This window comes from Aricia agestis, chromosome 1 (assembly GCF_905147365.1).
Source record: "Aricia agestis chromosome 1, ilAriAges1.1, whole genome shotgun sequence".
In the NCBI taxonomy this organism is placed as follows: domain Eukaryota; kingdom Metazoa; phylum Arthropoda; class Insecta; order Lepidoptera; family Lycaenidae; genus Aricia; species Aricia agestis.
In genome coordinates, this window is record NC_056406.1 from 26,998,912 (window position 1) to 27,526,645 (window position 527,734).

The window sequence follows — 527,734 nt, forward strand, 5'->3', positions numbered from 1 at the left end:
TCGGTCTACTCTGGTACCGGCCAAGTTTTATGTCAAGTATCTCAGTTCTGGGATTTTTTGTTAAAAATTATAATTACCCTTTGAATACGGATAACGGAAGCCTAAAAAGGCTTTTCTACAGGATAAAGTCATATAAGTACAATATTTTCTATTAGTAAGCTGGTTTTATTGTGGCAGGAAGAAAGGTACTGATTTAAAAAAACCTGTCGTCATAACGCTTTTGGCTAGGTTTTCTAATTCATATCATTTACAAAACCTCTGAGGATTATTACAGACGAACAGCAGCCGCTGCCGACGACGAGTGCCGTATGCCGTGTATCAAAAACAGTACTACGTAGATATAAATAATATTGAAATCTCTTTTGAAACTTAGTAAGAAAAATTCAAAACCTAGGGATACAAAGCGTTCGATTCGAGACTCGAGAGTATTGAGATTTGAGACGCACAGGAATGTAAGGTACATTGTAATTTGTAGGTAATGAGTCTGTTGCGCTTTACCTAATCATTTTCAGCACTACAATGTTGCAGATTGCACCCATACACCGTTCAGTTTTATACTGCCTCATAATATCAAAACGGTGAGCCTTATGCTGTTGAAATAAAGGTTAAAGCCTCGAGGTGAAATAATCAGACAGAAATATAGGCTCAATTACACGAATTGATACAGACAGATTATTACAGGCCAATTTGTTGATTGATGTTGTGAAAATTTTTGTTACTTTGTATCGATATCAAATCTTTATTTGCACTTACGTTATTATACAAGCATGCAAAAAGTCTCAACGCCAAAATTTCATAATAGTAAATAATTTAGGTATACACTATACACACATCCTAATGCTTGACAAAGATCAACAAACATTAATAGACTATATAGGATGTATACAAAACGTAACAAAAGCTTCTAAACTCTATAGAAGAGACACATACATACCCTAAAGTTTAGGGTGTGTATGCGTCCCTTTTTTTTGTATGGGAAAATTCATGACGATTTGGCGTTTCTCATAGAAACATTGAAGTTAAAACGCAAAAATTACTTTGTTTTGTGACAACCCGTATAATGTATTAAATAATATTATCTTCACGGGTCCTCTACACAGTCCCACTACGCGTTCAAAATAGGACTATTATAGAGATAATATTAAGGGCCTGTTTTACCACTTTCTGATAAAGTGCCTAATAGGCTATTCACAACTTTTTTGACAGATTCTCCATACTTGATCTGTCAAGTTAATTGGTGGATAGCCTTATCAATAAGTGGTGTAACAGGCCCTAACGGCCGTTCCCAATATTTGATCTATCTTTAGTTTTGCCCTACTAGAGATAGGAATAGCTCAGATTACGGCCGTTCCCAATATTTGATCTATCTCTGGTTTTGCCCTACTAGAGATAGGAATAGCTCACATTAGACATAAATATTTTATGTCAATTGTGAGCTATTCCTATCTCTAGTAGGGCAAAACCAGAGATAGATCAAATATTGGGAACGGCCGTTAAACATTAGAGACATATATTTTATGTCAATTGTGAGCTATTCCTATCTCTAGTAGGGCAAAACCAGAGATAGATCAAATATTGGGAACGGCCGTTAGTCTTGTAAGTTGTAATGTTATCTGGCTAGAGTTGCCCGGTTTAAATTCATATGTTGCAAATTTAATAAAAATGGGTTATAGGGGCTGTTTCTGTAAAAAAATACAATAGTTGTAAAATTTGCACGTGTTTTCTCTATTTTTTTGTCTGTGTGTGTATCTGTCCGTGGCATCGTAGCATCCAAACGGGTGGACCGATTTTGATCTAGTTTTTTTTGTTTGAAAGCTGACATGATCGAGAGTGTTCTTAGATATGATTCATCATCATCAGCCTGTTCAGTGCTGAACAATCAGGGTTTATCTGGTTCATGAAAGGCCGTTGGCAACTTGTAGTCGTTTGATGGGTTTTATATTTCATTCTAGTTCGTGACATTTGTGAATATACAATATACGTATACACACAATAATGGAAAGTTGACCTGGTGCTGCAGCATCACCTGGTAATCAATAGGATATCCAACTCCTCGCCAACTTAGAGCAGAGGTTTCGTGTTTGGGCTCATTTTAATTGCGACAACCAGTAAGAAATAGATAGCCAGTAAATATTTACATGCTGCTGCTGCAGCATCACCTGGATTCTATAGGAACCGAGCTTCGTATGAACCCAAAGTGGAGGTTTCATGTTTGGGCTCATATTAACGGCCTCATCGAAATAGACATTGATAGAATATGGTAATCACGAGAATATGATTGTGTTGATAGGAATTATTCTGCACTATTTAAAACAACACAAGTTTAAAAAGTATGAAATAAAATTAAATTAAGAAATTTAAAAAAACCCCCGCCAAACAACTTTAAAAAGTAATGAAATAATATTAACTGCCTTTAAGTTCAAATAATTCCTAACGTGTGTAAAGTAATATTTTAGTCCATAATTGTTGTTAAGGTGTGTCGGGGGACCGCTAATATAGATCTTTGATTTCACATAACAAGTTTAAGGATCAATTCACAGCGAACTGAATCGAGATAATCAGCGACTTGGCGGTTGTAGGTCGTAGTTTACTTGGCGGTCCCCCGACACACCTTGACAACAATTATGGACTAAAATATTACTTAACACAAGTTAGGAATTATTTGAACTTAAAGGCAGTTAATATTATTTCATTACTTTTTAAAGTTATTCGGCGGGGTTTTTTTTTTAATTTCTTAATTTTAACTTTTTGAATAAAAACACCCTTTTTGTGGTTTTTTTTATGGTAGACTATCTAATTGCCTTTCATTTAAGGTTATTTTTATGACAATAGGACGAAACCTCGCAAATAATGTTTTTGATAACCGGGTAGAGTCAATAATAAAGTGCCTGCCACATACAGGCGAAGGAGGTTAGTGTTTTTTTGCATAACAAGTACGTCATATACATGAGTGCTTAAAATATCGCTAGTACCTGACAAAAAACACTGTATACATTATACTATAATATACGTAATATATACTATACGTAACACATTACAATGTGAGGGATTGTATGTTAAAGTTCAAAAGATTAGCACCTCTTGATGACTGTAATAGAATATGACAACGCGACTGATTACCAATTTCCAAATTTTTATAACGTGTTGCAAACACAGACTGGCCTAGACCGATCTAGGTTTTACGGTTACATAATAATGGGTGTTTCACAGGCGATTATGATAGACGTGAAAGAACGATAGATAATTAAGAAATTGTTCTAGATTACCTACTATATTTAAGTTACTCTATGTTCTAGATATTAGTTTGTTAAGGCCCGATTCGACCAAACTTGAAGTTACACGAGTATAACTATCATGAGAATAATTTTACTCCTTTAATTTACTCTAGGGTATTATCGTTTGCATTTTACCAAGTTACTCAAAGAGTATGAAATAAAATGACAATTAATAGTTCACAATGATACCGACCGTGACAGTTGAACCCTGTTGTGCAACTATTCTCAGTTTAATATTTACTCCACCAAAATAGCCCGTGTAAATATTTACTCCCGTGTAATTACCTCATTCTTGGATTAGAAGTTGGAAAAACGCAAAACCAGCTTACTCTTAGATTAGGAGACAGTTATACTCGAGTAAAATTTTACTCCAGTTTGGTCGAATCCGCCCTAAGTATAACGCATAGACTCCGAAACTACTGCAGTAGTGTTAGCACGGCGACCAGCGGAAATGCGAAAGTATGGACAAACTGTGGAAATAAACCTAAGGTGCCGTTCCGATCTTTTTTCGTTCCGAAAAATTCAATTAAAATGCCACTTTATGACAGACTATATTCACAAACTGTGGAGATAAACTTAAGGTGCCGTTCCGATCTTTTTTAGTTCCGAATAATTCAATTAAAAAACCACTTTATGACAGACTATAGTTCTAAAAATTCAAATAATATCCTACATTATGACATATACTATAGTGTGTCATAAAGTGGCATTTTAATTGAATTTTTCGGAACGAAAAAAGATCGGAACGGCACCTTAGGTTTATTTCCACAGTTTGTCCATACTTTCGCATTTCCGCTGGTCGCCGTGCTAACACTACTGATGATAATAAAATTTGGCAATTTGACGCAGATACAATTTATTCGTTTTTAAGGTTCCGTAGCCAAATGGCAAAAACGGAACCCTTATAGATTCGTCTGTCTGTCTGTCTGTCCGTCTGTCTGTCCGTCCGTATGTCACAGCCACTTTTCTCCGAAACTATAAGAGCTATACTTTTGAAACTTGGTAAGTATATGTAGTCTGTGAACCGCATTAAGATTTTGATACAAAAATGGAAAAAATATTAAAAATTTTAGGGGTCCCCATAGATACAACTGAAACAATAAAAAAAATTATTATAGGCCCGCAAGATTGCTATTTTTATTTAACAGGCGTTTTTATTTTTATGCGTAGTGTCCTATCATTCCTCAATGTCATTCCTTCTTAGTTCTTACTTTTCTATTGAATACACGCAAGTTGTATGACGGGCTTTCATTTTGCTCAATTAGAGGTACTTGCGGCTACTTTTAACAAGGCAACCCAACATTAATCCATTCTATACGTTCTAAAGATTATTTTAAAATATATTTGATCGAAAAAAACGATTCATACAGGATTTTACGGTCGGATCTTAGGATATATGTATGAGCATTGAGCAGGCGCCTTGAATAACTGCAGCGCCTGCTAAAAATGAATACTAAAATTTCACAAAAAGAAAATATATAATATGTATCATAAATTAGTAGAGTTTTATTGCTTGGACAGATTTTTATGTCTTCAGACAAAATTATTTGATTTTCATCTCTTTCTCTGTTTCAGCTGTTATATTGAAGGAGAACATGAAACCGGCTGACGTGAAGATGCAGCAGCAACAATGTCAACAGACGCCGCAGATTGTTTGAAAACACGAGGCACGAGCCGTCAAGGGGCGGGATTGACACAATGGGCCAGGCCACATCAGTGCGTTGCGGCGACGTATCGCATTTCTGTGCGATGCTGTTTTTGCGACGCGACACCGCAACGCAGTGCTGTGGCCTTTGGTTTGTTGCTGAATCACATGCTCTTCCATTGCACTATGTCCAGGCCTCTCTCAACGATTTTCTTAGATTATAATATCATCCAATACTCATTAAATGAGTCCTTTGTAATGAGATAATTTAATATTGTAATTAAAAATTAAATCCTTTAAGTAAATCGGACCTATAATTTAGAGTTGTAGAAATAAGTTGAACAAATTAAATAATAATGTTTTTATTACTATGTAATTTGTTCGTATTTTATCTTTAATCATTAGTGAATAAATAACTCTTGTACTAACTTACTTCTTGTTTAAAACTTCAAATAAGTACTTAATATTATATTTTAAAGAGCCTTTTAAAAATAAAAAGCAAATTATAAGCATTTTAAAACAAAATGTGAATGTAATTTTGCACATCTACATATTATAGGAATAGAAAACATTTAAATATAATATATAGTAACAGTATACTTTACGCAAAATTGTAATAAGTAGGTATACTTAGCAGTAAAAATGTTTTGGTTTATACAAAAAAATTGTTCTTGTTTTTGTGTTTTTCTTTTCAAGTAGAATTAAATAAAATCAAAACGTTAAAACGTATTAAACCCAAAACCCAAAAATATATAATGTGAACTGTAAAATGACTGGTAAAGACAAAGTTGAATTGATTGTTCGTGAATTTACCACATACCTATAGTGTGGTTTTTCCTGCACTTTTTTATTATGGTGCATGTGAATTTTTTTTGAAATATAGCTAAATGATGAAGTAGATAATAATATATAATAATAATATCTATGGACGCTTCACACCACGTGAGTCTGGCCCCGTGGTAAGTACCTGATGGACTTGTGTTACGGGTAACCAGACAAGATTAAGACGGCACGGCGTTCCGAGATACATATACGCAAAGTCATCGGCGACTATCTCTCGGAACGCTCAGTGCAATACCCAACCCAGGACGGCTGGGAAGAAGAAGACGTAGACTGTGGCGTTCCACAGGGGTCTGCCGTAGGACCAACTAACTCTGTGGAATGTCGGATATAATCCGGTGCTCTCTGGAGCTAACATACACGGAGTTGAAGAGGTGTGCTACGCTGACGACACCTGCACCCTCAGCCGTGGCAAAACATACCGCGAGGCTGCCATCCGCGCAACAGCCGGAGTCGCCCAGACCGTCCGCAAGATTCGCGCTCTGGGACTGAAAGTGGCACTGGAGAAGTCCGAAGCCATATGCTTTCACGGGCCAAGGAATTCTCCACCCCGCGATTCGGTGATAGTAGTCGGTGGGACCCAGATAAAAGTCACATCATCAATGACGTATCTGGGTCTCGTCCTGGACAGTAGATGGTCGTTCAAGGCACACTTCGACAAGCTACAAACGAAGGTGACGAAGTCGGCCGGAGCCCTGGCCTCGATGCTCCCGAACCTCGGGGGCCCGAGCCTTGGCTGTCGGCGATTATACATGGGGGTCGTGCGCTCCATGGCCATGTATGGGGCGCTGATCTGGGCGGATCGCTTGCAGCAGGAAAATCAGCTCGCATTGGGCAGGCTGCAAAGGGTGATGGCTACCCGAGCCGTTCGAGGCTACCGCACAATTTCTAAGGATCCATCTCACGGGAGCCATCCCCTGGGACTTGGACGCGCGTGCCCTCGCCGACGTTCCGCGCAGGGAGCGGCAACCCCTTACCGGACGCCGTACGTCGGTGAAGGAGCGACGCAAGAGAGAGGGCCATAGAACAGTGGAAGGAGCGGCTAGAAAATCCACGAGTTAGCGTGGATCTAATCCTATCCATCCGCCCTGTTCTGAAAGAATGGATTGACAGAGAAGCCGGAGCACTCTCGTTCCGCCTGTGCGAGATCGCTGGAAGAGAAGAGACCACACGCTGTCATCATTGTGACGCGGACAGGGACACGGCCGAGCACACCGTGACGGCCTGTCCCTCCTGGATTAGACAACGTGCGGCCCTCGAGGCCGCCATTGGACACGACTTGACACTGCCAGCATTGATCTGCTCAATGCTGCGCGGTGCCCCGGAATGGAAAGCGGTAGAAGACTTCGCGGAAGATGTCATCTCTGCTAAAGAAGAGGCCGAGCGCACAAGAGAGAGGGAGGCGCTCGACCCCAGAAGACGGCCAAGGCGAAGACGTCGTGCTAACAATGGCGACAACAACGTCCCGCCATAACCGGGGTGCTCAGGGCGACGGTATGGGGATGCCGTCGTTCATTGCACTGAGCCCCCGAGAGGGTCGTGATGCGCAGGGTGCTCGTGTGCATCGCGACAAAAGGCAGTGGAATGGTCTAAGCAAGCCCCTACAGGGGCCTCTGTTTGGCCTGGGGGGCGAGTAAACGCCCCCACAGAGAGGAGTCTGCAACAAGCAGACGTCCACTGACGGTGATGTGGTGTCTGTACAGTTCCCACGTCACCGTTAAAAGTGGTGGAGAGGAGCACCGCAGAGTTTTAGTGGGTAGGGCCGCGGCACTCACCATCTTCGCCGCGGCGAGTCCCACATATCCGCAGTGGGAGTCCCCATCCCTTGCGTCGAATGCGTCACAGCATTTCTCTGCGAAAAAAAAAAAAGACAACGGAAATACATTTAATACTTTTATGCTATACATATATTTAAGATTTTTAATATAATATGATACACATATTTAACACACATCCATGACCCAGGAACTTTTGAAAACATGTCGTTCCGTCGGCGGAATTCGAACCCGCGACCCCCGGCTTGCGCTACCAACAGCCCACCAACTGAGCCACAGAGGTCGTCAAATAAGATAGATAAGTCATAAGGTTTGATAAAATTATAAAGGAATAATCGACCAAGCGCGAGTTGGACTCGCGCACGAAGGGTTCCGTACCATAGAACAAAAATAGGAAAAAATGTGTTTTTTTGTATGGGAGCCCTTAATTATTAATTTTATTTAAATTTAAATTATTAATTATTATAAAATAAATAAAATGGAACATTTTATGAATATTTGTGCCTATATATTGCCATCATTTATATAGTGCAAAAATTTGCAAAAAATCACGTTTGTTGTATGGGAGCCCACCTTAAACATTTAATTTATTTTATTTTTAGTATTTGTTGATATAGCGGCAACAGAAATACATAATTTGCGAAAATTTCATCTATTACCGTTCTTGAGTCACAGCCTGGAGACAAACAGACGGACAAACAGACATCGAAATCTTAGTAATAGGGTACCGTTTTTACCCTTTGGGTACGGAACCCTAAAAATGAGTAATCGCCCATATACATATTAAAATCGACTGCTCCTAGGTAGACTATCGTAACATCAAAAAGACAACTTTACAGGAGGAGCGTTTGAAGTTGCAAATTTGAACCACGACTTCATTTTTCAACCGATTGTTATGTAATTTGGCATGAGCAACAACAATAGTGTTAGGTATTAACTTATGCAACAAAATACTATATTATATGTTTGGTTTAGCTGAAATTGTTGTTGCGATATTATTCTTTGGAAAATCTACAACGAAAATTATTGCAACTAACACTAACGACAGTTTACGTTGAAATTTTTTCTTGGTAAAATATAGTAACGTTTACTTACCATACTATACAGGGGACTTCTTTAACGTTTTTGTGCTGTATGTAACCAAATTCGAATTTATAGTATGTTTGAGAAAATGAATTGTTATAAATTATCGTTTCAAAAAAATATATGTTTACCTTTAAAAGTGTGTTTTAAATTTTAGAAGCAGGTCATTGACACGATTTATACTAATGATGTGCAAAAAAAGTGCTCAAATATAGTATGTAATCAGTTAAGTTGGCTTGCAAAGCATCAATATTAAAAAAGGTCTGCTCTATGAAATAATGAAATTTTCTAACATTCTTAAAAATCTATATGATATGATGTATAACTTAAAATATGAGATAAGTATTCATCGTAATCCATACTTCAATACTAATATAATAAATGCAAAAATGTGTCTCTGTCGTTACTTCTTTACACCCAAACGAGGACAATCGTTTGATTTCCTGAAATTTGGTACGAAGATACTTGGGAGTCCTGGAAAAGGACATAGGATACTTTCTATACCGGTAAAATATACGGCCTTCGCAAAACAAATGAATTTTTTGCGTTAGATGTTGTGGGCATCATCTAGAAAATCGCAAACCATTGCTAGGTAATAGGTATATTATTTCATGTTGCGGATTGTTCTGAAAGCCTGTTGAGTCTACTATTACGAAAAATGGCTCCTGTGAACAAGATATCCGTAGAAGAATTGGGATGGCTAAGAGTGCTAAATCTCAAACGCGTAAAACCTGGCGTGACAAAAGGATTTCTTAAAAAATAAAACGAAACTTGTTCATACTTTAGTATTTTCCATATTCCTTTACTGATCCAAGACATGGACTCTGAATTCTATAAGCCGCAGACACAACACAGGACGCCTTCGATAAGGAAAATGCGCTAAATTTTATGGACTTCTTTCAGAACTAACACTTCCGTCCTGGCTAAACTAAACATAAAAACAAGGCTCTCTACCATCTGCCTCAATATATCTTACAATACTATGGACACATAGCCAGAAAGAAAGGAGATAATTTTAAAATAGTCACTGGCGAGACTGAGGGAGAAAGACCTCGGGCCGCAGTCCCAATCGTTAGGACTAACGATTGGGACTGCTCCTATTAAATCCACATCACAATTAATGAGTCCAAAAAAAATCAATTAAAAAAAACGAGGCTTCGAGTGGCGAAAAATAGGAAAGAAAAGCTGGCGTAACATCATTAGGAGGAAGGTCATAGAAAGGAGAAGTCACGACCCTCTGACATGAGGAATATGACTATATGAAGAGGATCATTTGGGATACTATACTAGTTCCTGAAAGTTTCCTGACCAAAAAAAGAAATCATGAAACATAAACCAAGTACAATCTATATCCATACTGATATTATTATAGAAGTATACAATATACATGTATACTTTTACACTATATGAATGTAAAAGTATGTTTGTCTATCTGTGTATGCGTATGTTACCACCTCACGTCCAAACCGCTAAACCAATTTTTCTGATCTTTGGTATGGGGATACTTTGAATCCCGGGAAAGATCATGAGATACTTATCATCCCCAAAAATGTTCCGTTCTCGGGCGATAAATGACTAAAGCCAAGTTAGCCTTAAATAAGTTTAGTATTCTTTACAGAGCGAGATAGTACACAAGGCGAAGATTCGGCCTCACGTGGAATACTGTTCTTATGGGCACGGGCGACAAAACCAACTGTTACCAACTATTCCCTCTGGATAGTAATCAACGAAGGATAGCTTGGATTGTAGACAGCCATAGTGTTTCAAACAAGCTAGACCCCTTGGCATTACCCTCAAATGTGGCTTCGCTCTACATCTTCTATCAGCTGCTGTATTAATGGGAGGTGCTCCGAAGAATTATTGTTCGTAATCGCACCTCCTGCAACATTTCGCCATCGTTCCACGGGAATATACCATCCTCATCACCTTGATGATTCTTTCACAGTAAAACTGAAACAAACTGCCACCGGCAGTATTTCCAGACCAATACGACCTGAAAACATATTTGCAACTCTTCTGGCGTTGCGAGTGTCCATGGGTGACGGTAGTTGCTTTCCATCAGGTGACCCGTTTGCTTGTTTGCCCCTAATTTCATAAATAATAGTTGTTTTAAAAATAATAGATCGGTAAAATATCGTATGTTAATGAATAGTACGACGTAGAATGTAGTAAGATATAGATACAATAAATAAAAAATAATAGTTACCGTAGTAGAATATTGTATATTTATCATACGATATTTATCATTACTAAAATTCCAACGAAAAAAATCGTAAGTTACACTTGATATATATTTTTCGAAAGAAGTTCCAATGTAAACAATTGTAAGTGGTACAAACTATAGTTTACGTTAAAGTTCATCCGGCGTAGACAATCGCTACTGATAAATACGATGTGTAAATTCGGGTATCTGCTCCAGTATTACTCCGCGTAGACTATTGCTAAGGGACTAACGATAAATAACGTCGGAGGCGTTTGAAACATACTACAGTTTACGTTTAGTAAAAGGCAGTTGTAGTTCGAATTTAATATTTTTTCTTGAAGATCCTAAAAGATCTAACTTAAATATATGCATTTTCGCAATAAAACGAATTTTGCCATTTTGTGGCTTACGATAGTCTACCTAGGAGCAGTCGAAATGTTAGTTATCCATTACATACACTTATGACTTACGTCTTCTATCATGATTTCTCGAAGCCATTACAGTACATGCACCATACGATGTCAATTACGAAATTAAAACATTACCTATTATCATAAGAAAGTGGGCCTGAAACCGTCCAAGCTAATTTGACGTAATGGAAGTCATAGGGTAAGTAATATTCAGCAAGGTGTCTCTTGGGATTGACGTAAATATGGGGTACTACAAGGACACAATTTGGGCCCCTTACTATTAAGAATGGTTCTCATTTCAACTTTTTTATGTAATCAAAGGGCGATGACTTAGTAAAAATGAATAAACAACACTTAATATAGGAATTATAATATGGCTTTGACCTATCGGCTATCAGAGTGAAGGTTAACCGAACTTGTTCCGGAGTTTTACGCTTATTGCGCTACATAATAATATTGTGCTTATAAAAACTTTAAAGTTTATAATAATAATGCAATAAAAATAAATATAAAAAAAAATATGGACGTTTATTTTATGAGGTATTTAGTACTTAAACATATTTTGACAATTGAGACGTAAAACATACAGAATATTATCTTATTTATATTTTTTGCCTTTGTTGATCTGTATGTAAACATTTTGTCATGTGATGGTTTCTAATTCAAACCATAGAGTAATAAATATACGGTCTCTGTTCAAACGAAGAAGGATAAATATCAAGGACTAGATGTTCCGCGCGGCTTCGCCCGCGTAAATTAGATATTTCACAGAAAAATTAGTCCACAAAAAAGCCTATGATCCTTCACGTGGTCTACTTCTTATCTGATCCGATTAACAGAAAAAATGCTCCAGTAGTTCGTGAGATAAGCCCTTTCAAATAATTTCCCCCGTTTTTTCCACATTTTCCTCTATTTCTCCGCTCCTATTAGTCTTAGCGTAATAAAATATAGCCTATAGCCTTTATCGATAACTGGGCTATCTAACACTGAAATTTTTTTTCAAATCGGACCAGTAGTTTCTGAGATTAGTGCGTTAAAATAAGCCCTTTCAAATTATTATCCCCGTTCTTTCCACATTTTCCTCTATTTCTTCGCTCCTATTAGTCTTAACGTGATAAAATAAAGCTTATAGCCTTCCTCAATAACTGGGCTATCTAACACTGAAAGTTTTTTTTAAAACGGACCAGTAGTTCCTGAGATTAGCGAGTTCAAATAAGCCCTTTCAAATAATTTCCCTCGTTTTTTCCACATTTTCCTCTATTTATTCGCTCCTATAAGTCTTAGCGTAATAAAATATAGCCTATAGCCTTCCTCGATAAATGGACTATCTAACACTGAAAGAATTTTTCAAATCGGACCAGTAGTTTCTGAGATTAGCGCGTTCAAACAAACAAACTAACAAACTCTTCCGCTTTATAATATTAGTATAGATAAATCTTTGACTTTGAATATAAGATGGAAAAAATTATTATCTACAGCCTACTTCTACTCAAAACAAACTCACGGAAAATTCCCACAGGCGTGAGTTTTTGGTAATATTCTTATATTGAACAAATAAGTATAAATGACGAATGAATAAGCGTTTGAAAATTATATTTTATTTTATTATATAGACCTGCAGGGCTTCCCAAACTTATTTGTACTGTGACGCCCTTGAGACTTTGCCATTTCTTTACGACGCCCCTCAACCCAGCCCCCAAAAATAATCTAATTTTAGAACTAGCCTACCCAACATATGTTATCATAAAACACTATTTGAACACTTATATTGTTATAAGGAAATAATGACCAAATCAAAACACAAGCATAAAAATTTAAAAAAATATTTATGAAAGATATTAAAGCCAGCAAGGCTGGCGAAGGATGCGCTTGCTTTTCTGAGCATAATTATTATGCTTCTGAAACCGGGGATTTAGACTGCCCGGGATGTATGAAAGACATAATGGGCGAGGCGTTTACTCGATTTAATTGTGTTGACATGCAACGCCCTGGACGATGTTGCGACGCCCCGGGGCGCCGCGACGCATAGTTTGGGAAGCCCTGAACTACTGTTTCTTCATTTTATTAGATTTTACTGTCGTCTACTTTACTACCTGTATATAATTGATTTCTAAATAATTAATTGATAACGAAATGAAATTACCAAATTGGATTAATACATATTTTATTTCCATAATTTAGTTTTATTACTCTAGAGCCTAATCATTTATCTAAGTCTAGAGTCTAGTTGATTGAGAGATTTCACCAATTATTATTTTAGTTATTTGATTATTAGTATTTATTTTAATCGTTCTCTACATCTTTTTCTCTTTCTATTTTCTAATCAATCTTAAAAGAGGAGGAGTCAATAAAAAAGAGATCAAGAATCATATTGATTCATTCGAATTATTTTTCTGTACTTCTTTTAATTATAGCATTCACAACTTGACCGAATGTAAGCAAACATAATAAATAGCGCCATGTAATAGTGTCCCGAGTCCCGACACCGGTGTCCGATCCTTTAATGTCATGATGTATGGCATGTTTTATTGACAAATTGGCTTTAAAAAAATTTATCTAGCTCTCATACATAATCTGACCAATACTTCATAAGAAAATCGTTATAACTTCTAAGCTATCTGACTTAGAGCATAGAAGTAAAGGAACTTATTTAAAATGAAAACCTCCTCTATCTTTCTAAAATAAAAAAGAACCCAGTTTAATGCGCTAGATTTTTCACAAAAAGCCGTTAATTAAAATATATACATTTTTTTTCCTTTAGTTTTGGTTTTTCTATGTTTATTTCCACGAAATTTATAACATATTGCCTGTGTAAGCATAGTCCACAAATTTAACTATCAAATGAGACCTTTTTTAACTTCATTGGATATTTACATGAGAAAGATTGGTCAGATTAGTGTGAAAGCCCGAGAAAAACTAAAATGGCTGCCATTTTACAACCGTGAGTGAGAAAGAAAAATTGAGAGCCAATTTGTCGATAAAATATTCCATAGATCATGACATTAAAGGATCGGACACCAGTGTCGGGACACATTGTATATTAAAAAGTTACACTGTATAATTTCGGTGCATTTTGGTAAAAGCATGGGCAGATGGGCAGCTACAAATGTTACCAATTTTTATTTATATCTAGATTCAAATATAAATCGAAGTATACTAAAAATATTACATAAAACTTATATGTAGAGGAGAAATACTAGAGTCTAGAGTAGAGTTCTAAACTATTGGCTTTCAACTTAAATATTTTGTTTATCATTAAAGTTTATAGTTCGCCTGCCTATCTAGATATTACGTTATTTGGAAGCTTCTACGGATGACACTGACTTTCTATTCTTAACTGTCAAAAGTGTCACCAAAGCAAACATAAACAAACAATGGCTGACGCAACGGCAGCTCATTACCGATTCATAGTGTCACTCCGTCACACTACCGTCACAGAACTGTCACAGAACCGTCACAGAACCGGCATCGGCACGGTGCAGTGCCGAGACCGCGGCCTTAACGAGCGCGCGCCACACGCGTAAATGATAACATGTTGTAATTATTTATCATAAAATACCGGTTTAATAATATACATTATAGTAAAACCCTTTTTATAGTATATAGTATTGAATACGGTCCGAAATGTGGATGATATTGTTCGCGGTGATCGGCGCGGTGACGAGCCTGCTGTTCGTCCTGGACTCGCTGTGGAGCGTCCTGGAGCTGGCCAGCTCCTACCTGATGAAGTACTTCCTCCCCAACGAGGTGCAGCCGCTCGCCAAGAGGTTCGGGAGCTGGGCTGGTGAGTGGCAAGGATTGCTGTGGACTGTGGTACTTATTGGCGCCAACATTTACTATCATTTAAATACTCTATACTGATTTAATTACATGAATTAATATATAATTCTATTTGAATAGAAGTTAATTTATAATAGGCAATTTGAGCTTATGACTACCTACTAGTTACTACTCAAACTACCGCAGTTACCTTACCCGCGTAGATAACTGAAATGAAATTTAGTACTTCTGAAGCAATATTAAAATATTTTTTAACATTTTTATTTTTACCTTATGAGTTAAGTATTTACCGGTGCAGCTGAAAAACATTTCGTGATTAGATAGCTATAATAAATAAGGTCATAATATATAATACGACCCACATGCATAAAACTGCTGACGACTGCTGGTGGCTCGCAAATTGATTGTTACTGAATTAAAGCATTGTGTTTGTTCTGATAAGTATTAAGTAATAAAGTGTACCAAATTACAGTCGCCTATCTGCTAAATGATGATAGCTATAATTTAGGTCGGCCTGGTATTTACATTTAAATTTTAATTGTATTGATAAAAAGCCGGTAATTATTGGAGTACTCGTACCTACCACTACCTAATTTTGACGTGGGAGAGCCATGCTTCGGCACGAATGGGCCGGCTCGACTGGAGAAATACCACGGGCTCACAGAAATCCGGCATGAAACAGCGTTTGCGCGGTGTTACTTTTCTTTTATTTTTGACCGACTTCCAAAAAGGAGGAGGTAATACGTTCGGCTGTATGTATTTTTTTTATGTATGTTCAACGATCACTCAGCCGTTTGTGATCCGATTTACAAAATTCTTTTTGTGTTGTATAGGGTTTGATTCGAATTTGGTACCATGTTCATAAAAGTGGTGACCTGATGATGGGATCCATGAGTAATCGAGGGAACTCCTCAAAATTTATATGGGAACATATAGTGATTTCAATTTTTTTGAAGTGTTTCAGGCATATACTACCAAAAAGTAAGATTTTGCGCCAGGATGTACCCTGGTTCCGAAGGTACCCAACAGAACTTTTGAATCCTTATAGATACAAGTTCGAGGATTTTGGCTTTATTTATACTACTCCAAGCAAAAGCCAACGAATTCTACAATATTTCTGCTGAACATAAGCTAAATTTTATTTTGGAAAAAAATGTGTTTCGTAAGATATTTGGGTTTTTCGGACGCCAGGTGTAAAATCAACCAGAAAAGTTACTTCTTTTGCGTACGCTGCCGAAACTATAAAAGATAGAACCATAAAATGTTCTAAGTGATTGTAGATCGTATAAATATCTACAAAAAAGTCCGCGACACACTATCTTATATCTTTAAACGAGCAAAAAGCATGAAGATTGAGTACAGAAATAGTTCAGGTTTAGGCGAAGTCTGAAGATGGCACTATAATAAGGAATAAGAATTATTTGATTCTTTTTAGATTATTTTTAAGAATATTACTTTTGTTTTTACCTTGGAAGTCGGTTTTAATTTTTTGTTAAAAAATAATAAATGTTACATAGCTGTAAGCCATAACTTTGTAATTTTCCATTTTTTTAGTAAAAGATGGCCCCGTGCGAGTTTCTTACGCCGGTTCTTCTCGGCGGGGTAGTTCCCGAACCGGTGGTAGGCAACGTAGTTTCTTCGTTCGACTTTCAAAAAGTGTATCATGATACCCATTTTGAATAAAAATATTATATTTTATTTATTTTTTTAATTAATTTACTGATTATGTCACTCACTGAAAAAATGATTAAAATCGATTCAGTAGTTTTGATATTTTATATTCAAGGGAAGCAAGCCTACTAAATCTTTCTGCTCTGCAAAATCAGTACAGTGTAATTGACGTACTCTGGACGTATTTTTATTGCCTACAGTAAAAACGATGTCCTTGGACCTACCGGCTTCCGCCACAGAATATATATTAGTAGTACTAACTTCCGCGATAAAACTTGTGTGCCGGTGTGAGTGGACCTTACGATGCAGCGAGTCCGCACCGTAGCAAGAGGCAATAGCTCTTAGATCTAGTTCATTATTCGCTACTTGCTACAAGCCAAAAAAAGTCGCGACGCGTCATTAGTCAATATTAATTGTGCTTATGACCCACATATTAAACTTAGCTCGAGTAAGGCTTTTATGTTTTACATTTACATACTTAATTAATATAAAAAATTAATTTTATAATACCTTTCTTCACCCCCTTCTAGCCTTTCCACGGCGCACCAGGTCGCCCGCGCCGCGGCGCACACTTTGGGCCTGTGACCTAGTCGATAGACAATGAATCGGCTTTTATAATAGATAGATTAGAATCTAGATTATCGTGTGGACTAAATTGTTATGTTATTAGATATTTTAATTACGTAAGTGAGCTCAGGTATTCGATATCCAAACAAATATTATAAATGCGAAAGTGTGTCTGACTGTTTATCTGTTACCTCTTCACGCCCAAACCGCTAAACCGATTTTGCTGAGTATGGAGGTACTTTAAGTCCCGGGAAAGGACATAGGATACTTTTAACGGAAAAATGTACGGTTTTCGCGCGATAAACGATTTTTGGCGCCATCTAGATTCTAGTCATTAAATGATATTGATATTATCACATAGGTGATTACTGATTACTGTATCAGGTAGTAGTTAAAACAGAAAATAATAATATGTAATGTAGAGTTTTAGGTTTACCTTTCATTGAACAGTTTTTAGGTACGTTTAATATGTAAAGCGATTTTTTTTAACTTGATTTAGCATATTTATCTAATATTCAAATGTATACTGCACATTAATTAGCAAATATAAGTACAGTGGACGTCATCAAGTGTGGTCTAACCAAAAACACTTAACTGGCGTTTTTTTCTGTTTCATGATTCATGAATATTAAAATAGAACCCATTTATTATGCTTTGCTTTATTCAGTTTAAATATATAAACTACACTTATACGATAACATACTTTTTGTATGTTAATCCCAAATTTGTTAGCTGCTGAATTACGGAACATTTTGTTAAATTCCATATTTGAGTCGTTACTCAAACATTGATTTTTGCCAAAAAGGATCAAAGCCTGGCTAGGCTGGTCCGGATCAGACATTCTTCGCCTCACGACTCACCATGAATTTCGGGTTCCGCAACCACTAGGAACCAGTTGGCCGAGGTACGGAACAACCCACAACAAGTGCCGAGGAATTTCAGTCTTGTCAGATAATGCTGGGCAGCTAATTGCAAGCTTATTTTTAGTCCAAGAGGAGGCAGTTTATAATTACTGTGGCCTTTATATTTATTCTTCTTGTATATTGCTTTTGCTAGAATGAGCTGGAAGTTTCATCTCGGCCTCACAGAAAACGGGCTTTAAGCAAAGGCATGCGTTAGAGTATGCTGTTAAAAGAGAGCCCACAATATTCTTTCTACAACCTTGTCCGCCTCTGTAGCAAATACTGGAATTCATGCCCAGTTTCTGAGTTTTTTACAGGAGTTTATCTGTTCACTATAATAATTGCATTTACGCCAAAAAATGAACCAATCAACAACGCTAGTGAATAGTTACTTTGCGGAAATCCATAGTTTAAAATTTAGTTTGTTATTATTTTTAGCAATATTTCGCGAAATAAAATATTATTTCGTGGAATATTACAAAAAATAATAACATACTATAAATGCTAGTGAAAAAATAAATTGTCAAAAAATCGCAGGAGCCAGGCATCAGTGGGTTAGAGGTTGAATTATACAATGGAGCCACTTTCCCAGAAGTATTAGGATGGGCGTGCGTGGTTTTAATCATATAACCCTATTAACGCCTTAGTGTTAAAAAACGCACCAAGACATGGGGAAACCCACTCTCACTAGTTCCATTACCTACCTATTAGGTGTCCCCTAAGACTTGGAGAATCTAATGGGTTACCTTAACCAGGATTACCTACCTGGTGTAAAATGATAAATATGTAGTATAATTTATAGATGACAAATTTTAAATTTTTCAATAAACTCACTGATTTAGTGGTACTTATGACTAATTAGTACCTCCCAAGGTATTTGAACTTTAAATTCTGTTGTATATCATAAGTTAAAATGGCACAGTGTTTATTAGCACTAATATTCTGTCAGAAATATCACGATGTGCAAATATTTTGAAAATTAATTTTAATCTAGCTAGTTTTGTGTTAAACAAGATAACGAAGATTCACACACAAGAACATAATTATTATTTATCATGAAATAAATTTTGATTATGAAGTAAAATGTCTGGAACACGGCAATATTACGTTCTTGTTTAAAGCGATATCAAAATAATAATAAAAAGAATTAGGGCCTGTTTCAACACTTCCTGATGAGTGCTGGATAGGCTATACACCAATTAACTTGACAGATAGTGTATGGAGAATCTGTCAAAAAAGTTGTGGATAGCCTATCCGCCACTTTATCAGGAAGTGGTGAAACAGGCCCATAGCATAATTATTACGAAATTTTGTGCATAGAAACGCGTTGAAGTCTTTTTCATAGGAAAACGAGAAAGTCCATTACAATGAGCATAATGATCACTATAATGGACTTTTAATATTTACTTCGTATCCGCTGCATAATGCATAGCGTGTCATATTGCTACCAGCTTACACAATCTAAGGTATGTTTGCTGTTACCTCATGTCCCATCTTCAAGTGTCTTAATAATTTAAAGGCTACCGTACTGAACATCTACTAAGATTATTCTATGGCGCTGAGTTATTATTAACTCAATTACTTTACGTAGGTCAGATTTCTAGATTCTAGATACTAGACAATTTTCGTAGTGCTATGGTCTATATTGTTTGTATGTCCATTTTTCTCAGGAGTTGCCGACAGTTCCGTGGGAAATGTCGATAATTGTATCGTATTTCAACAAAATCTTGCCTGTGTATAGGAACTTTTTCTAGCACCGCTTAGAGTTAAACTGGTTCCCTTATACGGTTCCTGTGGAACCTAAGGTCGGTCAGTCAATGCCAGCCGTCGGTGAGAGGCGTTATGTAACGTGTGGTCAGTGGCCCTTTGCTCGAGGGTCGCGGCTCTTGATCCTTGATCCCATTAATCCCCAACCGGCACCCGGCTACCGCAATTGAAAATCTATTGGGTCTGCGATTTCCACGATCGAGGTATTACAACTGTGACAAAAATGTCACATAGCTATAGTATACTGCAGTTATGTCAGTTATGTGACACGTTTGTCATATAGCTGCTGTCACATAGCTCTATGGTGATCATAATATTCTCAATGTGATGTAACGCCCCCAGGGCAGTCTCAACACATAGGATTGCCGATTGCAACACTGTTTAAAAAAATTGTTTGTTGTGACCTTTTTGCACAAGATCTAAGATTATAAACTGCTTAGGTCAAGCAAAGGACAAAAGAAATGAATAATTGCAAGCGCCTATTTCACAAAAAAACTTTGACCTTTAATTCTGACTAGAATTTAGCAACAGGCCCGCAATTTGTGGCTACTGGCTGGGTCATACGGAGTATAATGGAAACTAATGATGTACCCGGTCGTTAAAAATACTTTGCAATAGTTGCGCAAGTACCGTGCAGTGCTATGGTGGCGGGCTGGAGTCAACCTGCATTTCCCGGGGCGACGGGTCGTGACTTCTGACTTCATCTTTATGGTGCAGTTTGCATAAGCCGCATACTTAAGCCTAGTTAACTCAATTAGCACTCGCAGGCTCAATTCCCAGGCATGTATCAATGAGATTGGATCGAGTTGTCTTTTAAAATTTCAATTAAGCTTTTATGAACGCTCTAATTGAGAAGAAAGACATTGTCAGGAAACCCGCTACGTTACCACCCGTCGCGTTGGCGCTAAACGCTTTGACTATGTTTCGGAAGCTGCTTCAAAATTTTTTCAGGACACACGATTTTTACAACAAGTTCCTCCATGTTGCAATGTTCTATGTACCTAGATTCTTCACTGGAGATAAAATAAATTCATTAATTCTAGGAAAAGTGGCTATGACATTATCTTTACGATCTATTCATATTATGTCCTATTTCAATAGGTTACCTCATGTCAGCAAATAATGTGCTGTAAACGCAAACGATTATATTATCATCAACAAGTGCCTGGTTGCACTTCTGTATTTTTAAATCGAGTTTTACCTTTTATGTTTAAAATTGTGGTTGCAGAAAAAAAAATATTTTTATTGTCAATATTGATAGGATAGGATCTGGGACTTGGGAGCACGGTAGTGCGCCCGCCGGAACGAGCTAAGCGAAGCGCAAGGGCACTACCTACCTTTTATCGAAGTGTTTCGTCGTTTTTTTTAACCCTCATAGAGTTGGCTTCTGATGTACCAGATAGTTCATATTCTCAGGATATGATGTCAATAGTAGACTAATTAAACAACAGTCTCAATTGAATATCTCTTATACTTTAGATTTTATATTATGTTAAGTAGCGTGGGGTCAGTGCCCCAGGATCCTTGCTACGAGGGACGCGGCTCTTAATCCTTTAAGCCTGTAACAAACGTGTCAACAACAATACTATTTACTGGTATGTAGAGTTTTTTAAGTTAGGGTCAGTAGAGTTAGGCCGTGTAGATTCAGAAGCTTGGCTCTCATATCTTTTTACAGGGTAAACCTTATGTGGTCGTCTCGGCAACATTTTACAAGAAATGTTTTTGGTGGGATATATCTTTGTCCGATACGTTTCTATTTATTAAATAGGTCACTTTCTATGGACTCAGAATACGAGTATATTTTTACTACAACAAGACCCTAAGTAGTCAATTGAGAAAAAGTTTGTAAATACGAAGATCATTGGTCATTGCTGCTTAATATGTATCCTTAGTTCCATCCATTGTTTCACCCACGTTTCACCCAAGCAGACGAGATATCAATCTAGTAGTTTGAATATTTCGTCAAATCACGAAGTCAGATGTAGGACGTTTGTGTTGCACAACCGCCTGAAGACCCAGCTCGCAGCTGGTTTCACAACCAACGTGCTCGACGTAAAGCTCACGTTCCGTCTTCATACTTCCTTATACTTCCTTAATAGTCGTGTCTGTTAGTAATTATTATTATCAATAATAATACCTAGAGAGCTTCTCTCTCGAGTTGAACATTATTGCGAGAACATAACTATTTTTTTCCACAGCTCTTTTAAATTTGTTTTGACCACCCGGCAATATTTAAGCACAGGACTAATGCAAGATAATCGGTTACACGAGAACAATGATATACATTTCTACTGAGTTGTATTACAATACTTTTAAATAGAAGATTTTCTAGATCCTAGTGTATTGTCCCAAAACGTTTAAATATAAGTATATATTTATTCATAAAGATTTGAACTGTAGTTATGTAAATTTTTAATATTTACTAACACAATAATATCCACGCACGGACAATAAAGGTTGTTTGTTTATTCAGTCCGCGGTGCGAAAAGCTTTTCCGCATTCGCGTTGGTTTGTGTCAACTGTCAATAGATGAGCAAACATCTGCTATACCATGTTTACCATCCAAACAGTATGAGTGTTTAGTAATATGCTGCTTAAGAAAAAAAAATGACTTTTACACACAGCAGTTCCGTTTTCTAGTTTTTTTGGTTGAACTTTGCGAGTTAAGCTATTAGATTTCAAGGAACAGCTGAAAATCATTTCTTAGGTTATAGAGCATATTATCTATAAAGTATTGAATTATAATTTATAATTTACGAGTAGATAATTTAGCAAAAACGTTGGAATTTTGTGTTTGTGTATCAAGATTCATGAGTCATGACAATTAACGTCATGAGAAGTTTTATTGTAATAATTATTATCTGATTTTGATAAACCTGAAAGCCCTTTAACACTTTGTTCATTATGCTGAGTAAATTGAAGTCGTGTTCGTCAAAAAATTTCCATATTTAAATTTCGGGTTACTTAATTATTTTGATTTCATGGCACTAAATATATTTCTATATTTTTATCTTTGTTAATTAAAAATGATGAATATTTTTATTTTCAACTTTAAGAAAATCCTTGCAGTAAAATTCTGTAAACACATTTTTAATATTAATTTTATTTGTATATTGAACTGTATAATATTTTTTATTTTTCAGTTATAACTGGCAGTACAGATGGCATCGGCAAGCACTACGCCATGGAGCTGGCGCAGCGGGGCATCAACATTGTGCTCATCAGCAGAAACCCCGAGAAGCTGAAGAATGTCGCAGAACATATCGGTATCTAACAGATTCTCGCTATATTAATTACTCTCGAGGCAAACAGCTTGACAAGCGAACCCATCGCTAAAAGGTGTTGATGCCTATCAAGACGAGCTTTCCCACCCCCTGTTTTCTTTAGGCGAGTTTGTTGGAGTAGTGAAAAACCAAACATTAAAAAACTATAATTGTAATGAAACTTTTCACCAAATAACCAATTTAATATTCACATTTCACACATATACATAAATATCTATATATATATATAACTCAAAGGTTGACATAGTGATCTATCAACGCACAGCCCAAACCACTGGACGGATCGGGCTGAAATTTGGCATGCAGGTAGATGTTATGACGTAGGCATCCGCTAAGAAAGGATTTTCATAAATTCCAACCCCAAGGGGTTCAAATAGGGGATGAAAGTTTGTAAATAATACTTCTTAACGCGAGCGAAGCCGCGGGCAAAAGCTCGTCTATTCATATACGTTTAGAAATAAAGAACCTTCAGTATAAATCCCGCTCACTCACTCAAAGATTTACAGCCTGATCGTCATGGCTGCATGTTTAGTTACAATGTAGGATGCAATTTATGACATTACCCAACTTTATTGCTGAGTGTATACAAAGTAACAGATCACAAATAATACCCCTCGGTCTCAGCTAATTGTATGATATTTCGTCAAATCATGTCCGTAAATCGATGTGAACCAAGATAAAATGTGGCCGCTCACTAATTTTTCTGTCTTAAGGATGATATTTTAACATGATACATGACGTTCATAATTAGTGAGTCTGCAAATAGTTTTATAAGTAAGAAATAAGAACTAATACCTCGGTAAGCTCTATTTGGCATAACATTCCGTTGTCTTTGCGTTTCAGAAAAAACGTACAGCGTCAAGACCAAAACCGTAGTCGCCGACTTCGCGAAAGGTGCTGAAGTGTACCCGCACATCGAGGAGGAGTTGAAGGATATACCAGTCGGTATATTGGGTGAGATGTTCATGTCATTACACATTAAAATTGGATAGTAAAAAAAGTAAAATGTTTAGTACGACAGTATATAAATAAGTATATGGGTCCAATTTTACCAACGACTGTCAGTTAATGCTCGAATATTACTCCTTTAGTTCTCATACGAATGAAAGAGAAGACATGACATTTTAACAAGCTGTCAACACTAATAGACGGGTCTCTTCACACCCGATAGACAGACAGACGGACATATAGACAGACACACTTTCACATTTATAATATCAGTAAGTATGATTAAATCAAAGCACCCTTTTCAAAATAAAAAGCAAAGACATATTTTAGAGTTACTTTCTACCAACAGTACCAACATTTAACATAAAATTACTACCTTGTAAAACGCAATAGCAATAACGCTGTGTAGCGGCCGGGCCCTAAGGATTTGCATAGTACGGTAATACCAGCTACGTAATATGCATGTTGAATGTTTAAATAATGTACATGTATTATTTTACTTTATGGTATGAATGTAAACCAGTTGCCAATGTAGAGGCTTATCAGAATGAACGCATTGACTTTATCCGTTGTTCCATATTATGTCGTACGTTAATTTTGCATGCCCAAAGAGGCCTATGTGCTAAACCCAACATCCAATGTAACACACATAAGCAAAAATAAATGAATTTGAATTCGTTATTAGAAATTTCTTGTGGTTGCAGTGAACAACGTGGGTATGAACTACTCATACCCGATGGTGGTGAGCGAGCTGCCGGCGTCGGCGGTGACGGACCTCATCAACGTCAACGTGCTGGCCGTGACGGCGCTGACGCGGCTGCTGCTGCCGGCCATGCTGCGCCGCGGCCGGGGCGCCATCGTCAACGTCTCCTCTGGCTCCGAGCTCCAGCCGCTACCGCTTATGGCGATATACGCCGCTACGAAGGTACTTTGATCGTTTTTTTTAACTATTGCATAGCTTTTATCGCAGGCTTTGAGCGCGGCGACCGAATCAAGAAATTCCGGAACGAAAATAACCTATGTGGGGGGGGGGGGGGGGGCACTCCGATCGGTGTGGCGCGGCGTTGCCAGACTTTGGCACGGTGTTTGGGTGCGTGCGACTAGACGTATGCGAATTATAAATGCATGAGTTGGTAAAAAATGCTATGGAATAGCTTTACACCGAATGCCACACGTATTTTTAACCGACTTCCAAAAAGGAGGAGGTTATATGTTCGGCTGTGGATATTTATTTTTATTTTTATTTGTGTATGTTCAACGATTACTCCGCCGTTTGTGAACCGATTTTCAAAATTTTTGTTTTGTTGTATTAGGTTTCACTCCAGTTTGATACCATGTTAACAAAAGTGGTGATCTGATGGGATCCATGAGTAATCGAGGGAACTTCTCAAAATTTATATGGAAACATGGTGATTTTACGAGAAGTATCCTAAGCGTATGCTACCAAAACGCAAGATTTTGCACCAAGGTATACTATGGTTCCAGAGATACTAAGAGAACTCCGGATTCCTTATAGATACAAGTTTGGGGATTTAGGCGCTGTTTTAAGAACTGAAAGCTTCGATCACTAATATAACTGAAAGCATATGCTACTATGCAATTTGCAAATAATATTCATCATGATCATCATCATCATCATTACCACATCAGTGTCACCAATTGTCACCAGTATATGGATTATGGATACAATATTTAAATTGTTAAATTACCTAGCACGTGTTCACTTTGCTTTTTTTTAGGTTGGGTTGCACCAGAGGCGTGGTTAGAGTTAAAGTTATGGTTATAGTTAAGGCTAAATTTAACTTTATCTTTGACCAGAGAAATTGACAGATGACAGCTGGTCAAACAAGGTCATAAATGAACGTGGGCGGGGGCGCTGCTGGTAAAGGAGAACTGTGAAAAATGGCGTTTTTGTATGATGACAGTGTTAGTTCCTTTTTTCGCCACGTGCATTTAAAACCTTGTCGAGCTCTATGGTTGTAGTTAAATTTGGCGTCTTGATGGCGTCCATTTTTAACTTTAACCTATGATTTGACATTTTGCATTGTAGTTAAAGTTATAGTTAAAGTTAGTTGGTGCAACCCGACCTTAATGTATTGTTTAAAATTATCTACCTACCTGATATTTGTGAGTATGACTCTTAACAGTATTAACAAATTATAATAAGATACGTAGAATATACGCGATAGTTTACTAGGTAACTAAAAAGAGTGAAATTATTATTTTTAACAAAAAATTAATACCGACTTCCAAGGTAAAAAAAATAATAACATCCTTTTAATATGGACTAAAAAGTCTTAAATAATTTTTCCTATCTAATAGTGTCTTTTTCCGAATTCGGCTAAACCTCAACTATTTCTGTACTCAATCTTCATAATTTTGAAGTCGGTGCCAGTTCCAAAAGTTTCAAATATTCTGTCAGGGAACTGATGATTCAGCTATATCTGGTAACAAATCAACATCCGACTTCAAAGTGATGAAGATTGAGTACAGAAATAGTTGAGGTTTAGCCGAATTCGGAAAAAGGTACTATTAGATAAGCAAATTATTTAATACTTTTTAGTTCATATTATAAGGATGTTATTATTGTTTTTAGAGCGTCCGTGGCCTAATGGGTAGACCTTCCGTTCGCACTTCTAGAGGGTGCAGGTTCGAACCCGGGTGGAGGCGTGTACCAATGAGACATTTTCTGATCTCAAGTACATAATACGGACGCTCGTACGGTGAAGGAAAACATCGTGAGGAAACCCGCACATAGTTGATCCCAGACGTATTGACTAGTTCTTTCCTCTGGACTAGGCCGACTATGATGCGAGAATGCCGTATGCGCTTGGGCAACCATACGGACATTTAAAAATCTTGTCCCAGGCACTACAGTATTTGAGGAGTGGTTACTTCGCTCTGAAAAATGCTGTATAGATCATCCACAACGGATGTAAAGGCCTAGTTTATTGTTTTTACCTTGGAAGTCGGTTTTAATTTTTTGTTAATATAACTGTCACCGTAAGATTGTAAAAACCGCGAGATTGTAATATGACGAAGTGATGGATTGTAAACAAACAGTTTTCCGGTGATTTTAAATTAATTATTTCGTATTTAAAATAACTTCAATTGCCTGAATATTTGATGTTTAACATTGAATAAAATTTAGATATATTTAAAGTGCAGTTTGTATTATAAATTAGGTTAATTTTAATAACCGAACATTCAAACAGCACTTTAAATATATCTGATTTTTTTAATGTTATACATCTCATACTATTTGGCATTGAAATTATTTTAAATACGAAATAATTAATTTAAAATCACCGGAAAACTGTTTGTTTACAATCCATCACTTCGTCATATTACAATCTCGCGGTTTTTACAATCTTACGGTGACATAACCAAGGTATTAAAGGCCAAAAAATGTTTCCTATCAACAAGGAAACATGAATTCCCTGACACGTGACACAATTTCAATCACGCTCCACGTGTCACTGTTTTCTTCCATCTTCTCTACAGGTGTACGTGCGCAACTTCACGCTGGCTCTCCGCGCGGAGGTGGGGGGTGTGCTGCACGTGCAGCACTTGTCCCCGCTGTTCGTGTCCACCAAGATGAACGCGTTCTCCCGCTCGCTGCTGGACGGCAACCTGCTGGTGCCCGACGCCGCCGGCTACGCGCGCTCCGCCGTCGCCACCCTCGGCCGCGTGCGCGACACCACCGGCTACTGGAGTCATGGCATTCAGGTACATCAAATAGAATATCAAAATCATTACAAAGATCCTCACTAATCTAAGATATAATATATCCTCCTAGTCTAAGTAATCAATGTCATCGTGTTTACGATCCCCACCATAGCCGATAACAAAATAAAAACCGTAATAGCAATCATGATTACGAGAGTAGGCCGTCCATCGGCCGTACTCATAGATATTTAATTATTATATGTACTTTAATTTAACATTAAGTTTAAAAAATAATGTATGAATCTCACCTCAAATTTTTAGTAAATTAAAGCTTCTTATGATATTATCATTTAAAGTAAAATTGCCATTGGTCTATGGTGCTTCCCCACCGGGAGCATTCGCGTGTAATGTGACATTATAATATTATAGATTTGACTTTGAGCGTTCCATAGCAAGCTGACTTCACTGTCACGTAGCATCGATGTTACAAGTTGTATCAAGATATTACACAAGGTGCGCATTGTAATGCTCGGTTCTCGTTACATTGCAATTAATGCTCCCTGTGAGGGAGCACCTTTTCGTTTTTCTATGTCGATACTGTATAGAAAGGCCTTCTTCTCTCATTCTCCCTTATTGTTCTCCTCTAAAAGTGCGCCTACTAATAAAATGTACCATCGAGGATATTGATTCCTAACATACCCCTTCAGAGGAATTAATCCCTGACAGACCAACGTCATTTGGTCGGATAATGTCAATTTAGTGTTAGCTGTGATGAGCATGGGTTTAACACATCACGACCAATTCACGGAGGTCTGCCTATGGATCAACTTCTCTGATAGTAAGTACGTTTGTTCCAGTACTTCTTCATCAAATTGGCGCCGGAGTGGGCTCGCATCTGGATCGGCTGGCGGATGAACCGCGACTTCCGCGGCGAGTACAACAGCCTCAAGGCCGAATGATGCTTCAAATTACAAATATTGTTATTGTAAATAAAAATAATTATATGGTTTCCAAATTTATTCTATACAGTGTTTTTATTTAGGAATTTGAACGAAAAGTTCCTTTATACTTCGCTGAATACATTTTTTTTAGTTGATCGACTATTAGTCAATAACGTATGAAGTCTTCTTAGCCATGATAGTTTTCCTTTTAAATATTACTAATCCCGTGATTTTTTTCAAATGGGCTATCTAACACTGAAATATTTTTTCAAATCGGACCAGTAGTTCCTGAGATTAGCGCGTTCAAGTTAACTCCTTTCAAATAATTTTCCCCGTTTTTTTCCACATTTTCCTCTATTACTTCGCTTCTATTAGTCTTAGTGTGATAAAATATAGCCTATAGCCTTCCTCGATAAATGGGCTATCTAACACAGAAAGAATCAAAAATCAGTTGCGTAGTTTTAAAGATTAAAGAGAAAAAAGGGACATGAGGGAAAATTATTTGTAGTTGTAATGTAGTTGAAGTTCTTTATTATTTAATTGAAGTGACTAAATAAGTATGGTACCATGGCAACGTCCATCGCTATCCCGTTGCACAAACAATGGTCGCCGTCAGTCTCGAGTTGTAATAATTTACTATTATTTATTCAGCAAATGCACTTATCAATATAAAAAGTAGCCAGTAGCCGATTCTCAGAGCTATTGAATATGCATATAAAATTTTGAAAAAATCAGTAAAGCCGTTTCGGAGGAGTACGGTAACTAACATTGTGACACGAGAATTTTATATACAAGAAGTGCATTTCTTGAATAAATAATAGAATAAATAATGAACTGTCACCAGCAGTATTTCCGGACCGATACGACCTGCAAACCTTCAAGAAAAGAGCGTATTCCCTCTTAAAAGGCCGTCAACGCACCTGCAGCTCTTCTGATGTTGCGAGTGTCCATGGGCGACGGTAGTTGCTTACCATCAGGTGACCCGTTTGCTCGTTTGCCCCCTTATTTAATAATAAAAAAAAAAATATTACAACTCGAGACTGACGACGACCATTGTTTGTGTGACGGGATAGCGATGGACGTTTTTTTTTTTTTTTTTTTTATGGCCCCTATATGGGACCGCTTGTTCCCCCTTACATAATAAGGGACAATTATTTGCTGTTATTACATTGCTACATTTTTCATTGTTTATTCTTATTTACTAACAGTTTTTTACTTACATCATTAATCTTTTTCTATTTCAGCCTTTACTTTCCTTTTAATACACTTTACTTCAGTTTCTGAACTTGTAATTTTTCCAATAATTACTATATTTTACATTTTAATTTAATTCCATATTTTCTATATACTTCTTTACAATTCTCCCTCCTTATTTACTTTACGTTACATCTGTATTTACATTCACATTTTGCTTATTTCCATATTGTAGATATTATATTTTCTTAACATTAGTATTATGTATTCTTAATTTTGAATCAATACATTTGATTTCTGTTTTTTAACTATTAATTACATTCTAATTCGTTTTTACAATTCAAATTGATATAATTTTTGCTGCAATTTTATTCTATTATATCGTTCTTTGCTCTTTATATGGCAGAGCCACTATTCAGAGTACACATTTTCAATCTGTTCCTTCATTTGGTTGTGCGCTTAACTGGGGATACAAGGGTTTTATTCAGCCCGGAAGTCCCGGCAAGAGGTGCAGTTGCTAGCATGATTATGACATCATAATAATGTTGCAATATTTGTAGGGCGCTATAGCGCGCGCAAACTTAGGTGGTAACAAGGTGTTAAAACTAGAAGTTGGTAAAATTAATATGTTGTGCATGGTTGTCGTCCATCTTATGCTTTACATGCTCTCTTATTTTTAAAATAATATCATGTAAATGCAAAGTGTTTTTTTTTTTTTTTTTTTTTTCCGCACAACACATTTACAGTATTATATTGTAGTATCTAATTTCACAATTAATTACTGACAATGCTTATTATTATTAACCTAGCTTAATTGTTACATCTACCCGTGACTATTTGTCCTCAGGGTCATACGCAACTGTTGCGCGCGCTATAGCGTCCCATCTTTGTCGCACCGGGCATTCCGCGCTGAATGCGTTGTGGTTATGCTGTTTTAAACCTTCCCCTTTGCAGTTTGTGCAGCACGGCTTTTTTCCTTCCTTCAGATCATCACACTCAGCCCGGTGGTGTGCTCCGGAGCAGTGGGCGCACCTCTCTTCGGCAGCGCTACAGAATCGCCGCCCATGTCCGTACCCTAAGCAGCGCGAGCACTGGATTAGAGGGGACTGGTCGGCGACTCTGACGCGCTGGATATCTATATAAAGATGTCCTGCCTCGGTGAAGCGCACCCACAGCCCCGGTGACACATTGAGTACCACGTGCTGAGTGTGATCATCCTTACCTTTCTTCTTATACTTCACACTCATTCTATCCTCTGTCCCTCCCAGGATGTCCTCCACGAGGTGCTTATTTTGCTCCCTGATGGCTTCTAGAATGTCGTCATCAGTGTAGCTTTTCAGCACCCCGTACAGCACAACCTGGGGATCCTTATTTTCTATTACCTGTGTATCTAAATTCACTCCCGCTTTTTCTATTTTGTCTCTGACTCTTTCTATGTCTTTCTTATCCCTGAACCCTATGATCACTTTTCTACCTTTTCCCCTCCTAATTCGGTCTACCTTTATCCCTTCTCTCTTTGCTTCCACAACCCTTCCTACAGTCTCCACTATTTCAATTGTGGGCATAAAATTTTCCTTGTCCGATACGACTAGGGAGTGGAGGGTCCTGTACTTAGGTTCCCTGGATGGTAATTGGGATTTTCCTCCTCCCCGGGTGACACTCGCGTAAGTTGGACGTGTCACTGACTCCGGTTCATTACGCACTGCGACCCCCCCCCTCCCCAGCCGCATCCGTCAAAGTTCCTATTTGCTTATCTATGTGATCCGATACCTTATCTATCACCTTCGCGTTCTCGTCCTCTATCTTAACGTGGATACTATCCACATTAAGACAGGCGGCATCCACTAAATAATTTCTAATTTCTAGCAACTCGCTCTTATACTCCTCCCTAAATTCGCTTATCTCTTCCTTTAACTCTTCCATGCATTTGCATTCTATGCCCACTCTATCCTTAACCTGATCACACTGTGTCCCAGAGTCCCTAGTCCGTACTTTTCCTTTTTGTGGTCCTATCTCTTTCCCATCCCTGGCTATAATTTCTTTTAATAGATCAACTACACTTAGTAGTTCTTCTCCCATACCAGACTTCAGCTCTCCCTTCATATTCCTAGTCTGGTTTAGGAGATAGATACTACGCTTTACTTTCGTCAGCGTGCTCGCCAGCAGCTGGCTCGTAGTTAACTCGCTCTCGCTGCTGTCGTGCGCGCTGTAAGCCTTATTTAAGTGATTAGGGGTACGGGCCATTGCCATCTTTAGTGTTTAAAATAAATAAAAATATAAATTAAGATTAAATTATTAGAGGGAACGCGCCAATTGTATAAATTAAAACTTAAATGTAAAGACAAAATATTAAATTATTATTGAAGGGGGAACGCGTCTATTAGTAAAATTGTATAATTATAAAACTTGTATAAGATTATGTAAAAAACTTAATATTCTAATCGGCTGTCCCAAAAGGGATCAGCCGGTCAAGTTAAAATGACTACACTAATAAAATGTATACCTATGTGGGGTCTGTACTTTGAACCCTGTTTGTAAGTGTGTGAATGCTGACGCGTGCGAGTTGCAGTTGTGTATGTAAGATGTGACGTATGAACGGAGCTTAGAATAAGTAAAATATTATTTCAATAAACAGTTGGTCCAACGCTCTCGAGTCTTTCACTTGTGCCCTCCTGCTACTGCTCCGTAGTCTATATCTGTGTGTCCCATATACCACCGTAGACATACAGCATAGACTTAACATTGGTGACCCCGTGAACACGAAGACAGCTCCGACTCCGGCTAAAACTAAGACAGCGAAGACTCCGACCAACGAAGACTCCACCCAGACGACCGGGCTGAAAATATAATGAACGAGCAGCAGCATAACCTGATGGGCGCCGCACCGCAAGCCTCAACAAGCGGATTTTCGCCAGCTATGAAGAAAGAAGATACAGAATTGGCAACAATTTCCATTGGTAGCAGAATCCCAGAATTTTGGAAGGATAACCCTCGCCTGTGGTTTTATCAAGTCGAGGCAATTCTAGCTCCACAAAAGACATCGGATGCGAATAAATATTTTATGTGCGTCGCGAAGCTGAACAGGGACGCCATTCAGCAAGTTGCAGACATCTTGGCAAATCCGCCGCAGCAGAATAAATATGAAGCGCTGAAAAATCGACTACTGCAAATTTATGAAGAATCGGAGGCGCGGCAAGTAAGAAAATTAATTTCCGAAATCGAGCTTGGTGACCAGAAACCGAGTCAGCTGCTTAGAAGAATGAAGGAATTAGCTAGAGGAAAAATCGAAGACGAGACCCTGAAGATTTTGTGGCAAGGTCACTTACCTTCTTCGGTCCAAGCGGTCCTAGCAGTGACGTCCACTAGTAATCTAGAAGAATTAGCAGGAATAGCAGATAAAATTATGGACACTCACCAGCCCTGTAATATCGGCGAAGTAGCAAGTGGTCAGCAGCAGCCATCGTCAACCAGCTTCGAGGTAGCAGCCATAATAGCAGAGATCGCGAAAATGAACCTGAAAATTAACCAGTTAGAAGCACAAAGAGATGGAGTCCGGAGCAGAAGCAGGAGCAGGAGCAGGCCGACTGGGAACTATGCAAGGGAGCGGACACAATCGAGACCACGTCGAGCGCCAGGGAGTCCAGGTTGGCTGTGCACGTACCACTGGAAGTATCGAGGACGAGCTTTCCGATGCGAGCCCCCATGCAGCTGGGAGAACAAGAGAGAAGCCCCCGTCCCGAGGCCGGAAAACTAGCAGAGCTGCAGCCGGTGGCGGGAGGCAGCGCAGTTTCCGATCACCGCCTAATTGTAAGTGATAGAATATCCAATTTAAAATTTTTAGTAGATTCAGGAGCATGTATTTCTGTTTTACCAAAGAGTGTAGTAAAAAATAGACTGGACATAAATTTAAATTCTAATTACTCGCTTTTCGCAGCGAATGGTTCTAAAATTAAGACTTATGGCACTAAAATTCTTACCTTAGATTTAAAATTAAAGAGGTCTTTTAAATGGTCATTCGTAATTTGTGACGTTAAGCAGCCAATTTTAGGCGTAGATTTTTTAAATCATTTTAAACTTATTTTAGATATTAATGGACGCTGCTTAGTAGATAAAATAACTAACTTGGCCGTACGTGGAACGATCGTAAACCATTGTGAAAGTACGATTTCCACATTAAAAATTAACCATCCAGTTTACGAAATTTTAAAAAAATATCCGGACATTCTTAAGCCGATGTCATTTAAGGAGGCCCCAAAGCATTCTATTTATCATTATATTGACACGCAGGGTCCACCCGTTTTTTGTAAGCCTAGACCGTTAGCGCCACAGCGTTATAAAATCGCTAAGGAGGAATTTCAAAATATGTTAGAAGCAGGCATATGTAGGCCGTCCAAATCTGCTTGGGCGAGCCCACTTCATTTAGTTCCTAAAAAAGATGGACAGGTACGCCCTTGTGGTGACTATAGAGCTTTAAATGCAATAACTAAACCTGACAGATATCCCATTCCCCGTGTGCAGGATTTTACGTATTTACTTTCAGGAAAAAAATTGTTTTCTAAGATCGATATAAAAAAGGCTTATCATAATATTTTAATTAATCCAGAGGATATTTGTAAGACAGCAATAATTACGCCCTTCGGATTATATGAATTCGAGCGCATGACCTTTGGTTTGAAACCTATATAAAATAAGATGTAAAACAGACGTCACAATTAAAATAATATTTACACTAATACTTATCCTAATCGTTTGTCCCAATAGGGTACAATCGGTCAGCAGTATAATATCTAAAAGTATTTCTAGTGTAAAGTCAATAAAAGCAAATGTCACAAATATTAAATTTTTCAGGCGCTCCAATAGGGAAGCGGCTGGTCTATAATTATTGTCTGTTTTACAATTTCAGAGAGATTTCGCCGGTCAAAAAAGATTTATACTAAGCCTGTTTGTCAATTCGGCCTGATTTCGTCTTTTATTTACGTCCACTACCTGTGGTCTTCGTTTATTTAATGTTTTTCTAATGTTTATAAAATAATGTTTCGCCTGTTAATTTTAAAAAGCAACGTCCTACTATCTTAGTTCTATTATATTAAGCAGAAAATTAAACGCCTATGATTTTTGAATAGCAAAAACCCTACTTATTCCTTATTGACTCCAGAGATATTATCAAGACTTTCAAATCAATCAATATTAAAAGTACCACTGATCTCTGGGGTATGTCCACAAAAATTATAAAATCAGTAATTGACATCATTGCCGCTTACCTAGCTTTAGTTTTTAATAATTGTATCAAAAGTGGTATGTTCCCAGACTTAATGAAGCACAGCAAGGTGATGCCTCTATTTAAAGCTGGGAAGAAATCAGACCCAGCCAACTATAGACCAATATCCATATTGCCGACTATAAGTAAAATCTTTGAAAAAATAATTCTAAATCAATTACTTGCTCATTTTAACTCAAATAATTTATTACATAATAATCAATTTGGTTTTACTAAAGGTCGGTCTACAACAGGTCTTCTGTGTAGTATTTTTGAAGCTTGGGAGGGGTCGCAGGATGCACTTGGTATTTTCTGCGATCTCTCTAAAGCATTTGACTGTGTGGAGTATGATACTCTAATAAGAAAACTACACCATTATGGTGTAAGGGGCACGGCACTTAAACTTCTAAAATCTTACCTTACAAATAGAACGCAGGGGGTGGAAGTTAACTCCATAAGGTCTAATGGAACCAAAATAAAACTAGGTGTGCCACAAGGGTCCATTTTAGGGCCTTTTTCTCATCTATATAAATGATTTACCTTATCTTGTTAAAGATAAGCATGAGATAGTACTTTTTGCTGATGACACTTCACTAATTTTTAATGTGAAGAGGCGACAATTTAATTATGACGAGGTAAATAGTGCTCTCTCAAAAATAGTACATTGGTTTAATGCTAATAATTTACTTTTGAACTCTAATAAAACAAAATGTTTAAAATTTATCTTGCCAAATGTTAGGCAAGTACAAACCAATGTACTATTAAATGATGAGAAAATGAATTTAGTAGACACCACCTCCTAGGCATAACGCTGGATTGTAAGTTACAATGTGGTCCACATATTGCGAAACTGGCAGATAAGCTTAGTTCTGCAGCATATGCTGTTAAAAAAATTCGTGAAATCACTGATGTAGAGACCGCGCGATTAGTTTACTTTAGCTTCTTTCATAGCATAATGTCTTACGGCATCCTCTTGTGGGGAAACGCGGCGGACATTAATACAATATTTGTGATGCAGAAGCGAGCTATTCGTTCTATTTATAAGATGTCGTCTTTGCAATCTCTAAGAGAAAAATTTAAAGAAATAAGAATTCTGACCGTCACATCTCAATACATTTTGGAAAATCTCTTATATGTTAGAAAGAACATAAATATTTTCAAAAAGAAAAGTGATAATCATAATGTAAATACTAGAAATAAGAACAAGTTAGCAATACCAATGTTCAGACTAGCCAAAATAAGCAAATCCTTTAAAGGCCAATGTATACGCCTATACAATAAAATCCCAGAAAATGTTCAAAATCTACCTTTAAACAAATTTAAAAAAGCAGTTAAAGAACGTTTGTGTGCTAAAGCGTATTATAAAGTCAATGATTTCTTCGAGGACAGCACACCTTGGGAATAGGGTGGCTCCATGCAGGTTACTTTTCTTTTAATTTTGTTACATAGCTGTAAGCCATAACATTGTAATTTTTCCATTTTTTTAGTAAAAGATGGCCCCGTGCGAGTTTCTTACGCCGGTTCTTCTCGGCGGGGTAGTTCCCGAACCGGTGGTAGGCAACGTAGTTTCTTCGTTCGACTTTCAAAAAGTGTATCATGATACCCATTTTGAATAAAAAGATATTTTATTTATTTATTTTATTATTGTTGTTAAAGTTTTGATTTCTCAGAGATAAGAGTTAACTCTTATCTCTGAGAAATCAAAACTTTTGTATTCTATGTAAAAAGATAACCACACCATGATGATTTTTAGTACTGAGAATACTTGTATAATTATGCAGGACTCATAACCGTAAATTTATATAAAATTATGCAGGACTTATAGAAAATATGTACCTGCAAAACAAATTAAGCCCAGTGAGTATCCTATCTGGTACAATTATGCTCTTAAACACCTAATAAAAGAAAAATATAAGTATCATAAAAAATTCAAAAAATATGGTAGAATTAGTGATCAGATTACTTTTATGCTGTTACGTGATCGCGTTAAAAAGATGGAGTCTGAATGTTATTCTAATTATTTATCAGAGACAGAATCATCCATCGCTCAAAATCCAAAGAAGTTTTGGAGCTTTGTTAAACATCGGTCTAAAACAAATCTACTACCAAGTAACCTTATATATAATGGTGCCACTATTTCATCTGGTGAAACAATCTGCAATGCTTTTTCCAATTACTTTCGTGAGTCTTTCCTATGCCCATTAAGCAGCTTCAACCGTGATAATGTTACTCAACCTCCAGCTCCCGCCGTTAATGATAACACATATTGTGACTCACAAGTATTCCTTAATTCTATTGAAATTAATTTAGAAACAGTTAAATTTTACCTAAAGACATTAGACCCGAATAAATCAGCTGGACTATTTACACTCAAAATTTTTTATTGGATGTCATCAAACAATAGCTCTTCCGGTTTTCTTGCTTTTTAAAAAGTCACTTGATTCATGTACGGTGCCTAAACTCTGGAAGTCGGCCTTCATAACACCCATACATAAAAAAGGCGATATTTCACAGGTTACCAACTACAGACCTATCTCTAAGCTCTGTATTATTGCCAAAATATTTGAACGTCCTGTTTACAATCAAGTATATAATGCCTTAAAAACTTCTTTCAGCAACTCGCAACATGGTTTCTTAAAGGGTCGGTCTACACATTCAAACCTCATTCTCCAACGACCGTACTCAGAGAGATGATCCTTAATATAATTTACAGAATGTGATCAAGGCCATACAATATTTTCTGTCCAACTCATCATTTGATTAAAGTTGAGTAATTTTTAACCCACCAACTCCCAACGAATATCTGACTAATGAAATGGACAGTAACAACAATCAAACTGACGTTATATATACTGACTACTCCAAATGCTTCGACCGTATAGGCCACAGAATACTCAAAAGCAAACTTTTTAACATTGGCATAAGAGGTAATCTTTTCCGTTGGTTCTGCTCTTACCTAGAAAATCGGTCTCAAGCAGTAGTCATCAATAATTACATTTCCAGTTGGGTTCCCATCCCTAGTGGTGTTCCCCAGGGTTCACTACTGGGACCCCTCCTGTTCATAATTTTTATTAATGATATTGACTCATGCTTTCACTACTCCCGTTATCTCTATTTTGCTGATGACATGAAAATTTTTCTGCCAATCTCATCGCTCGCCGACACTGAGAAGCTAAAAGCTGACCTGAGATGACTAGATTCCTACTGTGTTTCCAATAATTTAGACCTGAATCCCTCTAAATGTTCCATTACTACATTTTCCAGGAAAAAGAACCCAGTCCTTGCTACATATCTTCTGAAAGGTCAAGTAATACCAAGATGTCATGTTGTGTGTGACCTTTGTGTCTATCACGATGAAAAACTAATGTTTGATGAACATATAGATAAAATCATCTCGAAGGCCTCAAAAGCCCTAGGCTTCATCATGAGGGTAAGTACTTCCTTCAAACTAGCAAAAACGTTAAAAATACTTTACTGTACCTTCGTTAGAAGTCATCTAGATTATTGTTCACAATTAGTGTGGAATCCTTGCTATAATAAGTACATTGATAGAATTGAAAAAAATCAGAAACGATTCTTGCGATTCTTATGTTACCGCCTCAAAATTGTTTACAACTCAGAAAACCACCTTGCCCTTTGCAGACAATTTCACATTTTGCCATTATCTAAACGAAGACAAATCTCAGACTGCACTTTTATTCTGAAAATTATTAATAATGAGGTTGACTGTCCAGACCTTCTCCAAAAAATAAATTTTACTGTACCTTCCAGATCAAGAAGATACAATCCTCCACTTACTTGTGAAACCTACAGCACTAACTATAGAGGTAACTCGTTCCTGGTGCGAGCAAGCAGATCTTTTAATTCTCTTTGCAAAGAACTTAATTTAGATCCCTATACCACCAAAAGCACTAAATTTCGATCGGATTATAATAAGAGGTTTTTTAGTATGTGACTGATAGGATTTCTATATCAAAAAATTTATATTTAACTTTTCATGTATAAATAATTAAATAAGGAATAAAATATATACATAATAAGGATATAATATTGCATCAGTAGATAATGTTGTGTGTATATTGTGAGGTTGCTAACTATGTTATATTTATCTAATAGTGAAAACCTGTTATTGGCTTTCTTTTTATATAGTATTGGTTCTATTTTATTATAAACATAAGCTGTTGGTTTTCCAAAACAAATAGATAAATAAATAATAAATTAGTTTCCGACTTTACATCCATAACTCACTTGACCAGTAATAGAGCCAGGCGAGGGGCATGGCTTGGTGGTATTGGAATGATCTCCAAGACTATCTTCGAAACTTTGGACGAAGATGATGCTGTAAAATATTTTTTTTATTTTTTATTAAAGGTTCACAAAACTAGCCTAACACTTAAAATTTAACAAAATATTTGCTTATACTATAAAATATAACAATTGTGTAAGACCTTCTTGATGTGAACACAGCATGCTAATTTAAAATAATATTAAAATAAAATTGGCCACAATACCGACAGAGTTCCTGTCGACCTGCACCAAGTGCCTAGTCGATCAAGAACTCTGTCGATAGTACATCGCTATCATTGCTTTAAACAAAAAATATATACATAATTATAATAACATTACCCATTCTGCAATAGATGTAACTTTTAACAACGAAATGATGCGCTAAATATATCTATACAGTACAGTGTATGTATGTACAGTGGTGAGTGTTGACAGTAGTTGGACCGAGATAAGGACAAACTAAAAGTTTTCATATTGTGCAGACGACTACCTGGTCGTGGGACAGCAAATTGCAATTTGTTCGTAAGGGAAGGGGTATCTAGCTTACCATTGACTATTTTGGATAAGTAGACTATATCAGCAATTAGTCGTCTATTTTCTAATGTTGTAAGTTTGAAATATTGTAGCCGGGACTCGTAAGAAGGTAATTTTTGACAAAAATTATGTGCATAAGAAATGTGGTACAAAAACTGTTACTGAAGTTTTTCGATTCGAGCAATGTGTACTGCATAAGATGGGCACCAAATTTGACAGCAATACTCGAGAATCGCCCTAACGTAGCAGTTGTAAAGAATAATCGGAATCTCACAATCACTAAAGAATTTGGTTTGACGGATTACGAATCCAGCCAAACGTGTTCCTTTTTTAATTATAGCATCAATGTGATCCCGAAAATCTAACTTGCTGTCCAGCATTACACCCAGATCCCGAATGGTCGAGATCTCTGCAATCGGATCGTTCGATATATAATAAGTGGCAGCTATAGGATCTCGTTTACGTGTAAATTTAATGTGAAAGCACTTTGATGAGTTTAACAACATTCCGTTAGCAGAACACCAATGTTTTATTGCATTTACATCATGTTGGAGAAGGCTGATATCTCGGTGGTCGTTGATTTTTCTGTATACTTTGAGATCGTCTGCGAACATTTGGTATCCGGATGCAATAACAGAACACAAGTCGTTTACGTAGAACAGAAAGAAGAGAGGCCCTAGGTGTGAGCCCTGGGGAACGCCGCAAGGCACTACTTTAATATCAGAATTATAGCCCTTGATTTTTACTAGCTGCGACCTGTTCATGAGGTAAGACTCGCACCATCTGAGTAAGCTACCACAAATCCCGGCATGAGCTAGCTTTTGTAAGAGGATTCCATGATCGACCAAGTCAAAAGCCTTTGAGAAATCGGTGTAGATGGCATGTACTTCTGCTTTGTCTTCCATAGATTCATAAATCGTTGTAACGTAATCGAGAAGGTTTGAGGTAGTTGACCTTCCAGGCAAAAAGCCATGCTGGTTTGTATCAAATAAGGACTTAAATTGAAAATAAATCTGGGCCTGGACCAATTTTCTCAAAGACTTTTCCCATGGCTGATAATATAGAAACCGGTCTATAATTAGTTACATCACTTAGATCTCCATTTTTATGAATTGGTGTAACGTGTGCGAGCTTCCATTTTGCAGGAAACAGTCCGGTGGAAATGGATTTGTTGAAAATACGATAAAGTGGTTCGGCAAGCTGCTCTGAGCATTGTTTCAGGAATATCGGAGGTATGCCATCCGGACCGGACCGGACCTTACGGAAAAACAAACGCTTAAAACTACTTTGCCTGAAAAAACAACTGACTATCCACAATCATTAGCATCATGCTACATCCCAAAATCGGAAATTCTTCATTTTGCAGGAAACAGTCCGGTGGAAATGGATTTGTTGAAAATACGATAAAGTGGTTCGGCAAGCTGCTCTGAGCATTGTTTCAGGAATATCGGAGGTATGCCATCCGGACCGGGACCTTTGTTTACATTTATCCATTACCCGGTCCGGATGGCATACCTCCGATATTCCTGAAACAATGCTCAGAGCAGCTTGCCGAACCACTTTATCGTATTTTCAACAAATCCATTTCCACCGGACTGTTTCCTGCAAAATGAAGAATTTCCGATTTTGGGATGTAGCATGATGCTAATGATTGTGGATAGTCAGTTGTTTTTTCAGGCAAAGTAGTTTTAAGCGTTTGTTTTTTAGAATACACTGACTGAAAATAGTCCGAAAAAAGGTTGCTGATGTCCTGAGAACCCTGAGCAGATTTATCGTTGAAATACATTTCATCTGGTATTTCGTTGCTATTGGATCTAATTGATTTAATAAATGACCAAAAATATGACGGATTCTCTTTAATTAAAGATTTTGAATTATTTTTAAATTTGTTGAGGCATTCCTGCAACATTAACCTGGATCTCTGGCGTAACATATCATAGACAATAAAATCCCTGGGGTTAGAGAACTTTTTAAACTTCTTATGCATCTTTCTCTTCTCTTTTAGCGTGTTTATTAAATTCCTACTAAACCAGAAGGGATATTGGCAACTGTCATTATGAGTTTTTGGGGTGTTATGTATTATTATTTGATCGAGTACGCTATAAAACGCATCGATGGTTTCATCGACAGTTTGATGCGTGTTGAAATGTGTATCCCAGTCAGTCGCTTCCAATTCGTCCCTTATTTTTTTAGTCCCTTAGTTTTAAAGTTATATTTAAGGCAGGGTGATAAACATCTTCAATAACCAGCGGACTACTGGACTTAGATACGTCAAAACTTTTAGTAGAGTTTGTTCATATTAAATCCAGTATGCGACCTTTATCGTTATAAATTGAGTGATTTATTTTTATTTTATTTTGACGTGGGAGAGCCATGCTTCGGCACGAATGGGCCGGCTCGACCGGAGAAATACCACGTCCTCACAGAAAACCGGCGTGAAACAGCGCTTGCGCTGTGTTTCGCCGAGTGAGTGAGTTTACCGGAGGCCCAATCCCCTACCCTATTCCCTTCCCTATTCTCCCTTATTCCGTTCCCTTTCCATCCCTACCTTCCCCTATTACCCTATTCCCTCTTAAAAGGCTGGCAACGCACCTGCAGCTCTTCTGATGCTGCGAGTGTCCATGGGCGACGGAAGTTGCTTTCCATCAGGTGACCCGTTTGCTCGTTTGCCCCCTTATTTCATATAAAAAAAAAAAAAAAGTTGACATTATACAAGTTATTTAGAGACAACGCATCCGAGAACATATTTACTAGGTTATTGGAACTGCTTGCTGGGACCAGAGAATTTGAGCTCTGTTGCCATATTAAGTTAGGTAGATTGAAATCGCCGGCAAAGAGTATTAAAGAGTTTTTGGGTATTTTGTGTTGGATGATATTTGTGACATGATTGATAAGACCGTCAAGGCGGTTTTGTGTTACGGGTGGAGGAAAATATAAGACGCAAATGCACAGCGAAACAGTCGAGTTATCTAGTTTGGGTTTTAGAACAATCCAGATGTCTTCATTTATAGATTTCCATTTCAGTTTGCGAACGGGATTAAGTTTGTTAGAGACAGCTATCAGCACACCGCCTCCGTCAGCTTTAGTAGAAGATGATGAACTACGATCGCGCCTAAATATCGAGTATCTGCCGTCAATGACATCATGATCGAAAATGGAATCATTAAGCCATGTTTCAGTTTAAAGAATTATATCAAAATTGTGTGTTAGTGTGTTGTACCGTATGGTTTCAGTTTTGGTTCTCAGACCTCTTACATTTTGATAGATAATGCTCAACTCACTATGCCTATTACCAGGTTTAAAAAATGCACTCATAATATGTTAGATTTTATAAATTTAAGTGAAATAAACAACTAAGTAAGTATAGAAATTAGAGTAAATAGTATACCTTTGAAAATATTACAAGGACCCAAGAAAATTTGTATCTTTTATCAATATGGTTTTACTGTTGGTATCTTTTTTAATAAAAATACGACCGTTGCGCACCCACACAAATTTAAAGCCCTTCTCCTTTGCAAACTGACGAGCTTTAGCGTGCAGTTGCTTGTTTGATGGGGATAAGTGTTCGCAGACGTAAATAGGGTCCTTGCTTCCTATTCCAAGATGGGATGAGTTCAGTTTATCTGTAACGTGGTTTTTGTTGAATATTTTGGCGGCTGCGATAATATTGTCGCGGATGAGTGGGCTGGGTAGCTTGACTATTATGGAACGTGGGCGGGTAGATTCCTGGTTGACTTTGGCGAGTCGGTGATAGTTTAGGAGCTGCTTTTCAGGGAGAGAGTAGCCAACCGTCGAGGTAAGTTGCTGTATTAAAAGTTTCAGGTTTTCACCCTTGTGCTCTGGAACACACTGTATCTCCAAATTCGATTCACGAGATTGCTGCTCAATCTGGTTGTCTAGTATTAACATCTGTTAGATTTTGTTTCAAAGTCTTGTTCTCCGCCTCCAATATTTCAATCCTTTTAGTTTTTGAGCCTAGTTCTTCAGTAAGTTGATCGTATTTAGCAGACATGAATTGGACACTCTTCGTCAACTCCTCAATTTTACCTCGAGTGTCGGCACTTTCCGCTGTGAAATCCCTTCGTATATCTTTAAGTAATTGAGAGAGCGAAGCTTCTAATTTACTATTAAAATATTCCTTCAATTCCTCTAAGCTATTAGCGTTTACTCGTTCTGTTTGTTGGTCTATGTAAGTTGATTGGGAAGGCGTACGTGGATTCTTACACTCGGGACACTTTCAAGCCGCTTTGTGTGCCTTTGATTCTTTTAGAAATATGACAATGCAATCCAAATTTTGTGGTAAGAGTGCCGACTCAAGTTTTATCCATCTTCGAGGTGGAGGAGTTCTGGCCCGCCGGTGTAGTTTACCGTAGGTTCCGGGGGAGGCTCCCGAACGAAGCGCGCATCACGTCGCCGAAAGAGACTTTACGTGATAAATTAGATGCCCTTAGCCATTTCGAAAATATAGATTTAGACGTATTTACCCTAGAGGCAAAAACAAAATTAAAATTAATAGCGCAAGAAACAGACAAAATAATTAATAAACACTCAATAATTAGATACAAGGCTCATTACTCTATAATCACTTTAATTCTAATCATTGCAATGTTATCTTTAAAATTTATCTTTTAATTAAGGGGCACAACCGTCAAACTCAAACTCCGCCTTCCTTAACCCTTAACTTACCCAATCCTCGTTCCTCAGTGAATCCAGATTCCAGATACAAGCCTCAATCCAGCTTCTCCCAGGTGTAGAATCCATTCCCAATCTCCTGTCGCAGACCCTGTCTCACCTAACCAAACTTCGGTTCTCCCCGAAGTTTAGTCCTGGCCGGGGGAGGTGTTATATCCTATCCTTGTTAGCCTTTTCCCTTACCTAAGCCCTATCCATATTCTTTCCATCCTCATCAGCAATCCTTTATATAAACATCCTCCCAAGTTCCCAGTCAGTCTCCATCCATCCTAGTTTTTCTATTTCTCTATTTTTAGTTTGTAAATTAAATCTTTTTTTAAAAAGGGGTCTAGAAAGTACCCCATAACAGTACGTGTGTTGGGAGTAATTGTCTAGTTGGGGACCAGCGCTGGATTGGAATACCTAATGGCCATAATGCGGGAGGAGTAAAGTATATCCAAGCAATTATACTTATATGGCACCTCACTATTTCACACCTTTTAACGTTGCGCTATATACCGTACTCGGCGAAACATGGCGGTAACGGTCACTGACTCCCTGTCAAAAACTTGTCATTTTCTATACAAAGCCACGATTGACAACATCTGCCACTTAATTGTGAATCGCGGTTTATATAGAAAATGACAAGTTTTTGACTGGGAGTCAATGACCGCTACCGACATGTTTCGCCGAGTACTAGTTTTTATTTCTTCTTCGAGTCGAACAATATTAAATACAGATTACAGCCTACAGGATGTAACAAAACAAAGTGATAATACTTAAAATTTTAGGGTGTGTACTTTGTATGTTTATCTCCTCCTCTGTGACAATAGACCAGTGTTTTTCAACCTTTTTCGGATGCGACCCAACTTTGTCCTGTAGACCTGTTATGTGTCTATGTACAATTATGTGAACAAAGCTGATGTTTAGTTGTAAATTTTAATTAGAATAGGAAACAGAAATATAATTTATGGTTGATTGAACTTACCTTAAGTGAACTTCAACCAAAATTATGCGAGTTGCTGCATCCGTAGAGATTTAATAAACCTGTAGTCCGCATTTTGTGGTACTGCATCATCACACGCCATTTAGATATTTATTTAATTTAAAACTGTAAAAAAGACAATCAATTGGTTTTATAGTAATTCCGCCTTGCTTTCCTAGATGGCGGTGTCAGTTCGTCCGTCATTCTTTTTAGAGAGGATAAATCATAACATTTTATCCTTCCGCAAGTAAAGAATAGGGGCAACAAACTAAGAGAAGTGGGTGGGGTGGGATCTTAAATCTCTACGGATGCAGCAACTCGCATAATTTTGGTTGAAGTTCACTTAAGGTAAGTTCAATCAACCATAAATTATACTTCGTTGCTGCATCCTATGAGATTTAATAAACCTGTAGATGTTCAGCGCGTAATTGTGGAATGATAAAATACCAGATTAATTAAATTAAATTAATTAATTACGGAATTTAAAATGAAATAACATTATAGACATCATAACAATATTTTATTTTATAAAGTATTGTACTTCTAAATAATAATACTTACTACTTAATTAGTTTGGATATGCTATGAATCAGAATTTACATTAAAAATAGCTTCAGCGAAAGCTCTTTCTTGTGCTAAATCTGGTAAAGGTAAGTTATAAAACTTAGCAAAACAAAGGGATGAGCCGGTCCAGCCAGCGCATCGCTTGATGACGTCGATGGAGGCGTGTCGCGTGCTGTGCGCTGAATAAACTCCAATCTCTATGCCACTGTCCTTGAGGAGACTCTTTATCCAGCGACTTATAGATTGGGAACTGGCATTATGAAAAGGCTTTCTAGTTGTTAAAATGAGCTTATCAGTAGCTGGGCCATTTCGCAGCTCTTTTGTCTTATCCAGGTACACAGATGGAGCTTTAGCTGGACAAATACAGGGTTTTTCATGAAAAAATAGAATTTTTAATCTAGGATTTGATCTATTCCGAGCAGAAGTTTTAATAATTTCATCTATATTAATATCTATGTCAGTAGAGTTGACATTAATATTACACACCTTAATTAACGACAACGTCTGAACGCGTTGTCCTGTAGACAATGCGAGCAGAGTCACCAGTTTCTTAGTAATCAATTCCAGGTTTAACGATTCATTAGGGTATTGATTAGATAGATAAGCGAACACCGTGTTAGGGTCCCAAGAATTTTGATATTTAGGGAAATTAGGTCGGATTCTAAAAACACCTTTAAGAAACCTTGTGACATAATTATTTGTACAAGTTTCTTTTCCTAAGATCAATGATAATGCTGATCGGATAGAATTTAATGAAGCGAAACTAGAACCATTTTTAAATTGATATGATAAAAACTTAAGTAGCATTGGAACAGGTGCTCTAAAAAAATCTAATTTATTGTCTATACAAAAGCCGAACCATAATTTATAAGCCGAATTATACTGTTGTAAAGTATTCTTGGATAGTGAATGAATCATAATGTCTATTGTATCCTTATCTATTGATTGTTTCTCGTACGCCTTCCGGATAACTTCGCACACGCCAGGGTAAGGCTGGGCCATAAAGGATGAGGCGTTCTGGAAGGCGAAAGCAACATATTTCTATTGGGATGAAAATATAAAGTATCAGATATCGTTAAGGATTTAAAAAGTGGGAACCACGGTTGACTTGGCCAGTAAGGTACGACTAATATGCCGGAAGCTTCATCGTTAATAATTTTACGAATGCACATTAATATTAACGAGAAGGGGGGAAAGGCGTAAAAGAAAAGCTCTTTCCAATTTAAAGTAAACGCGTCAATCTCGTAAGCCTCCGGATCCCGTTTCCATGATACAAATTTAATGCATTTCCTATTAATTCTGGATGCGAAAAGATCGACCTCAGGATGACCAAACTTATTTACTATATCATCAAAACAAGATTCATGTAACTCCCACTCTGTGTCAATATTTGAAATTCTGGAGGCTTTATCTGCTTCGACATTATCACGTGATCGGATGTACGAGGCGAAAATTAAAATATCCCTTTCTTCGCACCACTGCCATATCTGACGAGTTATATCATTCAAATGAGGGAATTGAACTCCACCACTTCGATTGATATATGATATGGCAGTGGTGTTATCAATTCTTAAGAGAATTTCCATTTTTCTCGATCCATCACAAAAACATTTTAAGCCCATAAAGGCAGCTAGCAATTCTAAATAATTAATGTGATTTTCTACTTCTTCCTTTGACCAAAACCCGTTCACTGTCTCCCCATTACAAAACGCTCCCCATCCCGAAGGAGAAGCGTCTGAAAATATTTCATATTTGAAATTACCTAAACGAATAGGATTATCGACATAATTTATAACTTTTTCCCACCATGAGAAATCGTCACGTAACAGCCTTGATCGTATTTCCATTAGAGAGTCATAATCCGAGTTATTTAATAATGCTAAGTATTTTTCCCTCTCAAAACGCTTTGTGTACACCCAGCCGTAAGCTACGGCTGGACAAGCTGCAGTTAAAGTACCTAAAAATTTTGCAAACTCGCGGATTTTTATTGTCTTTTTACGCGATACATTACAGACCAAATCGTAGATTTTTTTACGTTTTTCTTTTGGCAATTCCAATGACATATTTCTTGAATGGGCATTGTCCAAAAAAAATCACATGTACTTTTTATATTTTTTTTCGTTAAAATAGGGTATTTTAAGAATATAAATTAAATAATTTTGAAATTCATTGGCTAGTTTTTTCTCAATAAATTTTTAAAGTTTCGCTCTGACGTCATCTTCGGCGGCCTCTTGACCTCTGCAGTATGTTTTTTCCTTTCAATCTTATTTATAATGGCTGGTTCGTCAAATGCAAGTTCTCATTATGTGAAACCTGATACGAGAAGCTTACCAAAAGTTCGAAACGTAATGTTGGTCGAATTTATTGCTAATTTAACGCCATTGAAGGTCAAACAAAGGTTAAACATATTTGTTCAAAAATATAAGTAACTAATAGGTATTTTTTTCGTTTATATACAGAAAAACGATCACTGACCTTATTCCTCGAAATGTTTTTGTAATGAACAAAATTTAAAAAAAATGGACAATCCCCATTAAGTTCTATACCTAAAAATTTGCATTTTCTAGTAGGTAAAAAGCAACTTTTTTCGTCATTAATTATAAATCCTAGCTGTTCCAACAGCTGAGTAACTGCCGTTGTTGTATCGACACACGAATAATAGTCGTCGGCCGTGCACCAAATGTCATCTAAAAAACATACTATTTTATGTTGTAAACTGCGTAAGTAGGTCAGCACGGGTTTCATTAACTTCGTGAAAACAAAAGGAGCCGAACACAATCCGAATGGAAGGCATGTAAACTCATATAATTGGTTATCATAGCGGAACCGTAAGTATTTTCTATGAGATGGATGAACGGGAATAAAAAAAATAAGCGTCTTTAAGGTCAATTGTCGTCATGTATGAATTATAGTCTATTAATTTAGTTGCAGTTCGGATATCCTCCATTTTAAAATGTTGTTGTTGTATAAACTTGTTAAGTGACTTTAGGTTAAGAATAAATCTATTTGAACTGTTACTTTTAGGTATTAAGAAAATTGGCTATATGAATTGATCTTCACATTCCGCACATAAAACAATTGAACCTATCCATTTAAGACTTTCAATCGATTCTAACATTTGAGTTTTCGAACACGGTGGATTACTGGGTTCGACAACCTGAACGGGTGTTTGTTCAAACTTTAACTTATATCCGGAAACTATTTCTAAAATTTGAGGATCTGTTGTAATTTGTGACCAAATAAATGAGAAATATTGAAGGCGGCCAGCATGAGGTACCTGGTTTAACGTTGGTGGCCGCGTTGACGGTCCTGGGACTGGTTCCGCGGCGGGGGCGGCGGCGGTGCGCGTCGCGACGTTGGCGGCGGCCTCCTGGAGGCAGCTGGCAGCGATGGAGGGTAGAACCGCGAGGTCGCAGGCTGCGCGCGCGCTGTACTGGGCCCGTTCATCTGACGGGCCGGAGCTCGCAAGTTTCCCGCTTGCCCTGGAGGTTTTCGACTTGTAGATGACTGCAGTGGAACCGGTTTCTTAATTCCTTCTGTTCCTTTGCTAACCCGTCCAACAGAATATTCCCCAAACGTTCAGAGACTCCCTGCGGGATTTTCTTACCGAAGATTTCTTTAGGTTTCTTTGATTCGCCGAGCACTTCCATAATTTCAGCTGAAATCGTGTCCTCCTCAGGTTGCATGGTGGTTTCAACAGGTATGACCACGGACTGGACACGATTCGGTGGTGAAATACCTTGGAAATTATCGACCGTATTCTCATCCAGGGGGGTGCGGGCGGATCGACATCGGAAGGCACAGGTCCTGATACGTCACGGTCACGGTCCTCTTCATCAGACGCCCTGGCGACCGGATAGTCGTCGAGCTCCACTTCGTCGCGATAATCGTATGACGAGGCGTCGTCGTAATACTCCGCTGAACGACCTATTCATACAAACAAGCTAATTAGCTTTTGATAATTACTTTCTAGATAACATCACATGTTATCCCTTAAGAAAGTAGTTAATATTATTTCCAGATGACATCACGTGTCACCCCTGAGGAAATAATTAAACTCGTACACAGTACGATAAAAGGGAAATTCGCAAAGAGAGGAATATAACATAAACAAAACACCCACTTTCGCTCTGAGAAAAGCCGGCGGGGTAGGTCTTTTCCGGGACTCCAATTCTTCTTTCAAACGTTTAATTTTACGTTCGAGTTCTTCTTCTGTCTTGTCCCTGGTTCTTTTACCCATAATTTTGCAAAAAAAAACTTCACCAAACACTTCACTATAACTTGATTTTAACTAATTTCAATTGAGCGCATGTGAATGATGCAACACACGTAAAAACGAATGACGGACGAACTGACACCGCCATCTAAGTAGGAAAGCAAGGCGGAATTACTATAAAACCAATTGATTGTCTTTTTTACAGTTTAAAATTAAATAAATATCTAAATGGCGTGTGATGATGCAGTACCACAAAATGCGGACTACAGGTTTATTAAATCTCATAGGATGCAGCAACGAAGTATAATAATAGTTGGTCCTTCAACAAATAACTAAACGCATACAAGGCAGCTGCGCACGCGCACGCGTTTCTAGCGGGTACGATGCTAGTGATATTGACGGTGATCGGCGCGCTGGTGGTGGTTAAATATGTGGTGTGGCTGCTGTGGAACCCCGCGGTCTTCCTCTGCAGGACCATCCAGGAGTTGGTGTCGAGAAAAACGTTCGTGGAAAAATATGGATCCTGGGCAGGTAACTGAAGTGGCTTAAGCTATGTTGGTTTACGATTTTCGTTGAAAGAAAAACTAAACTTTAAATTATAAGCGAATACCAATAGTCAAAATTATTTAAGGTGGCATCAGCGATCATTGACCTTTCTAGTCTAGGAGCTATGTGAAAATTGCTCGCAATGTATTCTGTTAACTTATGAAAGACTTGAACTCTTATAAAACGCAAAACCTCTTGGTAACTCTTAGAATGATATTCTCCAACTATTTATGAGTTTGAAATGGTTAATTTCATTCTCAGTTCACATTGAGTATGCAAAATACGATATCACCCAGACTAGAAACATAATATTCTGTCACTTCATTATCGATTTGAATAAAAAACGATGAAATATGACGATGAAGGTTTTTTACAGGGGGTCAATGACCACTACGGATAGAATAATTAAGATAGACTATAAGAGATAGCCTTATATCGGTGTATATGCGTAAAAAGCATGTCAAGTTAGGACCGAGCTCGGACATAACAAAGGAGTCGGTCTGCATATTTCATTTACTTAATAAAAGTGTTAATATAGGTTTTTTGGTTTAAAAGTGTTAATAAAGGTTAATAAAGGCGCGGCAGCCCCATCAGTGCCCGAAACCCATTATTATATTGGACCCGCAGGGCACTATAAGCCGTTAGCGTATGTTTGACCCATAGACTGCACGTATAGAATGCCTGACAGTAAGCACGAAACAAAGTAACCTTCACCTCTGCCGTGCATTTAGCAAACCTACGAGCCAACATATTCGCCTTGACTGACAGTGTCCTCATATTTTGTAGTAGCTGTTATATGTATATTTTTTTTAATTAAGCTCTACCAATGAAATTGTTGCATTGGTAGAGGACGTAGCTTTATATTATAATAATATAATGTAGCATGGTCCCAATAGTGGATTATTTTATCTCGTTATTGGATAAAATAATTCACTGTTTACTAAAACAATGAATTCAACAACTTCAAGTATTTAGTTTCTAAGTCTAAGTCTAGTCTTGAATCGCTCTGTCTACAATAACGAATTTATTGATTTAGTGAAACGGTTCTCATTATATTTTAATTGGATTATAGGCCTAATGCGACAATCCGTAGACAGAAGTTAGAGAAAACAATATTTATATACACTTGAACTTATTATCTATTCTGTGCTTATACTCTAAAAACTTTACCGAGTTCTGGCTGAAGTCGGGTTAAAAACGAAGGTTGCTTGCTTTTTTCTTGCTTCCTGGCAGTTCCTGATGACACCTGCAATAATAATAGCTTTTACGCAGGTTTAGATATAGGCAGTGCCAAGAATATATCGATATACTCGATCGTTTGTTGCATTAGGTTCATATTTAATCTTCGGAAATTTGATCACGTTTCTGACTACCGATCTAAGTTGAACTGGCAGTCTATTCGTCAACGTCGTTCACTGCGTGCACTCTGTATGTTGTACTCTCTCCTTTACTCTCCTAACGCTCCTCCATATTAATCTTCCCACCTTGAATTCTTCAGTAATACCCATAGCACGGAACTTCGATCATCCAAAAACTTGCGCCTCCACTGTCCTCCTCATAATTCCAGCATTGTCCACTCCTCCTTTCATGTACAGTCCATCCTCCTTTGGAACGCCCTCCCTCAAGAAATTAGGATGTCCCCTAACAAAAATATCTTTAAACACAGAGTTCGTCAATTATATTATTTAAAAATCAGTTAAATTATAATGAGTGATTAGATTTAGTTTCCACAGGAATTCACATTTAACTTTTTTCTATATATTCTTTTGGTATTTCAGCATTTAATTATGTAGGTACTTATATATTTTATGTAGGTTTATTAAATGATAAAATGTATAAATAAAAGTTGATATAACATTAATATTTATTTAAAACTATTTATTACATCATATTTTAACTAAAATTGCTTTAGAATGCGCCTATTCTACATTCTCATCATCACCCTAAGGTTGGCTGGTAGAGAATGCCACTAGGCATTAAGCCCGCCTATGTAAATATTTGCATGAAGTGTTTAAATAAATAAATAAATATATCAAAGGCTTTACTACACTTACATATTTTTAAGCTACTGCACTTTTGAGCTCGGCGACCGAACCAAGAAATTCCCCCTTCCAACGTTTCCACAAGAATCGAAACCGAAGGTCGTCTCCGGTGTAGGGGCAAGCTGAAACCACTCGAGTACGGAGCCCTTCCTCCTAGTTGTAACGACTGCAACTCACATAGCATAATATATAATATTAACGTAATATATACATTAACAAAATATGTATAACAAATATTAAAGATTTCATATTATTCTCAGAAGATAATGTATGATAATAATTAACAAGAAAAATTGATTAAGCGTAGGCCGCGTCGAGCGTGACCGCCGGCTCATACTCTGAATACAATAAATCATGAATTAATCATTACATCTTCAAAATCGGCGTACCGATTACGGACGATTATACTAAAGTACCTTGACGTTTTCCTCTCAAAAAGAATTTTACTAATAGCGTTTTAGGCATCTAGAACTGCCCCGGGCTAAGGGCGGGCCGAATGGATACGAAAATAGTCGAATTTTAAATTGCTACATTATATGCTACGTAAATACATACTAATATTATGTACTAAGTCTAAGTGCTTCGTGGATCATCGGTTTTGTTCGGCTATTTTCGTATCCATTCAGCCTGCCCTGCCTGCCAGGTGTCCCGAGACAATTTTAGATGCCGAAAACGCTATAAATATAAAACGGGTTAAATGGAGTATTTTTTTTTCTATTGTTTTTTTTTTCTGTTATTAATAGATGTAGAAGACCCTTAAGTTGTAAAATTAGCATAAAATCTCAGAAATCAAAGTTAATGCATCATCGGCTTGACCCATACGACACCACATAAAATTGCGATGACCTATTGCACTTAGTAATTTTCCACATATTTTCACTGTAACAAATAGCAATACATTGTATTTTATTGTTGTTACTATAGCACTTAAAGATCTACAAGGTATAATTATTACAAGCTGTTTAAATACTCTGCGCGTGCAATATGCAGTTCCTCTCGTACCTAGTAGTTACAAGTTTGTATAAGTATGGTGACTGCAAGAATCGGGTAGTAATTAGTATAGCATTTTGCTACTTCACTGATACTAACACTTTGTAATTAAAACCGATGGTGGAAGTACTGACGCCGTGACAAATCCTCTGCCCGACCTCTGATCTGGTCCTTCAGCCACCAAGCATAACTGCTAAAAATTGCTTGAACACCCACGATCTCTTTATAAAGTATGCCACGTGCAGAATTATAGCACAGTTTCCAGCACACACAAAGACTGATTTTCATGTACAAATGTTCCAGTGGTGACGGGCAGCACAGACGGCATCGGCAAGCACTACGCCATGGAGCTGGCGCGGAGGGGTGTCAACATCGTGCTCATCAGCAGAAACCCACAGAAACTGGGGAACGTCGCCACAGAGATAGGTAAGATACAGCGGCGACGGGCAGCACGGACGACATCGGCAAGCACTACGCCACGGAGCTGGCGTGGGGGGCGTCAACATCGTGCTCATCAGCAGAAACCCACAGAAACTGGGGAACGTCGCCACAGAGATAGGTAAGATACAGCGGCGACGGGCAGCACGGACGGCATCGCCAAGCACTACGCCACAGAGCTGGCGTGGGGGGCGTCAACATCGTGCTCATCAGCAGAAACCCACAGACACTGGGGAACGTCGCCACAGAGATAGGTGAGATACAGCGGTGACGGGCAGCACGGACGGCATCGGCAAGCACTACGCCATGGAGCCGGCGCGGAGGGGCGTCAACATCGTGCTCATCAGCAGAAACCCATAGAAACTGGGGAACGTCGCCACAGAGATAGGCGAGTTTTGACCTTAGCACAGTGTGCACGGGTGATAAAATTATAGCCATTGTCTACCATTTAGGATCAGGATCTATCTATAATAGTTACGACATTGACTGATATTGCAGCGTGGTGTAGTAATTAAGAGGAATAAAAAGGCTATAAGTGTCGACAACTATAGTCGTGCTAAAATGCACAAAAAACTTAATTTCTCATACCAAATATTATTTTCAGAGTCATCGTACAACGTTAAAACAAGAATCATTGTTGCTGATTTTACACAAGGAACTGAAATTTACACCCACATCGAGCAGGAGCTGCAGGATATTCCTGTGGGAATTTTAGGTAAGCTAGAACCAATCTTTAAATTTAATTAATGATGTTTGGATTACAAATTATATCCAAAGTACCTTAGCAAATAAAACAAATTCTTTATTCTCTGGTACTGGGTACTGGTTACTACCATTATAGATTTGAGGAGTCTCGAGGGGTCAAAATATCAATACCAGTAGCTAAAAATATCCACGCTATTTCAGTAAACAACGTCGGCATGGCCACCGAGCATCCCACGAGATTCTGCTCGGAGTCCCTGCAGAGGAAACTAGAGCTGATGCGCGTGAACACGATGGCGGTGACGGCGATGACGAGGCTGCTGCTGCCGGCCATGCTAAACCGCCGCTGCGGCGCCGTTGTCAACGTCGCGTCTGCAGCTGGTGCAGTTGACTGCCTGCCGCACGCCGCGGTTTATGCGGCCACAAAGGTACAGAATGTCGGACATACTCTGACCTAGATGCGCGTTAACTTGGCTAAAACTACAAGGGAAAGCAGTAAAAAACCCGTATCAAGTGAGCCTAATTTAATAATGTTAATAAATGAAAAGGATCGACCGTCCACAACGACCGAAGGATCAAACAAAGCTGCTGTTGCATGGCATACTTCTTAAACACTAAGGGCCGCGCCCGTGACGTGAGAAGTCAGCGGCCGCCCGTGGCCGCACGTGGTCGCCGGCGGCCGCGATTTCCTAGGCGATATGTATTACATATTATACAGTGTGTAACAAAAAATTATACAGTCAGTGTAAAATTTGGTCTTTCAGCGCTGCTACTTTCACAGTAAACTCTCTACAAGGAACATGTACACCCTAAAGTATTATCACTTATTTTTGTTACACACTGTATATGTAATACATACCGCCTGGGAAATCGCGGCCGCCGGCGACCACGTGCGGCCACGGGCGGCCGCGGTCGTACACACCCTAAAGTATTATCACTTATTTTTGTTACATCCTGTATTACTAAATACTATGTATTACAGTAATGAAAGTAAATAAAGTTTAAAATCATATGACACTGAAAGTGCTCGCCGCGCCGCTGCAATTCCGGTGTGGCGCGACCTTTGTATTAGCTCCGTGGGCGCGGCCCTAATTGACATGTTTATACATTTCCAGGCTTACATATGCCATCTGACTGCCAGTATTCAGGGCGAATACGCCCGCAGCGGGGTTCATATACAGACCTTAACGCCTTTCTTCGTGTCGAGCAACATGACGGCGTTCTCCGACGCGCTGCACCGCGGTAACCTGTTCGTGCCGAGCGCGCGTGTCTACGCCCGCCACGCGGTGGCCACGCTCGGCAAACTGACCAACACCTCCGGGTACTGGACCCATGGGCTCCAGGTGAGGCGTTGGGTTATTAGTAGTTCCACGGTTCACGTGACGGGGGGACGGGAGTCACGTGGTGACGAGACGTGAGCTGAGCTGAGCAATTTATACGCTCGTGACTCTTGTCTTCTTGAGGGTCACTAGCAGCGTTGCCAGATTTTTTTTGTGCCAAGTCGGGACTTTGGAACTTTTTGAGTGAAAAAGCGGGATTCTTCAGTCAAAAGCGGGACAAGGTAAAAAAAAGGTATAAAATCAAAAGTTATTTGAATTTTATCTGCGTATAAATTTTATATGCGTTAAAATAACGTTTACGTGACAATAGATAGCTAAAATAGCCAAAGAAAATCCACCCCTCTTCCTCCCGCACTCTAATATCTTCATTACGTACACCTTTCTTTCTCAGCAGGCTGCACGTACGTTCAGGCTTTCCACGAGAAGCGGGACTGAGCCTGTCCCGCGCGGGACATTTAATTTTGATGAAAAAAACGGGACGTCCCGCCAAAATCGGGACGTCTGGCAACGCTGGTCACTAGTCACTACTCACTTCACATTGCAACGTGACGAGGCGCATATGTATTTTAAAATGAGCCATCCAAAGTTAGAATAGGCTGCCCAACACCACCTAGCATAGTATAGTACTAGTGCGTGTATAGTGAGAGTACGGAGTATGAGAGTACCATCAAGGAAGTTGATGCCTATGCAACTGACAGACCAACGTTATTTGGTCGAATATGTCAATTCAATGTTAATTGTGATCTGTCGGCTGGGTTTGACGTAATGCAACCAAACTACTTAGGTCCCCGATTTGCATAGGAATCAACTTCTCTGATAGTACATAATATTTATAACGACTAAAAGCTTTCTTTTTTTTCAGATGGTATTATTACAGACACTACCCGTTTGGCTCCAAACCAAAGTGGTATCGGTGTTCACATATTTCATTATGATAGATTACAAGAGGACACAACGAATAAACGATGAAAAATAAAAATGTTTTATTGACAACCTGGCAAACCTATCCTGTGAAAATTTCAACTCTCTAGCTATTATAGTTCTTAAGATAGCCTGGAGACAGACAGACGGACAGACATCGAAGTCTTGGTAATATTATAGTTGCTAGCTGTTTTAACTCTTTGAGTTTTGAACTCTAAAAATTATGAACAAAAAACTTAAAAATAAAAGTTTTTATTTAAACACACTAAAAAGAATAAAATAAATTTCTCCTTAAAATGTTTAACTATTAAGATATAACCTCAATATTATACAATTTGCATGATAATAGAAGCTTGTGCGAAAATCCACTGACTCACCGATCATCAAAACTGTTCAAAAAGCTTGAAAGTTGGTGATCTTGTATTGATACATGAAGATTTCGTACCTCCCTTAGTTTGGAGGCTTGGCAGAGTCACACGCTTATTCCCGGGTGTCGACGGAATATCGCGAGTTGCAGATATCGCCACTACACGGGGTATTGTAAGAAGGCCTCTAGTTCGCCTTTGTCCATTGCAAGATGAAGACACCAACGGTTGAAGGAAAGAGCAAGATGAAGACACCAACGGTTGAAAGAAGGAGCTTTCAACGGGGGCCAGGATGTTGCAGCGCCTAAATCTTTTAATGTTAATTTAGGTTTTTTTGTTTCATCAAATCATGTTGTTGCTATGTAATTTCTATAGGCCTTTTATTATTTTTATTTTTGTTAATTGGTAGGCGGTAGTCGATATATTCTAGTATCGTCCATTCTTTTTTGCACTGTAATGCTGTTCCTTTGTTACAAAACGAATATACAAAAGTTTATCTAAATTGCATTTTATTCAGTATCCTCAAAATAGGATCAAATTAACTAAATCCAGTTTCAATACGAAACACATATATATATATATATATATATATATATATATATTTGTCAACTTGTTGTCAACAGACTTCAACCATAAATTAAAGAGTATAATTCGTATATATATATATATATACGAATTATACTCTTTAATTTATGGTTGAAGTCTGTTGACAACAAGTTGACAAATTAAAAATGGATTATAGTTTTTTTATTAGATACTATTAGACAATGCTTACACCGCCAGCCTGAGATCAGCTGAGTCCCAGAGACGAGAGTTGAAAAAAAATATGATAAAGTCTACGAATAATAAAAACTAAGGAATCGTAACTCCCATACTATTACCGTTTTAAATTTGGTTCCTTTTGATCTGTCATGTAACGTCAGCCTAGCACCGCTCAAGGTCACCTAAATATTGCAAATGTATTGAAATGTGTACCCAAGGTACACTTTTTTGACAAGTATTGTGGAGCATGTTTTTTGACGGAGTTACTTTTCCTTAGTTTTTATTATTCGTAGGATAAAGTCAATATTTTTTTACAAATTAAAGGTAGTAGTCCTAATGTCGTTGAAACTAAGGTCGAATTTCGACCATTGGGCGATCTCTAGTCCTTTTAAAAAACCCCAGACCTGGATTACATTGTACGTAGCTTTGGTAAGAAGTGTCCTTGAGTATTGCTCCTCCGTTTGGTCTCCAATGTACGGGGTACACAATCACCGAATTAAAGCTATTCAGCGTTGGTTTGTTAGGTCTTTGAGTAGTAGATGTGGCTTGGGGGTAAATTGCCGACCTACAACGATCGTCTTAATAAATTTGGTCTTGTGAGCCTCGATAAACGTAGACAAATATTAACTTTCAGTCTGCATGGCGCGGCCAAGCAAACTGTATGTGCGCCGCAGACTCGATCACACAAAAAGTGTGCCGTCTGCGATCTCCCTTATAAGTATTTTATAAGTGCAGTATTTTTATAACATACGTGTGTTGGGAGTAATTTTCTAGTTGGGGACCAGCGCTGGATTGGATCACTGGATTGGAATACTTAATGGCCATAATGCGGGAGGAGTAAAGTATATGGAAGCTCTTATCCGCGGCACCTCACTATTTCGCACCTTTTAACATTTCGCTATATACTGTACTCGGTGAAACATGGCGGTAGCGGTCATTGACTCCCTGTCAAAAACTTGTCATTTTCTATACAAAGCCACGATATACAACATCTGCCACTTAACTACCGACATGTTTCGCCGAGTACAGTATAGTTTTTATTTCTTCTTCGAGTCGAACAATATTATACAGATTACAGCCTACAGGATGTAACAAAACAAAGAGATAATACTTTAAATTTTAGGGTGTGTACTTTGTACGTTTATCTCCTCCTCTGTGACAATAGACCAGTGTTTTTCAACCTTTTTCGGATGCGACCCAGCTTTGTCCTGTAGACCTGTTATGTGTCTATGTACAATTATGTGAACAAAGCTGATGTTTAGTTGTAAATTTTAATTAGAATAGGAAACAGAAATATAATAATAGTTGGTCCTTCAACAAATAACTAAACGCATACAAGGCAGCTGCGCACGCGCACGCGTTTCTAGCGGGTACGATGCTAGTGATATTGACGGTGATCGGCGCGCTGGTGGTGGTTAAATATGTGGTGTGGCTGCTGTGGAACCCCGCGGTCTTCCTCTGCAGGACCATCCAGGAGTTGGTGTCGAGAAAAACGTTCGTGGAAAAATATGGATCCTGGGCAGGTACAAGCTATGTTGGTTTACGATTTTCGTTGAAAGAAAAACTAAACTTTAAATTATAAGCGAATACCAATAGTCAAAATTATTTAAGGTGGCATCAGCGATCATTGACCTTTCTAGTCTAGGAGCTATGCGAAAATTGCTCGCAATGTATTCTGTTAACTTATGAAAGATTTGAACTCTTATAAAACGCAAAACCTCTTGGTAACTCTTAGAATGATATTCTCCAACTATTTATGAGTTTGAAATGGTTAATTTCATTCTCAGTTCACATTGAGTATGCAAAATACGATATCACCCAGACTAGAAACATAATATTCTGTCACTTCATTATCGATTTGAATAAAAAACGATGAAATATGACGATGAAGGTTTTTTACAGGGGGTCAATGACCACTACGGATAGAATAATTAAGATAGACTATAAGAGATAGCCTTATATCGGTGTATATGCGTAAAAAGCATGTCAAGTTAGGACCGAGCTCGGACATAACAAAGGAGTCGGTCTGCATATTTCATTTACTTAATAAAAGTGTTAATATAGGTTTTTTGGTTTAAAAGTGTTAATAAAGGTTAATAAAGGCGCGGCAGCCCCATCAGTGCCCGAAACCCATTATTATATTGGACCCGCAGGGCACTATAAGCCGTTAGCGTATGTTTGACCCATAGACTGCACGTATAGAATGCCTGACAGTAAGCACGAAACAAAGTAACCTTCACCTCTGCCGTGCATTTAGCAAACCTACGAGCCAACATATTCGCCTTGACTGACAGTGTCCTCATATTTTGTAGTAGCTGTTATATGTATATTTTTTTTAATTAAGCTCTACCAATGAAATTGTTGCATTGGTAGAGGACGTAGCTTTATATTATAATAATATAATGTAGCATGGTCCCAATAGTGGATTATTTTATCTCGTTATTGGATAAAATAATTCACTGTTTACTAAAACAATGAATTCAACAACTTCAAGTATTTAGTTTCTAAGTCTAAGTCTAGTCTTGAATCGCTCTGTCTACAATAACGAATTTATTGATTTAGTGAAACGGTTCTCATTATATTTTAGTTGGATTATAGGCCTAATGCGACAATCCGTAGACAGAAGTTAGAGAAAACAATATTTATATACACTTGAACTTATTATCTATTCTGTGCTTATACTCTAAAAACTTTACCGAGTTCTGGCTGAAGTCGGGTTAAAAACGAAGGTTGCTTGCTTTTTTCTTGCTTCCTGGCAGTTCCTGATGACACCTGCAATAATAATAGCTTTTACGCAGGTTTAGATATAGGCAGTGCCAAGAATATATCGATATACTCGATCGTTTGTTGCATTAGGTTCATATTTAATCTTCGGAAATTTGATCACGTTTCTGACTACCGATCTAAGTTGAACTGGCAGTCTATTCGTCAACGTCGTTCACTGCGTGCACTCTGTATGTTGTACTCTCTCCTTTACTCTCCTAACGCTCCTCCATATTAATCTTCCCACCTTGAATTCTTCAGTAATACCCATAGCACGGAACTTCGATCATCCAAAAACTTGCGCCTCCACTGTCCTCCTCATAATTCCAGCATTGTCCACTCCTCCTTTCATGTACAGTCCATCCTCCTTTGGAACGCCCTCCCTCAAGAAATTAGGATGTCCCCTAACAAAAATATCTTTAAACACAGAGTTCGTCAATTATATTATTTAAAAATCAGTTAAATTATAATGAGTGATTAGATTTAGTTTCCACAGGAATTCACATTTAACTTTTTTCTATATATTCTTTTGGTATTTCAGCATTTAATTATGTAGGTACTTATATATTTTATGTAGGTATATTTTAATTTCAAATTATATGTATGGTATTATCATAATATTATAGTGTGTATTAGTATGTAATAGGTAAGTACGGTTTATGTAGGTTTATTAAATGATAAAATGTATAAATAAAAGTTGATATAACATTAATATTTATTTAAAACTATTTATTACATCATATTTTAACTAAAATTGCTTTAGAATGCGCCTATTCTACATTCTCATCATCACCCTAAGGTTGGCTGGTAGAGAATGCCACTAGGCATTAAGCCCGCCTATGTAAATATTTGCATGAAGTGTTTAAATAAATAAATAAATATATCAAAGGCTTTACTACACTTACATATTTTTAAGCTACTGCACTTTTGAGCTCGGCGACCGAACCAAGAAATTCCCCCTTCCAACGTTTCCACAAGAATCGAAACCGAAGGTCGTCTCCGGTGTAGGGGCAAGCTGAAACCACTCGAGTACGGAGCCCTTCCTCCTAGTTGTAACGACTGCAACTCACATAGCATAATATATAATATTAACGTAATATATACATTAACAAAATATGTATAACAAATATTAAAGATTTCATATTATTCTCAGAAGATAATGTATGATAATAATTACTTAACAAGAAAAATTGATTAAGCGTAGGCCGCGTCGAGCGTGACCGCCGGCTCATACTCTGAATACAATAAATCATGAATTAATCATTACATCTTCAAAATCGGCGTACCGATTACGGACGATTATACTAAAGTACCTTGACGTTTTCCTCTCAAAAAGAATTTTACTAATAGCGTTTTAGGCATCTAGAACTGCCCCGGGCTAAGGGCGGGCCGAATGGATACGAAAATAGTCGAATTTTAAATTGCTACATTATATGCTACGTAAATACATACTAATATTATGTACTAAGTCTAAGTGCTTCGTGGATCATCGGTTTTGTTCGGCTATTTTCGTATCCATTCGGCCTGCCCTGCCTGCCAGCTGTCCCGGGACAATTTTAGATGCCGAAAACGCTATAAATATAAAACGGGTTAAATGTAGTATATTTTTTTTTCTATTGTTATATTTTTTCTGTTATTAATAGATGTAGAAGACCCTTAAGTTGTAAAATTAGCATAAAATCTCAGAAATCAAAGTTAATGCATCATCGGCTTGACCCATACGACACCACATAAAATTGCGATGACCTATTGCACTTAGTAATTTTCCACATATTTTCACTGTAACAAATAGCAATACATTGTATTTTATTGTTGTTACTATAGCACTTAAAGATCTACAAGGTATAATTATTACAAGCTGTTTAAATACTCTGCGCGTGCAATATGCAGTTCCTCTCGTACCTAGTAGTTACAAGTTTGTATAAGTATGGTGACTGCAAGAATCGGGTAGTAATTAGTATAGCATTTTGCTACTTCACTGATACTAACACTTTGTAATTAAAACCGGTGGTGGAAGTGCTGACGCCGTGACAAATCCTCTGCCCGACCTCTGATGTCCTTCAGCCACCAAGCATAACTGCTAAATGAGATAAAAATTGCTTGAAGACCCACGATCTCTTTATAAAGTATGCCACGTGCAGAATTATAGCACAGTTTCCAGCACACACAAAGACTGATTTTCATGTACAAATGTTCCAGTGGTGACAGGCAGCACGGACGGCATCGGCAAGCACTACGCCATGGAGCTGGCGCGGAGGGGCGTCAACATCGTGCTCATCAGCAGAAACCCACAGAAACTGGGGAACGTCGCCACAGAGATAGGTAAGCCGTAAGATACAGCGGCGACGGGCAGCACGAACGGCATCGGCAAGCACTACGCCACGGAGCTGGCGCGGGGGGCGTCAACATCGTGCTCATCAGCAGAAACCCACAGAAACTGGGGAACGTCGCCACAGAGATAGGTAAGCCGTAAGATACAGCGGCGACGGGCAGCACGAACGGCATCGGCAAGCACTACGCCACGGAGCTGGCGCGGGGGGCGTCAACATCGTGCTCATCAGCAGAAACCCACAGAAACTAGGGAACGTCGCCACAGAGATAGGTAAGCCGTAAGATACAGCGGCGACGGGCAGCACAAACGGCATTGGCAAGCACTACGCCACGGAGCTGGCGCGGGGGGCGTCAACATCGTGCTCATCAGCAGAAACCCACAGAAACTGGGGAACGTCGCCACAGAGATAGGTGAGATATAGTGATGACCTGCAGCACGGACGGCATCGGCAAGCACTACGCCATGGGGCTGACGCGGAGGGGCATCAACATCGTGCTCATCAGCAGAAACCCACAGAAACTGGGGAACGTCGCCACAGAGATAGGTGAGATATAGTGATGACCTGCAGCACGGACGGCATCGGCAAGCACTACGCCATGGGGCTGACGCGGAGGGGCATCAACATCGTGCTCATCAGCAGAAACCCACAGAAACTGGGGAACGTCGCCACAGAGATAGGTGAGATACAGCGGTGACGGGCAGCACGGATGGCATCGGCAAGCACTACGCCATGGAGCTGGCGCAGAGGGACGTCAACATCGTGCTCATCAGCAGAAACCCACAGAAACTGGAGCACGTCGCCACAAAGATAGGTGAGTTTTTACCTTAGCACAGTGTGCATGGGTGATAAAATTATAGCCATTGTCTACCATTTAGGATCAGGATCTATCGATAATAGTTACGACATTGACTTATATTGCAGCGCGGCGTAGTAATTAAGAGGAATAAAAAGGCTATAAGTGACGACGACTATAGTCGTGCTAAAATGCACAAAAAACTTAATTTCTCATACCCAATATTATTTTCAGAGTCATCGTACAACGTTAAAACAAGAATCATTGTTGCTGATTTTACACAAGGAACTGAAATTTACACCCACATCGAGCAGGAGCTGCAGGATATTCCTGTGGGAATTTTAGGTAAGCTAGAACCAATCTTTAAATTTAATTAATGATGTTTGGATTACAAATAATATCCAAAGTACCTTAGCAAATAAAACAAATTCTTTATTCTCTGGTACTGGGTACTGGTTACTACCATTATAGATTTGAGGAGTCTCGAGGGGTCAAAATATCAATTTTAGTAAACAACGTCGGCATGGCCACCGAGCATCCCACGAGATTCTGCTCGGAGTCCCTGCAGAGGAAACTAGAGCTGATGCGCGTGAACACGATGGCGGTGACGGCGATGACGAGGCTGCTGCTGCCGGCCATGCTAAACCGCCGCTGCGGCGCCGTTGTCAACGTCGCGTCTGCAGCTGGTGCAGTTGACTGCCTGCCGCACGCCGCGGTTTATGCGGCCACAAAGGTACAGAATGTCGGACATACTCTGACCTAGATGCGCGTTAACTTGGCTAAAACTACAAGGGAAAGCAGTAAAAAACCCGTATCAAGTGAGCCTAATTTAATAATGTTAATAAATGAAAAGGATCGACCGTCCACAACGACCGAAGGATCAAACAAAGCTGCTGTTGCATGGCATACTTCTTAAACACTAAGGGCCGCGCCCGTGACGTGAGAAGTCAGCGGCCGCCCGTGTATTATCACTTATTTTTGTTACACACTGTATATGTAATACATATCGCCTGGGAAATCGCGGCCGCCGGCAACCACGTGCGGCCACGGGCGGCCGCGGTCGTACACACCCTAAAGTATTATCACTTATTTTTGTTACATCCTGTATTACTAAATACTATGTATTACAGTAATGAAGATCAAGTTTAAAATCATATGACACTGAAAGTGCTCGCCGCGCCGCTGCCATTCCGGTGTGGCGCGGCCTTTGTATTAGCTCCGTGGGCGCGGCCCTAATTGACATGTTTATACATTTCCAGGCTTACATATGCCATCTGACTGCCAGTATTCAGGGCGAATACGCCCGCAGCGGGGTTCATATACAGACCTTAACGCCTTTCTTCGTGTCGAGCAACATGACGGCGTTCTCCGACGCGCTGCACCGCGGCAACCTGTTCGTGCCGAGCGCGCGTGTCTACGCCCGCCACGCGGTGGCCACGCTCGGCAAACTGACCAACACCTCCGGGTACTGGACCCATGGGCTCCAGGTGAGTAGTTGGGTAGTAGTACCACGGTTCACGTGACGGGGGGACGGGAGTCACGTGGTGACGAGACGTGAGCTGAGCTGAGCAATTTATACGCTCGTGGCTCTTGTCTTCTTGAGGGTCACTAGCAGCGTTGCCAGATTTTTTTTGTGCCAAGTCGGGACTTTGGAACTTTTTGAGTGAAAAAGCGGGATTCTTCAGTCAAAAGCGGGACAAAGTAAAAAAAAGGTATAAAATCAAAAGTTATTTGAATTTTTATCTGCGTATAAATTTTATATGCGTTAAAATAACGTTTACGTGACAATAGATAGCTAAAATAGCCAAAGAACATCTACCCCTCTTCCTCCCGCACTCTAATATCTTCATTACGTACACCTTTCTTTCTCAGCACGCTGCACGTACGTTCGGGCTTTCCACGAAAAGCGGGACTGAGCCTGTCCCGCGCGGGACATTTAATTTTGATGAAAAAAACGGGACGTCCCGCCAAAATCGGGACGTCTGGCAACGCTGGTCACTAGTCACTAGTCACTACTCACTTCACAGTGCAACGTGACGAGGCGCATATGTATTTTAAATTGAGCCATCCAAAGTTAGAATAGGCTGCCCAACACCACCTAGCATAGTATAGCATAGTATATCATAATATATACAAACACAACCAACAAACAACACACAAACACCACATACACAATTACACTTACAACATACACACACCTAAATTAATAAGATTATTTTTTACTATTTACTTTAAATTAAGAAGGTAAGAATATCAATATGTTTGACGCATATTTAACGGATGTATAATATTATATTGTAATATACATATAATGGGTGTAACTAAGTGATGTTCACAAATTGTACACAAATACTAATAATTTTGGTTGGGGGGGCCTGGAGATCTATATTACAGGCTTGGCCTAGTTTAGACTCCAGATCTCCCACAAGTTACAACTTAATAAATATGTGTAAACAATTAGTTTTTAAGTACCTTTATATATCCTTGTAATTTGTAGAGATGAATAAAATGATTTATTATTATTATTATAGTACTAGTGCGTGTATAGTGAGAGTACGGAGTATGAGAGTACCATCGAGGAAGTTCATTCCTATGCAATTGGCAGACCAACGTTATTTGGTCGAATATCTCAATTCAATGTTAATTGTGATCTGTCGGCTGGGGTTGACGTAACGCAACCAAACTACTTAGGACCCCGATTTGCATAGGAATCAACTTCTCTGATAGTACATAATATTTATAACGACTAAAAGCTTTCTTTTTTTTTCAGATGGTATTATTACAGACACTACCCGTTTGGCTCCAAACCAAAGTGGTATCGGTGTTCACATATTTCATTATGATAGATTACAAGAGGACACAACGAATAAACGATGAAAAATAAAAATGTTTTATTGACAACCTGGCAAACCTATCCTGTGAAAATTTCAACTCTCTAGCTATTATAGTTCTTAAGATAGCCTGGAGACAGACAGACGGACAGACATCGAAGTCTTGGTAATATTATAGTTGCTAGCTGTTTTAACTCTTTGAGTTTTGAACTCTAAAAATTATGAACAAAAAACTTAAAAAAAAAGTTTTTATTTATAAACACACTAAAAAGAATAAAATAAATTTCTCCTTAAAATGTTTAACTATTAAGATATAACCTCAATATTATACAATTTGCATGATAATAGAAGCTTGTCGCTCGATTTGTGAATAAACTAGTACCAATTTAACTAGGAGTAAATTTATATTAAGTACTTATATTTTTTTATTTTAATTAAATTTAACACTGTCAGATTGGTAAGTCTCGCGACAAGCTTTTATTATCATGTAAAATGTATTTAATATACTAGCTGTTGCCCGCGACTTCGTCCGCGTGGACTTCAGTTTATAGCGCGCGATGTCAACAAAATTTGTGTCAAAAGCTTTTATAAAAAAACCCTGGTACCCCTTAAATCAAAACAGCTGTGCAGTGTGCACATAATATTTCATTTTTTTAAATTAAACTTTCTATATTATGCCAAACTTTAAAGCTTATTTAGCCCCCCAATTACACAACTTTACCCATAAACTATTTATCATTGATAGGTTTAAGGTTCACTTAACCCTAACAATTCCTTCATAGTATATAAAGTACTGACTTATTAAATAACGTAAAAAAGAAATAACAATCGAAAAAAAATCCCAACTTGGATAAAGATGATACCACCTCTTATAGAAAGATGTTGGGCAAGCGTTAGCGCGATGTAAGAGACGCACGGCGCCATCTAGTATGAATTTTTGGAACTAACTTAATTTGAACAAATTTTCGTATTTTCACCCCCTTACAACGCTTTTTTCCAGTAAAAAAGTAGCCTATGTCCTTTCTCAGGCTTTAGACTATCTGTATACAAAATTTCATTACAATCGGTTGGGTAGTTTTGGCGTGAAAGCGAGACAGACAGACAGACAGACAGACATAGATACTTTCGCATTTATAATATTAGTATACATTGAGGTTATCTGGGGGCACGGGAGTGCCCCCGCCAAGATGAGCCAAGCGAAGCGCGCAAGGGCACTACCTACCTTTTCTCGAAACGTTTCGTCGTATTTTTGAACCCTCGTAACTTTGGTTTGAATAATGCCAGATAGTTGAATTTTTTAAGATATAATGACATGGGTATATTTATTAAATGCGCAAATTTTGAATATCGTAGCTATTATACTTTATATTTTATAGGTGTCCAAAAATCCACAATTTGGTCACTGACTCACCGATCATCAAAACTGTTAGGGTACTTCCTGAAGTCTTAGAAAGCTGAAATTTGGTTTGTAACATAATATTAGTACTGAAACAACATAAAAATTATCAAACCCAACTTAGCCTATATCTAGAGCAAAATTAGGCAAAAATTTGTGTTTTTTGTATGGGATTACTTATTAAATAACCCTTAATTTTTATTTTATTTTAATATTATTATTAAATATTAAAGTAGACATATAACTAAGGACTTTAAGAAAAATTTAAGTAACTACCTGTTTGCCATTATTGATATAGAGCAAAAAAGGCCAAAAAAATCACGTTTGTTGTATGGGATAATTACATTTTGTTTTTAGTATTTTCTGTTACGGCGGCAACCGATATACATAATCTGTGAAAATTTCAACTCTCTAGCTATTACCGTTCTTAAGTTACAGCTTGGAGACAGACAGACGGACAGAAATCGAAGTCTCAGTAATAGGGTCCCGTTTCTACCCTATGGGTACGGAACCCTAAAAAATGAACTAAAAGAAAAAAACAACGTAAACCAGCTTACAAAAAGAAATGAAATCCCACCAAAAACATTTTCATGTAAAAATGTTGCCAAGATGAGAACATAATATTATAGTTCGTCGTGTCAAAAAGTAGTGAGATCTCATGTAGAGCCAAGTTTCTAACCTTATATACTCAACCCTAAATCTAAAAACCTTAATTTTACCCTAAAGCGCGGCAAAATATTTGATAATCCATACTAATATTATAAATGCGAAAGTATCTCTGTCTGTCTGTCTGTCTGTCTGTCTGTCTGTCTGTCTGTCTTGCTTTCACGCCAAAACTACTGAACCGATTGCAATACTAATATTATAAATGCGAAAGTATCTCTGTCTGTCTGTCTGTCTGTCTGTCTGTCTGTCTGTCTGTCTTGCTTTCACGCCAAAACTACTGAACCGATTGCAATGAAATTTTGTATACAGTTATTCTAGAGTCTGAGAAAGGACATAGGCTACATTTTGATGTGGGAAAATATCTTATTTCCATGAAAATTTCGATGAAAATGAATTCGCATTGCGCGTGGCCAGCGCTCATCCCGGGGGTCCTGGGTTCGAGTCCCGCAGGCGGAACAAAAAGTTTTAAATTTTCCTGGGTCTTGGATGTGTATTAAAATAAAATTTCAAAAATCTTAAACATATTTTATGTATAATATTATAAAAAATCCAGAAATATATCGATGGAATGAACATTTTAGTTCTAATACGATTCAACAGATGGCGTTTTATTTTTTACTTTATTGTAACATAGAACTAATCATACTTATTAGTTAGTATGTTTTTGTTTATAGTTTTTAATACGTTAGAATATTATCTATACTAATATTATAAATGCGAAAGTATCTCTGTCTGTCTGTCTGTCTGTCTCGCTTTCACGCCAAAACTACTGAACCGATAGTAATGAAATTTTGTACACAGATAGTCTAAAGCCTGAGAAAGGACATAGGCTACTTTTTAACTGGAAAAAGGGGTTGTAAGGGGGTGAAAATGCGTAAATTTGGTCAAATTAACTTAGTTCCAAAAACTTAAAACAGATGGCGCCAAGAGTCCCCTAGATCGCGCTATTGCTTGCTCATACGTATTTCTATAAGAGGTGGTACCATATTGAGCTAGATTTTTCGATTCTTTCGATTGTTATATACGTTATTAACTAATAACTCACCTACCAACTTAGACATCAAATTCAAAAACAACAGCGCCAAAACTACTGAACCGATTGTAATGAAATTTTGTACACAGATAGTCTAAAGCTTGAGAAAGGACATAGGCTACTTTTTAACTGGAAAAAGGGGTTGTAAGGGGGTGAAAATGCGTAAATTTGGTTAAATTAACTTAGTTCCAAAAAACTCAAAACAGATGGCGCCAAGAGTCCCCTAGATCGCGCTATTGCTTGCTCATGCGTATTTCTATAAGAGGTGGTACCATGTTGAGGTAGGTTTTACGATTCTTTCGATTGTTATACACGTTAATATTAACTAACTAGCTGTTGCCTGCGACTTCGTCCGCGTGGACTTTAGTTTATAGCGCGCGGTGTCAACAAAATTTGTGTCAAATTTAAAAACTTTTTAAAACCCTGGTAAGTGGTACCCCTCTTAGGGCCGCGTTACACCGGAATGGCAGCACTGAAAGTGCTCGCCTCGCGGCTGCCATTCCGGTGTAGCGCGGCCCTTAATTAATCAAAATACCCAAAAACAGCTGTGCAGTGTGCACATAATCTATATTAATATTATAAATGCGAAAGTATCTTTGTCTGTCTGTCTGTCTGTCAGTCTCGCTTTCACGCCAAACGCCAAAAGTATCTCTGTCTGTCTGTCTGTCTGACAGTCTCGCTTTCACGCCAAACGCCAAAACTACCGAACCGATGGTAATGAAATTTTGTATACAGATAGTCTAAAGCCTGAGAAAGGACATAGGCTACTTTTTTTACTGGAAAAAAGGGTTGTAAGGGGGTGAAAATGCGTAAATTTGTTCAAATTAAGTTAGTTCCAACAATTCATAATAGATGGCGCCGTGCGTCTTCTACATCGCGCTGACGCTTGCTCAAAAGTCTTCCTATAAGACGTGGTATCATCTTACATTTAAGTTTCGATTTTTTTCGATTGTTATATCTATTCTACGGTATTAAATAACTCAGTACTTTATCTGTGCAGTGACGTAACCTTAAATCTATCAATGATAAATAGTTTATGGGTAAAGTTGTGTAATCGGAGGGCTAAATAAGCTTTAAAATTTGGCATAAAATATAAAGTTTAATATAAAAAAATGAAATACTTATTGTGTGCACACTGCACAGCTGTATTGATTTAAGGGGTACCAGGGTTTTTTTATAAAAGCTTTTGACACCAATTTTGTTGACATCGCGCGCTATAAAGTACTATAAACTGAAGTCCACGCGGACGAAGTCGCGGGCAACAGCTAGTAATATTATAATGTGTCAGCCGCACGAGGAGAATCTATAAACTCTACACATTAGTCAAAATCGGTGGCCTGGCCATTTATCATTACTGTATATTAAATTCAAAGCCCTGGCGAATAACAAAATGGCCAAGCCACCGATAACACTTATAACTTAATAGTTAAACATTTTAAGGAGTATTTTATTATTTTTAGTGTGTTTAAATAAAACCTTTTTTTCAAGTTTTTTAGTCTATTTGACTGTTAGTTTGTGTTGTTTCAAGAATTTTTATTTAAAATCTGATTAACTTAAGTAGTCCTTATTATATATATTGTGTTTATGTATGGGAATTCAAATTTTTATTTTATTTAAAAACTAGCTGTTGCCCGCGACTTCGTCCGCGTGGACTTCAGTTTATAGCGCGCGGTGTCAATAAAATTGGTGTCAAAAGCTTTTTAAAACCCTGGTACCCCTTCAATCAAAATACCCAAAACAGCCGTGTAGTGTGCACATAATATGTTTTTTTTTAAATTAAACTTTTTTATACCTTTTAAAGCTTATTTAGCTTTACACAACTTAGCTGCTTAATGCATTACACAACTTTAGCTTTGCCCAATAGCCAATACCCATAGGCCATTAAACTATTTAGGGCGGATTCGACCAAACTGGAGTAAAATTTTACTCGAGCATAACTGTCTCCTAATCTAAGAGTAAGCTGGTTTTGCGTTTTTCCAACTTCTAATCCAAGAATGAGGTAACGGGAGTAAATAATTAAACGGGCTATTTTGGTGGAATAAATATTAAACTGAGAATAGTTGCTGAGAACTGAGAATAACAGGGTTCACCTGTCACGGTCGGTGTCATTGTGAACTATAATTGACATTTTATTTCATACTCTTTGAGTAACTTGGTAAAATGCAAACGATTATACCCTAGAGTAAATTAAAGGAGTAAAATTATTCTCATGATAATTATACTCGTGTAACTTTGGTCGAATCGGGCCTTAGTATTTATTATTGGTAGACAGTTGTTTCTGATTTCTATGTTGGTACGTGAGTTATTTAATAACATGTATAACAATCGAAAGAATCGAAAATATTAACTCAACATGGTACCAAACATGGTACCACCTCTTATAGGAATACATATGAGCAAGCGATAGCGCGATCTAGGCGACTCTTGGCGCCATCTATTCCAGTTTTTGGAACTAACTTAATTTGAACAAATTTACGCATAAACACCCCCTTACAACCCCTTTTTCCAGTAAGAAGTAGCCTATGTCCTTTCTCAGGCTTTAGACTATCTGTGTACAACATTTCATTACAATCGGTTCAGTAGTTTTGGTGCTGTTGTTTTTGAATTTGATATCTAAGTTGGTAGGTGAGTTCTTAGTTAATGACGTGTAAAACAATCGAAAGAATCGAAAAGCCTAGTTTGACATGGTACCACCTTTTATAGAAATACGCATGAGCAAGCAATAGCGCGATCTAGGGGACTCTTGGTGCCATCTATTTTAAGTTTTTGGAACTAACTTAATTTGACCAAATTTACGCATTTTCACCCCCTTACAACCCCCTTTTCCAGTTAAAAGTAGCCTATGTCCTTTCTCAGGCTTTAGACTATCTGTGTACAACATTTCATTACAATCGGTTCAGTAGTTTTGGCGTGAAAGCGAGACAGACAGACAGACAGACAGACAGACAGAGATACTTTCGCATTTATAATATTAGTGTAGATAATATTCTAACGTATTAAAAACTATAAACAAAAACATACTATATAATAAGTATGATTAGTTCTATGTTACAATAAAGTAAAAATTAAAACGCCATCTGTTGAATCGTATTAGAACTAAAATGTTCGTATTAGAAATTGCATCGATATATTTCTGGATTTTTTATAATATTATACATAAAATATGTTTAAGATTTTTGAAATTTTATTTTAATACACATCCAAGACCCAGGAACATTGAAAACTTTTTGTTCCGCCTGCGGGACTCGAACCCAGGACCCCGGGATGAGCGCTGGCCACGCGCAATGCGAATTCATTTTCATCGATATTTTCATGGAAATAAGATATTTTCCCACATCAAAATGTAGCCTATGTCCTTTCTCAGACTCTAGAATAACTGTGTACAAAATTTCATTGCAATCGGTTCAGTAGTTTTGGCGTGAAAGCAGGACAGACAGACAGACAGACAGAGATACTTTCGCATTTATAATATTATATATGGATATATGGATAGTATTGATTAGAAATGCAGTAGGAGTTCTATAAGATAAGATAGATTGATTATTATTATACCAAGTGATTAAATTATTAAACATAATATTCTAACGTATTAAAAACTATAAACAAAAACATACTAACTAATAAGTATGATTAGTTCTATGTTACAATAAAGTAAAAAAAATAAAGCGCCATCTGTTGAATCGTATTAGAACTAAAATGTTCGTATTAGAAATTGCATCGATATATTTCTGGATTTTTTATAATATTATACATAAAATATGTTTAAGATTTTTGAAATTTTATTTTAATACACATCTAAGACCCAGGAAAATTAAAAACTTTTTGTTCCGCCTGCGGGACTCGAACCCAGGACCCCCGGGATGAGCGCTGGCCACGCGCAATGTGAATTCATTTTCATCGATATTTTCATGGAAATAAGATATTTTCCCACATCAAAATGTAGTCTATGTCCTTTCTCAGACTCTAGAATAACTGTGTACAAAATTTCATTGCAATCGGTTCAGTAGTTTTGGCGTGAAAGCAAGACAGACAGACAGACAGACAGACAGACAGACAGACAGAGATACTTTCGCATTTATAATATTAGTATGGATTATTATTAATTATTAAAGTAGACATATAATTAAGGCCTTTATGAAAATTTCAAGTGCCTAGCTGTTGCCATTATTTATTATGAGCAAAAAGGCCGTCTAGAGTAAAGAAGTCTAGCTATAGCGGTTTTTGAGTTACAGCCTGGAGACAGACAGACGGACAGACAGACGGACAGACAGACTGACAGACAGACGGACAGACAGATGGACAGACAGACGGACAGACAGACGGACAGACAGACGGACAGACAGACGGACAGACAGACGGACAGACAGACGGACAGACAGACGGACAGACAGACGGACAGACAGACGGACAGACAGACGGACAGACAGACGGACAGACAGACGGACAGACAGACGGACAGACAGACGGACAGACAGACGGACAGACAGACGGACAGACAGACGGACAGACAGACGGACAGACAGACGGACGGACAGACAGATGGACAGACATCAAAGTCTCAGTAATAGGGTCCCGTTTTTACCCTTTGGGTACGGAACCCTACAAATGTATGGGATTTGGTGCTGATTAATGATGAAAATTTACCTTTTATGAGACCTATCATACGATACCTATGTAATGTATTTAACGTCTATTATTATAGATAGGGTCAATTAATAATTATTTAATTATCCTTTTAAGTCTTACAATACAACAGTTGCATAATTATTCATTACATCGTTTATTGTTGCGTAAGCCGGCAAGAGCGTGGTGGTTTCGTGCACGTAGGATTCCGTACCTTATTTTATTTTTGTTCTTTTGTATTACTTACATCTATCAACACTAAAGTAGTAAATTAGTGTTCTCTTTAGTTTAATTAAGTGTTCATCTTTATCTATTAATACTAAAGAAGTAAATTATTGAAGTTTTTTGCCAATTTCAACTACTTATTAATCAAGTAATAACTGACGGCTTGGAAAATCGTCAAATAAATTGGAAATTTAATCCTCCAGGTGCACCTCACTTCGAAGGTATTTTCGAAAGCGGTATCAAATCGACAAAATATCATCTTAAGCGAGTTGTCGGTGCCCAAGTGCTCACTTAAGAAGCAGTATTAAATTCGCGGCCACTTTGCCTATTATCACCAGATCATCAGGAATCTGACGTTTTGACTCCCGGACACTTTTTGACGGGAGGTCAAAAAGTGTCCGGGACCTTTAGTTTCACTACCGGAAGAACTTCGGGATGAAAACCGTTGTCCACGTTCTCGATGGCAGATGATTCAAAAGATCACTCACAGTTTTTGGCGCGTTTGGCAGCGTAATTTTCTCCACACGCTCCAACAGAAAAATAACTGGTTCTCAGAATCCCCTAACTGTGGGAGAGCCATGCTTCGGGACGAAGGGGCCGGCTCGACCGGAAAAATACCACGTTCTCACAGAAAACCGGCGTGAAACAGCGCTTGCGCTGTGTTTCGCCGAGTGAGTGAGTTTACCGGAGGCCCAATCCCCTACCCTATTCCCTTCTCTTCCCTTTAAATTAAAATCCCTAAAAATCCCTAAAAATTTAAAGAAAGATGATTTAGTGGTCGTTAATGAACCTAATCTTCCACCTCTATTGTGGAAACTAGCTCGCGTTGAACAGGTTCATACTGGTTCAGATTAAGTAGTTCGAGTAGTTACTCTCCGAACTGCTAACGGACAAATTATACGCAGACCAGTTGTAAAGGTCTGTCCTTTACCTATTAATTAATTTCTTAATACTGTATTCGCTAGGAAAATACTGTCAAGCACGTAGAATGTACTATGGTGTTTCCTTATTAGCTTTAGTTTCTTAATTTATTTTTAAGTTTATTATATTTCGAGCACAGCTATCGCCTATTAATATCACTTTGCTCATGAAATCCTTGTGAATTTCAAAAGGGGGGAAAATATATAGACATGAGCCTATTCCTTATATTCCTTCCACTTTCAAATATCCCGCCAACCGCGCGTATCGCCTCCCACAAATCACTGCGCGGGAGCAACACTCAAGGAAATATGTCCGCCTGAAAGACATCGCGTGTGCGCGTCTATGATCAAAAATAAAAAATCTAGAACTCAAAAACTAAAAGTCTCGTTAGAGGTTTGCTGACTGGATTGTGCTCAATCTACCGTTGTGAACTTGTCGTGCGATAGTTTTACACCCACCAAGGTGTCTTCGAAGGGTTTTCCTTTGCCGGCCGGCGACCAGCGACGCCCCGAGATGAAGAGAATCTTCCTTCAGTCCAAACCTTTCCAGGTGAGTGTTTATGCTTTTCTACCGCTGAAAATTCACTAGGTATTGAAGCACAAGCTTCAGGGAAATGCAGCTGCCTCTCCAGCGAGAATCATACAAGTGTTGTCGCCCCTTTTTTCAAGATGGCGGCCGGGAGACAAGGATGGTGACCCCACAAACTTGAGGTTAAGCTTATATTGACCCCCCAACATATTATTCCAAAAATAAAATTGCATCCTCTAATAAATGCAATATTCGGTCCTAAAATTATAATATTTCAATGGACTAAAAAGGGATGCAATAGGGGGTTCCGTAGTACCGCTAGTTTTTGATAATGTTTGTATAGTTAATGAATGTACATTTATAACGTGTTTTACACTATTAACAACATCATCTCAGTTAGGTTTTTTTAGTTGATCGACTATTACTCAATAACTTATGAAGTCTTGTTAGCCATGATAGTTTTCTTTTTAAATTCAGCATATTTCCTACCCTCGTGAATTTTTTCACATTTACAGAAGCAACCGTTTAGCTGGTAGAAGGGGGAGACACTGGACTCTAACCATTTTTCCACTTTAAAACTTCATATTTCACAAATGGACCCCTAAATCGAAAAATGATTTGTGAATACTCATAATATTTTCAAAAAACCTATCCAACAACACCCTACACGGTGAGGTGGACGCGGAAAAAATAAATGACCCCCGCTATACTTGTATGGGAGGTACTACAACTTTTTTTTTCAAAAGATACCATTTTGTCGGCGTCATTAAAATGTACATTTATGCCGAATTACAGCTTTGTAGGCCTTATAGTCTCTGAGAAAAACCGCGGACAGACAGACGGACAGACAGACAGACGGACGGACAGACAGACGGTAGGACAGACCGAAACTATAAGGGTTCCTTGTTGACTACGGAACCCTAAAAAGTCACAAGTCCCATAAAAACTGCACAAGATGAGATATTAATTTTAAAATATCTTTGCTTGTACGTATATAATGAGTTTACTGTTACATAATCACGTTCAGGGTAAAAAAGCCTTACGCGTTAAGGCCATTGTCGCGCAAACCGATGTCCGAGTTGCAGTTAAATAATATTTTTAAAATAATTGTAAGACGTATTATATAGTTACAATGATATTGAGGGGAATCGGAGTGCTGACGGTGGCGTACTACTCCGTGCGAATACTGCTCATGGTGCGGCAGGCCCTCCAGCTCTGGAGTATGAGCTACTTCAAGTGGGATACGCGACTGAAGAAACGATTCGGTGACTGGGCCGGTGAGATATAGCGTCTTGTGTGAGAATGAAATTCATTAAAACTTCTGGAAGTTTGAAGTGAAAAAGAGATAGATATATGAACTATTTGCAGTGGTGACGGGCAGCACGGACGGGATCGGCAAGCAGTACGCGCTGCAGCTGGCGCAGAGGGGCCTCAACGTCGTGCTCATCAGCAGAAACCCCCACAAGCTGCGAGCCGTCGCGGAGGAGATCGGTCAGTCAGTTGCTAGTGTTGTAGTTGCGGTGGTGACGGGCAGCACGGACGGGGTCGGCAAGCAGTACGCGCTGCAGCTGGCGCAGAGGGGCCTTAACGTCGTGCTCATCAGCCGAAATCCCCACAAGCTGCGAGCCGTCGCGGAGGAGATCGGTCAGTCAGTTGCTAGTGTTGTAGTTGCGGTGGTGACGGGCAAAACGGACGGGATCGGCAAGCAGTACGCGCTGCAGCTGGCGCAGAGAGGCCTCAACGTCGTGCTGATCAGCAGAAACCCCCACAAGCTGCAAGCAGTCGCGGAGGAGATCGGTCAGTCAGTTGCTGGCGTTGTAGTATCAGCAAAAACTGGATCAGTTAGCGTATTTACATACGGCGCCGCAGCGGCAGCGTTTTTCGCCACCACGGCGGCTCCGTGTGTAAGGGCAAATAGAAACACAAGGATGAGTAATGTAACGGCACCGCCGCGCCGCGCCGCAGCGGCGGCGCCGCCGCGGCGTGTGTGTAAACAGCCTTTTAAAGTTGTAGTAGCAGTACTGATTTGGTGAACGACAATTATAATATTGTGCAAATTGTTTAAAATTTTCCAGTGACGAAGCATAACGTTAAAACGAAAACTATAGTAGCCGACTTCAGCACCGGGACCGAGGTGTACGCCCACATCGAAGCGGAGCTGCAAGATCTGCCGGTTGGCATACTAGGTGCGTCCTCAAAAAAATTTGATTCTGCTTGAATTATACATGTGACATATTAAGTTTCTCGGATTCCAGTGAACAACGTGGGCGTGCTGGACGACCATCCGATACGGTTCTGCGACGCGCCCCTGGAGCGGCTGTGGGAGATGGTGAACGTGAACGTGGTGTCGGCGGTCAGCATGTGCCGGCTGCTGCTGCCGGGGATGTTGCGCCGCAACAGGGGCGTCGTCGTCAACGTGTCGTCGGCGGCGGGCTGGCAGGCGACGCCGCTGATGGGTGTCTACTCTAGCACAAAGGTGGGTAGTGCTCACAGACGCAGTAGTGGAATAGCGAATCGGCAGTTAATGCAGCGGGTGTTTCAGGCGTTCATCAACAACTTCACGATGCTGCTTCGCGCGGAGTACGCCCACACCGACGTCCAGTTCAACTTCGTGTACCCCATGTTCATATCCAGCAACCTGACCGCCTTCTCGGAGAGCATCCACCGGGGCGACCTGTTTACGCCGGACGCCGCCGCCTACGCCATGCAGGCCGTCAACGCCATAGGGACCATCCCCGCGACCACCGGCTACTGGTCGCAGGCTCTGAAGGTATAAATGTTAAATAGTTTTTATTATTCGTAGATGTTAAATAAAACATTTTAATTGCAGCCCCCGATCCGTAAGTGTCAGAAAGACTTTTCAGAAGACTTTTAAAATATTCAACCGATCGAACACTGGAATTTGCTTTACAGCATTTCATGAAATAGATAAACCCCGATTTTCCAGCACTGAACAGGTTGATGATGGTGAACTTAAAAGAGCAAAGCGTAGCTCGTCGCACGTACACGTAAATTATGAACGTAGTTATTAGAATTATTCATAATATTTATCACTACTTAATTGATTATTCAATTTAAAAATGCAATAAGTAATAAAATTATTTTAATTTTATTTTTTAAATATGCACATTTTAATATTATTTATATACTATACAGGCACAAACTCATTGCAAAGTGACTAATTACTTTGCATTTTGCAATAACTTTGTGCCTCTATAGTATTTAAATAACCATGAAATATTATAATGTGCATATTTAAAAAATAATTGGAGATTTCTATATTCAAATTCGCCTTTACAGATGGACTTTTTGCTTCTCTTGCCGACATGGGCGAGAACTAAGATCGGCCACTTCATACTGAGGGGCCTGCAACATGAATACAATATGAGGAATAACGTGAAAAACAAACAAAAACCCAGCTAAGTGCTAGTTCATGAAGACTATATTATCTTAAATATCAAATAAGTATGTAAGGTATACATTATATCTATCTATACATCTATATCTATACATATTATAAAACAAAGTCGCTTTTTTTTCCTCATGTCCCTTTGTTCCCTTCTTTAAAACTACGCAACGGATTTTGATGCGGTTTTCTTTAATAGATAGAGTGATACAAGAGGAAGGTTATAGGTATAATAACATTCATTAAATAGTGGAGAAATACTGTTATTGTTGGGGTTTGTAATGTGATGTCGTAAATAATTACATTTTTTTCCGCTTTCATTGCAAACGCAGGCTGAACCCTACGAGATTTATCAAAATAATGTACTAAGTATTGTACACATTGAAAAGGTCTACAGAAAACTTCGCGATGGTATATATTGTCTATCTCTTATGGATATCCCACAATAAAATTTTTTTGTCATTTTCTTTTTACGACATATTTACAATCTACTATTAATGGTCTACTTTGCTGCATATAAATTATTTCAATCGACTATGGGTTTTTCTTTTGGGCATTCACCTTTTTACCGTTAGAGCCCGTGGGGGTCTATCGGTTGTTGTCGAACGAATGCAGTCCGTTTATTGAAATATAAAATTTTAAACATAATATGACATCAAATGGGATTCTTATAAGCTAATACAATGGTAAACAAACATTCTTATAAGATAAATTAACAATAAAATGTGTAAATAAAGCTATGTAAAAAAGAGACAACAATAGTTCGAGTGCAACTATGCAAGAAAGAGACAGCAATAACAATTGTGTGAAATACACTACATCCCGTGCGAAAGGGACAGCAATATTACAAAAATAAAACACAAGATAATACATTTTCCAATAGGAATTACTAATATGAAATCTTAAATCTAAGTGTAAATAAAAGACGGGAATAAAACTAAGCCATTATTTACAACCACTGTAATCTGTTTACATGCGTCCTGTGGGTGGCATATACGAGGCGGGCGTTTGACGCTCTTCGTGTCCAATACAATAACGCTTTCGGGGTGCTGCTGGCGCTCCCGCGATACTGCAGCGCATCTGGCATGTTCGCTGACGCTAGAACTGACGACTTTCCGTCAGTTTTACGCAAGCGTACCGCGTCACTGATGTACAGGGTTTGCGGGATTGACAACAGCATACTGAAGGCGATATGTGGGCAAGCTGACGGCGCGATAGCGGAGCACTGGGAGCACGTCCAATGTCCATGTCCATGTTTCCATTGCGCCGGTACCGTGGTAGTCCCGTTAACGAATGGAACTTATTCAGGTTGATTAGGGACAAAACGTACTAAAAACTTTTTCGCCAATAACTAAAAAAGTATGCTTTGTAGCAAAAAATCTTCTATGATGAAATTAAAGCTTATTAAATTCTCTATAAATTTGATACAGTTTTTCCAAATTCTCATCCGTTTTCGAACTACACGCTCAGGAAAAGTGAAAATTAAAAAAACTTTATTTTTAATTATTCCTTTCTATTTCAGTTTGAATAAGAGCTTTATAGCTTCTATGCTTCGTTCAGTGAGAGGGTCTCACTCACTGAATCCTACATCCCTCATCCCCTCACCCATCCCCTCATCACACCCCTTAATGCGGCAACGCACCTGTAGCCCTGGTGCTGCAGACGTAGCATAGGCATTATGGTAACCATTTTAGCTCAGGACCAGGTAGACCATATTCTTGTTTGCCAGCTTAGTTATTTGTATAAAAAACATCATGAATCATCGGGAATGAGCTGACCCCCAAGGGTGAGGGTGGAAAAATGAAGGTAATATCTTGACGCCAAGAACAATAGACCACTTACCAGCCTCTGAGGCTTTACTAAGAACAATATTTTGTCGCTGCAAACAGATTATATCACAAGGTTCAAACACTTACGGATTTTGTCGCGGAGCACTTTTATTAATCCCGACGTTTCGGCTACTTTACAGCGGCCGTGGTCACGGGTGGACTGAGGTGACAGGCGTCCTAGTTGTTAATGTATTAATAAATTGTAATTGTTAATGTAACTAGTTGAAGAACGTCAATAAATTGCGAACTGCTCCGCGGCGAATTGAACTGCTCCGCGACAAAATCCGTAAGTGTTTGAACCTTGTGACATAATGAGTGATACTCGCGTAAACCTAAGAAATCATGCTGCAAACAGAATTAGAAAGGAATACCTACATATTTAAAATAAAACTTTATTTTACACTTTTCCTGAGCGTGTAGTTTAGAGAATTTAATAAGCTTTAATTTCGTCATAAAATACTTTTTGCTACAACGCATCGTTTTTTTAGTTATTGGCGAAAACCAAAAATTGAGACCTTTGTCCCCCCCCCTCGCTCCGGCTCACCTCCTAGACGTCAGGACTTTTAGTATGTTTTGTCCTTAACTATCCTGAATAACTTCCTGCAGAAATTGCTTCGGTTCCCGCTCACGCATTCTACAACTACTTTGTTGACTGAGCTATGGCGCAATTACGCCAAGTAGAGAAATTAAACTTAATCACCTTTTTTAGTATTACTAACATAGGAATAAGATTATTGTTAATACTAACCGCCCTATGTGCTGTGATAGTCTGCAATAAACGTATTTTTTTTAAGTTTATATCTCTTTAGACCCAGAGTTTTAGAGCAGCTGTGATAGTCATTTAATTTTTCGTAGTAAAAGGCATAGGTACAATTCCAAAAACATTACCTTAGGGAAAAAAATAATTTCCTAGCAAAAATTGCATTAAGTATTCGTAAAAAAAAATTAGTATTACCTATTATTAGTCGAATAACAATTAATTATTTCAAATACTTATTATGTCGAAAAAAGAAAATGTAAACTCGGTAATGATTGTTGAATGATAAAACAAAACAATGTCATTGTTGTTTATTGTTCAATGTTTCCTCATACTCTGACCTGAGTTTGAGCAGCGCTCGCCCCGACAGCTTCGTCCGCACCCAGCTCGGCAGCAGCAGAAACAGCTCCAACTGCGAAGTGGTTATCATTTTAACCGATTTCCAAAAAGGAGGCGAAATATTGACTACTACCATGGTCTAAAAATTTTATTCTCTTAAGCTGTTTTAATTAAATTATAACGAGTATTATTATTTTCAACACGCTTAAATTATTAGCTTCACTTGTAACAATGTATGTAAGAAAATCTTGGAATCTTAATTTGACCCACTTCCCGGTCTTCGATTAGGATAAAATTTTGCACACGCTCTGAGTTCTGATGACAATACATAACTAACTAAGAAACATCATTACAAATCCAATATGCCGGCCTCCTCAAGATGGCGGACAGGCTATTTGAAATGCACCCCCATGATATGGGTATCAAATGAAAGGGTTTGCTGTCAGGAATATAAAAAAAAATAGTCATGTGACTTAAATCCAACATGGCGGACATCCAGATTGCGGATTGGCTATTTGAAATGCACCCCCATGATATGGGTATTAAATTTTGTAATTTTTTGTGCGTGCTAAAAACGTGTTTTTTTAGTTTCTTAAATTATTAGCTAAGGCAAACAGCATTGCGTGATATGAATCAAATTCTTCTTGATAAGAATCAAAAAATGCAAAATATATTATAAGTAGTATTTGAGTCCCGGGAAAGGACATAGGATACTTTTTATACCGGAAAAAGGTACGGTTCCCGCGCGATAAATAAAAATTTTGACGCAACGCGACGCGTTGATGCATTTCTAAAGTACTGAATTGACAGATTTCAATTGCGTGCGACGTCTTGCAAATCTGTCACATCCATACAAATTTAGAAATGCATCTACGCGTCGAGTTCCGGTCTGGATTGACCGTATTTACATAATTTGAAAGGTTTGTCATCATTTTCTTCGATGCCGAAATGATGGAGTCAAGATTACTACTCGTAGAAGGACGGGGGGCTGTATAGGTAAATTTACAGCGTAAATTAGCTCTTATTGAATACACTACAAGATACATGCTCTGAACCATCTTTACCTGCAAAATATGTAACCAATAGCCAGCAGTCATGGGGAAGGACCCGATAGCATTGACAGCTTGCTCAGCAAACGACGCTGCGTCTGGAGTGAACAGATCACCCCTGCTGATGCTCTGGGAGAAGGAGGTCATATTGGACGCGATAAAAGAGGGATAGAGAAAGCTGATGTCGACATTTGACTGCGAGCACTCCTCCTGCAGCGCTACAGTGAAGGTGTTGACGAAGGCCTGCAACAGAAACGTACACAATAACTTATATTGCGCGCATGCCCTACTGTTCGCTATTATACTAATATTAGACGTTCCGTGCGGCTTCGCCAGCGTAAATTAGATATTTCACAGACAAATTAGTCCACAAAAAATAGCAATTGATCCTTCACGTGGTCTACTTCTTATGTGTGCCAAATAATAGAAAAATTGCTCCAGTAGTTCGTGAGATAAGCCCTTTCAAATAATTTCCCCCATTTTTCTCTATTGCTTCGCTCCTATTAGTTTTAGCGTGATAAAATATAGCCTCAGCGTAATATATATAAAATATTACGCTGAGACTTATGGGAGCAAAAAAATAGAGGAAAATGTCGAAAAAATAGGGGAAATTATTTGAAAGGGCGTATTTGAACGCGCTAATCTCAAGAACTACTGGTCCGATTTGAAAAATTATTTCAGTGTTAGATAGCCTATTTATCGAGGCTATATTTTATCACGCTGAGATTAATAGGAGCGAAGAAGTAGAGGAAAATGTGGAAAAAACGGGGGAAATTATTTGAAAGGGCTTATCTCACGAACTACTGGAGCAATTTTTCTGTTATTTGGCACAGATAAGAAGTAGACTACGCGAAGGATCATAGGCGATTTTTTGTAGATTAATTTGTCTGTGAAATATCTAATTTACGCGGGCGAAGCTGCGCGGAACTTTATATTTCGCGTGGTCACGACATCACGCGTAAACGGCTGGACCCATTTTGCTGAAATTTGGTATAAAGATACTTTGAGTCCCGAAAAAGAACTTAGGATACATTTTGTCCCGGAAAAATGTACGGTTACTGCACAATATACTTTTATGATTTGTGAGTAAACTATTAAATCTATTTTGATGGAATTTGGTATGGAGATACTTCGAGTCTCGGGAAAGGACAAGGCATACTAATTTGATTGATAACGACTCAATTGATGTACGGGAACAACTATAAACTAAAGTCCACGCGGACGAAGTCGCGGGCAACAGCTAGTATGGTATAGATAACGCTGCAATCCCCGGATGTCGTACGAAGATACCATCACAATTCACAAGTAAAGTGACATAACGTAAGGTCGTTGTGCAGCCAAAAACACCGCATTGTGAAGTCGGCCTTGACAAGGACTGGCGGTTTACTTTAACACGAAGGTGATAAGCACGAGAACCAGTATTTTGTAGAAATAATTTAAATAGCATTAAGTACCCGTTTACAGATATTTTATTCAATTTGTCTTTTTAATTTGCGACTACCCGTATAGTATTTTCTCTCTTTAAAAGAGTTTTTTTTTGCAAAAATTACACGACTGAGAATGACGTTAAATCTACCTTTGTGCTGGAGTAGACGCCCATCAGCGGCATCGCCTGCCAGCCCGCCGCCGACGACACGTTGACGACGACGCCCCTGTTGCGGCGCAGCATCCCCGGCAGCAGCAGCCGGCACATGCTGACCGCCGTCACCACGTTCACGTTCACCATCTCCCACAGCCGCTCCAGGGGCGCGTCGCAGAACCGCATCGGATGATCGTCCAGCACGCCTACGTTGTTCACTGGAATTAATTATGACTTAGCTATCTCACTAAATAATTTCTCACTTGAATTCTATTCTATATTCTACAGTGTCCCAATAAGTGTATCCAATAATGCCCCATTCTTACCTAGTATACCGACGGGAATGGAACTCAATTCCTTCTCGATGCGAGCGTACACCTGCGTGCCCTCACTGAAGTCAACAGCTATGATCTTCGTTTGCACCTTGTATTTTGATTCTGGAAATAAAATAAACTTTCAATGACTAAACAGTTTTAGTAAACAGCACGCGTCGTCGCGCACGTCTTCAAAAATATTTTTGAGCTAACTACATACTCGTAACAGTAGGCGCAGCGTGGGGCTGCAAGGTATTTATCGATCCCTTTCTTATTTCGGTACCCATAAACACTAGCAACTGACTGACCGATCTCCTCCGCGCCGGCTCGCAGTTTTTTTTTTCGGGGGTTTCTTGTGGGGTTTCTGCTGATGGGCACGACGTTGAGGCCCCTCTGCGCCAGCTGCAGCGCGTACTGCTTGCCGACCCCGTCCGTGCTGCCCATCACCACCGCAACTACAACACTAGCAACTGACTGACCGATCTCCTCCGCGACGGCACGCAGCTTGTGGGGGTTTCTGCTGATGAGCACGACGTTGAGGCCCCTCTGCGCCAGCTGCAGCGCGTACTGCTTGCCGACCCCGTCCGTGCTACCGGTCACCACTGCAAATAATTGAAAAAAATGCTCCTTTTTGTCGCTTTTCTCTTTCTTTCGCTTCCTTATATTAATTTATCAATGAAACTAGGGGATAATATGTTTTCTTAATGAATCAAGGAAACATATTATACGTTTACTGACTTTTTACCTACCTTTTACGTACATCGGGGTAATAGAGTAGGAGCCTGCGATGGCCAGACCTTCCTCCGTTTCGTAAAGCTGAAAGTTTACCTGTTTGAGGCCTTTACAGAGGTAAGAACAACCATCAACTTTTTTCATAGCTGCCAGACAATCTTAAACTTTCTTAAAGTATACATTTTGAGGGTGTCTACTGGGAAACAACTGTCAAAAATATCAGGCACTGGAAGACGAGATTTCTCCACTTACCGCGAAGAATATAAGCTATGAAATTGAGCTTTACTCTTTCTGGAAGATCAAGTAGACCTTCAGGACTGGATACCTCCTAAAGTAATCGCGACCGTTACTCCAATGTAGTTACTGGTCGTTCTTACCTCTGTAAAGGCCACAAACAGCTTTACGAAATGTAGGAAGGTCTGCCATCATCAGTCATCCATCGCTGCAGGCTCTTGGTCCATAAGCCCCGATGTACGTAAAAGGATGTGAATGAGTTGGAAGACATTAGAAAACAATTTTATATAACACTAGACGTTTCGAGCGGCTTCGCCCGCGTAAATTAGATATTTCACAGACAAATTAGTCCACAAAAAATAGCCTATGATCTTTCACGTAATCTACTTCTTATCTGTGCCAAATAACAAAAAAATTGTTCCACTAGTTTGTGAGATAAGCCCTTTCAAATAATTTCCCCCTTTTTTTCACATTTTCCTCTATTTCTTCGCTCCTTTATTGTGATGAAATATATCTTATAGCCTTCCTCAATAAATGGGCTATCTTACACTGAAAGAATTTTTCAAATCGAACCAGTAGTTCCTGAGATTAGCGTTTTCAAACAAGCCCTTTCAAATAATTTCCCCCCGTTTTTTTCATATTTTCCTCTATTTATTTTTTTCAGTCCTATTAGTCTAAGGGCCTGTTTCACCAACTCCTGATAAGGCTATCCACCAATTAACTTGAGAATATGGAGAATCTGTCAAAAAAGTTGTGAATAGCTTACTTACTACAGCCACTTTATCAGAAAGTGGTGAAACAGGCCCATAGCGTGATAAAATACTGCCTATAGCCTTCCTCGATAAATGGGCTATCTAACACTGAAAGTTTTATTAAATCGGACCAGTAGTTCCTGAGATAAGCTCATTCAAACAAACAAACAAACTCTTCCGCTTTCTAGATTGAAACTCACCTGCCCAGTCTCCATACTTCTCACGTAGGTACGAGTGTGATTGGTAATACTTTTTGAATGAGAGAACAAATATTTGGTACAATATTTTTATTATTTGTGCGAAAAAGTACGCCAGATTCACCGCACCGATCACACAGCAAAGGTAGAGAAGCATTTTTGGAGTATAGTTCGCTGTTTATGTAATTAGAATACTTATTTTCACCACACAATAACGTTGCTAATGCCGGTCGGCCTCACTCGCGGTTACTGACTTCACCTCACCTACTTTGACCTACTGAACTAGTCACTTGTTATTACAGAATAATGATCGATTTATCCTCATATCATTTCATGGAGGAATATTGGCGTAATCACTTCTATTTATCGAAACTATACAGTGTGTAACAAAAATAAGTGATAATACTTTAGGGTGTGTACGTGTTCCTTGTAGAGAGTTCACTGTGAAAGTAGCAGCGCTGAAAGACGAAACATTTTTTTCACTTTTGTATGGGCAAGGGCCCGAGCGTCACGAGATTCCCCATACAATACTGAAAAAAAAATTTGGTCTTTCAGTGCTGCTACTTTCACAGTGAACTCTCTACAAGGAACACGTACACACCCTAAAGTATTATCACTTATTTTTATTACACCCCGTATACAAATCAAACACTAATTTTGGACGATAACCTAATTTGAGTTATCGCGCTAGTGGCATACACGTTTGCAATCACTGATCACAATTTTTATACTAACGTATTGTATAAAAAGTGTACACCTAGTAATACCCGTTGTGATAAGTGATTTAACAATTAGTATGTAACGCTTCAATAGACACGTTACACTACGATTAATACTACATGCCCAGTAGCACATTAGACTGTGATAATTATCTAAGCATCCTTGTTTTTTGTTTGTGTTATCTGTTGGTTTCTGTATACACTTGAGTTAAACTTTGAACTTGATATTGGTAAAAAAATAAACTAATACAACATTAGATTAGATAAACAGTTTTTCAAACTTTTTATCTATAATTATATATTATAAAGCTGAAGAGTTTGTTTGTTTGTTTGAACGCGCTAATCTTATGGAAAGAATAAAACGCTAATGGTGGATTTACACGGGTCGATTTTAGCCGTGCGGCAAGTCACTAGTTGAATCGCCTGTCCAAGCGGTACCGCCAGTGGCATATATTTACATAGTTCTACAAAAATCGCTTGTGACTAGTTCATTCTGCGTGAAAATGTCGCGTAAAATAGTCGCATTACGTAAGGACTAAGGGCATTGAAATCGTTCGACAATCCATTATCCATACTAATATTATAAATGCGAAAGTATCTCTGTCTGTCTGTCTGTCTGTCTGTCTCGCTTTCACGCCAAAACTACTGAACCGATTGCAATGAAATTTTGTACACAGTTATTCTAGAGTCTGAGAAAGGACATAGGCTACATTTTGATGTGGGAAAATATCATATTTCCATGAAAATATCGATGAAAATGAATTCGCATTGCGCGTGGCCAGCGCTCATCCCGGGGGTCCTGGGTTCGAGTCCCGCAGGCGGAACAAAAAGTTTTCAATGTTCCTGGGTCTTGGATGTGTATTAAAATAAAATTTCAAAAATCTTAAACATATTTTATGTATAATATTATAAAAAATCCAGAAATATATCGATGCAATGAACATTTTAGTTCTAATACGATTCAACAGATGGCGTTTTATTTTTTACTTCATTGTAACATAGAACTAATAATCATACTTATTAGTTACTAGCTGTTGCCCGCGACTTCGTCCGCGTGGACTTCAGTTTATAAAGCGCGATGTCAACAAAATTGGTGTCAAAAGCTTTTATAAAAAAAAACACTGGTACCCCTTAAATCAATACAGCTGTGCAGTGTGCACACAATAAGTATTTCATTTTTTATATTAAACTTTATATTTTATGCCAAATTTTAAAGCTTATTTAGCCCCCAAATTACACAACTTTACCCATAAACTATTTATCATTGATAGATTTAAGGTTACGTCACTGCACAGATAAAGTACTGAGTTATTTAATACCGTAGAATAGATATAACAATCGAAAAAAATCGAAACTTAAATGTAAGATGATACCACCTCTTATAGAAAGACTTTTGAGCAAGCGTCAGCGCGATGTAGAAGACGTACGGCGCCATCTATTATGAATTTTTGGATTTTGGAATTTGAACAAATTTACGCATTTTCACCCCCTGACAACCCTTTTTTCCAGTAAAAAAAGTAGCCTATGTCTTTTCTCAGGCTTTAGACTATCTGTATACAAAATTTCATTACAATCGGTTCGGTAGTTTTGGCGTTTGGCGTGAAAGCGAGACTGACAGACAGACGGAGATACTTTCGCATTTATAATATTATTATAGATTATGTGCACACTGCACAGCTGTTTTTGGGTATTTTGATTAAATAAGGGCCGCGCTACACCGGAATGGCCGTGGCGAGGCGAGCACTTTCAGCGCTGCCAATCCGGTGTAGCGCGGCCCTAAGAGGTACCACTTACCAGGGTTTTAAAAAGTTTTTTAATTTGACAAATTTTGTTGACACCGCGCGCTATAAACTAAAGTCCACGCGGACGGAGTCGCGGGCAACAGCTAGTTAGAATATAAATAATTGACCAATGAAGAAAAAGGTACTAAGGTAAGGCTACAATGCAGACAAACTATGTATTCGCAGCAAGCGATCGCTTGCGACTGAGGGTTTGCTGTTTGCACGGTCGATTTTAGTCACCAGTCGCATGCAGCCAATGGCCGCGCGGCAAGAGTCGGTTGGCAGTCTACTTTTGGGGCGGCGTAACCGAATTGCCATTTAGGCAGTCGATTTTCGCCGTGCGGCGTAAATCGTGCGGCTATATAGTCACCCGTGTAAACCCCGCATAAGTCTAATAGGAGTGAAGAAACAGAGAAAAATGTGGAAACAACGGGGAAAGAAAGGGTTTATCTATCTTTGGGTTTATCTCACAAACTTCTGGAATAATTTTTATGTTATTTGGCACAGATAAAAAGCGAACCACGTGAAGTATCATTGCCTATTTTTTGTGGACTAATATACATATTATGTCTGTGAAATTGAAAGAAAAAAAGTTTAAAACAGTATCGTTAGCAAGCCTATGTGCAGATCAGCCATGTCAAACCAAACCTAATATAGGGGATATAAAATTTATATTTTCCATATATTTACAGAAATTGCCACAATTTAAGTGCTAAAGTACTTATAAAAATTCGAAGTAAGTATATAGCAAATCTTGACTAATACTTTTGTATTACTAGATGATGCCCGCAACTCCGTTCTGCCAAAATTCGCGCGGGAACCGTACATTTTTCCGGGATAAAAAGTATCCTATGTCCTTTCTCGAACTCAAAGTATTTTCATACCAAATTTCAGCAAAATCGCTTTAGCCGTTTGGGCGTGAAGCAGGCGCGGTCGCAGCCTGAAATTTGGAGGGGGTCACTCACTAGTCACTACACTAAAAATTTATCGCTTTTATAGGAATAACTAGAAATTCCCTTTTATTATTTGGCAAGATTCTGAGATTTTTCCCTCTGACCTTAGATTTGGGGGGGGTCATGTCCCCTGTGACCCCCTCCTTCGGACCGCGCCTGGCGTGAAGAGGTAACAGACAGACAGACACACTCTCGCATTTATATTATTAGTAATATGGATAAATGAGAAAGTACCTCTCTTTAAATCTGCCGATTTATAATATTATGTCTTTTCTCTTCATGTTTAAATTTTAAAGTTTAAACCATAGCTCCGATGATGAAATTTATTATGAAGATACTTTGAGTCCCGGAAAAGGACATATAACTAAACTTTGTTTCCGAAAAATGTATGGTTCTGAGTGAACAATATCTAGTTCATAGTATTTTTAATTAGCTTAATAAATATACTCAGAAAATAGTCGTCATATCTAGCAGTCCATCTTCTGTGTAGGTGCGTGTAGTGGGCGCTGGACGGTTGCCAACTCCGGCGCGCCACTGCCCACTCTGCTATTTCGGCGAACTCTCTGCCCCCACTGCTGACCTCCCGGCAGACCTTATCAACGCCACAGTCATCAGGAAGTCATCATCATTATCAACATCATTTAAAATACCGACATGGCTACCGATCAATTTCGCCTTACACAGCAAACGACTTTAACACGAGGGCCTAGAGACAAGTGTCAAGCGATTATCGTAAACGCCAACAAAATGTATGGGATTTGACATTAGTATTCGCTAGCGAAACGATGACTTATGTCAAATAGCATACATTTTGTTGGCGTTTACGATAATCGCTTGCCACTTGTCTAGTCGGCCTGTACTGTTTATATTTACGTGGAACTAGATGACGCCCGCAACTCCGTTGCGTCAAAATTCATTTATCGCGCAAGAACCGTACATTTTTCCGGGATAAAAATCTTACGTCCTTTCCCGGGACTCAAATCTCCTTACAAAATTTCTACAAAATCGGATAGGTTTTGGGCGTGAAGAGGTAATAGACAGACATATACACTTTCACATTTGTAGTATTGATATTGGATTAGTCACATGACAGAAAAAACAGACTTTGAATATTTATTCGTTACGTAAATGCTTTATTGAGCATAGTTTTGTTCATAAAGTTAATATACCTAGCGGAATAGAGAAACAAAGGCCTGAGCAAGAGAGATGTCACTATCAGTAACACTGCGTGGTAAAAAGAGACGTGTGATACATGACAGCAGCATTCTTTTTTTGACGTCCAGTCGGCACGTGCCGCACGTTGACAATTTAATCTTATAGAAATCTTGTTCAATCATGCTTGTGTAAGTGTATACGTACACATATTTTTAAACACGGGTAAAACCAATTTCGGTTTCGTTTGACAGCTCGAGATTGTTGCTCTATTCCGCTAGGTATATTAACTTTATGGTTTTGTCACAGCACTGACTCATCAATATGTATAAATGTCGAAACATACTTCAAACCGACAGTATATGTTAAGTCTATGCTTCAAACAGCTTCAAAGTTCAAATGATTTATGTGAGTGTGGCTACGTGACATTGGTCTTTTGAGTTTTTAATAATTTGCGATAACTAAAAGATTCAAAGGAGAATCCAAACAAAAAAAATATTTTACTTCTAAACCTTTCTAAACCGATCTTTTAACCAAGTCATTTCATTAATAATTATTACTCCAATTATTGATTATATTATCTTTTAATTGCTAAACTATTAAACGTCATTTAGATTATTAAGATAAGATTTGATAAAGTTTCATGTAGATATACTACGAGTCCTGGTAAAGACTTATTAGACAAGAAAAATTTAATCCACAAAAAACATGTTTCCTTGCGATTATATATTCACAAAATTATAAAGGAATTTCGGCACAACGAAATTGCGGAAACATAATTTATATGGTTAATACTAATTATGTAGTATGTAATATGTATATTGTATACTATTTACAGCCGTGGGAAGAATTTGCAGCTCTCAAAAATAAAGACCTATTAAAATTACGAATTATCAAACTTTTTTTCGTTTTATTACAAATTAATTTAAATACAAATAGATTTTTAAAATGGTGGGAAAAAATGCCATGACTGCACAAGTAAGGTCTCGCTTATCTTGAAATAAAACAAGTCTTCTAAAAACACTTTATTAAAATATGTCCATAGCTTAACAGTAACATTTGCGTACTCAATATCAACATTTTATAACAAACGGTTGTCTTTATATCCCAACCCCCCTCCCCCTCCCCCCGTGGGAGTGTCCGCACGTCGGACGGCTGCAGATGTTCCCCTGAATTAAACTATAACTTAAACTTAATTACGGTTTCTTAAATTATCATGGCGGCCCGCCGGCGGCCGGCGCCATCGTCTTTGGTCTCTCTACGTGATCGCTTGCATCTGGAACAAACAAAATTTGAAATTTTATAAATGCTAATAACGAGCAGACGGTTGTCTGATGGCAAGGAAGAGTTACACTAAATATCTTTAGTTATTAACATCTAAGCCCCCCCATAATACTCAGGCTTTAGGGACCGAGCCGGCCTATTTGTGCCGAAATTTCTCAGATTTCAAATACAATATCATAACATCGATCACCCCAAGCGAAAAAGAGACTATAGCTATTTTTTTGCACAATATAAGTAGCGCACATGTTGCCTAGTTTTATTCCAATACAATGGATTTCCACAGAATTTTTTTTCCACATTTGACATTACATTGTTTTTATGTCCACTGCGATTGGAGAATAAATAGTTAGAAAAGTGTAATTAAGCTACAACATTGTAAATTATATTTTTAAAAGATTAATTTTCGCACACTTTTTGTAAAAAACCGGCCAAGTGCGAGTTGGACTCGCCCATGAAGGGTACCGCAGCAGCAATAAGGTTTATTTTTATGAAATTAAAAGGGTTTTGATCTATTTTTATGTTTCAGTAGATTTAATGAAAGTTTATTTAAGGTTTACCATTTATAACGTATAAAAAAAACTACTTGATAGATTTCGTTCAAACCAATTTTCGTTGGTAGTTTTTATAGTAATGTACATTATATATTTTTTTTAGACTTATCATGCCCCTACTTTAGAAGTTAGAGGGGGGACACACACACATTTTACCACTTTGAAAGAGTCTCTCTCGCAAACTATTCAAGTTAGAAAAAAATGATATTAGAAACTTCAATATGATTTTTAAAGACCTATTCATAGATACCCCACACGCATAGGTTTGATGAAAAACATTTTTTTTTGTTTGTTTGAGATTTACCATTTATGAGGTATAAAAAAAACTACTTGCTAGATCTCGTTCAAACCAAGTTTCGTTGGTAGTTTTTATAGTAATGTACATCATATATTTTTTTTAGAATTATCATGCCCCTACTTTAGAAGTTAGAGGGGGGACACACATTTTACCACTTTGGAAGAGTCTCTCTCGCAAAACGGAATACGGAACCCTAAAAAGTGACCCCATGCGAGTTTCCTACGGCAGTTCTTCTCGCCGGGCTAGTTCCCGAACCGGTGGTAGGCACCAGTAGTACCGACGTTCTGAAAACATTTGATTCAAAATTCAGAATTTATAAAACAATTTCTATTTTTTTAAATCGGTTCATCAATAACATCTGGCTGATTACAGACAGCTAGCGACAGTGAGGCTGGGCGATAAATCACGGCAACAGCTGCGGTCACACCGACGACGACGGCTCGTCAATCACTCACACTCACACACTCGTCACCATACGAGTACTAATATAATTATTGTTGCGAATATGTTGAAGTGCTGAGACAGTTGTGATGAATTTCTATATAAAGTTACTTTAAGTCCCGAGACCTTTCTTAGATAGTTTTTGCGATTAAGACGTTTTAAATAAGTTTAATTGCAACGAATTTACGAAAAAAACAATATAGTATTCATAAATTAAAGTGCACTGAATATAAAATATTTGCAGGATGTATGTATTTATTATTTTTAATTTAAATAAACGAGAATTCAAAAAAATATATAGAAACATAATATTAAATAAATTTTAATTACTGTTACATTATTTAATTTCAAAAGGGATGTACAATTTTTGCATATAACTACGCAGAAAATATAATAAACATATTATCTTTATACTTAATCGAAAAGATAAAACAACATTTATTATTAAAGTAAAACAAAATTGGAAAAAACTGAGGCCCTCCGTAGCCCCGTCGTAGCTTGTATCGTAGAGCCGCGTAGGCCTGGAGTATACCACGACGCACGTAGCGCGGCTACGGCGTAGACCTCTCGTAGTCCGCACAGAAAAAGGTACTTTCTCATTTTTAGGGTTCCGCACCCAAAGGGTAAAAACGGGACCCTATTACTGAGACTTCGATGTCTGTCCGTCTGTCCGTCTGTCTCCAGGCTGTAACTCAAGAACCGCTAAAGCTAGACTTCTGAAATTTTCACAGATTGTGTATTTCTGTTGCCGCTGTAACAACAAATACTAAAAACAAAATAAAATAAATATTTAAGGGGTCTCCCATATAACAAACGTGATTTTTTTGGACTTTTTTGCTCGTAATTAATAATGGTAGCAAGTAGGCACTTGAAATACTCACAATATTCTTTATTATATTTGTTAATAATTATTAATAAAAATAAAATAAATATTTAAGGGGGGGAGGGTAAATTAAATTTAACTTTACTCTGTAACTTACATATCCTGATAGATAAAAGTCGTACATTATTTTTGCCTTTTCAGCTAATTTTCTTGAACTAGAAGTCAACTTGCTATGCAATGCTCGAAGTCAAATCTATAATTTTACTTTACACACGAGTGCTCCCGGTGCACCTTTAAATATTCATTTACTTGAAAAAATAGATAGCTGTACATAAAATACATTATTATTATCATTTTATCTGCTATACTGTATACTGGAGTCAATGACCTCTACCGCCATGTTTCGCCGAGTACAGTATAGTATGTCTGTATTTTGTACTTTGTAGTTTTATGCAGAGACTGATCATTACTTTCCTATCTAAAGAAATGTACTTAAGAAAACAAAATTTTAGTTGTTTCATAATTTCTTACTTAATTCATATTATAACGTTCGGGCGACACTAACGTTTAACGTCAATGCCCAACAACGCGATAATTAACGGCGTTTGACGTTAGTGTGGCCCGAACATAAAAATAAAAAATGAAATTCGAAATTTTAATTTTCAAATTATTGAAATACTTATTTTCGAAAATTTACTCAAATTTTATTTTACACATTCAAACCTATTGGAGCAGATATATTTACATCAAGACTAGCTGTCCCGGCAAACGTTTCTTTGCCATATAAAGTATTTCGCCCGTATTATTTTATTGAAGTGACTAAATAAGTATGTCACCATGGCAACGTCCATCGCTATCCCGTCACACAAGCAATGGTCGCCATCAGTCTCGAGTTGTAATTATTCAACAAATGCACTTATCAATATAAAAAGTACCCAGTAGCCGATTCTCTGACCCACTGAATATGCATATAAAATTTGGTTAAAATCAGTAAAGGAGTTTCGGAGGAGTACGCGGCCTAACATTGTGACACGAGAATTTTATATATTAGATATTCCTTACATAACAGTGTGTGTATATTTTATAAATGCCTGTAATTACGACGTTCTTATAATGACTCTGATAATAATAGAAGTATGGATGTCTTTAGTTACAATGTAACTAACGACATCCATGGGAGAGCCATGCTTCGGCACGAATGGGCCGGCTCAACTGGAGAAATACCACGTTCTCACAGAAAACCGGCGTGAAACAGCGCTTGCGCTGTGTTTCGCCGAGTGAGTGAGTTTACCGGAGGCCCAATCCCCTACCCTTTTCCCTTCCCTACCTTCCCCTATTCCCTTCCCTTCCCTACCTTCCCCTATTCCCTTCCCTTCCCTTCCCTACCCTCCCCTATTACCCTATTCTCTCTTAAAAGGCCGGCAACGCACTTGCAACTCTTCTGATGCTGCGAGTGTCCATGGGTGACGAAAGTTGCTTTCCATCAGGTGACCCGTTTGCTCGTTTGCCCCCTTATTTCATAAAAAAACCTTCCATACTAATATTATAAATGCGAAAGTGTGTCTGTCTGTCTGTCTGTCTGTTACCTCTTCACCCTTAAACCGCTGAAACGATGTTGAACTTTGGCATGGAGATAACTTGAGTCCCGGGAAAGGACATAGGATAGTTTTTATCCCGGAAAAATGTACGGTTCCGGCGTGACAAACAAATTTTGGCGCAGCGGAGTTGCGGGCGCGGCGTCTTCTAGTGAGATATTATACTCGTACCTGACTATTATATAACTTCTAAAGGTCGATTCATAGTGTTGTACTTACATAATATACTCATTGTTACAATGCCGATTTTTATATTATTAAAGATACAATGACATTGTATCTTTAATAATATAAAAATCGGCCAAGTACGAGTCGGTCTCGCGCATGAACGGTTCTGTAATATCGGATCCGTTTATAACGGATGGAGAAAAATAGACCAAAAATTGTGTTTTTTGTACGGGAGCCTCCCTTAAATTTTTATTTTATTTTAATATTATTATTAATTATTGAAGTAGACATATAATTAGGGCTTTTGTTAAAGTATCAAGTGCCTAACTTGTTGTCATTATTGATATCGAGCAATAAAGGCCAAAAAAATCACGTTTGTTGTATGGGAGCCTAAGCTTAAGAGTCCGTATACGAAATTTTGCCGATTTCGCTCTCATTTTGAGTGAGTGTGAAGAGAGCAGTAGAAAAGAGAATACGGGCTCTTAAATATTAATTTTATTTTGTTTTTAGTATTTTTTTATAGCGGCAACAAATACCTGCCTGGAGACAGACGGACGGACAGACATCGAAGTCTCAGTTGTAGGGTCCCGTTTTTATTTGGGTACGAAACCTTAAAAAGTAATGGTTAATTTAAATATCACAAACATGAAAGTGTCTTGTCTTTATTTCGTTTTTTTTTAAAGATGGTCGCTGTAGCCCTGACGTCACTTTATTTCTGTTACCTTTCGCTTGGACCACCACGCTATTATCGAAATTTTTTTGATTTTGATTTACTGATATATAGTAAAATTTGTTTAAGTTAAGGTCAGTACAGTTGGCCATGTAGATTCAGAAGCTTGGCTCTACGTGAGCTCTAATTATATTAATCTTTTTCCCAGGGTAAACCTTATGTGGTCGTCTCGGCTACATTTTACAAGAAATGTTTTTGGTGGGATTTGTATATTCGCAAGAGACTTACTCTGGAAAAGACGCGAAAAAATAATACGATTTTCGCACGAATAATTAAGAGGATACCACAGCGGCTAGAGAAATGAAAAAAAAGTACGTGTAATATCTATAGCTGTCTCCCTTACCTCAAGCCTATACCGCAGAACGTGATAGAGACAACTGCAGAAAATCCAGAAAATCAACGATTCGTTGTCCCCTGATTCCTTCTCCAAAACTTAACCGATTTAAGTACTTTTTTTCATTAAAGATTAAAAAAAGGTTTGAGCTGTGTTCCTATGTTTTGCTTTTTTTGTATAATCTATCCAAATCTGTTTTCTGGACGTTTGAACACATTGGAAAATCTGGCCATTTTTTTGGGTTTTTGAACGTTCATATCTTATTTAATAATTAAATTATGAAAAAAAAAGAAAACATAGGGACATTGTATTAGTGGCCGTAGATATTCAGGAAAAAAATTATAACTCTACTAGCATTATCCAGGGAGGAAACAGGGGACAACGTTTGTATGGAAATAATGGCGGTGTGGAATCCTCTTAATGAGATGAGCAACATGCGACTTGGCATTTCTTAGCTATAATGAAGAATTTGTTATATATTTAAGGATCTGCTATGCTTATAAAAGGAGATTATACTTTTATAACAGTTTGAGCGTTCTATGTTTACTATGTGTTATGTATTTTTTCAATCAAACGCGTCTGTTTACATAATATCAATGACAAAATGTTTGTTTTTCTTCAAAACGTGGCCGCTTTATGTAAGCTCAAAGGAATTACAGACGAACAAACGTACAAGGTAAACATGTGTGTTTCATAATCCGTCTTGAGCTGTCGCTTTTTGTGTGCCATTGAAAATCTGTAATTCTGACTGTTTTTGTTAGCTGTCTAGGCATGTTGTCTTGTATCATTAGAGAATTTGATTCATGGTCAGATGGTAGACCTACATCATTTGGTTGGGTTGTATCAGGTCACGGTTAGTCGTCATTGGCTTGACATAGCCCAACTAAATAACTATAGCTTAATACCATAAAGTTAATATACCTGAGTGGATTTCAACAACTTGCATTTTTTATATAATTTTGGTGGAAATTTTTGTTTGAGGATTAGGTGTTTACGGGAAACTGGTACGACCACCACCACCTAGAGTTAGCTTGTGATAGAATGAAGTGAATGGCGTATTTTTTATGCTTAAAGAATCAATGGTATTTTGTAAAAAAAAAATTTACACACTCTCTTACCCACCAAAATTGGAATTTACGAGAAAAATTTACGTGCACTAAAGTTATAGCACATTAACTTAAGTATAAACAAACCAAAACTCTACCGATATTCAAAATAACAACATGATATTATTGCCACAAGTAAGATAATTTAAAAGTACACCAAAATCGCATAAAATCAGGGGTTTTGTGATAAAACGATTTTCTTTCATTTCTGGATGGAAACTGGTACGACCCAGCCCACAGCCACCTTCTAAACGGGTTAGCGTGTGGCTGAATGAAGTAAATGGCGTATTTTATATGCTTATGGGATCAATGGTATTTTGTAGAAACAACGTTTCGTAAATCCCACCAAAATTTAAAAATTCTCCGCGACAGACCTAAACTGTGTCATAAAAACTAAACTACAGAAGTTAGTACAATAAAATTCATATATTATGAAGAATCAACTGTATAAAACGACTACATAAAAATAAAAATCTAATCCAGTATCAAGTTTTCTGTTAATCGGTCTAGATATTGAGTAAAATAGTTCGGCGACAAGCCACCTAAATTGGAAATCGCCTATTTATGTTTATTATCTTTAAAAATAATAATTATTTTTAAAAAATAAGGACAGGCCCAAATTATAAGCGTTATGTTTTACTTTTAAAATCAAAAATGAAAACGATATCTTGAAAAAATAAGATAGTTTTCAGCCTTGCCGCGCAAAAGAGCGGTTTGGGAAATCCAGTCACCTATTAACTTTATGCTTAATACCTAGATTACGATGTGTACAAATCAGTACGAGTTTGTAAGCCTGCAGAGTGCAATTTTTTAGGTTTTGCTACTATTTCACTTAATGCAAATCTACTTTAATTCCGGAAACAACAATTCTATTATGTCGTAACTCAATTGATGTACAGTTTACAAACTGATTCTGAGAAGTGTTAACAAAAACTTAAAAACGGGTTTGTATTCTCATTTTTGGAAGTGGCTTCAAACTAAGAAAGTCGGTGCTAAAAGCCGGTGTCCGAAATTAACATGACATGGCGCCTGGAGCCCATCAGCCGTCAGCCGGCAGCACGCTGCACGTCACATGGTTGAAATAGCTGCGCATACGCAGGCCCGAGTAAACAGTATGCCAGCTAATATGATTTGAAAATGTTTTTTTATATCATTAATCATTATTCTTACACCATTAATCGTAGTTATTGCAACAGCTGAAGACAAATGTCTAGATGAAACTGAAGCGAAATCAGTGTTTTTTTTATTCAGCTAGACACTGTCAAAGGTGGGCGAAAAAAAAGAAATGGGTGGACTTTTGACTTGCAACAGTCACGCTGTAAAAGTAAAAAAGCGAAAGGTTTGGAGCATGCGCATTGCGCATGCCTGAAATGGATTTAACGGGAAATAAACGTACAGATCACATCGGCTATGATCTATAATGAATACCACCACGAGATATATCTCTTCACTTTCGCAATCGCTCATGTTGGCCCATCATAGGAACGTCGAGATGCCACATTGTCTATCTAATTTGGGACAGTCACAAAAATGTACAGAACTACGTCAGTCATTTTATATGTTACCGCTAACTGATGTGATATCATGATATTTTGTGCAGGATATTGTGGTTTCACATGTGGATTAATTTCCTGCATTCTGCATCACGTAGTTGGTGCGCTGCCAACTTGCTTTTGATCGCTTCATTCACTAATAGTTTGATTAATTAAAGATTAAATGTAATTAAATCGCGGTAATACGGTTAGGCCAACTTGCGCCAATCGTTCGTCGGCAAATATAAGTAACACTTATTCAGTAATCAAGCGAGATGTGAGATATTTTCATCATGATTAACCGGCCGGCGCGGTGCTAGGGAAATAGCTGTTAAGTCAAGATTACATATCCATACTTCCATACTTACTTACTAATATTATAAATGCGAAAGTGTGTTTATCTGCCTGTCCGTCTGTCTTTATGTCTCACGCCCAAACCACTACCCCTATTTTGCTGAAATTTTGCCTGGAGATACTTTTAGTCCCGGGAAAAGACATAGGATACTTTTTATTCCGGTAAATGTACGGTTCCCGCGCGAAAAACGAATTTTGGCGCAACGGAGTTCCGGGCGTCATCTAGGAATTAATAACTCCATAGTCCAAGGGTCCTCCAAGTCCAACTCCGAATATCACACTTAATTTTGAATGAACCATTTTACTCTAGGGAAATTCATTTTTATATTTTCACTAATCACTTACAGTTTACACATCTCTAATAATATAACAAATGAAAACTAAAATCAATAAAATGAATATTTATTTTAGAACCCACATGACAGCGCGTAAAGCGGAATGATCAGTAAATATTATTTTATTAGATCATAAAATATAACTACTGCCCGTGCCGGTCGCTGCGTTACTAGTTATTAACAGTTCCCTAAAATATTATGTTTATTATACTTTTGGTAATTGAGTCTGGACTAGCTGATATGAACAGGGCTATAATAACAAGGAGACTGTTTTATGCTGTTATAAAAATTGGTATTCTAAGATTATAATAATGATTTGTGAGTATTTTAATGATACATTCCACGTCTTAAAGAATTAGTAAGACAAATAGCATACTTTTACCAATCGAAATTTATTAGTAAACGAAATCGGTTAGTAAGTTCTTTACGCAAGTTTTAGATGTTGCTTTCTAAGTTTTACCACATGTAAAAGTGCAATTATTTTCTCCTTTATATTATTCTCTGAAATATAATATTCTTCGAAACTCGTCAGTAAAACTATTTTAATGAGTATTTACGTGCCGTAATAAACGTAATGCCTCTTGAAGCTATCGACGTTAACGGCGCCGTAAATACGGGGCGGACGAATAAAATTCTACGTTTAGATTTCGTCTTCATTTTTAAATATGATTTGGCAGTGATTCAGATATGCGCGAGTTATTTTATTTTTATGTTTGGTGTAGATGGTGTTTGTTGAAATCTCGACAGGCGCTGATACGGGCCGCCAGATAAATCTACATCTGCTATCTCTATGATTGAAATAATATTTTTCATCTGTGAGTCAGAGTTATGTATTTTGGTTTGAGTGTTGAATTGTTTGTATGAAGAAGATAAAGAAAATAATACCAACAATAGAAAATAAAATATTTTAATGTTCATCGCATCGAACAACATGCGCTTCATTTTATTATTGGAGACTCGATTTTTCCTGTTATATTATTATTTTTAATTATAATTCCTTTTATACATTTATCTACTTTTAAACTTTAATCAATCCATAATTTATTTTTACTCTTTCTAGCTCCCATAAACTCTCTCAAACTCAAAATAATTTAATCAGGATTTGAATAATTTCTACTAGGCTGATTTTCAATGGCGAAGTCAGGAGAAGATTATTTTTAGTTATCATATTTAATTAACAAAAAACATATATGAGTTCTACTTGCTATGAGCAAGTACACTAAGTTGGGGGTGTCATGGGCGTGGCAAATGTTTTGCAACCACATATTGAAGTGCAAAGATCGTAAAAGTTTTTCGACTCAAGGATTCAAAAGGACTATTTAAATGACAGTACAACGATGACCTCTAACCGTCGTACTCAGAGACAAATTACGATTAACGTTCAATTAAATGAAGAGTTTGACAGATAATGTATGGGGCTTATGTCAAAATTTTGAATTAATTACATTTAAGTAATTAATGTTCCACTCTGAGTGCGGCAGTTTGTCTGATAGCGTTACCGTGGTCTAACTGTTCTTGTTGATAGGATGTAGATGCGGTAAAAACATTAAAATAAAGAATCTAGGGATAAGTAAATATCTAGTAGACACTTTGAATTTGGGCTTTCTAAAGCGACCTTTGCAGAGTCTCTCCCGACAGCTTCTTTCGGATTAATTAGAAGTAAGAGGTTTCTATATTATTAGTACATAACCTTTTCTTGACTATTTCATAGCCATTTAATAGACGATCACTTTTCTTCTAAACAAAAGGGGTAGAAACTTGGGGTTTGAACGTAGAACAAGCCTAACAAATTATGAACACAAAATCGCACATAATATGGAATATCTACTAAGTATCGAAGGAAACGACATTTAAGTGTTCCATAAAAACGTACGATATACAAAAATATCTTTTCAAGGAATTACGCCGTGTTAAGTAGGACTTAAACGAGCAAACGCTACTTGTAAGATTGCTAATAATTAATAACATTGTTAGTTCTCGTTACACAAACACCGACGAACCTTAGGCACATATCCTGAATCTATCCTGGCGAGTCGCTCACAGCACTTCACATAAGAATAAAAATATGCACCTCAGAACATCCCGGAGTAGAGCAGCCAGAGGCTGGCCAGCAGCAGCACCAGGATGAGGTAGGTGGCGATGAGGCTCGTGGTCTCGTGGTTGGGCATGGCTGACGGTGACTGACTGCCGGTCGCGCGTCCCCCATCGCCGGTGTCGCCGCCTCCGCCCTCCTCATCACATTTATAAATACCGGGTTATTTTCGACCAAGTGCACATTTGATAGAGTTCGCGGAAAAACCATTTTTCGGACACCTTTGACTGTTTCCGAAAAATTTCTCGTCTGGATTCAGGATCAGCAGGAACGAATTGGAATTTTGGTCTTGAAAATAAATCTGGTTCTGACCGCAAAGGTCACCATAACACGAAAGAGGTCAAAATCAAAAGGGGTGCATACGAACGAGTCGGAGCTGCTACGCGTGACGTCACCTACCCGACATAAAGCACTCTAAAATATGTTTCGACCTTTTTTCAGTCATTAAAGACTTACGGCCATTCCCAATATTTGATCTATCTCTGGTTTTGCTCTACTAGAGATAGGAATAGCTCACAATTGACATAAAATATATGTCTCTAATGTCTAATGTGAGCTATTCCTATCTCTACTAGGGCAAAACCAGAGATAGATCAAATAAGATCGGGAGAACAGAACGGGATCAAGGGAACGGCCGTTAAGGTATAAAAGTGAAATTTAATTATTACAATATATTATCTAACAAAACCAACGGACTAGCTTAGCGAAAACTAATTCATTTTAAACTAGATTAACACCGTTGCGTCAAAACTTGTTTATCGTGCAGGAACCGTACATTTATATGTATACTGTATATATTATTAATTTATAAATGCGAAAGTGTGCCTGTCTGTCTGTCTGTCTGTTACTTCTTCACACCCAAACGGGTGAACCGATTGTGCTGAAAGGTAAAGATATATTTTGAGTCCCGGCCGAAAGGATATATCATACTTTTTACCCCAAAATTCTGTCTACTCTGCCAAAAATGTTAGGTTCCCGCGCGCGCGCGCGCGATAAACGGATTTAACGGAGTAACGGGCATCGTCTAGTCATCTTAGATGATAATAATATTGTTACAAAGTGTTTCCGTAGGAGCACAGGACGACAAAAAGGATTGTAAGAAACTTGGCATTTCAACTTTCATGTACAATATCTACTAAGTTGCCAATCGACCGATTGATCCAATCGAATCAAAGAAATACAAAGTACGTACTATAAAAGTAATTGCAACTACTGCAGACTCGGTTAAACTACTCGTGCATTTGCCTCCATGTGTGCGTGCGGGATTTAATGGTGCGCTCAAGTGATCTTCATAAACCACAATATGCCTGGTTGAGCACCTATTTCGATAGTATATTTCTTTAGTTTAGTACTGCATATCTATATACATTTGTTAGTACGTGAACAACGTATACGTGAACGAGGTCAGCTTGTTTGTTCAGGCCGGGCACGATGCGCCACATCCGCTCGTCCGCTTGCAATAACATTCGCTATGTGGATCAACTTTTTTTTGTCAGTGACATAAAAAAGCTATTAAAACACATAATTAGATAGATTTAGTATTTTACTTTAACATAGTTGGCGCCTGTAACGTAAAGCAACGTAAGACTAGTTCAGTCTACTTCTGTCAGTCTACTCCTGATCACTAGGAATTGACATTTATACTAAACTGAAGCGTGAAACTCTTTCTGCCCTTTAGATGCTACGAGAGAATACAGGCGTATTATCATAGTAGCAGCTCTGGATTTATGTATAGGCAGTATAGGCCATGGCCTATGGGCGGCAGCGTCCTAGGATGGCGGCAGAGTTCGTACATTGGGGCGACAAAATTAAAGTGGCCTAGTAGCATGCCTATGCTGTACTACGAGATGTATAGCATAGGCATTAGGCATGCTACGACGCGCGACGCTACGTTACAAACTCCGGCAAAGATTTCCTGCCCTTAACCACAGTATAGCAATATGACATATCCCTACAGTAGTGAAACGAATGTACTTGCGCAGAGCAACGGAGGGGTACCCGCGGGGAAGCGGGCGGTGCGGGCCCGCGTACACAAACTCGCGGAGTTTGTGTACCTGCGCCCACAGGGGTGACGTTGGCGCGTTGTCTACGAATTTTGTGTTGTAAAACGATAACTTATCTTATAAACAATGGGATATTATAATAAATGTTCAGTGTACGGATGTAAATCTGATTCAAAAAACAAAAAGGATTTAAATTTTCATAAATATCGGCTCACAGTTTATACATTTGCATCTCTGTTTTATTGTTTACTTTGTAAGAAGTGTAACAAGGAGAGAAACAATATAGAATAAATTAAAAATCTGTCAAATACCCTGTTACATACTAATTAGTGCCTACCAACCCAGGTCCACATATCAAGTGTAACATACCGCGCCCTTACCGCGCACGTAATAAGAGTTTTGAAGTGCTTCTGTTACACCTGACGTGTGAGTAATTATTGGATATTTTATATATTCGAAATTTCGAATGTGTCTTCATTATTTTAATCCTTCGATCGTGATTCGTGGATCCTTGGAAATCTATTGTTATTCTATTGTATCTCGCTCACCGGTGAGCTTATGGGGATTGATGGGTTCATTAATTTTTTTTAAATAGAGAACTAAAATCATCTAAAAATAAAGTTTCACGTAAATATCTGGCAGTACGACATAATATGTACGACTCATCTACTTAATTGCCAACGGTGGATAGTACATCCCCTAAGGGATGAATAAGTGCAAGGACTCACTATATCGCGGCGGAGTACAGCAACCAGAGGAAGAAGAGCAGGATGACGAGGATCATGTACGTGGCGGCCAGGTTGACCGTCTCCGCGTTGATCGGCATGGTGCTGCGGACTGCCAAGTGCCAGCCCGCGCCGCCGCAGCCGCACCCGTCTGCGGTGCTACAGGCACGGATTACATGCTTCGGGGTTTGCGCCTTACTTAACAATGAAAACGATTTTTTTTAAATCGCTTAAACATTTTAGAACGTCAACGTAAGGCCTACCACCGGTTCGGCAACTAACCCGGCCAGAAGAACCGACGCGACGTAAGAATCTCGCACGGGGCCTTTCCAAAAAAAAATACTTTTTGACTTCCAAGAAGGAGGTTTATGTTCGTCAGTGGATATTTTGAAGAGTTGTAGTGGGGGTTCTGCATGAGCGATGGAAAAGTAGTCTGGTGATATAAAGTGGTCTGTGGACGCTGTCTGCAGTATGTTGGCACAGACAAATCCGCTAGTTTTGCGATAATTTTGTTTCAGGGTACATACTTTTTCGAAGAGCATGCTATTGTTAGCAGTGACGATGTGCAGAATGAGAAAATAGTTTGTAAAATTGAAATAGGTAAGTGTTAAAAAAATCAAAAGAAGGGTCAACACTCGATGAAAACGGAGCACACGTGACACGGGCAACGTCGCTTCGCGTCGTACGCATGCATAGCAATGTGACGATGTAGTTTTGAAGAATTATTTACCTGTAAAACGTTGAAATAACAAGCTGCAAAGACACACATTACCTACACACTAGTTATAGAAGTGCAACATCACAATTATTATTATAATTTCTAGTAAGTGTCTAACTACAAAGACAAATAACTAATATTATGATACTTGAAATAATAGTATACTATAATTAAATAACCAATATAATAATAGTTAAAACAAAAAACAGATCAAAAACACAATTAATCCGTTTAACTTTTAAGCATTTGTCTTATTTATTTACATGGCGGTTATTTATCGATGGGTAGGTAACTGTCGTTACCAGTTATCATTTATATTTTTTATTGTAACTTAAGTAAGTATTTCTATTTATTTCAGTATTATATTATTTATTTCAGTAAGTATTCATTTTATTTAGAAGATCACGTCATGAAACCTTGTAGTATTAATAATAAAATTACAAATGAAATTCCGTGAAAATAGCGTCTAATAGCAGCTCCGCCCACGTGTAGTACACTCGTATTTGCCTTATTCCAGTAAATTGAAAGTGAATAATATCCATCCTAATCTTATAATTGTAATGTTTACAAACAGGCAACTCTTTAGGCCTGAACCGATAATCCAATTTTTACTAAATTATCAATAATTATGGAAAAGAACATGATGTAAAACTAAAATAAAATATATGCGCGATATTATTCTTTTTTTTATGAAATAAGGGGGCAAACGAGCAAACAGGTCACCTGATGGAAAGCAACTACCGTCGCCCATGGACACTCGCAGCATCAGAAGAGCTGCAGGTGCGTTGCCGGCCTTGTAAGAGGGAATAGGGTAATAGGGGAGGGTAGGGATGGGAAGGGAATAGGGGAGGATAGGGAAGGGAATAGGGTAGGGGATTGGGCCTCCGGTAAACTCACTCACTCGGTTTCACGTCGGTTTTCTGTGAGAACGTGGTATTTCTCCGGTCGAGCCGGCCCATTCGTGCCGAAGCATGGCTCTCCCACGTATAAATATTCTATACGTGGATATATTCTTTCGTTTCTTTATAAACGACAAACGTTTCAATGGAATAACTCAAGAAGCTAGGTTCAACCTTTTGAGAGACGGAACTGTAATTTATCACGACATCGCATATTAATTTTAATAAAACTGAACTTACGGTCTAAAAGGCAGAATAGAGCAGCCACAGCGCGACCAGCAGCAGCAACAGGATGATGTACGTCGCGACCAGGTTGGCGCCCTCCGAGCTGGCGATCATGGTAACTCCGCGCCCGACCGATCCTCGACCACAACTGCACAATAAGATTTAAGAATACCGAATAATTATCGTTTCTATGAAATTCTTATTTTCGTTTTGGCAGCCGCCCGTGATTAATTATCCGGTTCGGTTTCCATATTGTTGACGCGCCTCATGCCAAATTATTTGGGACGATCTCAAAGCGAAATATTTTTACGCGATTTCAGAATTTTCAGATTCGTAGTCTGAAATACGCTCCTGGCGGTCCATTTCTGGAAAATGATAAGCCGGGCTATATTTAGCGCTGAAGCTCGTATCGGCCGGGTATCAATGGATTCGGGAATCGGGAATGCGTTTCCCAAAGATATAAATTCGCTTCCAGTACGCGTTATTTTGTCTTTCAGGAGCTAGGCAAGTAAGGCCCGGTTTTTGAGTTTTTTGACTAGGAGCTGTTATTATATTCAACAGCGTTGTTGATCATACTAATATTATAAATGTTAAGGTCCCTTAATTCTTTGTTACCTTTTCACGCCCCAGCTGCTAAACCGATTTTGCTGTAATTTGTCATGGCGATACTTTGAGTCCCGCGAAAGGACACACCTACTTTTTATCCCGGCAAAATGTACAGTTTCTTTTTTTTAATGAAATAAGGGGGCAAACGAGCAAACGGGTCACCTGATGGAAAGCAACTTCCGTCGCCCATGGACACTCGCAACTTCAGAAGAGCTGCAGGTGCGTTGCCGGCCTTTTACAAGGGAATAGGGAAGGAAATAGGGGAGGGTAGGGAAGGAAATAGGGGAGGGTAGGGAAGGGAAAAGGGTAGGGTAGGGAATTGGGCCTCCGGTAAACTCACTCACTCGGCGAAACACAGCGCAAGCGCTGTTTCACGCCGGTTTTCTGTGAGAACGTGGTATTTCTCCGGTCGAGCCGGCCCATTCGTGCCGAAGCATGGCTCTCCCGGTTTCCGCGCGATAAACGCGATTCGGCGGAACGGAGTTGCGGGCGTCATCTCGTAGGTTACTTATTTGTAACCACTTAATACTTAATAGAGAAACTTCGGTCAAAACACTCATGCATTTCTTATGGGTTGTATTATGTAGTTTAGTGTTTTTAGGGTTCCGTAGTCAACAAGGAACCCTTATAGTTTCGGTCTGTCCGTCCGTCTGTCTGTCAGTGGTTTTCTCAGAGACTATAAGGCCTACAAAGCTGTAATTTGGCATAAATGCACATCTTAATGACGCCGAAAAAATGGTAGATAAAATCTTAAAAAAAAAAATTTTTACGTTCCTCCCCTGCACATCAAGCGGGGGTGATTTTTTATTTGTGTCCACATCACCGTGTGAGGTGTCGTTAATAGGTTTTTTTAAAAAGTATTCAACAATCATTCTCCGATTTAGGGATCCATTTGTGAAATATGAAGTTTTAAAGTGGAAAAAATCGTTAGAGTCCAGTGGCGTCGTCGCCCCCCCCCCCCCCTTCTACCAGCTTACGGTTACTTCTGGAAATGTGAAAAAATTCACGGGAGTAGGAAATATGCTGAATTTAAAAGGAAAACTATCACGGACCACGGCTAAGAAGACTTCATAAGTTATTGACCTTAATAGTCGAAGAACTAAAAAAATATTCGTAGAAGTACAAAGGAACTTTTCGTTCAAAGTCCTTTGAACGTATCTGAGATGATGTTGTTAGTAGCACGTTATAAATATACATATTTTATTGTCCATACAAATATTATCAAAAACTAGCGGTACTACGGAACCCTATATTGCACGTGGCACGACACGCACTTGGCCGGTTTTTAAAAGCTTTTTTTGTATCAGAGAATCAAGCTATCAAGTATCAAGATCCTGTATGTTCCGGCTGTAACTATATCACGTCGGATATGACTTGGTGTTTGTGATAGAGCTTATAAGTTATGAACAACTTTAAAGACACCCTCGGATTTGCCTTGGGCCTTGAGCCTAGAGGCGGCAGCGTCCATACAGATAACGTACATGGGGCGGCGGAAATAAAATGAACTTACTACTAACCTACTCTCATTGAAAAATATAAATTCGGCACTGCATTTAAAGGTGGTGTCCCTGTTCATTATTGAGCCTGAAGTATTTATTATCTGAAGTTTAATAAAATTATCTACTACCTACATTTTAAAACACCACATACTTTAATTTTGTAGGAGATACAAAAAGAAACAAAGCTCTTTGTTTAAAAGATACATCGAGATACATATACATAATATACCTACAAGATGCATACCTAATATTTAGATCAAGGGTGGCCACCTTTTTGACACTTGGGCCGAAATTCGGAAGTAGAATTTTACCCCGGGCCGCACTACCAAATTTTATGTAAACTCGTAGTGGAATGAAAGGCAAAATCGGATACTAATTTTTCCTATTAGAACTTAGTTAGAGCTTTTCTTTCAAAAGTAAAAGAAAAGAAGTGTTTGTTTGCAATTTATAGTAGGTATGTTAAGGTAATTTTAGTATTAACTTTTTTACTTAATGTGCTCGGCTCCGCGGGCCACAAGGTAACGGCGGGCCGCATGTGGCTCGCGGGCCGCGTGTTGGCCACCCTTGATTTAGATCAACGTTATCAATTTGGCGCTCGGCAGAAACTTGAACAAAAATAAAATCAACATTAAACATGAATGCTTCGAAGGCGAATCTGAATTGAGATCATAAACCAAAAACTTTGATTCAATCTAAGTTCCTTCTTATAATAATATAAAAGCGAAAGCGAAAGCGTGTATGTCTGTCTGTCTTTTACCGATTTTGCTGAAACACCGAACCGATCAAGATAGTTTTTTACCCAGAAAAATGTACGATTCTCGAGCAATAAAAAAACGGGGCATTATTTAGCCCCGTTTGTGTAGTAGGTACACACAACACATTGCAATCATTGTAAAATTATATCTACAACAGTGAATTTAGCGCAACGGGATGATTGCGCCATAGCTTTTGGTCTGTTAAAGAAGCAGAATAAAAAAAATTAGAAGCTGTCCATTAATCAGTCAGTACCCGGCTGTAAATTTCCCCCCATGATGTCCACTTCAGTAGAACTGCCGGATGTGATAAATCGCCGTTTTACTAGCACTTACACACTTCAAAGAAACCTCGTCTCTCGTTGTTTTCGTTATTTTTGATGACATTTGTCCCTGAAGACACATTCTGCGCTCCTTGTTGTGGTGTTAAAATATAATGTTGATACATTATATTACTAGCATGGATGGTGAACCTTTTCGTATTAATGTGCCCTTTTCTGAAGAAATCTTAATCAGTTAAGTGACGTGCGTAATAAACGTGCCATCAAATCAAATCCTATGCGTATTTCAAAATTTGCTATCCCTGCCTTTTAGCATTCGCTCACCCTAAAGTCTCAAGCATACTCGGTATCTACGTGTCAAACTTATTGCTGTCTGCTAACCATCTGCTAAAGATACATAAACACCTGCCGACTAGGGTGTACAAAGGTCACATGAGTAGCCACATAGTTCTAACACCAGGCAAGTTATTGTTAAATACCAATAGCAAAAGTAAGTACTGCAATTTATCAATTTTGTTAAAAATTGTTTCGATGGACAAGTACATAGTAGAATATCATACTGAACGCCGAGGTCATGGGTTTACTTTAACACGCGCACCGCCAACAATAAGCAAAGTACATTCAGCGTCATCAATTCATCTTGCGGTAAAGTCTTTGTCAAAGATAGCAAAAAGATAGCAAAAAAACAGCCCCAAATTAAATAAATAAAAAATAAAAAAGTCTTTGTCATCGTACAAGATACAGTACAGCCGTACGGGCCGTACGAGGCCCGAGGGACCTACCGATAACTTTCGTATCAAAATATGAAAGCCTGAAAAAAAAATCGCGCCCTAGTCCTTGGGAATTGGGACTCGCGACGAGCTTGATAAGTCTTACCGCCGTACTCAGAAGTCAGAGACATTTAATTATGACTACTCATTTACATAAGCTTCAATTTAATGAAGAGTTTGAGAGATAATGCCCATACGTCATTAGCTTTGAATGTCAAAATTTTGAATTAATTTTATTTAAGTAATTAATGTTCCACTATGAGTGCGGCAGTGAGTGTTAATGTTACTTAATATATTAATTAAACACAAACTCCTCACTAATGACTCTATACGCTGGTGCCTGGTTCATACTCGTGTTGACTGCAGTATATAGACCTACATATTATTATGTGGCCGACGGCATACGGAAAATATTATAGCCTGCATGGGGCCGTACAACGAAACGATTGCAGTCTGCAGAACAATCTTCTATTAGAACTAAATGAGATATAATCGCCGCTTATACATGTCCATGAAAGTAGTTCGTAATTTGCGAATACCAATAATAATATTATGATTTATGAAGAGAACAATTTGGAAGTGGTCCTTCGAACCCGGATTGTGTATTATTGCTATCGTAAATCAAGCTATAAAGGACTCTAAATAAATTCTAATAGGTACTTTAACTAACGCACTCAGAGATTTTGAGTGACTATTTAACTTTAGGTTAATGGAGCTTATAATATTATCAAAATCTTGATTAATTGCACATGTTTAATTTATAACAATCGGACGTACTATTATAATAGATTACCTACAATGTGGTCTCTGGATCATTGCACTTGCTACGTGCCATCTATTTCGGTTCCAGAGTACATTAAACGCTACCAAAATTTGGAATTATTCCAGTAAATTCTTGCGCCGACATATTTACGTGAAAAACCTACGGATGTCGCGATGTGCCGACATTATTTTCGGTATCAATAGTGGTGTTTAATCCGCTAATAAACAACGACGTGACGATGGACGACAGGGGCGCACGCCGCGCCTGTCCGCCTTGTCCGGCCTGTCCGGATGATCGCCACTCTGACATATTTATGTTTGCTCTTCAAACAAATTGGCTTTATTGCGATTTTATAGATGATCGAGCGCGTTTATTGCTATAAAGATTATAATTTATGTTCAGGAAGCGATTTCGTAAATAATAATGTTATTATTATTTTAAATATTTGTATTATTAGGCCCCCCTCCCAAAACCAGTTTTCGTATGAATTTACGATACCGCGAAACATGCCAACTTTGCCACATAGGATAACTTTGCCCAAAGATCCATTCTTAAGCAAATCTTTGATGTACAGAGTTATTTTAATATTATGTCAACATTTGTTTGATTTGGCAGAAAATAGATTATATGACTGGTAACATAGAGAATACCCCGTATTGCTAACTTTATTCAGTAACTTTTTGGAACTTGTGAAAAACGGTACGTATTTTTGCGGGCAAATTGTGGTGCAGATTTGTAAGTGAATTGTGCGTGATGGTGAAACCACAGGTTAGTTTGCTTTTGATATATTATAGAATAATATCTATAGAGTATTATAGTGATAATGTAATTAATCAGGGAATTATAAAATAAAACTTATGATGGTGGGCAAACTAACCTAGCAGTATTCCGATCATCGATTGACAACATTGCCCCAAGAAACGTGCCATTTTGTGTTCCCTCCAAAACTCCATCGAAAGTTTTAGTAAAGGGTCTACCACTTTACTAAACAACTGACTTGACTCGTTGATTTTACTGACTAATTTTTTAGACTTTCGATTTGACGATCATCTGGAAAAACGACTTGAAATTTTGTAAACTTTTCACGAAAAAATTCTTTTCCCGCCATATTTAACTTGACACTGGCCATGGTTAAAAAGCCGACCGCCATATTATGAAAAAAAATGCTTTGTCATCTGTCATCTCTCACCAGTCAACTGTCATTGTCAATATCATATGACATGCTGTCAATAACCGTACTATGTTTTTGTTTTTCATGTATTTAGCAAATATTTCACAACCAAACTTCGAGTGTTAATTTATTGTTTTTCCAAACAGAAACCTGTAGAAGATAATAAGATGTTTTGAGTATAAAGTGAATAAAATATTTTTTGCATGGGAGATCGGGAACGAGCCGTACACACCAACGAAATGGCCACGACTAGCACGGCGGTTACCACAGTCCCACCACACTTAGAGGAGGTAAATAACTATTGGGAAAACAACTTTATCAACGTTATTTGATCTGTTAACGCCTTATCAACAGCACATAGCATTAGATGCAAAGGAGCAGTTTCATTTACTTACGGTTTTCTTTGTCTATTATGACCGCGTTAAAGCAAGTAATTTTTAAGGCTTCTAAACCAGTACAATTTTATTTCTTACGTCGCGCTCATTCAAAAGGACTTCTTAGCGATGTGAACGTTTTGGATTTATCCAGAGTGGTAGCGGGTCCCTTTTGTACAATGACCCTCGGCGATCTCGGCGCTAATGTCATTAAAATAGAGAGTTTGGACGGCGACGAGGCGCGGAAATGGGGCCCGCCGTTCATTAACGATTCCAATTCAAAAGACTCCTTTTATTTTTTATCCGTAAATCGCAACAAGAAAAGTGTCTGCATCAATCTTAAATCTATGGAAGGTGAGTAGAGTACTTTTATTTGCAAGTTAAAAAAATCTCCTGAGTCATGTTTTATGACACACCATTTCTTTCAGGTAAAAATATTTTGTATGACTTGGCTCGGAAATGTGATGTTGTTGTGGAGAACTTTGTACCTGGAAAATTGGACCAGTTGGATGTGGGATACCAGAAGTTGAGCAAAATTAATCCTAAAATAATATATTGTGCTATCACAGGCTTTGGAAATAAAGGTCCCTATGCTAAAAAACCTGGGTTAGTACAGTTTAACCTGAACATATCTTGTTTAAAATACTTATTTAAATTTATAAAAATATTTATGAAGGTATAATTTTCACATTGAAATAAATATTTACTAGCATTTTTTGGATTTTTTAGATATGATGTAATTGCAGCAGCTATGGGTGGCCTATTAAATGCTACCGGTGAAAGGAACGGAAGCCCAGTAAAGGCCGGAGTTGCTATAACGGATATCACTACAGGCTTGCACGCCTTCGGAGCTATAATGGCTGCCCTCTACCACAGGAGTAACACAGGGAAGGGACAAAGGATTGACTGCAATCTTCTGTCCACACAGATATCCAGCATGATCAACCTTGCCCACATCTACTTGAATTGCGGCATCGAGAGCCAGCGATGGGGCACAGCGCACGCTAATTTAGTGCCCTATCAAGCATTTAAAACAAAAGATGGAGAAATGGTGATCGGTGCCGGCTCCAATGCCCAATTTGCCGACTTCTGCAGACTTATCAATAAACAGAAACTGATCACAGATGAAAGGTTTAAAAATAACTCAGATAGAGTTACAAATAGGGATGAACTTATAAAAATTATCAGCGAAGTGATCATCACTAAGACAAAAAAGGAGTGGACAGAAATATTTAAAAATTCCACTTTCCCTAATGGTCCCGTGAATACCATGAAGGATGTTTTTGAGGATGAGCATGTGAGGGAGATTCGGCTGGTGAAGGAGTTGCCCCACCCCGATGCGGGTACTGTTAAAGTGGTGGGACCACCCACCGTGTACTCCGCAGGAGGAAATGAAGCTCGAACTGCCCCACCCACATTGGGTCAGCACACTAAGGATGTTCTGAAAAACTTTCTCGGATACCATGACGCAAAAATAGAGGGCTTGCTTAGTAATAAAGTTATTAGATAGATAATTCTTTGTTACTACCACTTCAGATTGGTTTTTATATCTTATCTGTCACACTGTTTGCTTAACATTTTTCCACTTTGTGTATACTTTAAATTATTTAAACTGAATTGCACAATGATAGTCAACTTCTTGATGGTTACTATAATTATTATAATATTGTACAATGTTATTAGTGTTTTTGTCCTACGGCTGCCCCTTGGAGTTTCAACACTTAATTTTATCAAAAATGAGAAAGCCATAATTATATTAACTGCCATAAGTAAAATTATCTCCATACTGCTTACAGAGAATGTAGCTCCATACAGAAAAAAATTAAAAGGTTTATTTACATTGTTATGTAACTTTATACTAATTTTTTTACATAAATGGAATAATTATATTTTATACATACGCATTACGTTTATAAAATCAGGAGTCCGTGGAGCGAGTGACGGTGATAACACTAAAACCGACGCAAACGCAGAAAAAAGAAAGGAAGAAGGTGGTGTGGACAGAGGACACCGTCGATAATGAACACATGAACAAGAAGAAGTCTAAATGTGAGTATGCATATGACGGAATAATATGCGTAAACGAAATATTAATGCTAATTCTATACAACACATCTTAAGGACAAACATTGATAAACAGCAATAGGCCAATAGCACATTTTTTTGGGTAAAATCCTATGTCCCACCCGGAACACAATATGACAAATTTTATCAGAATCGGTGCAGCTGTTAGAGCGAAGACACTAACTTCCGACCAAAATACAGTCAGTTTTGAATAATGCATCGTCATATCTTATGAATTACAAAACATGATTAATGCGTTGTAAATATTAATGAGGTTACTTAATATATTTTAATAAGTATCCCTAGATACAAGATTTAAAAAAAATTGGTCCAGCGTGAAGAGATAACAGACAGACAGGCACACTTTCGCATTTATAATAATTATACTAGTATAAGTAGATGAGTGATGACGGCCGCAACTCCGTTGCGTCAAAATACGTTTATCGCGCATAACCGTACATATTTTCGGGATAAAAAGTATCCTAAAGCTGTCTACACACCAAAGCCGCTAGCCCGGCGGCACGAACCCGGCGGGTTCCGAATGTGCAATTCGCAACGGGCGCAGGCCGCCGCCGCTGGTTTGTTGCCCCGGCCTTGTCCGGCGGGTTCGGTGTGCCGCCGGTAAGCTTGTTTCAAAATGAGACGGATTATTGCGCCGGGCCCGGCGGCTTTGGTGTGTTGACAGCTTAACTTCTTAACCAAAACCGGTTCGGCGGTTTGGGCGTGAAGTGGTAACAGACAGTCGACAGACACTTTCGCATTTAGGTATAACATCAGTGTGGATTAATGTGTTTGATGTTTCAGGTTGTTGTATATATGAGAAACCGCGCGCTTTCGGCGAGTCGGACTCTGAGGAGAGTGAGGACGAGTGCGAGCACTGCTTCGGCCACGTGGAGCGACGCCGCGCGCACGCGCACACGCACGACCACGACCACGCCCAACCTGCGCACACGCACACACAGGTAGGGTCTTTACTTTTTACTCAGAATTAAGGTTTTACTAATTTAGTATTTTTTACTAATTTAAATAAAAAATATGATTATTGATTACTGACTTGCATGAGTTAAAGCATGTAACTTCTAATATCTTTAAAAAAATGTGGCAATGTTAGTGAAAAGTTTTCGACCGGGCGAGGTTGTAGGCTCGAACCCTTGTCGTCATTTCCGACTGTATATTATGTCGCGACTCGCGTCGATCTCGGAAACTTCGATGACGCGATTTATTGTGCGCTGTTTGGTGCTCTAGATCTAGATATTATTTTTATTTTAAGAGCCACTCCACTAACTAACTCAACATATTTTTAAATTGTCTTTTAATATATTTTCAGGAGTCATCAGAGGCGACAGCGTCGGTGGTGCTCAAGCCGGATGCGCCCGCACCGGCGCCGCAGCCGCCCCCCGCGCCCCCCTGCCCGCCCGACCACTAACGCCGTGACGCGTTCACCCACGGAATTTTTACACATAAATTTTAGGGTCATTTCAGACCGCACCGCGACGCGTAGATGCATTTCCAAATTTGTATTCAATTGCAGGTTTTCATGACTCTCACGCAATTGAAGTCTGTCAATTCCATATAAATTTAGAAATGCATCCACGTGTCGCGTTGCGGGCTGCGGCCTGATTGACCCTACGACACAAAAAATTATTGAACTGTCACAACTGAGAATACTTACATACTTAGATATTGTAACATAATAATATACGATTCGTGAAAATCATAATATTATATTGTACACTCCATTCTTATTTGTATAACTACTGTCTAGTATTATGTTCTGTTTGCCTCAGGAGCCTTTCTCACTCTCCGTCCGCCCGCGCCAGCAGTCACCCCGAGTCCCGACTATTCACTATCACCTCGAAATATTTGAAACGAATTTTCACTGTCACCTCGAAATATTTTAAAGAAAGTCGAGGCTAATACTTTTGCCACGCGAAAATTTGTTGCAAATATCAATTGAAAGTAATATAAATTGTGAGACGCATATTATGTTGAGTTAGCTATAGATAAGTCTAATATATAAAAATAAGTCTGGTTTTCCTTCCTGACGATAGAACTCCAGAACGCACGAACCGATTTCCACGGTTTTGCATTCGTTGGAAAGGTCTTGGGCTCCATGAGGTCTATACAAAAAAAATCTAAAAAAAAACTTCAAGAGAAAAGCAGGAAAACAGGGAAAATCATTTTTCACATACAGAGCGATCTCTGATACATAGCATGTATACTACAACGGCGCTAGTACGTGGTGTGTGAGCATAAAGTTAATATACCTAGCGGAATAGAGAAACAAAGGCCTGAGCAAGAGAGATGTCACTATCAGTAACACTGTCACGAAGTTAAAACAAAGCTGTTATGTATTAGCTTCATGCACTGCGTGGTAAAAAGAGAGTGTGATACATGACAGCAGCACTCTTTTTTTGACATCCAGTCGGCACGTGCCGCACGTTGACAATTTAATCTCTGAAATCATGTTCAATCATGCTTGTGTAAGTGTATACGTACATATATTTTTACACACAGATGAAACAAATTTCGGTTTCGTTTGACAGCTCGAGATTGTTGCTCTATTCCGCTAGGTATATTAACTTTATGTGTGTGAGTATCTCTCACGAAAATAAGTACGTTTCATTTTGAAGCGCGATATAACCGAAACCGATATCCACGCGGGCGGAAAGCTAGTTATTCCTATAATGTACTTACATATGATAATATTTTCTCTCTCGTTCAGCCGTGCTAGCATACGCCAACGAGATATCTCACTCTACACGTTTTCTCGATGTTAACTGGTTTATCTCTTCATCTCTATTGACCCTAACATGACATACATTTTTTCTCGTACGTCTGTCGTCAAAATTAGAGATAATTTTGTTTTTTTTTTTATATGTGCTATTTTTGTATATATACTAACGAACTATATACTAATGAGAAATTTATCTCTCGAGTCTCGACGTACGCATGTTAGCGAAAAAGAGATATATATCAATATCGACAATATCACTACGCTCGAGAGTGAGATATCTAGATATCTCGTTGGCGTATGCTAGGCTGGCTGATCGAGCTATAAGATGGTCAAATATGATTAAGCGTTGTTATGAAAACAGCCTTGATAGCATTAATAATCACCATGATGTATTATAATAATCATCCACATTTTATTAATATCGTGAAAATATTAAGTAAATGATTTAATCATTGTTACTATTTTAATGGTTAATTAAATAAAATTTAAAGACAATACATGTTTTTTTAGATCTTCTTGTCACTAGTGTGAGACTTGGGGTGTGGTATAGAACTTAAAAAAAACACAGCCGAACATATTATAACCTTCTCCTTTTTGGAAGTCGGTTAAAAAAGATGTACGTTATTAAGTTTGGTGACTCGTTTGCAGAAAAAAGGACGTGGTTTTAAAATAAGGTACAAAAGAAATGAACATGCAATATTTATTTATCGTCTCAAATTCATTTAAATTATAATTTATGTAATAAAATGCATACAAATTTTTAAATTAACGAAATTGTTATCAATAATTATAGATAAATATAAATGTCAAATAAAATATTTTACAAATTACAAGTAATAACGCCATGACTACTTGAGTATTGAAGTTTTTAAATGTTATGTTCTAGTTAGGCAATTCAGTATAAATAATACATAAGACACTGTTCAAATGCATTCATATAAGACACCTGCTATTTACAGCATCTGTGTGACACAAAATTGGTCATAACAACTTATTTACTATTTATATTATTTTAATATAATGCTAGTAATAGTAATAATGCTAAACAACAGGGTACAAACTTATGGTCCTCCGATTTAAATGCAGGATGCAACATATTGAATAACTTAACATGAATAAGGGCCCACCGCCCAGGTAACATGTCATATTTTATGATGCCAATATGTCCAATCCCACACATTTGATTTCGAATTTCGATAGTGAAATATCGAAAATATCTTGTCTAAGGGCTCAGTATTTTAGTCGTACTTAAATTAAAAGTAAGTATCTAAATAACTAACGTGGTGGGCTCACAATTCCTATTATGTCCTCGTATCACCTGTGGCCCGATTCTCAAGCATCGAAACAGCGCGAACACGAGTGAGATAACCTGCGAACGAAATGGCATTCGAAGCTTGGAAATTAAACCCCTGTTCATATCAAGCACACATCAAGTATCGTAACTTTAGTCTCAAAAAGTCCAGTCTTGTGAGTACTTACATACAATGGCAACACACAGGCTCCAAAACATTAAACAAACTGTATAAGGCATGATGTACCAGCATCACAATTCACAGCTATGCAACTTAAACAACAACAATTTTGGGAGTTTTGTATGTTCAAATCTATATGTATATGTCGCAGCCCACTGGTTTAAATAGCTAGCCCTTTGACTGAACAACGCCATTCAATCACACGTCTAGCTTTTAGATTGAATATTTTAGTCGCTCAAAACGTTCAACACTACAGCTGATTCAAAAGCCGCCGTCTAATTGAAGTAGTTCAGCGCGCACCGCTGCGGCGCTAGGTGCGTTTTATTTACAATATAGCGTCAACTAGCAGGTGTTTGTTGGTGTTTGTGGTTGTTTTCTTAGAAAGAAAGTAGTTAATAAAAGTTACAAGTGTTATTAAAGAGACAAAAATTATGGAGGCACATACGAGTGAATCAAAATCTCAACAAGTATTCGAGGAGAAATTACGGGATTATGAAATACATCACCAAGGTATTTATTGCAATTCCATAAATAATAATCAGCTTTAATTATTGTATGTGCTAAATATTGGTCACCCCTTAAACTTAATCCGAGAATAATCTTAAAAGTTTTTCTATTCTCCCAAATTACATATTAGTTTAATATGTATATATGGTCACCCTAGTTAATTTGCCATTGAACCAGTTGGCTAAGCGTCGTCTAGCTGTAGTGTTGAACGTTGTAGTCAACAAGTCGACTAAACGACGTAAAGCCGTGTAATTGAATGGCGTTGTTCAGTCAAAGGGCTAGCTGTTTGATTGAACTGCTATTTAAACCAGTCGGCTGCGACATATACAATACAAGATGTTAGTCTAAACACCGTTATCCTTGAAACGATCAAATGAGCCCGTCAAAATTAACAACTTTTTCTATGAGAACAATGCTGGGAACTGAAAAAAAATCCGTCTTCATACCCATACAAATTGCCGATCCGGGCATCCGTATGGGTATGAAGACGGCATTTTTTTATTGAGTTCCCAGCATTATGAAAAAGTTGTTCGTTTTGACGGGCTTATTTGATGGTTTCAAGGATAACGGTGTTTACACTAGCACACTGTATATAAAACTCAAAGGTGACTGACATGGTGATCTATCAACGCACAGCCCAAACCACTGGACGGATCGGGCTGAAATTTAAATAAATAAAAAAATTGCATGCAGGTAGATGTTTTGACGTAGGCGGATGCCTAAGAAAGGATTTTGATAAGTTCCACCCCCAAGGGGTTAAAATAGGGGATGAAAGTTTGTATGAAACTTTGTCAATTTTAAACCGATCGGGCTGAAACTTTGATACCTAATTAATAACAATACTTCTCAACGCGAGCGAAGTCGCGGGCAAAAGCTAGTCACTATAATATAAATATATTGTGTCAAAAAATTCGCTAAAAATCCACTAAGCATAGGCGAGACATTTTGTTGTATCGACACAACTTTGCCGACAAGCAAGATTCTGTCAATTATTATTGTCGTAACCAAAAACAGTTGCCGAACAGCAATATCCAACATATTTTTTGTTTCATACCACATCCCTATATAAAAACATTAAAAATATTAATATCTTAACTGCCACAGCTATGTATAACTGTTAATACTTTGAACCGCTTAACTAGGTACCTATTTTCCTTCGGCTAACTACTTCTATTTACTATCAGTCTGATGTCATCAGTCTTCATCTTCGCATTTTTCTGAAATACAAAGTATACAAGAGTTAGGTCTCAAATCTCAATCAATCAATCATGCAATCAATTGCAATTTTATACATACTAATGATATTATGATTCATTAGTCATTAGTCACATTTGTCTAGTAGAGGTCCGCTGCAACGGAGCCACGTGACACTTCACATTCCATAGCGCTGACGTATTGTGTTGCTTAGCTGATAGCTCCGCTGCCGCGTAGGTACTGCGGCTTAGCTCGAATAGTCTATCAAGAAAGTGAAGAAATTAAATCGTAGCAACATCGTAGTGTCATCCCTTTTTTCTTATATTGATTTGAAAGGGATGACACTACGATGTTGCCACTTTTTAATTTCTTCACTTTCTTGACAGACTATACGAGGAATGATTGCTGTGACGTGTCGCGTCACTCCGCTGGAGTTGCCTTTAAGGCCCTGACTTAAGTTTCTTTATTTCTTTCTCTAAGGTGATTTCAAAAATCATTAAAAACTACCTGTTGAGTGGTTTCTCTTTGTATACGACAGCCTTCTTCTGTCGTCTTGGGCGGCGGTCGGCCAGCATCTCGCTCTCGCTGTCGCTGTCCCGGACCGACTGACTGACGGACCGGCTGTCCCGGTCTTCCGGCCGGCTCTCCCGTCCGGTCCGATCTTCCGGCCGGCTCTCCCGTCCGGTCCGGTCGGCCGGTCGACTGTCTCGACCGGCCACGCCCGCTCGCTTGTCCGGCTGCTCGTCCGGCCGGCCATCCCGAACCGAATGACTAGCCGGCCGACTCGCTCGCTTGTCCGGGCTTCGATCGTCCGGTCGGCCGTCCCGCACTGACTGCCGTCTCGTCCCCGACCCGCCCGGCTCCGGCTGACTGCAGTTTGTATCCCTAAATATATATTTAAAACGACGTCTTAATCTAAAGTGCGCACTATTTCTTTGAAAAGTGTGAATATAATAGACAATCGCAAGAGAAATATGTTGCCAGTTATTTTTATATAACATTAGTATTTATAATTAGTAATGTGTTAATACTGTAATTTAAATAATTGATATACTGTTATGACATATACCTACATATGTACTCTAACTTACAAATGTATTTAACTAATGTAACTTACTACAAAACTTACAATATTATATTATAATGTAGGTACTGTGGTACTCACATAACAATAACTTTGGAGTCAGTAGCCCCGTTGGGGCTGGGGGCGTCGAAGCGCATGATGTTTGGGCGCTTGAGCGGCGAGTCAGCGGCGTCGTGCGCGCGCCGCTTGTGCCGCACCGGCAGCGTCGGCGACACCAGCGGCGACACCGGCGACGCCTCCAGGTGGATCTTCGGCACCAGCACTTTCAGGACGCGCCCGCTAATGTTGCTGAAGGCACATATACAATTTTTAACGCTAAATGGATCGCGGGGATAGCATGTGTGACGTCACCGAACCCTGGTTGGTGTTTTGAAATCCGTTCCGTTTTAAGTTACTTTTACTTCGTAATTTTTGTAAAAAAAAAAAACAATATTTTATTTATTTCTTCTTTTATATATTTTTTAACGTTATAATAGCAAAATTTTCATAAATATTATATTTGCATGTTCCCTATTTAATTACCTTCTAAGGCCGCGATCTGGATTGACTGTGTAATACAGTCAATCCAGATCGCGATCCGACCAAGGTCACGGATCGCAGCAGATTATTGGAATGGACCTTGGAGCGACCGAAGCGACAACAGACGTTCAATCTCCACTGTTCGCTACCGTATGAAGAACGCGCGTTTACTAGTATAAAATAGCTTTCGATAAGAAAAAAGCTTGTGTAGCAATAATTATTATTACTAATGCTGTGAAGAAACGGGTTAAGAGGAAACGTTGGGTTAAACCATGGTTACTAAAAAGGAACATTTGCACTCATTTGAACTCGTTAGATGAAATTCATAGTACTGAGTAAGAGGAGGATTATGCAAACTATATACCCTTGTCCCTTCCCTACCCTCTCCTATTTCTTTCCCTACCCTCCCCTACCCCTTCCCCACCCTCCCCTATTACCCTATTCCCTCTTAAAAGGCCGGCAACGCACCTGCTGCAGCATCAGAAGAGCTGCAGCAGGTGCGTTGCAGGTCCAACTCCATTGCGGTCCTAACGCTGACTGATGTAAACCGACATAATTTTACATTAGACGCTCAATCTGGATCGCGATCATGGATTTCAAAAATCTAGATATTTGGGATCCGATTTCGCGATCCATCAATCCAACACGTTACACAGTCAATGAGGACCTCGACCTGGATTGACTGTGTTGGCTGCTTAAGTGTTAATTAAGATCGCAACGCGACGTGTAGATGCATTTTATTTGTATGGATTTGACAGATTTGCAAGACGTCTCACGCTTACGAAATCTGTCAATTCAGTACAAATTTAGAAACACATCTACGCGTCACGTTAATTGACCCGTCCTTATGAACGCAGCATAAATTATAAATAATCGAGGTCCACTGGTTTTGTCAGTCACTTTTCCAATGTGCCAGATCCAGTGCCGTAAATAGGGCGGTGCCACCGGTGCCCAGGCACAGGGCGTAGACTCTGGGGGGGCGCAAAAATCGTCAGACCAGGCAGGACTATTATTTTTTCGCTTTGCTCCCGATAAGTTCCCACTGCGCCCCTAGTGCTGCACAGTGTGGGTGGTATAACAGGCGAAAGGCCTACTTGATATCAGACGGCTCGCTTGCTTGTTTGCCCACATCAGTTCTTTAAAAAAAAGTATGTTTTCCAAAATTTTTGTATATTATAATAATTGGTCTGCCAACAGTCAACACCATGTCTTATTTTATCGCCCTGAATGAAATAAAACAGGCCTATACAATATACATTATACATAGCATAAATGTTCTGAGTACCTATAATACTTAGGTATCTAAAAAAAACAAGGGCGCACAAGACTATTTACGGCACTGGCCAGATCAAGGCAAGAAGAACTTGTTTAGTTAATTGTTGTATAAATACTTCTATTAGTGGGGGTGAGACTCCATTATCTACATGATGATGTCATGACTCAGTTTGTCATGTTGGAAAACAATTTACATGTAGCAGTCCACAGATGTAAGCTTTCATACCTGGAGCGTCTGGCGGGATGCGGGGAGGCGGGCGTGGCGGGGGGCGGGGGCGTGGCGCGGCGCCGACGCACGGTGGGCGAGAACACGTTAGCCCCGCCCGGCGACGCGTACGCCGCGCGCACGCAGTCGCCTGCTGCGTCGCGCATCACCTGACTGTTCCTTCTTATCTATAAATCAACGATAGTGATTTAACATTGCAGTCATTAACTATTTATACTATTAATATAAATTATAAATGCAAGAGTTTGTCTGTCTAGTATTTCTTCTCCCCTAAGAAGCATCACCAATTTTGATATGTGTAGACCTTGAGTCCCGGTAAAAGACTTTGGATAGATTTATTGCAGAAAAATGTGTGATAAACGAACATCTAGCATAGATATAATGTCAATTTTTTTTTTGTTTGGCACCTTGTTTATCATTTGCTCTACTCCGGGAGAGTGGTTATTATATTCGGTGCCCGTCGTCGAGTCCGGCTCTAAATTACGACGCGTCGTCACCTGGAAAGTGTGATTTTTTTGAAGTAACGGATTCAATAACATACTAATTTGATTGCTAGAAGATAACTGATAAGTTTTGGCTAACATTCATAAAATATTGTCACATTTAGTTTAATATCTCTTTTAATTATTATGTAAATTTTACCATCGGATTTGGCCTGTCCAACAACCAACTAGGACCTTCTAGGGGATCATCAGTTTGAGGTCTGAAACAAGCAATTATAATAAATAAAGCAAGAACGTGTGGCTATTTGCAACCTATAGCGACGATATGCAAACTATAGGACGGATAAACAGAGCGAAATGATAAGGGTTCCTTGTATTTACTACGGAACCCCAAAAAAGGGTATTTAAATATTTCTAAGATTTTGCTTCAACAATAAGCTTATCTGTATTAATTAAAAGTATATATATTGATCAGAACAGTATAACTTTAGCAAACTATCTTGCATCACAACATAGTTCTCGCTTTAAGCCCCTGGTTTCTGTAATTATGCCTATTATTATTATCGAACAAACCTCTGTGGAGTTTGTTCAGCCTCTTCCTCTGATTCTTCTGACACAGCCTGCAGGCCCCTTCTGAAATGTCATATTTTTACAAGTAAAAAACCGGCCAAGTGCGAGTTGGACTCGCCCATGAAGGGTTCCACAGCAACAATAAGGTTTATTTTTTATGAAATTAAAAGGTTTTTGATTTATTTTTATGTTTCAGTTGATTTAATGAAAGTTAATTTAAGGTTTACCATTTATGACGTATAAAAAAACTACTAGCTAGATCTCGTTCAAACCAATTTTCGTTGATAGTTTTTATAGTAATGTACATCATATACTTACTTTTTTTAGACTTATATACTTTAGAAGTTAGAGGGGGGGGGACACACATTTTACCACTTTGCCACTTTGGAAGAGTCTCTCTCGCAAACTATTCAGATTAGAAAAAAGTTACAAAAGAAACTTCAATATGATTTTCCTATATTTATAGACCTATCCATTGATACCCCACACGCATAGATTAGATGAAAAAAATATTTGTGTGTTATATGGGGACCCCTAAAATCTATACTAATATAATATTATAAAGCGGAAGAGTTTGTTAGTTTGTTTGTTTGTTTGAACGCGCTAATCTCAGGAACTACTGGTCCGATTTGAAAAATTCTTTCAATGTTAGATAGCCCATTTATGGAGGAAGGCTATAGGTTATATTTTATCACGCTTAGACTAATAGGAGCGAAGAAATAGAGGAAAATGTGGAAAAATCGCGGGAAATTATATGAAAGGGCTTATTTGAACGCGCTAATCTCAGGAACTACTGGTCCGATTTTAAAAATTATTTCAGTTTTAGATTAGTAGTCTATTTATTGAGAAAGGCTATAGGCTATATTTTACCACGCTAAGACAATAAGAGCGAAGAAATAGATGAAAATGTGGAAAAAACGAGGGGAAGTTATTTGAAAGGGCTTATTTCAAATCAAATCAAATCATTTAATTCAGGCATCAGAGGCCCATATAACAAATACCTTAAATCTAACATACATATAATTATATAATAAATACCTTAAAACTAACATACATATTTTATATATACTTAAAAACTAACACTGTCACATTTTGCCGGCGACGTGACTCGCTTCATTCCGGAGTCTCCCCCGGAACCTCCGATAGACTACATCCATCGGCCAGAACTCCAGCGCCTCGAAAGTCGACAGAAGATTCGTCGGTACTCTCACCACAAAGGAGCTAAAGTAAACCTTGTGGCGAGACTGCAGAGGCTCGACCCTCAGGCGCAGTGTCGTCTTCTTCTGGATGTAGTCCACGACGTCCTGGACCTCCATGGACCAGTGCAGGCGGGATATGTACAGGGGCGTCGCGGGACCTCGCTCCGCAGACGCAGCTCAGGTACATATGGTGCGGTGCCGCGATGGTTGCGGGCGGCGGGCTTCTTCCTCCTCTCCACCAGTATGAAGCCCTCCTCATCGCACCTCCTGCCTTCGTCCTTGCCAAGCCGAGAAGATTCCACCTTACGACTCTTCGTAGCCTTGCGGCTCTCAGTCTCGCGACACTTCGGAGCCATGCGGCTCTCATTCGCCCCATTAGTTTTCGCCCGCGGGGGAGGTGCGGGGCGACCAGCAACAGTCGCAAAGTTTTTCTGAGTCGTCTGAGGTCTCGGGGTCGGCGCAACCGGGAGGGGAGCGGGGGCGGGGGCGGCAGCGGCGGTGTTCGTTGACCCGTCCGATAATGCTGACGGGCTAAACGTGCTCGCTTGCGCGCCACGACGAGTAGTGACAAATGCGGCATCAGCATCAGGTGACCTACATATTGAATTACCACTTTTTAATTGCGATAATTCAATACGTAAGTCACTGATCGTAGACTCTGATGCCTGCAATCTACCTCGAACTCCGGCCAGCTCCTCCTTCAGGAACCTGATGTCCTTCAGTAGGCTGACGACGTCGACGTGGTCCAATGTGACGGGTGGCAGCTTGTGGAGCTCTTTTGCCACAAAAGCCGGCACCTCATCAGGATCCGTCTGCTTCAGCAGGGAGATGATGTCCTGCACGCTCCTTTCCGTTCCATCTCTTCGTCGCGACGGCATATTCGCGCTCTGTCCGAGCGTCTCGTATAGCAGCTGCTTGCCCTTGCAAATCTCCTCGCTGGAGAAGGAGGACTTGCAGATCTGCATGATGCTGACCTCGTCCATAGTGTCGATGGCGTGCTGGATAAACGCCAGCAACTCATTGGCCACGAGCGCCATGGTCACGTGCAGCGGCAATGTGAACGCGTGTGTTATTTGAACGCGCTAATCTCAAGAACTGATCCGATTTGAAAAATTATTTCAATTTTAGATAGCCTATTTATCGAGGAAGGCTATCTATACTAATATTATAAATGCGAAAGTATCTCTGTCTGTCTCGCTTTCACGCCAAAACTACCGAACCGATTGTAATGAAATTTTGTATACAGATAGTCTAAAACCTGAGAAAGGACATAGGCTACTTTTTTTACTGGAAAAAAGGGTTGTAAGGGGGTGAAAATACGAAAATTTGTTTAAATTAAGTTAGTTCCAAAAATTCATACTAGATGGCGCCGTGCGTCTCTTACATCGCGCTAACGCTTGCACAACATCTTTCTATAAGAGGCGGTATCTCATACACTTAAGTTTCGATTTTTTTCGATTGTTATTTCTTTTTTACGTTATTTAATAAGCCAGTACATTATATTACATAGGGTGACGTAACCTTAAACCTATCAATGATAGTTTATGGGTAAAGTTGTGTAATTGGGGGGCCAAATAAGCTTTAAAATTTGGCATAATATATAAAGTTTAATTTTAAAAAATGAAATATTATGTGCACACTGCACAGCTGTTTTGATTTAAGGGGTACCAGGGTATTTTTTATAAAAGCTTTTGACACCAATTTTGTTGACATCGCGCGCTATAAACTGAAGTCCACGCGGACGAAGTCGCGGGCAACAGCTAGTATGCTATATTTTATTACGCTAAGACTAATAGGAGCGAAGAAATAGAGGACAATGTGGAAAAAACGGGGGAAATTATATGAACTTGCTTATTATCTTAAGTCTCGCTACTGGAGCAATTTTTATGTTATTTGGCAAACATGAAGAATAGACTACGTGAAGGGACATAGGCTATTTTTTTGCGGAAAAATTTACGGTGTGAAATTCCTAAATTACGCAAGCGAAGCCGCGCGGAACATCTATACTTAATCTCTATAAAATCGTAGAAAAGTCAATTCTGTACATTGAATATTTTTGTACAATAAATAATACTTGGGATGTGCGGGCAACAGCTAGTTTTTAATAATTTTTCTATTTTTGTGTCAAAATCTTATTTGATACAAAACTTGAAAAATTATTAAACATTTTAGGGATCCCCATAGGTACAACTGAAACAAAAATTGTTGCGGTTCACAGACTACATCTACATATATATATATATATATATATATTAGACCGGTTCAAAAAAATCGACTATTTTTTTTTTTTCAAAACCCGCAGTGAAATATCTTCCTAGTAATGAAAAAAGAAGCCTGTGACAACGGGAGCTCTTAATATCAATTTTGAAAGGTCGCTCATCGCGAATTTCTATTTTACATTTAAATAACATGGGAATTTTTTTTTTTTTATTTGGAATTTTACAACTCATTTTTGAATTAACATGTCGGGATGAGCGATACATATTTTTGAAGGAAATTGAACGCTCTAAATAAATTGTCTCTTATGTTTTTTCTGTAAGTTCACTCCTTCAAAAGTTATTCGAGTTTAAAATCCAACATGTAATCAATTCAACGTTTTTTTCCTTTATTGTGATATATATATATATATATATATATATATATATATATATATATATATATATATATATATATATATATATATATATATATATATATATATATAACGTAACGTAACGTAAAAAAGACATAACAATCGAAAAAAATCGAAATTTAAGTGTATGAGATACCACCTCTTATAGAAAGATGTTGGGCAAGCGTTAGCGCGATGTAAGAGACGCACGGCGCCATCTAGTATGAATTTTTGGAACTAACTTAATTTAAACAAATTTTCGTATTTTCACCCCCTTACAACCCTTTTTTCCAGTAAAAAAGTAGCCTATGTCCTTTCTCAGGCTTTAGACTATCTGTATAAAAATTTCATCACAATCGGTACGGTACTTTTGGCGTGAATGCGAGACAGACAGACAGACAGAGATACTTTCGCATTTATAATATTATTAGCATAAATATAGTAGATGTAGTCTTAGCTCTTAGTTTCGGAGAAAAGTGGCTGTGACATACGGACGGATGGACAGACAGACAGACATGACGAATCTATAAGGGTTCCGTTTTTTGCCATTTGGCTACAGAACCCTAAAAAGGCAAAATATTGCATATTACCTTCGTACAAAATATATTTTGGCATACAAAATATAGAATCGCTTTAACCCAGACCTATACAATGGGCTTTAGAATTAACTTACGTCTCCTCAAATGCATCATCAGTTGTAACATTTTCAAATTCATCTGGAACTCTCTCCTCCCCACCTACAAACATACACAAATATTTAGATGCATTTTGTGTTTAAAGTTTTCTGTCTTAATTCTCGTTTAAAAAAAAGTAGAAGTTAATTTATTTCCTTTTTTTTTTATGAAATAAGGGGGCAAACGAGCAAACGGGTCACCTGATGGAAAGCAACTTCCGTCGCCCATGGATACTCGCAGCATCAGAAGAGCTGCATGTGCGTTGCCGGCCTTTTAAGAGGGTATAGGGGAGGGTAGGGAAGGGAAGGGAATAGGGGAGGGTAGGGAATAGGGGAGGGTAGGAAAGGGAATAGGGTAGGGGATTGGGCCTCCAGTAAACTCACTCACTCTGCGAAACACAGCGCAAGCGCTGTTTCACGCTGGTTTTCTGTGAGAACATGGTATTTATCCGGTCGAGCCGGCCCATTCGTGCCGAAGCATGGCTCTCCCACGTATGAATTTACTATGCACCAAAACAGTTTCTAACCTTCCAAGCCCAAGTTCTCTGCACTGTCGTTGGGATCCTGTTCCTCATCCTCATTGGTGTCACTGGTGGCCTGTGTGCCCTCAGCATCTATCCTTCTTAAGGGTATGTAAACATCTAGAAGATAATGTAGAAAGAAATAACTTTGGCACTTTATACTTAATTTATCTTGTAAATAAAAATTGTAAGGAGGTAATTATTACCTAGCAACATATGCATTGGTATGGCCCTCTCTGCTACATTGTGATTCTGATCCTCATTTCTATCATTTGTTTCTAAAACAATTTAATTTTTATTTAAACTGGAATATTTTGATATCAAGAAACAAAAAAACCTGTAATTCGTCTAACTTACGGTTTCTTCTGACAACACTTCTATCCAACAAAACGAATGGTTGTTGGACACTCCTGCCAGCGACCATTGGCCTCACTTTATGAATCTTCTTTGTGGAGTGATCTTCGCTGATGGTGCTCCACCTGGGCAGCGTAGCCTCCAGCTCCTGCCTCTTGTGCATGTAGGTTTTTACAAAGTCCATGGAGCGAGCCACCGCATTCGAAGCCTGGACTAAGTGGGACAGAACCTCCTCACTCGATTTTTGCACTGCTGCATCCAATTTGTGAGCTTCATCGTTCCCCGCGTTTTTAAGCCTCTGAAAGTATTAATTCTGGTTTTGAAAGACGGCAAAAAAGATTGCGATTTTGTTAACTTCGTATTATACTTACACTGAGCTTTAGTCGAAGATCTGTGATTTCTTTCATGAGCTCTACATTTTCATTTTCTCTTTGTGCAGCAGTCATTTTCCAGAATTGGACTTTCTGAACGAGTTCATTATTGTTTTCTTTAAGAACTTTAATTTCGTTTTCTAAAGACATCTTAGCAAAGTTTTTAAATAAAACAAATTATCAAAACATTAATGACCTTTACTTGTTTCAAGCACGGTAGTATATTTAGGGCTTATGTATTTATAAACAAAAATCATATAATATGCTAAATAAGTAAAATCAACACAAATTAAAATGTTCAAATCTCTCAAATTTTATTAGCTTTGGTCAGATATTTTCATTTTTTTTACAGCTGATACGTAGTGATTATATTCTCTTTGCAGTTGACGAGTGACGGCTGTCATAATTGTCAAATAGACATTAGTGTTCTTAAAATTTTGAGGACGAAAGAAACCCAACGTGCTTTCCGCCGCGTCGCGTCGGCGCCCGGCGGCCGGCGCCCGGCGGGCCGCGATTCGCCATATATAATACTAGCTGTTGCCCGCGACTTCGTCCGCGTGGACTTCAAATTTAAATAGCGCGCGATGTCAACAAAATTGGTGCCAAAAGCTTTTATGAAAAACCCTGGTACCCCTGGTTGCTGTTTTGATTAAAAAACCTGGTAGGTACCTGGTATCTAAATCAAACCTACCTTATGTTTTATGCCAAATTTTAAAGCTTATTAATTTTAGCCAATGGAGCCAATGGAGAATGTTACTAGATATGCCAAATTGCTTGAAATTTTGTCACAGTAAAGCCTGTGTGTATACAAATACACTAGTTTTTGTTGCAGTCAAAAATACCTAGTAGTTTTGATTTTATAGGGATTCAAAGTTTCGAAAAATATCGATTCCCGCTAACAGTCCCGCGACCGCTTGTGACGTTATAGCACAATTCTGCCGCGCGGGCCCCATACAATAAACGTGATTTTTTGCTCTATTTCAACAACGGCAACAGGTAGGCACTTGAAATTTTCACCAAGGCCTTAATTATATTATGTGTACTTTAATATTTAATAATAATATTAAAATAAAATAAAAATTTAAGGGGGCTTACCATACAAAAATCCCTGTACTGTACAGAACTCTTCGTGCGCGAGTCCGACTCGCACTTGGCCGATTATTTATTTGCGTTTTTTTACTAATCGGACTCGCTCATGAATACACATACCGTTTTAGAGCAAAATAGGCTGAAAATTGTGATTTTTTGTATGGGAGCCACCCTTAATTTTTTATTTTATTATAGTACTAGCTGTTGCCCGCGACTTCGTCCGCGTGGACTTTACTTTATAGTGCGCGATGTCAACAAAATTGGTGTCAAAAGCTTTTATAAAAAAAAAAAAACCCTGGTACCCCTTAAATCTAAACAAACAGCTGTGCAGTGTGCACATAATATTTCAATTTTTTTTTAATAAAACTTTATATTTTATGCCAAATTTTTAAGCTTATTTAGCCCCCCAATTAAACAACGTTACCCATAAACTATTTATCATTGATAGGTTTAAGGTGACGTCACTGCATAAATAAAGTACAGAGTTATTAAATAACGTAAAAAAGAATTAACAATCGAAAAAAAACGAAAATCAATTGAATGATAATACCACCTCTTATAGCAACACGTTTGAGTAAGCGTTTGTGCGATGTAGGAGACGACACGGCGCAATCTATTATGATTTTTTGGAACTAACTTAATTTGAACTTTACGCATTTTTACCCTCTTACAACCCTTTTTTTTTCAGATAAAAAGTAGCCTATGTCCTTTCTCAGGCTTTAGACTATCTGTGTACAAAATTTCATTACAATCGGTTCGGTAGTTTTGGCGTGAAAGCGAGACAGACAGACAGACAGACAGATAGAGATACTTTCGCATTTATAATATTAGTATTAGTATAGATATAGATTAGTATAGATTATGTGTGTTTTGAAAATTGAAAGTGAATAGTGATGAACATGAAAGTTGAAAGTTTGAGACTTGAAAGTGTCAATGGCAGGTTTTATTTTTATTGTTTGACAAAAAAAAAAGATTATTGCTCTTAGATGGCTCTTAGTATATAAAATGAGCGAAAATCGTGACAAAACTTAAACTTTCTCTAACAAGTCTAACAACCTAACAACTGTTCAACAGGAACATCTTTATGACCGAAAAGGTTCTAAATGTTTTTCTGCTGTGGTCACAAATTAAAAGAAGAAGAAGAAGACCAAATTTGTCAAAAACGCATGGTGTATTTTGAATTTTGTTAGCAAATTATTGAATCTTGTTTTAGGTTATATTCAGCTGCTTTCGTTTATATTTTTCTGTCGATACTGGTATCAAAATGTCTTTTCGTGGAAGGGGTGGTGGTGGTGGAGGACGCGGTGGATTCGGGGGACGAGGCGGCGGTAGAGGCTTCGGAGGCGGACGAGGGCGTGGAGGCGGCGGCGGAGGTTACAGACAGCAAGATGCTGGACCACCAGAATCTGTGATACCCCTGGGACACTACGGCTGGACAGTGCAAGACGATCTCGTGTGCAAAGTGGACATCGAGGACGTGCCGTATTTCAACGCCCCCATATATCTTGAAAACAAGGAGCAAATCGGAAAGATCGACGAGATCTTCGGAAACCTACGAGATTACTACGTATCAGTTAAACTGGGGGAGAACATTAAAGCTAAAAGTTTCAAAGACGGCCAACAGTTTTACATAGACCCGGCGAAACTTCTGCCTCTGAAGAGGTTCCTGCCCCAACCTCCGGGCGCTAAGCGCGGCGGTGGTGGCAGGGGCGGGCCGCGTGGTGGTCGCGGCGGGGGCGGCAGGGGAGGAGGCGGCTTCGGTCGCGGCGGCGGCGGTGGATTCGGCCGAGGGGGCGGCGGCCGCGGTGGTGGCGGCGGATTCGGTCGCGGGGGTGGCGGCGGGTTCGGCCGTGGAGGTGGAGGCGGCTTCGGTCGCGGTGGCGGCGGCAGGGGTGGCGGGTTCCGGGGAGGACGAGGAGGAAGATAGTCCCGTGCGAATGGTCTATTGACTAGAGAATATGTGACTATTGACTAAAGAATATGTTGTACTGTATACGAGTGTAATGTTAAAGGAGTATTCATTGTTACATTCAGAGTGTCCTCACATTAAATATATGGCAAAACTTATATTCCATTTAAAAAATTGCAGAATATTACTGCAAAATTCTGAAAGTTTTTAAACTTTACCTATTACATATTTATGCATTTCCCGTACTGTACTGTGTACATAACATTTAAAATCAAAAATATGTGATTATGCATAGGTACCGCAAGTACCTAGGTTATTGATATTTTGTTGTAATATAAAATATGACAGCACAACTTGTTTTAATTTCAGAATATAGACAAATCCATCTCATCTTCACTGTCTGAAGTTAATTTATAGAAAAATTTCTAATACTCATGTGTCAAAATATAAACTACTATGATTTTCACTAATTACTGTACAATTAATTCATCAATGCCCCATATGGTCACCGGTGACCGAGACACAAAAGAAATTCTATTATGTCTCATTTCTCCATGATCAACGGGTTAATAATCTGCTGATTGACAAACTATAATAATTTTTATTATAGCAAGGTTGAAATGAGAAGAAGTAGCAGCTTCATATTATTATCCTGTTTATTCTTAATCATTCATCAAAGCTTTTCAAACACGGTTACTATGGTCATAATACCAACAGTTGTTAAAATGATAATAAATATTAAATAATAAATAATTATACATATTAATGCACTTTGACAGAACACAATAATCAAAGTAACATTCAGTTTGTATTTATAAAATATGTTACTGTTCGGCTGCGTTTCCACTGACACAGAGCTTAGCGGTGCCGAATTGACCAATCACCATGCTCAAAATCTTCGCTGTCATTCCGCTGGAATAGCACGATTGTTTAATTCGGGCACCGCTAACGGCTAAGCTCCGCTCCGCGTCAGTGGAAACGCACCTTTACAAATGGTTTTTCTGTCAAACAACTTTATGACTGCACTCTCTTGTGTACAAAGGGTGAATAGGTCTTCCCTCGGTGGCAGAACACACTGAACGAGGACAAGTTAGACTGAGTCTCCCAGCTGTTTGTGTTCATCTCCGCAGCAGCAGGTATCTCCCGAAGACTGCCAGCTACATTCAGCACGCTCCACAATATCACAAACAGACTCAATACAGCCTGTATGTTTATCTGTAAATGTACGAAGAATGAGAGTTTTAACATAGTAAGTTAGTTTTAACTATTTATATGAGCGGCATTGTTGTTAATCTATCACTTTAGTCTTTATATAGCAATTTATATACTTACATCTAAAGGCAATGTTGTAAACTCTTGAGATGTAATTCGCAAATAGGACCGGTCTGAAACCAACAAAAAGTTATTTGAATGTTGTTTAGTAGTTATTAATTTAGATTATGTCTATTATACATACGTTGAGCCGCAGAAAATGCAGAATGAAATAGTGAGATGAACCCAAAACAAATAATAGTCTTATGGAGTGAAGATGATCCCATCTTTCGAGAAATTTGTGAGGTACCGTATAAGAAGTTTTAAATCCCTAATATTTTTTTACAAAATTTTTTTATTAAACTGCAATTTTTAATTAGTATTTAGTTATTCTTCGTCTTCTACAAAACTGTCAAGTCTAGTGTCAACTGCTTGATGAGTGATGACAGGCGTCATGACTCGCTCGAGTCAAGACCAAAGACGGTCAGCACAGACTACAGAGCAAAGACTAAAGTAGTCTTTATTATACCGCATTTATACACTCGCACGAATCGCGAAGAATCACTCGAGACGAATTAACGAACACGAATGTGTTAACAGTGCGCTCGCTATTCGCCTCGCACTTCGCCTCGTACTGCATTTGCAAATTCGCATTTGCTATTCGCCTCGTCATTCGACGAAACATCCCACGAAACATTCGTATACGAATGCTGTCGCGAACTACCGTTCACACATTCGTGGAGTGATTCATTTTGATATTCGCACACGAACATGGAGGAAGTGTTCATATTATGATAGCGATGTTGAATGAGAAATATGAAATTTATGATAGCGATAATTTGGGTCCCAAATGAGCTCATCCTTTTTGTAATATTCTAGGAATTCTAAAATTCGCCCTTCACTCCATCTCCACTCCATTTTTATTACGTAATAATAATACTAAATAATAATAAATCTTTATTAAAACCAAAATTTATTTCCTTATTATATTAGCCCGCCAAACTGCATAGTAGTTTATCGGCGAGCTACGCGCTCATAAATACTATATTAAAACTAATAAATATATTAATATACTTTAAAACAAAATCTTTTAGTATGTATAATGTATAATAAGTTATAAGTAAGTATCTTAAATTATGACTTATAAGTTTACAAAATAGTAAGAAAAGAAACTATTGTAGTAACTAATAACATTGTACTATAACATAATAATAATAATAACATGATATCATTTTTAATATACACTGTACTAACAATAGGCTTATTTTCAGTTCAGTGTACAGTCAAATATTATGCATGTTCGGCTTTGTACTGTACGTCCTGTAGGGTCGGACGCTAGCTGTCAACTGAATGCAGGCAAAGGTGTAAACAGTAAGTTCGTATTCGCTATTCGTGTCCTTTGATTCGCGTCCGAAAAACCGCTCCCAGCGCGAATGCCACGAATATATAATAAGTAGTCTCCAACCGAAACTGATTTTTCAGCTGAAACCGAAACCGAACTTTCGGCATTACTCTTAGTTTCGGCCGAAACCTAAACCGAAACCGAAACTTGGTAAAACATTCAAAATTACGATTATTTACTGAAATTGATTGATTTTTAACATAAATTACAATTTTTCAAACTAAAGAAAAAGTACCACATTGAATTTTTTACTTTTGGCGACATTTCTTACCATAAATATTATTATTCTTAGACTCAAATAACTTTTTGTACTATATAATATATTCCGTTTTTTATACGATTCCAATCTGATTTTTATCTTCTGAACGCCTAATATTCGAGTTTTACCTTGATAAAACACATGTCCTGACTTCTGTCGGTGTAGTGTATGACAGACCGAAAAATATAGGCGAAAAAATTGTTAAGTTGACATTTTTCACAGATATGCGTTTGGTAAGCTTATTTATCGTTTCTTGCTATTTGTTACTAAAACAACGTGGCAAGGCTCAAAGATTATAAAAACGTATAAAAATCATCAATCACACGTATTAACGTAAACTTAGATTCATTAATCGCGATTAAATGAAGAATGTAAAATCTATTTGAAACAAAACGAGATTCACGTCGCCATATAAACGCGTTCATTGTTCAATGAGAACTTAGTTTAATAAAACGTTTAAGTGAGATTGGTGAAATTCCCCTTAATGTATTATAACGAAGGGTTACCCTGAGACAATTTAATTAAGACAATTTAATGAAAATAAAACGAAGTGCTAATTTTTGATTTGGGAGTAATCTGGAATACATAATTTCAAAACATGATTAAATAGATGGTAGCGAACTGAGCCAGGGCCTCGGTGGCAAGCAAGCTCGAGTTAACTGCGAAGTTTACCGAACGATGCATGAGTTTCGGTTTCGGCTATATTTTGGCCGAAACTGAAACTAAGGCCGAAACTAGATTTTTTAGAAGAAACCGAAACTTCGGTCGGTCACTAATAATAAGGATTTAATATTGTATCAGTAGATAATGTTGTGTGTATACTGTGAGGTTGCTAACTATGTTATATTTGTCTAATAGTTAAAACCTGTTATTGGCTTTCTTTTTATATAGTATCGGTTCTATTTTATTATAAACATAAGCTGTTGGTTTTCCAAAACAAATAAATAAAGATTAATTATTATTATTATTATTAGTATTTAGTATTATTATTATTATGTAATAAAAATGGAGTGGAGTGAATTTGAAATTGAAATTTTAGAATTCCTAGAATTTTACAAAAAGGAAGAGTTCATTTGGAACCCAAAATATCGCTATCATAAATTTCATATTTTTATTTCAACGTCGCTATCATAAATGAACACGTCCTCCATGTTCGTGTGCGAATATAAAATAAATTACCTACCCCACGAATGTGTGATTCGCGACAGCATTCGTATACGAATGTTTCGTGGGATGTTTCGTCGAATGACTAGGCGAATGGCGAACGCGAATGTGTAAATGCAGTATATACTGTCAGTGCCATTCTGAATGCAGTTTGACAAGTGACAACTGACAACTCGTAGGCTGCAGCAGCCAGCAAGCCGACGCGACGGTTGCTGACGGGCGCTTGATATAGACTGGAACTTTTGGAAATTGTAAACAATTCGTAGTTTTTTTATTAAAATCTTTATATATGAAACAAACAGATAATTATATTGAATTTGTTTGTTTATAATCTAGACACAGTATTGAGTGGAAAATGCAGAATTCAAAGTTCCAGGAGTTTGAAACAGACTTAAAACGTAACCAAAAGAGTGCCGGGCAGAAACTTTCAACTTTTTTTTACAATGAGGAAACTGGAGAGTTCATGGGAAGAACAGCGGGAAGTTGGGGTTTGTACTTTAGCAATAACTTATTCACCGAAAACAATATCCATATCCACAAGTAAGCTAGTTTCGACTGTTTATTTGGGCGTGGCTTTGTGCTTTTTGTGGGGAATTATTTCAAGAGATGTTAGACTATCATTATTGTTCCTTACAACGACTTTCTGTGGTATTTGCTAGTTTAATTCTTTTTCACTAAACATTTTCCATGATATCCTATGGCTTATTTTGTGTGTCTTTGAGAAAACACCAATCCCAAAAGTTATATTTTACACTAGAACGGGTAAGCCCTAGATTCTAGAACAACTCAAAATATTTAACAACTAGCTGTTGCCCGCGATTTCGTCCGCATGGACTTTAGTTTATAGTTGTTCCCGTACATCGATTGAATCGTTTACGCGCAAATCAGAAAAGTATATTGTGTGGGAATCGCAAATTTTCCGGGACAAAATAAGTATTCCTTGTCCTTTCCCGAGACTCAAAATATCTCCATACCAAATTCCATCAAAATAGATTGCTCGCAAATTGAATAGTTTACTCGCAAATCATAAAAGTATATTGTGCAATAACCATACATTTTTCCGGGACAAAATGTATCCTATGTTCTTTTTCGGGACTCAAAGTATCTTTAAGTATACCAAATTTCAGCAAAATGGGTCCAGGCGTTTACGCGTGATGTTGTGACTCATGACCCAAGAAATATAATGTTCCGATAAATTAGATATTGCACAGACAAATTAGTCCACAAAACATAGCCTATGATCCTTCACGTGGTCTACTTACTTATCTGTGCCAAATAACAGAAAAATTGCTTCAGTAGTTCGTGATATAAGCCCTTTCAAATAATTTCCCCCGTTTTTTTCCACATTTTCCTCTATTTCTTAGCTCCTATTAGTCATTGCGTGATAAAATATGGCCTATAGCCTTCCTCAATCAATGGGCTATCTAACACTGAAAGAATTTTTCAAATCGGACCAGTAGTTCCTGAGATTAGTGCGTTAAAATAAGCTCTTTCAAATAATTTCCCCCGTTTTTTCCACATTTTCCTCTATTTCTTCGCTCCTATAAGTCTTAGCGTGATAAAATAAAGCCTATAGCCTTTCTCGATATATGGGCTATCTAACACTGAAAGAATTTTTCAAATCGGTCCAGTAGTTCCTGAGATTAGCGTGTTCAAATAAGCCCTTTCAAATAATTTCCCCCCGTTTTTTCCACACTTTCCTCTATTTCTTGGCTCCTATTAGTATTAGCGTAATAAAATATAGCCTATAGCCTTCCTCGATAAATGGGCTATCTAACACTGAAAGAATTTCGGAAAATCGGACCAGTAGTTCCTGAGATTAGTGCGTTCAAACAAACAAACAAACAAACTCTTCCCAATTATAATATTAGTATAGATTTTCAATGTGCTGCTAAATCATGCCTGGTGAAGCACTCATGTTTTATTTTGAAAACAGCATAAAATTGTTGTTGAGAAACTAAATTCTTGTAAACATTTTAGGAGTAAAAAACCTAGAAACTATGTTTCCTAAAGTAAGTACTACATTTAGGTTGGACTGGAGGAAACAGGGCACTAAACTTTTGTGTCAAAATTTTAACCTCATAACCATCCCTTTTGAATGGGTTGAATTTTTTCGTCAAAATTCTACTGTCTTTTTCAAATAGTGTCCCGTTTCCTCCAGGGCAACCACCAACTTCAAAAACAATCAACCATCATCAATTTGACCCGTACATATGTCATATTTCCAGAACTGCCTGCCCTTTTTGTATATTATGTTAGTCTTTAGTCAGCATCTGATCAAATGTTCCAAATTTTAAAAGTGTATGTATGTATGTTTTTATGTTTGTATTCGCATATTTCCGGAACTACAAGTACAATTTAAGTAACTCTTTTTTGTACTTCATACTTTTGTTTTCAGATACGGAACTTTAATTTTAAATTACATACAATTTTGAAGTTGTTTATATCTTTTTCAAATACTATTGTATAGCATGTGTTTGTCTCTATTAAGGGCCACAGTTCAATATTTTACTTAAAAAATAAACCAAGAATTATTACTTGAGGTGTGCTCAATAAAAAGTAATATAAAGTTATCATTACACAATGATACTCTGATACAGTTACTATGTAACAAATCAGAAGCCATAGTAAAGTTAATTGATGTAATTGCATTACAGTTATATCAGTTATATTGGACACAATTTACTGAAGGTTTAATTGTAAAAATGTGCACCTTAGTAGTACTGAAGTATTTAGCTATAAATTTTGGTTATTTAAAATATAGGTAAGTAGTCAAAAATAATCTACTTTGACAGTATTTTTTAATGCTGTAAGTATAGATAATATTTTGTTTTATTTCATTATTGTTATCTACTAGATGATTTTTCCGGGATAAAAAGTAACCTAAGTCCTTTCCCGGGACTCAAAGTATCTCCATACCAATTTTAGCAAAATCGGATCAGCGGTTTGGGCGTGAAGAGGTAACAGACAGAAAGACAGACAGATACACTTTCGCATTTATAATATTAGACCAAGAAAGAATATTTTAAAACAAAAAAAAAATTATAGTAGGATGAAACCTATTAGAAAAGAAGGAGAATACTATAAAAATTACGGGAAAAATAATTTACGGGCGATCTGAGGTCGGGAAGGGTATAGGGGAAGGTTTTAAGCGGTAAAAACGGTTTATCTCGATTTCTGGCAAAACTAATAGTCCTATGAAAAAAAGTCATATGGCAAAGTTGTAGGTAATATAAAGACCTAAGACTTTTGTATTGACGCTTTTTTCGCATAACCTCAAAATCTATGTGAAAAATTCAAAAAAATATGTTTGTGGTTTTTTATTTTTATATCTTTTACAAAAAAAAATTTTTTCACGAAATTGGGTAAAAACTTACCTTTTTATGTCCTAAATACGCTGTAATTTATTGGATTACAAATATTTATTTTGAATTAATATCGAAAAAGCACCCTAATTTTCAATCGAAAATTCACCCGTCAAAATATCAGCTTTTTTCAAAAAGTTGGTATGCTTTCTGGTGGCTTTCTGTTCGTTGAAATCTCTACTTTCAGACAATGAAAAAAAAATATTTTTTACCATACTAAATCTTCTCAGAAAATGCAAAAAATCGAAAAAAAAACTCTAATTAATTTTTTTTTAAAATCATTATGAATAATTTCATTTAAAAAATGTGATTGCTGCAATTTGTTTCCATTAAAAAGTTGATTTATTTAATTCTTATTACATTTCTGTCATAGAAAATCTCATTATATGTAATAAATGTAAATCTATACTTATAAATAACATGTCCTGACCGACTGACTGATTCACCATCGCTGAGCAAAAACTGTTAAAGTTACAGCCACAAAATTTGGTGAGTAGGGTTGTTTTATTAAGTAGACACTAGACACCCACTAAGGAAGGAATTTCGGAAATTTTACTCCGAAGAGGGTGAATAGGGGTTGAAAGTTTGAATGAAATTCGGTAATTTCTTAAGTTTAACATGACTCTGAAGCCATAGTGTGAAAGTATCACTTACTTAAATCCTAATCCCTATCATTTTATACTTTGTAATAATCCACTTTCTACTATTTAATCCTGCATAGTTACTTTGACACGCAGTCATGACTATAATCTTTGTCAAAGAATAATATTTGTACAAATCTGAGGTATAAACATAGGAATTGGGGAAACACTTTAGGCTGCATTTTATAATGGACATTGAGCACTCTCGATAGTATTTTTCGCTTAAAGCCATCAGCTAGACTTCAGGTAGATAAACCTAATCTGCAAACAAGATTTTAAGGGTATTGATGAAATAACATTACAACTTACATTACAAATAATTATATTATGTCGCATGTTTGATAAAGCATTTAGGCTGCGTTTCCACTGAATCGGAGCGGAGCGGAGCGGAGCTTAGCGGTGCCGAATTGACCAATCACCATGCTCGAAATCTTCGCTGTCATTCCGCTGGAATGGCACGATTGGTCAATTCGGGCACCGCTAAGCTCCGCTCCGCTCCGCTCCGCTCCGCTCCGCTCCGCTCCGCTTCAGTGGAAACGCAGCCTAAACATGAGGGCGAAGATAGGTGTATATTTTAATATTGACAAACTGTAAGGAAGCATTTGAAAGAGCACCTTTAAATTATTATCTTAAATACAAAAAAACATAAATTATTATCATTGCAGGCAAAATCCTCCTGTTCTACGTGATATTCTACGCGGCGCTGGCGGCGCTGTTCTCCGTGTGCATGGCGACGTTCCTCCAGCACTACATCAACCCGCGCGTGCCGCGGCTGCAGCAGGACTACGGCGTGATCGGCACCAGCCCCGGCCTGGGCTTCCGCCCGCTGCCCGAGGACGTCCGCAGCACGCTCATCTGGTACAAGGGCACCGGGTACGACAGCTACAGCTACTGGGAGGACCAGCTCATTGATTTTCTGTCGGGTATGTTTCGTTTACAGTAATCGGTGAAACTGGAAAGGGAGTCCTACCACACACCCATACAGAGTAAACACAACTAACGAGTAGGCCGACTCCGAAGAGATCTCGAAAATACGTTTGACGTAGTATGGGCCAGGCCACAACACTGCGTTTCGGCGTCGCATCGCAAAAACAACATCGCACAGAAATGCGTTGTCACAATGTCATCGGAAATCTCGCTGTCACGTTGCAAATTTCCACGATGCGTTCTGCGATGTCGTAGATTTTTGCGATGCGACGTATGCGTCGTCGTCGTCGTCGTCATCGTCGTTGTCGTAATGCGTCGTATCGCAAAAACAACATCGCACAGAAATGCGATGCGATGTCGCAACGCAAAAATTTCGCGCGCAAAAACGCAGTGTTGTGGCCTGGCCCTATGTCATATCGGCCGGCGCGCAAGTACGGACTTGCGTTACTATTTACTAAGCATTGTAAAACATGTTGAAATTGACACTGACGCCTAACTCGCGTATATTCGGTACTCTTACCTGACTCATCGTTGGACTCAGGCGATTGAGTCGAAGGGAGAGGCATTGGCTGTAAGTTTGGACATTGCGAAGGCCTTTGATCGGGTTTGGCATAAAGCGCTGCTATCAAAGCTTCCATAATACGGGCTGCCCGAGAAATTATGCAAGTGGGTCACAAGTTTCTTAGCAGATAGAAACATAAATGTCGTAGTTGACGGCGAATGCTCGGAAACTCAGTCTGTTGATGCTGGTGTCCATCAGGGCTGTGTGCTATCGCCTACCCTATTCATACTGCATATCAATGACATGTTACAGACCAACGGCATTCATTGCTATGCGGATGATGGTACAGGTGATGCTGTATATACCGGATCCCCCAATATTTCTCGGCTAAATGTCATTGAGAGTTGAAACGAACTTGCGTCTAAAATAGAGAATTCATTGGAGAAAGTCTCTGAATAGACATAACTTAGTCCAATCCAACCCCGCCAAGACACAAGTCTGCGCGTTCACCACTAAAAAGTCACCAATGGTCGTGTAACCTCGTTTTGAGGGGACCTCTTAAACAATCTCTACTAGCATTGAAATACTTGTCAACATATTGAGCGAAGTCCAGTTCCGATATCATCTAGATTCAAGAGGGTAAGGCCAAGTTAACCTCGAAGAAGCTTGATGTTCTTAACAGAGCGAGACAGTATTTCAGTCCGGACCAGCGCCTACATCTCTACAAGGAGCAGGTTCGGCCTCATATGGAATACTGCTCTCATCTCTGGGCATGGGGCGCCAAAGTACCAACCCCTCTGGATCGTATCCAACGAAGGGCCGCTCGAATTGTTGAATGCCATAGTGTTTCAAACAGCTTGGACCCCTTGGTATAACTCCGAGATGTAGCTTCACTCTGCATCCTCTATCACGGGGAGTGCTCTGAGGAATTGTTCATACCTTCTGCAACTTTTCGCCATTGCCCACGCGAAAAATATACTATCCTCATCGCCTTGATGAGTGGCAGTCTTCCACCGTGCGTTTTTCGCGTAACTTTCTGCCGCGCACTGAAAACCTCTGGAACGAACTGTCACCAGCAGTATTTCCGGACCTATACGACCTGCAAACCTTTAAGAAAGAAGAAAGAGCGTATTCCCTCTTAAAAGGCCGCCAACGCACCCGTATGCTCGTTTGCCCTCTTATTTCTTAAAAAAAACTCTTTAGTTCTGTCTACTTTGCCCATATGATTTGCTAATTTTTATCCACGAGATGAATCATACAAAGATTATTCTAATATCATGTAGGTTCGCGACTTGTATCGTGTTTCGGACGAAAGTGGGTCAGCAATCAGATATTTTAGTTTTAACGCATGAACGTGCGTTTTTATAATTCCGGACGTCACGTTATCGTGGACGCCGACTTCCACAATAAAACGTTGGGTACGTTAAATGCCCTTTTGATTTTACGCACTGCGGACGTTTTGTGCGGTTCAGAAGAGTGTAGACGTCGTGATGTCCTCTAACGTGCACGTTAAAAAGTAATCTTCGACGGAAATTTAAAAGCGTTTTCATAATAATATATTTCCATATATTTTACTTCCCTATGTTATCGTTTTACCGCGGACGTCCACGACATTACTGCCACTTCCAAAATTATAAAAGAGCACAATAGGTCACGAGTATCGAAGTTCTTGTTATATATAAGGTGTAACAAAACTTAGAGATAATACTTTAGGCGCTATTAACACACATTACATATCCTTAAGTTTAGGGTATGTAATGTGTGTTTCAATGAAACCGGTGTGGGAGTTATTAATTAATACATTTCTCATTTGAATGTAACAACACAAGATATTTGTGAACAGTATACAAGAAGAAGGGTCAGACGGCGGGCGCGGGACAGAACATCTACAACTGCGACTTCCAGAACCCGCCGCCGCCGGGCAAGGTGTGCGACGTGGACATCCGCGACTGGCACCCCTGCACGCAGGAGAACCACTTCTCCTTCCACAAGTCCTCGCCCTGCATCTTCCTCAAGCTCAACAGGTACTGTTCTCAAATTGCCGAATTTTGTCCGTAGCGGTCATTGACCCCCTGTCAAAAACCTTGTCATATTTCATCTCTTTCTATGCAAACCATGATTGACAATGAAGGCAAATGTTTTTAGTCTGAGGGCGGTATCGTATTTTACATACTCGATGTGAACTCAGTTACATGAAGTATACTTCGAACTTATAAATGGAGATTTTCATTCTAATGGATACCAAGAGGTTTTACTATGAATCTATAATAGTGTGTGTCTTTATAATGCTGGATTTACATGGGTGACTAAAGTCGCTCGTTTTACGCCGCACGGCGAAAATCGACTCGTCTAAATGGCAATTCGACTACGCCGCAGGCGGCTAAAGCCGCAAGCCCCAAGCCGCAAGCCGCATGTGGCTGGTGACTAAAATCGACCGTGCAAACGCTCAGTCGCAAGCGATCGCTTGCTGCAAATACGTAAGTTTGTCGGCACTGTAGCGAGCGCAGACCTCGGGCGGCACAGGCCATTTTTGTAGATTCGGCTTGGACAGGCGATTCGACTGGTGACTTGCCGCGCGACTAAAATCCACCCGTGTAAATCCAGCATAAGAGTTCAATTTTTTCTCAACTGTATAGAAAACTGTGCGAGCATTTTTCACGTAGATCCTGGACTAGAAAGGTCAATGACCGCCGGGCTGGACTATAGCTTGGGCATTGTTCTGAGAATACAGTAGGTACATCGCTGTTGATCCTGGCGACAGCTGCAGTGCAGTGCAGCAGCAGTGCCTGCAGTGGTGGGAATGTGTGGTGGGCCGATTACCCGATTTAAAAAAAGTAGGTGTATCACAGTGGGCGTTGGTTCCTGGTTATCTCCAGGATTTCTCCTAATTGTAGCTGTCACAGGACTTTCGTGATGGGCTCCGGCTTATGTTTTTGACGTTTATGGAAATTCCCCAATCCTAAACTACATCCTGAAAAGCCTCAAACTCTCATACAGTTATACCTATAATAAGTACTATCAGAGAAGTCCCTAGGCAGATGGCGGACCTAAATAATTTGTGTATGATATTGAATGTAACGAAACTTCTTGGTGGAAATTCATGTTTCATAGTAATAATATACACTTTTCATGCACTTTTTCCACTTTTATGAATCGAAACCGGTCGTGTGAAACGTAATTGTTAATTAATAAAAATTAAATTAAGAAATTTAAAGACAACTTTAAAAAGTAATGAAATTATATATTTTACTGACTTTAAGTTTAAATAATTCCTAAGTGTAAAGTGATATCGGTGTGTCGAGGGACCGCCAACAGTGTCTTTTGCATTTTGTATCGCCATGTCACAGATTGTCTCGATTCGGTTCGCTGTGAACTGACCCTTAAACTGTAATGTTATGTGAATAACACCCCTTTTTTGTCGGGGGTTAAAAAGTGGAAAAAGTGCATGAAAAGTGTATATCATTACTCTAAATAATTTGGTCGCGTTAGTCAAACCCATCCAACCGATCACAATTGAAAACTACTCGCAATTAAAATGAGCCCAAACACGAAACCATTGCTCTAAGTTGGTAAGAAGTTAGGTATCCTATTGATTACCAGGTGATGCTGCAGCACCAGGTCAACTTTCCATTATTGTGTAAATATTCATAAATGTCACGAACTAGAATGCAATAAAGCCCACCAAACGACTGCAAGTTGCTAATCGGTCCTTCACGAACCAGAGGAACCGCGATTTTTCAGCACGGAACAGGCTGATGATGATGAACTATAGCTAAGAACACTCTCAATTAAGTCAGCTTTCAAACAAAAAAACTAGATCAAAATCGGTCCACTTGTTTGGATGCTACGATGCCACAGACAGACAGACACGTCAAACTTATAACACCCCTTTTTTGTCGGGGGTTAAAAAGTTGAAAAAGTGCATGAAAAGTGTATATCATTTTCATTACTCTAAATAATTTGGTCGCGTTAGTCAAACCCATCCAACCGATCACAATTCACAGCTAACATTGAATTGACATAAGCCGACCATACGACGTAGCGCGTACGTCTGTCAACTGCATAGGAATCAATTTCCTCGGGTATACATTTAATCTGATGATTGATTTAATCGTGTCAGCATCCAGTATTTGGTGCCTGCTTCTGTATCAATCTAAATAAAAATCGGCCAAGTGCGAGTCGGACTTGCGAACAAAGGGTTCCGTACCGTTATAGAGCAGAAATAGGCCAAATATTTTGTTTTTTGAATGGGAATATTCAAATATTTATTTTATTATTAATGAAGTATAAAAGTAAACGTATATGACTGAAGATTTTGTGAAAATTTCAAGTGCCTATATGTTACCATTATTGATATCGAGTAAAAAAGGCCAAAAAATCACGTTTGTTGTATGGGAGCCCCCCTTAAATATTTATTTTATTTTTAGTATTAGTTGTTATAGCGGAAACAGAAATACACAATCTGTTAAAATTTCAGAAGTCTAGCTATAGCGGTTATTGGGATACAACCTGGAGACAGACAGACAGACAGACAGACGGGCGGACAGACATCGAAGTCTCAATAATAGGGTCCCGTTTTTACCCTTTGGGTACGGAAGCCTTATAAATAATATAGGACACCAGTTTTTAAAGCGTTTGTCTCCTTTGTATACAATAACTAGCTGTCCCGGCAAACGCTTCTTTGCCATATAAAGTATTTCGCCCGTATTATTTTATTAATAATAACAATAATAATAATAATTATTATTATTATTAAAGTATTTCGCCCGTATTATTTTATTGAAGTGACTAAATAAGTATGTCACCATGGCATCGTCCATCGCTATCCCGTCGCATAAACAATATGCATATAAAATATGGTTAAAATCAGTAAAGCCGTTTAGGAGAAGTACGCGGCCTAACATTGTGACACGAGAATTTTATATATAAGATAATATTATTATCATCACTATCGCTTACTAAACCTAAACATCCATACTAACATTATGAAATTTTAAAATTGTGTCCGTCTGTCTGTTACCTTTTCAGGCCTGGACCCATTTTATAGAAAGATATAAAGATACTATGAGTCTCGGAAAAGGACATAGGATTCTTTTATCCCAGAAAAGTGAACGGTTCCCGCGCGAAAAACGCATTTTGGTGCAACGGAGTTGCGGGCGTCATCTAGATAACATTATATTTAATTATTTCAGAATCTTCGGCTGGCGGCCCGAGTTTTACACCGGGGAGGACGATCTGCCGCAGGACATGCCGGTCGGCCTGCAGGAGCAGATAAGGAACATCACCAGCGAAAACATTCATCGTGTACGTTATTTCAAAATGTAAAAAAAAAACATTGTCGACTCTTTTCGACCTTTTACTCGACAGTAAGGCTGAAAAGTGGTTAACTGTACGAGTACAACACGGCGGATAAGCTATATCTACACATCCTGTGTAGATAAAAATATGTTTGAAACGTTTTATTCATTAAAATATATTAAAAAATAAAGTGTTGATAATGAAACAAAAACTTCAAATATGAGTGCTCAGAATCACTCCCAAATATAATGTTCGAAGTAGAAGTAAGAAAGGCTTTACGTGGTATGCCCTACAATCGAAGCCCTGGAGAAGATGGCATAGCTACTGAAGTACCTACTTATTTCTAGATTCGACTCTGATTCTGTCGGGAGTAAGGCAGCTGTTTACAAAGGATATAGCTATCTCCCTCACTCGTCTCTTTCTCCAGGGCAACATGGTGTGGGTGTCGTGCCAGGGCGAGACGCCGGCGGACCGCGAGAACATCGGGCCGCTGCGGTACATCCCCCAGGCCGGCTTCCCCGGCTACTACTACCCCTACAACAACGCCGAGGGCTACCTCAGCCCCCTCGTCGCGGTGCACCTCCAGAGACCCAAGAGTGAGTAGTGTATATTTTTTTTATGAAGTAAGGGGTAAACGAGCAAACGGGTCACCTGATGGAAAGCAACTACCGTCGCCCATGGACACTCATCTCATCTCATCTCACTCATCAGAAGAGCTGCAGACGTGCGTTGCCGGCCTTTTAAGAGGGAATAGGGTAATAGGGTAGGGGATTGAGCCTCCGGTATATCCAAAGAAGTTGATTCCTAGGCAGATCGCGGACCTTCATAATTTGGTCGATTACGTCAAACCTAGCCAGCTCGACCAGTATTGAATTGACATAACCCAACCAACTGATGTAGGTCCGTCAACTGCCTGTCATTCCCGCTCTAACCACCGCCGCGAAGTGACCGTTCTGCAACGATTTTAAGTGGGATAAAATATGTTATTGTAAAAAAATTAACACCCTATTTTGTTGGTTAAATGTGGACTCTCCTAATGATTCCTAAGTCCTAAAAAAATTTAGCCGGAAGGTTTAATTGCACCCTGTATATTATATCTGTAGCCAGTAAACTACATATTGTTATGTATTTCTATAGCCATTACGGCTCAACTCACACTGGAGCAGAGTTGAAGCATCGCAACTAATAGAGATGAATATGTTTTATTTTTTAATTTGCTTGCGAAAAACATGACACGTCGTTTCGACTCTTCCCTAGTGTAATTTAAGCCGAAAAGTGTTATTTTCAAAAATCCTTTTTGTGGTCACCTTGTTTAGCATCTCCTTAACCCTCGATCACTCGCGCGGTTTTTAGCACCGCGAGCGCTCGCGGGGTGTTGTGGCCACCCCACATATTCTAAGTGATTTTTTATGCAATTTAATATCAGTTAACAAAAATAAACCAGCATATTATTATTTTGTGTGGTTTGATGTGTGTAAATAAGAAAATTTAAATTGTATAATCAACTTTATTGCTGTTCTATAAAACATTAAAGTATCAGCCTTTTTTGGTCGTTATATTTGGATCTTTTCAGAAAAAAGACAAAAAACAAATACTTCTAGCTTTTTCACATAAACTTTCTCATTCAAAATCGTAAATCTAAAGTCTAATTAACTAAATAAAATGAAATTTTCTAATTTTTCCGAACAGGAACTGAAAATTAACTTCATATGTTTTTGGCACATAATTTTTTTACGAAAATTACAGTGACTCAAGGTTATGGTGTCTTTACTTATACATCATTGCTTTTTTTAATTGTGACATTCATTCCGTGCTTGGTCCAGGAGCATTCAACGTCATCTTGAGTGCTTTGGGCAACCCTGGTTGTACATATCTTTTTTCAAGGTGGCCTTGAAGCATACTCATTTGCTCAAACCCAATGATTCCACAAACTCAGACCTTTTCATGCTACCTTGCGATTGCGCCATATTCCAACTGTAGATAACATTTTCATTGATGCCAGACGTATCCAGGACCCTCAAATCCAGCCTCATCTACTTTAGACTCTTCAACTGCTGAAGCATCCTGTGCTGACAAAGAATCATGATTAGATTCTTGAATAAAATCTTCCTCCATTCTGGCATTGCTCTCCACTACAGAATTACTTCTTCTAATAATGGCACCAATTGTTTCTCTTCCTCTTGTTCCCAACTCATCTAAACACCCAAATATCTGAAAAAAAAAGGTAAATACGAACAAAGAAAATATGTAAACAAAAAGTTTGTGCTACATAAATCATTGAATATATTATTCTAAGAAATAAACCATTATTTATAGTAAAGGCACAATAAAGTAATTTACTTTTACTAAAAAATTAAAAACACGTACCTTACTGGTAATGTAACTTCTGAAAAAGTATATCACGAGCACTCGCGGGGTGTCGTGACCACCTTTCAACTCCTTGTCAAGCTGAAAGCACTTTCGCCACACTGTCCCTTCCACCTCGTGTCGACGCATTTGAAGGTCACTTGAAGGTACCGGGAAGCGCGAATTCGTAACCAGAGTCATTATTATTCACTTTTACATTCAAAAACGCGTGGGGTGCTGTCAGCACCCCGAGAGTGATGGCGGGTTAACCGCGATAGCTAGACAGTTAAAATTTACACAAATTATGTATTACTGTAGCCGCTAAAACGAATGCCAAAAACTCAATATAATAATATTTAAAAATACAGATTATGTATCACTATAGCCACTATAACGAATGCTAAAAACAAAATATACTTAATAATTAAGTGAGGCTCCTATAATATACTTAATAATTAGGTGAGGCTCCTATGCAATAAACGTGTTTCAGCCATATCCAGGGTTGTTGGTAGCCACCGGGTACGCTCTTCAGTAGTAATTCACCTGTAGAATATGCTTAATTTGAATGAATTATATTTCCAGCGGGCATAGTGATCAACATCGAGTGTCGCGCGTGGGCCCGCAACATCATGTACGACCGGAAGGAGAGGATCGGCCTCGTGCACTTCGAAATCATGATCGAGTAGACCTGTGACATACGTTATACATACTTCAGTACCACTACTGTTACAGGAACAGTGGATATATAGCTTGTCAAAATAGAGTAGACGCTGTACACAATTTTAATACGTAAAAAAAATTAAAACTTATTAAATCGAGATAAAAATTTGCAATGTGATAATATTTAAAGTGTATAAGCGTTCTCTGTGGATATACAAAGAGAAAAAAACACATTTGTTAGTGAATACGTTTAGAAAATTTTGTACTGTGTCTACTCTTTCTTGACAGACTGTACATACTTTCATTGGATTCTATTTACATTGATGCAGCTGGACTGAAACACGTTTACATAAAACTATGATTGATGCGGGTTCCGCTGTTGTATAAAAGTTAATCAGCACTTGAGTATATTTCATTAGCCTAATTCTTGTCTGGCGAAGTAATTATGTTAACCCAAGTCGGCAATATTTTGTGCTCCTGTATACAGTATACTAGAATAAAGCTAATGTGTAACTGTTCGTATGTCAGAACAGACAAAACGTATTATAGGGACTCGGCATACTGAAGTGCTCTTTGTAAAAACATTCCAAAGTCAAAATATTTAAAAGACAATTTCTACTTAATTTTACTATTTGATACTTAATATACCATGAATATTTAAGAAATCTCAGTAATATTTTGTATATCTGAATATTTTTATACTTATAAGTACTATGTTTGGCTTACCTGTAAGGTTATACTTATGAACTCCGTCCAAGTGTAACTCGTGCCTAATATTCTTAGTCCCGTATTCTGTAATAAGATTATGATATTAATTATTTAGAAGAGCTGAATGCTAGTACATATCCTTAAAAAAACGTTAATTTTAAGACTTACTTTTAATGTTTATAAGCAATAATTTACTGAATCTTGAACTATGTTGAGACTTACTTTTTCTGATAATAGTGGTAATAATATTATTAATAATAAATTCTTTATTGCATTAAATATTACAAACAATAACTTATTACTAGAGGACTCTACTAACTAATAGTGGTGTAGCTGTAGTTGGCAGTTATGGGGAGAAATATTAATGGAGACATGTTATTATATTATAGGGATTCCTTAATGCAGCCCACCGTAGCGATATTTTTGTAAGGTAGCTTGATATTTTACATAAGCTGTTTGATCTGAGCCAGTCTAAATTAGTTAATTTCATGGGGGCACGTTGTAGTATGTCGCCGTTGTATAACAAAGCTTGTTATCAGTTATACTGGTGTCATTTTACATCAATACAACAGTATCTTAATCATTTTTTATCTCCGGTAACTGGGACTGATAAAATAAGACTTGAATATAAATAATTACTTAATAATATTATTTTCAAAATTCTGAATAGTGCCATCCAGTGAATCGCAATTCTCAAAGGATTGAAAAAAATCTTACTCGTATTTTGAAGAATATTTTTAATCTAAGCAAAAAATTTTAGTTGTTAATAACAAAACATTCCATCAGCTTGTGCTTATATACTTTTACTTATTTAATAGTTAATTTTTTTGCATTTATTTGTCTTTTTTTGCATTTTTGTGTTGAACTTTAAAATGTTATAGTCAATTTTTTTTATAATTCCGATACAGTAGTCTCCAGTTTTTATTGTTTATTTTTACAATTTTATTGTGACAAAGCTGTTTTGAATTTTTTAAATATTTGGATCAATGTTTATAGTTTGTGCGTTTTATGATGATATGCGTGACACATAATTGACAATAGTAGGGAAGTTACCTAACAAAAATTAATCGATAATTTAAAAATATCGAATCACTTCGTAAAGGAATTGCAATCGAAATTATCGATTTCGTACTGACATTTTAGTGGTGCCGGCGATTTTAGGATGGCCGCCCTTTTTTATCGATTTGATTTCGATTCAACAGAGTCAATTTCTATTGACATAAGTTCCGTTTCATGCATCTGAAATTTTTCAAATGTTTTCGTAACAATAGTTTTTCACAGTCAATATTTATAATTTTATATTAATAAGTTAGCATTTAGCAACTTTTCGTTTTTAATCATTTACAATTATAGGAAACATTTGTCTTTGTAGATGGAATATAATTTATTACATTTAGATTTTTTTTGTTTTCTTGTAAAAAAACCCGTAGCAAGGAATATGAAAACTGTCACCCATATCATCTTAAAACGCACAACCTAGTAAATGTCGAATATTTTACATATTAATAAAGACCGCTGTTTGAAGAAAAATATTACATACTTATAGGTACGTTGTAAAAAGTTATGGGGATTGAAAAATGCGGCGCAAGCTAGCTGATATTTGTCTTGAGCGTTTTCGATATATCATTAATTGCCACCAGAGGGACGGGTATTTCATGTCAAAACTCAAATGTCGTGTCAGACAGACATATGACAGCTATTGACATTTATTTATTTATTTATTTCAGAGGCACATCAACAACATAAACACAATCAGTACAATCAGTTACAATATTCAGACTAGGGCTATGCGCTTATGTCAATTACAGATATGCACAACATTATTAACACAATTCAATGTAAACAGTCAGTACAATAATATTCTATAATAATAAAAATCAATTAAATAATTCATAAAATAAAATGTTTTTGTTTAAGTAATAATCATATAATTGACATGTGGAACTTGGAACTATTTCGTGATATATGACAGCTGTTTGACACGACAATTGGCACGGATACATAGCGCCATTTGTCCCTCATTATTTAAAAATCACATCGACATTAAAAGTCAAGTTATCGTCTCACAAAAGAGCCTTCGCTGTAAAATTAGGAAAATTTTGCCTTCTATTTTTGTATATTTTTTAATTTAAGCTGCTTAATAATATTGACACATTGTAAAATAATATTTTTATTGAATACACGAAATTGAAACGACACTTGCATTATATATTACATAATCCCTCCCTAAAGTTTGTTGCCTACTACGAATAATAAAGTAGGTTAGTACAGGATGTAACAAAACATAGAGAATACTGAAGGCTATGTATGAGTCTTCTGTATAGAGATAACTGTAAAAGTAGCAGCGCTGAAAGAACAACTATTTTTTACATTTGTATGGGAAACATTTCACTACCCTGGGGCGCTTGCCCATACAAATGACAAAAAAAGGTTCTTTTAGCACTGCCACTTTCACAATGAACTCTATATAAGGATACATGCACACCCCAAAGTATTATCAATTAGTTTTGTTACAACCAGTACAGGTAAAATACCAAAGAAAACTTGACTTTTGGATATTGCTATTAAAATTTATTAGGCGTATCTTAAATGCTACTATTACTTTGTAAGTACCATACGTACATACATATGAATTATTATAGCTTTTAAGCGTCTTAATGTTTACATCTTACCTGATTATGATAAATACATTTTAGTTAATTTTAACCTGCAGTTACATAACTCGTAAGTCACCGAGGCTATCGCTATGTTGACGTTTAGTACTTGTATCTACTGTGTTACATTGCAATAAAAAAGCAAAATGAGTAAGTAGCCGTAATTATTCTCTACATTTTGCACCTACTTGGCTATATTTATAAGATATATTCTTATATATCTTATAAATATAGCCAAGTAGGTGCAAAATGTAGAGAATAATTACGGCCAAATTGGTTTTTATTAGTTATAAATAGGACACCATCGTGCATCGGCACATGTGTTAGACATTACGATATTGTTTATTGTTTTTTATCGCTTCCAGTGAACCCTAAAAGCAAAAGGTTCACTAATGACGTAGCAGGTATCCGAAACCAGGCATCCCATTAATATTGGATACTTAATATATTTATAACTAAAAGGAAGAATGACGAAGCTAAATTGAACAACAAAAGTTTTTAAATGAATTTCTATTATCTGGACCACGTATATTTTTATACTTATATGCTTTTATGGAGTACCTACCAATCCTACCATACAAACCTCAAGATCTCGACAAGCAATAATAACCGAGGTCGATTGACAAGATCGCTAGTCACTGGATAATTAGTAATCAGTAATGAGGTGACAGCTAGCATCAACAATGAAACAATAAGGTTAACGTGTGAATGGGCGGCTTACGTCACGTAGGTAACCAGAGCTAAATACATAATATTATGCGATACATTTATTCTGCAGACTGCACGAAAGTGCACCGCACACACTGCAGGGACTGTTACAAGCAATAATTTACTGAATCTTAAACTATATTTTAAGACCTACTGGCTGCTAGATCTGATAATGCTGGTGTAGCTTACCTTAGGGAGGCAGTTATGTAGTTGTCAGTAGTTCAGGCATTTAATGAGAAAAATATTTTATTTTATCAAACGGGCCATGGGGTTTTATTTGTCCTTAATGACATTTTTAAATCAAGGGTTTAAAAGTGCCATCCAGACTCCAGTTAATCTCAAATCTGTGATCTCAAACAAACATACGACTTACGAGCTGTTGTAAAACCAAGGTGCACCGCGCACGCGGGGCGCCGACCGCTGCGCGCGCGCACTCCGCGCCGCACGCTGCGCCCGCCGACCGCCAGTCGCGACGAAAACGCCGCGAGCGCCGGTCGCGCGCTTCCTCCTTTACTCTAACTAACTCGAAGCACCCATGGCCGGGAAGTCCAACGGCGTGGACGTGACGGAGTGGGCGCGGGCGCCGCCCAAGAAGCTGCCCCTCGGCGAGAGGATCCTCAGGTCTATTTATGATCCCGACGACAACACATTCCTGGGGCGCACGCCAAAACGATGGGGTGAGTTGCGCGGCTGCATATTTCAGCGGCTTCATGATTCAGTGGAAACAGCAATATTCCCGATATTGCATCCTGACGATTTGTGTGACCGGTGACGTTTACTTGTACGTTCGCGTAGATTCATTCATTTCAAAAATATTTTATAATGCGTATACCGTAAAAGCAATCACTAAGTCTCGGACACCTTTTCACACGCGCCTTAAGTTTTAAGTACCACATAACATCTTAATTTGACTAATGACTTATCGAAAAAATATAACTATTTATCAGCAAACTAATCGATAAAGTGTCTAGTCACAACATATACGACCAGGCATCGAACCCATGCCCTCAGCGGACCAAGTAATGCCAGCGCCCAGCACTGTACCATGGTGCACTATAATCATGTAATAATATGCAAATATCGACGAGGCATGATAAGTAATAAATCTCAGAGCATTAGCGAACAACGAGTTGTTGTTACCAGCTGATCGCGCGGACTGACTAGTAGAATTTACACTAAATATTTACTACTGATTAAATTCGTTCACTGCGGGGGACCCCTAATGTATTTTATAGCATCAAAACTGTCCTATGTTCCTCCCCAGGACTTGTATTATATCCGTTCAAAGCTTTCGCATTATTTAATAAGGTACAAAATTTAAAGACGTGTTAGGTATCTATTAAAGTGACACTGTGCTGTGTGCAAAATGTTTACCCGATACCAAGTCAGTCGACACCAAGGCTTACTGCTCGGTAGTCATAAAATATCATAATAAGTACATACTAACAGAACCTACTGGGGACCTCACCGTTCACACCGACTGGGACCTCACCGTTCAAAACATTAATATTATTATTATGCAATTTATAAAACAATAAATGTATATATTTATTTATTATATGTATAACATATTATACTCTATTCTATTAAATATACATATACACATATATATATATATATATATATATATATATAAAAAAAAAAAAAAAAAAAAAAAAAAAAAAAAGTGTCCATGGCGTGATGGACCACAATTAATTAAAATTCATAATATTATTTCAATTATCCTTGGTGCGAAAAATCTAAATAATAAAATAACAAAAAAAGGATATGGACGAACAGTCTATAGACGGCCCCAATTTTATAATAAAAAAAAAAAAAAAAAAAAAAAAAAAAAAAAAAAAAAAAAAACCTACTGGTTTCATCTTACACCTACTTATTGAATTAGGTAATGGGTTGTCCATAATGATCAGAATGATTTGAGTGATCATGATCCTAAAATCCTAAAATAGTTTAGGCTTACTAAACTCCCCTTTCGGCAGCAATTTTGGTAGTCTATACTGGATAACGGATTGTGCGTTCTTATGTTTGTTTCCTTCTTTGGTGCGTCAAGCAAACAAGTAGGGTTATTGAACTCATCCAGCACCTTTAAATGTAGGACCTTCGTCACGATGGCCACGGCCACGGCCCTCCAAACCGCCATGAAACAAATGAATGTGGTGACAAGCCTATGGGGATGAGGATTTTGAGGAACAGGAATGTAACCAGGCACGGTCGCAGCCTGACATTTGGGCGGGGGGTCACTCTCTTCTCTAATCACAATTTTTTTTATCTGCGCCCTCGGACGGTTCTGGGTTTACAGATGTCTAAGGTCGGTCGCCGTCGGACGTTGACTGTGACGTTTAACGTTTTGAATAAATGTCATACAGTGAAGTCGCTAAATGTGATGCTATAATTTTTTTAAGTAGTCGTTAACGGGTAGTAAAACGCTGTTATGTTATTTTATTACAAAAAAAGCACATTAAAGTAAAAATCGACAAAATATCAACACAGTGCTATCAGTATATAATAAAGTACTCTGTGGCTATCAGCTGTGCGAGCTGTTTGAAGCCATATTTGTTTTAGTGACTACTAGCGCCGCAGTGGGAAGAAAGTGAAATACGTTCAATTACATGACTGATTTCATGTTAGCGATCTTTAGTGTCCGACCGAAGGTCTATTTTTGGCCGAAGCCGAAGCCGATTAATCGGCAATCGCCACAACCTTCGGCCGAAGCCAAAGCCGAAGGTTTATAATCTTAATCTCGACTCTCAGTAATTAATTTTGTTCAAAATTGTCTACAAGCTACAATGAATATTAAAATTATTTCAAAACTTCAATATTGAAGGTTTACTACAGAAGGTTTACAAAATGTAGGTAATTGTAGGAAAAAATGTAGCTGACTAGCTCATTCCCGAATGTTTTTTTTTTATACATTTAACTAAGCAGGCTAACAATAATTAGTGTATGTTCCATCTGATGGAAACTGGTTATCGTAATGCAACACCAGGGCCAGGGGTGCTACTGGTGCGTTGCCGCGTCAAGGGGTATAATGAGGGGATGGGGGGTGTGTTTACAGCACTCTCACTTACTGAACGAAGCATAGAAGCGGTAAAGCTACTATTCAATCAGAATTAGGCTACAACGCATCGTGTTTTAGTTATTAGCCAAAAACCAAAAATTTAGACTTTTGTCACCTTCCCCTCACTCCTGCTCACCAACTAGACTTAAGGACTTTTAGTATGTTTTGTCGCTAAGCACCCTGAATAAGTTCCAGCAGAAATCTCTTAGGTTCCCTATCACGCATTCTACAACTACTTTATTGCTATTGTAAAAAATAATAATTTCTTTATTATTTCGCAAATAACAATAATTAGACCAATCAATCAGTCTTTGTTTTACTCGACTAGACTGAAACTAGACTAAAAAATAAAATAAACAAACAGTAACTTCTTAATAAAAAATTAAATGATTTATTAAGAAGTTAGTGTTTGTTTATTGTATTTGACAGTGACTCCCAGCGCCCTCTCCATACACGACCGGTCCGTCGCGTCGCTCTCTCACGAATCACGATTCACATTTCACACACACACGTAACAGTTCGTTCAATTTCGACGGTTGCTCGGACCTTCGGCGAAACCTTCGGCTTCGGCCGGGTTTTAGGCCGAAGCCGAAGCCGAAGCTTCCGTCGGACACTAGCTATCTTCAAAGGGCTATGTTAAAAATCGCTAATCAGGTGAACGTTGAGTGACGAATAGTGACGATCGTTAAATCGACGTTCGGCTGAGTAATTCAATTGAATAGACTCATTCAATGAATGCGCTAGTCATTCAATCGAATCGCAGATTTAACCAGATGACTGCAACACACATACAAAGTATTACGTACATTAGGTACTATGTCATAATAATAATAATATAAGACTAATCTAGCGCTATTCTACTTTACTACTTACTTAGTAGTTAGAAACATGTGTCACCAAGGATAACATTATAAAAACGAAATCTTTGTAGTTTTCCTTGATTGTAGCGTTCGTTAACCAGCTACCATAATCGATTTTAATTATTGCTGTGCCACATGTACGTAATTTGTGGTGTAGTGTAACAGTTATGTGGGTACTGGGTACTATGTATGATATTATTATGTATGTTAAATTAGCGTATGGAATTACATTTTACTACCTATGCTTACTTCCTGTAGGCTTAGCATGGCCAGCATAAAAAGTTTTTCTTTCTGAAGAAGAATAAGAAAATAAAAATAATATGCCACTTTTGTCTTAAAATCTGTATATGTACTTTAGAATTGCGATACGCGTCGCGATAGGGTCTGAGTTGACCCCAAATCGTAGGGCGAACCTGACCTACACCTCTTTAGTCATTAGGGCTGTGGAATAATCCAAAGGGCCAGCCATGACGGTAGGGACGTGGTTTACGGCCGGACACGCCGAGCCGGAAGACAGTTAACATTTATTGCCGCCCGACGCGCGACGTGTGAATACTGATGATTTTTAGGGTTCCGTAGTCAACAAGGATAGTTTCGGTCTGTCCGTCTGTCCGTCTATCTGTCCGCGACTTTACTCAGAGACTATAGGACCTACAAAGCTGTAATTCGGCATGAATGCAGATATTTCTGATGCCGACAAAATGGTACATAAGATCTTAAAAAAAAATATTTTTATGGTACTCATCAAGCGGGGATGATTTTTTTCGAGTCCACCCAACCGTGTGGATTCAATCAATCAATCAATCAATCATTTATTTGCATTAAGATTATCGTTGGATAGGTTTTTTAAAAATATTACGAGTGTTTATCATAGATCATTTTCCGATTTAGGGAAATATGAAGTTTCAAAGTGGAAAAAATCGTTAGAGTCCAGTGTCCCCCCCTTCTACCAGCAAGACGGTTGGCTCTGGAAAAGCGAAAAAAAAAGTATCACGGCTAAGAAGACTTCATAAGTTATTGAGTAATAGTCGATCAACTAAAAAAAATAATCAGCGAAGTATAAAGAAATTTTGGTTCAAATTTCAACGAACGTAACTGAGATGATGTTGTTAGTAGTGTAAAACCAAAGACTTCAGTTTAACCTCAGTTTAAATAGAATTCTTTGTGTAAAACACGTTATAAATGTACATTCATTGACCATACAAAAATTATCAAAAACTAGCGGTAGGTACTACGGAACTCTATATTGCGCGTGGCCCGACACGCAGTTGGCCAGTTTTATTACACGCTACGTAATGGGCTATGACACTTATGGCTTATGGGTTATGACTTATGATAGGTTCTAGGAACTACGGGACGCGCAGCACAAGATCTATATAGACGATAGTTCTGTGGCAAAGTGCGCCTCCCCGGCAAGTTTGCCATATTACCTAGCTATTTTTCCATATGTATACTATCTATACTCTATACTATATATACTATAATATTTTAAATGCGAAAGTATCTCTGTCTGTCTGTCTGTCTCGCTTTCACTCCAAAACTACTGAACCGATAGTAATGAAATTTTGTACACAGATAGTCTAAAGCCTGAGAAAGGACATAGGCTACTTTTTAACTGGGGTTAAAAAGGGATTGTAAGGGGGTGAAAATGCTTTAAATGGGGTTAAGTTAGTTCCAAAAATTCATAATAGATGGCGCCGTGCTCCTCCTATATCACACAAGCGTTTCTCAAACGTGTTTCTATATAAGCTGGTAAGGATAAAGGAAGCTTTTCCGTTTTATAAAGTATCGTATCGTTTTATAATAAAGAGTTGTTTTTCGACTTCGACCCCACTCCCCAGATTTTAACCCCCCCACGCAAAAATAGGGGCGTTTTGACGTGCCCTTCTGTCTCATGTCGGTAAGTGTAAACATTGAAGTTTGAAGGAAGCGTACCGCGGAAGCACCTCTGTCGTGCAAATTTTGCAATTTGCAGAAATGTAGCCTACATGGTTCAACGGGAACTACCTACTATCATATTATATAATATATTATGTTACTCTATGACGGGAACTACCGCGCGCTATAAGCTGAAGTCCACGCGGACGGAGTCGCGGGCAACAGCTAGTACCTAATAGTTATGAGATCGGTTTAGATGTGTAGATAAACTTTAAACCATCAATCAACCAAAATGTAAGAGGGTTGACGATATTTTATGACCGTTTATTATGAAGAGATCCCAAATATGATGGTCGGCAACCGACAGCATCACTGGACACTAGTTCTACCTGAACGAGATACCAGACTGCCTAATGGCTAACCAAAAGAAATACTGTTGGAAATAATTAGAGCCCACTGCCCAACCCAAAAAGCCTTACTATACAATTTTAGTAAGGTTTTTTGGGTCTAGCAGCATGTTATAAGTTCTATCATTTTCGTACTGCCTATTACCTTTTAGGAAGAGTTCTAAAGCTTTATAAGGGCCTAGTTGTTTAGCTACTGCAGTTCAGTAGGTAAGTGAAGTACAAACTGTTGCTGTGACCGAAGAAATAGATACCTCGTGACGCGACTTTGCAAAAGCTGATTTGTGTAATGCTAACACGTCAAATCCGTGACTCCTGCAGGCTCTGTGAATTGTGATATAGGAGACATCCATACTTACCTACTATATTATAAACTCAAATCTCAAAAGTTTTTATTCAGAATTGCAAATATTTTATGAAAGTCTACATGATGCCTACCACCGATTCGGGAACTAACCCGGCGAGAAGAACCGGCGTAAGAAACTCGCACGGGCCCACTTTTTTACAAAAAAAAAAAAACGCGAGATAAAAATCTTTTAAACTACATGATGCCCGCAACGGTGTTGCGCCAAAACAAAACTATATTCTTTTGTTTCTATTTGAGTTCCAGTAAGTAGCTTGTTCACAGCATGTCACAGAGGAGTGAAGCCGCGCGCTGCAGCTAGTCAATAATTACGTTTCATCAAATCAAGGCGACTCCAATAGATTGTTTATTGTCACTGTCAGTTTTATCAATGAAGATCGATAAATGATCACCGTCTACTGTTTCACAATATTTAACTTGTACGTCTAAGAATGCAGTATATCATTAGAACAACCATCAAACTGCATCGAATACTTATACCAAGTCCGAGGGAATACTGGGGCGAGAGCAGGAGTCCTTTTTTATACGGGCCATGACACGTTTTGGACTTGGTTATGTGGGCCGCAACCAAAAATGTTTATGATTAAAAAATAATGTTATTCAAAATTAGTGATTTAAAAGTGGAAAAATTTTCACGACTTTATTCGTCATAAAGTGCACTATTTTGCCGAGGGATGTGAATTTCAAAATGGTTAAATTCACGCGGGCCACCTGATAAAGTCCGCAGATAAGGCCGCAGGTTGAGTACAGCTGCGGGCTAGAGAAACGTTAGCTTGTGTCTTAGTTATTTTTGAATTACTTAGGGCCTGTTTCACCAATTCCTCATAAGGCTATCCACCAATTAACTTGACAGATCAAGTATGGAGAATCTGTCCAAAAGTTGTGAATAGCTTTATCAAAAAGTGGTCAAACAGGCCCTTAGAGTTTAGACGTTGAACAAACACGGTTCATTTTTTGGCGACAATAAGTATTTGATGTCCATAGTCTCTAACTCTCTACATCTATGCCAGATTTGATAAAAAACGATAGGAGTTTCGGAGCCTTTTCGATGCAAACAAACAAATTATTGTTCCTCTTTATAATATTACTAAGACAAGTTTATTTAGGCAAAACCTAACGGATTATATAAGAATTCTACAGTATATTCCATTTTCCATCAAATCGTTGCCTATAGCCTAGGAATTATAATTATGTAAGTATGGAAACAAGAGGTCCCATATAAAAAAAAACCTAGGAATTATATTATGTACCTAATAGGTGTTATGTTCATAGCAGCTGTTAGGTATGCAATATACTTTACACGGTGTACAGATATTAAACGTAAAGTAAACGTATTATCGTGAATAGCAGATAATTGCAAGCCTTATCAATATTTACTAACAACTGCTCTCTAGGATAACAGAGTCGTTCAGTTTAAAGTTATAGTATTTTACATAGCACCTAGGCTAGAGCCTCAAGTTTAAGTTTCTGATCCTGGTATTTAGAAAATAACAAGGCCATAACTGTAGCCGCGAATGTATTATACCATAACAAGTTTTTCCAAAGCCAGGTGGCTTGGAAAAAAATCGTATATATTATTTAACCTTGTGAAAATTTCGTAGCTATTCGTAGCATTTCTTAGTCTCGTAGCGCCGTCATGAAAAGTAAAAAATTAAAATTCCGCACTATATGCCTACAACATGGATATTGTTAATACAGGAACTGTAAATATTTTATTTACAGTTCTTTTATTAATATATTATGTCGTTAAGCATATTTATTAGCGTCTAACCACTACAACCGATTGAAACTTTTGATTGCCCTTCAATCAAATTTCTTGCCCTTCAATTAAATAATAGTCCTAAATTAGTAAGTGAATATTAGTAGTAGCAGGTGTAAATACGAATGTCATAGGTAAGTTTAACCGGTCATCGCACGCAGATAACGCCTCATTAGATGACAATAGCCGCGCTAATTGTTGTGTTAATTGTCCACATTAACAAACAAACTGATACCTAAAAACTTAATAAAAATAAACTATTATTTCACTATTATGAAATGCGCTGATAAAGTTACGTTGTTTATTGTTATTAGCTAATTCTCTGATAGATTATTACAAGTAGTTGCATTATTGGTTATGTTAGGAGTTAGGAGATTTCAATTACTAGTAGAGCACATAAGGCTATAACCCATCTTTTAATTACACTAAGCTTATATTCCTTACTAAATCGATTCAAAAACACGTACAATTTCAACGTTTTGCTATTATCAATTCACCTTTTTAAAGAGTTGGTTTCTGCAGTTGGAGAAATACACTTTTGTTTATTCATTACTGCAGTGATCTTCACAGGAGTAATTTGTGTAGCTGTATGTGTTGAAAACTTTGATGAAAATGTAATATTGTAGAGTTAAAGGATATAGGGCACTTTATATCAACGTAGAGCCGGGGTAGTCAGCCCTACCACCGATAATTTAGTAGAGGGTTGAATGCGGTTTATAGGTGTAAGAACTTCGGATCGGTGTTGATTTTTTTTATATATTATAAGGAAAGTTAGTGGTATAACACCTGGGGGGTGAGCCAAAATCTTTTCGTTTTCGCTTCGATATTGAATCGCCGATGAAAATGTATGGAATTGACATAAGCGTTCGTTAATATGACGTTTACGTTCGACTCGTCTTATGTCAATTCCATACATTTTGATCGGCGATTCTATAACGAAGCGAATACGAAAAAGTTTCGGCTAAATGGCCTGATGCATTAATATAGTGTCATTTTCCGACTACGTCAGTTCCGGGCCAGTCAGAGCAGGTGATCGCTTGGCGCGGGCTCAGCTGCCCACAGCTTCATGGAGCACGCCAAATTATTGTGCATAACTCCATAATAATATTAAATTATACAACTTGTATAACCCTATATGCACCAGAAAGAAACACTTTACACACTACCAGATATCAGACACCAGCATTGAGAGATTTTATTTTTTTTTGGGACAAATTGAGACTATCAGAGAAACCGATTCATTAACAAATTGTGGACATACATTTGGTCGGGGCTCGCGTTATGCGAAGCGTAGTGGAGAGATTGCGACTAACATTAACTTGACATAACTAGCCAAATAACGCGGGTTCGCCATCTGCCAATAGCTATGTCCACACTGTGCACTTTCATCTTCAATTTTCGTCATCAACTTTCGTAATTGGCGCATTCAATAATTAAATGCGTCAAGGAACGCAAATCCAAATAGTTCAGTTAAGTTGTATTTTTGCTAGGAAAGTTTTGGGGTAGTTCTGATTTTTTCATTCGATATGTGTTTTGGGGTGCTAATGTATAGGATCTGAGGTTTGCGGACAAAATTTCGTGACGCAACATTAAAAAAAAACCATAAAAAAAAAAACGTTTTTTTGTTGCTTTTTTCCGGTTTTTTGCTTAAAACTTGAAAACTATTAACTTTTGGTGAATGGTCTGTTTACAGAAATTAAAGTACTTGAAATTCTCTGCAAATAACAGTATTTAGTTTTTTTTTCAGTCGAATCGTTCGGTTTCTAGTGCGAGTTGAAAATTGTAAATTTTTAGCAGTTTATGCAAAACCCACTTTTTACATTTCAGTATTAAATTTTTATGGATGCTGTTATTTGATAAATGTCACCTGGTTTTCCACACATGTAATTAAAAAGAAAAAAGACAAAAATTATGCAAATTCAGTAGGTATCAAAAAAAGGTAGAACTCGTAACAAAATAAAACTTAAAATCTCGTTACTTATGATCATATATTATTATGATTATAAATTATAATATGCAAAATTTATATGAGCCGTTGTCTTTTGGAAGGCCCTGGCTGAGGTTCTTCGATAACGATGAGTCCTGGTTCTGCTTGTTCTGGAAAATAAAAGTTTAAAGTTAAATCATTTATCAAGAAGAGATGAAGATTGCAAAATAGATTGTGAGAATAAACATACCTTCCGCATCGTACTGAGGTTCTTCGATGGCATCGGATCCTGGCTCAGGGTCTGATTGCTCCATCGTCAACGTCGGTAGTCGTTCTCCTGGACAGTAAAAAGAGGTGAGACACATATCATAATATATCAAGGAGAGATGAATGACTACAAAATAACTTGTGAGATCCAACATACCTCTCTCTCTTTCTTCAGTTTCTTCTACGTCTATGTCAGAGCTGTCTTCTGGGGGCTCAACATTGTTACACAGTCCTTCGCATGCATATTGGGGAACAATGGAGTCCCGCCTTCCTGCATCTAGTAACAATTGCGTTGACAGCCCTTTTACATTTAAATTAAATGTACCGGAGTATCGAGTTTGGTGCTTGCGTGTCAGTACCAACTACTTTGGACCCTCCAAAGTAGTTGGTACTGACACGAGACCACTACTAGTTTTTTCCATTCCCACTCACTTGGGTCTTTTCGTTGCTCGTTAGGTGTGGCTTGACCGGATATTGGATAACCGCTGCTGCACCTGATAGTAAACTCTCAGTGAATGTTCTCGTGCAGCAGCTTCAGTTGGGGGCAATGAGGATATGTTGGTCTTATTTTTGAATGATGAAGATACGTATTGTTTGTATCTTAAATCGTTAGTGAAATTAACTGAAAACCTTTCAATACAAATCTAAAAAGTGGGTTTTGCAGTCACACCGGTACAAATTATCAATTTTCAACTTGCACTTGAGACCGAACGGTTCATCTGTACAATAATCAAAATAGTGATATTTGTAGAGTACTTTAATTTCTGTAAACAGACCATTTACTAAAAGTCAACAGTTTTCGAGTTTTAAGCAAAATACCGGAAAAAAGAAAAAAAAAAGTTTTTTTGTTTTTTTTTTAATGTTGCGTCACGAAATTTTGTCCGCAAACCTCAGATTCAGATTTAGCACCCCAAAACACATATGGGATGAAAAAATCAGAACTACCCCAAAACTTTCTTACTAGGGTTACTTTACAGTACAAATTTACTGAATCATATTGTCATTTTTGAAGTTTCGGATCCGGATGCGGAGCTGCGTGCTTCTCAACGGAGAACACAAATGTTTGTATGACATGTTAATTCCTAGGTATTGTTGATTTTATAATTAACAATACCTAGGATTTTTATATAAAAGATCATTGCATTTTGATCCTTGCTATTCATGCAGGCTCTCGGCGATAACAATGTGGTGGTGGTATCAGCCACACTACACATGCGATAAACTATATTGATTCTAAATCCATTTTCCACGGACACGGCTGTAATTTATAAATACTACTCACTAGCCAGTAACTAACATTGATTATAATCTGCAAACAATTTCTAGTTTTAAGGTTAGCGGCTAGCACTACTTGTGGAGAATATGAAGTTTTAAAATCTATACTTACTGAATAATATAAGTATAAACCTTTAACCTGTTGTATGTTTGAACGCGCTAATTTTACGAACTACTGGACCGATTTTTGGTTTTCGATTGTAAACGGCCATAGGATAGATCCTTTTTGCGGGAAAATATTTTGTGTCCGCAAAATTCTCTATTTACATGAGTGGAGCCGCGAACAAACAAATTCAAGTTACTTAAAAACGAACAATACGGATTCCAGAAGAATAAATCGACACAACAAGCTTGCTTTAATATTACAAATCAAATTATTAACTGTGTGGATAATAAAGATCATTGTATAGTTATGTTTATAGATATGACTAAAGCATTTGACTTTGTTTCTCACAAAATATTACTAGACAAACTTAGCAAAATGGGTATTAGAGGACCGGCTCTTGAATGGATTAAATCATTTCTAAAGGATAGGATGCAATACACAGTCATAGAATATATCAACTTAAACAAGGAATCAATAAATAGTAAATCTAGAAGTCTACTAAATGAATTTGGAGTCCCACAAGGCTCAGTTTTAGGTCCTTTATTATTCCTGTTTTATATTAATGACATTCCCATTATGACTAACTATAAATTAACATTATTTGCTGACGACATAACTTTGCTATTTACATTCAATAATAAAACAGACGTGAACAAAATCGAAAATGACATTAATTTAGTACTTAATCTTATAATTCAATGGCTGACATCAAATAATTTAAAAATTAATATTAACAAAACAAAATACATACAATTTACAAACTATAATAAAAAACCATTACAACTAAAATTGCAATAAAAAATGAAATTATACAACAAGTAGATGAGAACGTATTTTTAGGTATACAAATGGACAAATATTGCAACTGGCATGCACAAATAAACAAAGTCTGTTCTAAACTAAACAGATTCGTGTATGTCTTGAGAAGACTTGCGTGGACAGTAAGTGATCAAACTGCAATTATGGCCTATCACGGATACGTTTCATCTATCCTGCGCTATGGACTAGTAATTTGGGGAAATTCAACCCAAATAAATAAGGCATTTATAGTCCAAAAAAAATGTCTCCGAGCCATAGCAAGGGTTCCACCATATGAATCGTGCAGGCCTTTGTTCAAAAAATATAATATATTGACGTTACCAAGTATGTATATATTAGAAATATTTAAATTTGTAAGTAACAATAAACATGTCTTTACACAATTAATAGATCAAGTACCCACAAAATTTTTTAGAAACTCGAATAAGTTAATTATAGATAAAAAACCAAAGACAAATATTTTCTTAAATAATGCTTATGCAATGTGTGTAAAGATTTATAATAAGATACCCGCACATATAAAATCAATGACAACAACTCGTTCAATAAGGGAATTAAAGAAAATACTAATACAGAAGGCATATTATGACATCAAAGAATTTCTTAATAATAATTAATTAATAAAGTATACTGTGACTAATTAAATTTTATTTTATGACATTTAAAGCCATGTTTAATTGAATTTCTTTGACATTATAGTTTGCTTATTGTATCTTGACATAATATTGTATTTGACCATTGGAATTAATATTACCTTGTGATGACTAATGAAATTGACATATAAAATTATCTAGATTATTGTATAGTAGAATGTTTTTTTTTCTAATTATAAATAATTGTTAGTTGCTTAGTTTTAAGGTTATATTGACAATTCGCAGTCTTATTTAAATAATTTTGACATTTAGAATATTTTGACATTATTATTATTTTTTTTTAACTTAATTTTGACTTGTAACAAGAAATTAGAAATTACAACTTTTACTAATAATTATTATGATTTATGACTAATGAATGATATAATTACTTACTTATAAATTGCCAGCCAAAAAATGTGTCAATAACTTTACTACTTAGTTATTATAATTGTGATTATAATATTATTTGGACGTCGTCAACTACGACAAAATATGCGATCTACCGAAATGTAACATCTCTAGCAACCATATTTTATCCAAATAAATATCATTTCATTTCATTTCATTTCAACGTCTAGTTATTACATAAGGTTTTGGGCCACGGACCCCGGTCAATATCATCATTAGCAACTAACAGAATATTATTCTTGTAACCCCATGAATGGTGGACAATGAGGCCAGTGGGGTCGATCACAAAGCGCGACTACTCTGGAGCGGCTCTGTTCAGCTGCGAAGGTCGCGGCAATGAATGGGTGACGGCGAAGGGTTGGGCTAAACACGTTCTGAATTCAAAAGTTTATTCAAACCATGGACAATGAGCGATCTCGTTGTCATTGGAGTCCATGGGAAACTGAAGACTGATTGAATATTCTGCCCAAGGTAATCTACGTTTGACATTGCCGGATGGAGCATTTCATGGTCTGAAAGTTAAGATGGCTGGTGACTCTACTACTGTGTTACTTTTGGCGACAGTGCTTTACTACCTCGAAATTTCTATCTTGGAGATTCTGTAAGATCAATCTTGATGATTAATATTCCTTTATGAGTCTGAAGGAAGATACCACCCGAAAAATAATTGAAGAACAATATATTTCTTCCCTTGTATACTGTCATATACCTTATCAATAAACTGCATCATTTCCCGTTTAGCTTATTACTCGTCTTAATTTAAATTACTATCTATGATCAATACAGTTTTCAGGGCGAGAGATCCCGGCCTTCAGGAGAGGTGATATAATAAATTGATGACGCACATATGCTCGCATGTTGGTTTACATATTGACTGGTGTGGCCGCGACAGTTTACAGCACGGTTTTCAGTCTGTTTTATATTATATAACTGTATGGTTTTATAGTTTCTTTGCGACGCGACGCGTCGTATGGTTGCGTTTAAGGTTAAGCTAACTCCATGGGAATCAGAAATGTCTGACTGTATGTCGGACTTGTTCGTTATTACAAAGTACAAAATTATAAATATGTCTAGCAGTGCAAAATCTTTAAGGCCTGGCCCAAATTGCTTCTGCTCCTACATGTCGCCCAGTATTGCACATTGTGACAATATTGGACCTCTTTATCGTAAGTGGGTAACATAAACATATTATATTAGATTGTTTAGTATAACACTACACACTATACACTATACAGTATCACACAGCACTACGGGCCTGCATCAATCGCATGGAGCGCAATAGACTAAAAAATCTAAAAATATAATAATTATGTATAAATTGTGATAACAATGTATCTTAACATTGTGTTTTCATGCGATGTCCAAGTCGATCTATTTATTTAAAACGTAAAAGATTTTTAATATTGATATGATAATATCTTACGTAATAACTTGAAACAGAAGGTACCCTAGGTACCTTCTGTCTGTCTAGGTACACTTGGTAGGTGAATAAATTAACCGACTTGTAATTGCATGGATCTCATAAATTTTTGCGGTATAAAAACTGAGTTGCGAGACTTGATTTTTTTACAGGATGTTTTTGATGAGATCTCACTTCTTTTTGTAGAGTCTTACTTTTCTCCTTTTTGGTACCTTTTACTACTATAAAATATATTATATCAATAACGATTTTTGTAAGAAACAAATAAAACTAACAATTAATAATAATATAATCATTATGTGTACAGTATTACTATTTACTATACCTACTACTTGCCTTTAATGACTATCCAATATCCATACTAAACTGTACCTATATATAAAACTCAAAGGTGACTGACTGATTGACATAGTGATCTATCAACGCACAGCCCAAACCACTGGACGGATCGGGCTGAAATTTGGCATGCAGGTAGATGTTATGACGTAGGCATCCGCTAAGAAGGGATTTTAATAAATTCCAACCCCAAGGGGTTCAAATAGGGGATGAAAGTTTGTATATATTTGTATACCTCTTAACGCGAGCGAAGCCGCAGGCATAAGCTCGTATTATTATAAATGCGAAAGTGTGTTTGTTTGATTGTCCTTCCTTCACGGCCTAGCGAAGCAACCAATCGACTTGATTTTTGATGTAGACTTACTTGAAAGGATGAAGAGTAACATAGGCTACTTTTAGTCTTGAAAAAACGTCAAGTTTCCAAATGAGGTTTACAAGAATATTCGTATTTTACGCGATTTTTAAATTCCACGTGAGCGAAGCCGCGGGCAAAAGCTAGTGCTTCATATATATATATATATATATATATATATATATATATATATATATATATACCTATGTACAACTATTACTCCTTCGAATATACGTACAGAAATATCGATGGTATTGGTACAATGATTCATAAACTTTGTAATCTTATACATGTAAGTACATATGGGATTACAAAATTATTCACGAAGTTAGAGAAAGAAGAAGAAAACTGGACAGTAATTATGAAATGTTTTTAGGTTTTTCCTTGAATAAGACACTAAACACTAGCTAGATTCTAGAGGTCTACCGACGATAAACCAGAGATATTGATGGTACGGGTACAATGATTCATAAACCGCAAATGTAACTTTGTAATCCTATACATTTATAGGGGAGTTATTTAAGTTATTTATGAAGTTAGTGTATCTAGAAAACTGGACAGAAATTTTGAAATCTTTAAATTTTCCCTTGATTTAGACACTAAACACTAATTATATTCTAAATTTGAAGGTTCTATGTCTGCTAGAAGTGCCTTAGACTTTTGGTGATCGGTCAGTCAGTCAGTCAGTCAGTCAGTGACAAAATTAAGAAACTTTAACAAGTTACAGTTCTTAAACTACTGGTGCAAATTGAATAAAATTTTAAATATGCCGTGTTTATACAATGCTTGCTTAGCAACTGAAAATTCAGGCTTGTTGTTTTATCCACAAAAGGATGGTACGGCCGTGCCGCTTTTTTGCTTGACTTGGCGGGGGCACTGCCGTGCCCCCAGATTTTTGTCATAATCTGTCGGCTGGATAATGGATTTGATAATATAACATGACCGAATAAGTTGGTCTGCCATCTACCTATGAATCAACTTCTCTGATAAATGATAAACTGTGTTCTAATATTGACAACAGCTGTTAATAGTATGTCAGATATTGTGGTCATCATTCGATAATGAGCGTCATCGGCGTCAACAGTCGCAGCTTACGAAACAATAAGGCCGTGACGTCAAGCGGCTAAAAACGACGCGACGCAAATAGACACACGCACGACGAGACGCGACGCGGGGGGTGGCGGGACTTTGCGTAGGACCAAAAAATCAAATTCAATCAGCAGTCCATCCATGCATATTAATACATACAAATAAATTACAGCGTATTTTAAGCATGTTATTATTATAAATAATAACATGCTTAAAATACGCTGTAATTTGTAGGAAGACAATAATAGACTTTGTGCCCAATACCCCTTGCTCATGCAGACTTAAGCCCATATACTGGTACTATTTTCAGGGATCTTCCGTTATAGTTTACAGAAAGTGCGTTGTCCTGAAACATTGCCAATAAAATTGTAAGTGACGACGACGAACCAGCCACCACCTACTCAGTGTCTATCGTTTTGATCTAAATTCGATAATTAAATTAGAAGGCAGCTGTCAGCTCCAACACAGATGACTGAGTTGTTACCGCACTGAAGTACTAAAAGCCGTGAGAACGAAAGTGTGTCTGTCTGTTACGTCTTAATTCTAAGCCGCTGAACCGATTTTGGTGTTTATTATGGAAATACTTTGAGTCCTAAAAAGTAGCACACTTTTTATCCCGGAAAAATGTACATTTCCCGCGCGATAAACAAACTTTGGTTGCAACAAAGTTGCGTGCGTCATTTAGCAATTGTAATTTTCAAACCAAATAACTACCTATACAACTTACAAGCACTTTTTTAACAGTCAACAGAAAAAGCTACTACAATAATAACAACGAAAGATGTACCACCGCATTTTGCCAATATATTCTGTAAGGGTCGCGATGGCAAACTAAATTTGTTTCTATACAGGCTACAACTATTCGCTTCTTCAAAGCTGTCTTTCAATCTCGCTCAGAGGCCGCTGATGTATTCGACGGAAATACTTCATAAACAAGAAGGGTGTATTCCAGTTCATGATCTGATTGCTCGAAGGGCGGTGTAAATTTAGATCTGAGGCACGGAATACATATTAGTACAATCGGAAGGTTAAAAATTATTTCTTCGTTTGCGCGCAATTAACGGAAATTGGGCTTTTAGCGCCAGAAAGAGATTTATTTCGACAGTAAAAGAAGCTGGCGTTATGACTTATGGCTGTACTTATTATTTATCCATACTAAGTGTATGGATAAATAATAAGTACAGCCATATATAATAAGTACAACACACTAGGCCGAAAAACGCGGCCGAAGTTCGGCATGATTACGCCTGCAATGTATTTTAAATTACCGATGACACACCATGCCGAAATTACGTCGCGTTATATTGTATGCGTACCACATCGCAATCGTAATCAGGCCGAGCTTCGGCCGCGTATCTTCGGCATGGTGTGTTTAGACACTACTAGCTAAAAGCCGAGCTTTGTGAGGGCTCGCGTCGTCACAATTTGACTGACTTAGGCTCAATTCACACCGGAATGGCAGAGGCGAGGCGAGCAGTTTCAGTGTCATATTATTTTAAACTTTATCTTCATTATTGTAATACATAGTATCGCTTGAGAAATCGCCGCCGCCGGCGGCCGCAAGAGGCCACGAGCGGCCACGAGCGTCCACGGGCGGCCGTAGATTTCTCGAGCGATACTACGTATTACAATAATGAATATAAAGTTTAAAATCATATGACACTGAAACTGCTCGCCTCGCCTCTGCCATTCCGGTGTGAATTGAGCCTTATGATAACACATCTACATTATATAAAAAACCTTGACTGACGTTTGTCCGTCCGATGTAAAGACAAATCTTTACATCGGACGGACAAACGTGCAAACACGGGGAATATAATATTATCCTAGTAAGTTTTTAACACAATTTGCCTTTTAGATAAAGTTCTGTTAAAATCGGTCTAGCCTTCAAGACTAGCTAAAAGAAACAGATAAGTATACTAGACTTGGCTTGAGTCACAATATGCGTAAAGTCTAAACTGTTTTGTTTTTGTCAATTAATGGTCATTTATTGATCGAGTTATCTGGCAAACGACTAGTTTAATCAACTCGAAAGCTTTAAAACGTTAATAATGTTAATGTCTGATAGTAATTGCATTAACACGATGCAGTGCTCATAAAACTGAATAATATTCATAACTAGGTGTTACCCGCTACTTCGTACGAATCGTGGATTTTGCCGTCATAAATGCTATATTATGTTTACTTTCCGGAACTTAAAGTATACAAATCTGTCCATCTGTTGATTTAGTACGTTTACCACTTGTAGGTAATAGACAGTTGGACAAACAGAAAAATCAGTGCTCTCGCGACTTTCTCCCCGTCAACAATTAATAACAAAGATGAATAATAATTTTCTAAACAGGGAAACACTTCCACATTTTTCACTGACTTTTCGCTCCTTTTGGTCGCAGCGTGATAAAGATTTCCTCTATAAATGGAATATTCAACTATTTAACACAAAATAAATCGATTCGTACTGGTATTTCCCGAGATTAGCGCGTACAAACAAACAAATTCTTCAGCTTTAAAATTTTTGTATAGATTTACGTACAAGGCCGCTAGCCGCTGAAAGCCGCTACTAGTAGCTCAATATCCCGCGCGTTGACCGCAGTCGTAAATATTTGAATGTGATGTTTCAGGTATAATGGTGGTGTTCTACGCCATCTTCTACGCGGTGCTGGCGGCCATGTTCTCGCTGTGCATGGGCGGGCTGTTCATGTGCCTGCCCGACGACAGACCGCTCTACCTCATGGAGAAGTCACTAATAGGTAATACCTACCGCTTATTTTCTTCGTAGGGCCTATAGGTTACGCAAGGGTCGGAGGCCGGAGCGGAGGGCGACGTTAGACGACGCACCGCTTTAACGCCGCACCGTACCGGTCGGAGTGGGGATGGGGAGGGTGTTAGGTTTATTTTCGTTACGGAATTTCTTGATTCGGTCGCCGAGCTCAAATCCTGCCATAAAAGCAACAGCACCGCAATATAATTTTTTATGTGCCCTTAATATGATATCTACTTACCTAATATTATTATATACTAGCGTGGGCTAGGGAAAATACTATCATCGCCCACGCATTACTCAAAACTATAAAACGGATCATAATGTTTTTTAATAGATCGCCGATATTGCCATTTGGTACGATCATAATATAAAATATAGCTGAACTGTTATATTCCGCAATCGGCTCAGTGAATCATATTTCCACGTGTATATGAGGGATGAGGTGTTATCTAAATCTACTTCCTACTCTCCTCGAAATATCTGTAATCAGACAAAAATACAAAAATACAAGAATTCTGTTTCTAACTAATTGATAAATGGTCTACGAACAATAAAAACTTCGCTACTAATAACTACTACGTAGTTTTTAGGGTTCCGTACCCACAGGGTAAAAACACACATCAAAGTCTCAGTAATAGGGTCCCGCCTATTACTGATGTCTGTCCGTCTGTCTGTGTGTCTGTGTGTCTCCAGGCTGTAACTCTAGAACCGCTATAGTTGCCCATACAACAAACGTGATTTTTGCTATTTTTTGCTCGATATCAATAACGGAAACGATACTTGAAATATTCACGAAATACTCAGTTGTATTTGTACTTTAATAATTAATAATAAAATTTAAATACTTAAATTAAATAATTAAGGGGGGCTCCCATACAAAAAAAACTCAATTTTTACCTATTTTTGCTCTGTGATGGTACGGAACCTTTCGTGCGCGAGCCCAACTCGCACTTGGTCGATTTTGTTATTACTTATTCGTAGGTTACTGTACAAACTGTGTACATTAACGTTTGCTTTCCTAAACAAACTACAATGTAATGCGTTGTCAGAATCTCTGTCTATTAGAATGTGTCTTTGGAAAAATGTATAACTTCTAAATATATCGACGACGAATAAACATCATTATTCATTAGGTACATCTAGCATCTAGGTAAGTGGAAGAAGAGGTTGCCTTGTTATTATTAGTTATAAGATCGTATGTTGAACTAGCTAAGCTCTTTTGATGCCCTATTCTAGAAGAAAGTAATTGTGGTAATTTTTTGGGCAATGTAATTTTTAATGTAGAGAAACGGGATGGTGCATTTTTATAGCAATCGGGCTGCGAGTGCAAACTTTAAGATAAATATCAAAATCAAACAAAAAGATCCGGAATTTAGTTAATATAGTAGGACCCTATAAAAGTACCTAGATACAAATTTATTATCAGTTTGGCACTAGACACTAGTGACTAGAGAGTATAACCGTAGACCTACTACGGTTATACTCTCTCTAACCGTAGTAGGTCCACGGTTGTTATATGTGCATAGGAAGCCTGCAATTACTCGCTAATTGCTGTGGATGATCACTCCACAACAGGTGTCGTGTTCTCCGACGTCACGCCGCGCCGCTAGGGCAGACGCAAACACAAACGCAGCAGTTACAGAATATTATGGGTGGAAATAATTGAATGATTTCCTCAATAAACGACGCCAAGTCGACTTGGCGAGGGCACTACCGTGCCCCCACATAATGCCTACCACTACACTGGTTCGGGAACTATCCCGGAGAGAAGAACCGGCGTAAGAAACTGCTTGTAAGCAAAAAGGTGCTGCAAGTCATCAACGTCATATTTCCACAGGGCTGTCTGATGCAGAAATAACATTTCATAGATGATATCGGTCATAATATAGCCTCATGTTAATACTATTTAGTACACCAGCTTTGCCACTAGATATATAACTCTTAAAGTAACTGCAACCCAAACTCCATATAGTTGGAGTGTATAGAGGCATAAGCAGAAAAAACTTTCAGCTTCTTACTAAAAAGTCTGGTAGGCTCAGGCTCTTGCTCTACCACGCTTAAACTCTAAACTGCTCTAACTGATCTCGGTCCTGGTGACACAAGAGTTGCAGAGGAGAGAATGTGGGCCAATTGCCCATAAAAAACTGCTCAAAAGGTTAACCCAACATCACGTGTTTTCAGGAGGCAACCCCGGCGTGACGTCACGGCCGCTGGCGCGGGACGAGGTGGTGGTGCGGTACAGCCTGGACAACGCTACCGGCTACGACACCTACGTGGAGGAGCTCACCACGTTCATGAAACGTGAGTACGTAGTTTTGTTACCGGACCTCTGGTAGACGACCAGCAGGTTGCTTCCTGGGCCCACTCACAATGAGTAATTCGACTCGGATTCGGAAACTTCATCGCGCCACATCCAATAAACGCTCGCCGCGCTAGGCATTGACCGCACGGTAAAGTTTCTGAATCCGTGTCTTCGAACGGAAGCCCTGCTGCTCGACTCGCATTCGGAAATTGCGTTGTAATTCGGAATCTGCTTGTAATTTGTCAACCTGGCGCAATTTGATGCGCAAGGAAGTATTGAATTCGAGTCGAATTTCGAATGTAAATCAGAGCTCCTAGCCAACACGTTTTCTTCATAGATTCGCCGACCAAACGTATGGAGATGACACGACATATTGAGTTGAATGTCGACTTCATGCCTTCACATTAAGTGAAGGAACGCTTTCATCCATTCCATACATTTCTGTTCAGCAATTTTATAAAGAAGCGATACTTATATAAAACCTATTGTCCGGCGACTCAGGCTTTTCATCCGTACGATCCGTTTTTGCATCAACATCGTCTAGTTTATAGTGTGGTTGATAAAATGGTGAAAACTTGAAAAGCTTTCAGAAGCTATTAGAAAAATTGCGACGAGGTAGTTTTTGTATCCAAATTCCAAATATAAACCTTCCCTGGACTTCCACCAATATTTCAAGACTAAGATAAGCCAAATTGGTTTAGTTCTCGAGTTTTAGCGAGTCTAACAAAATTTAATAAATAAGTATTATATAGATTATATCCAATGGTGGATTTAATATAATATTAACCTCTTGAACGTTTTCAGAGTACGAGAACGACACCCGGTACAACAGCAAGTCAGAGTGCAGCGTGCAGGACAACTTCGGCTACCCCACCCAGCCCTGCTTCTTCATCAAAATTAACAAGGTACATTTTATTGACGAACCTATAATATGACCCTATTAATATCACACATTCAAACGATCAAGAATTTAGAAAATTAATTTTAAGTAAGTGCCAAAATTGGTATGATAATGGTAGCCAAAATTTTAGTTTTGGATGACATTTTTAATGAATAATCGAACAAGTTTCCTTGGTTAGGACCTACGTTAGGACATAATATTATATAGTGCAGCACGAGTCGGCGCATGAGTACCGAAAACTATTCCACCTCACTTTTTTATGCGATCCTCTTCAAAATGCCCTCCTGATGATATAAATGTATGTTGCCAGGGCGCAACCCGGTGCCATATTGTTTAAACAAACATTGTTAATGGAATCAGGCGTTACTTTGCGGAAATCCATAGTTTAAATCTAGTTTGTTATTATTTTTAGCAATATTCCGCGAAAACAACTTCCACCTTTAAGTAAATGAGTGAGTGTACGAACAACGTCCGTTAACGGACGTTGTTCGTAGAGTCCACATCCTGAGGATGCTCCGGTGTTGGGGCGAAACGCGCGTCGAGGTTTTCAACCTGCATGGTGGTGAGGGGCCTTGCACGGATTTGCCAACATTATTGCTTGTGTGGTGGTGGTGTTTGCAAGTTCTTGCATGCGAGTGTACGCATAGGCAGTGTGGGAGGAGGGAGGTGCTGTACGCATGCCTATGCGTACACTCACTCATTTACTTAAAGGTGGAAGTTGTTTTCGCGGAATATTGCTAAAAATAATAACAAACTAGATTTAAACAAACATTGTTTAAACATTTCCAAGGAATTGTTATTTTTCAACCGGACAATTTTTTTTTATATTCTTTATTAAATATATATTTATAAAATTATTTTTCATGGGTCGAAAGTACCCAAATTTGAGATTTTTCGAACCTTTAAAAATTCATATCTTTAAAAATATTAACTTTATCGAGAAAAGTCATAGGACCTTTTTTATTGGTATTTCAATAAAGAATATAAAAAAATGTCTGATTGAAAAATAACAATTCCTTGCAATTGTTTAAACAATGTTTGTTTAAACAATATGGCACCGGGTTGCGCCATGGCATGTTGCATTTATAATTTATATCATCAGGAGGGCAATTTGAAGAGGATCGCATAAAAAAATTGAGGTGGAATAGTTTTCGGTACTCATGCGCCGACTCGTGCAGCACTAATAAGTTTCTTTATTATTTTAATTGCTATTAAATTTTACTTGGGATTAAAATTAGCAAATACATTTTCTTGAGCTTACTAGACCAAAAGACAGGCTCAAATTAATCTGTTACCAAAAAGTATAAATATCAAAAAGTTTCGTAAAATTCTTCCCTTATTAATATTTTCGTTTTGTACTTCCAGATTTACGGATGGGAGCCGCAGTTGTACGACGCTGACGACGCGGACTTGCCCGCAGACCTGCTGAACTATGTGGCACAACTTCCAGACAAACAGGTATTTCCATGCTTATTGCAAGTGAAAATAAAAATAACATTAATCAAGATATATTGGAACGAAGTTCCTTATCGCGCGTTGCGAAAGGGGGCTAGACGGAAAAAATTAAGACCAAAAGTTGTAACGACACTTTTTGCTATATTATGTACTTGTAAGCCGTGAGGCTGTTTACACAGGCGGCGTGTATGTATCCTTGTGTTTCTATTTGCCCTTACACACGGCACCGCCGCGCCGCGGCGAAAAATGCTGCTGCTGCGATGCCGTGTGTAAACACGCTGAGGCGTGCGCATGTTTCTCTGCCTGCCAGAGTGAGACTCTCTCTCTTTCTCATAGAAAGCAACTTTGTTCCATCCGGGTGACACCTCTCAAGTTTTTTTACACAAGCTCGAAACAAAAATAGCTTTATTTGGATTTAAGTCTTCGCTATTTTGTTTGTCTCCAGGCTCTCAAGAACCGCGCTAGCTAGACAGTTGAAATTTTCACAAATTATTTATTACTGTTGCCGCTTTAACCCTGATATAGCTAGTATAACATACTAATAATTTTACCAGCTTATAAGTTATAAGTTTTATGAATATAACTACGGGTTAACCTAAAGGCTGCAAACTTGTTAAATTTGATGTTAATGTACTTACTTGTTAAACTTATACATAAATAAATGTATCTTTGGATCTTAATTTATATTAAAAAAAGTGTATATCATTTTCTAACGCGTCAGCCTAATTCTCTTAGCTGTATATTTTGTCATTTTCTACTAAAACACAGCTAAGCGTGGTCTCCCGTAACATAACCACTTGTATTCCTATTAGGAGTATAATTTGTCGATATACCCGTGATCCTCCTTGATCATGTCGGCGGCTTTCTCGCCGATCATCATGGTGGGGGCGTTGGTGTTGCCGCTGGGGATGGTGGGCATGATGGACGCGTCCGCAATTCTCAGGCCCCGCACCCCGTACACCCGGAGCCGCTCGTCCACCACCCCGGGCCTCCCCATGGGGCAGGTGCCGACCGGGTGCAGGATGGACGTCACCGTGTTGACGATGTAGCACCTCCAGTACTCCTTGCTGCCCCACGGCAGATGCTCGCACGCCTTGACGTTCAGCTTCACGATCTCCCCGCCCACCTGGCGGTAGTACGACGTTTTCACCAGCAGAGTGACAAATTCAAGCCCCCGCAATGTGGTCTCCACGTCTCTCCTGCTTCTGTAGTACCCCAGCTCTATGATCGGGTCGTCCAGGTAGTCGCGACTCTTCAGTCTGACTTGTCCTCGCGACTCCGGGTGGAGCAGGATGAGCGACAGAGAGTCCACCTCGTGATTGAGGTTAGATTGGCTCATGGACAGGCAGTAGGATTTGTCGTAGTTGGTGATACTCGTGCAGCCCATAAAAACTCCTGGGGACACCCCCGCCCCTATGAAAAGGTTAAATATTTGGTACTCCGGTCTTTCCAAATCTTCCTGCCGGGAGTTATTAAGTCTAAAGAACGCATTCTGTAACGGTACCGGGTACGCGTCCAGTTCGGTAGAAATTAGTACATTTTGGACCGCGGACACGAGACCTTTCTTGCCTGTAATCGTAAGGGGTGTTATTTGGTGATCTTGTAAATTTTTACCGACGGGGAGGTCGGCGACTACCTCTATGTGCAGCCGCTCCAAGTCCCTCCTGGGGCCGATGCCGGACAGCATGAGCAGCTTGGGCGTGTCGATGGTTCCGGCGGAGACGATCACTTCTTTGTCGACATAAATGTTGTACATTTTATTATTAGCCGCGACTTGAACGCCATAAGCTTTGGCCGTTCGGGCATCTATCAGTATTTTAACAGCTCGCGCATGTTTGGCGACGTGCAGGTTGGATCTAGTCGTTCTCAAGTACGCTTCTGCCGTGCTCGATCTCCTTCCGTCGGCGAACGTGAAATGAGGCGTGGTGGCTCCTAGTGTATCGTGGCCATTCATTTCCAAGACAGTTTTAATGCCGAGTTCGCGGAGTGATTCTAGAAATATATCGTTCAATTTTTGAAAGTAGTGATTCGGTTTCGGTCTGGATATTTTAACCGGCCCTCGCGTGGAGTGCAGGTCGGCGTCTGGGGAGCTCATAACTTCTGGATCCGTCATGCACTCGAACTTCTTGAAGTACGGCAGGACGGAGTCCCAGCCCCAGCCCGGCGCCACGGTGCTCCACTCGTCGTAGTCGGCGGGCGCTCCCCTGGAGTACACCTCGTAGTTGTTGGACGAGCATCCGCCCAGCATCTTGCCCCGAGTCATGAATATTGTTCTATAGGGATGACTTTGGCCTACTCCTTGGTCCAAATAGGCTTTGTAGTCCCAGTCCTGCTTGGTGTGTGCGAGGATGCCGAATAGGCTGGGGGCCTGAAATATAATATTTTTAACATGTGAGTACTTTTTTTTATTTTAGAGCCTGAATTAGATTTTAGATTAATATTCAAGGTCGGTAAACCATTAATAGGGAATAGAAATAGAAAAAGTCTCTATTCTATCGGAACATTTTGATGCGGTCAAAATTCCAGCATCGTGGCTAAAGTTGTATGTAATTGTATCACTATGAAGTGTCGAATGTACAGAATCTAGCGCAAGCGGGCGTGTTGGCCGTATTAGGTGATCACTGATCAGTCATTAGTAGGTCGCGGGCCACGGCTCGCTCGCTGGAGCGGAAAGGTCCGCGCTGCACGTCAACTCGGCGCTCTACATGGCCAGGAATTCCAAACATCTGTGGCTAATTTGTCGGACATAATGGTAGGTAGGTATATTAAACGTATGACGACCAGTAACGAGAGGCGATTGTAACTCAATGAAAACTTTAATAGCAATGTTGGATATGTACCTTAAAAATATCTGGAACCGCGTACGATGCCAGAAGCCCTTCGCGTTTTAATAACACGCGGTAACGGGTAAACCTTGTAATATGTCAATACTTAACTAAAATCTACTTATCGAGTTTAGATTCCACTCTCTGCTTGCTGCTTGGGGTCAAGCTTTGCACAGCCGGGCGGCCACTACCTTCATACTTCTCTGATGCCTCGTGTTTACTTCAAAAGAAATACTCACCACGCTGGCAGGCGGTGGATCCCCCCCGGCTTCTAGGAGTAGCACTGAGATGTGGGGCAGCTCGCTCAGCCGGGCAGCCACCACCGCGCCTGCTGACCCCGCGCCCACCACTATGAAGTCAAACTTTACACCATCTGAAACGAGGTGGATACATGGGCTTAAAAAAGATTATAATAACATAATGCTCTATCTGATAACAATGCTTGTAGTTATTGTTACGATTCTGTTTGTTATTTATCTAAGAATGTAACAGCTTATTATGTATCTATAAGTATATTAGCAATTAGCATATTAGAATAGCATGACTATAATGATAAAATTAAGAGAAGAAAGTGCAGATCGAAGAAGCTGATCTTTGAATCTTGATCCAGAAATAAAGTTTATTATTTTGGACAGTAAAAACTAGATAAACATTTTTATGAATTGAATTATGCAAATGAGATTCAGGTGGTCAAAATTCAAGGTTGGGTCAATACTCCTACCTAGGACTCGTAACTTCCTACCGTTGCAGGACACGTAACTTTTGACCCCGAGGTCAACAGACAAGGTCGCCGGTGAAGGCGGCATTATCGTACACATTCTGTATCTATATCAAGGTTTATATTTGCATTTGAAGGTAAAATCCTTACATTGAGCATTTTAATCTAAGCGGAGATTTACCAAGGTGTCTTTAATAATATTTTGCATAATTTAATATTTGTCTGAAAAAAAATATGTTATCATTTTTGTATATTACAAAAACTTAAGGACCTAACATTGTCCCTTGCGGTACGCGTAATTTGTGCAACAGATTTGGAGGTTGTACTAGCGGGTCAAATGCATCGCTGCGAGATATTTGCATCGAATATGCAAATAACTACGAATTATTTATTATAAGAAGCAAAGGGCATGTGCACGATGAATATTAGTGATACCAATTAGCATACATCAATTTGTAATTAAGTTAATTGTTTTTTGTTTACTAGCTGCAATTAATTAATAGTCACTAAAGTATGTGCTATATTACATTTTCATATATTTAGCCTAATTATTATTTAAACAATTTGTATCACCACATATTTAAGACTGTGACTTTGAAAACGTTTCCGTTACCGTGAATTTAATTGTAATTCCGCATAATATTGTCTTAGTCAGTTCCGTTTTTTTTTAAATTTAAAATTGAGGATAAGTTATGTTTTTATATACTTTATAATAGTTAATGTTTAACTAACGATTTATGAAATGTCTTAGGAACTAATTTTTGTATTTAAAAAATTTGAAATGTCTGAACCTGAGGTCTGCACATAAGCATTTTAATCACTGTATTTATGAGGTAATACTAGATGACGCCCGCAACTCTGTCGCGCCAATTCGTTTATCGCGCGGGAATCGTACATTTTTCCGAGATAAAATCCGAAATTAATGTTTTGTGTTGTATCCATACATAAACATTATGGTTTATTAACATAATGGGTTTTAATTCCTCTAAAGGGCTACGATTCACGCGCGAGCTTCAAGGAATTGGGAGCAGGGCTAATATACCAATAAGTGATAACTCTTCGATAGACTAATATCCGTTTTTAAAATTATAATGTAACTACATTAGTATGCAGTCTATCTGTCATTGTCTTCTTGTCTGTTGCATCGTCATACTAAAACTGATGAACGGATTTTTTGAGTCCCGGGACTTTTTCCGGACGTAGAACAATTCTTATCCCAAATAAATGGTTCTCAGGCGCTAAATTAATTTTGACGAAGTTACAGGCGATTGTTCATTCTAATTCCTCAGAGTTCTTCGATTTGCGCCTTAGTTTGTTTAATTGCAATTGCAACTGCAATGTTAGCAGTTCGAGGACGACCGCATTGTGATATCAGTCTTCGAAGCTGCTTTCATCATAATATTATACACTTAAAATGACGGAGTTTCACTTTCACATGATTGCTTTTGTTTGATATTGCCACTTTTTTTGGCATAATTGGATTAGATATTTTGTTATAAGTTTAGAAATGTTGAAAGCAAGATTTATATGATCCTACCTCTCAGCTGATAATTGGGCGGCCACCCTGCGGGGGAGATGGCCTGGGCCAGCGCCAGCGTCCGCAGCGTCCACTGCACCAGCGGGTTCCAGCTCGATCGCTGCACCACATCCACGATTTTATTCAAAAATGTGTTGAAATAGTACATCATGTCGGAGGTCCACAGTCTACGCTGCCACTCACGAATGTTAAACGTTTCCTCAAAATATTTGTTTTGTCAAAAATATATATTTTTATTCGAAAAACAAATATAAAGCGTACTATGCGGTCCGATTAATGCCGACGAAATAATGAATCTATCGCAATCGCGTGACTCCTTAAATTCAAATGTATCAGGCGCAATGTTAACAGGTAGTAAACCACCTATTGAGCTAAAAATTAACTCTATATGTAATATGGTACAAGGCTCCCCGTTTATGCTAATGCCGTATAAACCTGTTCCACGGATGGTCGCCGGTATCCTCGAGTTTACCTCACTTACCGACCTTTTTGGCATCGGAGTACTCCATAGCAGACGGTCGCGCCAGCCGCCAGCGGTCTCCGAGTGAGGCGTAGAACAATTCCGTAGCCTAGGAACGCTACAATTATTGATACCTATTCGCTACGTTATCGAAATGTTTCTTTTTTAGGGTTCCGTGCCCAAATTGTAAAAACATCTGCCAGGGCATACGAAAACTGCGCAGTTCTGGAAACATTACATACATGACATACCTACGGGTCGATTTGATAACCTCCTTTTTTGAAGTCGGTTAAAATGGTTTTTTATTAAGTACGTATTTTTTTTTAATTAATAAAAAAACACAATTTTTCGTCTAGGTACTTTTGCTCTACTACGGAACGGAACCCCTCGTGTGCGAGTCCGATTCGTACTTGGTCTATTTTTCCGATAACGTTACATCTTTCGTGGTTATCAATTATTATTTCTGTTAACCCCGAATTTCTTCAAGTGTTGTATCACACATGCCTAAAGATCTAATGAGAGTCTAGCAAGGAAACATTATAATTATACTATAACTATCTGGACTCTTTGTTTAGTTTGAATAAATCTTTAGTGACTTCCAATTTTTTGTACTCCATTACTTTAGTGACAAGTCGATACTCTATCTTATTGAACCTTTTATTGGTCCTCCAGCGCAACCAGATCTGGGTGTCGTGCTGGGACGAGGGCGGGGAGAACTCCACGCGGCTGGAGTACCCCTGGGGCCGCGCGCTGCCCGCCTCCGCCTACCCCTACACCAAACAGAAGGACTATCACAGCCCGCTGGTCACCGTCAAAATAACTCCGGCGAGTAAGTTCCCCTCGGAGAGATCGAAAGGGTGCCAACTGCTAAGGGTGGTAAAAGAAAATTCGTTATGAGCAGCTTCTAAGGCTAGCTTAGTTTGATCAAAAATGGTGCTCACTACTGTCTGGTCGCTGTTACTACTGAGGGCAGGCGTTGTCAGAAGGGGGGGGGGGGGGGCCACAGGGCACATGACCCCCCCCCCCTAAGGTCACCGCGCCTGTAATGTTTAATTCATAGAGCTTTGAACAGTTACACTGGTCCTATTCTTAGCAGCTTCTGGGACGAGACGAATCGATAATATTCTAATTTAACATTTAAATTGCCTGAAAATATCTAGTTAATTAACACACACCTGTAACATGTTCCAGGTAACAACACCCTGGTGACGGTGCGGTGTCGCGCCTACGCCAAGAACATCATCTACAACAAGAGCCTGAAGGAGGCGTCGGGGTACGCGCGGATACAGCTCAGGATCGACGAAACTGACAAACCCTAGAGTGGGAATTAGACTTGGTAGACAACGGAGGACGTTCGCGCGAAAATATAGGAAGGCAATGCTCATAATAAAATTAAAAATTAGAGATGTTCCGATCATGACTTTGGCCAACTAGCCGATTAGTCGGTTGCAAAGAAACCGACTAATCGGCCGACTAGTCAGCCAATCATGGTTTCGGATGTTTCCGTAACGCTTTGTTTACTGCTGATTTGCGGGTAAGCCGCATAGTGCATACGCCGCCTGCGAACACGATCGGACGTGTTTTGGTTATGTTAACGTCATGATACAGTCGATGGTTGTTTAGCTAATATAATAATATAATAGAATTAAGCTATTCCACAGCTTTTATCGGGGGCTTTGAGCGCGGCGACCGAATCTAGTTAAATTCAAAATTATCAAGGTTTGTCTTAAATGTAATAATAAGGTTGGGTTGCACCAGAGGCGTGGTTAAAGTTAAGGTTAAAGTTATGGTTATAGTTAAGGCTAAATTTAGCTTTAACTTTAACCTTAACTTTGACCGGAGAAATTGACAGATGACAGCTGGTCCAACAAATTTATAAATGAACGTTGGGGCGCTGCTGGTAAAGGAGAACTGTCAAAAATGGCATTTTCGTATGATGATAGCGTTAGTTCCTTTTTTCGCCACGTGCATTTACAACCTTGTCGAGCTCTATGGTTATGGTTAGATATGGGGTCTTGATGGCGTCCATTTTCAACTTTAACCAAAGATTTGACATTTTGCATTGTAGTTAAAGTTATAGTTATAGTTAAAGTTAGTTGGTGCAACCCAACCTTATCAATTGTTTTCTTGTAAAATTATTATAATGTTTTGAATAAATGAATAAAAAAAATAGTAAAACAATAAAAAGGCGGATAGTCGGAGCTTTTTGCCGACTATTCGCCGACTACGAAAGGCTTTGCCGACTAGTCGACACATCTCTATTAAAAATGCATACGTCTAGTCTCAGTTGCATGCGGTTGTTGCAAACGCACGAGGAATGAACCTCGCAACCAATTTGTTACGTTTAGCTTCTACTGTTCTGTTAGTGAGAGGAAAATACCATTGCTTTTGATGAATTCTTATTAAAATAACGTATTAACTGTTTAAAGGATGGCCACCATACTACTCAACATAATTACAATTTCATTTTTAAAACGACAGACACCAGCCAGGGGGCACTAAACACTTTAATAATGATAATAATAATAATCATTAATCAATAATTTTTGGTGCAGAATCCATGATGAGCGTTGATTGCCATGATGGCCTTGAACGTTTTATTTCTTAATGTGAGGAACTGTCTAAAATTTTGAATTTAAAAACTGTTCCACCACCAAAAAAGTTTGCTAAATGCTGATATAATATGCAATTATTATTATTATGAAAATTAGCCGTCCGCGCGAATGATCCTTGAGGTTTTTTCCCTAAACTAAAATATTGTGAATATTGTACAATTGAGAATACAAAAACTTGTCGATAAAATTTGTATAAAATTGTGATTACGACGTAGATTAATTTTTAATTGAATGTGCTTGTAAATAAATGTTAAATAATATTATGAATAATATAGAACGTACCTGATTATGAAACATGATTATTGATTACGTATCAAAGTATAGAACTCACAAACCATTGGAAATTCTTATTGAATTCGTTGTGCCAGAAGAGAGATCGGTGCGGTAACTAACTTGTTAGGATTAGGTTTATAAATTATAATTTTGGTTAAGTACGTTTTTTTCGTCTTTTTTCACTCTACAGACTTAAATAGGTATATATTTTATATCAGCTCCCATTTTTTTATAATGAGTAATGATTTCAATGTTGTATTAGGTACAGTGTGGTAGTTGTAAAGAGAGCTAAAATAGCATTTTGACAGAGCCAATTATTTTGTTTTAGTTATTTGATGATACATTCTCTTAACCATCTTTGAATTTTAACCACACACGTCTTGCGTCTTATCCATTGACTGTGTTTCACTTTGAGGTTATAATTTACTGAGCGTCCGTGGCCTAATGGGTAGACCTTTGGTTCGCACTTCTAGAGGGTGCAGGTTCGAACCCGGGTGGAGGCGTGTACCTAATACCTATGAGACATTTTCCGATCTCAAGTACATAATACAGAGGCTCGTACGGTGAAGGAAAACATCTTGAGGAAACCCGCACATAGTCGGTCCCATACGTATTGACTAGTTCTTTCCTCTGGACTAGGCCGACTATGATGCGAAAATGCCGTATAAGCTTGGGAAACCATACGGACATTTAAAAATCTTGTCCCAGGCACTACAGTATTTGAGGATTGGTTACTTCGCTCTGCAAGACACTGTATAAATCATCTATAAACGGATGTAAAGGCCTAGTTTTTTTTATAATTTACTACCAAAGATATTATTGACATCTTTATTTCAATTTCAGTTCGATACGAATGCAAATTTTGTTTATTTTGTTGTCGTTTCTTACTTTCGTCGTATCCTTATCATTCCTAACCTAGATGTAATGTTACTTTATGTGTGTATAGTGCCTGTCTCTTGAATAACCGAAATTGGCAAGTCATTGTGGACATTGGTCATGAAATATTATGTAATAAATACACGTATAATACAATATGTGCATTTATTGAATAATGTTAATAATAATTAATATAACCTAATATTCCGATATCCAATCCACTAATTGGGTGAAGACTTGACCCAATTTCACCAACCACTGTTAAAGTTAATGCTCGAATTAGTATCACGGTACCTCTTTCGTTTTTTATGTGAATGAAAGAGAAGTCAATATGACATTTTAACAAGCTGTTAACCTAACACTAACAGGCGTTAGTGAAATTGGGCCTAAAATAACTACCTGCAAATAAAACTGCAGATCCAGCCTGTTTCTCATGACTTACGTACTTTTAAATTTGGCTTATTTATAGTTAAGTAAATAGTTTGTAAGTTACGTAATAAAAATAGTTGTAGAAAGAGCAGTAAATTTTACAAAATAAAAGTCACCATTATTGTTTACTTCAAAGTTTAATATTATGTAATGTTCTACAAATTTATAGTAGCACAAAAATAATATTCATTTATTTAAAAACTTCTTATAAGTAATAATATTTATCTTTATGTCTTTAACCATAATATTACACCTTTATCATTGCAATTTTTGGTTTAATAATACATGATTGTAGCCTCAGCTATAATTCGGTTGCATATTTATAATATACATACCCGTAACTTTTTTTTTCTTCGTTGATTTGACTTAAACTCTAAAGAGGCCCATTCACGGCAGGACTGCACGGCAGTCGCCAGTCCTGCCATGAGTGGGCTTCTTTAGAACTTAAAATAATATGAAAGTAATGAACTATACGAATACAATAATTAATGACGCATGTTACAGTTAATTATAGTTTTTTAGATAATAAGACTTAAAATTTTTATGGGTAAGGTAATTAGACAGGGCATTTCCATATGTGACCGACTCTACATTTGATACGACTTGCGTTTTATTTTGTCATATTATATTATGGTTACTATCATGTTGTTAATATCAATTTTAAGATGGCTTTGTAGCAGATTAAACAAGTTAACTTATGTAGAAAATGGTTACCTATAACCTGTAAGTTATTTAAAAAAATATTAATTAGCAAAAGAAATTCTAACCGACACTACAGCCCAAAACGTGACCGACACTACACTCACTTTGTGCAGGTAAAAGTCTGTAGTTTTACATGAAACCTTAAAATTTATGTATCTCAGCACGTACAATACGAACTCTAAAATGATATAAAAGCAAATCAGTAATTAGTTAATTCAATAAAATACTTTTTTTTAATTAAACATCACAAAAACGAAATCACTAATAATTTCTCAAAAAATAACTCAACATGAAATCTTCTAAAACTCAAAAACTATCAACGTAATAACCCAAGAGCCAGCGATAGGCAGACTTTCGTCATTTTTTAAGCTAAAATTTTCCTTTATATGAGCCCTATAGAGATAAGAACGACCAGACACTATGGAGTTTCGGTCACTATTACTTTAGAAGGTTTCCAGTTCTGCAGGTCTACCTTACCTTTAATAAAGCATTAATTTTAAAATTTCTAGACATCGCTAAAATCAGCAAAAATAACAAACCAAACGCTACTTTTGGGCATGATCGACTCTACAATGTGACTGACACTTAGGTGTTATAAAAAAATAAGATTTGATAAAAATTTTAATTCCGGTATCATTTGAGTAACGCCGTCACGTAGGAAAGTTTCTAATTTTATTGAGGTAAAAGTAATATTACTGTAGTTAAAGACAAAAGGATGTTTTTCATGTGACCGACACTACAACTCGACACTGTGATCTTACAAGCCTATTATATCTTTATAAAAATGAATTTTCTCGAATCTCCAGAGCTATATCGGTATTGTTGTTTGAACAATCAATGTGTAACAAAATATTATGACAAGAATTTAAAATACATAACGTGAAAACCAAGTCAGAACTTCATCACACAAAACCACACTCAGCCGAGCTCACGACATCATCTCATAAATGGCAGCTTTGCTAAAAAAGTAATGCTTAGAAATTGTTGCTTCTATGAAATCTTAATAGTACCATAATGTTGTGACAAAATATGTAATATTTTATGTAACGATAGTTAGAAAGCATTATAATTCTATCTAAAACATAATACAAAAACACTGATTAATAAGTTGCACGTGTATATCTCATCATTCCTTTCATATTTTAATGTGTTTATGTCAATTCAACGAAGAAAAAAAAAGGTTACGGTAATTAGGCAAATAATGCCAAACTGGAGAATGACCGACCTATTGTTAAATTTTTTTATTACGGTATAATACTATAGTTTCGTACCTTCTATCTAAATCTCGTACATTTAAAATTCATTAGAACCACTATAATTTATTGTATGTTACATAATTGGTGAACGCTTAAATAAACTGTTTGAATAATTGATATGTCTTTTTACTAGATCCTGCACCTTTTTAATGGCTTAGCTTATATAATATTCATATCCCAAAATTACACATATTTTTATACTTAATGATGACAAGTGGAGTTGTAAGCTTTGATTCAAATTTACAAATTTTGTTTTTGATTAATTAGTATAACAATACCTATTTAGGTAGTAGGTATAATTATTAACATCATGTATATTAGTGCAGTTGAATGTAATTAAATTCCGAAAACGAGGTTTAATTATATCTTATTATATTCTTATATTTTATAATCTTCTCGGTCGTAGCTCGGTCAAACAGCTAGTAATATAATATTATATAATAGACTGTAGAGGTGAGATAGGAAACAAATAAACTTCCCACACAAGGTCCAATTTGAAGGTCGTTTCACACACGTAGGTACGTACTATCCAAACCCAGCCGACAGGTCACTAATAAATAATAATATTGAATTGACATAATTCGACCAATTGTCGTAGTTCCGTTATCTGCCTACGAATCACTTTCTTTGGTGGTACCATATCAGAGACGTTGATTCCTAGCCAGATGCGGGACCTACGTAGGTAGTTTGGTCGTGTTATGTCAAACCCAGCCGACAGATCATAATTAACATTGAATTTACATGATCCGACCAAATGAGGATGGTTTGTCAACTGCCTAGGAATCAATTTGCCTCGATGGTAGTACAATAAAATATGTAAGCGCCTAGATCATTGAATGTAGCAATAAGTTAAAAAGTTTTTACTCTAGTTAATAATAGTTATTTACCTAAGAGAAGATCTCATATTCTTAGCCTGGATCTGTCAAGAGATGAGTTTTTCTCCAGGATAACATTAAAGTTAGGTTCATTTGAGATAAATAAGTTTTAATGAGAATCTTAAATACAAATAGTCTGCAAATTATAGGAGTGAGCACACTGAGACGGGCCGTCTATGCGCGCATCCGCTTCCATACAAATTGTATGGAGGCGGATTTTTGCGACGAGCCCCGGCACGCTGAGCCCCGGCACGGCCCGTCTCAGTGTGCTCACTCCTTATCTACAGTCTAGATAGTAGAACCGTGTCGCGTGTGCCGCATAATATTACACGAACCATTTGCAGCTACTTGACCTTTGACCCCCTCATAAGTACCGACAGCTTTTTACAGACAGATATAGATAGAGAGTAAAACAAACTTGTGCGGCTGTGCTCACCAGATTACTACTACTTTACGTACCCATGATCCTCCTTTATCATATCCGCCGCCTTCTCGCCGATCATCATGGTGGGGGCGTTGAGGTTGCCGCTGGGCAGGGTGGGCATGATGGAGGCGTCCGCGACCCTCAGGCCGCGCACCCCGTACACGCGCAGCCGCTCGTCCACCACCCCCGTCCGGCCCATGGGGCACGAGCCCGCGGGGTGGTACAGCGTCGTCACCGTGTTCAACACGTAGCACCGCCAGTACTCCCGGGTCCCCCACACCAGGTCCTCGCACGCTCTCACGTCCAGCTTAACGATTTCCCCACCCATTTTTCGATAGTAAGACGTGTCGACGAGCCGCGTGATGAACTCCAGTCCGCGAACGTGGGTCTCCACGTCCCTCCTGTTCCTGTAGTACCCCAGCTCTATGATCGGGTCGTCGGCGTACGCTGGGCTCCTCAGCTTTATTTGTCCGCGGGATTCCGGGTGCAACATGATCAGGAACAGCAGGTTGATCTGCTGGCCGAGGTTGGCCTTGCTCAGCGACAGGCAGAGGGGCTTGTCGTAGTTGTTGAGACTTTGGCATCCGACGAAAACGGCGGGCGCCGCCCCAGCTCCGACGAAATTGCTGAAAATTTGATACTCCGGCCTATTCCAGTCCCTGGATCGCGAGTTATTCAATCTGAAGAAAACGTTTTGCATCGGCGACGGAAACGCATCCAATTCGGTAGGAATGAGTAAGTTTTCGACGACAGAGAGGAGCCCCTTTCCTGTGATCGCCAGCGGGACGAATTGATGATCCTGCAAATTTTTACCGACCGGGAGGTCGGCGACTACATTTATGCGCATCTTCTCCAGATCCCTCCTGGGACCGATGCCGGACAGCATGAGGAGCTTGGGCGTGTCGATAGCACCGGCGGACACGATGACCTCTTTAGTGGCATAAATATTTAATATTTTACCACCTACTAAAACCTTCACGCCAAAAGCTTTGGCCGTTACGGGGTCTACTAGTATTTTAACGACTCGCGCATATTTGGCGACGTGCAAGTTGGGTCTAGTCGGTCTCAAGTACGATTCTGCCGTGCTCGATCTCCTTCCGTTAGCGAATGTGAAGTGCGGCGTGGTCGCTCCCAACGTCTCGTAGCCGTTCATTTCGAGCGTAGTTCTTATACCGAGTTCCCGGAACGATTCTAGGAATATATTATGTAATTTTTCGAAGTAAATGTTTTGCTTCGGCCTGGATACTTTGACCGGTCCGTGCGTGGAGTGCAGGTCGGCGTTCAGGGAGCGCAGCACCACCGGGTCCGTCATGCACTCGAACTTCTTGAAGTACGGCAGGACGGATTCCCAGCCCCAGCCCGGCGCCACGGTGCTCCACTCGTCGTAGTCGGCGGGCGCTCCCCTGGCGTACACCTCGTAGTTGTTGGACGAGCATCCGCCCAGCATCTTGCCCCGAGTCATAAATATTTTGGCCCCGCGGTGGCTCCGCCCCACTCCTTCGTCCAAAGTACCTTCGTAGTCCCAGTCGTACTCGGTGTGCGGAAGGAACGCGAAGAGGCTAGGAATCTGAAAACAAAATATTCCCGTATGCATTTTCGGACTACAGTTTCTTTCAAATGACGTTGAATGCTTAAACGGATATTTTCACAAAAAACGACAATTTTTATTATTTAATTGAGTCCTTTTCGTAGTAATGTTCCAGTATCCAGAGCAGTCTAAACCCTGTGCGAACTACTACTACGTACTCACCACACTGGCGGGTGGCGCCCCCGGCCTCCAGCAGCAGCACGTTGACGTGAGGCAGCTCGCTCAGCCGCGCCGCCACAACCGCGCCGGCGACCCCGCGCCCACCAATACATACTCAACACACTGGCGACTGGCGGGTGGCGGGTCCCCCCCCGGTCTCCAACAGCAGCGCGTTGACGTGAGGCAGTTCGCTTAGCCGGGCCGCCACAACCGCGCCGGCGACCCCGCGCCCACCCCTACGTACTCACCACACTGGAGGGTGGCGGGTCCCTCCCGGCCTCCAGCAGCAGCACGTTGACGTGAGGCAGCTCGCTTAGCCGGGCCGCCACAACCGCACCGGCGACCCCGCGCCCACCCCTACGTACTGACCACACTGGCGGGTGGCGGGTCCCCCCCGGCCTCTAGCAGCAGCACGTTGACGTGAGGCAGCTCGCTAAGCCGGGCCGCCACCACCGCGCCCGCCGACCCCGCGCCCACCACTACGAAGTCAAACTTCATGCCATCTGAAACAACATTTAGTGGATCCATGGCTCCATCGTCAATTTGCAATCCAAATCTTGCAATGTCTCTCTTTTTTTTTGTTTGATAAAAAAAAGAAAGAGGCTTACATTTCAGGTGATATTGGTGCGGCCACCCAGCGGGGGAGATGGCCTGGGCCAGCGCCAGCGCCCGCAGCACCCACTGCACCAGCGGGCTGCGGCTCGACCGCTGCACTACGCCCAGCAGCTTATTAGCGCCTCTGTTTATTAAACTCATCTTCAATTTATTTGAGTTACGCCTTATATTTTAACACGAAGGCGCAGACCACCTAAAGTTTCTTCAGTTGAATCAACAATGTTCAGTATGTAGCGATCCGCGCGTGATTATTATTACCTCCTCAATTCAATTATATAACATCATGTTCAATTAACTCAACACTACCAGTTGATTTCGAACATGCAAATATCTAAACAACCGATATTATAAAATCGAAAGTTTGTAAACATTGATGGAAACTTACAACCTCTAACACTGGAAATGTTGGAACAATATAATATTATTATCTACGGAATATCTGTATAACTCTGCGCCAAATAAAAACGATTACTATCGACGTTCGTGTTGGATTTTCAGCTCTATTACAATTATTTACTTACTATTTTGCCGCCGTTATATTTACTTTTAGTAAGAGAGAATTCGGGTAATAATAATACTCCCAACACCGATTTCGGTGACGGTGGCTAGTTTCATTGAAACCAGGCCAGTTACGCAAGAGTAGTTTTATAGTTTCCAAGTGTGTGCGCAGTACACAAGAGCACACTCTCTTCCTTTCACTCTCATAACCCAGTGGGTCGGAAGACCGACACGGCTGGCGAGAGGCGACAGGCGCAGGACCGACTTTTTACATGCCCATCCGACGCATGGATCATCTTGCCTTGTCAGACAATCAGGTGCTCAGCCTGCATTGTCCTAACCAAACTTGCAAATAACATATTTTCTTTGCGGGATTCGAACCCACGACCTCCGGAATCGAGAGCCGCGCTCTAACCACTAGACCACGGGGGCGTCGGGTAATGTGGATATGTAGTACATACCATAGAGTCTCATTCTAACGTTTGGTTCTCCGTGACATGAAACGTCCATTGCTGCTAAGTTTTTTCAACTCATAAATACATTATTATAGTAGTATAGTATACAATTTTAACCGTATTTTATATAAATACGATTTAACCGATCACATTACTGAAACCGCTGTTTGCGGTTAATATATAGTAGAGAGATCTGCCTCGACGTAGACAATCAAATTAGAGGCACCGAGAGCGAGGACAAGGTGAAAAGCTAATTGCTGGGGTTGGGCGGGCGGTTGCGGGCAGATTTGGGCGGATCTGAGGCGGGCGGCAAAGAACACGTAGACGTAGAGCGTAAAGACGTTTATTTTTAAAGTTGGGCCTCGCATAAACAGGAGTACATTGAGCAACATACAGGAGTAGGTACGTAATTCTTATTCAGCTTATATTTTCGCCTGTTTTTAGTTGCTTGCTTTGGTTTTATATATTTCTGTACATAATAATAGCTAGATATCAGTTAAGTCACACTACAAAATTAATTTAATCATACGAATATATTAATCTAATATGCTGCAACGCAGACTATGACTGTAATAGCCTCTCAGAGACAAAGCCGCGTAGGTAGTAAACAACAGAACTACGGGGTTGGTCAGACCGCGGGCGCCCCATCAGCGGTCAGTCGAGTGTGGAGCTGGTGTGAGGATGGGCGCGGACAAGTCGAACGGCGTCGTCAACTACTGCCGCCGCCCGCCCCAGCGGCCATTCCTCAAGAAGATCCAGTACGCGATATGGAACCCGGAGGAGAGAACCTTCCTAGGGCGGACCGGGAAACGATGGGGTGAGATTTGCTGCACTGTTTTATTTTTCTATTTTTTTAAAAGTTGGTATGTATTTGTACAATACCCATTTTAGGGTCAATTCAGACCGCACGCGTTGCGTTTCTACACACGTTGAGTCTACAGACTCTACTACGATATCTACCACCATTTTGTTACTTTCTTACTTACGAAATATGCAAGTTTTATTTAGTAAATAAGCCATTTCCGGACTCCAAGTGGAAAGGTAATATAAACTAAATGTATTCATTATCATCAAGCGGTCACACTATAATATAATTTTAGTACTACTTACTGAGCTTTTAACCATCCTGAAGCTTAGAATATATTTTAAGCTATATAGACAAAGTACATTAACCAGGCTAGTCAGGTAATCGACTGCTACCGCCACCGTAGATGCTGTAAAATATTGTAAGGCCCTTAGGAAAGTTAAGACTTCTCATGAAAGAAAAAATCGCATAGGGTGTTGTCAACTTTTAAACTCAAGCTTTACGTGAATAACAAAGGAAATACTTTTTAAAATCTGTTATAATAATATAAATAAAACAGAGCTTAAAAAGAATTTAAAAAATGTAAGTTGGGAAAGTTTCCATAAATTTTTGCATCCGCACGTTGGGCCAGCCGTGGCCAGCCGTGGCCCCGGGGCCCGGTATAATTCATACGGCTTATACGGCGGCAGATACGCCCCTGCCAAGTGGGATATAAGTAATTACACTCTTTTCATATTTTTCTGTAATAGTGATTGTAGTCGCCGGCTACCTTTTTTTGCGTTGGGAAAATGCGTTTACGCATCCCCGGCAGTCTGGGGAGGGGTACCGGGGTATGTGGGACTCCCTGGGGGCGGAGGGCCGCGCCCGGGCATACCCACTAAAACCCCAACGGTGTTCCTGCTCTTCCGCTCAAGGCAGAGCCACGGGATACGCGGAATACACAACCGCGACCCTGCCAGCAGATGCCCCAGGCTTCAGGCGACTTAAAAAAATATTTTTTATAAGATTTGTATTTTGTGGTCGGTGCCAACGGCAGTGTTATAGAAACTGCAGGTTGTCTTGCTACATACTCGTATATTTCGAAATATATTTTGAGTTGCCACAATCTCAAGTAAAAAAAGAGCCTATGGCCAAGGCGTTTTCTTAATTGCTTCTTTGTAGAATCGCCCATCAAAATATATGGAAGTCGAACATCAACTTCATAATATTATCGAACGCTTATGTAAATTCCATGCACTTTGATTGACGATTCTTTATAGAAGCCATAAAGAAAACGTCTTGGCTAAAAGGGTCTGGTCTACCGGCTTACTAAATACAACTTGAAGACCTATTAACCAAAATACGTGGAAAAGGTAGATGGCATTGAGAAAGTAATCAACTCAGATGTCCAATTAACAACAAACACGAAGGGGAACTAGCTACAGCCATAACAGGCTGAAACATCATAAAAACATCACGATTGCTCGTGTGAATTGCCATTTCGTCCGTTAAAAATAATTACTTCCTTACTACAATACATACTACAATACTAGGGCTGGTATAAATAGTCAGTACTTAAGATGCGACCCGATCTCACGACGCGGTTCGGCTCTGTGATTGGTCCAAATTTTGTCAGCCAACGAATCACAGAGCCTGAACCGTGTCTTGAGATCGAGATGCATCTTGAGTACTGACTATTTATACCAGCCTAGAACTCTACATACTCTAATACAGTGAGTACTTTTCCTTTCAGTGTTTTTTCTTTCAACCGCGATTGCCCATGACGTGTCAGATGTTGTCAGTCGTGGCTTTGTAAAGAAATGACAAGTTTTTGACAGGAAGTCAATGACCGCTACCGCCATGTTTCGCCGAGTACAGTATAGTTTTGTTACACCGTCAGTCTTCATACATTCCAGGCTTGAAAGTATTTGAAGGTATGAAATAGAAGTCCTATCTATTAAGTCCTGGATGTCCAGGTAAACCTATCTAGTTTGTTGGTTGGATCTGCACTAGCTACTAGCTAGGTGCGGCACGTGAACATGATTCACGATCGCTATTTCAGTGCCCACCTAGTGCGTTGTCCGCTACGTGCTGCAATAACGACCACTCTCTGGGAATATGACCATTCGCCAGGTATGCGTGGAATTGTTTAACCGAAACTAATAGGAAAATTATGTCAAACTATAAAGAAGTGAATATACTTAATAACTGTTAGGGCCAAATGTGAATTAGCATAATAATTTTTATTTATAATAGGAAGCGGTTTGTCGCAAATTGTGACAAACCAAACGTCTTTTACTGTTACTTAATATTGTACCTACCTAGATTAAAACACAATAATATTAATAAAGTCAATCTCTTAAAATATCTTTAAATTTTAGTGTATAATATAATATTATTTTAAGCCCTTAAAATTATTTCTTTACCCAACCACATACTAAGAAATGATGAAAGTCCAGTGAGATATTAATTGTTACAGTGACAGTAGAAGAGACGTGTGGAAGGAAAGAGGGGAGGCCTTTGCCCAACAGTGGGAAACAAACGACTAGTAATAATAACAGTGACATTACCGTTAATGAGGTGTTAACAGGCATTCTATAGTCGGTTTATAAATGAGAATAATTATACTGGTGAGGTTCTGATCGTGAGCGATTCCGTCACGCCACTTACACATTAACACAGAACTGTGTTCCACACCGGTTGTAGATGTTATCCGTAATCTGTCTGAAACTCTGAACCTGTCATCAATCCAAAATAAAATATGGATAGAATGAATGGTTAGTGTTAACAGCTTGTTAAAATGTCATGTCTCTTTTATTCATATGAAAAACGAAAGAAGTAACGTGATTCTAATTCGAGCATTAATTACTTTAAGAGTCACTGGTGACATTTCACTCCAAACCTCCCAGTGGAGTCGGATAATTAGTAGTGATTTAGGCTCCATTGAGCCTAAATCACTACTAATTATCCGACTCCACTGGGAGGTTTGGATTTCGAGAAAACTTGGGAGATGTGCTTAGCCTACTATATTCCATAGTAGTCACCTGAGATCAAATTGTTAGGTAATCATATGAACTAACAACATAAGATAGTACGAGTCAGGATTACGGCGCTTAATAGCGCCGTGTTTTTTTTTTTTTTGGGAGAAAGCACATTAGTGCATTCTCCCACACACTGCAGAAGGTTCCAGACTCCAGTATCTTGAACACAAATTGAAAGAGAGTTTACCGTGCAGAAAATGTAATGATTATATTACAGAAAGAGAAGATCAGTGATACTACAGTGTCATTCCGGCATAATTAGTTCTTAATGTTTGGCTTTCGTCTCACAAATCACAATATTAGTCTAAACAAGTGTAGTTAGTGTAAGTAGTTACCATGTAGTTACACTACAATCTACATCATACATCTACTCGTACGTACGTAACCTTCTTATGCGGCCAATATAAATACATTTTTATAAAGTTTGCGAATATGCTGTAATAAAAATATTCACCAAGGCCCGCGCCGGTTACCACGGAGTTACGATCTGATCATCATATTTATAGACGTGGACTATATAAAAGGGATGAGAATTGGGATATACAAGAATATACATTTTTATATTTCATGTATTAAAACTAGTAGTAACAAAATTAATAGCTAAAACATGGACCAATTAGTATGTCGGTAGGTGTTAACTTTATCAAATTTTAACAATACTATTGAATTTCTGGGTTAATCGAATCTTTACGCTAAATGACTGTGACATGTTAATCATTAATTTAATTCCTATTCATGTATTACAATTAACAGTGCTAAATCCGGCTTGGGTTAATCGAATCATTATGCTTAAGAAGGACTATGACATGATGAGTTCATTAATTATTTAATGCAATCTAAAATTCTCTCTTGGAGCCTGTAATTTTTTTTTCTCTAATTGTCGTCCCTCCTATATGCCCCTATTAGCAACAAGCGAGGTGGTATCTCCCACCACCATACCACCACACCACACACGTCACAGGGCGCGGCCGTATTGCTAATCAATGACAGTCCATCGTCCGTCGTCCATGTACGAATTCCAATTCAAAAGCAGAGTGCTTACATAATTGGTTGACAGCCGGCAAACTGCTTTTGAAGAATATTTTTATTAGATTTCCTGACAATACGAAATTTAACATTTTTAGGTATGCATGGTCATACAAAATGCTCTTTTAATACAAGATAATAATATAGAGTCATTTAATAACTATTCAATACTTAATACTTATAAAAATAAGTAGGTAGAGTTTGTAAAGTCTATGTTAAACTTAGGAGAGAAATTAATTAACTTTTTGTAAACAAATATAAAAATATTTTCCTAACAACGAATTGAGAAGACTTTGCCTATAAAATGTAGAGTTCTTGAAGTCTAGTATAATACTCGTATAGAAGAAACTGTTGGCTCCCCGTTAACTCTTACACTTTTTGCAACGATAACAATAATATAATTTTTATGGATCGAAATATTTTTGAGCCCTAGCCATAAAAATTATGGTGTTGGTCAGTAAAGACCTATGTTCTAGTAAATTCCACAGCTATTGGTCTATGGTTTGACGAAGGCATCATTCGTGTAATGTAATAAATATAAAAGGTTTAGATGTGGAACACGTTTACGATTTATACATGATCGTCTCCCTGACCTCCATCTTGATATCAGCGGTTGAGTTGGAAATAGACCAGCATCACTTTACATTATGTTAGAGTACTTAGTACTTACTGCCTCCTTTTACTGCCTCTGCAATAGCGGCAACAGATATACACAATCTGTGAAAATGTTAGAAGTCTAGCTACAGCGGTTCTTGAGTTACAGCCTGGAGACAGACGGACAGACATCGAAGTCTCAGTAATAGGGACCCGTTTTTACCCTTTGGGTACGGAACCCTAAAAAGTATCCTACGTCCTTTCCCGGGATTCGAAGTATCTCCATAGTCCATAATTTTTAGCGAAATTGATTTAGAAGCGGTTTGGGCATGAACAGAACAGACAGACAGACACACTTTCGCATTTATGATATAAACTGTGTAGATATCCTGATTGTTAGCAAAACTAAGTAATTGACAAACTATGTCCGTAGCCTTTTGCCCTGTGTTTTTGCCTCACAATTTTTTTATTAAAAGTGGCCAATGAGTAGAGTACTCAGACTAGTTTAATGTCCGTGTGGATTGTTATCAATTTTCAATTTTCGTCAAATTATTCTATGTTAGTTTAGTCCTCATAGAAATAAGTAGAATGTAAGGACACCTATTATAGGTCATGAGTCATGACCCCCAAAGTCAGTATCGTTTACAAAGTACACTTTGTCTCAAATAGTAGTAGTACAAATCCCATGCAACACTTTTGAACCGTATGGCAAAAGAATAAGGGCGAAAAATGGTAAACTGAATATGTCGTCGACAATACAATGTACACAATGGTAGTTATTGACACCCTATCGGCAACAAAATCATTATTTGGGGGGTCACGACCGTGTTTAGGTGTTTACTCAACAATTTGATACACTCAACTTACGGCCGTTCCCAATATTTGATCTATCTCTGGTTTTGCCCTACTAGAGATAGGAATAGCTCACATTAGACATTAGAGACATATATTTTATGTCAATTGTGAGCTATTCCTATCTCTAGTAGGGCAAAACCAGAGATAGATCAAATATTGGGAATGGCCGTTAATGGTTTGACTGGTACACAAATGGGTTATTTTATACTTTATTAAGTTGATCGTTTTATTAACCGTACAACCGTTATAACTTTTAGATGAATTCTAATGTGTAGTTGAGGCACGCGCACATTTCAACGGGCCGCAGCGAGGCGGAGCGTATATTTTCCAAAAATTATGGAAAATGCGACGTGCCCCGCTGCGCCTCGTCACGATCTGTGCATACCCTCTAGTTTGCAACTTACATAATACCTTACTGATCGCATTATAACTTTTTTGTCACTCCGTCTCTTGCAGTAGTTTGCAAGCGCAAAATGTACATTTAATTTTATGAAGTTCAAATTTACTAAATCCCAATTTGAGTGTTTACAGCTCCAGCGGAAGACGCACGTTAACGTAATATACAACTCACAAGTATGTATGTATACTCGCTATGTATGAAGTATGAGCATAAACTGGCCGTGACCGGTTTTCGCAAACTCTATTTCAGGGAAATCGTTTTTGACGATTTGCTCCGCGTGCTACGGTAATCGGTTACCTACCACTTGCGATTCTTAAGGCGGTCCCCCTACGGCGATGCCGTAATTTACATCTTTTTAGAGCTTTACAACTCATAATTTGAAAGCTACAATATTATAACAAAAATACACCAATAATTAAGCACACGCCAATAGATCGACAATATCATAAACTACATATTCCACGTTTTAATTTTTTTAGGTCAATTTTGAACTGGAATCTTAAAAAAAAGGTTCTTTGCAATCTAGGCAAAATGTATAGTCAAGGTCGTTTGCTCGGGGGACGGCCTTAAATTATACTTTATAGCGATATTTAATGTTTAGTAAACCTACATTTTTAAATATAAGTACATCAATTTATAAAAATAGGTTTACCATTTAAATTAATGTCTAGTGGTATTGAAAAGTAGTTTTTTTCGATTTTGAAGCATTTTCTTCACAGTGACAGCGCTGCATTTGTCTGCGTTGTGTCGGTGTGATCAGTGTGATGTGTGATGACCCTGACGTTTACTAGACAAAATAATGTTTTAACGTACTATTCTACTCGTACGAGACAAAATAGTAGCTCGTTACGAAGCTTATATATTTATCTATATGTAAAATTATTCTTTTGTGTACCTATTTTACCATTTTTCATTATAAAACACATTCACCACGCTCTAACCAAGCGTAGATTGTAAAAATAAACAGTATTATTAGGCAGTTTGTGTAAAAAGTCGTTGTGGTCCACTTAGCACTCTCCGACGCGCGACGCTGCGCTAACACCTACATTATGATCTATTATACCCTCGTCTGAATGATTTTCGTTATGGTAATGATTAGCGACTGGATTATCATGTCACTTATCGATAAGTGACACGATAATCCAGTCGCTAATCATTACCATGTCATTTACTCGAGTAAATGACATGTATTATGGGCAGATGGAACGTTGGCTGCACACAGTGGCGAGGCAAGAGCTAAATTTGATGTGGGCAAGATATATTTTACGAGGCCCCCTGATGGATCACGCATGGAGACGGATTTTGTTGAGATAAATATTTTTTATTTATAAAACTTATAGAATGAAAACTAGTAAATCTTTAAATTTAAAAATTAAAAATTATACGTGGGAGAGCCATGCTTCGGCACGAATGGGCCGGCTCGACCAGAGAAATACCACGTTCTCACAGAAAACCGGTGTGAAACAGCGCTTGCAGCTCTTCTTATGCTGCGAGTGTCCATGGGCGACGGAAGTTGCTTTCCATCAGGCGACCCGTTTGCTCGTTTGCCGGGAATAGGGGAGGGTAGGGAAAGGAATATGGTAGGGAATTGGGCCTTCGGTAAACTCACTCACTCGGCGAAACACAGCTCAAGCGCTGTTTCAGGGCCGGGACACAAAAACACGGCACGACGTCGTACGGCGTCGTACGGTGCCGTACGGCGCCGTGTCGGACGCGCGTCGTAAAAAACCACGGCACGGCGCCGTACGGCGTCGTACGACGTCGTGCCGAAGAAACTCATCTTGAATTTTTACGTGAGTTTCTACGGCTCGACGTCGTACGACGCCGTACGGCGCCGTGCCGTGGTTTTTTACGACGCGCGTCCGACACGGCGCCGTACGGCACCGTACGACGCCGTACGACGTCGTGCCGTGTTTTTGTGTCCCGGCCCTCACGCCGGTTTTCTGTGAGAACGTGGTATTTCTCCGGCCGAGGCGGCCCATGCGTCCCGAAGCATGGCCCTAAAGTATTATCACTTATTTTGTTACACTCTGTATATATAATTGGAATCTCGGAATCGGCTCCTACGATTTTCATTAAATTTAGTAGGTATATAGGGGGTTTCGGGGGCGGTAAATCGATCTAGCTAGGAATCATTTTTAGAAAATGTCATTTTTGACCGACTTCCAAAAAAGAGGAGGTAATACGTTCGGCTGTATGTATCTTTTTTTTTATATGTATGTTCAACGATTACTCAGCCGGACCACAAAGGTCCGATTTACAAAATTATTTATGTGTTGTATAGGGTTTGACTCGAATTTGGTATCATGTTTATAAAAGTGGTGACCTGATGATGGGATGATGGGAACCATGAGTAATCGAGGGAACTCCTCAAAATTTATATGGAAACATATAGTGATTTCAATTTTTTCTGAAGTGTTTCAAGCATATACTACCAAAAAGTAAGATTTTGGACCAGGATGTACCCTGGTTCCGAAGGTACCGAACAGAACTTTTTAATCCTTATAGGTATCTATAAGGATTAAGTTCGAGGATTTTGGATTTATTTAAACTACTCCAGGCAAAAGCCAATAATTCTACATTATTTCTGCTGAACATAGGCTAAATTTTATTTTGGAAAAAAATGTGTTTCGTAAGATATTTGGGTTTTTCGGACGCCAGGCGTAAAATCAACCAGAAATTAGAAATTAGAAATTAGAAATCATTTATTTGCAAAAATAAGGTACAATACGAGTATGATGTTATAGTTAGGTGTTACCGGCGACGACCGCTAGAGGCCTCGCTGTTGAAAGCTGGATGGCTTCCGTGGGGCTGGTGGTGGCAAATCGAGGCGCTGTCAGTACTTGCGTTCGCCGACAGGGCGAGTCAATCGTTGACTTGACCCTTGTCAGCTCGAACTTTGCCCGTCACATCACCAACTGGCGGGTAGACGAAGAAACGGAAACCTTGTCGGATCACAGGTACATCCGCTTCGACGCTAATGCACGCGCGTCGGAGTTGGGTCGCCCACTTCCATCCAATGGCGGCCCGAAATGGGCCTTGAGACGGCTGGACCGCGACCTCCTGGAAGAGGCTGCTACTGTCGCGTCATGGGCGCCGCTCCCCTCGGACGACGTCGATGAATGCGCGGACTGGCTCAATGAGGCATTACGCAACATCTGTGATGCCTCAATGCCACGAGTAGGTCCTTACAAGCCGCGACGCCAAACATACTGGTGGCGCCCTGAACCTGATGCGCGTGCCCTCGCCGATGTATTCTGGCGTTGCGCTGCGGTCCGCGCGGGGGGCAGCAACCCCCTACCGGATGCCGTACGTCGGTGGAGGAGCGATGCGAGAGATATGGCAATTGATTTGTGGCAAGAGCGGCTTGAAGAGCCGCAAGCCAGCGTGGACTTAGTTCTGGCCATCCGCCCAGTACTCAGACAGTGGCTTGATCGCAAGGATGGGACTCTCTCATTTCGCCTCACACAGGTGCTGACCGGGCACGGGTGCTTCGGTCGGTACCTGTGCGAGATCGTCGGAAGGGAAGAGACCCCAAGATGTCACCACTGTGACGAAGACAGGGACACGACCGAGCACACTGTATCGGTCTGTCCCTCTTAGAATGGACAACGTGCGGCTCTCACGGCCGCTATCGGATATGACACCTCGCTCCCAGCATTGGTTCGCTCGATGCTGGGCAGCAATCAAGGATGGAGGGCGGTTGAAGACTTTGCTGAGCATGTAATGGCCGCCAAAGAGGAGGCCGAGCGCATACGCGAGCGGGAGGCACTCGACCCTCGAAGACGTAGTCGGCCAAGGCGACGTAGGGTCAATAATGACTACCGAAACGTTCCGCCATAGCCGGGGAGCGGGGGTGTGGGGACGCCGATGTCCATTGTACAGAGCCCCCGAGCGGGTCGCGATGCGCTATGTGTTCCAGTGCATCGCGACGTAAACGCAGAGGAATGGCCTAAACAAGCCCTAGTAGGGTCTCTGTTAGGCCTGGGGGGTGTCTGAACACCCTCAATCAGACGTGTCTGCCGACAACCAGGCAGACGCCCGCTGACAGAACTGCGGTGGCCCCACATTTCTCGTGGTTCTGTCAGTAGCGGCGCAGAAAGGAACAAGGTCGGGTTTTAGTGGGTTAGAGCTGCGGTCACTTACCATCTCATCGGCCGCAGCGAGTCCCACATACGGTTGTCTTCCCCAGCTGCCGGGGATGCATAATGGCATTTCCCGACTTAAAAAAAAAGTGTTAAAGCTCTCTTATTTTGCCTTTGGGTGGCGTGCAAATTTTATACAGTCTTTCAATCTTATACTTTATCTAATACTTATACATAAACAGCTAAGTATGTCTTATAATTAATATACTTATCTTATAAAATTTTCTTATTATCCTTTTTTAATAAATAATAATTATAAATAATTTCTACATGTCAATTTGTGTTTTTTCAAATATTATTACATCCTCTTATTTTGTTTCTGTGTGATTATTATAATTATTCTTATTATATTGTAACAGCTATACTAATATTATGTCGATAATAATTAATTAGCATTAGGTACATAATTATGGATACAAAGTCAATGTCAATAGTTATTAATAATAGTAGTCAATAATCATAATCTAAGTCATCAATACATCAACTTAATTTATTTACTTATTTAATTAATTTATTAATAATATGTCATCACAAAATAATACTAATAATAATAATACATAATTATGGATACAAAGTCAATGTCAAAAGTAATCATAATCTAAGTCATCAATATATCAATTTATTTTATTTATTTAATTAATTTATTAATATTATGTCCTTACAAAATACACATATTTAAGAACTAATACAATACTTAATTAATTCATTTCTTTGTCACTAAGGTATGCATTAATTGTGTAATAGCATTTTTTTATTAGTAATTTGAATATCATTTTATTAAATAGTGTACAACTTTTATTTTTAATTTCCTCAGGTAATTTATTATATAATTTTATTGCCATACAGAAAGCACTATTAGAGTATATATTATTTTTCTGAGTAGGAACCAGTAGTGTACGCTTCCTTATTTGTCTTTGGCTCGATAGATTGTTATCAAATAAGTGGTAATGTTTATTTACAAATTTTAACATTTCAAATATATACTTAAAGGCATGGTAGTGGTAGGATACCGTATTTTTGAAAAAGTGGCTTGCAGCTGTCTAATCTCCAAGCACCACTCATTGCTCGTATGCAAGCTTTTTGTTTGATAAAAATTAGATTGGCAGTTACAGAATTACCCCACATAATTATCTTAGTATAGATTCAACACATCCATGACAGGCTATTAAAGCTGATTTATTGTTGACATTGTGATATAGTGTTCTAAGCATATGTAAACCTATATAGTTTGTTGCTCATATGTTCTATATGATATTTCCATGAGCATATATCGTCAATATTTATACCTAAGAAGTTTGTGTTGTTAACTACATTAACTTTGTTTCCTTGAAGTGTAATATTAAGATTAATTTCATTCGTTTGTTTCATTTTGAAGTTCATTAGCATAGTCTTATTTGTATTTATTAGTAAATTATTAGCTTCCATCCAATAATTTATCTTTTTTAAACATCATCTTCTAATGTAAATTTATTCTTATTTGCTATAATTATTGTTATATCATCTGCGTACATTACAGTTTCGTCATCTACATAGTCAGGGAAGTCATTTATATAAAACAAAAATAGTAAAGGTCCTAGGTTACTACCTTGCGGAACACCATACGGATTAGCCTTTTAGAAAAGTTACTTATTTTGCGTACGCTGCCGAAACTATAAAAGATAGAACCATAAAATGTTCTAAGTAATTGTAGATCTTATAAATATCTACAAAAAAATCCGCGACACACTATACTTATCTATGTCGAGTGAGGCATTATAACCATTTTTTTTTTAAATCTTGATTTTTTTGGGACTACATTTAAACGCGTTTTTTTACTTATGCTATTAATCCTTATGAAAATAAATTATTTCATTACTAAGTACAGTTTATGTAGATAACATTTGGTCTTTAAATTATTAAAATTGGACGTTTAGTTTTGAAATTATGGCGAAATTAAAATCCCACCAAATAATTATATAAATATTTTCAAAATTATTTCAAAAAGAAAAGCGACAATCATTGTTTTAACTCTAGGAATAAGAACAAATTAGAAATACCAGTGATCAGACTTAGCAAAGTCAGCAAATCTTTTAAAGGCCAGTGTATACGCCTGTACAATAGAATCCCAGAAAACGTTCAAAATCTCTCTACCAATAAATTTAAAAATGTAGTAAAAGAACGTTTGTGTACTAAAGCTTATTATAAAATCAATGATTTCATCGACGACAACACACCTTGGGAATAGGGTGGTTCTTACAGGCTACTAGAATATTTTTTATAATTCCTATTGTAAATAGCTCTTAGTGATAATATTGTTATATAACACAGTCAAATTAACTAGACGCATGGTGATGACGTCATTACGAAGTTTGCATATACATTCCAGTGGTGGTGACCGTGTTGTACTGTATATGTTTTAAATTGTAATTTTCCATCTTTTTAGTAAAATATGGCCCCGTGCGAGTTTCTTACGCCGGTTCTTCTCGCCGGGTTAGTTCCCGAACCGGTGGTAGGCACCGTAGTATCGACGTTCGGTAAAGTTTTTGTAAAAAAATGACTCCGAATAAAAATATTTTTGATTTGATTTGATTTGATTTAAAAAGCTTGGCTGGAGCACTGCCGTGCTCCCAGATATAACGATAGTGGTCGTCACCAAGCGGGGGTACGCGTGCGGGAGGAAGACAATCTGTGCAGTGTGCACTATATGCATCCCTTCGGATAATGACTGCGTCCGCGTCGTCGATGTCAGTGTTGGAGTCTGTGAATTGACCTGGGAATCATTTTGCTAACCGAGTCTTTCTTGGGTAGGTTTTGCAGCCATAACCGACATCCACGCGGGCGGAGCCGCGGGCGACCGCTAGTAATAATATTATGTACAACTCTAAGACAACAAGCTATAAGTAATATAGCCTTGGGCCTTGTGGTCTCATAGGTAACTAAAAAGGTTAAAATTATTATTTTTTAACAAAAAATTAAAACCGACTTCCAAGGTAAAAAAAAAGTAATATTCTTAAAAATAATCTAAAAAGAATCAAATAATTCTTATTCCTTATTATAGTGCCGTTTTCAGACTTCGCCTAAACCTCAACTATTTCTATACTCAATCTTCATGCTTTTGAAGTCGGTACCAGCTTACCTTAGCGTAAGTTCTATGTCAAGGATCTCAGAACTTTTCCGGGCTGGTAGCGACTTCAAAAGTACGAAGATTGAGTACAGAAATAGTTGAGATTTAGGCGAAGCCTGAAGACGGCACTATAATAAGGAATAAGAATTATTTGATTCTTTTTAGATTATTTTTAAAAATATTACTTTTGTTTTTACCTTGGAAGTCGGTTTTAATTTTTTGTTAAAAAATAATAATTTTCGTGTTTTATCGAATACCGAGCAAAGCTCGTTCAAATAGCTAGTAATTAGTATAATATTATACTAACCTAATGATATCAATCGCAATGTTCCAGGCGTGATCGGTCTGATCTACCTGGTGATGTACATCTGCATCATCATCTTCTTCTCGCTGTGCATGTGCGGTCTGCTCTCCGCCATGGACGAGAAGATCCCCTACTTCACCCTCGCCGCCTCCATCATAGGTGAGTAGCACAGAAGAAGCATTATATTAACGGCAACGCATCTGTATCTCTTCTAATGCTGCTAGTGTCCATGGGCTTTGCTTTCCATCAAGTGACCCGTTTGCTCGTTTGTCCCCTTTTTTATAATAACGGTATTATTGTTATGTAGTAGGTACGCATCCACTTCTAACTAACTCTCTTTATCGAAGTCAAAAAGCTTCTATAGACTTCAGTTTGGTTTTGATTACGAGTACATTAAGTGGAAAGTTTAAATAAATGGTAAATAATACTTATATAAATTGGTAAGTCAGTATGTAATCAACTTTTCCTATATTTATATTGATTCTTAGTTTGCTGAAATTGTATTGGATGCTAAGTATTAAGGTATAAAATGTTTAAGCCGGTCCTTAAACGATCAATATCAATATATTGTCAATACCACGCTTCAATTTTATTGAACAGTTTTAAAGGCGCGCGATGTTCAATATCATCCCTAGAGTCTAGAGTCTAGGCGGCCCGCTAAGGTTACACGGTCAGTCTGGAATCAGTTCAGTCCATCAGTCTGATCCAGACTGACCGGAGAATGATCGTGTAACCGTGTGATTGACGGACTGATCATTTTTTTATTATATGTACTTTCCGGCCATCATTGTTGCGTCAGTCTGAGACTGATGGACTGAACTGATGCCAGACAGGCCTGATTAAGTAATCTAACGAGCGTGCCTTATATTATATTCGTTGACATGTTTTCCAGGTGACAACCCCGGCATGGGCCACCGGCCGCTGGTGTACGAGGAGGGCGCGCTCATCTGGTACAACGCCTCCAACGCCACGCAGTACAAGAAATACGTCGATAACATCAACGACTTCTTAGCACGTGAGTACTAAGGACCAAAAAACATAACCGCGTTGCGGCACCGCACCGCCAAAACCGGCGGCAAAATCATTCAAAACTCATCTAAAGAATTCCGCCAAATTTGGTGTTGTGGTGACGCAACGTACAGTGTTTTTCTTGCACGCAACATGTTTAGAAAGGGTTTTTTTCTACGGAAGAATAGAAAAAGTGAGACACTAACAATGAAAAAGAACTTTTTGTTTTATAGATGTGACTTTATATCTACCTCTATATTGGAACTGATCTAGTAATAACTGTGCAGATTTTAATAAAATACCGTACTTAAAACGTAGAGATAATAGAGGATAACTCTCGTTTCAGCGTACGAGAACAAAAGCCTCCTGATCAACAAGGGGGAGAACCAGCGCGACTGCAGGGGCGTCAAACCGCCGCGGAACGAGGTCTGCTCTTTCGACGTCAGCCAGTTCGGCCCCTGCTCCAAGGAGAATAACTTCGGATACGCGAACAAAACTCCATGTATTATCATTAAAATTAATAAGGTACTGAATAGGTAGATCCTGCATGACACTGCTAAACCAAGCTGATATCTGGTGTGCGACTTTTTTGATCTAATTGTTGTTTAGTAATGAGTTCTTAAGTAGCCTTAGGTAATAGTTATATATTATTACAGCTGCAATCGCACATAATTCAGATTTCGTTTCCGGTAACTTCCTCAGCATAAAGTGATGTGTTCATGGGTTACAAGGCAAAATTAATTTAGTCTCTTGGATCTCCCTGTTACAGATATTTGATTGGAATCCGGACTTCTACGACGATCCTGAGGACCTTCCTCCGAACATACCTCAAGATTTAAAGAACTACATCAACACAACGACCACCCCGCAGCAGGTAACATACCTTTGACAACAAATTGCCGAGCCTTACAAAATTTATTAGCAACATGCATCAATATAGGTATTGCTCAAGTTGCGCGTCCACTGGGTCGGAATTGGGGCGTATGGTGAGGTCGGAGCATCGTCTTTTTTTTATAATTTTTCAGGTGCAGAAACGACGTTCTAGTGCACGCAGTACCCTAGAAAACTAGAAATCAATGCAAATTAACAAATCTGTCCGGTGGACGAGCACTTATACAGCAGCTTTCTTAAAGGCGCATTAATTTTAAATTTTAATCATAATATTTTAGCGCCGTCAAGTGTGGGTGTCTTGTCACGGGGAGAGGCCAGTCGACGCAGAGGCCCTGGGCCCTCTGAGGTACTACCCCCAGCCCGGGATGCCGGAGACCTACTACCCCTACGACAACACCCCCGGCTACCTCAGCCCCCTGGTGGCTGTTCAGCTGTTGGAGCCTAAATGTAGGTCCATTTTTTGTTGTCAATGTCAATATGTCAAATATTCAATATAAGGATTAAGGTGATTGCATGAAGCTAATACAGGGTGATTGCACATTTATCAGAACGCACGCGTCAAACGCGCGCCATTTTAGAATTCGTTGTATGAATCGGTGCTGACAAATCTGCGATCAGCTATAAGCATCTAAAAAATTCGGACGATTTCTAATTACAAGGGTAATTCCAACATTTTAATATCCCTTTTTGCGCAAAAATATTGGTAGAAATGGTTTAAATATTTTCCATTACTTTTCAGTGCACCAGATCATTAACATCCGTTGCCGGGCCTGGGCGAGGAACATCCAGTACACAGAGAGCCTCAAGGAGCGACTGGGGTCCACCCACCTCGAGATCATGATTGATTAACTCTTAACCTAGTAGTGGTGGCCTCACTCATTGCGAGGCCTCGGGTGTAGGGACTTTGTGAGGCCCTTTGTCTTACGAAAAAATACCTTGCGGGGCCCTTGCAAGAGCGAGACCGGAGACCCCGGATGATTGTCCTGTTCGCCACCCCTAGGGCCGCCACTGTAACCTCGTAGTCAACAATTAAGTAAGGTTATCTGTAGGTTTACTGTATATTTATGTCTACTATGTATTTATTTATAATATGTTTGTTTTATTCCTTTGTTCATTTCAAATCAAGCATTTATTTTAGTACAAATGAAAGTAATTGAAGATAAGTTTGTTTAAAGAAAATGAAAGGGATCCTAATTTTTAATAAAAATAAATTATTTTAGTACTTATGAAACCTTGAAATAAGCGTAGAGTATGCACAACGTGAGGATTATTATGCAAATAATAGAAATAAAAGCTTGTATTAGATGTGAGTTTTATTCATTCACACAATTATCACAATATGATTGGCTACGGCTACAGCTGGTCTACTCCACCATGATCTCGATGTGCACGGAGCCCATGCCCTCCCCTCTGTCGTACTTGATGTTGTGTGACCAGGCGCGACACTCTATGTTGATCAGCATTCCGGCTGGAGGACAAAAATTCAATATTCTAGATTCTAGAACATCTTTCGTCGAGCATCATAGAGTCTTAGAGTTTTTGACTACTGCTAATATGAATTTTTTGAGTCAAGACAGTCTATGGATAAAAAAATGAAACGAGCAATATTCAAATTTCTAGAGTCCATAATTTATTAATTGAGTCAAATATTTCAGACTCTACCTTAGCTCTACCTCTAGAATATTGTTAGTTTCATTGTTTTATTAAACTTCTTAGACAACTGGTATATCCGAACCAATACGACCTGCACCTATACGACCTGCAAACCCTTAAGAGTAGAGCGTATTCTCTCTTACAAGGCCGGCAAGGACAGAAGAGCTGCAGGTGCGTTACCTGCGGCTCTTCTGATGTTGCGAGTGTCCATGGGCGACGGTAGTTGTTTTCCATCGGGTGACCCGTTTACTCGTTTGCCCCCTTATTCTATTTAAAAAAATGTAGTCCTTCTAAAAGTGTTCATTTTGTAAACCTATTTAGAAATAAATATTTTCATTTCATTTCATTTCATCAGAGACTTACTTATTTTTAGATCGAAAGTAACTTTGGCATGTAGTATAAGACTTACTTTTAGGTCTCTGCAGATGCACCGCGACGAGAGGGCTGATGTAGCCCTCTTGGTTGGTGTAGGGGAAGTAGTATCCGGGGAATCCCCGGTACGGCAGGTACTGGATGGGGCCGATGTTCTCGCGGTCCGCCGGGTTCTCCCCCTGGCACGACACCCACACCATGTTCAGCTGTAACGAGAACAATTATTGTGGTTGCTATTTGTGGACATTTTTATTGCTCTTCATAAAAAGATATATAAATAGATTAAGAAAAAGTGAGTAAATTTTTTATGCTGACTGTCGCTATTTATGATTGATAGAATATTAAAGAAATATGAATTGAAATATCTCTTGATTTCATATCAGTCGGGAGAATGTTCTCCCGACTGATGTCTCCGATCTCTCATAATTATGAGAATTACTTACTTCAAAATACATACACAGAAAGATGTCGCTTTTGCAAGATATAATAGAATATATTTATCTTACGTAATTCTTATCATATGCCGTCATGTTTCTGATGTGCTCTTTCAAGTCTTCGGGCATGGCGGCGGGCAGGTTGTCGGAACTGTTGTAGAACTCGGGCTTCCAGCCAAAGATCTTGTTGAGCTTCAGGAAGATGCAGGGCGTCGACATGTGGTAGGCGAAGCCGTTCTCCTCCGTGCAGGGTCCCCAGGCGTTGACGTCCACGTCGCACACCTTGCCGGCGGGCGGCGGCAGCTTGAAGTCGCAATTGTGGATGTTCTGGCCGGCGATCGATTTGTTCGCGTCGCGTTTGTACGCTGCAACATGTGACGATTTGTCATAATAGCAGGAGCCAGCGTTATTGGATTCTGGAGCTGGATCAATAGACAATTTTGACACTTATTGTGGACTCGAATAACGTAATAGGAAAAAATAATATTGATAAAAATGTCAGCTGTAAACATCGTAGTTTGGCACTCTATAAACTCACTTTTAAGAAAATTGGACAGCTCTCGCACCCAGAACTGGTAGCTGCCGGGGTCGTTGCCCCGGTACCAGATGACGCTGCTGGCGACTTCCGGGGGCATGGGACGGAAGCCCAGCCCGGGGTTGGTCCCGATGATGGAGCTCTCCATCTGCCACCGCGGCTGCCGCGCGTCCAGGGTCTGCAGGAAGGTCCACATGCAGATGGCCACGATGATCGCCAGCACCAAGTAGAACACGATGTAGAAGGTTGCGATTTTCGCTGGAAAATCGTTAAAATGTCTGTCATTACGGTATACGACTAGATATTCATGTTTCTTATTTTTCGCACCGCCATTGCAGTCACAGTGCTAAAACAACATAAGTGTCGCTATAATTTAGCGATTGTACTATCTGAGAAGTTGATTCCTAGGCAGATGGGGGACCTACGTAGTTTGGTCGCGTTACGTCAAACCCAGCCACAAGTCACAACAATTAACTTTGAATTGACATGATCCGGCAAAATGACGTTGGTCTGTCAACTGTAAAGGAATCGATTTCCTCGATGGTACTTGACATATTACAGCAATATTAAAAACGTTTCTTTACAAATTAGTCACAGTGTCAACTGGCCTTAGCCAAGACTTTTTCGGCGACGTTCGACTCGTCTAATGTCAATTCCATACATTTTGATCGGCGATTCCATGAAGAAGCGATAAAGACAACGTCTTGGCTACAGGCAGAGGTTCTATATTAACGCGAGGAAAATCACGGGCTAGGCCTAGTAAATAATAAACAGTGTGCACTAGTCTCGCGCTGGTGCGGGCGATGCGGGCTGCCCCGCAGGATGGGCTTATTGGCTCAATTTGTGTATCCGCCGTCTTGTGCTCACCTTGGCAGCGGCTCATCCCGCATCCGGGCCAGACTTGACCACTCGACGATAGCGCCGTAATCGTGCGTGGGCGTCCCACAATTTGGGACAAACCAGATACGTCTACTTTATGTTACATAATTTTTTGACTTTAAAGGTGGGATTTTCCAAAATTAGGTACGACTTCCTTCTTTGTTAATCCCGTGAATAAAACTTTAACACTTTTTCCTCTATTACGATAGATTACGTTAAGTTTTATCTTTTTTTTTCTGATTTTAAATTATGGAATAAACCAGGGGTTCCCAAACTTATTTTGTCTACCACCCACTTTGAGAAAAAAAATTTGGCACCCCCTTTGTTTCACTTTTAAATTAAAGCCTCTAAAAAACGCCCCCAGTTTTTTTATGGGTCTCACACCTCCCCCCTTTAGGCCTTCAGCTCTCACAAGGGGGCGTTATCGCCCACTTTGGGAAAGGCTGAAATAGACCCTCCGTTTCAAATGTACGTTATCTCTTTAACTAATAAAACTGTACATACAATATGGACAGCTGATAACTTCTACTTACAAGTAAGAGGAGGGGAGAACGCCTGGTACATTCGAGAGCATGAACCGTTAATAAGAACGTTTCTAATATCAATATTCAATATCAATATAATATATAAAAATTGAATATATTTGATCTGTGGAGGGTGGGGGCTGGGGCAACGCCCTGTCTGCCTCCCTTTGGCGACACCCTTGCTTACATTGACTCTTGAAATTGTAATAAAATACAACTGAGCAAATATAAGCAGAATATTTCAACTCACACCAGCTTGATCCGGTGCGGCCGCAGAACTCCCTGGTCTTGGGGTTCCAGATGTACTTCTTGATGCGTTCCCCCTTCGGCAGCGGCTCCTCCTTCTCTCGGTAGTACAGGTTGAACCGCTCCAGGCTCGTCAGGTCCGAGGGTCTCTTCTTCACCGTCATCTTCACTGGTTGACCCTGAGATGTAAAATACATTTTTGAGAGCACAGAAAAGACAAATAAATACCGCCTAAATTAGAGCCTAAGGGCTTGTTTCACTACTCCATGATAAGTGCTGGATAGGCTATCCACAAATTATCTGTCAGTCTGTCAGATAACTTGTGGATAGCCGATCCGGTACTTATCAGAAAGCTCCTAAATATTCTTTATGCATAGTGTTCGTTTAAAATAACAAAGGAAGTAACTTCCTTTGTTATTTTAAACAAACACATAATACAGTTACATAAATTAAATCAACTTTTAATATTAACATCAAAAATATGTGCATAAATAATTGTAGAGTTTCTCAACAATTATTTATGCACAAATCCATTCTTCTATCAAACTTAATCTAATTTCTCAACTTGCCTTTACACTTTTTTTTTTAAATCTTTTTAATTTTTTTGGAAAAACGATTTGAAAAAAGAATTAGAAAAATAATCTCACCAAAAAACTTATCACAAGTAATGCGCTGTGTCTCCGCGCCCGCGCACCGCCGTACTACGGGGGACAGGACGCTGGACGGCGGTATCCTTGCGACCAAGCCCGGACACCGTTCGCAGCTATTCTGCCTCCGAGTGTCTATTAGAGTGATCCTTAAGTCGACGACATAAAGGGTTTCTTTTACCGCCCCCAGTGACGTAGACTGCAGGAACTGCTAGTCAAGATTGAAACCTGATAATGAAGAATTACTTGCAACCTAATGGAAACCTAGTCTGCTGTGGTCCAGAATAGCTGGTGACTTATTTTCTATCATATCCTATATCAAACCATTATATAGATAATTAGCTCCGTGGATAAAAGTCATAGACGGTAGTGCTAACTTTACAATTTTAATACGTATATTTTGTTACACTTGTGTTTTGTTACATCTTGCTCAATAAAAAACTTGAAATGGCAAAATCAGTACAGTTCTCTTCATAATATTGTGATGGTACGTTAAAGGATTTCCTGGACAAAGATCCCACAGGCTTCCCAGTTTGACCGGTTATTATGACGTCACGACTGACTTAACAAATTACGGTCGTTAAGCACGACGTAAATTATAAATTTTCAATTTACTTTTTACAAATATTGAAACGGGACTTCGAGATTTCTCCTTCGCGTGAGACGTGAGTTTCCACCCGCTGTCGGCTCTCGTTAGCTGACTGATGACACGAACTTAAAGTAATTACATGTGGAAATTATCGTGTTCAACAAAATAAATGTTGTTAACAGTTAGCGTCGATAGCGGTGACCCGAATGCATGATGAGGTACACCATTTTTTGTGGAAGGATTAAATTACATCCCATCTCATGTATTGTGATGAATTGCTGACCTTGATGAATTTTGAGACTAACGTTGCAAGAGCCTTTGAAGAGGATTCGATTAACTGCATATAGGTATGTATAAGGTGTACGGTATCAGGAACTTTAGTAAAACACGATAGTCGAGATAATCAGCGTAGGTTATGAGTTATGACTTATGATTCATTTATTTAACTTTTTTATTATTGCATGGTTCTCTACCATATGACATCGTCCCCCCTCCCTCGCGAATTAACTCTATTACACTTATGTCAATGACATTAATATGTCACCGCCGTGCAGATTTGTGCAGCACATAAAGTTAATATTACCTATCGGTAATAGAGAAACAAAGGCCTGAGCAAGCGAGATGTAATTATCAGTAACACTACGTGGTAGAAAGAGAAGCGTGATTTGAGGTGGTATACCACTTTTTTCATCTGTTTTTGTTGTTTGACAATCTGTCTGATCCGGTCGGCAAGTTGTCAATTTGGGCTCTCAGAAAAATTGTGATTTTATGTATTAAAGTGAATAATTATATATAATACTGCTTTCGCAACAATATGGTAACTTGTTCGGTCACCGATTGTGGTACAACACATCGAAAAAACCCGGACAAATATTCATTTCACAGGTGAATTATTCTACATCGACAGGACCTAATTTTAAGTTTATTTTTGCCAATTTCCTTCGAGTTATTGGTATTGATTTTGATAATTCACTTCTATATATGTTTATTTATATGGAAAACATAACTTGAATAGCCATGGTGCACAATTTAAGGATATTTTGTGTAAACAATTTTCTTCTATTTTACACTAGGGCTGCATCAGGTTATCGATAAGTAGTATCGATATGAATATATTTTTTTAGTTATACTAATTATCTAGGAATGTTGACATGATAATTGTTTATATTAATATACTTTCATACATAATTTATCGTTTTTATTGTTCCGCACCCAAAGGGTAAAAACGGGACCCTACTACTAAGACTTCGTTGCCTGTCCGTCTGTCCGTCCGTCTGTCCATCTGTCTGTCTGTCCGTCTGTCCGTCTGTCCGTCTGTCCGTCTTTCCGTCCGTCCGTCTGTCTGTCTCGGGTCTCCAGGCTGTATCTCAAGAACCGCTATAGTAATAGACTTCTGAAATTTCCACAGATGTAATGTCTTTCTACATCCAATATGGCTGTGGCATATTCACTAGATCAGGTATCAGATCATTCATTCAATAGAAGATGAGCTCGGTGAAGGGCATCGTCAGTAAATAAGCTAGATATTCTTCCACACATCATAAATATTTGTATGAATAAACGAACCGATTTGTTTACCTTATATTGTACTATGCCATGAATCATAGTTATGGTTTTACTATTGTTTGTACTGTTTTTATATTGTGTATCTGCATATTGATTTAAATTAAAAAGTATGATATAGTAGTAAGTAACAGTAACAGCCATTTTTTTGTTATAGATCAAGATAAAGCCTAGGCGCACTGTGTCATCCTACGTTTACAGAGACATTGTACCACCAGAGTTAGCCACAATATGCATACCGTCGTCATCGCATTCTACGTCCTCGCCAACGCTGCCACAACTGTCTTCACCATCGACCTCCTTTCAACTAGAATTTATATCAAAAGAAAAGAAGCTTATATCTAAATGCACTTAGTTACAGGATTTAAACTAAGTAAATTTAAAGCTAAAAGTGACATTCACTGTAGGAACACCAGAAATAAGTACAAGCTAGACTCGCCGGTGATCAGACTTAGTAAAGTCAGTTAATCTTTTAGATGTCAATGTAAGTAAATTTAAAGCTAAAAGTGACATTCACTGTAGGAACACCAGAAATAAGTACAAGCTAGACTCGCCGGTGATCAGACTTAGTAAAGTCAGTTAATCTTTTAGATGTCAATGTAAGTAAATTTAAAGCTAAAAGTGACATTCACTGTAGGAACACCAGAAATAAGCGCAAGCTAGATTTGCCGGTGATCAGGTTTAGTAGAGTCAGTAAATCTTTTACAGGTCAATGTATACGCCTTTACGATAACATCCCAGAAAACGTTCAAAATCTTTCCATTAATAAATTTACAAAAGTAGTCATAAAAAGTTTGTGTGCCAAATCCTATAGTTATCCTGTAAGGTCAATGATTTTATAAACGATGGCACAATAATGGAGTAGGTAGGATACTAATTAAAAGTCGCGTACACTGTAGTCTGTACGTGACTTCTAAGAAATAGCAGCTGCTATTTCAGAGGTAGAGCCGTGAAAGACGGACTGATAGACAGACAGAGTTACTTTCGCATTTATAATATTAGCATGAATAAATAAATGAGCTATTTATAAATAAGTATATCTTTGTTTTTTTGCTACAAAAATGTTTAATGATAAAAGTAATATTTTTAACATTTTAAACTTTCGCGTTGCATTATAATTAAACTTTTTAATCGGGACTTAACGCGACTTATTTAAGACCGAGGTCACGAGGGGACTGCAGGAGCGCGACGTCTTCGTTTGCACCGGGCGGTCGGTTCTACGACTACCCTCGAATTGTCCAATATTTGTGTTCCAATACACTGAAAGTCAGTAGGTTCCCTGCGACACACAACACTAACTGTATCCGGGTTTGCACTTATAGACACAGGTGACACACGCGGTTTGCACTTATTGATCACTGGATTCCAGGCGGGCGACAATTTAAATCCGTCCTCACGATTGAAATGTTTGTACTTTTTAATTTCAATTGCTTCACGTATTACTCTCGTGTGGTAATGACGATCCGTAGAGAGGATTTTAGGGTCGTGTAGCTCCATCCAGTGATTAGTCCCCATATCAAGCAGATGTTCTGCTACCGCGGATTTATTTGTCTGGCGATTTTTCACTGCGGCTATATGCTCTTTCACTCTTTCGCCAATAGTCCGTTTCGTTTGGCCAATGTACGAACTACCACAGCTACAATCTATTTTATCGAAACGTCGAGAAAAAGTATGTACTCGTAGTAGCATTACTACTTAAATAAGTCGCGTAAGTCCCGATTAAAAAGTTTAGTAATATTTTTCTCCAAAATTACAATATTATTATTATTCTAAGCAGTTTTATTTTATCCCATTTTATTATTTTTACAATCTTACAATTATTATTCCATGATCGATATTTTGTCCAATTACAAGATGTATACAGTACATCACTAACACGCACACGTAAACATAATTGTAAACACAGATGTAAATCAATTTTGGTTACGTTTGCCAGCTCGGGATTGTTTCTCTATTCCGATAGGTAATATTAACTTTATGGTGCAGCACCGCCCGTCCCGCCACTCCTGTCCCTCACAAGGCTGAGCCCATAGTTTATATACTGTGACATTGATAGCAATAAAGTTTATCATCAAAAGCATGTCAAACAGGCGTCTTATCGACTTCCTGTTATTTTCATACTGTTTTATTTAAGTATTTTGCAACTACAAATGCTGAATATTGACGAGACATGTCTACTTGGATAATAATCAATTTTTAAAATGACTGTAACCGGAGTTCGTCTCCAACGTAGCTTGACGGCCATTAAGAGAGAACTGGCGTTATCTGGTTAACACAGTTATACTAGGACATACAACTATGTCAACCCAAATCTAGAAGACCTGGAAGGTTGAAAGTTTACATCCAGGTATTAAATATATTGAGAGAAATCAGAAAATTGCCTCTTACGGTATTCTCAGGCGATCATGCTTTGTTTCTCCATCGCGCTATCGAAAATACAAAGCAGTTTCCATACTAATTACTAAACCTGTAAGTTAGTAACCCTTATTATTGTTCTTTTTTGTGAACCAATGATTACAGAACATATACAATTATTATAAACTCGATACCTGGAATATAATTGAATTATATTCAGGTATCGAGTTGCAACTTGCAAGCTAGAAGAAGACAAAACTACTAACATGTTATTTTATTTATTATATCTTAGTCCAACTTCTATCAAATCTCCACCGTACGTTCGCAAGCTGATATCTGTTTTGACTTTCAGGTCTCTCGGGTTCGATTTGAACACTAGGTCTTGTATACAGTACGCCAACATGGTTTTCAAAATTTGAATTGCGTAACGCTTTCCTGAAAAAAAAAATGTGTTAATTACTTAATCCACGAAAAAGGCTTTTTTCGTGTGTATTATAATGTTATGAAGTTTTATTTATACAGGCGGTAACAAAACTAAGTGTTGTACTTGTAGTTGTAGTGTAATACTTGGGTTTAATGTGAAAGTAGCAGTGCTAAAAGAATAAGTAAATTTTAAAATTTTGTATGAAAAAATTAATGACGCTGGGGCCTGCGGTGCTTGCCCTGCTATTTTCATAGTGAACTCTGCATATGGTACATAACCCCTGAAGTATTATTATCACTATGTTTTGTTACGTCCTGTATAATTTAATAACCACTAATAAATAATTAGGGCTGTTGCCGTTATCAAAGTTAAGCTAAAAATGCAAAATAGTTTTGCAAAAGAACAATTCAAGAATTTTTATCTATAAAAAAGCATTGTGCTTTTAGAGACAGCAAATATCTTGACAAACGACCGTTGCATTGCTGTCACAGCATACTGTATAATCACCCGGTCTTTTACCCGAAAACTTACCTATGCATGATCTTTTGCCAATGCTAAAAGCCAATATGGGGGGTGTGGGTCCACTCCAGCGTTCTGGACGAAACTCCAAAACGTCTTGACCCCAAATCTGGCTCGAGCGACCAGAAGCCCATGCATGGAAAACACAAAACGTGCCTTCCTTTATCAGGCAATCCTCTGTAACGGTGAAAATTTGGTAAAATTTTTTTTCTGGTCAGCGACATTTTGGATGGACGATATTTTCCGGAGATTACCAGCGCTCAGTAGAAAAAACTCTGAGCCCGGTATTATCGAATACATTCGATCATACGGCTTACAAGCCGTTCCGTTTCAATTTAGAAAACAAACGAATTCTAAATTCTTTAAACTCTAAGGTGATTATTTGTCATTGTCTCGTTATCCGTAGAATCCTTATACAATATTATGTAGTAGTTGAATGACGCGTGGGATTTTCCTACAGTGGTACAATCAAAAATGTTTTGGCTCGTGGAAAACACCGACGCTAAGTATACAACTTCAACATCTTTGCAGCTAATAAAAGGCGCAATAAGTTTCGACTCTCATACATTGAAAAGAAAATTAAGAATAAGTGCATGGACACTTACTCAACTGTATGTCTGTGTCCACTTTTCTCAGCACTATGGGTACGGGAGGGTACAGCCTGAGGGTCTCGCATATGACTCCTTCGCAGTACACCATCCTCTCCAAGTCATCCTTGCTCACATCACGTCGCGTATCACAGAATATGTCTTTCATCCTGGAATCAATATTATACAATATTGTATAACAATGTGTATAGATGTTATATTTGTTTTATAAGCGACAACGCGGGCGAAGCAGGAGCGGAAGCGGAAGCAGTTAGGGAAATAAAACTCACTCATTAAACAGCTTCTCCTGGATATCTTTCTTGCTGCCAATCATGATAAAGATGAAATGCAAGGCGGTGGCCACCGTCTCCTGTCCAGCCAAAATTAATGTGTTCACTTCATCCTGGATGTATTCTTCTGTAATGTCAATGTTGTCTCTGCTCAGACTAACTAAGATGTCCAAAGATGACCGAACTCCTGATGGCACCCCTGAAATTCAGTGTAGATCATCACTGGACGGTAACAATTCCAGTCCGATTCGAAAAATATTTCGAATCAAATATTTGACAGTGCAGTGTTATTAATATATTTAAAAAAACATTTACATATACTTTTTAATTATTTAACTCACCGTTATTCTGCTCTGTACTTTCCGTATCTTTTTTATTTTGTTTTAACTTCCGAATTACCTGAAATAAATTTTTTGAAGTAAATTAATAGGTTGGGGAAAAATACTAGTCTCTTCGCAATATAAGGTAAAAGCACTAATGGCAGACGCTTTAAGGAAACATAAAACATTTGAATGTTATAAAATATATATTTATGAAAATAGAGGATTGATAAATTCTTCCATGTCTTCAGTAACTCCTACAAAATAAAACTATTATAATTATTCTTGAACAAATCAATAAAAAATATATATTATTGGTATTTTTGTAAACTTAGTCATAACAACTAATAGATGACATCACAGAAAACGAACATCACTAACAGTAGACACCAATATGAACTAATAGTTGACATAGAACATTACATTACATTTTACATTTTTCCTATTATTAGGTCTTTATTTGCCGATTTTTTTAAAGATTTCATTTACTTCATCATAGTAACTACATGCATATGAAATATTATCCACGTTGTCTCCAGATTCTATCCATTCTTCTTCCATTCTGAAACTATCTTTCCTCTTATTTTTATTTTTCATATTTCTTTCCTAGTAAATTTATTTTCAGTCTTTAGTCTCCATGCTTCTCTTGCCTCTTCTTTTTTCTTCTTTCTTTTCTCAGCTCTCCTTTTACTGCTAAAAAATTAAGCAATCGATTTTTAGATCAGTACAAGGTCTAATATGTCCATTTTTAGGTACAGTACTTCTAATTTGTTAGTTTGTTAATAGAATTATATTTTCAGAGAATAGTGGTGATATTTGCAGTAGAATAAACAACAAAATAACTTTAGTATGTATTGCAAAACTAAAAGATGAGATCCATGTCATCTATTAGGTTTTTTACATTTTCAAGAACTAATAGTAGACATCCTTTATATTGTTAGGGAAAATGGAAAAAAATCATAAATAAACAACATGACCATTAATCCAATGAAATCAATAGAAATTACAAAAAATCAAATAAATGTATTCAAAACTTACGTGCAACTTTTCGCCTTCCTTAACCTATTTGCTAAGAAATTGCCGAGCGCTTGTTGACGTGTCACATTATTTACGAAAACTGATCCCATTTTAAAATTTTGTTCCCGAAGGCGTCCCAAATATATTTTTTCACATCAACAGATAGCTTGAGAAGCTTATAAAATTTATAGTGTTGAGAAAAAATTAGAGTAATTCTTATTTTTATGGTATTTTTGTCGTAAGTGTCATCTATTAGTTTCGAGTCTACTATTAGTGCTTTTACCTTAGTATACAGTAAAAACTTGTCATAAAATCTCTTGGGCTATACCAATTAAATTGTATCTGACTGATTTTGGTATCATCAAAAAGTTTTAATTTTACAGAAGACAATTCCCAATTCAAATTAGGTAAATGTGAGATTTTTTCTTATTGTTAAAATTGGTGATTCTAATGAAGAAATTCGATACATTTTAAAAATTTATTACAAAAAAGGTAAAAATGCAACACAAGCCGGGAAAAAACATTGTGATGTTTATGGACCTGATGCAGTATCTGTGAAAGTAGCGCAAAATTTGGTTTAAGCATTTTCAATCCGGAAATTTTGATATCAAAGATGCACGTCGCTCTGGTCACCATGTTACGGAAAAAACTGATGCCATTTTTGAAAAAGTGGAGCAAGATCGCATACTAGTAGTTACGATGTAGCTGAAGAACTGGGGATTGACCACAAAACGGTTTCGGCGCATTTGAAAAAAGCTGGGTACACAAAAAAGTTCGATATTTGGGTGCCTCATGAGCTTACTGAAATAAACTTTGTGATTTTTTATTACGACAACCGAACCATTTTTGAAGAAGCTGATAACTGGTGATGAAAAGTGGATCACGTACGATAAGCGCGTGCGAAAAAGATCGTGGTCAAAGGCCGGTCAGGCTTCACAGACTGTGGCGAAACCCGGGTTAACTCGCAACAAGGTGAATGGCGATGCTGAGTGTGTGGTGGGTTTGGAAGGGCATTATTCATTATGAGCTGTTACCGCCAGGCAGGACCATCGATTCTGAACTGTACTGTGATCAACTGAGATTAAAGCAAGATTGAAGATTGAGAGAAAGCGGCAGAAATTAATCAACAGAAGGGGTGTGGTTTTTCACCACGATAACTCTAGACCTCACACATCTTTAGCCACTTAGCAAAAATTACGGGAGTTTGGCTGGGAGGTGTTTATGTATCAGCCGTATAGTCCTGTCAATTGTTAATAAACTTTATATAAAAACCATTTGATTTTTTATATATTAAATGCGAAGAATCTTTTTCCCCAACCTATGTATGTAAGACGTAAGTTAAGTACTAGCTGTTGCCGTGCGTGCGTAACGTCCGCGTGGACTTCAGTTTAGGTATACCGTATAGCGCGCGCTGGCTCCTGTTTCCGTCTGTCTGTCTATTTGTCTGTCTCGCTTTTGGTGCTAGTTGTGGGTGTTATTCTCTGTGACTATAAGAACTCAGCCTGTATTCGAAATTAACCTGGTATTTTCACTCACCTCTCCTGACACGTCCCTCAGCAGTTTCACGTGTTCCATATATTCCCTGTACGCTTTTGTATTCTTATAAATGAATTGGGGATGATGGAATATGTTCAGTCCACGATCGACGATTTTCTGCAAAGTCTTCACATAAGTGTCGTAGTACTCCTTTTTTATAACACCTTGAGTAATATCTGGTACTCCTAGCGCTGTCTCTGCAAATTACAAGATCAGGGTACGCTAAGCAGCAGCACAGAATATAGATTAGTCGTACCAAGCAGCAGTTAGGGAACCGAAAGCAACATTTCGGGAGAAGGCGGATCTCTAGCAAGTTTCAAAGCGTAGCTGTCTGAGAATAATATATTTGTCCCTTTTTGCCCTGATTTAAGAAAAAGAAATAGTTCTCTCACCACAGATAGCATCTATTGTAGTAAGCGCTATAGTCTGCTTGGCATCAAAGGGCCTGCCGACCTTCGATCTCAGAGTCTCCACCAACTTCTTGGCCTGGCGGTTGAAGATGGCCTGGTAGTTGGTCACCACCGGACTCGAGAAGGTCCCGGCTATCATCTTGATGCTCTTCTTCCAAATATGACCTACAAATAGGATTAGGTAAGTAAAGCAAGCTAAAGGTAAGAGAATAAAAAAAAATATGTGTTGCACTCGCGGACTGCCGCGGTAAAGCTATCGCATAGCACTTTTTATCAACTTAGGCAATTATAATTCGCATAATCTTATATCTTTAAACGAGCAATAATCAACACGATATACAAGAGTAAGTATATCGTGTTGTCTCTATCGCGCTCTGCGGTAGGAGACTTGAGATTGGTGAGACAGCAATACATTTTCGAATACCTATTTTCAATTTCTCTCGCCCCTGGTGTATCCTCTTATGGGTCAAGAGGATTCCACACCGCCGTTTTTCCATACAAACGCTGTCCCCTGTTTCCTCCCTGGATAATGCCGGTAGAGTTATGATTTTTTTTCTAAATATCTATGGCCACTATTAGCATGTCCCTATGTTTTCTTTTTTTTCATAATTTAATTATTAAAAAAGATAAGAACGTCCAAAAACCCAAAAAAATGGCCAGATTTTCCTCTGTGTTCAAACACCCAGAAAACAAAACTGGCTAGAATATACAAAAAAATAAAACAGGAACACAGCTCAAGCCTTGCTTTAATTCTTAATGAAAAAATTACTTAAATCGGTTAAGTTTTGGAGAAGGAATCAGCGAACAACGAATCGAAGATTTTCTGTTCTTTTATTAGAACTTTCGTCGTGTTGTCTCTATCGCACTCTGCGGTAGGTGACTTGAGATTGGTGAGACAGCAATACATTTTCAAATACCTATTTTCAATTTCTCTCGCCCCTGGTGTATCTTCTTAAGGGTCAATTCAGACCGCAACGCGACGCGTAGATGCATTTCTAAATTTGTATGGATTTGACAGATTTCAATTGCGTCAGACGTCTTGCGAATCTGTCAAATCCATACTAATTTAGAAATGCATCTACGCGTCGCGTTGCGATCTGAATCAACCCTAACGCAGCGAACGCCCTTAAACATTCTTCTTCTTCTAAGATTGTACCTGGTGCAGTGATAAGGCCATCTCCGACCCATTCTCGACTGAATCTGTAGTAGTGCGGCTTCTCTATACAAGTGTTGGCCACCAGTTTGGCGTCTTCTGGATTTGATATCACTAAAACATAATGCAAAAGTTTTTTGTAGGTACTTATGATACTATTTCACACTAAAACTATAGAACGGCATGGCTACTAGTATCTTGCGACGGCGAGAAATGCAACAGGCAAAAATTGTACAACCTGTCTGTTGATCTATTGCTGTCGCAAGATACATATTTTGATAAAAAAACCATAAAATAATAGAGTAGATCTCGAAGAGGTACAGGATATAATGTACAATGGACATAGGATTCCCTATACACATGCGATGCATGTCAGCGAGAACAAAATTCAATATTTACCAACTGCCGGGCAAGTTCCAACCCAAAACACGAACGGCAGACCGGACTCGTCCATAATGTCACCAATTTCCGTCAAACGTCGAAATCTATCTACGAAATGACCAAGCCTTTTATTATATTTAAAACTAGTCACGCATGTAACTAGGAATAGATTAGCGGCTCAGGAAAGGATCTGTCCAATTAGGTCCTTTAGGAAAGGACAGATCCTTTCCTGAGTCGCTAACCTAACGACTCTGGACTCATGTCTCAGGTTAGCTTACCTTAACGAATTAACGAATCTCATTTTGACAACAGATTCAGTTTTATAGGATTACCCATTTAACGACCTCTTTAATGGAACAATTACTGACACATAATTTAAAATTTAATGAAGTGTTTGACAAATTATGTTTAATTAGGGTTATGTCAAAATTACTTGGGTTCAATTATAATAGTAATTAATATTTATTTATCTCTGAGTAGTCTCTGAGTGCCGCAGTAAGGTCTGAGTAAGGTTTGAGTTAACCAAACCTTAACTCAATATTAGGTATGTCTGAGTCTGTCGGCTAACCCCCACCACCCACAGTCCACACTCAGAACTCAGGAGTAAGGTTAGCGGCTTACTTTAATTTACCTATAAGTAGGTAGCATTATAGTCACACTTAAGTTGCCAACTGCTCTGAATCAACATTTAGGTCAAAGTAATTTAAAACTACTTTTTAGTTAAAAATATTATATGTATTTTATACTTACATTCGTCATTGCCGATCAAATAGTGCATGTTACCAAATATCGGCAGATACGTCCAAGTTGGCAGATGTACAAGATGGCGCCCTTTCCGCCATTTGAAAAAAGAAAGAGCCGCGTATATTACAGCTAACAGGCCACAGCTGATAATCCAGTGGTCCATCTAAAAGCAGAGTATAATAAAAATTATTATATGACTACTACTAGCTACGTTTGGAAAAACAAAATACTGAAGTGGTTTTATATTTAGGAATAACCAAAGTACTAAAAATATATTTGTGCATGGGAGTAATATATATTGGTAGGATCATTGTGTATTGACAGAAGGACTATTAATTATACGCGATACGATAAATCGTATAGAATATCATGTCGTAGGAGTTCCCTTGGGCCAAGAGCGATGTAACATTGCGCATTAACTTTGTGTCGTTGGAAGGCAGCAACGCAGATGAATTGCAGCGACACGTGCGAAAGCACAATTAAGGGTCAATTCAGACCGCAACGCGACGCGCAGCTGCCGTGAGATACTTTTCTAAAGATTATAATATGGAATTGATAGATTTCAATGAGTCTTGCAAGACGTCTCTCTCTCACGGTCAAGGCAGCTACGCGTCGTGTAACGTGTTGTGGTCTGAATTATTGGCCCTAAAGGCGGTATTGACCCTAAACCCTTGTATTGTGTCGGTCGCGCGTTGCCAATGCAACAATGCATGATTAGTCTGTTCCGCCTCATCTTATGTTCGTTAAAGTTTACAGCCCTGCAAATATTTGGCAGTTACTTGCGGACAATGAGCTTCAAACCGCATACTATATTTTCCACCAGGTGCCGCGGCCCGCGATGAAGCCTCCGGGTCTATCGTGTCAAATTACGGCTGTCATATGTCACGATTATTAACCTTATTTCCGTGGTGCTTCGCCTTAAGTTCTTTGACTTTGCAACTTGTCATTGCAACTTTGTGCTGTCTCCCGCTTTGTATGGGGAGGGAAATAGGAATTCTTCGTACTCCTCCTATAATTTTCTTCTGATTAATTTCGTTGCGGGCACAGAATACATATTAGTTTGTTGTGGGTCCCAAGACAGTTTTAGCATGTCTCTCGGGCATGGGAGATCGTATCAAAATATTTTCGTGGTTGGATATCGCTGTCGATCTTGGCGAAACAGGAGATACAGTAGTGGGAATGTTTGGTGGGTCAACGCCCGATCAAAAAAAAAGTGCCACAATAATGTGTTTATTTGACACGATAAACCCGAAGGCTACATAGCGGCACCTGGTGGCAAATATAATTTCAACAACCCTCATTGCCACGGCGCGGCGGCGTAGAGACGCAACGCAAAGGAGCTGCAGTATGCGTGTATGACCTCGCTTTATGTAGGAATACAGATCGTGCGATTAATCGTACACTGTGAAGGCGACTTGCTGCACGTTTTTTGTTAGATATTTTACATCCACAAAAACGCTACATTGTTAAATAACTCATTATTAAAATTAGTATTAAAATTACTCCTGGTGGCTCACCCAAGCGGAATATTCGCGACACAAAAATAAATTTTTATTTTGAATGGTTAGGGAAGGCGATAATTATGTATTGCAAACACTTTGGGCACTAGGTACAAAAATATTTTTGCGTATATTAAGTACATTTAATTAAACGAATAAGGATAAAAAAAATTAAAATAAAATCAGCTTAGGATACCATGATTTTAATATTATAATGTTTATTCTATCAATATAATTGTTATTATTCCTTTAATTTATACTCTCCCTTCATAATAATTTAATAATTAACAATAATAAATTAATCTATCAACAATATACGACCAAAAGTAATTTAATTATTCAAATTAAATATTAACAAAGACTTTGGTCCTTTTAATACGACTACATTAATATAGGATTACTATGGCTTGATAATATTATTTATTATAATAATATAATATTATATATTCAGTTCGCGATGGCCTGCAGTGGGCCATTGTGGGCCATTATGTTCTGGCGGCTTTATGTGTCTGGTATAATGTAGACAATAATTAATTAATTGCTAGGCCAGCCCAAGTCAAAATATGTTGGTGATAAAAAATATGCACCTTTAAGTAAATGAGTGCCGCCACCGGCCAAAACGGTGGCGGCACTTGACGGACGTTGTTCGTAGAGTCCACATCCTGAGGATGCTCCGGAGTTAGGGCGAAATGCGCGTCGAGGTTTTCCACCTGCATGGTATTGAGGGGCCTTGCACGGATTTGCCAACATTATTGCTTGTGTGGTGGTGGTGTTTGGTACTTGGATGCGAGTGTACGCATAGGCAGTGTGGGAGGAGGGAGGTGCTGTACGCATGCCTATGCGTACACTCATTTACTTAAAGGTGGAAGTTTGTTTCGCGGAATATTGCTAAAAATAATAACAGATAAAAAATATATTTATATTTTATTTATTAAGTATAATTTAACCTAAGTAACTATATCAAACCTAAATAATATATCAAACCACAAAACGAATGATTTCGTTAAAATTAGTCATCACTCATCAGGGATTCGCCAGCTTTCGTTTCTTAATCGGATCATGAGGATATCAAGATAAAATCAGTTCCAGAAAGGAAATAAGGTTACGGCGATAACTCTCGCACCGACAGCCATGCGCGATAATTGAGGGAACATAACACGAGAATCGAGACCCTGGCGGCCGGCCTGCGCGCGCGCAGCCGACAATCGCCGACTAGTGATGCGCGCGCAACCTACCGATATCGATATAATATAATCACGTTAGGACGTCGTCAACGTGGAACGGTACGGTAACGTGGCACGGCACGTGGTCGTGACGTGAAAATTTACGTCAACGTAACTTAAAAATGGACGTCACGATGTAGGAACATTGTACGTAACCATGCTTTGTAAAACTGCTACATTCTTCATTGCACTAGATATGGACCGCACAATACGTATTTTGCTTCTGCTATTGAAGAAGACGTAGATAGAGATATAAGAAAAAAGAGACCTAAAATGTTGCTACACCGTGACGTGCATTATCACGTTACGGTCACGTAAATTTTCACGTCACTTCAACGTTCCGTGCCACGTTACCGCACCGTTCCACGTTGACGACGTCGTAACATGGACATGTGGACAGACCCATACACTAACCTACAAATATAGAGCGTAGACGCCAAGTGTAAAATTTTAAAATAATATTTTGTTTCGATATGTTGTGGCCAGCCCTACGGCGCACGTAGCGGTATTCCATCAAGACGTATCAAGGGCGGGCTACACCACCGCCGCCGGCCGCGAGCCGTGTTCTCGCAGCTCTTCAATCATGCGAAGACTCATCCTCTAGGGCTGTGCATCGTAACTTTCTTTAAATAATACAACTATTTAACTTTATATCTAAGCTTATAATATGGTTTCTGATACTTTCGTCTACTTACTTTTAATTTTTAGTTTTTCACCATACAACTAACAAAATGACTTACTTATATGTAACCAAAAATTATTTAACACCTAGTATACTTAAACTAGTACTTACATCATAAACCTAGGAGGTATAAAAACCAGTGAAAATATAATAACAAGCGAGTGCGTATTAAATGTTAAATTATATTTTTTTAGAATTTATATACAAAGGGAAAATTCTGAAAATTGTTACACGATTTTCACCTAAAACAACTTGAACAAAAATATTTTAAAATAAACTCGATAACTTATCAACAATACACCAAATTAAGTTCCACTTTGACAAAAGAAGATGTAAGCAGAATTAGTAATAACTATTACTAAAACTAATAAACACATAATAAAATATGTCTTCAGCTGAAGACACGGTCAAAATTGATATTGTTAAGATTTGCAACAGGTGACAACCCTATTCCGCTGCATTTATGCTCCAGCTGATCACCGTGTGACCACGCATAATCCGTGGGTATATAAGTGTGTCCTTGCCAACATTTCGGCAATCGTGACCCGGACACAGAGCCCTCGGCTGCCAAAACTTGAGAACCCTTGCGGAAGACCATTTCCTACAACATTATGGACAAATTTAAAATATGTATACTTGTAAGTCAAAAAGTCTTCAATTTCTCTTTACAAAAACTGCACTCATTGGTAATATTTACTCCATCACCAAAAAATATGAAAAATATCTAGAAGTAGGTAAAACATCAACTAAACTAGATATTAATATTACTGACTTGACGTACTACTTGTTAAACTAATATGTATTCTGTCATCTGTGGTACTACTAATGCTTTAAAATCATAGGATAGTCATGCCTAGAAACTTCTAAATATATCCCATGTTTATTCCAGGCTGCGATGTTGTGTCACGCGGCCGCCTTCACGAAGGAGGCGCGGACCGGCGCCCTGCATATCCCCGAGAAGATCCTCGGCGGCGTCATGGAGATCGTGCACAACCACAAGAACAAGCCCCTCGCCTACCAGTACGGCCAGGCCAACCAGCTGCAGGGGCAGTTCCAGCTGCAGGGCCAGGGGCAGTACGCCAGTGGCTACCAGCACGGCTACAACCAGGCCAGCCTCGCTAACCAGGGCCAGAACTACCCGCAGGGCTTCAGCCAGGCGCAACCGGGGCAGTACCCGAGCGGCCTCAATGCTCAGGCCACGGGCCAGTACCAACTGGGTGGAGGCCTCGCCTGGAATCAGAACAACAACCAGTACCAGGGAAACCCAGCGCAGCAGTTCCCGGCCAACCAGGTGCAAGGTCAAAACGTCAACCAGGGCGCCCAGTACCAAGGGGGGCAGGGAGGTCAAAGTGGACAGAATCAGTATCAAACCGGTCAATTGAGCCAAAACGGACAGTTTGGTCAAAATCAAAATGGACAGCTCGCTCAAAATCAAAATGGCCAATTCAATCAAAACGGGCAGTTTAGCCAAAATGTAAATGGACAATTCAATCAAAATGGCCAATTCGCTCAAAACCAGAACGGCCAATTCGCTCAAAACCAGAATGGCCAGATCGCTCAAAACCAAAACGGCCAATTTGGTCAAAACCAAAACGGGCAATACCAGAATCAATATCAAAACGGATTCGGGCAGAACTATCAGACGGGTGGGCAGTACCAGGGACAGTTCGGTCAGGTGGGGAGCGGCCAGGGCCCGGCGTGCGTGTGCAACCCCTGGACCAAACCCCAGGGTGAGATGATCGACCCGGTACAACTCAAACAGGAAATGGTTACTATAGAGTAATATGCGGAATGGATTTGAACATTGTATGATCAAGTTGCAAATGAAAGCATCTTTCGATGACAACGACACACACGTATGCAAATCTAATAATCCTGAAGATAATAGTGACTTCAGACTTGTTTAAATGTTTGTGCACGAACTTTTTTGCTGTGAGTATTATTTGTATCAATGTTGTATAATAATTAAGAACAAAAGCTTAGCTAATTGTAATTATTTATTTTAATATTAATTAATAAAGTTTAAGAACTGATAAAAGTTTATTGTAATTTTTCCAATTAAAGACTTACATTCACCACTTTCTGATAAGTGCCGGATAAGCTATGCACCAATTAACTTGACAGATAGAGTATGGAGAATCTGTCAAAAAAGTTGTGGATAGCCTATCCGGCACTTTATCAAAAAGTGGCGAAACAGGCGCTTATTTTATAAGACCAGCGGTTAAGTACATAGGAAGTACGAAACATTTCGATTGCTCAGAAAATCGCAGACACAGGAAGCGTACATTTTGCAGGGGTAAAAACTATTAGCTGTCCCTTCCCGGTGCTCTATTATTATTCATTAGCTTAAAATATGAGATGTGACTTGAGACAGGGGGGATTAACCTCTCCTCGTCTGTTCAATATATTATATTATGTAAATGACCTGATCGAGGAGCTTAGCAAAACACATGTCGGATGCTTTATCGATGATGTGTGTGTAAATAATAATCTTAGCTATGCTGACGACATGGTTTTGCTGAGTCCCTCGATTGGGGGACTTCGAGTACTGCTGAAGACCTGCGAGTCTTATGCTGTGTCACACGGTCTAAAGTATAATGCAAAAAAGAGTGAATTTATGTTATTTAAATGTCAAAATAAAGGACCTTCCACAATACACCCACTCACCATAAACTCAGAAACTTTAAACCGTGTCACACAGTTAAAATACTTGGGACATGCTGCAGTAGTCACTGAAAACTTGTGTGATGAATTTGATGTGGAAAGGGAACGTAGGGCATTGGCAGTTCGTAGCAATATGTTGGCACACAGATTTGCTCGGTGCACAGCTGAAATTAAGATCACTCTTTTTAAAGCATATTGCCAGACATTTTACACGGGCAGTCTGTGGGCCAAATATACACAGAAGCCTTACAATGCCCTGCGTATTCAGTACAACAACATCTTCAGGGCTTTGTTCCGGCTGCCTCGCTACTGTAGTGCATCGGTTATGTTTGCAGATGCCGGTGTAGATGACTTTTATGCACTAATGAGGAAAAAGGTCGCTTCACTAGTAAACGTAGTGCGAGGGAGCTCGAACAAAGTCCTGAGGATGGTTAGTGAAAGCCTAGATTCAGTCTTTGTGGGTCAGGTTCATTGAAATTCATGTTATGAAGTCTCAATGAACCTGTCAATCATAGACTTAATTTTTATAATTTTATTTATTAAATTGTAAATTACATAAGTGTACTAACATAGTTTTTAAGTCAAATTGTTACTAACACTATGGATCAATGGTCTGAATTTTTTTTTATATTTTCTTTTTTTTTTTTAATTCGACCTTAGTTTATTCAAATTAGTTCACACTTTATCATAAATTCACGTCAGAGTTTCTATAGGAGTGTCTTTATATTCCTTTTTAAGGTCCACAATGAGGAGGAGGAGGAGTCTTAATGAGGGGTTTTGCTTGTGAAAAATCCCATTCATACATAGCAGCTCTTGATGGCTGGTGGGCAGGTGGAAAGTGAACAAAAATTCTTAATTAAAAAGAGTTTTTGAAACGCCCCCAAACGGTAGTTTATATGAATTGGGTCTGCCCCCTAGCGAGTAGCGACCAAAGAAATATCGAAAATGCTCTTGGCCATTGAGAACACACATTGCATCGCGAAACAGCTCATGTAGCCGCGCTGCAAACTGGCTTATACGTTGCACGGATAGATGGCGCTGTTTTTAATGTAGAGTTGGTAGCGTAGAGGAATTAACTCAAATGTCAATACATACAAAGCTACAAGGATGATTTGGTGCGTGGACATAGATGCGAATACGTCATTAGAATGACACCAGTGATAAAATTCAACCGTATGCAAAATTATACATGGATCATGGATGTCTCATGCCATTCTGTATACATACAAGATAATTATTATGTATTGTATAAGTACTGGAAGGCATGGGTGTGATACAGTTTTCTGTAAAGTCTAAGTGACATTTTATGAGATGGCACTGCACCGCGGTGTTTGTTCCGGTTTTGATCATGGCACAAACAATCCTTGTGAGATTGTAAAAATGAGTAGCAAACAGTTTAAATAACTACATACTTACTAAATTGTTATTTATGATATTGTAGTAGATTTATTTCTGATGAATTATATTGTATCTTAATAACGATCTGAAATCTATATATATTATGTACTTCAATTTTACGGGCCATACGTTATCGTAGCTGCGTAGGGTATAAAAATCTGCTAGCCCAAATCGTGACAAAGCGATTAAGAAAACAATGAAACTGTTACTATATTTAATCCAGGTTTACAATATTATGGATCTTCGATTAATTTCTCGTTATTAATAAGTTCGCAAAACAACCCGGTGTACCAAGCGGTACGGTGCATGCTGCCCCAATCGACGCTCTACTGCCTCCGCATAAGGACGCGCGGTGCGCAGCGTCTATATCGGTAGTCCTAATTATGGACCAGCGCACCTAGACCCTCCCCGCGAGGTCTATCTCGGGGCTGGTGCGCGCGCACGTTACGTAATCGTTACGTAAGGGGTTGGGGCGCGGGCGGAGACGGGGGCGGGGGCGGCGAGGGCGAAGGCGCGCACAATCGATCCCGCACCGCAGTCCGGCTAGGCGTTCGACCATGGCAGACAAGACTAAAGTCACCGAGCAGTACTACGCCCCCCCGCCGGACCTAGGGAAATGGGAGTCCTTCAGGATCTTCTTATACAACTCGGAGACGGGGCAGTTCCTCGGCCGCACGGGATCCAGTTGGGGTGAGTGATCTTTTGGAGGGAAAAGCGGGGTACCGCAGAGAGATGCTGGAGGTTAGTGACTCTTCTTCGACGAGTGGTCCTTGCACGTTACGTAACGTTCGAAATGTTGGTGCCCGAAGACCACCGTTGGGCTCGGTGGACCCGACACTGGGGTTGAGTTGGTCGGGGCGATCATTGTTGTAAACTTTAGATTCATTAGAGAAGGCGTGAGCACCCGCTACTATTGTCTTAGTTTAGCTCAAGATACCTTACTTCTTAACTGTTATCTCTAAGTTTCATCGCTATTTTAAGTTACATTCTTATGTAACATCCCCATACCTAATTAATTATTCCCAGAACTGGAGAAGGGAGGGTTTCATCAGACATCTTTGCGTTATAATTCATTACATAACACTAGGCACTGCGAGCCATTCAGTATCTGGAGAATACGATCATGGTGATGGTAATAGGCTGATGATGATGATGTCTTGACGGTGTTGATGAATATTGAATGAGAGCGTGCACCAACAATTAAAAGGCAGTTATTTAGTTAATAGAGCTCCGATAGAGCTGATTGAACCGGCGGCCGCTTACTGATTTTCAGTATAACATCTGAATAAGTGTAACATTTCACTGAAACCTCATATAGTTGTTTTATCAAAGATTACTGTTTCAATGACAAAATGAGAAATAAGGCAATTCAATGAAATTAAAACTATAATTGAAGTCGTTTCAAAATTGCATTGGTTTTCATGAAAAGTTACAACCTACAAGATTTATACTAATATTCAAGTTAAAAGTTTAAGTTTCAACAGTAACATTGTATTACATCACTTAATGTAGTAAAAAGGATACTGAAAAGGATTTCAAAGAAAGGGTGCGGTCAACACGGATTTGTCGACATCTTTACATTGCCAATGAAATAAACAGGAAGACATGTACCTATTATGATAAGATAGACTGATTGGGATCCTGGATATAATAAGAACCGATGGTTTAATAATTCTAATTGATATTTTTTAACAATGATACTTGTATTTCTATGTATGATTTTTCAGATTCCTAAAAGAAAACCCTAAGTAGCTACTTACGGCCAATATAATAACGGAACGGAACGACTCTTATTTTCCTGTTCTGAGGAACGACTCGACTCGACCTCAATTTAAACAGTGTCCCTTCGCACTTAACCATATTTATGTTAATCGGCGTGACAAACTAAAGTTCAGTTACAATACAAATTACAATTTTCTCTGAAATTATTCATAATATTATATAGTTTTTATTAATTCGTATTTCGTAGATAATATTATATAACCATGATATAACCTCATAAATGTTCACAGCGTCCTCACGTCTGATCCATCGTCTGAACTGAAGGGCTCACATCGTGCTCGTGAGTGACCTCTCAAAAATGAAAAAAATAATTTGATACAAACAATTTTTTTTTTATGAAATAAGGGGGCAAACGAGCAAACGGGTCACCTGATGGAAAGCCACTTCCATCGCCCATGGACACTCGCAGCATCAGAAGAGCTGCAAGTGCGTTGCCGATTTTTTAAGAGGGAATAGGGTAATAGGGGAGGGTAGGGAAGGGAAGGGAAGGGAATAGTTGAGGGTAGGGAAGGGAATAGGGTATTAGGGGATTGGGCCTCCGGTAAACTCACTCACTCGGTAAAACACAGCGCAAACGCTGTTTCACGCCGGTTTTCTGTGAGAACGTGGTATTTATCCGGTCGAGCCGGCCCATTCGTGCCGAAGCATGGCTCTCCCACGTATAATGATTTTATGATAATAATCATCATATTTATCAGCTTTAAGAAATACAATTATTATGCATTTTGAATACTGGAATCTTCAACCAATCTATGTTGAGAAGTAGAACAATGGTCAGAGACGGGGAAAAGATAACCAAAGAAAATATAACGAATAAAGATAACTAAGTACTTAATAAGTATTCATTAATTCTTAGGGCGCATCTTTTGTCCTGCAGCCTGCAGCCTGCTTGCTGTAAACTTTAAACATTATTGCTAGTACAAATATTATGTTGATTTATTAATATTGTAATTAATTTCACTAAATAGTAACATTTTGAGGCTTATCCGAAAAGTCCAATGACTTTAATTTGCTGTCTGATAACTTTTACGCTTTAGGACTTTATTGATAACACTGCTGTGTGTATGTAGGAAGGGAATTTAAAACTTTATTAATTAAAATATTAATGCGTCATGTAACATAATAATTATAAATCTGGACTTTTCTACAGCAAGCAATGCCAAGTAATTGTTTAGATACACTTATGTCCATAAACTTTTTATGACATCAACGCATATTATTGTGGGTAGGTCACTTTGCTTTATTAAGTTTTTTATGTTGACAATTTAAAAAGTAGGTATATAATAATATATAAATATATTGTAAGTACTTAATCACTACAACTTTCTCTACATAAAACTGTGACTTGCTCATGCATAAAACTTCTTATAATTCCTTTGTTCTGATTTTCCTATTTATATATTATAAACATTTTAATGTAGGAAAATCTAAAGTATTTCAAAATCATATGTCAGAAACCATACAATGTACGTTCGTTACCCACGCTTTTGCTATTTACCGAAGTCCGCTGTTTGTATCACAGAAGCCCTAGCAGCGTCAACTTAGCCTGTGATTATATTCAGGTACATCTTCCATCAATATTTCCGTTCCGAATATACAAAAAAATTCGCGAGGCATCGGGGACTGCCGCGGCAAAGCTATCGCATAGCATTATCTATAAAATTATGCAATTGTAATTCGCATACGTCTAGTCGCAAGCACACAAACACCGTGCCGAAGTCTGGCATCGCCGCACCGACCAGCATAGTTGTCGGTGTAGGGGTGTATTAGGTTTTTTCATTACGGCATTTCTTGATTCGGTCGCCGCGCTCAAAGTCCGTGATAAAAGTTATGGAATAGCTTAAAATTCCGAATAAAGGAACACAATATACAGACCTAGGACACTAAAATATTGTCGCTTTGTTTTGCTACAACCTGTAGTACCTTTAGATTTTGGTGTCGGCCGCTAAAATTTTCGAAAACTTGCATCCTTTCGAGTAGACCTAGAACGATGGCTAATGATAAATACTTTATGTTCCATTAAATAATGTTATTTCAGCGAAACAATACTGACATACTGTATGAAGACTTGATGCAGGTAGCAGTAAAAAATAACTATACTAAAAGAACGTTATGGTATCTACGGAATCCTGATACTCCAAGAGACTGAGCCTGTAGCCAAGACGTTTTCTTTATTGCTTTTTTATAGAATCGCCGATCAAAATAATTATATGGAATTGACATTAGACGAGTCGAACGTCAACCTCATATTAACGAACGCTAATGTCAATTCCATACACTTTGATCGCGATTCTGTAAAGAAGCGATAAAAACGTTTTGGCTAAAGGATCTGGTTATATGTGGATTATCTTCAGTCAACTGCTAACAACTTGAAACCTTCTTAAAACTTATGTAACCATAACCGTAACATAACTATTATAAAAGATTAATTTGAAAACATTAGAAGACGTTATGATTTACTACTAACAGGTGTAATACCATGACATATAGTAGGTTGTGATGTTCAGAAACTGCTGTTTTATCCGGTTTTAATTTATTCCGATGTATGAATGTGGAGTTGATAAGCTGTTGTCGTTATTGTAATACATTCGTTTCGCGCTAAAACAAAAGGTATTATCGCCGTAGGAAATCCCTTGTGCCGCGATAATGGCGTGTTGCTACGCAATCAATTTTTTAACCTATCCGCCTGAAAATAGAATTTAAAATTGGAACCAATTTTCATGAGGTCATTCGAATTTAAAATTTATCAAAATATAGATAAGGTTGGCATTAGTGTGTGAGGTAATGTGGAGCAGGCGGATTGCGCGCGCCGTGTCCTTCGCGTGATCGATCCAAGGACGTCGGCAGCCGGCGTGGATCTTGACTGAGATCAAGTGACTAGGAACTAGGATTAAGACTCCTTTAGATATCGTTGAAGGTTAAACAACAGTTAACTGAACTTTAGGTGCTCTATAGTCTATTCCAATGTCTAGAACCATTTGTAACACTCATGACCGATCCGCGGCTTTGGTCCGATCTGTGCACTTTGAGTTGTCATGGTCAGCTGTAAATTACAGCTGTAGCAGTCAACAGCATTATAGTACATTGTATAACAAAGGCTAGGGCATCACAAGGTGAATCTTTCAAAGCTAAGGCAACTCTATTATTGCATCTTTCAATAAAAATATTATCTTCCTTTTAACTTATTTCTTTTCTTTCTTACTCTAGATTTTCGAAAGAGGCTTCATGTATCGCCATTGTCATCGGGGGCGATGACCTTAAAACCTATTGAGTCCAGCTCACGTAATAAGATTTGCCTTAAGCAAAGAAATCGCTCGGAAAATTTTGCTTTTTGTCACCTACGACATCGTAATTCGCAACGAATCTCGCTTACATCTCCAAAATACTTTGGCTCCGATCCAAAACAAGGCCTACATTTTTATAAGTATTTACAAAATATAGGATCCATAGTACGCTGCTTTTTGTCACCAAAGATATTGGAAAAGACCTCGCCTACAACTCCAGATTTGGCACAGCTCCAAACCAAGGCTTACGTTCCGGCTATCTATTTATAGCTTACCTGCTTATCCATACTACTCATTCCAAATTTCCTGATATCGTCGAAGCCACTTCGATTTGGAAATGGGAAATCCTTCCGGCGGGGACAGAGACTGAGTCAGGGGGTTTCCCCACTGCGCATGCCCCCCGGCCCCCTGCAGCCCCCCGCGGACCCCCGCGGCCCGCAGCGCGCACCCTCCGTGACCCCTGCTGCATGCCGAATGCATCGATCAAATGCATGACTTTTGACCCACCACCGCCGTCAGCCAATCAGAATTTTTAAGCACGTGGGAATTCTAAGCCATTAAGCACCTGACTACAAATTACTAAACACGTACCTGCCGACCTAATCACTATGTACATTGCTGAAATATTATGTTGGCGTGTTCAGTTTTATTAAAGTTTCAACACAAGAAAATCACTTCGCTATACTCGTACTATAACAATAAATTTCTGTGTAGCTCTTGACTCGGAGCCTGAGGTCGGGAGTTTTAGAGTAAAGAAGAGAGGAAAGGAAGCAATGATGTTCTTGTGTATAACTGCATACACTCGTAGACTCTATAAAACTACTCCTGCGTATCTGGCCCGATCGCAGAGAAACGGTTACAGTCACCGAAACCACCGTGGCAGGCTTCATTATTAGCTATATGCAAATGACCCATCGTCCATCTAATCTCGCACATTGTTGTGATACAATTAGTGTGTGTGATGTAAGTGTCCGGCGCGCGCTGACGGCCGTAAGTGGTGAAGTAGGCCGGACTAATTAACAACCTCGTTACTGACACTCATTATAGTTTATACGCATTTTTACACGTAAGTGACGTTTACTATTTCTGGCGCCGCAAAAAAAGGAAAATCGTCAAACTGTACGTCCCCATAATGCTATCGACGGCAAAATATTAGGTAGAGAAAGAATAACATCATCGGTCATTACCATTATTATCAATTTTCAGGGTTTCAGGTAAAAACGGGACCCTATTACTGAGACTTCGATGTTTGTCTGTCTGTCTATCTGTCTCCAGGTTGTAACTCAAGAAGGGTAAAAGCTAGAGAGTTGAAATTATCATAGATTATGTATTTCTATTGCCTCTATAACAACAAATTCTGAAAACAAAAAAAAAACAATAATTAAGGTGGGCTCCCATAAAACAAACGTGATTTTTTTTGTGCTTTTTCCTCGATATCAATAATGGCAACAGGTAGGCACTTGAAATTTTCACAAAGGCTTTAAATATATTATGTAAACCTTAATAAATAATAATAATAATAAAGTAAAATTAAAATCGAAGGGGGGCTCCCATACAAAAACATAATTTTTAGCCTATTTTTGCTCAATACGTACGGCACATGGCCGATTATTTATAATATAATATCTAACATGTCCCCAACTCAAGGGCTGGCGTTTCTGCATAGCAGAATGTAGAGGCTGTACTTTTCACTAGCCTATTGAGAGTAAATTCAATAAAAAAAGTTCACGTTTTGGTACATAGGTTGTAGCTTAGACAACGCTAGTTCTGAGCTAGGTATTCAGGATCTAGGTCTGGCGGCGCTCTGATCTTAATTGTCGGAATGACATGACAACCGTAATTACTGCGCACAGTCATAGCATCATCACCATCAGGACAAGTCGGTCCACAGCATTCAGAAACGTGGGAGAGCCATGCTTCGGCACGAATGGGCCGGCTCGACCGGATAAATACCACGTTCTCACAGAAAACCGGCGTGACACAGCGCTTGCGCTGTGTTTCGCCGAGTGAGTGAGTTTACCGGAGGCCCAATCCCCTACCCTATTCCCTTTCCTACCCTCCCCTATTCCCTTCCCTTCCCTACCCTCCCCTATTACCCTATTCCCTCTTAAAAGGCCGGCAACCCACATGCAGCTCTTCTGATGCTGCGAGTGTCCATGGGCGACGGAAGTTGCTTTCCATCAGGTGACCCGTTTGCTCGTTTGCCCCCTTATTTCATAATAAAAAATAAAAAAAAAACGTTGTCAAGATGAATGATCTTTTCCCGAATTCTCTTGTCTAGTCTAGCGGGTAGCTCCTAAGCTTAACTTAGTGTGAAAACTCAGGCTTAGTTATTATTATAATTATATTATTATTATTATATATATTATATATATATATATATATATATATATATATATATATATATATATATATATATATATATATATATATATATATATATATATATATATATATATATATATATATATATATATATATATATATATATTGCCTTTAAGTTGTTCCGACGACTGCAAAATAGGTTTTATACCGATGAGCTATATCAGCTGCATACTTTGATATTTGAGGTCAAAGAAGTTTCTTCGAACCTTTTACACATGAAATAATATATACGTACCTATGTACTGAATACATTTGTGTAACATATCATTCTTATTTACAGCAAAAATCCTCCTCTTCTACCTGATCTTCTATGCCATTCTCGTGGGATTCTTCGCGGCCATGCTGGCCATCTTCTACCAGACCCTGGACTCCAAAATGCCCAAATGGCAGATGGACGCCTCCTTGATCGGCAGTAATCCAGGTAATAATATTAGAATTAAACCGTTTTTACTACCCATAACTCATAGCATCGATACTATTAATTAATGTAGGTGTTTGCGGCATCGTTTAATTAAAATGAAAGCTCCTCAAGCGTGACCTAGTTAAATACATAAAAATTTTTTTTCATAGTGCTTGCATTCGCTTTACACATTTGCTGGGTATTGTCATTAATGTAACCAATTTCATTAGGGACATGTTCATTTTGACTCTACAACTGACCATATCTTGTGACGTCACTTCCAGGTCTGGGCTTCAGGCCGATGCCGGAATCAGCGAACGTGGAGAGCACGCTGATCTACTACCGCGCCAACGACAAGGGCTCCGTCCTTCGCTGGGCCCAGGTCATCGACGATTTCCTTGAGCGTAAGTTTCCTTGTACAGTCTATATGCCTCTGAGTATCTTAAATAGATAGCCAAGAGACTCTATATTTGCTGAATTATAAGGCTAAGCTTTAAGATGTTCTCTAAATGTTTAGCCATTAGAAATAATGTTTACTTTAAGTAGTTCTCACAAAGTGGCGCTACAAAACTCTCATCTTCTCCCTTCTTCTTTCAGTCTAGTCCCCAACCGACATTACAACTGTTATGCACATGCAGTTAGAAAATTACTATGGTGCTAAATCATGTCATGTTCGTTTCCAGCATACCGCAAGAAGGGCAGCGGCGCGGGCGAGGCGGCGGGCGCGGAGAACCGCGTGGCGTGCGACTTCGGCACGAGCGCGCTGGGCGAGCGCCAGGTGTGCGACGTGCCGGTCGACGCCTTCAACCCCTGCACTGCCGCCCGCCAGTACAACTACGAGGAGGGCGGGCCGTGCGTCTTCCTCAAACTTAACAAGGTGATCCTTCGAAACTTTTACGATAAATTGTTTAAAGATACAGCTACGATATCTTTAGATTAATCCAAGAAGCGGTCATGACACGACTACAGTCAACCAAAGTCGAACTATCGCAATTCAATATATATTATATTAATTCACTAATTGTAAAATATATCATTTTTTATAATCATCAATGCACAAATTCTCCAGATTTTCAACTGGATCCCGGCGCCGTACAACACTACGGAGGACCTGCCCGCCACCATGCCCGAGGACCTCAAGCAGCACATCAAAGGGCTTGTAAGTTACCCCGTAAGTTAAGCGAACAGATTGGCTCACACCAGACACTACATACAGTCGGTAAGGGGACAAACGGTTCTTATCATCACATTCATTATCATCACTTTCACATACACCATCAAGCATCGCATAGGAAAATTACTGCTTCCTTAGATACAGAACAATAGACATTAGTTGCTACCACTGTAAACCAGCGTTTGCCTTGTTGAAGTGGAGTTATACATGCCAACATTTCTACAAATTTTTCTGTCAGCAAAAATCATACTAGTAAACCAGTGAAATATGGCAGATCCTATAAAATCCAATTCGCTCTACTTCAAGGCCAGTGCTGGAAGCCTCTAGGCACTCATACTCACTGTCTCCTCATTTTCCAGTCCGGGCAGCCCAAAGCCAACACGGTGTGGGTGACGTGCGAGGGGGAGAACCCGGCCGACGTGGAGAACATCGGCCCCATCCAGTACATCCCCGCGCGGGGCTTCCCCGCCTACTACTACCCCTTCACCAACAAGGAGGGCTACCTCAGCCCCCTCGTCGCCGTGCTGTTCGAGAAGCCCAGAAGTGAGTTCCACACTCATCTGCCAGATCACATAACGTGATGGATAATTTTAGGAGCAGCTTTTTTCATCGATCGATTAAATTCGTTTATTCGTCTCAGTCGTCATAACTATGAGACAAAAATCAAATTGGCACAAATATCCTACAAGTTAACATACCGCGTCTCATAAAACTTGAAGATCATAGTCTCACTGGGGTTCAGTTAACGTAACACAAGAACGAGTGCTACATACACTAACGCTAAGTTTGACGTTAACAGCGGGCGTGCTCATCAACATCGAGTGCAAGGCGTGGGCGAAGAACATCTTCTATGACCGGTACGAGCGGCGCGGCTCCGTGCACTTCGAGCTGATGGTGGATCGCTCCTAAGCGCCGCACCGCGCTATCTTCACCACTCTCCACGCGTTTTGTTTCGTAGTTAGACTATTAAGGCTGGTGAACACACTGCCATCCGCCGGGCCCCGCTGCGCTCGCACGCTGCGCACGCGCAGGCGGCAGGTCGCGCCGCGCCGGCTGCCGGGCCGCGCCGCGCCGGCTGCCGGGCCGGTCGCCGTAGATAGCCACATAGTCGGCGTTTATTTGTATTCGTTTTAGAATAGCCGGGGGGCGCCACCGAGTTAAAGTTTTCGTTTACACGCTTAAGATTTCAAATTTTAAACTATAATAATAACGTTTAATATTAATGTTTTGTGGACGGTGAGTCAATAAATGCGCAATAGTTGGTTCCGATTTACTTCATTTGTGTTTCATTTGTACCCTCGAACAGAGTAGACGTGACCTCTCATCGCAATTCAGTAGCGGCGTTAGGCGTAGGCGACGAGGGTCACCGCCCACGGCCTCGCGGTTCAAGGGGCCTCGCGCTCCTTGGACCACAAATATTGTTTTAGGGTTTGCGAGTTTAGATACAATAAGGGCCCTCGCAAAACCCACATCAAATTTTGGCCTTGCCCCGCTACTCCATCGCATAATAGATCAGATAAATCCAGCATTATAACAATAGTAAAACCTTGGCCTAAGTCTTCTTGGAATATAGTTCCACCTAGATACTGAAACGATAAACTCGATGATCAGTTATAGTTGTACCAGCTATAATCTCATATGTCAGTCCCAGATAATCCAGACTGAAAACATTCAAATAAGATTTTGGTAATGTATAGTTAGTACTATAGTACAACTTCAAAATATATTTTGAATATTCTAAGGTCGACGCAATATACTGAATAATTTCTTGAAAATTACAGAAAGTAAAGCTTCTTACAGAGTCCAGAATTTTACCCTAAGGACCTTTCGCAGACAAAAATAGCTATTCTCTTTATTTTACATCATTTGATCTAAATTATGGAGCTATCCTTAAGGTCAAATGACTTAGTCCGTGAGTATAGCTCCATGACTAAACAATGAAGTGTAATATGAGTATCGACCTCAAACTATTCGGAATGAGATGAGAAGCAGGGTGCAACGAGGGTGAAACAAACCCCAACATTACATTGTGTGTCGTTAAAGTAATGGGTATGGTTCAATACGTCTAGATGTCGCTTTCGTAACAGATACTAAAGGTATCCCGCTAGATGGCTCTAGAAGACACGATGTTGAGTGTATAAAACTATTCGTACCACATGCAAATAAGGAGAAGGACTGAGACAAATATATTAGGTATATTCGATTACAAAAACGATTTGTTAGCAAATTTTTTAATATTCTAGCTTGGAAACATAAAATAAAACTATAACTTTTATAGAATTTTAAAGTATTATTAATCTTTTAAGTTGCATCCTGTAAACTCATTGAGCAAAGAGCACTCGTAAGCTCTGATGGTGCATTTATGTCGTTGTAAAATATTTCAAGAATATATGTTATAGGAGTAAAAGTAATAAATAATAATATGAAAATAACAAAATCTTGCTGATGCCTATGGTAATAAGCTAAGCATATTATAGTGTAGAGTATAGTATAGTATAGACTATAGACCATAAACCAATCTACAAGAGGCAATTCGGGGACACGATGACACAATATGGCGGCGCAACCCTAACGTTTGTTATTATATTAAGATGACACCTGTATCTCTGTTGTGCTAATAAAGTTCGTTTATCGCGTGGGAGCCGTATATTTTTCGAGGATAAAAGTATTCTATGTCCTTTCCCGGAACTCAAAGTATCTCCATCCCGAATTTCAGCAAAATCCGTTTATTGGTTTGGGCGTGAGGAGGTGACAGACAGACAGACACATGTATGTAAACCTTTTCCGGACTTCAACGAATATCAAGACAAAAATTAGCCAAATAGGTTTAGCCGTTGTCGAATTTTAGCAGAGCTAATAAAATTTTAAAATATACAGTGTGTAACAAAAATAAGTGATAATACTTTAGAGTGTGTACGTGTTCCTTGTAGAGAGTTCACTGTGAAAGTAGCAGCTCTGAAAGACGAAATTTTTTTTTCACTTTTGTATGGGCAAGGGCCCGAGCGTCACGAGTTTCCCCATACAAAAGTGAAAAAAAAATTTGGTCTTTCAGCGCTGCTACTTTCACAGTGAACTCTCTACAAAGAACACGTACACACCCTAAAGTATTATCACTTATTTTTGTTACACCCTGTATAAATAAAATAAAATAAAAATTGTTTTATTTCTGAATAAATTTGAAACAAATGTTCTCAGAAAGTCTACATAGTGCCTACCACCGGTACGTGCAAATATTTTATAGATGACAAAAGAAAGATTTAATACCTAGTGTACGTAACTATGAGTATAATATTATTCTAAATGTTATACTTTCAGTACACATAATATTTAATATTCGTTACATACAATTATTGCGTTATGTGTGTATGCTAACTTAGGAGCGCTGTCAAGTGTTTGCCCAATTCCAGAGGCAAGTTTTGATGGTACGTCAAATGTAAATAAAGTTAACAAACCTTATATTATTTAACAAACTCGACAAGAGTTTTTAGGCATATCATAGTATAAAATTGTAATTAGATGTAAGATTTGAAGAAGTAAATAAATAAAAATAAAATAAATTTATTTATATTGAACTAGCTGTGCCCCGCGGTGCTACGTCCGCTGTTTTCCGAATTAAAACGTAACCTATGTGTTAAGGGGGCGACTAACCCTAAAGTGTCGATTTTATAATTAATTTTTTTACTTAAAAATAAGCCCCGAATTGTTTCATTTTCTAAAATTAGATACTACATTATATTTCCGAGAGTTCGATCTGAGCAAAAACACGATATCTTAAAATTTTCTCGATAGAAAAAAATCACAAAGATGCATCTAATTTTCACGAATTTTTCATTTATTGCCATAAACATGCATTAAACTAAGTTAATATTTTAACACATTGTATAAAGTTCTATCATAGAGAGAGATAAAACTAATTTGGCGATGATTCCGCGTCGTCTTTTTTTACCTGGCACATGAAAGACAGGCGTGAGTATGAAGAGAGAAGGACGATGTTTGATTTTTTGGGTTAGTCGCCCTCTTAATCCACGATATCAGCTAACTCCATACCCGTCAAAATTCTTCAGCCGTTTAGACGTAAAGAAGTGACAAACATATAAACTTACAAACTTTTACATTTATAATATTAGTAAGGTAAGATAAGATTTAAATCTCGTGTGTCATCTTAAAAATTTAATTTACATATCTTCCTTCTCAAATTAAAAACAAAAGCAACCCAAAACATTGACATGCAAATATGCTTTACTCGTTAGTCTATAATAGTAATAGTACATCTTCATTTAGCACCAACACCGAACCGAAGGGGTCCGTGTTCCCCGCTGCCCCCCTGCCCACCCCCCTCCTCCCCTCTCCCCCGTCACTGCGAATATCTGGCGGGCCGGCGCCGCTCTGTCGCCGACCTGATGCCCCATATACATCCCCATGGATAAATGCCACCACCTTGTGCGCAACTTCCTAAACATGTCCTTTATGGCACAGAAATGGTTGTTATAAATAAGTGGAAGAAATATAAAAATCAAGATTTCATTGAAGAATCCCCAGCTTACTACACAATTATTTTAGTTTATTAAATAAATAATATAAACAGTTACAATTAATTGTGAAATATAATATTATGAAATTATGTTATCAAAAGAACAGTACATAAAAATTATCTCTACACCATAAAGTTAATATACCTAGCGGAATAGAGCAACAATCTCGAGCTGTCAAACGAAACCGAAATTGGTTTTAATCTGTGTGAAAAATATGTGTACGTATACACTTACACAAGCATGATTGAACATAATTTTTATGAGATTAAATTGTCAACGTGCGGCACGTGACGACTGGACGTCAAAAAACAGTGCTGCTGTCATGAATTACACGTCTCTTTTTACCACGCAGTGTTACTGATAGTGTCATCTCTCTTGCTCAGGCCTTTGTTTCTCTATTCCGCTAGGTATATTAACTTTATGGTCTACACGAACCTAAAAGACATTTAAATACCCTACTAAGAATAAAAACACCAAGTATCAATTTCTATCGTCTTGCATTTTACAAAGCGAAAACTTTGTAAACAATTAGTATTGAGTGATGAGTAAGCTAGGCGCGGCGTAGCTACGTAGCCCGCCGTAGCGCGTCGTAGCACGGCGTAGCTAGACGTAGAGCAGGCTCTACAGGTGCGGCGTAGTGGCACTAGGCTGTCTACGCTGCTATGTACTATAATGACTAAGTACTATGAGTAGTAAGTACTAAAGCAATGCGATCATAGAATAAAGTTTTACAGAAGGTAATTCGTGTACTACGATGGGAATAGTTTTGTACAGTAGTTTATTATAGACCTAATGGTTTTGTAGTTTATTTTGACAAATCTGCATAATGTTACGAAATTTTGAGGTTAAGTCATAACCTCAAAATTTAGGATAATATCCATACTGATATTATGAATGCGAAGGAGTGTTTGTTACCTCTTCACGATCAAACCGCTGAACCGATTTTGCTGAAATTTGGTATGGATATACTTTGAGTCTCGGGAAAGGACTATATTTATCATCCAGGAAAATTGTACTGTTTCAGCGCAATGAAAGACTTTTGTCAGTTGCAGGCTTCATCTAGTTTAGTCATATTCAAATGTGAGCTTGCTTTCCTCTGTCTCTGTGTATTCTGTATCAGCTAAGGTATTTATATTTTCTAAAGATAATTTATTAAATTAATTTATGATAACACGTTGTATTAAGTGCTGTTGGTAGTCTTCAAGAGCAGTACCTAAATAATTCGGCGGCCATAGGGCCAAATACTGAGAAAGCAAACATTGCAATGTTCTAATGATACATTTAACAATATAATACATACAACTAAAAATTTCATTCTAATTTACTTAAGATTGATTCCTTAATTGTTTTTTCTTTTAATCTGTGATTTGTTGACTTACATAACTCGAAGTCGTAATTATTAGTTTGACCTTTCAGCCTTGAGATTAGGGTATCTCGGATCTCTTTGTTTACTGCGGGGTAAGTCGGTGAACGAGCGGCGCCAGCGGCTCACAGGAGCGGCGCCGCGCGGCCGCCCGTCTGTCGTAGCTCCCCCAATCGCCCAGAAGGGTGCAGTACATTGACGGTTGAGTGTGATGACACTCAAGCAGCTAGAATGGCGAGTCTATAGCTAACTTAGGATAAGAATAAAAAGTTCGGAGACATAATGGACTAAAATTAGATAAAAATGAACTAATTTAAACTTTGATACCATGGTACGAACAAATAAAATAAAAAAAAGAGGCAAAAAAGGATATGGGCGAAAAGCTCATACGCGACCAAAAATTGTATTTAAAAAATCTGTAGCTAAGGGGATCAAATGCATATTACATACCTCGATTCGAATAATTATATAGTTGAATATTTCCTTATAAATTTTTTATTGTTATTTTAAAAATAAATAAGTATTAGCAAAAATATTTGTCGCTTAATTAGCCAGATAGGCTCTTAACAAATAACGCCGAGACATGTGACCATACTACCATACAAACTTTAACACGTTTTAATAAATAGCTCAAGAATAACTTAAATTTTGTTTATTAATTTATGATAACTTTCTTCTCTCATAACTTTTGATACTTGTGTGTAAAATGTATGAGTTATAAACTAAAAGTGCATTAAATATTTATCAACTTAAGCGATATTTCGGTTATTGGACTTTAATTTCATTTTTATTACTTTTCAAATTGTTCATTTTGAATATATAAAAGGGGCGACTGAACTTTAAATTAAAATTTGCATCGATGTAACATTCAACGTTCAATGTACATCGTCCGTCCCTCGCTGCATATTATCGTCTCCAGCGCGGCGCCTCATTCCTAGCTCGACCGCGGCGAGAGACGCATCCGCAGCTCCCGACCAGCATTCGGCTAGCATTCGGCTAGCATTCGGCTAGCATTCGACCAGCAACCGATCAGCACCAGGACAGCAGCCGGCTAGCTCCCAGCAGCCGCCATGGGCCTGGACAAGAGGACCATCAAGATCATAGCGATCGTTGTAGCCGTGCTCATCGTGTTAGGTAAGTGAGAATTATGTGAAAATGTTTTTTTTTACTTTGAATTAAATTAGTAATTTTTGTATTTGCTTGCAACATACAGGCTACTTATAATTTAAGATAATTTGCGATTAATTAGCAAAGAAATAAAAACCATGACATTGCCGTAATACTACAATACTATTAGCAATATGAACAGAATTAATACTAGTATTTTTTTTAAATATAAATAATTTGAGTTAGTTAGCAAAAAATATACAATTAGCACAATATTAATATTCTTAAGTTATTATTTTAATATTGACTTAGGGCCTGTTTCACCACTTCCTGATAAAGTGCCGGCTAGGCTATCCATAACTTATTTGACAGATTCTTCATACTCTGTCAAGTTAAGTGGTGGATAGCCTATCCGGCACTTATCTGGAAGTGGTGAAACAGACCCTTACTGAGTGTTGCTTGCTAAAACGTAATTTATAGATATATGCAAGATTACATATTTTGTAAAAAGTTTATTAAACTTTTGTGTGTTTATTCAATTATAGGGCACAGGAAAATGCCCTCAATGCCGGCTTGCCCCATCCCAAGAGAATATTTTGATTTATTAAGTAATTAGTAATGTGACTACATTATAGTACCTATGGCGTTTTTCTAGCTTAATACCTTAATATCAGGGTTAAGGCTCTTTATAACTTCACTTTAATAATATTTTTATATTATTGCTTTGAATTAAATGATGTAGTGCAATCTTTAAATATCTTAGACTGTTATGCAACAATAACAACGAGGACAACGCGAGGATCAAATGTGCCGCCATTTTATTTTCGTGAGAACCCAATAATTGTAGCAGTCCGCATCGGGCTAGCCGTTAGATGAACGCGAGGCCCACGATTCAAATATTAGGAGGAAAAAGTTCACTGAGCTGTAAGATGCTAGACTGAGGAATGAGGATATCTTTAAATAATTGAATAATTAGATCGTTGTGCTATCTTATTATAGGCGCAAAACATTAAGGGTCTGTTTCACAATTTACTGATAATAGCCAGATAGGCTATCCACAACTTATCTGACAGATAGAGTTACTCTATCTGTCCTAGTCCCCACAAAAGTACATACATAGAAATTACAGTTTGATGAGCATTCGTTACCTGTCAGAAAGCTCAGCATGCACCTAAGCTCGTTACTGACATTGTCTGGCTTCCATACAGCTTGCAGGATGTCCAAGACTCAGGATTAGCTTTATTGGATTTAATTGCAGTTCCTGCAATAAGGCTAATTTAAATTCGATTATAAAAATAACGTGTTTGAAATCACAATATTGTATTTTGTTATACTGAGATTAACTTTGAAAACGATTAATCGGATCGATAATGGTTAAAAAGGAAATATAATATTATTTTGGTTTTTTTTTCTGTTTTTTTTTCTTAATTACTGATCTGGTTTGAATGACCGCTGCCGGGTTTCTGAGGTGTTTTGACAGGAGTTTATCTTTTCACTAGCGTTGTTGATTGGTTAATTTTTTGACGCTAACCAATCAAAAGCAATAGTAAAAGATAAACTCCGGTTAAAAAACTCAGAAACTGGTCATGAACCAAGCAAGAAAGTTCGTCTGTTCATTGTGACGTTTTAATCGTAGCCGTATAATTTTTGTATACAACGTTCTGATATTACGTAATTACCAACGGCAAGTATAGAGGGGTTGATTCAGACCGCAGTCCGCAACGCGACGCGTAGATGTATATCTAAATTTGTATGGATTTGACAGATTCGCAAGACGTCTCACGCAAATAAAATCTGTCAAATCCATACAAAGCCTCGTCGTGTTGCGGTCTGAATTGACCCTAAGATACGAATAAGAAGGAAAAACACACAAAAAGATTCGAAAACCTAATTCATCCATAAACGTTTTCTCGGAAAATATATATCTGAAGCGATATTTTCCGAGACCTATTCGCTATGGGAAAATAAATCATTCATCGCAAACATCATGGAGAAAAAAATGTCTTTGATGTACCCAAGAAAGCACTTTCAGATTTTTTTTTAAATTTTTTAACAGAATATTATTAATCTTTGGTTCAAGTTTCCTTGGTCTTTGATGTAAATTAAAAATTTCGTGTGTGGTATACAGTGTGTAACAAAAATAAGTGATAATACTTTAGGGTGTGTACGTGTTCCTTGTAGAGAGTTCACTGTGAAAGTAGCAGCTCTGAAAGACGAAAAAAATGTTTCACTTTTGTATGGGCAAGGGTCCGAGCGTCACGAGTATCCCCATACAAAAGTGCAAAAAAATTTTGGTCTTTCAGCGCTGCTACTTTCACAGTGAACTCTCTACACACCCTAAAGTATTAGCACTCATTTTTGTTACACCCTGTAGATGAAATAAAATAGTCGTAGAGGGTGTTCCATTTTATAAATCTCGATTATAATAACATACATTCACGCGGACGAAGTTGCGAGCAACAGCTAGTCATGATAATATTATGTATAGGGCATGGATACCGGTAATCGGTATTACCGGAAAACCGGTAATACCGCACCATTTAGACCATTTTTAAATATAGGTATTAAAGAGAAAAATACCGGTTTTTCGGTATTTTAGCTTTTATGTATTTTTGTATACGCACACGTGTTTTCAACACAATATTATGATTTATGAAACAATTGAAAGTATACCAATACACTCAAAATCAACTGCTAATAAAATAATAGTTTTGCTGTGTGTGTGTGAGTCCTGTGTTGGCATATTTCTTAGTCACACTTATTATTATAATAATGTTACGTGCTAGGGTTCGAAGGATTTGGAGAGAAAGACCTGCTGACTCTTATGCTGTGTATTTCATGAAGAACATCTGATACTCACGTTCTTGGGACACCTATCTGAAGATGGAACTATCTGCCGTTAGTCTTCTCCCATTTTCGGTACAGTATTCCGTTTTGAAGTATCAGACTGTCCCATTGCACCCAGTACACTCCAGTTTTCTTCCATGTGATGATGTGCCGATGGTCGTCATTTCTTTCTTGAGCCTCCCTCATAGCATTATTCTCCCAGAGACCCAAAGGACTTGTTCTCGTTAACTTTAATGTTACTTCGTTAGATTCCTGCTTATCACAATGTTTGCAGCCTTCCGAACACGGCCTTCATGAAAGTGCGTCGGCATTCCCATACGTCTTCAGGACCTTCAGGATTCTTGAATTGCAGTAGCCACTTCAAGGCTGCATGATCAGTTCACCGTAAAAACTGTCTGCCGATGAGATATTTGTTGAAATGTTGTAGCGTCTTTACGACAGCCAAGAGTTCCCTTCTTGTCACACACTTGTTTCTAGAGAGAAGCCAGAGGGCTTAGATAATGATTTGCTTAAATATGCAATAACAACTTCTCTTTCACCCTGTTTTTGAGATACCTAACACCCCTCCGACGGTCGTGTTGCTTGCAGCCGTGTTGACTATAAACTGACCTTCAGTTTGTGGTTACTCCAAGATTGGTGTTTCACACAGATGTTTCTTCAGTTTCTGAAAAGAATCATCAGAAGTCTCATCTCAACTAAATTGTCGTTTATCTTATGTCAGCCGATGTAATGGTTTGGCTATCTCCAAGAATCCCTTAACAAAATGCCAGCATGAGCATAGGCCGAGGAATGCCCGCACTTCGGTTTTGTTCTTAGGGGTTGGCCAATTTTGAACTGCTTCCAGTTTCTCCGGGTCTGTCTGGATTCCATCACTGGAAACTTATATATGTAAACGAGCTTTTGCTCGCGGCTTCGCTTGCGTTAAGAAGTATTATTATATATAAACTTTCATCCCCTATTTGAACCCCTTGGGGTTGGAATTTATCAAAATCCTTTCTTAGCAGATGGCTACGTTATAACATCTACCTGCATGCCAAATTTCAGCCCGATCCGTCCAGTGGTTTGGGCTGTGCGTTGATAGATCACTATGTCAATCAGTCAGTCACTTTTGAGTTTTATATACATAATAATAGATGAGAAGATGAGATGATAGTCGCTTTTTTAATGTTTAAATTGTTGGTTAAATATACTTATGGGAAGATTTTTTTAGTTATTTGTTTAGTGTAAGGAACAAAACACTGTTAAACTTTAAATAAACAAGTTGATTTTAAAGTTTTTTTTGTTTATTCGATTAAATTATAAGGGATTTAGCGTTTTTTTGATAAATACCGTAAAAATACCGGAAAACCGGTTTTTGAAAAATCAATACCGGTATTATACCGGTATTGCAAAAATTCCCAATACCGCCATGCCCTAATTATGTACTTACTACTTAGGCACATTTTCTATAGTCTATTAATTTTCTTTACAGGCGGCATTACTGGGCTACTGCTAGCCCTATTCCTGCCCTATCGATATGTCGGTAAGTCGTATTATGTTTCGTAATGTTTGTTTAAAAGGAATGTGAATTATTAATTTTGTTCATATTTAAGTAACAATTACTATTATTATGTACAGCGCTCTAGAAGAAACATCTCTCAATTCTCCATAAGCTAAGACAAACATTGTCAGATAAATCTCTGAACCAGTCACCGTGCCAAGACTTTTGCTTATATCGACATAATATACCTAATATAGGGCAAGGAGAATTATGTACTTAGGCTGGATTTATATATGCGTGTGCCTGAACGCTCGGTCTGGCGGCTAAACCGCGAGATTACAAGCAAATAATGTACTATGGTAGGTACTATGTAACGATTTATTTAAATAGCGGCGCGGTCGCGCTGTTATTTACATAAGTATAATATTTGCCCGTCATTTCGCGGTGTAGCCGCCAAAGTCCAAACTGTGCGTTCGCGCCGCCGCGCCGCATATAAAAGCAGCTTATATCCATACGGTGTAGTTACATGCTTAGTGGGGCCGCAATAGAAACGCAGAAGATCAAAAAACACAGGCTTCCTTTACTAATCTGGTGGTCTATTTTACCGTAGAAAGAAACCTAGGTGGCCATGCTAAGCATAGGTATTGGTGGATCATAGAAATTAACTTATGAACAGATGACGGACCTACGCTATTTGATCTGGTTATGTCGAGTCAATGTTAATCGTCGACATTCCGTATAAATTACGTCCAACATCTGCCTATGAAATATGAATCAACTTCTTTGATAGTTCAACAGTTTCGTATAAACATGTTCGTTTCCAGTGTTGGAGGTGTGGCCGCAGTCGAGCGAGTACAACTATGAGCAGCCGCTGATCCACTTCCGCGCCAGCGACCCCGGCAGCTGGCACGTCTGGTACAAGCGTATCAGCGACTTCCTTCTCGGTACCAACCTGTTTTGTAATTAGCTAGAGATTTTAAAAGTCGTCGTGATCTATGCCAAAGCCGTTGAACGATTCCTAAACCATTCAATTTTCTACCTATAAGACTCTAGAAGACGTTACCGCCAGGCATATGTGGTCTCACTAGCAATACTACTAGTGATCACGAGTCACGACGTCTGAATGTATCTTCAGTAATAGGTCATGGGTGATGGGATATCGACCCGGTCATTTCGCAAGTCGTAAAAGTTAACGACGGCCCCTCAAATCAACTATTGACATTTACCCTGAAATCATAGCAAATGTTTCCCTATCGAGGAAGGCTATAATTAATACTCCGCGTGCGAGCTCCGAGAAATCGGAAGCTGAGTAACGGGTGCAGAACTGCGCCGAACTCACGCGTACGCGTTTTCTTCCCGCAACGCTTTGAGTTCTTTCAAGGAATACCTATAGCTGAAATAACAGAATGGTACGATGGTAATGTTCCTCTATTTCAGCGTATGAGACCACCGTGCCGGATGACCCGCCACGCGCGCCCTGCTCCATCCACCGCCACGACCAGCGGATGCCGGCGCCCAACTGCGAGCGCGCGCTCAACATGTGGGCGCCCTGCAATGCCGACAACTTCTACGGCTTTGGCCTCGGCAAGCCCTGCGTCTTTCTTAGACTGAACAACGTAAGTACTTTGAAGGCCGATGGATTTTTTAACAATTAATAATGGGCAAACAATGTGTTTATAATTTAAAGACTGTCAAAGCATATATTTAAAAAAAACCTTTCCGGCTCTCCACAAGCTTTTTTGCAATGTTAAATAGTTAATTAAATAGTTAATTCTCATAATATACAGATCCACTACTGGGTCCCGGAGCCGTACAACGTGTCGGTGCCCATGGCGATCCCGCAGGACATGCCCAACTACCTTAAGATGGCCATGGTGAGGATATTCAAAACTAATATTTTGTAATTTTGTACCAAATTATTTTTAGAATTTTGATATTATGAACGACAGAATATCATATTGCTTCGTTTGGAGGCTATACGGCCTTCTTGTACGGCCATTTGGAAGAGCTATAAGTAAAGTTAAAGTTAAATAAATAGTGATTTTGTGCGACGCAAAAACAAAATATTGCGGAATATGAGCAAAATACCTATATAATATAAGTGATTATTCGATAGCGTGGCCCTCCATAGTCCACCCACGTACCGTAATATCACGAGTTCACGAATGATTAGACCAAACATATGTAACAATATGATGCCATGTCAGTACTCGGGTAATATTCTGTTTTATGCCTTCCCAGCAACAATACCCCGCGCACCGCTACGGCGACTACGTGTGGGTGTCCTGCAACGGCGAGTTCAGCTCGGACGAGGAGAACATCGGGCCCATCCAGTACATCCCGGGCGCGCTGCCCCCCGGCTTCCCCACCAACCGCCTGCACACCGCCGACCGCATCCCCCGCAACACCCGCCACCTCCCCGACCTCACCCCCGCGCCGCTGCTGGCTGTGTTCTTCGAGAATCCGCGCCGTGAGTATCCGATGTCTAGCGTGGACTGAAGTGATTATTTAGGTACCATCTTGGTCGAGTTATGTCGATTCAATGTAAGTTGTGACCTGGGTTTGATATAAAAGCGACCAAATTAAATAGGTTTGCCATCTGCCTATGAATGCCTTCTCTGATAGTACCTACATGGCAGATCCTTTCATTAGAACGTATGCGTTCTACAGGATATGCCACTACGACCTATCCTCCTCCTCCTCCTCCTCGCGGTCATAATAAAGTGGTATAAATCTATGTTCTACAATGGACGTCCTGCTAAAATGTGGCTTCATACGTTCTGCGGACGTCTAATTCATGAGATAAGAAATTATCGCGTTAACCCTGTTCGATAGATTCGTAAGAACTTAATTTATGGAAACGTTTTCAGGTGGTGTGGTGATCAACGTGGAATGTCGCATCTGGACGCGCGACATCGTGTACGACAAGTCGAGCCGCGTCGGCCGCGCGCGCTTCGAACTCTACGTCGAGTAGAACCTTCTGGAAGACTCCAGTAGATCATAAGGGCCGTTGTCATTTAGATCCTATTTCTATGGCAATAAAGTCTAAAGTTATGTTGTACGGGTTAGGTCTGTACCCGACTGTACCCGTGAACTGTGAAGATACATTCATCTGTGCCTACACAAAGTAGTTGCCTGCTTGAACAGGGAGGTCAATGTTGTGGTCGTGCGCGCATGTTCGCTTGTTGTTGTTGGTGTGTAGGAGCCGCTGAATGCTGAATACTGAGTGAATGTAAATATTATGTTTAGAAATTGAATATTTTTTTGGTACTGAAGCCAACTGAGATTACATTATGCTATTTGTTATTTTTTTCTATAATGGCATAATAATATGGCGTGAGGTGAGTGTTAGTTAATACCTAGTTATGGAATTATTTTATGAGACTTCAATATTATTAATTTATGATTCTTCATTGTATATTTTTTCTTACGTACTACATAAAATGCAGAATTATTATGTTTAAATCTCAAATTAAGTTAAGTTATGTAATAAATAGTTGATAAGAAAAGTATGTAATTAGTTGGATGTTTACTTAATACAGACCCTTTAGCCAAGACGTTTTCTTTATAGCTTTTTTATAGAATCGCCGATCAAAATGTATGAAATTGACATAAGTCATAAGCGTTCGTTAAAATAAAGTCGACATTCGAGTTTCGACTCATGGACAAGCGTCCCAGTGCGGCGTCACGAGTTTCTGCATACAAAAGTGAAAAAAAAGTCGGTCTTTCAGCGCTGCTACTGTCACAGAGAACTCTCTACGAGGAACACGTACTCAACCTACTGTAGGTTTTGTCACACTCTGTATAAAGAAGCGAAATTGGCTAGGGGCTGTATGTAGCTTAATTTGTATTAGCTACCTACATGTTTTGTGACCAATTGGTATTTTTAATTGTGTAATGTGGCCAAAGTTTTGCCAGTCTGGCAGGTGTATCCAGCCAGACACGTGTCTCGCATTGGACCGTGGTCCGTAGATTGCAGTCATTAAGAGTTCTTTAGAGCTCTTCATATTTATCAATCGAATGAATCATCAATCATCATGATAATATTAATCGAACCATTTACTGTAGGTATTTGAATTTGAATATAACATAATTTTTAAACATAAATACATTCACAATATTGTAACTGCTTAGATACTCTTGGATCGATTTTGTGCTGACTTATTTTACATATTGATAAAAATAATTACTTAAGTTAGAAATTAAACAATAATATTTTGTATTTTAAAATTATAATAAAGTGTGTCGATGTTAGATGTATGATTGGAAGTATCGTTATTTAAAAAATCGGCCAAGTGCGAGTTGGACTCGCGCACGAAGGGTTCCGTATCTACCGTTACCTATAGAATAAAAATACTTAAAAATTGTGCTTCTTGTACGGGAGGCACCCATAATTATTTCTTATATTTAAATTTTATTATTTATTATTAAAGTACCTATAATTATTAATTATACAGTAATTGAGTATTTTGTGAATATTTCAGGTGCCTACTTGTTGCCATCATTGATATCGAGCAAGAAATTGCAAGAAAATCACCTTTGTTGTATGAGAGCCCCTTTTAGGTAAATATTTAATTTATTTTGTTTTTGGTATTTGTTTCTATATCGGCAACAGAAATACATAATCTGTAGAAATTTCAACTCTCTAGCTACTTATTACCGTTTCTGAGTTACAGTCTGGAGACAAACAAACAGACGGACAGACATAGAAGTCTTAGTAATAGGGTCTCGTTTTTACCCTTTGGATACGGAACCCTAAAAAGGTTTATGTTAGGAATATTTATTGGTACTTATCTAGAAATTAAAATATTCTATTCTTAATTATAATATTTTTTTATGTTTAATATAGGTACTTACATATTTTTATTCACCGCCTACATCAGAATAAGGGCTTTGTTATAAATAATAAATAATAAGTAATAGATATGTTACCGCTAATGCGCGTAAACCAGTTAGACTGCAGATTAACAAGGTATTCTACAGATTAACTGGGTGAGTCAGTTTAAGTGCAAAAAGTTTATTATATTCTTACATTAACGAGATAATCTACAGATTACCTAGGTAATCTTCTGTATAACGACCATGCATACGGTAAATTGCATAAAACAGGTACTTGTTTGAATTACAAATGTAATTTAGTTGTAAGGAATTCTTTAAATATAATTTTTGGACATAAACAAAGGAATAATAAGTATTAAGTTTCAGGTAAAACTCCACTGATAAAATTATTATATTGTAAGCAGGTACATAATAATCTTATATATAAAAATGGATTTCCAAATGTATTAGTCGCGCTAAAACTCGAAAACGGCTGATTTTAGTCTTAAAATATTCGTAGAAGTTCAGGGAAGGTTTTAAGGTAACACGAAGTTCACCGGGACAGCTAGTAATATTATAATTCATACGTAAGCCATGATATTATTATAATAGAAATTTAAGTAGGTAAACAGTAAGAAACATAATACTTTACTAATTGTCTAAAGCAGAGAGTCTTTGGTTGGGGTGACTATTCGTAAGGCCAGTTACCTTTAGAACGTCTTGTACTACGAGTATTATCAGCTATTCTGTGCTTTAGACCAAAATATAAGTAAGTATATATTCTATTACCGTTAGACTGCAGAATACGTTCATGTTCACATTAACTAGATAATCTGCAGATTGCCTGATACCATCTGGTAAAGTGTGAAATTTAAATCAAAAAGCTAACTTTTGCACTTTACCTAGTTAGTTTGCATAGTAACGAATGGTACATCGTTAAATTGCGGAAGACAGTGAACTAAACATATTTTTTGTTACGCTCCTTCGCTGGGAGTTGGGACTACGCCCCTCTGTTCCTATTCCTATGTTCGATGATTAATTGATCCGTTATATTTTATCAGTGGAGTAACATTGTAGCTTTAAAATTGGATATTTCATTCCTTTCTTGTTTTTTATGGCGCTTTGGCTATACTGGCTATACAGGGTGTAACAAAACTAAGTGAATAATACTTAAGGGTGTGTATGGGTCCCCTATATAAAGTTCACTGTAAAAGTAACGCTGTCACAGCGCTGAAAGAGTAACTTTTTTTCACCTTTGTATGGAAAAATTCGTGACATACAAAACAAATTAAATTTTGCTCTTTCAGCGCTGCTAATTTCACAGCGAAGTGTATACAAATTATAACGTGTAACAAAACTAAGTGATAATAGCTTAGGGCGGCTAAGGCTTCTTACAGACGAACGGCACGTGTCGGCGGCAGTCGACGGCAGTCGACGGCAGCCGACGGCAGCCGTTGACAGTTTATGACGCTTGCAGGACGCCTACCACGACCTTTCCTAAAACTATCATGTTTTCAGAACACTTTGTTGTAAGATTACAATAACATTACCGTACTCACTTTTTAAATATAATTTTACTAAAAACCAGTAAAAAATGCAAAATATAGTTAAATCTGATGTGAAATATAACTTTTTAAGATCGCTAGCTTGACGTTAAAGTAATATATTGCTTATCTGTCAAACGGTGTCGCTTAGTAGAGGTGGTGGTAGGCCCCCCCAGTTGTGACATACCGCCTAAAGATATGCGGCCAGGTCGGTATCATACGCAACAGACGTCTTGCATCAAACGGATATTTTTTTCACAGTACGTCCGTTGAATCGGCAGCGTACGAATTACCGACTAGCCTAGTAAATGAATGCTCAAAAGGAGTGTGTGAATGGAAAAGTCGAAAGCAGAAATTTTGGCTTAGGAACTTTGTTTGGACTTTGAAGACAAACATCGAATCGAAAACGAGTAATCCGTACGCTGCCGATATAGTGGACGGACTGTAGAAAAATTATCAGTTTGATGCGAGACGTTTCTTGCGTACGATACCGACCTGTGAACGCTTACCTTTACGCGGTACGTCACAACTGCAAGCGTGATAAACTGTCGACGGCTACCGTCGACTGCCGCCGACACGTGCCGTCGTCTGCCGTCGACTGCCGCCGACGTGTGTCGCCGACACGTGCCGTTCGTCTGTAAGCGCTCTTAGGGTATGCATGTGACCCTAATATAGAGTTCACCGTCAAAATAGCAACGCTAAAAGAGCAAAATTGTTTTTGTGATTTGTATGAGCAAAGCGCCCCCGCGTCATGAATTTTTCCATACAAAAGTTAGAAAAAAGTTGCTCTATCAGTGCTGCCACTTTCAAAGTGAACTCTATGTAGGGGACCCACATACCCCAAAAGTGTTATCACTAAGTTGTCAAGTCATGGTTATACAAAGTGTAACAAAAGTAAGTGATAAATAATAATACGTCTTAAGGGTGTGTAATATGTACACCTTATATAGGTTGTTACAAAACTTAGTGATAACACTTTTGGGGTATGTGGGTCCCCTACATAGAGTTCACTTTGAAAGTGGCAGCACTGATAGAGCAACTTTTTTCTAACTTTTGTATGGAAAAATTCATGACGCGGGGGCGCTTTGCTCATACAAATCACAAAAACAATTTTGCTCTTTTAGCGTTGCTATTTTGACGGTGAACTCTATATTAGGGTCACATGCATACCCTAAGAGCGCTTACAGACGAACGGCACGTGTCGGCGACACACGTCGGCGGCAGTCGACGGCAGACGACGGCACGTGTCGGCGGCAGTCGACGGTAGCCGTCGACAGTTTATCACGCTTGCAGTTGTGACGTACCGCGTAAAGGTAAGCGTTCACAGGTCGGTATCGTACGCAAGAAACGTCTCGCATCAAACGGATAATTTTTCTACAGTCCGTCCACTATATCGGCAGCGTACGGATTACTCGTTTTCGATTCGATGTTTGTCTTCAAAGTCCAAACAAAGTTCCTAAGCCAAAATTTCTGCTTTCGACTTTTCCATTCACACACTCCTTTTGAGCATTCATTTACTAGGCTAGTCGGTAATTCGTACGCTGCCGATTCAACGGACGTACTGTGAAAAAAATATCCGTTTGATGCAAGACGTCTGTTGCGTATGATACCGACCTGGCCGCATATCTTTAGGCGGTATGTCACAACTGGGGGGGCCTACCACCACCTCTACTAAGCGACACCGTTTGACAGATAAGCAATATATTACTTTAACGTCAAGCTAGCGATCTTAAAAAGTTATATTTCACATCAGATTTAACTATATTTTGCATTTTTTACTGGTTTTTAGTAAAATTATATTTAAAAAGTGAGTACGGTAATGTTATTGTAATCTTACAACAAAGTGTTCTGAAAACATGATAGTTTTAGGAAAGGTCGTGGTAGGCGTCCTGCAAGCGTCATAAACTGTCAACGGCTGCCGTCGGCTGCCGTCGACTGCCGTCGACTGCCGCCGACACGTGCCGTTCGTCTGTAAGAAGCCTTAGCCGCCCTAAGCTATTATCACTTAGTTTTGTTACACGTTATAATTTGTATACACTTCGCTGTGAAATTAGCAGCGCTGAAAGAGCAAAATTTAATTTGTTTTGTATGTCACGAATTTTTCCATACAAAGGTGAAAAAAAGTTACTCTTTCAGCGCTGTGACAGCGTTACTTTTACAGTGAACTTTATATAGGGGACCCATACACACCCTTAAGTATTATTCACTTAGTTTTGTTACACCCTGTATAGCCAGTATAGCCAAAGCGCCATAAAAAACAAGAAAGGAATGAAATATCCAATTTTAAAGCTACAATGTTACTCCACTGATAAAATATAACGGATCAATTAATCATCGAACATAGGAATAGGAACAGAGGGGCGTAGTCCCAACTCCCAGCGAAGGAGCGTAACAAAAAATATGTTTAGTTCACTGTCTTCCGCAATTTAACGATGTACCATTCGTTACTATGCAAACTAACTAGGTAAAGTGCAAAAGTTAGCTTTTTGATTTAAATTTCACACTTTACCAGATGGTATCAGGCAATCTGCAGATTATCTAGTTAATGTGAACATGAACGTATTCTGCAGTCTAACGGTAATAGAATATATACTTACTTATATTTTGGTCTAAAGCACAGAATAGCTGATAATACTCGTAGTACAAGACGTTCTAAAGGTAACTGGCCTTACGAATAGTCACCCCAACCAAAGACTCTCTGCTTTAGACAATTAGTAAAGTATTATGTTTCTTACTGTTTACCTACTTAAATTTCTATTATAATAATATCATGGCTTACGTATGAACTATAATATTACTAGCTGTCCCGGTGAACTTCGTGTCACCTTAAAACCTTCCCTGAACTTCTACGAATATTTTAAGACTAAAATCAGCCGTTTTCGAGTTTTAGCGCGACTAATACATTTGGAAATCCATTTTTATATATAAGATTATTATGTACCTACTTACAATATAATAATTATTTATTTTGTAAGGTAAAGTTGTCATCCTACTGTACTAAACTTTTTTAAAAGATGACGTCATAAGTAAATTATTATTATTAGTTATTACTTTCTATTAAATTATAAATAATCTTCCTACTCAACTGATATTATTGTTTATTGTGATTATTATTACGTAATTAGTCATTACCTAATAGGCGCTATTATTTTTCAGTGATTCGTCAGATTTTGTGTTTAAATTTTATTTTAGTCTATCTTCTAGTAGTGTTACATAATTAATATTGTTTATCTTTTAAGCCCTCGTCAATTTCAAGATATAATTAATAAAATTACGCCGTTTTACCTATAATTACATAACTTGTTTTCTTTCCACCTAGTTATAATACTGATGAAATTATTACTTTCACCTACAAGACGTGATTTTTACAATTATAAACAAACTAGCTTTTGCCCGCGACTTCGTCCGCGTGGACTTTATTATATAGTTGTTCCCGTACAGTGATTGAGTCGTTTACGCGAAAATCAGAAAAGTATATTGTGTGGGGACCGCACATTTTTCCGGGACAAAAAACATTCATTGTCCCAGATTCAAATTAGTCCAGCCCTATCACCAATCTCCATGCCCAACGAAATAGATTATTAAATAGTTTAGGCGAGAATCATAAAAGTTTATCGTGCGGGAACCGTATATTTTCCGGGATAAAAAGTCTCCCTTGTCCTTTCCCGAGACTGAAAGTATTGCCATACCAAATTTCATCAAAATAGATTGAATAGTTTAGGCGATAATCATAAAAGTTTATTGTGCGGGAACCGTACATTTTCCGAGACAAAATTAATATTCCTTGTCCTTTCCCGAGACTCAAAGTATCTCCATACCAAATTCCATCAAAACAGCTTGAATAATTTACGCGCAAATCATAAAAGTATATTGTGCAGTAACCGTAATTTTTTCCGGGACAAAATGTATCCTATGTTCTTTTTCGGGACTGAAAGTATCTTTATAGTTACCAAATTTCAGCAAAATGGCCGTTTACGCGTGATGTCGTGACCACGTGAAATATGACGTTCCGCGCAGCTTCGCCCGCGTAAATTATATATTTCACAAACAAATTAGTCCACAAAAAATAGCCTATGATCCTTCACGTGGTCTACTTCTTATCTGTGCCAAATAACAGAAAAATGGTCCAGTAGTTCGTGAGGTAAACCCTTTCAAATAATTTCCCCCGTTTTTTCCACACATTCCTTCTTCGCTCCTATTAGTCTTAGCGTGATAAAATATAGCCTATAGCCTTTCTCGATAAAAAAAAAAAATAAAAATAACTTTATTAAACATGTGAAAGGGACAGAACACAGCCAGAGTTAAATAACAATAAAACAAGGAATTCAAGTAAATTGACATGACGCATACAACATTTAACTACCTACTTAAAATTAAACTCGGCTATGACTGTGCAATGCACACACCGCATGTTTAAAGGGGTAATCCACTCAGGCATCGACCGCGGCAAGCCGTGGCGCCTGATCTTCCGTGGCCCCCTGTCAGTCTGTGATCCCACAAACGGCACTCTCTTATAACTTATAAGTATATCTTGTAAACATAACAACAAACACATACATGAAATATAAACACTGGACAAATATTTACAATGGACAGATAAAAGCGGCAATTTTCCCACGGTCTGCAACACGGGCTCGGGAAAGACAATGTAATTAAGTTTTATAATAATCGATAAGTAGGCTATCTAACACTGAAATAATTTTTCAAATCGCACTAGTAGTTTCTGAGATTAGCGCGTTCGAATAAGCCCTTTCAAATAATTTCCCCCCGTTTTTTCTACACTTTCCTCTATTTCTTCGCTCCTGTTAATATCAGCGCGAGAAAATATAGCCTATAGCCTTCTTCGATAAATGGGCTATCTAACACTGAAAGAATTTTTCAAATCGGACCAGTAGTTCCTGAGATTAGCGCGTTCAAACAAACAAACAAACAAACTCTTCCCAATTATAATATTAGTATTATAGATTAATATTTACGAGGGGCTCCCATACAACAAATATAATATTTTCGGCTTTTTCGCTCTATATCAATAATGGCAAGAGGTAGGCACTTGAAATTTTCACACATTCTTTTGTTATACGTGTACGTTAATATTTAATAATAATATTAAAATAAAATAAAAAATTAACGGTACATATAAGGGCTCCCATACAAAAAACACAATTTTTAGCCTATTTTTGGTCAATCCCCAGTTCTTCAGTTACGATGTAGCTGAAGAACTGAGGATTGACAACAAAACGGTTTTGGCGCATTTGAAAAAAGCTGGGTATTTGGGTGCCTCATGAGCTCACTGAAAGAAACCTAATGAACCGTGTACTCATTTGTGATTATTTATTACGACGTAATAAAACCGAACCATTTTTGAAGAAGGTGATGAAAAGTGGATCACGTACGACAAGAACGTGCGAAAAAGATCGTAGTCAAAGGCCGGTCAGGCTTCATAGACTGTGGCGAAACTCGGGTTAACTCGCAACAAGGTCATGCTGTGTGTGTGGTGGGAATGGAAGGGTATTATTCGTTATGAGCTGTTACTGCCAGGCAGGACCATCGATTCTGAACTGTACTGCTAACAACTGATGAGATTAAAGCAAGAAGTTGAGAGAAAGCGGCCGGAATAAAATCAACAGAAGGGGTGTGGTTTTTCACCATTTTAGCCACTCAGCAAAAATTACGGGAGTTTGGCTGGGAGGTGTTAATGCATCCGCTGTATAGTCCTGAACTTGCACCTTCAGATTTCCACCTGTTTCGGTCGCTGCAGTATTCTTTAGGCAGTGTCAGGTTGACATCACAAGAGGACTGCCAAAACCACTTGTCGCAGTTTTTTCATCAGAAACCCCAAAATTTTTATAGCAATGGGATCATGTCCCTACCAACAAGATGGCAAAAAGTTATCGAACAAAACGACACCTATTTACTTTAGTCAGTTGTACATAAACTTTATAAAAAAACTTTTTGAATTTTTATATAAAATGCGAAGAAACTTTTTCCCCAACCTAATATCGACGGGTGAAAGCGGAAGTGGCGTAACTTGAATTTTGGCCAAAATCACTTTTTAATTGATTGTTGTATAAAAAATTCTGCGTCGAATGGTCTATATAGCTCGTCTTTCTACGATAAATTCTAGTAAAAATACGACCATGGATTTTTCCCGCCTTTTAGCACAGACCTTAAAAAAATTGTCGTAACTAGACGAAAAACTGCAATTTTTGGATAAAAAATAGATACGGCAATGCGTGAGAAATTCGAAAAAGATACGACACAGGTTTTTTAACGCTCGAGTTTGATTTGAATGAGTTACGACATTTCTGTCACCTAAAATACAACATTCTCAAGGATACGACAATTTCGCTGCGGGAAATGTTGTGTACTTTTATAGATACGACAATTTATTTCATATTTATTTCATAGGTATGAAGAAGTTATTACATTTTAAACACATCATTTTAATCTTAAACCTATACTTACAACCAACGAATATAGTTGAGTTATGTGTACAGAGATAAGTAACGCCATTTCATCTTTCTCCTGCCCGTCTATGATACCTTCGCCAGCGCTCCCTATACGCCGTTCTTAACGCCTTTTAGTTGATGCGCGAGCGTCAATTTGAGAAAACGAGTTTGTTGCTGTATTCTTAACACTATTGTATCAATGCACGTTTATTCGTGTCATAAATGAAGCTTAATCAAGTGTAGTGAAAGCAGAGTGGGCCTTTTTTTGATGGGCAGGGCAACCCATCATGGGTGCCCCGGGTTGGGGATGTACCTCAGTTAAGCTGAAGCACCCCGGGGGTATGTGGGACTATTACCCACTAAAACCACCTGCGGTTTGTCTTCAGCCGTATACGGAGGGATGTCCTGGATATGTCTAACACAGGACTCCCTCCACGACCGGACTTCCTCCAAAATAAGGGAACGCTTTGGCAAACTTTTTTTTTATGAAAGAAGGGGGCAAACGAGCAAACGGGTCACCTGATAGAAAGCAACTTCCGTCGCCCATGGACACTCGCAGCATCAGAAGAGCTGCAGGTGCGTTGCCGGCCCTTTAAGAGGGAATAGGGTAATAGGGGAGGGTAGGGATGGGAAGGGAAGGGAATAGGGGAGGATAGGGAAGGGAATTGGGCCTCCGGTAAACTCACTCACTCGGCGAAACACAGCGCAAGCGCTGTTTCACGCCGGTTTTCTGTGAGAACGTGGTATTTCTCCGGTCGAGCCGGCCCATTCGTGCCGAAGCATGGCTCTCCCACGTATAATAAAAAACTGAAGCATTACCCTCGGCGCCAGGACTAGCTAAGTTGGTCAGGTTCCCATTCTGACCCGGAGTCCCCTACCGGGCCGTGTCCTCCGCAGCACCGCACTCATGGCAGGCTGACGTTGGCGACATTACACAAGTACGCACCGAAACATCCGTGTCCAGTGAGTACCTGCGCAAGGCGGAAGGTGAGGGGTTTTCTCTTGCGGCGCCGCAAGAACTGGATGCAGACCTTGAGCAGTACGTTAACCGTACTGGGCCTGTGCCAGGCCCTCACCCCACCTCCTCAACAGCCACTGCTATTCCAGCTTTCGGACCCGCCGGAGCTCCTCCCAATGTAGGTCTTCGCCCCGTGACCTCTCTGAAACGAGGAGGTGCAACTCGGCAGAGACCGTCGCAACAAGCTCCCACGCCGGGTTTTCTACCAGGGCAGTGGCAGCCGCCCAGGACCCTCACCGCAAAGACCCGCTGCGCTCTTCGCAGCTGGGCCTCTCATATATTCTTACGAGCGGTGAGGGAATCTGCCCAAATTGAGGCACCGTAAAGGGCTATACTCCGACAGACTCCGGAGTATAGCCGCTTGCAGGCTTTGCTGGGCCCTCCTATATTAGGCAGAGGCCGGCCCAGCGATGACGCCGCCCTCACGACCTTCGGTCCCAACTGTTGGAAATGTGGGCCGAAGGTCCACCTCCCGTCCAGGATGAGTCCAAGACATTTAAGCGTATTTCATCCTGACCTCCATCTCTCCGATAAGGAGATGTGCTCCGGGTGGGGGACCTCTCCTCCCGGGTCCGCGGAAGAGTAGGGTTTCGGGCTTGCTTAGGCGTACCCGGAGCCCAAGCCACTCTATGCGGCTGACAATGAGGGATGCTCCCACCTCAGCCAGCCGCACAGCCTCCTCGAAGGTCTTCTCTCGGAATAAGACATAGGTGTGGTCGCAGTAACTGACGAGCACCATGCCCGAGAGAAGAGCACACCGCAGAACCCAGTCGAAGCAAGAAACATCCAGACGCGAACCTTGTGGGACACCACACTCGACCTTCCTCCTCTCTAAGCACCCCAACCCGTCCTCGTAGAAAACAGAGTGGGCCGGCTTTTATTGTGTTGAAAAGTGTGCTCCAGAGTTGGCTCCGGTCTTAACACGTCTTTTTCGTTTCTCCTACACTTCTGGCATTATCTCGGCTTCTTGCAAGACAGCTTTGGTGTACCCGATCCCCAAAATAGGTGACCGCTCATATCCTTCCAACTACAGACCAATCGTTATAACCTCCGTTTTCACAGGAGAATGTCTCTAAATAGGTTCGACGTTACTTATTCCAATTCAACCCCGCCAAGATACAAGTTTACGCGTTCACCACTAAAAAGTCACCAATAGCCATATTATATCGCCTCGTTTTCAAGGTACCTCTTTAACAATCTCCCCCCGCATTGAAATACTTGGCGTAAACATATCGAGCTAAGTCCAGTTCCGGTGTCATCTAGAGGGTGAAGCCAAACTAACCTCGAAAAAGCTAGGTGTTTTTAACAGAGCGAGACAGTATTCCAGTCCGGGCTAACGTCTACAACTCTACAAGGCGCAGGTTCGGCCTTATATGGAATACTCTTCTCATCTCTGGACAGGGGCGCCAAATACCAACTACTCCCTTTGGATCGTATCCAACGAAGAGCTGCTAGAATTGTTGAATTACGCCGAGATGTAGCTGCATTCTGATTCCTCTATCGGCTGTATCACAGGGAGTGCTCCTGCAACTTTTCGCCATCATTCTTCACAGTGGAAACTGCCACTCATCACCTTAATGAGTGGCAGTCTTCCACCGTGCGTTTTTCACGTAATTTTCTGCTGCACACATGTAAAATTCCCCTTTTTATTTTCTTATATTATAAACAAATAACAGTAAATAATCGTTTTATTTCTTATGATATGTTATAATGACATTCTTTTAAAACAAATAATTCATTCACTTTAAGATACAGCATTCCATTTTAACAACGTCTGTCGCCGATTTTGCACTTAAACCAAAAGTTGTAATGCAATTTAATTAACTAAACGAGATACGGCGAAATGAAATTTGTAGGGGCATGTTATATTTGAGATACGACATATCCGTCGCTCAAAAAAATTGCTTTTTTAAGTTGTCTATACATTTCCTCTCAAAGATACAACATTTCTGCTGCATAAAATAGAAAAATATTTTGTCGTAACTTGTTAAAAATCAATGAAATATCAACTTTAGAAGAATTTAAACAAACTCATCGTATAGGCCTCAGATTAATATAAATACGTTCCAATTTTTAACGTTCTATGTTGATAAATATAGAAGTTATGAATTTTTAAAAAAGTTTTTTGGCTCTACTGTAAAGTTGGGTTTTTCGAGATACGCCACTTCTGCTTTCACCCGTCGATATTATTATAAGACGTACTTTTGCTTCTTTAAACAACGCTGAAACTCTCTAACACGTATAATAGTCCAAAGTTCTGTTTAGTACCTTCGAAAGTATGTACTCGTAACCACGGGGTAGGTATACTGTGGTGCAAAATCTTACTTTTTGGTAGTTGGAAAAATGTAGTAAAGCTAAGGTAGATGAAAATGCATCACAAAAAACTAAAATATCCACAGCCACAGCATATTATAACCTCCAACCTTTGGAAGTCGGTTATGAAATCGAATAAGTATTTGAGACTATATCTAATTATTTATTTTTAAAATTTGGTTACGGGCATTAGGACCATTTTACACATTTTCTCCGGTTCCCATTTTGAGTGCCAGCGTCGGTAGCCGTTGTTTTATATCTCGGCTGCCGGCAGTTACTACCGCCGGTTCCCATTACTGATATTTTTGGTAGCCGGCGCCGGCAGCGGAGGCACTCCCTATTTGTTGTTAAAGCGGCAACAGATATACACAATGCGTGAAAACTTCAGAACTCTACCTATAACAGTTCTGAGATACAGCCTGGAGACAGATAGACGGACAGACAGACGGACAGACAACGAAGTCTTAGTAATAATGGACAGACAACGAAGTCTTAGTAATAACAAATAGCAAAAAACGGAACCCTTATAGATTCGTCATGTCTGTCTGTCTGTCTGCCCGTCTGTATGTCAGAGCCACTTTCCTCCGCGACTATAAAAGCTATACTATTGAAACTTGGTAAGTAGATGTAGTCTGTGAACCGCATAAGATTTTGATACAAAAATGGAAAAATTCTTAATAATTTTAGGGGTATAATAATAGATACAACTGAAACAAAAAAAAATATCTAACCTATGCGTGTGGGGTATCTATGGATAGGTCTTCAAAAATCATATTGAGGTTTTTAATATCATTTTTTTCTAACCGGAATAGTTTGCGAGAGAGACTCTTCTAAAGTGGTAAAATGTGTCCCCCCCCCCCTCTAACTTCTAAAGTAGGGGCATGATAAGTCTAAAAAAATTATATGATGTACATTACTACAAAAACTACCAACGAAAATTGGTTCCAACGAGATCTAGCCAGTAGTTTTTTTTTATACAGTCATGAATGGTAAACCTTAATTTAAGTTTCATGAAATCAATCATCAGATGAAAAAATCAAAAAACCTCTTAATTTCATAAAAATAAACCTTATTGCTGCTTGGACACCCTTCATGGGCGAGTCCAACTCGCACTTGGCCGGTTTTATTTTCCCGTATAGCGACTGATTCTGTGTGTGAAACATATAAATAAATAAATTTATCCAATGATCAAGGATATTTTTTGAAAATCTGGTGTCAAAATTGGCCATCAGATTCTGGTAGACCTACGAGTATGAACACAAATATTATAATCTCCATGTATACAGTGTGTAACAAAAATAATTGATAATACTTTAGGGTGTGCACGTGTTCCTTGTAGAGAGTTCACTGTGAAAGTAGCAGCTCTGAAAGACGATTTTTTTTTTCACTTTTGTATGGGCAAGGGCCCGAGCGTCACGAATTTTCCCATACAAAAGTGAAAAAAAAAAATTGGTCTTTCAGCGCTGTTACTTTCACAGTGAACTTTCTGTAAGGAACACGTACACACCCTAACCCTAAAGTATTATTATCACTTTTTTTTAGTGTCCGACCGAAACTGATTTTTCAGCCGAAACCGAAACCGAACTTTCGGCCTTACTCGCAGTTTCGGCCGAAACCGAAACCGAAACTTGAGAACACGTTTAAAATAACGAATATTTACTGAAATTTACTGTTTTTTAATGTAATTTGGGGCCGTCTATAGGCTATTTGCCCATATACTTACTCTTAAAAATTTACTGTTCACTGTTGTAAAATTGTTAATACTTACATAGAAAAGTGCCATTGGATTTTTTACTTTTTGTGATGATTCTTAAAATAAATTATTATTAACTAGATGTCCCGCGCGGCTTCGCCCGCGTAAATTAGGAATTTTACAGAAACCGTACATTTTCCCATAAAAAATATTTCCCCCGTTTTTCCCACATTTTCCTAGTTTCTTCGGTCGTAATAGTCTTAGCGTGATAATATAATATAGCCTATAGTCTTACTCGATAAATGATCTATCTAACACTGAGATAAGTTTTTAAATCGGACCTGTAGTTCCTAAGATTGACGCGTTCAAGCAAACATACTCTTCAGGCTTATAATATTAGGTAGGTATAGATGTTTTTTAATTATTGCTTGACAAATTCGAGTCTCGATCTGAAAGACTATGAAATGGTATAATATGGTAGTGATGATGATGATGATGAATGTAATTTGCATAGTAGCATATGCTTTCTGTTCTTAAAACAACGCCGAAACTCCCAAACTTGTATCTATAAAGAATCAGGAGTTCTCTCAGCACCTTCCGAACCACGGTATACCAGGTATATCTCGGTGCAAAATCTTACTTGTTGGTAGCATATGCTTAGAATACTTCTCACGAAACCGAAGTCACCACATGTTTCCCTATAAGTTTTGAGGAGTTCCCTGGATTACTTATGGATCCTTCATCAGATCACCACTTTTGTGAATATAACACCAAATTGGGATGATACCCTATATACCAAAAGAAAAATTTTGAAAATCGGTTAACAAACGGCGGAGTAATCGTTGAATATAAGAAAACGAACATAACACCTCCCCCATTTTGAAAGTCGGTTAAAATTGTAGCCTATGTGTTATTCTGATGTATAAGCTATGTTATTGTAAAGTTTCATTAAAATCCGGCGTGATTTTCTGTGAGAACGTGGTATTTCTCCGGTCGAGCCGGCCCATTCGTGCCGAAGCATGGCTCTCCCACGTATTATGCAGGTTGTATTTTATTTATTTTTAGTAAGTGTTAAAAGAATAACATATATTTATTTATTTCATTTCAAATATAATACAGCTAACATTCACTAAAATAAGAATTAAAAGGAAGAAATAGATAAATTAGGTTCAAAATTTGAATTTTTTTTGTATTTAGGTGAGCACACTCCCAATATTATAGCCTGTAGCATGCCTCTTTAATAAGTACGTGGTGGGACCTATATATTTTTTCTGGTTTTAATAGGGAGTTTAAAATTTGTTTCAAAGGCTTGATAAATCCTTTTATTTGTCGGTGCAAGTATTTCCGCAAATACAGCAAAAACTTTTTAAGTCCATTTTTCACATTTTTGAAGATATTTACACTTTAAAGTAATAAAACTCATAATTTATCTAAAAATTAAACACGCACAATAAGTGCCAGCGGCAAAATTCCCGTTCCAACTCTGATATCCCCCCAAACCTCTTTATCTTGGTCACGACGAGCGTTAGTCTCTAAGAATTTTGAAAAAATCCTATATTTTTATTTATTTTCGCCTAGACTATAAAATTAAACTTTTTTTTTTAATTTATGTTTCTGGTTAATTTTCAATGCAAATGATCGCATAATAGTCATTAAGTAGGTAACAGGCACAAGAAAAAAAATATTTTTTTGCCGACTTGTGTAATGAGGGCCGCAAGACGTGTGAAGCTTACGCAGGGTAGGAACGGTCTGTGAGACTGCGCGTCCAATAGTTAAAGGTTAATTATTTTAAATATAAATAAAACGCATGGTAAAAGGAAAAGAATGAGGCGAGATGATTGACTAGATAAATCTCGCAAGCTATATTATCTCATAGTCGCACATTAAACGAGCTTTTACCCGCGGCTTCGCTCGCGTTAAGAAGTATTATTATATACAAACTTTCATTCCCTATTTTAACCCCTTGGGGTTGGAATTTATCAAAATCCTTTCTTAGCGCATGCCTGCGTCATAACATCTACCTGCATGCAAAATTTCAGCCCGATCCGTCCAGTGGTTTGGGCTGTGCGTTGATGGATCACTATGTCAGTCAGTCACCTTTGAGTTTTATATATATATATATATATATATATATATATAATATATAATATATATGGATAAACGTGCGTTTGTCGTTTAGAATTAAAATTCAACAATATACATAACTCTAATATTCGATAAGAATTTTTGATGAAAATAAAACGAAGTACTAATAAAAACAAAATAAATACTTAGTAATTATATAGCACTATTTTGCAAGATATAACCTCAAAACACGATAAAATGGACGGTGGCGAAATGAGCCGGGGCCTCGCGTTGGGAAGTTTACCGAACGACGCACAAAAATTCACAAACACTTCGGCGTGGCCGAAAGTTTTGGCTATATTTTGGCCGAAACCGAAACTAAGGCCGAAACTAGATTTTTTGGCCGAAACTGGCCGAAACCGGAAACCGAAACCGAAAGTTCGGTCGGTCACTACTTATTTTTGTTACACCCTGTATAGTATATGTAAGTCTATGATAATCTCTATTTCTATTTCATAAGAAGTATTTATTTTTAAAGCAAAACTTGAAAGGTGTCAAGGGACACCCGAATGGAAGTTGGAACGAAGTTATTTCCAAGAAGTTTTTGGTTATTTCTTATGTTCAAAAATCCTGTAATACATAATATATACACTCAAAAACATTATTAAAATAACGCCATCTATTGACGCCCAGGAATACTAACAACGCTTCGCTGTTTATTCTCAATAACGCCATCTAGTTGACGCACAGGAATACTATCAACGCCTTCTGCCCCCTATTATCAGAGTAGACAGAATTATAGCCGACTTAGAACTGGTTCATAATCCTAGTGAAACCCGACGAATTTGACAGATATTGAATATATTGATACCTGTCCGTTTCTTTGCAGTCGAACTACTGGTAGTTATGTCTATTGTGCTATTATGCTGTATGCAGATTGCAGGTACCTACTAATTATAATAATAAAAAAATCCACAGCCGAACGTATATCCTCCTCGTTTTTTGGAAATCGGTTAAAAAGTGTCGATAGTTTACGGATGGTAATGTGGTTTTTTCATAAAGTTACCAATAGAGAAACAAAGGCCTGAGCAAGCGAGATGTCACTATCAGTAACACTGCGTGGTAGAAAGAGAAGCGTGATTTGAGGTGGTATACCCAATGATATTCTATGTTACTAAGTATTTTAGAAACTCATTGGGTATACCTCTTTTTTCATCTGTTTTTGTTGTTTGACAATCTGTCTGATCTGGTCGGCACGTTGTCAATTTGGGCTCTCAGAAAAATTGTGATTTCAAGTAAATTATAGAATAATTTTGAAAAATACTGATAAAGAAACATGGTGAACAAGTCAGTGAATAACTGTGGTACAACACAACGAAAAAACCCGGACAAATATTCATTTCACAGGTGAATTATTCTACATCGACAGGACCTAATTTTAAGTTTATTTTTGCCAATTCCCTACGAGTTATTATATATAACAATTTTCATCTATTTTACACTAGGGCTGCATCAGGTTATCGATAAGTAGTATCGATATGAATATATTTTTTTAGTTATACGACCCATCACCCAACTCACACTTGGGCAATTATTTAGATTTCCTGCTGACCCGGATACCAGAAATTCATGGCTTAAAATAATTAACCGTCCAAATTGGACTCCGAAGAAAAATCATGCATATGCAGCAAACATTTTGAAGAAAAATATTTTATTTACGGATGCGAGGAACGAAGCGGATATTGATCCAAAATGCAATCGCAACCAATTTTGTTCCGGTACTTACTAATAAATACCATATTCGTATGTATTATGTATAATAATATTATTAGTATAATATTTATTTTAATGTATTAATACTTATTTGCTTAGATAGGTCTACAAGACATTACATTTATTTGTTATTAAAAATGTTTTGTAATTTTCCTAGATGTAAGTTTAATTAGTTGTAGTTTGTTTCTGCACATTGCTTATTTGCTTTTTAGGGTTTCGTAGCCAAATGGCAAAAAACGGAAACCCTATAGATTCGTCATGTCTGTCTGTCTGTCTGTCTGTTCTTTTACGATGGCACATCTTTGGAATAAGTAGGATACTAATTAAAAGTCGCGTACACTGTAGTCTGTACGTGACTTCTAAGAAATAGCAGCTGCTATTTCAGAGGTAGAGCCGTGAAAGACGGACTGACAGACATACAGAGTTACTTTCGCATTTATAATATTAGCATGAATAAATAAATGAGTTGCTTATAAATAAGTATATCTTTTGTTTTTGCTACAAAAATGTTTAATGATAAAAGTAATATTTTTCTCCAAAATTACAATATTATTATTATTCTATACAGTTTTATTTTATCCCATTTTATTATTTTTACAATCTTACAATTATTATTCCATGATCGATATTCGAATTACAAGATGTACATCACTAACACGCACACGTAAACATAATTATGTACACAGATGTGAATCAATTTTGGTTAGATACGGTACGTTTGATAGTTCGGGATTGTTTCTCTATTCCGATAGGTAATATTATTAACTCTATGGGTTTTTTAATATAAATATATTGCAATAGCAACACTGCCACAGCTGGCCTTGTCTTCTTCTTCTTTTAAAATATGGCTCCTTGGCAATGAGTAAGGAAACAGATGGAAGCGACATAACTACAAAAAAGTGTGGCCGGCGCCATATTGCCAAGAACTAAACATGGCGGTCTATAGTGATGGGACACTCGGTTAATATTTGTCGAGGATATCGATAAGTAAGATGTTATAAGTGAGCTTTTAAGGTTAAAATCTTTTAAATAAATGATCAGTTTCTTCACCTTATATTTTTTAAATTCGATAAAAAAGTACATCACTAAACGTCAAATCTACTAATTTTTATGTTGATTAAATAATATCGAAAATCAAGCCATGTCATATTACTATTCTATCACTTGAAATCTTATTTATTGTCTAATTATTAACTAAATTAGCACATACGAAGTCAAGCCATCGGTAAAATAACAAAAAATTTAGTAAATATGTAAACGTACCGATCCAAGGACAAAATGTTTTAAATTTCTTCACTTTTTTGACGGACTATAAATTAATTTAAAAAAAAGCAATTTGACCGATATATCTATATTTTTTCGCGATATATCGAGACCGATATTGATATTTTTTCAAATATCGATGTATCGATATTTTCTTTCAATTTCGACATCCCTATAATACGACACTTTGACAGTTTATGTACCTTGGAGAACCGGAACATAAAATGGCGGACCGGCCACAGTATTTTGATTTGGTAGACAGACAGACGGTTTCCCATGAAGAAGAAGAAGAGACCATTATGCCGCGTCCACTTATAAAAGTCAATGTGTCAGAGTGACAGCGGGACTTTTTATTTGACATTTGACATAACTTGACAAAATACAAATGACAATTGACATTTTTCAACTCGCGTTTGCTGATTTGCTCGCGACTCAATCATAATTTTATAAATTCTCTACAGAAATCAAACGTTGAATAAGTGCTATTGTGAAATCAGAAAATGTTTCGGTTAAGTTTTTGTTTGCTGTCCTTAGTTTTTAGTAGTCTTTTAGGTGAGTATCGAAACGATCGAATCAAACTCGTGTCCTTTGTTACTTATCGTACTCCATTACGACATAAGTAATTCGCTTTTTGTGACGCACAATAGATGCATTATTTTTATTCTACCTCCTTTCTCAGTCGATTGCAGCAATAATCTCTCGTTAATCAGGTCAAGGCGCAGCCACGGAAAATGCACCAGCGGCGCCGAATTCGCAACCACCGGTTTTGCTCTCCCTGAAACCCGAAAATGGCCTAGTGAAGCCAGAAGTTTTGCTTGCGCCGGAACGCGAAACTCTGAAAGAGAAGCCGGCCATCCTTCAAGCTTCCAAAGCGGGTCCGACTACCGTTCAGCCGGCAGCACCGACGGAACTCAGCACAGAGACGGAGCCGACGACGTCGAAGCCGACGGAGGCGCCGACCACGTCGAAGCCGACGGAGGCGCCGACCACTGACCCCCCGACACCGCCCCCTACACCTAAGCCTACGCCACCACCGGCGCCTAAACCCGTGCCTGCTCCCCAGCAGGGCAAGTGGTTCTACGCAGAGGCTAATGTCACCTGCATCATAGTGCAGTTTGCTGCTCAGCTGAATGTCACCTACAACAACACATGTAAGTTTTTAAATTACTTTCTTTTATTCGTTTTAGTAAAACATTTGCCTATTAAGAACAATAAATTATAATAACTAAGTGAGGTTTATCTATGAACTGAGTATGTACAGGCCATAAAGTTAATATACCTAGCGGAATAGAGAAACAAAGAGCTGAGCAAGCGAGATGTCACTATCAGTAACACTGCGTGGTAGAAAGAGATGTGTGATTTGAAGTGGCAGAACCCTTTTTTTCATCTGTTTTGACATTCAGTCTGCACTTATCGGTACATTTACAATTTGAGCTCTAAGGGTCAATTTATAATAGTGCAGAGTCGAAGCGCGTCGAAGCGTCAAGTTCGCAACAAGTCTAAAGAATGCGCACGCCTTTTTAAATTCTCAGAAGTAATATGTGCATTAACTTTTTGGAGTTAATAATTGAAGAAGCGCATTGAAGCAAATTTAATAATTCGCTTCAATGCGCTTCGACTCTGAGCTAGTATAAATTGAACCTAAGAAAAATGTATGTTGGAACATCATATTATTCATGCACATGTACATATTTGTACACACAGATGAAATTCAATTTTGCTTGCGTTTGACAGCTCAGGATTGTTACTATATTCCGCTAGGTATATTAACTTTATGGTACAGGCATTGTGATTGTGCTAGAATGCCAAGAGCCATTGTTTCAAACATTTATTCAAGTAAACAAGATTTATTTAAGTAAATTCATTTAGGTTTTTTCTAGAACTTTAACAATAAACAAATAATACAATATTGTTGAAAGTCCTGGGTCTACAGTTTTATAACATTTGAAATTGACTATTTGCCAAAAATTTGTTCTGGAAATCCGAAGGATATTATGATTCAATAGTCAGTAGTGTGCACCGTCACTCTTTATGGCAATTATTGATCTCATCTGAGGTTTCAGTAACTTGGAACTCTTCCAAATACATTCTATGGAATACCTCATGCCCTTGGCTTATTGACAATTTCTTAAAAAAATGCTGCTTCCTGCCTGGAACAAAGATGTTTCCAAACCCCAGGCCAAGATTTTGCTTTATCACTTTGACCTCTCGCTTATCTATAAAGCGGTCTCTTTGTGTTTACTTTTATAATTTTATTAATTATAATCAGCAACACAATCTTATTACCAGCTGAGTTTATAGTTAGTGTGGTGTTCAAAATAATCTAATATACTTTCAAAACCTGTCTATCAGCTGCCAAGAATCTAATTACACATATTATATTCCATACTTGATATTATAAATGCAAAAGTGTATCTATCTATCTGTTACCTCTTCGCATCCCAACCGCTGAACTAATTTTGCTCAAATTTGGTATGGAGATACTTTGTGTCCTGGCAAAGGATACAGAATACTTTCTATCCTGAAAAACTATGGTGTTTTTGGAATTTTGATGCAATGGATTTGCGGGTGTCATCATATAATATGATATTATTATATTTTATTTTTTACTGATAGTTAAATTCTACTGCTAATAACTTAAGTCAATTACGTTTAACCTCCAAGTATTGTAATTTGTAATTTTAAAATTCAGAATACTTTGTAGCAAAAATTTACGAACTGAAATCAAACAATAAAGTAGAAAACAATAGGTTGTTCTGTAGTTGCTTAACTGACTGTTTGTGACTGACCTAGTTCTTATCGAGTTTTTAGCTTTCCTGTTACAATATTTCTGATACCTGTTAAAAATATTTCGGATGGTCTGATGGGAATTTTTCACATAATGTATTAGACTAGATAATACCATTAGACTAGATGACGCCTGATGATGACGATGACGATGATGTCGCAACTCCGTTGCTCCGAACTTCGTTTATCGCGCGGGAACCGTACATTTTTCCGGGATAAAAAGTATCCTATGTCCTTTCCAGGGACTTATAGTACCTATCTCCATACCAAAGCAGCAAAATCAGTTAAGCGGTTTGGGCGTCAAAAGGTAACATACATATAGACAGACATACTTTCGCATTTATAATAGCAAGTATGGATGGATATGAGTAGATGTGTTGTATGAGAGGTGACAATAAATAGATATAGTCATAATTATTACATAATAATATTGAGCACTTAAGTAATTAACCCTACAAGTGAAAGTCATGGGACAAAAAAAAAAGAAAAAATATATATAAGTACTTACAGACGAACATAGAACCTCTCTCGTTTTTGGAAGTCGGTTAAAAATCATAATTATTAATTCATAATACATATTAGATACTAAGTATAGATGGTCTGTAGTGATTGCTTATCTTATGCCCTACTAGCTGTCCCGGCAAGTTGTTTTGCCATAAAATTATTTTCCCTGTTTTCCTGCTTTTCTCTTGAAGTTTTTTATAGACCTCACGGAGCCCGAGACCTTTCCAACGAATGCAAAACCGTGGAAATCGGTTTGTGCGTTCTGGAGTTATAGCGTCAGGAAGGAAAACGTGACTTATTTCTATATTATATTAGATTAGACGACTCGCACTATACGCCCCCAGTGACAGGTTATAACTGTAATGAGCAAGCCTTAGGATTAATTTATCAATTCAACCGGGATAGGTCAGGCAGCATTCTGCAAAGGTCGGTGTTTATAACCAAGGTGCGGGGGTTTCGAGCCGCCTCTAGAATTATCCACACGGCCAACACCTTGAATGTAATATAAGGAAACCGTTCACAGTTCACACGTAAGGACGTTTTTTTGGAGAAATTCATATTATAGGCTCTACAAAAGTATTCGTGAAGGCCCTCTGACTCATTGAAGGTGAAGGTTTATGGAACAAAACACGTTTAACTGCATTTTATACGTGATTTTCGATGTTAAAAGCAAGTATGTAAGTGTGAAAAAAGAGCGTATCGTCCATCAGGACGTCGTCCTGTTGGACGCCCCAGGTATCGCTGGAGAGATGCTGTTGAGGCTGACCTGCGTGACCTTCAAGTTAGTAACTGGCAGGAGGTAGCGCAGGACAGGGCTCAATTGCGGAAGCTCATTTCGAAGGCCAAGATCCACTTCGGGTCGCTGAGCCAGCGGAGTTAGTTATGTAAGTGTGATGTAACATTATAATTTATAACTAAACACTTTTATCAATTCCAATATTATATCTAGAGGAAATACTATGTTATTTAGTTTCCAAACTGGACTTATCAGGGCGAGCGAAGCGAGCCTTAGGAGGTATTATATCTATATATATAAAACTCAAAGGTGACTGATTGATTGACATAGTGATCTATCAACGCACAGCCCAAACCACTGGACGGATCAGGCTGAAATTTGGCAAGCAGGTAGATGTTATAACGTAGGCATCCGCTAAGAAAGGATTTTGATAAATTCCAACCCCAAGGGGTTCAAATAGGGGATGTAAGTTTGTATATAATAATACTTTTTAACGCGAGCGAAGCCGCGGGCAAAAGCTCGTCCACAATAAGGGTATATCCCACAAGTCACAACCTGAACATTTTGTGCTACACTTTATGGAAAAACTATTACATTTACGCCCATTGATTTGTGCTTTAACATAGTAATTAACGTAGTATTTTTTTTATCTAAATCTAGACGTGTTATCATTAGCCAGTCAAGGTTTTTTATAATATGTAGTCAAGGTGTGACCCTCACAAAGCTCGGCTTATAATTAGCTAGTTTTAAATGAAATTTGATACAGATATATATATAGAGCAGTTCAAGACAAATGATAAGACTCCTCTTTTTTCGCAGTAAAATATACGATTACCGTGAGATACTACTGCTTAAATTCGCGGAAAATGTTCAATTACTGTAATAATATTTAGTAAGTATTTTCAATTACTTATGTAATTTTTATTAATGTCGAGCTATCACGAAGTACGAACTACAGAGCATTGAAATACTCGTTATCACACCAACTCGTGCTGCATGCATATTGTTACGTGTTAATAATGCCTTGTGTCTGCCGGGTTCCATTGAACAGCTAACTGCTTAGGTCGCCGGCTAACTGTTTGCGGCTAACTGTCCGTGCGCTATGCCTAGTGCCCAGTGCCCTGCGCAGGCGCACGCTTCTGTACTGCAGTTAAACCTGATGTACCACTTTGATCCCTATTTCCATGAAGATTAGGTTGTGTAAAAGTGTTACGAATTTAACGGCGACCGTGCATGACTCATTGAGTTGATAGTTTGATGTACACGACTTCTCCGATATCTTATTATAATGTCAATATTTAATAGCTAACGTAAGGCATGTTTATGAATTAACATGTAAAGGAGGGTAAGGACTAAGGATGGACAAAAGTGCATGGACCCTGTGCATCCAGCATCGTAGCAGACATGCTATACTTACTTAGTTACATTATGCAGGTGTCTTCTTTCATAAAATCAGCAAATATTAGAGAGGCAAGTCTATTTCTAGATTTTGTTTTTAATTTTTCTAGCGGTCTTCTTTCATTCAAGGAAAATCAGCGAGTAAATAAAGAGAACATGCATAAATTATTACGCTATAGTTTTAACATGATACTTACGGACCACCTGTGCGGACCACAGCAGATTAACGAACTAATTAAATTAACGTGTGGTTAGGGGGCGTGTAACTTGGGTGTAATGTTTTGTCAATAAGCCTGGCACGTGTGTTTAAACCAGCTCTGATGACGCAAAAAATTACTAATATTTAAAAATAAGTACATTGCTCATGTCTTTCAGGAATTTTAAAAGCAATTTCACGTGATCTCGCCTATGACAGACATTGTAAGTAAAATAATTGCCGAATAATGAGAGTGGCCACCTTGCTATAGTGCTCGGCCATCATCCTTTATCACAATACATCTACTGTTATGTATAGAAAAACGAAGATTGGACGTTACTTTTAGTAAGATGGTCAAACTCAAACACAAAAATTTTTATTCAGAATAAATTTTTGCAAATGTTCTCTGAAAGTCTACATGATGCCTACCACCGGTTCGGGAACTAACGTCGGTCGAGTTGTGAACTAAAATATTATCAAAATTTAATGTAATAATTGTACTTTGGATTAAGTACTTAATATCTCAATGTATTGTGGCCGCCAATTTGTAAAACATGAAGGTCTGCGAGGGTCGCGGTCGCTGGCCTGTCTGCGCCCCGCGGTTCCCAATTCACATGACTCACGTCACGTCACGACATAAGCGTTTTATCGTAAACTCGTTTCCTCGAACAAACAAAAGTTTGAGGAAAATAAAAAAGTTCTCAGTGCGAAGTGTAAACAAGAACTTACTATGCAAATGTATGCATGTATACCAATAGCCTAGTAAACTAATGATTCTGCTTGGAAAAGTCGAAGGCAAAGAAGGTCAGGAAGACGGACAGACATTAAAGTCTCAGTAACAGGGTCCCGTTTTTACCCTTTGGGTACGAAACCCTAAAAACACACTTTTATAAATCGGCCAATTTTAGAAGCTCATAGCGAGGCAATGATTGGAGATAGATACAAAGTGTAAAGGACGAAGTTGTACAAGATTTAATTAGCTTTTATTATGTAGTAGAAGAGTACGAAGCATCGTTTTTGATGAGTAAGCAAAAAAACAAAAAACGGGACCTTCTTTGCACCCCCCCCTCCCTCGGGCTCACCTCGGAGGGGTCAGGACTTTTAGTATGTTTATCTCCTAGCTACTCTAAACAAAGTACCAAAGTTAAAATTTCTGCTTTCGACTTTTCCAAGCAGACCCCCATTTTAGGCATTCGTTTACTAGGCTACAAATAGAACATTATAATACACTGGATGACATGACGCCCGCAACTCCATTGCGCCAAAACTCGTTTATAGCGCTAGGATCGTACATTTTTCCTGGATAAAAATTATCCCATGTCCGTTCAAATAAACGCGCGGTAAACGAATTTTGGTGCAACGACGTGTGGTCATCTAGTTCGTTGGTTCGTTAGTGATTCCGAGTTCCAACCCTATTATTAAGTTGCGAGAGAGATAGAAATAGCCGTCTATCTTGTTCCAGCGTCGGCTCTGTCGTACGCGCTGCTGAACGTGCCCGCCAACGCGACGGTCGCCGGCGGCAGCTGCAACGGCACGGAGCAGTGGCTGAAGCTGTCGTGGCCGACCACCTCCGGCAACGGCACCCACAACATGACGCTGTGCTTCAACACCACCGGCGACGACTACCAGCTTCACAGCCTCAACGTCTCCATCGCCGCTGAGGATCTGCCCAATGCTCGTGAGTTGACCATTCATTCATACTTATATTATAAATGCGAAAGTCTGTCTGTCTATCTGTCTGTTACCTCTTCACGCCCATACCGCTGAATCGGATGTGGTATGGAGATACTTCGAGTTTTCGACAATATTACAACAAACATTCAAGATAAAATGTATAATCTACATTTCAAAACAGTTCGACGACCGGTAAAGCGTTTTTATACAGGGTGTAACAAAAACAAGTGATAATAATTTAGGGTGTGTACGTGTTCCGTGTAGAGAGTTCACTGTGAAAGTAGCAGCGCTGAAAGACCAAAAATTTTTTTCACTTTTGTATGGGGAAACTCGTGACGCTCGGGCCCTTGCCCATACAAAAGTGAAAAAAAATTTTGGTCTTTTTTTTTTTTAATCTTTATTTAAGGAGTTTTAGTTCTTACAAACTACGCCACTCCGTTAGACCATCTACATAATTAATAGAATATTATATTATACAATTGGACGACGACGTAAACCAGTAATCACAATTTTATACAGTGCTTTAGCTGTGTCACATAGAGGAAATGCCAGAACAATATTACACACACCAAGTTGTTTTAAATCTCCAGTAATTGGTGACATTTCGTATCGAATATCTTCGTTCCGAACACACTCCGCCATAATATGTAACACGTCTTCTAAGATGCCACATTCAGAACAAAGCGGTGATGCAACCTTTCTCATCATAAAAGCGAATTTATTAAGCGGAATGTGTCCGGAACGCAGTCTAATAGCTGTACATAAAATGTTCCTCTTTAATTTACAATTAACAAACCATGGTCTCTTCCAGGGTTCATTCTGCATCGTCCTATACCATATACCCTTCTCCACCGATCGCTCATCGAAATGAACTTTCCAAAGATTGTAACAATAATCCCGAATTAGGTAAAAACAATCGGTGAAGAAGGGTAAGGTGTTTTCAGGTGTACCCGCACTACAAGCCTGTCTCGCCAATACATCTGCTTCCTCATTTCCGGCCAACCCAACATGCGATGGTATCCATTGGAGAATAATTTGTCTACAATTAGATATGAGTTCATAAATAGATTTAATAATTTCATAGGCTATGGGTGGGCTTACAACACTTGTAGTACAGCAAACCAAAAGTTGCAGAGAACTTTTGGAGTCGGTTAAAATAACAATTTTATCAAAATTTATTGATTTAGCATAAGCTAAAGCCTTAGAAATGGCTATTAACTCGAGATGAGTAATAGAAATATTGTAAGAGATTTTAAACTTAGAATTTCCTCCATTTTGAGGATCAAAAAATGCTGAACCCATAGATGTGCTATTCTCCTTGGATGCATCGGTATAAATTTTGTAATAATTAGCGTATTCATTTGCAATATATAAGGAGCAGGCCTCGTTGAGCTTTGCAATGTCGTAACTTCTCTTTGCTTTAGTAACAATAGGTAATTCATATTTAATTATTCCACTTAAGTCAAACCTGTTAATCCAATAATTTAATGAGAACATGTCCAAATTTTGCCGAGAATCTATATGAATATCTTTAAATTTTGAATACAAAACAGTTAAAATTGGTTTATTTTTACGTCTCCAATATCTGCGTGATGAGAGCGAATTTAATTCCTTCACGACATCGATAGTAATATTATTAGACAGTGCCATTGCCTTAATCAAAAATTTTCCACCCAAAAAATTTCGTCGTACTTCCAACGGGGCTATACAAAGCTCACTCTCCATCACGTGAATAGGAGTACTCTTAATAAAACCGCCAATTAAACGCATAGATTCATTTTGGACTTTATCTAACATGTATAATCTACCATTGCAAGCATTACCGTATAGAAAACTGCCATAGTCCAAGCGACTCCTAATAATTGAGATATAAAGATTTCTCAAATGTTTATGATGGACTCCCCATCCCGACCCCGCTAATACTTTTAAGATATTTAAATACTTCCTAACTTTTTCGTGTAATTCTTTAATGTGCTTAGACCACCTAAGAGAGCGGTCTAACCACATACCTAAGTATTTAATATTATCCACAACTTGCAATGGTACACTACCTATTGTAATATGACAGTCAGTAATGTTATTACCCTTTTTAAATATACATATTTTGCTTTTAGAAGACGATACGCTTAAGCCTAATTGATGGAGTAATGCAACTAATAAATCTAATGAACCCTGGAGAGCGGTACAAGCTTCATCTATGAACTTTCTTAAAATATACAAAGCGAAATCGTCGGCATATTGAGAAAAATATACATTTTTTATGGAATTACAAATTTTATGGGTTCCCATGTTAAATAACTTGGGAGCCAGTGGATCGCCCTGTGCCAGACCTAAGCCAGTATTTCTACATAAATACGTATGTCCACATTTTATTTTCAAATTTCTTTCACTAAGAATGTTCCAAAGATAGTTACAGATCTTGGCCCCAACACCAATTTGATCTAAAATTAGCAGTAATGATTTAATATCTACATTATTATACGCATTGTCGATATCGAGGAAGCAGGCCACAGTAGTTAAATTTCTTGTAAAACCAGATTGAATCCTGGAAACCAGTCTCGTCAAACCTTCCAAACTAGATTTAGATTTTCTGAAACCAACCATTTCTGCCGAAAATATACCCTGTTTTTCACAGAACCATTCCAGTCTCTTGTTTAGGATAGAGTGAAATATTTTACAGACGCATGACATCAAGCTAATAGGTCGAAGAGATGAAATAAGTGTAGGGTCACGACCGGGCTTAGGTATCGGTACTACTCGTATGTCCCTCCACTGCACAGGTGTGAAGCCAGTAGACAAGGAAATATTATACAGAGAGAGAAGAATGTTTTTACCAACACTAGGTAAATTTTTGATCATCGAGAATGATATATCATCACACCCCGGAGCAGTGTCACTCGACTTGATACAGCATTCGAGCTCGTGTAATGTAATCGGGGATTCTAATTTAGAATTGCTTGATTTAAAACTGGGTTTAGAAGGTAAAACATAGGGAGGACATAAATTTAACAGTAACGCTTGGCATTTATTCTCATCTACGTGTGCTACGTGGTTCAAATTGCCCTTAATCCACTTCATCTTATTCCACATATCAGTAGCAGAAGTGACCTCATCTATTCCATCGCAGAAGGATTGCCAGTTTTTCTTAGAAGCTCGTTTAATAAGGTTCTGCGACTCTTTGACACATTTGTTTAAAGTAATTAGATTAGAAGGAGTAGGATTTTTCCTAAATTTGGACAAGGCGAGACGTCTTTTGGCCACAGAATGAGATAAGGTTGGGGACCAGTATGGTTTCGATATAAAATGGTTAGTCGGGCTTAGATTATTATTTTTTTTAGGTATAGACTTGTTAGCCGCTTCGTTAATAAATTTTGGTCTTTCATCGCTGCTACTTTCACAGTGAAATCTCTACAGGGAACACGTACACACCCTAAAGTATTATCACTTGTTTTTGTTACACCTGTATATAATCTGTAGATCAGATTACTGTTGACTGAGTTTTTTAAAACGAGATCTTTGATTGAACCAGTGATTGGAATCTGGAGCGAACATTAACATGTCTTTTTATCGTCTTCAAGTAAAAATCTTCTTTAAAAGTACTTTTAGATAGCGCTTACAACTTTAGTCTACGTAGTCGATTACTCAATAATATTATGATTTATGACCTCGATTTTGCCTGCCTTTATCTGCCTTTATCTTAGTAATAGGTAAGCGCAACGTAATCTTGACTTTATAAACATTTTCAAGATCGACCCCGCACCCGTGTAAACGTGTGTAAAAGCCGATATCAGTAATCAGCATTGATTTGTCAATTTGTTTTGATGAAATTGGCCAATCTCGAGCGGTGACAATTGGATGATGAGGTGTGCAGTGGGGTGACCCCAACGTAGCAGACCTTGGAACAGTTGGCACAGAGGTGTCACTTGTCACACCTCGTGGGTAATGCACAGTCAGATATTAAATGCGAGGATTTTATCCATTTACTTAAATACATTTTTATGATTTTTACCCGACTACACCAACAACCCCATGCGAGTTTCTTACGCCAGTTCTCGCCGGGTTAGTTCCCGAACCGGTGGTAGGCACCATGTATAGAGTTTCTGAGAACATAATATTATGTTTCAAATTTATTCAAAAATAAAACAATTTTTATTTATTATTTATTTATTTACTATAATGTCCAAAGAATGGATAATGATTTTGAATGTACACGTATGTATGTTCCACCAAAGACCTATAATACTGGTCGGGTTTTAATAAAGAATGAAGTTGTCAATATAGACGCCCGGGCACTTCTAATTTCCGTAGTCAGTTGGTTTCGATTGTTTAGTTTGATTTGAATACTGTTTCATCCTTGTCGACTTCACTTTTAATACCTAAGTTCCTTACTTATAACCTTCACCACTATTTCAGAGGACAACACAACTCTGGAGCTGTGGCACGGGGCGGGGTGGCGCACGGCGCTGCGCACGTCGTACCGCTGCGCCGCGCCCGCGCCGCTCAACCTCACCGCGGCGCCGGGCCACAACGCCGCCGCCAGACTGGCGCTCGCCCAGCTGCAGGACGAGGCTTTCCGCACCGCCGCCACAAATCAGTTCAGCTCGCGTGAGTACTAGCCTTGTCCTGGGGGGATATGACTGACGCACGGTCAGGCCGAAGTTGGGCTTAGTTAGTTATAGTTTGATTTCAGTTGTCGTAATACCGCAGTGAGTAAAAAACTTCGATAGCGCGATGCAGCATTGTGGCGCTAGTTGTACAGCCACAGTAACAATGTTACATATTGTATAGGTACCTCAAGAAACCTCAGCGTGATACGATAGTGCGGACAAGTATTTTCATTCGCCTCGTACTACTTTTTTTGTATTTTGGCTTACTTGTATGTAAATAAACACTGAGTGTTAGGCGTAATGCAAAAAACTGCCATGGAATATACATAAAACATACGGGACTGGAATTCAATGTGTGAGATGTTTCTCGCAATAGAAGTATTAACATTTGTTAATAAACCAGTACTAACATGACTGGCAGAGTCACATATATTTAACGAATCTGATAATCCGCGTACATCAGTAACGTGCTGCAGTGTTTACACGCCGACGCGTTATCGCGGAGATAAGGCAAGCGACACATTACACACTGAATGTGTAGTTTTGTAGAGTAAATACTACACCTGCCTTCCTGGAGATATTTTTAAAAGATATTGATGGCAAACATAGCGTGGCGCAGAGTCTTCGAATTTATTATATTTAAATTTTTACACCTTGATTTAATGGACCATCAAATAAATTCATTCATGAATCATGGAGCAACGAAATGTGAAGGGGTTATGTCTATTCAATAGCGGTCGTGATCTGTCGACTGGGTCTCAAATAACGCTACCAAATGACGTAGGTGTGCCATCTGCCTATGAGTAAACTTCTCTGATAGTACAATATTGATCAACATAGAACGATAAGGCTAATTAAAAGTTTTCACATAATATATCAATAGGAAATAACTAGCTTTTGTTAGGTTAGCTGTGTGCTAACTGTAAGAAATCCTGTCCAAATGACACAGGACACTCATAGACACCTGCAAACCTGTACTTTTAAATGAATGAATTTTATATGCGCCTCAATCCATAACTGGTATTTAACAAACGCGTTGATTAATTAGATCATTAACACTTTAATAATATTTATATGTACCTATTGCGATTTCATAACAAGTGAAAAGACCAAAACTCGTTGAAAACATAGTCGAGTGTTTATCTATTTGTCTATCGACTAGTGCTATCTCCGGAACATGATTGCACGAACAACTGCTTGTATATTGTATGCATCAGCATGTTCACAGTACTGGATACGCTTATCTATTACCTAGTATAAAACAGTGTTTCAGTTCATACGCAATTGGAACAGATGTAACAAAGTAACTTTATACAATTATTGTGACAAAATAACAAATTGATTATTATTATCATTATTGTATGTAGGTCATACCTATGCTCGCTTGTAGTCACGGTTACACTCACGAGAAGCATGAGATTGATGACGGACACATTTAGATAAATAGAACAATGATTTAATCAGGGCGAGCGAAGCGAGCCCTCGTATATCCCACAATCTACATTTACTCTTTACGGAAAAACGATCACGGCTATTGATTCGTGCTTTAACATAGTAATTTTTATATATAATATTATGTAGATGTGTTATCATCAGTCAGCCAATGTTTTTATATGTAGATGTGTCACCATCAGTCAGTCGAGGTGCGACGATGCGAGCCCTCACAAAGCTCGGCTTTAAGCTAGTTTTAATTTAATGCAGATTGTATAACATAAACCTCTTAGTTCATACCATAAAGTTAAAAATTTAATAAAAATTTTATACATGAAAGAGCCATGCTTCGGCATGAATGGGCCGGCTCGACCGGAGAAATACCACGTTCTCACAGAAAACCGGCGTGAAACAGCGCTTGCGCTGTGTTTCGCCGAGTGAGTGAGTTTACTGGAGGCCCAATCCCCTACCCTATTTCCTTCCCTACCCTCCCCTATTCCCTTCCCTTCCCATCCCTACCCTCCCCTGTTACCCTATTCCCTCTTAAAAGGCCGGAAACGCACCTGCAGCTCTTCTGATGCTGCGAGTGTCCATGGGCGACGGAAGTTGCTTTCCATCAGGTGACCCGTTTGCTCGTTTGTCCCCTTATTTCATAACAAAAAAAAGACTTAAATCAATTTCGGTTTCGTTTGACAGCTCGAGATTGTTGCTCTATTCCGTATATAAGCTTTATGGTTCATACATATTTTATCTGTCAAACTCTTGCCAAGTTGAGTAACCATTAACGCCTTAGTACACCGACGTCCGAAGCTGCGAAACGCGAAATATCTGCGAAACAGGAATAGAGCGAGATGCCATATAACGCATTGCGTGCGTGGCGAGTGAGACAGCAAATCGGTTCGGCGCTGTTTCGCGTTTCGCAGCGTCGGTCTACAGAGGTGTATATGCGGCCGAGAGTGTCGCGTGTTTGTCGCTGCTCACTGTGAGGATGTAAATTAAAATTTGTTCGGCACCGATACAGCGCCCCCGGGTGGCCAACAATAATAACTAATTAGACGCTTTACAGATTTAAGTTAATTTTGAGAAGTTTGAGAAATGACGAATTTACACTCAGCTCTTCGTACGTGTCTGCGTTGCAAATTAACGAAGAATCCGATTGCCGTAAGGCAATCGGATTCTTCGGTAGCTTTACATCTGCTTCCAAAAATAATAATAAATTATTATAGGTGTCAAGGGACACCCGGATGGAAGAAAGTCAAAGTCAAATTCGTTTATTCAAAATAGGTTGTTACAACACTTTTTGACGTCAGAGTATTTATTTATTTATTACGAACGAAGTTTTAAATTTCCCGCCAGTTAACGTCATCCCCCTTTTTGGCAGGTACTAAAATAAGTGTCGGTCAAAAAGTGTCGTTCCGTCTAGCCCTCCTTCGCAGAGCGCGATAAGGAACTTCGTTCCAATAACCGATTGTTGATCTATTTTATTGTGACGTTTCCAGCTCGCGAGTGCGACGGCGGCGACGTGACGGACGCGGTGCCGATCGCGGTGGGGTGCGCGCTGGCCGGCCTGGTCGCCGTCATGCTCGCCGCCTACCTCATCGGCCGCCGCCGCTCCGCCGCGCACGGCTACCTCTCCATGTAGACTGGTGAGTGTTGAGACATTTTATATATGGGTTAGGGGTTGTTGGAAGTAGACCTTTCGCTGCTTGAACTCAGACAGATATCTTGTTTCTGGTGCCAATATTTTCGTGTGGGAGTGAAATAGATATTTGGAATTAGGCTAAGAATAAAATGGAATGGAGAGAATCAGGCCAATGAATATTCTTCTACGTGTTCCGTTACCAGACTTGCGTGTTGCTGAGAGCAGCTCAAATTTTATGTACACGGTCCTGCTTCTCTTTTTCTGATATGACTGTTCTTAGTAACCGTTAACATGGCTTATTGGTCTGTAATTAAAGGCCGAATTAGCATACACGCTTTGAAGTTAATCGATCCAGCAATCGCTATTAATAGGTGTGTACCTCTGAAGAATTTTATACCTTCTAACGCTCGTCATTGTTTTTTATATATTTCCAGACGGTGCGGAGTCAGCCAGAGCTATATAAGTAGATACAGAAAATGTAACATTCATCTCATCGCATTTACGTCCGTCGTCTGTGGGCCAAACTTACTTCTACTTACTTGTTTGTACAAAATGTTAAATGACGGCGTCAAATAAAATATAATTTAATGTATAATTAAAATAAAATAATTATTTTCATGAAATAAAATTATAAATTGATTATCTAGTGATGCCATTGTAAACAAGTCGCGACAACCGGCACTGTCATGGCGCCGGCCGCGCTCCGAATTACATTAATTTAAATATCAAATAATTGAATTATTCTCGTTCTTTTAATGATTTTTATAATTAAGTAATTAAAAATATATTTTGTTTTCAATTTTAAATCCTTTTCGATAATTTATGTTATTGTGTAAAAGGTGTATGTTTTATTAGACAATTATTATTTTTAATCTGAACCGTTTTCGGGTCCCTTCCTATGACGCTCATGTGTAGTCTAGCTCGCTGTGTCAGGACGGATGTACGTTAGGTGTAAGATTCTTCGCTGGACCAGTTCCACGTCGTGTCACCTTAGTTTCAGATATTTGCTATTGCAGTATTCAAGACATCATAATATGAGTTTTACAGTGCGTCAAGAAAGTGAAGAAATTAAAAAGTGGCGACATCGTAGTGTCATCCCTTTCAAATCAATCTAAGAAAAAAAGGATGACACTACGATGTTGCCACTTTTTAATTAATTTCTTCACTTTCTTGACGCACTATAGTTTTGATACATTGCTACCTATATTTTGTACAAGGTGGCGTGGGCCCGGTCGAGCGAACGGCCGGCAGAGGTTTTCGCCATGATGCCATTACTAGTAATTAAGATAAAACTAAAATACACGAAATTTGACAGACAGTCTGTTAGTAAGTCGCCAAATGTTTTTTTTCTTTCGTCGTAATTAGCAATGGCATCTGGGCTTTAGCCTCCTGGTCTCGTACTGAGGGGTGGGGGAGGTCTGATCGCTTTGTATAGCTCCCGAAAAATACGAAACACCTACTATTTTATAATTTTCAGCTATTATATTCAACTGTTATATTTACTCCCTTAGTTTTGTAACAAAGCGATCAAATGTCAATAGTGAGAAATGACACGTACGATAAATAAATGTTTTTTATTGCCAAATGTTGTTTTATTAGTGCATTGTACCTACAGTTATAGACCCTGAAAGTTAAATCATAGATTGAATGATTAAGTGTGTTTAAGTGTGCGTTGGACACATTTTTATGATCAAAACTTAATGATTTCTTAGGTTTACGCGAGTATCACTCATTATATTGTAAGGTTCAAACACTTACGGATTCTGTCGCGGAGCACTTTTATTCATCCCGACGTTTCGGCTGCTTTACAGCGGCTGAAGACGCCGTTTGTTATATTTCTATGAATTGTTGCCGCATATAATTTATAACGCCATCTGTTGTTGTGTTTGTGCACTGTTATGACATTGGACGAGGTCTTATCGATCCTGTCCTAATAATCCTCTCTTTCCCTCGATATCCGCTACGCGAGTTTGGCGCCACTTGCGCCAATAGTGAAGTTCGTCGCAAAGCGTGGCCGCAGGACTGAAAGAGTGAAGTTCTTCTGTTCCGTTTTTGAGCCGCGCACCGCACCGCGCTACGCTAAAAGCCGCGAATTTTTATAACCGCTAAAAAAGGGGGCCCCCCTATACATGTGACGCTGGAAATCCGCTGTTCCCATCCAAGGTAAGATCTCTAATTTGTTATATTGGTGTATTCATGCAGCAGCAGATGTTAACTTGTGGTGTGGTAACGATTCATAGTTTATAAATTTTTAAACCTAATACAGTCCACTAAATTCGCATACAAACCATTTGGTCCATACGAGCCGCATAATATTCTTAATTTGTGCGTTATTTACCGTGTTTTTTAATTAAATTTATCCGCAAACTCGCTTTTTCTCGTATAATTTGTGTAAAACAAAATGGCGACGACACGAAGCCATGAGCACGCTGACGCTTCAGCAAAAATGGCAGGCGAACGGAACTTAAAACTCGCTGAAATTAAAGCCGCTGCGTATTTTCAACGTATGCAATCTGTTTTTGATTCGATTCCAATATCGACCGCGCCCACTAGAAGTTCGCAAGATTTTTTAACCAATTGCGTAACTATAGATAGTATCCGCGCCGAATTTATTTCCGCAATTAATAATAAAAATGAGTTAACTTTAATTCTTGATCCTAACGCATCGCCTGATTTTCAGCAAATTTTCGCATTTGATGACTTGTATAATCGAGTCAAAATTGAAGTAGCAAACCGCTCCACCATAGAATCAAAAGAAAGCGTTGTAAAATCGAATTGTAATCATGATAACGACAATAATTCTAAAATTAGATTGCCGCGATTAGAATTACCTTCTTTTAACGGGGACATTCAAAATTGGTCTATTTTTTATGAAAATTTCCACAACATAATACATAGTAATAATACTTTATCCAACTCAGAGAAAATGCAATATTTGCTTGGTAGATTAACGGGGCACGCGCTCGACTTAAGTAAAGGAATTTTACCTACGGGCGACAATTATTCATTATTATGGTCCGCACTTTGTGACAAATATAACGATAAACGTTCACTTGCAGTGTCTTATTTTAACCAACTTCTTAAATTACCAGTAATAAATACCGCAACTCCGGCCGCTTTGGAGGGTTTTGTAGATAAATACTCGACGCTTGTGTCCGCTTTAAAACAAATCGATATAACAAATTTAGCTGAGTTCATGTTTGTTCACTTAGGATTGAGATCGTTAGATTTAGAAACTGTTAAGTGTTTTGAAATGCATATTAGAGAAAACAAAGAATTCCCAACATCATCTGAATTAATTAAATTTATCAGAGACCAGTATCGCGTTCTAAGTCGCACCAATGTTAATAATATTGTAAAGTTTTCGAGCTCACAAAACAATAATAATACTAATTCTTACAAAACTCGCGCCGCGACACAGAATAAAACGTTTAAAACATTTGTCAACATTCAAAGTAGGTATGATTCACCGTCTCCATACGCATTTAATGAAACTAAATCATTAAAATGTAATTGTTGCAATGTTGATAAACACCAGTTGTATCAATGTCCTAAATTTACATCATTAAATCCCTTTGAACGTTATACGTACGCGAAAATTAATAAATTATGTTTTAATTGCCTTAGCCACCGTCATTCAATAGTAGATTGTAATTCTATTAAACGTTGTCGTTTTTGTTCGCGTAATCATCACTCGCTTATACATTTTTCGGATTCTACAAAACAAGCTTTCGCTAATACAATGACTCACGCTGAAGGTCATAACAATAATTTAAATACTCCCGCAAAACCTAATCATAACCGCAATGATAAACATATCGCAATGTTTTCCCGCTCGCCCGCAACCGCAGCTCGCTATAATAGTTCGCTTCCGCGCGCCAGCGCTGGTGCCTACTCGCACGCTCCCCGAATAGAAGCACGCAACGCTCCCTCTTATTCTCCCGCATATGAGAATTCCGCTCCCCGCATAAATACATGCAACAACGCTCCCTCTTATTCTCCCGCATATGAGAATTCCCCTCCCCGCGTAAGTACACGCAGCAACTCTCTCTCTTTAGGGCTTCGCCCTCCCGCATACCCTCCCGCTCCCGCTTCTTATGAAGAACACGCTCCCCACGCATACGCACAAACCGCGCATATTGCGGACGCACCCGCGCATTTCCCGCCCGCACGCACTTCTAAGTCAGAGGATGTGCAACAAATTAATTTCGCTTCCGCACGAGACAATCAAAATATTTCGCTTTGTGTTACGAATACGCACTCGGAGGTCAATGACCCTTCGCGTAACATTTACAATAATTGTCAAACTGTACTTTTAGGTACAGCGGTATGCTACGCCCAACAGTTTGATACGAAAAAATTAATACCTATTCGTGTTTTAATAGATTCTGGTTCTATGAAAGATATAATTACGCGTGAATGTTGTGATCGCTTAAATTTACCGCTATTTTCCGCTCAAAACGCTCAAGTTTCTGGTTTAGGTGATGTTGTGAATAACCCCTGCGGGTTAACAAATTTAAAATTAATTTCTCGCTTAAATGATAAGATTCGGTTTGATTTACAGCCTTACGTGGTTGATAGAATTACTAGTGAATTGCCCTCATGTAAAGTTGACATTTCTTCGCTATCTTACTTAAAGGATTTGCCGCTCGCAGATAATTATTATTACCAGCCCGGTACGATTGATATGATACTCGGTTGTGAAGTATTCGCTCGCATATTGTTACAACGTAAGTTTTCTCGCGGTTCAAACGAACCTATCGCTATAGAAACTACACTCGGTTTTTTGATTTTAGGCAAAGCTCAGACCGCGTCAACTGACGATCGCGCTCAAACTTTCTTTTGTAATTTTAATTGTACGTTTGAAAATTGTATTTCCCGTTTCTTTGATACGGAAGAATTACCTAGTGATAATTATTTAACTCCCGCTGAACAAGAATGTGAAAATATTTTCGAACAGACTACGTCGCGAGATAGTAATGGTAGGTACTCGGTCGCGCTACCATTTAAGGCTGACCCCGCGTCGCTAGGAGAGTCTAGGCATATCGCCGAGCGCCGCTTTTTATCTCTCGAACGCCGTTTGTCAGTAAATCCGCTAGTTAAACGTGAGTACGATAAAATAATAAATGAGTATATAGAAAAGGGTTATATTACAATTGTAAATAACAACACGCTTAATTCGAATCAATATTATGTAATTCCGCATCACGCTGTAGTCAGAGGAGATAAATTAACAACAAAGGTTCGAATGGTTTTAAATGCTAGTATGAAAACATCTTCAGGTATTTCGTTAAATGATATTTTACACACGGGAAGAAATTTACAATCGGATTTGTTTCGAATCATTTTAAATTTCCGACTGTTTCCGGTCGCGGTAAGCGCTGATATTCGACAAATGTTTTTACAAGTGACAGTTAAAGAGCCCTTTCGACAATATCAAAGAATTTTGTATAGATTTAACTCGAATGAGCCTATTCAATTGTATCAGTTTAATAGAGTAACTTTTGGTATGACATGTAGTCCGTACTTAGCCATGCGCGTAATACGTCAACTTATGAACGATGAACGTTCACGATTTCCTATTGCGGTTGCAGCCTTAGAAAAGGACGCAATATATACAGATGATGTTGCCCTGAGTTTTAGAAATACCGCTGAAGCTATAACCGCGTCAAAACAGCTGATTGATTTGTTCGCCGCCGGCGGATTTGACTTAGTCAAATTCGCTAGTAATTCATCAAATTTTCTTGGTGCTATGCCTTCTGAGGCTAGAGTGACCGATTTAATTGATATAGGTTCAGACGGAAACCTTAAAATATTAGGCCTACAGTGGTCGCCCGCTTCAGATAATTTCTGTTTTCGCGTTACAGAGGATGACCGTAAGTGTACTAAACGTAACATCCTTTCATTTGTGGCTAGGATTTGGGATTTGATGGGATTCGTAGCTCCTGTCACGCTTTTAGCAAAATTAATTATTAAATCGCTATGGGAAAGTCATATAGAATGGGATGACCCACCGCCCGCAAATATAATTTCTTTATGGAACACTTTCGTAAATGAGTTGCCTTGTTTACAGCAAATTATAATTCCGCGATTTGTAGGTATTCAACCGCATGTAACTCTCACCATTTTCGGTTGCGCCGACGCAAGCGAGCGCGCATACGGTGGAGTAGTTTATCTTCATGTTTATTGTAAAGAAACTCGCCGATCTATGGTTAGCTTACTGTGTGCTAAGTCACGAGTAGCGCCGTCTAAAACAAAAATCACGCTCGCTAGATTAGAATTAAATGCCGCTTTAATGTTATCTAAATTAATAAGTACTGTTCAAGATACATATCGCAGTCGTTGTAACGTACACAATACATTCGCTTTTTCTGATAGTATGGTCACGTTAGCATGGATTAATTCAACTCCCGCACGCTGGCAAACTTATGTAGCAAACAGAGTGGCACAGCTTCAAGAAAATGTAAACCCGCAAATTTTTTACCATATTAAAGGTACCGAGAACTCTGCTGACTGTCTGAGCAGAGGCTTGACTCCAAATCAGTTAGTCAGACATCCGTTATACTATAATGGCCCGCATTTTGCTCATTTACCTGTTACGGAATGGCCGCTTAAAAAATTCGATACTAGCAGCTGTGTCGACCCGCCTGAAATTAAAATTAACGTATTAAATACTAATGTAGTTGAACGTGTATACCCGCCTTTATATGAGTTGGCTAGACGCGTTTCCTCATGGCCAAAACTTCTTCGCATAGTTATTCTAGTTTTTCGCTTTATAAAGAAGCTTCCTCGTAAATTTGAAATTCAACATTTAAATTATGCAGAATTAGCAATTTTACGCGATGTACAAAGTGTTCATTTTTCCGAAGAATTTAAACTTAATTTGTCAAATAGTAATTTGCCTAAATCTTTCGCTAAGTTAAACGCATATGTTGACGAAGGCCTGTTTCGTGTAGGCGGAAGGCTTGCGAACACAAATCTCGATTACGATAGCAAACATCCAATATTATTGCCAGGAAAGGATCATGTTGTTGATCTAATTATCGATTACGAACATAAGCGCAATCTACATACCGGACCTGGTCTTTTACTTTCAATAATGAGACAGAAATACTGGATTTTTGGTGCTCGCAACGTTATAAGAAGGCGACTTAGTAAATGTAACCTATGTTTTAAATCTAATCCGCGACCACAATTTCCGCTAATGGGCGATTTGCCTGCTTGTCGTGTTCGCGAATCTAAACCATATTCCCATTGTGGCACGGACTTTGCGGGACCTATTCAAATTATCCCTTATCGCAAGCGTGGAATACGCTCCTGTAAGGCATATATCTGTTTGTTTATATGCTTAGTAACGCGCGCTATTCACATTGAACTTGTATCCGATTTATCAACGGCAACGTTTTTAAACGCTTTAAAACGGTTTTTGTCCCGCCGAGGACCAGTCAGTGTTATCTATTCTGACTGTGGTACTAACTTTATCGGTGCTAGATCTCATCTTAACGCTCTATATGATTTAATTAACTCGCCGGAATACAATAAGGAATATTCCACAGTTTTAGTTGAAAACCGTATAAATTGGAAATTTAACCCGCCGCAATCGCCGCATCACGGTGGTATTTGGGAAAGTAATATAAAATGTATCAAATCACACTTAAATAAAATTATAGGCAATCAATTATTAACTTATGAAGAGATGTCAACCGTACTTACTCAGATTGAATCTTTACTCAACTCGCGTCCGCTTTCATTACTCAGTTCGGATCCAAATGATCCGCAACCCTTAACTCCCGCTCATTTTTTAACTTTAACGCCGCTTAAATCATTGCAACATGCTGATTATAATAATGACCGCGAACACTTGCTACAAAAGTATCAGCTGATAGATAAAATTGTTCAATCCTTCTGGAATAGATGGAGAGTAGAATACCTAAACACGTTACAGAGTAGACAAAAGTGGATACAGAAATCTAAGTCAATATGTACTGGTACAATTGTCTTGATTAATACAAATAATATTCCGCCATTACAGTGGCCAATCGGTATTATCGTCAAGACTTATCCCGGCGCTGACGGAGTTGTACGTGTGGTAGATGTTAAAACAAAAACCGGTGTTTTTCGTCGCTCCGTTACTAAGCTTTGTCCATTACCTACCCAGTAAATGTAACATTTTCTCTATTCGTAGTCTATAAGTATTATTTAAGTTATTTTGTTAACTATTTCACTCGGGTGAACTCGCGTTAATTTAATTTGTTTCTCGTATAATAACCGCTTAATTATAACGCATTTAAACATTAGCTAATTTATATTTTGAAAGTGGATAAGACTATCCCTTTCAAGGGGGGGAGGATGAAGACGCCGTTTGTTATATTTCTATGAATTGTTGCCGCATATAATTTATAACGCCATCTGTTGTTGTGTTTGTGCACTGTTATGACATTGGACGAGGTCTTATCGATCCTGTCCTAATAATCCTCTCTTTCCCTCGATATCCGCTACGCGAGTTTGGCGCCACTTGCGCCAATAGTGAAGTTCGTCGCAAAGCGTGGCCGCAGGACTGAAAGAGTGAAGTTCTTCTGTTCCGTTTTTGAGCCGCGCACCGCACCGCGCTACGCTAAAAGCCGCGAATTTTTATAACCGCTAAAAAAGGGGGCCCCCCTATACATGTGACGCTGGAAATCCGCTGTTCCCATCCAAGGTAAGATCTCTAATTTGTTATATTGGTGTATTCATGCAGCAGCAGATGTTAACTTGTGGTGTGGTAACGATTCATAGTTTATAAATTTTTAAACCTAATACAGTCCACTAAATTCGCATACAAACCAGCGGCCGTGGTTACGGGTGGACTGAGGTGACAGGCGTCCAATTTATTGAAGTTCTTCAACTACCCGAAGATTCATCAATTTTTGTTTGCGTTCCGATCTACGCAGAACACATTGGCAACACATTGCAGATGTCAAACACCGTAGGAACACCAAGTCCGCAATTTGTGAACACACACTGGATCAACCTCGCCATTACATAAGATTTGATAAGCCATAAGTACTGGCAAAAGAAGCAAGATACCGCCCAAGAATGATACGCGAGGCCATTGAAATTAAACACCCTAATTTTAACCGCGAAGATGGTTGGGTGCTGCCATCTAGTTGGGATCCAGTGATAAATAAACTAAAGCACAAATCTAGGAAACCTCGGCTTCATGACACTGTAAGTTCGTTCTGCGTAGATCGGAACGCAAACAAAAATTGATGAATCTCGGGTAGTTGAAGATAAATTGTACGCCTATCACCTCAGTCCACCCGTGACCAAGGCCGCTGTAAAGTAGCCGAAACGTCGGGATTAATAAAATTGCTCCGCGACAAAATCCGTAAGTGCGCAAACAAAAATTGATGAATCTTCGGGTAGTTGAAGAACTTCAATAAATTGGACGCCTGTCACCTCAGTCCACCCGTGACCACGGCCGCTGTAAAGTAGCCGAAACGTCGGGATTAATAATAGTGCTCCGCGACAAAATCCGTAAGTGTTTGAACCTTGTAATATAATGAACAAAACTTAATTTAGGGAACAGCATGTCACCCAACTACAGTTACACTTATCATAATTTTTTAATCCCATCTACTCTGCGTCTGTTATTATTATTAACATTTAGCTTAAGTGCAAGAGTCTTAACTGTTACTGGCAAGTAAGAACTAATTGGGTACTTATAATAAATTCGTCGGTGGAGTTAAACATTTTATTGATACTTCACAACACACAGGCACTTGTGCACGAGTTACAATATTCTATTTAAAGCTCTGTATAATATTATTACAATTTAACATGTAACACTAGTTTCTTAATAAAGATTTCTGTTCCTTTGTTTCATTTTCAAGATTTAAATTTATAGTCCATAATTTTCAAATGGCTTACAAATATTAAATGCATTTGTTACGTTTAAAAATTATCTTTAGTAAGTAAGTACAATAATAATTATTTGTAAAGGCACACAGTTATGACTCGGTCTTATTATGCTTCATATCTCTGCTTAACCAAACTGTACCTAATATATCCCTAACTTATGATAATAATTAATATTTACAAAAAATGAATACTGCTTGCTTTGCTTAAGTACTTACTTTAGTATTTATAACATTATGTACATGAGTATTCTTTAAATCTACCTTTACAATTTACCTAACTAGTTTATACAATGACAAAGCACATACATATTATGCCGTTCAAAGACTCCAAACTTGTTTTAATTTACTGAATATAAAATAGCACAATTAACTGTGTCTAATATATTATAATTTTGTTATAAATTAGGTCACTGTTGTAGGTTAGGTACTTATTAGTTCTTATTACTAGCCTCTATTTATGTAGCCTCTAGTTTAGTAAACTAAATTCTTCTTCGGAGAGTCTGGTTCTTGTAACACGGTATAATTAATATTGAAGTTTATAAAAATAAATTAAGGATAAACGTAAACAGTAGACTACAATCCCAAAATATCCTTCAACTAATTTTACAGAACTTTACATCAGCTGTAAAATATAGTAAGATATAGAACTCAGGAACAAAAATAAAAATAATGTTCTTAAAATCCCACTGATAGGGGAAACTAAAAAAAGTACTTAATTTATTTTAAATATCATTATGTACAACTCTATAATGAATTATAATAATCTATGAAATTTTTGGCAAGGTTTGGCTTACTCTACGGCTTAGTATCTCATAGCTTACCAATACTATCTATAAAGTTGTGATTTAGGGTGGGTTGCACCAGAGGCGTGGTTATAGTTACAGTTATGATCAAAGTTATGGTTATAGTTAAGGCTATCTTAACTTTAACCTTAGCTTTGGCCACAGAATTTGACAGATGTCTGTTGCTGGTCCGACAAGGCTTTAAATGAACGTGGGCGGGGAAGGATGGCGGGAAAGGAAAGGGGAGACCTGTCCAAAATGGCGTTTTTGTATGATGACAGCGTTAGTTCCTTTTTTCGCTACGTTCATTTAAAGCCTTGTCGAGCTCTATGGTGATCGTTAAATATTGCGTCCATTATTGACTTTTACCAAAGATTTGATATTTTGCATTGCAGTTATAGTTAAAGTTACAGAAATAGTTATAGTAAGTTGGTGCAACCCACCTTTAATAATAATAAATTATGTAACTATTGTTCGTCGCAATCACTGGGAACAATATAAAGTTAATCAGATATTATTAACTGATTTTAAGTAGACTTCAGCGCAGTCGTAAAAATGATCCCGTTCGTTTCGGATATTGCTGGAGATTGCTAAATGCTCACTATGTACTAATCATTATGGCCCATCAGGTAGGCGTTACTATCGTACATACTACACAGCTTTGGGCTATAATTATTATACACAGCGGCGGCCTTACCCACTGCGAGGCCCCGGGCGGAAGGTCTTTGCGATGCCCTGGGCGGCAGGTCTTTCCGAAGCCCTTTGTCTTCCAATAAACACTTTGCGAGCCCCCTGCAAGCGCGAAGCCCCGGTCGATTGCCCCGGCCACCCCCTAGGACCGCCACTGATTATAAAGACCTCTAAGCTCAACAGCTACTGGTTACATGTCACTGTGCCACGGGACAGGAGTCCAGCAGCACGTTGTGCAGCGCGTCCATGGCGGCCCACTCGCGTCGCTCCTCCCCCACCACCACCTCCCTGATGCAGCCCTTGAAGTTCTCCCGACCCTCCGTCAGCTCCGCCGCGCCCTCTGGAAAGTGGAAGATGTTTTGATTAAAATAAATATACGAATTTTAGGTAGAGTAGGGTGCGGTAGAGGATTGGGCCTCCGGTAAACACACTCACTCGGCGAAACACAGCGCAAGCGCTGTTTCACGCCGGTTTTCTGTCGCCCGAGCCCGTGGTATTTCTCCGGTCGAGCCGGCCCATTCGTGCCGAAGCATGGCTCTCCCACGGCACAAATTCTTCGGCTGAAGTATAGAATCTTTAAAAAAATGTTTTTAAACGTTTTATGACCTAACCTGGCAGGCCGCCGACGTATAGGGTGGTGGCGGTGGGCGGCGGCGCGGCGGGCAGCAGCGCGGGCGGCGCGCGCTCCTCCGGCGCCGCGTCCAGCGCCAACGCGGGCCGGCGCGCCAGGCGCACGCGCACTGAGTGCCACGCCCCGTCGCACGCGCGACCCCCCGCCTCCACCGTCGCCTCCCGCCCCTCCGGCCCGCTTACTACCACCTGCAATACAGAATTAATGTTAAGACAATATTTCTTACTCTCATATTTAAATTATTCGAATGTATAAAATGGGTGTTCCAATACTTTTAATACATCATATTTATTAATAATTCATTAGAGCTAGCTTAGTTTATTTAAAAGCAATTTATTTCGTATATTTCCTTTATAAAATAATAATAAACAACACGTGTACGCACCGCGCCGTCACGCAGCTCGAGCACGACGCCAGCGGCAGCGAGCAGCACGCCGGTGGGCGCGAGCGCGCGGAACTGCAGGCGCACGTCCCGCACGTCGCCCTCTCCGCGCCACGCCCCCCACGCGGCGTGCGCGTCGCCCGCGAAGTACGCTCCGCGCTCCACGTGTGGGAAGCACTGTCGCACGCGCGCCGCACCGGCCCCGCCCCTGCCCACCAGGTCCTCCTCGCGCCCATTCACCGTCACCCGCCGCACGCAACCCACGAACCCGCCCAACTTTAGAATCTGGTAGAACGAACAGATATTATTAATACCGAAAAGGGCATTGAGTAACTTTGTATGGACCTGTGGCGTCATTTTTTTTCCAGATTAAACCAATACTATTTTGTAGCACTACATTAGAGAAACATATATTAGTAATAAAAATTGTTCTAAGTAATATCGGAGCTGAGCTAAGATTATTTTAGTATATTTATTTTTGCGCCTTATGTTCACAGAATAATAGTAAGTAGGTACCTGGATGACCGAGCTTTGCTCGGTATAGCAAACACTCATTGACTTCGTGTTACTTAATAACGCCATCTGCTGGTCGTTAAAACAATTAGTTGCTAACAAAATAGTATTATTATTCGCCAATAGATGACAGGAAGAGTCATATTTTTCAGTTTATCGATTATCGATAAAACACGAATAAAAATACTTCCTAGCTAGATCGATTTATCGCCCCCGAAACCCCCTATATACTAAATTACGACTTCGTCCGCGTCAAATATTATATATTATGAATAATTTTTCATACATATTTTCACACTGGGTTTAACAGCTCTCATCCGACTAAAATATAGCCAGACTTGAGACTATATTTCATTAGACAGTTGTTTTCAAAGGGCCGGATGCAATATTAGGCAATTACATATAATTATTGTTCTTTTGTATTAATGTGTTGTAGGTAAAATGACTCTAGGGTATTGTTCCCATAATAGTCGATTATTTCCACTATTTAGCGAATTTTGGCCATAGTTCAATATGAGTTATGACGCCGGACGCCACCTTTCGGCAGAATTTTTAGTCTAACTTTTAATCTTCTTCCCGGCTCATACACGTCGAGCTACAGGAATGTTTTATAGAATACGAGTATTAACTATTTACTTACACAAAAAATATGAAAAAATCAAAACGGCTCCCTTTAAGAAATTCGAGAAAAAATCGATTTGCATTTTTTGCGAAAGAAAAATAAATAGTTAAAAAACTCATTAGGTATATTATGACGGCGCGTAGTTGTATGTTGGTTAAGTCATTCTTCTTAAATTAACTAATAACTAAAAATAAAAATAAATGATAAAATGAATTGTACTTGTATCTACAGGATGTAACAAAAATAAGTGATAATACTTTAGGGTGTGTACATGTTCCTTGTAGAGAGTTCACTGTGAAAGTAGCAGCGCTGAAATACCAAAAAAAATTTTCACTTTTGTATGGGGAAACTCGTGACGCTCGAGCCATTGCCCATACAACAGTGAAAAAAATTTTGGTCTTTCAGAGCTGCTACTTTAACAGTGAACTCTCTACAAGGAACACGTACACACCCTAAAGTATTATCACCCTAAAGTATTTTTGTTATACACTGTATATCTACAGGTTGTAACAAAACTAAGTGATAGTACTTTAGTTAGAGATATATTATGTGTCCCTTGTATAGAGTTCACTGTGAAAGAAGCAGCGCTGAAAGACATTTTTTTGTGATTTGCATGAGCAAGCGCCCTAGCGTAAAGAGTTTCTCTATACAAAAGTAAAAAAAAAAAGTTCCCTTTCAGCGCTACTACTTTTACAGTAAACTCTATACACGAGACTCATACACAGTACACACCCTAAAGTATTATCACTTAGTTTTGTTATATCCTGTATACTAATATTATGAAGCTGAAGTGTTTGTGTGTTTGAAAGTGCTAATCTCAGGAAGTGCTTGTTCGATTTGAAAAATTATTTTTGTATTGAATAGCCCATATATCGAGGAAGGCTTTAAGCTAATAAATAATGCCGTTTTTTTATTATTTTCCTGAGTATTCATGTTATGATTGAATTTACTTTTAGTTAAAAATACGAACTTTCAATGCCTAATATCTCGGCTCCGATATAGTTTAGCTATATGTCCCACATAATAAAGTTTACTCCCCTTGATATGTTCTTTCATAATATGCCGGTTTGGTAAGTGGCCGCGAAATTTTAAAATGACTCCAATATTACCCAAACCCCTTTATCAAATTGTACGTGAAATGTTTATTGTGTTGTGAATACATAGTTAATGACCTGTGGTGGCACGTGCGGTAGCAAGTGTGGTGGCGGTGGCCCGCCCACGTATATGCGTGCGGCGCGAGCCAGCGACGCCGCGCGCGCCGCCGCCACCGCCTCGCCGCACCGCAGCACCGCGCGTCTCCGGCCCGCGCGAACCGACACCTGATACGAATAGATTTTATTTAATCACCTTGATATATTTTTAAATTTAAAAATATCGAAATATCCGTCAGTTTACTGTAACTCACCGGCCGCCAGGTGCCGTCGGACACGAAGAGCGGCAGCGTCAGCTCACGCCGCTTGCGCCCGCGCACCACCAGCCGCAGCCGACCCTCCTTCACCATCAGCGCCGAGTAGTGCTTCGGCTTTGTCTTGGAACCCTAAATAATTAGTTTAATAATTATATTAAGAAATCGACTATTATGTACTCAAGGTTTTAAGATAACCTTAGATAAATGATTGGTCGCGCGCGCGCGCTCGTCCGCGAGCGCGAGACCAATCATTCATCTAAGAAGATAACTTTAGAAATTTGTGGCGTAGTAACTATAAGTAATAACTAATAAGTATACGTTAACGTCTACAATGTATTAGTTTAAGAACCCATGTATTAGGTTTAAGTGAGGATTAATAAACTGATCGTTAACCGGGAATGTAGTCTTCTTTGTCCCAACGTCATATGGCGACCCTGCCATTTGAGCCGCGACGGGAGTCAGCCGCGCGCCGCTATCACCGCGTAAAAATATTAATCTACTAGATGTCCCGCGCGGCTTCGCCCGCGTAAATTAGAAATTTTACAGAATCCGTAGGTACATTTTCCCATAAAAAATATTTCCCCCGTTTTTCCCACATTTTCCTGAGTTTCTTCTGTCGTATTAGTCTTAGAGTAATAATATAATATAACCTTCTCGATAAATGATGACTCTTACTCGATAAATGATCTATCTAACACTGAGATAAGTTTTTAAATCGGACCTGTAGTTTCTGAGATTGACGCGTTCAAGCAAACATACTCTTCAGGTTTATGATATTAGGTAGATATAGATTTTTTTTAATTATCGCTTGACAAACTCGAGTCTCGATCTAAAAGACTATGAAATGGTATAATATGGTAGTGATGATGATGATGATGAAGAATGTAATTTGCATAGTAGCATATGCTTTCTGTTCTTAAAACAACGCCGAAACTCCCAAACTTGTATCTATAAAGAATCAGGAATTCTCTCAGCACCTTCCGAACAACGGTATACCAGGTATATCTCGGTGCAAAATCTTACTTGTTGGTAGCATATGCTTAGAATACTTCTCACGAAACCGAAGTCACCATATGTTTCCCTATAAGTTTTGAGGAGTTCCCTCGATTACTTATGGATCCTTCATCAGATCACCACTTTTCTGAATATAATACCAAATTGGGATGATACCCTATATACCAAAAGAAAAATTTTGAAAATCGGTTAACAAACGGCGGAGTAATCGTTGAATATAAGAAAACGAACATAACACCTCCCCCATTTTGAAAGTCGGTTAAAATTGTAGCCTATGTGTTATTTATTTAATATTTTAATCAGCACATGAATTGAATAACAAAATTTTTTTCAAATTAATCGTAGCACCATCTGTCAGGACAAACTAAAATTGAAATAGAATAATATTGAATGCGATGATAGCGCCGTCCGCCGGATCTAATGTAAAACATTCCAAAATCAACAACTCCTTATAAATAAGAAATTAATTGAAAAAACATTTTCCAGTAGACCAAACTGTAAATCTAAACCATTCTCGAATCTCCACGAACACACACAAAAAATTTCATCAAAATTGGTCCAGTCGTTTAGGAGGAGTTCAGTCACATACACACGCACACAAGAAATATATATATTAAGATATATATAAAACTCAAAGGTGACTGACTGACTGATTGACATAGTGATCTATCAACGCACAGCCCAAACCACTGGACGGATCGGGCTGAAATATGGCATGCAGGTAGATGTTATGACGTAGGCATCCGCTAAGAAAGGATTTTGATAAATTCCAACCCCAAGGGGTTCAAATAGGGGATGAAAGTTTGTATATAATAATACTTTTTAACGCGAGCGAAGCCGCGGGCAAAAGCTCGTTACTTAATAATATTAATTAATTCTCTTTAATGGACTTATTTTTTTTAATTCTAAAATGGGAAAAACTCAATCGAAAGAAGAAGTGATAAAAGCACAAAATGCCGCGGGTGGTGTAAATTCGGCGGACATTGACTTAATTCACAAAAATCTAAGTGGAAATATCAAATAATACACTATTCAGTCAATAGTGGTCCTACTGGTTTTGGTTGTGGTTGCTGGACTTTACATGCTGTACAAAAAGTGCCACATCCAATGGGTCCGGCAAGAGTTGGCGAGGAGCGCGTTTAGGCGATCAGGAGCCAGACGCCCCGTTCGAGCGGACCAGCCCAAGGAAGTCGGAGTGTGAGAGGTCTACTGGAGTAGGCGCAGGGAGCCACCGAGTTGGGACACCCAACACTTCGGTCAGCTCGTTTTCGGCGGTACTATCCATTTGGACTACGTGACTCCATAATTGGTATTTTTAAATATTAATTTGATTGGTAATATTTTAATGTAGAATGTAGTCTTCTTTGTCCCAACGTCATAAATTTGATAAACAATTGAGAGGTAGCTAACATAATAATGTTGTAACGTTAGTTAGTTAGTTCTTTTTTCTTATTTTTGTAACTTGACTTTTACCTATACAATTTTGTTCCTGTATCGCCCAAAGGCTGACTGGCATTAAGTCCACCTTTGTACTTGTATGTGCATAAAGTTTTTAATAAATAAATAAAATAATGTCGATGTCCACACACGTTAAAATGTTGCTGTTTTTCTATTTTATTTAAGTACTAACTAGCTATTTGACCGAGCTTTGCTCGGTATTCGATAAAACACGAAAAAATGACATTTTCTAAAAATGATTCCTAGCTAGATCGATTTATCGCCCCCGAAACCCCCTATATACTTAATTTCATGAAAATCGTTGGAGCCGATTCCGAGATTCCAAATATAAGATTTTTGCAAGTTTTAAGTTTCCGGACACGGTAAAAGAGATTCTTAATTAAAGTATAAAAATAGGTGCCTACTTCATACCTTCAAGAAAAGAGCGTATTCCCTCTTAAAAGGCCGGCAACGCACCTGCAACTCTTCTGATGTTGCGAGTGTCATGTGACCCGTTTGCTCGTTTGCCCCCTTATTTAATTTAAAAAAAAAATACCGGTATAAGCAGGAGGAGGCCGTCGGTGGCGAAGGTGCGGAAGTGCAGGCTGACAGCGAAGTCGGGCTTGGGTCCGGCGCGGGGCACGCGCAGCGCCGCGTAGCTGCCCGCCGCGTCGCCGAACTTCACCGCGCCCGCCTCCACCGTGAACGACGATGTCTGGGGAAATTGAGAAAACCGTCAACGTTGTAATAGGAGGAGGAAAAAAGCAGTGATTACTTCTAATTATATTTTTGTTACTGGCCACTTTAGACAACTCAATTACTTTGGAACGCTGTTTGTGCCTTCTACTGTATAAAATAGGTACTATGCAATCATTTACATAAAAAAAATCCAGTCGAACAAAGAACCTTGTTTTTTGAGTCGGTTAAAATTTTTATGTTTTTATATTTCAGATGTTTGGCATTCCCAAGTAACATATTGTATTAGATTAAAATTTTGTTCTTGTATAACGTCGCCATACTGATGAATTATTGGTTAGTACTTTAGAACAGAAGCTGTCCCCTTCCGTTGTGGCCTGCAGCGCTCGAGGCTCCGCCGGCGGCTCGGGGCGCAGCTCCCCGTCCGCACGACCTAGTCGGGCGCCATCCCACTCTACTGCAGTCTCTAGGCCGATCCACCTGCAAAGTTCATTTAACATTTTCATAAAGTAAATCAATTGTAAATTACAATTGTCTACTAATTACAACAAAGACACGTGCTCGAAACATTTAAAACGTATAATTTGCCCTAGCTAGTTAAGGGTCAATTTATGTTAGTGCAGTGCCTCGGAAAATATTTCAGAAATTAAAAAGGTGTCTAGAATGAGCTGCATACACTGATCTCCATTATACAAGTACGCTGGATCTATGATACCCACTTTTTTGTGCCATTTGAAGCGGAATCAGCGCCCCCATTATTAGGGTAGAGAACTAAATTTGACGTAACCATGTATGTATTTTGATTCTCTATGGCTTAATCGTTCGAATTGTTTTCGTGTTTTTAAAGTGTTTTAAAAGGTTTTACGCGATTAAGTAATATATAAATAAGTGGTGGTAGTTCATAGTTAAACTATTAAAGGGTGTATGTTATGTAAAACACGGTACAAAAAGGGATGTGGGGTTACATTTAACAAGTAACTAGTAAGTGATTTTAACAGCTCATTTCTACGATATTAAATTTTTATTGATAATATTATAGGCACTTAAAAATGTGGCACTAATCTTATTACACCGTATTCACCACATATATACGTTTGTTTTACCGATTTTTGATAAACAATAAAATTCAATAGTGCTGGAGTTTCCTGTCGATAAAACTTATCGATATCTATAATAATTGTATTGAAATCTCCGATAACCGATTTTTATTATCAAATACATTTATTATTATGCTCTTAAAATAATTGACAGGTTTCCGTCTGACGAAGGAAGACTGGAATCATGGTTGAAAAAAATTGAAAAGCCTGGTTGGCGTCCGAAAATTGCTACTACCGCTTGCCGTTACTATTTGAAGTGTACAAACGTTCTCTGTGAAAATACAAGGCGCAAAACTACCATTTGATCGTGATTATAATTGGAAAATTTATTTCAGGGTCTATTCGTTCTTGACAGACTGTAACTGTGTAACGGTAACTAATAAAATATAATGTTAAAGTATCGCACATATATTTTTATTATTTACTAGCTGTCCCGGCAAACGTTGTTTTGCCCATATTATTTTATTGAAGTGACTAATATATAAGAGACCTGGCTCTCTTAGGCATTTCCAAATATTTAAGAAAATGTTAATAGCGTGTAATAGCGTTAACTCTGAAAAGAACTTATAGATCTAAACTCCCCTCTCGCACGCGACTCCCGCCTTGATGACGCCCACTTCGCAACGGGCCATGCAGTAGAAATCGTTATACATATTTTAATTTCGCCATAACTTCAAAACCAAACGTCCAATTTTAGTCATTCAAAGACTAAATATTATCTACATAAACTGTACTTAGTGATTAAATAATTTATTTTGATAAGGATTAATAGCATGAGTAAAATAAACGCGTTTAAATGTAGTCCAAAAAATTCAAGATTTTTTAAATAAAAAAAATGTTGTTGTGCCTCACTCGACATAGATAGGTATAGTGTGTCGCGAACTTTTTTGTAGATATTTATAAGATCTACAATTGATTAAAACATTTTATGGTTCTATATTTTATAGTTTAGGCAGCGTACGCAATATAAGTAACTTTTCTGGTTGATTTTTTACACCTTGTCTCCGAAAAACCCAAATATCTTACGGAAACCTATCTTTTCCGAAATAAAATTTAGCCTATGTTACTCGTGGATAATATAGCTATCGAATGGTGAAAGAATTTAAAAATTCGGTCCAGTAGTTTTTGAGCCTATTCATTACAATTATACAAACAAAGTTTACCTCTTTATAATGTTAGTATAACCTTAACGCCTCCGTTAGAGCGTCGCTCTCGACTCCGGAGGTCGTGGGTTCGAATCCCGCGTTGGAAACATGTTATTTCCAAGTTTGGTTAGGACAATGCAGGCTGATCACCTGATTACTAATAAAACACTATTTTTCGTGCACTTTTTTTCCACGACCGGTTTCGAAATAAATCATCTTCAGGTGTACACCGGTGTACACCTGAAGATGATTTATTTCGAAACAGGTCGTGTAATTTGTTAAAATTTATAATTATTTCTGAATATAGTGGAAAAAGTGCACGAAAAATAGTGTTTTATTAGTATTCAACATGAATTTCCACCAAGAACAAACAGTACAATCAATTACATATATGATCACCTGATTGTCTGACAAGTAAAATGATCCATGCGTCGGATGGGCATAGCTGGGCATTAACTCGTTAATCCGTTAATCGTTAATTAACGGAGTTAACATTTTGATTAACGGATTAACTTTTAAGTTAACTTTTAAAAATAATAACGGACTCGTTAACTTCCGTTAATATGCAAAAGTCCGTTAATCGTTAATCCAATGCCTACTATTTTCTGCACGGCACCGCGGCGCGGCGCGAAAACATGTTCAGACAGGGCAGCGCGGCGCCGCGGCGCGGCAGCAGCGGGTAAAACAAAAGCAATACTAGATACATTTTCAGGCGCGTGCGAGTCAGAAGAGATTTGTTTCGTTTTATCATTTCATTGCTCAACGCCGGTGCTTATAGAGAGAGCGATTTATTTATTGTTATTATAAATCGTATTTTGCATGTTGATAAAGAAGAGTGCAGTATAATTTAGTTAGGTAGAATACAATAATTATAGAAGTATTTTGTTTTGTCCCTAACATTTTAACTTCCAAAACCTTAAAGCAACAGGTTTTGTATGTCCACTAATGCAATGATATAAGTTATAGTTAGTAGTGAGTGAGTTTACCGGAGGCCCAATCCCCTACCCTATTCCCTTTCCTACCCTCCCCTATTACCCTATTCCCTCTAAAAGGCCGGCAACGCACCTGCAGGTCTTCTGATACTGCGGGTGTCCATGGGCGACGGAAGTTGCTTTCCATCAGATGACCCGTTTGCTCGTTTGCCCCCTTATTTCATTAAAAAAAAGTTACAACAAGTCCATATTACATATTAACGGATTAACTATTAACGTTAACTTGCGTTAATTCGTCCGAAATGTAACGCTTTAACGTTTAACGAAGCTTACATTTTATTTAACGGATTAACGATTAACGAAGTTAACTATTTCATTAACGGTGCCCAGCTATGCGGATGGGCATGTAAAAAGTCGGTCCTGCGCCTGATCTCTCGCCGGTCGTGTCGGTCTTCCGTCCCACTGGGTTATAAGAGTATCTTGTTAAAGATAAGCATGAGATAGTACTTTTTGCTGATGACACTTCACTAATTTTTAATGTGAAGAGGCTACAATTTAATTATGACGAGGTAAATAGTGCTCTCTCAAAAATAGTACATTGGTTTAATACTAATAATTTACTTTTGAACTCTAATAAAACAAAATGTTTAAAATTTATCTTGCCAAATGTTAGGCAAGTACAAACCAATGTACTATTAAATGATGAGAAAATGAATTTAGTAGACACCACCGTATTCCTAGGCATAACGCTGGATTGTAAGTTACAATGGGGTCCACATATTGCGAAACTGGCAGATAAGCTTAGTTCTGCAGCATATGCTGTTAAAAAAATTCGTGAAATCACTGATGTAGAGACCGCGCGATTAGTTTACTTTAGCTACTTTCATAGCATAATGTCTTACGGCATCCTCTTGTGGGGAAACGCGGCGAACATTAATACAATATTTGTGCTGCAGAAGCGAGCTATTCGTTCTATTTATAAGATGTCGTCTTTGGAATCTCTAAGAGAAAAATTTAAAGAAATAAGAATTCTGACCGTCACATCTCAATACATTTTGGAAAATCTCTTATATGTTAGAAAGAACATAAATATTTTCAAAAAGAAAAGTGATAATCATAATGTAAATACTAGAAATAAGAACAAGTTAGCAATACCAATGTTCAGACTAGCCAAAATAAGCAAATCCTTTAAAGGCCAATGTATACGCCTATACAATAAAATCCCAGAAAATGTTCAAAATCTACCTTTAAACAAATTTAAAAAAGCAGTTAAAGAACGTTTGTGTGCTAAAGCGTATTATAAAGTCAATGATTTCTTCGAGGACAGCACACCTTGGGAATAGGGTGGCTCCATGCAGGTTACTTTTCTTTTAATTTTGTTACATAGCTGTAAGCCATAACATTGTAATTTTCCATTTTTTTTTTGCAAAAGATGGCCCCGTGCGAGTTTCTTACGCCGGTTCTTCTCGGCGGGGTAGTTCCCGAACCGGTGGTAGGCAACGTAGTTTCTTCGTTCGACTTTCAAAAAGTGTATCATGATACCCATTTTGAATAAAAAGATATTTTATTTTATTATTTATTTATTTATAACGGAATAGAGAGTGCTCTAGGGTACTGCGCACACGCTTGGGCACTATAAAATTACTCCTGCGTACCTCCACCGTCACCGAAACCGGGTATTATTATTATTATTATAGATACTTACCTACTCCACCCCAATAAAAAATGTATTGAAACGTTCCATATTTATTTAGGGATCGCATTATTCAATTAGTTAATTTCCCTCGCACTTCTGCAATCAGCGCCAAAATGGCGAAAATCAAATGAGATAAAGTAAATCGATAAAAATTGTTAGCAATCCATAAATAAATAGGGAACTTTTATATTATTACTAGACTTTCCGCGCGGCTTCTCCCACGTAAATATCTAATTACACAGACAAATTGGTCGACAAAAAATAGCCTATAATATAATCCTTCACGTTATACATTCCCCCGCTTTTTCCACATTTTCCTCTATTTCTTAGCTCATATTAGTCTCAGCGTGATAAAATATATAAAATGGGCTGTCTAACACTGAAATAATTGTTCAAATTGGACCAGCAGTTCCTGAGATTGGAGCGTTCAAACAAACAAACTCTTCCGCTTTATAATAGAGTTAGGGTCCAATCACACAGAACACTTATTCAGCTTTGTTCAGCTTTAATACGATACAGTAGCACTACTTTGATAATATTAGAAATGAAATTAGAAAATACAATACAACAAAGTTTTCGTAAGAAGCTTATCTTTAGTTTTGTTTTTAGTTTTTCGTAGTGCTAACTGGTAAAAATAAATGGATTATAGATAGGTACTGCTACTTCACGTTATCTACGTATGAAATCGTTGTTAATTTATTACGCCTATCTAAATTACGGAGAGGAAGTCTGCAATCTTTAATACAAATATGTAGCGTTTGTATTATTCAATTTAATATTTTTGTCCTAATGGTCGACATTATATAAATCTGGAAACATTTCATCGATAATAGAAAAGACAGTTGTACATCACTAGTATTAGTTCCAAATACTCCCACTACTGCTATCAGCGCCAATATGGCGACATGATGGCGACTTTCAAACGTCATTTTTACGTCAAATTTAGTTCCTATCCCTAATAATGGGGGAGCTGATTCCGCTTCAAATAGGCACAAAAATTAGCTGTCATTTCAAAGGGAATCATCCGTCCAGCGTACTTGTATAATGGAGATCAGTGGCTGCATAACGTTGAATCCGTTGACATTGCGTATATTAATTATGTAATATACGCAATGTCAACGCATTCAACGGTGCTCCTAAGCAATTTTCATCGTATGGCTGGTCGAGCTATCGATAAACTCAAACTCAAACTCAAAATTTTTTATTCAGAATAATTTTTTTCAAATATTCTCTGAACGTCGGGGCTACACAGAATATGCCTACCACCGGTTCGGGAACTAACCCGGCGAGAAGAACCGGCGTAAGAAACTCGCACGGGGCCATCTTTTTCTAAAAAGATGGAAAATTACAAAAAATATATTATATAATAACAGTGTCATTATGACTAAATAAAATACAGCGAGTGTCCAATTATTATACATAATATTATATAGAAACAGCTCTGCAGGGGGCGACCTTATTCCCATGGTGTACTATCACTATTCATACTTAGTATTCATGAAATCAGTAACTTTATAGTACGCTTTGGTACACAAACGTTCTTTAACAACTTTTTTAAATCTATTAATTGAGAGATTTTAACGATTTCTGGGCTCTTATTATAAAGGCGTATACATTGACCTTTAAAAGAATTTTTGACTTTAGTAAGTCTAGTCACCGGAATTTCAAGCTTATGTTTATTACGAGTATTTCTCCCATGGGTATCACATTTTTTCGTGAATTGATATATATTCTTTTTAACATATAATACATTTGATATATAGACATATTGAGAAGCAACAGTTAAGATTCCAGTTTCCTTAAATTTTTCTCTATGTGAAGTATTACGGGCCAACTTGTAGATTGCCCACACAGCTCGCTTCTGCAGCACAAAAATTGTAGATATTTATATCTGCAGCATTGCCCCACAGCAAAATGCCGTAGGACATAATACTATGAAAGTAACTAAAATACACTAGACGTGCTGTTGTTTCATCTGAAAATTGTCTAATCTTACTTACTGCATATGCTGCTGAACTGAGTCTGTCGGCCAACCCAGCAATATGAGGGCCCCACTGAAGCTTGGAGTCTAGTGTAATACCTAAAAATACAGCTGTATCCACTAGCTCCATAACATCACCATTTAAAAGCACATTGGTTTCCGTTTGCCTTTCATTGGGCAATTTGAATTTAACACATTTTGTTTTTTACTATTAAGTAAAAGATTATTAACGCTAAACCAATGTACAATCTTTGAGAGAGCATTATTTACTTCGTCATAACACGCATTAAGCCGTTTGATATTGAATGTAAGAGATGTATCATCTGCAAATAATACTATCCCATGTTTATCTTTAATTAAGAATGGCAGGTCATTTATATAAATAAGAAACAGGAAGGGTCCTAATATAGACCCCTGTGGGACCCCCATTTAAATTTTTGCACCAGCAGATTTTTTACCATTTATCTGAACCCTCTGAGTTCTATTTGACAAGTACGATTTTAGGAGGGCGAGTGCTGTGCCTTTTATGCCATAGTGACAGAGTTTCCTGACCAATGTTTTGTGTTGCACGCAATCAAGCCTTTGAGAGATCGCAAAAAACTCCTAGAGCACCCTGCGACGTCTCCCAGGCATTGAAAATACTACTGATCAATTCAACGCCTGCGTCTGTAGTAGACCGTCCCTTTGTAAATCCAAATTGTTAAATCCTAATTGTTAAAATATTATTTATATTAAAGTGCGTTAGTAATTAATTCAGTATTATCTTTTCATAAATTTTACTCAATGTCGGTAAAATAGATATAGGTCGGAAATTAGACGGGTCCAACTTACTACCAGATTTAAAAAGAGGTAAAACTTGGTAAAACTTTACTGTGTTTCATTTAGTACTTACGTTGAGTCGACGACGAAATCCGTGATGGTTCCAACGAAAGGCGGAACCCCCGCCCCCGGTAGCACGGCGGGCGGCACCCCGCCCAGGTACGTGCCCCGCGCCCGCGCCGCCAGCGCCGCGCCGCCCAATGTACCCACCCCGCGTCGCGCCTCGTCCACCCATACCTCCAGCTGGAAAAAGAAATCATCACGTTTTAAAACAGTTTTGGTAAAAAAGACAAAATATTTTATTTTTATTTGCACGGAAAACATACAGTGAAAAACATAAATTAAAATTAAAGCTGATTAATTTCTATGCACTATTAACATGTTTCCACAGTAAGAAATCTAAACATTAACTAATTTGCTTTACAGTTAGGTAGACAAGTATTTATAATTGATACAAAAACACAATATTTATCAATAATTCAAAAGTAGTGAAACCAACAATCAGTGACCAGCCTCAAACCAATTTTTATTAATTGACTTTCTAATATACGACGTTTAAATAATATATTATTGTATTCGTAGCAAAAAAAACAATGTAAGAAAATGTGCACGCTAGGTAAGGTGTTTAACTAACAATTATTATCATAAACCTATAATGCTAGTATATATTAACTCTATGATTATTATAGTCTGTCGGTTTATACTTCAAGTAAACAATTAAATAAATAAAAGTGTTTTTATCAACCTTCAAAAATGAGGATTATAAAGTGACTTTAAGTTTAGTAAATATAAAATATTATAAAAAGCTTAGTAACCTGTTTGTGCACCCTGACGAGGCGCACGGTGTGCAGGCGACCGTCGTGCAGCGCGCTGCCGTTCACGCGCACGCGCACCTCGCCCTTGCCGGCGCGCGCGCGTACTTCCAATTCACCTGAAACATTCATCAAGTGGATATTTTAAAATCCTACTTCGATAATAAATTCTTATGGCACCGGGAACCGCAAAAAAGCGGCTGAAAGATTTAATGCTCAAACGAAAAACTACATTGTGTTGCATCTTGTTCTATCGTTTTTACCTCTTCCGTGTTTTGCGAGCTCAGTGCTTAAACAGATTCAGGTGACGATAATTTTTTTCGGCTTTTAATTAAACTTTGACCTTGTTAACTTGTTCTATAAACCTTTAACGAGTGACATCATCAAGTAGTTCTTGTCTTCTTCGGTTTCGTTAGTGTGGGCGTTTGTCGCGCGGTAGAGCAGCAGCCCCGCCTCGCTACGGGTCTGGAACGTCAGGCCGATAGTCGCCTTACGCTTGATCGCCGGCGACGGCAGCTCGATGTAGCCCGACCCGTCCAGGATCGCCGAGCGGAGAGGCTGAAATTAAAAAACATTATAGAAACTATAAAAGTGATAACGCTGAATATAAATGTTACGGAAAATGGCCGGTAACGCATCTGCAGCTCTTCTAATGTTGCGAGTGTCCAAGTGCGACGGTAGTATTCATCAGGTGACCCGTTTGCTCTTTTTTCACGTTATTTTATAAAAAAAAAAAACCTCTCTCCCTGCAGCAATAATTGTTTTTATAGTCAAATATTTCAGTACCAACCTTTGAGCTACAGCCGGCTTCTACGCCCTGTCTGGCGTGCGTGTCCAGCAGATCGTAGCCCTCTCTGTCGACTGTGAGCGCGCCGAAGCAGCCGAGCAGCGCGGGCACGTCGGCCGTGTCCGCCCCCGGCAGCGCCCCCGCGTCGGTCCCCGGCGGCACGCCCCCCACCCAGTAGTGCGCAGCGCTGAGGTCGGGCAGCTCGGCCGCGGCCTGCACCGGCGGCGACGGCGACCCCAGCGTCTCCTCGCCGTTCACCCGCAAGCTGCCTGCCGAACACCACCGCTTACATATTCGATAACTACACTATAGAATTAAGATTACCATGTATTGTACTCCGCACTTATTTTGGATATACAAAGAAACACTAATTTTGGAGTAAGTAAGATATTAGAAATTGTTTGCTAGCTAGTATATCCAGGTTATACAGAAGACCTCTCATAATTTGAACCACGAACAAGATCAGCGCCAGTTGGTAACTTATGTATGACTAAATTGCAGCTAACATTATTATAATTTTAAACTAGAGGAGCATAAATAAGCAACTGCAGCGTAGTCGTACCTCTCTCGAGGCCGGTGAAGAGTCTGGTGGCCTGCACGTGGGCGGGGCGGCCGTCGCAGTAGCGCGCGCCCGCCGCGCCCGCCGTGATGTCGAGGCGAGCGTGTGCGTACTGCACGCGGAACACCACGCGGCACGCCGACAGCCACACCGACAACGACCGGTTCTGGAACAGAGCAGGTTTGCTTAATCAGTCAAAAGGACCAAAACAAAACAAGCAAAAAAGCAGGGACGAAAAACTTTTTCTTAAATTTTTGTAATGGAAAATCCTTGACATAAATCACAAAAAATACTTTTTCAACGCTTACTTTCACAGTGAACTATATATAAGGGACTCATACACACCCTAAAGTATTAGGGCTTTGTTTTGTTGTAACGAAACAAAGTCCTAATACTTTGGGTGTTCTCTGTATAAATACGGTTTTTGAGACTGTTTTCATTAAGGCCTCATTCCTCAAATCAAAAAATTTAAGACCGAAATAAATAGCTGTTTAAGTTCATAGTCACAAATACTTTTACTGATTGCCAAGCTTTACCTGATTGCCGATCATGTTTCAACATGGTGAGGCCGACTTTAAGTAGGAGCGACTTACGTTGACAGTGTCGAGCGCCATGAAGAGCAGCGCGTCGGTGTCTCGCGTGCGGAAGGTGAAGGAGAGGCTGAAGCGGCGGCGGTCGACGACGCGCGCTCCCGAGCGCCGCAGCGCCACGTAGCCCGCGCCGTTCAGCCACACCAGCCCCTCCCCGCGACCGCCGCGCCACCATCTGCACGTGAGGAGACTTATTACACATTCGCAGCAGTTAATAGTTATTGCGCTATTGTATACAAGCGTCCGTATATTTAAATTGAAAAATATCATCTTATAAAGTGCTACATTACTCAACTATAACTCACGTTATAATAGAATATGGCCCCTATCATAACAAACATTGGATTTTTTAACAAAACCAACCTCTGCGTGCAGGCGGTACACTTGGCGTCAGCGGGCTGCACGGCGAAGGCCCACAGGCCTACAGGCGTGCGGTCAGCGTGCAGCGCGTGCACGCAGGCAGGCAGCGGGCGCGCGGGCTCGCCCAGCCACCAGCGTGGCGCCCGCAGTAGCCCCCCCGCGCCCCCCGCCGCCGTGCCGTTAGACCACGCCGCCGCCGCCGCGCCTCCCCGCTCCACCACTAGTCGCACCGCGCCCCACACCCTATAGACACAGAAATATTACATTGCTACTATCAAAGAACAGATGGCGGATTATCATAATGATGACATAATGCGACCATAGTTTGGTCGAGGAATATCAATTCAATATTAGCCGTGATTTATCGCTGGGCTTGAGATAAATAAACCAAACGACGTAAATCCAATTTCCTAAAGGGACCAAACAGTTTCTTCAATACTTAATTGTTTGCCTATATCCAATGGTCCTCTAAATTCACGTCATGATCGATATTGAATTATCAAATACCGATATTGAGTTATCAATTAATCTGTCTCACTCTCATCTCACCTCTCAATCTCCACTCGGTAGATGGAGTGGTCGGCGTCGTCGTGCGTGGCCTGCAGCGGCTCGGGATGCTCCAGCGAGTGCACCCCCCCGCCCACGTCCCACCGCACCCGCAGTCGCCCCTCCAACACGTACAGCCGCATGTAGCGCACGCCGTCCTGAAAAGCCATTTAAAGTATGGCTCAATTTAAAATTGATCAAATTTAGCCATTAATATGCGACGTGTGAAGGGGCACGTCCCTTTCACACGCCGCATATTAATGGATACGAATCAACGTAGGAATTTATTCATTTTTCACAACCTTACTTGTGAGCCCCAGGATAAAGGCAGAATAACATGATTACCTGATCAGGCAGATACAAGCAGGGTTCCGTCCCGCACAGCACCGTCAAAGCTGAAGGCGAGCGAGGCCCGCGTGGCGGCCTTGTGAGCCCCAGGATAAAGGCAGAATAACATGATTACCTGATCAGGTAGATACAGCAGGGTTCCGTCCCGCACAGCACCATCAAAGCTGAAGGCGAGCGAGGCCCGCGTGGCGGCCGGCGCGCCCCACGCGGCGTATGCGCGTGCGCAGCCCGGACCCGTCGCCGCAGACGTCAACGACACGCTTATCTAAAAAACACCAATAAGATATCTCAATATCTAACCTGACTTCCTGAAAAAATATCAGTTTTTTGTTAGATAGATTATGGATAGTGTTTGTTAAAGTTTATAGAATATGACTTTTTGTTGCCTAGTGATACCCAAATTTTGAGGTTTTTTAATGCCAGTTAAACTATTAACTAACGTTTTTGATTGGACAACAAAACAAATTAACAAATAAGTAACAACATTCATGAGAAGATTTTTTGTCAAAAAAGCCCAAAAACCGGACCTGAATTTAAAAAAATGTAATCAATATTATATTGCATACTGACAGTCGCAGCAGCGTCCTTAGCTTGTTGTATGCGCGTGCGCAGGTCTCGCGCGGCCGGGCCGAGCGAGCGGGCGGCCGCGGCGTGCTCCCGCGCGCGTGCCGCCGCCGCCGCCGCCAGCGCCTCCGACACCTCCGCGCCTCGCAGCGTGTTCCCGCGGATCTGCGACACTAACATGATCATGTTTTACTATGCATATTTGATATTTATCAGAGTAAGCCTAGGTCTTGTGTCTTTAAAATATAGTGAAATAAAATATATTATTGACCTAAAAAACTCAACAACAACTGGTCAGGAAAGCCAGTGAAGATACGTACCATGTTCCTCGGCTGCCCCGAGCGCAGTGTCGCCGAGCCGCTGCAGGTGCGCCAGCTCGCGCCGCAGCTGGTAGCGCACGCGCCGCCGCGTCTCCGCCGCCTCGTCGTACAGAGCGCGCGCCACACCGAACACACGCTCCGCCTGTACACATTTGTTTGTTTGTTTGAACGAGCTAATCTCAGGAACTACTGGTCCGATTTGAAAAATTCTTTCAGTGTTAGATAGCCCATTTATCGAGGAAGGCTATAGGCTATATTTTATCACGCTAAGACTAATAGAAACGAAGAAATAGAGGAAAATGTGGAAAAAACGGGGGGAAATTATTTGAAAGGGCTTATTTGAACGCGCTAATCTCAAGAACTACTGGTCCAATTTGAAAAATTCTTTTAGTGTTAGATAGTCCATTGATCGAGGAAGGCTATAAGCTATATTTTATCACACTAAGACTAATAGGAGCGATGAAATAGTGGAAAATGTGGAAAAAGCGGGGGAAATTATATTAAAGGGCTTATTTGAACGCGCTAATCTCAGGAACTACTGGTCCAATTTGAAAAATTATTTCAGTGTTAGATAGTCCATTGATCGAGGAAGGCTATAGGCTATATTTTATCACACTAAGACTAATAGGAGCGATGAAATAGTGGAAAATGTGGAAAAAGCGGGGGGAAATAATTTGAACGCGCTAATCTCAGGAACTACTGTTCCGATTTGAAAAATTCTTTCAGTGTTTGATAGCCTATTTATCGAGGAAGGCTATATTTTATTATTTTACGATTAATAGGAGTGAAGAAATAGAGGAAAAAACGGGGGAAATTATATGAAATTGCTTATTATCTTAAGTTTCTTAAGAACTACTGGAGCAATTTTTATGTTATTTGGCAAACATGAAGAATAGACCACGTTAAGGGACATAGGCTATTTTTTTTGCGGAAAAATGTACGGTCGCGTGAAATTCCTAAATTACGCAAGCGAAGCCGCGCGGAACATCTATATATAATAAAATCGCAGGAAAGTCAATGCTGTACATTGAATATTTTTGTACAATAAATAACACTTGGGACGTGATCTACTATACTAACGCGGACGAAGTCGCGGGCAACAGCTATAATAACATTAAATTGCTTTCTGTATTTTTACTTTATTTGCAAGGAAGATTCACAGCTCATTTAAATTAGAATAGTAGTTGGATGCAGTTACAATTAAGCTACTTACAAATCTTTACAAATGATCTAAAGATAAACGCATAAAATGTAAATTCACAACGGTGATTCTTAAAGTCGGAAAGGTTACTAAAAAAAGTATGTCGAATGTCCATACTTGTCCTGTAGCGTGCTTCAGCGTGGCGGGCGCGGCGGATGAAGCGACGGACGCGGTGGCGGCGTCGGCGGCGGTGGCGAGCTCGCGCTGCCGCCAGCCCAGCGCCCGCAGCCCCACGCTCACCGCATCGGTGCCGCGCCTGGCGCTCTCTACCGACCGCCGCAGATCTGAAAAGTGAAAACCGACAAAGTTTCAAAATTGTTATTTTACAAAATTGACTTGTATAGCTGATATAGTCGTTTGTAGAGGTACCTTCTGCCTTCTCGAGCACCTCCTCGCCGCGCTGTTTGAGCTGCAGCGAGCGTCGTTTCTCCTTGTCGGCGGTGTGCAGCAGCGAGTGCGGTCCTCGCGCCATCTGCGCCGCGGCGGCGACGGCGATCACTGCGGCGTCCGCGGCGGCGGCGGCGAGGCGCACCGACTCCGCCACCTCGGCCCACGCCGTCGCCGCACGCACGCCCGACGACGCTGCAGCGCGCGTGCCGGCAAATAAGCTGTCGGTGGTAGTGAGTAAATTGATGGAAGTAGTCTTCTATATTATCCGAGATATTATAATTTCGAGGAGGCACTAACTTACTTCTTGTACTCTTTAGCCTTCTCTGCCAAAACTGCCGCGTGTTTTTCGACCGCATCCAAGTACTTCTCCTTGTAGGCCGGCGTGATGTTGTACAGGATGCCCTCCTTCTCCTCGGCCGCGGCGGTGAGGGCACGGAGCTCGGCCAGCAGCGCTGGGAAGCCGATCGCGAGATTTTGGGCGTTCAGCAACGCCGCTCGGGCGTCAGTGGTCAGGTTGTGCGACGACAAACTTGCGACATTCTAGAAAGACAAAACATCGTGTAAGTATAATCGCACGAGTAGATAAGTAATTTTAGGGGCAAAAACATAATTACGAAGATCCGAGAAACACGTTTGATATAATATTATCAGTAACCTCTAATTCGAGCCTGCAGCGTGTGCCGCCGTCCCGCAGCGCAGCGAGGCGCGGCACGGTGTCGCGGCGGAGCGCATCGACCCGGTCGCCCGCCGCCCACACCGCGCTCGCCAGCTGCGCCAGCTCCTCCCCCCGCGCCTCCCACCGCGCCACACCCTCGCGAAGCCCCTGCGCCCGCTCCAGCGCATCTGCCGCGCGCCAAGCGTACTCGCGAACGACCGTCGACTGCATCGTCGCCTGCAATCATATAACTGATCCTTGACAACCTCCGCACGAGCCTAGAATTATTTATTAAGCCTGACAAATATTTAAAATAGTAAGAGGAAATAATTTTACCAAATTACCGAGTCAGATATATCCGTGGCGGCTGCAACATAATCTATGAGGCTCGTGCTCTTTATTTTTTTCAATAAATGTCTGGCCTCCTTCAGCGCCCTGTGCGCGCTGAGATGTTTCTCGCCTTGCGCGAAATCATCTAGAGCGGCCACTCGGTCCGCGATCATCCGCTTCTGGTTCAGGACCACCTCCAGGCCGCTCATGCTCTCCAGGCTCAGCGAGAGGGCCTCCTTCTCTCGCCTCTTAATTTCCTCCTTGAACTTATTAGCCTCCGTGAAGAGCTCGTGCTCCGCTACCTCCAGTTTGCCGAGCTCCGATTCTACTAGCCTAGTTTTTTCCAGGAGCGTCCTGTGCTGCTGCAGATCGTTGTGAAGCGCGGAAGCGTCGCTCGCGAACTCTCGCAGCGCCGGGAAAGGCTGCGGCGCGCGGCTCAACTCCGCAATGTCGACGCGCCGCCTCATGTCACCGTTCACCTCCCCCACGTAATCGAGAAGCGTTTGTGTGCAATTGTCGCAAGCTATAGAAATATTATGCGTGAAAAACTAGTTTACAGTAAACTTATACCGTTATTTATTTGGAGCACAACGCGCGCCGTTACATACGTTTGCAGCCGTCGTCGTCGAGGTAGTGTCGCGGGCGCGTGCACAGCTGGCAGCGATCGCCGGTGGCGTGCGGGCGGCAGCGGCAGTGCGCGCCGCCGTCGCAGCGCGAGTCGAGTGCGCCGCGGGGGTCGCACGCGCACGCCACGCAGCTATCCCCTGACCAGCGCCACCCCGCCGCGCACGACTCGCACGCCGCACCCGTGTAGCCTTCGAACACAAAAAGGTGTGGCATGAATAATGTAATCGGTATAAATCACAGATCGTAGTACAAAACATCTTTTGATCTTCTCTTTATACTCTAAATTGTGTGTTACTAGAAGCGTAGTCGTTACCGGGTTTACAGAAGCAGTGCACTCGTGAGCCGCTGACGGCGCAGGCGGCGGCGTGGCTGCGCTGCGGGCCGGGGCAGGGGCACGGCGCACAGCCGCTCTCCGGGCTGCCGTAGTAGCCGTCCGCGCAGCGCTCGCACTGCGGGCCGGCGGTGTTGTTGCTGCAGTTCTGTTACACACGTAATTTTATATTGCTTTGTTCATATTTTTAGCCTAACAGCAAATAACAAATTGTAAGTACGATTTCAAGCTACCATGCAGTGTCCTGTGTTAGGGTGGCAGGCGGAGGCGCGACCACGGCAGTTGCAGGGTTCGGCGGCGCCGTCGAGGCGGATGACGACAGTGCCGGACACGTGCATAACGCGGGGGGAGCTGCTCGGCATCCAGAAGCCCACGGCGGGCAGCTGGCACGAGGCGGCGTCGTAGCCGCGCGGACAGTCGCAGCGCTCGACGCCGGGGGCGGCCGCGCCGCGCGCCACGCCCGCCACCGCCGTCTCCAGCGACGCCGACAGCAGCAGCACGTGCACGGGGTCGGCGCGGGCGGGCGCGCGTGTGCTGGCTCGCAGCAGCACGCGCCGCACGTCCTGCAGCACCAGCATGAGCGCGCTGCGAGAGGCGCCCGCGCCTCGGCCGCGCACCGTCCACAGCGACTCGTGCAGACGCACCGCGTGCGTGCCGTTCACTGCTGGCACGCGCTATAAGAAACGATTACTTGTTAAAACCACTGCAATTAACCCATCAAGCTGCATAAGCTCACCGGTGAGCGAGACACAATTAATTACACACAAATAATTTCCCCCGTTTTATCACATTTTCCTCTATTTCTCCACTTCTGTATGTCAATATAGCCTAACCTAACACTGAAAGAATTTTACAAATCGGACCAGTAGTTCCTGAGATAACACGAAAACAAACAAACAAACTCTTTCGCTTTATAATATTAGCACAGAGTATAGGATATTTATATTTAAAAAAAAAACATTACATTAAATCAATCGCGTCCGCTTACCTGGTAGTAATCCAAAATGAGGTGAGCTCCGTATATACTGACTAGAGGGAACTTCATGAGCGTGTGACCAGGCAGGGGCTCGCCGCCCTCCTCCTCGACGCGGAAGCGCAGGGCGCCGCCGTAGGACAGCAGGTGGTCGCCCAGGAACAGCTCGCCCAGCTCCACGTACACGGGCACGGCCGGCCGCGGCACCGCGATCGTCGCGTCCGGCGACCGCGCCTGCACCGCCAGCTGAGACTCCGCCTCCACCTGACATACGCATACCTTCACGTTTCTATACAAGTTCGATGCTAAGTCGAGATTATACAGGATGCAATTAAATTCCTGCCAAATTTTTTCCAGGGCTTAGGTATTATTAGGAGAGTCTATTTAACAAAAAAAAATTGGGTGTTATATTTTTTTTATTAACATATTTTATCCCATTTTAAATCGTTGCAGAACGGTCACTCGCGGCGCGAGGGAATGAGAGCGGGTTACGCGGGGGGAGGCGCGTTTTTAGGATAACTTTAGGAAGCTATTTTTCAACATTTTAGTACTGAGTGATTATAATAGTAAAAATACGTGTATTTTTATATTTGACAAGGATCAATATATCAAAATTTGGCAGGAAGGTTTAATTGCACCCAGTGTACAGATAGCTGTTGTTGACTGAGAGAAGTTACTTCATGAAAAACGAGTTTAATCATTTTTGAGTATAGTTTTAAATACTCTCATCGGACGTACTGTGGTGACGGCTTCTCCTCGCAGCAGCTTGAGGTGGACGGGCGCGGAGGCGTGCAGCGCGGCGCGCGTGACGTCGGCCTGCGTGCAGCGCGCGCTCCGCCCGAAGCAGAAGCATGCCGTGCAGCCCGCCGGGTTGTCCTCCGCCAGACCGAACGTCCCCTCCAGGCACGAGTCGCACTTCTCACCCACCACGTTCTCCTGCAAAAATAAATTATTGGTAACTCTTTTTCATCGAATTTCACATTAATTCAATCTGTTGTATTTTTAGGTGATCAACGCTTCAAACTTCGTTTATTTCAGAAACTTTACCTTGCAGAGGCACTGGCCAGCCTGGTCGCAAGGGCAGACGCCGTCCTTGCAGCCGCGCGTGCCGGCGGGGACACAGTTGCAGGGTCGGCAGCGCGGCCCGAAGTGTCCGGGGGCGCAGCCCTCGCACGCCAGCCCCGCCCACCCCGCGCGGCAGCGGCACTGACCGGTCACCGCGTCGCACGTGTCTGGACGAGAAAAAATAGTCAAAGTAGAAAAGTACTGAACAAAAGAATATTTAAGCTTGGCTATGAAAGTGTTTGCATTTATCTTTATGTTTACTTCAGTTTGTTATGTTTACTTTACTTCAGCTGAAAACCTACAGACTATAATTGTGATAAAAAAAAATCTAGAGATCTGTTACTAGGTACAGCTGATTACAAAATTTTTATTTTAGAACCCACAAAATATATCCAAGACCCATATAACATTTGAAAGTAATTGCATTACATTTGCATAATGCTCAACGCCGTCACGTTATAGCGCCATAACTTACGTATCTGGGTCGCGACTCGCGAGTTTCAGCGGTGACAAACTCAGTCGCAGTTACACGACACTCGAAAGTGTCGCTGTGAACTTTATTGTTATTGCAATCCGAAATATCTAACTGCGATGAACTGAATTCCTGGTCTAGAATCCAGTCGTTTGCAAAGTAATATTATAATTTTCAACACCCAAGATGCACGTACACGCCACCTAATGATTATATTTGACTTTAGTTTAATAAAGATTTGACAGATATGTAGTCTGTCTCAGAGTGCGGCCGATATAAAATATTTTCGTGCCTACCCGACACAGCGCCAGGCCCGCACGCGCAGGGCACGCAGGCGTGTCCGCGCCGCCAGTAGCCGCGCGCGCACAGCGTGCAGTTGGGCCCGCGCGCCCGCCCCGCGCACACGCACCGCCCCGTCGCCGCCGAGCACACGCGCCCCTCCGGACATGCGGGGCACTCTGGAATATACATCAAATTGGTAGAGAAAAATTTGATGAACAACTTAATATTTTATGCGTTCAACACTGCTTGTTAGTCCCCACATTATCGATGATTCGAGAAATTCTGAAAAAATTTGATTCAAATTTACTCAGAAATAAAACATTTTTTATTTATTTTTATTTATTCGGTTTTTTGCTAATTTCAATCCCCAAGCAAATCGTTAGCACCACAAAATCAAAGAACTAAAGAGGAAGCAGTGGTGCCTTTAGTTCTTTAGTACTAACTACCGACGATTTGATATTACTAAAGGGATTGTCAATGCCAGTAAGGCCTTTGAACAGCTGGGGGACAGCACAGACTCATGTAAAAATATTTTTTGAACGGGCTTTGGCCCACCACAAATACTCTCTCTCTCCTGTGTCGCCAGGATCGACAGAGAACCTTGAAAACCCTTTGATATGATCTCAGGGAGAAAAAATAGTGAATACTGCATAGATACTGACGCAGGCATCCCGTGGGCCCGAAGCCGTAGTACCCGGGCAGGCAGGTGTCGCAGCGCGCGCCGCCCACGCCGGCCGCGCACGCGCACGCGCCGCTCACCGGGTCGCACGCCGCCGCGCCCGCGCCGCACGCGCACCGCCGGCACCCGCCCAGCTCCAGACCCCAGTAGCCTTCCTGAATATAAACGAATAAGTTAGACACTTAGACATTATGAATTATTCCCATTTATAAAAAATATTTATAAAGCGTATTACAGGGTCTGCCTGTTTGTGTCTGGCAAGTTGAAAAGGGCGTATGACAGACGATGATAGCACACCTTAAAATACGCTGCGAGTTGCGTCGTGTGTATTAGCTGTAGTTATAATAATATGTAAACATAAACGGCAATTCGCACATTTGTGTGCAAATACAGTTTTCCTGTACAAATATTGGTGCTATAAATAAGGTTTTACTTTCTATTTGGAGTCTCAGCCCGGTGCATTATGCAAATGCAGTTCGGTGCTGGAAATGTCGGGGCATTTGTACAGTATCGTGGATCGGGAGCGAGGGTACTTTGTTGCGGTACTTAACTTTAATTGTTGTTAACTTTCACTGTGGACCAGCGGATTGCTAGTAACAGTTGTAGATTTACGCAATTATTTATTAATTATTCTGGTATCATTAAATATACTTTGTCGACTATGAATAAACTATAACGTGAATTCCAATTTCCAACGCAAACGTCTAGTGCTTAGTAAACAGACGTTTAAGAATGGATTATTCGCAAAATATCTTTAATGCAGCCGATTTTTTTATCTCATAAAGACCTTGGAAGCAAAGATTTATTCAGGATGAATTGCCATCGGTCATTGAACTATTCTGGTCTGAGTTATTAAAACTGTAGCCAAATTGCATATCAATTGTGAATAGCTCGTCGACGACTGCGGGCCAAGTGTCAGAGGTGGCATAGCGTGGCGTGTGAGGAATTACAACACGACGAACAATGCAGGCGCCGGCGCTCGTCTACACTATTATACAATTCGTATTGAAGTTAGAGTGGAAAGAATATATTAGTATGAAGACGTAGATGAGGAGGCATGCGGAACGTGGCCGCAAATACGTTTTGTGTATCAGAAGTAAAAATTATAGTTTTCTATACAGCTCGCTCCTTTTTTTTTTTGATGCGCAGGGGAAACCCATCATGGGTGCCCCGGGTTTGGGATGTGCCTCAGTTAGCTGAAGTACAGCTCGCTCCTGTGCCACTGTTGGCCAGTACGACTTAAATATGCCACTAAGGATCATAGAGATAAGGACTTTTATTTTTTCGCAAGGAATTATTTCACAGTTTTGCGCAAGAGTTAGTACTGGAGTGAAGATAAAGATAATAGTAATTGACTCAATATTATGACTTTCAAGATAGAATCTACAAACCTTCAAAAAGAGAGCATATTCCGTCTTAAAAGCAAAACCGCTCCTGCAGCTCTTCTGATGTTGCGAGTGTCCACGGTAGTTGCTTTCCATCAGGTGACCCGTTCCCTTATTTTATAAAAAAAAATATGTGGTTACCTCGCAGGTGTCGCAGGCGCGGCCGGTGACGTGCGGGCGGCAGCGGCACTGCCCGCTGCGGATGTCGCATGCGTTGCCCTCCGCGCCCGCTGCCGAACAGTTGCACCCTGGAACAATAAAACATGCCATTTCAACTCATCGTTAAGATAAAAATGTTCAATGGGAATTAAAGTTAAGGATCTATAAAGGTTGGCCTAAAGTAAAGTAACCTAATTTTCACTTGCTTTTAGTCAGACTTTACTTGCTTTCATACACGTTGTTCTCTAGGTACATACTGTTTCGAGCTACTCAAGGATACCTTAGACAGTATTTCATAACTTTTGCTTATCACCTGCAAAAGTTTATGCCAACATCAGCATACAAATCGATATCCACTCTCGTTTTTATCTGCAGTCAACATGCAGTACATTAGCACACAAATACCGTGTCGCCCATTCAGGAGATAAACCTGAGCTTGTTGCGACAGGCCGCACGATATACTACATTCCAAGTTATTCTCCCCCTGCTAGGACCTTTATGGCATTGACATAAGGATCAAAATATCATCCAGATAGACTGAACGGAGGGTACAAATGAAGCGATGTCGTCTGTCAGGCCCAGACCCGGTGAGGCGGTGAGCACTAAGCGCGCCCGGCCCTAGTCGTAGAGCTTGTAGTACATTAGCGGGCAGATAAGACGCAGATAACCGCCGGTTACCGTTCCGCTCACTTAACCACAGATAACCTTAATTAAAATCAGCATTCTAAACGGACGGTTAAACCGTGTTCGGCTTGTACTAGTGCTGCACGACTCGCGATAGCGCCTGCTGTCTTGTGACTTGTAATAAACGCTACTTCAACTTGATGTGATGCCTATTATTTTGGAATACTTGTTAAAGTAATTGAGATAATTTTCTAATTCATATATATTATATAATCGAAAACGTATATATAATTAATTATGTACTTAAATTTGTGATCTGTGCTTTTATGAAACTTAAATTAATTAATTGACTCAATTGTTTGGGGTATAGGTTTATTAAAAGTCATGGCCCATAGGCCAGTAACATTATCTTGGATGGCCCATGGGCCAGTAACATTATCTTGGTTTGCAAAATAAACCCAGATTAAGAAACAATGAGTCGTTACTGTATAAAAACTGAAAATAGTTTGTAATGTAATATTGTGTATTAAACAATGGTAGCTGATAATGCACAGGAAGTAGCGGGCGCAGGTGGTAGAGTATTGTGTTTCCTCGGCTTGGCTCCCAGTCTACACTGGCCTTGATAGGGACCCCCAAAATGGCCTCACAATAATAGTCTCTGAACTCTCTGATATTGAACCACAGATGGACATCATAGCTGTGACCAGTTCATGACTAGCTTTAATTTTTGCCAGTTTTCTATTGAAAATTAATAAATAGGCATATTTTTTTAATTATAATGTCTACCGCCAGTTTAGGAACTAATGCGGCGAGAAAATATGGCGTGGTCAGAAAATCATTTTTTTTATTAAAAAAAAGGGGGCAAACGAGCAAACGGATCACCTGATGGAAAGTAACTTCCGTCGCCTATGGACACTTGTAACATCAAAAGAGCTGCAGGTGCGTTGCCGACCTTTTAAAAGGAAATAGGGGAGGGTAAGGATGGGAATAGGGAAGGGTAGGGAAGGGAATAGGGTAGGGGATTATGCCTCCGGTAAACTCACTCACTCGGAGAAACACAGCGCAAGCGCTGTTTCACGCCGGTTTTCTGTGAGCCCGTGGTATTTCTCCGGACGGGCCCATTCGTGCCGAAGCATGGCTCTACATCGTGCGGAGCTTTTATTTATTCAGTAAGAGCTTTTATAAAAGTGAGGCGACTAGTATTGGACTCTACCAACTGCTACCAACCTACAAATTATAATTCTTAATTTGAAAACATAATATTACGTAAGCGACTTGCGAGTTGCGAGCAAGTTTGACGGCAGTTAGCGCCGCGGCTCTAGCTCCAGTCAAGCGGACCGCCGCGCGCCGCCTCTATCTCGCCTGTCACTCGAACACCGAAAAGGCGTTAGAACGTCGTGGGGCACTCGCCTGTGTTAGCGAGTAATTGACAGACAGACGGACAGACGCGTGACCCGCTTATCGCACCGGACCACTTAGCATGGCTGGCAGCCTGTCACATGTCCTAAGTAATGTCCTCCTATGTCCACTAGCTAGGAACATGCTAGCAACTTGACAAAGCAGGCCAATCCCTTTTTTACCTGACTACGTAGAAAACAGTACGTTTTTGGCAGTCTATGTATGGCACACCGCACACACTACAATATATGTATGACGTGCCCTCGTCGCGTACCTCGTAAGTCCTAACACCAAACTATTGGTCCGATTTTAATGAAATTTATAAGGTTTCAATAGATGCCGCGGGTGACAAAGGCTGTGTTTTCTTTTTAACATTTTTATATTATATTTACATAGTCGGGTATCAATATTTTTTTACTCATTATTATTGTCTAATTAAATTATTAGATAATAATAATATGTTTAGCTGTTTCCCAGTCACAGTAGCACTCGTTTTTTTTAACGGAGTTACCTAAGTACCAGGTCCTACCAGGTGCTAGCGCTATAATTAAAAAAATATCGCACAACACTCGATGCACATTATAATGGCGTGAAGTTTTAATAGATTTATACCGAGCCCTATGATAGTTAGGGGTCGCGGGTTCAAATCACGGTGGGTGCAAATCGCAGGGCAAAGATCGTATGGGGAAATCACACAGAGGTTTATCATTTGAATCGTAGTCGTTGACATTTAATGCACTTACCAGTAGGCCATGCATTAGGCGTTATTGACGGGTTTGAACCCGCGACCTCCTGAGACTTTACATCGTAACTCCAGTAAAGATTTAAAGACTAAGGGAGATCGCCGACTGTATGGGCGCCGCAGACTCGATCGCACAGTCTGTCGTCTGCGATCTCCCTAAAGATACGCCGCGCCGTACGCTCACTTTGTGATGAGGCGGCCCGCCCCCCTGCGCCCCGTCACAATGTGCGCGTACCTTCAGGGTTACTTCTCCCCGAAATGAGATGAAACGAGGCGCGACTGGGTGATACGTAAAACATAAAAAAACAAAAAGTCTCGATATTGGTGACAAGATTCGACGCAGCGTCTCGTCTAGTTTCGTTGTGAACTGGCCCTAATCACATTTTGTTTTACGACTTTCGCTACACACGTGAAGTATTTTGGGACTTTGCACAGTTCACTGCTCTCCATGGCTTGGCGAAACATCGCTAAAAATACGCGAACCGAGCGTTCTGGGTTGATGTTACACAGCAGCAAGGCAGCTGCTAGTCCAAACTATCATAAATTCAGATTAATAATAATTATGTAAGTATAATAATACTAGCAACTCCGTTGCACAAAAGTTGGCTAATAGCGTGGGGACTGGGGACGGTACATTTTGTGGGATAAAAATTTAAATACGAAAGTGTATCTGTTTGTCTGTCTATTACATCTTCACGCCCAAACCGCTAAATCGCGTCTTTGCTGAAATTTGGTATGGAGATACTTTAAGTCCCGCAAGAGGACATAGGATACTTTTTATCTCGGAAAGTGTGCGGTACCCGCACCAAAACCGAATTTTGGCGCAAGGAAGTTGCGGCCACAATCTAGTATCAATAATATGAATCCAGGCAATTACAGTTAGGTGTTGGGCGCACCGTGTTCGCCGTAAATCGCCGGGCGATGTTAACTGCGGTATAACTAACGCGAGTGACACTTCCTTCATCTGGCTCACCAGTGATCAGGCCCTAATTGGTACAACCCCAGGTGTTCGATTTTTATCGAACTTTATTCGTTTATTATATTATAGAGAACGGGCCTACGAGTGTGGACTCTAGAGTCTAGAACAGATGGCGAACGTTTTCGTATCACCGTGCTCTTTTTCTGAAGAAGTCATATTAAACATGCCATTCAATATTTTTTTGTGATTCTGTGCGTATTTCAAAATATGCCTAATTTAGTACTCACTCAGAGGTGGATTTAAGCCTTCATTGTTGGTAAAATAATTTCAACACTAGTATTGTGACCAGTAGCGTGCCCCAAATTTTATGTCACGTGCCACTGGTGGCACGCGAGCCATTGGTTCGCCATCCCTGATCTAGACCATATTGTTAATTGTTACCGTTTTTACATTCCCAGTGATAAGTCACTACCAAATTAACGCAAATCGATATTGTAGTTGGCGAAAAAGGCAAAAAGTGTGTACCTAATTATTAAATTCCAGCCCTCATGGACCTCCTAGACCAGCGATCATGGATTTGCAAGCCAAGTTTCAGTGAGATAGTCTTTATCCAAATCGAGGCGAACAAATCATTGCTCACGATTATATTTAGAGTGCGTTCATGCACGAAATTATTTCCTAGTAATGGTTACCATCTCCTATACTGAAGTTCTGAGTCCCACGCTTCACCACTTAGCACCGACTTAGAACTAACACGTTACTTCAATACGCACGTTTGGATTCGCGCACTCCACCTAAACGTTTCTAGGCAATGCCACTATTTACGCTAACGAGACATTTACATAGAGCCCCTGAACATACAACTACATACTACTTGCAAATCTTCAAGAAGAGAGCGTATTCCCTCTTAAAAGGCAGTAACGCATCTGCAACTCTCTGATGTTGCGAGTGTCCATTCCATCAGGTGACCCGTTTGCTCGTTTGTCCCCTTATTTTGTTAAAAAATACAATAATAGCGTATTAGACTACTACGACTACGACTATTTGCATAGGTATTAAGTATGTATGTGAAACCCCAGGAAAATCGTCCATTTTGTTAAAATAAGAATTAGCACAATATCTTTTCTTGTACTTACTCTTATCTATAACTAGCTGTCCCGGCAAACATTGTTTTGCCATAAAATGATTTTCCCTGTTTTCCTGCTTTTCTCTTAAAGTTTTTTTTTATTTTTCTTTCTATAGACCTCACGGAGCCCGAGACCTTTTCAACGAATGCAAAATCGTGGAAATCGGTTCGTGCGTTCTGGAGTTATAGTGTCAGGAAGAAAACCCGACTTATTTTTATATATTAGATATTTTGTGACTTGCCGATGTAATAATTTCTAAGCCAGCACGTATAATGCAATAAAATCTCGCCTTTTCCTTTGTAGTACTTAAAATATAATTAATATTAAATATCCATTACAAACTTGCTTAGGATACAGTGATGCTACTTCGATGGCCACTGCGTTTGTGCAGAAGCCACCGCGAATATTCTGCACTATGTCTCTAACAATTAATGGCGATTCAGCCAAGAAAACACCATTAAAATATTATCAGGGTCTTACGTGTCAGGTACAGGGGGATAATAACGATTTATCACCTTGTCCGACGCCCGCCGATGCCTGATTTAGTGCAGAATTAGACGTTGGCTTAGCTGTTATCTAGATAGAAAGCTATAAGGCCTATTATCTAGGATTAGGTTTTGTCCCCCCGATGGTTGCACGCCTTGTCGTGGCGGTGGGGCTTAGTAACCGCGGCTTGGACAACCGCGGTGAAGCAAAGAGGCAACCAGGGCCGGCCGGTGTCGCCGCCTGGCCCGAGGAGGGCGCTCCCAGCGGACTGGAGGAGTCCGCTGCGGATGCGCACCGAGGTGGGGCCGCAGAGGAAGAGGCAAGTAGGTATGACGGTGCGCCGCTTGCCCTATCCTCTGCGGCCGAGGACGGATCGCGGGGGGGGGGGGGGGATTGTGGTGGGTTGCCCCTTTCCCTACCCCCCCTGCGAGCTGGCGGGGCCGTTCCTTGAACGGCATTGGTGGGGCCGCAGAGGAAGAGGCAAGTAGGTATTACGGTGCGCCGCTTGCCCTATCCTCTGCGGCCGAGGTGTGGTCGGTGGCAGAGCCACAGACTTGATCTGCCACATGGCCTCCAAGTAGCAGACTCGGGGGGCGTCTGCTACAGCCTTGGTGGGGGCCGAGGAGGAGGGCGCATGTGTTGTGCGCCCATCGTGGTGTCTTCGGGCCGCTGGCGGGGTCGCAGATGTGTGTATCGTTCCTGTGGCCCCGTCAATATGCGGCGTGGCGGAAGATGGGGGGGGGGGTTTTAGTGGGTATACCGTGGTCTCATTAGCTACGGGAGTCCCACATAACCGCTCGGGTCGCCCCCTGCGCCTGGGTGGTATGCGTAATGCATTTCCCCCTCCGGAAAAAAAAAAAAAAAAAAAAAAAAAAAGGATTAGGTTTTGTCGCTGTCAAATCCGAGATTAAGCTTCGAAATCACTTCATTAGCCTAGCTTAGTCTAGCCTGGAATTCGTGGGCACTACGTGTGGACTGTGGAGTGTCTAGAATCTAGATAATACTTAGGGAATTTCCTTAAACCTATGGTACAAGAAATTTGGATTTAGGAACGAGCACACAATATGGACACATAACCATAACACTATTAATTATCCTACTATTAGTGTTACACTAAGACCCATTTTGTAACAATCTATAATATTATTATCTATGGCCTAGTACAAAAATCTCTTGAATAGATAAAGATTTTTAATTTTTTTTGGCCTCTTAATAGTACCTACCATAGAGTTGAAGATGATATGTGACCAAGAACTAAAAACAGACAAGCGCAAGAAATTCTAAAGAAAATTAAATTGATGTTTGTTTCAATTAAACCGATCCGTTTGTGCCAACCCTAACAAAATTAAATTTAAAATTATATAATTCCAAGTAATGAAAGATCTGAAAATCTTTCCCACCTAATTTCGCGTTTCATGTGGTTTGGGCTTTGTATTGAAAGTAATTAGTTATTCACATTACCTATATCACGATAATGTTTGGTGTGGTCTGTCTGTCAGATCAAAGCGGCCGCTTCCCGGTTTCTTTCAACCGCGCTCCACATACTAACTGGCACGCGTTACCGAATGTGTACAACGTTGCAATAATATTTTGATACCTTAGAAATTGAAAATACGAATACGAATAAAAAATAATTAACGCCTTTGCATCCGTTGTGAGTTGTAACTAGCTCTTGGTGATTTATATGATGTTCTCCGAATTACCCTCGCTTATCATTAATTTTGATAAGCGAGGGTATTTCGGAAAACATCGCTTGCTGTGGTGAACGGAATTCGCTAGCATTCAGTCGACCTAGTGCAGAGGAATGAGCTGGTCTATATGTTTATGTCTTTACTAGTGGACTTACTATGCGCGGGTTTCCTTACAATGTTTTGAGATCTGAAGAGCACATCCTACACCCTCGGCCCTCGAGTGCGTATCAAAGAACCAGCCACGAACATTCACAAATGCGAATCATACGCAGACGTTTATAAAAAGCTATTTTGGCGCAACGGAGTTGCGGGCGTCAAAAATTTGTTTAAAGCGCGGGAACTGTAAATTTTTCTGGGAGGAAAGTATCATATGTCCTCTCCCTGGACTCACAGTATCTTCATTCCAAATTTCAACAAAATCGGTTTAGTGGTTTCGGCGTGAAGAAGTCACAGACAGACATTAATTATAATATTAGTATAGATTGAAATATACGAAACAGTACGGCATACGTATATGAAGGGTGGTACGGTTGGCACAATAACACTATGCAGTAGCTAACCTGATGTAACGTGGTACATGAATCACTCGCCACGTGGTATAAACAATAACAACGTATATTATGCACCCGGTGCGGGTTTCGCGCACCCGGCAACCTGCACAGGATCGGCAACCGGCGCTTACACACTGTAATAATATGCCTGTAATTATAGCTTATATAGGTAACGATGTTATTCCATCGTTAGAAATGTTTGTAACAATAACTTAAGTCTAAACAAAGCCATTGTAGGTTACCTGTAGCTCTACCATGAGTTTAAAGCTATAGTATTTTTCGATACTCGATACCGACTACCGTAAAGTTTTAGTATGGCAAATTTTACAGCGCCTCTAGCGGTTACTTGCGGAACTAAAATCGCTATACTAAATATTTACGTAGTCGGTATCGAGTGTCGATAAATACTATAGCTTTAAACTCATGGTAGAGCTACTGGTAAAACCTTAAAAATTGATTCATAGGCAGATGGAGGAGCGTTATTCAGATTTATCGGCTGAACTATGTCAAGCCCGCTGATCCGAACTCGCAAAGTTAGGTAGGTCCGTCATACTATGTTTAAAAACAAATTTTCGTGATAGTACAATAACCGATTGCAAGTAAGTTAGAACTTGGAACTTTTTCTTTCTTTATTAGGCACATAGACAGAAAGTTATTCTTTCCTATAGCAATATCTAAGAATTGATAATAATCTGCCAGTTGTACCGAAGGGTCTGTGAGAGGCGCCCTGTCCGCCCTGCAGTACCGCCGCAGGAAGGACAAATGGCTTTAGGAAATTAACATTCTAGATGCGCCTGCGCACTAATAAAATTGAACGCAGCAATTAATTCTTCCTAGTGTTCGCATAAAACATAATGAAGACTGTTTTGAACCTGCAAAAAATTGCAAGTGATTATTGGAGAGTTTGTAACTCCACATTATATTTCTGGTGGATTCAGAAAGCGAACGTCTCCAACCATTATTAAGTCTCTAACTCTCTACAATACTCCACATTATGGTCTTGGCTACAATAAAAGAGAGCGTTACACGAAAATAAGGCCCTAAGACCTGATCTAGTCAAACAACTTTTTAATACAGACAACCCTAATTTTAAATATCGAACTTTGGGTTAGATTTTACTGTCCCCCTTCATTATACAAGTAAATACATACTACCACGGAGGCCGGAGTCGTGACCACACCGCGGAAGCTCTAGTACGTGCTAATTCCTACTGATTTAATTTACATTCACTCAGGAATTAGTTTCACTGTTATACACCACTCAGGCACTCAACCTAACCTTACCTATGCATTAAAATTTAAATCATCATTAAATGATGTACTATCATAGAAATGGAGTTGCAGGTAGATGGCGAACCTACGTTTTCAGGTCGGATTCTGCCTAGCCGATAGATCACGACTAACGCCGACTTCACATAACCTGACCAATTAAAGCCAGCCTATGAACGACGAGTTCTCGACTGATGGTACATTGACTAAACTAACATCTTAATTTTCCTATCTTTCATAATTCTACTCATACAGATATCGTTCCTCAAAGGGATCGCAGGCAGTGCGGGCGGTGCGCGTGCGCAGATTGTATCGCGGCCCGCTGCGCGCGGGAATCTGTGCTCTATTGTACCGCCTTGTGACTTGTGAGACGCTGTGATAGCACGCAGGGCTAGTTGATCCAAGTTCTGGTCAAACCGTCTAGTGGCATTACCGTCGCCCGCTTAACAGTTCGTCAAGCGACAGCTCAAATCAAAAAGAGTTATTGCTCCAAGGAATTTTCTTCGAGAAAGGGGGGTTCTTTGCCAGGGTCGGGTGCTACCTGCACCTCACACTCGACAGCGTCTCTAACGTCGATGTAACATACTTTCTCAATGGAATAAGAATAATAGTCTTTAAATAGAACGCTATTTATGTTAAGGCAAACAATATAAATGAAATTTTCGTTTCGATTATTATTAATGATCGAACGCGATCTACATAATTCAATAGTCATGGATCGTTACATAGAGACAATCGGCTGATTACGCTAATAGAAACAATCAACCAACGTCTTTTAACGTATTGTATAGTAACGACGATACTTGCAATAAATAAAACAAAATACTTGATAATTGATTCAGGCCGCAACGCGACACGTAGATGCATTTCTAAATTTATTCGGTGACCGGGTATATAGTTTTCCCAGCCCTAATGTTTACAAAGCACAGTCAATAGTCGTAGTATTAACCGCGAATGTCCGGCCGCGGCCGATAGCGAGCTTAGAAAGCTCTGCATTATGTATGAGCTTTTTGCTTCGAATATCGTGATCGATCTAGGAAAAGCTTTTCTTGTGATGTGACGGGAAAATATGAGTTATGGCACGCGCGAGCTTTTTGTGACGAGAGAATTTTATGCTGGTCAGAGAGATTGCTGGAGAGATTGCTGAAAGCTTTTTAAACTTTTCTCATCAATTTTTTTTTACGATGATGAAACTTTGCTTCAAAATCAAATCTTGCTGAGATTAGTTCATACCGATTGCTTCTTATTAGGCAATCCATTTGCTTAAACAAAAGTCAGAAGATTTTTGTTAAAAGTTATTTTCTTACACTCAAACCGTTAAAGTCTAACGTGGAGTCTGCGTTATGCCTACAGTCTGTACAAGTTTATTTTCAGTAGCCAAGTATGAGACCAATCATTTAAAGATACACGATCTGTAGAGAGATACATGATGGGCAGGATACAGGATCGCAGCGGAGGAGCACGGGCCACGGTATTAATGGCATGACCAGTTCCACGGCTGGGCGTGGGCGAGGGCTGATTACGTTATCATAAACATGTCTATCACGGCTGTGACTAAAGCTAGTACGTCGAGGGCTAAGGGTTGTCACAAATCACCTAGACAATACGAGTATACATGCTACAAACTATAACGAAACTTGTTTAGGCCTATTTTGCTCTGGCCATAATAACTCTATTTATACCTCATATTTTATTCATGTGGGCTTACAAATTAAAGCGCTAAAAGGGAACAAACATACAGCTAAAATTGTTAAGTTTCTTTATGACTTCGCCGCAGTGAAGTAGTTTATACGTTAAAACTTCAATTAATATTCTCGAACAATGATGGATTAAAATCTTGTTTTTAATCCATCATTGTTCGAGACGTCAAACGTCATAGACAAATGACAGCTTTTTCTTTTTTTTTTTTTTCTCCCAATGTTATGCACATGGTATAATATTTGTTTTCTTTTAGCTCTTATTTTCTTTATTAATTTATTTAGTATTTAAGTTTCTTAATTTAGTATGCTCTTAGTTCCTAATTGTATTGTTCAAACTATATTATTGTGAGATCACTCATTGGTCCCAGCAGAAAATCAGTGCAGCAACTTGCTGCTCATGCTGAGCTGGGGTCCATTTTTGTGAGATCACACAATATAATGTAAATTAAGTATTGTACTGTGTCCTGGTTTTCTCGTCCTTTGTAAATATTGTGTTGTGTGATGTGCAAAATAAACTTTTCTTATTCTTATTCTAATATTGTTGCAAACAAATTACAAGGAAAGTGAGGGAAGTTGCAACATGATCTTACAAGAGAAACCATAGAGTTACTTTACTCTGGTGTACAGGTTATGACTTAATTTGGAGAAGGAACGGTATGACTGTTAGTTGCAGCGACATGGGCAGGTGACAACCCTGACGAATAGCAAGCCGCGGGCCGCGCGGTTATTAATAGATGCATGAATGATGTAGGAAAGCACTTAGGTTCTGAGTTAGGTCCAGCCGAGAGGTAGGTCCGGTCGGCGTGGGCGGCGCCCACGACCACATTATGTCATCATTGCCAGCAGCTGGAAGTGCCACTAGAGGCTAGACCAACCATTGACTAAAACCTACACATGTTTTGACGCGCCCGTTGTAAGTCGTTCTTATACTTGCACTCCGGGAGTGCTAGCAGAAGTTAAAACCAAACAGCAGTAGCATATATTTTTTCCGTCCGACTCAATTGTTTCCCTTACGAATTTTAGATAAGGTCACGTGCACTACGTCCTGACGTGAGGTTGTCCTGCGTACAGCGCCACTGAAGAAATTTTTATTTTAGTAATAATAATCTACCTAAGCCTACCGTACAACGTTACTAAGACAATATTATGTTCGTAAACCATTCCTTTGGTGTTGCACGGAGGGGATGTGTTAATCACTGTGCTAATGTAACTAACTAGGAAAGTACGAAACAAACGTACTTCCGGTAACAACAGCTCTTTATCTGTAAGGCTTAGGTTACACTCACATGCAAATGAGATTCATATTAGTGCTACAATCTTTAGATAAAAAGTATCCCCTGGATGCTAAATTTTCGCAAAGTTGGTTCAGCGGTAGGCGTGAAGAGGTAACAGACACTTTCGCATTTCTATTATTAGTACGGATAAAAGGCAATAACATAGCTGTTATAGCAGCCGATGATGCGTAGTAATAATAATAAAATAATCAACGGATACATCGTCTGCTCTTTCATTTGGCATTTTAAAACCGTGTTAGATTAGCTCGCAGCTGTTGACCTACACTGAGTTCGGAGTATAGCACTATCGAATACGATAAGAGGCAGAAACAGTGAATGAAATAGTACAGTCAGCCGGGTCGATGGCCGCCCACGTGCGCGGATGTGGGCCAGCCCACTAATGAGGTTTAGACCTAGGCCTCAGGCCGTTCCCGAGATTGTCGCGACTAAACTATTCCCGAGCTCGAGACCTTTGCGGATTTATCGAGATCCGCCCGAGATTGACGGTTATGGGCATGGCTGATGGCACTAACGATGAAGACGCAAAGGATTTGCTTATCAGACTAACTTTTATTCTCTAAAGTCTAACATAACCAACTCTGAGTAGCAAGAATCCTTTCAAATTAATGGACCCTCCATTTGCATCATTGTGGCAAAGTAAAGCTGATATGGAGCAGCGTTATAGTAGTTAATAGTTGGGGTTTGGACTATTTCATGTGAAAACGACATTATGGCTATTCAAGTGAATGAATCCATAATGCTGACTGCTGTCCACATAATATCTTAATAGAAAAACATGTTCTTGCAATAATAATTTCAACCATCATCTTATTCAGAAATCTCTCTCTACGTTATTTGTTCAGCAAAGCACAGGCGCGACGAGCGATTCAGCACAGCACAGCACAGGCTCGCAAAGTTAGACTAGCACAGCTCAGACTCGCCGAGCGAGCCTAGCACACCACAGGCTCGGCAGGCGAGCCTAGCACACACACTGCACAACGGGCCAGCGAGTTAACATCAATTAAGTCTGCGCGGTAAATCATTCCTTCCAATTACGACGTCGATACCATCTGGCAGTAGAAAGTCTACAGGCACGGGCCGTGGACTTGTGACATTTATAATCGTTTTATTAGGGAGAATGAGAAACTCTAGCCCAGTATTAACACCCGGGAATTGCTGTTTATAGCCATTGCAGCATCGAAACTGTTAAACGTTAGACCTAAATCGTAATTCGTAAATACGTGAATGTATTTAAGTAAAAAAATTCTGAACTGTTTTAAAAAAATTGATCAGATACCAATTTTCTTCAAAACCAGCTCAGAAATTTAGTAGTAGCAGTATAGGGTCTGCTGTAACATGGATTTTTTCCCCGAAAAAGTATTATTCAGATACAGTGATTTACGCTGAGCATAAAAGCCAGCGTATTTTGAGGATTGACTTATATTTTTATCCGTTACATCAGAATTTCCACTTCTCGTCTCACGGAGGCTGTGGGAACTCAGGATCGCGACATCTGATAACATCTCGATCGCAAACAACGATCATGATAGGACAGACGCAAAATGTAGCATCTTCTCAAAAATATGCCACTTCTTTCATAAACAATACGGTACTATATATTTAGGATCTGGATTTAAGCATAAAATGTGGCAATTTGAAAGTGGCAGTACATAATATATTTACGTCATAAAACAAAGTTTGCAGAAGCAATTTTATAGTTTTCCGATAGCAACTGAGGGCCAGGCGTTGACATTGCGTTGCGACGTCGTAACGCAAAAACAACCCTTGCAGAGGAAATGATGCGCCTCCGCAACGCAGTGTTGTGGTTCCATCGTGGGAATCGCAAACACAATAGATTTTCAATTGTTATGCGACAGCCGGGTGCCGCTTGGGGATTGAGGGGTTAATAAGTTTGACATAAAATGTTTGGAGTTTCTTTAACGGAAACTGATCTTCTTTTGCTGGTTGGTTAACTTATAACTTATTAAGTAACAAACTATCTAACGTTTCAATCCGTAGTAATTAACATTGTGACCTAAGCAGTAAGTTACTTTAGCACTCAATACGTCTGCGCGACATTTTGCGCCGCTGTGCCCACGGCGAATGGCGATGGTATCTCACGAGGAATTCGCAGAATCAGAGTAATACCTACAATACCAAAACTATTCAGCAATATGTGCTGTATGGCCGTTTTGTTAAGAATAATATAAAATTATTTCAGAAATTTATATGTAACACAATCAGTTACTTCATTCGTGGATAGACTCCTAATTATTATACTACTTCTACTAACTTTCCTTTATTGTCTTTCTCATAAGTCATAACAATTTTCGAAACCCTCTCCAAATTATAAAAATTCGAACCATTCAAAAACGTCACCTAGTGATTTCATTAAAGTTTAAATGACCATTAAAGCTCCAATAAAACCAAATATCGTGGGAACTTGCACAAATGAAATGGTCAAATCCGATTGTAGTTAAAGCCTAAACCAATAAAAGGTGGCCAAGCGCGAGACTAACCCTCGTGTTGTGTATCCGTATTTTAATATTATGTAGGCACCATCTTATAGTTAGGAATAATTATTAACTTGGTTGCAAGTCATTTCTACAGTTCTAGGCCTAGTGCCTTAAAAATAATCTAGCCGTGTTAATACACCGCTAGAGTCTAGATTATTTACGTGGGAGATTATATACGTGGGAGAGCCATGCTTCGGCACGAATGGGCCGGCTCGACCGGATAAATACCACGTTCTCACAGAAAACCGGCGTGAAACAGCGCTTGCGCTGTGTTTCGCCGAGTGAGTGAGTTTACCGGAGGCCCAATCCCCTAACCCCTACCCTATTCCCTTCCCTACCCTCAACTATTCCCTTCCCTTCCCTACCCTCCCCTATTACCCTATTCCCTCTTAAAAGGCCGGCAACGCACTTGCAGCTCTTCTGATGCTGCGAGTGTCCATGGGCGACGGAAGTTGCTTTCCATCAGGTGACCCGTTTGCTCGTTTGCCCCCTTATCTCATAAAAAAAAAAAAAAAAGATTATTTTTAAGGTACTAGGCCTAGAACTGCAGAAATACTTACAGCTTGTTTACTTATAAGATTTTCAATTTTACAATTATTAAGTGACACGTACAATAATTCTACTTTTCTGAGCGGCTTTATATTATTACTTGAAGACACCCGCAACTCTTTTGCACTCAAAATCTTACATTCTGCATAAAAAAACTATCCTCCTTGTCACATACACAATTTTCTCATATCGGTTCAGATTATCACAGACGGTGAGGAACCCCAAAGATCAGTCCAATTAGATAGAGCGGTCGTAAACGTGACGGAGTTTACGGCCAGTGGCCACACACACCTGATGGATGTCCACTCCCACTAATATCCGATTTTATGTCTCATTATGTTCATCATCATTAGCCCCGTGCCCTCAAGCGATTTCATGCAATTAATGTCATCTTGTGCAATAAATAAAATATCTATTTCGAATGTGAAAGCGTTGTGTGAACTAGATACTACTGATTACTGAAGCACGGTAGCGACTTCAGGGTATGCAGTAGGGTGAACGACTTCAGGGTATGCAGTAGGGTGAGCGACTTCAGGGTATGCAGTAGGGTGCGCGACTTCAGGGTATGCACTATGCAGTAGGGTGGGTGAGTGACTTCAGGGTATGCAGTAGGGTGAACGACTTCAGGGTATGCAGTAGGGTGAGCGACTTCAGGGTATGCAGTAGGGTGCGCGACTTCAGGGTATGCTCTATGCAGTAGGGTGGGTGAGTGACTTCAGGATATGCAGTAGGGTGGGTGAGTGACTTCATGGTATGCAGTAGGGTGGGTGAGTGACTTCAGGGTATGCAGTAGGGTGGGTGAGTGACTTCAGGGTATGCAGTAGGGTGAACGACTTCAGGGTATGCAGTAGGGTGAGCGACTTCAGGGTATGCAGTAGGGTGCGCGACTTCAGGGTATGCACTATGCAGTAGGGTGGGTGAGTGACTTCAGGGTATGCAGTAGGGTGGGTGAGTGACTTCATGGTATGCAGTAGGGTGGGTGAGTGACTTCAGGGTATGCAGTAGGGTGGGTGAGTGACTTCAGGGTATGCAGTAGGGTGAGCATGAAAGTATTCAATAACGTTATGTAATACAAAGATTCATTAGAGTTAAGACTTACGGGTCCTACCAAAATTTTGGTATCCGATAATAAAATAGATCTATAGATCTACCCAATATGGACGCATTCAGAAAGCAAAACAATAGGATTAGGAAATGCTAAATGCTTGCTTGTCGTGCGCAGAGCACTCTCATTAGGTCGATCTGGAATTTAGATTGTTGTTGATTCGTAATTGTCATAATAGTGATAATAGGTCACTGACGACGGCAATGCGGAAATGGATAGATAGTAGATGGAGTATAGACGTTAGTGAAGATAAACGAGAAGAAAATACATAAGAGATGTTTACATAGCCCATTACTTAAGGATCAAACAAAACAATCAGAGACACTAACTTAAACTGTCACCAAAGCGAAGTGCTGAACGAAAACAGTACTCAAATTAAGTGGTAATAAAGTAGTTCTTGTCTTTCCGCGAAACTGAGATAGTAATAATACAACTGCTGCTCTACCATGAGTTTAAGGCTGTAGTATTTATCGATACTCGATACAGACTACGTACATTTTTAGTATGGCAAATTTTACAGCGCCTCTAGCGATCATCATCATCATCATCATAATTTTATTTGCTAGAATATGGTAACAAATTGATCTTAACATTAAATATTAGAGAACACATATTCTGCTAAAAGCATGCAAATTTTTATATCTTAAGTGCTAATTAGTTACAAAATTTATCAAAACAATAAAATTTTAAAATAAGTAAATAATTAATATCACAACTCTATCAGTCAAATCCATTAAATAAAAATACATACTATTAAAACAATAAAATTTAAAAGTAAGTCAATAAATAATATCACAAATCTATCAGTCAAATCCATTAAAATAAAAAATACGTACTATCAAAACAATAAAATTATAAATAAGTTAATAATTAAATTGATATCACAAATCTATAAATCCAATTCATTAAAATTCTAAAGTACATTATAGTGGTGATCAAATAAAAAATCATTAATAGAGTAATAGCATTTGGTAAGTAACAATTTTTTCAAATTCTTTTTAAAGATATTTACATTAGTGTCACTAATACTCTTGGGAATTTTATTATAAATTTTCGGGCCCATGCAGAAAACACTCTTTGCCATTATCTCTTTTCTACAGGTATGTACACATAGTTTGTCACCGTGTCGTCTATTTCTTACTACATTATTTGACAGTCGTGGGTAGAGGTGCAAATTACGTTTTACAAATAATGCAACCTCAAGTATATACAAAGATGGAAATGTGAGAAGCTGGTATTGTTTAAAAATTTGTTGACAGCTATCAGTACTTTTTAATTGAAACATCGCTCTTATGCAACGTTTTTGCATCTTAAATATAAATTCCTTATCTGCGGCATTTCCCCAAAAAATTATGCCGTACCTCATAACTGACTCGACTAAACCATGATAAGCAGTAATAAGTGTTTTAACGTTGACTGATAAGGATAGCTTACCTAGCGCATATGCAAAACTACTTATTTTTTTACCTAGTTCTTGTATATGTTTCTTCCAATTTAATTGCTTGTCTATTTCTAGACCTAAAAATCGTGTTGTATCTACTTCTTCTATTTTGTTATTATTATAATGTAGATTAATATTTAATGAATTTGAATTTCTTTGACTAAAATGTACTATTTTTGTTTTATTTAAATTAATTATTAAATTATTTCTATTTAACCATTCAATTAAAGAGCGTAATGAGTTATTAATATCACTTTCATACAAAATAATGTCTTTGCAGTTTACTGTAATTGTACTATCATCTACAAATAAACTTGTGGGTTGGTTAACCGCTTTTGGTAAGTCATTAATATAAAAAATGAAAAAAATGGACCTAACACAGTCCCTTGAGGTACTCCAATATCTATATTTCGCTGCGGAGATCTATATTTCACCTCAATTCTTTTTTTATTATTTATACGGCAAATTTCTGTACATTGACTTCTGTTATTTAAGTAAGATCGCATCAATTGTAAAACGTTACCTCTTATTCCGTAGGATTCAAGTTTTCTTAGTAATATTTTGTGATGTACATAGTCAAATGCTTGTGTCATATCGCAAAAAATAGCACAAACTGGAGTCCTATTATCAATTTCATGCATAATGTTTTTTAAAAAGTCATATATGGCCAGATTAATATTTTTATTTTTCCGAAACCCTTTTTGTTCGTCACATAAGATATTATTTTTTTCTAAGAAGTTATAATTTTGGTTATAGAAATACTTCTCAAAAATTTTTGAAAACACTGAAACAAGTGCAATTGGCCTGTAAAACTCTTTTAACTCCCGGTTTTCTTTTTAAAAAAGTGGTTTAATGATCGTTAATTTAAGATCATCAGGAAAAATCCCAGTCGTTATACACTGATTAATTAAAAAGCAAATGTGAGGACAAATGTATTAGTTAACAGCTTTAATAATTTTAGTTGAAATACCGTCATACCCAACACTATGCGTATTTTTCAGAGATTTTATAATTTTATAAACATCTTGTGGAATACATGGAGCTAAAAACATTGAATTGTTATAAGATATGCATGTTTTATTTGAAATTAAAGTGTCATTTATTTTTTTTTCACTTTATCTTGCGTATGGCGATTTAGTAATATAATACTATTATATTACTAAATCGCCATACTAAATATTTACGTAGTCGGTATCGAGTATCGACTAATACAGCTTTAAACTCATGGTAGAGCTACAGATAGTCTATGCGATCCTACCAGATCCTTCTACCGATATTGAAATTTGGTATGGAGATACTCTGAGTCTCGAAAAAGGACACCAGATACTTTTTATACCTACCAGAAAAAAATTACAATTCCCGTGATAAACAAATTTTGGCGCAACGGAGATTCGAGCGTCATCTCATTTCGTATAAATGCCAAAACCAAAGGACTTTCTTGTTTAGAAGCTATATTGTGAATTATATCACAATGGGTTGAAGGTGTCAGGTAACCGCGTGCCTGGTAATTAACGGCCAGTTAATTAACCGGTTATTTATTAGCCGCGATCAGCTGCAAGCATAGACGTGCCGATGCCAGCTCCACTGAAGTAGAGAGCTAGATTTATTCCTTGGTTCATTCGAGCTCAGCAAATGATTATGTCATTCGTCTGGTTCCAAAAGGCGATACAATGATCCCTTGGCATTTTGTTGACATTCATTAAGGAGCATGGAATTTGGAAAGTAAGTATCAATCAAATATATAAACCGACTAGACTTTTGGGACTAATGCCGTCAGCCGTCGTGTTGTTAAGTGTTACTTCATCATAATTCATATACAGTGATTGCATGCAACTTGAGACACTCACGCCCCTCGTGACGTGTTATATAAGTATCACAAGATCCTTTTGAGTACCCACCAGAAGAGATACCCACGATGGAGGTGTTAATCGGGCAATTGGCCCACCTTATATACCCGCCTCTGCAACTCCTGTGTCGCCAGGATCAACAGTGGTAACCAACCACGAAAATCCTTTGATATGATCTCAGGGGTGCCCGAGGGACAAGCTAAAACTGTCTTGAGATCCGCAACGAAATTAATCAGAAGAAAGGTAGGAGGTGTAGGAGATAATCCCAATGGTTTATAAATATGGTTATAATTAACTGCTACACATTGTGCCTGCCCGTAATATTGTGGTGAACCAGAAAATAATAGACTAATATTAACATTCCCAGCAGTGGTGTACCAGTTCCGGGGAGTTTATGTCACTCCAGTATCTAAGCAAGTTGCGTGCGCGCAGCTCGTTTAGTCTGATTAACTATACCGTCCCCGGTCCCAACTCCGAGCCGCCCGTAACTGATGGTCGTTTAAACGAAGTTTAAAGTCACTCCGAGTGACATTACGGGTATTTATGATTGTGACTCATGTAAAAGTAACAAATTAATATTTGAGAAAATGTAAAACACAAAGACACATAATTTAGATATTATGCTATTTAAACTTAACGCTGATTAACAGGCGTCTGTTACTTAACAATAATATTATTATGCTGATACAGCCAATAGGTTGTGGACATGATTCCATTGACGAGTGAGCGTGCCAAATTCACATGATACTGGCGCCAGTTACTGTACCAATGGAAATTAGCACTTAATCACATGTTGCAGGAAGACCAATAGAATCGCAAAGCTGGCATTAAAGCATTAATTCCCCCGTCATATCTATCAACCAGTACTCGTAATGACAGCTCCCTGACACAGACAGACGGACGGAATGTCTATTATTAATATGTATTTAATATAGATGTAGCAAGATCGTGAGCGACAGCCGCACGGGTTGTTCAGGAAATGCAGGCACTGCACTGAGTTCTAAATCAATATTTGACATGAACTAATACGTGAACGTTCATACAAAAACGGATCTTGGCGCGAAGCACGTTATTTTCAACGAATGAAGTCTTAGCCATAAGAGTCCCAGTGGAAACAGGGGACTTGACGTCCCAAAAATCTAAGTAAGTATTTTATCTTATATATAAAATTCTCGTGTCACAATGTCAGGCCGCGTACTCCTCCGAAACGGCTTTACTGATTTTAACCAAATTTTATATGCATATTCAGTGGGTCTGAGAATCGGCTACTGGGTACTTTTTATATTGATAAGTGCATTTGTTGAATAAATAATAGTAAAGTATTACAACTCGAGACTGACGGCGACCATTGTTTGTGCGACGGGATAGCGATGGACGTTGTCATGGTGACATACTTATTTAGTCACTTCAATAAAATAATACGGGCGATATACTTTATATGGCAAAGAAACGTTTGCCGGGACAGCTAGTTTCTACATAATATTCGTATTGATATCCCTCCGTTCTCATTACTCTGACGAATTTCAGGTCACGTGTTTTGACGCAAGTTCAAGTTTTTTACCCGTCACAAAAAAGTGCACATCGCAGCTAAAGTTTTCACTTCAACAAGATGTCCTTGTCATTCATCCATGTTGTGGATTCAGCCTTGAGAAGCTTTTGAGAACCCAAGGTGTTTCACCATCCCGTGTGGCGACATAATGAAACATTACCTTATGATGACAGGCGACTGGCGAGAGGCGGGTAGCGGCGTAATGCGCCATACATCAAACTAAGCATTAGCCTATATTCCCTTCACCACGGACTATATTAGCCATTGTAGGGCCACAAAAGAAGTATAAACAGAAGATACGTGTTATGCTTGAAGCGAAACACACATCAAACTCTACATTTTAGACTTCATTGCAATCCAATCTTTCTAGTCTTATATCTAGATAAAAGGGTGAAGGAGCCAGGAGCTGTATTTCAACATCAGTAATGGTGCAATCCTTCTCAATACTGCCGCTTTCTGAGACGTATATTAATTACTTACTTACTGTAATTATTGATTAAAAAAATTATGATTGAGGCACATCCCCAACCCGGGGCACGCAAAGTGCGTTTCCCCTACGAATCAAAAAAGGCACTAAAACTATTTAGGAATTTCATAAAAAAATATTGTATGTACTCTACAGCCTCTACATTTGCATCTTCACATGACAAGCTAGTGGAAGTAATCGTTTTGTGAAAAATCCTATATCTAAGGGTGCTGAAAACTAAAGGATTTGCTTGCTTGTCAAATTGCTTGCATTATCTGTTCCATTTACATCTCTGATCTCACACACCACTCAAGAATAAGTTATGTCGTTCAGGCAATAGCTCCGGTGATGACTGGACCCGCCCGTGTTGTTCACTCTGCACTAACAGTCTATACTCGTAGTCTACAACAAGCAGGAATAGCTCTGTAAATAGAAATAACTGCCTACTTACTCATGTTCGGATGTATGAGCGTGTTTAAGATATTCCTTTCTATGTACACTCGATTGCAGTGGTGATTGTGAAATGTGAATATATTTTTTCTTTTATATTTTTAGGAATCAGATAATAGGTATTAGAGTAAATCATTTAAAGCTTCTGGCTGATAAAAAGAAAAGAAAGGTTGTATCATAATAGAAAACGATTTGGAAATGCTGAACTACTATTGCAAGAGGGAGAGTGAGTCTATACCTACTTCTATGTGCCTAATCCCCCGTGCTTAACCGATTTTGAATCCCGAAAAGAGAATAGGACAGTTTTTCCTAACACGTCACTTATTTCTAAGATAGACATGTAATTAAGATATATAATTAAGAAAGTACCTGGATGACCGAACCATCTGCTGGTCGTTAAAACAATTTGTTGCTCGCAAAATAGTATTATTATTCGCCAATAGATGTCAGGAAGAGTCATATTTTTCAGTTTATCGATTATCGATAAAACACGAATAAAAAGATATTTTCTGAAAATGATTCCTAGCTAGATCGATCTATCGCCCCCGAAACCCCCTATATACTAAATTTCATTATATATATATATATATATATATATATATATATATATATATATATATATATATATATACAACAAGAATTGCTCGTTTAAAGATATAAGATAAACATAAATTAAAGTTTAAACTAACAATATATTTTTTTAGTTTTTTTGAGGCGAGTTTGCATGTTTGTGATACTGTGTTGCCTTAAAACTTGTTAGACTAAATTGTCTGCTAGACTTGAGCTACTGGAGATCACCCTAATGTGTACCAACTTCGGAATCGGAACGGTCCAGTATGAGGATAGTCTACTGCAACCACTTATACTGTGACAACTGGCCTTATCGATTATAAAAATACCCTCAATTGTATTGATATATTTTTTCTTTGTTTACGTTATGACTTATGAATTGTTAATTTTAACAGATTGTAATCTATGTTCTTAGCTCGCTCGATGTGATTTGTAATGTTTACTATAACTTACATTGTATCTGTTTACTTCATTGTCTTTCTCATGTAAGTGAATTTATGTAAATTCTTATGAGAATAAATGTCTTAAAACCTAAACCTAAAACCTAGTTTTTACTTATTTGATTGCATTGAGTTGAACGCGAGTGTACGTGGCTGCGCTCATCTATTAGCGCCATTATTTGCGAGCGCATTGTTCCCCGGTACCGCTACCGCCTGGCGTTGTGCGCGAGTGTGTGCTAAAAACACAATAGTACAGGACATGAGGCACTGGAAATAAGCTATCTGTCAATGCCTTGTATAAGGAAGCCCTGGGCGGTGCCACACGCGATGTTTTATGTTTTTATCGGATCAGAATATTCCTATGACAGAATTATTCTGTTGCTAGCTAAAGGCTGAGAGTTGAAGCCTTACAATACAGGACCATTTAGTTATGAATCCTTTTCCGTTTGTTCAAATCAAACGAGTTTACAGGCATGAGACAACTAGCTTGAGCACCGAAAACGCAGAAATTCGGCCATCGACCTAGCTCTACTTGTCTTTTTCACTCGCTTAGGAATACGCTCCGTTTCCACAGGTGCACTAAAGGATAGCGACATTAACGCATATTATAGTACCTATTATTAACCGACTTCCAAAAAGGAGGAGGTAGCGGTAGGTCAACAATAATGGCCATTCGAAAACCAACCTATAGAATGAACTTATGAACTACGCCCTTTGAAGTACTATAACTTTAAACATATTCAAAGACCATGATAATAATAATAATATATTTTAAAATGATTAATATACCATCCTTGCAGAGTAACAAGGTATATAATTACAATCAGCGGCTTGGACGAGTATATTACCAAATTACATGGTTTCATCCAAATGAGGCAAAAACTAATGATCACCCTTGAATGCGCCGAGTGCCGACCTCACAACGTATAATATAATTTAAAAGGATAATGCCGTTAAATTATTGAATTAATATAATAATATATCGCGGGAGACGGCAAATTATATGCAGATCCTTCTCTGAAGGTGGTCCGAGTTCACGCTATCCGGCGATCGAGCCTGTATTTTGCACACAAGAGCCCTAGCCACTAGGCCACGGCCGCATTTGGATAAGTGTTACGATCTAAAGATCTTTATAGTATGAACAATTTCAAGCTAAATGAAAAGTCAAGCTAATGAAAGCGGAAGATATGAATATGTTAAGATCCAATAGAATCCCTGCGCTTAGCGATGTCATCAAATGAAGCCATTGGTTCTCAAAAACACATTCCTCGCAATCCTAAAAAACCTAATTCTAGTGTCATGGACCACGGTGTTTAAAACTGAACTCTATCCAAGCCCAGCCCCAGCACGTAATGCCGGTTATTAGGGCAACATTCCGACGGCGCTGGCGAGTAATACGCTCTTATTATTTCATTAAATCAATCACACCACTCGTGCCCGATAATTGTGGTGTTGCGCGGTTATTATCGCTTTCTGAAACCCAACCACCGACTAACTAGCCGCTGCTACTTGCCAATTACAACTTGCCTTTTCAAAAGTAACGCGGGACTAACACGCAAGCGTCTTTGTTTGGTAAGCAAGGAAATAGTTTATGTATGGATGCTTTTAAAGTCTAAGAGAGCGTCCGTGGCCTAATGGGTAGATCTTTGGTTGGCACTCGTAGAGGGTGCAGGTTCGATCCCGTGTGGAGGCGTGTACCAATTAGACATTTTCTGATCTCAAGTACGGACGCTCATACGGTGAAAGAAATCTTCGTGAGGAAACAGGCACATAGTTGGTCCCAGACGTATTGACTAGTTATTTCCTTTGGACTAGGCCGACTATGTTGCGAGAATGTCGTATGTGCTCGGGCAACCATACGGACATTTAAATTTTAAACCCTGTCCCAGGCACTACAATATTTGAGGAGTGGTTACTTCGCTCTGAATTACTGTATAAATAATTTCCACAACGGATGCAAAGGCCTATTTTTTTAATTTTTAAAGAATTTCAATTATTTACAAGTAGCATGAAGGTACTCATAACTCATGCGCCACAAGTTACACACAGTAGCAGTACTGGCAAGATTACGCGAATTTATTCAAAAGGCAAGGGATTACAAGGCGGTCTTTGAGTGTGTACATGTGTGTATCCTGTATACATGTGTGAGATGGTTAATGTATAACGTGTGACGGTGTGTGAGTTACGAGGGCCATTTATCTCCGCTCTAATTCCTCACCACATATTTTAACCTAATGATTTCTTCACCCATTTTTCATCTGTTTTAGTTTAAGCGATTTTTAAAGACCTGCAGCTGGTCGCTTCGAAAAATTATTTTTTGACTACTTTAAATGAGCTTACACATTTAAAGCACCAAAATTAACTCGTCAACTTGCTCTAGAATCATTGCCAGCCAGTAACTGTACAATAGTCTCTACCTCTCTTCTCCTTATCGTGATCACGAGCTACCAAACTCTCCAAACAATCTCCAGGTGACTCGATATTCCTCTGCCTAGCTCAAGAAGGTTTGGTCGCCTTTGCCAAGCCTTCGAAGGCTTATTGACCTCACCCAAGAAAGCTAAGTGGCGCCTGCGTGACCCACTATATTTGTCACTTCTGTAAAGGACTTGGTGGTATGCATATATGCAACTTGTATGATGTAAAGACGTATGTGCTGTGTACACATCATTAGAATGTAAACACGTGGAGTGGTAGATGTTATCAGCGCGTGCCGATGTCTGATACCGCGGCCGCAGGAATGTCGTCCGCCGACTTCCGAGCAGATGAAACAACGAATTGCACAACTTATGACTTACGAGTTTTATTTGGATGACATTGTTCTGAGCTAGAGCCTGCTGCACTATTCTTAGTTTGGGTCTTGCGCTTTTACTCTAAAAACCATGGGCTGAAGATTTACGGTCGTATGAATAAAAACTTAGCGTGGGTTTTTAGAAGCTTTAAAAGCCTGTTGTAAAATTTATTATGAATAAAGGTTCTCTAACAGTGCTCTAACACCGTTTTAAGGTGACAGCTGTCAAAGAATAGCGCATGTTTAATAGGCCTGTTGTAAACCTATTTTAAGCATAATCGTTATGAATAAACGTTTGCTAACAGTTGTTTAGGCTCGAAACGTAAAATAGGAGTTCGCAAACTTTAGTGAAGCCTCGGACCTACTTTAAGACCATTTTAAGAGACTGAAAATGGACGCAATATCGAGTATTACCGCGATTTCTGACATTATTGCAATTTCAAGAATCAGTAAGGGTCTCTACAGACGGACCGCATTTCAACTGCAATCCAACCGCAAATTGCAGTTCAAGTGCAGTTTAAATCCAGTTGACACGATTACGGGTCTACACAGACGGACCGCGTTTCAACTGCAATCCAACCGCAAATTGCAGTTCAAGTGCAGTTTGAATGCAGTTGACACGATTGCAATTCGACTGCAATAGAACTGCAAACCATACAGTTTACACGACTGCACGCCAACTGCAACTGAACTGCAATCCGACTGCGCGTTTGGTTTGCAGTTCTATTGCAGTCGTATTGCAGTCGTGTCAACTGCATTCAAACTGCACTTGAACTGCAATTTGCGGTTGGATTGCAGTTGAAATGCGGTCCATCTGTGTAGACCCTACAATAGAACTGCAAACCAAACGCGCAGTCGGATTGCAGTTCAGTTGCAGACTTGCAGTTGGCGTGCAGTCGTGTGAACTGCATACTGACTGCATCTAAACTGCACCATCCTACCCGCCCGCACGGTCCGCTCTCCAGCAGTGCAGTTTGGATGCAGTCGGTATGCAGTTCACACGACTGCACGCCAACTGCAAATTAACTGCAATCCAACTGCGCGTTTGGTTTGCAGTTCTATTGCAGTCGTGACAACTGCATTCAAACTGCACTTGAACTGCAATTTGCGGTTGGATTGCAGTTGAAATGCGGTCCGTCTGTATAGACCCTTAGATACATTGTGTCAAATGCACCAATTGTAGGCCTTAAAAGTAAAACAGAATAAAATAGTATTTTTAGTCATCTTCTCCTTCTTTTCATTATTCTTCTTCTTCTTTTATTATGGCGGCCTTAGTGAGTTGCCAATGTCAAAGTCTACTTTGCTCTATGATTTATAAAATCCATAAAGTACATTTATTTTTTCTTTACTCTTTATTTTTGACACATTGAATACAATTTTTAATCTGTGGAATACAATAAATTGACACACTACCAAAATTACCAAAAAAAAATCGTATAAAACGTCATCTAAAGGTATTTTACTTAGCGAAGGCTTAGCAAGCGTTTATTCATATGGAGTGTTATAAGACGGTTTTTAACTTAGTGAACATTTTAGTTAGAAAGCTGTTAAAACGTTCACTAAGATTTTTTTATTCATACCACCGTTAAATTTTTAATAGAATGCCATAACAACACAATAAGTATTACCTAACTCAATCAATTATACGAAATCATCATATCCATCAAATAAAATTGTAAAATGAATAGTTTGCTAAACGGATTCAGATAAATACGTCGTCAGTTAATATGTAACTTAAGCTTTTTTACCCCACTGCGCCAGAAGAAGCGTTTATTAATATTTAATTCACATTAACTCGTGTCCTGGTATAAAACTTTTAATAATGCATATCGATTTCCTAACAAATACCATAGATTTCCTAACGAATACCTTGTAACAATTAACTGCATTAGCGCTCATTATTCTGTTTCTCAACAGATAATATTGTGAGCATAGAGGAAAATTTTCTACAGCAGTTGAGTAGTTTAAACCTAAGCCTGATTCATAATGTTTTAATCGATTTGGGATCGAATAGTTTTTTGCAAAAGCAGAACAGCCTCAGATGTCATAGAGGCAGGAAGTCTGAAGACGATCTATAACTCACCCCATCGGTGAGTCACAGACCGGCTCAACAGTCGAAGAGTTCTGAATAAGTTCCGATGTAGGTACTGCTGATCCTGAAAAAGATCAGGCTCATAGTGGATCCAGATCAAATTTTTTTTTATAAAATTAAAACCATATGAGATATTTCAAAAATGTTAGTATCGGGTTGAAGTACAAAGAAGACATTTTTAAATGGAACTCGACTTCGCTCATATGGTCACCGACGTCTACAGCGGTGATTCGTTGAACCCAATTTTCTGTGACTCGGCCACACATCTTGGCTATTTCGCGTTTAATTTTGGCTCTGAGTTATTCTAACGTCGTCGGCTTATCCAACGAATTGACTCAGCCCCAAAGAAAAAATCTAGAGGCGTTAAATCGCACCGCGCACGAACGAGGCGGTCAATCAACTTATCCATTTTTGAGTTAACACGCTCATCAAACTTGCTCTTCAATAAATCTATTGTAACGTGTTCTGTGTGGCTTGTGGCGCCGTCCTGTTGAAACCTCATGCGGCCCAAGTCCATATCTTCCAATCCGGACCAAAAATGAAACAAAATCATGGCCAATCTGCCTAACGCTCTTAAAGTAGCGGCACAGTATAGCAATATGTAGCGGTCACCGACTCCGAATTTCTGTAGTATTTTTTTTTTATTTGGAGACGTTGTTCGCTCGTGTACGTCACCATGATGAAAATGTTATGTCTACTGAATAAACTGACAGTGAAAACTGAAAGTTCAATGTAAAGTATTTAAGGGTGCGTACTAAACTAAATTCAAAATTGTCAAATCTCTATTAGAAATCCCTTTAGTTCTAAAGAAACCCTTTGAATACCTCTCATCTATGTCGTCACACTTGTACCATATTTCAGCCACTCATGATGAGTCATAACTCCCATGAGTCCATGACTGTTAGTAACGCGTCTTAACACCGCGGAACAAAGCTATATTAGCGTGTAACATCACAACAATAACAATACAACAACAACAATGACAACACAATGCTATGTGTGTCAGCACCGCCGTCTCAATACGAGTAGAAACGATGGAGCGCCCCATCACTAAAATGTGAATTTGGTTTGGGAATGCTCTTTCTCATTTGTTTATTTTAAGTTAGGTTAAATATTATTATTCTCTATATTATAAAAATAGTATGCTCAAAACTTGGCAAATTTTGATATTTGGCTCAGTAGGAAACATGGAAGGACATGGGCTACTTTTAGTTAATCGTAGGATCGTTGTACTCGTAAATGAAAATAGACAAAGGTAATGACGACCAGAATTACGAAATATCTGTTGAAATATTTTGCTGCAATGCTGCAATGCTCGATTTGATATTTTTGTGGAATCAACAGCTGTTGAGTACAACATCATTGATGCATGGGCCCAATTATATTTATCAGACCTTCAATTTCTAACCAAAAAAAGGCCCGTACGCGCACTTTTTGCATGACAATGACTATATTTTATCTGTAGGCCTACAGCTGAATGAAGATCGGAATGACGAGAATCGAGCCCCTGGACAATTGATGGCAGCACGTTTGATGAAGTGGTTCGGTCGGAGCCCGCGGCCCGCCCGCCTGATTGACCGCCTCCCGGCTGCCAACCCGACGCGTACGTTTCATGCGCTTTTTAGAGCTTTAAAATCTTAGATTTAAACCTTTAATACTTTTTAACAAATGATAGTAAATTGTATAATGGAGATCAGTGACAAAGATCCTTCCAATATTATATCTACTGTGTATTTAACTGAAACAAGGTTACTATATTTTGATGATTTAGAACCCATGTAAGATATGCCCTACTGAAACTGGAAATATATTATTGTCTTAATATTATGTACTAATTATGTCGGAGCTCAAGGACTCTACCACGGCCCCAGCAATGACAGCACACATGCAGCCCTGGCACAGCGCGCGATACATCACTCATTCACTAGTGGCATACGGCGTCGATCAGCGTCGATAAACATCAGGCGAAACGGCGATGGGCGATACGATACACAGACAGATATCAATGATGGTCTTTAAACTATGAGGCCCGTGTATGGAAAACAATTAAAACTTAGAAAATCTATACTAATATTATACTTAAATGCAAAGTGTGTCTGTCTGTAACCATTTCGTGCTCAATAATTTTGATGCAATTCCTTAAGAAGATATTAGTTACCCGGGGGAGGACATAGGATAGTTTTATCCCGATAAATGTACAGTTCCAGCACAATAGACGCTGTTGTACAACTAGTAATATCACAATGGCATCTTCTCTACATTTCGCTTGTCGGCTAGCATATTTTAGTTACTATGAGTTACGACGCTACACGCGCTATAGTAGAGAAGTAACTACGAAAATATATATATTTTTTTTTATGAACTAAAGGGGCAAACGAGCAAACGGGTCACCTGATGGAAAGCAACTTCCGTCGCCCATGGACACTCGCAGCATCAGAAGAGCTGCAGGTGCGTTGCCGGCCTTTTAAGAGGGAATAGGGTAATAGAGGAAGGTAGGGATGGAAAGGGAACGGAATAAGGGAAAGTAGGGAAGGGAATAGGGTAGGGGATTGGGCCTCCGGTAAACTCACTCACTCGGCGAAACACAGCGCAAGCGCTGTTTCACGCCGGTTTTCTGTGAGAACGTGGTATTTCTCCGGTCGAGCCGGCCCATTCGTGCCGAAGCATGGCTCTCCCACGTCAAAAATCTGAATTTACATGCAACTTATTGAGTTTACATGCAACTTATTGAGTTTACATGCAACTCACAAGTAATGAGTAAATAAATTTCAATAATAAATACTGTACACAAACTGTTAATTTGCCATTGATGCTGTTGCAGATTGAAAAGCTTACTACAATATTTTTGCAATATCAAAGTCTATTTATACCATGATAGACGGCATCTTGGATTGAATCTTCATTTAATGAAGATAGTTGAGCCTCCTAGCTCTCTTTATATAATATGATATAAAATAATAGTTATCTACTATTACCAAATAAGGCATGTTATAATGAGTATTTGCCCGTTAAACTTTTTGTAATCCAAAATAAAGCTATGATTCATGTGCATACTATATTGTTTCGAGAGACGTATTTTAATATCATTAAGTTTATTTCGATAAAGAGACGTATAATAAGTAATAACGTAAAAAATGCATTTATTTCATACAGACTAACGCGTATTTATTGTACTTATTAAAAAAAAATCCTTTTTCGTTTCCGAAAACACCTGTTACCCCCGGGCGCCATACAAATGCCACTGATTATATTCTTATCATTCAGTAGTCGATCAGTGGTGTAACACGGATATACAGATATAATAATAATATCGCTTACGCAATGCGTGATGCCAGTCATCCTACACCAGTTACTCGGCTTAGTCGATTTGGTCTCACTTAAAATTTAAAATCACAGAATCACAATATCTTAGATAGCTCCGTCCTTTACTGTGGCTTTAAATGCTTTATGATGACAATTCATTTAAATAATTAAAGAAAAGCCTCATTAGGCCTGAAAGCCTAGCAGCTATACCAGCTTGTACCAGCTTCATAGAAAGAGACTCTTTAACGACATCATAATACCACTCTGCGAATTACAGAGACTGTCCAAGGATCTTCCAACTTAAAGTAGCATCTAAGAAATGCTTTAGTGTGCGCCTGTGTTAGCATCACACTTCTCGCTAACCACTCCTAACATGAAACATCCCAAATATAATATTACCGGCCTAATAAGGCGGTCGGCGGGCTGGTCCACGTTACGCCATGGGTCAGCTTATCTCCGCTCCACTGACCTCGATACTCTATCTACGTCCAGCTGTACTGCTTCTATGACGGATAAGGAGAGGAATATTATGAATTAACGTTGTATTAATGATTACATTATCAAATCATAGGAAGAGATTATAGTTGCAAAGATTTTGGCGAGAGCCTCGTTTACTCGGTTAATGGCTCCTAACTCCTAAGTCATATATGGGTGACTAAACATACTCAACATTTAACATTATGAGATATATTCTACTCCGATTGTTAGGGCCCTAAAGGTACGCGCACATTGTGACATGGTGCAACGAGACGGGCTTTTCCAATACCTTTTGATTACCTATCGCAAGTGAAGCAATAAAAATAGATGGAAAATGTGGTGACGCCCCATAATATGAGCGTACCTTGAGATCGCAAAAGCTCCGAGGTTCCGCGTGGAGTCGGCGCTAACGGGCGAGCCGTGAGCACGTGTTACTTGCGGCCCAATTAATTGAGAAAATGTATCGCGCCGTATGAATGGAGCGCGGGGTCAATGCCCTCCCCCACCCCGCGCCCGCCCTCCACTCTCCCCGCCGCGGGGGGTGCGCAGGTCGCGCTGATTTCGGCGCGGGATTCGCCTGATGTGCGTTAAATTCGCAATTTCATTAATGTGCCGCGTACTGTCGCGCACGAAACGTTTATTTTTCATATTTTTTTACAAAATGTATTCAAATATGTCTATTAGTTTTAATTCTCATAATCTTATGATTCTCATTCGATGTGTAACACAAATCATAATGTTATGTGTATAGTGCAGTAAAAGTCATCATAACGACGTGTTAGATGATGGTTATGCCATTATGTTTATGTTTAGATCAAACGGATCATTGTAAACTAAAATTGAATTTGAAATAATAGGTATAAAACTATAACGCTGTCAACATTTCGGCTGAGGTTGTGTTCTCGCATCGTTAAAACTTTATAGGAAAATAAAATAAATCATAGCTCAAAATATTACCGCAGCGAAACCGTTACGGAAAGAGTGTTTACATTCGCTTAATTAGGCCATAAGTGAAGGCGAACGATTCGAAAATGAAAATTAGTAAATCATTATGGTATTTTACGATCGTTTCAAAATGGAGGACCGCGATAATTTTTACTGCGTGAATTTTGATGGCAGCTAAAAGTTAAAAGTTAAAACGCGTAACTGTTCCACGGAGACACCGTTACTTTCTTTTTATTTTATTATCACAGATCAAGAGAGCAGATTAAGATAGGTTATTGATTTTAAATACCCATTATAATGACTTTAAACGGGGCCCATAACTTTGTTTTGCTTATCTCAATAAATCTTTACGTAAAATTGAACAGTTAATTTTCTCGAAAAAACCCTACGGTAACAAAATGTTGTCATTTGTTTTTTTGTTGTGTAAGTATTCAATTGGTATCAAGTTCCAGCATAACAGAACTGGCGAGCAGCACCGTGTGTAATATTGCACGAACCATTTGCACTTTTATGTGACAAAAGTTAAAACAAACTCAGTTTAAGTTGTAGCTTAAACTACTTGTATCTACTATTATCGCGTTTTTGCTCGCGTCTATACAAGCTTAATAAAATCAAATCAATGTTGGTACAGCTCGTTCGCAATAATTGTATGTTTATACAATATTACTGTACATGTTCTCGATAAACGGTCCTAAAAATAATTTTATATCTCCAAATTATATTCGATAAAATATAATTTTGAGATCAAAATATTTTTTAATCAAAGTTGTAAAATGTAAACAAATTTAAATCGATTTTGAGATTATTCGTGGGTCCGAGTTGTCCACTTTTTGTGAAGGTCAAAAAACTCTGTACAAAAAACATTTGTATACAAAGGTCCCGACAAATTGACCTCCGCCGACAATCAGATTCCTAACGAACAAAAACTGCTTAACTAGATGTTGCTACGTACCCGGTTACTGGAAGAAAAATAGTATTTTTGTCTGCCGTATATTAACGTAAGCTTTTTATTTTATAGGTAAACATGGCCGAAAACCTATCTAGGCTCTAATGTTACAACTTACGACAGAGAAGTCTTGTTAAGACAGCACACAGCGCAATACGGTGAAGACAAATCGACGCTTCAAACGTCAAAGATACTTTTCTCTTATCTCAGATCAAAATAGCGGAAGTAACGGGTAACGATGACTTAAGATCTGTACCCGCGATGGCGGCCCCACTCGGCGGACATAATGCCCCATCGCGATGGTGTAATTAGCCCCAGCATGCCCACGGAGATGGACCCGTTGCCCGACGTGTTGCCCAACGAAATAGAGTTGCCCAACGCGCATTGTTCTGGGCCTACATTAGCGCGATGCGGCGTGAGGCGCGCAGCTTTCTTATATGCTCCACAAAAGGCCCTCAATAGGTCGATGTGATGAATGTATCGACATGGTGGTCTAGACAAATAGAGGTTGCCGCATAACCTTTTGACAAATTGAGATTTAAACAATCTTTTTTGTCCAGCGTCCTGCGGCCGTATTAGTATTATAAGTTTAGTGGTACTTTTGTAGTTTGACCTTTTGACGTACTATCAAGAAATTGATTCCTGGGCAGATGAGGGACCTACGTAGTTTGGTCGCGTTACGTCAAACCCAGCCGACAGACCACAATTAACATTAAATTGACATGATCCGACCAAATGACGTTGGTCTGTCAACTGCATAGGAATCAATTTCCTCGATGGTACATTACGTTAATTGCTCTAAACTATTAACAGTGAAACAGTCCTTGCAACATACGAGAGTTGGCGGCCCTCGTGCACGGCGTGGCTGGGTGACTACTCCAGCGCGTCGAGAGTCGAGACCGCCGACCAGGGCCAGGGACGGAATGTGCCGCTCTAATTAGGAACTGTCACAAGATTTTTCTCACGCATATTCTAGCTGCCTAGACCCGTAGGAACTATGCGAGGCCGAGCTCGAGTTCTCGGTAAAAACTATACCGCAGCTTAGGCACTAACGCGGGAGGTATGCGGAAAATCATAGCTTGGCGATTATATGCGAAACGAAACTTAATTACTTCGTAATTAATACGCCTAATACAGCTGAGCCGCACCGGTCGAGCGACCTCGAACGACCGGGACTAATTCGTTAATTGCTATTTTAGGAAACCCACAGCGGAGGTAATTACCGTGCTTGAGGCCGTACCACGTCTTGTGGAAGGGCTGGTACTTGGCGGTGGAGGGCGGGCGGCGGCGCGGGGCGCAGGGCGGCGCGCAGCAGGGCGGCAGGGGGCGGCGCGCGCGCACCTTCTCCGCCGCCTTGAGCCGCTCCCGCGCCAGGCGGGGGGCGCAGCGCCGCGGACCGGCCGTCGCCGCCGCCACCACCACCACCACCACTGCCAGCACTAGCAACCACCGCATGTCATGCATCCGTCACATCACCACACCCGACAGACATTCACACCACTTCAGCACCGATAGTAAAGTTAAGGATTATCACTAAACACTTTTGCCGCCTTGTCGAAACAAAACAGATTAGAATTCGGAACTCGCGAGTGGAAGGCGCGCGCGTTCGCGAGCGGCGGGGTGCTGGGGTCGACTGCGTTTGGCGCGCGGCCCGCGCCGGCCGCCACCGCCCGGCAGGCTGTAACGACGCGACGTTCAGATATAATTTGATCTACACCCAAACACTGAACATTAGACATGAGCGTACTTATAAACCGTCACCTTTAAAAAAAGGGCTGCACTAGGAGGCCAGGAGTGCCAGCAAAAGTAAAAGAAACAAAAGAAAGCGAGGATAATATTACTTGCTCTCCTACACCGTGCCGGAGGTGTCCTCTTCTTCCGTCACGAATTTTGGATCAGGAGCGACCGGATGCGTGTTTCACATTTTTTACCCGTTCCAAAAAAGAGTACCAGCACAACCGTCGCTAAAGACGTTTTCTCTTAAAAATCAAACATCATAGAATTATTCGCATGAATATCTGTTTATGTTTATGTTAAACTGGCTAGAGTGAACTGTCCTGTGAAGGCTGTGATCCTGTCTCGGCTGACGACGTCGGCCGGACTCGTTTCGCCGACGATTTATATGGGACCGTTAGCTCGAATCGGCCGATCTGAATTCGCCGGGCCGGTTGTATAATAACTATATCAGTGCATTCCGACCCCGACAAAAATACCGTACTTGCATTACGACGGACTTTTATTTATGCTAGGGCTGCAAATGATACAGAAAACTTTCAATTTTATGGTAGAGTCACGGTAGAGTCTCATAGTGTTTTATTTTAACAAAAATCTATTTTAAATTAAGGTGTATACACCTTAATTTAAAATAGATTTTTGTCATTGAGGGATATATCCCTCAACAAAACGATTAACGGAACCTTTGTATTTTATTAAACTATATTTTGTAAATTCGATCACTAAGAATTTTCTTTACCCACTTTTTGTATTTATTTATTAATTATCAAAGTTAATTATAACGGGTTACCCCAATTACAATCAATATGTAATATTGTTTTCACCGTTATTTACATCCAAAAATTTAGCGCAATCAATAGATAGAGTTTCCAGATTCTGCAGTTATTGATGACTTATTACGAAATAGAACAAAGAAATGCAGTTTTCACAAATTTCGTGCAGGCGCCAGCCCTGAGTGGGCGGCACGAGTCCACTAATTAACTGGAGATGCTGATAAGCTGATAACAGCGCGTGTGGTCGCCGCCCGCTGCGCCCTTATTCCCACCGCATAGAGTTAACTTTACCCCAGAGGTACCGAGCGATCGGGACACCTGTTGATACGTCCGATGCATCTGTTCCGAATACCGCTGCAGGTGCTCGGAATGCACAGCCGTAAAATCTTATTGAAACGATAATTACATTAATGTGTTCATTATTATAGGTTCATTTTAATATTCAATTTCATTATTAAAGAATAGTGTTTTAAAGAAGAGAAATATATAAATTACTAGATGACGCTGGCAACACCCGAATCATTTTTACGGGATTCTTTTCCGGGACTTGCTAAAATTTTGTATATTTATACCAAATTTCAGTTAAACCGGTTCAGCAGTTTTGGCGTTAAGAGGTAACAGGCAGGCAGACACGCTTTCGACTATATAATACTAGTATGAATAGTGTGTTAAAGCTGAAGAGACATAAACTATTAATTAATATATTCATTTTAGATAATTAAAGAGTTGTTAATTTAGCCCTAGCCGCTCTATATTTACCCAGCATTCAAAGGACGGTATTATAATCCGTGAGGTTTGCGGTTCGTGTTCAAACAAACAGGCTGTAAATCAGTGATCGTGTGATCGAGGATCAATAGTCGAGATTAAATCTCCCGAACTGTTGTTCTGTAAACAGAACATGGGAACTAGACTTTAGGGCTCTACTAGGGAGAGATGAACTACAAAAATCCGATTACAACGGAAGCACACGTTAGATAGGGCCAAGGGGTAACCACAAATAGGTATTACGAGACCAATCTAGAAATCTCGCAAAAATGTACCATATAATATGAATATGTAATGAACCACTTTGAAATACTATGAATTAACATTTCAAAGTAGTTATTTTATCAGCTCATGAGCCAAACCGAGGCCGTTTATGTAATCAATAAAATTAGTTAAATATGCCTTTTATCAAACCCTTTTTTACCGAATTTAACCAGTTAATTAAACGTGCTCGTTTGGCTAAGGACCCAAGGCCTTCCCTGGCTTGAATTTCGCCACTGCCTACACTTCTCCATTTTCGTCTATTGTATTGTATTGTATTTTTTCATTGTTTTCCTACATAGGAATTTCCTATTCCCATGTCGTAATATTATATTAAAATGAGTAATACGAGTATGATACAGGCGACACTACTAAACTAATGGGTTGGCATATAACAGAAAATTGTAGTTTTAAGTTTATTTTATCTGGAATTGCTCCCGAAACTCCGTTGCGCCAAAATCCATTTATCGCGCGGGTACAAACAGTATACGATGTCCTTCCCCGGGACTAAATGTATCTCCATAACTCAGCAGAATAGTTTCTGCGGTTTTGACGTGAAGAGTTAACAGACAGAAACACTATCGCAATAATATTATTACTTATTAGCATGAATTAATAATAATCGATATATTAATACGTGAGCCAAAAACTTTGTATCCCTTTTGACGAAAAATGGGGAAACGTAGGTGAATGAAATTTTGCACAGTTATAGTTTATATGATGAAGGAGTGCATCGAGCTAATATTATTTTGAAATTACGCCTTTATCATACATTTTTTTAACAAATAAAACATTACACACACTACAACACACACATTAGGAAAAATGGCAGATTTTTGAGTGACAAGCCTATACATACGAATTATACTCTTTTATTTATGATTGAAGTCTGTTAACAACAAGGTGACAAATTGAAAATGGATTATAGTTTTTTTTTAAATCTTAAATACTATTAGACAATGCTTACACGGCCAGTCTGAGATCAGCTGAGTCCCATAGAGAAGAGTTGAAAAAATATGATAAAGTCAATATTTTTTTACAAAATATAGGTAGTAGTCCTAATGTCGTTGAAACTAAGGTCGAATTTCGACCATTGGGCGATCTCTAGTAATAATAAATTCTTTATTAACGTAATCAGTACAACAATCCTATGAAGACTCTGACACCCAAACAAGGCTATGCCCGTATCTCAGGAGTCAGCGTCAGGAGTCAGGAGTCAGTCAGAATAAACAAAAACGACAGTACTGTACAGTTTAGGTGACCTGATGATGATGATGATCAGGTAGTGTAGCAGACGGAGTGTCGCGATGCGTTTGTTTTATTGCGGCGGCCGGCCGTTCCTTACTCTCGTACTAATTCGGGACCACGGGCTGCGCGTGCCCACATTAGTTATGTATAATTGAGTTTAACCTTATGCTCTTATTGCACGGCTCGGGAATCATCAAAAAGATGTACGGTGGACACGACTAAGGTTAACTGTGAAGTGTTGTGGTTCATAAATTTGTTAAGGCGAGGATAAACCCCAATTTGTTATTCCGTGACTCCCGGTTTACCTAGTTCCAATATAATAACGAAGTGTTAAAAAATATGATATATGAAGCACAATATTCAAAATACCTTAAACCATAAACATTTTGATAAAACGTAATACTTTGGCTGTAATTAATTTACAAACTCACCTCCGAAAAAACTCTATTTCATCGAAATATAAGTATTAACTAGGATAATTATACATTTTATTTGAATAAATTGTTAGTAAATGTATATTAAAATTTCTTTAACCGAACATTTTATTTCCAAAGATATTTAAAAAAAAACATGAAAAATAGAGAAGATCCGCCCTTGTTGTTACAATTTTATGCTAAGCTAAAATGAATCTTATTGCGATGCGTATACGCTTGGTCTTTGGTTGTGTGCAAGGTTATCGTTTTTGATTGAGATTGATCCCCGCCTTAAGTATGATTAGAGTCGACAGGTTACTCAGGACACGCCAAAATGAGCCGTAGAAGGAGCATTAAGATTATGCTATTATTATTATAAGTCAGTATTTTTTTAATCGATTTATGTATTAGTATTGTCAATTATTATTATCATTCACCACGTCGCAAATAGCGATACGTCTGGTTTCGGTGTAACTTAACTTAAAGAATATTAAGAGTGGGTTGCACCAACTTACTTTAACTATAACTGTAACTTTAACTAAATATAACTACAATGCAAAATGTCAAATCTTTGGTTAAAGTCAAAAATGGACGTCATATTTAACCATAACCATAGAGCTCGACAAGGCTTTAAATGCACGTGGCGAAAAAAGGAACTAACGCTGTCATCATACAAAAATGCCATTTTTGACAGTTCTCTTTTACCAGCAGCGCCCCCGCCTACGTTCATTTTAAAGCCTTGTCGGACCAGCAACGTCTTCTGTAAAATTCTGTGGTCAAAGTTAAGGTTAAAGTTAAATTAGCCTTAACTACAACCATAACTTTGACCATAATTTTAACTTTAACCAGGCCTAGTGCAACCCACCCTAAAGATACCTAATTGTGGTTTCTGTTTAGTCTACATTTAGACTATTAAGAACGCAACAAAAATCTCGACAACGTGTGGAAATCGTGATGTTTGTAATCCTAAAGGGATTTAGCATCTTTACATTTATAGCAAGTTTTTATAACGTATTGGAATGCAACAGACCTCGCCATTCAGCCACTTTTTTTGTTTTCGCTTCGTTATAGAATCGCCGATCAAAATGTATGGAATTGACATAAGCGTTCGTTAATATGACTTTGACGTGCGACTCGTCTTATGTCAATTCCCATTTTGATCGGTGATTTTTAAAAAGAAGCGATAAAGAAAAGATCTTGGCTCACCCCCCTAGAGTCTAGACTCTAGAATCTAGACCTATGGATAGTATTATAAGTATAAAATGTAATAAATGGCATGCGATAGAGAAAGAAAACGATATGAATGATGTATGAGCCAAGACTTTAATAGAAGCCGTATTTCACTGCGGTCGCCATCTGCGCGAGAGTACGGTTGGCAAATTTAAAAACGTTGCGTCATAATATGGTTTTTATGTCGATTGAACTCTAGAGTTTAGTACTAAATATATGAGTATAAAAAGTAAATATGAGTTTCACGGACGTAATACGTCCGTGAAACAGGATTTCCGTTCCTTGACGTCTCCTTAGGTTAAATTAAAAAGAGGTTTTTTGAGGTCTTTTTGATTTAATCTGAGAAGTCTCCCTGGCTTAGAGCTTGGCTCTCACTCGAAGGTCGTGATTTCGATTTCCGCATTAGAGTAACATTTTTTTTTAAATTTGGTATTGGTGGTGGTCGGTGGAGCTATTCTATAAAACCTTCTCACTAAAATTAGATCATAAGATATTTTTTTGGAATATTTGTAAGTAACGGTGGGTCAAAATGAGATATTTAAGCAGAGCAGAATAATATTATTCCTGGCATCTTGTTTACACTTGTTAACAGGAGCTATTCTGAACCTTAAGAATTTTATCTAGGTCCATCGTCCTAGTTACAATTTTAAGATATAAACAAATTTGAACCTAGATGTGGTAATTCTGTTCTGGCGACTGTACTGCCGGGCTTTTGATCTGCGCGCGGCCACCGCACTGATTATTTGGTAGCAGGCCATTATAAATAAACACACGGTACTATTACACCAACAAACACAAAAAACACGCCAACAAAGCTCCAGGAATCAAAGTTGGGAAATATTAAGTATTTTGTATACCGCCGGGTGTGACATACCCTACCTCACTCACGCCGGGCTAGGCATACAGAGGCGAATACTGCTTACATTACCAACAAAAAGTAGGGCTGAGTAGACGAGAGGAATATTTGAATACAAACGAAATAGTATATTATGTTTTAAACAGAATGATTTTTTACGCCTACGTACTACCCATTATGAAGGGCATACAATATAAACACTATTACCTCGTAAGATCTAATGCACTCAGTACTAGTAAGTTCGTCCAGAATAAACAAACATCACGACCGTGTTCTGTTCGGTGTTCGTTTTACCTACAGCACGCCGCCTCCAGCGTCAAAGCGGAACCAGAATAGCTCGCCTAATGAAACAAGATGTCTCGTTAGACAAAGGAGCTCTGTGCGGAGCCCCGGGCGACGATTACCGGAGCCCTGCGCCTGCGCCGCCCGGATCGCCGCACGACACAAGTTTACTCCTATTATGTCATTAGGTTTAATATGGGCGCTGCGGGTGCATTTCGAATCGATGCCAAGAACATAAATGTTTTTTAAAGAAATTTTAATTTTCACGTACGAACTTCAATTGGTGAAGTTTCTGAAAATGATTAAACTGTTGTTCTGGTCTAAGAACGTCTCAATTACAAGTACATCAAACATCTCAGCTCGTATGCCACTACCACGTGACGAATACGTATCGCCATATTCCTTTGCATTTTATTAAGGGCCTTCCCTACGGAGATTCCGTAATTTACCGTATGTAAAGCCTTATAAACTCATAATTTTAAAGCTACAAAGTTATACTACAGTAATAATCTTCAGTATAATATCAACATTCCTTTCCCCGTTTTAAATTTTCTATTTTTGTTTATTATACTTATGATATCAGCTTCCAAAGTAAAACCAATTTATTAAAATTCAAGCGTATGCTTAGGCGTATGAATGTATATACAGCATCTCCTTAGGATTTACAAAATACTTTTATTTGAAACACACGCCAATAGATTGACAATATCATAAACTACATATTCCCCGTTTTTTTTAGGACAATTTTGAACTAAGATAAGGAAAAAATAGGGTTTTGGTGCGATCTCGGCAACGCGGCAAATGTATGGCCAAGGTCGTTTGCTCGGGGGACGGCCTTAAACGTGACAATAAAAGTGCTGAGCTAATTAAATTTTGAATTGAACCTGTAATTTATCTATCTAGCACTGACCTGCGCACCCCTCGCCGGTGAAGTTGTAGTGGTCGGGCAGGCAGGCGTCGCAGTGCGGCGGCGCGGCGCCCGCGGCGCACTCGCACGCGCCGGTCTGCGTCGCGCACGCTGCAGACAGCGCCGCTGCGCCGCAGCGACACGGTGGGCAGCCAGCCTCCACATCTGAGATAAAAAAATGTAACTAAGATGGTTTATGTAACATAAAATAATGCAAGATTTTTTTTTACAGCAAAAGATAATAATTTTCAGCACGACTGCACGTACCTAAAAGCCTGTTTTGATGCGTGGCCAAAAATCAGAATTCAAAAAACTGGTATTGTTTGAGAGTCAGGCTATTTCACAAATCTATAATTTTACCATTATCAGAACGTTTATTATAAACATTATGACAAACTTTTCGAAGACGGACTGTTTTACACACCGCCGAGACTAGAGACCTACGTTTGGGTTTGGTCCACACCGTATAAATAATAAAGATGTTTTCCCTGGGTCCGGTCTCGCTACATGGGTAAATTAATTGAAATTATTACCTCCATATCCCGGCGCACACTCGATGCACGTGCGGCCCGCCCAGGCGGGGTGGCAGGCGCAGCGGCCGGTGCGCGCGTCGCACGCCGCCGACAGCGCGCCCGCGCCGCACCCGCACGACACGCACGACCCGTTCTCGCCGCCCGACCAGTACCCCTCCTGGATTATTGGATTTACATGGATATTTACAATATTATAGTGTCATTCAGCTTTTGAAGATAAGTTTTTTTGTTTTGCATGCTATGATAATGAAGTTTTAAAGCAGCCTCTACACGTTGGCCGTGTTTGCCGAACAGAAGGGGACGGCGCTATACCAGAAAGAAAGACGCAAATAATTCAATCTCTTTTTAACCCCCGACAAAAAAGAGGGGTGTCCCCCGACACACCGTGACAACAATTATGGACTAAAATATTACTTTACACAAGTTAGGAATTATTTGAACTTACAGGCAGTAAATATTATTTCATTACTTTTTAAAGTTGTTTGGTGGGGGTTTTTTTAAATTTCTTAATTTAATTTTAGTATAGCGCCGTCCTCTTCTGTTCGGCAAACACGGCCAACGTGTAGAGGCTGCTTAAGGTTGTGTACAACTCACAACACAAACAATGCGTTTAGTGTACAATCGAGCCTGATTCCTACGACTCCAAAACGAGGTTTTAAAAGTGTTTCGGGCCAAACAGTTAACAATCCTGAACTGAGCTTTTAAAAGTTTCTGAAATCGACTTGACATCCATCACATCTGAACCGAGCATATTGATATTGATAGGAAAACTTCTTTTGGTCTGCGAAACTGCATAGGTATCTTACGCCAGAAGACGCTAATCTAACTATACTCTGTACCTGACACTGATCGCAGCGTTCGCCCTCAGTATGCGGCGGGCAGACGAGGCAGCGGCCAGTGGAGGGGTGGCACGGCCCGCCGCCGCAGTCGCACGGCGCGCATGACCCGCCCGGCGTGCTCGGAGAGCCCCAGTAGCCGGAGTCGCAGCTGGTACAAAATAATGATGAGACATTAACATCACAGTAGAGGACACCAAATTTTGGACACATAGCTGGATTAAAATCTGTTTATTTAGGTATATTGATACAGCCCTGTTGGATGCTGGATATGTTTATAAACATAAATACAGTGCATATCCAGCGTGATGATCCAGGCGTCGGACTGTAATCCAGTGATACTATATGTGCTTCTCCTTTGTCAACGTAAATCATTAACCACACTGCACTTATTCTGAGGTGACACTTCCACCGCCTTGTCATAACTTTATTCTGAATTGAAGTTGACAAAGGGATTATTCAACTTAAGACTTAACTACTTGAGAACTCACAGTTCGCAGTGGTCGCCGATGTAGCCGTCGGGACACTGCGTGCAGACGAAGTCGTCGCCGGCGGCGGACGCCAGCGCGCAGTTCGGGCTGAAGTTGTTCGCCGCCTCGAACAGCGGACACGCGCATGGCTTACACGCGCCCTGGACAGGAAAAAGTTTATCTATGTCGCAGCCGACTGGTTTAAATAGCCGTTCAATCAAACAGCTAGCCCTTTGACTGAACAACGTCATTCAATCACACGTCTAGCTTTTATATTGAATATTTTAGTCGCTCAAAACGTTCAACACTACAGCTGATTCAAAAGCCGCCGTCTAATTGATGTAGTTCAGTGCGCACCGCTGCGGCGCTAGGTGTGTTTTATTTACAATATGGCGTCAAATAGCAGGTGTTTGTTGGTGTTTGTGGTTGTTTTTCGGAAAGAAAGTAGTTAATAAAAGTTACAAGTGTTATTAAAGAGACAAAAATTGTGGAGGCACATAAGAGTGAATTAAAATTTCAACAAATATTCGAGGAGAAATTACGGGATTATGAAATGGATGGACGCAGCCTCCCCCGAAAGGGGGGTTCGGGGGGCACAGCCCCCCGTCAAAACAAAAACAAACACAATCCAGAAAGTCCAAAAGTTGGTTAGGTTAGGTTAGAACTTAGACCACAACGCAGAGGGAGCCGAGCGAGCGCAGCGAGCGTGCTGCGGCAGCAGCCGGCGACCGCCGTCAAATAAAAGGGGGGCTCGGGGGGCGCAGCCCCCCACCAAAACAAAAACAAACCAGTTGGCTAAGCGTCGTCTAGCTGTAGTGTTGAACGTTGTAGTCAACAAGTCGGCTAAACGACGTATAGCCGTGTGATTGAATGGCGTTGTTCAGTCAAAGGGCTAGCTGTTTGATTGAACGGCTATTTAAACCAGTCGGCTGCGACATCTATACTAATATTATAAAGCGGAAGAGTTTGTTAGTTTGTTTGTTTGAACGCGCTAATCTCAGGAACTACTGGTCCGATTTGAAAAATTCTTTCACTGTTAGATAGTCCATTTACCAAGGAAGGCTATAGGCTATATTTTATCACGCTAAAATTAACAGGAGCGATGAAATAGAGGAAAATATGGAAAAAAACGTAGGAAATTATTTGAAAAAGCTTATTTGCACGCGCTAATCTTAGGAACTACTGATCCGATTTGAAAAATTCTTTCAGTGTTAGATAGCCCAGTTATCGAGGAAGGCTATAGGCTACATTTTATCACGCTAAGATTGAAGAAATAGAGGAAAATGTGGAAAAAACGGGGGAAATTATTTGAAAGGCCTTATTTGAACGCGCTAATCTCAGGAACTACTCCGATTTCCGATTCTTTCAGTGATAGGTAGCCCAATTATTAAGAAAGGCTGTATGCTATATTTTATTACGCTAAGACTAATAGGAGCGAAAAAATAGTGGATAATGTGGGAAAAACGGGGGAAATTATTTGAAAAAGCTTATTTGCACGCGCTAATCTTAGGAACTACTGATCCGATTTGAAGTCTTTCAGTGTTAGATAGCCCAGTTATCGAGGAAGGCTATAAGCTATATTTTATCACGCTAAGACTAACAGGAGCGATGAAATAGAGGAAAATGTGAAATAAACGGGGGAAATTATATGAAAGAGCTTATCTCACGAACTACTAGAGCATAATTTCTGTTATTTGGATCAGATAAGAAGTAGACCACGTGAAGGATCATAGGATTCTTTGGTGGACTAATTTTTCTGTGAAATACCTAATTTACGCGGGCGAAGCCGCGCGGAACGTCTAGTTGTGTAATACATATAATTATGACGTAAGTAAGGCCTGTGTTATAATGGAAATTAAATAAACAATAGCTGCTTAGATCCTTTGCTCATAGAGTCTTTAAGTCAGAAACCTCGCATTAGAGGATAACTCACCTGCACAGGATTCCCGTAGTGTCCGGGCAGGCAGCGCTCGCAGTGCGGCCCCGTGGTGTTGTGCAGGCACTCTCCGCATGGGCCGTCCACTGTTGAAACATAAACAAATATCCAACTTAAATTATTGTAATTTATAAAATGCCTGATAAATATTCCTGGCAATCTGTTCCTTACGCATTTGTCATTTACAGTTCAAATAGCAGAATATATTGATAAGAATGCTGTGTAGACTCGTCAAAAGTCAAACTTTCTACATTTTAATTGGTATAGCTTAGGCTACGTTTCCACTGAAGCGGAGCGGAGCTTAGTGATGCCGAATTGACCAATCACCATGCTCGAAATCTTCGCTGTCATTCCGCTGGAATAGCACGATGGTCAATTCGGGCACCGCTAAGCTCCGCTCCGCTTCAGTGGAAACGCAGCCTAATTTGCCTATTTTAACTCTCTTAGTTAAGTAACTAATTTTATGTAATTTTTGAGCACATACCACTGTCACAGGAGGCGTGCATATTGCAGGCGCAGGGCACGCACTCGAAGGCGGGCGCGGCGCCGGGCGCACGCAGCAGCCGCACGTGCGTCCACGCGCAGCGCGCGCACTGCGGACCCTCGTATCCCGCCGGACACTCGCAGATCTCGCGCGCGCCCGCACAGCCGCGTATTTCTACGCTCTCTAGCCGAACCTGGAAAAGACAACATTAATTTTTCGTTTACTAACGAAAGAGCGAGAGAGATATATAATATGAGAAAGGAAAACATATAATTCCATTTTCATTCTCCCGGTATACTTTCTTTAATCTACATTCTCACGATTCCATTACACACACGCATTACAAAAAGCTATCCTTCGTTTAAACCCATCCTAAAGTTTTAAATAACTGTGGCAGTACCCACGTACCGCCACAGAACCATTTGAAGTGACACTCCTAGCTTCTCCTATTGTTCATTATCATACGGACAGAGCTACAGGAGGCATGAAGATAACGTACCTCATCCTGGTCGAAATGGAAGTGCGCCTTGACGAGCAGCGCTCTGACGTCACTGAGTACGTCCAACAGCTGGTGTCGTGAGGCGGGCTCGCCGTCGCGGTACCAGCGCCCCTCCTCCAGCGCCGCCGCCAGCGCCGCGCGCCCGGGAGACGGGTAGCTCCTGTCCTCGTATGCGACCCTGGTACCGTCTGCGATGTAAAAGTATTAGTATTATTGGCGGCTCTCGACATAGGCGAACGCGTTGGCCAACGCGTCTGCAGACGCGTTGGCCCAATGTGTAGAACGGGCGTTCGCGCGTTGGCCAACGTCTAAATACCTACGGCCAACGCGCGAACGCCCGTTCTACACATTGGGCCAACGCGTCTGCAGACGCGTTGGCCAACGCGTTCGCCTATGTCGAGAGCCGCCATTAGCTTTCGAACTCAAACGTACCTACACCTCGGGTGCAGAAAACCGACAAACCACATAGAGCGACTGAGACGAGAACGCGAGGCGAGACGAGTCAGAGCGCCTACAAACTCGCGCTCGGCATGTCTCGGGGTATCTCGACGAGTGCATACAGCCACCATAAATGAATTATTATATTCTATAAATCAATCGTCTTGCATATTTTGGACATCAGTTAAAATAATCTGCGAAGCTTTCTGATGACGCCATCGCGCCATCGTAATCTGAGCTAAGCGGCTATTACATTTTTTTCTCGAAATATGTCGCGGCTTTTTAAGCGTCCATAATACTATCTTTGTTTGTTATTACTTATTAAACTAGAGTCTGAGTTTAAGTCGTGTTTTATAGATCAGATACGTTAAAAATGTAGTGACAAAAATATAGTCATTATATAATCTATTTAATGGTTTATTAAAATCTCACATTTTAACGTCAATCGGTCAACAGCGATTTACACAATTATTATATAAATCACGATTAGGTACCTAATTACATTTAGCTAGTACAATCATGAAATTCAATTTAATTTCAACACACAAACATTAATTAATTATTATTTACTTTAATCAAGATGCTTGTCTCGAAACAGTATCAAGAAAGTTATTTAGATTAGGGCCTGGGCGCGGCTAAAACTAAATTAATATAATATTTTGATATCTTTCAGATATCTTGAATTAAACTAACTTACTTAATCGATCGATCTAATTCGAGCGGCCCTTCGTTGGATACGATCCAGAGGAAGCAGTTGGTATTTTGGCGCCCCTGCCTAGATATGAGAATAGTATTCCATATTATAAGGCCTTTCTTGCGCCTTGTAGAGTTGTAGGCGTTGGTCTGGACTGAAATACTGTCTCGCTCTGTTAAGAACACCAAGCTTCTTCGAGGGCATTAAGGTTGGAGTGTAATTCCCTGATATTACAGAAGTCCATGTTTAAGATCGAGGGGGGTACCTTTGTGTGTTTGCTCTTGCCCCGAGCAGATTGGAGCGCAGTTTTTTCCTTCCCAGAATACGAGTTTGCAGCCAGTTCCGGGGGTTCCTGAGCATGGACGTCCAGAGAGGGATTCTCTGACGCAGAACAAAATTTACAAAAATTGGGTACAAAATTTCTTTTTAACTTGCTCTAGGGGGGTAGGGAATTGGGCCTCCGGTAAATTAAATCTCCGGTCAAGCCGGCCCCCCGAGCTCGCAGCTCCCCCCGTAGGTACGTCGCCAGGTGGTCCCCAGTGAACGTGGTTGGCCTTCAGATCGTGGTCTCTTATGCTTACCTCTAGCTATAAGCACGAAGTCGGGTCCAACGGTGGGGTTCCCTCCGGTGTCCCCGCGCGCCACGCTCCACGTCGCGGCAGCCCGCAGCTCCCCCCCGTACGTCGCCAGCTGGTCCCCAGTGAACGTGGTGCTCAGCCAGTAAAACGTCTCCCAGCCTTCTATCTGGAAAGGAATTGTGTTTAAAGACCACATAGGTCGTTTGATGCTCTTGAAAGACGTTAATGTTTTAACAGTGCTCACTTATGCACGTCGAACCAATAGAATTTTTCAGGATTTTCAAAATCTCTTTACCAACTTCTTGTCATAATTCTCTTTCTCTGCCCTTCTAAGACTTATTACGGCAATGAAAAATACCAATAAAGGCAAACAGATAAAGAATTAATACTTAAGAAATGAATGGAGATACCTCGTAACTGATGACGTACGGTTTCCCCTCGTCGTCCACAGAGGGCGCCATCGTTTCCGACGTCACGTTGTCGCTCACCAGCCACGCCTCGCCCAGCGGTAATACAATCTGGTAAATAACACATATTTTTATATGTAACTCAATAAAAGGATGATGGTCGAGACTCTTCTGACTGATACCGCTGAAATTAAAACAATCATAAGTACTAGAAGATGAAACTAGAGTCTGTCTGAATAAATTACTTTCTGTGTCCTCTCGCTTAGACATTCACATGATTAGGATATATAGCACAATATGCTTCATCGGGTAAGGGCTGCAGGTCGGTTACCAGGTGCAAGAAGCCTGCGAGTTTCTAAGGCAGGCTATACCACATACTCACATCAGGGGCGGGGCTCGGGTCGGCGGCGCAGGAGGCGGCGACGTGCGAGCAGTAGCAGGGCCGGCAGCCTGCCGCTAGCGCCGCGCTCAGGCCGAAATGGCCCGCCGCGCACGTGTCGCACCGCTCGCCGATCACGTTCGCCTGGACACCGTCATATTATTTTCCTCAAAAAATAATTCTTCGAAATATAATTAATTTTAGGCATAAAAAGAAGGAGACAAAAGAAAAACTTTTAAACACTCCTTTTTGAAACTGCCGTTGCTTAGGTAAGACTTATCAGGAAATTGTTTGCGGATCTACGTTACTGGTCCGGTTAAGTCCAGCTAATTCACGACAGATCATGGCTAAAATTGAGAGTCACTCCGTAAGTCAATTTCTCTGTTATTACATTAAGGATACAGATTACAGAATTCTAATCAAATCTTCTGCTTATTGCTTTTGTCATATTCCTATCTTATGGTCTTCATTTACTAAAACTACCCAACTTTATGTTTGTCCAATACAATCTCACCTTACACTCGCAGACCTCGTCACAAACTCTGTCGGGGTCGACCACGCCACGGGGGTCGCACTTGCAGACGGCGGTGGTGGTGGGGAGCAGGCAGGCGGGGAACTGGGCGGAGGGGTCCTCGCAGGCGTCACACAGCGGCCCCGCGAACCCCGCCCGGCAGCCGCAGATCAACTGGTGGCGCTGCCGGTCCCACGAGCATGTACCTGGGAATAGAAAACACGACGTTCTATATTTTAATGCAAATATTTTAAAAGTAAAAACTAAAAGTGTGTCTTTCAGCTCCAAGAAAAAGCATAGGATAATTCCTGTCGAGAAAGATGTGTACCTGAGAAACGAATGACTGAGCAACGCAGCAAGGGCAGCTTCTTCGGCCGTTGCTTTAAAAATACTTAGAGGCATGATACGATTTGTATTAAGCTCCAAATGTATTTCAAGTCAAGCTAAAGACTCTGATTACAATTACTTTAGCTTAGGATATACAATATACGAACTGTTACATCCCTAGTTAGTTAGTACATTCCGTTTAATAAGCATTTCTATTATTCCTCGATATTTTTCCGTTTGCGTTGCAGTTTTCGTTTAGTATTCATTCTACTTCAATTTATCGTGCAGTTAGATTCTGGAAGCCGGGCAAGTAAGGTGTGGGAAGTCATAGCTTAAAGTGTTACTAATTTAATTTTGGATTAATAAATTAGTTTAGGGTGAACTTTTGGTTTTTTTTTAAAAACTGACACAGAGGGTGCTGCAAAACAAATTGGTGTCAGAAGTGGGATGTAATTTGATCCCGTAAAAAGTCTAGAAAAATTAGACCAGGGATCACGAACCCGTGGCACCCGTGTTTTAAAGTTTTTTGGTCGACGGTAAGACTCCGCCACCGAAGGCGCGAGCCCGCACCACGTTTTTTGGACGACAGTAAGCCTCCGCACCTCTGCGCGAGCCTGCTCCAACCGGTTCACACACTCGGACGACGGTCAGCCTCAGGCCCTAGCCTGAGCCCGCTCCAGCTACAACCCCACGAGGACTTCGGTCTGCCCCAGCAGTTTCAACAGCGGTGCTGTGCTGTCTGAGCCGCTCCAGTCTAACTCGCCAGGGCCACATCATCGGCCCCCAGCTCCGGGTAAAGCGTAGCCTCTGCACGCGACTCCGGCTCCACTCCAGTCTCCACGGCATGCAGGTTTTCGTCGTGTTCCTGTGAGTGTTTTCTAGTTTTTCTAAATCCTCTGTTTCTACTAAATTCAAGAAATCGTGCTAAATCAAAAGTGCTAAATCTATAAAGTGTTCTAAATCGTGAAGTGAATTCTAAATCTAAAATTTATAAACTCTTAAGTCTAAAATAATTCTAAATCCTAGTTTATTCTATTTTTAATTTCTAAATCTTTGCTGTATTACAAAATATATTTCTAATTTCTAAATACAAGTTCAGCATAACATAATTCATAATGTCAGTCAAAGGAGAGTCATCTAAAGACAAAAATATGTCCGAAAAATTAACGCTTTCATTTTTAACTAAATTTATTAAACCTTATTCTGGTGACAGAGAGTCACTTCCTGCTTTTCTCACAAACTGTGAAAATGCAATGCTTTTAGCTAGCCCAGAACAACAATTAATTTTATGCAAATTTATTATTTCTCAATTAGAAGGCAAGGCACAAGTCGCCTGTAGTTTAAAAAGTTTTTCAAATTGGGCGGAATTAAAATTATTTTTACGCTCAACTTTCGGCGAAAAGAAACACGCAACTCATTTATTATCTGATCTCCAAAATTGTAAGCAAATGTCCAATGAGGATGTTATAAAATATTCACTAAGAATTGAACAAATTTTAACTCGAATTCAATCTAATATTCATTATAGTTGCGTAGACGAGAATGAACTTCCCGGTCGAATTGCGGCTATGGAAGAACTCGCTTTAAATACATTTTTATTGGGCTTAAATTCTTCTATTTCTATTATTGTTAGGTGTAAAAATCCTAAGACCCTCAGTGACGCAATTCAATATGCCACTGATGAGGAGAAATTATTTAACCTTTCTAAAAATAGCACTAGAGCTCAAAAACAGTGCTCTATCTGTCATAAATTCGGACATGGCTCTTCTGAATGTTATAAAAATAAAAAGTCTATTTTTCAAAAATCTTATCACGTAAATCCTCAACGTAATTTTAATTCAAATTCAAATCCTAATTTCAATACTAATTCTATTCCTAAAAATAATTCAATTTCTATGTCAAATAATAATTCAAATTTTTATGCTAAATCGTGTAACTATTGCAAAAACGTCGGTCACACGATCATGGAATGTCGTAAGCGTCAATTTAATATGAAACGCCGCGTAAACGCTGGCAACGCACAACGTGACGACGGTCATATTCCTTCACATACATGTGACTTTGAATATAATGCTAATAATGATCATCAGACTCAATCCAAGCACGATGATTTAAATTAAAAAGGATTTTGGTTCCGTGTCTGCCAAAATCCAACGTTAATCATAAGGACACGATAATATATTCTAAATATTATTCTAATTTTCCTAATTTTTCATCTCAGCCACAGATGCTGAGTCCATCTCAGTCTAAGCTACTGAGTCCATCTCAACAACGAAAAGTGTTGAGTCATTCTATATCTTCTAATTTTTCTAAATCTTCATCTCAGCCACAGATGCTGAGTCCATCTCAGTCAAAGTTACTGAGTCCATCTCAGCCAAAGATGCTGAGTCCACCTCAACGAAAAACGTTGAGTCAAACTAACTTTTCTAAATCTACATCTCAGTCACAGTTACTGAGTCCATCTCAGCCACAGATGCTGAGTCCATCTCGACGAACAACGCCGAGTCAAACAATTTTTTCTAAATTTACATCTCAGCCTAAGATGCTGAGTCCATCTCAACAAAACATGTTGAGTCAATCAAATTCTAAATTTACATCTCAGCCAAAGATGCTGAGTCCATCTCAACAAAACATGTTGAGTCTATCAAATTCTTCTAAATCTACATCTCAGCCCAAGATGCTGAGTCCATCTCAACAAAATAAAAAGTTGAGTCATAATTCATCCCAAAATTTGGGTCCTACTAAATTTTCATCTCGATCAAAAGAGTCGAGTCAAATAAATAATACATCTCTGTCAAAAGAGCAGAGTCATTTAAATTTTAATGGCCAAAATAATTGCCAAATGTGTAAAAATAATTCTAAATCAAAACATGTCTCATTTTCTAACTCAATTAATACTAATTCGTCTCAATCGTCTCAATCTAGTAAATTAATTTCTACTAATTCTAGTTTAAATAATCCTAAATCTACATCTCGGTCAGATGAACCGAGTCAAATTAATTTTAAGGACGAAATTGTCCAAAATACTAATTTTAATAAGTCACTTAAATCTAACATAAATCCTAGTTCTTCTAAATCTATATACGAAATTAATAATTATTCTAAAAAGGTATCATTGCCACATACTTATTTGCAATGTAAGCATGCACCGGGATCGGGTATGCTATGTTTTCTAGTTGATACGGGATCAGCCATCAGTATCGTCAAGGGGTCCTGTCTATTACAAATTCCAGATCTTTCACATGAAATCGTTAAGCTAAAAGGCATTAACAGTTCCGAAAATCCTGTCGAGACATTAGGAACCTTTCAACTAGAATTTTCTATATCTTTCGAAAAATTTAATTACAAGTTTCATGTGACAAATGACGACATAAATTTAACTAATTACGATGGTATTATCGGTAGCGATTTTTGCAATTTCTTTAAATCTAACATTGATTATTCTTCTAAATCTATGACTATAAATAATCATTCTATTCCAATTGTTTACACTCAGCCAACATATATCATTCCGGCTCGTGCGGAAGCCTGTATTGAGTGTACTGTATCAAATTTCTCGCCCGAGCTTTATCATAACAATGAAGCTCTAGTTCTAGATCATACCTTAAGTCAAGGTGTTTATGTTGCTAATTGCATAGTAAAGGTCAAACCTAATGGGAAAGTGAACCTTACTATTTTAAATACTACTGAGTCCGATATCGAAGTCAAAGATTATCATGTAAAATTAACACCATTCGAAAATGAATGTCTAAATAATTATAAAAATTGTATAAGCATAAATTCTATTTCTAGTTCCAAGTCAAATCGCGTAAGTCAAGTTTTAAATTTAATTCGTTGCTCTCATTTAAATAATGAAGAAAGAAAAGCTCTTTTAAATTGCGTCTCGTCTTACACTGATATTTTCCATTTAGATGGCGAGCCTTTAATTTGTACTAGTGTCCTTGAACACAGTATTAATACGGGTGACACTCCTCCTATCCATGTTAAATCCTATCGTTTTCCTGAGTGTCACAAAGAAGAGGTCGATTCCCAAATCCGTAAAATGCTAGATCAGAAAATTATTAGGCCTTCTTCTTCGCCTTGGAGCGCCCCAGTTTGGGTAGTCCCAAAAAAGATAGACGCTTCTGGCAAACAAAAGTGGAGAATCGTCATAGACTATCGTCGCCTTAACGACGCCACTGTTTCAGAGTCTTATCCACTGCCTCTTATCACAGACATCCTAGATCAGCTAGGTCATTCAAAATATTTCAGTACCTTAGACTTAGCAAGTGGCTTTCATCAGCTTAAAATGAGTCCTAAGGACGCCCCAAAAACGGGATTTACAATTAGTACTAATTCAAGCATGTCTGGACATTACGAGTTCACCAGAATGCCTTTTGGGTTGAAAAATGCCCCAGCCACGTTCCAGCGGTTAATGAATACCGTATTATCAGGTCTACAAGGTCTAGATTGCTTCATTTATCTTGATGACATCGTTATTTTTAGCCAAAATTTACAAGATCACATTGAAAAATTAAAACGTATTTTCGACAAACTTCGTCAAAGCAATTTAAAGCTTCAGCCAGATAAATGCGAATTTCTTCGACATGAAGTCGCTTATCTTGGTCATATCATCACCGATAAAGGTGTCACTCCGAATCCTGATAAGGTCAAGGCCGTTTCCTATTTTCCAGTTCCTAAAAATCCTAAAGATATTAAATCCTTCTTAGGTCTAATAGGCTATTATCGCCGTTTCATTGATAATTTTGCAAAGCTTACTAAGCCTCTTACGTGTCTCTTAAGAAAAGATGCTGTTTTCCACTGGAATGCGGAACAGCAACAAGCATTCGAATTTTTAAAAGAAAAATTAATCTCTGCTCCTCTTCTCCAATATCCCGATTTTTCTCAATCTTTTAATGTTACTACAGATGCTAGTAATTATGCTGTAGGCGCAATTCTATCTCAAGGTCCTATAGGCAAGGACAAACCTATAGCATACGCCTCGCGAACTTTAAATAAGCCTGAAGGCAATTATTCTACGACGGAAAAAGAACTCCTAGCAATTTTATTTGCCGTCAAAACTTTTAGACCATACTTATATGGTAATAAATTCAAAATCGTCACGGATCATAGACCACTTGTGTGGCTATTTAATGTAAAAGATCCAGGTAGCAGACTCATTCGCTGGCGCTTGAAACTCGAGGAGTATGACTACGAGATTGTTTATAAACAAGGTCGTCTCAATTCTAATGCCGACGCTCTGTCTAGGTGTCCGGTCAATGCTCTTAATATAAATAACTTAAATAATTTAACCTATGAAAAATACTTCAAAAATCAATTTACTAATCAACTTCCTATTTCTAATACTATTATCGAAGAATGTACTCAAGGTTTACATTTATCTAAATTAAATAATATTGCGTGTCCAGTTTCTCTAGATTTCGACAATTCTATTCCGCATTGCGAAGAAATTTTATCGCAGCTAGAAAATGCTGACGAATTACTAAATTCTGAACGTGAGCCGTTCACAATTAAACATTATAATTTTAAAGATAAAAATTACTATTTCCTTTTTACTAAAGTTCATCATTTTGATGAAACTCATTATAACGATATTTTTAATCTCTTAATTAAATTAAGAAATATTTTAGTCGATTGCCAAAATATTACGGATCTTGCTATTTCAGATTTTTCAGATCCATTTTCTAAGTTATCTTATACTAAAATTTATAATATGATTTCCTATATTTTTCACAATACTAATATTAAAATTTGTATTTACAAAAATCAATTAATTTATCCTACTCCGGTAGAAGTTCCTAAAATTTTAAAGGAAAATCATGATTCGCCTATTGCGGGTCATCCAGGTTCTCAAAGAATGTATAAAAGAATTAAAGCCAGTTATTACTGGAAAGGAATGCGCTCTGATATCGAGCATTATGTTAAAAAATGTAAACTTTGCCAAATCAATAAGCCTTTACGAAAATCTAACAAAGCTCCAATGGAGATCACTTCTACTTCTACAAGGCCATTTGAGAGATTAGCTCTCGATATTGTAGGCCCTCTGCCCGACGCGGGTTTCCAAAATTTTAAATTCATCTTAACGTTACAAGATGATCTTACTAAATTCACTAGCGCTTATCCTATGGTTTCGTCGACAAGTGACGAAATAGCTCGAAATCTTGTTCATTTTATGTCTCTTTTCGGATTTCCTAAAACTATTTTAACAGACTTAGGTACACCCTTTACGTCTGATTTATTTAAACAATTAACTGAAATTTTAAAGGTAAAAGCATTATTTACTACTCCTTATCATCCTCAAACAAATGGCGCACTAGAACGCTCTCATGCAACTTTAAAAGAATATTTAAAATCTTTTGTCAATGAGAATCAAAACGATTGGCATTGCTATTTATTTACTGCTATCTTAGCTTATAATACGACGCCGCATTCTTCTACTAATTTTACGCCACATGAACTATTGTTCGGCTATAAACCTTCTATTCCTAGCTCTTTATACGAGAGTAATAATAATACTACTTATAATGAATATATTCGTGCTTTACAATATAGAATGCGCTTTAGTCGCGAAAAAGCAATTAAGAACCTTATCAGTAGTAAAGAAAGGTCAAAACAATATTACGATTCTAATTCTCGCGAAGTTTCTTATAAGTCAGGTGATATGGTGTATTTAAAACATCATCATAGATTAAGAAAAGCCTTATCTCCGATATGGAAAGGCCCATATAAAATTCTTAAAGTTCATAATAAACATAATGTGACTCTACAAATAGGTCGCAAAAATGTCAAACATCATACTAATGAAATCAAGCCTGCCACTTCTTAGCCTTCTATCTCTATGTTATAAAAATATATTTCGTCTCTTTCTTTTTAGAATATTATGCTGTCATAGCTTTTGCCGCAGCGACGCGGATTCAAATATCATTCCGTTATCGCGAAAAGCGAATATAAAATGTTTCATTTAATGCGTGATAATATACACGTTATAAAGTCTACAATTAATAATTTTAATAATACTATTTACAAGCTCAATCAAAATGAAATGAAATTAAATACGCAAATTAATAATATGAATAATATTCTTTCTAAAATTACGGATACAGATAATCTATTATTATACAATTCTAAATTAAATAATTTACTTAATATTATCGAAGGTTCTTTGCTTACTATTTCAAATTTACTAGATACTACCTTTAAATTCTATCTTATTTTCTAAAGTGAATGTTTTACATCCTAGTGTAATTAGTCCTATAAGTCTCTATAATCAGTTAATTAAGCATAGTAACCAAATAAGTAAAAAATTGGAGTTTCCAATCTCTCTTAGTGTAGAGAATATTCATACTTTAATCGATATTTCTAAGCTTAGTTCCTATTTCTTAAATAATAAAATAATTTTTATTTTACAAATTCCTTTAGTCACACCTGAAAAATTTATGGTGTATAAAAATATTCCTTTGCCAACGCCTCACGATGATGCTCATAATACTTTCGCGTTAATTCAACCCTCTGACTCATATATCGCCTTGAGCGACGACAGACTGCATTATGCTATGCTGAGCTCCTTAAATGATTGTAAATTAATAACTAGTAATTATTCTATTTGTGAATTGTTCAATATTTACTCTTGTGTTAGTAATCCAAATTGTGAATCAAAAATCTTAACCGAGGTCACACTTTCGTTGCCCTCTGAATGTAATTCTAAAATTTTATACGGTAATATCGATATATGGCAAAAGTTACAAAATAATAAATGGATTTTTGTACAGTCAAAACCAAATAAATTAACTATTCGTTGTGATGATGAAATTAATGATTTTTCTATCCAGGGTACTGGTATTGTTAAATTAACAGCTGATTGTGTCGGCTATTCGAAGACTGTACAATTGTTACCAACTAATTCTTATTCTTTTATGATTAAATCTCCTTTAGATATAAGTTTTGATATTACCGAGGACGATTGTTGTAAAAAGGACATATTTAATAAAAGTTTACCACATTTATCTCCTATTTCCTTAAGCAAAATAAATTTAGACTCTTTAAAATATGCCTCACATCAAATGGACAATTTAGAAAATGAAATTAATAATTTAGAAAAAGAATCTCATTTTATTAAATATGGCCAATATTATTCTACATTTACTTATATTTTAATTGTGTCTCTATTTTTGTATTTTGTGTATAAGATTTTCAGATGTTTTAAAAATAAAAATTCTATGAATGAGTCAAGATGTTGCATTCAGATTTTCAATCAATGTAATAATAAGAAAAATATAAGACATAAATCTAAAATTTCTAATTCTATCGAGATGACTCAGATTTCATCTTCAGATGAAGAAAGGCAATCTATTAAATCCTTGCCATTGCAACATCGTGCAAATATTTTTGATAAAAATCAATCTTCTTCTAATAGAAATTTAAATTTTTAATTTAACAATTTTGTCTCGTTTTCAGTTAATAATTTTGTCTCGTTTTATTTTCAATTTCTTTATTTTTGTGAAGTCTACGATTTTTCTATTTTATAACAATGATGTTTTATTATGTTGATATTTTAATGATGTTTTTAATAATGACAATGATGTTCTATTTTTAGATATTTACTTCCTATTTCATTTGTGTTTTGAATGTTTTATATTTCTATGTTCTGTAGACTTCGCACACTTTACGTCTCTATCTTTTTAACTTCGCTTATCTTAAAGAGATAAAGCTTCGTCAAAAGGGGGGAGCTGTTACATCCCTAGTTAGTTAGTACATTCCGTTTAATAAGCATTTCTATTATTCCTCGATATTTTTCCGTTTGCGTTGCAGTTTTCGTTTAGTATTCATTCTACTTCAATTTATCGTGCAGTTAGATTCTGGAAGCCGGGCAAGTAAGGTGTGGGAAGTCATAGCTTAAAGTGTTACTAATTTAATTTTGGATTAATAAATTAGTTTAGGGTGAACTTTTGGTTTTTTTTTAAAAACTGACACAGAGGGTGCTGAAAGCATCTTAGTATACGAAGGTACTTCGTGGAAATGTTTACGGTAGCCCTACCAAATACTCACCCTCAGATCCTTCGGGGTCGCACTCGCAGGGCAGGCAGGGGTCGTCGGGCAGCACGTTGTAGAACCCCACCAGGCACTTGTCGCACAGCGGACCAGCGCGGTTGTCCTGAAATCGTACAACAGCTTCAATCAAATTCTGATCATAGATTTGAGATGTTACGTGCTATATATAAATATAAGTAATGCCTGCTTAGTCGGAAATATCTTCCTGCGGTCGAACTCCCACCCATTCCCTGCGTGTTGCGCGCGCTCCTTAATGGACAGGTAGAAAGTAGGCGTACTTAATAACACATAAAGTTCATCAAAATTACGTCTTTACAAAATGAGTCATTGGACTACTTACTGTACAATTCATGCACAGTATCGCCCCGGTGTCGTCGTAGGCGCCGGCGCAGTCCGCGCGGTCGTCGGCGGGGCAGGGGCGGTGCGGGGCCCACGGCGCCCCCGTGCAGCACCGCTGACAGTGGAAGCCGCAAGTGCCGTGGAGACACGAGCACTTTACACTCTGAAAAACATGACATGGTTATAAAATTACCACAAATTAGGGGAACAAAAACTTTATTAAATTAATATAGAATCAGGAAACAAAAATTATTGCAAAAACATCAAGCCATCTTATTACAGACGAGATACTCAAATTACCTTTAATCGTGTTTGTTCTAGCGTAGCAGGTTAGCAGCATAGATTGTAATAAAGCCAAGTGGCATAACTCTTTCGTTATGTTGCGCAGTCAGTTCACCAGAGCTCAAAGGGGTTTTAAAGGTTGAGAAAGCACTTGTGAATACTTTTGTCCTCTCTCTTTGTCCTTAATGTTCACGAACGCTAGTAGTATCCCCTTATCAGGTTTTTCATTCCCTTTTGTTGTCCTCACCTTGCTATCGACGTGGCAGCTCGTGGCATGTCCGTGGCAGAGGCAGCGCGCGGCCAACGTCAGCTCACGCACGGTGTAGTACCGGTGCGGGCCCGCGTGCGGCGCGCGGAACGAGATGCGCACGCGTCGCGCTGCCACCCCCGAACCGAGGCCGACGTGCATCTGTGGAGTGATGGAAGGGGATAATTAGATACAAACTAACTTTATGATACGACTAACAGACGGACGGTAGCAGCGGGGGTCTGATGATGTGATGATTCCGATTTCCGTGCGAAAGCAATGGCATTCGCGCGGAACGTTGTGTGTATGTCTGATTGGCTGGCATTTTCTTACATTTTTAGCGATATATTATGATAATAAGTAGTGTAAACATTTGCATTCTAATAAGTTATACTTTTCAACATATTCTTAGGCGAGTCAACAGTGAAAAGCTCTTAATATGAGATAGGAATTAGGAAACCATGATATTATTATCCACAATAAAAAAACACTCAGTAATATTGTTTATATTTTTGCACATCTGATAAATGTATTCAAATTACAATGTTTATATGAACAAGGAATGTGTACCTATCGCTTCCGGTGAGATAAACATATCGGGCGACCAGCGACCAGCGACCAGTAGCAACGACCGGTGACCGTCGCTGGAAGCGCTGAAGGACTTATTCGAAGACCACATTTGGATATACCATAATATTGGTCTCAATAGTCAAGGAAATAATACCTAAGGAAAGATTTACATAATATGAAGGGAGTAATGCGAGTATAATACGTCTACTAAATACGAGTGAGGTTTAGAGCTAGTGCCTGGCACACTATGAAAAAAAAAAACATTCTATAGAGAGTACCAACTAATAAATAAAATCTCTCAAAAGCTGATAAAGACTTTAGGGGATTTCAGATTATTAGGCCTCTCATATCTAATGCTACACCTGAATGAGTTAAGTATCTTTAGTTTATACAAGAAAGAGGTTTATAGGGACTTTGTATGATAATAGTTGACTGTTGCTATATCGGCGTCATTGTACTACTATCTTGTATCAGTGGCTGATACTGTGATAACGGCTATTTTGAGTCATGCAACGACGAGTTAACTTTTATGTACACAATTATTGATGTTACTTAATAACTGGTGCATTATCCTCCCTAGATTTATCTCATGAATCTAGAGAGAAGCTTTACACAAAGCAGTCAAACCAACATCATTTCAAAGACTACTCATCTTTAGGGAATAGTGGTTCTACTCAGCTACGTCATCTGTGGTTCTACGTCAGTAGCCAAACCTCATATTGATTTTGGGGCTCAAGCGACATCAGTTACTTTCATTATCCACTAACCCTGCTTAGATGGCGTACACATTGTAGCTAACTACATCCGAGCAGTGAAAAACCTGCCGTGCCTCAAAAGTCTCATCAACAGACGTCGCGGGCTATTACCTCGCCATTCTCCAATGGCTTGATGCTGGCGAACTGCGTGGAACAGGTGGTCGTCCCCCGCGCCCCCCGCACCCCCCGCGCCCGCCTGGCCTTCCGGCGTCGTCGCTCGGGCGTGAGGTCCCACAGGCGGCGACAGTGGTCGCGGTCGCCGAACGCCCGCACCAGCCGCCAGTCGTCGCCGCTGGCCGCCGGCGACACCTCCAGCGACCACGCCAGCGCCCGCGGCGACGGACCCACCTTGATGATCACGTGCAGCAGCTCCATTTTCTGAAAAACGTTTAGAATTTATGAAAAGTGTTGAACGTTTAGAACTAAATGACGCTTGCAACTTCGTTGCGCCAAAATTATCTAATTATGTTTATAAATAACATTATTCCAAATGCAGGCAGGTTGATGAAGGGAATATTTTAAAAATTCGGAAACCCGATTACTATGACGAGTCATCGTAGTTACGCCGATGACAACAGTTTTTCCATGAAATCAATAACCAACTTCATGACAATCAGGCTTCATTTATTCAGTTTTTTTTCGTAGTCGCATATTTTCAAATGAATAAAACGACTGTACTTTAAACCTTTGTCTTCTCGACAACATCTTCAACAAAAGGACTAAAAGAAATAGTGGTTTAAGTGTTTTCTAGTGTCGAGGAACACGAATCAGATACGTAAATAATGCTGTGAGGTCTAAGCGTAAAGTGGACGCCATTAAAAGTGCAAACAGAGTCGCCAGGCGGAGCGATCTTGTATCTATGGAATAAATAAATTAGCAAGCGAATAGTCTAAGGATTTGAAGTAAATAACATGATTTAAGGATACTCTTTGCGAGGATTTCCGCATTGATTAAATTATAGTCTTAAAATAAACCTTAAAAAGCATAGGTGCGTTCAAATGCATCTGATTTTAGATTTTTTTTATGAAATAAGGGGGCAATAAAAAAAACCAGCAAACGGGTCACATGATGGAAAGCAACCTCCGTCGCCCATGGAAACACGCAAAATCAAAAGAGCTGCGTTGCCGGCCTTTTAAAAGGGAATAGGATTACAGGGTAGGAGAGGTAAGGAAGGGAATAGGGAAGGAAAGGGTAGGGAATTGGGCCTCTGGTAAACTCACTCACTCGGCGAAACACAGCGCAAGCGCTGTTTTACGCCGGTTTTCTGTGAGCCCGTGGTATTTCTCCGGTCGAGCTGACCCATCTCTTCAGACTCTACCACGTAAAATAACCAAAAGTTTAACACTTGTTTGAGACGAATGGAAGTACTATTTCGCATAATATTATTGTTTTTGTTTTTAGACAACATAGTAGATCTAACAGAAAAACGAAGTTACCCTGAAGTTTGATTAAAATAATATCGCGGTGCAGATATAACATGTACGATGTACTTACTGGTTTAACTAAACAGAACATTACTGAAAATTATTACTATGAATCTGTTGTTATTTACATGAACGAATTGTACACATTCCCTAGGGCCTAGTCTACAGTAATAGAAATAATAATAATAATAATAATATCTATGGACGCTTCACACCACGTCAGTCTGGCCCCGTGCTAAGTACCTGAAGGACTTGTGTTACGACAGACAACGGAGATATATTTAATACTTTTATACTATACATATATTTAAGATTTTTATTATATAATACACATATTTAATACACATCCATGACATAACTTTATCTGAGAGTCGTGAATGATTTAATCCTAGTTATCAGTAATTACACATCAAACACAACACCAAGTGGAGTATACACGCTCGGCGCTACATTCTTGCCACGAGTGGAATGTAATGTTGTTAACAGTAAAGTGGGAAAAGATTTAAGGTTCCTTATAACACGCCATGATTGATTACCACGATTGTGTGGCGGTAATCACAATTAGCCTTACAATTCTACATCGCGCTATCGTAGTTTCGGAGAACGGCAAGATATATACAACGTCTGAAATGATGTCAGTTTTCTCGTCATCACAACAGCTGTGATGAAGTCTATAGTATGCAAGATTGACGTCGATGATGGACAATTAACAAGGAATATGCTGCTCTACAATGTGACCATCATCAGCTTAATCGTAAAAAAAAGAACATTGCACATTGGGACTAATATAACTACTAAATAATTACATTTGATTCTTCAGCTTAATAACTACCTAGAATACAATGGTGAATTAGATAAGAAGGTACTGATAGTATAAGTTATGACTATAATATTCTGTAGTTACTATAGTGTGTACTGTATGTTTAAATCTACGCATATTGTTATGTTAATGAAAGGAATACCTACTAAAGGACAAAAGGAATATCAAATTACAGTTGGTAGCTAGAAATTGTTTATTAAGTAAGGTAGCGACCGGCCGGCGCTGGAGTTGTTCTCTAATTGATTCTGTAGTGCTGTAGTAGGGTGACCACTCTGACATAATACGTTTCATTTAGCTTACACCTAAAAAAAATTGATTTGACAAATTGATTGATGATTTTGTTGAACAAAACGAATATTAAAGAAAAAGAAAATTATTTTGTTGAATTAAAACAGTTTAGATGCCGAAAAGTCTGAGTCACCATGTCACCATACGAACCAATGGATCGATCATTGTAACTGACCAATGATTTTGATCCACTTAGGATCAAAATCATTTGTCAGTTACAAGCTAGCAAGATTTTCAAGGGAAAATTTTGTAATCATGCGTCGATTGATAAATTAGTTACGGACTACCGCCGGTAGCCTTTTCTCGAATCAAGATTGATTTTTACAATAACAACGTTTGTTCTTTCTCCGCCTTTTCATTCACTCGCATGGGATAAGGCAACTAATATCTAATAATATCTATGGACGCTTCACACCACGTCAGTCTGGCCCCGTGCTAAGTACCTAAAGGACTTGTGTTACAGGTACCAGACAACGGAAATATTTTTAATACTTTTATACAATACATATATTTAAGATTTTTATTATATCATACACATATTTAATACACATCCAGACCCGGGGACATTGAAAACTTTTTGTGCCGTCGGCGGGATTCAAACCCGCGACCCCCGGCTTGAGCGACCGACGCGCTCACCACTGAGCCACAGAGGTCGTCAACTAAACTTTTATTTTCCCCATACAACTTAAACAACTTTCTTCCCGGATAGTCTATGAGGGTCCTGATTTCTCAGCTGGTGTGGTCGCCCGGTAACGGTCCGTCCCCGGGATTCCGCGGTCCTTGTACGGGCGGGCTAACGAGCGCGCGCCCACCGCTGTATTTGGGCCTCGTTATCCCCGCTATCCCGCGATGACTCCTGTTCCCTTCATTTCTAATTAAAATTGTATTCGATCCTGTTCTGGCTATTTTATGAATGTATTTTTTGCACCCTCCTTTTTAGGGTTCGGTACCTAATGGGTATACAGGAGTGTATTACCAAGAATTCACCGTTTGTCAGTCCGTTCAGCAGACTGTACATCACTACGACAGATGGACAGTTCAAATTTTTGTCAAATTAGTTTTAGTTCCTTTAAAATGTTGTGAAAGAAATAGCTCCATAGAAAGGTGTGGCAAGGCTACGTATGTTTACCTCGGTAGATGTTCTAAATGTTAAGATAATAAGTAAAACAAAGCGATCAATAACAGCACAGGTGCGTTATCGGGGAGATAGCGTTATCAGCGCTCGGCGCTCAGTACCATCCCGGGGCCGAGGCACGGCGGCCATGGCCAGCGTGAAGCTCGACATGGAGCAGCAGCGCGACAGCGCCTACGGGCAGCGTGACATCGCCTACGGGCAGCGCGACAGTGCCTACGGGCAGCGCGACATCGCCTACGGGCAGCGCGACAGCGGCTACGGGCAGCGGGACAGGCGCAGCCGCAAGGAGACGGAGTTCGTGTACGTGAACCAGGCGTACGACGGCAGCACCGGCAACCTCAGCAGCAGGGTCGAGCCGCCCACCACGTGAGTAACTCTACACATATATTATGTGCCCACTTCCGCCACTCTGCGGTATTGATAACATGATAACATCGTCTTCTCTTTCGTAAACGTTACGAACCAGTTGTACCATGATTTTATCCACGGTTATAACTCTGACAATTGAATAACGAGAGAGATACTATGTTTTTAAAACCACAATTAACTTTAACTCTGACTAGCGTGTAAGTGGGCCTCGCGCGTCTCTACAATAGCGTCAATCAGTGACAGACGGACAGGAGTGACGTATGTGGGTTACGTGTTAGTTCGGCGTGTCAGTCTGTTTCGCGGCTTTGCGGAGATTAACGGTGAACCAGCGCAGCGTTTTTATGCAGACGTGTTATTTACGTCTAGGATTACTGTTTTACTAACCTTTGTTATACGTGTTAACCGAACGTGACTAACTGAATTGATAAAATGAATCGAATTGTGAAATGAAATATTTCAATAAGGAACGTAACGTTCGTTCATTGAACATAATCAATTTAAATCTGAGCTACAGTTATGTACATAATATTATTATTATTATTTCAGTAACTAGTCATTGAAATCCACAAAACAAGAAGATTAGATGCTTCTTATACTTATATCTTGTTAGAAATCTTTATAAACATTATTTTGTAAATCAAGAATCTTACTTCGCAAGTATGATTTCGTTAATACTTGTTGTATGTTGTTGAGTTATGAAGGCAGAAAATGATCACACGTTTCATTGTTTCCAGGGTGATCCGCGAGCAGTACTGGGCGTGCTCCCGGTGGCCGGCCTTCCAGAAGATGCTGGTGATCTCCGTGGCCGTTCTGTTCGGGATGGTCATCGGCCTGGCCATCTGGGTGGCGCTGGCGAACAAGGAGAACCCACCTATCTCGGACATCTTCCAGCGAGCACACGTCGCTCCGGACTAAGAAACGTCACCGGACGAAGGACCGGTACCATCACCGGACAAGTGCTCAAGACTTTATGAATGTGAATGAAAGTGTGACAGTGGTCTAGTTTAGTGTAAGTTTATTTTACTATGCGGCGTAAACCGTCGCCGCTGCCAATAATGTATAGAGATACAGCACAACCATCGAACCGTTGCCAGGTGAGTGACTTTACGTAGGGCTGGATAGTGGATACATTTTGTAGGTAGCGGCTACTAGTTGTGCCGTCGTCCGTCATGAAAAAAATTGTTCTAGAATAATTGTTGTGATATAATCGCAGTAAATATGACAAAATAATTAAGTCTCTCTAGTTATAATTTTTCTGTGAGTATTGTTGTAAATAAGAAAGAAAGGCAAAAGAGATTGTTTCGGTTGCTTTGTGGAAAAGAACTTGTAATCGTTTAAATATTATTTCTTGTGATTTGGTCGACTGATGGCCGCTCTCAGAACATTTCAATAATTTCTTAACTTTAAGTTAGTGAAGATTTTGACTTTTCTGTCATTAAAAATTTTAGTAATTGTTAATTGTCTGTGAGTGCGGGAGATAGGTATCACATTATCTTTTTAAAATTCCATTTGAGTTTTACCTTGCTAAGACTATAGACTGTCCAGTGTTAAAATATTATTATTATTTAAATATTATGTACTTAAAATTATACATTAAATAAATTATAATGTTTTTAAATGTGATATTTTTAAATAAGATCCCATCAGTATATGAATTAATGTAAAAATATAGCCAAGCCAATATGTGCAAAGTGTCTATCGTAAAAAGTTATCGGATCACATTCAAACCAAGCCTTCAACTTATTTTGTAATTTTAAATCAACATTTAGTAACTATCAATAGTTTTCTTTATTTTATAATTATTGTAGCGACTTGGTAATGAGCACACTAGAAAGAAATACGACACTGCATATTTGGAGGAGTTGATAGTTGGGGGCGCCCCAGACCGCAAGCGTAAAGTGTTTAAGTCGATGTTACCTATATAGTCAAGTTACTAATATAGTCTAGAGTATTACTACAGTATTTTTTTTCATTGTGGCTAATGATCTACCTTGATGCCAAATTTCAAGGTTCTAAGTCTGCTAGAAGTACCTACCTTATAATTGTGGTGATCTGTCAGTCAGTGAGTGACAAAATGTTGTAACTGTGACTATCCATAACTGGTAAACTATTTATAAAAATATCAGGTAATTTGGAGGTTAAACTAGTTTTAATACTTATTCCTCATCATCGAAAATCTAAACCTCTAGTTTTGTTAACATCGAAGGTGTAGTGGGGATGAAATAACCGCTAACCGCTTCGAGAAAAGTATGTCTCGACCGTGCCTTTGTTCTAGACTTGGCTGGGGCACTGCCGTGCCCAGAGAATTTCAACGTCATGCGTTGAATGCAATAATACAATTAAATAATGTTATTTTGACAAACTTTCGATAAATATTTATAAATACTGTACTTACATATAAAATACAATATTTTATATTGATAAATACTAATTCTATCAGTCATACAAGGTGTTAATATGATAGAGCTAAAATGTTTACGGTTTGTCAATTTAAAAAACAAAGTGTATGTCGAATGATAATTGATAAGATAGCGTATCTTATGGTCCGGAATATAATATACATTACAACCTACAATATGTTACTATGAAGTATTGTTTAAGCTACTATCATACACTGATACATACTGGCTAAAGCAGCAGCTGGCTACTACAGAAAATATATAATATTAATATTATATTGCTGACAACAGCAAATTGTAAAGGGAGAGATAGTGCACGTATGCGTATTGCGCACACATGCAGGCACTATATAATGAACTAAATGTCCCGCGCGGCTTCGCCCGCGTAAATTAGGAATGTTACGGAAACCGTACATTTTCCCATAAAAAATAGCTTATGTCCCTACTCCCTTCACTTGGTTTACTCTATATCTGTGCCAAATATTGCCATAAAAATTGCTCCAGTAGTTCGTAATTTCTAATATTTCCCCCGTTTTTCCCACATTTTCCTGAGTTTCTTCAGTCGTATTAGTCTTAGCGTGATAATATATAGCCTATAGTCTTACTCGATAATTAATTAGCTATCTAACACTTAAATAAGTTTTTAAATCGGACCAGCAGTTCCTGAGATTAGCGCGTTCAAGCAAACATACTCTCAAGCAATATTAAGTATAGATTTTTTTCAATTATCGCTTGACAAACTCGAGTCTCGATCTAAAAGACTATGAAACGTAACAATAACAGGGTCATTATAGGCTCATAAGTCATAACCATGGGACGATGTATGGTATAAAATGGTACTGATGATGATGATGAATGTAATTTGCATAGTAGCATATGCTTTCCGTTCTTAAAACAACGCCGAAACTCCCAAACTTGTATCTATAAAGAATAAGGAGTTCTCTCAGCACCTTCCGAACCACGGTATACCAAGTATACCTCGGTGCAAAATCTTACTTGTTGGTAGCATATTATGCTTAGAATACTTCTCACGAAACCGAAGTCACCACATGTTTCCCTATAAGTTTTGAGAAGTTCCCTCGATTACTTATGCATCCTTCATCAGATCACCACTTTTGTGAATATAATACCAAATTGGGATGATACCCTATATACCAAAAGAATATTTTGAAAATCGGTTAACAAACGGCGGAGTAATCGTTAAACATAAGAAAACGAACATAACACCTCCCCCATTTTGGAAGTCGGTTAAAATTGTAGCCTATGTGTAATTCTGATGTATAAGCTATATTATTGTAAAGTTTCATTAAAATCCGTTCAGTAGTTTGTGCGTGAAAGAGTAAAAAAACATCCGTACATCCACACATCCATACATCCATACATCCAAAGAAACTTTCGCCTTTATAATATTAGTAGGATCTGGTAGTATCACAGCTGGCCTGGCTATTAAATACAATATGATTGAATGAATGATTTAATTTGAATAGCGACCGAACCCTATTACCGAAAGCTCTGTTTTAAGACGTTAGACTTAAGACTAAGATCTTACTAGTCCACACATTATTTGTCAAGTCCCTCTCTTCCCCCTCTCACTGGACGGATAAGCCACAGAGGACAACTTAATCCCTCATAGAAGTGTCTGGAATCATTATCGGATCGTGTCTCACTATCGGACAGCGGACTATATCTCGCCTTTAGATAAACATCGTATGTGTTTTGACAAAATACTTATTGCAACGTAACATGGGAAAATCCGCGAAGAGCTGAAGATCAGTCACGTAGATTGTAAAGCAATAAATAGAATAATATGCATCTTTACTTAAGTAATTTTATAAATTAGTTTATTTGCTGAGAATAATGATTTATTAACAAAAACTAGATGACTGCCGCAACTCCATTGCTCCAAAATTCGCTATCGCGCTGGAACCGTACATTTTTGCCCGATAAAAAGTATCCTATGTCCTTTCCCGGGACTCAAAGTAACTCCATGCCAAATTTCAGCAAAATCGGTTGAGCAGTTTGGGCGTGAAGAGGTAACAGACAGACAGGCATTTATAATATTAATATGGACTATGGAAGTATGTATATGATTTATTAATTCAATAGATGATATTATCCGAAACTCCAAAATAAACCTAATATGGTTTTTCCTTTCTCAGGACTTGTCACCTATATCTCCATATGGAAATTAATTTCAGCAGTTTAAGCGTAACATAGCTGACAAATAGACATACTTTTATATAAATATTATATGGATTATGAAACAAAATTAAGCGCCATATAATATGCTGCAGCTGTGATAGAATTGCTTAGCCAAGCTACCTTTCTTCCCAGGCATAAGACACTGAGTACATTGTAAGGTGAGTAACCTTTTATATAATACAGAATAAAAAAAAACCAGAAGCCTGGCTGGCCGGGACAAGATAATGCCCAATATATTTAATAGCTCACGTTATCTGCTGGGCGGCGATCGACCAGCTCACCTATTAGTGGGCTGTCCCGACTCCCGACTCCCTGGTGATTTACGCGGCGCCCCGCAGGTGCGTGATGCTATCGCCGCCATTGTGACTTATCAAACCAGGGTACTTAGTTAAATTAAGTTCGATTGTCTCAAAAAAGTAGTGAGAAGTCAAACATGTATTAGGATTTGACGCTAGGCGTCGCAAACCATGTCGACGGCGCGTTATGTTCCCTTGACATTTTTCTGACTTCGTTTCCTATCGAATGCAAGTTGTCTAAGTCCACTGTTCTTTAGGTACATGCAGGGGTTTATACGTTGATTCCAAAGAAGCAGTATAGGTTTTGTGTAGGGGACAATGGACTTTAAATTAGATCATTTATGATCTCTGAACTCTACCCTATTTTTATGACTCCACTGACTCTAGACTGTAGAGTCTTCTGCTTTCTATTATTTTATAAAAATATTAAATAACTTTTTAATTTTTATAAAATTAAATGCGTTTGTCAAGGTATTCGAGATGTCCCACAGCGACATCTCGAATACCTTGACAAATGAAAAGAACATGGCGCCGACGCATCAAGTTGACACTGACAGGAGTACAGTTTTACGTCAAAAGGAAAGTGACAGCAATCAAGAAACTAGCTTCGCACAGATTTTATGCAAGAATATTATCAAAAAGATGCCGTCTGAGGTGTGGCAAACGAAACAAAAGAAAAGGCTCAGAAATTACTTTATTGGGAAAACTGGCAAAGCGGTAACAGTGCCGGAAAGTAAGTTTAAGGCAGCCGAGTACGACATACCTTTGTTCATTTCCAATGTAAACAAAGAGACTTCCGAGTCGGACATTTGCGAATATATACTAAATAAGACAAAAGAAAAGGTAATAATGGAGAAGATACATATGAAAAGGGAGCGTCCTTATAATGCCTTCAAAATATTTGTCTCAAAACAAAAGTTGGATTTATACCTAAATGATGAGCTATGGCCGGATGGCATCAAGTTCAGACGCTTTGTGCCATTCAAGAAGCGCCTCTCATCGCTACCTGTGGAGGGAGATGCGCCTTTAGAAAGTGTAAAACTTTAGACTGAAATTAATGGATCAAACACAACATAGCAGGTTTATTAGTTTCAACTGCAAAAATATCAAAAGAAGTATCCAATGTGTCAGATCGCTATGTAATTCAGCGGATGTGGTAGCCTTACAGGAGACTTGGCTCTTGCCATACGAGTTATCACTTCTCGGCGATATACACAAGGACTTTAGCTACACTGGAAAATCATCGATTGATGTCACATCGGGGGTACTGCGTGGTCGACCTTTTGGGGGTGTCGCATTGCTGTATAGAAAAAATGTGTTCAACAAAGTTTGTGTCATAAAGTGTAATAGTGATCGTATTACTGCGATAAAAGCAGTTACCTCTAGGCAAAGAGAGATTCTGATTATTTGTGTATATATGCCTACTGATCAGTCTGACAATTTGCCAGTGTTTACACAATGTTTAGGTGAACTGAATGCAATAATAGAGGACAATAATATAGAGACAGTGTATATGTTAGGTGATTATAATGCGCATCCTTCCGCACCTTTTTATGATGAGCTGCGTGTTTTCTGTAGTGAGAGACAGTGGGTGTGTGCTGACATGGATATACTGGGAGAGTCCTCTGATACACATACTTATGTTAGTGAAGCTCATGGTTGTAAAAGATGGTTGGACCATTGTGTGGTTAGTAAATGTGCATGGTTTACAATAATGAGTTGTCAAGTTCTCTATGACACATACTGGTCGGACCACTATCCAATTCTGGTCAATTGTAATTTAGAATTAATTAGAACAAAAATACAAATAGATAAAAATCAATGTAAAAATAATAATATTATCTGGGGCATTAGAAGTAATGAGCAAATTGATAATTATTATAATTATTGTAATACATATTTGAAACAAATAGATTTTCCGATAGATTTTAGTCAGTGTGCAGATGGGATGTGTAGTAATTTAAATCATAGAAGTGTTATTGACAAATTATATAATAACATTATAAAGATATTAACACAGGCATCTATCCATAGTTATAATAATAGGGTCACCAAAAATTCAAGTTGTAAATATATATTAGGCTGGAATAAATATGTAGCAGAATCACACAAACAGGCTAAATTAGATTACCAGATGTATGTGTTAAACGGGAAACCTTCATGTGGTCCAATTTATGATAAGATGATTTTAAGTAGGAAAATCTTCAAGTCGAGATTAAAATTTTGCCAAACAAATCAGGAACAAATTAAATTGGATAGACTGGCCGAACAGCACTCTACTAAACAATTTAATAAATTTTGGTTAAACACTAAGAAATTATGTAATAAGAAAATAATGCCAGCGTGTGTGGAGGGTACAAGTGATCCAAATGAAATATCTAATATCTTTAAAAATTATTTTCAAGTAAAATCTGCCCTGCCACCATGTCATTTCACCTCTAACGATCACTGTAATATTACTCAATCAACAAGAATAACTAGTAAAGAGGTTGGCCAGGTAATTGCACAAATGTCACGGGGAAAGTCACCAGGCCACGATGGGCTTAGTGTAGAGCATTTTAGGCACGCTGGCCCACACCTTAGTAGACTGTTGTCGATGTTGTACACATTTTGCATCAGGCATTCATATCTGCCATCTGATATGATTAAAACCATTGTAATCCCTCTTGTCAAGAACACCACTGGTGACATAGGAGACAAATCAAATTATAGGCCTATATCCTTAGCCACCATCACTGCAAAAGTGCTGGATAAAGTACTGGATGAGCGCCTTGGACAATATATCAAAATACATGATGCTCAATTTGGTTTCCAGGCAGGCCTCTCAACTGAAAGTGCAATCTTAACACTGAAGCACACTGTAAGTTACTATATAACTAGGAAAACACCAATATATGCATGTTTTCTTGATATGTCCAAGGCGTTTGATCTTGTTTCTTATGGCCACTTGTGGAATAAGTTAAAAGAAGAAGGTGTTCCCCCAGAAATTATAGAAACTTTTTCTTATTGGTATAATAATCAGACAAATGTTGTAAAATGGGCTGATAAGTATTCAGATGAGTATAAACTGAGTTCTGGTGTTCGTCAAGGTGGACTCAGCTCTCCGAGGCTATTTAACCTATTTGTAAATAAATTGATTGTAGGGCTGAGCAGCATGAATGTTGGCTGCCGCATTGATGGAGTATGTGTTAACAACTTGAGCTATGCGGACGATATGGTGCTGCTGAGCCCTTCAGTTAATGGCTTGAGAAAGCTATTGCAAATGTGTGAAGCTTACGCTGACCAGCACGGTTTAAAGTACAATGACCAAAAGACTAAATTAATGGTTTTTAGAGGTAAAAATAAGAAACCTGTAAATGTCCCCCCCGTCTTTTTAAATAAGGTACAGTTGAATCGTGTTGATCAGTTTAAGTATCTTGGACATATTGTGACTGACACTTTGACTGATGATCAGGATATAGAGAGGGAAAGGAGGGCATTGTCAACTCGTGGGAACATGCTGGCTCATAGATTCGCTCGCTGTACATTGAATGTTAAGCTCACATTGTTTAAAGCATATTGTCAAAGCTTTTACACGAGTGGTCTATGGGTCAACTATACACAGAGAACCTATAATGCACTCAGAGTGCAATATAATAACATTTTCAGGGCGCTGGTGCGATTACCCCGGTACTGTAGTGCCTCAGGCATGTTTGCAGATGCTCACATTGATGATTTTTATGCTATCATGAGGAAGAAAACATGTTCTGTAGTACAAAGGTTAAGGGGTAGTTGCAACATCATCCTGGAAATGATAGCAGGGAGGCTGGACTCAGCAGTTTTGGGTCGTTTCACTGAGTTGCATGTGAGAGGTGCAACTGGGTGACTTGACTCACCTGAGTCGTCTCTGGTCTTTTTGTTTTCCTTTTTATTTAAAATCTTAACTAACATAGGATAAGTTTTATGCTACTCACTAACAAATATGGACTGTGATTGTCTGAAATAAATAAATTTTAATTTAATTTAATTAATTGCAATCTCTCACTAGTTACTAAGTCTACATTTTATTTAAATAAATGTCCAAGTCAGCAAAAAAGTCATCAGCAAAGTGCAACACTACAAATCAAGCCGGCAGCACTGGTATACGAGGTATGACGAGTCACCGAGTAGCATGTTACCGTCCTATCAGCTAAGTGGTCGGCTACTGTCAATAAATAACACGACACGGCTACTTCATTAGGTGTTTTGTCGGACCGTTTATTGCGCACATTAAAAGGCACTTGTAAATTACCGTGACAAGCTGATAGGAAACGGTCAACGGACGACTGACCACCTCTATAATGGACAAGAGGGCACAGTTTGATGTGTCAAGTATCAAGACGAATAAAAATCTACTTTACCTTGTTACTCTGTTTATACTCCTTGTTTTCTTGTCAGTAATAATAATTGTACTGGTCAAATTGAATATTATTAAAAGATCAAGTGCGAGTTGTACTAACCCACAGACATAGATCAATATAGATACCGCATGGAGGGACATGCTTTATCTATCTTGATCTATGTCCGTGGACCCATCATTCGTCCACACTCGCCCTAGGTACAAATCGTTCGAAAGTTTGTTTTGTGAGGGTATTCAAAATTCGCAGTCGGCTCGGATTTGAAAACATATCACGGTTATTTGTAAGAAAATGCATTATTACCTCTAAATGCAGGAGCTGAACGTGAACAATAAAAACAACATAAAAATATTACAACAAACATAGCTTTGTTCAATCATCGAATGTCTTATTTGCCGCAATTAACTTTTTTGAATTCTCATATCGCCACTTCGGATACTGTTGAACCTCGGCCGTAATTTTGGCCCATCAGCCGCCCACATTTAACTTGTTTTTATCGCGTTGTAAGTTAACACTCCACAGTCTCCCCTACATAATAACCCGTAACGAGCGGTGCAGACAAAGCCGCCGCCGACCCTAAAAGGACAGGGTTCCGTAGATAAAACGAGCCTGATTGGCCATTGTGTGGAATGCACGTATTGCCTTATTTTAAGGTGCCTAGATATGAGGAACTTTAGAAGGATATCGGTAGAGATATTCCAGTTTAGAACACAAGATACTTATGGGTAAACTTGTCCGAGAACGCTGGCGTATCAAGATGATGTTCTAAGAGGAGCTTGGCGCCCGTGATTTGAGGCCAATGAAGTCAAGTCTTAAAATACTCATTTGTTCGAGAATTACATAAGCTCTCGGCAATTTTCACAAGTCGTAACCATAACACTTAATTTTTATCACTCGCACGTGAAATTCTTCAGCAAGCGAAAAAACTACGTGCCTCTCGGACGGACCATTAAAATAAACCAGCTCATTAATTACCAAGCTTAAATGTAAAAACAAAATATTTCTCAATAGCGTTGAGGATTATAATGGTGCCCCGACACTGTAGGCATGGTGCTCGACTGACTCTCGACAGGGGAGGAAACAAAATATGCTAAGTAAGTGACACTTACTCCTGGCAATTCCGCCACCAAGTCCGCCTGCTGGTCCTCCCCGTCGCCGAAGACGGGGCTCTGCCACCAGGTGCCGGGGTCTCCGTCCACCGCCATCGCCGCGGGGTGCCGCCGGGACGGGGCGCCCTCGGACCCCTCGCACACGTCGCACACCACACCACGTCTGTGGACAGATGGATTTCATTGAAAATAGTCACGAGTAAGGAAATCAAAATCTTAAAGCTTTGAACCACTACAATAACATAGCATGCAAAATGCAATGCTATAATATGTTTGCGTTAAGCCATGATGGACAACTACTGGCAAATACGAACGTTTGCGCATTTTTCGGTTAGTCTTTGCTGGATAATGCCTATGATTGGCGTCGATTGATCGAACCTACATAAAATAGGTACAGCTATGTATTCGCGGTGCCATTAATGTTTACACATCCTGTCCATCATGACCTGACCAAGTCCTAACAGACAGTCCAGTTCCAACTCACTTCCCGGGCGTATCCCTGCAGAACTCCTCTGCGCCGCGGCTGCCGCAGGTGGCGGTAGCGGTGAGGGCGGCGTGCGCGGCGACGTCCAGCGGCGGCGGCAGCGCCCCCCCGCCCGCCGCCCGCGCCTCGCTCACCACCGTGCTGCTGAGACGGTCGAACACCGCACGACCTGGGGACAAAAAACAGGGTTTAATAAGAGAAATGTGAGCATGCGTAGGTAGCTATGTCGCAAATCCTTGACGTGGACCACCCGACGAAGCCTGGCAAAACACAAATTGGAGCCGCGAACGTTTGCGGGGTATGGTGGCACGAATGTAGAGTCCGCTTGTTAAATTCTTAAAAGCTTTATTTGATTCTGCAGTAACATCACTCATTTACAATCAGGAACATCTCTATCACTTGATTAAATAAATCCGGAGACATTATCTCTATTTCCTGCAATGACCAGTTATTTCACACTTTTCAGTGTTACCATATTAAGCACGCGGAAATTGTATAAGGCTAAACTAATAGAGGTATCCGAGGCAATATAATTTAACGGCGGGTTTACGGCGCGTCGAGTTATCTGGCGACGCTCAACACCTCTATAAAGTTTTGTGTTTATAGATTGACGCGGAGCTTCGCGAGCGCACGTGCGACAAGCGATAGCATTTGTCGCGTCCCGTTACCTGAGCCTGCAGCCAAGACCTTTTCTTTGTAGAATCGCCGATAAAAATGTATGGAATTGACATTACATGAGTCGAACGTCAACGTACGAACGCTTATGTCAACTCCATACATTTTTATCGGCGATTCTATAAAGAAGCGATAAAGAAAAGGTTTTGGCTAAAAGGGCCAGCCTTTCTTCCTGCCGCAATCAGAGACGACCATTAATTAGTTAACTGTAATTAAATGAAGATATTAACATAAGCTGCTAACATTATCTGTCGAACTCTTCGTTAAATTGAAGTTTAATTATAATTAAATGTATCCGAATGCAGCAGCGAGATTTTTAGGTTATACATATAATATTATTATCATTACTTTAAGGACAATACTAACGCGAAATGAATTCCTAAAGTAGTTACACATTAAACTACTTTGGGAATTATTTACGGCCGTGCACATAGGCATTTAATGATTATTTAATTTTAATTAATTATTTAAATATTAGATTTTCTCTTAAAATCTTCATTGAATTAAATTAAAGTAAGCCAGCTATTTGAAAGTTTTGACATAAAATCCATACAATTAGATGGAATGAAATAACTACTGAAGTGATCATTTTCTGAGAGTAGCAATAACAAATAGTGGATAATTTAATACGCTACTGTATTTAAGCTTTAATCATTGGATGCACTCAGTGAGCTGCTGCTGGCTCGTCTGATGTGAAGTGCTCGTGAGCCGTGATTTCTATTGTACCACTAGGACGGAGCAGACACGGTAGAGGTGCATTTTACATTTTTAATTTTTATTGTTACAATTTACATAAATGATGCCTGTACAAGCTAGATAAGCTGCTTAGATACCAAAACGACAATTATATTATTGCAGGTGGAAAACCTGATGGCACCACCAAACCTGATGATTTTGCTTGGTACTACTAATATAATATATTCTGTGCTATTGTAGATTATCTATTTTAATTTTTTAACATGATATAATATATTATCTTTATAAAGTTTTAAATCATTTACGTTGACTAGCTAATTACCCAGGGAATACCCATTGTTTTCACGTCTCATTCACGATTTACGATAAACATGGTAATTTTTGATTAACCAATATCTGAAGTTTATATATCCACTTGCTCCACTTCTAATTGACTAAAGACATAATATTCATCAATCAACGATCTAAATTGAGAATACTTAAACTCCTGTAAAAAACCTGAGAAACCGGCCGTTACTATCTTACTTTATCTCATAGTATCTTAAGCTATTTTGAATAAGTAAAACTTTATACTAAATACTAGATAACGCCCGTAACTATGTTGCTTTAACGTTGTTAGTGGCGGCCGAAAAGGAAGATCTTCCGACCGAGCGAGATAGCATGCTCGGTCAGGCCGAAGCCCTATGACGTTATTTCAGACGTTGTATATATCTTGCCGTTCTCCGAAACTTCGATAGCGCGATGCAGGAATGTTAGGCGAATTGTGGGTACCGCCACATTGCCCTAAAATGTGCTTATCGCGCGGGATATAAAGTATCCTATGTCCTTTCCCAGGACTCAAAGTATCTCCATGACAAATTTCGGCAAAATCGGTTCAGCGATTTGGGCATGAAGAGGTAACAGACAGACAGACAAATACACTTTCACATTTATATTATTAGTATGGATTTATCAATTATCATGCTAGACCGAACATAGATCCCTGCCTGCTAAACTTCTGGCCAAACACGTGCGGGCTACCTAATGATACTTCCTGATATTAAAATTTAGATGTGTTAATATGTCAGTCAGATACTGTTTGTGTGATGTTACACTGAGGGCACGATGTCGCCTCTAACTGCGCCAGTCTGTTCGGCATTACCAGTGTTGTGCAACGTAAAGGTTGGTCCATATCTGTACGGTGTCTTCTAGACTCTAGAAGAGAAACAACTTTTTACGCAATTTTGAACCGCTTCTCAGCTATACAAGCTAATACAGATAAAATTGAGACGGGAAGGGTCATATTCTAACTTAATAGTTTCATAATTTTCAGTTTATTATAAAAAACTTCACAAACACCAAAGTTATTGGATTTCCTGCAATAACTATTTTTATTACTAAAGATTACTTACACTCTACAGTCTGCACAATGTTGGCAACAGTGTGTGTACACCTTAACCTTCCTATATTCGTCTCTAATAAATAGAATTAGCTAATGTTTCCCGGTCCGGCCCACAGCCTGTAATAATTTGTCGACCACCAGCATGTGCGGTCGTGGCGGAATCAAAGGGACACAGTCATATAAATTGTGCGAGTCGCATCTGCTCTCGTATTCATTTCACATAATGCAGACAGTAAACTACGAAGATGACTAAAAGGATTGATATTGCCGCGTGAAATTTATAATTTATGGCTAAGTTTTAGGTGGGCTGGCCACACAAGACCGCGATAGGACAACAAAGTGACTTCTTATTAAAATATTTGTACCAAATTTAGTATCTATGAAGATAGTGTAGCCTATTAGCTACACTATCTTCATAGATACTAATAGCTTTACCCCACAGGGTCAAGGCTCATGGTGACGTTTGACAGTTTTTTGAAACGCGAATGCACTTGTTATTCCTGCAATGCTGTGTCCAGGTAACCGTTGTATTTTGTGTGGTATAACCAAGCGGTCCTTCAGGTCTTCTCTACAAAAAAGAGAAGAGAATCGTGACTCCACATCTGATAATCGCCGTAATACTCCCCGGTAATCACTGACCATCTTCTTGTCACAGCACGCGGTAAGTGCGGGCCAATTATCAGGCCTGGTAATGATGCACCGGCCTGAGGTAATGCGGGGCCATTAATCCACGTTGCCAGGCCAGAGCAATTCTCGTATCTCGAATCTCGAATCGATTGTAAGGCTCGCCCAAACCTTTATGATGTCACGTTGATGCGTTCGAGAGGGACATCCTTACAATCGAAGATCGTAGGCACGATAATCAGGGCCCCGGCGGCAGGCCATCAGTCAGTGGCGGCCCAGCTCAATCAGCACACCATAATCCGTGGCCTTTGACTGATTGAGTTGGTTGGTATAACGTTCCCATCTGGGATTCGTTGATTGAAATTTAAATGAAGATATAATACGATGACGCCCGCATATAATACCACGCCCGCGACTCCGTCGCGCCAAAATTAGTTTATCGCGCGGGAACCGTACATTTTTCCGGGATAAAAATTATCCTATATATACTTTCCCGATATTCAAAGTATCTCCATACTATTTCATAAATGATCGGTTCTGCGGTTTGGGCGTAAAGAGGTAACAGACAGACAGATACACTTTCGCAGTTATAATCAAAAACTTCTATTTAAAATAGAAGTCTTTGGTTATAATAACATCAGTATGCCTCCTTATTGTGATAATATGTACTTTGATGGAAGGTTATTTCGTTTTTGTAGCTAGGTGATAAATCGATCTAGCTAGGAATCATTTTTAGAAAATGTCATTTTATTCGTGTTTTATCGAATACCGAGCGAAGCTCGGTCAAATAGCTAGTTATGATTTAATCACAAAGGATTATAGTAAATATTCCTCGAATCCACTAGCGTGCGTCCATTTTTGCCTCACTATATTGTTCGATTAACGAGGGCGGTTGTAGCTCGTTAGTACATATAAGTGGAGTAAAAAATGACAACATCGGCCTATAACGAATCCGACGATCCAATCTCATCATATTGCGGAGATTCTCTGCCGGTGTTGCCATATTAAAATCTCATATTGCTCTACTGCCTACCACTATAATTGAACTCGGCTTTCCAACACTCCTGCCTACTTTGCATGTATTTGATGCATATGCCATACCATGAAAATTTACTTAGTACCTAGTATGTAGGATGTAGACTGACTGTATGCTCCTAACTTACGTGGTTTCCAAACATTTTTTAACAGCTTTTGCAGTTTGTTTTGTTTCTTTTATTAATTAATCATAAGTAATAGGTCGCAGCTTTGGTCGAAAAATACTGTCAATCCAATTTGCTCCAATTGAGCCACTTCATGTTCGGTGCAGTGACAGCTTTACTATCATCTTCACTTAAATATTTACTGCGTTCCCACTATTTACATCTGCTCAATATTACAAAATCTTATGCGACACTAAAAACCCGCACCTTAGGAAGCCGGTCGTTCCGGTCGGACTGAACGCAGGCCGTTCTGACCAGACTCGTTTTGTGCATTCCCATTGCATAATAATTCTATTAAGGTCGGCCTGCAATCAGTCCGGATCCTCCGCGTCAATGGGAGCCTTAATGTTGGAGCTTGGAGCTTCCTCATATTCGGGGAGCGCCTCACGCGCTGGCAACACCATCGCGACAAAAACCGCGCGGACCATATTTGGGGTCAGTAATGAGCCAGCGCCGGCTCCCACGACGCGCTTCAGTTTTTCCCGGCCCATTTTGGACTTGACTATAAATAGTGTTTGTTTAGCTTCCTAGCGGTTTGGTTATTCTCGCGCCTACCTGACGGCGCGGCGACTGACAGTAAAGTGATGTTACTTTATTTCCTTAATTAGCTGTTACATAAACATTTACCGTCATGAGCATCAGCCTGGTGCTCTGGAAGATTTAACAATTTTATTTCTTGAGGAAAGCGTTTGTTAATTCTGTCGACTTGATAACTTTGGGGTCTTGACTGTCTTACTAGGAATAATAGGTGATACGCTGGGTTATGATTATTTACTACTACTTCTATACACACTCCACAGGTATAATATTGATATTCCCAGGGTAATAGCCCTAAGAGGCCTTCATCATAATGATTCTCTACATCCACAAAAGAATAGTAGTTCGAAATTCAAAATATCAGCCTAGTCAGAAATGCAGCTTTAACAAGTTGCCTAGCAGCAGTCGATACTGATGTTTAACACTCGTGGTCGTGAGTGTACAGTCGGCGCTAAGTGTTTAGGTACAGTCGCAGCCACTTCCGCCCCCGAGTTTACGCCTTCCTCCTTATAAACACTTTGTTACTTATGGTAACTATAGGAGATATGAGACCTAAGAATAAACTAACGATAAGTTATCGTTAAATTAACACGAAATCGTCCAATACGTAATATCAGTTACATTCATGCTTATCATATAAAAATTAATCACATATCTTAGTTGAAAATCACAAAAGACTTTTAATCAAAGAAATTCGTGCTATCTATTGACGGAACAAATCAATTATGAGCTTTACCAGCTGTACTCTATTACCTAGTGCATACTCTTAAAATGTTTGAGAATGAAGAACGGATGTCCTCGCAAAATCTAGGGGAGCGAGACAAAGGCATAAAAATCGTGTGTGGTCCAGGACTGTCATGGCCTTCGACATGGTCCTGCGGTCCTGGCCGCGGCGTGTCACGTGAAACTGCATAGCGCCGTGGTCCTTGACCCTGCCGTTGCCCCGACGTCAATACAAGAGCGCGAATCTGTATAGTGTATACGCTTTGAATTTTTTAGGTTCCTGAACAACCTTATTTTGCTTTTCTTTCTGAATAACATAAGACTTTTAGGTTTACTGACTTTTGTTGTTGCTCTACTTTCAAAACATAGCCAAAATGTTCCTTAATTTTAACCTGAATTAATTTTCTTTAATATCCCATAGCTCCAGTCTTCTGTGAGTATCATCGGAACAACAGACCACTCCTTGCCAAGTCACGGCTGAGTTGGTGACTGTACCAAATGGAGTGCATCAGATCTAGGGCGGAGGTGCGTGACGTGTCATTGTATGAGACCCTGCGACGGGCGCCCGCGCAGCAGGAACATTGTCAATGGGCGACAAAAAGTTCATGAATAATTTCAATTTGAGCGCATCAAACTTATTATCACACAATGTTTTTGTATACCACTCGTCTCCATCTCACAGTCCAGAATCAAAACCGAAAATATATTATAATATAGGTCTATTTTACTGAAAAAGGGATGTCCTAAGGTCAAGTCCCAAAGGACGCGACATAAACTGAAATTTTTTTTCATTATTCATGTTGATGATCATGAAAAATCTTGGGAGTCTTCCTAAGCTTCGGACCAGAATTCTCTCGTATTCACGCTTGTTTTGTAACTTATTGGTGCAGTCCCTGTAAGCGCTAATGTCCTAGGATTTGCACGATAATGTGTCCGGGGATTAGGTGCAAATAGTCATAATACATCACGAGTATGTAACGAGGTGGTAAATGGCAGTCGTTTACCACGTGACGTCACTCGCTCCGGCCTGGCGCTCATTACCGCCTGCCTGCCAGATTATCACTTAGTTTAGCACTTAAACTTAGCCTTAATGTGTTGTCATATATGGCCCTAGCAAAATGAGAAATCGTTATCTCTTTTGGATCTCGTCCAAAGTTTTTGAGTTCGGGCCTTAGTTATTTGAATCACCAAAAGCAAGAACCTTCGAAACCTAAAATTGCCAAAGTGAAGTTCATCAGAAAAATCAAATATTTTCAGCATGTGTCACATGATGAACGTGAAGGCCGAAGGTAAATCAAAGGGCCTCGCCCGCCGCCCAGGGCGTCGGCGCCACCCCGACAGGGTACACGGGGCGCAAGATGGATGCCCTCTATTGTGGGCCTCGCTAGATAAAGGACCCGTAGATTACGGACAAAGCCGGCGCAGGAATTTTAAATATTTGTGATTGCCGCAACGTTATTTATGTGTAAACATTGGGATATGTTTTTAATGTTACAAAAAACGAGATAAAGTTCAACATTGGTATTTGGTATCGCTTTGAAGTTTAAATTCTCTACTTTCTCCTCTTATTTGAGGAACAATCGAAGCAAATTCCGCGATATTGGTTCCAGTCGAGCTGTCAAGTCACAATGGCCCCGCCCACGGCCGCGGAGTACGCCACAATAAAGCAGTTGGCTGACACTGTAACGCGCGTAAATCTGCCCCGAGCAGTCACTTAATACCGCGGTGTTTTATGGAATACTCCTATATCATGGCTGACGTTCTGTCCGACCAGGAGTCCAGCTGCAAATCCCGTAGAGACAGATATTTATTTCATAAAGCCAATACGAATATTGAGTTGTACCAAAATAAACACATTCACGTCAAAATGTTGAACATAGAACTTTCTCTTGCAGTCGCTTAAAAACGTTGAGCTTTAAACTTCTTATCAACTGCCAACGACAGGTATTTCCGTCTTTATTTTTATATTTCATCATTTTTGGATTGAACTTATTATTGGTTACTTTAACCCTAGATAACTATATTATATTTGTGGTTACATAGTAACTAAACTTTCGTCTGAGGGACTACGCAATAAAAAACGTGAAATTTATCAAAAGTATTTATTAGAAATAGAAACTGGTTATATGGCACTTTAGTTTGGTTTAATAGAATCTAAATTGAAAGAGATAAAACAAAAAATATATATTCTGCACACCTAGTACACATGTCAATATTGTGAGATCCACAAATGGCATTTTTGCATTTCATGCATCGATACCTTGTCATCCTGCGGACTTTAGATGGACATAAATAACATATTTTGCACACACTGCTCACAGAAGGAACAGGAATTTCAGATTCAAAAGACTCGCCAAGAATATCTTTTATCATGACCTTGATGTCACGCCTCAAAGTCACCGTTTGTAAACGCTCCCGTAGCCAGGGTTCCATCAGCTGGTCTCCCATCCTGAGGACAAAATCGCGTCGTTTTGTCAGCTTTTTTTATTTCTTAAGTTGTTAGAGACATAAATAGCATAGGCATCAATAGTAGCTAGATTTAACATGTTATAAAAAATGCCGGCCATCTGTTAGTTTTTCGATTGATCGAACTGTCTACAGCACCCTTTGTACTGTTATAAAAGTGCATAATTTCAGGTTTTCCTGTAGTTTCTTCAATATTTGGTTGATCAAGAATTGTAGACAACACATAAAGCACTTTATTTGGCTTAGCTTTGTATGAAACTAATGTGTTATCGCCGTCGCGTCGTAACAAAACATCGAAGTACCGATTGCACGAGACCTAGAATTTTTAAGTTTTTCAGGAATTTTGCGTTTGTTACTCCTCAAAGTTCCCACTAAAGTCAAATTATATGGTGCCAGTAATAGCTCATCAGCCAAAGATACAGCTGTAAACCAATTGTCCATTGTTATGTTACGATTGGTACCGTGTTAAGGAGATGTTATGTTTTTTATGAAGAAAGTGGCTATAATATATATTTAAATAGTAAAATACATTAATTAAAATAAAATTAAAACAAAATATAATGTGGGAATCGCGCATAAGTAATAAAAAAAATCAAAATATAATCATACATACCTACCTTTGCAATATAACGTACGTTGTAACTAAACTTTCGTCCACCGGACGACGCTATAGCCGTAGGTCACCACCTATGTGAAGTTAGCAACCGAGTTCAAGGTAAATGATTTTTATATATGTCATTCGATTGTACCCGGAGTGTACCCGATTGTACCGCAATTAAAATCGTTTGTACCTCAATAGGGTAGAAATGGGGGGGGTGGTAAAATTTGCTTAGCAACCGACATAAAGATACCGGAATTTTAATGATGCCATCTGGAAGAGTATCGTTTGTACCGGATTGTACCCGTTTTTAAAGTTAATTTTTTTTTTTGATTTTACGAAAAAAAAAACAAAAAAAATTTTTTTCCCTAAAAATAAGGCTTTGTACGGAGTAGAAGGAAAGAAAGTATATAAAGCAGTTCAAATGTGTAAAAGAAGTTATTTTTTGAGGTAGATTCGTTCGGTCTTGACGAATTTTCCAATATCTTACTATAAAAGTCGGAGTTATATTTTGCAGTTTTTTTGTCGTTTGTACCTCGCCAAAACAGAAAGATTATAAAAGAAGATACTATTCACTTCATATTTACACAAAAAAATTTGAGGTACAAACGATTTTTCATACAGTAACAACGTCAGAGATTCGATCGGTCTTGACGAATTTTCGAATATCTTACTATAAAACTCGGAGTCAAATTTTGCAAATTTTATCGTTTGTACCTCGCCAAAACCGAAAGATTATAAAAGAAGATACTATTCACTTCATATTTACACTAAAAAATTTGAGGTACAAACGATTTTTCATATAGTAACAATGTCAGAGATTCGATCGGTCTTGACGTATTTTCGAATATCTTACTATAAAACTCGGAGTCATATTTTGCAACTTTTATCGTTTGTACCTCGCCAAAACCGAAAGATTATAAAAGAAGATACTATTCACTTCATATTTAAACAAAAAAATTTGAGGTACAAACGATTTTTCATATAGTAACAACGTCAGAGATTCGATCGGTCTTGAAGAATTTTCGAATATCTTACTATAAAACTCGGAGTCATATTTTGCAACTTTTATCGTTTGTACCTCGCCAAAACCGAAAGATTATAAAAGAAGATACTATTCACTTTATATTTACACAAAAAAATTTGAGGTACAAACGATTTTTCATATAGTAACAACGTCAGAGATTCGATCGGTCGTGACGAATTTTCGAATATCTTACTATAAAACTCGGAGTCAAATTTTGCAACTTTTATCGTTTGTACCTCGCCAAAACCGAAAGATTACAAAAGGAGATATAATTCACTTCAAATTTACACAAAAAAATTTGAGGTACAAACGATTTTTCATATAGTAACAACGTCAGAGATTCGATCGGTCTTGAAGAATTTTCGAATATCTTACTATAAAACTCGGAGTCAAATTTTGCAACTTTTATCGTTTGTACCTCGCCAAAACCGAAAGATTACAAAAGGAGATATTATTCACTTCATATTTAAACAAAAAAATTTGAGGTACAAACGATTTTTCATATAGTAACAACGTCAGAGATTCGATCGGTCTTGAAGAATTTTCGAATATCTTACTATAAAACTCGGAGTCAAATTTTGCAACTTTTATCGTTTGTACCTCGCCAAAACCGAAAGATTACAAAACGAGATATTATTCACTTCATATTTACACAAAAAGATTTGAGGTACAAACGATTTTTCATATAGTAACAACGTCAGAGATTCGATCGGTCTTGACGAATTTTCCAATATCTTATAAAACTAAGAGTTAAATTTTGCAACTTCTATCGTTTGTACCTCGCGAAAACCGAAAGATTATAAAAGAATATTCTATTCACTTCATATTTAAACAAAAAAATTTGAGGTACAAACGATTTTTCATATAGTAACAACGTCAGAGATTCGATCGGTCTTGAAGAATTTTCGAATATCTTACTATAAAACTCGGAGTCAAATTTTGCAACTTTTATCGTTTGTACCTCGCCAAAACCGAAAGATTACAAAAGGAGATATTATTCACTTCATATTTAAACAAAAAAATTTGAGGTACAAACGATTTTTCATATAGTAACAACGTCAGAGATTCGATCGGTCTTGAAGAATTTTCGAATATCTTACTATAAAACTCGGAGTCAAATTTTGCAACTTTTATCGTTTGTACCTCGCCAAAACCAAAAGATTATAAAAGAAAATACAATTCACTTCATATTTACACAAAAAAATTTGAGGTACAAACGATTTTTCATATAGTAACAACGTCAGAGATTCGATCGGTCTTGACGAATTTTCCAATATCTTATAAAACTAAGAGTTAAATTTTGCAACTTCTATCGTTTGTACCTCGCGAAAACCGAAAGATTATAAAAGAATATTCTATTCACTTCATATTAACACAAAAAAATTTGAGGTACAAACGATTTTTCATAAAGTAACAACGTCAGAGATTCGATCGGTCGTGACGAATTTTCGAATATCTTACTATAAAACTAAGAGTTAAATTTTGCAACTTCTATAGTTTGTACCTCGCCAAAACCGAAAGATTATAAAAGAATATTATATTCACTTCATATTTACACAAAAAAATTTGAGGTACAAACGATTTTTCATAAAGTAACAACGTCAGAGATTCGATCGGTCGTGACGAATTTTCGAATATCTTACTATAAAACTAAGAGTTAAATTTTGCAACTTCTATCGTTTGTACCTCGCAAAAACCGAAAGATTATAAAAGAATATTATATTCACTTCATATTTACACAAAAAAATTTGAGGTACAAACGATTTTTCATATAGTAACAACGTCAGAGATTCGATCGGTCTTGACGAATTTTCGAATATCTTACTATAAAACTCGGAGTCATATTTTGCAACTTCTATCGTTTGTACCTCGCCAAAACCGAAAGATTATAAAAGAAGATACTATTCACTTCATATTTAAACCAAAAAATTTGAGGTACAAACGATTTTTCATATAGTAACAACGTCAGAGATTCGATCGGTCTTGACGAATTTTCCAATATCTTACTATAAAACTAAGAGTTAAATTTTGCAACTTCTATCGTTTGTACCTCGCGAAAACCGAAAGATTATAAAAGAATATTCTATTCACTTCATATTTACTTAAAAAAATTTGAGGTACAAACGATTTTTCATAAAGTAACAACGTCAGAGATTCGATCGGTCGTGACGAATTTTCGAATATCTTACTATAAAACTAAGAGTTAAATTTTGCAACTTCTATCGTTTGTACCTCGCCAAAACCGAAAGATTATAAAAGAAGATACTATTCACTTCATATTTAAACAAAAAAATTTGAGGTACAAACGATTTTTCATATAGTAACAACGTCAGAGATTCGATCGGTCTTGAAGAATTTTCGAATATCTTACTATAAAACTCGGAGTCAAATTTTGCAACTTTTATCGTTTGTACCTCGCCAAAACCGAAAGATTACAAAAGAAAATATTATTCGCTTCATATTTACACAAAAAAATTTGAGGTACAAACGATTTTTCATATAGCAACAACGTCAGAGATTCGATCGGTCTTGACGAATTTTCCAATATCTTACTATAAAACTAAGAGTTAAATTTTGCAACTTCTATCGTTTGTACCTCGCGAAAACCGAAAGATTATAAAAGAATATTCTATTCACTTCATATTTACACAAAAAAATTTGAGGTACAAACGATTTTTCATATAGTAACAACGTCAGAGATTCGATCGGTCTTGACGAATTTTCCAATATCTTACTATAAAACTCGGAGTAAAATTTTGCAACTTTTGTCGTTTGTACCTCGCCAAAACCAAAAGATTATAAAAGAAAATACCATTCACTTCATACTTACACAAAAAAATTTGAGGTACAAACGATTTTTCATATAGTAACTACGTCAGAGATTCGATCGGTCTTGACGAATTTTCCAATATCTTACTATAAAACTAAGAGTTAAATTTTGCAACTTCTATCGTTTGTACCTCGCGAAAACCGAAAGATTATAAAAGAATATTCTATTCACTTCATATTTACACAAAAAAATTTGAGGTACAAACGATTTTTCATAAAGTAACAACGTCAGAGATTCGATCGGTCGTGACGAATTTTCGAATATCTTACTATAAAACTAAGAGTTAAATTTTGCAACTTCTATCGTTTGTACCTCGCGAAAACCGAAAGATTATAAAAGAATATTATATTCACTTCATATTTACACAAAAAAAATTGAGGTACAAATGATTTTTCATAAAGTAACAACGTCAGAGATTCGATCGGTCGTGACGAATTTTCGAATATCTTACTATAAATCTCGGAGTCATATTTTGCAACTTTTATCGTTTGTACCTCGCCAAAGCCGAAAGATTATAAAAGAAGATACTATTCACTTCATACTTACACAAAAAAATTTGAGGTACATTCTATCTATCGTTTGTATCATTCTATCGTTTGTACCTCGCGAAAACCGAAAGATTATAAAAGAATATTCTATTCACTTCATATTTACACAAAAAAATTTGAGGTACAAACGATTTTTCATAAAGTAACAACGTCAGAGATTCGATCGGTCGTGACGAATTTTCGAATATCTTACTATAAAACTCGGAGTCAAATTTTGCAACTTTTGTCGTTTGTACCTCGCCAAAACCAAAAGATTATAAAAGAAAATACCATTCACTTCATATTAACACAAAAAAATTTGAGGTACAAACGATTTTTCATATAGTAACAACGTCAGAGATTCGATCGGTCTTGACGAATTTTCCAATATCTTACTATAAAACTAAGAGTTAAATTTTGCAACTTCTATCGTTTGTACCTCGCGAAAACCGAAAGATTATAAAAGAATATTCTATTCACTTCATATTTACACAAAAAAATTTGAGGTACAAACGATTTTTCATAAAGTAACAACGTCAGAGATTCGATCGGTCGTGACGAATTTTCGAATATCTTACTATAAAACTAAGAGTTAAATTTTGCAACTTCTATCGTTTGTACCTCGCGAAAACCGAAAGATTATAAAAGAATATTCTATTCACTTCATATTTACTTTAAAAAATTTGAGGTACAAACGATTTTTCATATAGTAACAACGTCAGAGATTCGATCGGTCTTGACGAATTTTCCAATATCTTACTATAAAACTAAGAGTTAAATTTTGCAACTTCTATCGTTTGTACCTCGCGAAAACCGAAAGATTATAAAAGAATATTATATTCACTTCATATTTACACAAAAAAATTTGAGGTACAAACGATTTTTCATAAAGTAACAACGTCAGAGATTCGATCGGTCGTGACGAATTTTCGAATATCTTACTTTAAAACTAAGAGTTAAATTTTGCAACTTCTATCGTTTGTACCTCGCAAAAACCGAAAGATTATAAAAGAATATTATATTCACTTCATATTTACACAAAAAAAATTGAGGTACAAATGATTTTTCATAAAGTAACAACGTCAGAGATTCGATCGGTCGTGACGAATTTTCGAATATCTTACTATAAATCTCGGAGTCATATTTTGCAACTTTTATCGTTTGTACCTCGCCAAAGCCGAAAGATTATAAAAGAAGATACTATTCACTTCATACTTACATAAAAAATTTGAGGTACATTCTATCTATCGTTTGTATCATTCTATCGTTTGTACCTCGCGAAAACCGAAAGATTATAAAAGAATATTCTATTCACTTCATATTTACACAAAAAAATTTGAGGTACAAACTATTTTTCATATAGTAACAACGTCAGAGATTCGATCGGTCTTGACGAATTTTCCAATATCTTACTATAAAACTAAGAGTTAAATTTTGCAACTTCTATCGTTTGTACCTCGCGAAAACCGAAAGATTATAAAAGAATATTATATTCACTTCATATTTACACAAAAAAATTTGAGGTACAAACGATTTTTCATAAAGTAACAACGTCAGAGATTCGATCGGTCGTGACGAATTTTCGAATATCTTACTTTAAAACTAAGAGTTAAATTTTGCAACTTCTATCGTTTGTACCTCGCAAAAACCGAAAGATTATAAAAGAATATTATATTCACTTCATATTTACACAAAAAAAATTGAGGTACAAATGATTTTTCATAAAGTAACAACGTCAGAGATTCGATCGGTCGTGACGAATTTTCGAATATCTTACTATAAATCTCGGAGTCATATTTTGCAACTTTTATCGTTTGTACCTCGCCAAAGCCGAAAGATCATAAAAGAAGATACTATTCACTTCATACTTACACAAAAAAATTTGAGGTACATTCTATCTATCGTTTGTATCATTCTATCGTTTGTACCTCGCGAAAACCGAAAGATTATAAAAGAATATTCTATTCACTTCATATTTACACAAAAAAATTTGAGGTACAAACGATTTTTCATAAAGTAACAACGTCAGAGATTCGATCGGTCGTGACGAATTTTCGAATATCTTACTATAAAACTCGGAGTCAAATTTTGCAACTTTTGTCGTTTGTACCTCGCCAAAACCAAAAGATTATAAAAGAAAATACCATTCACTTCATATTTACACAAAAAAATTTGAGGTACAAACGATTTTTCATATAGTAACAACGTCAGAGATTCGATCGGTCTTGACGAATTTTCCAATATCTTACTATAAAACTAAGAGTTAAATTTTGCAACTTCTATCGTTTGTACCTCGCGAAAACCGAAAGATTATAAAAGAATATTCTATTCACTTCATATTTACACAAAAAAATTTGAGGTACAAACGATTTTTCATATAGTAACAACGTCAGAGATTCGATCGGTCTTGACGAATTTTCCAATATCTTACTATAAAACTAAGAGTTAAATTTTGCAACTTCTATCGTTTGTACCTCGCGAAAACCGAAAGATTATAAAAGAATATTCTATTCACTTCATATTTACACAAAAAAATTTGAGGTACAAACGATTTTTCATAAAGTAACAACGTCAGAGATTCGATCGGTCGTGACGAATTTTCGAATATCTTACTATAAAACTAAGAGTTAAATTTTGCAACTTCTAACGTTTGTACCTCGCCAAAACCGAAAGATTATAAAAGAATATTCTATTCACTTCATATTTACTTAAAGAAATTTGAGGTACAAACGATTTTTCATAAAGTAACAACGTCAGAGATTCGATCGGTCGTGACGAATTTTCGAATATCTTACTATAAAACTAAGAGTTAAATTTTGCAACTTTTGTCGTTTGTACCTCGCCAAAACCAAAAGATTATAAAAGAAAATACCATTCACTTCATATTTACACAAAAAAATTTGAGGTACAAACGATTTTGCATACAGTAACAACGTCAGAGATTCGATCGGTCTTGACGAATTTTCCAATATCTTACTATAAAACTAAGAGTTAAATTTTGCAACTTCTATCGTTTGTACCTCGCCAAAACCGAAAGATTATAAAAGAAGATACTATTCACTTTATATTTACACAAAAAAATTTGAGGTACAAACGATTTTTATAGTAAGATATTCGAAATGTCGTCAAGACCGATAGAATCTCTGACGTTGTTACTATATGAAATATCGTTTTTACCTATTTTTTTTTTTTGTTGATATGAAGTGAATAGAATATTCTTATATAATCTTTCGGTTTTCGCGAGGTACAAACGATAGAAGTTGCAAAATTTAACTCTTAGTTTTATAGTAAGATATTGGAAAATTCGTCAAGACCGATCGAATCTCTGACGTTGTTACTATATGAAAAATCGTTTGTACCTCAAATTTTTTTGTGTAAATATGAAGTGAATGGTATTTTCTTTTATAATCTTTCGGTTTTGGTGAGGTACAAACGATAAAAATTGCAAAATTTGACTTCGAGTTTTATAGTAAGTTATTCGAAAATTCGTCAAGACCAATCGAATCTCTGACGTTGTGACTATATGAAAAATCGTTTGTACCTCAAATTTTTTTGTGTAAATATGAAGTGAATATAATATTCTTTTATAATCTTTCGGTTTTTGCGAGGTACAAACGACAGAAGTTGCAAAATTTAACTCTTAGTTTTATAGTAAGATATTCGAAAATTCGTCACGACCGATCGAATCTCTGACGTTGTTACTTTATGAAAAATCGTTTGTACCTCAAATTTTTTTAAGTAAATATGAAGTGAATAGAATATTCTTTTATAATCTTTCGGTTTTCGCGAGGTACAAACGATAGAAGTTGCAAAATTTAACTCTTAGTTTTATAGTAAGATATTGGAAAATTCGTCAAGACCGATCGAATCTCTGACGTTGTTACTATATGAAAAATCGTTTGTACCTCAAATTTTTTTGTGTAAATATGAAGTGAATAATATCTTCTTTTGTAATCTTTCGGTTTTGGCGAGGTACAAACGATAAAAGTTGCAAAATTTGACTCCGAGTTTTATAGTAAGATATTCGAAAATTCTTCAAGACCGATCGAATCTCTGACGTTGTTACTATATGAAAAATCGTTTGTACCTCAAATTTTTTTATGTAAATATGAAGTGAATATAATATTCTTTTATAATCTTTCGGTTTTTGCGAGGTACAAACGATAGAAGTTGCAAAATTTAACTCTTAGTTTTATAGTAAGATATTCGAAAATTCGTCACGACCGATCGAATCTCTGACGTTGTTACTATATGAAAAATCGTTTGTACCTCAAATTTTTTTGTGTAAATATAAAGTGAATAGTATCTTCTTTTATAATCTTTCGGTTTTGGCGAGGTACAAACGATAAAAGTTGCAAAATTTGACTCCGAGTTTTATAGTAAGATATTCGAAAATTCTTCAAGACCGATCGAATCTCTGACGTTGTTACTATATGAAAAATCGTTTGTACCTCAAATTTTTTTGTTTAAATATGAAGTGAATAGTATCTTCTTTTATAATCTTTCGGTTTTGGCGAGGTACAAACGATAAAAGTTGCAAAATATGACTCCGAGTTTTATAGTAAGATATTCGAAAATTCGTCAAGACCGATCGAATCTCTGACGTTGTTACTATATGAAAAATCGTTTGTACCTCAAATTTTTTAGTGTAAATATGAAGTGAATAGTATCTTCTTTTATAATCTTTCAGTTTTGGCGAGGTACAAACAATAAAATTTGCAAAATTTGACTCCGAGTTTTATAGTAAGATATTCGAAAATTCGTCAAGACCGATCGAATCTCTGACGTTGTTACTATATGAAAAATCGTTTGTACCTCAAATTTTTTAGTGTAAATATGAAGTGAATAGTATCTTCTTTTATAATCTTTCGGTTTTGGCGAGGTACAAACGACAAAAGTTGCAAAATTTGACTCCGAGTCTTATAGTAAGATATTCGAAAATTCGTCAAGACCGATCGAATTTCTGTCGTTGTTGTCTCAAAAAATTTTGTGTCAATTTAAAGTGAATAGTATCTTCTTTTATAATCTTTCGGTTTTGGAGAGGTACAAACGATAAAAGTTGCAAAATTTGACTCCGAGTTTTATAGTAAGATATTCGAAAATTCGTCACGACCGATCGAATCTCTGACGTTGTTACTATATGAAAAATCGTTTGTACCTCAAATTTTTTTGTTTAAATATGAAGTGAATAATATCTCCTTTTGTAATCTTTCGGTTTTGGCGAGGTACAAACGATAAAAGTTGCAAAATTTGACTCCGAGTTTTATAGTAAGATATTCGAAAATTCTTCAAGACCGATCGAATCTCTGACGTTGTTACTATATGAAAAATCGTTTGTACCTCAAATTTTTTTGTGTAAATTTGAAGTGAATAATATCTCCTTTTGTAATCTTTCGGTTTTGGCGAGGTACAAACGATAAAAGTTGCAAAATTTGACTCCGAGTTTTATAGTAAGATATTCGAAAATTCGTCACGACCGATCGAATCTCTGACGTTGTTACTATATGAAAAATCGTTTGTACCTCAAATTTTTTTGTGTAAATATAAAGTGAATAGTATCTTCTTTTATAATCTTTCGGTTTTGGCGAGGTACAAACGATAAAAGTTGCAAAATTTGACTCCGAGTTTTATAGTAAGATATTCGAAAATTCTTCAAGACCGATCGAATCTCTGACGTTGTTACTATATGAAAAATCGTTTGTACCTCAAATTTTTTTGTTTAAATATGAAGTGAATAGTATCTTCTTTTATAATCTTTCGGTTTTGGCGAGGTAGAAACGATAAAAGTTGCAAAATTTGACTCCGAGTTTTATAGTAAGATATTCGAAAATTCTTCAAGACCGATCGAATCTCTGACGTTGTTACTATATGAAAAATCGTTTGTACCTCAAATTTTTTTGTTTAAATATGAAGTGAATAGTATCTTCTTTTATAATCTTTCGGTTTTGGCGAGGTACAGACGATAAAAGTTGCAAAATATGACTCCGAGTTTTATAGTAAGATATTCGAAAATTCGTCAAGACCGATCGAATCTCTGACGTTGTTACTATATGAAAAATCGTTTGTACCTCAAATTTTTTAGTGTAAATATGAAGTGAATAGTATCTTTTTTTATAATCTTTCAGTTTTGGCGAGGTACAAACAATAAAATTTGCAAAATTTGACTCCGAGTTTTATAGTAAGATATTCGAAAATTCGTCAAGACCGATCGAATCTCTGACGTTGTTACTATATGAAAAATCGTTTGTACCTCAAATTTTTTAGTGTAAATATGAAGTGAATAGTATCTTCTTTTATAATCTTTCGGTTTTGGCGAGGTACAAACGACAAAAGTTGCAAAATTTGACTCCGAGTCTTATAGTAAGATATTCGAAAATTCGTCAAGACCGATCGAATTTCTGTCGTTGTTGTCTCAAAAAATTTTGTGTCAATTTAAAGTGAATAGTATCTTCTTTTATAATCTTTCGGTTTTGGAGAGGTACAAACGATAAAAGTTGCAAAATTTGACTCCGAGTTTTATAGTAAGATATTCGAAAATTCGTCACGACCGATCGAATCTCTGACGTTGTTACTATATGAAAAATCGTTTGTACCTCAAATTTTTTTGTTTAAATATGAAGTGAATAATATCTCCTTTTGTAATCTTTCGGTTTTGGCGAGGTACAAACGATAAAAGTTGCAAAATTTGACTCCGAGTTTTATAGTAAGATATTCGAAAATTCTTCAAGACCGATCGAATCTCTGACGTTGTTACTATATGAAAAATCGTTTGTACCTCAAATTTTTTTGTGTAAATTTGAAGTGAATAATATCTCCTTTTGTAATCTTTCGGTTTTGGCGAGGTACAAACGATAAAAGTTGCAAAATTTGACTCCGAGTTTTATAGTAAGATATTCGAAAATTCGTCACGACCGATCGAATCTCTGACGTTGTTACTATATGAAAAATCGTTTGTACCTCAAATTTTTTTGTGTAAATATAAAGTGAATAGTATCTTCTTTTATAATCTTTCGGTTTTGGCGAGGTACAAACGATAAAAGTTGCAAAATTTGACTCCGAGTTTTATAGTAAGATATTCGAAAATTCTTCAAGACCGATCGAATCTCTGACGTTGTTACTATATGAAAAATCGTTTGTACCTCAAATTTTTTTGTTTAAATATGAAGTGAATAGTATCTTCTTTTATAATCTTTCGGTTTTGGCGAGGTACAAACGATAAAAGTTGCAAAATATGACTCCGAGTTTTATAGTAAGATATTCGAAAATACGTCAAGACCGATCGAATCTCTGACATTGTTACTATATGAAAAATCGTTTGTACCTCAAATTTTTTAGTGTAAATATGAAGTGAATAGTATCTTCTTTTATAATCTTTCGGTTTTGGCGAGGTACAAACGATAAAATTTGCAAAATTTGACTCCGAGTTTTATAGTAAGATATTCGAAAATTCGTCAAGACCGATCGAATCTCTGACGTTGTTACTGTATGAAAAATCGTTTGTACCTCAAATTTTTTTGTGTAAATATGAAGTGAATAGTATCTTCTTTTATAATCTTTCTGTTTTGGCGAGGTACAAACGACAAAAAAACTGCAAAATATAACTCCGACTTTTATAGTAAGATATTGGAAAATTCGTCAAGACCGAACGAATCTACCTCAAAAAATAACTTCTTTTACACATTTGAACTGCTTTATATACTTTCTTTTCTTCTACTCCGTACAAAGCCTTATTTTTAGGGAAAAAATTTTTTTTTGTTTTTTTTCGTAAAATCAAAAAAAAAATTAACTTTAAAAACGGGTACAATCCGGTACAAACGATACTCTTCCAGATGGCATCATTAAAATTCCGGTATCTTTATGTCGGTTGCTAAGCAAATTTTACCACCCCCCCCATTTCTACCCTATTGAGGTACAAACGATTTTAATTGCGGTACAATCGGGTACACTCCGGGTACAATCGAATGACATATATAAAAATCATTTACCTTGAACTCGGTTGCTAACTTCACATAGGTTAGGTCACCTCCTAATTACCGTGTGATTACAAACGTGTCACATGATGAACTATTTGCTCCGATCAGGAAGGTAAACAAAGCATGGCGGGTGCGGGGCGCGGGGAAGTAAGTTCACTGGACATTCTCGGAAAGGGGCGTCGTCGCACAGACGAATGTTTAGTTATCTAGGGTTAAGAAAGTTCGCTTTTACGTTACTACTCAACCATAAGTGGCTGAGGCATTATGTATCTGCGTGTCGGCGAATAACTAGAGAGGTTAACCACGAGACATCTCGGTGAGGTTGTAAACTTGTAACTTACGTTTTTAATGGCGATATGTAAAGTTCGTTTGCAGTTATTTGACTCCGGAGTTTCTATGGAACTATACCCTATTTCGTTATGACATAGAGGTCTGAAAAGTACAGTAAATGGCTGGACTGTAAGGTGAGAGGTACGAGGTAACACGGGCCTGGACAGCGACACTTCATTTCTCCTTTGTGGCCGCCGACAATGGCCAGGGGCCATTAAATCACAGTTTACGGCCCCCGGCCCCGCCATTGTTCTCACACAATTTGTTGTTATTGACTTCTTGTATCTGTCGCTCCATATTTTATTAAACATGGGAGTGCTTTTTAAGTGGCGTATTATAATGACTTCGAATTATCTGGGACAAAAGCGATGAGGCTTTTATTGTACAATCGTAAAAGTGGGAATGTCCGATTCGAAAATAATTCTAGTCTCTATATTCTAGCAAGTCTGAGTTCTTTTTATATTTCTGGGAAATAGAATCAAGTCTTCGTGTGAGCTACCAATACACGTCGTCTGTAACATAATAATAATGAGTAGGTAACTATACTACTAGTGTCTAAACACACTAGGCCTGAAAATATGCGACCGAAGTTCAGCATGGTTACGCCAGCAATGCGTAGCAGATAAAAAAATCATAATTGAAGACATTAGTGGATAAACCGGGTAAGTAACAATTTAAAAACTGTATTTTTTTGCATAAATGGAAGGCTTTAGGACCGGGAAAGTAAATATACTCAACTTAGAAAGAACTGATTGCTCTAAATTCTAAAACAATAAGTTGACTCTACACCACAAGAAAATGAGTTTCGTGATTTATGAGAGCCTCTAAAAATTACAGGCTATCCAAAGATAACCTGGATCAATTCCAGGTAACATCTAGAGAACACAATGAACCGCAGAAACATCTGAATTATTCAGAATAAGAGATTCCTGTTCCGGCCCGTAAGATGTTCCAAAGATTTGCGGCCAAACACTGACGCATCTAAATCTTGCGGTTGCATTCAGAGATTATAGCCTGGTGTAATTGAATCGTGCGCAAGCGCATCGACAGATATCTCCGCTAACAGCTATTGCATCGGGCTCATAAATTTGAGGATCACGTTTTACATATAAAGACTTTAGACTTTCTCTGGGAAGGCGTGAACCTTCGTGCCTCCTCTATGCTCTACTACTCGTCTTGCGTTAGTCTATGCTATGCCAACAGCTGTCAAGCCTCCTTGTTTTTCGTTAAAATAGTGTGGGTGATATAAATAATTAATTGTACCTAACTACCTATTAATTATTATTTTGGTTTTGAAACTACTCGATCTCATTTTTTTAAACATCAGTAATTAGTTTTCATGAAATAGAATCCGAAAATGTACCGGATCTTCATATTATTTTCAAAACTTTTCAGCGCGCACAAGCCGAGGTTACATCCAGTAAATATATTGTTATAATTTAAATATTTGATTCTACTCCTCGTCCATCATCACAATAGATCTCTATTTGTTTTATGTTCTAAATCCTAATATTTCTTTGATGATATTTGGATGCGGGATGTTGCAGGCCACGTGTTCCGGTGCGGGCTGAGGGCTCATTCACACCGCGTCTCCCGCCTCTGATGTACCGGCGATGAGTGATTAGATGCTGCACTCTACAGCCGTAGACAGCTGTTAGAAAGCGTCATTTACACTGTTAAGCCCATATTAATAAACCGGCCATGAGGCCGGTTTAGGAGTTAGGAGTATGAACTCCTAAGCAACATTAATCTTAGCTGATAATACGCTCTTAGTTTTTCAATTATTAATTTTATTTGAAAACCAAGAACGATCTTGAGCATTTTCGCAGCAGAAAACACGGTTTATACACACGGGCTTATTCCGACTTCGGTTCCGGCTTATATTATTTAGTTTCTACACTACACACTAGGCGAGCCACTAGGCAAACAGGAAGAAAGCAAAAGTATTTTCTCGCGTTAATCTGAAAGATTCGCTACACAAATACATCTACGCGGTGCCCGCCGCCCGGCCGCTGTTACCCGTGCAAGGTGACGAATTTCACGGCACGGCCTACCAAGTACCACATAAGGAGACATTGTGTATGAGGTTCGGCTCGGTCTGCGGAACCCCAGGCCCCAGACCCCCGACACATTGTGCCGCGTATGGGGCTCGTTACCGCCGCCATATACGGCGCCGGCGCTACCACCACTAATTGGACAATGTGGAGATATCCCCAAAAGTGTAACGGGAATGTCGTCGGTATTGCCGCTATTCAGGTAGCGTGACTCATGTTTTGGTAGAATTTTGAATTCATTTTCTTTTTTAATTATTTTCTGACTCTATGACACTAAAATAATCTAGAGAATTTTTCAGGACATTAGCGTCGTGTTTATTTAAAACGTCTGAACTGAACTGGTCGATAAATATATAACATTATGCTTTCTATTAACGATAATGCGCCTCGTCGCGTAGTTAAATTAGCCGGGGTTCATTTATAACCGATATTAAAAAGTCGTAAAGAAGAGTCCCAGGCACTTGAGCCGCCCTGAGAACGACGACAGACGCACAAGCGCAGACAACGCTCTATTCAACGACTACCAAATATAAAAAGCACATGAAGGGCATTCATTTGATCGAATATAAAAAGAAAAAAGTGAGTGAGTGCGCGCTGACAGCTATTAATGTGTGGACGGTATGGGGGTAAGCGATCGACGGGTAGATTTTATTGAGTTCACATGTTGCCTATCAATCATCTACTATTCAATATCAAGTATTCAGAGCGTGTTACTTGTTCTACACTGCCATTTAACACACTCTTCGCATTTCAATGTAACCTTTCAACCCAACCCAACCAGCAGATGTGTCTGACGAGCAGCAAGCTGTAGATTCGAATGTTAGATGTATAATATGCTGCCTTCTTTTCTTCACCATTTCTTAGGTTTTCTAGTGTCCACCCTTTGTTAGTGGATCCTTACTTACTCGCCGAGGTCGCCTAGCGTGTTCTAATCTAGCTTCTAACCGCACATTACCATGCAGCTTCGCCCCGGGCTGCCTGCCGGCTCATTACACCTCCGACATCAGCCCCCGGGCCGGCTACACCTGACGTGATAATCAACTCATCACCCGCAGACAAATTAGATGAGCTCACTGCCGGACTGTCGGAACGGTAATAACAGAATAATGATGTAAGAGTAAAGATATTCCGATCGCTTATTCCCATAGAGTAAAACAGCAAGAAAAATCTGAACTTTGTGGACACCAAAATGTTTCTAAAGCCTAAAGCGTAAACTTATCACTCATTTATGACAGCCCATAAACACGATTAACACCGGCTCCTGTCGTGTGACACATCCAATTACTGGAATTAATCGATTCTGGTCCAAATAACAGGCTAGAGCCAGCAGACTAAAACAGGCCACAGCTAAACCTTACAGCGTGCGGTTAAAGCCTATTACAGCCGGCACCTAGGGCCCGTCTCGGTAACAACTAACAACATGCAAGGGTTAGGCAATAGCTGACTGGCGTCGATCGTTATCCCGGTACAAAGAAACTTGTCAGTTGCGACACCGGCCGAGTGCCGAGTGCCGACCACCTACAGGCGGGAGCTGTCTTAATTATTGACAATTTGCAAAACAGGTGCCCGCTAAAAACTTGTAAGAATTACAATACTTTATATATACTACTAACCTTTCAATTAATTCCTTACGGCCGTATTTAAAGACATTTAATATTTATTAACTTTAACGAATTTAGCAGAACATAATATTATATTAATATACAATCTAAAATGCTTACTTAAAGTTAAGTAATCATTAAACCTCTTTAATTGCAGCAGCTAGAGTTTGCTATTGAGGGACAGGAAATAGACCAAATAATGAATCGTAGTAAAAGAGTTTATGATCCTACGACGGCAAAGCTGAATCACTTATTTGTAGTTAAACACGACGTTGCCCCAATAAAAACTCTCTCCGACTCGGTGTAGCCGGCCTAAACGGTTGTTAAGGCATCGTAAACCGTAGTAATCCGCGGCTAAGTCGTAATAAACGGTTGTCAATAGAATAATAACGTTAATAGCACCGCGGTAAAAACACGACCCGCTACGGGCGGACAGGCGAACACACACGATGCGCCTGGATATTATATTATGTACAGAAAAGTTTTATAATGATGTTGTAACCCGGGGCCCTAGGGTCACTTTGTAATGGCAAGCACGATATCTTTAAGGCCAGTAGAAACATTTCAGACTTATTTAATGTCTTCTTTTGAATAAACTTTTGGAACTTTATTCGTGAATTTGTTGAAGAGAAGAGCCCGCTCTGTAAGTATGTACTCTGGTTTCAGATTCTTTATTAACGCAAAATCGCTGAAAAGTAAAGCATATTTAAAATAAACTAAGCGATAGGAGGGTCAGGTATTTTGTAAACGATCGCAAATTAATACATATTTGATTCTACTTAGAGACGACCCAAAAGCCTGCTACACTCTACTGTACAGGCAATTGTATCCTGCACCTTAACCTTGCTCCTGATGAACAAGAAACTTCATAACATTTCTAAAGCAATAGAAAGACTGTCGATCGATAGTAAAGATGGTAACGCACATGCGAGCCGTTAGGTGTACAGTTACAACCTGTCGGACCGCCGTTAACATCGGCGATAATTGCCTAAACAATTACACCTATTTGATGGGAAAACTATCGATACCGGTTGACAAATTGATTTCAATCCTATGGTAATGAGTTAGAGTTTAATTTTAGTGGTTCGGTATGGAATGCGGGTTGTATTGGCCCCGTAAACCTGAAAGGGCGGAAACTGGAGCTAGTAGTGTGGATGTATCCAAGCTTCGCGGCGTTTGCCCTTCGTTGGAAGTATATTGATTTGTTATTTTGGTTTAAAAGATTTGCGAAATGCAACCGAAGTAATACTTCATATCCATGAAGCATGCTCACTGCTCAGTGCTGACCCTGCTCCTGGTTGTGTCCAAATCCAATTGCATCGAAACGGTAACGGGGAGATCAAAACATAATATAATAACGCCATAAGTGTACTTCACTTAATCTGATCTAATCAAAACGTTTAGATCAGATATCAAGTCTTAAATGGAATTAAGTCCGCTGTAGCCTGTAGTGGCGTATTTTATGACGGGTACCGCGGACATTAGAAAGCCCGACATGTGTATTGTGGTCGTAAACATGCCCAATCGCTGTCGGATTCGACGGCTCCGAGTTATGTCTGTGACTCACTGCTATCTCACTAATAATGTCATGAGACTACTGACGTTGGAATTATTATGTAAACATGCTATTAGTGCTATTAGGCTACGTTTTAAACCGTATGATTGCCCAAGTATGTAGCATGAATCGTCGGATTAAGACTTAAGAATTTAAGCAACAACTCATTGAACAGTTTTCCCAAGTACCAGCGAATAAATTGATTCATAGGCAGTTGACAGATCTACATCATTTGATCGGATTATATCAATTCATTGTAATTATATCAATTTATTGTAATCTGTCGGATGGGTTCGATATAGCCCGACCAAACTACGTAGGTCCACCCTGACTATGAATCAACTTCTCTGATGGTACTGTAACCAGGGCCCCCGTAAGGGCTACTGGTGCCTGTGTGCAAAAAAAGGATTTTGGCACACCCCTTTAGGCAAATTTTTTGGAACCTTGGTTTTGGCGCCCCTAGAGGATGGCGCCCGTGTGCATTGCACACATTGCACATATGGTAGCGGGTGCCCTGACTGTAACCTTTTTTGTAATAGCAACACTCAGGAATGTAATTTTGCGCTCTCTTTACATACCGTACGTAGGTCTTCCTCTTGACAGTGTCATAATGTCATGTCGGTGTTGTGACGGCGGAGTGGCGAGTGGCGACTGGCGACCACACGCGGTGCTCGACGGCCCTCGAAGGGCGCGACCGTGTTTACTGAACAAGCATCGTCCGGTATCGACACCGCGACCGCCGCAAGTTGCAGGAGATAGCGGAAGTTTAAAGCTTAAGTAAGGCAGAGGTGATATGCACCAGGCTGTAGAGACAGTAGCGTAGGCTGTAGGCAGTGGCGTAGGTAGGAGCGGAAATCCCTTAAAGCCCTGCTTTTTAATGTCGTTCAGACGTTTAGCCTTTCCATAAAATAAACCTGATCGCCACCTCCTGTCCCTCGTCCACGGCACCTGTTGCGGTATGCCGACTGCCGAGAGTAACCAGATCGTGTGTGTACTGTGTGCCCGCCCGCGCCCGCCGGACCGTGCATATTGCACATACAACCGTGAACACCGTCTAGGAGGGTAAACTATGAAACTAGGGGACGTTACACCTTATACTTTGTTCTCTAATCCCTTTTTAACCGACTTCCAAAAAACGAGGAGGTTATAATATGTTCGGTTGTGGATATTTTTTTTTGTATGTTCAACGATTACTCCGCCGCTTGTGAACCGATTTTCAAAATTTTTGTTTTGTTATAATATTATAAACTAGCTGTTGCCCGCGACTTCGTCCGCATTAACAAAATGTGATAACAAAGATAATGAAAATGAGAGAAAATTTTCCCCTTTTTAGGGTTCCTTACCCAAATAGTAAAAATGGGAACTTATTACAAATACTTTGAAGCCTGTCTGTCCGTCCGTCTCCAGGCTGTATCTCAAGAACCGCGAGCTAGATATTGCCGCCATAGCAACAAATACAAAAAAACAAAATAAAGAAAGTATAATATGAAGGAGGCTCCCATACAACAAATGCCTGAATTTGGCCTTTTGCCGTCAATAATGGCAACAGGTATGACCATAAAATACTCAATTGTATTTAAATTTTATTAATCACTACATGTTATAAATCAAAGTTTTCAGTTCCGTCTGATCATGGTAAAATCATGCGCTTTTCACCAATCGAAAGAATGTTTCTTTGGGGGCTAAGGCATATTAATTTTTTTTAGTTTCTGTGTGCATTTCAGTAAAATATAATATTAACATTTCTCAGAGATATCGGAAATCTGGAATCTTTCGACGAAAAAGCTGCCTAAGACATATTATGAGATATAACTAAACTATGTATGGCGGAAATATTCTCCTTTTCTAGATCTACATAAAAAGCTCACTATACTTATAGAATATGTCTATCCTTGAAGGTGAACTTGCTATGCTTATATTTATTTTAAGATATTAGAAAATTGGTTATGTATAATGCGGTAAATTGTACATAGAAATTACGCTGAAGTCAGCTGCTACCAACAAAAGAAATATAAAGATTGAATACAGAAATAGTTAACGCGTCTATGTGTGTCCCAAAAAATCCAGGAGTTCCCACTATATGTCACGAATTTAATTATGAGATCACCACTTTCGTAAGCATTGTACCAAATTCGGGTTGTTGTATAGTGTATATCTAAATATATAAAACTCAAAGGTGACTGACTGACATGGTGATCTATCAACGCACAGCCCAAACCACTGAACGGATTGGGCTGAAATTTGGCATGCAGGTAGCTGTTATGACGTAGGCATCCGCTAAGAAAGGATTTTAATCAATTTTACCCCCAAGGGGTTAAAATAGGGCATGAAAGTTTGTATATAATAATACTTCTTAACGCGAGCGAAGCCGCGGGCAAAAGCTCGTTATATATAAATAAACACTACAGCAACGAAAGAGTTTTGAAAATCAGACAACAAACGGTAGAACAATAACATAATCAAAGGCAAGAGTTTTTATAATAATGTGAAGATTCATGGCATTATTATAGTGATGATGATGATTAGTATTATTGACACATTGACATTTAAATATGCTTTTAGTTGTTGAAACAACGCCAAAATTGCCGAACATTTATCTATAAGGATTCAAGAGTTCTCTACAGCACCTTCGGAACCAGGGTGTACTTCAGCGCAAATTCTAATTTTTTGGTAGTTTAAGCTTAAAATCCTTCAGAAAAACGTAAAATCACTATATGTTTCTTTATACATTTTAAGGAGTCCTGTCGATTTACCAAGGATTGCATCATCAGATCACCACTTTCGTGATCATGTTACCAAATTCGGGCTACATCTCATACAACAACAAAAGAAATTTGGAAATCGGTCTACAAACGACGGAGTTGTCTGCGAACCAATATAAAAAAAGTAAAATATATCCTCCTCCTTTTTGGAAGTCGGTTAAAAAGTAGCCTAAGTTATGCCTTACTACATCAGCTATGTGCCAAAAAAAGTCCCGTCAAAATCGCTCCAGCCATTTCAGAGATTAGCCGGAACAAACAGACAGACAGACATACAGACAAAAATTGTAAAAAATGTTGTTTTGTTTTATGTACCCTACTCGTAATTCATATGCATCCAGTTAAAAACGGTTTATTCAATATTACAAACAGACACTCCAATTTTATTTATATGTATGTATAGATGTATAGATTCACTTTTCCAACGGCTTTGCCCACATGGAATAGTTTTATTAATACTGAGATACAAATTCCCACATACTATTAAATCTCTTTAGGGGTAAAATTAAAAAAAAATCTTTCTTACAATCTATAGCCATTATTGACAATCCCATCTTTTAGCTGGGAAACTAGTTATTACTATATTTGCTGATTCACGACGGAATAAGCTCTATGGAATCGTAGCTACCATACAGAAGATTGATTTTGATCTAGTATTTTGGTTTAAAAGCTAACGTGACCCCGTGTCCTGACTCCTGAGCTACAAATCATCATCATCATATATCCAAATTTCTTAACACTTCTTTCTTTTAAATTCACCGTAATAAGAAATTGATCTACAATGAGCTGTTAGGAGGGCTACAACAAATTCAAATGAAATCAAAGCCCAGGAAGGTCGTTATTCGATATTCTAATGATCCCCCTGCGGCCTGGAGTCGGTGCAGCGTGCGGGGTCCAATTAGCGGGGGAGTGTGGGGAGTGTGGGACCGGTTCCCGAGGCCGGCCATTATCGACAGATTTGTCGGCACTAAGCAACGATGCTCGCCGCTTTATGCTCATGTTCGTTTTTGGGGCCTTTTTTGACCCCAGGTTTTTTTTTTGGTAGCGACAATTTGGTAGTTTGTAGAGTTTGATTTGTATGAATTGTACAAATTCCAGTCATGTTTTAATGGTGCCATTAAATGGTGTCCAAAGGATATGTCCTTTGGATAATATCAGGACTATTATGATAGTTCTGATATTACGATAGTTGTTTTAATAACTAGACGTTGTAGTAGTCTATCATAAGTGTTAAAGTTTAACATAAATAAAAACAATGGAATCGAAATCTGTCCCACTTCTACAAAGGTCATAAAAATCCTAACCAAACGAGTCACGTTACGAGTGTTGTACTGTCGACGGGACAAACTGGTCCCGGGAGGAGGAATGGTGGCGACGTCGGCCGCGGTATGTCCCGAATATTTTAATTAGCGCTTTTTAAAATAATTGTTCCCGACATCCGAAAAACTCAACTTTGACTTACCAACAATTTTAATTAAATGCCACGAGAGTTCTCATTCATTAGTTCTAAATAATGAACTCGAAAAAAGCTCCCGAATGCTTTTCGGCGAAGCGTTGGGGGCTATCAGGGCCAGATACAAAACCAGAGGTTTGATAAACGTGACTCTTCTGGTTTTGCGAATATAGGCGGCAATCACTTACCATCAGCCCGTTCTGCTTGTTTCCTGGTCTACCGAATTTAATTATATTTTTATTTGCGTTCAATTTGGCAGCGTTTCGGGAAGGGCACTTTAAAGTAAATTTTATCGTTCTCATAAATCTTGTGAAGTGTCCTGTAATATGTCGGAGCTGTGTAATCTAGCTAGTGTAGGAACAACATTGTTGCCTGGATAGCCAAAGTATACACTAGCTTCTGTGAGAGCATCCAGGCTCACTACCACATTTTAATGACCAGAAACAAATATCCTATATCTTTAAACGAGCAATTCTTGTATATATATATATATATATATATATATATATATATATATATATATATATATATATATATATATATATATATATATATATATATATATATATATATATATATATATATATATATATATATATATATATATATATATATATATATATATATAATTGGAATCTCGGAATCGGCTCCAACGACTTTCATGAAATTTAGTACATATAGGGGGTTTCGGGGGCGATAAATCGATCTAGCTAGGAATCATTTTTAGAAAATGTTATTTTATTCGTGTTTTATCGAATACCGAGCAAAGCTCGGTCAAATAGCTAGTACTTACTAAAGGTCCAAAACGACGCACGAGTAGGGCAATGAATGCTATGTCAAGTAAACATTTTTGAGACTAGCATCACCATAGATTTTGACCAAATCAGATTGATTTATACAATAATTTCGACAAGTTGACTAAAGGAAGGACTGCAGAGTCAAGGCCGTAGCGCTAATACGGCCTTTTACAAATATGAAGATAGAGATAACATTAAAGCCTTATTTAATGTAATTGAATATATAGTGGATACCCAGCTTTATATCCGAATGAATCAGATCGCTAGGCGCCGCTCCGGCAGCGAAAAATAGACGAGACAGTTCGGGGCGAGATCCGCGATGACACGAGTACACTTGCGACTTGCGAGCCGTACACTCCTCTTCTCTCAGTGCCAACAAGTCACAGTTGTTGAGTTTATGAGAGAGTATATGAAAGAAGCTCCTTGGAGCTAAATATTGATAGTTTATAGAGTGAAGTATTTGGGAACATAGAATTCAGATTTAAATTAATGTCTTTGTTTTCCGAACTACTCAACTTTCCACGGCCAATATATTGGTATCGAAGTTCGGACTAGTGTCAGCATCAGCAGAATTTCTGTCAGCCCCCTGACCCACTTCCGCTGAGCCGACAATACCGTCTCGACACCCGCATGGCGCCCGCTATTTTTACTTTTCTACGTGAGAGTAATGACTTTGTCGTCATCTTATTTATACACGTCATCGGGAACTGCTGTCCATCTGTTGCTCAATAATCTGCTCTAGCCAAATGGCCACTAATGCCCAGTTTTAATTTTTTGTGTATTTTTGACTGTAGGTGAGCCAATCAAAAGAGCAAACGAAGAGTTAAACTTCTGTCAAAAGTACTTCAAAACGCGGATTTTGTGAACTACTTCACACGACCATTATCGGCACTGATTGAATATTGTCAGAATAAATTATTGATAATTTATGACTGGCAAAAAGCTGATAGCAATCATATGAGCCAAACACGAATCTAACATCTGAAGGCGCTAAAACTATGAATAATTACTTAAATCAATCACCCCGGGAACGAGCTCGTTAGCGCTTCGCGTGACGGCGCGGCGTGACCACTTAGCACAGAGCAGGCGCTCCTCACCACGGCACTCTTATCCTGCATCTTACATAGTCATTAACCATGTAAGTAACTCGTTAGATACAGAGACATTGGTAAAATAGGTAATTAGACTACCTCTAGGCTCTAACAGATATCCCAAACCCAACTCCTAAAATGATAAGACGTTTCACCCACTCCATAGTATTTTCAACACGTAATGCATAAAATATGAAGCAAGCTTTGGCCCTGGAAATGAAAACAAAAGCTGCCACCAACGGGTACTGACGAGGGTACCATACAACCCGATTCATAGCGACTTCCGCCCAATAAGTCTTGTTGTAATGAAAACAATAATAATCCCACAATACCGCATAATAGCTGTACATGGCTGCTCTTGAACTTTTTGGAACAAAAATCAACGGAATAGGAAATGAATAAATGAAAAATGAATATAGTCGTGTACATTGAATTCAACACCACTTCAGATTAGCATTTTTGTCCTTAAGTATTATGGGTAGAGATCTATAATATTTACCCTCTAGTCTCTACTCCACTCTCTACTTTTTAAGCTCTACTTAGTATCTTACTCTTTGAAAGTTTTTTCTCAAAAATAATATTAGAGATGGTAATTTGTAGCTCACGAATCATGATTAAACCGATTTCGTATGGAGATACTTTGAATCCTGGGAAAAGACAAGGGATAGTTTTTGTCCCGGAAACATCGGTACACAGCAGGTACACAGTATCAACGATTTTCGCCAACACGTGACCGAGCTACTGTCCTGAAACTGTACGCTGTCGAACAATCGTGAAATATATTTCCCGCCGAGGTAACCGACCGGTGACTCACAGGAGCTCCTCAGCCACTGAAGCCGGCGTCCAGCACGCACGCTATTTACGACCCTGTATAAAATAAGATAGAGTTTATAATAGCGCAGCGCGCTGATCGTCACCGGCTAAATCTGTCGCGAACCCTCCGGCTCTAGTACTATTTATTCTGTACCCCCCTCCCCCCTCCCTCGCTGTGCTCCATTCAGCAAAAGCGAAACTATAACACAATATTACTAGTCTATGCCTAATGCCACTATGCCACTGAAAGTAATAAAAATTTTAGAATCAAGTAGAAGTAAAGAACTGCAGACAGACACCAAAAATTGGAAGTGTTAATGTCCCCTTTGGAAAATAAAACAATCTTAGAGTATACCCATGGAAACGAGATTTACTGTGGTAAAAATGATGTACGAACAATGGACCGAATATCCGCCGCAGACATGCCGGTGTCCGTTACCGTCTCACCGGTGACAGCTGGGAGCTGGGACTGCAGACAGCTGGGTGACGACCAAGACGTAAAGCAGATCCGGCTTATGACGCAAACGTGCTTGTTATTTCATTTTAATGCATACTTTTATTGCAGATTCTGTTAAATTTTTAACCAGCTATCACGAATAATTAAAGTGTTGCATCGGTGTACATTGGGTGTGAAGCCATTTAAGAAACTGACAGCAGCCAAAGAACTTAAAACGATCCTCAAAATTGGAAGTCCGTGTTTATCAAAACACTTAACCTATTCAAAGTTTACTCAAAAGTGTGAAAAAAGCTTAAAAGCACCTGCTGGAACGTGCTTAATTGTGTTAAACAATGCCCTTCCGGGAACCTACCTGTCCCTGTCCTAGACCCTACCTGCCGGAGCTGTCCCTCGTGATCCATACGCAGTTTTTTTACCTCTAAGTTTGCAGGAGAACGGCTCTTAAGCCGTTGGAATAAAGCTCCTGTCAGTGCTACAAAACTCAGTATATCGTACGTGTGAAACTAAATGACTTGACCAAACCTTTGTGCTCTATCGAACGATTGTTGCGCAGGCGCCGATTGATTTTTTTTCCCGCTATTATAATTCAAATATCGTTAATATCATCCTGACATGTATCGGCGCCTTTAAATTAAATTTATGTCATACAACCATTAAAACAGTTTATTGCAGTATTTTTTAACGATAGGTAATATTATAATAATAACAAATCATTAAGCCAGTAACGGCCAGGGCTCTGACTTCTGAGCCATTCTGTTGAAGTGTAAAGCAGTCGTTCCCGCATGCAACATTTTTTCAGTCACGATGAGCCCAAATATGCTAAGACTGAAACTATTCTGCGAATTAAAAATAATTATAATGTATCGTGTTGATCTCCTTACATAATATCGATATCCCAGGAATGTCGATATAAATTCCCATGTTTACGAGTGTGGTGAGCGACAAACAAAATAATAATCGATACCGATCTGATACAAATTCCTCGGCGCGGGCGCAGGGCACCTGTTCCCGCCAAACCGGCTCCGCTGCGACTGTACCGGGCATGCAAGTGGACGCGACTGTACATGTGATAACACTGTTGCACTCGCTTGTCAGCATCCCGAGATCTTGCTGCGAGACTTACAAGTCTACTAAGTCTGCCACTGTCAGTGGCTCTGACACTGGCAGACATAACTTAGACTTGTAAGACGACTGGAAATATCGTAAGACGTACTCTTTTACGAGTCTCGAATAGATTGCTGTGTGGCAGAACCTCAACCACGACGAACTGCTATAAGAAAGGAGATTTATCTTGATTAGAATATTGTAAGAGGTACTCTACCATGGTCAATGTCTAGACTACGGCATTCTATGAACAGCAAATAAATCGCGAATCCGCGACTGCTAGACAGGAATTCTACCGTAACTACGAATGTTTTTGAATTAACACTCTCCCCCACTGGCAAGAGACAGCAACTGTCCAATAGGACCAAGATGTTCGATGATATTATGTAATCAGTGTACCTTATTCGATCCTTTAACTCCAGGCTGGCTCCGCTGCCGGCGCCTCTTACGTGAAGATAAGCTATCGGGCACATCTCAACCCGGCGCCCGCTCCCACTTAACTCACGAGTTACGACGTATGGGAACCGTTAAACGATCAGTACCGAATACTAGAGGTACCCTGGTCGCATCTGAAGCATTCCTTTTACAGCTATGAGTTTTTCAAACGAATACATGAGTATTGGCTTGTGTCAATATGTGGTGCGCAGATACGAGCTTAAAAGGTGGAAGAATGTTATAAGCTTTGTATACAGTGATTAATATGCTTCTCTTCAGTATTGGGTTCCCGCGAATGTATTGGTAACTGGTGTTTAGGGCAAGAGACTACAAAATTTGTTCTTCTAACCCTATGCGGTTCGGTGGACACAAAATGTCATAAGATCTAGATTCTAGACCATGCGGTAGTAGCCTGTCCTACCCATACATAAATATGTAATGTATTCCTGAACTGTGCTGCAGTCAATGTGTTATAATGTGAGTAATATTTATGTTAAACCGTATCACTAACAATCCAGGAATAAGATGTGAAAGCTCAGTGACCAGAAGCCATTACATGTAACCGGATATGCGCGGGGTTCCGGGAACGTCCCGGTGTTATCCCGATTCCCGGGGTACCGGGAACTGTCCCGGCAAACGATATGTTTGTACGCGCGATGGCAGATAGCGTAAACTGTTGAGATTCAGTATACGGTTTCCGATGTTTACAGAAAACTTGGTTTATGAAAGTTCGGAAATGCGAATAGCACGAATAGTACCAATACAATGGCACAACTGAATTGTTAGTAATTAGTATATAATTGGTAAAAATTGTATAAAAAATTGACATAAAAATATTCATATTAAGTAGGGTAGTAAAATATTTAATGTAGAGTATAGACTATAGACTATTTACTACTTTTTATTTATTTTATTTCATAAAGACTACTGATAACCTAGGTTAGCACTTAGAACCTAGCGTAGGGCTACCCTGTGGCCTGTACATTAAGATGGCTCACCAAAATTAAATCATAAGGTCAACTTGATAAACATGCTCTTTTTTTTAAGTCGGTTAATTTCGAAGAATAATTATCGGTTAAAGTCTCTAACAGCTATCTAACTACTAATAGTATAATAAACGTCATATTATTAGGACACCCAATAAGATTTTATTTTCTTAAATGTGATAGGTATGGATTATAATGAAAAGTCTCAAATCTTGAAAACCGGCGTGAAACAGCGCTTGCGCTGTGTTTCGCCGAGTGAGTGAGTTTACCGGAGGCCCAATCCCCTAACCCCTACCCTATTCCCTTCCCTTCCCTTCCCTTCCCTTCCCTACCCTCCCCTATTACCCTATTCCCTCTTAAAAGGCCGGCAACGCACTTGCAGCTCTTCTGATGCTGCGAGTGTCCATGGGCGACGGAAGTTGCTTTCCATCAGGTGACCCGTTTGCTCGTTTGCCCCCTTATTTCATAAAAAAAAATCTCAATCTATTATCTAGTACAAATTCCTATTCCCAACGATCGAACCAAACAAGCAGATATCGTTTTGAAGTAAGCAATAATTCAATCTTAATTGTTCTATAGGACCTCTTACGTTCAAATAATCTCTAATACGGAACTTTATTCATATTGCGGCTTTAAATGAAAGACTCACCAGGTTTCTGGTGGCGGTTCCTCTTGCCCCGGCCGGCGGCTGCCGCCACCAGCAGCAGCGTCAGCAACCTCTGCAGCCACATCCTACACCATCACACACCAGTCACCTCACAACACCACTATCCACTACCACTCATCCCCTCATCGGAACCGATATTTTAAACTAAAAACAATATTTCCTACTCAAGCAATTCACTTAGAGAAATTATAACCGATATTATTTATTACTAAAACAAAATTACTTTAAGCTATTCACTCAAAGAAATTATAATAATTGTTAAAAGTTAAGAACAATAAACACACGAAAGATCGCGTAACAATATTGCAATTAAAAGCACGGCCGTCTCGCGCGACGATTCAAAGGCAACTGAAACTTGACGTAACGAAAAGCGGGAAGCGTCGAACTTTTGAGCTTTGAAAAAAGTTTGCTCTGTATTTTTAGCCTCATTTCAAAAAATTGCTAAAGACAGTAATAATTAATAACGACTTTAACATTTGTTAAAAATAATAAAAAAGCACAAACGAAAAACGAACTTTACAAAATTTTTAAAAGCTGTGTTTAGTCTGATCATTGAATTTAGTGTAAGCTCAGTGAGATGGCTAAACACTGAGCTTACATTTTAGTACTGTAGACAAAATATAGATGGCGCTGCATGTACCACTTACAAATTTAAAATTTAACTTTACGCGGTTGGGTTGGAAAAATAAGAAATAATAAAGTGACGATAGTATTGTTTAAGTACTCGTATAAATAATTGTAATAATCACTTGAAGTAATAGTAATGCTGCAGTTTACTTTAAATTATTATATACTAGCAATGCCTGTTTCAATTATTAATACTTTTCTGTTTTCTCTCAGCACAGATTGCTATAATGTTTGTCGCAGGTTCTTCATAATAATATTATTTTTAACTACAAATTCAATATCAGTCACCAGAATGGAACAGGACCGAGGGCAGGAGAATAAGAAGTCAATAATACGAACAATAAGCCAAAAATGTTTAATGTCATATTGTTAAATTTACATTGCGCTCATCGTAACACCAAAAACTGGACACCCACGAGTCACGACACGCGTGAACCACGCCACTAAACGAGTAAAAATTCACCTAAAAATCTTCACTAAAATTAGGTTTACCGTTTACATCATATTTATATTATATACCTCGGATAGATTGTTCAAACATGCGTCTCTATACATCCGCGTCCGGGCGCGAAACATTTTCATCTGTTGCGACTCGTCGTTAGCGACACGAACATGCAGATTCAAACGATTCGAAAGCGACATTAATCTAAGTACATAAATAAATCGCGGGAACACACTATGAAAAACGTAAAAATGTTTCAGCGCCCGCGACACGAGCGGCGGAGGGCGCGCGGCCGGCTCCGGGCAGACGGAAGGTCGACACGAGTACTGCCTCCCCGGCCCGCTTACACGTAGTTAAACCCTTAGACGTAATTTAATTTACATTACCTCCTGCGATTACCTACGCTACCTAAATCTGAAGTCGTTCTACGCCAGAACGGAGTGAAGTTCAGTACAAAATATACCTAAAGTGAGTATTGTCGAGTCGGTTCCGGGCCCGGGGAGGCGCGACGTCGCCGCTACACGCTACTCTACCGACGAACGTATACATAGCTTTACAGGAGTACACTAGGCGATAGTACTGGGCCCCTGGGCTCTACGCAGACCCCGGCTGCGACGAAGAAGCATAGCGCGAAGATAATAATATCGCCATCTAGCGCTCGCGACAACCGAACTCGAGTCTTTCACGAAATTGCATCTCCATCGCAGCCGGGAATGCGCCAGGGGTGATAAGGAGCTACCACTCGTATATCTTACATCTACATTATAATCGAATAGAACAGAAAGTACGAAACTATTCGACGTCAATACTCGGGGAGCCGCCCGAACACGCGTGAGGACGTACGTCAGCCTCCGCTGCGGTGCTACAGTACTCACACTGGCGCGCGCGCTGCCCACTGCCTGAGCTCCTCGGTCGCTCACAGCAGCACGATAGAGCTGATTATGCACTCCGAATCGAGGAAGCTAATCTTACACCATTAAAGTGACACATGGGCCTCTCTTGCGACGCTTTCCCCGGGAGCGACCCGAGGAGACCGCAAAGAGTTCGCACCGCGCGCACCTCACATTAATTATTATATTATTTAGTTTTATTTTACTATAGTAAAAGTATATAAAAGCGCTGTCAATATTATAGTAATTATTATCATAGATTAAGGAATGCCGCCGCTCGCCTAATCTCGGCGCCGCCTATTGAGTTCCGGTGAAAACTTTCGATCCGTCGGTCGCACCGGCGCCGGTCGCCGCGACCGCCGCGTGTCGCGCGTCCGCTGACGACCGGCGGCCGGCGACCGACGCGCCGCGATACTAAAAATATATCAAAATATCTATCGGGGGGCCGTAGCCCGCGCTATCGGTCACGGTAACACTTTAATTAAAATATCATTTGTCAACAGATATGTAAAGATTTCAATTTGTGTCGTACTCGATATACAGACGAACCGATGATATTTATACTTATGTATACAACACGAAGGTTTAAGATTCAGATAATATAATATTTTCAATGTTCCCAAAGATATGTGACGCGTCGTCCGCCATCGAACACACGGTCCAACACACGCGCACACCGCACACCGCACCCGGCACGCCGGATATGAACACGATACGGCCGGAGGTACTCCTCACTCCTGTGCTCCTCAAGGGTATGTAAATTACTCTAATAAAGGAATTTGGTGGAGTCGTCTCCTGTGATGTGATCGAGAATAATGACGTACGATGCACTTTCATTACTCGTTAGCGTCGACGTTACATTAAATGTACAAGTAAAAATACATTTTACAGGAAGAAAAGTGGGGATATATATTTGTACGTAACGTGTGTGTATGTGTGTCAGTGTGTGCGTGGCGGAGTGACGCTGGGAGCGGTAGGGGGCCGGTACGGCGCCCCCGCCCTGCGGGCCCGACCGGGCCGCCTCAGACGAACCACTCGTCCTTGTGCGGGGCGCCGCTCAGCGCTGCGCCCGCGCCCGCAGGCGGCCCGGGCGCGCCGCCCTGTACCCGCGCGGGCCCGCAGGGTGCGCCCAGTTTCCCGGCAGGCGCGTGCCGCCCGCCGCGCCGGCCGCGGCCTTGTCCGCGCCGGCGCCGTTACTCGCCATCTGTTGCACTGCAAACAGAAACACACGGAGTCAGCACTGTCGTGAGTCGTCGCCCACTTCGAACAGAATAAAGGGTGATAATAATTACGTATCTATTGACAGCGTTTGACAGCAGATTCAAAATCTGCTGGCTGTCCAAAATTTAGAACAGGAATTGCTGACGAATAGCAGATATTGTGCTATACCCACAAACGCCTGTGCATTGGTGTCGCAAGATACGTAATCATCCTACGGGTTAGCATGTGACACTCACGGTGGAGGTGCGTGCGGCGACTCGGCGCGCGGCCGCGGCAGTAGCAGCACACCAGCGCGGCCGCCAGCAGCAGCACGCCTGCCGCGCCGCCCGCCACCGCCGCCACCCACGCACTGCCGCCGCCGCCCACGCCGCTCTCTGTCGAATAAATATATCAAAATAAATAAACGGAGTGTTAGCAAACACACAAAATGTACTCCAAATGTTGAACTGTCATACTTACGGCCCCGGGCAACAGTGGATGTGACACCACAGTACCGACCGCTATACTGAAGTAAATTTATTGTCTGCAGAATACATATCGGGGTAGAAAGGTTGACCTAACAGATCATTGCCATGCACCGAGCCCTGTATGCAATAAGGCAGGACTATCCCGTGTATGTGGTGGTGAAGTGAGTGCATTACAGTGGTACGAACCTGGGCAGAGCGCGGCGGTGTCCTCGTCGGAGCCGTCGGCGCAGTGGTCGACGCCGTCGCAGGTGAGGTCGGCGCTCACGCAGAACTCGCGCTGCTTGCACCGAAACTCCTTACACCCGTGCTCTGGAAAGTACCCGTACAGCGCTATAGATAGATAGTTAGTATTTACTTTATTGCGTTCAAAAAAGTTGTAGTACAAACAAAAACATACATTCAACAAGGACACATGAACACAAAGGCGGCTTTATTGCTATTGAGCAATTTCTACCAAGCAACCTTTGGTATAGGAGTACAATAAACTATTAATTTAGGGTATACTGTGCACTAAAAACTAGAAGTAATGAAACTTATCAACTAAATTATATTCTAATATGTATATATATATAATACAATATTTAATACCTATTTTATATAATATATCCTAATATATACCTAATAATTACACAACCATTTACATTCTAATACACAAATAATAACCATAATATTATAAACTAATACATACTATATATTAATGTTTGACCGAGCTTTGCTCGGTATTCGACAAAACACGAATAAAATGACATTTTCTAAAAATGATTCCCAGCTAGATCGATTTATCGCCCCCGAAACTCCCTATATATCATGAAAATCGTTGGAGCCGATTTCGAGATTCCAATTATATATATATATATATATATATATATATATATATATATATTATATACAAGAATTGCTCGTTTAAAGATATAAGATAAGATAAAAGGAATAAGTCTGTGTATAATCCACTGAAATGGTTTTTAACTAATGTGGTTTTTATAGAGTATAGACTACGTCACGGGCTTCCAGCCCAAGTAATCCTGAGTTAAAACTGAATCGTGTACCTATTGCTTTCTTTTTTAATGAAATTGAAGGTCAAGATATTTTTTTTATTGAGAAAAACTTAAAGAGACCAGCGAGACATGCAAGCATTAAAATCCATAGAGCCAGTTTAGTTCATCGACTTCGCATACAGAGCTTTGAGCTGATACTCTGCAATTACTATGTGTCATATAATAAAGTTCGTTAAACAAAACCAGCGTCGGAGCAGGCCAGAGCTCCAGTTTCGGATAGTGAAAGAGCACCGGACTTGCCTCACAGACCTCGTAGTCGCGGGCGGGGTATTAACGCCCCGGGCCGATACAAAAGCCTTCAATGTCTTTATTTCCTTCTTTTTACCCACAAATAGAACTTTATTAGCTGTTTTGTTTGCCGCAACTACGTTCCAATACCTCTAACTCTAACGTCACCACTCAGATACCAATATTAATCTATACATTATTAGTCAAACTCTTCATTAACTTGGAGTTTAACTTTTAAATGTCTCCGACAGCGGCCGTCACAGTTATCGCGAAGGTGTTATGTACGATCCCTTCAGGATTGTTCAGGAATGCTGTTTATACTACATCCACTTAAATCCACTCAAATTCATTATGATAAAACGTAATCGGGTAATAAACGAAAGTGGTTATCGTTAAGCCAGCGATTACATCGACAATTAGACACGGTGTTGCCACTCGAAAAATATTTGCCAGATATTTGCCAGCAAATACGCAAATAAAAACCGCTTTTGAATTACTTCGTAATTGGATTGCTTCAATAGCAACTTGCCATTAACACGCACTTAATCTGATCGTTCCTTAATTTATGGAAGTGCCAAATGAAATGTGACGTATGGAGAAATACTCTTAAAAATATGGGTATGTAGGTACCTACTAAGTGAATTAATAATAGTTTCAAATTTTTTTCAAACTACTATAAATTTGTAGTGTCCATAATAATTAATAATAATCATTCGGTGTCTTCTTATTAGGAGGGAATGAGGACCGCATCTGCAGTTAGTGACATTTTATATTATTTTTTTACTTAACTTTAATGTTATATATAGGTTTTGACATAAACCTCATTCAATAATCTTTGAATTCATCATTTAGTTAAATAAAGTAATCACGCCGTAATTGTATAGCATAATAATTTAGGCTTCGGCCAAACCTACGCGTCAGTAACGCGGGCCGCGGGACGGGAGCGTCTGCAACGGGAAACTGGGCGTGCACACTTGCGCGACTAGGGTGCGAACCGTAGATTATTCCCGTTGTGCCGACACGAACGTCCCGCGTTGCAGACGCTCCCGCTTCTCAGTCGCTTTGGTCGCGTAGGTTTAGTTTATTCTCCTCCTCTCCCACCCGCGTAGCCGTAGCCTGGCCACACTGCGCCGCGTAGACTACCTACAATCTACTGTATAATAGTATCTACTATTTACTCGAGGTTGTGATAGGGGCACATTTTCCACGCATGTCTGGATTAATTGAGTTAGTTATCTGACGTGTGTGATTGATGGACTAACTGCATTTTCCGTGACGTGACGACGTGACGACGTGACGCGGCTGACTAACAGTATTTGATAATACTTCTACATAATTTCGACCATCACACGACACGACAATAATAATAGTACTTTAAATTTGTTCTTCAAAAATATCGTTATGATGTGTTATTTAAAGAAGAAAATCAAATATGTCGTCTTTGTGTCTCTGGCTTAGAGACAAATTATTGGTATTGCTTTTTACTTGAAAGTATATATAGAAGACATAAACTTTCAACATATTCCTCACCTCGGACCGGTGACAATTCAATTTTATGACACATTTTGAGAACATAAATAAGCCTTGATATAAATTATTATTAGCGATGACCTCTGGCATGTGACGATAAGGGCTTATAACTCCCGAAGGTCAAAGTTTATGATCAGCCAAATCAGCGCAATCTTTATGCGGCAATAGTCTGCCCTCTATAGGGCTATATACGGCCCTAACTCACCGGGGCTTGGAGTATGGCGGGCAAAGGGCATACATCTCCCTTATCGGCCCCGTTACCCAGGTTTTATGGCGAGGCAATTTTCTGGGTCATAATATAGTCACCGTATAGCCGCCGTATCACAATTTACAGACGCGTCGATGATGACAGGATGCTTGAAAACTTTTAAATATATTTCCTTCTTTGTTAATTTGTCTGGCTTCATTTATAATAATAGTTTGTATTTTTTGTAATTTTTCATTGTATTTAATACGCTTCTTTGCTTTTTGTGTGATCCGGCATCTATTATAATAATAGAATCGGATAAATTATAATAATAGGAAACGGTTCCTATTATTATAATTTATCATTATGCCGAGGCGTTTAAGGTTTGTACGATGCGGAAACGGACGGTTTCATACCAAAGAAGAATCGTGGAACTAATCGCACCTGGTATACCTGCTCTAAAGTTGTCTTATAACAAAGTGAACTTACTGGGGTCCTTGACAGCGGTGATGACGAGCTTGAACCCGTTGGCGTCGGTCCCCCAGTTGTCCGTCACGTACTTGAGCGTCACGAAGTTGCTGCGCGTGAACAGCGCGCCCACCTGCTGCCGCGTGTTGCGGCACGACAGGTCCGCCTGGAATGTCAACGGTCACACTATGAGGGAGAGAAACAGTGAGATTTTGTAGTGAGACTCGCCATAGACGGACTGCAAGTTGCAGTCGGGACCAACTGCTCGAGCGGTCCGTGTATTGCGGATACGAATTTTGTATGAAATTTAGTATTCAGAATAATAATTTGTAAGGTCTGCATTGTATAAAATATAGACAATGTGACAGATCCAAAGGACAGATCAGTATGTAAATCCTGTCGTTTTGGCATATTTTCTAATTTGTATACAATAGTGTGTGCAAGAGGCATTTCTACATAAGATTCTATGCGTGACGGCCATATAGAGCACAGACAGCGAAGCCCTTTATCCCCTGTGTGCTCTATAATATTTAGCGGAAAAAAGATAGAAACCAACTTATAATAATAGAGAATAGGATGGTCGATTATATCCCGATATTGACGAGACTTCATAATGGAGGATGCCCACGGAATACGAAATGGCAGGCGTGTCAAATTGATCGCTCTGCGGCGAAGCTCCACGGTATCGGGGCCGGTCGCCGGTGAGCCGCCCGAGCCCGGTCTTAGTGACCGATCGCCGCATTATGTGCCTGTCATACAGCGAGGAGCGATCGCGGCGACGTGCCCGGCTCACCCCCCGCACCCCCGAGCCACCCCCGCCTGCATCGAAGGAGCTGCAGCGGATTCTTATATTCTTTTATGCGGGCTTTAATAAAGATCGCCAGGGTCAATATTAAAATTCCGATATAAATGCCGGGCGGATCGGCTCGGGGCGGGCGGCGGCGGAGGGGGCGGGCGGGGGCGGCGCCGGCTGCGGAATGCGCCTCTCAATGGAACTTATTATTCACACCTCGCCGTCGAGTTCTCGTCGCATGAAGTAGTCTCGACTCTGCAATGGTAATTACGTTGCAACTGCTCCCAACTTTTAATTGAATTTTTCAGGTCGACTCGATAGTAATGATATCCGTAATTATGCTGCACTCGTGTTGTGCTCGGGGCCTCGGGGCCTCGGGGCCTCGGGGCCTCGGGGAAAGGATTTAACTTAACCGATAATAATCCGTTAGAAATTCTTATGCCTCACATTTACAATAAAATATGTAACAAACAAATCATGAAATGCTTTACTACAGTTCTCTGCATTGATCGTCTGCTGAAACAGCTGAAATAGTTTTCTATTTCTCTATTTCAGACAAAAGATAAATACATTTGAAATTACCACGCTGTGACAAAGAGAGGATTATTTTAATACGGTCTTTAGAGTACGCGGCGCACAATAGACAGTTCGCGAGGGGCGGAGCGGGGAGCGGGGCGGCGAGCGGAGCGGAGCGGGGGGCGGAGTGCGGATTAACTGGGACTGCAGCTGCTTGATATTCACGGCGCGCGGCGGGACGCGCCATATTTCTAGACACGCGCCGGGACTTACTCCGGACCTAGTCTATCACGCCTCACGCCTGCAGCCTAATGGACTCGGCGCAAGGAATACTCTGTCTTACATCACTTTTATCGTGTTTGTTTAAGCTTCCCCTAGAATTGAGCTTTACTTTTTCATATCAGATTCTGCTCGGACGGAACGTGCTCACTGCTCAGATATCCACTTTACGATATCGCTTTAAAGTACCACTTCGGACGATTCCGCTGCACGAACTTCGAGGTGACGCTTACATTCCGCGCGGCAGCAGTCCGTCGGGAGTATTACCTGGTGAATCAAATTAGAACTCGTCCGTCCGGAGCCGCGCGGATCACTCCGTAGTTGAAACTTCGCGTGTGGCTCAGTTATTGTCCTCGATATTTGAGTACGCATAGTTGGGCCGGTCCAGGTGGCTAAACTTTCCCCTTTGTCGAAGTAATGAAACCCGAACATTGTTTGCTCGGAGTTGCGCGTGTGGTTTGCTTCGTTCCACGCAACTTTGAGGAAATAGCTCGCCGTGTGACGTAATGTATGCTAAAGTAGCCGGCGCCGCTGTCTGTGGATAATTCCAGCTATCTAGCGAGGCTGTTCACCACACGCGTTTTAAATTCGATTGGTATCTGTTTCTGGAAAGAATTTGGAATTTACCATACACGTCCATCACTGTAAAGTATGCAAACGAAGTAAAATATTAATAACATTGTGGTCGATTACAAAATCTAACTGCCGATTGTCCTCAGTGAAGAGAACTGGCGCCGGGAAACTCGTTCACGACGTATTTACATCACATTAACAACGTTGTGATTCAATTTGAACGCCGCGACATCTCGTCAATTCTTCCCCTACAAACACAAAATTTCGTGGAATAATTTGCGAATTAATTTCGTTATCGCCCAAACGCCCGAGATAATTCCCAACCGGTTCGCGGCTGACGCGCGTCATCCGACGAAAACGACGAAGTCCCATCCAATTTGGCCAAATAATTTTGTGAATTTTCATTCGAAGCCGCCCCGAGAGTACGAGCCGTAACTTCGAGACAAACTCGGCGATTTCGATGCCAAATTAGCGAACGTACTATTCCCAAGAACGGCGCAGTTCTTATGACATTGTTCCGAACTCGGAAACTTCCGATCTGGCTAATTTGTGGCAACTGTCATCGGCAGACGCAAAAATTGCCCGTCGCGTCCGGACAGTTTATGCAAAAGTGCTCCTCCAGTGTAATACCTAGTTGTAAACTTTCCGCCGCCGCCACGAAGTACGATACTCGTCTTTCGTCGTTTGTTTCGAATTAACTTTGGGTGGTGATGTAAATAAGTAGGTGACTTGTAAATTTTCCTAACACTGGAAGTTGGAACTTTAATTGATGTCGTTTTATTTGGAGCCTCCCGAATAAAACGAAATCCATTTGTTTGGACCCGAACAAAAAGGAACGAGGGTGAATGATTAAAAGCTACATCTTTACCTGTCACCCGGGAAGGGAAAATACCTGAATTGGGGCGAGTAACCGGCAGTCGGTTTGCATCACAACGACCTAACGACTAACACGGTAACTATTTAGTAATCGGTGGTGGAGCCCACGCAGACGCAGGGCTATAGTTGCGAGCAGACGAGGCGCATGAATAGGGAATTAATGGGGAATTTAGCGCGGAGCCATCAGGAGAAAAACAATCGCATCCCGGGACAATGGCTCCGCCCGGCTGCGGCGCGCCCCGCGTACCTTTGTGAGGTGGTTTAAGCGCTCGCTTGTGAGGACATTAGTTACCTGAATGGAATGCTCGAAAGTGCTATTTATATGCACGAGTATATTCACTGGGTAATGATAACCTTCCAAAATTATTAAAGTGAACAAATATTCTTTAAGTGTTTTAATTTAAAATTCTACAAAGGTATTGATAAGTAGCAGTACCAAATTTATAACGAATTCAAAAGGGTCCTTTGTAGTGCTATAAAGGATTCAAATTATGAAACCACTCGGCACCCTTATTCACTTCAAAGAAAAACACAACAAAGCGACTGAAATTCCGGCGTGTATTGTGAGGTTATGTTAATGGGCAGATGACCGGACTTGGCCGGGAGTTAAAATTCACGAAGTTGGCGCTAATTGTGCGCCAGCCGCCAGGTGTCGTCGGTCGTGTCTCATTAACATCTCCGAGACTAAGTTTATTCGAAAGAAATGCTAATAGTATAATATAATATTTTCTTCCTTCTATTAATTTACAACTTTTTATAATTAGATTAAAATATTATAGTGGCCTTAATTTAATGGTATCTTGAGGTTAATAATCAATACTCAAACACTAGTTACAGGAGTTCATATTGTAAACTGAGGACTCATAATATATCTAAAAGGTAAATTCAACTATAGCATATCCCAGCCGCAAGCAGAATAAAATAGTTTGAAAATACTAGCTGCTAGAGATACTAGAGAGCCAGAGCTGATGATGCATGACATGGATTAACTACAAGACACCCCAATCCCCAATCATCGTGGTGTATCGATCGTCTCCGTGACGACTGACGGGTCGCGACGTCCAGTAATCCTTATCATAGCTATCAGATAACGACGCGTCGTAAACTCCTAAGTGTTATTCGATACGCTTTTATTCCTGTACTCTCTTCGCTATTATTCTCGTAAAATTTATAGGAATGTTATTATTTACGCTATATAGTCAAGTGTATAGTCAAGACTGCTCATAGAAATTACGGCTAATAAATTACTGGAAAGGGAAATAAGAGCTACACTTTTTTATTTATTTTTAAATCTTATTGCATTGTCATTGGCTCTTAATACCGTGTATGCAAAGTTTCGAATAAATTAATTAGATTACTGGAGATAGGTAAAAATCGTATTCAAAGATTCCGTTACATACATGTATGTATGTAACGGGCTGTAGCCCAAGCTCATAAAAGCGTATTAAAAGCTGTTGAAAGACTTTTCCCTCCCAACTGCGAGCGCAAACTGCAAACGCTGAACACATAAAAATTTACCTGCATTTATTTAAAAGATTAGAAAAAGTCTGACCTTGGGCGGCGCGGTGGCGTGCGCGCCATCGTACACGTACAGGTGGTCGTTGCAGTCGAGCTGCAGCAGGTCGAAGTGCAGCATGAAGCGCTGCAGGATGGAGTGGGTCTGGAAGGTGACGGTGCAGTCCAAGTTGCGCTCGTTGCGGGACCACAGCACGCCGCCGTCCAGCTTGCGGTACTGGCGTTGCAGGAAGTGGTCCTTGCATAGCGAGTCCATGTAATCTGGAAAGATTATGCACAGTTAGTGATACGGTTCTGTTAATAAAATAACGGACTAGTATACATCACACAGATGTAATATGAGAGCTCGGAAGATACTCTTGGAAAGCTCTAGTTGACAGTGAGTATTAATCAATCATTCGATTTTTTAAGGCATTAAATCCTTATTTAACGAAACAGTTGTCAATAAAAGAGTAAATGGATACGCTCTGAAATTCGTTCATCATGAGAAAAAGTACAAGCGTTGTTAAATTCCCATCTTATCTGTAGTTCGCAATAAGACCCGGCGGTATTTAATCAAGTCCATATTAAGTTCACGTCGACACACGACCCATTTTATTTCCAGCGCGGAATGTTCGGCGTTCGATTAAAGTTCGGCCTCCTCCGATATCTACCCGATATATCCCCGATATCTCCCGATATCTTCGTGTATCTTCGTATTGATAAGCTATCTCCTGCGTCCAGAGCACGTATCTCACAGATCGTCTGCCTACGCAGGCAGTCATGTAAGTTTTATACGAGTTATTTAGAAATTGGCAACGTGAAAAGGAATTTCCTTAAGTCATGTGTACTAGATTGTGAAAAATTGTGTGTGTGGAAATTAATAATATGTGAAATTGTTCTAAGTGTTAAAACGTTCGTCGTATATTGTCAACAATTTCATTTATCAAAGATGTACGTTATCAAAATGTTCTAGTGCTTAATTAACTATTTTATCAAATAGAAAAAATGCTAGTTTAATGCGCCCTTTTCGAAGTGTTTGAGCTACCCTTCCCAAGTTTGACTTTAACAAGACAATATTAAACCCACCGCTTTCCATGGCCTTCATACAGTATATAAAAAATATTAGATACATTCCTAAAATTGCTGTAGTTACAATAATATGATACTTTTGCCGTAATATTGTGTCTTTTATCTTTACGAGTGCGAGTAACAATGATGTTGGATGATTCTCACGCAGCTCGATATTCAGCAGCTGTCATCGCAGATCGTGTATCATCTCCATATCTATATTATTTTACTAAAATACTTAATATTATCTTTTAGATTTGGGAAAAAATGCCGAACTTTATAACGCTTAAGTGGACGCAGTTAGTGAAGTTGAGAAAGATAAAGTGTCATTCTCTTAGGTCATGTTTTGTGGATTGTTCAATATAATTTATGTAGTTATTACAGTCGTATGCTTATTTCTGTACATAAACGTTGAACGCGAACTGTATAGTAAGTTTTTACGTGAAGATCAAAATATGTAATGTAATCATCGCGTAATATTTTCGGGCACCACCAATTTCCACCACTGCGTTTCCCGTGTCAACAGAATCGTCGTAAGGTAATATCTCGTGGTGCATATTTCAGGAGCGGGTGCGGCGCGGCGCTCCTGCTGCTGTTGATGCTCAGCTCCGCGTGTGGCGCCCCGACCCGCCTGTCCCCCGGGCTCACCCCCCTACAGGTCACCCGGCTGGCGGGCTTGGTGACGGCGGAGACGCGGGGGCTGGAGGTGCCGCGCGACCTGATTGCCGGCATCGGGGCCGACTCCGGCGCCATGCAGCTCGTCATCAACGTCCACACCGACAGCTCCGGCAACATCGAGGTCTACACCAACTAAACACTTGGCGGCTGCGGTGGACGTCCCGTAACTATGTTAATAATTTCAAGTGTACGAAAACTATAATCACTTTCACAAAATTATCTTTTGCTAGCGTAACGAATACGTCCGCGTCACCTACTAGACCTAATTAATGCGCGAATAATAAGACAAACAAAACCGTAATGGGAGATCGGTGTATCAATGTCGGGGTTAGCGATGCCAATAAAATAAATTGCTAGTATATACTAGCGATGTATTTTACAGAAACGTAACTATACATATTATCGTCGATATTGTAAAGATATTGTTAATGATAGTTAAATTCAATGTGACGATAAAGTATCATTAAAATCTGATTAAGATTTTAAACGATGTTTGACGCTCTAAGATTTTATAAATAAGTGGCAATTATACTAATGTAATAGTTATTAAGTTATGTATTGTTAAGGTGTGCAGTGCTGGATGTATTACTATTAAGCTATAAACGAGCCGGATCACTAGCGCGGCAACTTCCTGAATTCAAAATGTCCACCCTCGCAGAATTTAAAGTGTCTTGAGCTACACGTCGCTGAAGTGCTGTAGCGTGTGTATCGATCAAATATTATACAATGCTGCATTTCCGCCGTACCGTACAGCGTAATGCTGTGCTTTACCAGAAGTGGATAGTTTGCGTATTAATTATCTTGGCAATAGTAAACATCATTAAGAAGCTGTAATTATTATTGTGTACGGTAAGGACGCCCGTATCACAATAATTATTATTTTTAGTAATTCATAAAAAAGTGAATAGTGGTGGTATTCATTTTTTACGAATTACCAAATTCTAATGCTAAGGAACGGAAAGTAACGCCTTATTAAAAGTGTTTTTTTTTTTTATCTTTGTAAAATAAACACCTCATATAAAATAAAGCTTTTTATTTGAGCTTAACTTTCCTTGATATAAACTCAGACCAAATGAGAAGTCTTTTTATTTTTTTAAACACTTTTTATTTGGTCTGAGGATATAAATAGAAATATTAAAAAAAAGCAAGACAATGTTTTGAGTGATGTGCTGTGCCTGTGAGTTCTATTTGTCGTAATCATACATCGATCTACGTGAAATATTATCTACAGATAAGCGGATGTAGATTATTTCGATAAAATTCCTCAAAAGAAATTCAACTTTCTCATTGATCCATAATGAGTTTAAAGGGAATTAAAATCGCATCGAGGTAGCGCAGGTAGACCGTAGAGGCAGCGAGGTAGCCGAGGTAGGCAGGTAGCAGCCGGCGGGGAACATCAAACACTTTACTTATTACTCCCCCCTCCCCTTCCCCCCACTCCTACCTCCTCGCCCCTTCCTCGTATTTCTTTAAATATGATCCGGACGATATAGGCACTGGGGTCGACACGCAGAATAGATTAAGATAGAAGGCAACGAGGTTCAATAGATGGTATGTATTTAGTTCGAACGAAACTTGAATATTGTAAGAAGCTTCACTATTACGTATAGCCTCAATGAAACATCATCTTTATCGTCGTTTGTCTTTATTAAAATGTGTAAAACGCTGCCTTGTACCACCACCTTGTGTTGGGAGTTGGGACGAATACAACAAAGCAAACCCTTAATAATATCTTCTGAAACAAGTCTTTTCCTAAACTTATTCCCTCCAAAGCCTCTTTTCGCGTTTACCTCAATTCAGTGTTCGAAATATTTTGTCGAGTACCTATACAGTATATTGGAGTCGATACTCGATTCTTGAAACCTGTCTTCTGTTAATATTTGCTGTGTGGTCGGGCTTACGGGAGCGCTACGTGGTCGGTTTTCACGGACTTATTAACGGCAATCCTCCGCTTTACCGACATCAAAACGCTTTCTGTGGCCAAATTCTGTGTCCCAGTGTAGTGTATTCCATGTCATACGATATTAATCCTTCCATCGTGAGTTCTTGGAAATCTATTGTTATTCTGTTGTGTCTCGCTCACCGGTGAGCCTATGGGGCTCCTACTATAGTTCTGTTAAAAAGAATTTCAAATAATATTTTAATTAATACATTTTGTATTGATTGTAATGCCTAATATTCTACAGTGCTTTATACAATAGAGCGTCCTTGGCCTCATGGATAGACCTTCGGTTCGCACTCCTAGAGGGTGCAGGTTCAAACCCGGGTGAAGGCGTGTACCTATGAGACATTTTCTAATCTCAACTACATAATACGGACGCTCGGACGGTGAAGGTAAACATCGTGATGAAACCCGCACATAGTTGGTCCCAGACGTATTGACTAGCTCTTTCCTCTGGACTAGGCCGACTATGATGCGAGAATGCCGTATGCGCTTGGGCAACCATACGGACATTTAAAAATTTTGTCCCAGGCACTACAGTATTTGAGGAGTTGTTACTTCGCTCTGAAAAATACTGTATAAATCATCCACAACTGATGTAAAGGCCTAGTTTTATATAATATTATACTTTTATTTCAAAAATCCAATACATTTTCATTCCATACTTGGATAGATAAAGATGCCACAACTGAAAAGTGGTGTACCTGCTTTGAGGTTCAAAATGTAATACTTTTCTTTTAAATAAGATTACTACTAGTCACCAGGGGTGAGACGATACACGTGATAAATGAAAGAGTCACTGACGGACGGACGGACAGGCAATTGATGGTCCGACGACGTCGCCGCGGGAACCCGTCACACTCCCGATAAGCATCGAGGAAAAACAACACAAGTGCTCGCGAAGTCAATATCAATACCACACACACACATACACAAACTCACAAAACTAGGCTGTAAATGAAGTACCCAATCCATACTAATATTATATATGCGAAAGTGTGTATGTCTGTCTATGTCTATGTTACCTCTTCACGCTCAAGCCACCGAATCGTTTTTGCTAAAATTTGGTATGAAATCCCGGGAAAGGACATAGGATACTTTGTATCCCAGAAAAATGTACGGTTTTTTGACGAAACGGAGCTGCGGGCAACAACTAGTATTATTGTAATACCACTTCTTAATGTCCGTTAGAATATGCTAACAAACTCGACAATGGGCATTGTCCAAAAAAAATCACATGTACTTTTATATATTTTTTCGTTAAAATAGGTTATTTTAAGAATATAAATTAAATAATTTTTAAATTCATTGGCTAGTTTTTTCTCAATAAATTTTTAAAGTTTCGCTCTGACGTCATCATCGGCGGCCAATAATTGACTTCTGCAGTATGTTTTTTCTTTTCAATCTTATTTATAATGGCTGGTTCGTCAAATGCAAGTTCTCATTATGTGAAAGCTGATACGAGAAGCTTACCAAAAGTTCGAAATGTAGTGTTGGTCGAATTTATTGCTTATTTAACGCCATTGAAGGTCAAACTAAGGTTAAACATATTTGTTCAAAAATATAAGTACTGATGGGTATTTTTTTCGTTTATATACAGAAAAACGATCACTGACCTTATTCCTCGAAATGTTTTTGTAATGAGCAAAATTAAAAAAAAATGGACAATCCCCATTCTAATTCTCGTAAATATTTATTTCTTTTCAATAAATTAGCGAAATTATTATACATAATAAATAATAATATAACAATTATTACGTTAGTATTTATTGTTATAATATTACTATTACTATTATTGTGTTCAAATGAGGAGAAGTCCAACAATATGAGATATTCATTAGCTATTTTAGGATAGTAATATTATAACACGATGTCGGCAGCGGGCAGTTATCGCGATGGCTCGTAAACTCGTCAAGCACCGGAATACACCGGAAAAACGCCATCAACTGTCCAATAACGTTTTTCAATATTTAAGACCACTTGTAACTTCAATTAAAATAAATAAGAATAAACAAAATAGATAATATAAAAAAGAATAAAATAAATGCAAAAATAGTTTTATGCAAAAATAGTATATAATTTAGGAGCCTCTTATCTAAAAGGAGCCTTTGACTCATTAAGCTTAAAGTTCGCTTTAGAACAGACAGGTTTTGTAATCAAAACGGGAAAAGTTCAGTTTCGTAGAGCCGCTGCGTGGCGAGGCGCTACGGGGCCGCTACGGAGCCGCTACGGAGTCGCTACGAGGCCGCTACGGAGCCGCTACGGGCCGCTACGGGGCCGCTGCGAGAAGGACTACGCTTGTATGAGACCCAGTTGTACAGCTTGTACTAGCCAGAGATAAAGTTAATCATTACTCATGAGTCATGAGTCATAATGTTCCCGTTAACAGTGTCTGCGACTAAGAGAGCTGATGGTCCGATATTGTTAAAACATGAAATTAATTAAAGTTAAGAAGGTGAATAAGTATCGGAAATATTATTATGTTAAAAAAGTTACTTTTATAACGTTAGTTTTTATTTGAATTCGAAAGAACTATCCGGTAGATAAAAACTCAAAAGGTACGATGAAAATTGCGACATCAGAAATGTTTGAACTGAACATGAGAAAGATTGCTATTTTGTATCAGCTAATTTATTCATTTTTAAGGCAAATGAATATTCATTATATACAAATGACGCGGACATTTCATTACCCGCCGCTCGACGCGCGACGGCGCACGGCGGCGCTCGAGTGCGCACGGCGGCGCTCGACGACGCCGGAGGGTGGCTGAGGATGCTCGAGGCGCGCCGCCAAAAATGCATAAACGTAATTTGATACGGAAACGTTCCGTACTGCAGCCGCGCTAATGTACCCGACTCCAGCTGAGTACGGGGGAAGTGGAGCTAACTTAAAGTTTTTTATAATAATCTTTAGTCTGAAAGTGCAAGGCGGTGAAATGATACGACAAACAAGACAGTATAGTGACTAATTTGTGGACTAACTGCCGCACTCAGAGTGGAACATTAATTACTTAAATGTAATTAATTCAAAATGTTGACATAAGCCCCATACATTATCTGTCAAACTCTTCATTAAATCGAAGGTTGATCGTAATTAAATGTCTCTAAGTACGGCGGAATGTATTGAAAAAAAGTAAATTAATCCATACTATACTATAATACTATAAATGCGACAAGTGTGCCTGTTTGGTATCTCTTAACACCCAAACCACTGAACCGGTTTTGCTGCAATTTGGTATGGTTAAACTTTGAGTCCCATAAAAGGATATAGAATATTGCACTTTTAATAAGAGGCTATTACGTCTTGCTATTAAAATCGGCTAAGCTAATCTAGACTTATTAATATCAACTTGTAATTCAGCTAAGCGATTGAAAACAAATATTGTTATTATCGAATTTGACGGGGATTAACTCGTGTTTTATCATTAGTGGTTATCGGTGCCCTACATCATTATCATTCAAGTTCAGGGAAAAACAACACCAGTCGGGCTAGCATGACCTTTAAGATATGTTTCCAGTCTTAGTAGTATTAACTATCTTTTTACTTAGATAAAAGATCCTTCCGTACCCAAAGGGTAGAACGGGTCCCTATTACTGAGACTTCGATATCAGCTGTCCGTCTGTCTGTCTGTCTCCAGGCTGTATCTCAAGAACCGCTATAGCTAGACTTCTGAAAATTTCACAGATTATGTATTTCTGTTGCCGCTATAACAACAAACACTAAAAACAAAATAAAGTTAATATTTAAGGGGGCTCCCACACAACAAACGCGTTTTTTTTAGCCTTTTTGGCTGGTAATCCATAATGACAACATGTAGACACTTGAAATTTTCACAGAATCCTCAATTTTATTATGTGCATACTTTAATATTTAATAATAAAATTAAAATAGCTGTATTTTAAAAAGGTAAAACCGACTTCGAAATTGTACGTAATTTAGAATTAAAACTTCCTATCTCCAAAACTACTGAACCGATATACATACATACACTTTTGAAATTTGGCACATTTGTTCAGATGCTGATATAGACTTAACTAACATATACGAAAATTGGTCAGTTCCGGAAATATTACATATAAAAAAATACTATTTTTCTCCTACTTTCGCTCTATAACAGTACGGAACCCTTCTTCGTGCGCGAGTCTAACTCGCACTTGGCTGATTTTTTTATTTCAATAGATTGTGTCGTCTATGGGCTTTTCGCCCATATACTTTTTCTGTCGCTTTTGTAATAATTTGTTCGCGTACAAAATATGTAGCATAGTTACTTGTACTATTATCTATTCAGTGGTATAGTTAACATCATACTCGTAATCAACTTAAAGTCCATCACGCCTCAGGACTTTTTAGGGTTCCGTAGCCAAATGGAAAAAAAACGGAACCCTTATAGATTCGTCATGTCTGTCTGTTTGTCTGTCTGTCTGTCTATCTGTCACAGCCACTTTTCTCCGAAACTATAAGAGCTATACTATTGAAACTTGGTAAGTAGATGTAGTCTGTGAACCGCTTTAAGATTTTGATACAAAAATGGAAAAATTATTAAAAATTTTAGGGGTCCCCATAGATACAACTGAACCAAAAAAAGAATTCATGTACTTAATATATAATGGGTATTTATGGATAGGTCTTTAAAATTCATATTGAAGTTTCTAGTATCTTTTTTTTCTAACCTAAATAGTTTGCGAGATAGACTCTTCCAAAGTGGTAAAATGTGTGTCCCCCCACAAACTAACTAACTTCTAAAGTAGGGGCATGATAAGTCTAAAAAAATATATGATGTACAAAAACTACCAACGATGATTGGTTTGAACGAGATCTCGCCAGTAGTTTTTTTATACGTCATGAATGGTAAACCTTAATTTAACTTTCATTAAATCAACTGAAATATGAAAATAAATCAAAAACCTCCTAATTTCATAAAAATAAACCTTATTGCTGCTGCGGAACACTTCGAGTCCAACTCGCACTTGGCCGGTTTTTTTTTATATAACCAAGGGTTAACTTCAAGCCCGAGTGACGTGAAGTTACTAAAATTAAATCGGGTATTTCAATTCAAATCAATAAGGGTTTCAGAATTCGAAGGATTTAAAAGCTTACATAAGGAAACTGTAATTCAAAACTGCGAGAAATCTGCATGACATTTTCAGTATGAATATATCTTTAATATGTTTAAAGTATTCTCAGCATACCCAGCTGCTGACATGTCGCCGCGTGTCTTTGAAGTCAACTCGCAAATCCCAGATATTCCTTTAACTACGGGCCCCGAATTCCGCAACTATATTATATAAACTATATCATACAGTTTCACGTGTGTAACGTCACCCACTAAAATATTTTACGTAAAGTATTTCTACAATATAATTTTGGATGCCGCCGGTGTGAGTAACGATACTCGAAAGACAAATAGATCTGAAGAAATCTTTATTTTTTGTCAAAGATTTTAGAAATACACGTCTATAGCGTTTAATATTTTTAATTACATACTGTTCCAATAGGATTCGAAAGCTACATTACACTTTGTTCGGCGAAAACTATCATCTACAATTTATTCCTAGGAACATATTGGTAGAGTTCTACCAAACAACCTAGATCCACCACATGACTATTATGTAGGACGATATGCACCTTTTATCACTCCATATTAATATTATGATGAAAGCAACGTCATATCAACTCTCGCATCGGGGGACAATAGCTGTAAAGTGGACAGTAATAGGTTATATTAGTGCTGTAATTGCGGCCGCTCTCGGGAGGCAGGGGGTCACTTGGGGGGGGTCAGAGGGTCACGCGTGACAGCTGTCCCCCTCCCTCCGTCGTGATGAAGTATTAATGGTGTTATGTTATTATTATAAAGTTTTGATAGGGAAGTAAGTGACACAAGAAAATATTGACGACCTCTGTGGCTGTGGCAATGGTTAAGAGTATGTGGCAGCCGGGGGTCGCGGGTTCGAATCCCGCCAACGGAACAAAAAGTTTTCAATGTTCCTGGGTCATGGATGTGTATATTAAATATGTGTATGATATAATAAAAATCTTAAATATAATATGTATGGTATAAAAGTATTAAATACCTATATTTACGTTATCTGGTATCCGTAACCAAGACCTTCAGGTACTTAGCACGGGGCCAGATTGACGTGGTGTGAAGCGTCCATAGACATTATTATTATTATTATGTTTTTAAGCACTTGATGCTACGGGCAATTAAATCCCGAACCTTCGGAAGGCATGCGTGGGGCCGAAGCCAACACGTAGCGGCCCCGTTACACAGTTTCCTTCTAAATGTAATGTGACACCGGCCGGCGACTCTCCCTGCCCGCACTATGAGAGTACGACCAAGGAGAGCCGGCGGCCAGTGTAGGACTATTGCAGATACAATGAATACCAGAAATGATACCGGGCTATGGGGGTGAAGGGGGCAGGTGCTAGTGGACTGGGTAGCTGGGACTATGGAAGGACTATGGCGTCTGCCGATATAACGTGCCGTTTTATTAGTATTATTATATTATGTTTCCTTATACATTAATATGGGATACTAGATAGTGATTAATTAAAGAGGTCGGAGCCAAATAAAGTAGAAGGTATGAAGATTAAGGCGTTAATTGGCGGTTAATGCGTATCTTAAAATATATGGACACTTTTAATTTGGGAAAATTTGACGTTTATACCGGCCCTTACAAAGTGGTGGTCTAACATACGCGTAACGCGAGAGTTAACAATAATAAAGCCAAATCAAAATTTTCTTTAAAAGAAAATTTTCAGAAGCCCTCTCAAGTAACTGAAACGTTTTTAACGCCCAAAATCCCAGTTTTAAGCGTTATTATTCTCAAAATTTCCATCTGCGAGAGGAATTGTCGGGAGATTCATCGCCAAAGCCCAGAGCGCCGCGCGCCGGCCACGGCGGGGGCGGGGCGTGCGGCGTGCGGCGTGCGCGACATCTGCTGTGACACGACATGAAAATGTTATCTGCCGACTGCTAGTGTTAGACAGAGGTATAACACTACAGTATAATATTACCAATTTCATTTAAACGATCACAGAAATGTATTTCGTTTTTCCTACATATATTATGTATTATAATTATCTAATCTAGATAGGTAGATAAAAATTATTTTGAGCACTTAAATTACCATAAACATATCAATTGATTTTATTTACTTTATTTAATCATGAAATAATCTCATTTAGACTTAAAAAAGCATAGCTTCGTATGAACGAGGCGTTTTCAGATGCGCTGCAGGGCCGGTGCTGCCAACACTTTAATTTTTATGAGATAATAAAATTCCTTACATTTTCGCGCGTCTATTGAAATTCTTTAACTCCTTTATTAAAAATTCACGTATATCACCCCACTGTGTCTGGGGGATGCTTAAGCTTTATATTTCAAGGATCCTCCGTCATATAGCGGCAGCGGGCCGAATAATACTTAACATGTCTTAAAGAGAAAAGTCAATAATTAAGAGCCCATATGACCCTAACTTGACTACATACATTAACCTAGATCTCAAAATCTGTAAGGTCTAGAAAACTGATTTTTTGGCACAAGTAACTTCAGTTCATAAAGATTAAATGCTCAAGACGAAAACACGATTACTCAAAAAATGCTCGATAGTTTCTTCGAAGTTTGCTGTCTTTTCTTTAATATTTTTAATATCTAAAAAGTTATTGATAAAACCTAAATTTGCTCAAAACACTTTTTTCATAATCATTATAGTTCGTCTTTTATTCAAGTAAAACTAACTCGGTGATAATTCCGCGCCGTCCTTTTTCACCTGGCATATGAAAGACGGGCATGAGTGTGAAGAGAGGACGATGTTTGATTTTTAGAGTCAGGTGAACTCTTAATATTAACCAAAATCCTATAAATACGTAAAAAGTGAATAAGAAATTGAATCTTGACAGACTAGCCTAACTAGCCAATTTAAAAACGTAGATGCACTTAAGTATGATATCTTTGATTAGGTAATGAGTTTGTCTTTTGGACATTAAACATATAATATATTGTAGGTAGATGTAGCAGTTTATTGCAAAAAAGAATGCCATAGTTCAAAACGGGAATAATAAATGTAGCGATAGAAACATCACGCGCGCGACAGGAGTGCGACGGCCGACGACAAACATCTCGCGCTGCTCAAACTACATTTGAAATTCAATGAGCGGTAAAACACCTGTTGACGCTGCGGCACTCGCGGTGTCTTGCCATAAATGGAAATACAAAAATGTCGTGACACAGACACGAAATTCTGGATGAAATATTGTGTGCTGGTCCGCTGTGAAACTGAGACTGCATTTCAGAGATGTGTTATGTGGCGGTACCCACAATTCGCCTAACATTCCTGCATCTCCTTTCTCTTTTTTTTTTACCTCCGGTCTTCGGGGGGGAGTGATGTGGTGGTCCCCACAATTCGCCTAACATTCCTGCATCGCGCTATCGAAGTTTTCTGAACGCGTCGGTATATATACGACAGCTGAAATGTATCACGTGGGCTTCGGCCTGACCGGGCATAACACCTCGCTCATATCCCATGACAGTTGCGAGGTTTTTATTTTAATCACTACGCTTAGCGAGATCTGGCAAATTCAACAATCCCTTCGGTTCTCAAAAATACCCAAAATGCTAACTTATTGAATGGTTTGATATAAATCGGGCATTGAAAACTAATAAGCGTCCATTACCATGATTATACCAAAGCGTAAGTGGTCACTTGACTCTTGACTACTTGACCACCGTAATCTGCCCTAATGGGCTTATAAGGTTACAAACCAAATAATATCAATAACTTTTATCTTCATATTATCTGCTCAAAATAGGCAATAGACTTATGATATGGAACTGGAAAGGAACTAAGTGTCATAACAAGGGAAAAGTGAGACAGAATCTGGATAAGTGTGTTTTTAAACTACATAGTTAGTAGTTTTAGGAATTCCATTTAAAGTTTAAATTATGACTCATTTAAAATTAAGTCCATCTCCACGCTGATTCCTGAAACCCGTATGCAAAACAGTACTCAGGTCGGCTTGCGATCATTCAGAGTTTAGACCGAACAAATCGGCCTTCGCGTAAGAGTCTTAAAACATGTCGATAGACAGCTTTAAGATAAAAAGGAAGGCATTAGGCTACCTAAAACGCTTAACTCATCCAGAAATCCATTTAAAAACCTCTAAATCTCCAAAGGTAAATCCTCGCCAGAGATATATTAAAATTCGGTCCAAAGCGGTCGCTTACGTTACAAACAATATAGAATTTCAAAGATTTTTAGGAGCGGAGCCAGAGGGCGGTGCGGGGGGCGGGCGGGCGGCGCAGGGGGCGGGCGGGGTTATCGACCCGGCGGAGTGGGGCGGCCGTTCACCCCGCGCGAGCCGAACGCGCTACGATTTATGTTATTAGAGTTTTTCTTCTCGCTGTTTACCTGCGGGCTGCGGCGCGTGCTCCAATGTCAGTGGGTTATGTGGCTGACCTCGATTCCGTATCGTGTGCCCTGAGCCGAGAGCGGCGCCTTCCGGCCGCATTACGATTGGAAAACAATAATGTAACCCGAAGCCGCAATGAATGTATCGACGACTCACGTATTGGGCAACTTAACCTCGATCCTTTGAAAGCTGTCGAGCCGTGCGGTGATGAACGAGCGGGCCGATTCGACCGCGCGTCGACCATCACGGACTAACGAAGGGTTAATCGCACAATATTCGCTACTGTACATTGCCGTTTATAAAACAATGTGCACGGAATTTCCATAAAAATTCGAAAGTTTATTAATTCGCTACAAAATGCCTGACAAAGCGTCGTTAATGAGAACTTTGAACTTAACTATGTTGCGGAACCATTAAGCATTAACATATTTTAAGTATGATCTAAGTTGTTCTTACGCACATGTGTAACATTATGCAGTTCACAAATAAGACGTGTTCATGCTCGTATCTAGCTACTGACCTAGTATAGCTCCATTTCCATAACTCAAATGTAAAGCAGCCTAATCCCCTTATTCCGCACGTAAATGAAGTAAAACTTCCGATATCATATGGCTGTATTGGAGCTCTTCGGGCCGCTCGCAGGGCTGTCGCCTGCGGGAACTCTGTCACACATGCCGCGTACTACTCTAACCCCGAGGCATCGCGGGCCGGCGGCGGGTGTCAGCCCTGCAGGCTCGGCGGCTGGCGGCGTCACGTCCGCCGACTCAGGGGAGTTTATCGCCTAATTTCTTTGTAAATGGCTGCGCGGGCGAGCGCGGGGCGAGACGAGACGCGGGGGGGCATACATATACTCCCCTTTATTATTACGAATAACTCGGCGAGCACATCACACATTATGGTTTGCGAAATTATATTTTTTTATATACTTACAGACATGTACAGTATCTCCAATGCCAGGAATACTATTTCTTTACAGTTTGTACCCTACACGCTATAGATACGACGATGATAATACATCTTGCTATGCGATATAGGAAATAGGATATGCAGTTATAAGATATCACACAAAACAATGCGGTTCACACGCAATAAAGATCACTAAGTTTGGGGCTGGTTTCAGTTGTGATAGTACTGATTAGATAGCACGAGCCGTATCTATTGTTAATAAGAAATAAACTATTTAATCCACTGCCAAGGACACTCGTAGCTATTAGTTTCAAATATAATCTAAATTCTAAATCGTGACACTTATGTTTTGAGTATCTTCTTTTATAAAAATCGCAAGGGTTTGTTTAATTGAATGCCATAATATCAGAAACTAGTTATAGATGAAAAGAGCTACCTATTTATTAAAGACTTAAGGATACAAATACGCTTAAGATATTTTACTTTGAAACAACTACTAGAAAGTAAAACATTTTATTAAGAAAAAAATTCTTTTAAAATATATATTTTCATAACGTCACGTGTTTCCAAAATTGGAATTATTTTAAGAAAATTATCAACTACGCGTGCGGTAACAAGCAATCAATAGATATTCAGCTGATTCTAGAGTCTATATTGTCGGATACGAAATAGTGGACTGAGTGGACATCTGCGGCTGCCCGGAAATCGTCGAGAGCTGGGGACCTCAAATTGCGCAGACTGCAATGGTTTCCACGAATTACTGTACTATTCAACGTTCGTTTGTTTTTGCGGATTTTTTTCAACTGAATAATTTTATTTATATAATATTAGGATCTCCTTAACTTCCATCTTCAATTGAATCATCCAATACCCATCTGATGGTAGAGCTACAGTAACTAGTAAGTATATCAATCATCATGAAAAATTAAAAGCCGAACAGTGAGTTCTAGCGATACAGCTACTGATTTGTTGGTAAACTTGCGAATATTGCATGTTAAATAATAAATTGTAAATGAAGAACAAGTCTATCTTAGTAAAAAACATTGATATGAGAAACAGTTAAAACCCCGTTCTATCTCTTTTATTACCACAAAGCTCCTGGCAATGACAACGCCCGATTGGCGGACAATTACTTCTAAGCAATGTGTTTCGCGGCGTATTTTTACCCTCGCCGCGGTCAGTGGTATCGACACCACCCCCGGCCCCCCGCAATCGCCCGAGACCCCCGCCACCGCCACTCGCCGTGTGATTAATTAATCGTGAGATTAATGTAGCCGCCGAAAAAATTCAAAGCCGATCAATTACCGTTTTGCAGCGGCTCTCGACCCCCCGCGACCCCCCGACCACCGAGTCTCCGGGAGATTGATGGTGGATGATAATGGGGAACGCCGCGGTTCTTACGGCGCGTGTAGGCCCGTCTTAAGTACAAAGTGGGAAAAACTTTGACTACATTTTGTGTTTAGCCCCCGACCAAAAAAGGAGCGTCGTAGCTTAGAAATAGATAAATCGATTTTGATATAGTTTTTCTTATCTTTTTCAATTAAATAAAGGGGCAAACGAGCAACCGATTTACCTGATAGAAAGCAACTACCGTCGCCCTTGGACATTCGCAATATCAGAACAGAAGAGCCGCAGGCGTGATGCCAGCCGTTTAAGAGGGAACACGCTCTCTTCTTGAAGGTTTGCAGGTCGTATAGGTCCGGAAATACTGCTGGCGAATGTTCAATCTAGAGTTTTACATTGCGCGGAAGAAATTTACGCGAAAAACGAACGGTGGAAGACTGCCACTCATATAAGTGATGAGGATGGTATATTTTTACGTGGAACGAAGGCAATAATCTGGCTATATCTTCTTAAATAAACGCAGAGAAAAACGCAAGTAAAAAATTGATTCTAAAGTCACCATTCTAGAGTATAGAAAGAAGGTTAAAAAGTAGCATTGCTTTACTTTTCGTCACCAGCCAGAGGAAAATACGTAAGGCGCTAGGAAGCTAAACATACGGTATTTATAGTAGAGTCCCAGATCGACAGAGCAAAAACTGGCAGTGGGAACTAGCGTGGTCCGACACGCTCGTTACTGAGCCCAAATATGGCTCGTACGGTTTCTGCTAGAAAAATATTAAAAGTATTCGCCCCAGTGGAAAGTATAACCACTCGATTACTATATTGTAAGATACTACAACCGCACATGACTACCATTATATTAAGTTGATGGCGGCTGCGACACCGACCAACGTAACTCGCGAGTCGCGACTGCTGGCTAGCGACTAGCAACTATTATATAGTTGCTAGTCGCTAGCCAGCAGTCGCGTTCATAGATATTATATTATTATTCTCACGAGATGCGATATTTCACGAATTTATTAAAATTTAAGGATTATGCAATATACAGCATGTATCCAATTAAAAAGATAATTAAATTCAAGTCGACGAATAGATATTACATTTGATGGGAATTATTTTACCTATGCTGATGACATTCTTCTACAGTCTCTGAGCGCTTACTCCCTATTTGTAACGTTCACTTTAAATGTCAGATAAAATATGTTGAACATTTTAGCGTATGTATTTTATGCAATGTATGCAAGTCGACTGTGTGTATAAGGAGGTATTTCCATACTAATACAGTATATTCACTTGAACTCGTCCGCATAACTGCCGCTTCTGGTCCTTAAACGACCGATGCTCCGAAATTACTGCGAATTGCCTCACCCACATGCAAATGTATCGCCGCAATTACCCCAACCGCCTGCCGAGATTCATCGGCACGGTAGTCAGTAACGGGCTTCGAGACCTAGGGTGTAGATAAAGAGACCATATTATATTAATGTAAACAAAAATCGGGACATGCTACAGTATATCGTAAAAAATAACAATACATCGTTTCAAAATTTAATATGCCACCCATGTCAGCAGGATTTTTTTTACGCGGACGAAGTCGCAGGCTGCACGTAGTATAGCCAACGAATCTTCTAAATCTAAACACGAAGATGTAACAATACAATCAGTGTGATTGTCGCGTAATCTGAAACGGCCATCCCGTGTGTGGTGAGTTTATAAGCGCAGGCGCAGGTCGGAGTGCAGCAGTAGAGCGGTCAACATGCACGCGGAGAGCGCCGTCAACAGCGGCCGCACGGCGCGCGCCGTCGCCGTCAGCGTCACCGTCATGGCCAGCCTGGGCCTCATCGCCGGTGAGCTCGTCGTCACTGAATACACCGTCACCAGCGGCTGGCTCGCCCTCAGGACCGCAGGAGGAACGCCCGGAGAAGGAAAAGGAATCTAGTTGAATATCTCTCGCAAGGACCTTGGCCGTTCCCCGAGCATTTATTTTTTTCTCAGCAGTTCTCGCCCGCGAAGGCTACCGTATGGACGTCGTGACGTCACCGCGATTGACTCGCGACCCCGTGGGATAGTCGGGGGCGTTCGAGTATATCCATTGTCTTCAGCATTTTAACGTCTCAACTCACTTATTTATTGAGTCGTAAAACTTAATTATTTTCAGTTCAGTGTTTACCGGTTCCTCGAGTGCATACCTCGCGAGTGGCACATGCCAGCTTTGCCGTGCGCCGTGCTGGTTGCGATTATTTGTGTTTTTTCGTATTCCACTGGCGTCATGTGTAAGTCTCGGCCCACATTTTTGATGAATATCTACTTCCTCCGCTTATATGCGGTTCTCGACACGGTTCTCGTCGTTAAAATGAGACCTCCGTCCGGAGCCTCATAACCTGTGTTTTGCAGGTGGCGTCACCTGGGCCGTGCTGAGCCGGCTGAGCCCGCCGGCGTTTCCCCAGCCGACGATGCCGCCTCCGCCGCCCCCACCTCCCCCGCTCCCGCGCACCCCTCCTCCGCCGCCGCCGCAGTCCTACTCCCCGGACACCCCCCCGCCGCCCACGACACCGTCCACGACGGAGACCCCGCTGGACGAGGAGCTGCGGCCGCTGGACTGGTGGGAGCACTGCGTGCTGTACCAGATCCACGTCCGCTCCTACAAGGACAGCGATGGCGACGGAATAGGGGACTTGAACGGTCAGTTCAGCCTCATAGAGCGTTACAGGACGCTCAAGCAAACCGATTCAACGTATCTCGGGATACGCTTGCATTTTCAATATTTTCTCGCTCGCAGGGGTCGCCATGAGGTTGGACCACCTGAAGGACGCGGGGGTGAAGGCGGTGTGGCTGTCGCCCATCTTCTCCTCGCCGCAGGTCGACTTCGGCTACGACATCAGCGACTACCTCGAGATTCACTACGAGTACGGCACCATGGCGGACTTCGACCGACTCGTGGCCAAGGCGCACAGCATGGGTGAGTTCCGTTCAAACGAGGAGAGAAAAAGACAAAGAATTTATTAAATTATATTCCTTATAAAACTTCTGTTAAAAGATGTAACGTAGCTTTATTAGTATGTATCGGCGTATGTAACGATGGTTTACTTATTCGAGCTTGCAATTTTTGTATGAAAAGAAAATAATAATAATTGAAAACATAAATGGATAAAACTATTTGAAAATTGAAAATAAATAAGTAACTATTTTGCCATAAATTAGGAGGCTTAATTGGACCGGGAAAATAATATAAAATTATAAAATCGTCCAAGTGCGTATCGGGCCGCGCGCAATATAGGGATCCGTTATAGTGCCGCTAGTTTTAAATAATTTTTGTATGATCAATGAATGAACATTTATTACGTTCCGTTCAAAGGAATTTGATGGAATTTGAAAAGTTTCTTTTAAATACTTCTCCGAATAGTTTTAGTTATTAATCGACTATTACTCAATGGCAGGTATTACACGCATCAATATTATCATGATTCTAGTATCACGCGATTCACAAGTGTACTGTGATACTGCGATTCGGCCTATAATTACACCATCAATATTATCACGGAATCGTGATAACATTGATGCGTGTAATACCTGACAATAACCTATGAAGTCTTCGTTCCTTTTAAATTCAGCAAATTTTCTACTCTTGTGAATTTTTTCACATTTCCAGAAGCAACCGTTTAGCTGGTAGAAGGACTGTAACAATTTTTCCACTTTAAATTTAAAACATCATATTTCACAAATGGATACCGAAATCGGATAATGATCTTTAAAATATACTTTATTATATTTTAAAAAACCTATCCAACGACAGCAGACATGGTGGGGTAGACGCGAAAAAAAAATTCATCCCCGCTTGATGTGTAGGGGAGATACCACCATTTTGTCGGCATAATTAATGTGTGCATTGCAGACAGACGGACAGACAGACAGATAAACACACGGACGGACAGACCGAAACTATTAGGGTTCCTTGTTGACGACGAAACTCTAAGAATGACGATTCTTTGAATAACTAGATAAATTATTTAATTACCCACTGATCTTCAATTATTATAAAGGTAGATCAAGGCCGCGTTCCACTAGCTATACAAACGCTAACGCTCAAGACCGTAGTTTTTCCCGTTCCACTTGCATGTGGGCGTCACTGAAATAAACTCAAGTGGAACGGATCATGGAGAGTTTATAGCGTTCTGAGAAAAGTTTAAAATAATCGGCCAAGTGCGAGTCGGACTCGCTCACGATGGGTTCCGTACCGTTATAGAGCAAAAATAGGCCAAAAATTGTATTTTTTGTATGGGAGCCCCCCTTAATTTTTTATTTTATTTTATTATAAATTAATCTAGAGCACATAATCAAAGAATTTCGAAAGCCTACCTGTTACCATTATTGATATCGAGCAAAAAAGGCCGAAAAAATTACGTATGTTGTAGTGGAACGGCAGAAGGGGACGTTTTGAGCGTTTTGATCATTTTTGACGTCAAGAGGAACGCAAGGCGTGTTGTTTACTCATACTCGTAAACTACTGTGTTTATAGGAATAAAAATTCTGCTGGACTTCGTCCCGAACCACTCGAGCTCGGAGCACCAGTACTTCAAGGACTCGGTGAAGCGGGTCGGCGAGTACGCGGACTACTACGTGTGGGCGGACGGCTTCCCCGACCCCAGCAACGCCAGCAACAGGCTCCCGCCATCCAATTGGGTACGAACTTCCGTTCAACACCTTTCTCGAATATCTTTTCAAGGTTCAAGTAGCAAGCTTTGACATTTCCTGATTAGCTAACTACTTCTTTGTAATATTTATTATATGGAGATTTTAATTAATTCCGCTAATTATATTTAAATTGCAGCTTAAGCTTAATTGAAATCGTATTTTAAATTTACGATAAAAATATTGCAAAAATGTTTGGCATAATGCATCTAAAAACGGTTCCTCAAATTTCAACAAATTAATGCAGGAAAGTCTATTCGGAGGCTCCATGTGGGAGTGGAACAACGTGCGCAAGCAGTTCTACCTGCACCAGTTCACGACCGGCCAGCCGGAGTTCAACCTGCGGAACCCGGTGGTGGTGAAGAAGCTGGAGGGCATCATGAAGTTCTGGCTGGACCAGGGCGTGGACGGGTTCCGGCTGGACGCGCTGCCGCACCTGGTGGAGGCGCCGCCGGACGCGACGGGCCGCTACCCAGACAACCCGGAGGTGCCGGTGAAGGCGTTCACCCACTTCCAGACGGGCACCACGATGCAGCTATACACGAAGGACCGCATCGAGACGTACCCCGTGCTGTACGAGTGGCGCGACTTCCTCGACCAGTACAACGAGGAGCACGGCGGGGACACACGGTGAGATCCGCTATCTTACTTTATATGTATACAGTCCTCATTTTTTTTTACTTTTAGGGTCAACACACCTAAATGACTTGAGACATCGGGTATCGTAGCGTTTATGTGTAGCTTATTAGCTATTTGTTTATTAGAAGTATTGGATGTCTAACTTTGATTTAATACCTCGATCGTGGGAATCGTAGACACAATAGATTTTCAATTGTTAGCCGGGTGCCGCTTGGGAATTGAGGGGTAATAAGTTACATTATAACACTAAGCACACTTATGCAGATCTCGGTTAGAGCTAACCCAAATTCAAGTAGCACGGTGTCTCGTTTATATTGAACACTCAGATTTCATACATTAAGTATTAGTTAACTTTAACCAAAAGTGAGCATAAAAACCTTAAAACAGATAGAAATAAATTTTCTACATATCAAGCATGATAGCCGAGTTTTAAATTATGCATCTCTATAATTTAGTCGAGAGAGTGGTCCATTACTCCGACCGTTAATGTTTATTTCACCCACAAATTAGTTTTTATGAAGCCCGCGCCCCTAAGATTACGTAAATAAGGGAACGTTGTCATCCGTAATTTTAGCGAGGCGAGATTAACAGGCTCACTGCGACAAATTACGCAGGTGCTGCCTCACGTCCGCCCGACTGCGAGACGTTCACGCCCGTGGGTGCGTGACGCGTGACGCGTGACGCGAGCGACTTGCGGGAATTATTATAACGTTACATTATGTAGCATACATATAATATTAAATTTCGTATCTTTTTGATTCGCATCATCTTTCATAATTTTTAGGGTTCCGCACCCAAAGGATTAAGACGGGACCCTATTACTATTTCGTCTATATTAATATTTGTCTGTCGTGTGTCCGTCCGTCCGTGTAGGTCACAAAGCTGTATCTCAAGAACTACGATAGCAAAACCGTTGATATTTTCACCAATTACGTATATTGTCTGATGCCGCTAAAACAACAAATACTATAAAGATAATAAAATACGGGTGGCTACCGCACAAAAGACGCTATAACATCACCAATCAAGACATCAATTGCTTACCAAATCAATGGTATGGAATTCTTTGTGGGCGAGTCCGGCTTTGAATGTTTAGTACCTCTAAATTAGCCAAAAATGTTTATCGTTTCCAGGATCTTCCTGTCCGAGGGCTACGCGAACATCTCTATGACGATGCTGTACTACGGCACGGAGTCGGGGCGGCGCGGCGCGCACGTCCCCTTCAACTTCGACTTCATCACCATGATCACCAACACCTCCGCCGCCCGAGACTTCGCGTACGTCATCGATCACTGGCTCACCTACATGCCCTTCGGCATGACCGCCAACTGGGTGGTGAGTGTTCTGTATCCGTATTGAACGAACGAGACGACCACGAGTCTATACAAAATATACCAGGACGTATATATTTCAAAACTGAGACTGAGACCGACCGTCAGAAAAGTAAAGCGGATATGTAAACTTACAACAACGTATAGATCAAGAATAGGTGGCGGCGAATAAAATTCCGATATCTGCTCAATTTCAGTTCGGCAACCACGACAACAACAGGATGGCGTCGCGTTTCCGAGACACCATGGTGGACGGGCTGCTCGCTCTGGACATGATGCTGCCGGGCGTTGCCATCACCTACCAGGGCGAGGAGATCGGCATGCGGGACGGCTACGTCAGCTGGGAGGACACGGTGGACGTCCTGGCCTGCAACCGCGGGACCCCCGACACCTACCTCGAGTTCTCCCGCGACCCCCCGCGCACCCCCTTCCACTGGGACGACAGCCCCAACGCGGGCTTCTCCAGCGCGCCCAAGACCTGGCTGCCCGTCGGCCTCGACTACAGGGAGCTCAACTTGGCCAAGCAGAAGAGAGATCCTATCAGTCACTTTAAGGTATATACTCTCCTTTCAAAGTGTTACTTAAGTATATTTTCAATAGTAAGCCGATTGAAATAATAGATCCTTCTCTGTTTGAATGTATTTTCTGTATAAAAAAAATAAAATAAAATTGGTTTATTTCAGATTACTCAGATCCATAAAATTGTTAGTAAAGAAACTTATCGCTATGTTAGTATTCTATTCTAAAAAGAGATTTAGTCCTATTTATCATAAAGTCGATCAGAGGACAATTCCCGCTGTCGACTATCTCTCTCAGGACACTGTGGCCGCCGCCGCGGACCCTGGCCAACAGCGATGCAGTCCTTTTGCGGAGTATAGCTTCAAAACTATCTACATCCGCAAAAGCAAACATCGCTGAGGCACTACAGAAACGCGGCAGCCGCAACAGTGCTCTAAAAGCATTATTATATTGAATGCGTAAGGCATTGTATGTTTTATTGGTGTAGTTGGTCCATAAGCTGCAGGTGTAAAAAGAGGTGCAGTAGGCCTTAAAAAGAGTAATTTTTACGGCGTCCGTGCAACGACCAAATCTATGCACCAGCATATTTGCCATAACAGATAATGCCCTACGCTCTCTTTCGAGGTCCACATCGTCTCGAAGGCCGTCAGTCACGAGATGTCCCAGATATTTAAAAGTGTACACTCTCTCTAGAGGTTCATTATTAAGGTGTATAGGGGGAACAATATTGGGACATTTCCTGCCAGCCTTAAAGACCATGTACTGTGATTTTTTGGCGTTGTAAAGTAAACCATGTGAGACCGCGTATTTTTCACAAATACCGAGTAATGTTCTTAATGCACTGACAGATGGCGCCAGCAGTACCATGTCGTCCGCGTAGCTAATATTGTTGACGCAGACGTTTCCGATATGGCAACCGACACGAGTACCGCTGAGCTCCCGTATCAGTGAATCCACGTACAGGTTGAAGAGCCGGGTCGAGGTCTGCCCCCCCTGCCTCACCCCGCACTCCATCCTGTATAATAATTACAGGATGGAGTGCGGGGTATAATAATGTATAATAATTATTAATTATTATATTTTAAAATTAAATTGACATTGGCCTAACGTTTCCACTTGTTCCAGGTGTACCAGAAGCTGACGACCCTCCGCAACGAGAAGACGCTGTCGCACGGGCGGTTGGAGGTGGGGGGTCTGTCGCTGAACACCCTGTACCTGGTGCGGCACCTGCGCGGCCACGACACCCTGGTGCTACTGTTCAACGTGGGCAAGGCGCCGGACACCGTGCGCCTGGAGCGCCTGCCCTACCTCGCGCTGCCCGCGACCGTCTACACCTCCAGCACCCACTCCATGCGGAGAGAGGGGTATGTATTTTGATGAGTGACGAGAAATTCTTATAACTCGTCTACAGCGAACATAAAACGAAAAGAAAAGATTTTGACAGTCTATATTAATTGTGTGAATCTATATTACTAGTTTCTCCGAGCCTTAGAGCCAGCTCCTACTGATGCGAGGTATCAATAGATTTATAATAATGGCCCGCAAACCGAGGTACCATCGAAGAAATTGATTCATAGGCAGTCGATAGACCTACATCATTTGGTCGAATTATGTGAATTCAACGTTAATCGTGATCTGTCTGCTGGGTTTGATTCAAATCGACCAGATTACGTAGGTCCGCTATCTGCCTAGGAATCAAATTCTCTGGTAGTACATAGACCATGACACTGACAACGCGTGTTTATCCCCAGCTACCGGATCTACTCTCAGGAGCTGACGCTGGCGGACGGAGAGATGCTGGTGCTGCGCGGCCCGCCCGTCACCTGCTACTGACCTCCGCAGTCCGCACCGAGTAGCGCACAGTAGCTGGATCGCGCTGTCGAACTTCAGTCGGTCGGTCGGAGATCACTGAAGTGCACACAGCACCGAGTATATTTTGAATATATATCGCTATTTAGTTTGCCGACCCTTAGGAATGAGATAGAGTCTCATCCCTCCGTTCAGATTGAAGCCAATCCAGTAACCACCTTCTAGCTTATAATATTTTGGCTGACACTTCCATAAAGTGTTACTAGTTTCGTAAAGTACCTATTATTATTCCCTCTGTTTGATGTAATGCTGAATGAACTTTATGCAAGTTTCAAATATACATTTTATATTGTGCTCACCATAAAAGTATTATATATAATATATTATTATAATGAATATAATAAGTATTAAAATGTTTTATACTATATTTTGGAAATAGCAAACTAATATTATAATATTTTATCTTATATACCTTATGTGACTTTAATATAATTACGATATTATTAGTTATAATTTTTAACACGTTATTGCCCCATACCACAGAATAGATAATAATAGTACAAGTACCCATACGTAGAATATACTACATTTGTATGATGTGTAGAAGAATCCTTTTTTAATTTTAATTAATTCACCAAGTTTAATTCATTATTAGTAACTTCAGTAAGTTTAGCTTATATAAGATAATATTATTATTTAAGTATATTTTTACTATTTTTAAAATATTAATACCTTAATACTAGTTCTACGCTATGTTGTGTCTTGTTTCTGTAAAATGTAAATACATAATATGTAAATATGTTGTTAATGTTAACTTATTAAATTTGCTTTTGTTTTAACGTTGTTTTTAATAGATCACCGCATTTTTTTTTATTATACTATTGTGGCTGAAATTTTGCAGGGGCTAATTTATTTTAAAACGTAATATTTAAAGTAATGCTGACTCATAGAATCACGTAACAAACTTGTGTTATGTGTAGTGTGTACGACCGAGTGGTAAACAGTAAATACCATTGTGTTATACTGTCGCGAATCTGTCTCTAGCATAGCAGCGCCACCAGTGCTCACACGGCGAGGCGCGGATTAGCGCAGATAAGATAAACTATACAAGGTGATCTCATTTTCATATAAATTCATATAAATAGTATTCATAATCCTACGCTAAAGAAAATTAACTCTCTGTACCTACATTAGAAGAACAAGGAAGTTGAAAAATTGGCCTTCAAATCGAAAACGGTTAACACCGATGCTAGGCAAAAACGATGAAGAAGATATCGAAAGGTGGCCTCTAACTGACATAGTTACGGGCCATACACGGGACACTTTATGTGGGACAAGATCAAAACGATATCTCAAGAGTCAGAAGCACCAATAATAATCGAGTTGAGTCTAGTATGAAATACTTTGAGCGTGTTCGTACAAAATCGTAAAACTCACTCTTATTCAGTTTAACTAATCTTAAAACAATAATTTAAAGAATGATTGACTACACTTATATAAAAAAAATCGACCAAGTGTGGACTCGCGCTCGAAGGGTTCCGTACCACTTTAGAGAAAAATAAGAAATACATGTTTTTTCGTACCCAAAATATGTGTACCTATGTTTTAAAAGCCCCCCTTATTTTTTTATTTTATTGAAATTTTATTATGAATTATTAAAGTATTAATAAAACTGAATATTTTGTGAACATTTCAGGTGGCTACCTGTTGTCATCATTGATACCGAGCAAAAAATGTTTAAAAAATCACGTTTATTGTATCGGAGCCTCCCTTAAATATTATACCATTCTTGCGTTACAGCCTGGAGACAGACGGACAGACATCGAAGTCTCAACAGTCAGTAATAGGGTCCCGTTTTTACCCTTTGGGTATGGAACCCTAACAAGCAAAAACTTTATAATATCCTTAAACCCATATAAAAATACATAATTTAAAAGCGATCACCCTGAAAACACAGAAACTGTCCGGAACAAATTATTTAAGATAGCGCGCGTCGGTGTGATGGTGACACATGCTGGTGGTGCCGAGCGCGCCGCACGCCCCACGCGACCACCACCCCACCACTACCACCAGAAACACCACTAGCTGGAGATCCTCCACCGACTACCGGAAACACCACTCTCTAGAGATCTTCAACCAACTATCGGAAACACCACTAGCTGCAGATACTAAACTAACTACCGGAAATACCAAGAGTAGCTGGAATTCTCCAACATGAAGTCGGCAAAGCTGTTCGGAGTCACCGCCATCGTGATGGTGGGCCTCGCCCTCATCGCAGGTACTTTTAAATATTACGATATAATTAATTACAGTGTAAATATTAAAAAAATGTCTCCAACATCTATAATCATGAAATTCATGAACGATCTCTCACTGTTTCCTAAAAACCATAGTCATTTATGATGGATAGAACCCAGATTATAAAGCCGCGTGGCTTCTGCGCACGTTCCCACTGAAATTCCTGTGTACCTTGAAGGTAATTGGGGAAAACAAACAACATAATTTTTAAGACAGTTTCTATAATAATATAGTAAATTATAGCTGTTTTAAAAACCGTAACGAATCAAAAAATTCTTGTGGGTAGGAAGATTTCATAGTCATTCCCAAATAAATTAAAAAACTGAAAGAAGATTTCAGACAAAATGTACATTAACATATAAGTCATAACTAATCGCTAATTATTAGCGCTGAAGAGAACTGACCTTCGCGAATAACTGTTATTTAACGGCTCACTTATGTCACCAGTGGTACGAGGCCCGTTTGTTTTAACAATTCCTTAGAAATTCGGGTATTGAAATTTGCAAAAGAAAGCAATGAAACCGACTAGTGACCCGACAATTTTCAACAAGTTATACAAGTGCAAACATGGTGGAATGCAAATGATGCCACTTAGAAGAAAAGTCTTAAATACTAAGTGTTAAACAATAACATAAGTCTAGATGTATCTTCTAGGCATCGTGGTGAGGACATTAAAACAAGATAGCTCTACTGTAAGGCCTTAAATAACACATAAGGCTATCTGTATTTGACACGTTGACGACGATACCAGAACTTATAGTCACACTTATCAATGGAGGCTAGCGAGGCTAAGAGAAGTGGTACAGCCACTTCATTGATATTAAATGATATTTAACAATAACCTTGGACAGGTGGGGTGACGTGGGCAGTGCTGGCAACGAGAGGCAGCACCCTGCCGCCACCGGAGCTGAAGCCCCTGGACTGGTGGGAGCACTGCGTGCTGTACCAGATCTACCCCAGGTCTTTTAAGGACAGCGACGGAGACGGCATAGGAGATTTACAAGGTAAGCTGTACCCGAAAAAATAGAAAGTTATAAGTTCGATCTACAGCCCCAATTTCACCAACGACTGTTAAAGTTAACGCTCGAATTAGTATCACGTTACCTCTTTCGTTTTTCTTATGAATGAAAGAGAAGACATGACATTTTAACAAGCTGTTAACACTAACAGACGTTGGTGAAATTGGGGCTTAGCTTATTGGATTAACCTAACCAACAGCTGTTAGAAACTACTTTTACCGAATGTACTTTTAGGATATATTAGAAAAACAGTTGTCGATACCTACTCGATAGCATGGCGTTAATGATAATGTACTTGAATTAATTATATCAGGGGACCTCTCGTACGGCGAAATTAATACCACCAATAAAAGATACGATAACGTTACTAGTAGTAGTAAACAGATTAGTGGATATTTGTTTAGGATTAGCTCGCTTTTAACCCCGCTGTTATCCAAATTTGTAAAATTGTGCAATACTTGCGCATTATTATCTTTACTAGTTAACTAACGAGTTGAGATTTTATCCGCAACGTTTACATTTTGTTTAACATCTCCAAGATGCGAAAATATAAGTTATTTAATATATTATTAATTATCAAATTTATTTGTTTATTCGACAGCTGCATCTGGACATCGTTCCCCTACTTAAGGGCGTGTATTAGATCAAATTCCTTTACATGATCGTCTGTAATATCAATAATAATGAAAAACTGAATTTTAAATTAAGATGCAGCAAACTTCAGGACTAACACTAGTGACTATGTTACTCAAAAATACTAAGCATACAATTTTCTCGATAGAAAAAAAATGCGAATCACCTATAATTAACACGTTAAACTGTTCGTATTCGAGTAATACATTAAAATAAAGCTTGAATCTTTTTAGTATTTATATAATAATAATATAACAATAATTTTTAGTAAGTATATATATAATTACATTATAGATAAGGCGGGGATTATATTATTACATATTTTTAATAACTTAATAGATATCCTTAATAAAAAGAATACCTGTAACTGCCCGCTAAGTTGGCGATGATTCCGCGTCGTCCTTTTTCACCTGGCATATGAAAGACGGGGGTGAGTGTGAAGAGAGAAGGACGATATTTGATTTTTTGGGTTGATCGCCCCCTTAAAACAATGCTGGACAACACAGTAAATATTTAAGAACTTATAAGTGTAGCGTGTGGTACGAAATAGCATGTTGTTGCTTTTGATCTTACAAGAATACAAGAAATGTATTCAGAACCGTTTGCAAAGTTAGAAGCAGAGGTGATGATGATGTTGGTATATTTGTGTCCAACAATAGCAGTCCGGTGGTGGTGTTACCATTTTATGAGCTAATGGCTTCCTGTGTTTAGGTGGGAGTAAATTACACCGCCGATTATAACATCGTTACATCTTACTAAACCACCCAAATGTAACTATAAACGCCCCCACCCAATATTATTATTTTAATGATGACATAATTTTCAGATTCATTTGTCTAGTGTTTGACCCTACTGAAAAAAAATTTGACGTATCTACAATTAATAGTGTTGTTTAGAATTTTCCAGCGAAGCCGTAACAAGTCGTAATCAGTTAGTTCTTTTTCGTTGTTAGACAAGTATTTTAAGTGTGATGTTTTCAGCTAGAGATTTTATTGGAAAAATTTATGAAAAAAATCTGCGTTCAGTAGCTGTGTTAATAAAAATATAATTTACTGATATAATTGGACCGCGTTTCAGAACATCCAATTACGCGCCGACGAGGGCTAGACAAAAAAGGTCCTTGCACCGACTCTCAAATAGCTTATCAAGAATGTATGAGGTCTATTTTTAGTTCGATCGATGCGATCAAGTGATAAAAGTTTGGGCTTTCCATGTCATTGTGACACGTTGTATATTATATACTTATATGGGATTTAAAATGTATCGTTATCGTGTTTCACGTTCTTTTTATCATTTTTACAATGGGCAATTTATTTATTTTTACTAGACAAGAAATAATCACAGTTATTTTCCACGGACATAGTTTTTAAATCAACTGTAGATACTTCTCTGGTGCTACAGATGTACAGTCACGGATCGCGATCGTATTACATTAGTTATGTTTTGCCGTTTGCATCCTAAATATAATGTTGTTGGTTTAAGGTATCATCCAGGAGTTGGAACACTTCGTGGAGGCGGGCGTGGACGCGATCTGGATGTCGCCCATCTTCACCTCGCCCATGGTCGACTTTGGTTACGACATCAGCGACTTCTACAACATCCACGACGAGTACGGCACCATGGAGGACTTCGAACAGCTGCTAGAGAAAGCGCATTCGCTGGGTGAGTGGTCATCTAATAGGAACCAAATCGCCATGTTATATCGATACTGCGAGACCGAGATATTTTTAATGCTAATCGATATCAATGGAAAATCAACATACTATTTCAGGCCTGAAAGTGCTCTTAGACTTCGTGCCGAACCACGCGAGCACAGAGTCGCAGTACTTCAAAGACTCGGTGCAGAGGAAGGCCGGCTTCGAGGACTATTTCATGTGGGCCGACGGCTTTCCCGATCCCAACAATGCCAGCAACACTCTTCCACCCTCTAACTGGGTAAGAATATAAAGAATTTAGTACACGTCATTACCTTTTTATAACAATTTACATTAGGGATGTCTTATCAGCGTGTCTTCCTAACTATTTCAGGTCAGTCAATTTGGAGGATCAGCGTGGGAGTGGAACTCTGAGCGCCAGCAGTTCTACTTGCATCAGTTTGCAGTGGAGCAGGCCGACTTCAACTTTAGGAACCCCGACGTCCAGAAGGAAATGATCAACATCATGAAGTTTTGGCTCGACAAGGGCGCCGATGGGTTTCGAGTGGACGCGCTGCCGTACCTGATGGAGGCCGATCCGGCCGACCACGGCGGGAGGTACCCCGATGACCCCCTCAGCGGCATCTCCCACTTCCAACCCCACCAGCTCGGGTACACGATCCCGCTCTACACGAAGGATCTCATTGAACTGTACGATGTAGTTTACGAATGGAGGGAATTCGCTGATAGATATCTAGAAGAGCGTGGAGGCGATACTCGGTAAGAGTCGAGAATTATTGATGTTTTTATTGATGTGTGAATCATTGATATAGGTAAATTATGTTAAATTAATAGTTTATTACTGGACGTAAATAAAAAACGAATTGCTTAAGATTTACAAAAATTCGGGTGGTAGCGAATAATACCCTAATGAGATTGTTTTTCCTGCAGAGTGCTGTTTTCGGAGGCTTACGCCAACGTGACAATGACGATGTTGTACTACGGCAACGAGCAGGGAGAGACGGGGGCGCACTTACCCTTCAACTTCGACTTCATCACTGACCTCTCCGCCGAGTCTAACGCCCGCGATTTCGTCTACATCATCCTGAGGTGGCTGACTTACATGCCGTATGGTGGGGTCGCTAACTGGGTGGTAAGTGCTTTTAATTTTTTAGCAAGCATAATGAGAAATCACTATACGCGTTCACTTACTTTTATACAAAGAGGTAATCGAACTTTGCTTTGGAAAATTTCAGTTCGGCAACCACGACAACAACCGTATGCCGACGCGGTTCCGCGACAGCATGGTGGACGGGCTCAACTCCCTGAACATGCTGCTGCCGGGCGTGGCCGTGACGTACCAGGGTGAGGAGATCGGAATGCGGGATGGCTATGTCAGCTGGGAGGACACGGTCGACGTGGAGGCGTGCAACAGGGGCGACCCCGACACCTACCACCTGTACTCGCGGGACCCCGCGCGGACGCCCTTCCACTGGGACAACTCCTCGCACGCCGGCTTCACCATCGGGCCCAGCACGTGGCTGCCTGTCGCCGACGACTATACGGAGATCAACCTCGCCAAGCAAATGGAGGATCCGATCAGCCATTTTAAGGTATTTACGATGTTTAAGGATTGATCCTTTTAGTGGTGAAAGAAGGGGTACCCTCATGCATGCTTTTTTATTTAAATTAGCGGGACCCGCCGGACGTTATCCCGATTGAACGATATTAACGTCGAGATTTCATTAGTTTCAACAATGCTTGCAGGTGTACCAGGAGCTCTCTAGCCTCCGCAAAGAGAAGACCCTCTCTCACGGGGCGTACGACATGAGGGCGTTGTCAGACCACACGCTGTATCTGACGCGGTACCTCAGCTCCCACGACACTCTGGTGTTGGTCTTCAACGTAGGGGAGATAACAGACACCATCAGACTGGACAGGGTGGCGCACCTGCAGCTGCCGGCCACCGTCTCCGTCTCCAGTATACATTCTTCTAGAAGAAAAGGGTACGTATTATGTTATGTATAAAGGATTGTCAAAAAACTTTCATTTACTGAGAGTTAAAGATTGGTTTTCGAAAGAGAAGTCAGCCAAAGTAAGCAATGATATTATTAAGTAATATTGCATTTTTGATTGCAGTGATCAAATTACCGGGGAACAACTGACTCTGTCTCCCGGAGAGGCTTTGGTCCTGAGAGCAGCGCCGAATTCATAGTGTACGAGTATAACGAACGGATAAACTAAACTACTGCCACTACTATGAGAACAACTACTACTAATAAGTACCAGTACCATAAACTGAAGACATATTTGGGTGTAAAATTTACTGTATGGACCAGCAAATTTTATGATCTACTTAATTATCTGTGTTCATGCTTATAATTGTCATGATAGTTTTTAATGCATTTAAATTTTTATACGTGGCAGAGCCATGCTTCGGCACGAATGGGCCGGCTCGACCGGAGAAATACCACGTTCTCACAGAAAACCGGCGTGAAACAGCGCTTGCGCTGTGTTTCGCCGAGTGAGTGAGTTTACCAGAGGCCCAATCCCCTACTCTATTCCCTTCCCTTCCCATCCTTACCCTCCCCATATTACCCTGTTCCCTCTTAAAAGGCCGGCAACGCACTTGCAGCTCTTCTCAGTCCATGGACGACGGAAGTTGCTTTCCATCAGGTGACCCGTTTGCTCGTTTGCCCCCTTATTTCATTAAAAAAATGGACATAATGTTATATGTATTGTAATGTTTTTTTTTTGAGCTATTGTAAATATTATGCTATTTTTAAGTAGTAATTGTTAACATGTTTCTAAGTTCTTTGTAAAAAAAAGGAGTATACTTAAATAAAGTATTATATAACAATAGAAAACACGCATGACTTATTTAATACTCTACTATTTACTATTAAACTTTCTTTTTCATTGTGGTGATAGTCCAAGCCAATTAAGCTAAAGATACCAATGCGTTTGTTAGGACTGCTTATTTCATAAAGCCTAATCATTATTCATCTTTTCTACATAGCTACGCAGTTTTTGAAATGCAAAAAATTATATCGATTTAACCTCCTTTCACTTTTTCCCGAATATTCTTTTACTATTCTACTTATCCGAGAATCTACACCGTTTGTTTTTGGTTAATTATCTAAGGGCCTGTTTCACCACTTCCTGATAAGGTGCCACATAGGCTTATTTAAAAGATTCTCCATACTCTGTCAAGTTAAGTGGTGGATAGCCTTATCAGGAAGTGGTGAAACAGGCCCTAAATGTTTTTTGAATCAGTCAGAGATTGGTAGTTCGCTCTTTTTATTCGCGCCTATCTTTATACTGCAACACGACAGTTCGTGTTTGTGTAGCTAAGCGCAAAAAATGTTTGCAAAACAGTTGTGTAATATAGAAAATAGCAGGCGGAAATATATTTATTTTTTCTAGATTTTTGATGATTTTTTATTTTGTTTTGTATTTAATAAAAACGTCTTTGTTTATGGCAGTAGTGTAGCCGGCGAGCGGCATGCGGGGTTGTGGTCTAGGCGTAGATGTGTCTACGAACTTTAATCTACACTTAATATTATTATACTATCTATAATATTATATTAATACGTGATCAAAAAACTTTGGACCCCTTTTGACGAAAAATGCGGAAACTTAGGTGCATGAAATTTAGCACAGTAATTATAGTTTATGTGGAGAATGCACTCCGCATTAAGCCAATATTGTTTTAAAATTATGCTTTTATCATACTTACCTTATTTTAATAAATAAAACATTACACACACTACAATGTGCACACTTCGATATTTCGAATCACAAGCCTATACACACGAAATACTCTTTTGTTTATGGCTGAAGTCTGTCGTCAAATTAAAAATGGATGAAATGGATTGTTTTTTTTTAATTAAATGTAAAATAGTCAATACTTTCAGCGGGGAGCCAAAAAAGAAGAAGAAAGTCAATATTTTGGTAATAGAATATTAATAGCATTGAAACTTACAATTAAATAATTTAAAGTCGTTGGGCGATCTCTAGTTAATAATAAATAGTTGTCTTTTAATTTCTATACAATTTTTGTTACATCGAATATTTTTGTAATCACTGTCAGTTTTGTATTTAATTCATATTAAAAAAGCAGGTATAGTCTGTCAAGAAAGTGAAGAAATTAAAAAGTGGCAACATCGTAGTTTCATCCCTTTCAAATCAATCCAAGAAAAAAGGGATGACACTACGATATTGCCACTTTTTTATTTCTTCATTTTCTTGACAGACTATAATATAATAAATTAAGTAGTAGCAAAATGAAAGAAACATTTTCATATTTGTGTTACTGTGACGGTTCGTGTTACTTGTTAAAACTAGTACATTAGACCAACTGCTGTTGTATGTAGATATTATTGTATAAAAGTTCCGGGGAAGACTCCGGAATGAACTCGTGATAAAGTGTAGTTATTAAGTGTATATAATTTATATGTATGTTTGTCATTAAGGTATATATTGTATGGGCCTATGTAGCCTGCTATAGATAAATAAATTGTTTTTATCACCAGGGATTAGTCAATCCATTATCGCTTTATCAAAGTCCATAAACAATAAATTACCTTTTATAACTTTTACAGACGAAATCAAAATTGAATATTGAATAGGCAATATTGTTTAAATTACATATTTTTTTATAAATATAAAGACTCAGACTATTCTACAGTTTAAGTATATTTTTCATTCCTGTGGATTATTATAGTAACGCGTCAATTTTTTTTTGTTGTATAACACAAAAAACCGGCCAAGTGCGTGTTTTTGATCATTTTTGTATGGTCAATGAATATGTACATTTATAACGTGTTTTACACCACTAACAACATCATCTCAGTTACGTTCAAAGGAATTTGAACGAAAAGTTCCTTAATTATACTTTGCCGAATACATTTTTAAGTTGATCGACTATTACTCAATAACTTGTGAAGTCTTCTTAGCCGTAATAGTTTTCCTTTTAACTTCAGCATATTTCCTACTCCAGTGAATTTTTTCACATTTCCAAAAGCAAAGTACATGTGATAGAAGCGGGCTGAATTTTTAAAAACCTATTCAACGGTAAAAACCCCACACGGTGGGATGGACGCGAAAAAAAATCATCCCCGCTTCATATTGTGTAGGGGAGGTACCATATTTTTTTAAGATTTCATATACCATTTAGTCGGCATCATTAATATATGCATTCATACCGAATAACAGTGTATACCTTGTAGGTTCTATAGTCTCTGAGCAAAACCACGGATAGACAGACAGACAGACGGACAGCGACAGACAGACAGATGGACAGACAGACAGGCAGACAGACGGACAGACAGCGAAGTATTAGTAATAGGGTCCCGTTTTTGCCCTTTGGGTATGAAACCCTAAAAACGATTTTATTTTAATAAAAATATTGAATTATAATATAAAAAAGTAAAATATCATAAAACAAAGCAGCGAACATCGACTAGTACTATTTTATTGACCAATATATAATTTTTATTTACAAACCAGATAAAAATATCTTTAAATTTTTACCGAATCAAGGAAAATATCATCGTATCTGCATTCGGGCAGATAAGGCTGTGGATTTATAGCGGGCGAGTGGCGATAGCCGGTTCGATATGTGAACCCCCGCGGGTCGCGAGCCCGACACTACCTAGCCCCTAATTCTAGTGCTATAGGAAAAAAAACGTAATTCGTGCCATAAAAACGCTATCACCATTAAAAAGATGAGGGCAGTGTGGATCACCGCATGTGTGCTGCTGACTGCTGGGCTGGTGGGTGTTCTCACCTGGGCAGTGCTGCTGCACCAGCGCCTGCAGGTCACGCCGCCGGACGTCCAGCCGCTGGACTGGTGGGAGCACACCATCATTTACCAGATATACCCCAGATCGTTCAAGGACAGCGACGGTGATGGCATCGGAGATTTGAAAGGCAAGTATCGCCCTGTTGGCACCGAGTAAAATGTTGTATCTTTACTTGTACTCGTAATAAGCGATGGGTGAATTTTTTTTATATTTTTATTTGCTTATTTGTTTTGGAAAACCAGCAGCTTATGATCATTATAAAATAGAATCAATATTAAATAAAAGAAAGCCATTAACAGGTTTTGACTATTAGACAAATATAACTTAGTTAGCAACATCGCCTCTCTTTTTTTAACGTAATAATTTAAACGTTTAAACGTTTCACTTGCTTTTTTTGTATACAACACTGGGTTTTTTTTGTATACAGGAATAACATCGAAGCTTCAGCACTTCGTGGACATCGGCGTGGGGGCCATCTGGATGTCCCCCATCTTCGTGTCCCCCATGGTGGACTTCGGCTACGACGTCAGTGACTTTTACAACATCCACGACGAGTACGGCACCATGGCCGACTTTGAGGAGCTAGTGGAGAAAGCTCACGAATTAGGTATGTACCTTGGTTAAGTAATACTCAAAGTCATGAAAACCTCCTTTAATCTGTATCGAATATTTAAAAGCTTTTGAAAAAATATTGTAAACCTAATATAGGTATTACTCGCACATTTGGAGCTAAACTAGTGCCTCTACATCATTTTTCAGGTATAAAAGTGTTGCTAGACTACGTCCCCAATCATGCGAGTACCGAATCTGAATACTTCACAAAGTCAGTGGCCCGGGAGCCCGGATTCGAGAACTTTTTTGTCTGGGCCGATCCCATTATCGATCCCAACAATCCCACAAATCCTCTGGTTCCTTCTAATTGGGTAAGTATTGGACGATGGTCGGACTGTTGAAAAAAATACATGAAATGTAACAAGATGTGGTTTTCAGATAAGTCAATTCGGAGGTTCAGTGTGGGAGTGGAACGAGAGCCGGCAGCAGTTCTACCTTCATCAGTTCGCCATCGAGCAGGCCGACTTCAATTTCCGGGAGCCGGCCGTGAACCAGGAGATGATGAACATCATGAGGTTCTGGTTCGACAAGGGGGCGGACGGGTTCCGCGTCGACGCCATACCTCACCTATTCGAGGCGAACCCCGCCAACCACGGAGGCGTGTATCCCGACGAGCCCCTGAGCGGCAACATGTTCCTGACGGCCGACCAGCCCGGCTACACCACGCAGGAGTTCACCAGGGACCAGATCGAGCTGTACGACGTCGTGTACTCCTGGAGGACATTCGCAGATCAGTATGCAAACGAGAATAACAGAGAAACTATGTGAGTAACGGTACCCAATGCATGAGGAAAGTGAATTTGGAAGTATGAAGTGATTTTTTATATTGCCTGTAGAGTGCTGCTGGCGGAGGCGTACGCGAACGTCTCGATGACGATGCTGTACTACGGCGACGAGGACTCGCGGGTGGGCGCGCACTTCCCCTTCAACTTCGACTTCATCACCGAACTCTCGGCCGGCTCCAGCGCGCGAGACTTCGTCTACGTCATTAAACGCTGGCTGACTTATATGCCGCCGGGGCACGTCGCCAACTGGGTGGTGAGTATAGATTTGGTTCTGCTGGAAGCAAGATTGAATAATAATAAAAAAAGAGATATGCAACTATGATAATTCCGCTTTCGTTTGCTTAGTGTCAGATGTCCGAGTACAAAATAATGGTCGTTTACTTTGCAGTTCGGTAACCACGACCAAAAGAGAATGCCATCCCGGTTCAGAACAGACATGGTGGACGGGCTCAATGGCCTGAACATGCTGCTCCCGGGGGTAGCCATCACCTACCAGGGCGAGGAGATCGGCATGCGGGATGGCTACGTCAGCTGGGAGGACACGGTCGACGTGGCCGCCTGCAACCAGGGCAACCCGGACAACTACCTGGACTACTCCCGGGACCCAGCCCGAACACCGTACCACTGGGACAACACTATCAGCGCCGGCTTCTCCACCAGCCCCAACACCTGGCTGCCCGTCGGCCAGGACTACATGGAAATCAATTTGCAATCGCAGTTGGATGCCCCTAGGAGCCACGTCAAGGTTAGTCAGGATAAAGTTTACAAATGGTCAAAAATAACGAAAATAATATTATCTTAGTTAATTCATAGCAAAATTATTGCCTGATATTTACCAAAGTTATTTGTATTTGGTTTAGGTGTACCAGCTGCTATCTGCTCTGCGCAAAGAGCCGACTCTATCCCACGGGCAGTACCACATCCAGGCGCTGTCGGAGAGCACCCTAGTGCTAGTGCGCCACCTGCCCACGTATGACACCTTCGCGCTGGTATTCAACGTGGGCGCCGCGGCGGACCGCGTGAACCTGGCTGACGTCTCCTACTTGGCAGCGCCGCTCACTGTCTACACTTCCAGCATACACTCCACTAGATTAGACAAGTGAGTTTAATTTAATATTTTTTCAAGAATTTTTTAAATAATAATAAAAGGAACAGAACGTAACATCCCATCGACCATCAACACAATGGTCGACCGTCTCAAGTGGGTTACAACTTACGAACCTTTTATTTATTCTTGAAGTATTTATAAGATTGTAGTCTGTTGTGAAGGACGTTTGGTATTTCTACTTGAATATGGTCCTTTGATCGCGTCGTTATTTATAACTTAAAGTGGAATTGTCTAAACCTTTTTGCGAGCAGAAATACCCGGCACGTCTCCGGGCACAGCGACCGCTCCGGCGGATTAGCCCCGAACAATTTACTCACATCAAAGGATTAGAATTTACTTTTGGCAAAAATACAATTCCGAAACGTTTATTTTGCTGTCGCTGGGAAGCGAGGGTCCTCTAATCGAAGGAGAGTCACCGTTTTGTGAATTGTTTCAGCGACGTCGTCGACTTCGGCGAGGTGACGCTGCAGGCGGGCGAGGCGCTCGTGCTGCGAGCTCCACCCACCTAGTAGTAGACCTAGGCTTAATAATAATGAATATAGTAATCTAGCTACCACAGTTGTTTATTATTTCAATTAATTCCTACGGTATGAGAAGAGCAAAAATGAACTAAGGGCCCTTCCACACGACGTATTTTTTGCGCACTGACGACGCGCGTTTTCATCGCGTTTTTTCAGATAAAAAGTTTAAAACGTGTGGACTTCCCGCGTTTGCTGAGCGTTCAGGCCCTAAAGTCTACGGCCGAGTTTTCAAACCTTAAGGCACTGTATTCCCAGAAACGGACGAATTTCAAGATTTAAAAGTGACAGGAGACCTACGAATAATAAAAACTAAGAAAAAGTAACTCCGTCAAAAAACATGCTCCACAATACTTGTCAAAAAAGTGTAGGTACCTTAGGTACACATTTCAATACATTTGCAATATTTAGGTGACCTTGAGCGGTAAGTACTAGGTTGACGTTACATGACAGATCAAAAGGAACCTTTAAAACGGTAATAGTATGGGAGTTACGATTCCTTAGTTTTTATTATTCGTAGCAGGAGACATAAAAATATAGTAATTTAAATTCTGAAAAAAATATATGTGTTAGTTAAGGATCTAACACAGTGGAATTTATATTTCATTACACAATATCATGAACTTCACTCGATAGAAAAAATCCCAAAGTTACCTCTTCTTGTAACGAAATTGCCATATTATTTGGAATTTTCAGATAATTTTTGTGCTGAATTAAAGACAAAGAATATATCTAGGACGTTTCGTTTTTTTGACTCGATTTAATTGATGTATAAAAAACGACTATCAAAAAACTATAAAATTGCAGGCGCAAAGTGTGTGACTGAACGAGTACCAGTCGAACCCATAAAGTTAATATAGGTACCTAGCGGAATAAGCAACTATCTCGAGCTGTCAAACGTAACCAAAATTGGTTTTCATCTGTGTGAAAAATATGTGTACGTATACACTTACACAAGCATGAATTCTATGAGATTAAATTGTCAACGTGCGGCACGTGCCGACTGGACGTCAAAAAAAGAGTGCTGCTGTCATGTATCACGCGTCTCTTTTTACCACGCAGTGTTACTGATAGTGACATCTCTCTTGCTCATCCCCCCTATCATTAACTTTGTCAAAACCTGAGCTAATCCGTGCAGGTATGTAAACAGTTGTAAAGTGAATGGTTCTTTTTCCGTATCATGTGCACTTTTAGTTCTGAATGGTTTTAACCTGTAATATTTGTCTCTGAACTGGATTAAGAAATGTCAAACACGAACGTCAAATTTGACTAACGGAATTGTTTTTTTTTTTTAGGAAATTGAAATGGCTTAGCCATAACGACTAACGGAAAAATTGTAAATCAAGATGAAAATATAGTTTAAAAAAAGATTAATATTTTTTATTATAAAATATACTATTTTCTAATATAAAACGTGGTCAATGTAGGAATAGTTACTTTTGCACCGATTTATTGTATTTAAAGGTAATTATTATAAATGTGTAAATGGTTTTATTTATATTTTTTGGTATTTTATAAGCCCTTTATGAAAACACTGAGAAAATAACACTCCTTCATGTTTATATTATCACAAGCATGGCGATCTAGAGGAGAAAGAATTCTCTGACATTGGCAACTAACTGAGTCGGCAATTAAAAAAGAGAAGAAGAAGGAGACAAAAAAAAAAGATAATTGGATATTGTTATTAAGTTTATAGAGATTATGTTTTAAGCAAGAAATTGATAAGTTTATTATATCCTATACCTACTTGATACCTACGCTAAATAATCTACCATGAAAAAGTCTTAGAAATGCATCAAACTTGTGGATTACAATTACATGCATTACAACAGAGTTGATGTCATGAGTTGAACATAGTTTGTTGAACTTGAACTCATTCTTGAACACCTACGTTTTTTTGAGCTTTCAAATAGGTATTATTGTAACATAAACAGGCAATTTATAAGTTTAATAATCCCCTTTTTGTGCCTTGTAAGGCATTTTACATTATTAGTACTGTGTACGCTGAACCAAATATTTTTCAGGATAAAGGATGATTGCTAACACTGAGATACTATAAGTACTACATTTTATAATAAAGAATTGCAAGTGTAATGATGACGAAGTCCTAGGAAGATAATATATATTCACTCAAAAGCTTTAATTAAAAGAAATTTAATAAATACTCGTTTTTAAATGTTTTTTCATTTATTTTCTCACTTAAATATACCTACCTTAGATACATATTCATACACAGCTTTCATCAATAGGTACTACATTTGTCTTACACCTTATTATCAACCTAGTATCAGATAGGCAAGTGTTAAATCTCTTTTATATTATACTTATAAAAATATTTATACAGCGGAAATCTTAAACAAGGTCTTGTCACTTAAAATCAAAGAAGATGAATCAAATATCCCTTGTGTAAATATTAATTTATTATTATTAAAGGAGTTCAAATACCAACTTTTGATGAAAGATAAAAACAATATTATAATTTCAGACTTTTATTTGGCAAACCAATAACAATTAGAAACTGCATTGCAAGTTGCAACTATGGGAAATTGCCTGGGATATCTCAGACAGAGAGCGGTCAAGGGTTTTGTGTTCTGTGTGTTGTATTATGTTGTAGAATGCCTCCCGTGTGAGTATCTCTATATACTCACACAGGAGGAGTTCTGAATGTGTCAGAATTGCTCCTCAGTCACACACTGACTGCTCCAACGCAAGTGCTTCAACGCGTGACCACTCTGTCTGATAGGTCCCTAAAACGACCACATCTTTTTAAAATGTATAATACATGAGGACTTACTAAAGTCCTTATTACATTAAAATTTAAAATGTATTTTAAATTTTAATGTAATAATATAAAACTAATATTATTATTATTGAGGTACAAAAGAATTTTTGGTAATAATAATATAAGTTCCAATGAAAATATTATGTTTTATGAACAATAAGTATGTTTGTTTTGCAATTTTTGTTATGTCTTTTTGGAAAAAGTACTATAAGTAATGTAGGATTATATTTTTGAGTTTTAGTGACTATTCCCATTATATATTATATCATATTTTAGTCAAGAGAAGTTATAAATGAAAAAGTGCATATGAGAATTTAGCTAATTTGGATTTTATATTATCAATGATTTAACTTTTCTAGTAGTTTAGGTGTATGTGTGTGTGTCAATATTTATTCGTGAATATACATGAATCTAAAGTTTCAAAGGTTGTGTTCTCAAAATTCTTGTTATTGAGAAAGTAATACCTTTGAATTTACCTCTTTGGTGCAGCGTTTATCATGCATGGTTTACAAGGAAATAGTTTGTGAAATAACACAAAGACCTACTGCAATCAAAAGATTGTACGAAATGCTCCTAAGATAGGTTCCTAAGAAGTACATAGTAAGTCCTCATGTATTTTAAGTTTTAATTTAATATAAAACTAATACTTATTATTATTATTGAGGTAAGTACAAAAGTATTTTTGGTAATACATAATAATATATGTTCCTATGATAATATTATGTTTTATGAACAATAAGTTCCATATGTTTGTTATGCAATTCTTATTAAGTAAGTCTTTTTTGGAAAAGTACTATAATGTAGGTTTTTGTTTTTGAGTAAAATTTAGTGATTTACACTATTCCCATCATATAATACCATATTGTAGTCAAGAGAAGAAGTTATACTTAAATGAAAAAGTGCTCATATGAGAATTTAGCTAATTGGGATTCTATGATATTATCAATTATTTAACTTTTCTAGAAGTTTAGGTGTGTCAATGTTTATCCGGAGCATGTTATACATACATCTAAAGTTTAAAAGGTTGTGTTCTGAAAATTCTTGTTAAAAGTAAGTAATATTGAATTTACCTCTTTGGTGCAGTGTTTATCATGCATATACCAATAATACTTCAGATTTACAAGGAAATAGTTTGTGAAATAACACAAAAACCTACAATGCAAAGCTATAAGATTGTACCTGTAGGTTTTTGGTGAAAATTCATACTTGTTTTACAGTAAGTAATTATACACAACACTTGTGTTCCTTATACCTTGTATGTGTTTCTTGTGTACTAAATCAATGCAGTCTTAGCTCATTGCACAAATGCAAACCTTATTGTTGACTAGACATATAGGTATACTACACCTCACTTATGTTATTATTCTGAAACCTCACTAACACTAAATGGATTACTAAGGTCTCTACGTTTCTTATGTATCACTTCGTGATTAACTTGAGAATACCTACTTAATCGTTTTCCAAAAATTTGGACACTTCGAATGTTTAGTTTTTTGGTTTTAATAACGAATTATTTTCACTAAAATATATGCTATAGACTAAAATATAACTTATTAAGTAACTAACCAACTAAATAGCAATATAATTTAAGACTAAAAAGTATGTAATATTAATAAATAAAATTACTAAAATGTAAACTATTCAGTAAAAGCTACTCGTTGGTTGGTGTTTATTGAATTGCTGTATTTGACGTAAAAGCAAGCGAGCTTATGTCAGAAGTGTTGTCATGATTCGAAATTATTACTCAGTTAACAATGGAGAAGTGAGTTTTGTGTCACGTGACCACTGACTGGCTGGAAAATAGAGGTCATGGTACCAAAATGCGAGCCAGTCAGTATTCTGGCTGGCTTTAAGAGCTCATGATAGAGGGGCATGCCTTTGTTTCTCTATTCCGCTAGGTATATTAACTTTATGGTCGAACCTAACACATATATTTTTTTCAGAATTTAAATTACTATTTTTTTATGTCTAATGTCACTTTTAAATCTTGAAAATCGACCGTTTCTGGGAATACAGGGCCTTAAAGGCATTTGAGAGGGTCCTAATTCCTAAATCTAGTGGCGTTCTAAAAATATTAAGTGGTCTTTCTGTCATCGATGACAAGCACAATATACTGGTGACACCGGAACCGACCGATTGTACATAATCTGCGAACTCCGTAATAAGCTAAACACAAACTGATTTAAACTTGTGACATGCGTTTTTTCTTACCGCTGATGTTAGTTATTACGACCAATTAAATACCTATATTATATTATACAGTACCTAATTTGTGGAAAATAATTAAATTTACACTTGTTTTATGTTGTTTTAAGTTATAATATTTTTTAAATGTCCGTAGAATAAGTTATGATTTATGAGACAGCTTTCAAATAAGTATACCAATAGGCTTTAATTGTTCTACACGAACTAAGTGTACTAGGACAGTAAGTTCGCAATTAGAGACTGGACTCGGTAGTCGGTAGTCCAGTGCGAGCTAACGACGTTAGTTCCGTCCAACAATATGTATTTATCGTCGTAATGGCAGGCTGACGAGGCTTCAGCGATTGTCCCGCAATTAGAGGGCGGAACGCGGTAGTTGGTGTAGGGACGGACGTAAACCGTTTACAAAACCTTTTAGCCCGACATCTCTGTTTTACCGACCGGTTTAAATTTCGTTACCGCCGCGCCGCGCCGAGTGAACGATTCTTTTTGGCCGATCGAAAAACACACTTTTAGCTAAGTGTGAATTTTCCATTTTGTAAATGCAAATTCGAATTTCATCGCCGCATAAAGCAATATTTACGCTCGAAATCTTTTTCGAATTTTTCATATGAAGTACGGTAACGAATTTTAAATGCCGTCAGATGTGCTCGGGTAAACGATAATGTATGAAAAGAAATAGCTTGAAACGAATGAAAAATATTTTTTACTAAAATTAAAATAACGAAGTACTAAAATCAGCCAAGTAGAAATGGGATTGGCGCACCCTAAAAATGTGACTAAGCTCGCGCCAACACTAGCCCAAGGGCACACAGCACATAAGCACTAGCAGCCAGTACCGTCATGCTAGCGCTGGTGTGCACGCTCGTGTCCGCGCTGAGCGTGCTGCCGGTGGGCCAGGCGGCGGCGTGGTGGGCTACCGCTGTCTACTACAGGATCGACGTCGACTCCTTCAAGGACACTAACGGAGATGGCTTGGGCGACCTCCAAGGTAAGACGGTGAAAACCAAAGAACTATAAAACCAAAGAATAATTGCCTACATTTAAGGCTGTCACAATTTAAGTGGTCGCAATTGAAATCAATTTCTCGACTTTTGGTTCCGTCGGCAGGATTCGAATCCGCGACCCCGGCCCCGGCTTGAGCTGCCGCCTGCCACACACTCTTAACCATTGAACCAAAGAGGTCGTCTCCGACGAATGATTTCCGAAATTCAAGTATTTCTATCACCTTAATCGTCTTAAAGATGAAAAGGGATAAAATATGCCCCCGACAAAAATACAAAGGTAGACCGTAGAGGAGATGTGATCTCGAGGAAGCTACAAGAGGTAATAAAATGTCGCTATCTGGTATTTATTACGGTCACCTGGAGGAGGGGCGCAATATATTATTTTTATTAACTTATCTGATATGAGAAACGTATATTTTTATTCATTTCATAATATTTGGCTCGTGTTTATTATCAAAGCTGTGTCGTCATTATAGCAAACCCAATTTAAAAAGAATTTTTTACTTCCTGTAAATATCCATCAAATAATTTCTGTACCGACGTTAAAATTTCGAGCCTCTTCGTCACTCAGGGGTAATTTGGCTTTTTAGAGACATCTTTCGGACATCAAATATTATGTCAATCGTATGCAGGCACGAGTAAGCAGCTTAGCTACGTGAAGGCGCTGGGCAGCGACGCCGTGATCCTGTCGCCGGTGGCCGCGACCAGCCGCGACTGCGCCGCGCCCGGCGTCATGGACTTCACCGCCATCGACGACAGATATGGCATGCTGGCAGACTTCTCTGAGCTGGTGCAGAAGGCTAACAAACTGGGTGAGCATACGTTGCATTGAAATCCGTGAAGAGACCAGCATTGAGAAATCCAAATATTTCTAGATTGCTTTAAACTTGCCTCTAGATCAATAATTACGACTTTGGTGATGGTTATGAAGTCAAACCATTAGGCATATAAGCAATGAGAATAGGCTCTAAAATTTACTTTATATCACTTTAAAAAAACGCGTACAATAGGACTACTAGGCACTACGGCGATATCTATTTTATTCATATTCATAAAATAATAACTATTTTATTCATCTCGGCGCCATTGCTCCTTTAAATCGCTGGAATTGGCGCAGGGAATGGAACAAAAGGCTCCCGGCTAATTATTTATTCTTTAGATGTTGAACAAGAAATAATTAAAGTACACTCTGATTACGGATTTTCACATTTCTCGCCGCGACTGTCGCGGAACCTGACACGCCCTCCAGAACATTGTTGCTGTTTGTCTCGTGACGGATGATGGTTTGATACATGTGTTTTGGCTCTTTTAAGAGGATAATTCCACAGAAAGACCTATAATTATTGACATTCATAATTTAGAAATTAAATAAGGTGCCAGCAATAGGACGACTGCCATCGAGTGGCGTTATTCCCTAGTTGGTAATTATGTGCCACAGATCTAAAGGTGGTGGTGAGCTTGGATTTGCGGACAATAAGCAGCGACTCCGAATGGTTCCGGTCGAGCGCGAGTCGAGCGGCGGGGTACGAGCATCACATCGTGTGGGTGAACGAGAAACCTGACGACGTCCAGGTTTGTACTAGTGCAGCAAGGAAAAGGGAAAGATGATTGGTAAAAAATAAAAATATTATAAGCAGTGGGAAAGCCTTTTTAACAGAGTTTATAAAAAAATCGAAGGAGCACGTTTTCGACTCGTGAATTTTTTGTACCCAGTTTGTTGTGTGTGTTTTATTGAGTGTGTTTATATAGTTCTATCCACGCCGATTCGATGATAAATAACTGGGCATTTATAAACCCTTTTTCTGCAGAGAAAAACTTGCGCAAACTCCGGGAACTGCGTGAAAGTTGTGATGGAGCACACTTGGCCTCTTGTTTGTTTTGTGTTCGACGGCCCCAACTCCGCCGTTTGATAGTCGCTCCACTAAACTTCCCCATTATATGAGGATAATGCCTGCTTTTTACTTGCAATATTATACGAGGATAAAAGAATATCATTTTTAGCTCTTTAACTTTTTTGTATTTTTATTAAAGACCGCGATTTCACCAAAGTTTTTTAAGTTTATTATTACGTAAAAGTTATATCACTCGAAAGACAAGGCAGCTGTCTAGGCGTTACAATGACTTCAACGTGCCCTCTTAGGTATCTTATAATATTTATCTCGTCTCCAGGACGACACGTGGTGGGTATGGCACGAGCAGCGCCAGGGCTACTGGGCGGCTCGAGACAACAGCTCCCTGCTCAACCTGTGCTCGGCGCGCGTGGCGGCGGCGCTGGCGAGCGCGCAGTGCGCCTGGCTGCGGCGCGGGGTCAACGGCCTGCTCTACCGCCCCGACTTCACCCGGGACGTGGACTGCGGCGTGCGCCTCGTCTCCACCCTAGCAGCTGATGCCACCCGCTGCGCCAGATCAGCCAATTTGGATGTGCCGTGAGAGCTAGTATTTTCGAATTTATATTGTGGGGGCTTATCTTGTAGGGGTATGACCTCAAAGTCTGGTGGCCGGATTATATCAATAATATGCAAAGGTTTTGACTTTATACGAACTACATGAATGATGAAAGTATGCCAATAATGTGTTGCCTGTGTCGAGCGAATGGCAATGTAATATCTAGACGCGGCTTTTCCTCGTTGCAGGGTTATTATTGCGGAGAGCGCGCTGGGGGCCAGCACGGCGGCGCGCTACTACGGCGAGGGGGAGGCGGGGGCCAACAGCGTCGTGAGCGTGGTGGGCGGCCCGCGCGCGCCGGGACGAGGCCCCCCGCCGGCCCCGGACCTGGCGCTGAGCCTGCACGCCGCGCTGCTGCTGGCCCCGCCCGACGCGGCTGTGGCGTGGCTCGTGAGTCCTCTTCCCCACTCACAATATCTAAGCTCTGTCTAAGCCAATGTAAACCCGAGGCTCGGTTGTCTAGGCCAATAACGAATTTAGAATCCATTTTCCTGTACGTGAATTTGCATTTCGCATAGCTGAATACGTTTCAATAGCCGCTCCGACCGGCGCGATATTCGCATACATTATACACGCCGGCGGCGGCGATGTAGTTTTTGTGCGATGCGATTGTGTTATGAAATATATTATAGCCTAATTAAATGTACGGTAAATTGATAAATCAAATATCGTTTTACGTGCAACGTTTCGTAGGCGACGATCGCTCCCGGTTGAAATGGCATCGCTACTCGGAGCCGACTCTGGAGCCGTACCACGAAACAGTTTTGAGACTCAAACAATCGCCCGAGAATGCCGTATCCTACTCTAACAAACGTGAAATGACGTTGTTAGAGCTAGACGCGGCATTCTCGTTCGATTGTTTGAGTCTCAAAACGGTTTCGTAGTAGACCTACTGGGCACGTGACGACCGTTTAATTGGCCGCTCAACAATTCGAGGGTCATTACGCTAATGAAAATAATTGCTATTATATTGGGTCTGATTGACCACAATTTACGGCGGCGAGTCATCAAAATATATTCAAATAGCTTTTCGTTCATCGGCATAAAATCATTAAACGTTTAAAGATATTCAAAGCCTGAACAAGCAATTTAACAAAGTAGTATGACGCATGGAGCCTCCGGACAATAGATTAATGCACGAATAGTCGACCGCAAGCTAAATCATAAAAGCGAGCGTCGAACGAGCGAAATACCCCTACGTGAGTCCACAACAAAGCCGGGCGGGCCATGGGCGGTAAATCACAGCCGCTGCAGTCAGCCGATGAGTAATGCGCCGCGCTCGCCCGCCACCGATGTCTATTAATTTGTAGACCAGCGCGGGGGGCGAGGCGCGGCTGGCGACGCGGCTCGGCGCCGACCTGGTGGACTGTTTCAACCTGCTGGCGCTGGTGCTGCCCGGCGCCGCCTTGCTGCAGCAGGGGGACGAGCTCGGCGCGGCCGACGCCATCCTGGACTGGGCCGAAACGAGGAAATGCTGGCCCCGGCCGGCATACTCCGCGGCCGCGCCGTTTCCCTGGGACGACACATCCAAAGCGGGCTTCACCGACGGCGAACCCTGGCTACCCCTCGCCCCCAACTACCGCTACGCTAACGCCAAAACCGAGATCGCCAACGAGCTGAGCCACGTCAGCGTGGCGCGCACCGCCGCCGCCGTGCGGAGGTCGCCGGCCATCGGCCCGCACGTCGAGGTACGTTTATTACAACTTTATTGTTAAAATCAGAAGCAAATCTTGTATCGTAAACGAGCTGGAGTATCCTTGACTCGACGACGTTCTATTTCAGATCAAACGTCTGGGGCCGACGCTGGCGGTGCTGCGGTGGGGCGGCGGAGGCTCGCTGTTGTATGTGGGGAACCTGGGGCGCAGCACCGCCGAGAGCGAGGTAGGGCGGGTGCCCGGCCTGCCCGCGCAGATGACGGTGGCGGCCGGCTCCGGGAGCTCCAGCTACCCCCCGGGGACCCACGTTCCCACCGACAAGGGGGTGCGGCTGGGCCCGGGTGAGGCGGTGCTGCTCGTGGGGCCCCCTCGCCACTGCTCCGGCCCGGGGCCGGTAGACAAGATCGCGACCAAGCTTACGGAGGGCTGGCAGAAGATCAACAAGTACTTCAGCAACTTGTAACGCGCGCCCGTCGTAAATTCTCCGGGGATATAGATATTAATACAGTTTATTGATTTCATTATCGTTTCTATTTAACATCGTTTCTATTTTCCAACTTATTGCAAGCAGTAAAATAGTTTTCCAGGAACAGGAACGAATTGAAATTATAGAAAATGTCGATCGGACTTGACCACGAAATCTGATAAGCTCGGGAGAAATTGCAATTTACGATAACTGCCGATTGCGGAATTGATAAAACTGCTTGTATCTGCACGCTATTTGCTAATTTGCTGGATACTTGATTGACCTGTTCAATAAAATACATAGTAAAATAAGAGCTGCAACTATAATATTATGACATTGATAGGAAAATTCTTAAAAGCTGCTGTGACAGAAAGAACAAAAATAAGAAGATTCATGATAGCGCCCTACCGCAAACTTTCAGGCTATTCTTATTATCTACTAAAAATGTACTCTGAAATCAGAGGAGTGAGTAGAGTAGCGAACACGGACGATAATATCCTAAATATTTGGTTGAGATAGGTCTGTAGCAGTGATCTCTATTTCTTTACACATAATAAAATATTGGAACAATTTATATAGCTTACACGCAGTTCGGGCACTCTGGACATAAGGTCCTAATATAATATTGTTCAAAGTACATGTTAAAACGTCGATGATGATGTCAGTGCTGGAGTACTACGGAACTACTCGCGGCGGGGAAGGCGCGGGGCGCGGGGGATCACGCGGGTACTAGCCTAGATTCGCCGAGATACTATTATGTACTCTATTGTGCACTAGATGCGACCTCTTTTTCCGTAAACGCTATTTAAACGTATCTCGCTCCGCGTCCCCGGCGGGTCTACTCGCGACCTCGCTTCGCCCGAGAGATTAAACGAGACGCGGGACGACGCGATAACATAATTAAAAACACGTCGGGGGTCGGGACCGGCTATCTGGGCGTAGGACTGAGAAGGTGACCGGGCCGCATCGAGCGACTCGATACGTCGAGTTCATTCTAGTAGAGCTTAAAAAATAAAAAATACAAAATGGAGGAGCGACCGACGCCGCCACCCGCCAGAGGGCGCGCGGCGGACGCCGGGCGGCGAAAACTCGTCAAATTTGAATGAAAGTACATGATAGGCGGGGCGGAGAGCCCTCGAGATAGAAGGGGGTACTCACAGAACTTGCTCTTCTCGGCGCCGGCCAGCGAGGCGGCGAGCAGGCACAGCGCGACCACACTCGCGCGCGCCCACATGCCGCCGACGCGCGGGCTCTCGGTGCCCGGCGCGGCGCTCACTGCCGCCGTGTGCCGCCGGCCCCGCGCCTATCGACCGCGCCCGCGCGCCTGCGCCCGCCCGCCCCTCCGCGCCGCCCGCCCCGGGGTTGCCGGGGGTAAAAACAACAAACATTGACTGAAATAAGTAAGTATATATTTTGTAGTTTAGTCATAAAATATTAAATAACACGTTACCAAAAAAAAATATTATAAAGTTACGATTTACGATTACGATTTTTTTCGCAAGTGATTTGCGATTGTGCATGTAATAAATGTTTGCAACACAGATAAGTTTAGCACATTGCAACACTGACATCACCACGATCACATCGTAGGTTACAATCTGCGGAGGGGAAGAATCCTTAACATGCGAGTTGTATTTGGTACAACTACTTAATATAATATATTCTGTGGTTGTATGGAAATTCGGCTGAGAGTTTGGCGAATATGCTGTAGCCTAGTAAACGAATGATTCTGCTTGGAAAAGTCGAAAGCAGAAATTTTGACTTTGGTACCTTGTTTAGACTACTTAGGAGATAAACATACAAAAAGTCCTGACCCCTCCGAGGTGAGCTCGATGGAGGGGGGGGGGGGGGGGGGGGGACTTTAATGTCTGTCCGTCTTCTTGACCGTCTGTCTGTCCATCTGTTTGTCCGTCTGTTTGTCTGTCTGTCTGTCTGTCCGTCTGTCTGTCCTTCTGTCTGTCCGTCTGTCTGTCTCCGGCTATAACTCAAGAACGATAATAGCTAGAGAGTTTAAATTTTTAGAGATTATGTATTTCTGTTGCCGCTATAATAATAAATACTAAAAACCAAAGAAATTAAATATTTTAGGGGGGCTCACATACAACAAACTTGATTTTTTTGCAATTTTTTGCTCGATATCTATCATGGCATAAGGTAGGCTGAAATGTTCACAAAATACTAAGTTATATTTATACTTTAATAATTAAAAATAAAATTTAAATAAAATAAATAATTAATAATTAATTTTAAAAAAAGGAGGGGCATATCGTCCAAACTAATGTAGCACTTTGAGACATACGCCAAATGAAAGGGCTTGAAAGTTGAACATTTTATTTTATAACGAAAAATCTCTAAACCATGGGAGAAAAAATTTAATGAGGGTAGAAGGTAAGAAAAATCACATAAAAACACCCTATATTATTGCATGAATTTATAGTATTAGTGGTAAGGAATGACTTCTGGAAAGTAATCGTATATGGCAAACTTGAGGAAAGTGTTGTATTTTAGTATATTGTTTCATATTTTTAAGAAATGTATGGGAAAACAATAAAACATTAAAAATCTAACCTTTCCTGGGTTCAACCGTACATCGTTACCTTGGAGAATTTGTTTATAATAAGCAATACTAGCGAATGGTGCAATAATACAGGATGTTTTATTTTTGTGTTGTATAGGGTTTGCCTCGAATTTGGTACCATGTTCATAAAAATGGTGACTTGATGATGGGATCCATGAGTAATCGAGGGAACTCCTCAAAATTTATATGGAAACATATAGTGATTTCGATTTTTTCTGAAGTGTTTCAGGCATATACTACCAAAAAGTAAGATTTTGCACCAGGATGTACCCTGGTTCCGAAGGTACCCAACAGAACTTTTGAATCCTTATAGATACAAGTTCGAGGATTTTGGCTTTATTTAAACTACTCCAAGCAAAAGCCAATGAATTCTACATTATTTCTGCTGAACATAGGCTAAATTATATTTTGGAAAAAATTGGGTTTCGTAAGATATTTGGGTTTTTCGGACGCCAGGTGTAAAATGAACCTGAAAAGTTACTTATTTTGCGTACGCTGCCGAAACTATAAAAGATAGAACCATAAATGTTATAAGTAATTGTAGATCTTATAAATATTTACAAAAAAGTCCGCGACACACTATACTTATCTATGTCGAGTGAGGCACAATAACCATTTTTTTATTTAAAAATCTTGAATTTTTTTTGGACTACATTTAAACGCGTTCATTTTACTTATGCTATTAATCCTTATAAAAATAAATTATTTCATCACTAAGTACAGTTTATGTACATAACATTTGGTCTTTAAATGATTAAAATTGGACGTTTAGTTTTGAAATTATGGCAAAATTAAAATATAACGATAGTGGGCGTCACCAAGCGGGGGTGCGACTGTGCGGGAGGAAGACAATCTGTGCAGTGTGCACTATATGCATCCCTTCGGATAATGACTGCGTCCGCGTCGTAGATGTCAGTGTTGGAGTCTGTGAATTGACCTGGGAATCATTTTGCTGACCGAGTCTTTCCTGGGTAGGCTTTTTGCAGCCGTAACCGACATCCACGCGGGCGGAGCCGCGGGCGACCGCTAGTAATAAAAGCGACTTCAAAAGTACGAAGATTGAGTACAGAAATAGTTGAGGTTTAGGCGAAGTCTGAAGACGGCACTATAATAAGGAATAAGAATTATTTGATTCTTTTTAGATTATGTTTAAGAATATTACTTTTGTTTTTACCTTGGAAGTCGGTTTTATAGTATGTTTATCTCCTATAACTACTCTAAACAAAGTACCAAAGTTAAAATTTCTGCTTTCGACTTTTCCAAGCAGACCCCCATTTTGGGCATTCGTTTACTAGGCTACTGGTATTGTAGAGTTGATGCAGACGCCAGACGACTATATCGTTGATTTAAGGCGAGGATAAACCTCAATTTGTTATTCCGCGACTTCCGGTTTACCTAGTTCCAATATAATAACGAAGTTTTAAAAAATATGAGGTATAAAGCACAATATTTAAAATACCTTAAACCATAAACATTTTAATAAAACTTAATACTTTGGCTGTAATTAATTTACAAACTCACCTCCGATAAAAATCTATTTCATCGAAATATAAGTATTAACTAGGATAATTATACATTTTATTTGAATAAATTGTTAGTAAATCTATATTAAGAATTCTTCAACCAAACAATTTTGTTTCTTAATGTTTATTTCCTAAGATATTAAAAAATACATGAAAAATAGAGAAAATCCGTTTGAGTGACTTCAGTTTTATGCTAAGCTAAAATGAATCTTATTGCGATGCGTATACGCTTGGTCTTTGGTTGTGTGCAAAGTTATAGTTTTGGATTGAGATTAATCCCCGCCTTAAATACTTTTACTCTTCCTGTAAACCACGTTAGGAATACAAGTATTTAAATTCATACTAAAACCAAAACCATAATGCCTATTATTCTTATTAAATAATCATAGTTTATTTGAAATTCGAAAATGAAAATTACTTAATATTTATATGACTTCGGCACAATAGACATGGTGTGAAAAAAATACTTCAGATAAGTTTAGTTAGTGTTTAATAAAAAAACGTGTTGTCGTATTGGTTGTAATGTTCATTTCTTGAAGATGAATAAACCACTTATTATAATTATAGAATGTCTTCAAAAAGTTCCTTCGCATTCTAGAATGTTCTATTAGTCGATTAGTCCATGGCTGACGTCACAGGATCGAGTAGGCCATGAAAGTTATATGCATAAAAGAGATGGTAATATTTTTTCATGGGAAGAGAGCGAGATAGTAATCTTGAAGTGTGTGAACAATTTAAATACTAAAAGTGAGTCATCACTTATCCTTCAGGGTTTTCTGAACGTGAGTTTTTTTACAATGCTAGAACTACTTTAGATTTCTTTCCATCTTTTCGCACTATTGGCACCTACACAATTTTGTTTCTGAACACCTAAATGTTGACTGGACGTAGAGAATGCCATTTGGCATCTATGTACCAATATTGTGCAAAAAGTATTTATTTATAAGTAAGTAGTTTATTTATTTATTTATAAATAAACTGCTCATTTATTTATAACCGTGTTATCAGAATAAAATAAAACACAACATTCTTAACATTCGCTTTCCTAATAGATCAAGGTTAACATAATATTATTATTAAGTACAAAAAAAATTGTAAACAGGTTACATGGAGTCTAGCCACTAACCGAATATTTTCCCGCTATAAAAGTAGCCCAATGACCAAGCTAGAGCTACGTTATTTAGTAGAGCTATGTCATTTTAACTATCAAAATTGGTCAGCTGGCAAACCGACAAGTACGTCAACCAGATGCCTGTGAGTTTTCTCTGATCATACTTATTTATTCCGCTGATGACAATAATCTATATCATATAATCAACAACCAACATTTAGTGTAGCCTCCAAATTCCACAACTTTAAAGAGAATCAGAGAATCAGTATGTGAATAGAAGTATGCAGCACAGAGTAAATAGAGACAGAAGGCTGGCTGATGTACTGTTAAAGTAAGTTTTCGCATAAAAGTATCGTCATTTACAGTAGTAAGTAGACCTGTGGTAGTAGTTACAGGAGCAAGTACGCACAATACTGTATATTTTTTAATAAAATAAGCAGGCAAACGAGCAAACGGGTCACCTGATGGCATGCAACTACCGCCGCCCATGGACACTCGCAACATCAGAAGAGGTTGCAGGTGCGTTACCGGCCTTTTAAGAGGGAATAATATGCTCGGTTTGCAGGTCGTAATTAGTCCGGAAATACTGGTGGCGATAATTGCGTACCGTACTGTCAAACATTCATCTTTTCAACTGGTTGCAGTATTATTTTGCCTTTTTTACAAAATCACTATGGAAAATTGAATTATTGAACAGACATAGGATTGTATTGACGTGTGGGAATATGCGTCGTGCATTCTACGATCAGGGCTGGACGACATGCGTTCCACGATCAGGGACGATCGGGACGACGGTCGTCTTAAGAGGATACACCAGGGGCTAGAGACATGAAAAAAAGTACGTGTAATATCTATAGCTGTCTCCCTTACCTCAAGCCTATACCGCAGAACACGATAGAGACAACTGCAGAAAATCAACGATTCGTTGTCCCCTGATTCCTTCTCCAAAACTTAACCGATTTAAGTAAGTTAAGTACTTTTTTCATTAAAGACTAAAGAAAGGCTTGAGCTGTGTTCCTATGTTTTTTTTTTTTGTATAATCTAGCCAAATCTGTTTTCTGGATGTTCGAACACAGCGGAAAATCTGGCCATTTTTTTGGGTTTTTGAACGTTCATATCTTATATTTTAATAATTAAATTATGAAAAAAAAAAAAGAAAACTACGGCTGAATATCTGCGGCCACTAATATAATGTCCCTAACATTATATTAGTGGCCGTAGATATTCAGGAAAAAAGTTATAACTGTACTAGCATTATCCAGGGAGGAAACGGGGGACAACGTTTGTATGGAAAAAAGGGCGGTGTGGACTCCTCCAGGCGCGGTCCTAAGGGGGGGGTCATAGGGGACATGACCCGCTCCAAAATCTAAGGTAAAATTGAAGAATCTCCAAATCTTGCTAAATAATAAAAAGAAATTTCTAGATATCCCCTAACCACCATTTCGTCCGACCTTAGACAGCTGCTGTGAACCCAGAGTGACCCCCCCCCCAAAATTTCAGGCTGCATGCGCGCCTGGACTCCTCTTAACCTAAGTGCCATAACACAGAGTACTTTATTATATACTGGTGCCATAAGTTGTCTCCGTTTCTGCACACTTGGGTGTTACACTGTCGTACTATCAATACAATAGATTTTTATTGTTTATCTTTAATATTTTTTTTATATTATGTATGTTTGATCTGTTAAATAGGTTTTTCCTTTTTGTTTGTTGATTGATATTATTAGTATATAGGTATTATTAGTTGTGTATGTGTAATATTTAATGGTGGCAGAATAAACATTTCATATTATATACAGTGTGTTAGTGTAAACACCGTTATCCTTAAAACCATCAAATGAGCCCGTCAAAATGAACAACTTTTTCTATAAGAACAATGCCGGGAACTCAAAAAAAATGCAGTCTTCATACTCATACGGATGCCCGGATCGGCAATTTGTGTGGGTATGAAGACGGTTTTTTGAGTTCCCAGCATTGTTCTCATAGAAAAAGTTGTTCATTTTGACGGGCTCATATTTTGATAGTTTCAACTTTCAAGGATACTCGTAACGGTGTTTACACTAACATCTTGTATAAATTTTATTTATTTAGCTTTCTTTAATCTTCTGTGTTCCTGTGATCTGTGTCACGTATCGTGGGCGGCCGAGGAAGTCGGGCGGAATGTTCGGGTCCGACATACCGATACTATAATATATTATATTAATTGTTTTCCACTATACTATGTAAGTATATGTGTTTGAGGGCTGAACAATACTTTTAACACAGTTTGGATGCTCTGACAAACGACAGACAGACAAAAACGTTATAAAACCATTCTGTTTTCATCGAGGGTTAAAATAATATGACAGTTGGTGGTAACTGCAGCATCCTTAAGATTTTATTACTAGTACCACAGCTATGTATCCTTGTCTATAAATTGACGCCAGGACTCTAGGCACTGGACATTTGCTGAAAATGTGAGTAATTTAAGTATTGTATAATATTATGAGCCGACATATTATCGCAAAGCCCTTACAATTCTTCTTCTTTAAATATAAGTACCACGAAAGCGACTACTCAAGACATGAGCTTCCGTACTTGAGATCAACCCGGTAACACAGATGAGGGCAACGCGGACTGCTGCCAAGATAAAATAAAGCAGCGGGTGCCTGTTTGAGCGGACCATTTCAACCGCAACAGAAGGATATAAGTTATAACATGGATACAGTACAAAAAGCTAAACCATTCTAAAGACTAAAACTAAAAGCTATAACAGGGAAAAAACTCCAGAGAAAGAGAAAGTTATATCCCAGCTTCTTCTTCTTTTTTCTAAGGTAAGGCTTGGTTCACACGACACAATCCTGCACTACATACAGTCTTAACGAATAAATAGTGGCGCATACAATGTATATAGAACCATTCATACGTCTATTGTACTGCACGATTTGTTGCAGTACAATCGACGTGTAAATGGTTCTATAATATATATACAGTGTAGGATTGTGTGAATCTGTGTGAATCTGGCTTAAGATTTGACTTAAACATAAGTGATAAGTGCATTCGTAACAATTCATAGGAAAATACGTCAAAGACAAACACATAATGCGTTCCGAGAAAAAACTAAAAAAGAAGAGTTCCCAGCATTGTTCTCATAGAAAAAGTTGTTCATTTTGACGGGCTCATATTTTGATAGTTTCAACTTTCAAGGATACTCGTAACGGTGTTTACACTAACATCTTGTATAAATTTTATTTATTTAGCTTTCTTTAATCTTCTGTGTTCCTATGATCTGTGTCACGTATCGTGGGCGGCCGAGGAAGTCGGGCGGAATGTTCGGGTCCGACATACCGATACTATAATATATTATATTAATTGTTTTCCACTATACTATGTAAGTATATGTGTTTGAGGGCTGAACAATACTTTTAACACAGTTTGGATGCTCTGACAAACGACAGACAGACAAAAACGTTATAAAACCATTCTGTTTTCATCGAGGGTTAAAATAATATGACAGTTGGTGGTAACTGCAGCATCCTTAAGATTTTATTACTAGTACCACAGCTATGTATCCTTGTCTATAAATTGACGCCAGGACTCTAGGCACTGGACATTTGCTGAAAATGTGAGTAATTTAAGTATTGTATAATATTATGAGCCGACATATTATCGCAAAGCCCTTACAATTCTTCTTCTTTAAATATAAGTACCACGAAAGCGACTACTCAAGACATGAGCTTCCGTACTTGAGATCAACCCGGTAACACAGATGAGGGCAACGCGGACTGCTGCCAAGATAAAATAAAGCAGCGGGTGCCTGTTTGAGCGGACCATTTCAACCGCAACAGAAGGATATAAGTTATAACATGGATACAGTACAAAAAGCTAAACCATTCTAAAGACTAAAACTAAAAGCTATAACAGGGAAAAAACTCCAGAGAAAGAGAAAGTTATATCCCAGCTTCTTCTTCTTTTTTCTAAGGTAAGGCTTGGTTCACACGACACAATCCTGCACTACATACAGTCTTAACGAATAAATAGTGGCGCATACAATGTATATAGAACCATTCATACGTCTATTGTACTGCACGATTTGTTGCAGTACAATCGACGTGTAAATGGTTCTATAATATATATACAGTGTAGGATTGTGTGAATCTGGCTTAAGATTTGACTTAAACATAAGTGATAAGTGCATTCGTAACAATTCATAGGAAAATACGTCAAAGACAAACACATAATGCGTTCCGAGAAAAAACTAAAAAAGAAAAGTTGAAAGATAAGGATTCGAACCCGCTCTAAAGTCGGTATCAGTCTCGAACCGGCGCGCGTCGGGTGCTCGAACCGACACCGACTTCTCAAGTTGACACCCAGAGCCTTCCCTTGCTGATATCTGTCCCCCTCCTCCTCCCTGCCCTCCCCCTCGCCACTCCGGCGCACTCCGACTGAAGAGCCCTCCACTCGAGCACTCTTCACGGCGAGGGTATCTTTTGGACTGTTCAGATACGAGGACCAATGTTCGATAGCTCCACGTGGGACGATCACTGGATAGACCCGTGGTCGATAAGTCTGGCCGGCGGTCATGTTCAAACAAACATGTCGGGTAAGGAGACAATACTTCCAGGCCAGATATTTTGATACGGTAAAACAATTTTCCAGGCATTAAATAAATGATACAACTACAAGGTGTAACAAAACTAAGTGAAAATACTTTAGGGCGTAAATGAGTCTCCTGTATTGAGTTCAGCTTGAAAGTAGCAGCGCTGGAAGAGTAACTTTTTTTTAACATTTGTATGGGAAAATTCCTGACGCTCGGGCACTTGTCCATACAAATCACAAAAATTGCTTTTTAGGCGCTGCTACTTTCAAGGTGAACTGAATTAGGGACCCTGTATATTCTGAAAACAAAAAGTTCCACACAACATTATTTTTTAGTAACTTTAAATAAGGTACATTAATACTAAAATTAATGGCCATAAAAGCAATTTTAGTTATTTTTTTTTCTTTAACACATTGAAAATAATGTATCCAATGGCAACACAAGTCAAGATAGTAGCGCGGATTGTGAACCAGTTCACTGCCAAAGATAACAGTGCACTTCTCACACTAATGACCCTATATTGACCTAAACAGTGAACACACTGGATGTTAGGGCGTGGTTTAGGTCCCCTGCCCTGCACTCCCCGCACGAAAACATCGAACGTAGATTACTAGCGCGCGGCGCGGCGCGAATGACGAACTTCGCACTCTTTACTTATCACTGCCTAATTCGACGATCCCTACATATAAAGCTACATGTCAAAAGTAGTGGTTTTCAGGAGAGCGTTTTTAAGATTCAAACTGTTACTGTAGATTATCATAAAACATAGACACAATATTTTTTGTTGCTGTATAAAGTTCAATGTAGGCAGTAGGCCGTTTGTAATGATATACCTAACACAATTTCAAATATTTGTAACAATGTTTCCGCCAAAATTGCAAGATGACCGTTTTTACGCTGACAATAATTCAAGACTGCCTTTAACGGTTAAGTCGTACATGTCCATTTTTACGTTGAAATATTTAAAATATATTATATTATGCCGCAGTCATCTGGTTTAATCTGCGACTCGATTGAATGACTAGCGCATTCATTGAATGATACCTTATATTGAATGACTAAAGGACAACTCGTCAAGACGTTGACCGTAACGTCTCGACTAAAAGTCATAATATAGTAAAGTCGTTAAATGACATGATATAATTTTTAAGTAGCCGTTGACGGGGTAGTTATAACAAAGACTTATATTTAAACTGAGTTTATTAAAATAGGTATATCCATTATCCACGCTGTTAAACAAAGACATAATGAGGTTAAAAACCGATTTTATTTACAAGATGCGTCGTTGCTATGATTTTTTAAATATTTTTTTTTATAAAATAAGGGAGCAAATGAGCAAACGGGTCACCTGATGGAAAGCAACTAACATTGCCCATGGACGCTCGCAACATCAGAAGAGCTGCAGGTGCGTTGCCGGCCTTGTAAGAGGGCATACGCTTTATTCTTAAAGGTTTGCAGGTCGTATAGGCCCGAAAATACTGCTGGTGACAGTTCGTTCCAGAGTTTTACAGTGCGCGGCAGAAAGTTACGCGAAAAGCGCACGGTGGAAGACTGCCACTCATCAAGGTGATTAGGATGGTATATTTTTCGCGTGAAATGATAGCGAACAGTTGCAGGAGGTATGATATTATATTATGATATTTTTGCAAAGTCTACGTTAACTTAGAGTAAGTAAGTAGACAAAAAACCATTCGAAAATCATTCTCAATGTTCTTGCAAAGCCACAAACATAAAAATCTTTTCTTTTATGTTTATAAATAAATAAATATAATATTATATTTTCAAGTTTTTAGGTTTCCAAGCTTAATGGTTGAAAACAGGTGGTGTTGAAAGTTGAAAAAACCTATTTGACTTTATATCTGTCGTCCGTCCGTCTATCACCAAGCTTTACCTAAAGAACCGTAATAAAGAAATTTTCCCAAATTAAGTATTTTTGTTGGCGCTATTAGAACAAAATATTTTAGTAAAATTAAAATAAAATTAATGATTATTATTGTGGGGGCCTCATACAACAACAACGCGATTTTTTTGCTTTATATCCATTACAATGGCACTGATGGTTGTTCATTATGAAATGAAGCTTCAGCCTCCGGTGCAGCTATCATTTCACGTTGCTGATTACCCAAAGACTCATATTAGTTTGAAATTGACAGAATTTGTGGCACGAGTCGCACTGAAAAAGAACAAAAGTCTAATAACTGAACGTATAATATGATAACAAGACTATAAATTACTCGCTGCCTTATAGGTAGAAACGGACATGTAAGACATGACTTCATTTACATTGCTAAACTATATTATAAAAAAATACATGTACATAATATATTGTATAATAATTTTATTTATTTTATTTATTTAGAAAACTTACAGCTCTATTTAACAGGATAATTTACTATTCTAAAAAACTGCAAGCCAATAATAAGTTTCCACTAACACAATATCTAAAGTACTTATGAAATACATATACTATAAAAACAAATGACCCTTAAGAAATATACTTAACTACTATTATAATTAAATACTACTTTTCTAAGACAAATCTTCTTAAAACCAGCCACCAATGGTATGTATCATTGATAGCTAGTTTCAGAAAACTGCTAATTGGAAATAATTAGTGTTAAAGTTGAATTATTGTAAGATAATACTTTAAAATAGTTTCAGATAAATCAAAACAATACCTATAATATAAGTATGTTTTTTGAGTTGCGACTTTCACCATGCAGGTCTAGGCTAAATAACAAATTAAAATAATATTACATTAAGTATACTAAAAGTTTATAATTAAATTTAATTTTACTTAATAGTTTTAAGTAATAGTTTTAACAGTCTAACATTCCTCCAATTCATTATAAGCTTTATAATAAATTACAATACCATCACACTATTAAACCGTATATCTTTAAACGAGCAATTATTGTTTACATATACATACACATACATTCACATACACATTATGAAAATGTCATTTTATTAATGTTTTATCGAATAGGTAGTTTGATATTAAGTATCAAAAAAAGATTTTGATATAGCCTGTCTAACATTACAAGGTTTTGCGGAGTAAATGTCAAATGTGGGGTTTTTTTGAACAAACTTATTTATTCGACCACATGCCCTGAAAATATACGAATTACGCCGATAATATGTGTTGAAAGTTGGTAAGTAGAGTGGAACAAAATTTCTGAAATATTTTGTAGGGATGTTAAAATGTAGTTTATTATGTAGATATGGGCAGTCGATGTTACCATTAATTATTTTTATTAAATAGGACAAGGTCTGTAATATTTCTGCGAATTGATAATGGTAGAAAATGAAAATGCCTACATCTGTCTTCATAAGTCGGAAAATAGTAACCACTTTTGTATTGAAGGAATCGTAAAAACCGCTTTTGAATGGATTCGATTCTATTAATATAAATGTCATATTTGGGGTTCCAAACCTCAGACGCATATTCTAGTATACTCCGGACATAGGCACAATATAAGATCTTGAGTACTTTTAGAGCAGAGAAGTTTTTACTCACTCTAATGATAAACCCGAGAGCCTTTGACGCCTTATTAACTATGAAATCAATATGTTTATCAAATAATAATTTTGAATCTACCATGACTCCCAGGTCTCTCATATTTAACGTTCTCTTAAACACAGTACCCCTGATGTTGTAGGAGAAATTAAGTAATTTAATATTTCGTGTGAAAGTCATGGCATAACATTTCGAGATGTTGAGATCTAGCTTATTAGCTAGACAGTATTCATTAAATCGATCAAGATCTTCTTGAAGTAGTTGACAATCAGTTAATGAACGAATATTTTTGAAGATTTTTTTGTCATCCGCGTATAATAAGAAATTTGAGTTCTTAAAACATAGGGCTATATCATTGAGGAAGATCGCAAACAAGAGAGGGCCTAGGAGTGAGCCTTGGAGGACACCTGAGGGAACTACAGTCCAATAAGATATAAAGCCGTTTATAGCGACAGCTTGCGAACGATTAGCGATGTATGATGAAAACCACCGAAGTAAATTGCCATGAATTCCTGCATTATATAATTTTTTAAGTAAGATAGAGTGATCTATACGGTCAAATGCTTTACTAAAATCAGTGTAAATCATGTCGACTTGTTCACCTATATCCATAAATGAAGAAGTATAGTCATTTGCTGTTAGAAGATTAGAAACAGTAGAGCGCCCTTTCAAAAATCCGTGTTGTTCGGGAATGAACCATCCGCGTAACGATGAGTACAGTTGTCGGTGCACGATTCCTTCAAAGTTCTTAGATATATTATATCTATATTTGCCTTAAGTACTTCGGAATTCCTATTCATCAGCTCCTCCATTTACTCCCACGGAGTAACAATAAGATAATCGATATTAAGTATTCCTATTGAGTATTCAATAGTTGGGAAATCCAATTAGTGGGGATTATGACACGTCTGCCAGACTTCACCGTCTGCCAGACCCCGGCCTGGTCAGACCCGGTGACTGCAATTACCAGATAATATTAAATACCTAGACGTCGCGCGTTAGCAGTCACCTCTATCGACTCAAGGCACATGCAGTCAGAATTCAATTAAATTTTAGTAAGTACTAGATTCAAGTGGGTTTCTTTTAATTAAACTGTAGAAGCTATATTATACAATAATTTAATGATAATATATTGTATTGACATTCCGCGTTGCTCCGCCCTCGTAAATTGGGAATTTCACGGAAACCGTAAAAAATAGCCTATTTCCCTCCACGTGGTCTTCTCTATATCTATAGGTATCACAGAGCTAATACAGAGATAGGTATTAAGTAAAATAAAAATTGCTCCAGTGCAGTGGTTCGTGAAATAAACACTTTCAAATAATTTTTCGTTTTTTTTTCACATTTTCCTCCTTTTTCTTCACTCTTATTGGTCGCAGAGTGACGTTTTATAGCTTAAAGTCTTCCTCGATAAATAAGCTATCCAACACAGTAAGACTTTTTCAATTCAAACCAGTAGGTAGTTCCAGCTGAGATTAGAGCGTTCAAGTAAACAGAGAAAAAAACAAGCACTTCAACTTTATCATATTTTAGTATAGACTAGCTATTTGACCGAGCTTTGCTCGGTATTCGATAAAACACGAATAAAATGACATTTTCTAAAAATGATTCCTAGCTAGATCGATTTATCGCCCCCGAAACCCCCTATATACTAAATTTCATGAAATTTTCAAGCAAAGTGAAAATTTCAAGCAAAGCTCGGTCAAACAGCTAGTTATATATTATATATACAAGAATTGCTCGTTTAAAGATATAAGATTAACAACTGTAAAACCAAGTTACTTAGGGCTCCCACAGACCCACACATAACTAAGAATTGGTGCGAATTCGCATCGCAATGTCATTTTTAGACTTATATGAGTTTTGTCGCATATATTTGCGATGCGATGCGAATTCGCAGTTTTGTATGGGAGCCCTAATAGTTCCCGATAACCACTGTTTTTCTGTGAATGAAAAACGACGATAATTTATTGTAGTATAGTAAGTATGTACCTAGTATAAGTAAGTGAATTACACTACAATAAAGTTAGTCTTAACCAAGTCGTCGAGTGTTTCATTTCACCTATCAGGGCCCATCCTCACATGGCGACCCTGCCGGTCTCAGGTTCAGGCGTCAAGTTGCCGGTGCGCGTGTGAATGTGCAATTTCTGGAAACTTTGCTTTGTGCAATGTGACTGTTCGTGATTATCCAGTGCACTTGCACTCAATAATTTTTCCATAAAATAAAATTTAAGACTATTGAAGGCCTAAAGACTTAATCTGTGACTATGTGCAATTCGAAATATCCTAAGAAAGAAGAGGTAATAATCAACCAAAATGGGATTGGATCTGCTCTTAGTGCGACTACAGAACAGTTGCAATATCACTTATCGAGCATCAGCATAATAATGATGATAATCCTGGGCCTGCTGATAGTGCTAGTAATTTACTTCGCCCTCAAGTGGTATCAAAGATGTCATCTCAACTGGATTGACAACCGAATTATTGGCCAAACATTGAGAAGATCCTTTGCCCGGCGTGACAACACTTCAAGGAGCATCGAACGAGCCAGGTGTGCCGACTGTGCGGAGAGAATCCAACCCAGGGGCCAGGAATGAAGAAATAGTGAAGAATGGTTTGTGAACATTAAAAGTGAGTGGCAAAAGTATTTTTAGAAATTATGTACTTAAGATTATTTTTCCCAGTATAAAAATAAAAATAATGATTAATAATAATTCTATCCTAAAAACGTTTTTACTAAAAGTGTATTTTTGATTTTTAATTTTTAATGTACTTACTACATACTTATTTTTTTTTATCAAATAAGTTCTTTGATTTTATACAATGGTAATTTTAATTAATACGATTCAAGTTTTAATTTTGTAATTATTAAAATGTAATGGCTCAAGAACTTACTGAAATTTATGAGCAATTGAAATATATACGAGAAAATTTGATTAAATTAAGTTACGAACGGCGAACGCCCGATCGATTAAATTTTAAGCTTGAGGAAGCTAATACTTTATATGATTGTTATAAAATATATGAATTGAATTTGCAAGATCAAATAAATAAGAATTTATTAAGTACAGAAAGTCTTACGTTAATTGAGAGATACTGTTCTAAGATTAAGCAATTATATTTAGAAATTAAGGAATTTTGTACTAAGTTTGGCGCAACGTCTAGTAGAGATATTAAGTTCTCCAAAATGGATTTTGATTTAAAAACTGCACTAAGTTTATTACCCGTCGAGACCGATGAGTCTTCGATTAGACAATTGATCGATGGAATTGATTATTATGCATCTATTTTAACTAAAGATAGTTGTAAGCTGAATTTAATTAATTTTGTTTTGAAGAGTAGGCTATCACAATCTTCTAAGTTAAGATTGAAATCTAGCTACGTGACTACTAAAGAGTTACTGCAGGATATGACTACAATTCTTTTGCCTAAAAAGAGTTCTGTAGCTTTGCAAAATAAATTGCAATCCGTGAGGCAAGATTTTAAGTCTATAAATGAGTACGGCAAGGAGTTAACGGAAATATTCATGGACCTAACTATCGCGCAAGCTGGTGGCAAAACCGAAAATCTTAAAATTTTGCAGCCTCTAAACGAGAAACAAGCTATTAA

The 527,734-nt window shown here is 39.1% G+C and overlaps 27 protein-coding genes and 6 long non-coding RNA genes across 42 annotated transcripts; 18 read left to right on the forward strand and 15 right to left on the reverse strand.

Moving 5' to 3' along the window:
• Positions 1–406: 406 nt before the first annotated feature.
• Positions 407–28,342, reverse strand: LOC121731928. Its single transcript, XR_006036304.1, has 3 exons — positions 28,256–28,342; positions 3,597–3,605; positions 407–418 (listed from the first exon to the last, which is right to left on the reverse strand). It is a non-coding gene; the product is annotated as an uncharacterized LOC121731928 (long non-coding RNA).
• Positions 14,677–28,830, forward strand: LOC121731898 (inactive hydroxysteroid dehydrogenase-like protein 1). Its single transcript, XM_042121587.1, has 6 exons — positions 14,677–15,015; positions 23,062–23,184; positions 24,046–24,156; positions 24,855–25,075; positions 27,655–27,879; positions 28,677–28,830. The coding sequence occupies exons 1-6, from the start codon at positions 14,856–14,858 to the stop codon at positions 28,776–28,778; spliced, it is 942 nt and encodes a 313-aa protein (XP_041977521.1). The 5' UTR covers positions 14,677–14,855; the 3' UTR covers positions 28,779–28,830.
• A 9,266-nt stretch (positions 28,831–38,096) lies between these two features.
• Positions 38,097–39,161, forward strand: LOC121731935. Its single transcript, XR_006036305.1, has 3 exons — positions 38,097–38,138; positions 38,476–38,641; positions 38,983–39,161. It is a non-coding gene; the product is annotated as an uncharacterized LOC121731935 (long non-coding RNA).
• Positions 39,162–50,818: 11,657 nt separating this feature from the next.
• Positions 50,819–57,502, forward strand: LOC121733303 (inactive hydroxysteroid dehydrogenase-like protein 1). The gene is made up of 6 exons (XM_042123522.1): positions 50,819–50,999; positions 54,350–54,472; positions 55,089–55,199; positions 55,391–55,614; positions 56,302–56,529; positions 57,389–57,502. Exons 1-6 carry the CDS (start codon positions 50,852–50,854, stop codon positions 57,500–57,502), a joined length of 948 nt encoding a protein of 315 aa, XP_041979456.1. The 5' UTR covers positions 50,819–50,851.
• Positions 57,503–59,916: 2,414 nt separating this feature from the next.
• On the forward strand, positions 59,917–80,165 carry LOC121731866 (inactive hydroxysteroid dehydrogenase-like protein 1). 3 transcript variants are annotated; one of them, XM_042121543.1, is made up of 6 exons: positions 59,917–60,097; positions 78,055–78,330; positions 78,762–78,872; positions 78,942–79,162; positions 79,229–79,456; positions 79,987–80,165. In XM_042121543.1, exons 1-6 carry the CDS (start codon positions 59,950–59,952, stop codon positions 80,107–80,109), a joined length of 1,107 nt encoding a protein of 368 aa, XP_041977477.1. In that variant the 5' UTR covers positions 59,917–59,949; the 3' UTR covers positions 80,110–80,165. The 3 variants fall into 3 exon arrangements, with proteins under 3 accessions (XP_041977477.1, XP_041977491.1, XP_041977485.1); XM_042121557.1 differs by having other exon boundaries at positions 78,055–78,177; XM_042121551.1 differs by lacking the exon at positions 59,917–60,097 and adding an exon at positions 77,760–77,963.
• Positions 80,166–82,957: 2,792 nt separating this feature from the next.
• LOC121731888 (inactive hydroxysteroid dehydrogenase-like protein 1) lies at positions 82,958–88,245 on the reverse strand. Of its 2 annotated transcripts, none has more exons than XM_042121574.1 (6): positions 87,878–88,245; positions 86,439–86,561; positions 85,981–86,082; positions 85,643–85,863; positions 84,082–84,309; positions 82,958–83,090 (listed from the first exon to the last, which is right to left on the reverse strand). In XM_042121574.1, the coding sequence occupies exons 1-6, from the start codon at positions 88,029–88,031 to the stop codon at positions 82,980–82,982; spliced, it is 939 nt and encodes a 312-aa protein (XP_041977508.1). In that variant the 5' UTR covers positions 88,032–88,245; the 3' UTR covers positions 82,958–82,979. The 2 variants fall into 2 exon arrangements, with proteins under 2 accessions (XP_041977508.1, XP_041977500.1); XM_042121566.1 differs by having other exon boundaries at positions 85,972–86,082.
• A 5,246-nt stretch (positions 88,246–93,491) lies between these two features.
• LOC121731920 lies at positions 93,492–104,231 on the reverse strand. The gene is made up of 2 exons (XR_006036302.1): positions 104,102–104,231; positions 93,492–93,755 (listed from the first exon to the last, which is right to left on the reverse strand). It is a non-coding gene; the product is annotated as an uncharacterized LOC121731920 (long non-coding RNA).
• A 10,831-nt stretch (positions 104,232–115,062) lies between these two features.
• Positions 115,063–118,697, forward strand: LOC121731917 (succinate--hydroxymethylglutarate CoA-transferase-like). The gene is given in 6 exon segments (XM_042121609.1): positions 115,063–115,262; positions 115,337–115,514; positions 115,638–116,448; positions 116,834–116,957; positions 117,777–117,934; positions 118,300–118,697. Coding segments are annotated over 6 exon segments (1,545 nt in total). The 5' UTR covers positions 115,063–115,087; the 3' UTR covers positions 118,399–118,697.
• A 1,831-nt stretch (positions 118,698–120,528) lies between these two features.
• Positions 120,529–133,017, reverse strand: LOC121731845. Of its 3 annotated transcripts, XR_006036297.1 has the most exons (13): positions 132,729–133,017; positions 132,361–132,655; positions 132,210–132,281; positions 132,010–132,123; positions 131,483–131,546; positions 127,003–127,062; positions 126,629–126,689; positions 126,394–126,483; positions 125,987–126,153; positions 124,048–124,254; positions 123,390–123,767; positions 122,835–122,905; positions 120,529–121,078 (listed from the first exon to the last, which is right to left on the reverse strand). XR_006036297.1 is itself a non-coding variant. In XM_042121532.1 (12 exons), the coding sequence occupies exons 1-12, from the start codon at positions 132,876–132,878 to the stop codon at positions 122,890–122,892; spliced, it is 1,659 nt and encodes a 552-aa protein (XP_041977466.1). In that variant the 5' UTR covers positions 132,879–133,017; the 3' UTR covers positions 122,562–122,889. The 3 variants fall into 3 exon arrangements, 2 of the variants coding, with proteins under 2 accessions (XP_041977466.1, XP_041977455.1); XM_042121532.1 differs by lacking the exon at positions 120,529–121,078 and having other exon boundaries at positions 122,562–122,905; positions 123,390–123,752; XM_042121521.1 differs by lacking the exon at positions 120,529–121,078 and having other exon boundaries at positions 122,562–122,905.
• Positions 133,018–134,997: 1,980 nt separating this feature from the next.
• On the forward strand, positions 134,998–136,051 carry LOC121731910 (probable H/ACA ribonucleoprotein complex subunit 1). The gene has a single exon (XM_042121598.1). The coding sequence runs from the start codon at positions 135,082–135,084 to the stop codon at positions 135,742–135,744; it is 663 nt and encodes a 220-aa protein (XP_041977532.1). The 5' UTR covers positions 134,998–135,081; the 3' UTR covers positions 135,745–136,051.
• Positions 136,052–136,732: 681 nt separating this feature from the next.
• LOC121726482 (ER membrane protein complex subunit 5) lies at positions 136,733–137,317 on the reverse strand. Its single transcript, XM_042113875.1, has 3 exons — positions 137,183–137,317; positions 137,059–137,111; positions 136,733–136,941 (listed from the first exon to the last, which is right to left on the reverse strand). The coding sequence occupies exons 1-3, from the start codon at positions 137,262–137,264 to the stop codon at positions 136,741–136,743; spliced, it is 336 nt and encodes a 111-aa protein (XP_041969809.1). The 5' UTR covers positions 137,265–137,317; the 3' UTR covers positions 136,733–136,740.
• Positions 137,318–139,999: 2,682 nt separating this feature from the next.
• On the forward strand, positions 140,000–153,714 carry LOC121728255 (sodium/potassium-transporting ATPase subunit beta-2-like). Its single transcript, XM_042116397.1, has 7 exons — positions 140,000–140,053; positions 140,139–140,290; positions 144,474–144,731; positions 147,081–147,261; positions 150,430–150,541; positions 150,963–151,131; positions 153,464–153,714. Exons 2-7 carry the CDS (start codon positions 140,158–140,160, stop codon positions 153,565–153,567), a joined length of 957 nt encoding a protein of 318 aa, XP_041972331.1. The 5' UTR covers positions 140,000–140,053; positions 140,139–140,157; the 3' UTR covers positions 153,568–153,714.
• On the reverse strand, positions 152,139–158,044 carry LOC121728263. The gene is made up of 4 exons (XR_006035766.1): positions 157,985–158,044; positions 154,268–154,333; positions 152,903–153,041; positions 152,139–152,746 (listed from the first exon to the last, which is right to left on the reverse strand). It is a non-coding gene; the product is annotated as an uncharacterized LOC121728263 (long non-coding RNA).
• Positions 158,045–158,078: 34 nt separating this feature from the next.
• Positions 158,079–182,067, forward strand: LOC121726576 (sodium/potassium-transporting ATPase subunit beta-1-like; the record flags this gene model as incomplete). Its single annotated transcript, XM_042113994.1, has 6 exons — positions 158,079–158,288; positions 177,190–177,318; positions 179,514–179,633; positions 180,439–180,539; positions 181,901–181,997; positions 182,048–182,067. Coding segments are annotated over exons 1-6 (609 nt in total), but the record flags the coding sequence as incomplete, so codon positions are not given.
• Positions 167,906–168,198, reverse strand: LOC121726585. The gene is made up of 2 exons (XR_006035557.1): positions 168,112–168,198; positions 167,906–168,031 (listed from the first exon to the last, which is right to left on the reverse strand). It is a non-coding gene; the product is annotated as an uncharacterized LOC121726585 (long non-coding RNA).
• Positions 182,068–182,779: 712 nt separating the features above from the next.
• On the reverse strand, positions 182,780–197,483 carry LOC121733312. Its single transcript, XM_042123531.1, has 6 exons — positions 197,336–197,483; positions 197,097–197,230; positions 195,012–196,547; positions 187,097–187,170; positions 185,055–185,211; positions 182,780–184,358 (listed from the first exon to the last, which is right to left on the reverse strand). The coding sequence occupies exons 1-6, from the start codon at positions 197,481–197,483 to the stop codon at positions 182,799–182,801; spliced, it is 3,609 nt and encodes a 1,202-aa protein (XP_041979465.1). The 3' UTR covers positions 182,780–182,798.
• Positions 197,484–198,920: 1,437 nt separating this feature from the next.
• LOC121740138 (sodium/potassium-transporting ATPase subunit beta-2-like) lies at positions 198,921–215,751 on the forward strand. The gene is made up of 7 exons (XM_042132807.1): positions 198,921–199,112; positions 212,578–212,706; positions 213,440–213,562; positions 213,902–214,080; positions 214,325–214,429; positions 214,725–214,893; positions 215,186–215,751. Exons 1-7 carry the CDS (start codon positions 198,977–198,979, stop codon positions 215,293–215,295), a joined length of 951 nt encoding a protein of 316 aa, XP_041988741.1. The 5' UTR covers positions 198,921–198,976; the 3' UTR covers positions 215,296–215,751.
• LOC121740077 (sodium/potassium-transporting ATPase subunit beta-2-like) lies at positions 215,742–224,199 on the reverse strand. 3 transcript variants are annotated; one of them, XM_042132801.1, is made up of 6 exons: positions 224,186–224,199; positions 219,094–219,258; positions 217,444–217,698; positions 216,978–217,270; positions 216,509–216,677; positions 215,742–215,914 (listed from the first exon to the last, which is right to left on the reverse strand). In XM_042132801.1, coding segments are annotated over exons 1-6 (987 nt in total). In that variant the 5' UTR covers positions 224,187–224,199; the 3' UTR covers positions 215,742–215,810. The 3 variants fall into 3 exon arrangements, with proteins under 3 accessions (XP_041988735.1, XP_041988736.1, XP_041988737.1); XM_042132802.1 differs by lacking the exon at positions 224,186–224,199 and adding an exon at positions 219,737–219,835 and having other exon boundaries at positions 219,094–219,268; XM_042132803.1 differs by lacking the exon at positions 224,186–224,199 and adding an exon at positions 219,737–219,788.
• A 318-nt stretch (positions 224,200–224,517) lies between these two features.
• Positions 224,518–230,953, reverse strand: LOC121733321 (cytochrome P450 4g1-like). The gene is made up of 9 exons (XM_042123541.1): positions 230,899–230,953; positions 230,503–230,613; positions 229,329–229,511; positions 228,937–229,133; positions 226,405–226,462; positions 226,064–226,262; positions 225,792–225,943; positions 225,199–225,363; positions 224,518–224,678 (listed from the first exon to the last, which is right to left on the reverse strand). Exons 1-9 carry the CDS (start codon positions 230,951–230,953, stop codon positions 224,518–224,520), a joined length of 1,281 nt encoding a protein of 426 aa, XP_041979475.1.
• Positions 230,954–235,923: 4,970 nt separating this feature from the next.
• Positions 235,924–236,811, forward strand: LOC121733331 (filaggrin-2-like). The gene has a single exon (XM_042123549.1). It carries the CDS (start codon positions 235,924–235,926, stop codon positions 236,809–236,811), a length of 888 nt encoding a protein of 295 aa, XP_041979483.1.
• Positions 236,812–239,589: 2,778 nt separating this feature from the next.
• Positions 239,590–249,388, forward strand: LOC121740112 (sodium/potassium-transporting ATPase subunit beta-2-like). Of its 2 annotated transcripts, none has more exons than XM_042132804.1 (7): positions 239,590–239,780; positions 246,822–246,962; positions 247,226–247,345; positions 247,625–247,818; positions 248,011–248,112; positions 248,475–248,658; positions 248,915–249,388. In XM_042132804.1, exons 1-7 carry the CDS (start codon positions 239,648–239,650, stop codon positions 249,022–249,024), a joined length of 984 nt encoding a protein of 327 aa, XP_041988738.1. In that variant the 5' UTR covers positions 239,590–239,647; the 3' UTR covers positions 249,025–249,388. The 2 variants fall into 2 exon arrangements, with proteins under 2 accessions (XP_041988738.1, XP_041988740.1); XM_042132806.1 differs by having other exon boundaries at positions 239,591–239,780; positions 248,011–248,100.
• Positions 249,389–254,964: 5,576 nt separating this feature from the next.
• Positions 254,965–262,786, forward strand: LOC121732098 (sodium/potassium-transporting ATPase subunit beta-2-like). Its single transcript, XM_042121891.1, has 7 exons — positions 254,965–255,144; positions 259,436–259,486; positions 260,269–260,388; positions 260,882–261,060; positions 261,232–261,318; positions 261,686–261,914; positions 262,315–262,786. The coding sequence occupies exons 1-7, from the start codon at positions 255,081–255,083 to the stop codon at positions 262,416–262,418; spliced, it is 834 nt and encodes a 277-aa protein (XP_041977825.1). The 5' UTR covers positions 254,965–255,080; the 3' UTR covers positions 262,419–262,786.
• On the reverse strand, positions 258,742–274,020 carry LOC121732116. The gene is made up of 3 exons (XR_006036324.1): positions 274,010–274,020; positions 268,264–268,266; positions 258,742–258,843 (listed from the first exon to the last, which is right to left on the reverse strand). It is a non-coding gene; the product is annotated as an uncharacterized LOC121732116 (long non-coding RNA).
• Positions 274,021–282,771: 8,751 nt separating this feature from the next.
• LOC121732088 (lysosome-associated membrane glycoprotein 1-like) lies at positions 282,772–297,826 on the forward strand. Its single transcript, XM_042121881.1, has 6 exons — positions 282,772–282,931; positions 283,090–283,530; positions 289,463–289,678; positions 294,088–294,279; positions 297,212–297,358; positions 297,789–297,826. The coding sequence occupies exons 1-5, from the start codon at positions 282,880–282,882 to the stop codon at positions 297,352–297,354; spliced, it is 1,044 nt and encodes a 347-aa protein (XP_041977815.1). The 5' UTR covers positions 282,772–282,879; the 3' UTR covers positions 297,355–297,358; positions 297,789–297,826.
• Positions 297,827–308,468: 10,642 nt separating this feature from the next.
• On the reverse strand, positions 308,469–336,644 carry LOC121733339 (laminin subunit alpha-3-like). Its single transcript, XM_042123558.1, has 32 exons — positions 336,516–336,644; positions 334,973–335,144; positions 334,325–334,486; positions 333,539–333,723; positions 333,230–333,427; positions 332,507–332,755; positions 331,752–332,192; positions 331,501–331,666; positions 331,169–331,375; positions 330,575–331,083; positions 330,231–330,467; positions 329,877–330,115; positions 329,555–329,793; positions 329,303–329,469; positions 327,985–328,126; positions 327,671–327,837; positions 327,216–327,365; positions 326,756–326,910; positions 326,210–326,449; positions 325,850–326,021; positions 325,260–325,422; positions 324,701–324,966; positions 324,276–324,468; positions 323,914–324,029; positions 323,172–323,341; positions 315,773–315,908; positions 315,289–315,447; positions 312,279–312,410; positions 312,046–312,192; positions 309,742–310,023; positions 309,337–309,544; positions 308,469–309,065 (listed from the first exon to the last, which is right to left on the reverse strand). Exons 1-32 carry the CDS (start codon positions 336,642–336,644, stop codon positions 308,923–308,925), a joined length of 6,441 nt encoding a protein of 2,146 aa, XP_041979492.1. The 3' UTR covers positions 308,469–308,922.
• A 33,396-nt stretch (positions 336,645–370,040) lies between these two features.
• LOC121733349 lies at positions 370,041–371,412 on the reverse strand. The gene is made up of 2 exons (XM_042123567.1): positions 371,021–371,412; positions 370,041–370,237 (listed from the first exon to the last, which is right to left on the reverse strand). Exons 1-2 carry the CDS (start codon positions 371,259–371,261, stop codon positions 370,041–370,043), a joined length of 438 nt encoding a protein of 145 aa, XP_041979501.1. The 5' UTR covers positions 371,262–371,412.
• On the reverse strand, positions 371,318–449,970 carry LOC121733357 (laminin subunit alpha-1-like). Its single transcript, XM_042123580.1, has 19 exons — positions 449,842–449,970; positions 412,502–412,670; positions 412,018–412,180; positions 397,711–397,977; positions 396,275–396,436; positions 395,747–395,908; positions 395,404–395,509; positions 386,035–386,237; positions 385,524–385,664; positions 385,145–385,252; positions 384,738–384,900; positions 383,025–383,212; positions 382,526–382,718; positions 382,039–382,127; positions 380,127–380,266; positions 379,639–379,786; positions 378,800–378,956; positions 378,270–378,431; positions 371,318–371,475 (listed from the first exon to the last, which is right to left on the reverse strand). The coding sequence occupies exons 1-19, from the start codon at positions 449,921–449,923 to the stop codon at positions 371,318–371,320; spliced, it is 2,961 nt and encodes a 986-aa protein (XP_041979514.1). The 5' UTR covers positions 449,924–449,970.
• LOC121732106 lies at positions 401,295–403,173 on the forward strand. Its single transcript, XM_042121903.1, has 2 exons — positions 401,295–401,632; positions 402,370–403,173. Exons 1-2 carry the CDS (start codon positions 401,394–401,396, stop codon positions 402,548–402,550), a joined length of 420 nt encoding a protein of 139 aa, XP_041977837.1. The 5' UTR covers positions 401,295–401,393; the 3' UTR covers positions 402,551–403,173.
• An 848-nt stretch (positions 449,971–450,818) lies between the features above and the next one.
• Positions 450,819–463,358, reverse strand: LOC121733363. The gene is made up of 6 exons (XM_042123592.1): positions 463,233–463,358; positions 461,564–461,787; positions 456,996–457,140; positions 453,693–453,815; positions 453,276–453,413; positions 450,819–453,030 (listed from the first exon to the last, which is right to left on the reverse strand). The coding sequence occupies exons 1-6, from the start codon at positions 463,339–463,341 to the stop codon at positions 452,876–452,878; spliced, it is 894 nt and encodes a 297-aa protein (XP_041979526.1). The 5' UTR covers positions 463,342–463,358; the 3' UTR covers positions 450,819–452,875.
• Positions 463,359–478,613: 15,255 nt separating this feature from the next.
• LOC121733374 (maltase A1-like) lies at positions 478,614–485,958 on the forward strand. The gene is made up of 10 exons (XM_042123603.1): positions 478,614–478,704; positions 479,252–479,292; positions 479,440–479,539; positions 479,637–479,816; positions 481,374–481,537; positions 481,794–482,176; positions 483,319–483,520; positions 483,714–484,070; positions 485,161–485,399; positions 485,787–485,958. The coding sequence occupies exons 1-10, from the start codon at positions 478,614–478,616 to the stop codon at positions 485,866–485,868; spliced, it is 1,839 nt and encodes a 612-aa protein (XP_041979537.1). The 3' UTR covers positions 485,869–485,958.
• A 2,034-nt stretch (positions 485,959–487,992) lies between these two features.
• On the forward strand, positions 487,993–493,714 carry LOC121725774 (maltase A1-like). Its single transcript, XM_042112884.1, has 9 exons — positions 487,993–488,122; positions 488,994–489,146; positions 491,277–491,456; positions 491,566–491,729; positions 491,823–492,208; positions 492,380–492,581; positions 492,685–493,041; positions 493,196–493,434; positions 493,568–493,714. Exons 1-9 carry the CDS (start codon positions 488,059–488,061, stop codon positions 493,641–493,643), a joined length of 1,821 nt encoding a protein of 606 aa, XP_041968818.1. The 5' UTR covers positions 487,993–488,058; the 3' UTR covers positions 493,644–493,714.
• A 3,443-nt stretch (positions 493,715–497,157) lies between these two features.
• On the forward strand, positions 497,158–500,249 carry LOC121725794 (maltase 1-like). Its single transcript, XM_042112915.1, has 8 exons — positions 497,158–497,362; positions 497,663–497,842; positions 497,995–498,158; positions 498,226–498,611; positions 498,684–498,885; positions 499,021–499,377; positions 499,493–499,602; positions 500,177–500,249. Exons 1-8 carry the CDS (start codon positions 497,158–497,160, stop codon positions 500,247–500,249), a joined length of 1,677 nt encoding a protein of 558 aa, XP_041968849.1.
• A 5,836-nt stretch (positions 500,250–506,085) lies between these two features.
• On the forward strand, positions 506,086–510,821 carry LOC121725781 (maltase A1-like). 2 transcript variants are annotated; one of them, XM_042112899.1, is made up of 7 exons: positions 506,086–506,233; positions 506,882–507,061; positions 507,688–507,821; positions 508,419–508,675; positions 508,883–509,084; positions 510,005–510,382; positions 510,477–510,821. In XM_042112899.1, exons 1-7 carry the CDS (start codon positions 506,086–506,088, stop codon positions 510,810–510,812), a joined length of 1,635 nt encoding a protein of 544 aa, XP_041968833.1. In that variant the 3' UTR covers positions 510,813–510,821. The 2 variants fall into 2 exon arrangements, with proteins under 2 accessions (XP_041968833.1, XP_041968841.1); XM_042112907.1 differs by lacking the exon at positions 506,086–506,233 and adding an exon at positions 506,509–506,568.
• Positions 510,822–527,734: the final 16,913 nt, after the last annotated feature.

Bases quoted from the DNA above. Each gene is read 5' to 3' on its own strand.
- LOC121733374 (XM_042123603.1), top strand. From the start codon at position 478,614: ATGCACGCGGAGAGCGCCGTCAACAGCGGCCGCACGGCGCGCGCCGTC. The intron at 479,817-481,373 runs GTGAGTTCCGTT...CTGTGTTTATAG, and splicing joins GGCCAAGGCGCACAGCATGG to GAATAAAAATTCTGCTGGAC. The intron at 483,521-483,713 runs GTGAGTGTTCTG...GCTCAATTTCAG, and splicing joins GCATGACCGCCAACTGGGTG to TTCGGCAACCACGACAACAA.
- LOC121732106 (XM_042121903.1), top strand. From the start codon at position 401,394: ATGGCCAGCGTGAAGCTCGACATGGAGCAGCAGCGCGACAGCGCCTAC. The intron at 401,633-402,369 runs GTGAGTAACTCT...CATTGTTTCCAG, and splicing joins AGGGTCGAGCCGCCCACCAC to GGTGATCCGCGAGCAGTACT.
- LOC121731845 (XM_042121521.1), bottom strand. From the start codon at position 132,878: ATGTCTTTAGAAAACGAAATTAAAGTTCTTAAAGAAAACAATAATGAA. The intron at 124,255-125,986 runs GTATGAAAGCTT...ATGTGCCTTCAG, and splicing joins CATCCCGCCAGACGCTCCAG to CAACATTAGCGGGCGCGTCC. The intron at 123,768-124,047 runs GTGAGTACCACA...ATATATATTTAG, and splicing joins GACTCCAAAGTTATTGTTAT to GGATACAAACTGCAGTCAGC.
- LOC121726482 (XM_042113875.1), bottom strand. From the start codon at position 137,264: ATGGGATCATCTTCACTCCATAAGACTATTATTTGTTTTGGGTTCATC. The intron at 137,112-137,182 runs GTATGTATAATA...TGTTGGTTTCAG, and splicing joins TGCATTTTCTGCGGCTCAAC to ACCGGTCCTATTTGCGAATT. The intron at 136,942-137,058 runs GTAAGTATATAA...GTACATTTACAG, and splicing joins TTACAACATTGCCTTTAGAT to ATAAACATACAGGCTGTATT.
- LOC121740138 (XM_042132807.1), top strand. From the start codon at position 198,977: ATGGGCGCGGACAAGTCGAACGGCGTCGTCAACTACTGCCGCCGCCCG. The intron at 214,430-214,724 runs GTAACATACCTT...ATAATATTTTAG, and splicing joins CAACGACCACCCCGCAGCAG to CGCCGTCAAGTGTGGGTGTC. The intron at 214,894-215,185 runs GTAGGTCCATTT...ATTACTTTTCAG, and splicing joins TCAGCTGTTGGAGCCTAAAT to TGCACCAGATCATTAACATC.
- LOC121731888 (XM_042121566.1), bottom strand. From the start codon at position 88,031: ATGCTTCTCTACCTTTGCTGTGTGATCGGTGCGGTGAATCTGGCGTAC. The intron at 86,083-86,438 runs GTCAGTCAGTTG...TTTTATTTCCAG, and splicing joins TGCCGTCGCGGAGGAGATCG to AATCAAAATACAAGGTGCAA. The intron at 85,864-85,971 runs GTAAGAATGGGG...AATTAATTCCAG, and splicing joins CATTCCCGTCGGTATACTAG to TGAACAACGTAGGCGTGCTG.
- LOC121733357 (XM_042123580.1), bottom strand. From the start codon at position 449,923: ATGTGGCTGCAGAGGTTGCTGACGCTGCTGCTGGTGGCGGCAGCCGCC. The intron at 395,909-396,274 runs GTGAGGACAACA...CATGTTTTTCAG, and splicing joins GCTGCCACGTCGATAGCAAG to AGTGTAAAGTGCTCGTGTCT. The intron at 386,238-395,403 runs GTGAGTATTTGG...TTCTATTCCCAG, and splicing joins CGACCCCGAAGGATCTGAGG to GTACATGCTCGTGGGACCGG.
- LOC121740077 (XM_042132801.1), bottom strand. The intron at 217,699-219,093 runs GTGAGTTGAAAT...ACGATTTTCCAG, and splicing joins CCGCACCGGATCAAGCTGGT to CGAAAATCGCAACCTTCTAC. The intron at 217,271-217,443 runs GTGAGTTTATAG...CACATGTTGCAG, and splicing joins GCTGTCCAATTTTCTTAAAA to CGTACAAACGCGACGCGAAC.
- LOC121733363 (XM_042123592.1), bottom strand. From the start codon at position 463,341: ATGACGAGCTGCATGGCGCCGGAGTCGGCCCCGATGCCGGCAATCAGG. The intron at 457,141-461,563 runs GTCAGACTTTTT...TTGACATTCCAG, and splicing joins ACGCCACCGCGCCGCCCAAG to GCGGACCTGTCGTGCCGCAA. The intron at 453,031-453,275 runs GTGAGTGTCACA...TTCTGTTTGCAG, and splicing joins TCGCCGCACGCACCTCCACC to TGCAACAGATGGCGAGTAAC.
- LOC121731898 (XM_042121587.1), top strand. From the start codon at position 14,856: ATGTGGATGATATTGTTCGCGGTGATCGGCGCGGTGACGAGCCTGCTG. The intron at 25,076-27,654 runs GTACTTTGATCG...TCTTCTCTACAG, and splicing joins CGATATACGCCGCTACGAAG to GTGTACGTGCGCAACTTCAC. The intron at 27,880-28,676 runs GTACATCAAATA...CGTTTGTTCCAG, and splicing joins ACTGGAGTCATGGCATTCAG to TACTTCTTCATCAAATTGGC.
- LOC121732098 (XM_042121891.1), top strand. From the start codon at position 255,081: ATGGGCCTGGACAAGAGGACCATCAAGATCATAGCGATCGTTGTAGCC. The intron at 259,487-260,268 runs GTAAGTCGTATT...GTTCGTTTCCAG, and splicing joins CCTGCCCTATCGATATGTCG to TGTTGGAGGTGTGGCCGCAG. The intron at 260,389-260,881 runs GTACCAACCTGT...CCTCTATTTCAG, and splicing joins TATCAGCGACTTCCTTCTCG to CGTATGAGACCACCGTGCCG.
- LOC121733349 (XM_042123567.1), bottom strand. From the start codon at position 371,261: ATGCATGACATGCGGTGGTTGCTAGTGCTGGCAGTGGTGGTGGTGGTG. The intron at 370,238-371,020 runs GTAATTACCTCC...CCTTTTGTGGAG, and splicing joins GTGGTACGGCCTCAAGCACG to CATATAAGAAAGCTGCGCGC.
- LOC121740112 (XM_042132804.1), top strand. From the start codon at position 239,648: ATGGCAGACAAGACTAAAGTCACCGAGCAGTACTACGCCCCCCCGCCG. The intron at 247,346-247,624 runs GTAAGTTTCCTT...GTTCGTTTCCAG, and splicing joins CATCGACGATTTCCTTGAGC to CATACCGCAAGAAGGGCAGC. The intron at 248,113-248,474 runs GTAAGTTAAGCG...CTCATTTTCCAG, and splicing joins AAGGGCTTGTAAGTTACCCC to TCCGGGCAGCCCAAAGCCAA.
- LOC121728255 (XM_042116397.1), top strand. From the start codon at position 140,158: ATGCAGAATTCAAAGTTCCAGGAGTTTGAAACAGACTTAAAACGTAAC. The intron at 150,542-150,962 runs GTACGTTATTTC...CTCTTTCTCCAG, and splicing joins CCAGCGAAAACATTCATCGT to GGCAACATGGTGTGGGTGTC. The intron at 151,132-153,463 runs GTGAGTAGTGTA...TTATATTTCCAG, and splicing joins GCACCTCCAGAGACCCAAGA to CGGGCATAGTGATCAACATC.
- LOC121725774 (XM_042112884.1), top strand. From the start codon at position 488,059: ATGAAGTCGGCAAAGCTGTTCGGAGTCACCGCCATCGTGATGGTGGGC. The intron at 492,582-492,684 runs GTAAGTGCTTTT...GGAAAATTTCAG, and splicing joins GTGGGGTCGCTAACTGGGTG to TTCGGCAACCACGACAACAA. The intron at 493,435-493,567 runs GTACGTATTATG...TTTTGATTGCAG, and splicing joins CATTCTTCTAGAAGAAAAGG to TGATCAAATTACCGGGGAAC.
- LOC121733312 (XM_042123531.1), bottom strand. From the start codon at position 197,483: ATGAGTTTAATAAACAGAGGCGCTAATAAGCTGCTGGGCGTAGTGCAG. The intron at 196,548-197,096 runs GTCAGTACGTAG...TTTTGTTTTCAG, and splicing joins ACCCGCCACCCGCCAGTGTG to ATTCCTAGCCTCTTCGCGTT. The intron at 187,171-195,011 runs GTAAAGTAGTAG...GATGTGGTGCAG, and splicing joins TAAAGGAGGATCATGGGTAC to CGATCGAGCTGGAACCCGCT.
- LOC121731866 (XM_042121543.1), top strand. From the start codon at position 59,950: ATGCTAGTGATATTGACGGTGATCGGCGCGCTGGTGGTGGTTAAATAT. The intron at 79,163-79,228 runs GTGGGTAGTGCT...CGGGTGTTTCAG, and splicing joins GTGTCTACTCTAGCACAAAG to GCGTTCATCAACAACTTCAC. The intron at 79,457-79,986 runs GTATAAATGTTA...TCGCCTTTACAG, and splicing joins ACTGGTCGCAGGCTCTGAAG to ATGGACTTTTTGCTTCTCTT.
- LOC121731910 (XM_042121598.1), top strand. From the start codon at position 135,082: ATGTCTTTTCGTGGAAGGGGTGGTGGTGGTGGAGGACGCGGTGGATTC.
- LOC121725781 (XM_042112899.1), top strand. From the start codon at position 506,086: ATGCTAGCGCTGGTGTGCACGCTCGTGTCCGCGCTGAGCGTGCTGCCG. The intron at 508,676-508,882 runs GTGAGAGCTAGT...TCCTCGTTGCAG, and splicing joins TCAGCCAATTTGGATGTGCC to GGTTATTATTGCGGAGAGCG. The intron at 510,383-510,476 runs GTACGTTTATTA...GTTCTATTTCAG, and splicing joins CCATCGGCCCGCACGTCGAG to ATCAAACGTCTGGGGCCGAC.
- LOC121733339 (XM_042123558.1), bottom strand. From the start codon at position 336,644: ATGGCATGTTTTATTGTTCCAGGGTGCAACTGTTCGGCAGCGGGCGCG. The intron at 330,468-330,574 runs GTAATTTGGTAA...ATATGATTGCAG, and splicing joins CCACGGATATATCTGACTCG to GCGACGATGCAGTCGACGGT. The intron at 327,366-327,670 runs GTCAGTATGCAA...GGTGTTTTTTAG, and splicing joins CTAAGGACGCTGCTGCGACT to ATAAGCGTGTCGTTGACGTC.
- LOC121733303 (XM_042123522.1), top strand. From the start codon at position 50,852: ATGCTAGTGATATTGACGGTGATCGGCGCGCTGGTGGTGGTTAAATAT. The intron at 51,000-54,349 runs GTAACTGAAGTG...CAAATGTTCCAG, and splicing joins AAAATATGGATCCTGGGCAG to TGGTGACGGGCAGCACAGAC. The intron at 54,473-55,088 runs GTAAGATACAGC...TATTATTTTCAG, and splicing joins GAACGTCGCCACAGAGATAG to AGTCATCGTACAACGTTAAA.
- LOC121725794 (XM_042112915.1), top strand. From the start codon at position 497,158: ATGAGGGCAGTGTGGATCACCGCATGTGTGCTGCTGACTGCTGGGCTG. The intron at 497,843-497,994 runs GTATGTACCTTG...ATCATTTTTCAG, and splicing joins GGAGAAAGCTCACGAATTAG to GTATAAAAGTGTTGCTAGAC. The intron at 499,603-500,176 runs GTATGACACCTT...GAATTGTTTCAG, and splicing joins CTAGTGCGCCACCTGCCCAC to CGACGTCGTCGACTTCGGCG.
- LOC121733321 (XM_042123541.1), bottom strand. From the start codon at position 230,953: ATGGACGAGTCCGGTCTGCCGTTCGTGTTTTGGGTTGGAACTTGCCCG. The intron at 226,263-226,404 runs GTGAGTTAAATA...ACTGAATTTCAG, and splicing joins AAGTACAGAGCAGAATAACG to GGGTGCCATCAGGAGTTCGG. The intron at 225,364-225,791 runs GTAAGTGTCCAT...TCACCGTTACAG, and splicing joins GGACACAGACATACAGTTGA to AGGATTGCCTGATAAAGGAA.
- LOC121732088 (XM_042121881.1), top strand. From the start codon at position 282,880: ATGTTTCGGTTAAGTTTTTGTTTGCTGTCCTTAGTTTTTAGTAGTCTT. The intron at 289,679-294,087 runs GTGAGTTGACCA...CCACTATTTCAG, and splicing joins TGAGGATCTGCCCAATGCTC to AGGACAACACAACTCTGGAG. The intron at 294,280-297,211 runs GTGAGTACTAGC...TGACGTTTCCAG, and splicing joins CACAAATCAGTTCAGCTCGC to CTCGCGAGTGCGACGGCGGC.
- LOC121733331 (XM_042123549.1), top strand. From the start codon at position 235,924: ATGTTGTGTCACGCGGCCGCCTTCACGAAGGAGGCGCGGACCGGCGCC.